The sequence below is a fragment of the Sarcophilus harrisii genome, chromosome 4 (assembly GCF_902635505.1).
Source record: "Sarcophilus harrisii chromosome 4, mSarHar1.11, whole genome shotgun sequence".
Taxonomy (NCBI): domain Eukaryota; kingdom Metazoa; phylum Chordata; class Mammalia; order Dasyuromorphia; family Dasyuridae; genus Sarcophilus; species Sarcophilus harrisii.
In genome coordinates, this window is record NC_045429.1 from 368,334,460 (window position 1) to 368,911,175 (window position 576,716).

The window sequence follows — 576,716 nt, forward strand, 5'->3', positions numbered from 1 at the left end:
CAGAATGCCAGGATACAGAATTACCCTCTGGACCCCTTAAAATTCACAAAGTTCCTTCTCTATTCACCTAAAACAGCAAAGAGCAATGAAGGGGCTATATAGATTTAGGCCCTTTCATGGAGATGTTTTTCTCTCACTAAACATCTTGAGTAGACTCACTGAGAGCCAAGAAAAAATCAACCCGTTTACTAACTGTGAATGTGGACCTCAATTAATTTCTGCCTCAATTTCCTCATCTGTAAGATGGGGCTAATCATAACAGCTACCTTTCAGGATTGTCATGAGGGTCAAATGAGAGAATATTTGCAAATCTTAAAGCATTGTATAAAAATGCTTTAATAAAAATATAATATGAGAATAATAGACCATCATCATATAAATGTAAGATTACTATAGTACAAAGGAATTACAAGAGTTTATGGGATTCAAGTAAAAAAAAAAAACACTGAATTGATATTATGTCACTTTGCAAACACTAGATAGAACTGCTACCAGATGTAAATGGCACAGGGAGGGGTAAATTCTTCCTAACAGTTACAAACTCACAGTTAAAAACCCAGAACCTCCCACCTTCCTTCTCTCTCAGTGAATTTGCTGGCTTCTTACAAAGCTTTTATTGATGGCTTTCTTTTATAGGTCATGGCTCCCTGTGACTGGCTCAGTATGTTTGCCCCTGCAGCCTTGGAAGCTGAAACAACTAAACTTTGGCAGGGTGAGTGGGGATGTGACAAAAGCTTTTTTGCCCTTCTTTCAAACTTTTTTTTGGTGATTATCTCCTTCTTATCCTTCAAAAGCAGCTGGAAAGCTGAGTGTGCTAGTAGAGAAACCTTGAGCCCAAAGCTTGCTCCCCACTCCCACGCCCATCACCCAATGCAGTTCAAGTATGGATGGAATCCTCCCATGTGCTGAATTCTACAGGGGGGAAGTGGGAGCTGTTTCTGCCTACGCTATGTCCCTGACATAAGTCAACTGCCTTCTAGGCTCAGAAAAGGAGGTCTAGCTACCTGCAAAGGTTCTCCATTCCGACCTGAAAAATGCAGAGATTTTTTTTCCCTACAAAGGAGTTTCTGGGTGAGGAAGAATTAAATTCCCCAGTTTTGAGGTTTTTTGAACAACTCAATCCTATGTTGTAAAGGAAATCAAGAGTCAGAAAACCCAAGTTTAAATCTTTCCTCTGATGGCTACTCCCTGTGTAAGTAGGGAGAAATCACCTTATCCCTCAGGTCTTTTATAAATGACATGCTTGGATCAGGTTGTCTCTAAGCCATTGAACTCACTAAGCCTGTCTTGGTCCCTGATTTCCCATTAGTACCTAGCCCCCTGTGTTATTGCAAGCCTCAAATGAGATAAGGCTTGTCAAGTACTTAAACCTGTATAAATACCAGCCAGCCCTGCCCTGATGTGGTGGGAAGGGAAGGAGGATTTATTATTATTGAATTCTTTACCCAGGAAGTTGTTTGGCAGAGCAAACTTGCAAGCTGACCTCATTCCCAAAGGGGGCTGTAGCTAGGTCAGATGGGAACTGGAAGCCAAGACTTTAGTTTCAAAAAATTAATCTGGGAGAAACTGTCAGGCTGCTGTAAAGCTGTCTTTTGGAGCCGACACTAATGTTGCTAAGCAGCTTAGTTCCATCAGGCGTGATGTCCTTCCCCTCCCCTCTCTGAGCTTTCTGGTGGATCCTCGTGATGGACCTTCCTCCAGTACTGATACCTGTGTCAAGGTATTTCTGATCAAACTGCTTCTTCCTGAGCTTTGGAAATGAGGCACGCAGGGAGAATGCTGGTGATGGAGAATTTGTGAAGAGAACATTCCTCCTTCTGAGCCTTGCGCTCAACACAAGGGAGATATTACTTACTCCTTCCCTCTTCCTCCTCTCTGTGACTCCATGACCCTGTGTGGTCCATACTATCCGTGGGATTTTCTTAGAAAAGAATCAAGTATCGTTTCTTTTCCCTATGAAATAAGGCAAACAGAGGATAAATACTCACCCATGAATCAACAGCTGGTGTCTGTAAGATTTGAACTCGAGTATTCTTGACTCCAGATCCACTGCTCTATACACACTGATCTTCCAGATTTCTCTAATTCTCTTTCCTGAAAAGCCAGGGAGAAGTTCTTCTTGTACTTAAATGCTCTGGGTTGTTCTGCTGAGTCATGAAAGTACTGGGAGTACAGATATCAGGGCACTGAGATTGTTTATATATATATATATATATATAACATATTAAAAATCAGTTTGTTTTCATATTTTGAACTTAAACACAAAAAAGAACATTTTAAATTTACATAACAGAACACACACAAAAATAATTCTTTTAAATCTTGCATCTATTTTAAATTAAATTTTATTAATTTATTAAATTAAATTAAATCCATGCTTTCTATTTTTAAAAAAGAATACATTCAGTTATATACATTACTTTGCAAAACTGTCTTGCTTCTTTCTATCTTCAGTGATATATTTTAAAATGTGCCAGTAAAGAAGCTTCCCTGTATGGTTATTCTGCTGACTCACAGTACTGGGAATACAAATATCAGAACACTACGATTATATTTTTTATTTTGACTTAAAAATCAGTTTGTTTTTTCATATTTTGAATTTAAACATCAAAAAAGAGAACATTTAAAATTACATAGCAGAACACTCACAAAAATGATTCTTTATTAAATCCTGAATCTTTTTTTTCATACTGCTTGCTATTTTTTTTTTAAAGAATGCATTCAATTCTACCCATCACTTTTCAAAAATATCCTGTTTGTACTTCTTTCTAAACTTCTTTATGTCCTCATTCGTATAATTTAAAATGATTCTATGGACCTTTTTAAAAAAACAATTAGCATTATATTGTTAACCTCCCAATTTTGTGAAATCACACCTATTTTCCCCAATGTGCAATTAATTGTATGATGAGTTGGTCTGGACTGGATTTGATTAATGAGCCTTTATAAGAGACCAGTTTTTCCTGTGATGCAAAAATATTTTCAGGCAGAATTTTTGGGCTAAAATCAAAACAAAAAATGCAAGCTCTCTACAACTTTTTTTGAGGGGATCTAGAAGAAAATCATACCTTTGATTTCAATAGCATTGGAAATTTATGGTGAGAAAATTATCTCCACTCCTATGTAGATGGGAACTCACATTATTACTTAGTTATAATAAGAAATGTCTGAGGCACTGATAATTAGCTCTCATAGCCAACAACAACTAATTCCTAAGAAAGAGATCATGTCTTGAAGGATAAGAGTTAGCCTTCTTCAGAAAGACCTGGGTTCAAGATCATTTCTGATACAAGCATTTGCAATCCTAAAAAAGTCACATAATCCTTCAGTGCTATAGACAATTCTAATAAACTGTAGAGCAGTTATAAACTGGTCTCTAGGAAATATAGGAGATAGAGAACTGGATCTAAAGTTAGGAAAATCTAAGTTCAAATCCAGCCCCAGCACTTGCTATGTGATCATTAACCTTAGTTTGCCTTGGTTTCCTCAACTGTAAAATTGAGATGCTAATAGCATGAACCAGAGTTGTTGTGCCAGAGCTTCTGAGCTTTGAAAATGTTGGGATCCTATTGCCCCTGACATATTTCCAAGAATGAGTTGAGGAAGCAGAAGGGGAAGGTAAGTGGCTGCCCAGTTCATCTTTCAGAATGGCAATTGGTGCTCTTGAATTGCCAAACTTTAGATAATTTTTCTTCTCATTCTATTCTAAAATTCATCTCTTTGACAATGATTATTTCTGCCTTTCTTTATATTCCCACAGAATTCTTCCACCATAGAAAGGGCTCAATAGTTCTCATCCAGAAATCCACAAATGTGGGAGATCTCTTTCAAAGACTTACCCAACCAAGATGGCTGAGATCTAATCAAGACACTCAAAGAAATTCTAAGTTTAGGCTAATGCATTCCTGCTCATTGTGTTCACTCAGACAAGTGTGGAAAAAAGTATTGATTCTTCCTTTTGTCAAACAAGTTCAATTATAAAAGCTGCAGAAGGAGGCAGTGATTAGGGTTGTAATTAGCAGGGATGATTGTAATTTAAGGTGGTGGAAGGGGTGAGGGAAAGCCTAGCATGGCTCACCCACCCACACAACCAGTGCCCCTGAGGCAGCAGTACAGTAAGTAAAGGAAGGAATTTAGTGAATCTCATGGGAAAATCCTATGAAAGATTATCATAGAGCTATGACTTAATGGATAATGCAATAACTTCCTCTAAATACTCCTGAACAAAGAATGATGGATTATTTCAGTGGAAACTAAAATAACCTAATTTTGTAATTATCTCTGAAACAATTGATTTTTTCTGTTACCCTACAGTTTATCTGGTCAGAGAAAAGCATAGGGTAAGTGTGACCTTAAGCAAATCAAATTTTATGCCTCAGTCTTCTTATCTGTCAAATATATGTGTATACATAGATAATGTATATAAACACACACACATATAAATATATATAATCCCCATTTGTTTAATTTTGTTCTAACCATGAAATTCTTTAGTATATATGTATTGTGTAAATATGTATGTGTGTGTCCTATCTGCATACCTTGCAGGGATATTCCAAAGATCAAATGACATAATAGCTATGAAAGTGTTTGAAAATGAATTAAAAGCCCTATACAACTCTAAGCTATTATTATTATAATTATAGGCATAGCCAGCATTAGGCTATTAACTGAAAGTTTAATGGTTAGAACCCGCCCAGGGACAGAAATAAGATATAACAGACATTTAAAATAGGTGTTTAATAGATATTTGCATAATATAAATTATTTAATTTAACCAAAAAGGAAGCATTGTATTTAATAGAATGTCTGTATGAAATGTAGTAAAACATCTAGAGTATGCAATGAAACTTTAAAGCCTTGTCCATTTACAGTTGAAATTAATAAGGCTGTCCACACTCACTATTATCTGTCATAGAAACACTAGCCTTGACAGCAAGACATTAAAGGAATACACATTGATAAAAAGTTTAAATATTTGCAGAAAATACTACAGAGAAAATCAAAGAGGAGCAACAAAAACATTAATAAAACTAAACATCTGGAGCCTTTTATAGATTCTCAGAGATATATCTAAGTTTGTCTGTTTTTCTCTCACACACATATATGCATATGCATGTAATAAATAGCAGAGCATTTACATCCCCAAAGAAAAAGTTAATCAATCAATCTATAGATATGTATTAATCTTCTACTATGATCCAGGCACTGTGGTAAGCATTTGGGATACAAATACAAAGAATGAAACTGTCTCTATTCACAAGGAACATACAGAAAGAAATAGATGGCAGAATTTTAGTCAAGAATCTCAATATTCCCCTTTTAGGTCTATGTCTAATCTAATAAAAAGGTTAAGAAGAAAAAAAAAGATTAAAAACAAGAACAAAATTTTAGAAAAGTTAGGTATAACAGATTGCTGAATGGAAATATAAAGAAGCATATATAATTCTCAATTGTACAAAGATCCATTACAAAAACTGACAACATACAACATTATAATAATTTCATGAATGCCGTCACAAAATAAGAGATATTGAACATATTATTTCTGGCCACCATGAAATAAAAATTATCAACAATAAAAAGCCTTAAGGAAATAATTTAAAATTATAAACTAAATAATTCTAAAGATTTCACGAACTAAGTGAGTAGCAGGTAGTCCCTGCTAATGGGAAGACTGAGTCTGGTAGATGACTTGGGTATGAGAATTCTGAGCTGCAACAGGGTAAAACAAATTTGCTGTCTGCACTAAGTCCAGAATTATATTATGAGGCCTTAGGAGAAGAAATCCAGTAGGCTGCTTAAGGAAGGATAAGTAAGCCAGGTTAGAAAAATGAGCAAATTAAAGTTTCTATTCTGACCCAATATTGTGACTGGGGCCATGAATGGGCACCTGAATGAGATAGGAAGACTCAGTTTTTTAAAAAGTAATAAGTGAAACAAATCGTAGAAGCAAAAAATAAATTAGTGGTCCCACTATTGCAACTATATCCCAATCTGGAGCTATTATCACCATAGAGACTGTTAAAAGGAATAAAAGCCTATCCTTGCAAAAATATTTGTAGTAGAACTATTAATAAAATAAAACTAGAAACAAATAAGATTTCAATTAAATAAGAAATGACTGAACAAATAATGGTATATAAATGTCTTTAAGAAACAATAAATATAAAGAATTTAAAGAAACATGGGAAGAGGCCTATGATTTGGGGTAGCAATGAAAGAAGAACCAAATGAATAATATATACAGTATGTTGATAAATTAAAGCAAAAAATTCACATTTATGTATAGTACACATGTATATATATATATATATATATACAAACATACAGAGAGAGTATTTAAAAAGTCAAAAAGAACAAGAAAACAAGAAAAGTGTAGATAATATTGTGTTAAAGCCAAAATACAGACATCTTTTGGAAGATATGTAGTATTATCTTGGTTCAGATTATAATTTCAGTGGTATATGGACTTCCAGTGGGGAAATCCCTTTTCCTTTGATATAGATAAATATAGATATAGATAGACATATATATGGAAGTATACACACACACACATATTATATATATATATATACACATATACATTTACACATATGTACAACTCATTTATAACTTATAGTCTTAGAGAATTGCTTGTAGCATTGAGAGAGTAAGTGTCTTGCCCACATTGGAAGCATGTGGAGTTCTTGAATTTAGGCTTTTCCAGCTTACATAAACCAATTTATCCACAATCCCACTGCCTCTCCTAGGAATGGGGGAAATTAGTTATCAGAAAATACAGAAGTCAGACACATTCATAATCACATGATCTTTTATTGTGATTTTTTTTAGCTTACTTGCTTACTTTGATAATTTTCCTTTGTTCTCACTCATATTTAAATACCTATATTTGTTAATGGAAGTTATAATAAAATTTAGATTTAAAAATCTGATGAATAAATGAGAAGTGGGCTAAAAATCATTTAGAATTTCCTATATGCTTATGAAATCCCCCAAACCATAAAGTAAGCTAAATGACACAAATATCCATCAAAGGAGAATCTTTATATTATGGCAGAACTTTTAAAAAGGGATTCTCCTACAAAAACAATGTTTTTGGTGTGATGAAATTTAATTTATTTTTTGAGGTCTCTGTACTAAAACTGTTGATTAATCAACTCCCAGGACTCTGCCATATCAATAGGGATTCTGTGGTGAAGGAGAAGGGGTAGAAAATACCAGCAATCTCCTTGTGTGCCAAGAGGTGAGAGCCAACACAGCTGCAGAGAACCCAGCCAGACTGGGGCTATCAGAGAAAATAAGCCCCCAGTCCCTTTGATAGGACAATTGATGACAATTTTCCATCAATAGACACTCACTTATTTTTTGTACTGGAGCTGTCATGAGAGTGAAAGGGGCCAAGACTACAGTCAGATCCAAAAGCCTTAATTCCCAATACTGACAAGGCTGATGAGTAGTACAGTAGTCTGTTTCCTCCACGAGTTGCCAAAGCAAAGTAATAAGGTTCTGAAGAAAAACAAGCTGATCATCATGACTTTCATAGGAGAATGTGAAAGTATGTTTTATCATTATGGTCTAAAAACCAAGATTATACTTAATTAAATAATCACTGGTAGCTGATGGAGATGACATAAGGAATTGCTAGCATAGAAATTCTTCCCAGTAAGGTTTAATACAGCATCAAAGGACTGAATATACAAACTGAATCACTGAGAATTATTCTACCTAAAGTAGTGTGGAGCCATCAATGTCTTTATAAAATTGTAAAGGTAGAAAGGAATTTAGAGATCATCCACCTGGTTTAAACCTCTCGTTTTGCAAATGAACAAATTAAAGCCCAGAGTGATAAAATGATTTACCCAAGTGTAGAATTACATAAATATTTGTTGAATGAAAGATAATTTTGAGATGATGATCAATCCTTTAGGACTTCAAATGCTCTATTGCCCCCAGTGGAAGAAATGTATGGACACGTTCAGTAATGTGCCTCAACAAATATAGCTTTAAAGTATTCTGGAATAATAGGTGTGTTGAAAAGAGTCACCTGCATCCAGAGAGGGAACTATGGAGACTGAATATGAATCAAAGCATAGTATTTTTACCTTTTTGTTGTTTGTTTACTTCTTTTTTCTTTCTCAATTTTTTTTTTTGATCTGATTTTTTTTTTTTTTTTTGGTGTAGCATGATGAATATGGAAATACATTTAGAAGAATTGCACATATTTAACCTATATCAGATTGTTTGCTATCTTGGGAAGGGGACAGGGAGAGGAAGAGATAGAAAATTTTGGACCACAAGGTTTTACAAAGATGAATATTGAATATCTTTGCATGTATTTGGAAAAATAAAATACAATTAAATAAAATAATAAAATATTGTAGAATATTTTATTCCACGTATAGGTCTAATGCACCGTCTACATGGAGTATAGGTGTAGAAATGTGACAGCTAACTTATTCATTGCTAGAATTTTGTGGGTTCCATATGGAAAAGCCATATAGTTCAAGTCTTCATTCTGTGTCTGCTTTCCTAATATATCAGTCAAAAACCATATGTCAAATATAGAGTATTTAATTAGAATGGAATAGAAAAAGAAATCTCTTGGAAAAAAATCATAAAGTAGCACCATTTTCAGCTCCTATTCACAAATGAATATAATATTCCATTGATATTGCAAAGATTTTTTAAAGTACCTAGAAAATTTATGCTCTGAGCGAAGAAAGGACTTGAATTCTATCCGCCTTGAGCATAGGTAGGAGGAAAAAAAAAAATCCCACTAATTTTTAAAAAGCCCTCTTCTCTCTACTAACTCTGTCTTATGACACCCAGATGTATTTCATTGTTATTGTTGCCTCTACTTACTCTCATGCCTTAGAATGATTATGAAATTCCCTTATCACTACTACTTCAGTAGTTACCATCTACTGAAGCTCTCTGCCTTCTGCTTCATTCTGCTATCAAAGTTACTGTGTATTATTCACCAATGTGTCATTACAACTTTTTCGAGAAGTGTTATTTCTCTTTGGAATGAGATCACGCTGGCCAGCATGTCCCTGGGCTATTCAATTCGTGTTTATTATTGCTCAAACTCAAAGCTCCTTATAGCTAGCACTACTCAAGAAGTTGTAATGATTCTTAGTTAGCCTTCTCAATAAGAAATCCCTGATGTTTTTTTAGCTGAATTAAGAAGTTTCTCCAGTTTAGGAGTTACTCAGTTTTCCCCTGAGGTTGTCAATAGCTCTTGGACCTTACTGAACCCAAAGATAAACACTCATATCCTTTTTTCACTTGTGTTTTAAATTTCTTCTATATCCTCCATTACTAGCATCTAAATATGGAAATTGTGTTAATGATCCTCAAGCAGGAATAAGAAAAAAATTATTTCTTTTAGGAATGAGAAAAATTAAGGGGAAAGAGAATAAACAAGTGGTTTCTATTGTACTCCAGCAATCAATGCAAAGGTGAACTCTCTCTAAGGAAAAGACATTGATATAAGAGGTCTAATGTCATTCCACCATCAAAAAAAGTTAATGTGAATTTAAATCAGTAATCTTGAAGAAAGGGGGCATTTAAGTGGCATGTATTTCTTCCCTCTGAAGACCAGCTTCTCCCAGAGTCTGTTTTCCTGTGTTTTCCTTTGATTAATGTGAGAATTCAAAATGATTCTCAGAATTTTGGGCTTCTTTTACATCCAAAATACACATCTTGTTCTCCTAGTTATCCCTTCTAGTTAAATAAACTTAAGGGCTTTGAGTATGCAATAGAAATGGTGGATACCTAAGGAAAAAAAAGTAATTACATTCAGAGCTTTATCTAGAATTATAGCTCCTAGGGTAAATTCAGGGGAAGAAAGTACCACTAAAGTATTACCTGTATTCTCACACGTACTATTCAAATAGCCTCCAAATTCATGTCCCTGTAACAAACCTCTCCCTCCTCCAATTTATTTTTCACATAGCTGCCAAAATAGTCTTCTTAAAGCACATATCAGATCCCTCCCAGATCATGAAGCGTCACTAATTGCTTATTGTCACTGGGAACAAATAAAAACTTTGTTGTTTGTCATTTGAAGCTTTTTTTCTATCTGGCTCCAATCTTTCTTTCAAGGCTGATTTTACATTACTTCACCACAAGTGTTCTTTATTCAGGCCATACTGCCCTATTTGCTAGTTTTTGCATAACATACTATTACCATGTCATTATTTTTATTTCGTCTGTCATTCTCTCTTTTTTAAAATTTTATTTTATTATACAGCCTGTGTGTCTTAGAAATGCCAGAAATTTAAAAATGCAAATGGTGTCCACTTTAAATCTTGTGGATTTAAATTATTTTTAATAATCCTCATTTATTTCAAATAACACTAATATTAATATTAATCTCACTTCATTAAGGAAGTGCATCAAAATATTTCTTTTTTATCAGCATTATGTATACTGTCTTTGTCAGAATGATTCAGTACCGAAGTTTAATTCACATCAACACCACTGTACCACAGTGTTATATTGAAATAAATGTAGTACAAATATAGTTGTGTGGTTTTTTTCCTTAATTTTTCTCACACTTGACTTCTCCCCTTTGGGCAAATGTCAAAAAAAAAAAAAAAAAAAGAAAAAGAAAAAGAAAAAGAAAAAGAAAAACTTTAGTCTGCTAAAAACAAATTCTCACTCTGGCCAAGTCCAAAATAGTGTGCATGCAATGTTTATCTTAATTCTTTTAGATTTGTAGTTTATCACTCTATTGATTAGAGTTCTAAATTCTTTCAAAATTAATATTTTTAACATTGTTGCATAAATTGTTCTGATTTGGCTCATTTTGCTTCACAGTATTTCATTTTTTTAATTAAAGCGTTTTATTTACAAAACATATACATGGGTAATTTTTCCAACATTGACCCTTGCAAAGCCTTTTGTTCCAAATTTTCCCTTCCTTCCCCCTACCCCCTCCCCTTGCTGGCAGAATTTTAAATATGTTAAAATACATGTTAATCCAATATGTGTATATATATTTATAGTTATCTTGCTGCACAAGAAAAATCAGATCAAGAAGGAAGAAAAAAACTGAGAAAGAAAAGAAAATGCAAGCAAACAACAACAGAGAGAGTGTGCTATGTTGTGGTTCACACTCACTTGCCACGGTCCTCTCTCAGGGTGGAGTTGGCTTTCTTCATCACTGAACAACTGGAACTGCTTTGATGTGGAAGAGAGCCACGTCGGATCAGAATGAACTGTCCTATAGTCTTGTTGTTTACTTGTATACTGATGTCCTGGTGCTGCTCATTTCATTTAGCATCAGTTCATGTAAGTCTCTCCAGGCCTCTCTGGAATCATCCTGCTGGTCGCTAGGTACACAACAATAATATTCTGTAACATTCATATCCCATAATTTATTCATCCATTCTCCAGTTGATGGGCATCCACTCAGTTTCCAGTTTCTGGCCATTACCAGAAGGGCTGCCACAAACATTTTTGCACATATGGGTTCCTTTCCCTCCTGTAAGATCTCTTTGGGATAGAATCCCAGTAGTAGCACTGCTGGATCAAAGGGTGTGCATAGTTGGGATAACTTTTTGAGCATAGTTCCACATGGCTCTCCAAAATGGTTGGATCCATTCACAGTTCCACCAAAAATGCATCAGTGTCCCAGTTTTCCCACATTTCCTCCAACATTCATCATTATCTTTTTCTGTCATCTTAGCCAATCTGAAAGGTGTGTAGTGGTATCTCAGAGTTGTCTTAATTTGCATTTCTCTGAACAATAGTTACTTGGAGCAACTTTTCATTTTATCACAAATAATTTCAATTTCTTCATCAAATAGTTTATATAGTATTGGAGTTAATTGTTCTTTAAATGTTTGGTAGAATTCACACGTAAATCCATCTGGCTCTGGGGATTTTTTCTTAGAGAGTTGATTAATAGCTGGTTCTCTTTCTTTTTCTAAAATGGGACTATTTAAGTAATTTATTTCCTCTTCTGTTAATCTGGGCAATCTATATTTTTGTAGGTATTCCACTATTTCACTTAGGTTGTCAAATTTATTGGCATAAAGTTGGGAAAATTAACTCCTAACAATTGCTCTAATTTCCTCTTCATTGGTGGATAGTTCTCCCTTTTTCATTTTTGAGATTAACAATTTGATTTTCTTCTTTCCTTTTTCTAATCATAATTTCAAGTTTGGTATTTGATTGGGGGGGTTAATTTGTTCTTCTTCTAGCTTTTTTAGTTGTAAGCCCAATTCATTGATCTTCTCTTTCTCTTGTATCTATTTTATGCAAGTAAGCATTTAGAGATATAAAATTTCCTCTTATTACTGCTTTGGCTGCATCCCACAAATTTTGGTATATTATCTCATTATTGTCATTCTCTTGTATGAAATAATTTATTTTGTCTATGATTTGCTGTTTCACCCATTCATTCTTTAGGGTAGGATTATTTAGTTTCCAATTACTTTCTGGAATATTTTCCCCTGGCCTTTTATTGAATGCAATTTTTATTGCATCATGATATGAAAAAAAATGCATTTACTATTTCTCCCTTTCTGCATTTGATTTTGAGGTTTTTATGTCCTAATATATGGTCAATTTTTGTATAGGTTACATGAACTGCTGAGAAGAAAGTGTACTCCTTTCTGTCTCCATTTAGTTTTCTCCAAAGATCTATCATACTTAACTTTTCTAGTATTCTTTTTACTTCTTTAACTTCTTTCTTTTTTATTTTGTGATTTGATTTATCTAATTCTGAGAGTGAAAGGTTGAGATCTCCCACAATTATAGTTTTGCTGTCTATTTCTTCTTGCAACTCTCTTAACTTCTTTAGGAATTTAGATGCCACACTACTTGGTGCATATTTGTTTAATATTGATATTGCTTCATTATCTGTGGTACCCATTAGCAAGATATAGTTTCCTTCCTTATCTCTTTTAATTAGATCAATTTTAGCTTTTGCTTGTTCTGAGATTAGGATGGCTATCCCTTTTTGGTCTTTTGTTTTGTTTTGTTTTTTTTACTTCACCTGAAGCATAATAGATTCTACTCCAGCTTTTTACCTTTAGTCTGTATGTTTTGCTCTGCTTGCAACATGTTTCTTGTAAATAACATATTGTAGGATTCTAGCTTTTAATCCAGTCTGCTATCTGCTTATGTTTTATGGGAGAGTTCACCCCATTCACATTTACAATTAAAACTACTAATTCTGTATTTCCTGCAATCTTATTAACCCCAAATTATACTTTCCTCTTTCCTTTTCCCCTTTCCCTCCTCCCCAATATTTTAACTTATGGGCATTATTTGTCTCCAGCAGTCCTCTCCCTTTAGAGACTCTCTGTCTTTCTTATACCTTTTCCCTACTATTTCTGTTTTCCCTTCTATTTAGCCTATCCCTTCTCTTTTCCTCTTTCCCCTCCCACCTTTCTATAAGATGAGAAAGAAATGTTTCTCGGTAAAACTAAATATATTTAATATTCTTTCTCTGGGTCAAATCTGATGAGAATAATATTCACACAATATTCATCACCCTCTCTTCTTTCCCTTAATTATAATAGGTTTTCTTTGTCTTTTCCTGACATGTAATTTCCCTCATTTTACCTCTACTTTTCTCTTTTTTTCTGTTACAATCCCCTTTCCACCTTTAGTTTCTTTTTTACATTATAACAATAAAATCAGATTATACATGTATAATCTGATTTTATTGTTATAACCCATAACAGAAATAATTCTCAAGATTTTCTTTTTCTTTTTACCTCGTTATGCTTCTCTTGAATTCTATATTTGGAGGTCAAATTTTTTTGTTTGGCTCTAGTCTTTTCATCAAAAATAAATGGAATTCACCAGTTTCATTGAATGTCCATCTTCTTCCCTGAAAGAAAATACGTAGTTTAGCTGGATAGTTTATTCTTGGCTGTATTCCAAGTTCCTTTGCCTTTCAGAATATCAGATTCCATACCCTTTGATCCTTTAAAGTGGAAGCTGCTAGGTCCTGAGTAATCTTATTGTGCCTCCTTGGTATTTGAATTGTTTCTTTCTGGCTGCTTGTAATATTTTTTTCCTTGGTCCAATAATTCTCAAATTTAGCCATGATATTCCTTGGGGTTTTAATTTTGGAGTCTCTTTCAGGAGGTATTTGGTAAATTCTTTCAATGGTCATTTTACCTTCTGTTTCCTTGATATCTGGGAAATTCTCTTTGATGATTTCCTGAAAGATAGTATCTAGGCTGTTTTTATTTTCATCATGGATTTCAGGAAGTCCAATAAGCCTTAGATTGTCTCTCCTAGATCTATTTTCCAGGTTGGTTTTCCCAATTAGGTATTTTTTTCTATTTTTTTTTTGTTTTGCTTGACTGATGCTTGTTGTCTCATTGAATCATTCATTTCCATTTATTCAGTTCTGAATTTTAGTGAATTATTTTCTTCATTTACATTTTTTACTTCTTTTTATATTTGTCTAATTGAATTTTTAAATGACTTGTTTTGTTCTATGGAATTTTTTTTCCACTTCACAAATTCTGTTTAAATTTTAAGGAGTTATTTTCTTTTTCTGTTTCACAAATTCTATTTTTCTGGGAGTTGTTTTCTTTTTCCATTTTATCAAATCTATCTTTTAATGAATTATATGCCTTTTCCAAACCCTCTTGCAAAGCTTTCATTTCCTTTCCTTATTTTTCTTCTAGCTCTCCTTTAAGATTCTTTTAAATTTCTTCTAGGAGAGCCTGGTGTGATGGGGACCAGGGCTGCAGTTGTGCTGGGTTAGTGCTGACTCACTCCCAGTGCTGAGTGGCAAGATCCCATGCGATTTTGGCATTTTGGGGTTCATTATTGATCTTTTGTGTTTGTGTTGGATATTTTATAACTTCTCTGCTGATCTACTGGCTTGAAACCAGGGCAGAGTGGTCCACACTGCTATAGATTCTTTCCTGTAGATTCGTCCCTGTAGATTCTCCACCCTGCAGAGCCTGCACCATCCCAGGACTCTGCGCTGCCTGTGCTGGTGTCTATGCTCAATTGTTTGCACCTGGCTACCTCCCTCCATCTTCTGCTGGTAATTTGTTGTCCTCCCAATATGTGTGGGTTCTGCCGGTCCAGAGCTAATTTAGAGGCTAAATTTTGTAATTAGTGTGAGGGTTGTAGGAGAAAGTCAAAAAGAAATTTGTGTCATCCCCACCATCTTGGTTTTGCCCCTGGAAGTCCAAATTTTCATAGTATTTCATAAAGCTCTATGCAGTTTCCTCTGAAACTACTAATCTCATCATTTTTCACAACACAATATTCCATCACATACACACATTGTAATCTGTTTAGACATTCCTCAACAGACACCCCCTAGTTTCCAATTCCTGATTATCATAAGAAGTGATGCTATAATTATCCCTTCAATATAGGCCCTCCTATTCTCTCCCTGATCCCATTTAGGTACAGACTCAGCAGTGGTACATCTAAGTTAAAGAATATGTAGAAGGAGATCTTAATCTAGATTATGGCATTCATTCTTGGTGTTTTCTAATTTTAATCTTGGAAGCCTAGATGGTCCATTTTGCATGTAAATATTATACAGCTAATAAACATTTTTTCCAACATCAAAAAAAAAAAAGAATATGTAGAAGTCAAGTCAGTAAGCATTAAGTAAGCACCTACTTGTGCCAGGTACTCTGCTAAGCTCAAGTGATACAAGGGTAAAAAAAATTTCTATTCTAAAGGAGCTCAAGAGGGAGAAAATATGCAAATAACTCTGTTACATCCTAAATACAGGAAAAACTGAAAATAATAATGGGGAAAGGCACTAACATTAAAGAGGACCATGCAAAAGGTAGGACTTTAGATGAGACTTGAAGGACACTTGAGGAGCCAGGAAGCAGAGATGAGGGCAGGAAAGGTGAGAACAGTGAGATAGTCAATGGAGAAACATCAAGAAGGGCATCAAGAATCACAGTGTACACTTAATACCGTACACCAAGATAAAGTCAAAATGGGTTCATGACCTAGGCATAAAGAATGAGATTATAAATAAATTAGAACATAGGATAGTTTACCTCTCAGACCTGTGGAAGAGGAAGGAATTTATGACCAAAGAAGAAATAGAGATCATTATTGATCACAAAATTTGATTATATCAAATTGAAAAGTTTTTGTACAAACTAAACTAATGCAGACAAGATTAGAAGGGAAACAATAAACTGGGAAGACATTTTTACAGTCAAAAGTTCTGATAAAAGCCTCATTTCTAAAATATATAGAGAATTGACTCTAATTTATAAGAAATCAAGCCAATCTCCAATTGATAAATGGTCAAAGGATATGAACAGGCAATTCTCAGATGAAGAAATTGAAACTATTTCTAGCCATATGAAAAGATGTTCCAAGTCATTATTAATCAGAGAAATGCAAATTAAGACAACTCTGAGATACCACTACATACCTGTCAGATTGGCTTAATGACAGGGAAAGATAATGCGGAATGTTGGAGGGGATGTGGGATAACTGGGACACTGATACATTATTGGTGGAATTGTGAATACATCCAGCCATTCTGGAGAGCAATTTGGAACTATGCTCAAAAAGTTATTAAACTGTGCATACCTTTTGATCCAGCAGTGTTACTACTGGGCATATGTGCGAGAACGTTTGTGGCAGCCCTCTTTGTAGTGGCCAGAAACTGGAAACTGAGTGGATGCCTATCAATTGGAGAATGGCTGAATGAATATGAATATTATGGAATATTATTGTTCTGTAAGAAATGACCAGCAGGATGATTTCAGAAAGGCCTAGAGAGAGACTTACATGAACTGATGCTGAGTGAAATGAGCAGGATCAGAAGATTATTATATACTTCAACAACAATACTATATGATGATCAATTCTGATGGACGTGGTCCTCTTCAACAATGAGATGAATCAAGTCAGTTCCAATAGAACAGTAGTGAACTGAACCAGCCACACCCAGTGAAAGAATTCTGGGAGATGACTATGAACCATTACATAGAATTCCCAATCCCTCTATTTTTGTTCACCTGCATTTTTGATTTCCTTCACAGGTTAATTGTACACTATTTCAAAGTCTGATTCTTTTTGTATAGCAAAATAACTGTTTGGACATGTATACATATATTGTATTTAACTTATACTTCAACATATTTAATATGTATTGATATTTAACATGTATTGGTCAACCTGCCATCTGGGGGAGATGATGGGGGCAAGGGCGGGGGGAAAGTTGGAACAAAAGGTCTTGCAAATGTCAATGCTGAAAAATTATCCATGCATATATCTTATAAATAAAAAGCTATAATAATAATAATAAAATAATCACAGTGTATGGGGGAAAGAGTAAGATGTATGAAGATTGGAAAAGTATGAAACAATAATGTAGCAATTTGGGGACCTAGTTCCAAATTACTTTCCTAAATGGTTGGACCAATTTACAGCTCCACTGTAATCTTCCATTTTACTGCTCCTCCTCCCAAATTTCCAAATTTATCATTTTCCTTTTTGTCAACCCAGCTAAGCTGCTGGATATGGGGCCAGTGTTGAATTTAAGTCCTTCTGACTCCACAGCCTGTTCCATAATCACCGTGTCACCTAGCTGCCCATTGGGGCAGAATCTTAAATTGCCCCAATTTGCATTTCTCCAGTTACTAGAGATTTAGCATTTCTCCATTTAGCCTAAATCATGGTCTAAATCTCCTTTGCTGAAAACTCACCTCATGCATCGTCTGCCCATCAATTCATTAGGGAATGACTCTCAGAGATTCTCAGTGGAAGGAATCAATTCCCTACAAATCTTGGACACCCATCAAAGACACTTGCTGAAAATATTCCCTTCAAGTTATCTTCCTTTCTAATTTTTACCACATTAGATTTATTTGCAGAAAAACTTTTAAATTTAATATAATCAAAATTCATCTTGTGTGATTCTTTATTGTTCCTTAAGTCATGAATTCTTTCTCCATGGATCCAAAAGGTAATTTCCTCCTTGATTATCTAAATCTGTTTATGATGTGACTTTCTATATCTAGGTCAGGTTTCTATTTAAAGGTTATTTTTGTGTATAAGGTGTTATCTAAACCTAATTATTGCCAGATTGTTTTCCAGTTTACTCAGCAGTTTTTATCAAATAGTATATCTCTATATTTTTGTGTCTAATGTTCCTTATATTTTTACATGCTCTTCTTCCTCGTTTCTACCTCTTAAGATTGCTAAGATCTTGAAGAGACTTCAAGGTCTTCAAGGTCCAGTTCAGGTGCTACTTTCTTCAAGAGACTTTTTCTTATTCCCTTAGTCATTAGTATGTATCACTTTATTTTGTATTTATTTTAGTTTGTCCAATGATTCTTAAATTCTCTATGATTTGTTTTTCAGTTGTTTTTTTATAAGAATTTAATTACATTTTTAAAAAGTCTTTTGACTTTCTTTTAATATTTTATTAGTATTTTCCCTAATTACATTTCAAGACAATTTTTAGCATTTATATGTATAAGATTTTGAGTTCCACATTTTTCTCCTTCTCTCCTCTCCCCTCTTCCAAAATGGTAGGCAATTTGAAAAAGATTACACATGTGCTTATTAGTAACAGTACTGAAAAAAGAAACAGATAAAAAGAAGAAAACACATAAAAAATGAAAAAATTATGCTTTTATCTACATTCAGAGAGCATCAGTTTTTTTGAATGTAAATAACATTTTTCTTTGTGAGTCCTTTGTGTTGTTGAGAAGAACTGAGTCATTCATAGTTAATGATCACACAGAATGTTACTGATACTATGTACAATGATTTGCTATTTTTGTTCATTTCACTCTGCATCAGTTCATATAAGTCATTCCAGGTTTTTCCTGAAATCTGCCTGTTCATCATTTTTTATTGCAAAATATATTCCTTTACATTCATGTATCACAGCTTATTCATCCATCCCCTCAATTTCCAACATTTTGCCATCATGAAAAGGGCTGCTTAACATATTTTTTGCACATAAGTATTTTCCCCTTTTTAAATGATTTCTTAGGGATACAGACCTAGTAGTGGTATTGCTGGATCAAAGGCTATGAATAGTTTAGTTATCCTTTGGATATAGTTCCAAATTGCTCTACAGAGTGGTTGGATCAGTTCACAACTCCAACTATAATGCGTTACTATCCTAATTTTCCTTCATCCTCTCCAATATTTTTCATTTTCCATTTTTGTCCTTTTAGCTAATCTGATTGGTATGAGATAGTACCTCATATTTGTTTTAATTTACATTTCTCTAATTAAAAAGTGATTTAGAGCACTTCCTCATATACTTATATAGTTTTGAGTTATTTATATTATATCCTTTCATATCCCTTGATCGTTTATCAGTTGTGGAATGGCTTGCATTTGTATAAATTTGACTCTGTTTTTTTATATATTTGAGAAATTAGGTCTTTATCAGAGATACTTGTTGTAAAGATTGTTTCTTAGTTTTCTGCTTTACTTCTAATCTTGGTTACAATGCTTTTGTTTGTGCAAAAAATTATTTAATATAGTCAAAATTATCTATTTTACATTCCATCATGCTTTCTATCTCTTGTTTGGTCATAAACCTACAACTCACATAACTTCTTTAAGAATTTGGATGCCTATATGATTTGGTGTATATATATATATATATATATATATATATATATATATATATATTACTTCAATGTCTACTGTACCTTTTAGCAAGAAGTAGTTTCTTTCTTTAACTCTTTTAATTGGTCCTCTTTTTGCTTTAGCTTTTTTTACTTCAGCAGAAGCATAATAGATTATGCTTCAATCCTTAACCTTTACTCCATATGTGTCTCTCTTTGCAAATATGCTTTGTGTGAACAACATATTGTAGGATTTTTGATCCACTCTGCTATCTGCTTCTGTTTTATGGGTGAGTTTATTCCATTCACATTTACAGTTATGATTACTATCTGTGTATTTCTTCTTATGTATGGATGTAAAGAATTCAGTTCCATTGAATCCCTGATGTTATCTTTTCCCTTTTTAGGATATTCTTGGATCTTGATATTGAATATCAAAATTTTTGTCTAACACTAATGCATTGTTGGTGGAGTTATGAAATGATCCAACTGTTCTGGAGAACAATTAGGAACTATGATCAAAGGGCTATAAAAGTGGGCATACCCTTTGTACCAGCAGTGCCATTACTGAGTTTGTATTCCAAGGAAATCATACAGGGGGCAAAAGGACCCATATGTGCAAAAATGTTTGTAGCAGCTCTTTTTGTGATAGCAAAGAATTGGAAAATGAGTAGATGCTCATCAATTCAGGAATGGCTGAACAAGTTGTGGTATAAGAAGATAATGGAATATTGCTCTATAAAAAGATGAACAAGCTGATTTTTGAAAGATCTGAAAAGATTTATATGAACTGATGCTGAGTGAAACAAGCAGAATCAGAAATATATTGTATAAAATAACAGAAAGATTGTACAATGATCAACTATGAAAGAATTGGTTCTTCTCAATGACTCAGTGATCCAAAGCAATCCCAATACATTTTGGGCAGGAAATGTCATCTCCTTGCAGAAAAAAGAACTATGGAGACTCAATCAACACATGCTATGTTCACTTCTTTTTTCTCTTTTTTTTATCTTTCCCATGTTTTTTCCCTTTTGCTCTGAATTTTCTCTCCCAATATGATTCATAAAGCAATGTGTAATAAAAACAGATAAATTTAATAATTAAAAAAATTTGTACAATGTTTATCTTCTTATTAAAGCTTGAAATCCTTCTATTTCATTGAATGAGATTTTTCCCCTGGCTGTATTTTGTTTAATTTCACCTGGTAGATGATTCTTGGTTTTAATCCTATTCTTTTGCTTTCTGGAATATCATGTTTTATGACTTAGGATCCTTTGATATTGTAGCTACTAAATCCTCTGTAATCCTGATTGTGACTCCCTGATATTTGAATTGCTTCTTTCTGGACATTTGCAATATTTTTTTTTTTACTGTAATTTGAGTTCTGTAATGCCTTATAGTTGTTTTTTTTTTTTGGGGGGGGGGGCAAATCTTTTTCCTATGGTGATCATTAGATTCTTTCAAAGCCTATTTTGCAACGTGGTTCCACAATATCAGGACAGTTTTTCTTGATAATTTCTTTAAAAATGCTGTTCAGATCCTCCTTTGGATTATATTATAGTTCTCAGAGCTAGAGTCTGCCTATTCCCTTGGCTAAATTGAGGCATGTGGGGGGTCCGACTGTTGGCTTTTGCTTCCTCCAACACATTGGAGCTCAGGATCTACTCATGGCTTGCTGAAGTGGGTCTTTCTGGGATGCTTCAGGTCCTGAATTGCATTCTCCTTTTACCTGAGTGATAGAGACCTCTCCTGCTGATCTGCTAAATTTCTTGGGCTAAAAGATTGTTTTACTCATTCTTTTTGCTGGTTCTGCTGTTCTAGAATTTGTTTGAGGGAGCTATTTTATAATTATTTGAAGGCAAATGTAAGAGAATTACAGTGATTTATTGTTTCCTCTGCCATCCTGGTTCCCAGAAGTCATCTCTAATTTTTTTTTTGGCCTCATGGAAGTATTCATTTCTATTAGGTCCCTTCTAATTTTCAATGACCCTGTTTGAATAAGACTTTTTATCTCTGATTATTTCTTGTGGTAAGCTATTAATTCTCATTCCAATTTTTCTTCTATAGCTATGGTTTTTCTTTATTTTTAATTAGATGTTTATTATGAAAACTCTCTCCTATCTCATCCAACTCTTATCTCCTATTTCACAAAAAAAGGAAAAAAAAACCTGTTACGAACTTGTTTAATCAAGTAAAACTAATATACCCATTGGTTATATCCAAAAAATTCTTAATCTGCACTCTGAGTCCATTACCTCTCTTTCAGGAAATGGGTAACATGGTTGATCATTGTGTTGATCAAAGTTCTAAAGTCTTTTGAAGTTCTTTACAGTGGATAGAGCACGACCCTTCTTTTCCAATCTTCTTACACATTCCTAACTTACACAACCCTAACTCCCAATGTACTTTGTGATCCTGTGACAGAACCATTTTTCCCCTTGTAAAATGCTCCATTTCTGGACTATGTGCACCTTCAATGGCTGTCCACATACTTGGTAGACTCTCCAATCTTATCTTCATGTCCTTGCCCAGGCTAGAAGTCTTTCCCTATCTCCACTAATTCTAGTGCCTTCCCTCTGTTAAACATTTCCAATTTATTCTGTATGTGTCATGTTAGAACATAATTATTTGTATGTTGTCTCCCCATTAGACTGAGTTCCTTGAATTCAGAGATTATTTTTGCTTTATTTGTTTCCCCGTTGCTTAGCACATAGTAGACGTTTTATGTGTGTTTATTGACTGATTCCCAAATATGTTTTCTAGCCTTAGTTTTTCTCCTGAACCTCATTGTGCATCATCAATTACCTCTAGGTATCTCAAACTCAAACTCGTATAAAACAGAGCTTATTATCTTTCCTCCAAAACTCTTCTCCTTTTTGAACTTCCCTAGTTGAGGGAGCCAACATCCTTTCAGTTATCCAGTTTTCTGATCTTGTTGTCATCTTACCTCCTCTGGGTCTTACTCATTCCATCACTTAACACAGTATCTGGAACACAGTAGATACTTAATTAATATTTATTGATTGATTGATATCTAATCTCTAATTTGGATATTACCAAGTCTTATAATTTCTTTCTCTATGTGGTCTCTCTCATACATTTTTCTGGATGCTGCTCTCATATATGTCCTCATTCCCTCAGGTCTAAACTATTGTATTAACTTCCGAGTGGTATCCCTACTTTGTCTCTCCCCTCTTTATTCATTTTCCACAAAGGGATATTCTGAAAATTGTAGGGATTTCTATATCATGCACCTCTTCCCTTCAATAAACTCCAGTGGCTTCTCATTACCTCCAGGACCAAATATAAAGTCCTTTTTGTCATTGAAAACTCCTTATAATCTGGTCCCATCTTATATTTACAATTTTCTCATAGTCTCCTCTGCACCATGTGGGCTACAATCCAGTCATCCTGACCCACTTTGTGTATGGGCTCTGTCTCCCATCTCCATGCTTTTGCATTAGAATGTGCTACTTCTCAGTCTCCAGTTTTTAGAATCTCTGATTTTCTTTCAAAATCAGCTAAAGTGTCACCTCTAGGAGGCCTTTCTTGGTTCTTCTGGCTACTACTGCTGTCTCCTCCAAAATTACCTACCATTTGTTATGCATTTAACCTGTATATCCTGATTATTTATGTTGTTTCTCCTATTAGAATGTGAGCTCTTTTAGGGAGGGGATGGTGTTTACCTGAACTTAGCACAGCGGCTTATATACATGCCTTTTAATTGTTGATTCCAACACTATTTCAACTAATGTCTAGGACAGTAACTTTTGCTGTTCACTTTAAAAAGAAACTCTAAATTTAGAGACTTTGTAGTTATTGCCATTGGCTCCATCTCTTAGCTGACTGACTCAGAGAGGAAGGAACTGGACTCGTGATCCTGGTACAGGGAATTTTAGGGATGAAGAAAAATCTCTGTATCAACATAAGTGGGCCCATTCTTTGTAACTTAGCGAATCATCTAGTTGATCCCTATAAAGAGTGTTATATCAGTCCTAGAGAACCAAAAAGCTCAGCATCTCACAGCTAGTAGGTGCAAGTCAGGATTTGAACCCAGGTTTTCCAAGGTACATACTAAGCACTTAATAAATGCTCACTGACAGATCTTTGCAGCCATTCCACTTATATTTCCTTATTAGTTATTGCCTAAAGCACAATCAGCTAACAGAGCTGATATTAGTTACAAGGTGAGGGATGTTTCATCACTCAGACTGACCCCAAAGGTGATAAACAGGAATAAAGCACTTTCTTGCATTAACTAAAAGTAGTCTTTAAGAGACAACTGAGTTGTTTTTTTTTTAAGAAGCCATGACTTAATTATATATCCCTGAAGGAACCAGGTACAATAATTATAGTTGCTGGGGTTTTTTTTTTTTAATTCTCTCAGAGAGACAATATGGTATATAAAATAAGTCAGGGAAATCTGTGTTAAAATCTTGTTTCTGATGCAAATTGGGTATGTGGCTATAGGCAAATCCCTTGGTCTCTCAGTGCTTTCAGACACTCTAAATTGTAGGGCAGATGCCAGCCTGAACTGATAAAGAGACATATCTCACCTGGAAGTTCCCTATCCCAATTAAATCATAAGTCCAGTCTGTATCCCTTTAATTTATCCAATTAAAAAAATGAACTTTCTTGACTCACTTCCCAAGTTTTTGAATGATTTGGGGTTTGGCGCACAAGCAGATCTGTCTGTTCTCCACTTCCTTCCCTCTCCTCCCCCACCTCCACCATTGCCTTGTGAGCAGAAACAAAGCCCTTGCTGAGAGAGCACATTAAAAACTCTCCTCTTGATTCTTAGAGCTCTCAAGGGCAGCAGAGGACATTTAACCAATTCCCTAAATAGCTGGTGGGTTTGGGTCTATTTAAGTCCCACAGAGGGGTTATTGAAATACAAAGAGTTCATTCGATTTCCTTTAGAAAACTGCTCGCCATAATGGTTTCACCAAGATCTTTTCAGGTAAGAGGGCACACATGTCAGCCTGGAGTCCCAAGAGATTCAGAATGAAGATGGATGGGTCCGTCCTAATGTCCTCCATCAGTGCAAACTCCCTCCATCACTCCCTCCCCCTTCCCTGAGGGTGGAGAGGGAGCCTTCAGAGCAAACGCCGGGATGGGCCGGGTGGATGCTGGTTCCTTTTCCCGTCTGATTACTGCAGAGACAAGCAGAAAGATGGCACATCTTCACATTGCGGTCCTAGGCAGCCCAGGGTAGCATGGCTCCAGAGACCAAGTGCCCTGCAGCTGACGGGCGCTACACCTGCTCTAGCAATTATACCCAGGTGCTGGATCCTGTTTAATTTACAAGGTAGTAATTACTTTAGGCACAGGGTTGTCTTCAGTCACATGGGGCTGGGAACGTAGCACTGGCTGTATTCAACAATTAAGTTGTCTCAGTGGTTTCTTCTACAAAGAGCTGACCTTGGAAAAGGACTCCTGAGTTGTTATTCCTAAACTGGGAAGGACTACTTCTCAAGTATATGATTTAGGCTTGGTTCTTAACTGTATAGGTTCGTGCCAGAAAGATAAATGTCCTCCCTCACCTTATGAGAGTACTCTGCCTCGAATAAGAGACAATGAACAGAGTGCTTGAAAAGTTTGCAAATCACTTAGGGTTATTAGTCATATATCAAAACTCAGGGATCCAAAGTTCAAACTGCCTGTAAAAGGTATAAAGGATCCTGATTCCCTTTAAAAAAAAAAAAACCCCAAAAAAAAAGGGGGAAGGGGAAGTGGATAGAGCACTAGCCCTGAAGGGAGGAAGGTTCAATTAGCATTACCCTAGTGGGGGACCCTGGGTTTGGGGGGAAAAGAAAAGGAAAAGGGAAAAGGAAAAAAAGGAAGGAAGAAGAAGGAAAAGGAGGAAGGGAGGAGGAGGAAAAGAAAAGAAAAAAGGGGGGGAAAGAAAGGAAATGGAAGGAGGGAAGAAGAAAGGGGGAAGGAAGAAAAAAGGGAAAGGGAGGGAGAAGGAAGGAAGGGAGGGAGGGGGAAGGGAAGGGAAGGGAGGGAGGAGGAAAAGGGGGAGGGAGGGGGAAAGAAAAGAAAAAGGGGGGGAAGAAAAAAGGAAAAAGGAAAAGGAAAAAAAGGGGGAAGAAAAAAGGGGAAAAGAAAGAAAAAGAAAGTTGGAAGGAAGGAGGAAAAGGAATGAAGGAAGGAAGGGAGGAAGAAGGAAAAGGGGGGGGAAAGGAAAGGGGAAAGGGGGAAAAGGGGAAAAAGGAAAGGGAAAAGGAAAGGAAGGAAGGAAGGAAGGAAGGGAAAAAGGAAAAATTTTTTTAATTTTGGGGGAAATTTGGGCCAAATTAGATGAGATCTAATTTAACCCATATAAATAGCAGCCAAGATTTGAACACAGGTCCTTTAATGCCATTGTTCCAGGGATAATTGGCTTGTTCATATAAAAAAAAGAGGATTTTTCCCCTTTTCCCCCTTTTTTGTTCTTCACTGCAGCTTGCACAAAACATCCCTTAACTCTACATTTTCACTGGTTGCCTCCATGCTTGTAATGTTCTCCATCTTCATTTCCACTAACTGACTTCCTTTACATCTTTTTTTTTTTATTATAGTAACTTTTTATTGACAGAATCCATGCCAGGGTAATTTTTTTTTTACATTATCCCTTGCACTCACTTCTGTTCCGATTTTTCCTTCTCACCCTCCCACCCCCCTCTCCTAGATGGCAAGCAGTCCTATATATGTTGAATATGTCCTAGTATATCCTAGATACAATGTTTGTGTGCAGATCCAAACAGTTTTCTTGTTGCACAGGGAGAATTGGATTCAGAAGGTAGAAATAACCGGAAGAAAAAACAAAATGCAAACAGTTTACATTCATTTCCCAGTGTTTTTTTTCTTTGGGTGTAGCTGCTTCTGTCCATCATTGATCAATTGAAACTGAATTAGGTCTCTTTGTCAAAGAAATCCACTTCCATCAGAATACATCTTCATACAATATTGTTGTTGAAGTATATAATGATCTCTTGGTTCTGCTCATTTCACTTAGCATCAGTTCATGTAATTCTCTCCAAGCTTCTCTGTATTCATCTTGCTGGTCATTTCTTACAGAACAATAATATTCCATAACATTCATATACCACAATTTACCCAACCATTCTCCAATTGATGGGCATCCACTCAGTTTCCAGCTTCTAGCCACTACAAACAGGGCTGCCACAAACATTTTGGCACATACTGGTCCCTTTCCCTTCTTTAGTATCTCCTTGGGGAATAAGCCCAGTAGAAACACTGCTGGATCAAAGGGTATGCACAGTTTGATAACTTTTTGGGCCTTCCTTTACATCTTAACTAAAATCTCACCTTCTACCAGAAGCCTTTCCTGATTCCCTTAGTGCTAGAATCCCCTTTGTTGGTATTCTCCCATGTGTCCTGTCTATATCTTGTCTCTATTACACTGAGCTTCTTTGAGAGCTGGAACTGTCTTCTTTCCTTCTTTGTATTCAAAGAACTTACTATAGAGTTCAGAACACAATAATACTAAGTTGTATTAAACATGTGTCTCTGACTTCTTGATTCCAAGACCCCCGGGTCACCCACTGCACCAAGCTGGGTCTCTCAGAGACCTCCCGTTTTCTCCAGGCCCACTGTCTTATCTTGGATCATCAGCTTTATCATTTTGCTACTAATTAGCTATGTGCCTGCCCTTCAGCAAGTGATTTTCTTTTATTTTCCTCTTATTCCTCTGGCTCTTATTTTTACTCTATAAAATGAACAGTTGGATGAGATGCTTTCCAGGGCCCCTTCTGGTTCTATGATCCTATTCTCTTTAGGATTATTCAACTCTATCTCCAAATCAAACATGTTTTTAAATGTTATCTCTTGCTATGTTATCATGTGGTTGTGGCTAAGCAGAGCAAGGATATAGAACATCTACACCCAATTTATTTTTATAAATAATGATTTGCTTGCTATGTAACATTAAAACCAGATACCACTGGAACGTTTAACTTTTTCTTCCCCCATCTTAACAGCCTTCTTTTGTATATCCCAAATTGCTCTTCCTGCAAAACTCTAATACTGATATTCTTCACATTATGTCACTGCAGGGTTCCTCAAACTACAGCCCGTGGGCCAGATGCAGCAGCTGAGGAAGTTTATCCCCCTCACCCAGGGCTATGGAGTTTCTTTATTTAAAAGCCCACAAAACAAAGTTTTTGTTTTTACTGTAGTCCGGTCCTCCAACAGTCTGAGGGACAGTGAACTGGCCCCCTATTTAAAAAGTTTGAGGACCCCTGTCATAGAGCATAATCCCTATCACATAGTAGGAATTGGCTGTGATCTCAAGAGAAACAAAATGTCAGGTGATCCAAAAGGTAATAGATGCGTGGGTAGGGCATAGCCATCATACAGAACGAAGCATCATGGGTGGATTGCATTCTATATGGTTGAAAGAACTTTTCACATATATTTGAAGATTGATGAAATAACTGAAAAATGGGACCAAACATTTAACTGTGCTGTGTGATCATGATGGAGTCTCCTAAGCACTCCCAGGTTCAATCTCATTTGTAAATGGGAATCATCTTTACATTTTTCACAGTATTGTTTTGGGAAACATCCAGGTGATAGAAAATTCTACTTTTTTGTTGGGGGGGATTCATGTTTCAGATAGTTGGGTTATATGACTGACCTCTAGAACCTCTTATAATTTAAGAGATTATATTGTTCTATGAATTCCTTTGAAAACTACCCCCAGCAGGTGAACCTCCCGCCATCAGACCAGGAACGTAATGCCTTTAGAAGCCCCCAGTCCTATTTTACCGGCTCCAAGGACATTTTCTTAAGCCGGGGAACTTGCCTTTTTTGTGGACTGTTTTCCCCTTTGCCATCTGGCAGAGTTCAGCTTAATCTTTCCACAGGCAGTATCGGAGCAGTGCAATGTACTTCCACTTTTATGTCACAGTCCCATTCGGTCTCTATGATACAACATCCCCCAAACCCCCAAATAAAGCACACGCTCCAAAGAGAACTGTTTTCAAAATGAAGTCATCCACATATTAATAGCCTTTGGTCACTTCAGTAGAGCAACAGTGGAAATAGATGCCACAGGATTCGAGGTGAAAATGATGGATTTTTGTCCCTCATTATTCCAAAGTGCCATTCCCTCTCATGGGCAGTGAGCACCTCCTTTAAAGGCAAATAAAATGACTCTTCTACAGGATTTCACCATTCACAAAACCGGGGTGGGGGGCTGGGGTTCAGCCTGCCACCTGGCAAGCCCTCAGCCCAGATGGGGTTCAATAATGATTTCTACAAGGTGTTTAATCAGCTCCTAGTGGAACACATGACTGCCATGTTTAATTATTCCAAATTAATGGAGCATTTAGTTAGACACTGCTTGGTATGCCATGACTGTGGTCATGGCTAAGCAGGGCAAGGATACAGAACATCAACACCCAATTTATTTTCATAAATAACGATAAAAGAAACCTTTTCCAAGGACTTAAATCTCCATCTGTGGATGCTTACTGATACAATTGCTCCTTCAGAGCCAGTGATAATTTGGGATCAGCGGATATTTATGAAGACATTAGGACTGATTTAACCCTTGCTCTTCCATACACCCCTTCCTTCTTCGATGTGATACCCAATCCCAGTGCCAAAAAGCTGGATGGGGATGATGGATGGGTCCATGGCTGTCTAACCTTTGAATCTGTTTCATTAACAGCTCTCACTCTGCCTTGCTGCCACATGGCATTTGCATGCCAAGGGGGCTCATTAGCCCCATTTCCATTTGTTTCATGAAAAATAAAACAAAAGCCCCTCCCTCCCCCAAATGGCTCTTTGCAGATTCCAGGCGGTGAATGAAAACCAGACATCAGCTAGTATTCAGAGAGCACAGATGCTAACAGCTGTATCAATGCTTTGATTGCTCAGATCTCAGAGAGTAGTAAAGTTTCTTTCTTTAAAATAAATTCTGAAAAAAAAGGTGGTAAGGCTCTGAAGCCCTTTTTATAATGACTGGCAGGGGCTGTGCAGGGTTTGGAACCCAAACGCAGGAATGTGACCTTCTGGGGCAGCTGTGCCCAATCAATTTAGAACTCAATAGGACACAATTCTCTTTTGTTTCTCAGGTCCTAGGATAATAGGGCTGGGAGCCTGCGCTGCGGAGTTGCTAGGATGTCAATGGTCAGGAACTAGAGCGGCGTTTAGGCCGTGGAGTTTGGCAAATCCCTTACCATTCCCCTCCCCGAGGACCACAGATGAATGTTTAGCCCTTGCCTTATCTCTACACAGACCTTGAGGAGAGTTGAGAGTCCCACAGCTATCCCTAATTAGGCCAATTAAGTGCTTTTGCTCCCCCACACTATGATTTTCTGTCAGCTCTGACCATACCAGAGATAATAACGAGAGCTAGGATATGGGCAGTTCTTTCATGTTTGCAAAGTGGTTTCAGACCCCTCACAAAATCCCTGGATTTGGTAGGTGATAGCATCGCCCCCATTTTACAAAGGACAAAACCATCATGTGAGTGACTTGCCCAGGATTATACAGCTAGGAAGGATCATCTCAGGTCCTGACTCCGGGGCAAGCATTGTACCACCTTCTCTGTGTTGAAAACTGCCAAGTTGTTTAAACTTCATTTTTTTCATCAGAGAATTCAAGGGGAATGAATAAACATGGACTCCAATTTTCTGTCTTTATTTCAGAGGATCTCAAAAAAAGCAATACTCATTAAGAAAGGGAGAGCAATTAAATGTGAAGTTTTAAACTGTCTAGATTCCTTCAAAGCTTAGCTCTACTCATACCCTTACAGGAAGCCTTTTCTGATTTCCACCAAATGTCTGTCTGCTGAAATTACCTTATATTTGCTTTGTCTATAGGTCAATATTTACCCAAAAACATGCTGTCTTCCCTGTTAGAAACTAAGCTTCTTGAAGACAGGGGCTGTCATCATTTCTGCTTTGATATTCCCACAGAAATGCCTTTTCATTCCTGGGTTCATTTATTCACTCATTCATTCTTTCAAAACCTTTTTATTTTCTCAGGACTGAGGAAACAGAATTAGGCAATAGGGCTCTATATGTCGGCTCAGGACCAACAACATGAGATCTTTCAGCACATGAAGAAACTAGTGATCTTATGAGTCCTGTGATAGATTCCCTTACATCACTTCACTGTGTTGCCTTAATTTTCTCATCTTTAAAATAAGCTGGAGAAGGAAATGCTGAATCACTCCAGTATCTTTGCCAAGAAAACTCTAAATGGGGTCATGACTGAAATGACACAAAATGACATTAGCAGCAAATAAATTCCCTCACAGCCAGATTTCTAAGGAATGGATGATTTTTGGCCCCAAATGAAAAAAAAAATTGAGTCCACACCCACGAGGGTATATTCATTTGTTGATTTTTTAAAACATTTATTAAAAAAGCAAAAGGTATGTTCCTCTCAAATAAAACAATTAAAAATGGTAAAGCAGTAACAAACAAATTGTATACTAGCAGCATCCAATTGTTAGAATTTTCTCTCAACTCCTCAAGTCATCTTAGCAAGTTCAGTGATTTTCGAGCTTGCTGCTAACTGCCCTCATCATCATAGTGCAGATAAAACCAAACTTTATAAAATTAACATTTTAAGGTTAAATAAGCTTAAATAAGGATGTTAAATACAAGACACTTGATCAAAGCTTCTGTACAAAGATAAACAAATTTTGGCATTGGACAAGGGAATCTCATTGGCTCACTCCGTAGGTGAGTTTTTCATAATTAAGTGGTATTGTACTTGTCTTTCCCCCCCAGTGAAGCAACTATACAAAAGTGAGCTAAGAGTTTAAGCAGACTACCCAGTGAGCCATTTACAAGGCATGTGTAGCTTTAAAAAAATCAAAACACTGTTAATATTCAGGCACCATTTGTTCCTGCAAATAAATAAATCTCTAATGTAACTGCATCCAACCTAGTGTTAAACACATCAGTGCTAACTTTTGATTTTCTCAACACAGCTTTTGTGACTATTCACTATACCTCCATTCTTATTGCTATGACAATGTGATTGTGGAAATTGAACTACTGTACAGCCAAAAAAATAGAGCACCTTTTAACTTTAAAGTATATGTCTGGTTATTTGATTTTATCTTTATCTTACAATACTGAAACCCAAGTTACTGTAGATTGCTTTAACTTCTCTACCAGGTCATCTGAAATACTGGAAATCAAACCTACACAGTCTTCCCTCTTGAGGTAAGCCCAAGCACCGTGTTAGTAAATGAGAGGTCTAAACTGACACTGGGAATTACATTCATCTTCAAGCCAGGAATTACATTCATCTCCATACTCGTGTCTGATGCTTTTTGTTGTCCTAAGACAGCTACCATGAACAAGGTCCATCCCTGTCCCCCCCTCCCACCCCTACCCACCCCCCAAACCTTGTCTGGATGAATGGTGTTGGACAGAGCGGAAATAGTGGAAACATCTAAAAACTGATTGTAAGCACAGTTAAAAATTAGGTTTTTGCTACTTCGAATGGATAGGAGCGCCCATAGCGGTTCCTGGCTAGACAGCTGGAAGTTAAGTTTTTTTATCGATGGTATTGAAGAACCATTCTGTGAATTTTCTCAGTTGAGCTGCTGCGGTTTGGGACTCTTCCTGAAGTCTCATGTTGTCCTGTCTTAAGTGCTGAACTTCGGCTTGGAGGACGGCCTTGTCTTGTTTTTCCTGTGGGTGGTAGAAAAGCAATCGAGTCACTGAAGCAGCCAATAAGTGCAGCATCCTACTCTGGAGTTGCATTTGTGATGGATTACGGACTAAGGAGTCATCTTTGAAACTTCTGCCAAGAGGCAGCCCGAGTGTTCCTGAAGGCACAAAGAATCTAGAAGCGCAAAGGGGGGAACCCATTTTATTTCCTATTTTCTCCTATGTCTAAAGGAGGAAGGGCATATGGATATATTTCAATTCCCATTTAAAAAAAAAAATAAAATCGCCTTTGTTAAATACCTCGAGGGATACAATGAGATCATTATAAGATTAAAAGATTTTAAAACTGCACAAGACTTTTTATAGTGGGAACTATCTATTTAAACTTACAAAATCGGTGGCTGTATAGTTAGGAAGACAGAATAAATAGCTGGACTTTTCATTTCCACTTGGTCAATTAGCAATACCTTGTTTTCCTAATGATCTTTACTAAAAGCAGACACACACACACAGCTAAAATATTCAGGACCTCAGAAGCTTCACCTCTAACCCTTTAAAAGTTGTTCTGTCAACTGATACAAAGTGCCAACTGGCAACATTCCATTTTTTTTTTAAAGGAAAAGGATTAAGTCTTGACCTGGGGTGAGAGATCTGTGGAGGGGGTAGGACAGAACGGGGGACACCAGCTGGTCCTAACCATTACCAAAAAAAACGAGCTCTAACTCTAATGTTAACATTTCATTTATTTATATACAGGAGTGACTCTCAAGGTGGAAGTTTTGAGGATCTCAAAAATGCCAGTTGAGCTGAATGATGGAAGCTTAAGTATTCCCAGGCCCCTTGGCAGTCACTAGTCTATCTCCTGCCAGCTGACAAAAATCAATCTAAATAAATACTTGTTGAATGAAAAATGTTGGATGGGTTAAAAAGGTTGGCTCATGGGCTGCTTTATTTATTCTCTTATGGAGGGACCACGGCTTATCCCTATTTGGAGCCAAAGCCTCTGAGATTCAACCTTTATCTCCCCAAAGATAAATACTGGAAGCCTTCTCCTCAACACCCCTATCAATTCACCTACCCTTAAGGGGAGAAAATTTTTAGGACAATTCTAAACTATTAAAGCTTAAAACTGCACTAAGACTTTTGGGACAACTTGTATGCTGATCAATTCTAAGGATGAAAAGGACTGTGGGAAAATCTAAATATTTATCAAATCTATGAAACTTAATTATTGAGTACATGGCATCCACACTATGCTATATCTGTATTATAATCAGCATCATCGGGGATAATAGGTGAGCTGACAAGAGGTTCTTTACCTTCCGGAGGTCAGTCTGAAGTTGTCGAAGAATCAATTCTAGCTGATTTACTTTTCCAGTCAAAGTTGATGGAGAACGCTCCCTATCAAACGATACAATAGAGTAAGGAAGGCTAAAGTCAGATGTTAATATTCAGTCACTATTTTTTTCTTTTCCTTAAAGTTTAATTAAAAATGTTTTATGTGATTATAGCCCAAGTCAGAAAGAAAGGGGAAAAAGTGATTCTGAGCCAATCAGACTGCTAAAGGGGAAACACACTGCTATTTTTTCCTCTAAAACTCTGCCCCAAGTTTCTCTCTACTAAACAGATATTGCTGTCTATTCCAGGTAGCACGTGTGTGGGAAGGAAGCTGAAAGCTGGAGGGATTGTTGCTGAAGCTGCCCTCTCTTTTTACAAAGGGAAAAATGAAGGCCCAGAGAGGTGATGTGACTTGCCCGGTATTACAAAGCCATTAAAAGTCTGAGAGGAGATTTGAACCCGGCCCTTTTGAGTCCGGTTCCCTCTTCATGGATGACTCTTTCTTCCAAAGGATTTTAAGCAACACCCTGTTAGCCAATTGGTAAAGAGGCTGTCCAGGGAACCGGGCAATGGGCTTCTGGCTCGTCTCCTCTTTCACTGGAATATCTGACGACTTGGTGAGTTTAAAAAAAAAAATACTTATTGAACTTGCCAGTGGCTCAAGTTCCCAGGAGACAGTATTAGGAGAGAGTGTGGATAGCTGTCTTCTGGTATTTGAAAGACTGTCAAGTGCAAGAGGAGCTAGGCCGATTCTTTTTGGGCCCCTCAGGGCAGAACCAGTACCCATGGCTAGGAGATGCAAATTAGAACTGTCCGAGAGAAATGGACTTGCTCTCTCTCCCTAGAATGTGTTTGTGTGTTTATTTAACCCAACCAGGGATGGTGTCAAGGATTCCCGGATGGCTGAGGGTCTGAGAAGATGACTTTGCCCTGACTGGGCCATAAGGAAGTCCTGAGAGGCTGGTCCTCCTTCCACATTATGGAGCTACAGGCCAAGGGAATGGGGGGGACGTGAGCGCTGGCTGGGTTCACCGGCTCAGCCGCGGAGGCAGATGGAGAGCTGGCAAGGGAAAGCCTGAGCCCAGCAAGGTGTTTCCGCCCGGCGCTGACAGGGTGACTTAGGCGTCAGACTTTGCCACCGAAGCTCTTCCCTGCAAGGGCAGGACACCAGAGGCAGCTCTTCCAGTTCTCCAAACCAGTTTATGGGTCTCGGCAGGCGGTGGGCCCGACTGCCAAGGAGGGCAGGGAGAGCATCCTTACGGTACCCACTGCGTACCAGAGACTTTTTACAACTGTTATCTCAACACCCCTGTGAGGGAGAGGCTGCTGTTATTATCATTCCCAGTTTAATGGGTGAAACAGAAGAAAACTAGGGTTAAGTGACTTGCGCAGGATCAAATGCAAACTAAAATCACAATGTCTGATTCAGTCTCTTAAAATCAGAGAAATGGCATCTGTGTGAAAATTACCCTTCTGGCTGGATTGAGAAGCTTTATATCTGTCCCAAACACTGGCTCCATCAATAGCTATTTAGTTCACAAGGAAAAATAATGGCTAGATCATGTTCTCTCAGCTGGTTAAACTAGAATCTAGTGGTAGATTCTGAAGTCTTTACAGGATGTTTTTGAGGCTATTGTTGCTGAGATGTTCTGTCCCTGAAGTCTGCCATTAGTTTAAACAGAATGAGAGTATAAATGTGCTCCTAAACATTTAATAAATGGTGGGCAGGGTGACACACTTTTAAGGTTAATCTGCATTATTTATATTTTATCCTTCACTTTCTTAAATTTAGACAACAAATTTTAAAAAATCAAAAAAATAAATCAATATAATAATAATATATATAATATAAATATGTACTTTATATAACAAATAATATAAATATAATAATATACAAACCAAAATAAATATAATAATTAAAAATAATAACATGAAGCTCTGATTTGTAACATTTATTGATTTCTGAGATGTAAGACTCACCAGGAAATTTTTAAAACTAGCTCTCATCAACTGATTCCAGCTAATTCCAGCATATCCCTGGATGGCCAAATATCCAGTATTTGGTATCTATTTCCCTGCTTTACTCAGGGACCCTACTGACAGCTTGGCTTTTTTTTCCTTTCTAAGAATTTTATGGATTATTTTGTAAATGAAAATTAGTTCTTTACAGAAAGACTTGAGGACTCTTAATTTGAATGGAAACCTTCCCTGCTCAAAGAGATTTGTGGAAAAAAAAAAAGAAAATAAATTTACACCTAGTGATCTGTTTAGATTATACTCTGTGAAGAATGTTCAAGATTTTCTTTAAAAATTGGACCAGAAAACCATTTGGGTTTACTTTAATTAAAAAAAAAATCTTTTGTTATCATGACTTCTAAAACAAAGCAAAAAAGGATCAACAACATAATAAAAGGACATGGCTTCGTCTCCCTTTTTTCTCCCTTCTTTCACCCAGTCCCTATTTCCTACAAAAGGTTACTTACCCATCTGTATCCATGAAATCTTTCCCATTGGCTGGGTCGACACATAACGATAACTCTTGGGTTCCCTCCAAGCCCTGCATATGCTGCATATCTGTCAGGGTACAGAAGGATGCTACTCTCTGATCTAAGAAGGAAAGCACAGACAAAAGGCTTTTGATTAGCTACTATTAGCTAAAATTAGATTTTTTTTTTTTACTGAAAATGAATCCATAAACTAATGTTCAAACATTTGGCCTTAAAAAATAAAATAAAGCCCACAAAATAATTCTGGTAAAACTCCATTTTGGTTTTAACTGGGCAAGCCATCACACATCTTGAAGACATTATAGTCGTTGTCCATATCAGAGCTAGGAGGACAGGATTATTGTAGTCAAGAAGCTGCTTTCTTAAATCCCAAGCGCCCAAAGTGTTCAATTTTTCATGGAATCAATTTGTTTGCTAATTTGTTCATGCTAATTTAAAAACGAGAAGATGGGTCTTCCTTTAAAAATCCTGATCTTTTCTATTCCCTCCCCTTCTCTAATTAAAAAAAAAAAAAAAAAACAAAAACTAAACCAACTAGAAAGACTATTTGAGCCACAAAGGACAGGGTCCACCTTCCCTTTTACTTCCCCAACCCTCAGAGCTCGGATAACCATGCAGACGTGCAGACATAAGCAATATAAAGGAAAGTTTACGAAACATCATGAGCCAACGATCAACCCCAAACCATCACCTAGATAGGCCGTGTGGTGACAGACCAGACCAAGCTCTTCATCTGAGTCAAGACCTGTAATAAGATTTAGAATTTTCCTATGAACAAGATCTCTCTAGACTCGAGAATCTCTGGAGCCCACATGAGGCTCAAATAAAATTGTCACATCAAATGCAAATCATGTTCATTTAAAAAAAAAAATTCCAAGAGGCGCTCAGTGCTTGTAAAGCCATATTTTTTTTACATAATAGTGGTTATAATCCCCATTTTATCCCTGGCTGCTCTGCTATAGAGTTCTTGCAAAGATGCATGATCTTTGTATACATATAATAATATATACATAAAATAAAGTATGAACATATATCACACTTTAATGACCCACTTGGACATCTCCCATGGAAATCAGGGTAAACAAGACATAAGCTGTGTGATTCAAAAATTAACATTTTAAAGGAATACCCACGAGAATGGGTTTTCCAATATTTAACTGTAGCTGCTTTTATAATCTAATTTGATGACAAAGTCCATTTAGCCCTGACAAGTGGTAAGACACCAATTCAACATTTAAGAAGCTCAGGTACCCAGAATAAGCATAATAACAGAGACTGGTGCATCTCACCCAGGGAAGACATTCATGGAAGGAGACTAGCTCCGGGATAGTAGGAAGGGACACAGAAAAGGGTTCCCTTAAATGAAGAGATAAGAAAAAAAGAGGCCGAGAGACCAGGAGCTAATTAGCCACTTCCTTTCTCACTGATAATGCTTTTTCTTCAAGTCACCAAACCAAGTGTGCAATTGTGCTGGCTTGTGTGTACACACACACACACACTTTTATCCAGAATTCAGGGAGGAGAAAGCAGGTGTATTTCTGCTGCTGCAAACTTTCTCATGTGATTTGATTAATGGCCAAGAAAAGATATTTGGTTGCACGTCAGTGGTTCTGGGCTCTTAATTTATTCCCAATTCACTTTCCTCCCTGGCTGCAGAATGAGCACTCCTAATGAGACCTCTGACTTGTTGGGTTTATGGAGGGTCACCCACTTTTAGTTAATTAAAATGGATGGCAATGTCAAAGGGTGCTTGTAGTCTGTATGGCCAACCACAGACTCCAAAGCTGCTAACACAGGGCTATGAACACAGCAGGCAGCCGGACATGCTGCTGACCACCAAGAAGTTGTGAAAGGGGGCAGGCAGAAGCATCCATACAACAAGAGATTTTTGAACAATGTGTGATTTTCTCCTTCTTAAAAATGATTTTCTATAATCGGAACCTCATGTCTACCTTGGATATCTATGAGTTTCAATCATTTCAAGTCAATTTCTATATTATGAAAGCTTCAAACTAAGTCTTAATTTAAGCATGGCTATTTTCATACTTCAATTTCTTTGGGAAAAATAAAGATATTCTATGGTTTCTAACTTGATACTGGAAACCATTCGGCTTCTACAGATCAGAGAATGATATTTGTAGGAGAATAATAAATGTACAATGTTTGTAATAACCACAATAAAATCTGATTCTTTTATAATACAATGATAATAAAGGTGAGATTATTCTATCATCACCAAATATATTTTACATTTCAGAATGAATATAAATGAGGAGAAAAGAAAATGGTATCTAGCTGAATATGTGAATAAAGATGATTTTAGACCAAGGTACCTCATTACAATATAAGCAATTTTAAAAAAATTGAGTATTTGACTGAATTACTCATGTTTTCTGCATCTCAAAAATGACAAGAGGCTCTTTTATTTGGGGATGTTTAAGAGATGTCCTAACAGGGAGAGCCTTGTGGTTGAAATGAAGATATACAAAAAACAAACAAACAAAAAACAAACAAGAGACTGTTAACAAGGGAAAAGACCAGCATAATTTAAAATATTACTATATACATTTAAAATACCTATTTAATTTATATTTATTCTCTTTGACAGACTTGTATTTTCATCACATCAATAATTACTTTGCCTATTAGTATGTGTATTTAGTTCTCAAGGGATCACAGTAGAATCCAAGAGTTAAAAGGTAGAGCTTAAAGAGGCCATAAGAGTCATCTAGTGTAACCTCCGCATTGCATAAACGAAGCAGCTACATTTCAGGAGATCAAGTAGCTCTTCCAAGGTCATGCAGGGTGTACTAAGTGCCAGATTTGAATCCCAGATCTTTGCCTCCAATCCTCCAATTTCTCAATATTTATCCTACTGCCTCCCACGAGTCAAAGTATTTAATCAAAAATAAACAAAATAGTTATTATCTCTTTTGCGTTTGTATATTTGCAACTTAGTCAAAAAAGATGTTTCCTGGTGACAAACTAAAATTCAAAGTGATAATTCCTTGAGGAAAAATGGATCCTTGATTACTTTCCATTTGCACTGTGGAGAATCCCCAAATAAGATTTTGGAAGAGAATTTGATTTCAGAAGTGTTAAATTTAGTAAGTTAAAATGGCAAAAAGATATCTTCCTTAAGGGAGGGACAAAGCAAGTTTTTCATTGATAAAGGCAATTCCTGGGTGAAGAAACTCTTTCTACCACCAATGCAAGTTGGTACTTTCTCTGCACTTTAAATATTTAGAAAGCACCCAGTGCACTGAAAGAAATTCAGGTAGGATGGGTCAGAGGGAGAAATCTCACCCCAGTCTGCTCCTGATGAAAGAAATATTGAAACACAGACAATAAGTTCTAAATTACTTTTGAAAAAACTAATGAGCCTACTTTACATGTCAGATCTTAGTGGCTACTGGATACCTCACTGGAATTACCTGTGATGACCACTGTTTATTAGCCTCTGACACTCACTCACCTTCAGGACTGTCTAATGCATGGGATGAGCCTACAGGTGTGAGGTATGATCTCAATCCACAAGGTCGCTGTCATTAGAGATACAGCCACTCATTGAAAGTATACACAATACTCTGGTTTGCAGCCGACTTTACATCTTGCATGCAAAGACTATCAAAAAGCATCCAAGCCAATGATAGATATTAAGTTCAGTGCTGCAACAGATACATTAAAAGCTTTTTTTCCCCCTTCTTGAAAACCTTTTAAGTCATATCATGATAATTCATTTATTACCACAAAGTACTCTGCAGACAGGAAGTACTTTTAATAAATGCTTATTAAACTGAATTAAAAATGAAGGACTTTTTAATACAGAAAGGTAAGATTTATTTTTGTTTTTGTTGTGTTTTGTTTTGTATAGAAAGTAATCTTCTGTCAACCCAGATTAGGTTTGGGTAAAAGTAAAAAACAGACTAGTCCAAAAAAGTACTGAAAAATAGTTTATGTTTTCTTCTATTCCCATAAAAAGATTATTTTTATGGATGTATGTTCTGAGATATACAAATCAAATATAAGGTGAATCTTTCTAGCCATATTTGGGAAATTTAACATATTAGTAATGAGTACAATTCTCTGATTTTAATAAAAAGGCCATAACTGACTTTCACAACTATTAAGGAAATAATAAATTGGAATTTCTGAATCAATAAGTCAATGTTTATCTATCTATCTATCTATCTATCTATCTATCTATCTATCTATCTCTTCCTCCAAGAAGATCTGTTTTTTTTTAGGAACATTTGATTTTTCTTTTAAATAACTATTTTTTAGTATCTTTTATCAGGAGCAACTAGGTGACCCAGTAAATAGAGGTCTAGACTTGGAGTCAGGAAGACTCATCTTCTTGAGTTCAAATCTGGCTCTATACATTATTAGATGTGTGACCCTGGATAGGTCCTTTGTCATAACGTCACAAGTCACCTTGTCTCGTGTTTTTCACTTGTAAAATGAACTGGTAAAGAAAATGGCAAATCACACTCAGCAACCTTGCCAAGAAAACTTCAAATGGGGTAACAAAGAGTTGGACACAACTGAAAGGATTAAACAACAAAAAATATTTTAATCAATTCCCATTAAGATGATCTGGAGCATGAAAAGTGTTGTAGATGGACCAATTCCTTTCCTCATAGCAAAAATAATCACAAACATTCTTCCCATTCAGAAAACACTCTTCCTATGACTTTTAGAAATTTAATAAATACTCTGTTCTTTCATTTAGCCTAAGGTCAACCCACAAACTATACTTTAGCTCTAGCTTGAACTTTGGTGTCCATTTTAATAGTATTTTATTATTCCAAATACATGTGAAGATAGTTTTCAACATCCATTTTTGCATCCTTCCTTCCCTTCCCTCCAGTCTCCCCAAGACAGCAAGTGATATCACAGATGTTAAATGTGTGCAAGACTTTTAAACAAGTTAAATATTTCCATAAAGTCTCCATTTTATGAAGATGGAAGGAATATTGAAGATCTAGTCCAAAGCCTCCATTTTTATAAATGAGTAACTTCAGACCTAGGGAAATTGACTCACGATAAAAATCTCAAAAATAAAAAGTATAATAATATCAATAATGCCGCCATCATCACTACTACTAAAGCACTCGAGCTGCCTCATGTTACCCTTGTTTCTTGGAGGCTATGTCAGAAGAGCTTAAGTTTGGGCAGAATGACTAAAAGAACATGCTTGGTGATGGACGCCATGTCTGTTATTCAATGACCAGTCTGATTAAACTGAGAAAGTCTTCATTAACAGGTGTATCTCACCTTTTCAGCTATGACAGTTCTCAAAAATCATACTACTAAGATTAGAATGTAGCTCATTTTTTTAAAAAAAATATTACTCTATCTAGTTATCAAATCAGTTCCCAAGGTTATCCACATTTAAAAAAAAATTAAATCTCTCAAAAAAAAAAAAAAAGTAATGGTACTGGCCTTCCTATGGTATGCTGGAGGTGGAGGGAACATGAGGAGGGGCCCTCAAAGCACATCCAGTAGGTATGTTTGGTCACAAGATCTTTTTATGGGGGATTGAGGGCCAGGAATTGGGATCTTGGGCTCATAGGCTTAGAGATGAAAGGGAACTCAATACATGAACTAGTCCAACTCCTTCACCTGGTGAATAACAAAAGTGAGACCCAGAGGTGGTTGATTAAGTGAAGCATTCAAGGTCACTCAGGGATAAATGGCTAAGTCAGAATTTGAACCTGGGGCTTCTGACCGGAAAGTCCACTTTACTAGCCTTCCCTATATAGGTGCATCGTCCAAAAAGCATTGAGTAGGATGATAAGATACAAGACCCAAGAGTTTATATCGTACAGAACTCCCCAGCTGTACTGATGACCCATGAGAAAGAACAAGAGCAATCAGCGATACTATTATCAATCAGTCTCTCCTGAAGAGATCACCCCATTTTATTTTCCTGAGCACATGTGCCCACCGTTGTACACTGCACCCCCCCCCCAGCTACAAAGCCTTGCACAGAGCAGACACCTTCAATGAATGAAACTTGTTGAATCTGTTTCCTAGATCCATTTTAAACTGAGGCTAACCAAAAACTTCTGCTTTTTACTCATCTTCGATTTCTAGGATAGAACAAGAGAAAGATTACTGACAAGTCCCAAAGTTTTTATTTGTTTGGCTAAAAAAAATCCCCAATGCCTTGCTTTTGATAATGCCAGAATTAGGCCGCATTACAAGGCAGGGCAAGGACTTTGTAAAGCCATCGAAGCAGGGCAGACTTACTCCTTCTATCGAGGGAGCAGTTACAGCCCACATCCAACTGCCCGCCGTACATCACTCGGCCTTGTCTGTCTTGAGTTAAAAGAGAGCACCTTTCAAATCATCCATAGCAGATGGTGAGGGTCAGAAAGGCTGCGATCCAGAATGCTGTGGAAAGCCTTTGGAGATAAGCCCCTTTGGTCTTCCCCGAGATGGTTTGGAGGTGCATTGTCTGTTCCATACATTCTGCACACTATACCAATATTCCAAATTCACCCTTGGGGCCTGGGAAATAATTTTATACAATTTTAAACTTGGTGGACAAGTTGAACTGCAGTTAAAATAAACATCATTATTTACAATCATAGAATCTGAAGCCTGGAAGATACCTCAGGGATTATCTATCTCATGTAATCCTCTCATTCTACAAATAAGGAAACTGAAGCTCAGAAATGTGAACCGATTTGTCTAGACAGTTCCTGGTAACTGCTAAGATAAGAATTGTTTTTTCCCCTGATTCTAAGGGCACTGTGCTGCTGCTCTGACATACCTTTAACTCCTGGGCCCCTCCTTTAGAGCAGGGGCTCTGTTCTTCTTAGCCTGGAAGCTCTGCTATCCTATTGAGGGGAGCAGAGATAGGAAGAGGAGGAAGGGGCTACATACAAGTGTGAGGAGGAGCTGAGCTCAGTGAGTGGCAGGGGCCCTTGGAGGCTGGCTGGGCTCCCCTTCCCGATGGAGATTCTTAAAAACATGGTCATCTCAACAGACTTAGGAATCTTACCAAGTAAACCCTTCAAGAAAATCTGCCTGGTACCTATTACTTCTTGGTCTGTATCCCAAAGAGAAAATGAAAAGGGAAAGGACCCACATCCACAAAAGTGTTTATAGCAGCTCTTTTTGATTGGGCAAAGAACTGGAAAGTGAGGGGATGCTCATCACCTGGGGAATGGCTGAACAAGTTGTGGTATGTGAATGTGACGGAATACTGGGGTACTATAAGAAATGGTGAGCAGGCGAGTTAGCTGAGTAGAACCAGGAGAACATGGTACATAGTAACTAGGATAGACTCAGTTCTTTTCAGAAATACAGTGATCCAAGACAATTCCAAAAGACGTGATGGAAAATGCCATCCATGTCTAGGGAGAGAACTATAGAGTTTGAACATACTATTTTCACTTAAATTTTTTTTCTTATGTTTTTTCTCTTTTGTTCTGATTCTTTCTTTACAATATAACTAATATGAAAATATGTCTAACACGACTGTAAAAAAAAAACTCCCTGAAGTCAATCAACACTTCTATAAAACTCTGAGGATATGAAAACAAAAATCTCTATCTTCAAGGAGCCTTGGAAAACTTGTTATTTTAAGAGGAAGGAATGCGCACGTCCTCTCCAGTGGTTCTGTTCTTCCTTGCCACTTTTTCCTACAGAAAAAGGCTTTGATAACATTCTTTAAGAGAATCAGCATGGACCTTTCACCAACTGACATGGAATTAGAAGCCAAAAGAAGCATCTTATGGCTCAATCCCATCTTGATGATAAACGATAAATGCCAGAATTTTTCCCTCAATGCTTATCATCCTCCTTGACAAGAAAAGGAGTTCCCTCTGCCTTACACAAACAATAATCACAGGAGGGATTTTACAAGAGAACTTGGGGGAAGTCAGGAACAGAAGAAGATGTGACTTGGTCATTTGGAGCCAAGGCCCAGATGGAGAGTCTCATTCTAATACCCTTTCACTCGATACTGCATATGCTTCCTAAGGAAAGAACACTAAATACAAACTTTCCCCTCAGGGTATTAAAATACCCTAGAGCTCATCTAGATAACACAAGAGCCTGAATCTAGGAAATGTACAGAAACACTCCATGGCTTAAAAAAAATAAATTTAAAAAATATAAAAAGGCAGCGATCTCTGGGCCGGTTTAGTCTTTACCTTCAAATGCCCGTGCAGCATCCACAAGGTTGGACCAATCTAACCCTGTGGCAGTGTCTGGGAGGGGCATCAGACCTGGATCAGTGAATTTGGACTTATCCGATAAGGACCCATCGGAGAGCCAGAACTCATCTAAACAAAAAACAAAACCACAGCGTCAGTGATATCACACAGCACTCTCCACAACTTCATCCCCTTGGAAGATTCATCTACAACATCTTCTTTTCCTTCCCTCTTAAAAGGCATCTCTCCCTGCCTTCATTTAAAAAAGAAAAGTACCAAAATTTAAGCTGCTGATTACCCTGAGACACATACAGCTAAAAATAGACTCAAAAAGGTTGGGAAAAGGCAGAAAATTGAGAGTTAACTAATTCGAGTAAAATCACAGAAGAAATTACAGCAGAAAGGGGGTTAGCATTTAGACTGTGTACAACATCAACACTTAGCAATGATGATTTTCCCTTGGCACTATTTCCTTCTGAATTCAACCCAATCCAACAACGGTCTATAAGATTCTGGTTCCATGTTTTTTTTTTTTTTTTTCTAACTGATGTTTTTAACACATAAAAAGTCTTGAAGGAAACACCTTCCAACACTGATGACTTGAAAAGGCCTTATGAATAGACTCCATTAATGTAAGATGAAGATTTGAATAAAGTTTTTATGAATGGAACTTAATTTCATTTAAAGATATAAATGTTCATTTGTTCATTCATTCGTTCAAATAAGTATAGATGGTAAAGGACAATTTTATTGCTGAATTATATACAAAAGAGAGAGGCAAAGTTATTTACTACATGCAAAACCTGTGGTTTACTATACTCTCCTCCATTTGTCCTAAATCAAGTGCCTTGATAATAACCAGTCACACCAGAAACACCTCCTACAGATGAAACTTAATGATTTATTACTTTTCCTTTGTAGGAGTTGCACTTTCTTTAAAAATGATTCCACTGCTTTGTTTTTTTTTTTTTTAAATCCTGACAATGCTGAGTTCTATTTTTTACAGCATTCTTTGGGTATTTTCCAGCAAATTTTGGAAAGCCTTCAACTGGACCTTCTTTTTTGCTTCATAATTTCCAAGCCCACCCAAAAGGGTTACGTGCAGATACTTGTGAATACATTTGACTAATTAGACCACTCAAAATAATGACCACCTGGCTGACTGAGCTTGCAATTAAGGAAACTCGGGGCATAATTAACAAACTACACCTGTAATTTCTGTACCTACAATTTTTGGGTAGATGAGAAATTCTGGCATCTGAACCTAGCTAGAGCATTTGGAAAATTGCCCTTCTTAGAGCTTTATTAAAAGAGCAGTGAACCTTTGGAAATGAGCTTTGATGTCATTTGTGTAAGGATAGGCTGTTTGGGGCTAAAATTAATTTTTATCCTCATTCAAAAGTCACAGAAGTTAGGCTTTCCTAACCTCTAGCACATTTCTATCTAAAAGAACTGTCAAAGGTAGCTGTTAAACTATTCACATTATGCTACTTTTGCTACTCAGCTTATTAACTTACTTATTTCTCTGCCCTTGCTCCACTGGCCCCCATTTTGACAGGAATAACAAAGATAACATTTTTCTAGTGTGACTCTCCCTCCTCATTTTTTTTCTGCTTTGCTCCAAGCAGAAGCTTCTAAAATGGGATGTTCTTTGTCCTTGGCCCGGGTAAAGAAGAACTCAGTTAAATCAGCAGTTGATTCCTATTTGCTAGGAATTGGGGGAAGGGGAGAAATCAGGGAAAAGGAGAAATATTCACAGAATTTGTTCCTTTGCTCTGACACCAACCTACTTCCCTTAGGGTCCTCAAACTACAGCCCGTGGGCCAGATGCAGCAGCTGAGGACGATTATCCCCCTCACCCAGGGCTATGAAGTTTCTTTATTTAAAGACCCACAAAACACAGTTTTTGTTTTTCCTATAATCCAGCCCTCCAACAGTCTGAGGGACAGTGAACTGGCCCCCTATTTTAAGTTTGAGGACCCCTGACATAGGTATAGGAGTGTTAGATCCCACTCATAAATGCTTAATTCTTGTGAAAGAAGGGATCATTAGATTTGAGGCTTCCTGGTTCTTTCTGTTCTGACCCAAACAAGTGCCTCTCTACTATACATCACAAGTTTACACATTACATCTGCATGAACACAGACACACATACACAACTAATAATAGAGAAAATGATAGAGGAAAAGGAGATTTTAAAATTGTCATTTTTTTCGCCACTCACTGCTGTGTAAATCTGTATCAGTCATTATAATTTTTTAATAGCCTTTTATTTACAGGATATATGCATGGGTAACTTTACAGCATTAACAATTGCCAAACCTCTTGTTCCAATTTTTCACCTCTAACCCCCCCACCCCCTCCCCTAGATGGCAGGATGACCAGTAGATGTTAAATGTATTAAAATATAAATTAGATACACAATAAGTATACATGACCAAAACGTTATTTTGCTGTACAAAAAGAATCAGTCAGTCATTATAATTTACTGACAAGGTACAGTCCAAATGTTCATTAAATTGTCTCTTAGTGAATGTCCCCACAAATAGTTCATTTTATTTTAAAATGTTCACTAAGAAATTACAGGGTTCTCTTAAACTTGATTTTTTTTTTACTAAGTGGAGCTTCTTTAGTCACTCATGATGAAAAGATTTTCATAAAGGACTTAAAACTTGCACCATAATAAGCTAACATTAAGAAATGAAGGGCAATACCTAATGAGGTCATCAGTGTTTTGTCATTAGTTATGTCATCAAAGCTCTACAAAAATGACATTGTTGGCTAGCAATTATATAAGTTGTCTGTAAGACACCAGAGTCCTGCAAGACAAACTCAATTGCACATAGGAGGACAGCCTTTCCTGAATACCTAATTGTAGGCTCTCCTTCAAACTGCTTTCTGTCTCTGAGGGGCCCATATCAAGTTTATGGGGTCCATGATCCTCACTTCATAGATTTGTCTGCTTCCTCCTGGCTGCTGAGGTATTGGTCAATGGGTCAATGCTGCAGGATCTGCCTTTTTCTTCAGCCTCCTTTCTCTGGGTCATTGTTGGAACTATAGCCAAGGATTTCCCAACACTTCTGGCACAGAGTGATCTGCCCAGGATCACACAGCCAGTAGGGATCACAGAGAGGGTTCTAACCCAGGTGTTCCCAGATCTCTTGCCAGCTCTCCACTGCTAGGCAACCTGACACTCTAGTGGTACGGTAGGTAAAAAAAATCCTCACTTAACAGAAGAAAAATGAGATCTAGAGAGGTTAATAAAGTCCTTTTCTTCAAGTTCTAAGACTTGCCATTGAAAAATCCAGGAATAGAATGAATGTAGGTCTCCTGATTCTCAGTCTTATTTCTTCTGCTCAAGGGGAGGGGAAAGAACAAGCATTTATTAAGTGTTTACTATGTTCTGAAACGAAGTATTATATATCATAAAAATATTAACTCATTTGATAATAGTTCAACAAAACTAGCGGTAAATCCCCTTTGCTTATAGACAGATGGCCACTCTTCTGACCATGGCGAATGGGAACTCTGAGTCACCCTTAAAACTTAGTGATGTAAGGTAAACAAAAAACACAGATTTTTCCAGGGCAGTTACGGTTTCAAAAAGTAAAATAAAATATATTTTTTAAATGAATCCTTATAGAAAAGGATTATCCTGTGTTCTGATTTTTGGCTTAGGAAAACTATTGCTTGCTGTGAGATAGGAGATATTTGACAGAACAACCTAGAACAGTATAAGAACTAAGGCTGAGATTTGAAATTTTCACAGAAAATCAACCAAAATATAGTGACTGACCTAAAAGCACTGGCACTTCTGAGACTCGAATGCCAAAGGAGCTCCAGATGTACAGCCAGCCACCTGCCTAGGCCAATCATGACCCGAACCTTAGGGAGTGGAGAAAAATGCTGACTCTAATGATTTACAATTCTGAACTTTCTGGGAGCTCTTGAATCACCGAGTTACCCCTTCAGAAAATGGAATAGTTAACTATTAAACCAACTGGCAGAAGAGAATGTAATTCCCTACTTTGTAAAGGTCATTTCCTCTTCTATCCCTCCCTATTGTTTCTATTCACGTCTGCTGTGGCCCAGCTTGAAGTTCTACTCAACAGTTCACTGAGGTTTTTTTTTTCTTCTTTTTCTAAATTTTTTTTAAAGGAAATGTTAGTGTTTGTACAGGTCTGCAAGATCTCCTCCCCCCTTCTCCTTCCCTGCTTCTTTGAATAATGACATCTTCTGTGGCTTCCTGCCTATTTACAAAAGTCCTTAAACTCATATAATCCATCTTTATTAATTCTGATTTTATTATTACTATTATATTATTCTGATAACAAATACTGAGTGGCTTTCTTGATAGCATTTCCTGTGGTAGTCAGAAGTCTCAAGTTTTCAATCATTGGCCAGAAACCACAAGACACTTATCACAGAGAAAATTAAGAACAGGCAGAGGAGTGTGAGCCACAGAGAAATGATCCATCCAGCTCAGAGCACTCTCTGGCAGAAGCATTCGGGACATTTTTATTTATTTATTTTTATTTTTTGGGGGGGACATTTTTAGAAAAGCATGGTTGGCCCCCTTGATACCAACCTTAAAGGGGGGGAAGGATCTATTCCAAAACAATCCTGTTTTTTTTTAATGGCCAGCATATCTCTCATCAGAGAATTTAACTATAAATTTATCAAATCTATTTATGTTTGTAGCCAATGGCATTTCTCATATGTAACAAATCCCTTTAGGTCTTCAAAGTTCTGAATAAAGTACACTTAAAAAAGAAAAATTTCCTCTTTCAGAGGTGTCCTATGAAGTGGCTAGTACTACAGGATTTTTTGAACAAGTCTATTTATTTATTCCTTTAATCCTGTCTCCTTAATTCTGGTCTTTATAAATTGAAGGAAGAGTAGTCTTACTTTTCATACAAAAAATTATACAAAAGCCCATTCAATTACTTAGGTTTGAGAGTATTGCTGCCATTTTCCTAGTGTTCAGAATTTTATAGAACGATCAGGGGTGACTAGTCTTGCCAAATCTCATTCCCACACATAATGCCTTTTTACAACCTGGACTGACTTAGTTTCTGAAACACGGCAATTGTTAATTTTCATTTTCCTGATTTGTTGGGAGTGTCCCATCATGGAAATACAGATCTTATGAGGAAAAGACAAATACTGACCTAAGTGCCACTGACAAGACCCAGTAACAGAACATTTCTGTGGATGGCTTGTGTCAAGAGTCTTTCCATCTAAAAAAAGTCACTCATAAATGGGCCTGGTACATTTCAGCGACTTCAGAAAAGATGCATGAATTTTAAAAATATGAACTTAAAATGTCTTTAAATATACGATTAATACCCAGGATCCAAGAGATGGGAACAGACCAAAGCAAATTAAAATTTGAGACTTTTTAAAGGTGTTATTATTTCTGTTTGTACGGAAAATGAGTAGAAATGGGTGCAGGACAGTCCTTCCAGTAGTTACTGCTGGATTTTCCCCCAGGTCGGAAAAGCCATATGTAAGTGGCTTGGTTTCTAACAACTGGACTACATGCTTCTAAGGAGGCTTCCGTTGCTTTACTGTAAGGCAGTGGTCCTCAAAGTGTAGTGCAAAGAATTGTTGGGGTCTCTGAAACCCTTTCAGAGGGTCTACAAATTCAAAATTATTTTTTATTTCTAATATAGTAAATAGCTATAAATAGAACCCATGTGAACAAAAACTCTTTGAACAGATCCTCGATAGTTTTTTAACAACATGAAGATACTGAGAACAAAAGTTTGAGAACCATTGCTGTAAGCCATTCCCCTCATATTGTGAAAGTGATTGCTGGGGTTGTTTCAGTTCAGGCACCTTAATATTCTGTGCAGGATCAGAGACTGAAAGCTGGAAAAGACTCTCCTGATCACCTCACCCAGTCCTTCTACCTTACAGACAGGACCTGTGCTGGGTCATGTGGAGAGTGATGGCAAAGCACCCGGGTTCTCTGCCTGCAGGATTTCCTCCGTGCATGTGGTCGTCCTGAGTGGACTGGGAGCTCTAGGAGGGCAGACACTTAGCACGGCCTGGCACGTGCAGGGACTGAATCAGCGCCCGCTGGCTCTACTGCAGATCTTTCCATGGCCTACTCTTCCTTGCAAGCAGAGTCTCTAGGGCGCGGGAGATTGGAATCCCCCAGTCTGTGCCGGGAAGGCTGACGGAACCCACCCTCCGCAGGGCTCTAGCTGCCTGCCCTTTGGGGAAGTGTGACCTAGCTCTGGAACACCGGGCGCCCTTGCAGTCCCTACTGGGAAGGCTTCCTTGCAGACTGCATCTTTGTTCCCAGAGTCCGGACTCTCCACAACCCGAGGCAGGCCCAGGGCCATGAAACTGGCCCCAGTGGGGAGGGACAGACTTTAGGAACCAGGGAGATGGCTGCGGGCATGAGACAAAGCTGTATATCTTTAGCACAACAAGTGAGGAACACACAGGGGCTGAGGGCGTGGAAATTGCCATCTCTCTTAAAACATGTCCTATGTTTTTTTCCAGGATGGATTTTGGCACTCTAGGTCACCAGTTTTTTGGAGGGATGAGGCTGAATAATTTTGCCGCAGGAGGCTGCCCACCAATGACAGGTAGAAAGGCGGAGCTCAGTAAATTTTGGTAAATTCTTTGTTTTTTTTGTTGTTTGCTATGAAAAAGGAATAAAATGGGTACTATGGGACAGTGGCTAAGGACACTAGTATTTTAGTGAAAAACTATTTCTCTGCCTCTCGTTTGAAAACAATAAGGCAGCGTGAGAGGAGAGATGCAAAAACATTTGGATAATGATTTTAACCAACACACACACACACACGTTTAAGATTGGGAAGGAACTTATAAGAAGCCTCTGAAGTAGCCTCTACTCAGGGAGATGAGGATGAGAAATAGAAGGCTTGCCATAACTTTGCCATGCTCAAGACAACAAGAAAATGTCTGAGCCAGGATCTGAACTCAGGTCTTTGTCCTTCTGACCATAATGCCCCTTCCTCCATACCTGTAGCCTACCGGCCGGTATCCTTGCCTCAAGTCTCTCTCCACAACAATCCACACACTACTTAGATGTCACCTTATTGTCCTCTAGTCTGCTCCTGCTGTGGAGTTCACTGAAAGTTACCTCCTCCCGTTGCACTGGGAGCTCCTCGAGGGGGAGGTACCTTGAGGGGGGTAAAAGCCCCATCACTTTTAGCAGAGTGCCCAGCAAATAGGAGGCACTTAATAAATGCTCATCGACTGCCTGACTAGATTGCTTCTCTAGCATGAAACAGTTATTATTAAAAAAAATTTTTTTGAACTATCACCCCAAAGCTTCAGGCAAATTATGAAATAAAAGAAGCAGAAACCGGATCCAAGTATATGTAACATTTTATTCTTTATATTAGAAACTGGTCAACAGGAGATAAATTCCTTTTGGCCATGGTAACTCATAAAATTTGGATATTAAAAAGGCCTACAGGTAATACAGGTGATCATAGAGAGAGAATACCCTCCTGATGAAATAAAAAAAAATCTTTCTGAAATGCTGAAGTACTGAGATGAACTAAATACAAGATGACAGTAACATCCACTTAAAGGCAAACTGCTTTGGAAAATAATAGTATATTTGACCCTCATTATGTAACCTTGCTTTATTGTGTTTAAGTGTTATTTTCATTTACATACATGAATCTTACAATATTTAGAATACTGTCACTAAATATAATAGATTAGGAGAATTCAAAGGGAGATGGGTATTGTTTTCAGTTCAAGCTTGGAATTACAAAAATAACCAGCATTTATCTGGTTGCTTTAAACTTTTGCAAAGTGCTTTAAATTTTATCTCACTGGATCAGTACAACAACCTGGGAAGTAGGTGCTCTGCATTTTACAAAAGCGGGAACTGAGGTAAACAAAGTTCAGGGGGATGACACAGCTAGTAAGTATCTGAGGCTACATCTGAACTTGGCTCGTCGTGATTCCTGCCTCGGTGCTCCATCAGCTATAACACCTCTCTGCCTCACATAGGTCTTTAGACCTCGCTAGACATAGGTTTATAATTTCATTGAGTCTAAGAGTTTTGGATGCTTTGTTAAAACATACTCAGAGCCTGAAGATGAATTCTTTCTTTAAAATTCCCACAACTCTGTAATACAGAAATAGCTTTACTTAGGAAAAAGTTAGTAAAACTGATTAGCCAAGAAAATTATTTTGGGGAAAAAATGAGAAGTTTAATTTTTGACAACTGGTTCAGCTCTTCAGAGCTTTGAGCTCTGAACCTTTGAACCAAAATAACCTTGGAGCAGCACAGAACCTTTGAGATAATTTAGTCCAATTCCATCATTTTGGAAATGAAGAAATGAAAGGCAAGACAGGTGGAAAGTCTAGCTCAGGGTCACAGAGGGTAGACCCAAACTAGGATGCCCATCTTTGTCATGTATTCATTTTCTTGCTACAGTATGTATTTACTTTAGAGAGTAAACAAAGGGATGATTATGAAACCATTTTCCCTCTTTTCCTAAAAAATTTCATAATATAGTTTTAGATTTTTTACAATTATAAAAGTTGAGGTCTGATACAGAAGTACAAAGATTTTATTGGGATGAGCTTGACTTTTATCACTCTTAGTAGTAGGTTTTTTTGGTTAATTCACAGTCAGGAACAGTGTACACATTACCACTTTGTCAAAAATCTCTCTTTTAATCATTTTTTCCTGTTTTCAAATTAAGTCATGATATTAACTCATATTTCCATAGTGTTTTGAGATTGGCAACAATCTTATCTGATAGATGCACAAAATCTATCATTGATGTTTTAGAGATGAAGAAAGAACTGGCTTGGAAAGATGAAAGAGCTTGTTCATGAATCAATAGCTAATAAGTGGGCATTTGGTTCCAGGTCTCTGGACTTCCATCCAGTGCTTTTTTTGCCCCACTATATTGTCTTTCTAGGGGCACCTAACTATGTGATGGTGAAGTGGATAGAGTTCTGGGTCTGGAGTAAGGAAGGTCTGACTTAAAATCTGGCTTCAGATACTTATTAGCTGTGTGACTCTGGCTAAGTCACTTAACTCTGTCTCAGTTTCGCCATTTATAAAATGATTTGGAAAAGAAAGCGGCAAATCACTTTAGTATCTTTGCCAAGAAAACTCCAAATGGGAGCACGATTGAACAACTTCAACAACAAAATTGTCTATTACAAGACCATAGAGGAAGGGAGAGAATTCATAAATGAAAATTTAAAAAAGAAAAAAAAAAGAAATTAAAAAAATTTAAAAACAGACAGGATTTTGAACAAGCAGGCAGGAGAAAACCTGTTAGAAATGAAAAGCATGGAAATCATAGGAGCCTGACGCTACCTGTGTGACCGTGGCCAACGCTTTTACCCTCCTCAGGCCTCAGTTTCCCCACCTGTCAAGTGAAGAGGGGGGTCTAGATTGCTACAAGCTCTAGGTCCACCCCTCTCATGTTACGGATGAGGAATCCATGTTGCAGAGAGGAGGAAAGTGGTTTTTGGAAAGGTCCCTCAGCCGGCAGGCAGCCGAGCAGGCTCAGGAGCCAGGTGGGATTAAGTGAAGGTGATTAGGTGAAGATTAGGCTCCTGGGTGCAGCCCAGAAGCCCTAGCGCCTGGTCACACAGTCACCCCCGGACGCCACTTACTTCTCAGGCTTCCCAGGCCCGGGGCCGGGTTGGTCCGAGGTGGGAGCGTGCTGTGGTAGGGAGGGGTGGTGCTGAACAAGATGTCGTTGGGCAAGGCTTGGTCCAGGATGGAGCTCCGCGAGCTGCCGAAGGACGATCCCCGGCGATTGCTGCAGATGCTCTCGTCCGACAACGTCCGGTACAGGGACCTTCTGGGAGACAGGTTCCCATAGAACGAGAACTAGAGGGCCAGGAGAGAGGGGAAAAGGAAAGGACATTAGTAAACAAGGAAGGTGTGCAGGGAACGCCGTCAGGTGCCACGGGCTGATGCAGCCCCTGAAAACTCGCCAAGAGCTCTGGAAGGCTGCTGGAGGAAACCCTCCGACTCCCCTGGCCAAACTCCCCGGTGTTTCAGAGCCATTATTCCAGCCCAGTGCTTCCATGATTCGCTGCTTTATGGATTCTAAATGCTAAAAGGAACCTCCACAATCTTAGGGCGATGATGGCTTCGGACACAGAGATTACCATTTCAGACAACATTTACCCACGTGCACACATAAAGCTGCCGGATTTTAATCTGAAACAACTAGGTTTTCAATACGCAGTGATTTCGGCACTGATCAATTGCATGTGAGGTTCAATCTAATCCACATGACAAGAAAACCAATTTAAAATATCAGAAACTTGTAGGATGCCCAAATAAATCTAACAAAAACAGAAAAGTCTAGTTGAAAAAAGAATTCCATGAAATTGTTGTAACTGTATTTAGAGATAACTTTGAGAGAAAAAACCCTTACAATAGTGTTTACTAAAATACTCGATTCTGATGACACACACACACATGCACATAATGCACACACACACACACACACACACACACACACACACACACCATCTTAAAACAAAATCAAACAAAACCCCACATTTTCAACATGTTCCGTTACATCCTGAGGCATATCCCGTTGGATAAACAAGTATGATCGGCTGGCTGTCCTTAAACGTTGTTTACATCAAATAAGTACAGAAATGGCCATTTAAGTTGGTGAATGCAGCAGAAGGGCTAAAAATATCCCTATTCTTTGTGTTCCTTCCATTCTGTAGACTCTTCCTAACTGATGAATGCTTACATAAATCATGTACGTGGCCTACAAAGTTAAACATATACTAGGAGAGGAAAATGTGGTTTTAAAGGAGGAATCTCTTGACAAAAAGGATATGCTATCTGAATTTATTTTTGTAACAGCCTGTCTTCATATCTGAACTCATACTGCTATTTTCTGATTTGTAGTATTTGTACAATATACATTATCTATACATATATATGTACACACACGTACATATACATACATTCACAAATAGCGTCCCCAGCTGTCTTTGTGCAGTTTAAACCTTTAATGAGCTTATATTAGCAATACATCAGTTAATACATATATGTTAAGAACAAGAGATTCATTAGGATCAAATTCTTAGGGGATTCCCTTCACACAGACAACTAGTCCATTCTTCAGCACGTTATTATAGGCAGAAGAGAATAAAGGGTTTTTGAGGTAGGATCTAATTTGTGTTATTCCAAGGCTATAATTCAGTTAATTGGATGGAGTACAATTCCATTTTTGAAAGGCCAGAGTTTTTGCCTACTTGTTCTTTTTTTTTCCTGACTCACTGTCAATAATAAAGGGAACTGTATGAATATTTTCTATTTCAGTAAAAGTTATTATGGCCTGAAAGCAATGCTCTGGCCTTGGTTTCCCTATTTAGCTACATATGTTCTGAGAGAAGACATTTAAACTCTGGGTCTCAGCTTCCTCATCTATTAAATTAAGGTTTAAAATAGGATCCCAGATCAAGAATAAGAAGAGACTTCAGGGGCTATCTAAACTCAGATTTACAGATAAGAAAACCAAAGACCAGAAAAGATAAGTAAGTGGCCAGAATTACTCAGACAGTATTACAGGCAGGTACTGAACCCTAGTTTTCTCCCTCCAATGCCACTGAATGTGCTGACTCCCCTGATTTCTAAGGTTCCCCTCTAGCTCTAAGATACTTTCTAATTCAACTGTCATGTAGTTAAAGCTGGGAAGAATTTTAGGTTACTCTTCTGCTCAGCCTTCTGCTTTTGGGAAGGCAAGATTTGATGTTTAACAAAAAGAAAAAGAGAAAGAAAAAAGGAAAAGAAAAAAAAGACAATTGAGGCCAAAAAAGCTCAAGTGATTTGTCCAATCTCCCCCTCAGCTAGAAAGTAACAGACTTCCATTTTCCTCACCTCTTTCAGATTTAATCTAACAGACCTGTCAGGGTAGCAGTCAATCTACTGACATTAGTCTGTTTTTTATAAATATTATATTTACTTGTACCTTTCTTCCCCCACCCTCTCTATACCAATCTCCATTTAGAAACAGATATACTGTTTTTTTTTGTTTTTTTTTTTTAACAGCAAAACCCTCCCCCCTCCTGATCTTTCTGCTTTCATAAAATAATCATTGCTGCCAGCAGAGGCTTCTAAATGGAACATGTTCTCTCTCTGTCAGAGCAAAAAGGAGGGAGAAAGGAAGCTGACCACTTGCTGGGTGGGAGGGGAGAAGGGAAGAAAAACTCATCACCAGCATTTGCTACTTTTCTCTCTTTTCTGCCTCCCTCCTACTTTCTCTAAGCTGAGAGACAGAAGGATGTTAGTTCCCCAGCATGTCCAATTTAGCTGAAAGGAGAGAGGTGAATTGAGGCTACAGCCCCTTCCTACTTCCTTCCAGCTCTGAGACAAAAATTGGCGTAAGCTACACAGCTGAAATATGAAAAGGAAATGCTAAATGTAGACATTGGTGGCCAATTGCTTCAAAATCCTTATCTTTTAAGGTCTTATCACCATGCTGACCATGACCAGTCGCTCCCCCCCCCCCCCCCCATCATCATCATCACTAACATTTATATTGCACCTAAGACATTCTAGGGACTGTGATATAAATGTCTCAAAAGTCTTCACAACAACTCTGGGAGGCAAGTGCTATTATTATGCTCATTTTACAGAGGAGGAAGTTGATTGAGCCTAGGGTGACATAGCTAGCCAGTGCCTGAGGGCCCACTTGAACTCGGATATTCCTGGCTGGGGCCTGACACTTTGGACAGTGAGCCATGTCCCTGACCCATGCTTTCTTACAGATGCAGCTTTGGTTACATAACTATAAGGAACCTCGGCCTTGAACCCAGAGAGATGCTAATAATAAATAATGTAGTGCCTACCTGAATTCCTCAAGCCCATTCCCGATCAGAACAATCACTTTTGCTCATCTTTTATAGGGTCGGTATTTTAAAAACCATAATGGCAACTCACTTTTTTAAAAAGTCTGAACTATAAGACAACTCTAAGATACCACTACACACCTGTCAGATCGGCTAAGATGACAGGAAAAAATAATGATGATTGTTGGAGGGGATGCGGGAAAACTGGGACATTGATGCATTGTTGGTGGAGTTGTGAACGAATCCAACCATTTTGGAGAGTAGTTTGGAACTATGCTCAAAAAGTAATCAAACTGTGCATACCCTTTGATCCAGCAGTGTTACTACTGGGCTTATATCCCAAAGAGATTATAAAGAAGGGAAAGGGACCTGTATGTGCACGAATGTTTGTGGCAGCCCTTTTTGTAGTGGCTAGAAACTGGAAACTGAATGGATGTCCATCAGTTGGAGAATGGCTGAATAAATTGTGGTATATGAAAATTATGGAATATTACTGTTCTGTAAGAAATGACCAACAGGATAATTTCAGAAAGGCCTGGAGAGACTTACACGAACTGATGCTGAGTGAAATGAGCAGGACCAGGAGATCATTATATACTTCAACAACAATACTATATGATGACCAGTTCTGATGGATCAGGCCATCCTCAGCAACGAGATCAACCAAATCATTTCCAATGGAGCAGTAATGAACTGAACTAGCTATGCCCAGAGAAAGAACTCTGGGTGATGACTAAAAACCATTACATTGAATTCCCAATCCCTATATTTATGCACACCTGCATTTCTGATTTCCTTCACAAGCTAATTGTACAATATTTCAGAGTCTGATTCTTTTTCTACAGCAAAATAATGGTTTGGTCATGTATACTTATTGTGTATCTAATTTATATTTTAATATATTTAACATCTACTGGTCATCCTGCCATCTAGGGGAGGGGGTGGGGGGGTAAGAGGTGAAAAATTGGAACAAGAGGTTTGGCAATTGTTAATGCTGTAAAGTTACCCATGTATATATCCTGTAAATAAAAGGCTATTAAATAAAAAAAAAAAGTCTGAACTAACACACAAGCCCATATTCCTCTTCTGCATTACTATCCATTTTTCTTCCAGGATTTCTAAGCACAGGATTCAATAAAATATAGGCAGGCTTTTAGTATGATTTGGACGGGGGAGGTGAAGCCTTCATTATAATTATCACAATTACTGGAGTTCTTCAAACAGGCTTGAGGCCATATTAATTTTATCCTTGTGCCATTCAATTTCCATTTAAAGTTTCTGCTCTCAGCAAAGAGATTAAACCTATAAATGAAAAAATATGTACGAACTGTCTCTGACTCCACTCATGTTTTCCTTCCATGTTTATGCTTCAGTATCCCTGTCTGCCCATCTGTTACCTCCTCCTGTTAAATGTACTTAATTTAGGGGCAGCTAGATGGTACAGTGGATACTGGGCTCTGGAACTGGGAGGACCTGAGTTCAAATCCCACTTAGTAGCTATGCAGCTAAATCTATCACTTTGCAAAACATATAAACAAACAAAATCCCAATATTAAAGAAATGCATTCAATTTGTAAGAAATAATGGGTTCTGTCGGGATCCTTTTTTGGGACGACAGTGAGCTACATCTGAGTAACTGTCCTTTGTAGGGACTGAAAATCCTTTTAAATTGGCTAACCTTTCTTCGGCCCTCCTCCACCAAAGGGCTGCCGGGAAGCATTAACTTCAAAAAGTCTTCTTTGGACAGGACATGTTGCGTTTCAGAAACTGCATCCTCCACCACGGCCTGATGTTGACTAGATGTGGACATGGCTTCCATATCACTATACATTCTGTTTGAACAGATCAAAATAAAAGAGAGAGGATCAGGGAGCCAACCATCAAACTGCCTGTGAAATTATAAATTAAAATGCAATAACTAGTGTTCAAAAACACATACACAAATACACATGTGCATTTCTTTATTATTAAGTCAGTTTGGTTTTGCTCCCCCTTCACTCCAAATCCCCAAGTCATTTTACATTTATGAACTAAGTTCAATTGCCAGATAAGATTTTTGAATAATTCAGAAACAAATCAGATTCCCAGAGCACAATATATGGAAACAAGCTGCCGCTTCCTCCAATGAAGCCTGTTTCCTTTTTTCCTAGTTTGGATTTGGAAACAGAGTTTCAATAATTCATTAGATTGATTTTAAAACGTAGAGATGAGCCAGTGTTTTTAAATCAGTGTGTGTGTTTCTTAAAAACTTGGAGATTAAGGGTAGTCAGACACGTGAACCCCAGGTCCCAATCCTATCGTGTCCAGAGGAGATGCCCGAGGTTCAAGAGTAATCATTCCTGGCATATGCCAAACATGTTTAATTATCAGCAATTTCATAAAGCTGTCTGGATAAATAAAACATCTGTTTCCCTTAATTATCAGTATATAAAAATGTATTTATGGTCAACAAAAGATTGTCAGATTGAATTATTGTTTTTCAGCTCTCTTCTAGAGGGTAGTAAAAGAGTGATCTTTAAAGGGTTTACTCTGAAAACGTACTTTGAACAACTGTGGATCTCCAAAGACAAACAGGAGTCCAATTACTTCCTGCCAAATGCAGAACAATCAGTGACTGGAGTAGCCTCGGCAGAGGCAATGGCCTTCGCTATTGAACTCTAGGAATTAAGATGAACCAAGGCAGCTAAGTCTCCAGCAAATGAGCTGTTTAGGGCTTTCATCACTGGCACTCGAAGGCATTTTGGTTCAGAGAGGACGCTGTTAGCACAAGCTAAGCAAAAACTTCCAGAAAAAAAATGCTTAAATGGGAAACTTTGACTTAAAAACATAAAACTAATAACCATTTCTCTGGGAAAAAAATTCCATCCCTGTTCCTAAAATGGTATACATTTTCATGCACTTTCAAGTATTTCAAGGACTAACACATGAAAAACAGACAGGCGATGAGGGAAGGAGGGAGAGCTTTGAAAATGATGAAAATCAGTGTAGAATCACTTGTTGGTGAGTTTGTAAGCATGTAAAAAGGCCTCCTCAGAAACCTTCTTAAGAAATCCATGAAGGACATTCTAGTCTTTTTACAAGGAAGACTGTTTGGCAAGTCCAGTCTCTGTGATCTGGTCCAGAGCTACAAGCTGGACCTTGCCTCTAGCTTTTTCAAAACAACCTCCATGGGAGGGGGTTGATCTACAAGAGTGAGCCTGATCTCCACTGGCTTGGCAGATAGATAGTTCTATAGTCCCGGAGTCAGGAGGCCCTCAGCTTATGGGCCCTCAGACACAGCTGTGTGATCCTGGGCAATTCATTTAAGCACTACTTGCCTCAGTTTCCTGGCCTGTAAAAATAAGAATAATAATAGCACTTACCTCCCCATTAGTGTGAGAATAACAACAACATTTATATGGCACTACTAGGTGTCAAGCACTGTGTTAAGCTCTTTACAACTTGATCCACACAACAATCCTAGGATTATTATCCTCATTTTAGGTTAAACAAAATAACACCTGTGAAATGCTTTGCAAACCTTAAAGTGCTACATAAATGGTTGATTCCATTATTTCTGTGGTTGTTGTCACTGATATGTGGAAGATGTGCAGTAATTTGAGTCGGTTTGTGGGCCCAACACTTTTTTCAATACATTTGTTGTGCCAGTTTCCCTTTAAAGTGCACACGAGGAATAGCGGTAGCTAAATGATGCTAATGTATCCTTTAGCTTCCCAAGACCTATAATCCTCTCAATCTTAGAGAGTTATCAAGGGCATTAAGAAATTAAATGACTTGTCCAGCTCGTGTCAGAGATGAGACTTTCTTTCTGGCTTCTCTAACCACTATATCACATTGCCTACAATGATATGAAGTTAAAATTATCTTTTAGTCATGCACTTAGGAGATAGTTTTATAAAATGGAAAACTAATTTTAAAAAGATACCTTTTTTTTAAATAAAGATCTAAAAACTCTCCAAGGGCATCCTTAATATTCATCAAAGAACACATATGCACTTGAAAGTATTAGCATTTGATGCCATTATGGTGGGCTAATCCAGTAGAAAATGTTAACCCAGAGATTGAAATGAGTACACAATATCTTTTTTAGGTCTGAATCTTCAAAAACCAATTAAAACGGTTTGGTTAGTCTTCTTCTGCATATGCTGAAATATGCAAGAACCTACCACTTCAGAGGTATAGAAATACAACAATCACAAATATCATGAAAGAGTCAATGAACATTTTTTCTTTTATAAATAATTATAAAACAACCCCATCTTTCAAAGCATAGGAAATAAAAAGGAAACCAAAGTATGTTTAAAAGATTAAATAAATAAAAACACTTTTTTGTTGTTTAAAGATCGCTTAGCTCCACCACAAATTCAATGTGTGCACTCTCTTCCCCTGAATTTGATGATTTCTCAAAGATTTAAACTTACACAGTATTTTGCTGAAAGTATTTCTATTGGAAAAAATTAGTTTTGGTCTTTAAGGAAGAAAAAATTTCTTTCAATTCAATGTTGAAATTGGGAAAAGGACATAAGAGTTTTAAGAAAAATATGTAAGTTAAAAAATTTTTGCAAAAAATTAGTTAACTTTAAAGAAAGACCTACTCCTTTAGAAAAAAAACCCCTAATTTTCCTATTTTCTCTTTCCTCATAATTTTGCCCAGAGAAAAAGAAAAAGAAGTTGCTTTACTTACCCCTGACATTCGTTTACTTCAGACTCTTCGGGCGTGGGGCTGCCTTCTGATTTCTTCCAACCAATTACATATTTGCTGACTGCGCCTTGCCTGTGGTAGGATTTGGACACTGACCCAGTAACCTGTTGGCCACTATTGTGTGATACTATGTAGACTTTGGAGGTGTCCAAAGATCCACTATTTTTAGAACAGTGCGCTGAAGGGCTTCCTGAGTGGTGGGAACCACTGTAAAAGGGGAAAAAAGAAACAAAAGCAGCCTTACAATGCTATCCCTAGAAGCTCTGGGACACTGCCAATCACAGCCACAATTGTTGTGCCTTCCCCTCTCCCAGAGCAAGATGAGGGAAAGGGACAAGAATACGGTGTGATTGCTTACATGGGGAAACTTTTAACGTCCTCACATTTTATACCCAATTCGTGGACACACGTGCAGATCAAAAAGATTTTAAAAAGTGGGCCTTGGGGAAACTTACAAGTCAGAGTGGTCCAACCTGGGATCCCACTGCACTCATCAGTAAGACAATAGGGCCATATCACCTACCAGAAATTCAAGGTTAAGAGCTCCTGACAGTCTGTGTCCTCCACTACCTCAGGAGCCCTCTTATAGAGTGCTCAAATTTACTCTCATTTTTCTCATGTAACCGCTCAAATTACATAGGGATTTAAGATTCTCAAATTCTTTCATGTATAATCTCATTTAATCTACAAAGTGGAAGCCATGACATGGACCTAACCCACAAGAATTACTGCACAGAAATTAATGAATAGAATCCCCCAAACAACTTTATGCCATTTTGCAAACACAAAAACACTGCACGTGCTTAAATATTATAGCTTCCAATACAAGAGGTCCTTCGTTCTGGTGTATTTCACATTTATAAAACATGAACTACGGAAAGCTAAGCTTACGATGCAGATAAATGAGAGAGTGATTATTCACAGTACAGTACTATTGCTTTACAAAAGGATTTATAATGGGGTCCTCCTAAACAGCAAGGTTCCCTCGTGCATTGAAAACATGATTTGGTTTAGGAAATCAGAGCTTTTAAGGATTAGACTTATACTATTAGTAGCCCATATTTAGATGGCATTCTTTGGCTTACTAAATTGATTTGCACACTTTTCAGAAGCGTATCTACTGCACCAAACATTCAGCGAGAAACATGCCATCCTCAGCTGTAGTGAGATGAGGAGAAGGTGCCCAACCTTGCTCTGAGGGGTGTCTGTTAAGGTTGAGCAATTTGGAGAGAAGTGGGGTACAATCTCCTGGCCCGAGGCAGTACACAAGGAATTGCCTCCAGTGGGATGGGAGGCTCTCAAGAACAAGATTCTGGCAATGAAATCCTTAGAATCAACTACGATTAACAGGGGAGGGCATAAAAAGAAAGTAAAGGGGATGAACAGGGAATCAAGATTTGAAAACGGCAGATACTTTCAAATGCAATAAGATCTAGTAACTAAAGACAAACACAAAAAAGAACAAGTTCTATAAGAAAATTATCAGCAAGACAAAAAGTTAGAATAAGCCAAGGTTTGTAATCACAGTTAAATGCCAAAGAAAGACCTTTTCTTGGCTGTTGATGGGGGACAGAGACACAAGAAGGGTGAAAGAAATGCCTGATTCAGAATGATAATATAGTAATAGAAAAAAGTGAAATGATTTAATTTCTATTTTTCCATCTGTTAATGCTGCAGAGGAGAATAATCTTCATACAATAGGAAAGAGAGAATGGAAGCGTTTAACAGTGATAAGAATCACTGTATAAACACCTAGCTGCTTTCAAGAAATCTAGACACCTGGGGCAAAACAAGATATTGAAAAGAAGCTGGAGAGAAAAATATGAAACTTCTCATTTCATTCTCCTTTGCAGGATCAATTTTAGGCCTATGAATGATATTCAGGCTTCCTTTTTGCACCCCTTTCTCCTGGAACACCCCTAAATTTGGAGCACTATCATTTTTGTTCATCAGAATTATTCTCTCTTAGGACGAGATGTTCTGTTGTTTCCAAAACACTCAAGAAAGTTGGGAAGGGGATAGTGTGTATGTAAGGGAGATGCAGGCAGTAGAGAGAAATTGGTTACATAGTAGAAGGGAGGAATGAATTGTTCCACAGTACTAAGATAACTGATATCAGAAGATAAACTTATTTGACCTTAAATTTTCAGTAACATCCATAGGCAGATTCCAGTCTCCGGTCCTTTTGCTTGAAATGAAACAGCCTGTATAAAGAAGTCTCTAGGAAGGGACATAGAATAAGGTCAAATCCCCTTTCCTTCAGCATGCCGTAACTGCCCAGTCTAAGAACTGCTATTTATATATGAAAAATAGGCAGCTTCTTAGATTCTAAAGCTAGTTTGTCTTTTTTTTAAAAAAGAAAGATTTATTACTATCTTAATAATTTGTTTATTTTTTCATTGCACATTTTAGGAGAGCAATTAGTTACTTCCTTTCAGGAAGTAAGAATCCCAATATTAGATATAACCAATTATAATGTTATAAAAATAAAAAAAAACACAAAACAAGAAGTTCTGAGTTTTGTCAATTTTGTTTTCTCCAGGGATTTTTTATTTTTCATTCTATCACAAAAAATTCATTTTCTACTAAATTCCTGTTTCTATGTTCCATGGAAGTGAGCTTGGATTCTCTATTCTATCCACAAACATTTATACAGTTATGTGGTAGACACTGTGGGCTACAAAAATAAAAATTATAGAGTTCTTGCCCTCAGGGAGAATACATTCTATTAAGGAAAACAACTTATAGATATAAGTATATATATAAAATATATTCAATGTAAATACATGGGGATTTGTGGGGAGTTGGGAGTACCGGCAGCTGAAGAGAAAAGGAGATGGAACAAGAGGTGAACTTTGAAAGAAAAAAAAAGGGAAGAGGCTAAACTATGAGCAATCTTGACTTTAAAAGATCATTGGCAGAAGAATGTCTACGAAGTGATGAATTTTAGGGGCCATACCAACTAATGATAACTGAGACTAAGAACAAAGTTGAGGAAGGATTGAAATCTCTGTCAGCAATAGGGAATAAACAAATTGAAAAAAATCAGAGGCACTCAAAGTCACCTTCTCCCCCACCCAGTACATAATATACATGCCTTCTTTATGTTTATATGTCTGTGTGAATTGAATACAAAGCACGAGAACACAAATCTGGCACGCAGAATGCATATCTATTTTCTCCTCATCTGGACTCTACAGAATTTTCTCAAAGTTTACAGAATCAAAATAGCTTAAGATAGATCCCATGTGTTTGAATAATTTAAGCATATTTTTTCCCCTTTTCTACTGGGTTAAATCAAAACAAGCTATCTTATGCTATAGTCTTTTTTCATGTGTCTGTCCAGGAAGGAAGAAAAGGTACAGAAAATTGTATTCTAGAATTTCATGACTGAATCCCATATTAAGATGCAGAGATGTTTCTAGTTCTCATACTAGCTGGAGTGAGCTTCCTTGAAGCTCTGCATCTAGGTGATGGTGAAAGCAAAAGCCTCCAGTATCAAGCTGGAAATGGAGTTCAAAGTCATCATCAACTGTGAATTACGAGTAAAAAGGCAGCCAAATTGCAAAAAGATTCAACTCTTACAACGCAGTTCACTTTCTACAACAGATGTGCACATATGCAATTTTAAAGAGAGGGGAGGAAAACAAAACCAATCAGAAATTCAATCTAGCACATGTATTTGCTTGCCAGCAGTATGACCCATGCTAATTTAAATAAGAGTTAAGGTATGCAAAAATTCTGCTTTACTTGTGCATAAATATCTACAGTCTCTCACTAAAAGATGCCTTTATATAGAAGCATGTGCACCTTGAAAGCAAAGATGACCACCCAAATGATATTTGATGGCGATAAAAAATCCTATTTATCATGCCAACTAGATTAGCCTAATAAGGTATTATAAAAGAAAGTGTTTTCCCTACTGCTGTGCTCTGCATAAAACATTAATATGGGAACAGAATGCCAAGGTACTTTAGGTATTAGGTATTCAAGTGTCCACGAAATCAGGTAGGGAGAATTTAGATAAATGACACCAGGATAACCTTAACATCTCATTTTAACCACTCCTTATTAGCATTCCTCTAAATCAAAAAATGAACAGTAAGTGGGCAAGTCATGTGATTCTATTTGCCTCAGTTTCCTCATCTGTAAAAATGAGCTGAAAAAGGAAAAGACAAACCACTTCTGTACTTTTGACAGAAAAGCCCCAAAAGGGTCATGAAGAGTCGGACACAACCAAGAAATGACTTAACAATAAAAACAACATAAAACATTCTAGTGCTAATAACAAGATGCAGAACTATCTAAACTGAGTGCCTCTACAACTCCCCTAATTCCTCGACTGGAAGAGATAATTAAGAAAATGATTAAATCATATATAGCAGAAATAGGGGAAATTTTGTTTGTTCAAGTAGTAAAAGGAGACTAATAACTTACACATTTTCTTTCCTATCACTCTTCTAAACCCTCTACAGTCTGGCTTATGACCTCATCATTCATCTGAAATCACCTCCAAAATTACCAGTGATGCCTTCTTGCCACATCTATTGGTCTGTTCAATGTGGCTTCTGATGCTGATGGTCACCTTTTCCTGGATATTCTTTTCTCTTTGGATTTTCATGACACTGTTACACTTTCTTACTGTTTTCCTTTGCTGATTCTCCAAATGTCTGTTTTGCTAATCTTTATCTGTGTCTTGTTCACTAAATCTAGGAGTCCTTTGAGGATGTGTCCTGGATCCTCTTCTCTTCTCCCTCTTTCATATTTCACTTGATATTATCATTAGGTCTCACAGATATAATTATAATCTTTGGTGCCTATGATTTGCAAATCTATATAACTATCACCAGTTTCATGGCCTGTGTTACGTATCACCAAGTGTCTCTTGGGTGTCTCAATCCCACAGTTCAATAGGCATCTCAAGAGCAACACTTCCCCAGAAGAATTCAACTTTCTCTCTTAACTCTCCTTAATTCCTATTTTTCCTTTTTTTAGATCAACCAACTGTCCTTAAAATCAGAAAGGTTTGAGGAAAGATACCAGATACACTTTAAATTTGAGTTAAGAAAAGAAAATCAAGGATGCATGGAACTGATAGGGAGAAATATGGGCTACTGACCAGAAGAATGACAAGTAGAGAGAGTTACCAAGGCTAACTTTGTTTACTTCAAGATTTCCCCCCTAGGGCTAGCCTTTCACATGAATTTTCTTGATCTAGTCTTTAAATTAAACTGGGAAAAGGGATTAAAATCCCAATTTTTAAGTTATTATCAAAATTCTCTGATTTTTGTTGTTTGTAACATGCATGAAGTCTGCCTCAAAACCACTAATGATCATATGTTACATATTTCTATTGAGAACACATCTTTTAAATTTAGTTTCAACCTTGACTAACAATGTCAAATAACGAACTATTAATTCAAATCTCCTTTCTATTAAAAAACAAAGAGCCTTAGTCTAACTCTTCCCATTAAATGTGTGTTACAGAATACAATTAGAGAAACACAGCCTCATGTCTTGTGCATATACATCTCTATGCCCCCACTAACTCATTTCTAACATTCCATCTTAACTCCCAATTTAAAGGAGAAGAAAAGGAAGTTCATGAAGGAACATACTTTATCTTAACAACTCCCTTCTTAGCAACTTATGGACACCGAGCTGAAATAAGAGAAGTGTAAATCTATCCCCTCTTCTAAGGAGGCCTTTCTTCACCCTTTTTAATTCTAGTGTTTTCTCTCATTTAGGGCAGAAACTGTCTTTTGTCTCTTTTTATATCCCTAGCATTTAGCACAGTACTTGGCACACAGTTGGCACTTAATAAATGCTTACCAATTGATTTTGCTCTATCAATCAATCAATATATCTAAATATATGTGTGTATGTCTGCATGTACATAAAATGAGCACGTATACATACATGCACACATACATCAGTATTTAAATATACATACCTACAAATACATACATGCATTTATGTCAAGTAAAAGAAAATCACACAGATAACTTAATTTACATAGATTTTTGAATTTAATTTACCTATCAACATTCAAGTGGAAGCAAAATGTATCTCTCTGCAAAAGGGCCAAAACATCCCTATTCACTTTATTTCCACAGTCCCCTTCTCTCATCCAGAGATGAATTCATATGCATTTTATCATATATAATATTTATGTAATAATCTAGATAATATAGTATTTATATAATAGTCTGTCATCAAGTTCGTACTGGCTATCTGCTGTGTGCCAAGTTGTACACTAAGCATAAGGGTTCAAAGCAAGGCAAAATGCATCCTTGCTTTCAAGGTCTAATGGAGGGGCAATGCGCAAACCTCCAAGTACAAAGATTATGTAACAGAATACATGAAGGTAACAGGAAGTTGCTCGGAGAAGCAGGAAAGCCCTTCTGGAGAGGGAGCTCCTCCTGCAGGGTCCTGCGGTGCTGTGTTTGGGGAACTCTATGGAGGCCGCTTGTGAAGCTGTGGGGGAACCCATGGCAGCCCTCACAGAAGGAGTGGTGGCCCTCCACCCTACCAAACTGCTCGCCACAGCCCATAACCGTGAGCTCCACGTCTACTTGTTCCCATAACCGTGAGCTCCACGTCCACGTGTTCCACAAATGAGCCAATGCACAGAATGGAAGCAGAAAGCCCACCCTAATCTCCTACCCGGCGTCCCCCAATTCCACCGGCCTTTCTGCCCAGGCTTCTGGGCGGTCAGCGGGGCCGCGCCTTCCTGAGCTCAGGCCTTGGACACTGGCCGGGCGACCCTGGGCCAGCCACCGAACCCCATCCTCTCAGTTTCCCCATCAGCATAATGCACTGGGGAAGGAAAGGGCGAGATCTCTGCCAAGAAAGGGGGTCCCGACTGCCAGGACTCCCAGAGCCAGCAGCATGTGTCTGCGGTTCCGAGCCCGATCCCGGGCCCATCAGCCCAACTGGGGCGTGGGTCACATGGCGGGTCCCCCCTCCCTCTCCCCTGGTGCCGTGAGCAGCCAGCGCTGTACCTGGAATGGGAGGAGATCTCGCTCAGGTCCCCTAGGCTGCCTTCGGCGGTGTTACTGACAGAGATGGCCGAGGGGTAGCTGTGAACCGCATAGAGCTTGGGCTGCTCCTCCTCTGGGCCGGGCCCCTCCGCCGCATCGGCCCACTGCTCCGCCCGACTGTGCATCATGGACCTGCTGCCCGTCAGGTGCAGGGGGCCCATCATCGAGGTGGACATGCAGGGGGTGGTATCGATGCCACTGTCTGTGGAGGCCCCTTTAATGTAGGTCAGGCCCAGCAATTCAGGGTCCATGAGGTCTCCGGAGCCAAAGTGCTTGTCGTCGCTGTTGCTGGAGGTATTACTGGAGAGGGTGTTACTGCTGGAGTGACTGGAGCAGTTTTTGTCTCCAATCTTGAAGAGGAAAAATAGAGAGTTTTGTTTTGTGTTTTTTAAACAGATTTTTACCTCATTAATCTATAAAGTCTATCAGTCTCACACCTCTCTCTCCTAATAACCAAACCCCACTTATTTCCCCCAACAGGAGAGAGATGCACAATTTAAAAGCACCGATAATAACAGCAACAATCCTGGGCAAAGTGCATCAGGTATCAAGCAGCCAGTCAGCTGAGAAGCATTTTATTAAGCTTCACCAGAATGGAGAAGACTGAATATTCCCACGGCACTATTTGCCACAGTTCCTTGGGAGACAATGTGGTCTCAGAAACTTGGGAAGATCCAGCTTTGAATCTCTCCTCACTCAAGTACTGAGTGACATCAAGTACTGAGTCACTTATTTTCTCTAAACTTGTTTCCCTGTCCATAAAATGAGGCTGTGTCCAGAACGATGCTAAATAAATGCTGAGTGTTATAATACAGGAAACACAGGCAGCGAAAACAGAAAGCAGAAAGCAGTAAAACAAGTTTATTTTAGAGGTTATTTTGGGGGAAGAACAAACCCTTTCAAAACCTGTTCCCCCCTTTTCTTTCCCTTAGTTTGGCTGACTTCTATTGGCAGAACACAATCATCCGAGCATGAAGCAGACATATTACTCTCCAAATAGCCATAAAATCAGCAAAATATAAAAGTTAGGGACAATACACAGGCAAGGGAAGTAGGTAGATGATTTACAGAAGGGACAGGGATGTTTTCATGGGAAAGTACTCCAATGATTTATATGGTGAAGATGGCAGTAGGAGCATTAAGCACTATCGTTTTACCGATGGGGTAAAGGAAAACATTCTGTCATCTCCATTCTGGCAATATTCATACATCTATGGCTTACGTCTCCAAGGCCAAGTTAACATATTAGGATCAGGAGCCAATTAGCAAATGACCACCCAAACTGGACAAAGGCCCTGTCCCTAATCTATTTTAAAGTGGCTTGTTTTTAATTTCTGCTAGATTAAAAAAAAAAAAGTTCCCCCCAATTACATGTAAAAGCAAGTTTTAACATTTGTTTTTAAAAATTTTTTGAAGTTCCAAATTCTCTCCTTCCCTTTCTCCCCTCCCTAGGTTTTCCCCCTGAGGACACAAGCAATTTGTTATAGACTGTACATGTTCCTGTGAGATCCTTAAGTAAGTCTCACTGATCTTTTTAGCAGATGTCTACATATTCCTAGCACTTTCCCAATGCTTAAATTACAGGTAGATTTTATAGATTTAGGGTCTGTAAAAAACTAAACTAAATAGAGTAAGGTTTTCTCTTCCATTCCAATAGTCACGTGAAGACATGTGGAATATGGTTGGCTTGTGAACATCTACATTATTCTTAACCATTATAAAGATGAATCAAGATGGTGAAGAGTAAACTTCCACATTTTTCATTAATGTAATTTCTGGCATAATGAATAGTGTGAGAGACTTAAAAGTTGTGAAGAGCTGGGTTCAAAACCTTCCTGAGATAGGTTAGTATCTGGTAAAGTCACTTAGTGCCATGTGTCTCAGGCAACTCCCTGGCACTTACCTACTAAATTTAAATCTGTCTGTGGAGAATAAGTTTATTAGTCCTGATGTAATCATAAATGTATTGTACAGTCATTCATGCAATATTTTTATTTAAAAATTTGTTTCTGGAAATACATGGTAATAACCAAGAATATAGGGATTCTAATTTATTTTTAATTGGAAGCACAGTTCCAATAAGGTAGAATGCATATGTGTATTTAACCTTCATATCAAAAATGTTCTCGTCATGAACTTATTTTAAATATATTTGATCCCAAGTTGCATTAATGAACTTTCAATTATGTATTTTGGACTTTTATTTTCCTAGTTAAGAAGTGTTTGGATTAAAGGGGGGAAAGGTTGGAAAGAATAATATGATCCAGTAAAAGGAACCAGAAGCCTGGAGTTCTTCTATTTTTAGTTCTGTCCCTGATTTTTTGTGACCTTGGGCATGTCATCTGTAGCTTTTTCCTCTGTAAAACAGAATCAAACAGCCTGTCTCTGGTTTTCCTCATCTCCAAGGCAACCCATGAAGATGAAAAGTGATTCTTAAAGAATGTGGTTTGAAGTCTCTCTGTAAAAAATACATCTTTTTCTCTGACATGGATTAGTAACTAATCTTCAAATAAAAAAAAACTTACATGAGAAAGCTTATTCGGGGAGTCTTTGCAACTTCCTTCTTTCTGCAGGGCTCTCTCTTTATAGGAACTCAAGACTTTGGAAGGTGGTCCGTGCCACTTGGTTTCTGCCACAAATGGAGAAAAGATTTCAGTTCCCAATCTCTAAGGTTAGGAAAATTCTCAAGGGAAAGAAAGATACCTGCAGAACAAATGATCAGGCGGGAATACAGAGGAATGGGGCTCCAGGACTTCCTGGTCTTACCAAAATGCACTCTCAGATAAGATTTATTGTTATTGAAGTCATCCCCCCCTCTCAGCCATTACTACTGCCCTCGCTCCCTGACTTGAGAGAGCTGGAGGGCAGAGTCTCCTTCCGCTCTACACACCTCTGGGTGCCTTCCTCCCTAGGTTGTTGGCAAGGAAAGGCTTGGTATACCTACAGTAAAGAGCTCAGAACCGGGAAGGCTAGTGGCTGTTGGAAAATGCTTGGTTAACATCTATGGGATGAATGGACGAGCAAGCATTGGGAGTCCTTAATGAACCCTGCGGTGTATATAATTACCAGAAAGTCTCGTTCCTTCCATAATTTCTTCTCGCTCCCTGGCTCCTTCACACTCCAGTGGACCGGAACTCTGGTGTTCATGAAGCAGAGGAGACTGGCACCTAAATAGAAATAGGGAAATTAAGGTTCTTGTTTGCAAACCAAACCAACCCATAATCACGATCATTCTTCATGTCTCAAATTTCCAAAACAGAAATAAAAAGGGAACCCTACTTAGAAGCCATTTCCTCATTAAAAAAAAAAAAAAAAAAAGATACCTTTCAACTCAAGTCTAGCACTGAAGCCGAGTGCCTTGAAGTCTGCAGAACTTTAGTGCATGCACCAAATGGTCAGTCAGTAAGACCACATGGAAGTCATAAAAGGTTAAATAACTAGAGTCATAAGAACGGAGCCATCCACTGTGCATTCTCTGTTTGGCTCTTTGTAGCTGCCTTTAAAAATTAAACATTTTCAAAGGCAGGTCTATGTATCTGATTGGTTTTGGGGCAGTAGAGAGGTGGGTCCAACTAAGAAAACCCTATGCCAATTTTTAATTTTTTTTTAAATTCAGAATTGCAAAAGGCTATAAAAAGTTTTTTGTCAAATTTTGTCAAATGAGCTGTTTATAAATTATTACTTTAAAATGTACATCTATTTATACAAATAATTTGAATACCCACACAAAGTAAAATAAACACATCCTTAAAACAATTATACATGCAGAAGAAAGAAGCAAAAGAATGGGTGTAGGTTTTCTTTTGTACATATTAATATAGTAACATAAAATCTTTCCTCTTGTGCTAATATTTGCCTTGGTTATTCTCTAAATCATTCCTTTAAAATGGCATTCTATTGCAAAGCAACAAGCCGCAGTTACTAGAAGCAATTACTACTCTGCAGAAAAATCTGACTAGATGAGCATTTTTTCCATTTTCTTCCTGTGAAATTTATTAATGTTTTCTCTGTTATTAGCATCAATCAATTCAGCTGTCACTATGCTCACAATGAACCATATGACTTTGCTCCAGTCTGCTCCTAGACACAATGCATACACAACCAGGGATATTTTATAGTGAACCGTGTCAAGGCAACAATATTCTGCTGCTTGGATAATATGTCAAATGCTAAGGGGCTATCACAAACCAAGGTTATGAATTAAAAAAATTTTTTTGTTAAATTTTCTCAAATGGCTCTCTGCAAAATATTTTACAATCTTCTAAGAGCTATTTAAATGCTTGCTACTATAATTAATAAAATATTACTTTAAAATGTTCACCTATTTATGCAATTATTATTTGCTATTTATAAGTACTTAAACTTTGGGCAATAACTTAAAGAGGAAAAAAATCTGCTTTAATGAAGGTTGGGTTGTTTAGGCTTCTTCAGTATTTAAAGATACATTTACCAAAAGGTAGTTTCTAGTTTCCCTAAAGGCTTAATTTTCAATTTTATGTTTTCTTTTACTGAAATAAAAAGTTGACAATAACAACAACAACAACAAAAACAAACTAAGAAGACTCTGAATGTACCTACAGCAGTGAAATAATGTGATTTAAAAAAAAAAAGCCTCTATAGAAAATAGAAGACTATAATGCAACAGAAAATCATCAATACCCGTCATATCCCACTTGCTGTCTCCAGTGGCTACTCCCGCTGGGTCCTGGGTCACTGGAAGATGATTGGTTGCTTGGTGAACTTCTGTAATGTTGACTAGAATCATTAAAAGTGCACTGAGGTATTTGTAGAGTTTCAACATCTTGACCTGGCTTATTTTGTTTTACAAATAAATTCTTTTTTTATAATTACAAAGAAAAGAAAGAAACATGTTGAGATTAAAAAAAAACAAAACACTACCCCAAACCATTCAGAACAGGATAATTAAGCCATAAGCAATTAAGAGTTGATTATAATAAGATATGTCAGTTGCTTTATGGTTGGGAATGTTACAGTGAAAAGAAATATGTGTAGAAACAAAACCACACTTAATCACCAACAGAACTCAGTATAAAGATTCATGTAGAAAGTAGAATGTAGGAAAATAAGAACAGAGGAAAAGAAAAGATTGTAGAATTAGAATAAGAACAGTCCCAAGAGGTTTTTCATTACACTTTATGCCATTTTGGTGAGCTCTATTCATTTTCAAATGATCATCACTGTTCATTGTAATCGTGTTTCTTTGAGAGTACAATTTGCCCATGAAATACAGAATTAGTGTTTGGGGGCAAGCACAAAAAATAGCTCTCAAATTCTTTTGCTATGAGATCTAGTTTAGATATTATTTTATTTGATATTTTTATTAGTATACCATCTTAACACAAAAATCTTTGAGGAATTTTTTCTTCATTTAAGCTTCAATAAAGGATTTTACTTTGTATATGTGCATCAATTTGTTATGATGGATCCCTATTATCCTATATTGTCTACTTGTATCTTTACTGGTGTGGAAGTCACTAAATTCAGTGTGTCTTTAATTGAACCAGATTAAATGCTCTTTCTTGGGTAGAGAGTGGAATGTGAGTCTCTTGAAATTTAATGAATAAAGAAAGGAAAAAGAAAAGTAAGAGAACATTTGGCAAATCAAGATGTATAAGGTTCTCTTATCAATTACCACATTTCATATACAGCCTGTCAACATTGTTTGGAGAAACAGTATACTTTAATGAGAAGAGGCACAGGGAAGAAACACTTCCAAGCTTCAAGCATAATAAACATTAAGAAAGAAAAAGAGTCAGAAAGAACTGAGTCTGAAGGCAGATTGAAGCATACTTTTAAACTTTATTTTTCTTGTTTTTTTTTTTTTTTGGGGGGGGGTCCCTGTGTTTTCTTTCACAATATGACTAACATGGAAATGTTTTGCATGATTGCACGTGTGTAACCTATATCAAATTGCTTGCCTTCTCACTGAGGGGGGTGAGAAGGGAGGGAGGAAGAAAAATTTAGAACTCAAAATTTTAATAAGCAAAATGTTAAAAATTTGTTTTTACATTTAATTGGAAAAACTAAATATGTGGAGGGAAAAGGAATGGGTGTTGATCAGCTTCTTTAGAAATAAATTAACTCTTATTTTGCCATCTAGAAGTTCCTGCATATGTTTTTATCCAAATGAATTAACACAGTAGATACATATTTATTTTTCTACCATGGTGTGACACACACACAGAGACATAGAGAAATAAATATATGCATGTTTTATGTGTATCCATGCGCATATGTGTATACATATTTTTATCTACATCTATATAGATAATAAAAATTAAAAAGTTATACAAGTTAAAAATTCTAAGCACTCTAAAAAGCATTTTTTAAAAAGTTACAAGTTTTACATGCTTTCCCCTCTCATTGACAGGAATCCATTTCAAATAAGAATTTTTAAAAAGACTTTACTATGCTTGATCTTTAAGGGAGGAAAGGAAAGGAGAAGGAGAAGGATTCCTAAGGATCACAGAACTTCTTGCAATGGCGCCCTATGTTATGATAATGGCATTTAAGCATGAATTGTGCAGAGGATAGACTTGTCTTATTTACGCTCATGACTTGTGACACCGAGTTTCCAGGGTACCTCACCCAGGACGCTTAGAGCAGAGACTATTTCGCAGCTTCTGTTTCATAATGGGGGAAGGGGAGACGCCGTTGGCTCTGGGGGGGATGGCCTGCTCTGTGGGCAGTGTCCCGGTCTCTCCCACAGAACCACTACAAACAGAGAGGGATGACCCACTCCCTAGTTGGCGGCTCCCGGCCTTCTGCTCAAGCTACCTGCGACCTTAGCCCAACAGGCTGGACAGGGCTGGACAGAGACAAGGAAAGTCCCGTCCTAGGATGGCCAATAATAAAGCCTGTAAGGAGCGTGCACAGGAAAAAGGGAAGGGGAGAAATTTAAGGATGAAGGATTTTACCTTGTGCCATCCGGTAATTTTCGGTCAAAGGACGTGCTTCGGGGAATGGCCGTCTGCGCCTGCTGGAGAAGCTGCTGGCAGGGCAGCCGGTCGGCCGTGCCCAGGATCGGGGAGGCCCTGGACAGAGGCTGCCCAGCAGGAGTAGGGACCCGGTGCCAAGTCGTGTTCCTCCTGAAAGGGGTTTTGTACTCGCAGGGGGTGCCCTCGCTGTCGAGCTTATATTCCACCATCGGGATCCGGCAGAGCTCCGAACAGCCCCTGCAGGACCCAGAAGGGACACTGAGTCACACAGCCTGGCCACAGCCCCCGTCCTGAAACGTGCGCATGCTCTGCCGGAGGGGAAACACCCCATGACGCCACATTGCAGGGGGTCCTCCCAAACCTTGCCCAAGTGCAACAAGGAGCCTCAAATTCCCTAGCTGTGTTCCAGTTTCTATTATCTCTACTTAGGGATGTGGCAAAGATGATTCCTCAACCAAGTAAAAATCATCCAACCATTGATAATACAAAATCATTACCACTTGGTTTAGTGCAGAGAGACATACGCATCCTCACCCCCTGCTCTTTTACTAACCACTTGCTAGAATGATAATAAAAACAACAACAGCAACAATAATAATAAACATTTCTATAGCACCTTCTGTGTGCTGAGTATTTTCTCATTTAATCCCTCACAATAACCCTGGGAAGTAGGGAGTAGTGCCATTTTACAGATGAAGAAACTGAGGCAGCAAGAAGGTAACTTGTCCAGGCCCATCCAGTCATCAGGTGTCCGAGTCTGGATTTGAACTCAGGTGTTCCTGATGGAGATCTTGGTGCTCTACTCACTGTGTTACCCGGTTATCCATTATTGATAATCTAAAGGAAATCACAAGATCCAAGCTCAAGCCCACTTTCTATTGATGAGGTCCTGAATTACTGGAAGCGGTGGGCAAAGGATGAGCGATTGATGGAATTGCTCCCTGAGGCCAGCAGGAAGGGCACCGGGAGAGATCATTCTAACTTCACCACCCCACCTCGCCATGTGCAGCCAAAAAAGCCCAGTTGGACAAGACTCTGTGGAGCTCCGTGAGACTAAGGACTGTGTTATGTAAACTAGTTATCACCACCACACCACCATCCCTTCTCTGTGTATAACAGGCACTTAATTTTTTTAGCTGTTGAAAAATAGGTGACTTAGTCATTCTTTGACTTCACAAAAAATTACATTAAATAAAATGAAGCATCTGCCAACAAAATTTGGAAAACTGAGAAAACAACTGGAGCGATTTCCAAGTTTTTCATCCCTCTCCTTTTTTATTTCTTAGAATACCTCACACTAGCTTCCCTGACTTCTTTTAATTCTCAGCTGAAAAAAAATTCCAGTTCTAAATCTGTGTCTTCCCTGAGATGACCTTCACTTTATTTCATATTTATCTCGTTTTTAGCTTACTAACAGTTTCTGTGTGCTCCTTTTTGTTTTTTTTTTTTTCTGCTTCCCCATCATTTAATGCAGGTCTGACACACAGTAGGTACTTTATGAATGATGCTTGACATTGTACTTAGGATGATGTGTAATAATTTCAGGGGTTTTTTAATCACCTCTCTTTACAAAAAGTTTACACAGAACATTGATCTAATCAAACACTTTTCCCCTTAAAATGCCATCCACTTTTCCCCCCTGCACTTGGAATGTCCTTAGAAAGCTCTGTCAGTGATTAGATGACAAGATAATATACCCAGAGTTTGTTCAAATAGCAGAGGAAAAGAAAATAGAGATGATTTTATCTTCTTTCTTTGTAATTTGTTGTTTCTCCTCCTTTCTTTGGTGGTCTTGGAAACTGCCCTGACCACCAAAGTTTCAGGGGCCACTGCCACCAGAGCCCCCTGGGACTCCTCTCCTCCTTCCTGAACCACTAAAGTCTCCCCATCTACCACTGCCATGACTGCCAGAAGGGCCTCCAAAGCCGCTGGGCTTGGCCCACTCCAGACTTACATATTTCCATCAATCTCCCCTATCTTCCATGGGGAGTTGAAGGTCTTTCACAGCTTTAGCATCTTCTTCTCCACAAACAGTAACCATCCTGACATCAACGTAGCCATGAAATAAATCTTCCAATGTACCTTTTGAAGTACCTTTAACTATGTTTTGTAAGCCTGGCTTTCTGGTGCTGCTCCCAAGACAAAATATCTTTTTTACCTTTATGTTTGAGAGTCCTCCATCATTTGTCTCCAATCTGCTTGTTTCTGGGTTTGTTACATTCTACATCCCTTTAAACATTTTATTATCGAGATAAATGGACCTATTTGCTGTCCTCAATCACAGCATTCCATTCTGTTTCCATGCCTTTGTCCAACCTATTATTGCATCTTACTCTAATAACGTTTCTAACTCCATTTAGAGCTGAGTTCAAGAGCCATCTACTATATAATCCCTTACCCAATGCCTCCAGTAACTAGTGTTTCCCTGAAATGGTTTTGTATGTACCCTGAATGTACTTAGTCTTTGCTAACAAATGATCTGTCATTTCCCCTGTTCAAATGCAAGATCCTTGAAAGCAAGGCATTTACTTACTTTTTATTATTTTAATCCCCAGCATCTAACACTACTGACTTGCCCTAAGCTGAGAATGGTAAGGTTCATTCACTCAAGTGGAAGCTGAAAAAATAAATAAGTCACAATCAATAAAAACTTTAGGGCTAACTCATTTCCAAGTCTCATGCACTTCTAAGCCATCAGAGATGCATTTCTTACCCAGCTTGATGGCTCCCAGAGAAGCAATCTCTCGATGCTCTCTTTCTTATATTCAATAGATCAGTAAGGTACATAAGTTCTTTTAGTCTGGGAAAAATATATTTTATGTCATTTACAGTCACCCTTGGGTCTCCACTAACAAGTTACATACCACAAATAGCACCATTAACAAGTTCAGAATGACCTCACAAATCCAATTATTCGAGTTTTGTCGTTCCAAGATGAAGTCTGGGAAGTTTTGATATTAGAGTATTCAAGGCAAGCCTTTTCAGGTTTAATATGCTTATATATGAAAGAGTCAGCATTAAAAGCCCTGGGACTTTTCTGTACTCATTCGAGAGTTAACAAAAGACTTTCTAAGATGTTCTACCTTTAATGAACTACATGATGCTTTTAAAAAGTTTGAGTATAATACTCCAGAGGAAAGCTGAGACGCTTTTGTTCATACTGATTATGAACCAGCTGCCTCAATAGCCACATAAAACCCCTGCCTTTAAATGCAATATAATGCCATCTCTCTCAGCCTATCTGTTGAATTTTCATTTACAACAAGCACATATATCCACTGTAATGGGAAATGACATTATGGCTTAACCATAGCATGACTGTTTTCTCCTCTGTTCTTAAAAAAACAAACCCTTTTTATAGAAAACTCACAGAATTTGCAAAAGCCTAATTACAGAAACAAGCAACAAGAAATAAAGAGTAAATGATACTCAAGTTTATATGCATATAATGCATATAAATGTAAAGAATCTAATCTTGAAATTAACCCCCTTTCCTTCCCATTAACCTATAAGTCTACATCAGCATCCAAGCATATTTTCTCATAATGGTGTAAAAGTGACCCTTTTTAAAATTTTTTTCTCCTCCTTCCCCCCACCCCTTCCCCCAGATGGCAGGTTGACCAATACATGTTAAATATGTTAAAGTATAAATTAAATAAAATACATGTATACATTCCAAACAGTTATTTTGCTGTACAAAAAGAATTGGACTTTGAAATAGTGTACAATTAGCCTGTGAAGGAAATCAAAAAATGCAGGCAGACAAAAATAGAGGGATTGGGAATTCTATATAATGGTTCATAGTCATCTCCCAGAGTTTTTTCGCTGGGTGTAACTGGTTCAGTTCATTACTGCTCTATTGGAACTGATTTGGTTCATCTCATTGTTGAAGAGGACCCCATCCATCAGAATTGGTCATCCTATAGTATTGTTGTTGAAGTAAATAATGATCTCCTGGTCCTGCTCATTTCACTCAGCATCAGTTCATTTACATCTCTCCAAGCCTCTCTGTATTCATTCTGTTGATCATTTCTTACAGAAAAATAATACTCCATAATATTCATATACCACAATTTATTCAGCCATTCTCCAATTGATGGGCATCCACTCAGTTTCCAGCTTCTAGCCACTACAAAGAGGGCTGCCACAAACATCTGTGCGCATACAGGTCCCTTTCCCTTCTTTAAGATCTTTAAGTAGAAACATTTCTGGGTCAAAGGGTATGCTCAGTTGGGATAACTTTTTGAGCATAGTTCCAGATTGCTCTCCAGAATGGTTGGATGTGTTCACAGTTCCATCAACAATGTATCAGTGTCCCTGTTTTCCCACATCCCCTCCAACATTCTGCATTATCTTTCCCTGTCATTCTAGCCAATCTGAGATGTGTGTAGTGGTATCTCAGAGTTGTCTTAATTTGCATTTCTCTGATTAATAATGACTTGGAGCATCTTTTCATATGACTAGAAATAGTTTCAATTTTTTCATCTGAGAATTGTCTGTTCATATCCTTTGACCACTTATCAATTGGAAAATGGTTTGATTTCTTATAAATTAGAGTCAATTCTCTATATATTTTGGAAATGAGGCCTTTATCAGAACCTTTGACTGTAAAAATGTTTTCCCAATTTATTGCTTCCCTTCTAATCTTGTGACTCTTTATTTTTGAAAGCCACCAGCTGTTTGAGGAAGTTTATCACCAGAAGGTTGGCCATCAGGTGAAGAACTATTTTTTACTATGGTGACTTATGAAGAACCATCTATTAAAGCATGGGGGGAGTAAAATCTAATTGAGTGGAAGGAATGCTAACACCAACTAAGTTACACACCCTTCTGAATTATTGAAATATTTCCTCAAAAGTAATTTCTCAACTATGTGATACAATATAAAAGGATCAATGGCTTGATTTCGCAAATAGCAAATACTTTAAAATAACATCTATTTGGGTTTGGGAGATAAGATGTATTATATGTTTCTTTCATTGTCCTCTCCTTATAATTTTTGCCAACTTATCCATTAATTTTCTTTCTCAACTCTCTTCACTCAGGAGAAAATCAATTCACTCTATACAATTGACTTCCACATGTATATATATGTATTAAATTTAATCCATTCTCTCTGGAACCTTAGCATAAAAATGACTGTGGACAAATCATTAACCTTAGGCCTCAGTTTCCTTGTCTGTAAAATAAGAACTCTGGGGTTAAATTAATTTCTTTATTCATTTACTAGTGTTTTTCAAACTCTAGTCTTGTGATCTGATGGTCTCCAAATGCCTGTAAGACATCTCTACCTAGAAATTCCGGGGGTACTTTATACATCATGTCTCCACTGAAAACTTTCCCATTTCTGTTGAGGATCAATCCCTCCAAAACAAAATAAAACTTCTCAGGCTTAAAAACCTACAGTTATATTTGACTCTTCTCTCTTCCTCACTGCCTCCTCCTCCTCAACCATATATTTAAGTGTGGTCAATTTTAACTCCAAGAAAATCTTTCGCATCTGACTGACCCTTTCTCTCCACTCATAGACGTTAGCTTAACATGGACTACTACAATAATCACTTACCTGATCTCCCTGACTCCACTCTCTCTTTTCTGGAATCTATCCCTTCCATAGTTTCCAAAATTATTTTTAGTGGCCAGTATTCACTAAATCAGGCTAAAAATCAGGATCTCCCTATTGTCCATAGAATACAATATAAATTACTTACTCTGGTGTTAAATCCCTTTACAATTTGGCTTGAACCTTTATATCCCAGTCTTACTTTAAATTACTCTCCATATTCCAGCAAAACTCAATCATTCGATAGTCTATGATCTCCACATAAAACGTGCTTCACCTCTGTATTGGTACAAGTTACCTCCCCACTTTTTTCTTACAATGCATCCTCTATCTTCCCTTGGGTGTCAGAACTCTTAATCTCCTTTTATGGAGACAGGAAATGTGTTGCCTCTCTTTTGCAACTTTTCTTGATCTCCTTAGAAGTTACTATGTTTTCCTCCTCAAATTTTTCTAAAATTCTTAAGTTTGGTTTCTCCCCTGTACCATACTTATGTGTATACTGATAGTCTGTTCCCTTGCTACAGAATTGAATATAAACTCTTTGAGGGTCACAATTATTTCTCTAAAGTTCAGAAAAATGTCTGTACATATCAGGTGGTGAATATAATTAAGTTTGTTTGTCTTAAGAAACAATATAATTATCTTGCATCTTTTCAATACACACTAAGATTAAACCTGTTTGAAACCTGCTGAAACAGGATGTTTAAATTTAGATTTTATTTATTGTTATTAAATAATGTTTATTAAATATATATATAATGTAAATCCTTGAGAATAGTGAATAGATATAATTCAGCATATCTGTATTTGTGTTTTGTTGTTGTCTGCATTATACTAAGTAAAAACATTTAAATTTTATATCAATTCCAGTTTTTTAATTCAAAAGACAGAGCAAGATGAAGCTTCTATTTTCTGCATAAAATGAGAAAGTATGGTATATTCAGTTCCTTTCCAACCCCATAAATGCATACTGAGAGGTTTGTCATCTCATTACACCCTTCCCACTCCCAATACTGACCTAGGTCTGAGATGTATTGTGCTGTTTCTTGTGATTTTTGTTTTTTCTTTTGTTTCGGTTTGGTTTTTTGGTGGAAGAATGTTAGAAAATAAGAATGGGCTGTCTGAGCTTTTGTTGGTAAAACATTTCTCTCAGAGCTATCACAAAGATAGTAGTCTTTAATAAGGCAACGTCCAAGTTTGATATTTAAAAGAAAAATCTTATAAAAATGCAGTCATGACTTGAGCCTTCTGCTGAGACTGAGCACTGTATTATACTGAAAATAGAATTTAGACAGAATCAAGCAATTTCCAACATCTCAGCTATGCCAAACATACACGTAAATTATCTTTTCCATTTCTCTAATTGGTCCCCTGCTGGCCTCCAAAGAACTCATCTCAAAAAAATTTCATTTAAAAAAAAGCTAATCTTATTATACTGTATTCCTGCTCTAAGCATGTATTCTTATGCTCAATTTAATGTGACTTATAGCTAGGATTAGTTAGAATTCTAGAATTAACTCAAATCAGGACGACTCATCTTCTGGAGTTCAAAGCTGGCTGCAGACACTTACTAGCTGTGAGCTTTTTGCCTCAGTTTCTTCATGTGTGAAATGAGCTGGAGAAGGAAGTGGCAAACCACAACATTGTATTTGCCATGGAAACCCCAAATGGGCCTGGACACGAAAGAAAATGACTGAACAAAAATCCTAACAAGTCGTTTTCAACGCTTGACCAGGTTCCCTGACTCTATTTTCCATAAGTACAATCTTCTTCTCAGACTGCACAGACTTAGATTTGCCCATAGCAGGCTCTGCCCCAAGTACCAGAAATTTCAGTGTTCTTCCAAAGGGGCATCCTCTTGGTGAAATGAGGAGAGAGATTTAAAGCAAGCATGAAAGACTCGTCTCTGCGGGAGTACATGTCACTGCATGCTGCTAGCGCTGCTCAGCATCTCATTTTACATATATTCTTATGCTTTCTCCATATGTACTTGTCCTATGTCCTATTCCAGAAACACCATCCAGAGGCAATGTGACTTTATGGAAAGAGCCCTGGATTCAGAGTTAAAGGATATGAGTTCAAACTCGGTCTCTGGCACTGGATACCTGATATCTGTGTGACTCTGGACACGTCATCAAGTGTCTTTTAACTTGCTTTTTCCATCTGTAAAGTGGGGGATAGGAATAAATTTTATACATATAATTAGGAATAAATCATATATATATTCTTAGGAATAAATTATATACATATATTATTTATTATATATATATTATTTATTCTAATCCCCCACTTTATATATAGATACACACACACTCATACATATGTGTGTGTGTATATATATAATTTATATACCCACATGCATATATTTTATATATGTATATAAAGTTGTTGTTATCCTTTGATCCAGCAGTGTTACTACTGGGATTATATCCCAAAGAGATTATAAAGAAGGGAAAGGGACCTGTATGTGCACGAATGTTTGTGGCAGCCCTCTTTGTAGTGGCTAGAAACTGGAAACTGAATGGATGTCCATCAGTTGGAGAATGGCTGAATAAATTGTGGTATATGAATATTATGGAATATTATTGTTCTGTAAGAAATGACCAACAGGATGATCTCAGAAAGGCCTGGAGAGACTTATACGAACTGATGCTGAGTGAAACGAGCAGGACCAGGAGATCATTATATACTTCAACAACAATACTATATGATGACCAGTTCTGATGGACCAGGCCATCCTCAGCAATGAGATCAACCAAATCATTTCCAATGGAGCAGTAATGAACTGAACCAGCTACGCCCAGAAAAAGAACTCTGGGAGATGACTAAAAACCATTACATTGAATTCCCAATCCCTATATTTATGTCCACCTGCATTTTTTATTTCCTTCACAAGCTAATTGTACAATATTTCAGAGTCTGATTCTTTTTGTACAGCAAAATAACGGTTTGGTCATGTATACTTATTGTGTATCTAATTTATATTTTAATGTACTTAACATCTACTGGTCATCCTGCCATCTGGGGGAGGGGGTGGGGGGGTAAGAGGTGAAAAATTGGAACAAGAGGTTTGGCAATTGTTAATGCTGTAAAGTTACCCATGCATATATCCTGTAAATAAAAGGCTATTAAATAAAAAAATAAAATAAAAAATAAAGTTGTTGTTATTCAATCGTTTCCCACTTTTTGTGTCCCCGTTTGGGATTTTCTTGGCAGAGATACCGGAGGGGTTTGCCATTCATTACTTTTTCCATCAGACAGGATGAAGTGATTTGCCCAGGATCACACAGATAGTAAGTATTTAAGGCCAGATTTGAACTTAGCAAGATGAATCTTCTGACTCTATCCACTAATCCTATGGCCTTTGTTGTAAAATATGATGACTATTCAGAGACCCATGGGAAGACATGTTTGAAGTAATACAAGATCAAGGAAGTGGAACAGAAGGAGGATGGACAAGGTGACTACAACATTAACACCACCAACCAGCAGCAAAACAACTCAGGTTAAATAAATCCAAAGAACAAAGCTGGCAACCATCAATGTGAAAGCACCCATATTCCCCTTGTGTTAAATAGCAAACTACAATAAAGAGGAAACAATGTTTTATCTGTTACAATCCCTCTACTTAATTGTTGTCAGTGAATGAATTTAAGATTAGTTTGTGTAGTTGCCAGAACAAAGACACTCTGCCCAATCAAAATGTGTCCAGCAAAAAATTATACCCTCCAAAAGGGAAAAATACCATCTTCTAATTCTATTGCAAGTCTGCTAAGCTGATGCATCACAGTACTTAAGCTGACAAAGAATGGAAGATCCTGTCTCCTGTAAGGATGATAAGAAGTGGGTAAGAGAGAGACAAGCTTTAAAAATTTGTTCCTCCCCATCTCCATTAATAGAAACACAAACTTCATTGATAAATGTCTCTGGCTTCCTCTGAGATACTAGATACAAGTCAAGGGACTTGAGTTGCATTTATAGCATCTGGCACAATTTCTGCAGTTGGCTTGCCAAAAGGAAATACTCAGAAATTTTAGATAAGGCTGCAAGATCAATTACATGCAAGCATTTTGATTTCCTCTTTGCTTAACAATAAATGTACATATCATCTGCTTATACTTGAGTATCTTAATTACCATACTAGAAGGAAAATAACACAAACTGAGACAGATTCAGCTTTAGGGTTAAAAAGAAATCTAATTGCTAAATCTGTAGTTCAGCTCAGAAAACTTTTCCATCTAATCTTTCACTACTACAGCCTGGAAGGCAATGCATTTTGCAAAGACAAGCCTAGGTCATAAAAGTCTATTAGGTAATTATGTCAAAATCCAAAACAAAACTGCTGACAAATAGAAGCATTACCAGGAACTCTTCTATGCTTTGATAATACTATGCTAAATACAACTCTCCTTAGAGTACGGGATCCTTTTAAATATATCCATGGTCTTGTGGGAATGTTTTATTCTTGATTAGAGACAAGGATGAATTTGATTTTATCCTCCATCAACCTTCTAGGTTTTCTGGATCCATAGGTTTTGCTATGGTTTCAAGATAGGCTCCCCTATGAGTTGATCACATTTACACAGTAGATGATAAAATTTTAAATCCAACATAGTCTATTGTGGGAAGCCAGGTAGGCAGCTGATGCCAGAGAATGGAAAAGTCCATTCATTTATTTTTTCATCCTTGAAGACATCTAGGGTCAATCTGTCCTTGAAGAAGATACCCTTCTAAATAGCCTTCACTGAAAATGACTATTCTTTTCTGAGCCAGTGCACTCTACTTTTGGACAGTTCTAATTCTTAAGTTATTATTGTGCTATAAATAATGACAAAAGTTATGAGTCCAGAGAAACATAAAAAAGGTTTTAGGTGAAAATGCAAAGTCAAGGAAGCAGAACCAGGAAAAAAAAACATACACATTGATGACAACAAAGTAAATGTAAAGAACCAGGCCAAAACAATCTAAACCGAATATTGTGAAATTAAAGAACAATCTCCCTTCCATGACAGAAGTTGGGGTCCATGAAGGTAGAAAATGGTGTGTAATAACAGATTTTTAAAAGTATTTTTTAAATGGTCAGTTTTGTTGATTTATTGATTTTTCATTCTTTTTGCTTAAAAAAATATCTTTGCTATACAGGTGTCTTTCCAGGGGAATACAGTGGGAAGGATTCAGGGGAAATCCAGGGAATGTGAAAATAAAAGATATTAAAATTTAATTAAAAAGAAAAAAAAGTTTTTGTTGTACCAAGCTTAAGTCTTCCTCTCCACAACTTCCATCCAATGTTCCTAGCTCTGTTCTGTAGGGACAAGCAGAAAAAAGGAACTTTCTTGGCAATAAATGCCCCTCACTGTTTAGTAACACTCATGTAGTATAATAAAATGGGTAGAACCTGGCCCATAGTAGCAGTTTAATATATTTTAGCTATTTGTGTAGCAAGAGGCCTTGTTTTATAGCTAGCAAAAACAAAGGTGTGGAATACAAACATACAACTTCTACCCACTCACAAGTACTTTATGGAAGATTTAGTGTCTGAGTAATAATCCAAGCTGCCAAGGGTGTGGGTATTGATTCAACTAGATAACTAGAAATCAACCATACAATATTTTCATTTTGTAGAATAGAGGAAACAACAATTCAATCTCTAGATATTAGGAAATACCTACCCCTCTAATTGATTTCTTATTTCACTCGCCACCAAAATTATTCCAAAATGTCCTTCTTCACTTAAACCATCTCTCATTTCCCTCTCTCTGAATATTCTCAGATAAAGACTTCAACTCTTAATTTACTGAAAAAAAAATTGAGGTCATTTAGTGTGAGCTTCCTTTTTTCCATTATGTTCATCTTAAAATCCCTTGACATCAATTCTCACTCTCTCCTCTCCTCCAGTTTCTGATCATTAAAAGCAGCTTTTATTCTTGTCAAGGCTAACACTTCTACTTATATCCTTGACTCTATATCCACCTCTTTTCAAGCATCCATTCCATTGCTCTAATTGTCAATCTTTCCTTCTCTATTGCCTTGAAATATTCTTAAGTCTATCCCATCCTTAAAAATATTCACTATATTCTACCATCTTCTCAAGTTGCTGCTTCTCCTTTTTTTTTTACCCAAATTTTTAGGGGGGAAAATCTACACATGCTGCCTCTGTGTGCTTTCTTTTCTCTCTCTGGCTTCCTCTACTGTCTCCAAAGTAACCAAGGACTTTTCATTTGCCATGCGGGAACTCTGCCAAATGGAGCTGTCTTTTCTCAGCCCTTGGCCTTTCACATCTCTAAGGCATCTGACCCTGGTGACCACACTCCTTCCTCTCTGTATTTCTTGCTACGCTGTTTTCTGGGTTTTCCTCAGACTATTAACTTACACCCTATGCCACAAGTTCCAAATGGAAACGTGACCTAAAGATTAAAAGTAAATAAATAGGTAAGGAAAATGGAAAGAAATGTTTATCACAAATACAGCTAGAGAAAACTGTTGCCCAAACCAAGGAAGAGCACTGTAATTACATAAAAACGTGTATGCTTCTATATGAATAAAATCAATGTCGCTCAAAGAGAAATCATCAAGGAGAGAAAGAGGAATTTGTACCCCTGGTACAGAAGTCTGAGATGCAAGACACACAAAGAGCTGACGCTGACACCCAAAACCAAAAACTACTCCCTAATAACTGGTCGCTGTTGTCCTTCGCTCTCGAGCACCTAAATGTCTTCAGTCTGTTAGAGCCAAGTTACAGCGTGTCCGACTGTGGCTGATCAGACCAGTAGGAGCTCAGAGTGCTCTGCCACAGGTTGGACACCAACCGTCCCTATGAACATCTGGGCTAGCATCTCGCCTTGAGAGCAGACCATGCTGAGTGGTCCTGTGCCACTGTCTCCCACAGCATCCAATCAATTCTAAAGTTCTTAAGAGAGACCTTGACAGTGTCCTTGTATCATTCGGTGAGTGCTTTTGTTAGATGGAAAATATAACAAGACCATAAAGAAATGTAACATCTCAAATGCTTGAAAATTATCACAGATTCTTTGCCAAAATGAAGACTGAAAATTGAAATGTTATTATTTTTTACCCCAAGAAGAAAAGGAGTAAAAATTACCAGTTTATATCTTATATATTCCATCACTGAAGTAACAACTTTTTTTCCTCTATAAATTTTTATCACAGATAGATTTAATTCTTATCCCAGTATTTTAAGAGTCACTAATATATATCACACATAAGATCATAACAATAAAATAACTTTGCTAATAAATAAATGGCTTAACAGTTACTGGAATGACATTTTTTGATTATTAGACAATTTTAGCATCTCGATCCTATAATACTTTATTCTTATAATACAATATCCTATAATACAATCCTTACCATGCTTTACTTTAAAAAGTTTTTTTCACCTTTTCTAATTTTCAAAGTTCTTATACATATCATGAGTATTGGAAGTTGGGGAAAAGGGATTCTTTCCTTGCCTCTCCTCTACCCCCAACTTACTAGGGCATTTCAACTGAAAGACGCCACAAAAATAAAAATTGTTACTCTAGAATTCAGAAATAGTAAATATTTCTGTCTTCTTGTCATAAGCAGGAGATATTTCCTAATCAAGCATAAAAGGTCTGTTTTTCATTTAAGTTAACATTATGCTAAAGGTAATCTACTGCATATTTTAACATGCCAAAAATTACCAGAGCAGAAACCAGTTATTCACAAGCAAGTGTTATTAGATACCCATACTTCATGAACAAAATATAAATCAGTGGCTTGACTAGAAGTTTTCTTTTGCCAAAAGCATGTAGCAGTCTGATATTAAACTGTGTAACATTTATTGAGTAATACCATCTTTCTCAAAGAACAGGCCAAAAAGAATAGTAATTGTGTGATAATTACAAAACCACATCATTCTTGGAAGGCTTGAACTTTGGGAGGAATAAATGAGAAAGGAAGCATAGTTATATAAACAGAAATAAAAAAAAATTGCACCTTCCTCCGGTACTATGTCCTACTCAGAAAAGGATGGCTCTTCTAGACTAGTTTTCTAAAATTTAAAATGCCTCTACACTTCCTTCATGTTTCAGTATGCTTTTGAACTAGAAAGGTTAAAAATTAGTTTTAATGATAAACCAGAGGCAGTTTCTACTTTCTTATGGTCCTTACTCTAAAATCATTTTTTTCTAATTGTTTCTTACAATATTTACTTCTTAGAAGAAAAAAAAAATCTGAGCTCAGCAATCATGCAACTTGTTTTCCAAAATTTGGAACTATTTAATGCAACTCCAATCATTTTACTTTAGTTTCCTAGAGAAAGTCACCTCTGAGTTCCAAGCAATGCTTAAATGTTTCTTCTATGAAAAATAGATAGCAATTTCTTCTATCTCATGTTTATAATAACCTTGTTAAACAAACAAACAAAAAAAAATAAGAATCCCAGTTTTTCAGGAACAGGTCTCATCAGATAAAAGGCTAAGCTATGACAAAAAAAATCTGCTACTAAAAAAAGAAAACTAAAAAGTACTCATTTTTTAAAAAATCATGGTTAGGATTTATATATGTCTTTTAAGGTTTGCAAAGTGCTTTATGTATTTTATCACATTAGTATTTTTATAAAGAAAATTAATTCTTTCTGACCATCGGTTTATTTTTCCTCTCAGCTTTCATATGATACATTTCTTAGTAAAGATATTGTATGTGGTATACTTCATATAATACACACACACATGTATACATACATTAAGAATTAGGTAAGGCACAGAGGATAAAGGAGAGTCAAGGAAATCTGAGTTCAAACCTGGCAACAGATATGTACTATCTGTGTGACTTTGGGCAAGTCATTTACCCTGTGTTTTCATCAATTTTAGTTGTAAAATGGAGATGATAATAGCATCTACCTCACCAGGGGGTTTTGAGGATCAAATGAGAAAATATCTGTAGAGTTTAGCCCAGCAGTGGAGATACAGAAGACACTTACTTAATAAAGATTTGTCCCCTTTCCCATTAAATTATTTAATAGGTTATGTCCTATCCACCACAATTAAATTAAACCTGACTTGCTCTAATGGCCACAATCCAACTAATATTAAAAATGAAAGACTCAACCCAGCCCCTCTTTTAGGCCTTGATCAATATGGTCAAGGGTTGCTCTGTTACAGTTCCATGACAACCGTTACCGCCCAGGGGTGTCAGAGCTGGACCCTTGGTCCCTTACCTTCGGGGGGATCCATCCTCGTGAGGCTGGATGATGACTACCTTGACTGTCACAGAAGTCCGTAACAGGTCAATCATCTGCTCATGAGTCAGGGTGGCTACGGCCACTTTGCAGATCTCGACGAGGCGGCTGCCTTGGCGCAGGCCAGCCTTCCAGGCAAAGCCAAAGGGCTCCACGTCCGCAACGATTCCTTCAAAGTTGACGTGGAAGCCAAGTTGGCCCAGCCCGTTCCTCCGCAATGTCATTTCCACAGTTTCACATCCTCGGGTCACTATCTAAAGGAGTATGAGATAGTTAAAAATAAACCATCAAAAACTACTATCCCCCACCCTCAAAAACTCCCTTGATCATGTGGAGAAACTCATTTTTAGAGCTAGGTTTTTTTTTTTTTATAATTTTGATGGAATATGACACCCATCATCAACTAATATAGGATGATCATTGCTTAGGCATTTGTGGATGACAAAGGTTTTCTTCTGTAAAATTAATATTGTAGGGATTTTTCAGATACATAAAATCTGATGATTCTTCTGCTTTTCCAGGTAGGGATAACCAGCTGTCTACTTTCTATGATATTTAAAGACAGAAACAATTGTATCAATTCCCATAATTAGAGTATCATACACACAAAAAAATGAAGTCAAAGCATATCAATAATTTTCTTCTTTACAAGCAGATAAATATCTCCTCACAGAGAAGTTGTGCTTTCTTATAATTCATTAACCCAGAACTTGAGAATACTTATGATGGGCTAGGAAGACAATTGTCACCTTTCCTTTTTTTAATGTCAGTTTTATAGATATGCAAGTTTTTATAAAAAATATTTTTAAAAAAGGAAATTTAGGTGTGATAAAGGAGGGAAGGAATTTCTTAGCAGAAACTATTCAAAAGTAGGACAAGCTGTCTGGAGAGACAGTAAATCTTCCTTCAACCCCAAGAATGTTTTTAAGCAAAGACTAGAAGATTACTTGCTGAACATGTTGCATATGTGTTTCTTCATTCAGGTAAGGGAAAGAATAGATCACTTTTCTCACTGTTTTCAACTCTAACTTCTTTGTGACTTAACTTTGCTTTCCAAAATAAAAACTAACTAAATGCAACTAAGTTTATTTAAACTTACTAACAAAATGCAAAAATTGAGACTTTTTTTAAAAAAAAATCCAATATAGCATTTTATAATATTATTATAATAATAATATAATTCAGAAAATGTTGACAGAAAACATATAACATTTTCTCATAGCTCTTTACTCATCATTTAGCATAATCAATCTAAAGATAAACTCATACCCATACCAGGTGCTTAGAAATTTTTTTTAAATGTTCATTTCATCTACCTTGTTGTAGATCTAAAATCTACAACTGCTGCCAGACATAGTATAGTTGTCCATCATGATGGTGGTTAGAGTGGAAGAGGCTGGTGAGAATTTTGCAAGTCTGGCAGAATTTATTTTTGAGGGGGAATCTCTTTGGACTATGCCTCCCTCCTAAATTCCAATAAATCACTAACAAGATCCAGAACTAATGAAAAGGAAAGTGGTCTTTGTTCTCTTCCCTTTTCTTTTTTTTTCTAAGTTCAAAAATTCCAAAGTTGTCAATATTACAAAACAGACAGTAAGATCTAAAAGTCCATTGTTGAGTCTCATTAAGAAGGCTAAAAAATTTATGACTCACTCCAATTAGTGTAAATTCTGCCAAATTCTACTCATTTGATTTTCGTCTTGGAAAGACTGCTGTCACTACCCAGTTCCCTTCAGAGCTATACAATGCCTTCTATGACAAGCACATATTGATTTCTTCTATCGTTCATTCACCTTATAAGGGTAGAAGTATTGGGAAAATGTTTCTCATTAAGTAACATTTGATGAGGAGGATGATATTAAGGTATCTGTAAGAAGCTCAAAGCTAGAAAACATCATGCACATATTCCCAGGTCTAAACCACTGAATAAAGTTTCAGTTTAATAAGCAGTGCATCTCCATGAGGCATGCTCTGAATGCCTATAGAGTTATTTTAATAAAAGCTACATCTGTATGAACAGCTGTGGAAAAGGACCGCCATCTATCACCATTGTGTTGGCTGTTTCTATAGTTACTGTTCTATATATTATGAGTCACCTTCTCACACCTACAAGGGATGGTTTGAGCATTAAAGAACTCTGGAGAGAAATGGATACCCCTAGTTAGTGACTGAATTTGAAAAGGCCGAGAATTCCTATCTTTAAACTGAACTAACATAAATGATATCCGTGACATTCTCATGAAAAAAGCCCAGGACAAATTCTGCACTTCAACCACGCACTTTCATTTTATTCCTTCCCTCCCACCACCAATTGCAATTCTAACGGTAACAGACTCCTTTAAGAATATGTAATGATGCCATTTTAAGTTGAAAAGAAATTTTCTCATGGGACCCCTGCAGGAGGCCAATCATAAAGTCTTTTAGAGGACCACAAAATGAAAAATCTGCTTGGAGACCAAGTGCATCTGTGGGAACACACCCAGAATTACAAGTTGCTGAAGCCCTTGTGTGAATGATAAGTTTGAGATTATAGAAGTCCCAAGACTTGACATTATATCTATGTTGAAATTTCTTGACACAAGTGTTATATTAATTAGATTCACAGAGAAAAGTAATGTCTTCATTTTACAGATCAAAATACCGATGCACAGAGGAGAAAAGTTAAATTTAACTGAGTAATTTCTTGATCGGTTAATTTTCCTAAATACCATTCTCATAGTAAAGAAGCTCCTTTTTATTTTTAAATACACTATATTCTTCTAATTTTTTCTAGTCTCTATAAACTCTTTCCTTTGCCTTTAATTCTTGTCGTTAGCAAAAGCTCATCTTAGTCCCTATGCACATCTGCCATTTGTTGTTGAATCTCTTCTTGTTGCTGTTTAGTCATTTTTAGCAGTGTCTTAACTCTTTGGGACTCCACTTGGGGATTTCTTGGCAAAGATTCCGGGATGTTTTGCCATTTACAGAATGAAGAAATTTACAAAAGAGGAAATTAAGGCACAAAATCCCATAACTATTAAGTTCCTGAGGTCAGATTTGAACACAAGAAAATGAGACTTCTTTCTTGATTTCAGGCCCAGGACTCTATCCATTGCATCGCCTAGGTGCCTTTTAGTCCCTCGGGATCTTAACCATTACAGATATATAGATGATGTTCAAAAAAGATCTCATTAGCCCCACTACTTTCTGGTTCTCATATTCCTATCTGCCTTTAGTAATTTTCTACTCAATAGTCTCCAATAAAAAATTAGGGGCTTTGGCTTTCTTGTGCCAATGAAACATCCCTTTTCAATTGTTTAAAGTTTTATCACTCTGACTAGAACTACAAGCTCAAATCTCAGTCCTTCTCTTGACCTCATATTGGTGGTCAAGTTCTGCTATTTTAGTTCTCCACAATGTCTTTTAAGATTAACATCATATTTTCCTTATCCATAGCTGCCATAGATAGTGGTGAGATTGCTTGATTTGGAGTCAAAAGATCTTATTAATTACAAGGCCATGGGCAAGACCTTCTGTTTCTTATCTATAAAGCAGAAATATTACTCTGCATTCCTACTTCATAGGATTGTTAGGAAGATCTTAGTGCAAAATGGAGGGTAAGAAATTACTATATTACCCTCAGTTTTCATTACTTAGACCCATAATAACTTAAATTTCTTCGTTTTAATTTTCAAGTCGTCCCTATGCAACAGATAATTCAAACAAGTAATAACATAAGCTTTGATCTATTTATGCTCCCAGATGGAATGATTTGTATACAAGAAAAGAAGGAAGTCTAGAAAACAATGAAATGGGGTCCAGGGGACATGTTTATACTTCAACTCTCTGATGGCAAGTGTTAGTGAGATGTGTATCATCTGCAAGATAGTGCAGCTTAGGTGTATACATAAAATAGATTGTGTCCAGGACAGCACACATTTCCTTAATATTTTATACTTTTAAACACAAGGATTTCTGTGTAAGGGGGCTGGAATGGATGTTTCAAAAATTTAATTTCAAGAAAATATCAACATTTTCAAGAAAAATAAAAAGAAAAAAAGAGAAAGAGAAAAAAGGGAAAAGAGAAAAGAAAAAATAAGGAAGAAAAGTAGTCACATATACTCCATCTCCCCCATACTGCTTAGATTTTGGTCTAGATAATGAAAACTTATATATCTTTGGGGATAAGAATTAGACATGAGAAATAGTATACTTATACAATTTTTTTTTCTAATTTCTCAAACTGAAAAAGAGGGCAAAGAGTAACAATCACTTTACTCTCTGCTGTCATTAATCTATGTCTACTCAAGACCCAAACCAGAACACTTTAATTAAATAAAAATGGAGTACATCTAGAGAAAATTTTAACACAGGTAGGCAACTTTTTCTTACTACTAATACATGAAATAATGAGTATTTTGGACATCTACTTCAGCTTTTCTAAGACCTTCTTAAGTACTGTCAAATGATTAGTATGACATTAAATTTATTAGATGGGAAAAATAGATCTGCTGGATAAACATACAAAGGTCATTGAATTTGTGAGTAAGTCATACGTATTGATGTAGTCAAAGTAGTCTCTTAGCTTATTAATTACTTTTTGTGGGGAGAGCTCTGGAATTTATTTATACAATATCTAGACAATTCCCTTGTTCTTAAGTTTTCTCAGTGACTGCTTTTCTAATTTGGCTCCACCTAATCTCTGGAATTCACTAAGCAAACAGATTTCCTTGATTATTCTGAAGGTAAAGGCGGATTTATCCATCATTTTAGTCATTTGGGTCAATGTGAACAAATGTCTTATCATCATTAGGAAGGAAGATCACATTAAAAGTATATTGTAGTTTCATATTTCTCTGGCAATGATGTATAATATTTTCAAACTATGGGATTTGCACTGTTAAGAATCTTGTATTTGGGATTCCTTATTTTACTAGGGCGTTTTGGATTGTAGTTTGATCACTCTTAGGTTTATTGTTTATGACTTTATGTCCCTCTTTCAGAAATCATTTCACCTCTCTATGCTTCAGTTTTCTCAACTGCAAAATGACCAGCAAAGACACAATCTGTGAAGTTTTTTCCAAATCTCACTTTTTTCATCAAAAACAAAGCAAAACAAATTTAGGCCTGCTACAATCTAAGGAATCATTTTGTCCAATCCTTTCATTTTTATGAGTGAGGAAGGAGTCTCTAAAATGTTAGATGTTTAGACCCTCAGTAAGTGGCAGAGTTCAAACCAGGATCAAGATTGCTTAATTTCCTATTCAGTATTTATCTAACTGTACATCAAATGGATCTGCATTAAATGAGAATAAAATTCTCTCTTCCTTGCTACTCTGTAGAGACAACTGTAAGAAATAGGTACAATGACTGGGACAAGGAAAGGTCATCTAGGGGAAAAGAACAACTAAGTGAGTGTGATTAAGAAGGAAATCTTAAACTTAAGAACACAAGATGCATCAATTTGAAATCCCTAGAACTATTCATGTGGATGTAGGTTTATATTAGGGTTAGCCTGAAGTCCTACCAGAGATCCATGGAATAAAGAACAAAAGAAGAAGATAGCTCCTTGTAGGCCGCCCAAGGATTCTAATCTTCAAAAAGAGTATTTTAGATCAAAATGCATCTTTGAGGATCTCACTGCTGACAAATGGGTTGCCTGCGGGTTCACAAAAGTTTTTTTTTTTTTTTTAGTAGACTTCAGCTCAGCCCGTAGAGAGTTTCTGTATAGAATATATAGATAAGATGAGCCCCGAAACACCAATCAGCAATTCTCAAAGATGAGATGCTTCAGGGTCATTCATTACAGGAACTAGTCTTTATCCTCTCATAAAATGCCACATTATGCCATTCTCTAGATGCCTAAAAATCTGAAATATTTAAATTAAGTCCTGGTGTCAGAGCACTAGGATACCATGAACTTCCTAGAATATAAATTATGGTTGATATACATAAAGACATGAAGTGAGAATAAATGTGGGGAAAAAAATTGAGCTTTAGGTAAGAAAAGTTGTTCAATTTTGTAAGAAAAGTTGTTCAATAAATATGACTAACTACTATTACAAAGTAAAAATCATATCAATTTCATACCGTGCTTTTCTTCCGAGCACTTTGGCGGAAAAACTTGCTCAACAAACCATCAATTATTACCACTATTTCAAGATAAACACCTTGACTATTTCAAATTATTTTTGTCTCATTTGACTATGGTCCCTTATTCTCATGGGGAATACATCCTGATAATAGTAGTATCTTGAGTATTTTTGGTTTAAGAGTTGCTCTTTGCACTCTGAGATAAGAACAGGGGGAGTATTTCTGGAGACACAAGTGATAAATGGCAAGTTAGGCCCAAAGTTAATCCTGAAAGCATGCAGACAAGATTTTATTAGTCATAAAATACTAGTTTGGGGCAACAGAATAGGAAGTTTTTTTGGTTTATATTTTTTAGGCCTCACTAGAAACAAAATAGGGCTATGAGGAAGCTAGAATTCCAGTCAATTTACTGTGAATGATTGAACAGTGGCTAAACAATATTGATCCCTCAGTGGCTGAAGTAGGAAGACCGATATGAACATTTCTTTCTTTTCCACATTAGTGTGGACCCAGGGACTTTGTAACTTTTTGGGTTCCATAAAAACTGCCAGGGAAGGTGCTAATTGATATGCTAATGTGGATCAGGTTAAGCACAAAATGAGCCGGCACCAATAACTGAATTTCATTTACAGCCCTGGGGCTGACTTAGAGGAGCATGAAGAGGTGACTAATTACTCTGCTATAGTACCCTTCTCCCCTCCTGCAGGTACCCCATGGGATCAAAACTCTTTTACGGTGAGAGCACACACAGCCAGTTCAAAGTTGTTCTGACTCAAGGCTGCCCTGACTGGGGTTTGAGGCTGATAGATTTGAATATGTATATGTGTTGTTTTCAGACACCCTGCCTGACAGACAGAAAAATAACAATTTCCACGAGAAATTACTGAAGGCAACTGATCATGCTGACTCATTTTGAACCAAGAAAACTGTCTTCTCTGATCAGTTTGGAAGTTATAGTCCTCCCTGCCTCCATTTACTCAGCAACTGTTCAAAATGGTACAAAGTCTGACAGCTTTGTTTCTATGAGAAATAGTAACTATTTCTTTCTAAAAATTGTGTTCAAGGGAGAATTCCCTGATTGGTCAAAACTGATTCTGGTATTGGAGGAACAAAGATGAATAAAGCCTTACAGCATGACATGTACTTACTCCTAATCTCTGAACAATTTCCCTTATATCATCAGTGCAATTATCCACTGTAGACAGAAGAATACATTCTCCTCTTTCATAAAACACTTTGATGCTCATTAATCCAGAGGTCCATCCAATAACATCTCTGCAGGAACAGTTAAATACAACGTTCTTAGACTCCTTTTCAATTAACATGATAAATTCATTGGAGATTCCTAGGAGACATTCAATGTCTGCAGACCGGCCAAAGTCTCGTGCTATGACATTCCACATGATAGCCCCAACGCTGTATAAGTGAGCATCCTTCCTTGGTTTTACTTTCTCCTTTTTCTTTGCCCCTAATGTAATGAAACTGAACTTGACGGAGGTATCCACTGTAGCTGTCGTCACAAAGTTTTCTGCTAGATCTTTCAAGTATTCCTGTCTTGTTCGGGTAGCCATTGCTCGAAACTTTTCTGACTTGTGAGCTGAATTTTCAGCATTGATCACTTTGGCTAATAGGAAGTCCCTAAAAACTGCTGATTTTGGAAAAGTCACGCCTTTGGGAATTGGTGGACCAAATGGTGGTACATCTTTTGATCTTGAAACTCCAACACTATAGGGCAGGAAAAAAATAGAAAAGAGAGGAAATTTAGCAACCAAAGATTTCCACAGACTTATTTTCAAGTTAGATTACCTGACTCTCAAGCTACTAATTTTTGGACATACCATAAGTTATTTATCAAAACTCAAGTAAGTTAATAAGGTTACTTAGTTAAGTAAGAAAACAAGGTTACTTATGAATTACTTGTGAATCAAAATAGGAAGTCTATTTTTCTCAGTGTTCACTCCATTCCAACACTTTCATCCATGGCATGAGAGACAAGGAAAAAGGCTATGAGAATTAAAAATTCAAGCATGGATTTTAGGGGACACATCAGTTTTATAACTTGGAGGTGCCCAAGGGGAACATGAAAAAGTATGTTCCATTTCAAGTAGTATGATAATAAGCTGAAACAGATATCCCAAAACCTGAGTTGTGCAAGCATAAATTCTACCATCAAAGATCTATACCATCCATCAAACCTATTCTAAGGAAACATCTCATTTCACAGTAGTAGAGAAGCCAATTAGAAAGACTACTGCCAGCCTCTGTATTTTAAACTTGCTAGGGAAAATATTAACAACAAAACAAGAAACTTCAATAGTAAGCATAGTACTGTCCTCTTCAAATTTGTAAGAAAATTGAAGGAAGTGTTCAGACTGAAATTTTAGTAACACAACTATTAGGTGGTAGGTGGCACTGTGATAACTTAAAAGCTATTGTAATGTTTTACCTATAATACAAAATATCTGTATTTTGCCTATAATATATTTTATTTGTAAAATGCTGTATTATTAAAACCTATCCACATTACCCAATGATGGCTGTCCATACAACAAATGTTTACTGGTACTATAAACTGCATGAGTTACAAAGTTGAGGAAAATGGTCTCCTGTCTCCAAAAAAAAATTAAAATCTAGTAAGGTTGAGGGACAGAAAGTATACATGGAAATAAATAACTACAATATATGGAAGAACTACTGTTTTCTAAGAACAATTCAAATAAGTGTTAAGGTAGAGAGATCAAATCTATTTGAAAGGCATAAGACAGGGTCATAGAAGAGACATTATTTGAATTATGACTTTGAAAAACATGGTGGGATTATAAAGGTTTAAATGCAGAAGAGGGAATGGAGACAAGTAGGAAACCATGGAACATGTGAGGGTAGAGGTTCATATAACGAAATGACATGAGACAAAAAGGATGCTTTATGGCCACACAAGGAAGCCCTTGAAGACCACAGTGAAGCACTTTGCCTTTATTATGTAGCTAGTGAGAAGTTTCTGAAGTTTTGGAATAGCAAAAAATAGCTATTATATTATAATTAAAATTATTTTGTTTAAAATAGTATTTACAAACACTGTATGCTAATAAATTCTAGCCTTTTGGTTGGTCAAATCTCTTCCAACTCAAGTCCTTTCTCCATTCAGTTTTAAAGCTATCTTTCTAAAGTGCAGATCTGACCCTGTCACTCAATTCAATAAGTTTCAGTGTCTATCATTCTCAGGAGCAAATTTAAAATCCTCTAGCGTTCAAAGGTTTTAACCTCCCTGCTACCTTTCCAGTTTTCTTATATTTGAATCTCGCCCAAACACTCTGAGAACCAGTGATGCTGGCTTTCTTGTTCTTCCTCAAAAAAGATTTCTCCATTGTAGGCATTTTTTATAACAGCCATTCCGGTAATTCTCTCCTTCTCTGCTTCATAGCTTTCTTCAGATCCTAGCCAAAATCTCACCCTCAAGAAGACTTTCCAAATCTCTCTTAATGCTAGTCCCTTCTCTCTGTTTATTATCTTCCACTTCTCTATATATCTCGTTTATATATGGATAGCTTCCTATTGTCTCCCCCATTTGAGAGCTGGAACTGTCTTGCCTTCCTGTGTTTCTATAGCACTGACGCAGACCATAGGTGGTATCTAACTAATAAATGCTTGCTGCTGACTGATTCTTTCCATCTTGTCTCTCCCATTTTACTAATTCATTTCTCTGAGAAAAAAACAAACCCCAAATTATTTCTTCCTCCATTTTCATCATGGAAATGCTGAAAGAGGTGTTCAATTTTGATGGAGGGAGATGGGTAACAATGGAATGAAAACATATAAGTTACTTTTAACATGATACATAGGATGATCTTTATGAATGATTTCTTGGTCAAAATTATGCTCTATTCCACTCTCTGCTTCAATAACTTTGAAAATATGGCCTAATAACAAGTTTGGGGAGCGTTACAACTACTGAATTTCAAAGAAAACTATTGATTCTTTGAATAATATGAGTAAAGTTGTTTTTGTTTCATAAGTAATCAACATGTACTACTGGGATTATATCCCAAAGAGATTATAAAGAAGGGAAAGGGACCTGTATGTGCACGAATGTTTGTGGCAGCCCTTTTTGTAGTGGCTAGAAACTGGAAACTGAATGGATGTATCAGTTGGAGAATGGCTGAATAAATTGTGGTATATGAAAATTATGGAATATTACTGTTCTGTAAGAAATGACCAACAGGATGATTTCAGAAAGGCCTGGAGAGACTTACACGAACTGATGCTAAGTGAAATGAGCAGGACCAGGAGATCATTATATACTTCAACAACAATACTAGATGATGACCAGTCCTGATGGATCAGGCCATCCTCAGCAACGAGATCAACCAAATCATTTCTAATGGAGCAGTAATGAACTGAACTAGCTATACCCAGAAAAAGAACTCTGGGAGATGACTAAAAACCACTAGATTGAATTCCCAGTCCCTATATTTATGCACACCTGCATCTTTGATTTCCTTCACAAGCTAATTGTACAATAATTCAGAGTCTGATTCTTTTTGTACAGCAAAATAATGTTGTGGTCATGTATACTTATTGTGTATCTAAGTTTTATTTTAATATATTTAACATCTACTGGTCATCCTGCCATTTAGGGGAGGGGGTGGGGGGGTGAGGTAAGAGGTGAAAAATTGGAACAAGAGGTTTGGCAATTGTTAATGCTGTAAAGTTACCCATGTATATATATCCTGTAAATTAAAGGCTATTAAATAAAAAAAAAATTAAAAAAAAAAAAAAAATAAGTAATCAACATGAATGCTTATTAGGTAGTGTCTGTATTTTTTAACATGTAATTTGGGGATCAGTTCTGGGTATTAGGAGCATAGGTACTTTTTGAGGCTATAAAATGCCTACTCTGGTATTTTATCATTCATTTTTGATGAAAAGATGAGTAAGACTGAATTTTGCTCAGGGCTAAACTAATAAAATCTTGTTTCTGGCTCTGAACAAGCTCCTGGTGTTTCTATTTAATTTGATGACTCTTCCAAGTGAGTTTCAAACTATCATATAGGAGTTTTCAAGAATAGTTGTTGCCCACATCCTCAGACTTATGTCAGAATAATGAATGATTCTTGCAGTACAATTCCGTATTTTAACTAATTGTCCTATTGCATATTTTAAAGGGGCTGAAACTAGGAACAAAAGAAATAGCAAGAGGTACAATTATGAAAGGATAAAATGAAGATGCATGTGTATATCTAAGGAAATTGCTTAATTCAGAGTGCTATGTGTTCCTTCTAAGATATTTTACTTTCTTACATAGCAAAAAAAAAAAAAAAAAAAAAAATACAGAAAGGAATCTACAATTAGGAACCAAGTGGAATTTGGAGGAATAAAGTACAGATGGTGAAAGATGCAATACTGAAACCAAACTAGCCAAATAAATTAGGACATACAGACTCACCTATAACACACATTTTCAGTGCAAGGATTGTGCACCTTGACAATAACAAAGACGTGTTGAAACTGAGATCGGATATTTTTTGGAGTAAAAGGAAGTGCTCCAGGCTCTTGGAAGACAATGGTAACGATGTCATTTCCTATATGCCTTTTCCTTAGGAGCTATACATAAGAAATGGACACACAAAGAAAAGCAAATTATGAATGGAAAAAGTTCTTCATACATTTTTTTTAATTGCACAATTCACTGAAGTTCATTTCAAAAACACTGCTCAAAAAATAGAACTATTCTTTAGAAGCTAATTGCCAGAAACTTAGCATTACAACAGGAAACTGGGTTGAAATCAGAGGATCTATGAAAAGAAGCTACAGAAGTTTTCAACTTTATAGCTCTAACTTTTGTGTTCAGCCTAAGCAATCTATCCTTCAGTTTCTTCTCATGTTTTCTGTCTCTTATATATAACATAAGTTCCTTGAACAAGGGCACAGCTTTTTTGTTTTGCCTTTGTATCTTACACCTTTTGGCGCAGGATTTTGCCCATACAAGTCCATAATAAATGCTTATAGACTTGGATTCAAAAAAATGTTTTTTAACAGAAGTTCTTCCAGTTTTTACTAGAAGCTAAAAAGTGAAGCAAACTTTCAGTTTTACATCTAATATTTACATGCATATCTAATATTTACATTTAATTTACTTTCCCCCTTGCAAATTTCAACTTCCTCTCATCCTCTGTTCCATTATTTAATATAAACTCATTAGAACTAATTGGCAAAGAAACTAGTCTTTCATCCCTATTTGTGTTGAGGGCATCAGTATTCTACTAATCATGTAGAATTTACTCCCTTCTCTTTGCTTTCTCACCTCTCACATCCCATCATCTCACTGAGACTTCAACAAAAAGAAATCAATATTTTTCACATTTGCAGTCTTTCTTCTACTTAACAATCCACTTTCTTAGTTTAGGTTCTTAACGCCTCTCCCCAGGCTACCACAATAGCTTCCTGAATGATTGGTGTCCTTGTTTCCAAGCTTTACCTTCTCCAATCTATTCTCCACACAGCTGTGAAACTGATTTTTTTTTTACAGCATAACCATCATTATTTTGCTCATAAAAACATTAATTGTTGTGAATTTTTTCTAGGATAAACTATGGAAACTCCTTTTTGACATTTAAAGCCCTTCACAGTCTGACTTACTCAAGATCATTGCATTTTATTCTCCTTCATGAAGTGCATTCGTGCCAAAATGGCCCAATTGTCCCTCATACAGAACGCTCGTTCCCATAGCCTCTATACCTTTGCGTGAATTTCCCCCCACACCTAGAAAGTCCTTCTTCCCTACAAACATCTCATAGAATCTTTAGATTTTTTTCAATGTTAGCTCAAGGGCTACTTCACATATGAGGCTAATATTGATCCCCCTAGAAATTCCTTTGTTTATATTTACTTTTATATTGCTGTTTCTCTCTAATAAAATGCATGCTCCTTGAGGACAGGGGCTTTAGTAATTTTGCCTTTTTATTACCAGTATCAAGCAAAGTGTCAACCTAACTCATAGATAAGTATTTGTTGAATGCCTCTCTATTCACCAAATATTTTACAGTGATTAGCTTTAACTGTTTGTTCTTGCAATTTAAAAAATAATGCTATTTTATCATCACAGACTTCTAGGAAGCTCAGTCCAAATATTTATGAAAACAAAATTGCCACAGATTCACCAGGGTTAAGACAATGAACACAGGAAAATGACTTCACTATCTGGGAGCAGAGTTTGAGATTTTTAAAGCACAGGTGATAAATACAGATCCAAACAATAAATAGAACTCATAAGGAACACAGTTCTGAAACTCTACCTAGAAATTTAGCAAAAATATAGTCTTTAAAATTCATATTAAATTTAGTAGTAAATCAGGTCTTGCACCTTATAGGACCAATTAATCTAGAGTACTGTCAGATAATCAACATGAAGAAGAAAAATAATTGTGTCATTAACATACATACATACATACATTTAAATAAACAAAACTATTCTGAGATTCCTGTCCTGCCCTTGCCAAATCAGCCAAATATTCAGATATCTCATTGGTGGACAAGAGAAACTAAGTTCCAGATAATATAAATAAATAGCTTCACAACAACAAAAACCAGACCCTTAAAGGTACTTTTTAAAGCAAAACCAATCCCTTCAGCCATTTGTCTTGTCCTCTACTCAGGAAATTTAACACAAATGAATTATCAACCCAGAGGGGAAAGAATGAGATCCTAACTGTCAAGGCCAAGAAGTAAGTTGTGACGTTCCACTTTGCAGGCTGACAGTTGTGTTGCTGTTCCAATGTGGCAACTCTTTCAATTAAACAAAGATAGTAAGGAAACCAACTCATTAGGCTATGCATTATTGCTATTCCTATCCAATTACTCTTCCTCGTTAAGGTAGCACTTGTGTCCAACTCTGTACTGCTCCACGGGGGTATTTAAATTGCAAGGTAGAAGAAACAGTAAGACTGGTTACCTTGACAACATCCTGAATCCATATTACTCTCTCCAAGTACATTATTTTCCTTTATAAAATGGGACAAAGGAGGTCTTGAAGAGGCTCTACCTTAACGAACTATAGGAACAGAGTACTTCTGAAGGAGAAAGAACTAGTTTATAAAGAAAGGAAAATCTAAAGCTCTCATGGGGAATAGCCAGGAAAACAAAGACTTTATATGTTGCCCACATACCCTACAAAGGGCAACTAGTCCTCCGGAAGGATGATTATATAAAGAATGCAACTTTATGTTTTAAAAACTGTATCAAGCATGAGGACCTGAACTGGTTCTTGGGCTTTTCAAATGCAAGCAAATAGTTCCAACAAGTCTGTTCATGGAAGAATAGTCACAATATTCTGTCCAGTTAAAGAGCAGAGAGAGGGACAGATGTGCTATCTATATGTATATTTGCTCAGGAAAACTGAAGGATTAATCCTTCACAGGCTTTTTGACAGTTATTAAACAACCTTCTGTAGTAAGGTCCTTGAGATAATAGATGAGAAGTATTGCCTTGTTTTCCTTCACGGCCTAGGGATCATCCATAAAACTTCAGCATAATAAGGAGTTTCATTAACTTCCATTCAAACCCAGGCTCACTGAAAGGGCAATCTCAATAAGCCTTATTTGACAGAGAGGAAGCTGAGAGAGTGGAGAACTCCGCTTGGAGTTCAGAGGGGATAGGTTTAGGTGCTGCTACAATGACTTCAGGATCTAGGGCATAGCAGCAATCACTCTGAGACGCAGTTTCCTCAACTCCTTCTAGCTCTAATGTTCTGATTGTACAGAATCAGTCCAGTAACGTTTCAAACTTTGTAAAGTGACGAAGCAAGAACAAGGCCCCGTGATTAGGAGCAAAGTGAAAATTTTGTTCGTTATCCAAATCCACACTGAAAATGTTCAGATACTATAGAGATGGTGACATCCAGACTAATTTTAGGAACTTGGCTCCTAACATAGAAAAGCTTCATGGGAAACTAGAAAACTATGGCCAGTTCAAAAAAATTAGTTTAAAACTAATAAGAACAACAAATTTATGTAATTCTTTTTTTTTTTTTTTGAAAAATCACTTGTGAGGATGTATGTGTGTGTTTTAATATACCTTATTCTAGGATAAGATATAAAGAGTAGAACTGTAATTAGTAATGCGATTATAAGCTGCAAGCCTAAAAAAAAATTGACTTATTTTAAGATTAGGAAGACATTTTAAGAAGGTGAGCAAAATTGATAACTGTTCTTCCAATGAGCAATGATCACCAGGCAGAGAACATCTATCCTGATTTTTGTCTAAATTAAAATTAATTCATGTACTGGATCTACAGGAGGTACTGAGATTTAAAGGAATGTCTTTAGTATTAATCAAAAATACTATATTATTTCCTTCTGGAAGAGAAGATAGAATGGTTCAAGTATAACCAATTTGTGGATTCTGGTTCAATGCTTCCTCAATTATGTTCTGATCTTGTTACTGTCAAAGGAGGCCCAGAATGGTTTCAAGCCAACTCAAATACTGATTTTTCTCCTCCAGATATATACTAGCACTTTATATAATGTAATGCCATCAAACAAACAAACAAACCCAACACTAATAATTAGATGAAAAAATATTCCACAAGGGGTTTGGCCAGTGTTCTCCAGAGAGACTTTTAAACCTCTCTTTCTAGTTGATATTCTTTTATTAATGTAGCACAGTATGTCAGATGTAGAAACAAAACCAAACCAAATCACGTGATTCAATAAAAAAGACATTAAAAGGATGCATTGCCATCTGCTTTGTCAACACATGATAAGTGAGGAATTCTGGATTTTTCCATCTTCCCTGCAGGTATAAATTCCTATATTTGTTGTCTTTCTAGTCGGATATGAGTTCATTGAGAATAGGGCTGGTCTTGCTTTTCTATTTATATCCCCAATACTTAGCACTGTGCTTTAATAAATGCTTTTATTTCATTAACTAACAAATTAATTAATCCTGAACTCAGTTTATTAAAACTCCTAGTCAGAGAATCAATAAGCACTTATTAAGTGCTTACTAGATATGCAGAGTACAATTCTAAGCCCCTGGATACCAAGAAAGTAAAAGAAAAAAAAAAATCAGTTCTAGCCCACCAAGGTTCCCATTCTAATAGCAGGAATAACATGTACACAACTATTGATAGATAGATAGATAGATGCATAGATGCATGCATCGATGTATGGATGAATGGGTGGGTCGATGGATGGATGGATGGATGGATGGATAGATAGATATATATAGATGGATGGATATTTGGATAGATAAATAAATAGTATAAATGATAGTTAATCTTGAAGGAGAGACATTAGAAGTATAAGGGAGAAGAGAGCAGGGTCCTTTTTCATAAAGTGCTATTTCTATCCATACCTATCTAGATATGTATACACACAAACACACATAAATATGTTACACATATTTGTAATTATATTTGTAATTACATATATATACATATATATCCTGATCATTTATGATATAGCCTAACTTAAAATATTAGTTTCATATATATGTATATATATGCAGTTAAGTTTCCAATCTAAGTCTAGTATTTTACATTTATTTCTATAAAATTTGATCTTGTTAAATTTACACCTCGCCCAATATTTTGAGAAGATCATTGTAATGGATTGAATAAGGGGTTAAGGCTTACAGAAAAATGAGAATTAGAGCATTGCTAGAATGTGAAGAAAGAACATGACTCCACCAATACTTACAAGCAGTATTGATAATTTTTGTACCCATCTATAACATTATAATTATCTTTGCTGTTTACTTTTACTTGGATTTCCTACTGTTATTCTCAGTTTTTACTTAGGCTTATCAATTGTACAAGAACAATGAATCATAGTTAAGGCAAAAGAAGATGTGGTCTTGATTCAATCCAGCTTAAACACATTTATTAAGTATCTGCTGTGTAAAAGACATCAGCACATGGGCATACAAGACAAAAACCAAGTAGTTCCTATTCTTAAGGAAGTATACACATGCAAAAATAAAGATGAAATCATTTCAAGAGGTGATAATATACCCACTTAGCACACTCCTGAAACTTGCATTTAGAAATAATACCACCACTGCAAAAAAAAGGGAGGGCATTAAAAGAAAAACAGAATTTGAACAAATTGGAGTAGGAGAAATGTAACAATCAGATGAAAATTGGTGAATAAAGGCTGAAAAAATTCCCTAGGCTTATATGAAGAGAGCTGTTTTAAATATAAAGAGAGTCCCAAACCACCATCAATACAAATGTAAAGCCAACTTATCTTCCTGTTTCTATGACATTAGATAAAATGATATCCAATTTATTTGTATCATAATTAAGAAACTTCAAAGACTGGTGGTACCACATGGACTAAAAGGAGATGATAAATCTAGGATGGATAAAAAAGATGCTCACAAAAGAAATTCTGAAGAAACAAAGAGAAGCTATTTCAAAGGAGCAAAGTGGAATTCATATAAAGAGACTATAGTAGAAACACTGGGAACTCTGATTTGAAAAAGAAAAACAAAGAAGTAGTGTTGTAATGCCAGAGAAACTGAGGCAAGATAGAGATTAGAAAGTATTTAATAATTTATTTAAAAGGGAAAGATTTACTGGGACCAAATGGATCCATGATTTGGTCCTAGGGCTGAATGAGACTATTGTCTCCATGAATCCAGCCAACAATGAGAGTTCTCAATGACATATAAACACATGACTCAGACTCAGGGGGTAGACTGAGGTGGGGCGAAGTCAGGATGTTGAGAGGAGGAACAGGACTCTGATAATCTGGTTCTGACAGGGCATGGGGGATGGGATGACCTAATTGGGGGAGGAACCCGGACATGGAGAGAGTCATCTTGATAAGACAGTATCTGACATTCCAATAGCTTGAGACAGGGAGAAGCATTCTGATATTCTAAAACATAAGATCTTTTATCCTCATTAAATATTGTGATAAAGAGGGAGAGGAGGTTTTGCAGGACTGAGCTTTGAGAAGCAGAGAAACTGAGTCAGGACTGGGTCAGGATAATTAGGGAGACTGAGTCAGGACAATAAAAGAGAACTGTGGCATAACAGTGTTAGGCAACAAGGAGAATGAATAAGCATGTGGTAGGGTCCAAAAGTCCTAGTTTTAAAAAAAACAGCATCAGAAATGTTGAAGGAGCTGAGGCTGATAAAGGAAACTAAGGACAACTAAGAAGAGAAAAAAAGATTAAAGAAAAGATAGAAGTTTTGATTGAGATACCTGAAATAATGATATTCACAATGAAAAAAAAAGAGCATTTTCTCAGTTCTTTCCTTCTTTTTCTTTTTTTTTTGCCAAGAACAAAAAAAAAATTACATCTAGTTTCTATCCAAGATTAGCACCCAGCTGCCTTTAATGAAATCAAGTAACTGGTATGATGAGCACAACAGTCAATAAACATTTATTAAATATCTGCCATGTGTCCAGCACTGAGCTAAATGCTGGGGACATAAAGGTGCAAAAGATAGTCCCTCCAAGAGCTCATAATCTTATGGGAAAGAGAAGCAGCAAATGAACATGTATAAACAAACTATATACAAGATAAAAAGAAAATAATTAATAGAGGGAAGACAACTAGAATTAAGAGAGGTTGGAAAAGGGTTTCTGTAGAAGATGGGATTTCAGTTGGGACTTAAAGGAAGTCAGAAAAACTTAAGTACATATTAGGAAGGAGAGATTTGAAGACAGGGTGGGGGTTGGGGGGGGTGGCGGTTCATTTAAGGTTTTTAATCAATGCACTTTATAGACATCATCTCATTTGCTCCCTATAACTCTGTGACTTAAGCACTCAAATTGTTATTTTTGCCATCTTGCCTATCTAGAAACAGAGACTGAAAAGTTGTGACTTGAATATATGATTTACTTAAATAATATCAATGATTAATGGGAAATTCAAGTTACAAGCAAAGTTATGAACGCTGCCTGAAGTAAAAGGACAATCATCAAGACCTGCTATAAACAGCTCTTTTGTTATATTATAGCTGATTCAAATGTATATCTCTTCGTACACAGGGTCTCAGAATGTGATCAGTTATATGATAAAGGATATGCATTTTATTTGGCCAAAATAATATGTACCATTATAGATAAATCCAAGGGCTATGTATACATAAACTCAAGGATTGTCTTCATAAAGTCATTTAATGATTCTATCCTTACCTTCTCTATTTTAAGATTAATCTCACAGCGGAATTCTTGAATATTCATACATATATATGTGTGTTTATAAATTTTATATTATACATGGAAATACTTTTTCATATAAATGAACAACTAGTTACTATTACTGACTTGCTAATACAAAGCATCACTGCTGTAGGGTTCTCCATTGGAATCATTATTAGTCAAGAGCACAGTTCATTTGATCAGCTCTTGTGGCTTTTTAGATTAGGTCTGCATTCCAGAAAAGTGATGGCTCCTCCTGATACTACTCAAAGAAGGCACTGCATTAAATGAGCTGAACCCTAAAATAATGCAGAGCTTTCAGCAATGAGAAGAAAATAAAACTAATCATGCACATAAGAAAAATGAGATAGAAAAAACAGCATATTGCCTAGATATGCAACATGTAACTATTCAAATCATAAATCAGGTATTTCAGATGGGAGATGAACTGGGCCAAATAGTAGGCAGAAACAGCAGCCCTGGATCGGTTTGGAGAAGCGGACACAGCTTTCAATGATCTCTAAATGCTTGTTGTTACAAAAGCCTGTATCTACTATAATCTCTCAGAAAAATTAGAAATGTAACTCCAAAGAGAATGAACATTTCTATGGTGACCATCAGCGTAACCTGCATCCAAGATATAGGGGAAAATCACTTACTGAAGATATTATGAATTATGGAAAAAAGCACAATGTGGGAAGGCAGATGGACAATCTAAATAAAAATGATGATGATGATGATGATGACAATAATAATAAATTACTTTTCTATGGCATTTCAATATTTTCAAAACATTTCAAAACATGATCTTGCTAAGAAATTTTAAAAAAGAGGAAGATGCTTTCCCCCATCCTGTCCACTAAATAGATCCTTTTTAGGATTTCTGAGAAAACATGTCAATAATAGTAGTGACGAAATCATAGGTGCACAGTACAAGAAGGATGTATCAGAGAAGCATGATACAGTTCACTTAGACTGGGGGTTGGCAAACTAAGACCTCCAGACCAAATGCAGTCCCCTATATAAGGTTTCTCTAAGTAAAACATTCTCAAGCGACAATGCATATGTTATGTAAATAGCAAATGCACAACGATTCATCTCAATATTTGCACCATCTAGGTTGGCTACAAAGGAAAGTATCAGAAAAAGAAAACATACCTGTTGCCTATTATTGGGCATATAGGGTAGCATAGTTGACACATGAAACATGACTTCATAATCTTTATAGGTGGTATAGAGAGAATGGGTTCCTGTGGAATCAGCTGAAAATAAAAGTCAATTACAAAATAAAGTTAGGAAAGTACAAAATCTGTATCATACGTTATTGCAATGTCAAAGATCATCACTGGCTGGCACTCCTCAGTTCTAAAACTTAGAAAAGAGCATAATGCGATTAAGTTGCTGACTATCCATGAACACCCAGTCTCTCTATAGGCTCTTTTTCTCATCCAATCTCTACCTATCTATCTTGTATTTTTCTTCAACTTTTGGCTGAGAATTAGATGGGAATTAGTAGAGGACTTTGATGGTTGTGTAACTATGGGTACTGTTCTTCATATGTGCAAAAACATTAGGGACTAATATATGGCTATCAATCTCTAATTTGCTCAATATCTATGAAGGCTGGCTCTTTGCTACATTAATATATTTGTGATGAATTCATGACTGAAGGGTGGTTTATCCAAAATTCAAGAAGATGAAAGAGGACTCTGAGTTATTCTAAGTTATTTCATTATGTAGTAAATCTTGTCATAGGACTGTTTTACCCTCAGAACAAAACAACTGGAGTAGTAATAATAAATCAGTAAATCGAGATATAGAAAATGAATTCAACATTTTGCACAAGAAACGTGTTTATGTCCCCAGCTCTTCATGATCCCATGGACCTCACTGTTCATGGAGTTTCCTTACAAAGATATTATTAAACTGATTTGCTATTCCCTCTTCCACTGGATTAATTCTAGGATTGAATAAAAGCTGAAAATATGAGGTAGGCTATGACCTAACTAAGATCATTTAAGAGATACATGATTAATTCTAGGATTGAATAAAAACTGAAAATATGAGGTAGGCTATGACCTAACTAGGATCATTTAAGAGATACATGATTAATTCTAGGATTGAATAAAAACTGAAAATATGAGGTAGGCTATGACCTAACTAGGATCATTTAAGAGATACATAAATGAAGGCATAGCCACTTTTTCCAAGACTGTGCAGGGCAGAAAACAAAAACTGAATCTAAGAAATCTTCCTCTCATTCCCATTTTACCCACAACCTCCAGTTTGTTACTTCTTTGACAAGAAAGAAGCTGCTTTAACAATGGTTATTCAGCACCACCTGAAACAAAGACGTTCTTTGTACAGGCACTCAAGACACCAATCATTAGAGCTACAAATTACTTAAACATTCATCTAACCTTAACATTTTTTTCAATTGTGTTCTCTATTATTCTACTGCAAAAAAGCCATTTCTATGTTCAATTGCAAATTTTGTATAGAAAATATATTTTGTATAACCTTTAGAGACTATGAAAGTTATTGAAAGGAAATGATTCATTGGCTAAAGAGAGATATTGATAAATCAACTTCTAGATTGACATACATGCTATTAACCTAATAATCCGTGATATCTAATTTTTTGAAACCAAAGGATTATTTTCATCCTTAACTACTCATTAAATTAGAATAGCATATTTCTTATCTTTCACTGGAGTCCTTAGAAAGTAATATTCCATTTGGATTCCCTTGGCTAAGAGCCTTGAAATTGAACATTGGTTTGGTAGTGAGCAAGCACATTTATGCGGTAAAGATAAAAGCCCCTTCAATGAGGAATTGAATTACTTGGCTCACTTATAAATATGTTGAAGGTCAATGACTAACATGGCCTAGGTATATTCAATTACTCCCACACAACAGCCACTTATCCCAACGGCTAAAATTTAGTAGGAGAAGCACCGACGACTATTTAATGGCAAAAAATAGAGAAATGTCCATTTTTAGAAAATCAATTTTTAGAACGTGGTTCCAACTGGTCTACCTAAAGCATTACTGCAAAAGAATTTCCCAAAGCCAAACATTCATGAGGTTTCTACGGGAGAAAAAAAATCACACTCTGTGATTCAATTTTGACAACTTGCCCTCTTTTGCTGTTTTTAGAAGATAGATAATCTCCTTAATGGTCTGTCTAGTAGACCTTTCCTTAGGTTGCAAAGCACATGTGAATTTTGGCATTATGACTAGAGTGCTAGACTGGGAATGAGGATGAGCTGTGTTAGCACTCCACATCAGACACTGCACAGGGCCTACCACATATTTCCATTACCTTACAGCTTTGTCAAGTCTGTTCTCATTTTACAGAGTAAACTGAGACTCAGACAATTTAAATGCCTAATTTAAGGAAGGATTAGAATCCAAGTCTATTTACTGTCAGGAGTCAGATTTCTGTTAGTCTTTGGACATATATTAGCAGTCATTATTCCTGGAATTATATTGTCACCTTTTTTTCTGCGATATAGTTTCTCAAAGGTAGGATTATGTCTCATACTTTTCTGCATCACTGATAACATCTGGTGTGGTACATATTGGAAGCTCAAAAATGTTTTTGAAATAGCTAATTTAATATTATTATGAAAATGTTAGAATTTCAGATGCATCTATAAGTATCTGAACATTTCTGGACTTCAAAGGCAAAACTTCTTATACTTGATTGCATAAATGAATGTGGGGCTCATGAAATTATGATTTATTATTATTAAATGTTTGATTTGTATATCTCTTTTATATATCTATGTATCTGGGGTCACATAAAATTTCTTGAGTGAAAATGTGTCACAAGTGAAAAAAATTTAATAAGCCCTGCTCTAGGGTAAAAGTGTATTTGGGAAGTATGTTAAATTAACCTCAAAGCCCAGAGTATTAAAATGGTATTTTACTGGTATTAATATTAATTAAAAGTAAATTTAATGGTACATTAATACTCATACTATTAGGTAAAGATGCATGGTAGAGTGAAAAGATACCAACACTATTTGAAAAAAAAATTAAGTACCTAAAATGATTAAAAGGGAGACTCTAATGATAGTCACACATCTTGCTATATTCAGCAATAGAGAGGAGTGTATTTGTTGCTTAATCTAGAGAGAAAACAACAATAATTCTTCATCATTAGCTGAACTTCTAGAATAAATAGCATTTAGATAGGAAAAATAGGGCAGAAGAAAATATAATAACAGTTAATAATTCTATCAAGATTTAAGGTTTGCAGTGTTCAATACATATATAATTATCTCATTTAAGCCTCCCCGAAACCCTGAGAAGCAGGTAACATTATTATCCCCAATTTAAAGATGCGAAAAATAAGGATGAAAGAGACTGACTTGCTCAGGGTCAAAGAAAGTAGGAAATTTCTAACGTGGGATTTGAATCCAGGTTCTCCTGATACCATATTCAGCACTCCATCCACATTGTGTTATGTTGCCCTCAAAAAACCCAGAGCATTAGGAATAAGGTTCAAGCACCTCCTTAGAAGTTACTTTATGTATCCAGGTGTCCATTTCCTATTCTGTAAAGCAGTGGGGTCAAATCCTGCTAGAAAAGGGGCCACTAAAACACAAGTAAGGATTCATATAGGCACCACATTGTCTTCAAAAATCTACATTCCATTGAATTATTTATTTATTTTGTTAAGTATTTCCCAGTTTACATTTTAATCTGGTTCCAGTCCACCTCAAGAGTATCCGAGCCCCAGTGCATGTATTTGACACCTCTGATTTATTAAACCAATAAATTGTTCTCTAAGACATCATCTGGTCCTAAAAACCTAGGACCTGTTTGTACACATCAATGCTTTCATGTCATTTCTCTCATTAAAATATGAGATCCTGGAGAAGAGGGACTTGGATTCTGATTTTCTCTTATTGTTGCTGCTGGACACCACTAGCAAATACTTATTACTTTGACTTTGTCAAACGCTTTAAATCAGAATTCCTATCTGTGGGACATATAAACAACCTAGAATCTTGGAAAGGAAGGAACTCTAGATGTCATCTAGTTTTATCTTTTTACTGGCGAGGTCACAGGGGACCCAGCCAACGAACTTTATAACTAGCATCTCTTTCGTTGTTGGTATGGAAATCCAACTCTCCCTTTGGGTTGTTCATGGTCCGCCATGTCCTGCAGGCTCTGGGTAATTTTACAGACGAGGAACTGGGACAAACCAGGATAAGAAATTTTGTCCAGGGTCACAGAGCTACAAAGTGTCTGAGTCCAGGTTTGAACTCAGGCAGTTGAACTGTCCTGATTCTAAGCCTACTGCACGGCCTACTGCCCATAATGAGCATCTGCACAGCGTTTTAATCTGATTATTCTAAGTGAAATAATTTCTGTCAAAACAGGCAAAAAAATATAAAAACATGAGAGAGTGACTACAGCAAATAATTCTGTCCTAATGATAATATCAAAAGAATCCATGCAAAGATTTGACAATTCCTTTATTTTCAATAGGCTACCTCTTCAACATTTGCTCTAAACAACAAAAAACAAAACAAAACAAACAAAAAACAAACAAACCTACATTACATTACTTCACTCCCTCCCCAGTGTAAGTTCAATTTCATGAAAAGAAAAATTTACATGGTTTATGATCAGGAAATGAATGTTCTACTTTTCCTTGTTATAGACTTAATGTAAGTACAAGAGAAGAGTTTTAGTAACAAAGAAAGAAAATACTAAAACAGTTTTCACTGTGCACTGAGATTTGGTCTGTTTGTGATGATGAAATGAAGCTCAAGCCCCTGAGGAATGGACTTGATTTTTTGCTCATCTAAGGAAATCTATCCTTTTAAGCTTCCTTGTCTGCTTCTGGAGTCAAGAACATGAGGCCGTGTGCTTCTGAGTGATGATTTATAAATGCACCTAGTCCTGGAGACTTAAACTTTCAGACATTCAAAACAACTTACTTTTAGTATCTAGCTGAGCTCGGTATTTGCTAAAGCCTTTCAGCCGTACTCTTTGGCCCAGAAGATCCAGGAATTCTTCAAAAGCAGGTCCTGCTGTCTCATTGTTATACATCTCTTCTTCAGTGCCCTGGCCCGCTTTGCAATAAAGGATACCAATCTTGTGTTGAAAGCTCAGCTGAAATAAAAAGAATTTAAAAAAAAAAAAAGAAGCAATTACTTGGCAAAGAGTATCAGCAGCATCTCAGAGTAAAATTAAAGTCACAGAAGCTTAGAATTACATTTTCAAAAAAGCTAGCCAGAACAATCCTCAAGAGGAAAGATGATAATCGGCTGTTAATGGACATGATGCTTCAGAAAAACACAACAAATCTTTCCAGGACAAGAAAAAAATTCATGAGACAAAGACTGGAGAAATATTTTTTTTAAAAAAAGAGATAAAGAATATAAATGATGGCTACCTGTGAGAATAGAACTGATGGCCGCCTATGATTAGCCATTTTCCCAAAAGGGAGAGGCAGCTCCTTTCAAGGTACCCAACCAACCATTCAGCATTCACAGCCGTAGAAATAGTCATGTCTACTCTGTGCTATAATTAGCACTATCTAATTGTCTCTTCTCTCAGGTCAAAACACAGGCTAGAAAGTATTTTCATGGATTGTTAGTTTTTAAAAGATTCTTGTACCTAGTTCTTAATGCTTTTCTGTGTCAGATATATGTATACATACACACATATAACACAAACACATATATATATATATATATATATATATATATATATATATATATACACACACACACATACAAACACATGGGAGTGTTTGTATTGATATAAATATATATATATATATGTATGTATGTATTATGTATATGTAAATTTAGGCCAGTGTCACAAAATATTAGGCAGAAATAAATTGTACCAAACATAATTTTTAACAATAACTTTTTATTTTCAAAATACACACAAGGATAGTTTTCAACATTTACCCTTACACAACCTTATGTTCCAAATTTTTCTCCTCTTCCCTTCCCTCCCCCCCTTCCTTTCCCTCCCCCCCTTCCTTTCCCTCCCCTAAGAAGCAGGTAATCCAATATAGGTTAAACATGTGCGATTCTTCTAAACCTATTTCTACATTTATCACGCTGCACAAGAAAAATTAGATCAAAAATTTTTAAAAAATGATAAAGGAAAAAAAAAACAAGCATACAATATCCCAAAAAGTGAAAATACTGTATTGTGAGCCACATTCAATCCCGCCAGCCCTCTTTCTAGATGCAGAGGGCTCTCTCCATCACAAGTCTATTGGAATTGGCCGGAATTACCTCATGCAAACATCTAATCTTTAACCTATGAGAAACTACAGAAGGTGGGTGTGAGAATGTCTTTCATCATCAAAGAAAAGGGATAACCAAGTTTGGAACAAGATCTGAGTTCAAATCCTATGTTCTTTTCATTTCACCAGATTTCTACTGGTCTGTGTTTGGGTGTTTCTAAACAAGTATAAGGCTGTAACAGCTTTCATTAGGACACAATACAGATAGGTGTATGTGAGGGAGAGAGGGAGGAATGTGTGGTGTGTGCATCTGTATGTGTATGTGGTACAAAGAGAAGGAATATGAATTTTTTTTTTCTATATAAAAGTACTCTTAGTTACACAAGCCATTCCTTATGTTTTTCAATATCTTGAAAACACCTATTAAAACATACACTATGCCATAAAGAAATTCAACTCTCATGAGTTCTTGTTGTAGATTTTCAGCCAATATTATAGGTAGCAATTATTTTCCTTAAGATAAATAACTAGCTCATATTTCTCTAAGCATTCTCTCTATCTATCTTTTCTTTTCTTTCTATCTTTCCTTCTCTTTCTTTCTGTCTCTCTCTTATTAGTCTTTATAGGAAGAGTCAAACCAAATTACTTCTATCAAGAATTACCACTATTTATTTTGCTACCTGTACATTAAAAAGAGATTATCAGTTATTACCAATTCCCATTAGATATCTATCCACAAAAACTCACATTTATTTTCAGTCTGTACAATATAGCCTGATTTAAAATTCACAGTGAATAATATCAACAAAAACAAAAGCAGTCTGAGAATGTTACTCATAACCTTAGGGCAAAAAGCCTTATTACTTACTACATTACTCAACAGTGGCAATGCATGCAAACAGTAGGTACAGGGCTCTGAATAATTAGGGAAGGTAGCAGAGAAGAACCTTTATCATGTGGGACGCTCCCTTAGGTCTTGTGGGAAGACAGCACGTCTCCCCCTTGGCCACCTCTTCCTCAGGGAGCTTTAAAGAAGCTTCAAAGGAAAGTACAATCAAATTAGATTTAAAGTGATTCTTTAGAAAGCTTAAGAATGATCAGTTTAACATAGTTTAAGTTCCCATTTACTACCACAGTTGAGTGATCACTATTTTGAAGAATTCAAAGTAACCATAAGTAGCATACAGAGCTGAGCTGGGTGGTGCAGCAGGTAGTGTAGGGCTCAGGGGACTCAGGAAAACAAGTTCACATTCAGTCTCAGACACTAACTACACAAAAAGTCAGGCCCAGTTTCCTTTAGTAAAAAATCGAGATAAAAATAGCACATATCTCCCAGGGATTGTTTTGAGGATAAGTGAAATAATATTTGTAAGGTTGCAAACCTCAAAGAGTTTAAGATAAATGCTAGCCATTATTATTGTTATCAAAGTACCTCTTTATTATATTATATACAATACATATTAATTACAAACTTTCACAGAATTAGAATTTGATGACACATACTTGCGAAAAAAATTATAGCACCACAATTTTAGAGGTCATCTCATCTAATCCCCAGCTAGATGGTGAAATGGATTAAGATCTGAGCCTGGAGGCAGAAGATCTGAGTTCAAATGCAGCTTCAGAGACTTCCTAGCTGGGTGACTGGGCAAATCATTTAACCCTTTTTTTTTTTTAACCTCGATTTCCTCATCTGTAAAACAAGCTGGAGAAGGAAATGGCCAACCACTCTAGTACCTTTGTCAAGAAAATCCCAAATGGGATCCTGAGGAGTTGGTCATGACTGAAAAGGACTCAACAATCACAATAAAAACTTAATCCTCTCATGCTATAGAAAGCTAACAGGGCCCTGAAAGGTTGGTCATTTCCCCATGATCATAAAGGTAGTAAATGGTGTCAATGAGATTCAAATAAATATCTGACAATGTCAATATTTAAACTCTCTCTGATGACTTAAAAGACACCACCACAATGGAAGTGACGAATCTGAGGTCCTAGTTCTGAGTTTCAATCAAGTTTCAAGAACTTTTAAGCACCAATTAGTTGCTAGGCCATATTAGACACTGACACAATTACAAAGAATGAAAGAATCCCTACTTGCAATTATGTTCTAATAGGGAAACAACGAGCATATAAGAAAAACATACAATCTAAGTCTACTAAGACTTACTAATAGGCTATTAAGTCTATTAAGTAAATAAATACAAATATATACAAGGTAGTTTAGAAGGGAGGGCCCTAGCATTTGGGAGGATCAGGAAAAGCTTTATGCAGAAAATGGTGCCAGAGTTTCACCTTCTTTTTTAATGTGACCAAAATGTCAGTTCCATCATCTGGGATCCTCTCTATCCCTTGGGTGTCCATGAATTGTTCCACTCTCCAAAGATCTGAAATGTAACTGATTCTTGACTCCTCTGATTTGTTTCCACTACTACCCTTTAGGTTTAAATTGTGTATCCTTTAGAGCTTATCTTAGTATGAGCTATGATTTGTTGGTTTAATCCTAGTTTCTAGCAGACTGAAATGCTTAAGGAAAGAAAGAGGCGATGAGAAAGGATATTCCAGGCATGGGGGATAGTCACTAAGCAGCAGCATGAATATGATCATAGTATTAAAAAAAAAAAGGTGATGGAATTGATGTTTAAGGTGCAGAAGGATATTGTAACATGATGGGTGGAAAATGTATAGAGCTCAATAAATTAAGGCTTAATAGAAAATAAAAAATGAACAATTGAAGCTGGCCACTAGTGGAATAGGCTGCCTTGGGAGAAGCAGTGGATGACCTCACCTTAAGTCTTCAAAGGCTGGATAACCAATTATGGGGCATGTAGTGGAAAGGATTACTAGGCTGGTGTGATCTCTCCCATAACACTGGATGTGTCATTCCCTGCCTTAACTTCAGTTTCTTCCTCTATAAAATAAAGGAGTTGACCTAAATAATTTCTAAGGTCCAGCTCTAATATCCTTAACTTATTTTATGATTTTGCAAATGCCTCAAGAGATGAGATTTAACTAACTAATGTTAATGTAGAATGTATGAAGAGACCCTCTAGAGTAAAAAATTTCCTAATATTCCTGTGTTTTGTTAAGTGTGGGAATCCAGCTTATGGGGAAAAAATACACTACCTGTATACATTGTATAGTTATCAAAATTATGGGGGGGGGATTTATATATACTGATGAATATAATTGGAGATGTCTACCAAGAATTAAATGAGATGTCACAATTTGCATATGTAACATGGAAACTTAAGATAAGAGTTAAAATCACATTTCTTTGGACAGAATTGGGTTTCCCACATCAGTAATGCAAAAGCAATTCATTGCAAATAACATTAGCATCAATTCTGCAAGACATAATGCTAGGCAAAGAGAGAGAAATACAAAGTTAAGACATCACATGTTGGCATTCCATTTGTAGTTATAATTTGACAGACATGGATGCTTAAACTCTTAACTACAAATATGAATCCAGTCAATGAAACGGACTATAGAGGCTCTCCCCCAATGCTTTTCTCAATCTTTTGAAAGTGATCCAATCCAATATAATCAATGACTCAGCTGCCTCTCTGGCACATCAGAGGGCAGTACCCTGCCTTTCCTGTTCCCATTCATGAGTGGAGGCTACCACCCAGAGATTCTGGTTCTACTGGCTATTCATTGAGTAAGAGGCTCAATTTAAGGCCGCGACTTCCGAGGGCTCATAAACCTCAGGCTGAGCCTGAACATCTGAATGTATGGAAGAAAAGCCCGGCTCACCCTTTTGCACTGACCTTTTAACGAGTTTTAAATGAATCATAGTGATTCCCATAGTCCTGGTGTGGGAGTAGCCTAAGGCTTATTGTACTGTTTCATAATGGAGCAGCCCGCTTGTCAAAATGCCAAAATCCTTCAGCATTAAGTATTATATGCACACAATGAGATGGATGGACAGAATGACCATCCCGGTCCCTCTTTGGCTATGAGTTGGGGAGGGGAGGACAGCAGGGGGAACCAAGCTGACATTTTCATTAAACTCTACTCCTAGAAGGAGAAACCGTTTCAACAGGTCATATGAACAAGAAGAGAAGATTAGGAAAGGCTTCATATATAAATATAAAACTGTTTTCAGTCTTATTTCAATCTCCTAAATGTCACAAGGCCTACTATGTACATACTTCACTTTAAATAGATAAAAATAAACAAAACACATAAGGAATTGCTAAACTGTGAGTGATATAAATCCAGAAAGGTCATGGATTGCCATGCTGCCTTAAAAAATATATCTTCAACTGATAAATGGAAAGTGCCCCTATATTTATTTAAATACATTTGAAAAAACTAATTTATAAAAATCAGTATTTTTCAAGTGTTAACTTACAAAGTATGTGTACAGTCTTCCACCTCCCCAAAATCTACTTTTCCTTTCTGAAGTCCCTTTGAAAACTCCACCTCCTGTGGAGTTTCATTCACCAAGGACTGACTAACTCCCTCCCTTTCATGCCTTCCTGAACCTCTAGCTATCATCCCCCTTCTCTATGCTCCACTGCCTGCTCCTTGGGGAGCACAAGGATGCTCCACACCCTTCCTCCATGGTCCCATCACTCTAAAAGTACCCACTCTTTCTAACATGCTCTGTGGGGAACAACCGCCTCCTTTCATCTAGGAATCCTTCTTGGACCATCCCTTCTCTCTGCTGACTTTCTGCAGCACTGATTGTCCAGGCAAGGTGGGGGAGCAGGGAGGTGCCTCCCCCTATCACTGCCGGCCTTTCCATCCATTCTTCATAGCTCCAGCTCCTGGTCAGCATGCTCGCAGCCAGGATGCTGTCCTGCTTCGGTGGACAAGTCCAGGGCCGGCTCAGCCTCTCTTCTCCGAGAGGCAGCCGGGGGCATACAGAACCAAGTCAGGAAGCCTCTTCTGTGACCCCTATTTGTTTCAGGTTCCTCAATATAAAACGGGGCTCCCATGAGTTACTTGTAAAAGCAACAACAAAAAACACTCAGCTCCAGTGCATGAGATATATAAATATGTGAACCAACACAACATTTTCACTTTTTTATTATTTGTTTGCATTTTATTTTCTTTCTCATTTTTTCCCCTTTTTGATCTGGTTTTTCTTGTGCAACATGATAACGGTGGAAATATATATATAGAAAAATTGCACATATTTAATATATATTGGATTACTTGTAGTGTAGGGAAGAGGCAAGGAGGAAAGGAGGGAAAAAATTGGAGCATAAGGTTTTGCAAGGGTGAATGATGACAATTATCTATGCACATGTTTTGAAAATAAAAAGCTTTAATAAAAAGTTAAAAAAAAAATAAACGCATGTCCCTCCTTCACCCTTCACAATTCCTGCCTTTATAGAAGGAAGACTTCAATATACTCCCAGATCCTCAACTTGCTAATTTTACATGAATGCCTCCTCCACCCCTGCTTATTTGACCACCCCCCTTCCCAGTGTCCTTTGCAGGATCTCCATCCAACTGATGCTTCCTAAAACCCCACAGAGATCCATCCTGGGCCTTGTTCTCATTTCTTTCCCCTCTATATTATTTCACTTGATTGCTCTCATTAGTTCCCATGGATTCAATTATCCCTTATTTCTACCACGCAGTTTCCTTTAAGCCTAACTAAAATCCTACCTTCTACTTAATAAAGTCTTTTCCAATCCCCTTTAATAATTTTAGTGCCTTCCCTCTACTGATCATTTCCCATTCACCCTGTACATCTTGTTTGCATATAATTATTTTCATGTCATCTGCTCCATTAGATTGTGAACTCCTTGAGGACAGGATTGCCTTTTATTTTTCCTTTTCCTTATACCCCGAAAGCTTAGCACAGTATCTGGTATACAGAAAGCACTAAATGCTTAATGACTAACTACAAGAACATAATTGGCTCTCTAAACATAAAAAATATTTTAACTACAAGAAATCAAAAAAATTAAATTCATGGAAATATATAGCAAATAATGTTGAGCAGCATGAAAGATAAGTAAGGTAAATGAATACAGGTTTGCAAGTTATCCGTGTATATAGTCAAGTCAGAATAAAAGCTCCTAAAAGACAGACTTCTTCCAATTCTGTGTCTGTTTAATATAGGGTAAACGTGCTAAAAAATATTTAATCACAACCAAACACTTAAAAACTTATAGTTTTTAAAAAAAAAATCAGCTTTTCAGTCTTTTGCAAGGCATACTGACAGTACAATGAATGAAATCAGCAATTAAGGAAAAACCTCACACAAAGTTTCCTGTCCAATGAAATCCAGGGATTCCCAGGAATAGTTTGTCAACCAAGTCCCAGAGGCCTGTCAAGTTCAGTCCAAGGATGGTTTTTGGTTTGTTTGTTTTTTTTAAATATCACATCTAAATTATATATTATAGAAATGTTGAGATGTCAAGAATTTTATACAAGCGATTCACTGATAAGCAAATCTCACTCAAAACAAAGAATCAAATGAGTTTTTCCATCTAGCTTTTGCTAGTGTAAGAGAACAAAAGACAGGAGAAAAAAAATTTTTGTTTTTAAAAGTTGTATCCCAAATAAAGCACTACTCATAAAAAAAATTCCATGGATGCTAATATAATACCGTACCTGTTATTTCTATTGTGTAGAACACACCATCCTTTTCTGCTGATTTATTCTTCTATATTTAATTTATTTATTCTTCTATATTCTTTCATTCTTCTATACTGCTTTAAAGTCCTTGTTGGAAATAATGCTTCAATCTACTTATATTCTCTATCTGTCTTTCCACTGTTCTCAGCGTCAACTACAATTGAAAGCCCAATTCCTTGCTTTTGTATCTGTGTCCAGCTTGCTCTCCATCTGTAGTGCTCATCCAACGCACGTATACTGATGCACTCATTTGATATTTTGTCAGTCTCAATACATGTCATAATCTGAACACAACACATTCTTTATTCTCTTGATTCAGTGTGAATGACTAAAATGAGATTTCTTGATACAGATTGTTTTAAAATACTGAAGATGACTTTTGCTAGTTTAATATACATGTGAGAGACAACTTCTTGAAGGAGAACTTAAAGGCAACATTTTGATGTTAACATCATTAATTTTATTTTTTAAATATAAATATTTTATATTTATATAATTTTATTTTTATTTTAGTAATTATTGCTCTTTTTTTCCTAATTTGCACTTCATGGGCTGGGCCCAACAGCTATATTTTATACAATTTTAACTGTAAATCAAATACAATTATCCATGGGATTCTGAATTCTTACTAATGTGGCTTTCACCTTGTAGGAGCAACAGCAGCTAGCATTATCTAGCACTAAATTTTGCAAATCATTTTTCATATATAATTTCATTTGTTCCTTGCAACTCACTGGGCATAAATGATAGTATTATCCCCACTTTATACATGAGGAAACTGAGGCAAGGAGAGATTAAATGACTTCCTCAAGAATACACAGCTGAGATAATATTAAAACTCAGGTGTTTTTGGCTAAAAATACAGTACACTTTAACCACAAAGCCACCCAATAGACTTCAAATGAGTAAAATATAATATAATCTTCTATTCTCCATATTTTTCACTAAATTATACTATCAGGATATAGTCTACTGAAGAAAATAATTTGGGAAAACCTGATATTGTTTTTCTTCAAGAATTCTCTCAGTGTAGAAGCTGCCATTCTAATAAAGATTTCATGGCATTGAGGGAGTAGGCTTGTAGGTCAGCATGTACCTACAATTCTAAAGATGCCTTCTGGGGTAGGGTAAATCAATATTCATTATTTCTTCGATTATTTTATAATCTTTCCATCTCTTTCATAACTTCAAAAATCTATCCCTGAGTTCTTTTCAAATTGTGTTACCTCTAGCAAGGGCACCTTTTCTCTATGTTTAGTTTTGGAACAATCATTGCCACTTCTTTCAGGGAGATATGGAGATAGTGCAATCCAAAGTAAGTGGCTCTCCTATCACAGAGGAAAATACAAAATCCTCCAAAGCCAGAAGTTTTGTCCCAGTTTATTTATTTTCATCAACAAATGCTCTTAGGATACTCTCAGCTGGATTTCATGTGAGCTCATGAGTTTTTCCTCCTACCATTCCTACTTTCTGTAGTTTTGTAAAATGAAATCGTTGCTCATTTTGTCATACTTTTATATTGTTCTTTTTAAAGAATCTTGTACTGTTAAATGCTATTGGCTTTACCAAGTTGTGTTCTCTTGCCTCTTCACTGTGTGAACTGTTTTGCAGAAATTCTATTTTTACTTCCATCCACTTCCTTTTAAATATTGATGGTCCACTGAAACAGATGAGATCATAGATATTGTAAGGCCTGGCCTTTTAATTTTTTTTTTCCTAATTAAGTCTTCATCCAAATGCTTTGTTCTAACAAGTTTAATTGGTCCCCTACATAGCTGACTAGTTTAGGGCTACTAGTTGTTTCCAGTCAAGTCAGCTTCATATTTTGTGATTATGCTGGGAGATCATATATAATATACATACAGACACACATATACAGGTAGTCCCTTCTGACCATATCCTTGGGAAAAGTAGTACATATCTCTTAGTTTTTGATATTTAAATGTTTTCATTGCTTTTTCTTTTTTTTAGGAAAACATGTGAAACATTTCTAACTAGTTTACAAGTTTTGTTAATTTGATTCCAAACCATATTTTCCACCATCTTTCCCTGGACCCTATATAACTTTCAAGTTCCTATATATCAAGATATATGGTTATGCTGAGGAATCACCCCAAGTTCTCCACATAATTTCTCCTTTACTTTTGTCTTCTACAATACATGCAGATGCATGATCTATAATTAACATTTTAGAAAAATGGTTATTGATGTCTTTGAAAACAACAATGCTGTCATTTCCCTCCTACCATCTCCTCAGGAGACTGTTCTGTATAATTGTACTTATACACACAGCACATGTGCCTAATTTCACACCCAGAAGGGCTACATCTCTACTGAGAAAAGAGAGATATATTATGTTATCAGTCTTCTATCTTCAGGCAGGTTGTTAAAGTGATTTAAATTCTGAAGGCTCTTAGTGTTATTTCCCTTTATATCTTTTGAGTAACTTTGTAAATTGTTTCTCTGTTTCAATCTTACTCTGCTCTAGGCCAATTAATACAAATCTTCCCAAATTCCTCTGATTTCTTCTTATTCACTGTTTCTCTCAATTACAGTAATATTTTATCATATCCACATGCCATAATTTGATAAGTCACCCACACGCATGAATAGAACATATAAACATATATACACATAGGTCCATCTGGGAAGGAAACAAGAGAAAAACGTAGGCCGGTGTCTGCTCTGCAGCATAGTCGAGATGCGTCTGCATCCCTGAGATTTAAATGCTGCTGATTCTCGAGGTGGGAGGCAGGACGTGAATCCTGGTCTTCTTGACCTTTAGTCCATTTTTCTACTTGTTCTGATGATAGTTTGTTCATACAGAGTTGTTTGTGTCGACTCTCCGAGTGGGTCAGGAGTTTGACATTTATATCCTTAGCAGTTAGCAGAGTGCTTGGAAACTAGCTGGTAAAAGCTGAGTGACCAACTGATTGTGTGCTGTCACAAATATTGCACATAGACATATACACACATACATACAAGCACACACATATATAGAATGAAACTAGGATTATAATCCCGAGCAACTGGGAAGATTGGGGTCCAGTTATAATAGCAGGGTATTAACCTGGTTTGTTTCTTGGACTCCTTTAGAAGTTTAGTAAAATCTAATGATCCTCTTCTCAGAATATTTTAAATGCATAAAGTAAAATACACAAGATTACAAAAGAAGTAAATATATATCAAATAAATGTAATTTCCCTCACTCAAATTCAAAAATTTCCTGAAATCACCCAATGCCTTACTGACCAACCAAAGTGAATATCCCCCAGAGAACTAAAACTCACCAAAGGAGAATTCAGTATCTTTCCCCCCTAAAACCTCTCCTTTTCCCAACTTCTTTTTACTGTGAGGGCACCCCAATAGTCCCAGTTGCCCGGGATTATAATCCTAGTTTCATCCTTGACTGCTCACTCAGACCCCATATGCACCCTTACCAGGGTTCCATCATTCTATCTTCACATCTCTTGATTCCACCTCCCTTTTTCCATTCCCATAGCTGCCTCCCTGTCACAGGACCGGTCACCATGTGTCTGAACCTGCTGTTGGTCTCCCTGCCTCAAGTCTTTCTCCCTGCACAACTGACTAAGTGATCTTCCTAAAGTACAATTCCATCCATATCACTCCACTCAATAAACTCCAGTAACTCTGTAGTAGTTTATCTACAGGATTAAAACAAAATTCTCTGTTTGGCTTTTAAAGCCCTTCATAATCTAGCCCTTTTCTACCTTTCCAATTTTGTTATATTTCATTCCCTTAACATACTGTATGGCCTAGTGTGGCAGACATCTTGCTGTTTTTATACACAATACTCTGTCTCTCAACAATGTGCTTTTTCATAGGCTGTCCTCTGTGAAATTCCTGGAATGTTCCCCTGCCTCACACATGGTTGAGTGGAAGGGAAAAAATGGAATCCAAGATTAAATATCTTTTCAGAAGGAAGAGAACAAAAGACTTAAACTGCAGAAATCCTGAAGTACAGGAAGATTTCATGGAAGAAAAGCAAAAGGCAATAATGTTAAAAGAACACAAATTCTGAGTCAAAGCAACTGACCTTGAAGACAAGATGCACAAAGTTAACCTAAGGATCACAGATCTCCTACAAGAACAACAAATTAAAAAAAAAAAACCCTCAATGTCACAATATGTGTAATTTATAAACTGTGAGTAGTAAAGAACTCATCAATTAATGATTAATGTTCTGGTAATAAACATCTCCAAACTTAGACTGATTTTTAGATATAGCATGTGATATGTTCTAAAAACCATGCTTAAAAAGGTTATCCAGCTTGATAGAACCTACCAAGATTGTAAGGACCATCAGTACATCCTTCAAGAAGCCATGGTATCTCTAAGCCATAATAAAACATGAGACCATGACTGTTTTGTCAGTGTCATTGTTCAGTCATTTTAGTTGCGTCTGACTCTTATGACCATATTTGTGGTTTTCTTTACAAAGATATTGGAGGGGTTTGCCATTTCCTTCTCCACATCATTTTACAGCTGAAGAACCTGAGGCAAACAGATTTAAATGGCTTTTCCAGGGTCACCTTGTTAAGTAAGTATCAAGGCCACATTTGACTTAAGGCCGGCCACTATGTCCACTATTCCACGTAGGTGCTTTTTTGATAGAACATTTTTTTTTTAATTAATATATTTATTTTAATTAAAGTTTTGAGTTCCAAATTCTACCACTTCTTCTTTTCCCTTCCTTTTCCCCCCAAAAAGTAAGCAATCAGATATGAATTATATATGTACAATCATGTAAAACATTTTATTTTTTATTATAGCTTTTTATTTACAATATATATGCAGGGGTAATTTTTCAGCATTGATAAAAATTAATTGCAAAACATTTTGTTCCAATTTTTCCTCTCCTTCCCTCCACCCCCTCCCCCAGATGGCAGGTTGACCAATACATGTAAAATATGTTAAAGTATATTTTAAATATAATATACGTATCATGTAAAACATTTTCATATTGATCATTTAAAAATTTTAAATGGAATAAAATTTTTAAAATGAAAGAAAGTAAAAAATAGCATGCATCAGTCTATATTCAATCAATGTCAATAGAGAGTTTGATTCATCATTAGTCCTTTAGGACTGTTTTAGATCATTGTACTGTTGAAATAGCTATGTCATTCACAGTTCTTTACTGAATAGTATTACTCTTACTGTATACAATATTCTTCTGGTTCTATTCACTTTACTATGCATCAGTTCATGTAAATCTTTCCAAGTCTTTCCTGAAATCACCTTGCTTGTCATTTCCTACAGCACAATAATATTCTATTGGCAATCATATATCACAGCTTGTTTTGCCATTCCCCAACTGATGGGAATCCTTTAGATTTCACTTAGCCACCACAAAAAGAGCTGCTGTAAATATTTTTTTATACAAATAGGTCCTTTTCCCTTTTGATTTGGATGTCTTTGGGATTAGTGTTACTGCTAGATTAAAGGGCATGCACAATTTTGCAGCCCTTTGGGCACAGTCCCAAATTGCTCTTCAGAATGATCCAATCAGTTTATAACTCCATCAACAATGCATTAGCATTCTGATAGAACATTTAAATAGTTATCTTTAAAAGTAATTTTTAAAGTAATGTAAAAATAGTTATGAAAATAATTAAGGAACCCATATGTAAATACATTTTATATGTATAGTGAATAATTATATATAAATACACACACATATATATAGACATACACATGTATGTGTATATACATATAAGCAGAATGAGGCAAAGAAAGTAGATGTTTATTCATCTGCAATTTAATGTGGGTTAGGAGGACAGAGCATGCAAACTTCTTTCATAAATAAAACAAAATATGTTACACCAGCAAGAGATATACCAAGTTAAGATTATGTTACCCAAAGAACACAAAAATTAATAAACCTTCAGGAAAACAAAACTTTGCAAACTTCTTTATAAAACAACTAATTATTAATGCTTTTAAGTATCTCATATTTGGATATCTTACAAATATTTCAAAAGGAAAAGCACATTAAACTCATCTAACCCAATCAGTAGTATTTCTCTGCTTCACAAATGAGCTTCATGTTCAACAATAATTCCTTGAATTTAGAGTTACAGTGGAGTAATCCTCAGAAATGCTTTGATGACCAAGTTCAAAGTTTCTACGCTTAACCTAGCACAAAATAGTCGGGCACCTTTATCCTAAGCTGCTATACAAAAGAGCCCACTGCTTTTGATTTCATCCTAAGTTCTTTCCTGCAGTAGCCAGTCCCAAAGCAGCTCATTTCCAAGAAAGAAAATTAACCAGACACTGGCCAAATGTTGTCCTTTTTAATACCTTCAAGGGCAGGCCATGTGCCATCAAGCAGAGTCAGAGGGGGCCCCATGACTCACGGTCGGGAAAAATGGAACTTTCTCGGGGCTCTGCTACTGTAGCCAATAAATACACAAGCACACACTCTGAGGCATAAAAATCAGTGCGGCTTCTGTTCCTTGGTGCTTTAAATGCCTTTAGAAAGCAGAGCATAAATTTGCCAGACAGAAAAATGGGATCCAGAATCTGAAACACAAAGCTTAAGCACTCTACATATTACCTCCTAAGACATCAAATTATATCCAACAATATAGTCCTACAGCTCTAAACTCCTGTCACGGAAGACCACAGGCAAACCTATTTCATCATTCCTACTTTGTTAAATATTTTACTCAGTTGTTTCACAGACGTTTCATAGAGTTTAGATGATTAGCAATAAGACAGAAACAAGAAAAACAAATAACAATAAAGCTCTCTAATAGCAGAATGAACAGATGTTCATTTAAACTAGTCCTTCGGTGTTTGTCTCTGAAAGTTTGACCTTAACAGATCATCGGGTTGCTTCACTCTGAATCTCAAGGTGGCTGCATCTAGTTTTCTCACCGTAACTTGCTAACTTGTTAGTCTAATTAGAATAAGCAGCTTTAGAAATTCAGCCCATTTAAAGCACCAAACATTTTGAGGTCCCAAAATTAGCTCCGCTGCACACACATGAATAAAGGAGTGTCAATTAATGAATACCACTTATTCTAACTGCAAACTGCAAACATGACTTGTTTAACCTCTCATCAAAATGCTGAAAGTACTTATCGCTGTAATCTTTTATGTTGCATAAATTCTACCAAAAGAAGACAGTTACTTAAAACTACATTGAATTTAGGCTAATACTTCAGGTCTGGCCATTAAAACCAGCCACCTCTCCTTTCCCATGATCCTCCCCGTCTTTCCCAGAACTATGACAAACATTCACTAACTGGCCTCTAGTCTCCTCAGTCCTTCTGACTATAACTAAATGATGAATTTTAATCCTACCTTTCCCTCTAGTTTTAGTGTCCCCAACATTCTTGCTAAACTCGGGTATTTGCTTTTAAAAAATCTCTCTATGCTATTCTATGTCCCTAAGTCTGCTAATGCGGCCCCTCAAATCTCTCCCCTTCCTTGCCCCGTCTTTTCCTGGCGATACTTTGCCCAGACCTTGAAGCTTCTCTCCCATATCATTTCTGTGATATTAGTGCTGAGGACTTCTCAAATATGTCCTGGGAGAGAGAGGCTGGAGTCTTGGCTCGCTCTACTTTGGACTAGGTCAATAATGATGTGAATATCAATAATGATGAGAACCTTTATGCAGTGCTTTCCCAGTATCAAATATCTCCTGTGAAACAGCCTTTCCTGACAGACCCCTTTGCCAATAAGGGAAGGGAGAGAGGAATGAGCATTTACATCATCGCATCTACTCTATGCACCCGGCACTGAGTTATTCGGGTGCTTCCTTTGACCCTCCCAACTCCCAAGGAGGAACGTGCTGTGATTTCCCACATTTTTTACAGATTCGGAAGCTGTAGCCGGGGGCGATTCAATGACTTGAACAAGGTCACACAGCTCATGTGTGTCAGGCAGGATTCAAACTTAGGTCTCGGTTCAGGTTCTGTACCCTATACAATGCATAGCCTGACTTCATGGAGGGGGAAAAAAAAACTTCATTTCTGTCTTTATGGTCTTGGCAGCTAGCACGGCACTACTAGTAGCACTGCACACGGCAAACAAGGGTCTATACCTGGTCACCAATTAACGTGTGCACTGGCTTTAACTGTCATATGGGACTATAAGCTTTGGTCATTCTCACTAACTTTCCTAGTCCGATCTGGCACATAATGGGCAGAAGCTGAGATTATAGAGTAAATCTCAGTAAGCTCAATATTTCAAGGTTCCAGCCCCATCCTCATCAGTGGATATACTTGGCTGATCTCCCAATATCTCATATAAAGAGACGTGAGTCCCCATGCAGCAACAGAAGATGTCCTAGACTGAGGCCGGTGTGTTCATGCGTTAATATATTATGACATTTTTATAATTTAATATAACATAATATGATATGATATGATATAATGCAATATAACTTAATATGATATTATATATACATAATATAACAAAATATTCAGAAGGCAGCAGAATGGAGAGAGGGAGAGAAAGGAATCTGGAAAACTAAGAGAAAGGGAGGGAAATCCCTTCGAATGGGAGTGACTTACCCCTTGCTCATCGAGTTTGAGCAGCTGTTCAGAGACTTTGGGCGAGTTCAGAGCCTGCCTTAGGCACTGGATGCTCAGCTCAGGAATGACATACTCCAGAACCTCTTTGAGAGGCAGTCCGCGCGCCGTGCCGTGTCTCGCCGTGGAAGGGATGGCATCTTCTAAAATGGCTCCTCTAAGCGTTGTAAGCTGAGGAGGGACACACGAGAGTATACTGTATATTTGTAGCAGTAACACTTGGCCAGCCATCACTTTTTAAGCATGATTTTAGTCTGACAGACACCCTGGGAATATTGGTGGAGAATGGCTGCTGTTATCTGGAAGGGGCAAGAGTGGGGAAAGCAACTCCCAACCATGTATTTCCAGTGAAACCCATCTTACAAAATCTGATCCCAAACACACAAAAATAGCCTTATTTCAATCTAATCTCTCATCTGAATATATCCTGTTGTTATGAAACAATGTGATGGAAAGAGTACTGGACTGGGAGTCGGGAGAACTTTATTGCAATTTCTGGTCTCTGGCATAAGCTTAGACAAGTTACTTAAACTTTGTCCACTTAAATTTCATTTGTAAAATGAAGATGACTCTTAAAATCCCTAGACAGCTCTGTGAATCTAATAAGGTAGAGGAAAGGGTTCAGTTACAATCTCACTGATACAGGGCAGCCCTCATCTACCAATGTGGATCACCTCTGTCATTGAAGCATCATCTTAGAAAGTTGCCTAGGAAACAGAGACATTAAGGATCTTGTCCAGGATTCAAAAGCCAATAGGAGTCAAAGGCCACATCTTAAACCTTGGTTTCAAGATCAGCTTTTTTTTCTACTATGCTGTCTCTCAATAATATATGTGACTCTTATAAGATGAGACCTTTCCAAAAAAAAGGAAGTCCTATGAACACTTAGAATAATGGGGATTATTTATATATATATATATATTAAATGGCACTATAATAATGCTGCAAAACTATTTCACATTTAGGTTTTGAAATTTAGCTCAGTCTGTTCCAAAATCATACCATTAAAATTAACTTAACTAGATTTCAGATTCTTATAATGAGAACAGGCCCAATGCAAGAACTGGGTCTAATTCTTAACTAATAACAAACAAAATCCACTATAAGACTATTGGTGCTTTTTCTGTAGTAATAATAACCAAAAGTATGAAGCTCATTTGGCTTCATACAATAAAAATATATAGCTAAAATTACTGCTCTGGTAAAAACCCTCTGAGAATATGCTTTTCACTATTGTGAGCTTCTTATTTTCATCTGTTGTGGTTTAAAATCATCTTAATCTGGTTTATGCATATATCCTGTCTCTTCAGCATGTCCCAGATCCTTTCTGTCTTTTGTTCTGTCCAACCACATAAGGCAGCAATCAAAATCATTATTCCTTAAGACCCTTGGAGTTATATACATGTAATAGCTGTTAAAATTATTCCTTTCAACCATTGTGTAAAATAGGTAAGTAGTGTAACAGATATTTATAAGTACAAAATCTTTGAATAATTTAAAAAGAGAGAAGAGACTAAAATTAGAGAATACTTGAAATTCCCTTTGTGATAATGGCCTAATAGGGGTTTTTTTGGTTTTTAATTTTGTTTTAAAAAACAAAACAAATAAAGGATAATAATGGAGAGCAGAAATACCTCACTGGTCCTGAAAGCTACCCGATAGTTGAATTGAGACCCTTCTTTTTCCTTAGTTTCTTCAAGCTTCTCTCTCCGGATGCTTACTGCGACAGGGCCCAAATTTTCATCTATTCCAAAGTAGTTTTGGTGTTCTGTAACAGAAGAAAACAGGTGTTAAAAAGAAAACAAAAAGAATGAAAAGGAAGACCGTTGAGCATCGTTCACCTGATCTCTGCAGCCAGCAGCTTCTTGGTAGCCCTGGGTACACAACAGCAGGCCCATGTGCAGAAGATTAAGTTTCTAGGCTTATAGCAAAGTCAGGCAAACACAAACTACCTGTAACTTTCTTCCTTAACAGGGAATCAGCACGAGTTCCTCAACAAAGCACTTCTTTTTTTTATTGGCTTTTTAAACTGAAACTCAGTACATCTTTCACCACTATCAAGCAAATCATATTTTAAAGTTTCAAGAAAAGAGAAATATAATGAATAAAAAAGTGTCTTCACAAGCTAAAAAATATAGAATGGTGGAATTACCTACAATAGAGCAAAATGAATTAAATGGGTTTCATTATGAAGCAGTCCTCTCTTTGCAGAAATTGCTAAACCATTAAGTCTCTCAGTCACAAAAATCTTATTCTGGAAAGGAACTTTAAGAATCAGCATCTCCAACCTCCCACTGGGATAGGAACCACCTCTATTGCCTTCCTAGCAAATGGTTATCTAATCTCTCTCACTTTGAACATTACCTGGGAAAAGTACCTCCAGGTAGCCTCTTCCATTTCTACAGAGCTTCAATAAATTAGAAAGTTTTCTCCTACACAACAATTCACCCATTTAGTTAAAAAACTCATTTAAGAGCCATTTGGTACAAGGCACCATTATCAGGCATTCAGGATACAAAAAGTAAAATGAATTAATCCTTCACCTAAAGGAGTGTTCAATCTAATGGGATGAGATAGTTGGCCCAAACAATTAAGATACAGGGCAGATGCAGTTAACTATAAAAAGAAGATGTATAAAGGGTTTTAATTAACATGAGGAATGAGAAATCACTTTGGAGTGAATTGGGAAATTCCCTTTGGGGTGAGGGGAATTAGGAAAGGTTATATAAAAAATGTCACATGAGTTGGACCTTAAAAAGAAGGGAAGTCAAAAATGAGAATATGATAGGAAACAGGTAGAGAAGACTGCACTCACCATATTATATAGAGAGAATGCAAGTAAAGGGCAGGTCAGTAGAGAAGAGTGAATAATCTAGTTTTGCTAAAGTGCAGAACAAATAAGAGAAAATCGTTTGGAGAAAAAAAAAACCATGAAAGTAGTGTGGAATCAAATTCTGCAAAAGCACAAATGGCAGAATAAGAAGCTGGTCCTATATATGTTATAAACAGGGAGAGCCACTGAAGATTTTCAGATGGAAGAATTGCCTGATCAGTACAGCAAACATGCAGCATTATAAAGATGGGCTGAGGAAAGAGAGAAAAGCACCAGTTGGTACAATATACCCAGGTAAGTGAGAGACCCTGGAGGCTGCTTTTCTGTTCCTTTAACGCGTTAGTGCTACAGGAAGCCATCCAGGATCATTTCCAGTCAAACTGATCTACATCTGGCCACTGGACCCAGATGGCTCTGAAGGGGCAAGGGAGGCAGGTGACCTCACACAGGTCCACTTCACCTGCACATCATGTTACCACCTCCCTGATGTTATGGTCCTCCTCGAGAACCAAGGACAAATGACAACAATGACAGGAAGCAGCCACATGGTCTTGTCTACCTTCAACACCAGAGCTGCTGAAAAATTCAAAGAGAAGAATCATCTTCTCCCCAAGACATCCTTTGTTTGGTTTTAGTATCCTTAAGTATTTTTCTACTGGTTCTCATTTTCTGTAATTCCCCAAACCTCTCCACCCTGGTCTACTTCCTCTAAATATATTGTAATTTGTTAATATGTGTCCCTCTAAAAATTGTTATGCAAAAATATGGTTTGACTACAGTAAAATTCAATGGGACCATCACCTCCACTCATAATGAATTTAGTCAATTATATGTAAAATGAATTTATAATCAATAAAAAACTTCTGTGTGTGTGCAAACATATGTACACACACACACACACACACACACACACACACACATATATATATATATACATATGAATTCAGATTGTGCCAATATAAAACAAAGATACAATTCTACTCAAATTAATTTACTTATCTAATACCATGCCAAACTACCAAAAATCATTTTATCAAGTTAGAAAAAATAATGACAAAATTCATATGGAAGAAAAAAAGTTCAAAAACAATTAAAAGAACCAGTGGGGAAAAAACGTGAAAGAAGATGGCTTCACAATACTAGATCTCAAACTGGTAATCATCAAAATAATCTAGGGTTTTTTTTTTTTTTAGTATTGTTATAGTTGATTTCAGTCATGTGTGATTGGGAAGGGGATTGTTTGTTTTTTTGCAGAGATGTGGGACTATTTTTTGTTATTTTCTTTTTCAGTTCATTATACAGATGAGGAACTGAGGCCAACAAGATTAAGTGACTTGTCCAGGATCACACAGTTAATAAATGTTTGAGTCCAGATTTGTACTCATAAAGATGAGTCTTCCTGATTCTATGTCCCGTGCTCTATCCACTATATCATTCAGCTGCCCTTCAAAATAAGCTGGTGGCAGATAAGTGGAAAATATTAGGTATGTAATACTTAGTAGAAAAGGAGCAGTCTCTAATGTAATTAGTAATCTAAAATAAGAATGTGGTTTAGACATAAAAGGTGATATAATAAGCAAATTAGAAGCTAAAACAGAAAATTTTGATTTTATTAAATTAAAGAGTTTGCACAAACAAAACTAATGCAGTCAAAATTCTAAGAAAAGTAGGAAACTTGTGCATGGAGGGATTATAGCAAATTTCTCTGATAAAGTCCTCATTTCTCAAATATATAGAGAATTGAGTCAACTGAGTCAAGTCAGTCAGTCCCCAACTGATAAATGGTCAAAATATACGAGCAGGGAGTTTTCAGAAGAAGAAATCAAAGTTATCAATAGTCATATAAAAAAGTGCTCTAAATCACTTTCTATCAGAGAAATGCAAATTAAAACAACCCCTGAGGTACTAGCTCACACTTATCAGATTGGCAAAAAAGGAAAATGATAAACGCTGGAAAGGATGTGGGAAAATTGGAATACTAATGTACTGCTAGTAGAGCTGTGAACTGATCAAACCATTCTGGAGATCAATTTGGAATTGTATCCAGAGGGCAATCAAATTGTGCAAACCTTTTGAACTAACATATGTGTATCCCAAACAGATAATAAAAAATGGGAAAGGGCCTACATGTTCAAATACACACACATACAGATACATACACATGCACACAAATATATTTATATAAATTTATCTATCTCAACTCTTTTTGTGATGACCAAGATGGAAGGGATGCTCATCAATTGGGGAATAGCTTAACAAATTGTGTCATATGACTATGATTGAATACTACTGTACTTTAAGAAATAACATGCAGGATGTTGTCAGAAAACCTGGAAAGACATATATGAACTGATGCGAAGTAAAATAAGCAGAGTCAAGAGAATGGTGTACATAGTAACAATATTGTACAAAGGTTATCTGTCAATGATTTAGTTACTCTAAGCAAGACAATTATCCAAGAAAATTCCAAATGATTTAAGAAGAAAAATGCTATCCAAAGAAAGTAATGATGGGAATCTGAATGTAGATCACAACACTTTTTTCTTTACTATCTTTTTTTTATTCTTTCTAAACTATATTTCTTTGCAATATGCCTAATATAGAAATGTTTTGTGTTACTGCATTTGTATAATTTATACCAAATTGCTTGTTTTCTTAATGAGGGGGTAGGGGATTGTGGAAGGGAAGATAATTTGGAATTCAAAATTTAAAAAAACAAATATTTTTAATATAATTGAAAAAAAATTGTTTTAAAAAATGATTAAGGATTATTCCAGAGTATATGATGAATCATCAAGAGTGTTGATTTGCTTCTTGTAAAACTCAATGCAAATTAACTTTAGAAGTAACAAGGGAAGGAAAAATAGAAGTAGGCCTGGGGTCTAATCATTATCTTTTATCACTAAGATTATTTATATCTTTTAAAGAATTTAGTATCCATATTTTAAAGAATACACTAAGAACAGAGAATTAAATAAACCTAAAAGTCATTTTATGGTTTTTAATGTACATTTAAATAATGTACTAAGTGACCACTTAGTACATGATTACATTTAGTTCTAGTGGGAATACCTTTCTTGAATAAAAATCTTGAACCATATCTTGAGTAAAGTTAACATATATAACATGTCTGAGAGTTTATCACAGTTAGATACATTAATGCAATACAATGGAGAACCAGAAAAAAATAAGCAACAATAGTGGTATGATTATATTGGCCAAGCTTGGTCAAAGAAAGTAACTTTTAAAACATGAGGGAAGTACAACTATACCCAAAAGGTATAGCAATCAGCCTGTGCATACTTTTTGAGCCACTGCTACTAGGTCTATATCCCAAATAGATTATAAAAAAGAAAAAGGGCACATGTTTAAAAAAAAATTACATCAGCTCTTTTTGTGATGGCAAAGATGGAGGGGATGCTCATCAACGGCTGATTAAGTTGTGGCACATGACTGTGATGGAACAGTATTGTGCTTCAAGAAATGACAAGCAGGTAAGGCTGCAAAAGGTTTGGAATATTGCTAATACTGTCAGACAGTTAAGTATCGATTCATTAAGCTGCTTTTCTCCCCTCTTTCTTTAATAAGCTTTGTTAGAAGGTGTGACTTGCTGAATAGAAGGGATATATTAGAATATAAAGGTGATATAAAAACAAGATATCAACAAAAACAAGATTTTTTAAAAATCATATGTAAGAAGAAAATACACTGGAGATTTTTGTCATTAGAATTTGAACTATGAAATTACATTGTAGTCTCGTATAACTCTGGTGCTTTGAACACTTCATTACCTAAATCCATTTGGACCAGGGCCCAAGAAAGTGTTTATTTTACATCAAACTCTTTCTGTATCTAATTGTGTTGTTGTAAGGTTCTAGCATATTTCTCCTAGTAATATTCCCCAGGAAGAATAAAAAAGACCTGTAATAGCTGACATTTATGTGGAGATTTAAAATTTACAAAGCACTTTGTATATATTATCTTAGTTAATCCTTCTGAGAACCCTGTGAGACAAGATAATATTATGGTTATTTTACAGAAGAGAAAATTGGTGCCCTAAGTTTAAGTGACTTGTCCATGGTGACAAAGCTAATCCAAGCCAAGCATTTAAAGCAGATTTTCTTAGATATAAAGTCCAACAGGCAATTGACTTGTTAAAGCAGATCAATGGGTATACTTTAATTTCATGTGTACCTAGAGCTTGATTAAATATTTATTTTTAGGCAGCTGGTGGCTCGGTGGTGAGAACATTGGGCCTAGAAGCAGAAAAGCTGAATTTAAATCCAACCTCAGATACTTGCTAGCTATGGGATCCTGGGCAAGTCATTTAACCCTGCTTGCCTCGGTTCCCTTGAATGTAACATGAGGATAATAATAGTATCTACATCACAAGTGGTTGTGAGGATCAAATAAATGTAAAAGCACTAACCTATTATCAGCACAGTCCTTGGCACACATGCACAATATAAATGGGCATTCCCTTTCTATTCCCATTTTCTATCTGAAGGATCTGAAGCTGAATTAGAATTAGATTGCTTATGGTTTGAATGGGTGAGGTTTAAGAAGTTATCCATAGTTAAAAAAAAGATTCCGAAAGTCAGTTTTGAAGACGTCTATAAGGGCCCCGAATATACAGGTATGCACGAAATTACAGTACAGTAATTTATTATGTAATGGTAACACAAGCTTTTATATACTTTCCTAAAAATTAAGAGGAAGCATCTGCTTCTCATTCCTTATTTCCCAATGCCCCGAAGCAATTTATATTATCACAACTTCTAGACCGCCTTCATTATTAGAAGGTTCCCTTAGCACAGACAGTCTAAGATTGTGGCTCTCCCTATGACTTCGTACTTCCTACACAGGTTTAGCCAATGCCATCACTACCCAAAGGGTGGGATACGGTCCAAAAATGGCTTTAATTTGTCCTTATCAGGAAGAGGCCATAAGGGAATGTAGAAACTGTAGTGAGACTCAGTAGGACTGGCCTCTGTCCTACTCCTGGAGGAAGGGGAAAATTGATCAGGACACCTAGGGGCACCTGTGGGCTGATGGTCCAATTAATAATGCATTTATTTCAAAAACTACTTTACTGAGCAGCATCAACTCTTTAGAAAAGATCTAGGACCCAAATTATGTAAAATAAATGGCACAAAGTTTACACCAGCATTTTAAATCATATGGACGGCTAGCTGGCACAGAATACAGAATCTTAAAAAAAAAAATGAGTTCAAATTCTGTCTCAGATTTAGTTTCTTCATCTTTAAATGGGGATAACAGCATCTATTTCACAAGGCTTCAGTGAGGATCAAATATGAGATATAGTGGGTAAATTACCATAAAGCAAAATAGAAATGTTAACTTATATGCCATTAATAAAATCCAAATGGATAAGGCACCTAAACAAGAAAGATCACATTAAAACAAAATCAGTAGGTCTGAAGGCACTATCTTTCCCAAGTATGGCAAACGGGTGAATTTTTAGATAAGGAACAGAGTCAATCATGCAACAAAACAATTTTAATTACATAGAATTTTAAAAATTTGGATAATCAAAATCAATGAAACTAAAATGAGACAACTATGGAGAGAATGGAGAAATCTTGGTATCCAGTTGCTCTGATGAAAGTCTTATTTATGAAATATCTAGGGAATTAGCACAAATACATAAAACCAAGAGCCATTCACCAATAGATAAAAAAAAATAAGCATACAGTATTGTCTTCATATGAAAAACAAAACAAAACAACATCTAATTATTAATAAAAAGAAATTCAGATGGGGAAAAGCCTGGGGAAAAGAGAAACCATGGAAGATCCTAACAGGGGATAATAAACCTGTCAACACTATCTACTTATTCCACTATTATCCATGCAATATAAAGAATTCCCCTAAAAATGAAAATAAAATAAAATTTAGAAAAATAATTCCAACTATATTGTATAGTCAATAGACATAAGAAGAGGAAATAGATTGTTTATAATCTTTATTATTAAAATGAATAACCAGATGAAACAGATGGATCAAAATACCAATGCTAAAGTTTAGTTGTCTGTAAAATTAATTTCTGTTGAATAGCTCATTCCTAATAATGGATAAATAGAATATCACTGCATTTCTATTTTATTTTCACTCTTGCCCCAACTATCTTCTAAGTGTGAAAATATATAGATACTCTTCTTCTTTGCTATTCTGCACTGCAGTACAATCCCTCTATCACTACATCTCTATAATAGAAGGAAAAAATATACAAAGTTTTATGCTTCCCTAGCTGTTTTCTATGAGACTGTCCCAGTTTTTAATTCTACTAAAGAATACAAGATGTTAACTGAATTTCTTACAAACTCCAATTTTGCAGCTAAATAATGTCATACTTTCTCTAGCATTTACACAGGATCTCTCCATATATTGTTTAAAAAGTGAATATTACCTATACCTTTCTTATCACCTTCCTAAGAAAAGTTAGCCCTTTAGGAACATCTTTCATGTTATTTTATATTATAAAAACCTTTCTCCATATGGAGTTATAGGAAAATATGAGGAAAGCTTCATCAGGTTCTGTGCATTTAGTTAGATTCACTGCCCACCTAAAGTCCTTTATTTCTTTAAACAGATGATTTCCATCAAAGTGCTATGGACAAAAAGGAATCAAGCTTTTAAAGAGAGGACTACAAACTTGCAGAACACAGGACTTCTTACTTTTCCTAACAATAATCTCTTTTCTAAGAGAACCATAGATATCCCCTGAGGTATCCCAGCTAGCAAGAGAATTGGATTTAAGAGGCAGGGCTGAGTCAGTCCCCCATTCTCCTTTGTCTTTATGCTCCCCAGCTAAGCCAACAATTCAAACACTTATCAAATGCTTGGGAGATTCACCATCTCTAACCCCAAGATGTTTGCATTCCACTGGTGAGGGGGGAAAGGAAAGGAGAACAAGACTGGTGCACAAGGAAGTCAGCAGAAAGGGCTTCTAGGGAAAGAGAATGCTAATTAGGGAAAAGATTTCCTAATGTATTAATGGTAGTTGAGTTCAGACCTAAAGGAAGCTAGGAGCTAGGGATTGCAAAAGGTGAAGGTAAGGAAGAAATAGAGGAATTAAGGATGGGGGGAGGGAGATGAAGGTGTTGAGATAGCTCAAGAGAAAAAGCAGAGATCGAAGAGTCAATGTCCAATCTTAAGACCGGCCAATAGACTGGTTTCTCTGGAACGTGGAGTATATGAAAGGGAATTAATCAATCTGGAATCTAAGTCAGATTGTGAAGGGACTTTAGAAAGTCCCTAAAAGAGAGGTGAGGGGAAGGGAGTAAAGGAGAATGTTATATGTATACACAGAGATCCTACAGACAGTGAGAATCCAGGAAAAAAAAACTAGTGCAAAAGTCACATGGGCAGGATTGCTTAGAGCACTATTAATCTGGAAGCTGGAAAGAGAATGGATTACAGGAGGGAGAAGAGGAAGATCAATTAAAAAGTTATTGTAGCAGCGAAAATGAAAGGTGATTAAAAACCTAAACAGGGAAAAAAAAAAATATATATATATATATATATATATATATAATAGATACTATGAAGGTAGAATTTTAAAGTTTTTGTGATATAGGACTAAAGGGAGAGCAAAGAGCCACTAGTTGATTTTTGAAGTTGTACACCTCCTTAACTCTCAGGTTAGCAGTGGTTTAAAAATTAAGGAAACTTGAGGGAAGGCAGAATTTGAGAGAAAAATTAGTTCTGTTTTAGACATGTTGAATTTGAGGTGCTAAAAGAACATATGAGAAATTTCTAAGTTAATGGTATGAGCATGATATTCAGTGGAGATAAGGGCTACTTAGGTAAACTTGGAGTCATCTGTATAACAACAATTAAATTCAAGGGAGAAATGAGATCAAGAAAAGAAAAAAAAATAAAACCTGTCAGAATTCAGAGGCTTCAAAAGCCACCTATATTTAATGGGTGGGAGATGAATCTTGCAAAAGATACTGAGTAATATGCAGATAGATAAAAAAAAAAAAGTCAAAAGGGAGAAGGAACATATCACCAAAAAGAAAGGGGATGGTTAACAGCATCAAAACTTGCCCATAAGCCACAGATAATGAAGACTGAGAAATGTCACTTTTAGCAGTTAGGAAATCACTTTAACCTTGAAGGGACTACTTGTATTATGGCAATAGAGATGAGGAGGGCAACTAGGTGGGATCACAGTGCTTAAAGAGCACCAAGTCTTGAATCAGGAAGATTCATCTTTCCTAAGTTCAAGTCCACTTACTAGCTGCAGGATCATGGGCAAATCACTTAACTCTGTTTGACTCAGTTTCCTCATCTGTAAAATGAGCTCAAAAAGAAAATGGCAGACTATTCCAGTATCTTTGCCAAGAAAAACCCAAAATGGGATCATGAAGACTGAAAAATGAATTAACTTAAAGGAGATGAAGAAATGAAGATTCTACTTTTATCTAAGACCTTCCTAGAATGATGCTTTATACTGATTGAACTGAAATCTCATGAAGATCAAAATTTATTAATATTCACTAAAAACCCAGACAGTTTATCATAAAAATTCAGTTAATGTTATTTTTAAGTTGACAGTGTAATTGATTGCTACAACTTTCATAATATTATATAAAGTCTGTCTCATTATTCATACTTATACCCAGAGCTTAGAACACTCTCTGGCACATAGTAGGTACTTATTTAATATGGGTTGATTGATAGGGTGCTTAATATTCTTGGTTGTGAGAAGTATGAGGTAAAAAATAACAAGCAATTGGAAAACTAAAAAATGACTAAGAATTTATGCAGTGTTTGCCAGTTGCCTCACAACTCATTAAAGTGGGCAAGTATTATTATCCCCATTTTATGTGTGTAATGGTAGGACTCAGATCTGCCCAAGTTAACAGACATACTAAGAAGACAGATGGGATTCTCATGCAAAAGTCCCTCCTGAATAAAAAGTCCAAAATTATGTAAAAATGGATATATTGTATACAAATTGAATATCTGTTTGGGTACTGTTTCAAAAGGAGAGACAAAGGCGTTAAATATTGTCTAAACCCAATGATAAATCCAAGTTTTTCCCTTTAATTAAATGCCCTAGAACCGTATTTCTCAGATACTGATTCAGAGACAGAACATCCCCTTGTGAAGGAATCACAATTAGCAATATTTGCTAAAACTGGTACAGTGCATAGAGGGTGGGATCTGGAATCAAAAATACTGCTTCAGATATTTCCTAGCTTTATGACCTTGAATAAAGCTTTTAGCTCACTGTCTGCCTCAGTTTCCTCATCTGCAAAATGGAGTTAATAATAGTGCATACCTCCCAGGACTGTAAGGATCACTCGAGATAATATTTATAAAGTACTTTTCAAACCTTAAAGTGATGTATAAATATATTTATAATTATTGTCATTATAATGACTACCATTGCCACCACTACTATCATTATTATTAGTATAAAGAGCTAAAAAATAACCTCATCTTTCCATTGAAGACCAAGGTAATCTGCTTTCCTGAGAAGCCTGAGACAAAGGACCAAAATGGTTAAAATATAAAATCATGCCTCAAATGGGAGGCTTCTGATTAAGGTTTTTTATAGGTTCACTTTTTTTCTCATGATCACATGTGAAAAGGCTCCTAAAGCATGCAAACCCACAAGAACAGAGCAATCTATTTCCAGGTTTTTTTCCCCCCCTAGTTTCTGCCACATGGAACTAAAATGATGATGATTCAAATATCTACATTCTCAGGTCCAGCTGGGCACTTCCTCTCTGCTCAGAGTTCCCTGGGAATGCAACAGAGGCTGCGTGCACAAGGTACGTTACTTGGTAAAAAGGACAACAATCAAGTCACTTAGTCTACCTAGGAAGGCGTTTATGTCTTAGAATAGTACTATTGTAAGATGTGCTGTTCACCCATGTGAATTTAATAGAATCCAATTCCATATTAATTTTCTTCAAGCGGTGCATAAAAAACCCCAAAGAAAAGTTACCTATGAAATACCACTGGGCATGAAATTGAAAGCAAATGCAACCAAGCATTCTCCCGCATTAAGGTACATCTGATATGTAAAAATATACTCTAGTCTACAACTGTCACATTATCTAAGCCTAAGTGAATGAGTTTAGAAATTTGTGGCAGACTTTTCTCTAGATAACTCTCCCAAGGGACTTCCTTGACAAATGACATTCTCTGTTGTGCTTCTCCCCATCTTTGATCCATTAAAAACAAGTACTACCCGTTCGGTTCTGGACCACCAGTGTGGACACACATTTTCTTTTAGAAAATCAAGTCTTATTTGGAAACCACTCCTAGCCCTCCACTTACCAAGGGAGCTAACGTGACTTGTCTTTTCCAGAAAATATAATGAAAAGAAGCTGGTAATCATTGCCTGATGATTAAAAATCATCTTGAGACGTGATATGGTCAAAGTAAAATAAAAAAAAAAAAGGTTTTAAATTTCTTTTGGGGGGAAAGGATGGCAGAAGGCAGGAGATAAAATAAGCAATCGTATAAAGTATTCTCCATCCTTGTCTTCAGGGATACTAACCATCCCCTGTTAATAACTATTTATAGTCAAGTTGCCAAGAACTTTTCTCATGAAAAGTTAGTGAGGAAGGCAATACAGAGGAGAAAAACAGCTTCAGAAGCTTAAATGATTTGCCCACAATCTGAGCAATAAATGGTAGAGCTGGGATGGAATGTATTGTAGGGCTTAGAAAAATCAAGGCCAATGGTTAATTAATGACTCCATAATGAAAAATGTTTAGAGCGAATGCAAAGATACTACCCCTATTACACAGGCATTTGATGTTATGCCACATTTGATGCTTTGGGTTTCGTCATTAAGAAGATACAAACAAGTATCCATTAACTATGAATTATTCCATCTGTCATCTGATAAGTTCTCTACTGTTGAATAGGAACCCTGCTACTTAACATCCAAGGCCAGAGGACAAGAAGCCTGCTTCCCTGGAACAACCACACACACACACACACACACACACACACACACAAACAAATTAGGGGAAATGGAAAAAGACTTACTCAAGAGCAAATCATAAGACACTGGAAGGGAAGAGTTAAGTTGTACCACAGAAAACCACAAATAGCTACATGAGCTTAAACTTCATTAGCAGCTAAGAGACAGCCAGTGAAAGTTTAGAACAGGGAAAATACATGAGGAAATTTATATAATAAGAAATGTAAGCAATCTAGATTTTACACTCAGAGGTTTTTGCAATAATCTCCATGAATTATATGCAAGACCATTGAGGGTTCAACAAACTGTGGTACAGGAATGTAATGAGATATCATTATGTTCAAACCAAAAATGAATATTAAGAATTCAGAGGAGCATAGGAAGACTTTATATGAACTGATAGTGAAGTTACCAAGTAAGAAGAACCAGGAAAACAAGATATTCAATAGACTACAACAGTATAAATGAAAAGAACAAATGTAACACAACAAAAGAAAAACTAAAGGCAGTGGAATTGATCATGACAAATCTAGTCTGGCCCCAGAGTAGAGATAAGAAAATAAATCTCTCTCCCTTCCTTATAGATAGCAGATTATTGGTATAGGGAATACTTTAGGGACTACTTGACATGCTTGCTTCTGCTGAACTGCTTTAAAAAAAAAATCTTTGTCACAACAAATCTTGTCTGGAAAGATCCAGAATTTAACCTTTTGTAATAACACAAAATGGGACCTGAACTCAAGATAATGGCACTCTTTAGTGAAGGGTGAAAAGAATTTACTAATAAATGAGACAGTATCTGTCTGAGAAAAAGAGCAGAAAGGAGAAAAAGAAAAAAAGAAACTTCATTTCACAGGTGGGAAACAAACAAACAAAACAACTTGGAATCTCAGAGTCACACGGGTGATTTTGAAGCAGAGATAATTTGACAAATCATTCCTCTTTCATCAGTCCTGGAATAAAATCACTGTAGAATCATTATGAATTTGTCCTAAGATGATATTTCGGCAAAAACAGCCTTCTGATATTTAACTGCCTAACAGATCACATAATTTTTTCTAAGTCTACCAGCTTCATTGTTTTCCAGTGATTAGAAATTCTTTAATTTGCCTGAAAATGAACTCTAAGGCTCCACTAAGTAATCCCTCCTGAGGAGTGCCAGAGAGACGACTTACCTGCCAGCCAGCCAACCAGCAAGTGTTCCTCACCTGGGGGGGGAGGGGCGGTGCAAACACAAAGGTGCCAGTCAGAATGCTCGAGGCTCTGCCAGGCTGGGCCTGGCTGCATATTTTAGCACGTGAGTGCGAGTGCTACAGTCTGTGAACTCTGGTAGCAAAAGGGCAGGTGGGAGAGTCAGAGCATCTCCCGTTTCCTTCCCAACGTGTCCCCATCCGACTACTCACTGCCCATTCAGGAATCTGGGCTGCCCCTCTGCCTTCCCTGCTTCCAAGGAAATCAGTGAGTGTTGTAACTGATGCTACTGGAGCAATCTCATTTTCACTCCCATTGGGCCATCAGGGAAGAGCTATATATAGAAGAAGCAGGGGCAGAGTTCCATCAGCTCCGCTGGAAGAGGAAGTACAGAGGAAGGAGGCGCAGCTTGCAGTCTGCTCTCCCCCACCCCCTTTTCTCCTCCTCTTCCCCCTCTCTTCTGTTCTCCCCCATCCCCTTTTCTCCTCCTGCTCTCCCCCACCCCTTTTCTCCTTCTGATCTTCCCCCTCTCTTCTGTTCTCCCCCACCCCCTTTCTCCTCCTCAGACCAGCTGGTACAGAGTGGTAACCTCTCAGGCCTGGCAGAAAGAATGATCCCAGAGGGGATGCCATAGGATCTCACAACGACTAAGCAGAAAAACCATGAAACAGGTTAGGCTCTCACTGCAAGCTGACAGGAGACTAACATGGAGTGTAGGAAAAGGAAAGAAGGGAGGAGAGGGGAAGAACAGGACAGGGGGTAGGACATAAGAGAAGGAAAAAGAGGAGATGGAAGAGGAAAGGGAGAGGGGGAAGAAGGGGAAGAAAGAAATTAGAGAAGGGGAAATGGAAGAGAAGGGAGACAGAAAAGGGAGAGGGGGAGGAGAAAGAAAAAGAAAGGAAGGAGATAAGAAAAGGAAGAAAGAAGAGAAGAAATGAAAGAGGTAGTAAGACAAGAGGCAGTTGAGAGGTTGCAGAGGACACCACCATGAGTAAAAAAGAAATGTTAGTCCAATAGCAGTCTATTGCCCTAATAATCAAGGGAGAAGTTGTTTGAATCTGATATAACTCTAAGAGGGATGAAATTCCTGATGAGAAATCAATCTCTTCCTTCAAGGGCTCGCGCGAGGGATGCCATACAAATCAATAACTTCACCTAGTTACAAAGGAAGGAGTTAGGAGAGAGGATGGGTCCCCAAAGATAGCCAGGTTATGACCTCATTGGCATTCTTGAGACAACAAGGGAGGTAAGCAGTAAGAATTAGAAACATGGATAATGGAGGTTATGCAAATAGTGAAAATCATAGGCTTGAGAGCTAGAAGAGGCCTTAGAAAACACCTGGCCTGTAGCCTCTGAAAAAAGTGTATGAAACACAAATTTAATCGAGTGACCTGATATGACCCTCCACAACCATGATCACCAGCATACATCACTAATCACTTTATACAGCACTTTTGAAGCTTTTAGGATAGTTTTATATACACTTGATCTTCCCAATAATCCTGTGAAGTAGATGTAATAGATGTTGTTATCTCCCTTTTGATCACAGAGCCAGGAGGTATCACGGCTAAGTTTAAAACCTAAGAACTCTAGGTAAAAATCCTTTATTCTTTCAATGACACCCGGATCTTCTAATAACCTCATTGCCTTGCTTTATCATCATTTATCTGTAACAGATCCGCTTTAAAAAAAAAAAAAAAAAAAAAAAAAAAAAAAAAAAAAAAAAAAAAAAAAAACAGCCCCATATCCAGGGTTTCATGACCTTGTCCCATCAAGCAGTAGAGCAAAGTGGCTTTGATATGGATATGAGCCAGCTAGCCAATCCGATTCCAGTTCAGATGAGAGGACCAATTTTTGATCTACCTAGTCCAAATTAACCAAGAACTTCTCTTTCTAAAGGTAAATCAATTCCCAAACAGGCAAACTTGGTACACTTTAATATATGTGCTACATAGTTAGTTTAAAAAAAAATCAATCCAGTGGGTATCCCCAAATGGGGAGAGCCCAAGTCCCTAAATTCAAGAGCATTGGGAGTATCAATTCTTAGCTACTTGGAAGTACTGGATGTCCTCAGCCACCTTCTTGGGAAGTAATCCCTTTGGAAATGCAGCCCAGCAACTGCTCCTGCAGATGCTACAGTCAAATCAACTGACAATTCATAAAAGAAAGCTCCTGTCTCCAAAGTCTGTGGTACTGTTAAATATTTCAAGGTTAGAAACGAATATAATTTTATCTATGAAAAATGACATTAAAGGGGCAGTAATTAGCATCCACTTTGTAGCTACACTCTAAAGGCCAAGAAATTTTTCAGATGAACCCTCCCATTTTTGCTATTTCCGTCATTAGAATGTGAGCTCCCTAAGACCTTACAAACTCCTGTTTTTCTATCGGTTTGCCAAGTGCTCAGCATAGTGCTTTTCATCTAGTAAAAGTACATAGTGTTTCATTCATTCATTCATCAAAAATAGTCAACTCTTATTTCCTTCCAGCAAGCTGGAAAAAACTGCTTTTTCTGCTTTGGGGTGGAGGGAGGAAAAGAAAAGAGGAAGGGCAGGAAAGAAGGACAGAAAGGAAGGTGAAAAAGGAGGAGGGATTGGGGAGGAAAGGAGGAAGAAAGCATGACATACTAAGGAAGTGATCAGAGTGTAATGGTAATCAAGAAAAATCTTTTAGGGAGAAGTAATTTTGCAATCATATATTAACATCGATGATGGACACGTATTGGCCGAAAGAAGGGCAGTATATGGGACAGAAAGATGCCCTTGGAATCAGGACAATCAAGATTTAAATCCCACAGCTCACAGTTACTAGCAGTATCCACAAATAAATCTGTTAAGCCTCTCTGATTTTCCACTATTTCAGCTGCAAAATAGGGATAATAACATCCACTGAGTCTGACTCACAGTTGTTTTAAGGCCCAATGGAGATACTAATGTAAACTTCTTTATGGATTTTAAAGTACTATGTCAGTTGTTATTGCTAGAAAGGAGAGGGAATTTCCACGTAATCATTTACCGAATGAATAAAAGATGGAGGATTGAATTTACATGTAAGGGATTGGCCCAAAGATGATTTTAGAAAGATTTGGAAGAGCTCTAATTAATGGATAGATTTGAACAATGATCATTCTAGCACCATGATGCTAAACTAGCAAATGTAACAAAAATTAGACACCTAGAGAAAACAAAAGGCAATTTTTATTTTCACCTTAAAGTATGATACTTAATAGAATCATTCAACCACAGGAGAAAAGTCCCATCTTACCTTTCCCAAAGAAAAATTTACGGTAATAGTAGGCTCCCAGGTCAATGTGTTCTATGATGTAACGTTTCACTTTTTCCCTGTGGATTGGCTGGTTTTCTCGTGGCACCTCCAAGACCGAAACACCTGCATTGGTGCAGTGGGAGCTGAGGGAGGACTCGAAGGAACAGCTTTCTCCCGCACTGGAAGAAGTCGAGTTCGCCCTCGAAAGTGCAATCCTTCGGTCTCCCTCCCCGCCTGTCTCATTCCTAAAATAGGGACAGCTCAGCACCAGGTCGTTGCTCTTGCCGTCCCCCTCATCAGCATCGAGGTTCTCCTTGGAGTTGAGATCCTCCTTGCTGCCCAGAGGAGACTCACAGGTTCCCGCCTGGCCCGCTGCCATCTGCGTCTGGGAGGCTGCGGAGGCGCCGGTGGTGATGTTTTTCCTTTTCCCCACATTGGCCCTCGTAGCCATGGCTTCGTTGATATTAAACAAAATGCTCTGGACATCATAATGTGCAAAACACTTCTGGCAATTCCAGGGGCGGATGCTCCTCTCCAGCCGGCTCTCCTCCAGATCGGGCGGGAATTTGAAAGTTTCGTGCTCACTTTTGACCGTCCGCAGCTTCCGGAAGAGGGAGGTTTCCACCGATTCCGACTTTAACCTCCGCTTGAAATTCTTCTCCCTCTCCCTTCCCATCAGCAGGGCATTGTCCATGTACTCCAAGCCTGAGATGCGAACAAATTCTCCTCTGGAAATCTGGGCTGCGGCATGAAGACTGGGAGAGATCGCGGGGTCACAGTGGAAGAACTCGGGAAACCCAAAGGGGGCCAGAGCCTTGTGTTCATAGCTGTCGACTCTGTAGCCTCGGAGCATCGCAAAAAAGTTTTCCCCCGACAGGCCCTGCCTGTCGATGGAAGAAGTGCTTCCGTACTCCCTGTGCAGGGCTGCCCCTGTGTTGGGGTTAACCGCGTTCTGGTCCAAGACATCTTCGGCATCGATGTCGCTGATGGTGACATCGCTGTTGCTTCTCTGCCGGATGGGGTGAAGGCCTGCCCGCTGCGGAGAGTGGATGAAGATGTCCCCGATGGTGTACTTGGCCTCGGCGAACTCCAGATCCAGCTGCTCCTCCGGCGGCCCCTCGCCCTGCTCGTTCTGTCCGTTCTGCAGCACGGCCGCCGCCACTGCCGTCTCGTAACTGGCTTGCGACCGGCTTTCCCACAGTGCTTTGCAGCTCATCTCCTTGGAGCAGTCCTTCTTCGGAGGCCATTCGGACACCCTTGCTCTAACGCCCATCTTGGGCATGGCCGGGGTGCCATTGGCGGGCCCCCCACTTTCAGCGACGTTCGCGACACTCAAAGACGTGGGAGGCCCCATGTTGCCGTTCAAGGCCTTGAATTTCCGAGCGAAATAATCATCCGACTGCATGGTCCGGGGAGAATCCTTAAACTTTGAGGGGGCTCTGGGGAACTGGTGTGTCTCTTCCTGGGACTGCCGTGGATCACTCATGTCCACTCGCAGGAAGCCGGGCCTGCCGTAATTACATGTTTTATTTACAGCATAAATAATCAGGGAGAGGCTGGTACTGCATCACATGCAGGGGAGGACTTCTTCGACAGGTGTGTTGTCAGCCGCTAGTTTTATCATCTATCTAGCTCTGTGTGTATACATACACACATACATATACAGATATATCTTTTAACTAAGAAGAGTCATCAGAATATCAATTCTTCAAAGACAAAAAAAAAGAACCTCATCAACGCCGCTTGTGATGTTTTTAAAAAATTTCCTTCCTGTTCTCCAGTGTTTGGTGCGACATCTGAGCAACAGTACTTCTTACACCTAAAAAAAAAAAGGAGAAAAACTGACATTAGCAATGGCAATGTTTCAGGTTTAGCCATTCTTCTGGTACTGCAAAAATGTTTTTGATAAAATACAGACAAAAATAATATAATGAATGTCATGAATCAAAATGCAGAAGACTAGCCTCGAAAACGTCCCCACACATCCCTGCCATAGACCTTACATGAAACTAGACTCCGATTTTTCTCCTTCCAAAGTGGGCAGTTTCAACAGAATGGCAGAGTTGGAAGACACTCCAGAAGTGACCTAGTACAGTCTCTCTATCCTGACATCTTTCTGTCAGCACAAAATTTTATAAAATGAAATTAGTCACTCTTATATCATGTCATCTCAAGCCTAGTATATAGAAAGAAACTCTGTGTGTGTGTATATGTGTGTGTATATATGTATATACATATATATACACATATAAATACACTTACCTTATATTGTATATATTATATATAACTATATATATAATAAATATATTTTAATTAAAGCTTTTTATTTTTAAAATATATACATGTATAATTTTCAACATTCCCCCTTACAAAATCTTGTGTTCTAAATTTTTCCCTTCCTTCCTCCCATCCCCTCCCCTAGACATAAAGTAATCCAATATATGTTAAACATGTGCAATTCTTCTATATGTATTTCCACAATTATCATGCTGCACAAGAAAAATCAGATCCTAAAAGGAAAAAAATGAGAAAGAAAACAAAATTCAACCAAACAACAACAAAAGGGAGAATCCTATGTTGTGTTCCACACTCAGTTCCCACAGTTCTCTCTCTGGGTGTAGATGACTCTTCATCACAAGGTTGTTGGAACTGGTTTGAGGCATTATTTTAAAGTTATTTTGAGGGAAATTGATAGAATTGATTTCTTGCACCTATTATTCCAACTTAGCTCTGTTCTCTACTGTCATCATATTATTATTTCTCTATAGGTGTCAGAGGCTAGGTCTGAAGATTAGTATTCCTAACTCTAAATTGGGCACCCTATTCACTGTGTCACCTAACTGCCCATTACACCATACAGATTATACTCTCTCCCGCCAAAGAAAAAAAAAGAAAGCTCCAATGAAATCAGCTGATGAAATAATAGTCTGACAAACCAAGAGAAAACACAGATTCATATTTGAAATGAAATTATAGACAGCATAATGTTATGCTCAACTCAAGCCTCGTGTAGAGAGAAGAATTGTACTTACAGTGGAGAATTTGACTTAAATAGCCTTTAAATCTAAAATCCCATGGTTCACATCAGTATTTCAGAGCGATTTGTAATCCAAATCAATTTAAGAAGAATTCCTTTCCATAATAATCAAGTGGGCCTCAAACTTTCCCTTGAAAACCTCAAGTGAGGGGAATTTACTTCTTCCCAAGGCAGCCCATTCTAATTTTGGGGGGGAGATGGTAGCTTTTAACTGTTGCAAGGAAGATTTTTCCTTATAACAAAACTAACCAATCTGAACCTTAGTTTCCTCATCTGTAAAATAGTTGTAACGTCTGCCTGCCTGCCTACCCCACAGAACTATTTTGAGGATCAAATGAGGTAAAGTAATCCTTTGAAATTCAACACTCTATAATTAAAGCAGGTAACTAACCATACATGCAGGTGCATAACATTTGTACACAGCACATTTTTGGTCATTAAACGTAGACAGAAACTTGACATCACAATGTCTCTACTTTCTTCATCCCAAATATATTAGTCTTCTAATTACTCTGCTAATTTTAGTTGAGTTCAAAAAGAAAAGACTAAGCAGAACACAGTTTACCAGTTGGTGACAGTCTGGGTATTTTATATGTTGGCTTGTGAACAAAAAACAAAACAAAACAAAACAAAACTGTAGCTTCTCTGGTGATGGTGACTGTGGCGGTATAACATTTCCCCTCAACTCTCTGTCCCAAGGAAACGAAAACTCACTTGTAAAATTTCATTATCTTAACTGCCTTAAAGTCTAAGAATTTCCTCTAATTACAGGCTTAAGGACAAATGCACAGTGTCCTATCCTGTATGGGGAGCAAGGAGGAAGGCGACATTTTGCTGTAAGAGCTCCTTGCCTTCTCTTTCCTCCCCTATGCATTATGAAAAAAAGAACGTTGAGTCTGGACAAGTTCTACGTGCTGTCGAGTCCCAAGGAAGCTGTTCTTCCTTCGGCAATCAGGGAAACCATAATGATCATTTAGGCTGTGGCAAACAGACGAAGGAATAGTCTGAAGCTGTTAGACAAAATAACATGAAGGCAATCTAGATGAACATCTTATGGTTTGCTGTGGGACGAGGAGGAGCTTGGGAGGAGGATAACTACAGACTCTCCATCTGGCTCAGTCTATTGTAATGAAGCAAATGCTCATAGGTAAAAAAGATCAGGGATGATTTTTGAAATAAAAAAGTACTTTTCTCCCCACCAAAACACCCTCTCATTAAATCACCACAAAAAAATAGAGGAAGCAAAGATTGAACAATATATAGGAAATAATACCTTTCCACTAGCTTTCTGTGGTCAATAAATACTTGTGGATCAATTGTATTAATGGACTACATGATCTATGTGCACCACATCCCGCTTCTACTGCTTATGCAATACTTAACACAACTTTTAAATTATACAATTATGTGTCATCCCTACTAAGAGACAGTAAACACCAATAGCAATATATTCCTTTATAGGTATCTAGTATAATTTGTAGAAAACTCCAGCACATTCAGTTTCACGTGACTAAACTACCAGAAGACCAGAAGAAATAGTTCTCATTTCTAGGGGAAATTTCTAATAATTGGTTACCACTTATATTGAATGAAAGAAATACTTATTAATCCATCAATAAATTTATTAAGCACCCACTATATGTCAAGTATTTATAAAGAACTGTGCTTTGGTGGATACGAAGGAATGAAAAATGAAATCTAAAGAAAATGAAAAACCTATCAATTAACTTCTCTTCCATATGAGTTATGAAAATACAAAACAAATATAATCTAATAGACCTAAGTTTGGCCCCATAGAGCTTACTAAAAGAAAAAGTCAAAGGACAGAAAATTAGAAGCAAAAAAGATATTCCCCACATTATCTCCTCCTAAATCTTACTATAATATTATGTGTACCCATTCATACTTTGAAATCTCTAGCTTCTAGATCATAGTTATATATGACTATAATAGTCCCATAGCTAAGTGTCTTATGACTGAAAAATGTGTGGGAGCCTGTAACTCTTAGGTTTTAGACGAAAAGCATAAATCACGATAAGGTTCTTTCCAAAAACAAAAATCTCTTAACCCTCATTGTGAGTTTGTAGTTAATTTCACTACAAACTTAAAAGACTATAAATTTGTCAGTGGGGTTATTCCCGCCACTGATTCTCAGCCCTCTATAAATTTAGTAACAAAACCCCAAGTAACAACCTTGGGGTTGAAAAATTCATCTCCCTAGAGCCAATCTAATGATGTGCCAATCTGTACTCTACTGTTTTGTTGCCAGACCTGTCCATTAAGCCAAAACTGTTTTCTTTTGTAATGACAAAAATAGAATTTCAATAATGCTTCAAGAGGTCAATTTTATATTTCATAAAAAAAATGTAAAAGTATAAACATATCATGAAATTAAACCAAAAAAACTACTCTAGCTTCTACTCACTAAAGAAATCAAAGACTACATAGATGGAGAACCAACAGTTAGGTACATTGTCAGTTAAGGATGTGTTGGTTTTGTTTAACTGTTTTATCTTTATTTTTTTAAAAAGCAGTATTTGATGTAGAGAAAAGAATATTTGGGGAAGTAATAGATATGAAAATATAGATCATCAATAAAACTTATTTTAAAAATGAGGCAGGGGAAAGAATACAGATACAATATATGAATAAGACACTCAGAAAAGAATCTCAAAGTCCTGGAGTGGAGGCCAAATTAAGGCAGTTGGAGGCATCATTATAAAAAACAGGTAAGAAATCAAACATTCATACCAAAAAAATTGAAGAAAAATTAAGTATTAGAGAAGATAATGATATCAGAACAAAATATTATTTAAACAAACTTTTAATCAAGTTTCAGTGAGTCTATAGGTTAACACGATAAACCTAAAATTGAACCAGTAATCAAGATGAGAGTCAATAGATCTGAGGTAGTATGGTACATAAAGGGTACAAAGAATAAGTGACAGGAAGAGGAGGGGAAGAGAGAGAGAAGAGGAATCAGAATTAAGGAGAGAAGGGGTAGTTAGAAGGCATAATGAATGGAGCACTGGCTTTCAAGTCAGGAGGACTTGAATTCAAACCCAGCCACAGATACTTAATATTTCCTTAATAGTGTCCTAGCAATATTGTGACCCTTAGAAATTCACTTGATCCCAAATGCCTCCAACCAAATTTTTTTTAATTTAAGGAGACCAAAAGATAAGCAGAGGCTGGCAGAGAGGATGATGAATGGGAGGTCATGCATGTATTTGTGTCCTATAATGGGTCCTTTAGAGGAGATGTGGTCTGAAAATTTTGAGTGCAAGTACACTGCTTTACAAGAAATCATATAAGCACCCTTGAAGATTCAGAAGTTAGCTACTTATCATAGAGGTAAAACGGTTGTTTCATATAAAGACATATTGTTTCTCTGACAGTAGGAAATACCTGCATCTATCCCCTTAATTTCCCTTAGGACAAAAAGCATCTACTGGCAAGATGAAGAGTCAGGATAAGAGATTCAGATGATGTTAACAGAATACAGTAAATCCAAAATGACCTACACAAAGATTTGATTTCAGAAAGATGGAGAGTGCTGTTTTAGAAACTAGAGGAGATTCTGAGTTTCAGATGTAGTCCCTGACCTAAAATAATTATAAAACACAAGACGACAATAAATGTATTAGAGTTTCACAATTAAGAGTTTTATAACATCAGAGTAGGGAATAGTTTTCAAAAGAAGAAAATCAAACTATCAACAACCAGATGGAAAAAATGTTCAAAAAGTTAAGAAATGTGCATTTTAAAACATCTTTATAATAGCAAATTCAATGTTAGTTAATTTTTATATTTATTTATTTATATAGCTAATATTTATATAGCATTTTGAAGTCTGCAACATGTTATGCATTCATATATACTGTGCATGCCCTATATTCATAGGATGCATATAACATATACCTGTGGGGGTGCACATAATCTGGTATTATCTTCACAAAAGTCCTGTGAGATAGTTGCTATCATTATATGCATTTTACAAATGAGGAAACTGAGGCTGAATGAGGGTAAATGGCATAATTAACTCAATTATGAGGCAGAATCTGAACTCAAACCTTTCTAATTCCAAATTCAGCCCTTTATCCAACAGGAGCTTCAAGGTATCATTTCAAACATATGAAAATGCCAAAAAGTAGCAGAAGGCGGCAACGTCAGTGTTGGAGATGCTATGAGAACGCAGGTACAATCATTTGTTACTGCTAGTGAAATGATGATTTGGTTTAATTACTATCCCAAACAATTTGGAATTGTCTAGCAAAGTTACTAAATTATCTCATACCTGTTGTGATTCAGTAATCCCACTACTAGTTTTATTTCCCTCAAGGGAGTCAGAGACAGAAAGATTGGTCCCAAGTGTACCAAAAAAATTTATAGTAACACCATTTGTAATAGTAAAAAGATAGAACTAAGTTTTATGTTCAGCATTTGGGTGAACAGCTGAACAAACTGTAGTATGTGAATGTAATGAAATAGTATTGTGTCACAAGGAAAAGAGGTAGTAGCATCTGGCCTTGCAGCTAGGAATATCTCTCTGCTACGTGACTCTAGACAAGTCACATAAGCATCTCAAGGCTTTAGACAGCAGGAAAACTAAAGAGCAGCATCTGCAGAAAAAATGTTTTCACCTGGAAGGTCTCCAGGTGAACCAACAAAATCACACATCCAGTTCTTATACCTATTACGAGGAAAATCAATAAAAAGAATTCAGGGAAACCTAGGAAGACTTTTGAAGTGATAAAGGAAAAAAATTTAAATATTTCATGACTACAATAATGCAAATGAAGACAACAGATCAAAAGTAAACAGCAGTGATGGTGCATGATGTAAAACATGCATCTTTTGTTGAAAAGTATATAGCTATAGCCATGAAGTTAACATATACTACCAGCTGCAAGCACTACAGCACAATTTCCTGGCTATGTGTGTGTATTTGTGTATACCAGTAGATGAGTGTTTTTTTTTTTAATTAAAGCCTTTTAATTTTCAAAATATATGCATGGATAATTTTTCAACATTAATCCTTGCAAAAAAACTTGTGTTCCAATTTCCCTCCCATCCCCACCCCATCCCCTAGATAGCAAGTAATTTAATACATACATGCATATATGTTAAACATGGTAAAAAATATGTAAAATCCAATATAGGCATATATATTTATACAATTATCTTGCTGCACAAGAAAAATCAAATCAAAAAGGTAAAAAATGAGAAAACAAAATGCAATCAAATAATAGCAAAAAGAGTGAAAATGCTATGTTGTGACCCCCACTCAGTCCTCACAGTCCTCTCTCTGGGTGAAGATGGGAATAACCGATTAATGGGAGGGGATTGATAAGCCAAAATAAAAACATGTCCTAGCTCCCATTAAATACTATAGTAGTATGTTCCATCCTCAACTCTTCCTACCAAAGGGCTAAAGGGAATTTAATTGATTAAATGGCGGGGGGGGGGGGGGGGGGGGGGGGGGGGGGGGGGAGGGAATGTAATATATGCATAAAGAATGTCTTCCTGAGCAAAGGAAGAGAGCCATCCAATTCAGGGTATGTTCTCAGGAACAGAGAGCAGTAGGCCAGTTTAGCCAGAATACAGAACCCAATAAGAGGAATAATGTGGGAGAAAGCTAGCAAAGTAGGGTGGCCACAGTATACTGCAGAGAGATTTGGATGCCAGGAGGAAGAGTTTGAATTTTAGTTGTCACTCATCAGAGTTTGTTTTGTTTGTTTATTTTGTTTTGGTTTGGTTTTTGTTTTTAAGTTAACAGGGAAATTCCTGAATGTATACATTAGAAAAATTATTTTGGAAATAGTAGGAAGGAAGGATGGAGTAGAGGGAGGGAGAGTGAAGGGCACTCAGATCTGTTAAGACTATGTAGTAGTGTTGAGGTTAGGAACCAAATGGTGAGGTGTAGACCACATGTTGAGGTCTACATTTGGGGTACCTAAATGAAATTAGGGTTTAGTTAAGGTCTAGTGGCAGGTTTGGGGTACAGGGAGTCAAACAGAGTTCCCCTGCAACCCCCTTAGATTCGGCACAAGGATACGGCGGTATATGAGGTCTAGTAGCGGCGCGGATTCCCAATAAAAGCATTTATTGGCCCAGAGAGCTAGATTAATAAAAGAGGTTTATTATTGAGTTTAGAAGTAGGAGATAGGTGAAGGTAGAGATAAGGAGGGCACTGGACAGAGGGTCCAGTGGACAGAGGGTCCTCACATGGCGACCATGTTTGGGATCTCTGCAAAGAGGGGTTCCCAGTGTGGTCCTTTTAAGTCAGAGACTTAGCTCGAGGGGCTTTGGGGTGTAGCCCCAGAGTTGGCTCAGATCCGGGTGGGGCTGGGACAGGTGCGGACCTTCTATTGGAATTCAAAGGGACCAGGATTTGTGAATCAAAGGGTAATTTACATTAACTAGGGGGGTTGGGAATCAAAGATTGGAATCTTTCCCGCATCGTAGTCTATTATTTAATGTTTCAGTCCTGTCCCATTCTTCATGATCCCATTTCCAGTTTTCTTGGCAGATACTGGAGTGGTTTGCCATTTACTTCTCCAGCTCATTTTACAGATGAGGAAACTGAGACAGACGGGATTCACTGACTTGCCCACACAGCTAAGAAGTGTCTGAGGTCAGATTTGAATTTAGGAAGATAGATCTTTCCTGACTTCAGGCCTAGTGCTCTATTCACAGGATCACCTACTTTGACCCTGTAATAAGTCACAGAAAGACTAGAAATGACTTATATACCAAAGAGCTACAATTAACTAAGTTAGTTCAACCCAAGAAAAACATTGGTTAAAGTTATAAACTTTTTTCCACTCGTAACCCCTTTTCACCAAAGAAATTTTTACTTGACCACAGGCATATGAGTATATAAAATAGGTATAAAAATTAAAAATTCACTGATAACTCCCAGTTTTGCAACCCCCACATCATGAGACATAATGGAGTCATAAAACACAGTTTGAAGCTGGGATATAAATATAACAAAGTCTAAAAGGGAAGATATACAACTATCAAATAATTTTATTTCCAAAAATGAACAAAAGTTCAGCCCTGAAGAAGAGATGAGATGCTTCTTCCTTTCTTTGTAGAGGTGGGGGACTACTGGTTTGGAATGTTGCATATATTGTCATTTTCATCAGATGAGTGGGTTATTTTTATGAAATGATTATTTCTCTCCACAAGATAAGGTTTTTTGGTTATAGGGAGGCAGGATAGGGTATATTCAGAAATTAAGGTGATGAAAACATAAAAGTATCAATAAAAATGTAAAACAATTTTATTTTTACCCTTTCACAATGGGTACAGGATGTGCTTGTCATTCATTCATAGCTCAAACAACATAGGGAAACAGTACCAGTTCAAAGTCAGGTCAACAGATTATATTGGTCTTCCTATTAACCCTGTCTCTTCCCTTCCTTGGTTTTCTGCAATATTATGATTTGCACGTTCCTACACAAAGAAAGCCATCTCTTTAATAATGTAATACCTAGAATACATGTCTCTATATATTCAAACTCTTAGCCAATCTGTTCAAGAATAGAGTGATTTCTTTAGATTTCAAATACAGTAGGGCTGGAAAATGGAAACAGCTACCTTGAAAGTGACCCATCTTCCCACAAGCATGTAACCCCATTTTCTATATATAAATTTAATAAAGGACATTAATATTTATCTTTCAAAACAACAAACAAAACAGGCAGTAGTACATTATAAAATTTTTCAGTAGCAAATTCCATTGGTACACTTAAAATTCAATTAATATAATTCAATTTATCAATTAATCAATTATCAATCAATTAATCAAAATGGATATTCCTTTTTTTAAAAAGTTAGATATATTTGGATTAGTTTTACTGAACATGCAATATGTAAGTAATCATTGTGATAAAAAGATTGTTAACATAATTGCTTCTCTATTAACTATAAAATTTTGAGTTTTTCCACTCCATGAGAGATCCTTTTTTTTTTTTCCACCTCACTCTACCTTCCAAGGGGAAAAAGGAAAAATGGGGAGTGTCGGAAATAGTTTATATTCATTTTCCAGGAGTTAAATTTGGAATGTCACGGTCTTTTATTTAGCTCAGGCTTCTCCCCCTCCCTGCCCTCCTCCCCATTCATTCATTCTCTGTCTCTCTCTTTCCTCCCTCCTTCCCCCATCCCCTTTCCCTTCTCCTCCTCCCCTCTCTTTTCCTCCTCTCTCTCTCTCAGGATATAGACCTGTTCCCAAACATGGTCAAGAAAAAAAGATGGCCTGAATGGCTACCTATCTCCTGCCAATTCTGCCTAATGGGCTTGCTGCGTGTTATGCAAATAACTCTTCAGTTCCTTTCCCTAGCCCTACAAAGGCGTCCTTCTGAGCTGAGCCCGGCAGCTGGTTCATTTGCTAGGGCTTCGTTTCACTTTAAGATGGCACGCTGCCAGGCTCCCCAGGAGGCTGGCTCTCCGCCCATCATGGTTCAGTTCCAAAACAGGATGGCAAATGGAGACTGTACAACTGGGTGACCCCGTAAAAAGAGGCCACTGGACACTCCTCGTTCACCTCAAAACTGGAAGATGTGTTTTAGTAAAGCCAAAAGGGCATTTATACTTTTTGGTTCTTTATACAAGGGAGGAGGGAATTAGAAGTACATCCTTCCTTTCTCCTTTCCCTACCTCCCTTTCTCACCTACCTTATATTTTTTCTTATTTTAACAGAATACATAATTTGCTTATGAAGGCTTTAATCTCTCAATCTGAGAATTCATCAACAATGATAGAGTGTTTTCCTTGTTTGTTTTGTTTTTTAAACAGAGAACTTAACTTTTTTTGCTTTGGCAGTATGGTGAGGTTAATGGACCCTCGTTTTAGAATATTGTCCTTAAACACAAAATAAAATACACAGATTACAAAGAAAATCAATTAGATTGAAATTTAGTTATCTTTTATATTATATAGTTTATATATAAGTAAATCATAAAAATTATATATGTATATTAATTATATATAAAATATATGTTTATATATTATATTAAAATATTATATATTTTAGTTATTTCATTAAGTTCACAGAACCTAGAGAAAAATTTCTGCCTTCTGAAGAAAAATCCAAGAGCCATTTGTCAAAGTGAGAACAGAAATAAGGCAGCTAGGGAATCACAATTGGGTACTGTTTAGTAAGTGACCAATTTCTCCATGTAACTAAAGGCTTGACAAGGTGGCAGCACTTGATTGAAGACAAAAAGCAAATAATTTCCAGTCCCACTGGTACTTAAAACCCTATGTGCTACTCTTTTTTCCCCCTGTCCCCCAGAGAAAGAGACCTCTAACTGCCAAGAAGAGGCTTTAGGAACAACTTAAGTGCACCAGTTCCCAAGGTTACTGGGAGGGATAAGTCCAATTCTGTGCAAAGACAGATGACCTTATCAGGGCTCCAGTACTCTGCCAGCTAATTTCCTGAACAGAGACACTGACCTCCTTTCCAACAAGGTTTTCCCTTGCCCTTCTCCCCCTGTCAAACTATGTCACTTGGAGTGGGAAACTGGAGGTTACTGTAATTTTAGAAGGGTCATTCACCAAAAATTTAAAAATAGGAAGGATCTGTATATATCCTCTGCTAAGTTAAGCTCAACTTTTTTTTTCCTTCTTTACTTTTATTACCATCCACAAGGGTAGAAAAACATGCTATTTGTATTTTCCAGTCTTTTTTGGCTCCTTCTCACAAAATCAAAATGCAGTGTCATGTCAACAAGCATTTATTAAGCACCTACCAAGTGTCAAGCACTATGATAAGCATGGACATCTAGGATCACCAATAACCAGTTAGACATTTTGAGAAAAGCTCCATATGAATTCCTAAGTTTTCACCAACTCTGACCAACGCTGCCCACTTGGGAAGAATTGGAAGATATCAGGCAATGGCAGATAAAATACTTAAGAATCATGAAGAAAATTACCCATGCATATGTTTTGTAAATAAAAAGCTATAATAATAACAAAAAAATGCTATTTCAATATCAAAAAAAAAAAAAAGGAATCGTGAAGGAATCCGAGAATTTTAGAGCAAGAGGGAAACAAGGATTTTGTTCTCATGCAAATGATCTTAGTAATAATTAAAGGAAAAGATGGATGGAAAGAAATGAAGAAAAATGTGCTATTTAACCATAATTATCTTTAAATAAAATGTTTTTTCAAAGTTTTCCATGAAACATCAATGAGTCTTTAAGGCTAATATTGTAGCTGTAATTGAGCCACTTATCAGGATTGCAGCTGTAGCAAATGGATTGAAGACCACACAATTCACAAATTATGAGTCCAATTCAAGAAAAAGTGTTTAAAATTATTATACATCAGATTTAAAATAAAATTGTAACTGGGGTGTAAAGGCTTAATTTTTATACTTATATTTCAGCTTTAACACTAACATATATGCTTGCACAGAAAACAAAGAGAACATGTTCCTATCACCCCAATCCTCATTCAAGTTAGAAAGTCTATGCACAAAAAAAGCTGAGCATTTGGCATTTGTCCAGCTTTATCATGTTGACCTTAATATACCCTGAAAAATTATGACTAGATCACTAATAATAATAATGATAATACAATTATAATTCTAATAATAACTAACTTACATATAACACTTTCAAACTGGCAAAGCACTTTAATAGTTTTCCCATTTGACCCCCATAATTCTGTGAAGTAGGTACTATTATTATCCCCATTTTATATGAGGAAGCTGAGGCTAAGAGAGGTTAATCAGGGTAATGCACTTAGAAAATGTCTGAGGCTGTATCTGAAGGCCAGTTTTCTCTCCTGCACTGTCTCCTGTGCAACCCAGCTATCTCTCAACTTATAGACATGATCCATTATTATGTTAAATATATATAACATAATCCATTATTTCACCTTCCATCGTATTAGACCCTTGTAATTAAAGAGTAGTTATATATTATAAAGAAGCTATAATGAATATACACTGAGCTGGGAAAAGAGATTCCCTCTAGAAACAGACACATTTTTGTCATCTACCTTGGCAGGCAGGTCTTAGTCATTTAGAACTAAAACCTGAAGTGCTGCTAAGAAGTAATTCATTTGGAACATTTGAATAAGTGTATGGAGCAACATTATCTTCTAACATTTGACTGATTTTTAAATAATAATTAGGAGCTTTGATAAATGGGGAAAAACAATGGACCCCATTTTTAAATTTTTGCAGTAGATTCCATATTCACATTAACCCAATTAACACTAGGGCACTAAAATCACTAATATACCAAATGGCGACACAGAAGAGTTGATCCACTTAAAATAGTTAAGCATTTGGCTTTTTTATACTGGTACTTCATCATAAGCCTGACTTCTGGCCCATCCAATGATGACAGGTCTTTTGGTAATTACAACTCTCTAGAAGAGAATTAAATTTGAGTCTACGGAATACTGCTATGCTGGGAAATGATACTGGACCACAAAGATATATTGGAGGTCTGTTCACGTATCCAAGTTATGTTGTGATATTAAGACCATTAAAAAGATATAAAAAGGAGCATGAAACTCAACACTTCTCATTTCTCTAAGTGCCAGAGGGGAGCCTTCAGAAGGCAAGTAAATCACCTGTACTGTTCTTTCTCTCCCAACTGCATCTTCTTTAGATTAATTAACTACAGGTCTGACTTTTTAAATTAAAGAATAGCACTTGTGACTTTGGGTTTATATGCTTCATATTGTAAGATGAGAACTGGATGGATATAATTAACCCCACGTTACAAAATGAGGAAACTGAGACAGAAATGACTTGGCTTAAAAAAAAAAAGTTTCAATGAATGAAGAAGAGAATGAGACAGGGAGAGAGGCGGAGAAGAAGAGAGGATGAAAGGAGGGAAGGGAGAGGGGGAGAGGGGGAGAGGGGGAGAGGGGGGGAGAGAGAGAGAGAGAGAGAGAGAGAGAGAGAGAGAGAGAGAGAGAGAGAGAGAGAGAGAGAGAGAGAGAGAGAGGGCAGGGCAAAAAGGGAGCAAGGAGGAATAAAAAGAAATGGAGGGAAATAGAGAGGAAGCAGAAAGATGTGGCCTAGATGTTACCCATCTCAGTGGTCTACATTCCCTTCTCCAATTAAAACCAGGAAAAGCAGTTATAATAGGGTGGATCCTGTTTTTCTGTGTATTTAATGACTAAGACAACATCACATACACTGCAACAGCTAATTTTTCCCCTCTCCAAAACTGGGAATCATTTAACTTGGTATTAAAACATATTCATACCTTAAATTTTGCTTCAGAAGATGCCAAAACAAAGTCCAGATTTCAATTTTCAATTGAAAAAATTTAAAGCTTCTCAGATTTACTGAACAAGTAAAATCAGAAGCCTGCTTCCTCTAATCCCTACTTCAGAGCCCCATACAGTCAAGGCAATGGCCAGGGGGTGGAAACTTTGACGTGTACTCCATCATCCAGTGGAAAACCAGGTTCTTTTGAAGGCTGGTTACCTAAGACTCACTTGAGAAACAGACACATACACAAGTTTTATGAAATAAACAGTGAGTCATTTTGGTAAATGGCATTTTTTGATCACAGATTTTTTTCCTCCCCTCTGGAAGGTTGGGGAACAGCTGTGGGAATTGAGTATGCCCCCATTTAAAGTTCTTTAAAACAGATTTTTAAAACACCCCTTTTTCTTCTTCCCTCAGGAGGCTATTAGCTAAGCTAGTGGTGGTAGATTTTCACTGCTTTGTAGCCCCTGAATTACAGTCAAAACAGTAGGGGACTCATCCTTTGCCAATTAATAATTTAAGTACAGGCATTCATATCTGAGAGAAATATAACAAAGGCAAAAATGATTCACATCCAGTTTCCACCAGATAGCACTAAGTTAAAAATCAAAGAAAAAAGGCTACTTTTTCACCTTCAAAAATAGACACATTAAATATAAAAAAAAATGTTTTAAAAAACAGAAATGTGAATAGACTTGATTCCTAGGGTCAAGAAAAATCCGTTTTCTCTTTTGTCTGAAAGAAGGCTTTGTCACAGATGACTAGCAAAGAAGTGCCTAAACATTTTATAAGATTCTGGCATGTTTGGTTAAATTCATTTTAAGAAATAACCTTTCATGTTATTTATCCACCCCCAAAAAACAACACATCATTCTCAAGAAAAGTACCTCTATAAATGGTTCCAAGGTTGGAAAATTAACAACCCAAACATAAATGATATGTATGAATGACTCAATTCTAGACCCAGTCCATAATATAGGAAAAAAGCTAAATACAAAAAATGTTCATACTCCAACGATTGGCTAGGCCAACAGGAACCAAATTAACTAAACATCATTCAAATATGAAGATGCTCCTTTTCAATATAGTAAATAAATTTTTTAAAATGCTTGTTCACTCAAATTAGGCATTCAAAAATAACATCAGGTAGGGCAATCAGGAAACAGTTAACACTATGCAATATACTCATCTATTTTTATTTATAATTCTCATACTTTTTCTTATATTTCTTATATGAAGCGAATATTTCTATGAGTTGTCTTATAATGCTTAATGAACACCTGTGATATTTAGCAACTATCATAATATCCTAACTCAAGAATTAAATCGTATGTGATCACGGGCAGTCCAAGCTTAAATAAATACTTTTAGTGTGTATTTTATTATTACATATATTAAGTCTATGTTTACACACAGAAAATATCATTACCCTCATCTCTTGACTAAAAGTAGTGACCTTAGATCAAATTTATTATGCGTATAGGTTCCCTTTCTTTCAACCAGTTTGTCACCAGTCTTATAGTTACTTAAACCCCCACATGCAAAAGGTATCAGCAGTTGGGGATGGGGATGGCTTGAGGGTCACTGGCCAGGACTTCTAAGGGAACTTGAGCAGACATCTGCTCCTCCCCTTGTGACCCTTTACAAATTGCTATTCTCTGATCTCAGGAAACCCAGCTCCTGATCCACATATCCTGCATATTCCAAATCTTCTCTTCTCTTCCCAATCCCCCTTTACTACACCTTCATGGTGCAATGGAACCCACACTTGCCTCCCAAGTTAGAAAGCCTGGTTTTCCACCTATGTCATTCTGGACAAGTCCCTTAGCATGCATGGTTAAGTAGGTTCCAGCCAGCTGCATTTAAAAAAGGGGAAGGGAAATCACAAAATTATAAATTTAGAACTGAAAGACAATAGTCATGGAAGTGGGGAAAAGAAAGGAATGAAGGGTGGATCCAATAGCAAGTTAATTAGAAGTGGGTGTGCTCGCTAAAGCAAGATGAGCAATTTCTACTGTTGAATATCTGGGAAAATCAAATCCCCTTCCCCCTCCCCCGACTACTACCTCAGACATCAATCAACATATTAACAAGTTTCTTCCTTCCTCTCCCCAAACCATGGGAAAACAGCCCAGCTGAAGTAACTAAGCCTTTCTTCTCTATCACCCTTAACAACCTACCTACATTTGTAAAATTGCAATAATCATCACTTGCCTTGTACACTTTAGAATCAAGTGGGGGAAGGCGGGAGAAGGCAGATAAACACAGAGAGAGAGAGACTGAGACACGGAAGAGATCTCACAGATAATCTAGTCCCAATAGGAGGAAACAGAAGTGATATAACTTGCCCTCACTCAGTAAATGACAGAGCTGGAACTGACATATATTAGGCCCCATTGTGAAACGGTTAATCCACCCATCTCTTGAAAAGTATGAAGGACTTCACAAAAGTCTAAGGCAGTGGTCCTCAAAGTGTAGTCCAAAGAATTGTTGGGGTCTCTGAAATCTTTTCAGAGGGTCTACAAATTCACAATTATTTTTTATTTCTAATATTGTAAATAGCTATAAATAGAACCCATGTGAACAAAAACTCTTTGAACAGATCCTCGATAGTTTTTTTTTAACAACATGAAGATACTGAGAACAAAAGTTTGAGAAACACTGGTCTAAGGTATTATTGTCATCCCAGAGAGAAAAATGACTTATCCTAGGTCACCCAACACATTCAGAGTGACCTCTAGTCAATCCATTCACAAGGCTCTATTAAGCACCTATTATGTGCCAACAGGGGCTCTACAAAGAAAGGCCCAAGAAAAATGACTTCTGCTCTCCAGGAGCTCACAGATTAATGGAAACAACACACAAACTACTATGTACAGACAAAGACGTTGGAGATAATCAATAAATTATCATCAGCAAAAAATGGGGAGGGACTGATACTGCATCAAGAAAGGACATGTAGAATAAGTTGCCTCCAATTTACAAACGGGCAAAGACCTAACAGGAAAAATAAGTCATATAGGTAAACTTTGAAAGTTTCTGGCAAAACAAATTGAGAAGTAAGAATTACTAGTCTGGAATTCTATCCAGAATCCCAGTAATCTGCTCTGAACCACTTGGAGATAGAATGTTCAGTTAACTCCAATTGGAGTATTTTTATTTTAAAATCTTTTTAAACACATGTTTTAATCTCCTATAAGAACCACATGGAAGGCAATGTGGCAAAGGGAACAAGTGCGTGACAGAGACAGGGCAAAGAGGCCTTTTCTAGGGTGGTCATAAAAGGCTAGTCTGGCTACAGGATGAGTCTCCTATCGGGGATCACTGTCCAGCAAATACCATTTCTACTCAGGCAGCTGAAGGCACCCCGAGGCCTGAGCTTGGCCCCCTCACAGCTGGATTATAATTGAACTGACTTCTGGACAGAAAGAAAATGGGGCAGAGTAGACAATCATTCATTCTTTTCTTTCAAGTCTCATGTCTCACTGTGTAGCCACCTATAAGGTAAAAGAAATAGCCATAGCTTTAACTTCCTTAACTTAGAAATAATGAACATGTACAAGGCTCCCCTAGAATTCCATTGGAATGTCAACATTTGGAATGAGCCCAAATGGCCTTTGAGTCCAGAAATAAGTGCTTTGCTAACAAAATGACACTTCAGTTTTCTTAGGCACTTGAATCTTTCTGCACTTCAGGGAAAAAGTATAAATAGAGATAAACCTGACCATGTCAAAAAGCATTAATTTCAGAAATTCCATTCCATGGATTCATGGATTAAGGCAAGGATAACCAATACCGTGTTGCCAATATCAAATAGTTTTAAATTCTTTAAGAATGGATCAACAAAGAGAAAGGGACCCACATGTAAAAAAATGTTTGTGGCAGCTCTGTTTGTAGTGGCTAGAAACTGGAAACTGAGTGGATGCCCATCAATTGGAGAATGTCTGAATAAGTTATGGGATATGAATGTTATGGAATATTATTGTTCAGTAAGAAATAATCAACAGGATGATTCAAGAGAGACCTGGAGAGACTTACATGAACTGATGCTAAATGAAATGAGCAGCACCAGGAGATCATTATACACAGCAACAATAAGATTATACAATGATCAACTCTGACAGGCAGTTCAGTGATGAACCAGTTCCAACTGTTCAGTGATGAAGAGAGCCATCTCCACCCCGAGAGAGGACTGGAAATAAATATGAACCCACAACATAGCATTTCCCATCTTTTTCTTCCATTTTTGTTTTCCTCCTCAGGTTTTTTTTTCCTTTCTAGATCTGATTTTTCTTGTGCAGCAAGATAATTGTATAAAAATGTATACATATACTGGATTTAACATATTTAACATGTATGGGACTACCTGCCATCTAGGGGAGGGGGTGGGGAGAAGGAGGGAAAAAGTTGGAACAGAAGGTTTTGCAAGGGTCAGTGTTGAAAAATTATTCATGCATATGTTTTGTAAATAAAAAGCTAGTTAAAAAAAAAAAAAAAGAATGGATCAACAAAAGAGATCAATTCTCTAAGGGAAAGGGTAAAAAAAAAAAAATTTGCAGAGTATTGGACCAAAGCACCACTATTATATCTTGTCAAAACTCTATCCCTTGGTGTAATGAATGATTTTTTAATCATTTTTCCCCCCAAAATTGACACAAAAACAGTGTACTGGAAAAAACAAAAATTTAAGCCAAAGACAGACAAATCTACATTTATGCTTATGCGTATACATGCTCTGTCTCTTTGTCTCTGTCTGTCACACACACACACACACACACACACACACACACACACGCTCCTGTTACTTTAAAGCAATCCACTTTTCTTATCCCCAAGGCTTGTTGGCCAACACTGGGCAAAGGGTACTCAATCTTCAGGAGCAGAGTTTTTCAGAAACTTTCAAGTAAACTGGTAGCATCTTTCAAGGATTTTCTCTCTTTAATCTATTTCACTTTGGTTAATCAGGTATTCATTTCCAAGGGGGTATATTTTCATTCCAGTGCACACAGAGAATGGACTCAAATTCCAGTGCACTGAAGCGAGAGCCATTTCTAAATATACTTCCATTTGAGGTTTCGAAGCATGGAGCTAAGGCCAAATATGAAAAGAAAACTTCCATTTGTTTTAGTTATGCATGCATTCCAAATAATTATGTATAACTACCTATTAAAAATCAGTTAAGTTCACATCATCATACAAATCTCTATTTGAAGAACTAAGAAAAATATCACAAAATATTAAATATGTATATGTTAATTTATTAGTCACCATTTGCAATATTAATACTGTGTTCCATAGCAATGTAATCAATTTTAGACTATAAGCTATCAAAATGAAAGATGTGTATGTAGTACAATGGGAAAACGGTAAATATGGAGGTAGAGGATCTGTATTCAAGTCACCTCAACTCTCTGTGCTTCAATTTCCATATATAAATTGTAGGGTTCATATGCAATATGGGCTCAGTGTTCTCTCAATTATTATTAGTTATAATCTCATGAAATTTCTCCACTAAAGTTTAAGTTTTGACAATCATCATGAAACATTTTCTCTATTTGTTCTCTGAACCAAATAGGTTTTTGTTATCAACCAACTTTTCAGAATCACAGTATAATGACCATCTAACCCAATGGTACCAAAGTTTAAAAGAAATGGATCCCTGCAAGGCTTAGAAAATCATAAACTAATGTTATATTGTATTTTATTGTTTCATTTTGTTAAACATTTACCAATCACATTTTAATGTGTTTTGGGCCATACCCAGAATTTTACAGGCTCCAAGTTTAATAACTCTGATCTTGTCATTCAACTAAGAGACACAATTCCATAACTGGACAAATGTTTAAAGAATGTGAACACAAAGTTTTCAAAGGAAGAAATAAAAGTTTTCAAACATGAAAAAAAGCTCTAAATTACCAATAATTTAAAATAGGACCATTAGAGAATCTTGGAAACTTCACCTCACACTGTTCAAACTGGCAAATTTAAAAAAGAAAACCACAGTTACTGGAGATGTTTCAGGAAACAGGTTCATTGTTGGGATAGCTATGAATTGGCCCATCCTTGGTGACAATCAATTTGGAACTATCCTCAAAAATCCCTAAACTGTTCTTGCCCTTTAACTCACTGGGTTTACATTCAAAAGACATTGAAGAGAAAAAGGATTCATTTGCTCAAAAATATTTATAAAAACTATTTTTGAAATAGTATAGAACTGAAAATTAGAGATATGGTCACCAATTTTGTTATATGAACATAATAGAATGTTACTTTGCCATAAGAAAAGATGAAAGGGATGCTTCATAGAAACCTCAGAAGACTTGTAGGAACTTTTGTATATATCTATATGCACAGTCAACTGAGAATCATTTACATAAAATAAAACAACTTTAAAAGACTTGAAAACCAATCAATGCAAATACCAATCATGACTCCAAAGTACTGAAGATGATGCATTCTAACCCAAAACTTGTTAAACTATTAAGCCCATATGACGGTCACGAAATAATGATTTATTTTCAGTAAATGTTTGATTTGTATATCTATTTTATATACTTATATACCTGGAGTTGGATAAAAATTTCCAGAGCAAAAAGGAAGGGAGGGAAAAAAATTTAAGAAGCCCTGTGCTAACCCTATCTCCTGTCAGAGAGGTAATAGATTCAAGATGCAGAACAAAGCAAACATTTTCAAATATGGCCTTTGTTGGAATCTATATTACTTGATTATGTATGTATGTGTATATATGTTTCAAGGGCTTTGTTTTCCCTTCCCCCAATTAAGGGCACACTAAGGGGCATACATGCATGCATTTGTGTCTGTAGAAAAAAAAGGAAAAAGAGGGAGGCCCTAAGGAATCAGAGAGAAGTTGGGGAGCTTTGAAAGTTACACAGTGAATTACATGGTTAAAAAGAAAAACAACCTCTACATTAAAAAGATCTGCAATTTCAAATACAATCCTCTTTTCCTGATCTACTTTGTACATGGATGTGCCTATTTTATTTGAAGTCTAATATCAGAACTTTAAAAATTAAAAAAAGAAAATTATGAGACAACTTGTCTAAGATTTCACATAGCTAATGGCAAACTCAGCTTCCTACTGAAGCTATTTCATTGTCTTTACTATTAAAGAGAAGTATCTTTCAGCTCTTGGGCTGGTGGGTTTTGTCCATGATAGACTCTATTCTTAAGAACCCATCCCTCTGCTGATTTGTGACTGCTGGCTGTGCGTTTTACAAATCCCCCTTCTCCAGACAGACTTCACCTTGGGCTTGTTTGTAGTTTGTAGTTTGTCTTTCAACCAGTGAATTACACTGATAAGAATAAGCACTATAGGAAAAAGTTATCAATATAAATATAGAACTAGAGAGAAGTGGGATACAGTATTTTAAAATGGGCTTTTCTGGCTACCATTTCACAATGTTGGTTTTTGTGGTTCACTAAAATCCCCATATCTTCACCAAAACAATTCCCTTACCTTGCATGTGTGAATTTCGGCTTTTTGTAGTCAGGTGAAGTCTTTATATTTATCCGAATTGCATCTAATTAGATTCAGTCCAATGTACTGGTCTGTCATGATCCCTTTGGATTCTAAATCATTCAGCATGGTGGCTATTCCCTAAAGCTTTGTGCCATCTACAAATGGGATGGGCATGCCATTTATGCATTTAAACAAAATCATTGATTAAAACAGGAAGCAGCAGCCCAACAGACCCATCCCAGACATCTCCTGCCACATTAACACTGAATTGTGAATCTAGCAATCAAATCATTTCTGAATCCCTTTTATCCCTCCTAAGTCCTTAAGTTATGAAAATGGAATTAACAAAGTCAGATCAGTTTAACATTTCTTATGTTACACCCTCCCTCTACTTGCCCTGGTGACTTAGGCCCCCAGAAGCAGCTGCTTCTAATGCTTAAGATTCTTTGGGTGACCCTAAGGAAATAGGTTTCTACAACTCCACCTCTGTGCTTCCTATCAACAACAGCCAGCTTTTATTAGCTTTTTCTGGCAAAGGTATTTCCTAAGATGGTATAGGGACAAAAATATCCCCACTCTAAAAATTCTGGGGCATGGTTTCACAACTATACGGAATCCAAGGGTAGACACAAATGTAAAGTACAATACTTCTGAGCACATGTGGCAAAGGAAAAACTAACATCTCCTGATTATTTGAAATGTTTTTCTCCAGCTCTGAGCAGTTCCCTTCTGCCTCTCCTGGCTCTTTTTGAGTCCCACCTCAAACTCAATTTCTACAGGAAGCCTTTCCCAGTTCTCTTAATTCTGCTGTCTTCCTTCTGTTGAATATATCTGAATTGTCCTACATGCAGTTTTTTTTTTTTGTGTATACTATAATGTAATTATATAGTATATACTAGTAAATATAATATATATAGTATATACTATTGTATATAGTTATTATTTGCATATTATCTCCCTTTAGATTGTGAACTTTTTGAGAAGAACTGTCTTGCCTTTTTTGGTATCCCCCTCACTTACATACCAAATCACAGGCATTTAATGTTTATTGATCAATTTATAAAGTGCTCATTAAATTTGCATTAGATGCAATTTTCCCATGGGCAAGATTTGATAAATTTTGTGAAGTCTATAATCATAACTTCTTTCCTCTCCTACCAAAGAGCAATTCCTTCCCAGGAACATGGGTGCAACTCTACTAAGAGAGAATTCTCTGAACTAGAATTCTTCTACAACTAAACTTATTATTATTTGACTAGTCTACCTGAAACTGATTTGCTGTTTTTTTAATAGCCTAAGAAGTAGGACTTTGGTCTTCTCAACCAATCACAACATGTTTCCTGTGAAGAAATCATCTGTCTTTCACTCAATACCCCAAATCCTCTGAAACTGATAAAGGATATATTTAAAGATAATTTTCATTTTAATTGATTAGCTCCACTTAAGTATCTAGGCCTCTTAGGGTTACATTAATTGGGTTTTGAGTAGAACTCCATGTTTAGAACTATATGCTATAAAAACACAAAAGACAAGAAAATGAAATTAAAAAATTGAAAGGTTGAGGCAAAATAATTGTATTCAATTTGTCATCAATATTCTTCCCAGCTTCTCTTAAACATTTCTGTAACTCTCAGAGAAAAAGTAAAAATTTTGAAATGCCCTTTTTCTATTCAAACACGCTAATATAATAAGCATTAATTGAGCATCTACGTCCTATGTGCTAGAGACAAAATGAAATGGTCTTAGCTCTCAAGGACCTCACAATCTACTGACAGGAAACAAGAGGTCAGACAAGTATACAGAAAATATATACAAAGTAAAGAGTAAGTGCTAATGAACAATTGGAACAGTGTAATATAATATAAATAAGAGTAACTCCTAAGTACTTTTAGGACATAGAAAATACCAACAATTCTAGAAATCAGGAAAGGCTTCTTAGAAGAGAAGAAATGGGAAGTTAGATTGTGCTTTGAAGGAAATCTGATTCTATTAGTGAGAACATTTAAAGTTATGGGGACAGCCCATAAGATGACATAGAGACAAACAATGGAAAAGAGAAAGGACCCATTAAGAAGCTATTTCAATAGTGCAGGCAAGTGCCTCCATAAGGTAGGCAGTAATGGTAGAGATTAGGGGGCAGAGAAAGAGATGTAGAGGTAGAATTGACAAGATTAAACTAATGATTGCATATAGAAGAGGAATGAGGGTCAAGAATGACTACAGTTACAAACCAGAAGCATAATGATGATCTTGGTAGAAATAAGGAAATTAAGAAGAGTGAGTTTCAGGAGAAGATAATGAGCTCTGTTTTGCACATGTTAGTTCTGTTTCCCCATCGATGGCCAACCAGAGATGTCAGAAAGCAGACATTTGGTAATGTGCTGGGAGAGAGACCAAATGTTGGATGTGATGGTTTGGGAGTCACCTGTATGGACATGAGAATTGACAATCAGAAGAACTGACACTGTGGAGGTTCACTTGCCAATTCATAAATTCATTTTGCTCTCTGCTTAAATGTGTTAATATACTGCTTGATTATGTGCAAATCTTACATCAATCTAAATCATTAAAATATCATGTTACTAAATACTCAAAATCACATTTTTTAATTCTCCTAAAAAGTGTCTAGCAGTAGCTGCTGCTTTGTTACATACTAGCCAGTCAAGTGTTTAATGAATGAGTTAACGATAAAACAATCCAATCAAGCTCAGATACCTGCCTAGACTCTACAAAGAAACTTATAGAAAGTCATTGGATTTTCCCCTCCAATTTCTGACAACGTGTGTAAATCTTACATCAATCTATATCACTACAATATGTTAGATCATAAGCTGACAAAATCACATCTTTTAATTCCCCTTGTGCAGTGTCTAGTAGTAATTCCTGCCTTACATCTTAGTTACTCAAGTTTTTACTAATTAAGTAAATGATAAACAATCCAATCAAGCTCAGACACCTCCCTAGACCCTACAAGAAAGCATATAGAAATTTGTTGGATTTTCCTCTCCAATTTTCGGACAATGTTATTTTGTTGAGGGCATATCCTATACTCTAATCAAGTAAAGAAAAGCAGAAATTTCTAAATTTTCAGATCTTTAAGGAATCTCAGGAATTTCTTAGAAGAGGTAAAAAGGATGTCATAGCCTTCTCTCTATTCCCAGCAACAATCCTGTGTGAGGTATATGGTTTAATTAGCTTCTGCCAACCAAGGTGAGGAAAGGGGAAGGGAGGTTTAAGAAAGAAAAGGAACATTTTTCCCCTTTTAAATCTGATTTTTTCTTGCGCAACATGATAATTGTGGAGATATATATAGAAAAATTGCACATGTTTAACACATATTGGATTACTTGCCATCTAGGGGAGGCGGTAACAGGAAGGGGGGGAAAGGGGAACACAAGGTTTTATAAGGGTCAATGTTGAAAAATTATACATACGTGTTTTGTTTTGTTTTGTTTTTTGGCTGAGGCAACTGGAGTTAAGTGACTTGCCCAGGGTCACACAGCTAGGAAGTGTTAAGTGTCTGAGGCCAGATTTGAACTCAGGTCTTCCTAACTTCAGGGCTAGTGCTCTCGCCACCTAGCTGCCCCAATACATATGTTTTGAAAATAAAGTTTTAATTTAAAAAAAAAAGAGGAGGGAGATAGGGAAAATGTTAAAGCTTGCCTTTTTTCCTTGGGGAAAGGAGGGTATCATATCTTAGATTTTGACAGAAAATGCAACCTATACTCTTGCCCCATATTTGTTTTGCCTATCACAGGTAGGGTGGAGTGCCATGGGAAATATGAAATCACCATTTTGCAACGTTTTAGAGAGAAATGCTCTTCTCAGACATTAATATGACTAGTCATTGATGATTAAGCTAGTGGTTTTTGTCTGACCCATATCCACTGAAGGTAAACTAACCTGTTCTTATAAGTCTTTCTACATGACCATGAGTTTCATTTTGTCAGGTTTAAGGAAATCTCACAGTTGCCTGTCCTCTGTTCAAAGAGCTTCTAATTGAATCACTTTAAGGAAAAGAACAAAATTCTCATGAATCCCACTATTAAAGCTGTCAAACCTGCCAGGGAGGTTTCTTAAAAGCCTCAAACAAACTGCTGAGTAAGAAGGTAAGAATTTCCTTTCCCTGTAGGACAAAAAAGCCAGTTAGTCTCAAGTGATCTAGGTACCTTGAGAGTGGAGACTAATCTAAGTAAAACTCTAAAACCTTATCTCTCTAGCTTATTCTTAATTATTACATCCCTTAAAAAAAATCAGAACAAATGGGCAGATTATAGGGGAGATAAAAAGGGAGGAAAAGAGTACAAATTGCAAGATTGTAAACAAGAGACAGGCTACGTGAGAACAGTAGGACAGAAAAGCTTCTAATCAGTTGAATTTATTTTTAATATAGAAAAGTTTTATAGCATTATTCAGAATTAATTAGATAGCTGTGGGAAGTCTCCATTATAACTAAAATCCTACTCATTGGCACTCACTATAAAACTCAGGTTTCAAATTTTTAGACTCCTAGGCTTTAGAAATTGAAGGGATATCAACAATCACCTCATCTAACCCCCTTCTTTTATAGGGGAGAAAATTGGGGCCCAAAAAGATAAAGTGAGTTTCTACAGAATTATTACACATAGTAAATAATGGAGTTGGAAATAAATATTCCAACTGCAAATCACAGAGGATCATCTCTTTATATAGTGCTGGAGTCTTGAAGTAAACAATAGTATAGATAGAAAACTCTTATATAGCATTTTAAGGTTCACAAAGCACTTTACATATGCTATCTCATCCTCAAAAGAACCTGGGCAGGAGGTGATATTATTAACCATACAGGTGAGGAAACTGAGACAATCAAATACTAAGTAACTTGCCTAGGGTCACACAACTACTAAGTGTCTAAAAGCCTGGTTCTGAAGACTGGCCTTCTTGGCTCAATTCCAGCATTCTATGAATTGCAACCCATAACTCTTACTATTCCATTTCATATTTTACAATTTATTTTGAGCCTACCTAAATACCTAAAAATGGGACTTTAAAAGATTCTGGAGTTCCTTTTTATAATAATATAATAGAAGGATAATGAATATTTAAATTTAAAGATTTAAAAACATTGATGGTTTAGATAAAGTATTGAATTAGCTAAATTTTGGGGGGAAATCTTTTTTTTAAGAAACATCTTTTTAAAAAAGCTATATTCAGTAAAAGATGGCTAATAAAAAAAGGCAATACACAAGCCCTACTCAACTAATTTCCCATCTTTTTTCTACCATAAGTAGAATGGTCTTGAAACTGGAAGGAGTAAGGATGACATTGTTATGAAGCACCTAAAGGTCAAGCTGAGTAAAAAGATAATAAGACTGCACTAAATAGTTTCAGATATCTAGAACCAAACAAATACACATGTACATCCATACATATGTATGAATCCATGTGTTTATGTCATATGTACATATATAAATAGGATATTTGATGAATGTTTTAATATATTTATGCTTTCTAGTCTCCTTAAAATATATTTATAGTATATTCATATATGTATACTCATACACATACATATATAATGTATAAGTACACACATACATACATACATACACACATCTCAGAAGATATTTAAAGAACTTTGAAAAGTCTTGGAGAGTGCCAAAAGATTGGAAACAGGCAAATGATTTTCAAAAAGTTAAAAAAAAAAAAGCAAATTAAAGAAATTATAATTTGATAAATTTGACATAATCTCATAAAAAATTCCAGATAGCATTTTTCAACATCTGGCTTCTGTACACTTAAGAAAAGAAAGTAGAGAACCTGAGAAGCTGGAATGATTTCATAACAATAAGATAAGTCAAACTGACCACATTATCTTTTATTGGCAAGTTTCTAAAACTATAGAACACCAGAATAATACCATAGCTTAATGTCAGCAAGCATTTGACAATCTTTTCTGTTCTAATTTAAAAAAAAAGAAAGAAAAAAGATCAGGTAGTAATAATAGAATTAGGTAGATTTGGAATTGTATAAATGATTTTGTACCCCTCAAAACATTCGCTTACAAGCTTTTTTGTTCCTTAACCAATGCCAGAAATCTTTATTGCAAACAAAACTTAAGTGAAAATACAGTATAACCATTTGAATCTTTTTTTAGGTCACTAAAATACACTAAATAAAAGATAAATTTTAATGTTGTATCTTACAATGATCTTGATGAAAAAGATGTTAGCTACTATCAATTAAATAAACATTCATTAAACACATGTTCTGTGCAAGGCCCAGGACAAGGCACTAGAATAAGTGTCTGTAAAAGAAAATGCCATAAGATAAGACTTCTTGCTTCCTATAAGTAAAAATTTTCACTTTTTATTTTAATTGAATAAGCAAGCATTTTAGGGGATTATCTTTAATTTTCAATTAAAATTTTTAAGGTTTTTATTTTTAAATTTACTCTATGAGTCAAAAGAAGAACAAAAGAAATTTACTACAAAAATACAATCAAAGTTGACCAACAACAAAACTTTGGTCAAATACAAGAATCAATGTTATCACCACAGTGATAACCTTAAAGGACATTATTTTTCCCATTAACAATTGCATGCGCACGTGCACACGTGTGTGTCTGTTCATGTGCATGTATGACAGAAACAGAGACAAAGAGACAGAAGATAAGAGAGAGATACACAAAGGAGGGAGTACTGTACTAAACACTATTATGTCATTTGATTTTCATAACTGATAGATGGACCATATTATCATCTCTTTAATAGATTAGGAAGCTTTGATAGAAAAAAGATAGAGTAACTTGCTTTAGGTCATACAGATAAAAAGGGACTACCATTTTTGCCTAGTCTTTCCCATCAGACCTTTAACTCCTAAAGGGCAAAAATCATGTTTTTGCATATTTCACAGTACCTAGGGCATTGTGTTTAATAAATGTTTATTGATTGAATGATTGGTGATTTTTAATTCAAATAATCAATCAAAACCAATCAAGACCATCTACTGATGTTTACTATTTCAGGAGGAAAATACACAAAGTATGATATATAGTAAGGACCATCCATATAAAGGCAAAAGCAAGGTATCTGCCCTCCAGAAGACCACATTCTAACGGGGAAGACAACCTGCAAATAATCATGTTCACACATATAAGATAGATAAAATGATAAGATGAGAGGAAATCTGAGAAGAAGTGGGTAGGATGAGCAGGATGGAGCTTCCCTGCAGAAGACTGGCTTTGGACAAAACTGAAGGAAGCTTTGGAACTCAGGAGGGCCTGGAGGTAAGAACCACACACATTGCAGGGTGAAGGCACAAAGTCAGAAGAAAAAATGTCATGGAGAAAAAACCAGCAAAAAGGTCAGTGTGGCTAACTTGTAGAGGATATGGAGGGGGAGAAATGTGAGAAAGCTCAAACAGCAGGAAGGGGCCAAGTGTAAAAATCTTAAAATGCTAAATGAGGAGCCCTGGTTTCTAAGTTGGGGGAGGGAATGAAGCAGGAAAAGGCAGCATTAATATCATCAGAACTGCTTTTTTAAGAAAATCACCTTGGTAGCACACAGATAATAAATGAGATATTTTTTGGAGGAATCATTTTAAGTTGTTTGAAGGAAAAACAAAAACAGAACATGAGCTCTGGGAACAGAAGCACCAGCATCCCTCCCCAGACCTGGTCCTGCTTCTAGTCCATCTATGGAGGCAGCTCTTTCATAAAAGGGCCTATTCATCTCCACCAACTGCTACCCAAAAGGAAGGTCATCATTCTAACCAGAGCATCAAGGCAAACTACCGGAGAGGTAAGAGGAAGCACGAACCAGCCAATCAATCAACCAACCAATCAATCAATCAACAAATACTCATTAAGTGCCTACTAGCTGCCAAGAACTGTGCCAGGATTTTAAAAAAGAGGCAATGGAGAGACTTACATGAACTGATGCGAAGTGAAGTGAGTAGAACCAAGAGAAACTTGAACACCACCACCAAGAAAATCATATGATGATCAATTCTGAGGGACTCAATTGATTCAGGTCAATTCTAATAGACTTGTGACAGAGAGAGCCAGAGAAAGGATCCCCATATCCTCAATCAAGTCAAAGATCCACATTCAATCAATTTTGGGATTGAATGTGTATCTCAACATAGCATTTTCACTTTTTCTGTTATTTGCTTGTATTTTTTTTTCTTTCTCATTTGTTTTCCTTTTTGATCTGATTTTTCTTGTGCAGCAAAATGTGGAAATATGTATAGAAAAATTGCTGTCTAGGAGAAGGGGTGGGGAGAAGGGAGGGAGAACCTTGGAACACAAGGTTTTGTAAGGGTGAATATTGAAAGCTATCTTTGCATATATTTTGAAAATAAAAGTCCCTGCCTTCTCTAGTACCTACAACTACACAAGCACTGTTCATCACTTTGAACACCTTTTCTATGCACATCCTAGATACAACATTGAATTCAAAAGTCTTGGGAATAGTAGTGTCCCCAAATCACCAAGCCTGCTTCCAGCACAGCCCTGATAGCCACCAAATAAGGAAAAACTTTTGTGAAAAAGGAGTCTCCATTCCTCAGCCCATCAATTGATTACCAACTGTCACCCATAGGCAGTTAGACACAGGGGTACTGGGAGGGGAGCATCCTCTAGTTCAGGGTTTCTCAGACTTTTTCCACTCAACCCCTTTTTGTCCAAGAAATTTTATGTGACCCCAGGCATACAGGTATTTAAAATGTAAAATATATTACTGACAATAACTCAAAATTCCATGACCTTCACAGTCCATTATGAGTCCTTATAAGGGACCACAACCCACAGTTTAAGAAGCTTTGCTCTAGATTACTCTTCTTGTTTCTGGTTCAGTCTTTGCAGTCCACTTTGGGGAGGTGGCTTTTGGGGAGAAGGAGTCAGACAACCCTACAAACTGTCAACCAATCGCCACTCATAAGGAAGTAAAGGCACGACTAACTGAAGCAGTAAGGCATCTTGGGGATCTGGACCAATATCTCCCATCAGACTGACGGAAAGAGCACAAGACTCAGACCCAAGAGCATGTAGAGTATCGATGCTTCCAGCCTCGGATCTATGGCCATCCTGGAGAGCAACCCCCCCTCTGCATCCCAGTAACCATTTCCACAGCTGCTACGTTCTTATCACCTAAATCTTTGGTTTTATCAAATAAAAGCTGACAAAATTTGATCAGTAGAACCAGTATTAAAGATGCATTTCTGCCTGCTTTGCAGCTGGATTCTAAAATCTAAAATCCACATGACCATTCCATATTTGTAGCTGAAACCTTCAAATACGTTGTTTCCCTCCTTCAGAATGTGAACCCTTAGAAAATAGAGACAATCCTACTTTTTGTGTGTCCTTGATACACAAAGTATTTTTTTAAGTTGTGTAGGAACACAGAGAAATACTGAATCAATGTAAACTTGGTGAAAGGCCTCTGGGAGCAGTGTGGCCCATTGGAAAGAGTACTCAACTCTTCAGTCAGGAGAGACTTGGATTCAAACATGGTTTTCAATATTTAAATAGACCTGTGACCCTTTTACCTAAATTTATTCACCTGAAAAACAGGAATAATACTATTTTCAGGCATGACTTACCTCACAGGACTGTTGTAAACAGCAAAAAAAAAAAAGAGCTAAATAAATTAATTATAATTGATATCACTAAACATATCTTTTACTAAAGTACTACTCTGATATCTCATCATGACATGGAGCATTATTCCAAGTAATAAAGCTGAAAATAGTGCAGACTTGATAAGAGACTACATATTTCTTGCTCAAGTAACTGCTGAAAAGCTCACTATCAATTAGTACACAAGTTGACACTCACCACCCTCATTTTTGGTCATAGCAACTTAGGCATTCAAACCCAAATATCATTACTACTCATGCTTCTTAGAGAAGCATAACAAAAATAGGAGAATTGGACTGGCTTCCCCCAAAGGTTCACTCTAAATAACATGAAGATCCCTAGCTACTAACAATCATAAAATAAAGAAGGATCACAGAGATAACTGATCTCTCCATTTTCACTTTCCTGCCCCCAGCTCCAAACCACATCACCCCAATTCTGAGCAGTCTTCCTCATCTCCATCAGAATTCTGGGCCATGAGGTACCTCTCTTCCCCAGAGCTAAGCTTCTAGGCCATTATTTCCAAACCAAACCCTACTTAAATGACTCTGACTCCCTTTCTCCATTATATGCTCTCTTTCTCCCATTACAACGTAAGCTCCCAGTGGATTAAGATTTTCTTGATTTACTGTGTTTGTGTTCTAATGTCTTGGACATAATAAGCTCAATAAGTAAATACCTGTCATTCATTCATTATGAAGATGAAAGAATGGAAGCCCAGAGGGGTTTTGATTTCTTCAGAGATTATCATTCAGGCTCCTCATGAAGATATTTTATGAGGTCTTCGAGCATAGACTAGCTGAGGCCTTATTAGGAATGTTTTATAACTGATTCCTATTCCATTCCCCATTAGATGCCTCTAAAAAAAATCCTGATTGATATTCTGTAATTCAATGGATTTGGAATTCAAGCCAGACATGAAAAGACCAGCAGAAAATGGCCTACACAATAGGAAGGTGGGAATATCAGATCAGGATCAAGATTCAATGAAATGTTCCACAAAACAGTGAAATTAGGTTTTGCCAGTCAAGTCAAGGGCAGAGATCACCGTATCTTCAGCCAGTTTCATTAGTTCTGATGTAAGCATAAAAGGCTTGGTAGGTTGTGTTCTGCTCCCTAGGGCAGAGGAGAATTTTGCATGAGAGGTGAAAAGAGAGAGGAAAATAATATTTATGAAGGAAGTATAAGCCACTGAGAAGTCCTCAAAATTCAAATATTAGAACTTCTCAGATCAGAAAAAAATCTCCATCACCTTCTCTTATTATAATGTTTCATATTCTGATGTATTTTCTATTAATTTAATTGAAAAAATATATGTTACAGCAAATTGGCTGCACAGAGTATAGGTCAGATTTCAGCACATGTCAATGAATCTATACTAATTGACAGCTTTATACTCACAATCCAGTCTATGGTGGTTTACTCAGAAATAAAAGTAACACGATATGACAGGAAAGAACTGCCTACGCTAAAATCATGAGGTTTTGATCTTGATTTGAGCAATAACCTAGAATAGCATAAGCAAAATAAAAGATTTACCTCTTCCAGATCAAGTATGGGTTTCTGTTCCATCTTTTTAATGTAAAATAAATGAATATTTAACAGCTAAGTATCAAGGAAACTGAGTATCCCAATTAACAGCAGATGCAAAGTATAGAAAATGGACTGTGTGTAACTTGTTTGACATATTTTGCAAAATATTCCTGTACATCTATAGTTCAAACTACAGATAGCATCCACACTTGTGTGTCTGGCATTAACTTAAAGGGCACCAAGCTTTCTATTGTAAATCTCCATTTTCATATTTCCCTGGCTTAATTGTAAAACTTTTCTTTGAGCAAAAATCAGGCACATGTAGGAGCTTGAATTTTTATGCTCTTCTTTGACAAGAAGAAGTTAACTCAAAGTTTCAAATGACCTAACATTTTCGGCAACCCAAATGCCTACATATTAATCTGAATAAAATATAAAGGTCTCAATACTTTCAAAAATGCTAAAAAATTTATATTAGATATATGTGTGCATGCATGTTTATATATGTATACATATGTATATGTGTGTTTATATGTATACATGTGTGAATGTGTGTATATGCACATCTAATAGCAACAGTTCACATTTGCATGGCCCTGTATGGTACATATGCTATCCAATTAAAAGAAATTATGCTTAAATACAAAAGCATTATTATACTTATACACATAAACATATTAGTGGTGTTATATCATGTATCAAATATGAAATAATTCCAATCATCCATAATTTTTAAAATTTACTGGAATTTAAGTATGTATGCATAATATATTTCAGAAAGTTACTTTATGACATACATGCATAATGTTTATAAATAAAGAATAATTAATGAATAAGATGACATGAATGAATTCTTATCAGGGCTACTAATTGGACATATAAAAGCAAGCCCTGCTTCACAATTGTATTTTCCACTCAGTCAAAGCTATGACTTCGGAGCTATGAGTAATGTGTCTGCTTGGAAAAGGGCTCCTGTTAAAGCAAGAGAGAACTTAGATCAGCTCATCTGCAACACAAATTCTGATTGGTGAAAGGAAACAAAGTACATGGTTTCCATCGGACACAGAACTGCTAATTACTTGGCACCAATGATCTTGGTGAAAAGGGCTTTGCTAGTCCTGTCAAAGGAACAGATTAGCTTCATTAGAGACACAAGAAAAACTGAACAAATCTAAAATTTAAGAGAGTGCAGAAACTGGATAAAGTGAAAAAAACAATTCAATTTCATCTTCCAGACTTGACTGGGAGACTAACGAGGCAATAAAACTATGCATCACATTACATTATAACTTTTAAGATGGGCTGCCAAGAGGCTCCATCATACATTCACTGTAACCCTGAAATAAAACGCCTGCTTTCAAAAAAGAACAAAGCATCTTATAGATAAACCAAGAAAAAGGAAATCATCCATCTAGTCACTTTCATGCAGGTGTTGTGTTTGTTTTTTTTCCCCCATAAACAAACCTAGTAATGAATGTAACTAATAGGAGTTTTAAAATGGGTACCAAGGCCCACTAGTAAAATTGGGCTCGAAAATAAATTTGTATCCTTGCACTGATCTCTCTTAAACAGTCAAGAATTTCACTGGTTGACCAATTTGGTCCCATGTTGATTCAAATTATTTGACAGCTATCATGTAAATCAGGGGTCCTCAAACTACGTCCTGCGGCCAAATGCAGCAGCTGAGGATGGTTATCCCCCTCACCCAGGGCTATGAAGTTTCTTTATTTAAAGGCCCACAAAACAAAGTTGTTTTTTTTTTTTTTTTTTACTATAGCCCAGCCCTCCAACAGTCCGAGGGTCAGTGAATTGGCCCCCTATTTTAAAAGTTTGAGGACCCCTGATGTAAATCATAAGGCCAAAGATGCAAGGCCTGAAAGAAATAAAGTTAAATCTGAAAGAAATAAGTCTGTAAAATAAAAAATCTTTTAGGAAAACAGAAAATCACAGGCCTGTTCAAGGCCTTTTCTGATGACTGATGTTCTTTAATACCATTAGGATAGACAATAAAATCCATGGTTCCTTCCTTCTTTCTTCTAAGACTTAATGCTGTTGGTAGGCTTGCATGCATGTATATATGCACAAAATCCTTGAGCTTTAGGTCTTTAACAGCTTAATAGGAAAAAAACAAAGTAATATGGACTGATGGGGGAAATTTTCTCCAGTCCTTAAATGTCTAAAGTCTTGTGACTTCAGATGTTAGTAATGTTTCAGAGTGTTAATTCAATTTGGAATTAGGCCTTTTTTTCCTATATAATATGAAGCATTCTGAGGATGCCAAGTATCCATCCTTTAAATTCATTAAGTCTTGCCTTTTGAAGCCAGCCATATTCTGCCCAGCAGAAACTGGAAGCTAGGAACATAGGAGGTATTTGTCTGCATGTGCATCTGAGCCAGAAACTTTTTTTTTTTAAATTTATATTTAAAGAAAAAAGCAAAAGAAGCAAAAGACTGAAAACCTTTCTAAGGTCCACATGTTGAATAATTTGTGCTAAATGTCTGAATTGAGATTCAAGAGCAGATTAAGCAGACAAATGAATATTTAATGTAAAACAGCAGATTTTAAAAGCCTGCTATGTCTAGTTTAATTTTTTAATATCCCCAAATTTACAATTTTAGGCTGCTATCCATTTTTAGAACTATTTTTTAAAAAATCAACCTGACTATATTAGCATTTTATCTTCATGATCATTTTAATCTTACTCATTGGCCACATTTAGATCTTTGATGGCAGAGAAAAATATGAATTATTATGTTGTATCATATCATATGAATAATTATGGATTACAGACATTTTGAGAATATTCTTAATCCTAAATCCTATCCCATAGAAACCAAGGATAATATTTCTCGTGTTCTTAAACCAAATACCTATTAAAGTATTGGCAAAATTATTGATCAGCCCCAAGAGAAAGCAAAGAATATGGATAACCCCTTAGGGAAAAAGTTAGGCACTAAGAAGATAAAAAGTCCCAGAACTCAACAAAGCATATTTTATGCCAAAATACTATAAACATGAAAGAAAAAGGAATCTCAGAAGCATGACATGCTGAGTATACCACCTTTTGGTGCTAAGAGATTATTCTCTTTTGGAAAAACTTCCAGTAGCCAGAAGGACAGCTGGCTGATTCCAGAGTAAAGTACCACATTATATAGTATCAGGAAACTGAAGATTTCCCTCTAGCTGTGGAAAATAACTAGTTTTTCCCCCTCCAACTTTATTTATTTCTCTATCCCTGTAGAAGTAATTGGTAGAAGACAAGAACAAATATTGGCAGGAACAAAATAAAGAATCTCAATAAAGGAGCATCTGGATGGCACAGTGAACAAGGAGTCCTGTGCAAGGCCTGGAGTTGGAAAGACCAGACTTCAAATTTAGCCTCAGACACTGACTAGTTGTGTAACTGGACAAGTCACTGTTTGCCTCAGTTTCCTCAACTATAAAATAAACCAGAAAACAAAATGGCAAATCACTCTAGTAACTTTGTCAAGAAAAGCCCAAATGGGATCATGAAAAATTGGATACAACTCAACAATATAATTAAGTGGTTCCCATAATGATGCATGATCAAACAAGCTTTATTATTTTTAATTTTGTGTTTCACTTTTTGTTTTTTTAGGCTATACATGTACATTCATTTTCTTTACATATTTTCAATGTTGGGAGAAAAAAAAGTTAGAACAAAAGGGAAAAATCATGAGAAAGAAAAAGAAAATGAAAATAGTGTGCATTGATCCACATTCAATCTCCATAGGTCTCTCTCTGGATGTGGATGGCATTTCCATCCAAAGTTTATTAGGATCACCTTGGATCACTGAATTGCTGACAAGAACCAAGTCTATCACAGTTTATCATCACACAATCTCAAATATGCTTTTTATATTATGAACCTCACTCAGAAGTTTTCCTATTATACATAAAAGAAAGCAAAATAGGAACCCAAATCTTGCATCCTTCATACATAAATGGAAAGATACTTCTGTGCATGGGGAGAGAGTCCTAACTCAAAGAAAGAGGCAAGTTGCTCCTAGAGGAGAAGGTCAAATTCAGAAATAAGATTGTAGCATCTGCAACAGAGGTGCTTTTGGAAAGGAAACAGAGACAGAACCGAATTATTGATCCTAGCCATGGACAAAAAGCACACAGTCACCACTAGCTCCCTTTCTAGGAAGGCTTTTCATTAACCCTTCTATCACCAGCATTGCAAAGAGAATGTCTCACAAAGCTTAAGGAGGTGGGACAATGGGAAGAAATGAAGCATTTGACATCACGGGGTTTGGATTCAAATCCCAGGTTTCCCCCACTCTACAATCAAGTTTAGTTTCTCTGGTACTCATGGTTTTCATCCATAAAATGAAGTATTAGATTAAATCTAAGGCCCCTTCCATCTCTAAATCTATGATCCTTAAACTCATGGCTTGGAGGTGCTCTCAAAAGGCAGTATTGAATTCATTTAGGAAAAAAAGCATACAAAAAGATTACACCTACCCAAGAGCTATCATTTCTTTTGCCTACACCAAATCTTCAAAATGATCTACCTTTGATTTTTTCCAGAGGGAAGATAATTTAATCTAAGTTTCAATAACTCTGTCAGAGTGAGAAGCTACCCCGGCTGTTGCCAAAGTTAATAAGTTCTGGGCCAAAATGTGCCCTGAGTTCCTGGCATGTAACTCTCAGAGATATCAACTCCAGCCAATGGGAGTTGCATAGAAGTAATGATAAGGACACTTTGACCTCAATTTTGCCTGGAAGCAGGATTAATATTGTGTTCGAGGATCCATTTCTAATTTCTAATTTTGGGAGAAGCTGCCAAATATTTAGGCCTCTGCCAATTTTTTATTTTCTTCTCAAAAGTATACATGACATTTTTCTCTTTTATTTTCATTGTCGTGTGGTGCTGTTTTAATTGCTAATAATATTAGTCACAAATAAATATATTTTGCTTACTATATGCCAAAAGGAAAATGTCTATTATTAAGTAACTCTTCTACTACAGATCTTTCTAGATTTCAAGCAAAAGTTATGAGCCAATTAATTGGCATCTCTAGTTCTCAATTACTAAAAATCATCTCCAATGAAACAATGGCGACCAAGTTCTGAGGCTCATCTAGAGCCAGATGAAATTCTTGTTTTTAAGACTGAAGCAATCAAGCCTAAGGTTGCCCTGAGGGAGGAAAAAATACTGCTCCAGATATAACTTAGAGGGATCCTAATTGGTTCTGGGCCATTCTCAGTGATAACATCATAAATTTGGAAATGGAAGCGGCCTCTGATCATCAGCCCAATTCCCTTCCATTAGAGATGAAGAAACAAAGTAAAATAAGTTGTCCCAAATCACAAAGGCAGTGTGGGTAGTAGAGCCAGCATTTTTATCCAATTCCTTGAATCCTGGAAAGTTATGGTAAGTTTCAAGATCCCCCAGCTTTTGTTCTGCAACGATGTCCTGGACCGGCTTTTTGCTACCTGGCTGATTACCTCCAAGTGAAGAGAGATAAATTAGACCCCTATCTTTTCCCATCCGGGATGCAATCCTGTGGCATAAAACTACATGGAGCTATAGCTGCTCTGGGTTTTTCGTTTGTTCATTTTTCTGTTTTGTTCTTTCTTTTCTATTTTAAGTAAAGAATTGGAGAAAATTAAAACCTCATAGTATGGCCTGGAGTCTTCTCAAGTTCATATCTGATCTCAGGCATTTACTATTTGTGTGACCCTGGGCAAGACACTTATACTTGCTGCCTCAGTTTCCCCATCTGTAAAATAAACGAGAATAGGAAATGGCAAACCACTATTTGCCAAGAAAACCCAAAAAGGGTCACAGAGTCAGATATGGCTGAACCACAAAACAAGATACTGTCATCTTTGAGAAAGACTAAAAAACAAGCACCACTTTGTTTCCTAACTTCCCCTAGAACCTGTGGCCTCCTCACCCTGGAACATTGATTTGCCCAGGAAGTCTCCTCTCATTGATGAGCTCCTCCTGGAAAGTCCATTCCAAGGAAGGGACCAGGCCAGCCAGCCATCTTTCTTCTTTAGCTTTATTACCATAGTATTATATTATTATATTATATTACCATATTAATAAACCTAGAAGGTGGATACCCACCTCTTTCTTCTCCAGATCTTTGACTTTCAAGGTTCTTGAGGTCTGGACTTACTTTTTATCTGTAACTTTCCCCTGGAACTTAGCACTTCTGATCTATAATAAGCACTTAATAAGTGCTCTTGACTTGATTTGCTTCTGGGGAATCAGGCTATTCTTTATTTAATTCAAACATTTTGCAGATAGAATGGACTTTTGGAATCAATCACGGTGGATGCCTTTCATTACATAAATGAAAAAATTAGTACGGGAGGAGAGTAGAAGGAAAGACCTGAGTTCACTTCAACAACCACATCCCTTGGACCTACCCAGTGATGGGAGACAGTTACCACCTTTCCTATACAACTTTATGTACACAAGCAGAGTTGAAAATACTAAACCAACAGTGCTCCCAGTATTCATAAAGTCCAGCCTATAGCTGAAATTAACATTTACAGAGCATGACAGTGTCAGTAACTCCATCCCTACAGATCATGATCCATCCAAAGCCAAGGCCCCTCTGGATGCCAGAAAGCTACAACGAGCATTCTTTAGAAGCTGGTCCAGACCAAATCTACCAGAGCAAGGATTTTGCCAGCTTACCTAATAAACAAGGTACCAGCCGTCATAAATCTGTCTGTTAGACCTTCCTCCCAACTTTAATAGTTCTCACTTTACTCTTGCTTGACCAAATAGAACCCAGGTTTAATGCCAAAATAAAGGCTGGGTTTTTCAAGTGTAACTTCTACTAGAAATATTGCAAATTTTCACATAAATCACCAAGCAACTGCTGGATTTGTTTGACCTTGGAGTCATTCCTTCTTTATTATAAAGCAAACCTCCCCTCACCATTCAATACTGACACAGCATGTTAAATATGGCTTATCGAGCCATGTTATTTCTTATCTACTTTTTATCCTTCTGTAAATTAAAGTGTTCAAACAGAAGGCTGTGATTATCAAAGTCAGATAGTCCATAGACTAGCATAGTAATGAAACAGCTCCCTGAAGAGCCAGCAGAAAAGAAAGGCACACTAATATATTTTGGGGGGAACTATGAATTAATCTAATCATTGAGGAAAGCAATTTAGAGTTATGCTAACATAGTAACTAAAACATCTATATCCTTTGACCCAGAGAGATCCTGCTGCTACACAAATACCCTAAGGAGGTCAGTGGTAAAAAGAAAGGTTTAATATACTCCAAAGTTATTCATAATAGTAATTTTTGTAGCAGAAAAGTAGAGGCTCGTTGGTCAAGATAATAGCTAAACAAATTATGGAACGTAATGCAATGGAATATTACTGTGTGGTAAGAAACACTGAATATGAAGAATTCAAAAACGACAAGAAAGACTTAAATGAGCTGATAGAAAGTGAAAGCCATGAAAATAATGTAAAAAGTGACTACAAGGATATAAATAGAAGAATAACAACAAAAATGCCCTCAAGAAGAATTTTCTTCATCAGGGAATTTTTTAATTAGAAAAATCAAAGTTCCAATTTCTATCCCTATAAAAATAAAATATATTAATTAAAAAAATAAGAAACTGTCATCCCAAATTCCAGAATAAATATCACTTTAGCAAGTTGGAATAATCATGCCCCCTTCCTAACAGACATCCCCCTTTTTGTGTTTAATTGCTGACCTCCAAGGATATTGAGGAGTTTGCTTCAATTTTAGAAGTATTTTTATTTTCCTATTGTATGATTTTTTTTTTGGTTTTTAAACAATGGATTAGGGACTTTTTGCTTTAGATATCAGTAACAAGAAAACACAATACCTTTTGGGTACTTCTGACAGCTAAGAAATTAGATGTTAGGTAGAGAAGGTAGGGATTGAATGAAGAAGAGGAAATAATAAAGAAAAATGGGAAGAAGGAAATTAGAAGAAAAAGAGGAGAAATAAAAAAATAGAAAGATAAATGTCACTGGCAAATATACTTTTTAGTTACATTTAGTACCTTATTTTTACTTTGCCAGTCCACTGTCCAGTCTGCACTGAGCTAATTAAACACTGTAATGAAAACCATGGAGATCATTTAGTTCTGAGTGAAGCTATTAAGAACACAGAATGAGTATCAAATTACTTGCATTCCCAATAGTTTGGGGAAAGGCTGGAGTGAGGGAAAGAATTTGGAGGTTGAAACTTAAAAACAAATATTATTTTTTAATTTAAAAAAAATGAAATGAAATACTAATAAATTTCAAATTACCTACTAAACAAAAGTCATACTTATGAAGAAAAACCAGGCAACTCATACTAATATACCACTTCAACTGCCACATATCAGAGCCTCATGAAGATAGCCCAGGACCCTGAAGCCAAGAGTCTTGAGAATATCAGGGAGAATATCTTCCCACCCACCCCCTATCCTGATGAGTCCGAAGCCATCAGTGACCAGGATGCAATTCTTAACACCTTTACTAACTGCTTACCAACAGCCATAGACTGGAAGGTAAAGCTAAGAAACCCAAAAGTAGCAGCTTCTGGTCCAGATCTTTTATCCTGGGAACCAATTTCCCCACAGGAATGTGACCTGGCCACTGATTCTATGGTTATTGTTGACACATATATTAAAGGCCCTAAAAAAAAATTCTTACCATCAAAGACCTTAATATTATAAAATGGTTCAATATCAAAAATTATTATGACATCATCAGTGGATATTATGTTAAAGAAGATGTATTCCCATCTCTTTTTTTAGAACTATGGATCCTTTTCATCCTATTTACAAACCCTGTTTTAAAAAAAAATCCCCCAAACCCATAAATAATCCATAAAAGCATCTCCTACTTCAACTCAACTCACACAAATATTTATCAAATTGTTACTGAAATACTGTACATAATTTTGTAAATGTTAAAATATCACATAAAATCAACTTTATTAACACTAGTGCTATGAAAAGAATAATATTTAGGCACTGAGGGAAACTCAAAGTTTTTTACAAGACAGTACCTTTTTTCCTCAAGGAGATTATCGAATAAAAATATACATAAAAGTACATTCTTTTATCAATTCTCTTAGTGTTACTTGCATGTTCTTTGCATCTTATCTATAATCTATGAAATCTAAATATAGACATTTCCTGTGTTAAGTCACTACTCTGTTTTCTAAAAGCTGAACAATCAATGATAACACTTCATTTCTTATTACTTTTGCTCTAACCATTGGATTTTAGCTGATGCTTGAAATACAAAAGGGACAATGCAGATACAGTCAGGACACAGTCAACAGGAGGCCATCATGTCTAAAAGCCATGTTGCTGTGTAATCTGTAGGGAAAATTTGGCCAATCCTGCTACAGTTTAACAGTTATTATGAACAGAAAAAAGAAAAAATTAAGCTTAATTAGCTTGACTCCATAGGACTGAACCAGCACCGATGTCCAGAAGTTAAAGTGAACTAATGAAATTGTCAGTGGAATGTAAAGTATATCCTAACAATGGAGTTCCAACAATGGATGGGTTGGGAGGCAGGAAGCCCTCTGCCATAAGTAAAAGAAGAGTTGGCAGGATCATTCATCAGAGGTGTTTCAGAGGGAGAGAAATAAACTTTTAAGACTTCTTTCAATTTTTGATATTCTACTGCTCTCCAAAAAAGAGAATTAAATTGCTTATTTCTAGAGGGAAGGCCCATTAATTTTTTAAATCACTAAAGGTATTTCAACTATCTATTAAGACCAGATTAAAGAGAAAGAGGGGAAACTTGTTTGTAGTCACTAGGAAAAATCTCAGGTCATGTTTGAACTCAAGTTTTCCTGATTCCAGGCTCAACAGTTTATTTACTTATACTACCCTAACCACCTCAATATGTAGTATTTGGAGACTATAATCAATGTGATTAGTAAGATACTTTAATTCTGATCAAGACAACGATCCAAGACAATTCTAAGGGATCCATGATGAAAAATGCTATTTACCTCCAGAGAGAGAAAACTACTGAACAATGATACAGATGGAAACACTTTTTTTTTACTTTCTTATTTTTCTTGCCTTTTTAAAAAAAATTTCCTCCCAAATGGCAATTATGGAAATATATTTTGCATGACTTCACATGTATAATTGATATCATATTGCTTGTCTTCTCAATGTGTGAGAAAGGAGTGGAAGGAAGGGAAGCAATTTGGAACTCAAAATATATTTTAATGAATGTTAAAAATCGAAAAGGAAAAACATTTTAAAAATAGCCTTAATAAGCTATAAGTAAGCATTTACAAGTACCTTATCTAGTAGCAACAAATATAACTATATAAAGCATAGTAACTAATGTATCTTAATCAAAAAAAGCTGAATTTCTCAAGTCACTATATTTGAAGAATCTCATGAATTTCATACATAGACTTTGTCTTTAATCTTATTTTATGATGCCAGATCCTGAAGAGAAGTGGGGGAAGGGGAGAGGAAGAAGGGGGAGAGAGGGAGGGGAAAGTAAAGAGAGAGGGAGAAAGGGAAAAAGATGGGGAGTGAGGAAGAGATAGAGAGAGACAGAAACAAAGCAGAGACAGAGACAGAGACAGAGACAGTTTTCCAAATCTTCTCATTCCTTCTAATGGATAAAATCAATGAAACCTAACTTTGTCTACTAAGAATTGTGATACATCCTGCTTCAGTTCTTTGACATTTATCTTGTACCCCTCAATATTGCATCACGTTAGTTAAGTGCTCTGTCTCATGTCCCCTAATAGGTGATTACCCACGAGACCCGGAGGATGCGCCTTGTCCATCCTTGGATCCCCTCACAGGGGCCAATCTCCAAGGAGATACTCAAAAGGTATTTATTTGCCCAACTGCATAGGAAGCATCTCACACTGAGCATTCTGATGGCCATGAATGAGCCCAGAACAACAGGGGAGGAGGTGGGTGGAGCCAGTATATGATGGCTGCGAAACAGCAATCTACAGCGTGTTGCCATGTCATGACGTTTCCCCAACAACTGACAGAGCAGGAGAACACATAAATTCTTCAAGCTCACCCAAAGTGGACAGTGAATCCTGCTGTTCCAAAACTCTCACTTGAAACTGAAGAATGGCAGGTTCTCTGGGCTGTGAGCCAAGACTCCTTCACACCTAAAGCTTTATGTCCAAGAAGGGCCACTTGACAGAAAGCTAAAGGAAAGTATACTTCCCCCTTATTTTCACCAGACTTCCCTGTCCAGCACTAGGTAACACTGTCTCCCATGTTTTTCCTTGCTTATATCTCCCAATTCCAGGCGCTTAAGAAGCCCATTCTGGTTCTCTTTAATTTTAATTTTGTCTTTTCTCTCCAATTTATCCTGCATATAGCTTCTTTGAAGTCCCTTCTTGGACTATAAGCACTTTGAGAACAAGGTCTATCTTGACCTTTCCTTCTATCCCTTGGCACATAACAGGCATTTAATAAATATTATTTACAAGAATTCAACTGATTCTCCTGCTACTTGCAATAATATATGAATGAACTCATTGAGCGTTTCTTCTCCAAAATCTTATAGATTCTCTAGTATACAACCATATGGCCATCTCCATACACTAGCAAGTCCACTGACCTGTATTACTTCAAGCACAGCATTGTGAACAGATTTTACAGAAAGGGCAATGGAGTCACAGAGTTGAAGAAATTTGGATCCACATGCAGAAGGAGCTGGAGAATTAAAAATAAAAAAGGCTTTTGATTCCATTTCCTCTGATGTCCCTATTGGATCAATAGATTACCACTTCACTCTGCCTTGTTCAGGGCCTTAGTCTTGGGTGCAGACACGGGCAGACAATTTTAACATTATGAGCCAGAGCAAACTGCAGCACTGTGTTTATATATACTTTTATTTGAACATGTCAAAAAATCAGACTCTATCACCTATTTATTCCCTGTGCTCCATTTAAAACATCTCTCTTTTCCAAGAATACTCAGGAGGATATTAGCCGGGTTTAATTCATGCTCTCAGTCTTGAAATGTACTTTTCTCTGCTGACAGGGAGAATGATGCTCACTGTCTAGCACAAGCAAGAAAGCATCAGTTTCCTAAGGGAAACAGGATGATTCATACCTCTGCGTCATAGGTAGGAAGAGGCAGAAGCAAAATCACTGTATTCCTAGTGCCTCTTTCACCTGGATCTACGTAATTAATCACAGCAGGTTCTGTCTTATTCAAAAAGAAAATAATGAAGGAAACAAAGTTGTAATGATGCACAGAAAGTGCATTATTATCATTGGAGGGGACAATGGAAGAACCAGTGCTTCCAAATTTCATGATGTTTTATTCAAGCTGTTAAATGAACACTATAGATGAGAGGCCCTTCTTCTAAGGCCCCTTCTAGCCCTAACTCTATTCCCTATAAACTCATTTTGACACCAATGAACAAAATCATAGGTTTGATTCACTTATAAAATAACATGGAAATGGACAGAAGAAAACAAAAGATAACAACAAAAGATAGGAAACTGCAGTTCTTCCCTTCTTTTCATCTGTGTAATTTAATGTAAAAGAAATATACAGCAGGTCCACATTACAAACAATGAAATTATATTCTTACATGAAGATTTAGATTTTCATTAAATTTCCCAGAAATGGAATGTTTCATTCTTTTACTTACTATACTAAAGAAACTCTTCAACCACATCAGCCTTACACTTGCAAAAAGTTGAATATAAAAATTGCTAATATCTTCTAAAATAACAGATTTTAAAAAAGGATTTCCATAAGACTGATGAATTTTGTCATAGGACTTGTTCAACTTACAAGGCATTGTTTATTACGTCTTACACCTGTTTTAAAAGGTAAATTAGATGATTCAATGTAATCGCTTACGTAAGAACTACTGGTTATATCCCTTTGGGAAAGAGAGTTAAAATAATACAACTTTTAAGATTAGATACTGCCTGAGTGAAATATTTTGCTCAATGAAAAGACTTTCAGAAAATCAATTAGAATTATCTTGCTCTATTAAAGCTTGAAGAAATACAATAAAATACCACTATCTCTATTCCAAACACACTTACATTTGTTCTCTCTATATATGTGCCATATTAATGAGCATATCTAAGTTTCAACCTTTTTATAAAACTTATGCATGGCAATGTCTTATAAATTTACATTAAAGCTCTCATGAATTTCCTCTTATTCAAAAATTTAATAGATTCTGTATTATACCTTCTCAACTTTGCTAAATGATAGTTAGCTTGTTACAAGGAGTAAACGTTTTTGCTAAAGAAACTTAAGCCAAAATTCTGGACAGGACTTCAGAAGCCCAATTATTAAAAATCAGTAAGGAGGAATTTTTTCCCCTCCTGGAAAACACATGAAAATAATCAGTAACCACATTCTGAACAAAACTGATAAATGTAGCGGATCTGCTTAGGAATACTCTAATCAACAAAATGAAAAGGCTATCTTTGTCTTCCAGCAGACCTGGCAGCTTGACTAACTCTTGAGGGCTGAAGAAGGCTAGCATGATTGAGATTAATAAATTGTGGCTGGCGGCTCTGAGGACTCCAAAAACTCACTACAGGTTTCCAAGGCTCTGAGCCATTCCAGCCAGCTGGATAAACAAAACAACTTCATTTTTAGGGAGAGATGTCCTTCTCGTCTTAAAAATCTCAACTACAGATAAAAAGCAAAGACCCATCTACTGTCCTAAAGAAAAAAAAGAAAAATTTCCTAAGGGCTACAATTATTTTTTTCTGATTTTTATCTTCACTATCCTATCACTTTTCATTTTCTTCTATATTTGTAATGATCTATAATCTTCAAAAGAGAAGCAATATACTTTACATAGCTCTCCTTCCTTCTAGTAAAATATTTAATAAGAAGCATCTTTTGTCCCAAATCTTAAGAAATTGTCAAATTCTACCAAGTGACCCACTGGATATCTAGCTTTGGTAGAGTTTATAATCTCTCATACACAAGGACCAACACATCATGGCAGAGAATATGGCAAAATCATTTCTCTTGAGCTTGGCGCTCTTTTGGAGAAAAGATAACCAAATAAACTACAGAACCCCAAAAAGATAATATGGAGGCAGAAATAACAGTTATGTTAGAAACCCATCTTTGGGGTCTGGAAGACTGCTGTTTCCAGTCCAGACATTCTGGCTGTATGACTTCTCAGCGCCTTCCAAACAATAGGCAAACAAAATTTTTGTTACAGATTTGTGGAAGGAATTTTTATACCAAGAGTTCTCCACATTGATAAAATCAGAAGTCTAACCTGAAAAAGTAGGGGAGGGAAGGGATGATAGAGGAAGGAGACATAAAATTGAGTTCAAAGTTGTATGCTATAGTATGATTGCAAACATTGTTAATATTTCAAAAGAGAATGAGAGATCGATGGCTACAGTAGTCAGACTGGAGGAAAGGAGGACCATAAAGATAAGTGTATTTAGGTTGGGTAGAGAGATAAATTGCACTATAAACAATTATGGTCTAAATCTTCTTGAGGGTAAAAAATTGAGCAATCAGCTTAATCAGGGAGGATCTGGAGGACAGTTTGGAAAAAAAAAAAAAACATATGACATGGCTTTCTAGTCTCCAGTTCCCTCATCTCTAAAATGAAGGTCCATTACAATGTTAAATCTTAGAATCTGGTGATTTGAGTGGATACTATGAAACACAATGTAAAATAGAATTAAGTCATACTAATGATGTCAAACCATAAATCTCACTGCCCTACATTAGTCAGCAGCACCTTGTCAAAGAACTAACTCAGAAAATTAGTATTGGGCTTAAAGAAAATGTCATACTGAATAGCCTAAACATGCAGGAATACACCCTTGGGGTGCAGTAACACATCAGTGTTTAAAGGACCACAGATTTGAAACTCAGCCTGGATATCCTAGTCCAATCCTCTGATTTTTATAAATGGAGAACTGAAGGAGCAGCACCACTAAGAAATCCATCAAAAGTCATATATCACTAGTAGCAGACTCAGGTCCACTGACTCCAGGTCCAAGATTATTTTCGTTATACCTCATATAGCAGCACATTCTACACTTTTACCATTTATATCATTCTCTTCACTTGTGCTCCTAGACTTTTGCAACATCCTCCTGATTCATCTCCCTATTTCAGATTTCCTGCCTTCAATCCATCTTCCACATTATCTTAGTACAAGACTCAGATCTGACTATCATAGCTTGATCTGCTTCTCCTGCCTGTAGAATAAAATACAAATACCTCTATGGACATTTAAAGCCCTTGGCAATTTGGCTTCAGCCTATATTTCCAAATAGTTTTCATTACTGCCCTACCTTCAGCTAATCTAAGGTTTTGCCAAACTGTAATTTACACTACTATCCACTACATCCTCATCCCCCCAAAAAAGCATCATTCCATCTCCTGCCTCCAAGCTTTTGCCTAAGCTTGTCCCTTTTATTTTGAATGCTTTCCTCTTCATTTCTACCTTTCAATTCTCACCTTCCTTCAAGAATCAGCTTAACTGCCATCTCCCACATAAAGTCCTTCCAGATTCCAATAAATGATATTCTTACAAATTATTACCCATCCTTTGTATACATTTATTCTTGTCTATCTGTTGTTTTCCTCTAGTAGAATGTGTACTATGAGATAATATATTATGAGATCTAAACTTTATATATCTATCTATATAAATTGATAATATATCTAAAGTGTTATTGCAAACTAAAATACTACATAGAAATTAGCTATTATTCTTGTTAAGGTAAGGGATGGGAAGTCCTATATCATTTTTATCTCAGTCTCCCCGGCTTAGCAAAATGCTTTAAACACAAATACTTGCTGAATGAGTATTTCCCCCCTAGAAGTTACTATTGGAAATTTTGACACACATCATTTGTAACCAACTAAAAACATGATGGCAAACATAATAATAAAACTGTCTTTTATTCACACAGAAACCAGCCTAATTGATGCTTGTTCTATATGAAAGGGGTTGTTAATGTATGAAGATACTAAACAATAGGATTGATTAGCCAGGGAAAGCCAATAACTGATAAATTATGTCTACTGAATAAAATCAGCAACAGGATATCTCTGTGTAATTTTTTAAAAGACTGATAGAAAGCATAGGGGGGAAAAATATGGAAAAGGCAACAGTAGCAATCTGTTAACTAGGTTAACTAGAACATTACTGTCTAGCTCTAATGTCATTTGTATGTCATAAAATAATACCAAGAAAACCACCATAAAATGTCTATTCAACCCATACTGAACCAGTTTATAACTTTGATTGAATACATAAAAGAAAAGTTAATTCATCCAAAAGTTTACTTTCCAAAATTTTTACTTTCAGGCTACTCCTGATGTTCTGACCAAAAGAATTAATATCAAGGATGGAATTTTAATGTATACAAGCTGTGACTTGCTGGAAAAGTGACAAAGGTAATATAATTTTGTTTCATTAGTGTGGGGACCAATCTAACTGGTGTGTGGGCTATGCAAATAGGGTTGAAGGGGGACTTAATATAAAAGAATGCCAGGCTTTAGTCTGAAAAACCCCTGGATTTCCCAGAACATTGTATTCTCACTCAATGCACAGTATTACCTTTATCCCTTGGGTAAAAAATCCAATTTCCTAGAGAACTAATTATGTAATCCACTTAATGAACACAAGGTTTTCTGCAGAGTAATTACTCAAGTTAACAGGAAAATAAATAGTTATGAATATTATGCCAATAAACATCATGAATATGCTGAAAGTAGAATCTATAATTCGGAGAGCTCTAATGAATCTTTTCCCAGAATGTTATATAACCAAAAAGGGCAATGAGTATCTAACTATAACCCCAAAACACCTAACTGCTGGGCTCTGTTTCCTTATCCTCTCCTGACTCTAAGAGTGATTGTTTCTAAAAGTTCCATCTTTGGTCCCCCAGACTTTTACTTGTGACAAGGTGGGTGGCCATTAATAATATTGGATGGCTATAACTGATGTAAGACCGTATATCTAAAAAGGGAAAGCAATTAACCTGCCCCAATATATCTCCCCATTCTACATCTTGATTGATACAGAACCTTGAATATATATATCTTGATAAACAGTTCTTTGATTTTATTCTTTCTTTCTTTTCATAGCACAACAACATTCATAAATGAGATCTGGATGAAAATTCATTCCATAGGCCATTCTTTTATTTTTCTCAGCTATTTGACTACCTTTTGTTCAAATCCTCTTCCATTTAATTTCAGGGCTCATATTTTACACTCTGGGAACTGAGGTGAGGTTGCTCTGACCCACCCAACAAATCTGATTGAACATTTAAGTGCCTACGAAGTGCATGGCTCTAGATATTTAAAAGAATATGTTCTTACTTCAAGTCACATTCTTACAAACAAATACAACACATACAAGTACATATTAAGTATATTCAGAGTAATTTTTCAAATGTCAGCATTCAAATGTCAGTGGTTTGATGGGATGGAAATAGTGATTGATGGTTGAGTTTATATCACAAAGAACCAATAGCTACCAGAGAAAAGTTCATCTTCAACCTTCCACTGAAATGGAAGACCAAGTTAGCATACCATAAATGGAAATAACTACCAGTTAACTATGACTCCACATGTGGAGTTGTTCCACAACTCCAATGTGTATAAACTTATATAATATTGTCTTATGCTGGAAAAGTGGCAGAAAAACCAGCATCCAGGACCAGGAGGGGGGAAAACACACTAATCGGGTATCAAGGGAGAGGACTCACGCAGAGCATAAATAACAGTAGGAAAGTCTCCAGAGTTAGTTTGACAATGACTGAATCAAAAATATTCCCTAAACACTCCTGCGATATAAGTGCAAACACAAATTATCTGCCCTCAAGGGGCTCCTTTGGAGTGCTTTGGCTGTCTTCTCATTGAAGTTACAAATAAAAACAGGCAAACCAGATCTTACCCTCAAGAAGTTTATAGTCTATTAGGAAGAGACAACACAAAGAAAAGATTGATAGTGAGGGAAAAATATTTTCTACGGAAAAGTCAGAGGGGATGAGAGTTAGAAAAAAAAATGAACAAGAATCATACAAACTCCATTGCAATCTAGTAAAGCTCAGCAAATATTATGTGTACCATGCTCTTGTAATCTCCAGGAGAGCAAACACAACTTTTGCCTTATCAAGACTTTACATCTTGATTCAGGCCTGTTCCAATGGTCTTGTGATGATGACAGTCATCTGCACACAGACAGATCTGTGGGGACTGAGTGTGGGTCACAACATAGCATTTTCACTCTTTTTGTTATGGCTTGCCTGCATTTTATTTTGATCTGATTTTTCCTGTGCAGGAAGATAATTGCATAAATATGTATGCCTATTAAAAAAAAAAACTTTACATCTTTATCAGAATCCAGCAATGCCCTATGAAATGGAGTCTATTAATTTAAAAGTTGTTCACTCGAAATAAATAATACCCAGTTTTTTTGGAGGGGGGAGGAAGGGTCAGTGTAATAATGTATTTTAACTGAGCTGCCACATGAGATAAGAGGTAGACAGCCAAAGCACTCCAAAGCTACCCATGTTGTATAAAATAACACTGAAGAAGGCTTCTAACTGGTGAGTTTGATGGTCCACATAGGGTTTATATGAGGATATGAAGTCACTAGCCAGAATCAGATATGGATGGTTTCCAATATACAAGACCAGATCAGCCTCTAACCACAGTCCACTTTCTCCATCACCTCCAGAAAGCACCAGTACTTTTCTTACTTTCTCATTACCTCTTCTTCTTCCTTTACATGTTAATTTCCCTCATTAGAATGTCAGCTCCTTGAGGACAGGTACTTTTTGTTTCCACTTATGTTCTCAGCACTTAGCACAATTCTAGTACATCAAAAATGTTGGATAAATCCTGGTTGGCTTGACTTGTTAAAAAGGTATTTACACGGAGGAGAAAGAGATCATTGAAGTGAGTAATTTCCTTCATTCCCTCAGAAAATGTTCTATACCTGACCTACTGAATTAAGAAACAAATGGACTGCTGCAAGTTTACATGTTTCCAATCCCCTGACAACTGTCTGGAAGGTATTCTATGACTATAATCCAAGGGCAACCAGGCAGAAAGTAATACATGAATTGGAAGATTATCACCTTGTAAAGGAATTTTTCTTAGTCCAACTAAATGAGGATTTATGAAGTGTTCCCTATATAGAAGGTACCAGGAATAAAACCATAAAACAAAACTATCCTCTGTACTCAAGAAGTTTGCTCACAAAAAGAAGTCAATAATAAAAAAGGATTACATGAATAAAACCGTAAAACAAAACTATCCTCTGTACTCAAGAAGTTTGCTCACAAAAAGAAGTCAATAATAAAAAAGGATTACATGAACTGATCGCTGAGCAAAACAAGCAGAACCAAGAATACATTGTATACAATAACAGCAAGAAAGTGCAATGATCAGCTATGAAAGGTTTGGTTCTTCTCAGTGGTTCAGTGATTCAAAGTAATCCCAATAGACTTTGGACAGAAAATGGCATCTGTATCCAGAAAAAGAACTAAAAAGACTGAATATATAAATCAACACATGCTGTGTTCACTTCTTTTTTTTCTCTGTTGTTGTTGTTTTTTTTTTTATTTCTCCCATGGTTTTCCCCTTTTGCTCCGATTTTTCTCTTCCAACATGTCATAGAGCAATGTGTATTAAAAATAAATTCACTAGAAAATAATAATAATAAAAGGTGTAGGCTATACTTGGGAAGATATGGTTAAAATGATACAGTAGAAGCAAGGTGACGTGAAATGATTATGACTCTATTTTTAATAATTTTTGCTTATTTATCCTCTATAATTTCTCAAAATCTAGATCTATTAAAAAGACATTTCTACAATACCTAGTTAAAAAAAGAGTTACCATTACTCATTATATAGTTTAGAGTTCTCTTCAACTTATTTCTAATTTAATGAAGACTGCAACAATTACTGATTTTAAGTACCACACTATATTTATACAATACACACATATCTTGACACCACTGCACATGTGCGTATGTTTTCTTTCCCGAAATATGATCTGTATTCTAACAGTGTCTTCTGTTTTCCCCAGTCTTGCAGCTGTTGCATTGGCAAGTTTAATATTGTTCCCATGCATACCATAGAGTTTTTCAGTTTAATTTTATCTCTAACATGCTAAAAAGAGATTTAATTATTTTTATTAAAATGACAATAAGGAAATAATTTCCAACAATAAATGTCTAAGTGAAAGGGTTTGTACATCATACATTTGTGTATGTAATTATCGAAATAAAAATGTCCTGTTTTTCCTCTATTAAAATATTTGGCTTGCCTCCTTGTCACTCTGCCTATAGAACAAAAAAGGAAATAAGTTTAAACAGAAAGACATGTTTACCAACTATAACATAAATTAACACTTGTAACATAAATATGAAAGCAAAACACCAAGGTAAAAGAGAACTCAAAAATCATCTGCACAAACTTTTTACTTTAACATTTTCTGATGCCTACTATATGCAACACAAGACTACAAAGATATAAAACCATTTTAAGTCGAGTAAACTTTAACCACAAGTTCTTTGTACCTTCAGTGTCTTGAAAACATTACCTAATAAAACAAGCAACAACCCATTTGCTGTCGTTAACAAGTGAGATTCGTTTCTGTCATAGAAATGAAACTATTTAATCAAGTATATTCATACCTAGGATAAAAAACTCACCCCACTTTAAACCAGATTAGAACCCATGAATCAATTAAGGTCTTTATCAAATTTTTTTAGTTTAAGTTTGCCTACGATGCCAAACTTTGCCTAGCTTTTTTTTTTTTCCTTTCTTTTTTTTTTTTTTTTTTTTATTTAATAGCCTTTTATTTACAGGATATATACATGGGTAACTTTACAGCATTAACAATTGCCAAACCTCTTGTTCCAATTTTTCACCTCTTACCCCCCCCCACCCCCTCCCCTAAATGGCAGGATGACCAGTAGATGTTAAATATATTAAAATATAACTTAGATACACAATAAGTATACATGACCAAAACATTATTTTGCTGTACAAAAAGAATCAGACTCTGAATTATTGTACAATTAGCTTGTGAAGGAAATCAAAAATGCATGTGTGCATAAATATAGGGATTGGGAATTCAATGTAATGGTTTTTAGTCATCTCCCAGAGTTCTTTTTCTGGGTATAGCTAGTTCAGTTCATTACTGCTCCATTAGAAATGATTTGGTTGATCTCGTTGCTGAGGATGGCCTGATCCATTAGAACTGGTCATCATCTAGTATTGTTGTTGAAGTATATAATGATCTCCTGGTCCTGCTCATTTCACTCAGCATCAGTTCATGTAAGTCTCTCCAGGCCTTTCTGAAATCATCCTGTTGGTCATTTCTTACAGAACAGTAATATTCTATAATTTTCATATACCACAATTTATTCAGCCATTCTCCAACTGATGGACATCCATTCAGTTTCCAGTTTCTAGCCACTACAAAAAGGGCTGCCACAAATATTCGTGCACATACAGGTCCCTTTCCCTTCTTTATAATCTCTTTGGGATATAATCCCAGTAGTAACAAATTCTTTAGAGTAAATATATTTCATGCTTTGAGATCTCTAGTAGATATGTATATTCTCTTTCCTGCGATTCTAACCACTTATACTGAAAATGTCTTAATTGAGCATAAAAATATACAGCTAACATTAGTCAAATATAATAGACTATCTTAGAAATATTCATACTCCCCAAAAGGCAAGTAGACAGGCACCCTATAATCCCATGAACTTTAGGATTGTAGGTTTAGAGCTGGAAAGAACTGTAGAAAGTAATGTAGTCCAACCCCCCTTCATCCTACAAATAAAGAAACGAAGACCTAGATAAGTTAAGTAATGTGTCCAAGAACTTAGATTTGAACTCCAAGGTCCTCTGGTTTCAAATATGAAATGCTTTGCATAGTACCATATTTTCTTTTTTTCTACTCTGACAAAAGTTATCAATAGCCAAATATAACTTATTATTTGCATAAGATAAGGTCTAGACTATAGTATCAATTTATCTTCCTGCCAGACTCAAAAAGGAAAGCCAACCTAACCCTTGGAAATTCTAAGTGAAAGAACTTGAAGAAAACAAATTTTTTAAAAAAATTTTTATTCTCCCCCCACATTACAAAAACAAAGAGAAAGGAAACCACTTAATCATCTTACAGAAAAATGCAGAGGGCAATCTTTATAAACTGTTGTAGATAACCTAGCCTCATAATTTTTTAAAAGAATGTCACTATTACAACTTCAATTATAAAATAATTTCCTTTAAATATACTTCAAAGTCAACCTGGTACAGAGTTGTCCATTCAACAAGAGATAACAGAATTCTTTAACAATGACATAACAGCAAAGAGAATGCTATCCTTACACAGAGTTAAACATATGAGATAAAGCTTCAAGATTCTCTTAAACAGTCAGAGAAATTGTTCAAATCCATTTCACAAGCCATGGGTACAAAATTACTACCCCTATCTAACGTCAAAGTATCCAGAAAGATAGCTATAGTTTCCATCACAGTAAAGTGTCAAACTAAAACAGGACAATTTCTTTTAAGTTTCCCCTATACCTGTTGCTCCATCTGATGGCAGATTATTTTTTCTTCTTTTTTGCTAAATAAATGATAATAATTAAAATCTCATTTACATCTGAAAACAACTGAGCAAGAAAGACACAAACCTAAAGAACTATCTCAGATTTCTGATAAAGGATAGTTAGAGGGCAGTCTGTTCACTAACTTTCTTGTCAAAGCTCTTACAAATGCATACAGATAGTGTCAGAACCCTGGCAACCTAAGAGCTCTCTTTGAGTTTTGTATCAGTTCCATTTGAGGACCCAGGGGGAGAAAAAGGTAAGTTAGAAGTCCGGTGCAAAAACCAACCAGCTCAGACTAAAATAAGACAAAGCCAAAAGAAAACAGTGCTTTCATTCTCAAATGAAAACGTGAAAAATTTCACAACCAGACCTTTCATCCTCCTTTTTTGCAAAGAAAAACTCCTTAGAGGGCACCAGGTTAATGAAATAGAGTCCCTTTGGTTTAAACTATTTATATTTCTAAGATTAGGAATGAATAAGACAACTTACTCAAAAAAAGGCTAAACAAAAACAAAGTGAAGTCATCTTCCTTTCACTTATTTGGAATATTCAAATGGTTAAAACAAACAAAAAGCACTTGGTCATATACAGCAGTAAAAACAAAAAGCCAGATGAATTACTATGCTTATAAAACTTGATATTTATTTTAGCAAAAAAGAGTTTCTGCTTTATAATCATAGTGTTTTAATCCTAATTGTATCCCTAATTTCATATCCTAATTAGTCATAAGACCATAAGTTTAGGGCTCAAAGAGACTCCTAGGGAGCATCTATTTTGCAGGTAAGCAAGATCCAGATTTGAAGAATGACTTCCGCCAAGGTTATAAGCAGTAAGTGACAAAACTGAGAATGGACCTCAGATGTCTAGTTCCAAATTCAGTGTACTAGCCACTACATCACGATGCTTCTCACTCCTTGAAGCACAAACTGAAAGAAATTTTCTTTTGATCTTCACTTAAATTTCCTCAAAAAAATTTGTAAAGCACATGTTGCATTCTAAGGATAGAAGAGAGAATGCTTAGTATAGCAGCTTATGGCCAGTGCCTTCCAAAAAGATGATTGCAGCATACCACAATCATTACAGGGTTTAGATAATTTGGCTTTATTTCCCTTATGTCAAGGCATAAGGCAAAACAATCTATCCCCCTTCATATAGTTATCTACAGCGGGCAAAGTCCATATTATTTTACTAGTTTCCAGCATGGGGCCATATGTACACAGGAATACAGGCCAATCTGATGATCAGCTTCCTCCTTAATAAATCATCTTTGAAGGCAGAAAAGGAATCCTGTTTAATGAGCTTGAAGGTCCATTAAAATTTCAATACCGAATTCATATTCAGTGACAAAGCTGAACAGTTGTCACCATAAACTGTAGGTATACTATTGTTTATTAGCTTTTAAAAAAGAAAGAACGAAAGAGATAACAAAGGAAGAAGTGCCAGAAGCAGAAGGCTCCCAAGTGACCTTCAGCAAAAAAGCAGAATCTCAGAAAAGCTTTGAGTCAAGAATAAAATAAAAAAGAAATTGTGGGCAAGAAAAATCCCACCATTATCACCAAAGTGAGTCTTCAGAGTGAGTCAGAAGACATAAATACTTAATGAGAGTGAATGAAAGAAGAGTAACTATCACTAGAGGTAAGCAGATGATTGAATTGTAAGCTCAGGGGCAGGGGTCTCAGAGCGGAAGCCTTTAATATTACAGTGTAATTAATTGCCAACCCTGATTTTTTTCAGTCTTGGGGAAGGGGAGGAAAAAGGCACCAGATTTTATTACTAGCCTACTATGTGTCAGGCACAACTTTATAACAGTTTTTAATCAAAGATTTTGGCCTAGAAAGATTTAAAAACCAACCCTTTTAATTTTGCAGTTGAGAAAATTGAGATGCTAAGTTAAGAGACTTAAAACAACATCATACAGGGAGCTATCTAGTGGAGAAAAAAAGCATAATAGCAAATAAGAATAACAATGGCAATAATTAACAACTAGCATTAACATAAGACTTTAAGGTTTTCAGAATGCTTTACACATATTAAGTCATTTGATTTAAGGCATTTGATGTCATCAAATCTGCTAATGACAACTTATGTTTAAATAACCGATTTTTATTAAATGGAATTTATTAGAGCTACAGTAGCAAAATGTTGTCAGTTATAGATGTCAGGTAGAATATTTAAAAAAAAAAAATGTTTTATTGAGCTGGGTTTCATTCTGTTAGTTTTTTAAATGGCCCAGGATCTGTGAAAGCTGGTTACTAGGAAGGATAATTTTAAGTGACTTCCATGTCAGTTGCATAGAAGAAGGCAGTTTTCACAAAGCAGATGGACATTTTGCCTCAGCAATTACTATGCATGGTTGTGCTAAAACTAAACTTATACTCCAACAGTAAAAATAACATGAGCTTCTTTCACCTGCAGAAAACTAGATACTGAAACTGTGTTTGCAAAGCTAAGGATAATTCTTGCAAATTTCAATTTACACGAAGGAGCCCAAGGCTAGTTAAGGTACAAACTTCAATTGATGTGTTAATTTCACACTCTTAGGGTACTAATCCCACACGTGGGTGGGTGTGCACTTAATTATGCCAAGTAGAAAAGTCACTGACTTACCAGAGCAGGGCATGACATCAGACATCCAATGCCCAGCATGGAACTGGAGATCAACTTCCTTCTTGACTGCCAGGGGGAAATTGAGCATTATTCTTCAGGTCGCTCAAGGTGAGCAAATGACTTTCCAGGAGTATATCACTCAATCAAGGGGCACTAGTTCTCCATTACGCTCTTAAGATGTTCAAATACTTTCATGACCTCAGGCGACTCAACCAAACTTCTATTTACAACAGCTCATTGTAGAGGGCTCCCTCAGGACAAAAGGCAAGATTGCAGAGAAGCCTCCTGAGCAAACTTCCCCATCTGTAATAGCTGTATTCCTGAACAACTGAATGTAAATGTTTGTTGAATTAGTTTTAGATGCATTGTAAAAGGTAAAGATTAACAGAATCTGAGGGTTGACAGAGACGTTTAAAATCATCTGTACAAGAATCTCTTTGAACCCGTGTTTTCATTCTTTTTCCAAAGTTCTTTTCATTATGAGATTGGATGAAAACATTTGGATAAATTAACCCATATTTTTTCACCACAACCCATATTGGATGGTAGCTTGGAGCCATAAGTTCCTTGGAAGGTAACTAATAGAACTCTCTCATTTTACAGAAGAAGATAAGCCAAGAGAAATCAAGTGGCTTCCCCAGGTTAAATGTTCAAGTAAAGTATGAAATCAGTTCTCTGATTCCAAATTCAAGACTTAGCCCATTTCAAAATTCTGTCCTACTTATCATTTCCCTTTGGAGAAAGAAAAAAAGGGAAAGGGAGAGAGGAAGAGGAGATAAAAGAACAAAGAGAAGAAAAGGAAGAGAAGAGAAGAGAAGAGAAGAGAAGAGAAGAGAAGAGAAGAGAAGAGAAGAGAAGAGAAGAGAAGAGAAGAGAAGAGAAGAGAAGACAAAGACAAAGACAAAGAGAGGAGGGAAAGGAAGGGAAAGGAAGGGGAAAGGAAGGAGAATCCTACTTTGCCTCCATTCTATTTTAGTATTAGTCCATCACTTAACAAGCAGGGGCCCCCTTTGTCCCACTAAGGCTCAAAATCCCCTTTTTAACATTTACTTTAAGATTCAACTCATGCACAGGCTCTAATTTTCCTCAAGCTAGACTCTGGCACTGATTTTTTACTTACCTACCCTCATTTCTCTAAGGCATGGCTCTTGAAAAGCTGAACTCACTGACATACCAACTACACGTCTTGAAGCAAAAAAGATTATATCAGAATTTTGTTCAAGGAAGTCTCCCTTAACTGACCAGGGCTGTTTTGAGAGTGGCAGCCCTTAGAATCTGATCAGCAAAATAGATCCAATTTAACAAAGAAACTATTAGCAAGCATCTGGATAGTTGAAATTCTTGCTATATTCTGCCTCAGCTCCAGAACTGTGATCTGTGTCAGGAACTCCTTGTACACTTCCTCCAGATGGCTTGCAGGATATTCTCATGATACTATCATGCTACTTTGATCCTTACCCAAATGTTTTCCCTTCAAGTTCAAGCATTTCCACAGAGGTGAATCTTCTTTATGCAAAATACTGCATAACTAACTCTGATCTAATCTGTCCATTTTCCATAAGAAATAGCTTTTCATTGCTACAGTCTAGGTATGAGTCAGGCTAATCTGGCTTGCACCACACATAAGGTATGGGAGATACTAAAGGTTCTGATAACAGGAGTCTTGCTGAAACCCCTTAGTCTACCTTCCTAAGCTGAGCAGCCAAGTGGTATAAAGGACAGACTATTGGCCCTGCAGTTAGGAAGATATGAGTTCAAATCTAAACTCAGATGTTCACTATCTGTGTGACCTTGAGCAAGTCACTTCATAGTTGTCTTCTTCTATTTTCTTATTTGTAACATTTTCAGCCTAATTTTCTGCTCTACCCTATAGAGTGTACTCAACATCTCCTAAAGGCACACTTATCTCCAGATTTTTTCCCCTTTGTAATAAAGCCTTAAATCCTTCTCTACAGAAACTATTATTATTATTATTATTATTTTATTTCAATTATTTAAGGGCCAGTCTCCAATATAATAGATAATAAAGTATTTGCTGGTTGTTAGTAGTAGTAGTAGTAGTAATAGTAGTAGTAGTAGTAGTGGTGGTGGTGGTGGTGGTGGCGGTGGCGGCGGCGGCGGCAGCAGCAGCAGCAGCAGCAGCAGCAGCAGCAGCAGTAGTAGTAGTAGTAGTAGTAGTAGTAGTAGTAAGACAGTTGCAATAAAGAGACTTGACCAGGATCACATAAGTATTGTGTCAAGTATCTAAGGTTGAATTTGAACCCAGATTCACTTGACTCCAAGGTCAGTGCTCTATATACCTCCAGCTGCCCCTTACTAAATAATTATTAAAGGAAAGCTATATAATTATTGAACTGTCACTGAACTTTTTACTTTAAATAATAAAGTCCAAATGAGTAATTATTATTAGAAGTCATCATCAATCTTGGAATTGCAAAGTAGAAGCAAAAAGTAGTTAACAATAAATTACTATTGATTGACAGAATATCTCTAACCAAAGGACACACCTCAGCAATTCCTATATCAGTATTAGAAACAAGCTATACTAGAAAACTGAATTTGCAAAAGTAGCTATGAACTTATGAAAGGATCATTTATCACCTAAAATTAAGTAAACATTTCAAATGCCTCAGAATTCTATCAACTGAAAAATACAGATGAACTTTCTTTCTCTTTTCAGAAAAGGGATTACTTTGGAGACATTTAGAAGGCAGCCATTCATTGGGCTATAAAGCATACCTGCTGTATCTTGTAAAGCTGACTAATGAAATCTATCACCACTTAAAGTAATACACACCCATTTTTTTAAAAATACAAGTTCAAACCACTTTTAGATACTGTTTTCTAAAAATGGTGAAGATTTCAATACATGGGGCAAGATGTATTTTTTTAAATCCTCAGATTTATAACCTTTTGGGGAGATAGCTTAATGAGATTACAAAAAAATACTGGATTTGGAGTTAGGAGAGAATTCAAGTACACACAAATCTTCAAGTCACCTTCACCTTCATCTTGAAGCCAGCAAACTAATACTTATTTTATCTTAAAACATGATGATTTCTATGACAGTTTAGCTTTGATGTGTGTATTATGTGCATATGAACAATTTTTAATGAAAAAAGTGGGGAAAAACATGGATTTGGAGATTGGAGACCACTTGGATAAAAAAATAAAAATAAAACCCTCCCTCTTTTTCAGGCCTCTTTTTTCCTCATAAATGACCAATGAGATTCCTTATTGCTTGAGATACCATCTTCAAATGCAAGGAATAATAATATTGATATGTCTTCAAGAAAAACAAAACTAACAAAATAAACACGAAGAATATCAGCTGAAATTCCATCATTAACAATTAAATCTGATGACAACTTGTTCCCTTTCTCCCTCTCCTTTAAATTCACAAGATAAGTAAAGTTAAAAAAAACTTCCAAGATCACATATTAGTAATTCTTGGCTGATGGGATTTTTGACCTGATTTTTTAAAAAATTTAAAGAAAACAAGAAAAAATAATGTTGTAGATAATTTTTTCTTTTTTTTAAACAAAGTTTTTTTTTTTCAAAACATAGGCATAGTTTTCAACATTCACCCTTACAAAACTTTGTGTTCCAAATTTTTTTCTTCTTCCCTTCCCTTCACCCCCTCCCCTAGATGGCAAGTAATTCAATATAAATAAAACATGCAATTCTTCTATACATATTTGTACAACTACTGTGCTGCATAAGAAAAATCAGATCAAAAGGGAAAAAAATGAGAAAGAAAACAAAATGCAAGCAAACCACAAGAGAGAGAGTGAGAATGCCATGTTGTAATCCACACAGTTCCCAGTCTTCTCTCGGGGTGTAGATGGATCTCTTCATCACAAGATCATTGGAACTGGTCTGAATTACCTCATTGTTGGAAAGAACCATGTCCATCAGAATTGATCATTATATAATCTTCTTGTTGCCGTGTACAATGATCTCCTGGTGCTGCTCATTTCACTTAGCATCAGTTCATGTAAGTTTCTCCAGGCTTCTCTGGAATCATCCTGCTGGTTGTTTCTTACAAAACAATAATATTCCATAACATTCATATCCCATAATTTATTCAACCATTCTCCAATTGATGGGCAACCACTCGGTTTCCAGCGTCTTGCCACTACCAGAAGGGCTGCCAGAAACATTTTTGCACATGTGGGTCCCTTTCCCTCCTTTAAGATCTATGTCTTTGGGATATAATCCTAAAAGAAACATTGCTGGGTCAAAGGGTATGCTCACTTGGGATAACTTTTTGAGCATAGTTCCACATGGCTCTCCAGAATGGTTGGATCCGTTCACAGTTCCACCTACAATGGCTCAGGGTCCCAGTTGTACCACCATCCCCTCCCACATTCATCATTATCTTTTCCTGTCACCTTAGCCAATCTCCGAGGTGTGTGGCAGTGCCTAAGAGTTGTCAAAATTTGCGTTTCTCTGATCAATAATGATTTAGAGCATTTTTTTCATATGACTAGAAATGGTTTTAATTTCATCTGGAAATTAAACATTTTATTTATCATTAAACATATTTTACATTGCAACTATTACTACTTAATATTCCTGAAATGGGATAATTAGTATGCTCGTCCCAATGGATGACAGTGTCTTCCCTTTACAATAGAAATAGGACCCAGTTACCACTGGCCCATACAAGCCACCAAAGTATCTGTTAATCCTGTCATGACTGTCTATAATTTCTCAGTTTTCTCTCTATCCAGTAGGTTTTTTCTGGTGGTTCCTCCTATTTGGCTCCTGCTTTTAGCTTCTGGTCTTTCATAATTGATCCCAGCTTTCTCTATTAAACCTCGCATTTCTGCACCCTCTTAAAGAGTTTATGCCTCCATTATGAAATCCTCCACAATTCTGCCTGATTTCCATATCTTATTCTAATTCTCACCCCGTGCAATGCTTTACTACACTAGAACCCCAGTGGCGACTACCCCCTCCCCAAAGAAGATAGGGTACAGCAATTGCTTTCTCTAATGTTACAGAAACAATATATATCTATTTGCTGATGGGGGGTTCCTCCTCCTGTTTTAATTTACCCTCTCCTTAATGTTTGATCTATACCAGAGAAGAGCAGAAAGTAATTATTTCTTAGATGAGGAGAACTGAAACCCCCAAAACTCAGGTAGTCTCATGCAATCATTCCAAATTTCCTTTCATTCAAAGCAGTGAATAGGATAATATTTCCTTTTGCTCCATACTCAGCATCCAGAGCCTCTGAGTGCCTCTGTGAGACTGGGGGCTGGGATACATTTCATGGCTTCAAATTCTGGGTTGTGTTAGCATGAATAAGTGATGAAGGAGTTATTGTAGCTCATATCAGGTTTAAGGGGTTCTCTTCTAGGATGTCTCCATTTACTTTAAAATAACCTGGTTTTAGTTGTTCAAGTCTGGGTGCTGGGGGATGAAAGGTTAGAAGGGGGATGGAAGAAAAGCCTTGCTCTTGGGGCCCCTGACCCATAGCAACCCAAACCTGATAGCCAGGCCAGCTATATCATGTATATGTAGTTATAAGCTGAGACAAACTTCAATATATTTACATATATGTATATGTAAATATACACAATGCCCTCTTCACCAGTTTTTGCATTTGTTGTTTGACCTAGACATGAGGATTCCCTAGATGTGGGAACACACGTTGTTGGAGGACAGAGATCCAAAGGCAAGAAAGAGCTTCGCATAGTCACTTTCTTTTTCTAGCACTACTAACTATGCATATTTTAGCACTTTTTTAAAAAGAAGGAGAAGAAATAAAAATTTGCACCCTAACAAACACCTACAAAGCTGCTTTTGGAGAAATAGAAGCACATCGAGAGAGATATGTTAGACATCTGGCATTATCTGTCAAACTGCCAAACTACTGTATTTTTAAGTTATTTATTCTTAACCTTATTTTAAAAAAGAAAAATCTGACAGTCCTGGACATGCAGCAGGACAGTGTTCTTGCACAGAATTCTTGTCAGATGGGATACAAAATCTGCATATTATCTGTCCCCTTCCTATAAAAGACACAGTTACCCTTTGTAACTTAGTTTGAAAGGCTTATGGTTCATAAAAAGATCACAGTACAAAACAAACCAGTACACAAAACCACCAAAAACAAAAATAAGACATATATCCAGTACTAACTCACTAGGAAAATCACCTAAGGGAACAAGCTTCTAGATGCCTCAGTTTACTGCATCCCCAATTTTAAAAAAGCCTTTCCGACACAACCAGGCCCTTGTGCACACTCTGGTTGTCAAGAACAAGATGGGACCTGCTGGAACCGAAGTTTCATCAGTGGGGAGGAAAAAAGAACTCTAAAGGTAAAATTCCCTTCACCAACAATTCAGCATACACCCGCAATGTAGTCAGAATTGTCTGTAAACATTGAAAGATGAAGGCTCTTGTCAAGGTCATTCAGCCAGAGACAAGACCTGGTCCAGTCTAAACCCAGTATCCTCATCATCCCCCACCACATTGTACCTTGAAGACTTATATGGAGGGTTTATTGAATTAAAGAACTAAAAATATAAGAGTATTGTTTGCTAATTTACTATAGAAGGAATTTCATGATCCAATTAATTTTTCATTAATGTTTAAAAAAAGAAAACTTCAAAATAAGACAACGAAATGGTCAAATTCATTGTATGTAAGGTGACAGGGGAGCATGTAGCCACAAAAAGAAAAATACACATTTTATTGGCTGTTCATGGCAATGATTGCAGTGGAAAAAAATAAAACTTCTAATGTGCTCAAGATAGCAAAATCTTGAGAATTAAGGATGCTTTTATGTTTATAAATCCTGTACATTATTTTAGCCTCCTCTTGCTTCAAGACAGCAATCAATAGTGGTTAGCCTTCAGACAAATCAAGGGAATATAAACATTTGCTATGGAGAGAGAATCTAAAGCAGGTTTGGTAAACCAGGACAATCGTTATTGGCTAAAAAAGGTTAGATTTTTAGTCCTAAATTATTTAGCATTCACTTTTCCGTCATAGCCAATTAATCTATGAAGATGCAAAAATGAAGATAAATATTTCTATAAGAGATAAGGAGGGAAAATACTTTCAATACCAAGAATCTTCAGAATCATCTCATTTTCCCTCTTTTCCCAAATATTTATGAGAAAAAGCAAAGGAAGAAATGGATACATAAAATTAAATTTACTTGAATATATTATATTTACTATAATCATTGAAAATGAACAGATTTCATAATATAGTTCATCAAATTAATTTTAGGGAGTTTTAAAAAATGCAATCTTGTGGCTTTCATGCAATTTTGCCTGAAGTGGGGCTTGGAGAAGACCAACCAAAGATCCAATAGTTTTCTTGTGTTATTCAAAGACAAATATACAGCTATCCTAATCATCTTGAAAGCTGAGCAAGGAACAACAATCTTCATTTTCATCCACATATAAAAGGGGCTATATCCACCCTAGGATGCTCTAAAGTCAACACTAATTACCTAAAGTAAATGCTTTCCCAGTGATGCAGATATTTAACATTTGGCTGAAAAGCAAATGTTAACACTGACTATTGTTACTTAATAAATGTTGCTTCTATGAAACTTTTCATTGATACTTTGCCCCAAAGGGAAGTACTTAATAAAAATAAACAGCTTCCACATTTACCATAGCTAAAGTGGATGAATTGCAATTGTTTTTAAGCTCCTAAAATATGACAACATCTCATTTAAGAGAGATGCATTTGTAAAGAATAGGTGTTCTTAAACTGGGATCAATGAATTTATAAAGCTTTTTTTTTTAATATCGATTAAGCATATTTCAATATTTTCTTTCTAATCTTAGATATTTTATTTTATTCATTTAAAAATAGTATCCTCTGAGGGGTTCATAGACTCCACCATAATGCCAAAGGGGTAAATGAAAACACACAGAAAGGAAAAAACTCTTGATAAAGAAGCTGCTTTGTGTATGACCCCTATTGGGACTTCACAACAAGGAAACACAACACAGGTTCACAAAGAACTGATTCTCCCAGACAATCACAGTAAATTCCTTGCAGTTCCACCAATTTAATAGAAGAAAAACCTGTCTTTGGAATGTTTTTAGATGAAAACTCCTTAATAAAGAATAGAGCTAAGATGGAATATTAGAGGCAAGAAATCAAATTCCCTCAAAATAACTTTAAAATAATGTCTTAAACCAGTTCCAATGATCTGGTGATAAAGAGCCATTTACCCCCACAGAGAGGACTGTGGAAACTGAATGAGGATCACAATATAGCATTTTCACTTGTTTTGTTGTTGTCTCCTTGCATTTTGTTTTTTCTAGCTTTTTTCCTTTTTAATCTGATCTTTCTTGTGCAGCAAGATAATTGTATTAAAAAGTATACATACATTGGAGTTAATATATATTTTAACATGTCTAACATATATTGGATTACTTGCCATCTAGGGAGGGAGGAGGAGGAAGTGAGGAGAATTTGGAACACAAGATTTTGCAAGGGTCAATATTGAAAAATTATCCATGTATATGTTTTTAAAATAAAATAAAATAATGCCTCAAACTGAATTCTGGAGCAGCAAAACCAAGAGCAGATCAGGATGAAACAAGTTTCCAGTCCCAACTAACTTTAAGAAGCTAATAGAAAAAAAATCTGTTGCACCAGGATGACAGTTGGCCTGGAGTGCATATCAAGACATGCTATGGCAACACAGCAGCAGGAGGTCTTGGAAGTGTTCTGTGTCAGGGTCAGAGGAAGCTTCAAGAGCTCTCAGTCCACAGAAGGTAAGGGATCAGAAAACTGGTCAGAAAGAGCTTACAAGCTCTTTGCAGGCATTGGGTGCAAGAACCTAGTGCATTGCCTATACATTGTTCTGGGTTGCAGTTCTGGAAAAAAAAAATCAAGAAAATCAAGGGAATATATATATATATATATATATATATATATATATATATATATATATATATATTATTTTTTTTTTTGAAGAAAGGAGGCTTAGCAGAATCAGATCTCAAATTATATTATACAGTAGTCATTATCAAAACCATCTGGAACCAGCTAAGAAATAGTGGTGAAGCAGTAGAATAGAGGAGGTACACAACAGTAAATGACAATAGTAAATCTAGTGTTTGATAAACCTAAAGATCCAAATTTTTACATCAAGAATTCACTGTGACAAAAATTGTTGGGAAAACTAGAAAGCAGTTTCAATTCTGGCAGTTTTTGGCATATATAGACAAATACATCACACTGGAAACTAAGAGAAGATACACAATTTGGACATAAAGATTGATATGATAAGCAAAAGAAGGGAGCATATAAAGGTATCTCTCTAGGTAAGGGAAGAATTTATGACCTAATAAGAGAGAGAAAACATTACAGAATATAAAATGGATGATTTTGATTATATTAAATTAAAAAGATTTTGCACAAACAAAACTAACAGTTAAACTTAGGAGGAAAGCAGATAGCTGGGGAGAGAAGGGCTTTTACAGCAAGTTTCTCTGATAACGAACTCATTTCTGCAATAAGATTATGATTTTTTACATGAACTGATGCTAAGAGAAATGAGCAGAACCAGGAGATCACTGTAAATGGCAATTTTCAATATTCTTTTCAATACTGAGATAATTCAGGCCAGATCCAATGATCTTGTGATGAAGAGAGCCATCTATGTTCAGACAAAAAATTGTGAGAACTGAGTATAGATCAAACATAGCATTTTCACTCTTTTTTTTGTTGTTTGTTTGCATTTTATTTTCTTTCTCATTTTTTTACTTTTTGATTTGATTTTTCTGGGCAGCATTATTGTATAAATATGTATACATATTGGATTTAACATATATATGTATATTTAACATGTTTAATATATATTTGATTACTTGCCATCAAGGGGAGGGGGTGGGGGTAAAGGGAAGGAAAAATTTAGAGCATAAGGTTTTGCAAGGATCAATGTTGAAAAATTATCCATGCATATATTTTGAAAATAAAAAGCTATAATTTAAAAAGGGAAAAAAAAGAATGAATCATTCCCTAATTGACTATTTGTCAAAAGATTTAAATCAGCAGTTTTCAGAAGAAATCAAAGCTATCTATAGTCATATGAAAACTTCTCTAAATCATTATTAGAGAAATATAAATTCAAACAACTCTAAGGCACTATCTCACATCCTTTGGATTGGTTAATATGACAGAAAAGGAAAATGACAAATGCTGGAGGGAATTCTGAACTATTCAACCATTCAGGAAAACAATTTGGAAGTATACACAAAGGACTGTAAAACTGTGTATATCCTTTGATCTAGCAATACCACTACTAGGTCTATAGCCTATAGACCAAAGAAACAGGGAAAAAACCCTGGATGTACAAAATATTAAAATTAAATATTAATATAAAAAGCAAAAATTCTTTTGTGGTTTCAAAGAATTAGAAATTAAGAGCATGTCCTTTATTTGGGGAGTAATTGAACAAGATATAGTACATGATTGAATATAACAATGCTACAAGAACAGGGGGCTTTCAGAAAAACCTGGGAAGACATATGAACTGGTGCAAAGTGAAGTAAGCAGAACCAGCAGAACATTATATACAGTAACAGCAATATTATATGATGTGGAAGGCATTTCTATGTGACAGGATAGCATATACCCACTCCCACTCCAATGAGATTCTGTCTACAATGGACCTTAAGTTCTTATAGAACTCTAGAAAATGTGAGATATACTCCTAAAAGCACACGTTTAGAAAGACATTTTACATCTGTGAGAAAATAGTAGTTAATCTTCAAACAAAAGGGCCTTAGTCTATATACCAACCTTACTGTTGTCCCATACAAGTACAACTCCCTCATAAATAAATTTCCAATCCTGTTATGGTAGCAACATTATTATTTACCAGCTTTGCCAGTGGAAAAATGGAAGTATCAAATGATTAAGTCATCTGCTCAAGTTTACACCCTGAGTTCAGGGCCAAACCAGAAAGAAAATCCTTAGTCATTATGTTGTTCTCTCAACCATGATGCCAACATAATGGCTGCAGACTTCAAACAATGAACTTTTTAGGGATATGTTTCACAAAGGGCTTTTAAGGGCCCTTCAAAGGAAAGAAAAAATGGTCACACTTATTTTGCTTAAACAGCAAAGATGTTAAGCAAATGAAGAAAAGTAATTTTCCACAATTTACTAAAAGTCAAGGTGAACAAGTACAAATATCATTGTCAAATAAAGGTTCAGAAATTTTACATATATATATATATATATTATATATATGTTACATATATATGTTATATATGTATATATGTATATGTAACATATATATATGTATATATATATGTTATATATATATATATGTATATGTTATATATATATAACATATATTATAATGGTCTTAGGATAGACCAATACCTAGTAGAGACCACATCTGTAAAATCAGAGATCTTTGAAAGGAAATATTTTAAAATGTATTGTTAACTGAAAAATAATTATGCTGCATAAAACTACCACATAAAAACTATAATTTATTTTGGAGAAACCCATTCTTTTTTTCTAAAAGTAAATAAATAAGGTCATACTTGAAAAAAAAATCAGACATTACAATGCAAGTGAAAGGGAGCCAAGGTTAATCTGGGTAAGGTAAATGCAAACAAATACAAACTGTTCACAACTGGTTACACAAATGGCTCATCTTCCCTAGCCCTTTCTTCACTCACAGACCTCCTCCCCATTCCATTTACAAAACAGCTCTTTCCCCAACAGCTAAACTTAATAACTTCTATTACTCCTGGAGTCTTTACAACCCTACCTCCTTCTACCATCTATTTTTTGAGGGTTCAAACACAAAAAAGCTCCACTGATCAAATAGGAAGTCCAGTGAAGATCCACAAATGGAAATTGTATGGGAAATGAAAATTAGAACCTTAAGTGTAATTACAAAAGTGACAAATTTTTGCAGAGATGGAATCTCCTTCCACAATCAATCCCTAGTAGTCTTCTCTAAAGTCTTACTGATACATGGGAGATTAAGAAATGGTGATGGATTTTGCTAATGTCAGCTGTAGTATAGAAAGAACATTACATTTCAAGACCAAATACTTTAATAGTCTGGGAAGGAAACAAACCCTTTTGAGCAGATTTCTCATGAACAAAATGGGGACAACTACATCTATTGTGTAATGCACTGAACTATTGTCAACATCGAATAAAATTTTATATGAAAGAATGCTCAGTAAAACATAAAGCACCATACAAATATAAATTACTCCAACTCATATACTATCTTTTCCAACTGACAAGACCCTTTATGTCAAGCAAAATTATTTTTTAATTTAAAATGTGTTTAAATTTTAAATTTTTATTGAATTTAAATCAAAGTACTTGAATCAAAAATAAAATATTTAAATCAAAGAAACTAAATAGTATGCATATATTTCTAGATAATTAAAAGACCTCACATTTTAAATGCTACCTATTTCCCATCATTTTAGCCTTTACTAAAACTGGCCTTATCCCCTCAGGAAAGTCCTTTCAAAGAAAGGCATTCATGAGCAAAGAAAAAGTTAGGTGTTTCCTCCTAGAAGCATGTATTTACTCATTGTAGAGAAAATGGATGGAGAGATGATTAACAGATGCCTGTTCAGCGAGCATGCAAAACTACTCAGCTTGGTCACCTGATTACTGCTACAAAAACAATTATTCATTACATTGGTTTCAGACCTGGTCAAGGAAGCATTACAAGGGTCATTCTAGTATGGCTGAACACAATAAGAGGTCTATACCAAAGTAAATATTCCTGTCCTGTATCATTTCCTCATGTCACTAGAGAGATTCCATGGTTTACTACCATTCTTATTCTACCAGTTTCTTTCTTTGTCCACAAGTTGTATACCATTTACGCATCCTCAAACTTTTGCTTTCTGCATTTCCTAAGTATTCATATTGCTATTGCTGCTATTGTCATTTTTAGGGCACCTCACCTTTGGTTTTATTGGAATATATTTTACTTTTGACCTCCAAATTCATTCTCATCCAAGAATTGCTGGGAACTCTCATTAAGCAACAATTTTGCAAAAGTAACATGATTAAAAATACTTACTAGTTAGTCAACAGATTGGGTCTAATGTCAACTTTAATATTTATTACCAATGTAGTTTGAACCTCCAATTTTCTCATCTGTAACGTGAGAAAATATTTGGTCTCCTTATCTCACAGAATTGAAACAAGGAATTAGTAAAATACTATATGCAGAAAATCTTTTAGCCATTAACTTATAAGATTCAATCAGTACATGGAGGATGTTTTTTTTTACTCAGGACAGTGAGATTTTACAACCGACTATGTGCCCATCTACAAAAAACCTTGTAAAATGGCAAACTATCATTACACCTGTTATCTTACACAGCATCCATATAGTTGTATCTGTATAATTTCTACACATTCGTCTGTATTTAAGACTTGGTCATTACAAAGTATTATTACATGGTATAAAACAGTACATAATAGTCATACAAATTGCTGGCTGAATATCCAGAAAATAAGTGAAAAATAAGAAAAACATAAGGAAGGATAATGGCACAAGAAGGGAGGAGGAAAGGAGAGAGAAACACAGAGAGGCAGACAAAAAAAAAAGAAAAATCATAAATCAAACACTACAATTTTAAAATATGAAGAATCTTGAAGAATTATTTCAGTAAACAAGTTTTGAAATCCCCAATGAAATCACTTTCAATATCAACAGGAAAGAATTACAAGAGACTCCATCATAGATCTTTTCCTCTTCTAAAGAAATTTAGAGTAAATAAAACAAGAAAATTCCTTCCATTTTCATAAAACATATCACCATGTCACAGATTATTTTTCTAAGAAATTAATTAAACAGATGGGGCAAAGAAAACAATACAGATTATTCAATGTATTTCTTGAAAAGCAAAGTTAGATAATCACAATCATTTCTGAGAATATCCAACACTAGAATTGATATGGGGATTTCCAAAAGGAAGTTCCACATCTTTGACATAAGACATTATAAGAAAATAACTCATTATTACAGTTTTACTGTTTAAGTAAGTCAATTTCTTGGTAATAACAGGAGCCAAGACAGAGCCCAAATTTTTCATAAGACTAGTATTTCTGCCCGTCTCCAGTCTATTTCCTGATACTGTGGGAAATAAAATACAGCTTTGGCAAGCTTCATCTCTTTATAAAGTATCCCCACCCTTCCCTCACCAGGTTACAATGTAGAACAAGTATATCACTATACCCTGGATCATCATTTGTTGTCCAAGATCTGTTTATGTTTCCAAATATATAGATATCAACATTTTTATCTATCATTAAAATTTTTATGATCCCATCACACATTAATATCATCTCCAAATACACTTAATATCATCTAATTTGTAAAACAGCTTCCTGAAAAGCTGTACTTAAATGAAATTTCAATGAATCAACTCCTAATTTTTCTTACCTCCTGAATTCAACCTTTGGGATGAACTTTCTTAAAGTAAAACCCCACCAGAAATGAAATAGTTCACCCACTTTCAAAACCAACTGAAATTGTTGAGGTTTTTTGTTTTTGAGTGGGTAAAATATTCATAAACTTTATATGGACAAAGAGTGTTAAAATGACCCAATGAGGTCAAAGCCAAGAAAGAAAGGTCCCATACATATTGACAATTCACAGCTATACTTTTTATTCTAGCAAAGAACTGGGGGGAAAGAAAATACCCCCCCTCAATTACAGAATGGCTAAGAAAGTTGTCACATATGATTGCTATGCTGTAAGAAGCAGTGAATAGTATTAATGAAGAGCAACATAGGAAAACTTATATGAACTGATGCATAAAAGCCCCAGAAATGTATAAATCAGGACTTCAATAAGGCAAATGATAAGAGTAAAACAAAACTGAACAAAATAATTACAATGGCCCTTCCCTACAGAGATGAGAAGCTAGAGGTGTGAAACACTATATACATGTCAGACTCAGTTTACATGTTGGTTATTTTTGCTGAACTAATTTTCCTCTTTTTTATTCATTGTTTGTTACAAGGATTGGCTCTCTGAGTCCAGAAGAGAAGAAAATTATATTTATAAGTAAAAATAATATAAAAACAAAAGCTCTTATTTTTAAAAAATGTAATGATATAACCAATCTCATTTTTATTTTAAATTTTTAGAAGGAGGAGGCTACTTCCTGACAACTGCCTCCTACCTAAGGCCCTTTTTGATTCCTGAAACAGCAAAGTGACCAAGAGAATAGAGTGTTGGGTCACAATCTCAAAAGACCCAAGTTCAAAAATCTGATTAACTTACTAGCTCTGTGATTCTGAGCAAATCACATAACATTAGTCTACCTCAGTTTCCTCATCTGCAAAATTTAGAGATAATTACAGCATCTCCCTCTCAGAGTTGTTGTGAGGATTAAATGAAATGATAATTATAAGCCATTTAGCACAGTACTTGGCACATAGCAAGTGCTACATATGTGCTAGTTATTATTATTATTATTTATCACCTAAGAGTAAGAGCATATGCAACATTTCACAACTGTTTCACCCCAAGACTGTAAAGAAAGGAGGAAAAAAACATCACCATACTCAAGAATAAGCATGATTAAATACTTCAGGAAATTTGAAAAAGGAAGCAGTAACAACTCAGAAGAGAATAAATGGTCCTCATAAACCCATTTCTCAAGAAGTCAGCTGTTACCCACCCCCTCATTTGCTTAGCCAGAGTAGATCTCTATGAATGAATCACATCCCTGGAGCTTACCTTGTATGGAATGGAAATTAGGTGCCTGCCTTCAGTGCCTGATCATCATTCCAAGGAAAAGAAGAAAGCTGCAAGAACAGAATGGCACAGTTTATAAGTGTCACAGTAACATAATTCCATGTTCATTTTAATACTGAATTCTGCTAAGCTAAAATTGCTTTACTTTATTGGCAAACCACACAAGCGAGACCAACTTGGTACCTATCCTCATTTGACAGAGAGGCAATGGAGTAGGTAGATAATAATTCTTTTAAACATAACGCTACTCTATTTGAACAAAAGCATAAATTTATACATCATAATTTCAGATTTTTAAGAGATCTTAGAGGCATAGAAATCTGGTAAAACATAATGATAATGCTATTAATAATATTCTGGCTGCAACAACCTAACAAATTTGTTAGTTTCCTCCTCAAGTACAACAAATAGCTCAACTTTTCATCTAGCTTCTGGGGAAAAAGAAAATCATGATTCAAAAATCACTATTTTCTAAGGCATTTGGCAATATTGCATTTCTGGAGAGACCTAGATATTATAAAATTATTTAGGTATTCCCCTATATTGAGTTAAAATTGGTATCCTCATAACACAATTCTGAGCTCAATAGAATTAACATTTTTTAAAGTTTCATCACATGTTGAACAGTTATTAAGGCATGGCTTGCCTGATGATAGTCATTCACTTGCCCAAATCTTCAAATTGGACTAATTAACACTGTACGGCCTATACTCTCTGACCACTTTAAATGTCTCTCTTTTCACAACCAGGCCTAATTTTAAGCAAATATAAAATGTTCCCAAGTACTAATACTATACTGTTTTTTGCATCCTTTAGTAAGTGATGATGAGTAAAGAGAATTATTCCTTCCCTGTAAATAATAGCATTTTCTTCAAATAGGACTTGAGTCCTGAGTTCTATAAAAGCTTCTTTCTTTAAATAAAGATAAAAAAACCAGAGACTATGAATGTATAGTATTCTGAATTATTCCCTGAAATTGTCAATCTTTCATTACAGCTAATTGAAGTATCTTCCATTAGCACAGTATTTAGTGTTTAAAAAGAACCATATAAATATTAGGCATCATTAGATCTGTATTTGAGATTGCTAGAATTATTTTACAGGTAAGGTAACTGAATCCTAAAGTAGAAAACCTTAGGAGGAAATAGTGCATAGAATTCAGATCTTCTAAATCCAATAATAACGTCTAGTTTGTCACCTTGGTCAACAATCTAACTGGTTTCATTGTCAGAAAAACTACCATTGCAATCTCACTCTATTTAATTAGACTAGAACCCAAGACTTAAATTAAGCTCACTCAAATTTTCAGATACTTAAAATTCTAAAAAATAACGCTTCATAAACAAAATACACTGATCTAGATCATCTTAGTATTACTAGATTTCATTAGGGTTTTTATTTGGTGGTAAATGGGGGAAGGGTGAGAACAAATGTTCTGCCTTAATTAGATATCAACTTTCTGTTTTTTCATGCTCCTCTCTGCTACACTGATACATTATAAAATTCTAAACTTTAAATTTAGGAAATAAGTCCTTAAAGTTCTGATTAAAACAATGATTGTTAGTGTGTATTTTTATCAGTCAATTTCCCATGTCTAGAAGTTGCACTTAATTAAGCTGTAATATCCCCAACACAATAGATTCAATCCTGTAAAAGTCACTTTTCCTTCCTTTGATACAGCAAACATCCTGTAAATAACTAATTTCCCACTCTTTTTACTGATTGCTTTTTGTTTACCGAGAGACAGGAAAGGAAATAGCAGATTCTCTATGTAGCATTCAGAACTAGAAAGTTTTGTTTAATTTCCGAATGTTCAGGTAGTTTATATAAAGCAAGTAGCTATTGTCTTCTGCTATATTTTTGCCTCCAGAAAAGGGGGAAAAGTTTTCAACTTGGCAAAGCCAATACAAACAATAGCAAAAATTTAAGTGCTGCCATATTGTTATAACAGAAGAAGGGGTCCAGCCATGATATCAGTATGGAGTCCCAAAGCTTCTCCAAAGTCAGTTGAAAGAACTAGATCTTTGTTTCTTGATAAGTCTTTCTTTTGGAGCTCTCCATGTGGTGATTAGACACAGGGTTTAGAGGAGAGAACTCAGGATAATATCCTGAAGATAAATTGAGTTTATGGGTAGTTAAAATTTACACCAATGAATTCAAGAAAATATGTTTGATATGTATAGAAGAATTGCACATGTTTAGCATATATTGGATTACTTTGCCATCTAAGGGAGTGAGTAGAGGAATGGGGGAAAAATTTGGAACATGAGACTTTGCAAAGTTCAATATTTAAATATTATCCATGCATATGTTTTGAAAACAAAAAGCTTATATATATATATATATATATATATATACATATATATATATATGTATATATATGAAACCAAACCACTTAAAAATATCCAAATGCTATGCCCATTTGTCAACCAACCACTGTTTGGTGTTTAGTTAAACACATTAAGAAGAAATGGCAGCTAAAACAAACAAGAGAAAAAAACTGAAAAAAAAAAAGAATCAAAATAAATGTCTCCTTAACTAAATCTGTGGGAATTTGTCAACAGGTTGTTAATTCATTTTTTAAAGCACACACATAGGGGGAGGGAAAGCAGGGAGACACAGGTAACCCTGTGAATGACTTTTTCTCCATTAAAAGGAGACACATTTGATGCATGTATCTAAATCATGAGTAAAATGTCAGCCTGAATTACCAAACATGTATACAAATTTCAAGTAAACCATTATCTAGTTTCAAGAGTCTCCTTCAATGATGAATTATGCTCCACTTTTGTGTAATTCTAATTCTCAACAATAGTTAAGTACTTGGGCTTCAACATACACATTTACTTTGCAATTTCACATGGCTATTTATATCACAAGGAGAACAAGGATGGAATGTAGGCAGAGAGCCATAACAGCAGTCTGATCGCCCCTTCCATATTATTTTTCTGTACAGCTTGGTGGGACTGTTAATGGCAGCATGAGCTAAAGAAGATAACTGAAAATATAGACAGCCTCTCTCCAAAACTTGCTCTTTCTTTTAAAAGCTTTATGATTTTTTTTAAGGTCACTGCCTAAATAAATGCAAAATGATCTATGAGCAAGGGTTTGGACTTTGCAAAATTTCAAAAATGGATTTTGCAAAGACTCACATGTGATCTACTCATGTCTTTTTATCATATTGGCAGGAGATGGTGGATTAAGTTTTTCCCCCATCAGGATATAAAGCTTGATAAAAGCGCCATTGTTCTTCTTAACTCTAACCATTCTCCCAACCAGCATCATCATTCTATAAACTTTCAGATGAACAACAAATAACACTCCCACTTGGGGGCCTGCTTTCAAGATTACTGACTGCTGGATCTGGCCCAGGACTTTAGACAGGCCTCAGGTCACACTTCACTTTAGTTTCCAACTCACTCTTGTAGGGTATCTCAGAATCACATGCAAGCTGTAGTCTAATTATGGAGAAAGAGAATGCTGTGAGACTGGCAAACCAAAGAGGAGCAAAAAAATAAAAATTAAAATCTCGTTTTCACATCAGGCCAGTATATTCATGCAAATCAGAGGTAACACATTTCAAGATCAGAAAATTTAGGAGGGAAAAATTCCCTAAGATAAGCCAACAAATTCCTACTTAAAAAAAAAAAAAAAAAAACATTTTGTTGGCAATTGGCAGTCCACAACTGAGGTGTCAATAGCTTTAGTCCTGGCCCCAAATGTCACCAAATGAGGCACTGGGAAATAATTAACAAAGTAAGTAAAACATCAATAAAACATAATGTATATTTGTGGTTTTCTGAGTCAATAGGCTGCCCATATGTCTTTTTAGTGAGCCCAAACACTTACATTTGGGTAAAACACTAGTGATTTAAAGAATATAAATTGAATTTATGAAGATTAAGAAACAAGAACAAGTGAGGGACTTCATGAACGCTTCTGGTAGAAAATGGTACCTGAACTGAAATCAAGGAAATATGATAAGTCTGAAAGTGAGAGGTAAGAAGGGAGTATATTCTAAGAATACTGGAGAATGGTATGTGTGAAATCACCCAGACAGAAGCTGGAAAGATAAGTTTAGAGAACAGCTGGTAGTCCAATTTGGCTAGAATAGAGTGTATTAAAAGAGGCTAAAAATAAGAAGTCTGGAAAGGTAAGGGCCAAAGTCAGATTGTGGAGAATGTAGTTTTTATTTTATCTAATATAGCAGTGGTTCTCAAACTTTGTGATCTCAGAATCCCTTTATAATTTTAAAGATTATTTATGATTCCTCCCCCAAATCTTCTATTTATATGGATTATATCTATCAACATTACCATTTTCAATATTAAATTACTAATTATTGTTATAAAAATATTTTTAACTTCACAAATACAACCACCCCACTCAATCCCACACTCCTGGTGGGTCTTGGCCCTGATCTAACTTATAGGGAAAATAAAGAGCCATACAAATTTATCAATAAAAGAAAGTAAGGTGGTCAGACCTGTACCTTCTAAATCAGAAGCGAGGAGGCACAGTGAGAATACAGCCTTGGACATGGAGTCAGAAAAAACTTAGTTCAAATCTGTTCTCAGGAACTCACCAGCTATGTGAGCCTGGGAAAAATCACTTAGCTACTGCCGGGCTGTTTTCTGAATCTATAAAATGAGAATAATAATAGCACTGAGCTCACAGGAGTGTTGTAAGGGAAAAATGAGATACTGTAAAAATATACACAGTAACTGGAATATACTAAATGCTTAAAAATGTTTATTTCATTCCCCCCTTTCTTCCTTACTAGGCAGAAATCACTTTAAAAGGCTCAGTCCATGTCTCAGAGTAAAACCAAGAAAACCTTTTCTCTCAAGCAACTTCTCTTAGTCTCAAACTGAATTTATAAAATTAGATGATATCAGTCAATGGCCACGTAGCAAAGACTTAAAAACAACAACTTAGAAGTTTATAACAAAGTAGAAATAAGCTATGATGCAGCTCAAAGTCAAGGTCATCTCTTTTCCCTTTGTCCTATGTCTTCCTCTCAGAAAGCCAGAGGATTGAGGGGAAAAAGTTTAGGATAAGATTAAAAATTCAGGGGAAAATTTGCCCAACATAATGCTCTGGGGAAATGGGAAATACTGAATATCATTCTCACCTCCTGCCACAACTTTGGGATGGCCCCAAAATTTGTAAAGCCTCTAGCTCAGTTCTTGGCACAAAGTAGGCCTTATAACCATGATCACCACCACCACCACGACCACCACCACCACTACTACTACTACTATTACTATTATCACTACTATCATTACTATATACTACCAGAATAATCTCTATTTTTTACTAACATGTACAATATCCACTTGTGTCTCATTTTCTTCTCTCTACGTCCAATATGGCACACCAAAATTTAAGTGGGAGCTCTTGATTTAAAGCTTAGGGAACCCCAAAATAAAAAGAACTAAACTGAATGTCTCAGGATATTGTCTAGCCCAAAGGTCTTCTATCCTCCTGGGAAAATTTGCAAAGTTTCTGTGACTCAGGGTCTCAGCTAACTCAAAACTCTCAATATAGCTCATTGTTCTATGCTGAACCACATTATTTTCTCAGCACTCAGGTAGTTCGTCTTCTTTATTTCTGTGAACACAGCTAAGCAGACAAGGATTAAATGCAAAACATACACCAGCCTCTCCTACCACCTCTTTAGTCACCTACCTCCAACACAGGGAGGTATGACTACTTGAACAGAAGTTCTCTTTTATTTCCATAACAGAATACATTGCCCATTCAGATAAAACTTTTTTTTTAAAGCCACAAGAATTGTATTACTGTGGATAACTACCAATGGAAACAGAAGTAGATGAAAACCTGTCCTCATCTCAGCAGGACAAAGTGAAAACTGATCCAGTTTAAGCAGTTCCAAGTCCATGTTAGGACTATTTTGTGAATTCAGCCATAAGCCAAAAATTAAAGATGGAAAGAAATAGAATAACTATTTCAAAAGGGACCATACAAGCAGCTATATTCTAAATTACTTGGACTTTGAAGGAAAATAGGACAAAGTAACAACTATATACTCAGAGCCTTAGAGTTTTAAAAAAGTGCTAATAAGCATCAATCTTTGATATTCTAAAAGTAGAAAGTTTTTGTTTTAATAAAAAAGTACAAAGTAGAAGACCTCATTAGCAAACATTAAGCATGTCTAAGTGTCTAGACCACAGAAATAACCGAGTAGGGACCATATGGTCACACCCTTGGACACCTGTGTGACTCTAGGCAAGTTTTCTGTAAAGTGGGGATAAAAATAGTCCCTATTGAAAGGGACCCACATGTGCAAAAATGTTTCTGGCAGCCCTTCTTGTAGTGGCAAAAAACTGGAAACCGAGTGGTTGCCCATCAATTGGAGAATGGCCGAATAAATTATGGGACATGAATGTTATGGAATATTATTGTTGTGTACCAAGCGACCAGCAGGATGATTCCAGAGAGGCCTGGCGAGACTTACATGAACCGATGCTAAATGAAATGAGCAGCACCAGGAAATCAGTATACAAGGGAACAACAAGACTATAGGAAGGTTCGTTCTGATGGCTGTGGCTCTCTTCAACAATGAGATGCTTCAGTTCCAATATACTTATAATGGAAAGAGCCAATTGCATCCAGAGGGAGGATTATGATGGACTGACTGTAGATCACCGACATAGCATTTTCACTTTTTGTGTTTGCTCACATTTTATTTTCTTTCTCATTTTTTCCCTTTTTAATCTGATTTTTCCTGTGCAGCATGATAATCGTGGAAATATAGAAAAAGTACACGTTTAATTCTATATTGAATTACTTACTGTCTAAGGGAGAGAATGAGGGGAAGGCAGCAAAAAAAAATCTGGAATACAAAAGTTTTTCAACTGTGAATGTTGAAAACTATCTAATGCATATATTTTGAAAATAAAAAGCTTTAAAAAATAATAACATAAAATAATAGTCCCTACTTCCCAGAATAGTTATGAGGATCAAAAATGAGATAATGTTTATAAACATCAGCTCAGTGCCTGGCAAACACAGGTATTCCCACTGTAGTCAGTGCTCTTGTCAAGGTACCACACTGTCTGCCATGGTTACTATCCTGCAGAAATGTCTTCACTGATGGCTATCCCACTTGGTATTTTCTCTGCAAAGATACTGCAGAGGATTGCCATTTCCTTCTCCAGCTCATTTTGCAAATAAGGAGCCTGGAATAAAGAGGGGTAAGGGGGTTCCCAAGATCACACAGATGCTACTAATGTCTGAGGGAGGCTGAGTTTGAACTCAGGAAGACGAGTTTGTATTGTATTGTATCCACTGTACACTTACCTGTGTCCCCTGTCTCCTCTTACCTAGCTCAACATACAGGTAACCTAAAGAGCATATACTTAAAATTCATTCAGCAAAACAGATTCCATAAGCACCTAAAATCAGTCAGTAAGGGAACATGCAGAAAGAACTCTCAACTGCTTACTAAACTTCATCCAGTTACTTTTTCTATAGACATTTCCCTGACCAGAAGAAGACAAGACCTTAAAACAAACAAACAAACCCCAGTAAAAATTAGAGACATTGTATTGCTATTTTAAAGTCCTATGTTTTCATGGGTAAGCATAAATATTTACTTTGGCAGCAGCACAAAGTTTAGTGAATGAAAGTATTTAAAGACTAACTGCAGTGTTTAAGGGCAGTTAGATTTCAACATTTCACTACCAATTTATACTAGGGAAAACTCTATTAAGTTTAATTCTAACCACTCTTTGATGCAAAAAATATCAACAAACCAATCTGTGCACTTTTGTAATATAAGTGATAGCTATTCATAAAATAATTCCAAATTCTATTTAGGAAAGCACTCTTTCATCTCAGTTTTATGAGAAAGGTTGAGGGTGGAAGCACCAGTAATATACAGAAGGAAAAAAAAGGTTAGAAAAGGAGCTATTGAGAACTGGAGAATGCTAGTAATGAAATACAAATCATTAAAAGCTGTTCAAACATGAAAACATATTTGGGCTTTCCATTTTATTTCATTCAGCCATTAAAAAAGCATATCATGATCTTTTTTGACACAAATAAATGAAAAATCAGTTCAGAGAAACTGAATTTTGATCCTATCAGGAATCCCTTAAATTCTCTATCCAGTAAGGATAGAGCACCAGCCCTGAAGTCAGGATGACCTGAGTTCAAATCTGACTTCAGACACTTAACACTTCCTACCTCTGTGTGATCCTGAGCAAGTCACTTAACCCAATTGCCTCAGCCAAAAATAAAAAATCTTTACCTAAATTATATTACCAAGACACCATGCTTTCTTACAGGTTCACCAAAACCCCACTACATTATCTTCTAGTATCGTTAAAAGAGCAGGATCATATTGTGGGAAGGGCCATTGAAAGGTTAACCCCTTCCTCACCTCTATCTCTTGACTGGTCCCCTAGTTGTCTTCAAAGCTCAGGTTAAACATTGGAATATTCAGCCCCACCCACTCCATCCTCCATTACCTTAGTATTTATTTTCTACATAATTATTTTTGGCCTCTCTACTCCAATAATATCTAAGCTGTTGAGAGCAGGGATCATTTAATTTTTGTCTCCATTAGTGTAGTGGCTCACTTGTTAATTAGCCAACTCCCTTGTTTCTTTGCAATTTTATAGGATAGCCCAAATGGATTCTATTCAGAACTTCTACCCTTTGCAAATTTGTTACAAAAATAAAAAATGAAGTGTGCTGCATATTTATCCACAAGGCAAAGGAGAGATGAATGGTAGCAAGAATTATAGAACAGAAATAGGATATCAGAGAGTTACATAACATTGATTGGGGAGGAATCCTTTTTAATTACTTCTAAAGTTTCTTATAGATCTAAATACTTTGAATACAAAAGATATTGTGCTGAATTGTATACTGGGACCAGTTCAAGTCTCAACTTAAGCTAGAACTTATCAGGAGGGGGCTACAATAAATGATAGGGGTACTCAAAAATTTCAAGAACTCTTTATAAGAATGTAGACCTCCTCCTTCTGTCTATTACTTAATTTTGTTCATTCCTACTGCACTTTGGCCAAAGTTTTACTTGTTCCCTCAAATCCTATCTCATGGATGAATCTTATCTACACAAGTCTAAATAGAGAGAACTGGAATCAGGAAAATCAAATCCAATCTCAGATCTGCATGATTCTGGGAAAGGCACTTAATCCAACTATTTACCTCAGTTTCTTCAACTGCAAAATGCACCTAATAATAGCACTTGAATCACAAGGTTGTTGACCAAATCAAATGATAAATTTTGATTTGTATGGGGCTAACACAGTGTAATGGGTTCAAACTTGCTTTATGACCTTGAACTCCAGAACGACACCCTGTTGACCTGAGACTTGCACATCCAACAAGCCTTCCCAAGCTGTTACAGAAGACCTCAGCCACTGCATCTTTAGTGATGTCCACTGAACACAAAACTGGCCTGTTTTTCATTAGTATCAATGCTCTCCATTCTTATCTTCACTTCACTTTCTGTCCTTATAAGAGTTTCATCAATTGCATTTTAAAACAAATTCAAAATTTGATACGAAAGTAAAAAGTTTACCATATTTGGCAAACTTATTATGAAGATCAATGAAGGAAAATTATTTTTCCTATCTTTCTTAGAACTTAATAGATCTGAAAAGATCATCTAATCCAAACCCCTAATTTTATAGCTGCAGAGAAAAATACCATACAGCTAGAATACAGAATAGCCAGGATGAGGGCCCAAGTGTTTTAATTCCTGATTCAGTGCTCTTTCCACTATATAGTGAAAATTGTCTAATCTAAAAGCTAAATTTAGTTCATGTGAAGGTTCTCTATATAACCCCATCACCAGGAATACTAGATTTTTCCTCCTTTGTTAATTTAATTTCACAAAAATTCCTTTAGAATATCTTTCCACAAACCCATATCAAAAAATTAAAATAAGGGACAACTAAGTGGCACAATGGATAGAGCACTAGCCCTGAAGTCAGGAGGACCTGAGTTCAAATATGGTCTCAGACACTTAACACTTCCTCGTTGTGTAACCCTGGGCAAATCAGTTAACCCCAATTGCCTCAGCAAAATAAATAAGTAAATGAATGGATGGGTGAATGAATGAATAAATAAATAAATATAAAAATAAAAAACCAATGAGCTTCATTGTAAAAGAGTAATATTTCCTCATTAATGGAATGAAGAAATATAGAATGTTTTCAAATAAACACTGAACAATCTTAAGAGTCAATTTGACAAGCTTATAATGTATATAATCCAATTAAATATTAAGAATGAGATATAGGAGGAGAGGTTATAGGAGTTTCCTCATGCTTATATTTTGGGAGCAAAAAAGATATTAAACTGATTTATTGTTAGAAGTTCAGAGTGGCTTGCCATTCTGTACATCTTTGATTATAATTAGTATATTCAACATTCTTACAAATGTGGCACTGTATATTCAATGTATTTGGGTACAGAACTCCAAAAAAAGGAATGGAAGAAAATCAAAATTGTCAAAATCTTTAGAATTGCTTTTAATAATGTTCCCAAACCCTAAATGAAGATATCATTCGCAAATGGTAATTGCTAAAATATAGTCAAATAGAATTGAGTAGGAGGACTTACTAAAACAAAAGGCAAGATTTTATTCTATTGTAAGATAGAAAAATATAATGATAATTCTTAAAGGTCATCTATTACAACCCTCTCATTTTGTGGATGAGGGAACAAGCTAGAAGAAATTAATATTTTTTATACTTGATGCTTTTATCCTCTGCCAATCAGGAAAGACAATAGAATATCCTGAGTACCATTTACCCAAGAAAAGTTCCTGAAATTACTATTTGAGTCAATATAAATATGGACCCAACAATTAAGAGTAATATTAACTCCTGCTTTCCCCTAATTCATACTCATTCTTACTCATTCCCAATCATCTTTGCTGAGTACATGCAATTTCCTAACTTAGATTTCACGGATGTATTAGGATAAAAAAAAAATCCAGGTTCAAAATTGGTGGAGAGAACTGGGTGGGAGATGGCCATGGCCCACTTCAACCACTGAAGGCAATGTATCAGCTGAGCACAAGGGAGTCCTTGCAGCAAGGGCCAATTTAACCAGTTGTCCACACCAGCTGGAAAACATGGTAAAAACCCATCTGGGAAGCACAGGAGCTGAGTCATCCACAGGTGTCTTTTCAGATTCACCGGTATGTCTTTTAATTAGACACCATTTCTTTTCCTATATTTTCTATTCCAATGTTTTCATTTTCTGCAATTCTTTTGTCATATTTTGTTATTTTTTTTAAGTGCTGGCACTAATACAGGGCTCTCTCACTGGTCTCTAGAAAATGAGACTCATTGGAGAAAAAAGAAATACGAGTACCTAGAAGTGATAATGCACTTAAGTGGGGAAAATGTTTTAAAATCCCAATAGGGAAAAAAAAAAAGCTCAGGAAGAAAACAAACTGGGGGGGGGGGGGTCAATTTTAATCCTGTGAGGTTAAAGATAAGTTCCTACTCTATCCCCTTCAGATGTTTTAATTTTAAAATCTGTATTATATGGGATACTCTATGAAAAAAAATACTAGTCCTTCAGAATAAACATTCTGAAGCCACTGGATCATGTTGACATGATAAGAACACTCCCTCCTCCAAGTACCCTGCTCCTATAATAAACTGTTTTTCAGTTTTAACAAACCAAGTGCTTGTTTTCTATTTACAATAAATACTGACAGAGGAAGGAGAAAACAAGCTATGGGGAAGGAAGAAAGAGGAAGAGAGAATATAATTACTTTGTCTCTTTATTTTGGGGCTGCAGCCTACTGATAGGAAGAGGAATATTTAGCACACACACATTTACAGACGCTTACTTCTTGAATTAAAATGGGAAACTGCCTAGAACAAAGTCATGGACATGGAATAATTAGTAGTGGAGACCATCTTACTTTACAACACGCCAGATACAATTACTTTCAGTCCATCTTTAGAGGCAAAAACATTTGAACTGGCAGATTTGATGAGGAACACCTGCTGCTTGTTTAAAAAAAATCTTAATTTTGGGGCATGATCAAAGCAACTAGAAATGTACAAATCCAAAAAAGCAACGCAGAGTTGACTAAAGAAGACCAAGCATGTGACTCTCAAATCAACTGCCTTGAAGAATCTAAAATATGAGATTGGGGAGACTGAGTCCAAGAGAAATTTAAGTAACAGAACCATGATGGATTTGAACCTACATTCCTTTGTGTCTGAACTTGATGAGAACTATAGAAGGTGGAAAAATACACACTGGACTGAAGTGAGCTGTCCAAAAACGAATTATTTAGGAAGTAGATGCAGGAAGACAGAATTCTAGAATTTTAGGTAAATTACCTCCATACTATTCCCACTAGACTTTTCTGCCTCCTTTCCACCAAATTTTAACAAATTAGCCACAAGGCCTTGTCTATCAATCTACATGTAAACTAGGCAAGAAATGGCTCATGGCGCTGATTGTCCCAATGGGAAAAAATATTGATTAGGAAGCAACAAGATCATAAAGATGGAGGCAGAAGAAACTTGGGGATGTCATCCAATCCAAATGTCCCATGTAGCTAGGTGAACAAATAGGTAATGATGGGGATTGGAGTCAGGAAGACTTAAAAGGTGACACTGAACACTTATTAACCTCTGTCTACCTCAGTTTCCTCAGCTGTAAAATGGGGATCATAATAGCATTCACTTCCCAAGGTGATTGTAGTTGATACCAGTTTCAAAATTCTCATCACTGAATTTTCATGTAGTGAACATTATATGTAAGTTGTTAGTTATTATTAAACAGATGAGAAAAAGTGATGATGATGATGTGATGATTACAGATGAGGAAAAATGAAAGGCCTGAACAGTTAAAAGAGAGCTAATAAGTGAACCCAAGCTCTCTGACTCCAAATTCAATTTTCTTTTCCATTGCTTTGTGTTACTTTCTTAGTTTCTATTAAGTTAGTATAGATCAAAATTTTATGAATAGAAGATGAAATGATCATAGAAAATAGAACCTAATTTTTTTTCTAAACAAATTTATTTGAAACACATTCCAAACACTCTTGTATTTCCAGATATAAAAAAGGATTAAGAGGCTTTCTGAAACTTAATGTTAGAATTGTATCCACTTCCACTCTTGCTAACCTTCCTTTCTTCCCACATTGGCTTGAGAGAAATGTATGATGTGAAGATTCTGCCAAAGAATACACAAGTGGGTTCATATTATATCAAGTTAGAGTGGGATCAGAACACTCATTTGGGCATGGGGGTGCATTGGAAGGAATGATAAACTCAGTGTCAAAAAGACAAAGGCTCTTGTCCTAATATCAACACTAACTAACTCTATGTCCTTGGTAAGTCCTTTAGTTTATCAGTTAAATCAAATATAAAAAGGATGAAATCTAATAATAGAAAACCTAGTATGTTTAGTGATGAAAGCATCCCTGAACAAATATGATGCTAGAACATTTCAACCTTTTATTAAGACCTCTGCAAACAATGGGAATCAATAACAATCCTTCAGTCCAGGGTACTTTTCCCCCCTAGCAATTACAGTTCCAATATAGTGTACTATGTTCAAAGCAAAGGACCCGAGTTAAATCATTTCTGTTACTTACCATTTACTTATCACTTAAACCAATTTAGGCCATACTCTCCTCAATTATAAAATTAAGGGGCTGGAAAAGATTACATCTAAAAGTCCCTCTAGCTCTAAATCTAGGTGATGGAGTTCCAGCCCTAGACTAGGAAGGATCTGAGTTCAAATGTAATCTTAGGTGCTTATGTACTGTGTGTCTCTGGGAAAGCCACATAACTCTGTCTGCTTCAGTTTCTTCATCTGTAAAATGAACTGAAGAAAGAAACAGCAAGTTATTTTGGTAGTTTTTGCCAAGAAAAGCCCAAATGGAGTCACAAAGAGTCAGATGCAACTGATCTACAAAACAACTAAAGTTCTACATCTAGAATCCCAAAATATATCCACATACTGCACAAGTAGCCAATGGCTACATTAAAGTGTAAAGAGGCATATTTGCTGAACTTTTATCAATTAGATAAGTTACAAAAGGAGCTTCAATCATTTAAGAAGCTTTTAGGGTCTTCTCACACAGGAAGTGCTAAAAAATGCCCACTAGATATTTGAAGAAAATCCAAAATTCAGAGAATACAGATTCCTTCGGGGAGTCCACAATTAAGTCAATCCCCTTTGAACTAAGTCTGGATTTGAAGTCTGTCCTAATTAAACCCCAAAGTTCCCTAGATACCCATTATAATTCATTAGCACTGTATGGAGTGTCATAAAAATGCAACAAATATTTTCTTTCAAGTGTCCCATATTACTACAAAATTTTGCTTCCCTAGACTTTGAACAAAGGTGATGCTCTCTTATTGACTATCCTTTACAAGCATTATGGGTCACAGGGAACTACTGGAGCACTCCTCAGCATCAGACCTCTCTTGCAGAATGGGGCCCCAAAAAGGAGACAGTTAATGACAAAATCTTATAAATACATTCAATTTTAATCAAGGAAATCAAGTTATTTGTATCAGGCAAGTGGTTTGGATATAAAAGAAATCTTTAGTGATCAAGACAATATTTCATATGTACATCACAAACTGCTAAAAATCCAACAAGAACATTTAAATTATAATATTATCGCATAATAACATGTATCTTAGAGCCAGCATAAAAACAAACACACAATCATAAACTTAAAAAGAAGAGGGAAAAGCTTGAAGGGATTAGGATTAACATTTGGGTTACTAATGATTCATCTCAAAAGGGAAAGTTCTATGGGAGCAGCTGGAGAAAGACGCTAAATCAGCATAATAGAGTCACACAATAAAAATGAAAGTAAGCTCAGTACACAGCAGATTATTTCCAAAATGAGCCAAAGTTAAAGTCTGGCCTAGAACTTTAACTGAGTCTAATTAAACTCTTGCATGGGGAAAGAATGAGATCGTTCTTTTATGCCAACTAAAAATTTCCTATTTACAATGAGCTTAATATAAACTCAACAGTTCCTATTTTTAGCAGTTACCCTACCATTAGAGCTGAGGAAAAACAAAAATAAATAAATGAATGAATAAACATATGTGAAACGCAAAAAGATCAATTTTAAATAAATAAATAAATAAACATGTGTGTGAAGTGCAAAAAGAGCAATTTAATTTTTTGTTGGGGCAAGATTGTGGAGGTATTCTTCTGACTTTCCGAACTTTCACATGAACTGCTAATAAAATGGAGGAAAATGAATATCATAGCTTTGTGTTATAGTCTCAACAACACAATCAAACATTCATCATTTGAAAACCGCAGAAAAGTTAACAAGAATTAAGCGCTCAATATTTTATGCACCAAACTTGATTTTCTGTAAATTTTAAATACCATTTGTACTGGGAATAAGCTAATCAAACACTGACATATAATTAAAACATGAAAATTTACCTTTTAAAGATTCCATTCTAGATTTTCTTATTTGAATACTAATATATTCATTTTAGGTACAAAAATCAATAAGAACCATCAATATATTAGAACTACTATGGGAATTTTCCACATGCTAACCCTGACTCAAGTCTCCTCCCACCCCAATCTACTCTCCACTCAGATTACAAAGTGCTTTATCTAAAGCCAAAGGTTTGACCATGTCACCTTCAATCCCTTCACTCAATAAACTCCAGTGGCTCCCTAATACCTCTAGAATCAAATTATAAAAGCCTCTTTGGCCTTTAAAACTTTTCACAAACCCACCTTTGTATTTCTTCTTTCATTTTATTCCCCATGTCATATACTCTATAATTCAGAAAAATGACCTTACTCGTCCTCACACAGGACAGCCTTTTCCCTTGGCTGCCCCCTATACCTAGAATATTCTCCCTATTTGAAAAGTACTTGGCAAAGAGTTTGGCATACAACCAGTGCTTAATAAATGCATGTTCTCTTCCTTTTCTACCTCCTAGCTTCACTCAAGTCTCATCTCCTGTAGAATGCCCTTTCTGGTCCCCAACCTTTCCCCTGCCCTTCATTTAATCTTAACACTGTATATTTCTTGTTTAAAAATGTTTGCAAGTTGTCCCCAGCATGAGAATCTGAGGTCCTAAGTCTGTGTTTTCGTTTTTCCTTGGATCCCTGGCACATAAGTCAATAAAAAACATATCAACAGAAATTGGTTACATAAAGATATTTTCTGCACATCTTATTAAGCTAGAGTCTCCAACATGGGATACATAAATCATCACTAAACAAAATGCCATCTTTAATCTCTTTCCAACATTCTCATTGGGAAGATATCCCAACCATCCTTGTGTTACCTTTAGATCCCCTTTCCTTTTACATATACTCAAAAACAGGGGATTCAAGATCCTCACCAAAACAATAGAAATCTCTACCAAGAAGGATCCCTCTGTTGTTTAAATTCTAATGAGCCAACAATAATCAGGTCAATGGGGAAAAAAAGAAATTTCTACAAAACCTTTGCCAACAATTATAATGCAGAATCAAGAAGTGGATCTGAATATTCTTATACTTTCAACCAAAAACAATTTGACTCTCTTAGTACACGCAACTCTTTCTTCTTAGAAAGAATAGGAAAAACCTCAGGAAATAACGCTCTCAGAACATAGTTCCTGCTAACTTTGAGCTAACAACTCACTGCTACTTTCAATACAAAAATGAGAAGTCTTAAAGTTTGGGAACTTTTCTTTACAAACTATTTGATTTTATTTATGATAATCTCCTTTCTGTACAATTTTCTATCTGTACAATTCACTTTAAATACAAATGATTATAAGCAACCATTACAATATGACTTTGAAATAAAAATTTCCATCCTACTATATGTAGTATGTAAAAATGCATTCTGTCAATTGATGGGCCATTTGAAAGTATTCCTAAATCCCAACTTTTTTCATCATTGTGTCTGACTTTTCTTGTCCTTATTTGGGATTTTCTTGGCAAACATACTGGGAGTGATTTGCCATCTCCTTCACCAGCTTCCTGATTTCAGGCCGATCTAATCTAATCTAATCCACCTACATATAATGACTTCCAAAAAAATGGGTGTATCAAATATTGACCAAAGCAATGTCAGTTTTAAGATTTGTTTCCCACAGTGACTAGCAACAGGCTTAGGATTCCGCTGTTGATGGAAATAGATGATGTCCCCCACACAATCAGTACCACAGTTCCTACTAACTTTGAGCTGATAGCCACTCTTTTCAACTTTCAACACAAAAAAGAGAAGTCTTAAGATTTGAGAACTTTACAAAACTAATCTAATTTTATCTTACTCAAATCACCTCATGATTTTTTGCAAAGTTCATCTATTATCTCCTGCAAAATGAATGTTTTCAGAAATTAGGCATATATATATATATATATATATACATATACATACATACACACACACACAGACACACACACAATACACACATAATGTATATACTCCATCAGTCACCTTCAAAATTGCCCCAATTTAAATGACTGTAGGCCACTCTAATTCACTACCAATACCTTTTCTTTAAAAGGTACCATTCTAAAGGCATCAGAGAATTTAGGGATTTGGGCTACAGGGAGGGAAGGCAAAATAAAATGGATTTTATTTTTGAGATTTTAACATGTTTATTGATTTTTATTTATTTAATGATTTTAACAGGACATGTTGTTAATTATGGTTCTGCTAATGTTATTCAACTTAGCTTTGAAATACACTCTCTACTGCTCATTTTTTAAATCTATTGTCCTATTCGCCAACAAATACAGGAAATATAATACAAGGAAAGACTTATGGAATCCTTCCAAGTATTCACAAAGTTAGAGAAAAATTGTTAGGGGATTTCATGAACCTAAAACTAATCCTAAAACTTCACGCTTCCCTACTATGTGTCAGTTTTAATAATACCTGAACTAAGCATATTAAATACCTAGCTTTTAGCACTTTAAGATTTGCAAAGAGCTGTTTTTATAAATATTATCTCATTTGATGCTCATAACAACCCTGTGAAGTATGTAATACTGTTATTCCCATTTTATAGATGAGGAAACAGAAGTGGAGAAAGTTCCCAGGGTCGCACGATGAGAAAGTATCTGAGGACAAATTTTAACTTGGGTCTTCCTGATTCAATCCCTGTGCCATCAGATGCCTCTTAAAGAAAATAAAACTGGAAAAGAATTGCTCCCCCAGTAACTTAAAATGAACTTTTTTGTATTATATTTTGTTCACCAAGATTCATATTTAGAGCTGAATATTTTTAAAAAGTTTATTCTACCTTTGTCATTTAATCCAACTGACTTATCTTAGAATAACCATGATTGTGCATATTATAATTTAAATCTAACTGTCTGATGTAACAGTAGAAAGAACGCTGGCATGGATGATAATAATTGTATACCTGTCCCACTGAGCCCCATTTTCTTCAACCGTAAAATGGGGATAATCGTGCTTAGAGCATAAAGCTCAGAATCTGTTGTGAACAAAGCATTTTGCCAACCATAAAGTGCCAGAGCTGCTGGTAGCATCATCACTGTTAATTGCTCCACCAACATTCTATTCTGATGTCTCATCCTGGCATGAGGGTTTCCCTGAGTTACCAAAAGCTATGGCAATAGGGTTCAGACTAACCAAGCTGGAAAGGATTTAAATAGACACACCCAATGGTAATAACAGGTATCCCTTTAGCCCCCAAAATCATCCCAGTTAAATTCAAAGTCTAACCACCAGGTTAAATCCAAGACGACCAATTTTCAATGACATTAAATTAAGGAAAGACCATATTCAAAAACACACAGCAGTCTTCAAAGAAAACTCGAACCTTACTAAATTGTTGGTAAAGTTGTAAAATAGTGCATTCTGGAAAGCAATTTAGAATTTAGCAAAAAAATGTTCATGCCTTTAGACACAGAAATCCAGATGCTAGTTACCCATATATTCTAAAAATTTCAAAGTAAGAGCAGTACTTTTTGTGGTAGTAAATAACTAGAAATATTGATTACGGAATGACTAAACAGATTGTGAATATAATGAACTATCACTACCCTGCAAATAAGCAATAAACACTATTTATGTGAGAAGTATAAAAGATGTATATGAAATGTTGTAGAGTGAAGCAATATGTCAAAGAGATAATAAACCCTGATTAAGATCAAATTTTGCCTCCCCAAATTAAGAAATGTACCACCTTCTACTTGCAAAAATGGAGAGATCTGTACTTGGAATATTGCATATACAATCAGATACAGTTGATGTTTGGGTTGTTTTCTTTACTAAATTGCTTCCCCCCCCCAAAAAAAAAAAAAACTCTTGCTTTTTAAAACTTTTCTACAAGGCATGGCTAAAAGGGCAAAGGACATTTTTAGAAACAGAGGTGGTGTCCAAACAAAAGCTACAGATAAATGAATTTTCACAAAAAGATATCTGAGTGAATTGCAGAACAAAAACCACAGCTTCAATGTTCTCTTTTTCCTCTAAAATCAGTCTCTATCCCATATTATTTGCTATATCTTTTCCACAATCAATAAAATATTAAGAGCGCCAGGAATACTTTCTAAACACCAGGCTGTTCAAAATGCAGAAGGCATAGAAATAAAGTCCTTAAATTCACCATATTCAGATTCTACAGTATTCTAATGCTCATGATCAGCTTGGGTTATAGGGGTTGCAAGTACTTCAAATTATGGACTCTAAAAAAGCCAATTAATTAAATCGGGTTTTACTACAAAGCCTGACACCATGGTTCTGTTAATGGTACTCTCTTGGACTTGAATTACCTCATTTGGCAGCAGGAAGCATAGGTAACAGAATGCTGAAAACTTCTGCAACCAAGTTCTGCCAATAATAATTTTGGCCCCAGAAAGAATTTACTCATTGCAAGGGGTGGTTTCTGCTCTCTCACTGAGAGTTCAAAATGTTCTACCAGTTCCAGAGAACAAATCCACTCAATGTGTTTTCTTGTGTGTGCATCCAGTGAGGAATCATCAGCAAGAAGCAACTGAACATGGGGTCCAAGATTTTAATGAAGCTTGATCCAGGCAGAACTGCTTCCCAGGGCTTGTTCAGCAGAGATCCAGGTCTCCTGTTGTCTTACCAAGCTGGACTTGGGCCAATTCTGCCTTCACAAAGCCCCATCAATACCATTCCTCACACCCTGGGGAAGCTGGGTCCTAGACAAGTTCAGCTTCCTTTATAAAAGTATCTTTAGTTACTCATTTACTTGCAGCACCTCCCACTGCCACAGGCAACTGTCCTCAGTAATCCCAGAACTAAACTTTTAACAAGGTGTTGGTGATTTGAAAGCCCAGCATGTAAATACACAGTTCTACACCAGAGCCAAACCATTTCAAGTAGGTTTACTGCCTTTCCAACTGTATCAACAAAGTTACAACTTTTCTACAGATAAACTAAAATTTTAAGCTTGGACTTTACAAGTGCTATAAACAAAAGACAAGGCTTCTTACTCCATACACAGACAACGTCAGTGTTAAATATGCTATAAACAGACTATAAACTCCCTGAAAGCAAGGTTAATTTTTGTGTCTTCATGGTTTTAAATGCACTAAATAGACTACAGCGAGATTGTAAACTTCTTGGAAGCAGGGATAATTTTTTTAAAATTACCTTCATAATCCCAGATAGAGCACTCTTGCCTGGCACACAGTAGGCGCTTTCATGCATGTTCATTGATTGATTTGCTTAGTAAAAATTTCAAACTTATGGTTTATCTATCACTTTTCTCCATTTTTTCATTGCAAAACTGATTAACATCAAAAGTGTAAGTAACAATGATATTATTGTAATAAAATACTACAACTGGTCTCCAGGCTCACATCTAAAATACATCCTCCACACAGTAACCAAACTAGTCTTTTTAAAATCCAAGTATGACCCTGTCATGCCCATGGATAATGCATAAATTCATGAGTTGGAGTTTAAGGCACCCTAGGATCTGGCCCTAACCTACTTTTCCAGATTTATTTTACATTAACCCCCTCCTCAGGCAATCCATGTTCCAAACTTGACTACTATGCTTGAGCTCAGCATACTTTTTCCAAGCTGTCCCCTATATCATAGATGCTCCTCCCATTTTTACTAAGCTCTTAGAATCTCTGGCTTTTTTCCAGGTGTCACTTTCAGCAACATGACTATCTTGATTCCTGGTTTTTGGTTAAGTGTTCTCACCCTTTTATCTTTTACTGACTTATTCATTTACATGTTGTAAAATGTCCTTTCCATAGATGCATATTTAAAAATTTAATCCCCAAAAGTCTTGTGTCTGTCTGTCTGTCTGTCTCTCTCTCTCTCTCTCTCTCTCTCTCACACACACACACACACACACACACACTCCCTTTCTCTCTTTTTCCCTCCCACTCTCTCTTTCTCCCTTCCCTACCCTTCTCCCCCTCTCTCTCTTTCTCTCTCTCTTTAAACTCTCCTTCTCCCCCTCCCTCTCTCTAAACTCCAATGGCTCCTGGTGCCTTCTGGAACATATACAATATGTTTTGGGATTTTTTTGCATTCAAAGCCCTTTATAACCTACACCCCCTTCTCTCTTTCCAATTTTCTCATACCCTACTCAAAAAGCCACTCTTAGATCCAGTGGCATCAACCTCCATGAAGAAGCCCCTCCTCTCAGCTCCAAACATTTTCTCTGGCTCTCCCCCATCCCTGAAATGCTCTTTCTTCTCCACTCTTAACTACTGACCTCCCTGCTTCCTTGAAGCCCCAATTAAAATCTCACTTTTAACAGGACACCTTCCTTACCTCTCAATTACAAAGCTTTCCCTCTTTTTATTATTTCCTATTTATCATGCATATACCTTGCTTTGCATATATCTCTTGCATGTTTTCTAAGCTATTAGATTGTACGCTCCTTGAGGACAGAAGCTGTCTTTTGCCTCTTTCTGTATCCCTAGCATTTAGCATAGTGCCTGGCCCACAGGTAGGCACTTAATAAATGTTTATTGATTGATTGGGAGTCGTGATGATGAAAAAACGAATTTTTTACTATGTACTAGTGTAACAGAACCAAATTATAACTTTTCAAAACTGATTCCCATCCAGTTTAAGTGTTTTCATGCTTTTTGTGTCATCTTCCCCCATAAAAATGAAAGAACTATCTTTTTTTTTCATGTATTTGCACTCCCAGTGCTTAGCACAGAGCCTTAATAAATGCCTTATCAGCGGCTAGCTGACTTTTAAAAAAGCCAAACAGATAAGAATATGAACTTTTGAGAGAGTACATATTTGCATAGGGGAACTTGATGGCTAGTGATTATCACAGTATTTCATATTTTAATAATATTTCACTTGCAAAAGCAGGGCCAGGCTATGTAATAAAAAAAGAAGTCTTCATATCCCTAACAACTAGACTAATGCTGAAAAAAATATATATCTTTTATAATAGCTGCTGAGACTGGTACATTTTCTGAGGTAGGTAGTTGGTGTATTGCATAGAACACGGGGGCCTAGAGTCAAGGAGACTGGAGTTCAAACTGTTGTGTGACCCTGAGTATATATCACTTAACTGCTTTTTGCCTCAGTTTCCTCAATTATAAAATGAACATAATAGCACCTTCTTCACACGGTTGGTGTAAGGATAAAATGAGATAATAATTATAAAAGTACTTAGCAAAGTGACTATAGGGCAGGGTTTCTTAGTTTTTTTTTCCTACTCATAACGTCTTTTTGCCTGAGAAATTTTTACATGTTCCTAGGTATATAGATCTTTTCACCCAATTTTTTTGTGTGTATAGGTATATATACTTATATATAGGTATATAAAAGAGGCACACAAATCAAACATTTACTGATAAGAAATCATAATTTCAGTTATAAGACCCCCAACAGGGGTCAAGAAACAGTTTAAGAAGTTGAATTATAGGGGATGAGTGTTAATAGTATATATATGTGTATATATGATATATTTAAATAATAAGATATATGTATATATTTAAATAAGATATGTGTATATATAAGAGAGAGACAAAGAGAATGACAGAGAAAAAGAGTAAGCACATGAGCATGAACTCACTAGCTTATTTTCTTTCCCTTCTTCTCTTTTAACCAGGTCTGGAATTTCACTGGTAATGAAAATTCTACCTTCATTAATGCAGATAAGTGACTGCTCTGCAATGTAGAGTTTCCAGACTCTGGATTCACACTCACACCAATTTCTTCTTGACATAAGGCTGCCTCTCTAAAGCATTACTCTGTAAATTAAAGTATTTTAATAAGTCAGCAATCTGGCCTTCTTCTCCATTGCTTCTCAACTTCTCACAAAAGCATTCTTACTGTCCACCCAGACATGGCAATCCTCCTTCCCTGAACCAGAACTCTTCATAGAATCTCCATTATCTAGTTGCTGGGAAAAGTTAATCTCAACTTTGTTAAATTTCGCTCTGGGGCTGAGCTGCCTTGATTGATGACTAAATGCAAATTTACCCAGTCCAACTCTGTCCACAATGTCCATGATTCATATATCATTCAGTCTTCCACTCCTCCCTTTTCTACCTCTAGCTCCTGGCACCGAAATCAAATCAAATAAATATCCACCATCGTTATTCGATAAGATGTGTCCAATGACTGCCATATGGATTAACTCATCATGCCTGAGTCTCTCCAGAGTAAAAAATTTTCCCCATTCTCTGTGGAAACTGTCTTCCCTCTTCATTCTATTATATTAAACACACTCCTTAAAAGTCAGGACTCTCACTTTCTACATCTATATTCCCAGAATTTAGCATAATCCCTAAAACATAACGAGCACTTAATAAATTTTCTCCCCATTCCAAGATCTGGTATCAATGGCAATTGCTAACCAATCCTTAGGGTGAAACATGAGCAAAATGGCTGAGACAGTCAATAAGATAAGAGGAATGATTTTCTAAAGCATCACCTGAAATCACAGAGATTTGACTTATTGGAAACCTTTCCTTTTCCTTTCCAATTACATTTTCAATGCTTATGAGATACCTGGGACCTACATCAAAGAAATGGTTCTAAAGGACTATTTTGTGGGTCATTCTCAAACTTAGCAGGCAATCTGAAGAACATGGGGTCAAAAATTCCCTACTGTTATAAAGTTTTTATTCTAGAAAAAGCAAAAATGTCAGAAAAGGATGGCCTTTATTATTGTCTGCTAAAGAAAAAGATCTCTAACAGAAGGGATAGCCTCTCAAAGTGGAAAGCCTGGTGAGATGCTACTTGACCCCAGCCTTTGGGCCTCAGACCAAGAGATGGACAACGTCTTCACAAGGCACTCACATGCCAGAGGGATGAACCTGGCCCACTAGAAAATGCAGCTCATGATGACTCCTGCACTTTGAAAGAGTGCATGAAGTTTTTATTCCATTCAATCTGCCTCAGACTGTTAAGTCTCCAACTCTTCCCTTTTACCTCCTATTGAATGAATAAGGCTCTTCAAAACAAACTGATCTGATTCCACAAAAGAGATTAAGGCTAAATTCACCACATTTGATGAACTTCCCATATCATGGCTGAAGTATCTTCAAAGAATTCTAGCAGGTTAGTTAAGGGTGAAAGGACCTGCTTTCTTGCTGGGAAATTAGGCCAGCTTTTCTTATATCAATGTTTTATAGCTATAGTCTCACAGTCGCTAAAAGAGTGGTTAATCTCATTTCTCTCCAAACCCTTTATTAATAAAAATACAACAATAAAATTTAAATTTTTATACAAATATTTGTATTTGATAATTTTAAAATAAAATAAAAAGTCAATAAAAAGTATTGATAAATAATGATAAAAATTAAAAATAATAAAGTTAATAAAGTTTACTTCATTAATTTGGATTTCTGAGACTTAAAAAAAATTTGTTTTATTAATTCCAAAATCATTTAGACTTGATAACCTTCCTTGCAACCATTTCATTAACACTTAAACTTCATATACTCTCATTGTTTTGTCTTTGACCATGAGCAAGCCTTAAGTTATATAAATTATTTTAAAAGTTAAAAGTTACCTTAACCCTCTGCTTCCTAAACCTTCTTGCTCTATAAGACATTCTCCTTAAGTAATATAAATTATTTTAAAAGTTAAAAGTTACCTTAATGCTCTGCTTCCTAAACTCTCTTGCACTATAAGACATTCTCCTTTAGAAATCACTTTCCTTGTATCTCTTTAGACAATGGAATGCAATGTTGGATTTGGAATTTAAAAAAAAAACAAAAACCTAAGAATCAAATCCCAGCTCAGTTAGCACCAGTATAACCTTAGACAAGTTGACTTAACCTATCTGGGTTTCACATGTGGTTACTCTATTCTAGAGGACCACTAAAGCTCCTTCTAACTCTCAAATCTCTGATCTTGGAATTTTTCTCCTGTACTTCTACCCTGCCTTCACTTCAATCCAATTCACTTGCAAGTCAAGACATCCTGTTCCTGATGTCATTGGTCTTCTTTGAGAACAAAGGATGAACAGCAATATGAAAATTAAATTAGTATTAATTTTATTTACTTAATTAATAATTAAATTAGGGTTAAAATAATATCTCTAAGCTCAAGGCAAAAAACTTTTTTTTGACCTGGATTCATTTGCAATCTCTGAGACATACTCATGTTCTATGGTAGGAAAGTCTAAACCCTTCTAACAACCTAGGAAACTTTCTGTGATGATATGTAACCCATATAGCCCTATATTTTCTGCAATTAAGGTAATCACAAGTCTAAGCCAAAAGATAAATAAATAAGTCAATATATTAAATGTTCAGTTCCACATGCAATATGTGCCATAATTATTTATTTTTATTAAATAAAACATTTTTTACAATTATTTGTGTTTCTATTTCACATACCAAAGTTGACAAGGGTATCTGCCATCCCACAATCAGAAAATCACATCTTCTAACTTTTCATTTCTATCAGCTAATATTAAAGAGTCTGTGGGCAATCATGCTTCCAATTCATTACAGAAAGTTCAAATTATCCTAAGTATGTAGCACATAAGTATGTTTTTTTTTTAATGCTTTCTGAAATGGCAACAGAAAGAACTGGCTAATCTATTAGGACTCTTCATCTTCAATAATTATGATTTTGATATGTATTATAAAAACTGACTTCTAAGTTGCTACTCAAACATGATATTTGATTTTTAAATTCATCTTTGGTATGTCATGTAGTCTAATTTATGTTAGAGACAATTAGCCTTTGACACTGCATTTAATTAAGTCAGTCATTATGGAATTTTAATAGGAGCATTAATACGGGCATGCAAGAAGAATAAATCATACTCTTTTAGATCTCAACTTACAAATCAGCCAAATTTGATTTTTAATGGAAATACCAGACCAAAATCAAAGCCCAAGAAATGAAAATGCCAAAAGACAGGGTTTATTAGCTTGCCAAGGTACTTGGGCATCTATGATCAAGTGCCAAATTTTATTATTTCTTTGGAATAGTTCAGCTTGATTTTTAGTTTCCTTTCAAAAAAGAGAAATGCTTTATTTTTGTCTGTTGACCTAATAGTGTCCTAAATCTCTAATCCAATGATTTACAAACCCAACTTCATGCCATCCTAGGTTTGTTCTCAAATAGCTCAATTAGTGTCATAGAATGGCCTTCCTCCTATAAGTAAGAACACCAAAATGAATCAAAATTCATCTTAATCGTTAAAATAGGCTTGTGCATTCTTAGATAGGAATAAAACATAAGTGAAAATCCAAAAGATCTGAGAAAGGGCAATTTTCTCTTCCCTAAACTATAAATCTGTTGAGCACAATGTTGAAATCTTCAAGTCATTTTTTAAAATCTCTTGAGTCCTTGGGACCACTTTCATTTATACAGTGAATACATAATAAATGTCTACCTAGAAAATAACCTCCAAAGATCTCTGTCAAGCATATTCCAAATGAGTACTTCTTCAACTGAAGTCCTGCTTTAATGGCTCACAGTGGCCTGGTAGTGAACTGAGTTTTTTAAGGGTTTTAAGCCAAAACCAAATTCTGAGAGCCCTCACACGTAGCTGGAAAGGCTTCTAGTAAATGGCTCCGTAATTGACTCTGGGTCTACCATCCCAGGACCAAGTTGTTTTCTTAATAATTTTAGTAAGTCATAAATTACATATATATATATATGTTAAGAAGAATATAAAGATGTCAGTTAATAAGTCCTAACACAACAGCAGAGAGGGTCTTGGTTGTTGAGATTTATTTTTCTTACAGACCATAGAACACATACCCCTGTAACATCTCATATGACAGGCAGACACACCTGGTGGTGGAGAAAGCATTTTTCATTGCCTAATTTAACAAATCAATATCAGCTTAATCAGGTGTCATGAAGAAAACAAATTAACATATTTTCTTCCTATACTTAATACTTATTCTAAGAAATTGAATGAGACACCAAGTAAACATTCCCAGGTTTTCAAGAAGTACTTGAAAAAGTAGGACTAGTTAAAATAAAATTAGTTTTTATCTCTTTTAATCTTTTGACAGAACTGTGATTTCATCCATGTATTGGGTCAAAAAATAATAAAAAAATATTAAGTAGCTACTACAGACTTATCCTTCCTGAGGTTGCCTGGGACACTGAGATTAGGTGATTTCTCAGGATTATCTCACTAGTAGGGATCAAGGCCTTGAAATGAAGTTTTTTCCTACTTAGTCTTCTCTAACATTGCTCTGATAACCATCACCCATCTCCACCACACTCTCAAAGTAAGTTTTTTCTCCCCTTTTACTAGCTTCCTCCATGTTGTTTATAAGCAATGGATCTTTTTACAAGACAAAAAAAAATCCTAATTTGATTTTCCACCCCCAATGGCTGGCACCCTATCACAATCCTCCTATCTCCTAAATTCCTTAAAAAAGCCATCGATATCCACGTCTTCACTTTTCGTTCTCTTCTAAACCCACTGAAATTCGTCTTCCAGTCTCACTGTCTGACTGAACTCCCTCCAAAACTTGGGCCTTTCCTCAATTATCATCATTTCCAGTCTCTCTGGAGTTATTAAGACAGCTTTTGCCTTCAAAGAGCTTACAGTCTAATGAAGGGAAGTCAACAAAAAAAGCTTAATAAAGGCTTCTTGATTGATTACAAACTTCAAGAAAATTCTGTATCCACTTCTTCATAGCTACCTCTGAAATGAGATTTACTACAGAATAGTAATTTCTCAAAAATATTTTTCACACAAAGGATTATTTAAAATTATTCTCTGTTGTCATTATGTTTTTTTTAACCACTTGGGCTAAATGTCATAATTAAATCTGGGAGCTAAAAATAACCTATAGGTATAAGTGATTAATAGGATCAATGAACACTTGAGCTGAAAGGAGTCTTAGAAATCATTTAGCTCAACCTCCTTATATTCCAGATGAGGATGAGAACTAAAACTTGGAAAGCTTTAGGAACTCATCCCCTGGATACAGAGTTAACAGCTGCCAAATTCAAAGTCAGCATCCTGGTGAGTTACCTCTTAAGATGCAGAGGAAGGTACAAGAATGAATAATTAACAGGAGAGGAGGAAAGAGATCATTTGGAACTCAAAAATTTTCCCCAAAATGTTAAAAATAAATAATAAAATGTTTAAAATAAAACCACACTCAAAAATGAGTAATAAAAATCTCATTTATACTTGCCTTTGGAATATGTAAACAGAAAATATCAAATCCCTTCCACATCTATTTTACTATGTATAACAGGTTAGTAAGGGGGGGGGGGTGTGAGAATTTAATCACAAATTTAATCACAAATACAGATTATTTGACTCAGAAGAGTTGAGCTGGGCACAAAAGAACTTTTCCCTCTTCTTTCCCTAGCTAAATCACAATAAAAGCATTAATGGTTAAATGAATATGCCCTCGTTATATAAAATACACAATTAGGTAAGCAAGTTATGGTATCTAAAAATATCCCACTTTTTGCAAATGAAACAGTGACTCTTTTCTAATGGTGAATTCCATAACATTTATATTAAAAGAAGGGAGCAAGCCTTTCTATAGCACCTACTATGAGCCAGGAACTATACTAAAGTGATTTTAACAGATATTCTCATTTGATCAATATAATATCTGAGAGGAAATATGTCACAGTAACTCAGTCCAAGGCTTTTTCTCTATGAGGTTTTTTCTCATCTCAGAACACTGCAGCATAATCTAAGTGGAAGGAGCAATTTAGTCCAGTCTAGCACAAGGATACCCATAACATGAAACTTAATAACTGGTCATCGAGCTTTCACTTGGAGACAGCTGAGGAGGGAGACAAGACCTCCTCTTAGAATCAGCTCCTTCATCCTACTTTTGGACAGCTCTACTGGTCAGGAAGTTTTTTCTGAAATCAAACCCAAATTTGCTTTTTTTCCCCAAGCTCCACCCATTATTCCTGATTTTTCCTCTGGCAAAGAGAAGTCAAATCATCCCTCCATGTGACATCTCGTTTAAATATTTGAACACAGTGAGCATGTCCTTCCTGAGACTTCCTACATCAAGCTAAACACACCTGATTCCTCCAATTAACCTTCATCTGTCACGAAGTCAAAGCTTTTTGTGTCCTAGATGCCCTCCTCTGGAAAGGCAGGACCCAGATAATCCATTTTCTTCTTGAATCACGATACCACAACTAAACACAATAGTTCAGAGGAGGTCTGAGAAAGACACAATGCATACAATAATCACCTCCCTATTCCTAGAAGTGCTTTTCCCACCTATAAAATCCAGAACTTCATTAAGCTTAGGGTTATTTTAATTTTTTTTTACTATTATATCACAGTGTTCAATCATACTGAGTTTGCAACAACAACAACAACAACAACAACAAAAACAACCAGATCCTTTAAATAGTAATTGATGTCTTCACAGGTTTCCCCATCTTATATTAGTGGATTTGACTGGATTTGACTGCACCAAAGTGCAAGGTTTTACATTTATTTCTATTGAGTTTCATCTTACTACATTAATTTATAACTTGGGTCCACAGACCACAACCTCAACTCCACCCCCAAGAAGTCCATATGTAGGGGACCCTCTGAGTTTGGATGGGAAAAAGTTTAAATCTTTGTTTCAATATATCTATTTCCTCTGTAATTCTATTTCATATATTTAAAAACATTATTCTGATTTCATCAGACTTCCAAAGGGATCCATGACATTCTTTAAAAAGTTAAGAATCCCTCCGACATCCTGTCAAAAACCCCATCCATCAATTGTATTAACTCTCCCTCACAATTTTGTATCAACAGCAGATTTGATGCCTTCATACTTGGTCATTGATAAAAATGTTAAACAGCAAAAACCCAAGTACAAATCCTTTGAGCATTCCAATGGAGACCTCCTGCTAGAATAACACATTGGTCCATTAAAAATTCTGAGTCTGGCCATCCACCCAGTTCTGAATCCTTCTAAATATATGTATCATCAAACCCATATTTTTCTATCTTCTTTCCCTAAAATAATGCTTAATTTTTAAATTGCAAAACTAAATTAACTAAATCCACAGCATTCTCTTTATCTACATTACTAATACTGTTTTTTAAAGAAATTATTTTAGTCTAAAATGACTTGTTTTCTGAATCTTTATAAATCATTATTTCTTTTTCAAAGTCTATGTCAACCAGGTGTTTAACTATCCCTTCTAAAATTTACCCCAGGAAACTGAGTGGATGTCCATCAGTTGGAGAATGGCTGAATAAATTGTGGTATATGAAAATTATGGAATATTACTGTTCTGTAAGAAATGACCAACAGGATGATTTCAGAAAGGCCTGGAGAGACTTACACGAACTGATGCTGAGTGAAATGAGCAGGACCAGGAGATCATTATATACTTCAACAACAATACTATATGATGACCAGTTCTGATGGACCAGGCCATCCTCAGCAACGAGATAACCAAATCATTTCTAATGGACAGTAATGAACTGAACTAGCTATGCCCAGAAAAAGAACTCTGGGAGATGACTAAAAACCATTACATTGAATTCCCAATCCCTATATTTATGCACACCTGCATTTTTGATTTCCTTCACAAGCTAATTGTACAATATTTCAGAGTCTGATTCTTTTTGTACAGCAAAATAACGGTTTGGTCATGTATACTTATTGTGTATCTAATTTATATTTTAATATATTTAATCTACTGGTCATCCTGCCATCTAGGGGGGGGGGGGGGGGGGGGTAAGAGGTGAAAAATTGGAACAAGAGGTTTGGCAATTGTTAATGCTGTAAAGTTACCCATGTATATATCCTGTAAATAAAAGGCTATTAAATAAAAAAAAAATGAGAGATACACAGAATAAAATAGAGAGTTGAACTAGAAAAAAAAATAAAATAAAATTTACCCCAGGAATCAATGTCAAGCTCACTTGCTTATGATTGTCAAACTGTTCTCTTTTCTGAATATTAAGATACTATCCTCCAATCATATGATACTTCTATGTCCCATCACCTTCCACATAGCATGGAAACTTGCTTTGTAATTTAATCTGCCAGTTTGTTTCAGGACCTAAGGATGTGTAGCTCAACTAGGCCAAAAAACTGAATTCATCTAGGGTAATTAAATGATCTCTAAATTATCTTCTTACTTATCTTGGGTACCAATTCCCTGTTAATCATTTTTGCTCTATTACTCCAGTGTAACTATTATGCTCCTTTTCAAAGAAAACAAGTGAATAACACAGATTAAATTTTTTTAATCCTTTTTTTCTTTCAGAGAGCCAGTGGTTGAATAGTTACCTACACATAATTGCTTCCAACTTTCACCTATAATCCCATATACAGAATATTTACTACTTTCTTTAGTGACATACAATTCAAATAATCAATTCTGAAATTCTAAACTGATTTTTGGACTTTTGCAGTAACATACACTTGGACTTTTTGCAATAACATACAATTCAAATAATCAGTTCTAAAATTCTAAAGTGATTTTTGGACTTTTGCAGTAACAAACAATTCAAATAATCATTTCTAAAATTCTAAAGTGATTTTTGGAATTTTGCAGTAACATATAATTCAAATAATCAATCCTAAAATTCTATTATAATAGACCAGATATTTGATGAGAAAGCTCAAAGAGTAAGCTTAGGGCATGATCTAGTACAATTCCCTCATTTTACAGATGTCAAGGTCACAGCAAATAAGAGTTAGAGTTGAGATTTGAACCCAAATTTTCCAGCCACTCTGGATGGTTCCTCAAATATAAAATTAGCATATTGAAAGAGATGAACCACAAGTTCCATCAGAGCAACCTGCTAGGTCAGCAGTAGCTAACACTTTGTGACTCTGGGACAAATCATTTTATCCAAATACTTTTTGGGAGCTACCTACCTGAAAGGCGATAGTAGGGACCAGGAGAAGAGATTACAGGGATGAGAAAGAAACCCTTCTTCACACAGAATCATTTATCATCTAGTAGGAGACAGACACGGAAAACTTTACACTAAAGGTAAATTCGCAGCTGCAGAAGTGTTGCTTTTTTTTCCATCTCTGCATCTCTCCTCTGGCTCTCCCTCACTCCCACTCACGTGGCATGTATTTAAGTATTGATACTAAGACAAATACAAATACATGAGAGGTACAAAGTATTCAGAACCTCAGGGGCAAGTATTGAATTAAATTAACACCATGTAAAATTTGTACAAATACTGCCACATAAAATTAAGTACTTGGGAGGTATTAGGTGTTCTGTACCTCAAAAGTTCAACTCTAAGAACCATTCTATTTATATTTTCTATAATTCTCACACAATAGTGCTTTAAAAATAACTTCTACATTTGTTCAGATGCACAGTGGACAATGTTGGCCATGGAGTCACAAAGACAATAATTTTAAGCTTACGTATTCCCCAGCCGTGTGACTCCAGGAAAGTCTAACCACTTCTTTGGGCCTAAACGGTTCTCCATCTGTAAGAAGATGGGAGGGTTCAATGATCCCTAAGATGCCTCCACCTCTACAATCTATAATCATGCTCATACTATGAGGTGATATTAGATTTCTGTTTTAATGCTAACATTTTGTGGTAAGTAACCCTTTCAAATAAGGACATTTATATCTTTTTCCATTCCTTTGTACATAAATTCTGATAAAAATAAGTAAATTCTTTAACAAAGTACACAATCAAAGTCTCTTTTTTTTCCTATGGAGACAGAATGCATATAAAAGAAAAAACACTTGAATTTGAATAAAGGGTCATGTGAGACTAGGGCTTTTGAATCCTGATTCCTATATTTACTACTACTTCTATTATGACTATAGGGAACAAGCTATTTTATATCTCTGAGTCTCAGTTTCTTCATCTGTAATCAAAGGACATTATTTGCGCTACTTAATATGGTTACTCTCTTATATACATACATATAATAGATATTTCTTTTTTTTTTCAGTTTTAAAAAAGCCAAAGGTACCAACATAGACAATTAATTACTAATACTTCACAGTTTAAAAAAAAAAAGATGTTGAATTATAAGTCATTAGGTTAAAAGAAGAAGATCAGGTCAAATATATTCCCATTAGTAAAAAATAGTCAATATTTATCATTTTGGAAGGCCTATTAATTTGTTTCAGCACATACAGTAAAAGTTTCCTCCTCTTAAGGAAGTTTGATGCATCAAGAAAAGAAATACTACATCTGTAAGTCAGAGCATAAAAATGCATTCCTGAGAATCTAAATACAATTATCTGATTAAGCCCATGCTATTTATTTGTTCTGTACAAAGTTTGAAAATCTTCCAATTTTCTGAAGCAAAAATATGGAAAATATACCACCTGCAGCTGCTGCTTCTGCCCCCAAATCAAATAAAAATCTAAAGAAAATGCTTTCCCTCTCTGGAGAAGTTATCATGAGCAGCTGTGTTCTTATCACTGGGAAAGTTCCCTTGACCTTCTGAATAACTCTAATAGTAGGCATAAAACAAGAAAAATCAGCAGATTCCATCTGTAATATATCCTGGGCAGTTCAGAGCATGGGAACACGAATAACTCAAACCCTGCACTATCAAATGCTTCTGTTGAAAGGAATAGCTTACCTCTTCTAAACCTGATTTTTCCCTCCTAACTTGAAATTTCAATATATATTTGTTAAACAAATTACTTCCTTGAGTATTATGTTCCAAGTAGGCTGGGACCAATGGGTGCTTCCTCTCACCTGTTAAGAGGTTCTGAATTCCCATTACTGTGGTTTCATGAAAAAGGATTATTTGCTTAAAAATCAGCTTCATCCTTCTCCTTAAAAGATCTACAACTCCTTTCCTTCTTTCTCATAATTAAGGCATTATTCTTGGCAATGCCTAAGGAAATAGTATGACAATCATAATTTTCATTTAGTTTTATTTGACCAAAAAGAGAATAAAAGCACTCTGTCACTGGATCCTGACATCATCTAATGATAAAAAAGGGATACTTTTCATCTTTTGCAGTAAAACTCTATCAAAAGTGGTTTGAAGTTTTTAAAAGTCTGGCTTTAATTGTTCACTCAAGTTTCCAAAACCCTGACATTCTATCTTTTTTCAACAGAATGGACAAAAAAGGAATAAATCAGAAGCTTAAGAAAAGCCTCAGGTTAAACAAAACCATCCTCATCCTTCCTCCTTCTGAGGGAAGCGAGTCCCTCTGTTTGCCAAAGCTACCCTGTGCACTGATCGCCAGCCAGCTATGGAAGGTGGCTGCTCCAGAAGGAATGTTTATTTTTGGCAATCTCTGAGTTACTTTGGGAACTATTGTGATAACGACTGTGTGTAAAGTGGGAAAAAATGCACAGTGGAAGTTAGAGATAAAGCAGAATTCCAGTTCAAGTCAAGCTTAAAGTTCCTGATTTTTTTTTAAACATTTCATTCAGCATAAAAGTTCAGAACAAGTAACAGAAAATCCCTCTTCTTAACAGCTTCCATTGACCAGAAATTCCTATGGGGCAATACTAATATTTGTGTACCTTTTGGGGAGGGGGGAATAGTACAATCAGTACAATACTATAAAGTGAGCCATTTTATGCAATTCCATACAGTTTTTAACTATTACAATCTCCCATTATTGACTCCCACTAAATTATTTTTATTTTGTCCTGGCTTCAAAACATATATTTAAATACTATTTTATTTTTCAAAAATATGTTATTTTTTAAAATTTCTGAGCATTTTGTCACCAACATTATAAATTATAATTAAACATATATATGATATATATTATATGTGTTTATATATGTATGTGCAAACATATATGCTTATATATTAACATATATTATGTGTTTATATGTATATGTTTATACATATGTGTAGGTATATATATATATTAATATATATTAAACACACATATATTATTAAACACATATATAAAACAAATATAACCCCACTATTCAAAAGTCACAGAACTGGGCAAGAGAAAAGGAAAACAAGATGACCCTTTTACAAAATTTCCATCCTGGAAAACTTGAAAATATAGATATCCTCATTAACTTTCTCCCACTAATAACCCTCTTCCACCCTTGCCCTCAATGTGATTTCATGAATTATTTTCCAACAAAATCACTTTTATTTTACTGTCACAAGCTAGCACAACAATCCCTCCGTCCCAAGGTAAACCTAAATAGTACATACGCAGTGACACTTACTAGCTGTGTCACAGTCTCTCTGTCCAATGAGAGGGTTGGATTCTATAGCCTCTAGAGTCCCTCTGGCACTGGATCTTTGATTCTAGGAGGATCTCAGGGAGATAATGGAGGCTTTATCATGAACTCCAACCAAGAAATGGCTGTTGAAATGCCAGTAATTTGGAAATCATTAACTCTGGGCAATGTAAACAATTTCCAAAAATGCCACAAGATCTTATCTTCATCCTGGAAAGCCTCCGAAGATGAGATGAATGGGAACTGTAAAAATGTAAAAAATATGTTTATAACTGTATAAAGTAAGCTCCCACCAAAGGAGGGGAGCACTCAAGGAAGTAATAATGTGGGGAACAGGACTTGTCTCTTTTGAAAATATTTTTTAGCCATTTTCTTCTACCAGAGATTTTTTTTTCCAAAGTATTATCAAACAATCTGCTCAAAGTCCCTAAAAACTCAAAGCAGGGTAATGTTTAATGAGTTAGCTCATTAAAAGATAGAGACAAATCTCAGACAACAAGTGCTTCATTAGGAATCACCCCCCATGACCTCAGCCCAGTTCTTCCCAGCCCTGGGAGCTGGCCAGTGAACTCCAATAAGATTTTTTGGTGAATAGTACATACAGGCCTCGGTCTACTGCAATGGCTCCCAAGAAACCCTTTTGCCCTTGACTAAATGATTACTATTATTGCCATTCATCAAGTGTCTCTTAAGCCTTCTATTATGAGCCTGAATTTTAAACAGGAGGCCGGTTCCTTTACAACAGGCTCTAATCCAAGCCTTCACTAGCTTTTCTTTCAAGGACGAAAAACTGTCTGCATTTTCCCATTATTTTAAAACTTCACCAATCTCTCTCTCTCCTCCCCCACCCGATGTACTTCAGGAGGAGAAAGCAGAGGGATCTAGCACAATGCTAAGAATTCTCTCATTTATTCTCCCACTTTAAATGCCTGGAAAATGGCTTTATGGAAAGTCAGTGCTGGAGGAGCTATGGAAAAGCAGGCACAGTTAGCCATTGCCTGCTTTTGGAATTACCTTCTCTGGGGAAAAAAAAAACACAAAAACAAAAATAACTGTGGACTTGAGAGGGAAGTCAGGGATCTCCACTGTGGATTTTCTAGGACCAACGAGAGTAATGAGAGGAAGACTCCCATGAATGCCAAAATATTCCTAGCAGTACATTTTTTTATGGTAGTGAAAAACAAAGTGAGTGTCAATTGAGCAATGGATGAACAAAGTGTGGTCTATGAATGTGATGGAATAATAAAAAATGAGTGAGGAATGCAAGGAAATCAATTACGTGAACTGGTGCAGGGTGAACCAGACATAGGATAACAACAATAATGAAAAGAAAAGAATATTAAATGGAAGACCAGCTGTGAGTAACAAATGAAGTTTTGGTCCTGAAGAACACATCATCAAAGTACCTTCGTCTTTTTTTGGGGGGGGGAATGAGAAGGGGTATATGTATGAAAAGTTACATACATTGCCTGATGGGGTCTCTCTCCCCATGGGTTTTATTTAACAGCTTTTCTTTGTTACCATGGAAAGTTCAATGCTGGTAGGGGGGAAGGAAGAAGAAAAGAGGAAGAATGGCTAGAAAATGATTAATGTCAAAGCAAAAGGCATCCATAACATTTTTAAAAATAACATAAACCCATTACTATTTTAAGTTTTATAAACAGAATTTTTTTAAACCAATCACCAAAGACAGGGTTCCAAATTAGTTCCTGTAAAACAAAGATAAACAATTTATGTCAAGCAATTTATCAAAAAGGGTTTGCTACAACTCCACTTTCCCTAAACATAATAAAAAGAGAAGGAATGATGGCGTGGGATATATAAGCAAAGTTTATAAGGAAAGCTCAGGTAAGAGAATTAATAGTGATGGAAGAGAATTTTCAAGGATTTATTTAAAAATAACTTGACATTGGATTACTGACGTAGAACAGCATGAGATCTGAGTAGTCTTTTAATCCCTTCATTTTACAGATGGAATCACAAAGGTTTTAAATGATATACTCAACACCTCTACCAGGGGAAAAAGTATCAAAGGATGGTCAACTGACGTCCTCAAATTCCAGAGCCAGTTATCTCTGCGCACTGAGATACAGTCAAGAGCTGCTTGGAGTCTGGATTTGAACCCATGTGCCCAAATTCCAGAGCCAGCTGTCTCTGAATAATGAGATAGTCAAGAGCTTCTTGGAATCCATGCAAGGCCGAAGGCAATGTTGGTTTACCTTGTGGGTGGAAGTCTGTACAGAAAAGGCCTGCTTTTAAATCTGTGAATTTATGATCCAATGTAGGCCCCCAAAACCATCTGAACTTTCCTTTTCTTAGACCATAGTTTGACACTGAAAGCAGGGGAGGTTGGATTGCAAAAATAAGCTTTTTTTTATTAATTCACAAATTCTTTTTTTAAATAATAGCTTTTAACTTTTAAAATACATGTAAAGATAGTTTTCAATATTCACCCTTGCAAAACCTGGTGTTCTAAATTTTTCTCCATTCTTTACCCTCACCCCCTCCTTTAGACAGCAAGTAATCCAATGTATGTTAAAGGTGTGTGTAATTCTTCTATACATATTTCCACATTTATCAAGCTGCACAAGGAAAATCAGATCAAAAAGGAAACAAGAGTGGAAAATAAAATGCAAGCAAACTTGGTCCACACTCAGTTCCCACGGTCCTCTCTTGGGATGGAGATGGCTCTCTTCATTACTGAACAGTTGGAACTTCTTTGAATCATCTCATTATTGAAGAGAGCCACATCCGTCAGAGTTGATCATCATATAGTCTTGTTGTTCACTTGTATACTGATCTCCCGGTGCTGCTCATTTCATTTGGCTTCACTTCATGTACGTCTCTCCCTAGGCCTCCCTGGAATCATCCTGCTGGTCGGTGGGTACACAACAAGAAGATTCCGTAACCTTCATATCCCATCATTTATTCAGCCATTCTCCAGTGCATGGGCAACCCCTCGGTTTCCAGCGTCTTGCCACTAGCAGAAGAACTGCCAGAAACATTTTTGCACATGGGGGTCCCTTTCCCTCCCTTCAGATCTATCTCTTTGGGATATAATCCCAGTAGAAACATTGCTGGGTCAAAGGGTATGCTCAGTTGGGATAACTTTTGGAGCATAGTTCCACAGGGCTCTGCAGAATGGTTGGATCCGTTCACAGTTCCACCTCCAATGGCTCAGGGTCCCAGTTGTCCCGCATCCCCTCCCACACTCGTCATTCTCTTTTCCTGTCACCTTAGCCAATCTCCGAGGTGTGCGGTGGCATCTCAGAGTTGTCTTAATCTGCATTTCTCTGATCAAAGTGTCATGCACAGATCTTAAATTTGTCACAAACCACCATATTCCAGCAGATTCCATCACCCGATAGATTCTACAAAGATCAAGAAAAGCAGCAGAGCATCTTCAATTGAAGGGATTTGGGACTGAAGAGCCTGTTCTTAAAGCAGACCCTCAAGTTTGTTCATCTCCATGAATTGTCCTGTACTAAGACTTCCAGCTCTAAAACACGATTCCTGACTTAAGCCCCTCTGACGCTCCTTCCCCACCTGGTGCTTTTTCTTGCTTGAATCCTATTTCCAACTGATACCAGCCTTCTGCTGTGGCCCTCTCCCACTCCTTGGGCAAAGGCCTGAGACTAGAAAGACTTGAGTTCAAATCCACCCTCAGCCACTTACTAGCTGTGTGATCCAGGGCAAGTCACTTAATCGGTCTGCCTCAGTTTCCTCATCTGTAAAATGAAAATATTAATAGCCCTTACCTCCCAGCATTGTTGAAAGCATCATATGAGTTATATTTGTGAGTGCTAACACAATGTTTGACAGGTAATAAGTGCTACATAAATGTTAGCTACTATTATTGCTGACTTCTGGTTACTGATAACTTCTGATTACTGATACGGAATTCCTGACTTGGACCTGTGCTTGGACTTTACTACTTTCCCTCCCACACCCCATCCCAATGGGGAAATGCATGAGGGGATTCATTCAGTGCTATGGACACTATACAGCCACTATGTTCCCCAGATCCGATGGAGTGAATATCATGCAGTCTGAGAGTTTGCCTGAATTTAGCTCCTGTTTCAGTCTCATACCCTTAAAGCTACTATTATTTTAGATAATCCTGAAATAATTAGTTTTATAATGAAATCAAACAGGGCAAGTTTAATGTAACCATATGAAAAACCCTATAATCAATATACATGTATGACCTTGAATCAAATGTGTACCTTAACATATTTCCTTTGATATTTCCTTGAATCTCAAATATGTACCTTAACATATTTCCTTTGAACAAACATCTCAATGTGATTTGGTCTTTTCACATTAAGTATGTCCACTTATTATGGAAGTAATGATAAGAGACTACTGGGCATATTTTCTATTCTCCATAAATATTCTCTTCTAGTTAGAAATATTCAATGTATGAAAGTTATTAGTTTTTTTTTTTCAAACGATCACATCTTTCACTCTTTCTTCCTGTCAGGTAGAATTAACTTCATCTGGGTAGGTTTATGACATAGAAATCTTTGCAAATGACAATAGAGAGGGGGGGAAATCAGTTTTACTGTATACCTTGCAAAAGAGACAAGTTAATCACCACTTAGAGAATGATGTCAATCAATTCTCCTTGAAACTGCTTTGTTAATTCAGAAATCATCTAGAGAGGCACAGAGCCTAAAGCGATTGAAGATGATATATTTCAGTAATTTCTGGTAAGCATCAAAGAAAGCAGAGAATATGGTCTATGTCTGATTTCCTTGATGTAATAATTTTATATAAATCAAAACTTTTATAAAATTTAAATGCAGTCAGGAAGTCTGCTTTTAAAGCAATACTGTCAGTGAATCTTTTCATAAGAATCTATTATAAAATAATCAACTACCTTCCGTTTGTTTTGTAACTTTGAATTTTCCTATCATTTTTTTCCTGAAGAGCAGCAGAGAAATTGAAACACAAACTTACCAGCTTCCCTAACTTACAGTTCAGGACAGGACTTTACTTTTCTTAAACTTTTTTCACTTGCAACCCCCTTTTGCCCAAGAAATTTTTGCATGACCCCAGATACATAAATATATAAAATAGACAAATAAATCAAACATTTACTGATAATGAATTATAAAGAAAGTTATTTTAAAACAATTCTTTGGTATACACATACTTTTATCATTTATTAAAGACTAATGTAAATGTGCATATTAATGAGGTGGATATCTCATTTTTTATAAAGAAGTAAATCTTGTTGGAATAGTTTGTCTTTTACTGTAACCCGCCACCACCACAGTCTAAGTTAACATTCAGTTATTCGACTAACTCACACTTTTAAGAAGTTCTGGTATAAACACGACCAAATAGTATTACTTTGGATTCCATCACTGACAACTTCAATTTCAACAAAGAAACTGAATTGAAACTGTCAAATTCCATGTAATCACTAAGCAATGACTTAGAATATATTTATTGATGGGTACAAAAAAACATTTTTACAGTGTTAAGGAAAAAAATGAACGTTAAGGTGAAAATGGGTTCACATCCCATATAACACAGAAGTAAACTAGGAAGGCAAAAAAGTGACTAAAAATCATATCCAAAGACCTAAGTTAAGTTCTAAATATATCACCTCATTTGTATGACTTCAAACAAATCCCTTGGTCCTCAGCTTCCTCATTTATAAGACTGGAGATTGGACCAGACCTCTCAGGTTCTCTCTAATGCTGAATCTATAATACTATGCCATAAAGGAAGAAATATATGTAAAATCATGTTTTTTTCAGGAGTCAATAAGAGATAAAAATGAGGACACCAGAGTGGGAGTGAAAAGCAGGGAGACGAGACTAACACTTCAAGACCAGAAGGAATGAGGAAAAGCATCCATATGTTAAGATAAAAGGCAGAAGAAAATGAGAAGCTTCCTTCTCAGGTGGTTTTGGTCAGTTGGAATTAATTTGATAGTGTGGTAATCTAGTAGAAACCCAGGAGCAAAAGGCTGCTAATCTATGAGGTATAACTGACTTTCTCTTTCCCTTAGTGTGCTCTCTATCCCTTTTCAGCTTTGTTTTTTGTATATTTTCCCCCCATAAGACTGTAAATTCTCTAGGACTGGAACTTTTCTTTTTTTGTGTTTTTATCCCCACAATGCCTGACACATAGTAGGTTCTTAGTAAATGTTTACTTGCCCTCTGACTGAGATAGAAAAAAATACAAGATTGTAAGAAAGTAGATGGAAAAGCCCTAAGAGTTCTGTGCTGGAGAAATGGGCAAGATCCAGCAGTCTTAGGGCAGATCAAATGCACGTCTGGGAGTCTGAATGGTGTAGCAGCAAGACAGATGGCAAGAGCTAAAAGATTTCAGATAACACGGCAAGACAAATAAAATGATAGTTTTCCATTTTATTAGAAGGCTTCAGCAATCTGGAACTATGCCCAAAGAGTTATCAAAGTGTGCATCCCTTTGACCCAGCAATGTTTCTACTGGGCTTGTATCCCAAAGAAATCTTAAAAGAGGGAAAAGGACCCACGTGCAAAAATATTTGTGAGAGCCCTTTTGTAGTGGCAAGAAACTGGAAATTGAGTGGACGCCCATCAGTTGGAGAATGGCTGAATAAACTATGGTATAAGAAATGTTATAGAATATTATTGTTGTGTAAGAAATGACCAGCAGGACGATTCCAGAGTATCCTGAGAGACTTACATGAACTGATGCTAAATGAAATGAGCAGAACCAGGAGATCATTGTCAGTTCTGATGGACGTGAATCTTTTCAACAATGAGATGATTTAGATCATTTAGATGGAGAGAACCATCTGCATCCAGAGAAACGACTATGGGAACTGAATGTGGATCACAGCATAGTATTTTCACTTTGTCTTTGTTGCTGTTTGCTTGCATGTTTTCTTTCTCATTTTTTTTCTTTTTTTGATCTGATTTTTCTTGTGCAACATGATAATTGTGGAAATATATATAGAAGAATTGCACATGTTTAACATATTTTGGATTATTTGCTGTCTAAGGAAGAAGGTAGAAGGGAAGGGAGGAATAAAAATATTTGGAACAAGGTTTACAAGGGTGAATGTAGAAAATTATTTATGCATAGGTTTTGAAGATAAAATGCTCTAATTTTACTTTTTTTTTTTTTTTTTTTTTTTTTTACTAAATCAATTAGGGTTAAATTATTTGCCCAGGGTCACAAGCCAAGAAGTTTTAAGTGTCTGAGATCACATTTGAACTCAGGTCCTCCTTGACTTCAAGGTCGGTGCTCTATCCACTGAACCATCTAGCTGCCCCAAAAGCCTTAATTTAAAAAATAAAAGGCCTCTATTTGGAGAACTCAAAGAAGTATGAGCAGAAGCCATATTACTTTCCCTATCCCATCAGGTGTATAAGGTAATCTATAAAGGAAAAGCAAGTGAAGAAGGGGGACAATATGAACCAATTACAAAATCTAACTTTTAAAATTAAAAAATTCTTCATGGAGGACAGAAATCACACCTGAGACATCTTTGTAAAGGCCACAAGGTCTAACATGGATTTCTCATTCATTTAACAGATATTTGAGTGCCTGCGGTCCACAAAGCACTAAGTTCTTCATCTTGACTGCCATTTGGGATCTCTTCCCATTTCCTCCCTATTTCATAGAGTACACTGTGCCAACTTTACATTCTTTCAGAAATAAACTCTGCTGTAGGGAGAGAAACACCAAGAATTATCATACTAAACTAAGATGATGTTTTTAGAAAGTTTCCCATAAGCAGATACAAGGAAACAGCAGGAACAGATCACCCAGATTTCATTGTACTAAAATTAGGAGTGAGAGCAAAGAAGTTTAAGTCAGTGATTACGTCAGTTCTCTTTTCAGTTGGCAGAGCGCCAGTAAATCGTCCTGCTTTTCTCTAGCATCGAAACAATATTTTGGAAAAGAGCCAGCTAAGCAGTTCAATGAATGTTCAAATTCTAGCTTCACTATTAATGTTTTATAATTCAATGACAAGGTGAACAAAGTCTATACAGGGCTACATCTGCAAGGGTGTTATTTTCTTTGTTGTAAGTACTTATTCTTTTGGTGAGTAAAGTACTGCGAATGAATTATTTTAAATATTTAAATGCCTGGAATTTATTTAGGGATTCACATCCAACTCACTTAAACAAAGATTATGCAAATAGAGCAAAGCATAAAGTGCAAAACAAAAATTGTTTTCCTCTTACAGTTTTTTTTATTCTTGGCAGCATCTCAAAAGCTAAAAAAGTAGTTCTCTGTTCAAGTACTGGGTAAGAATGTCCTTTACACTTGGTTATCCCAATACATAACCTGATTTAATCAGAAAATTTGCTAACTCATCACAAATTACAAAATTTCAAATAATTCACAAATCCTATGATTTTGTGATAAGATAAAACCTTCCAAAAATCTATGTTTGCCTTGTCTTTGTCCATGCTCTGTGTGCTGAGGTCAGCTTGACTCTCCAGAGCCAATTGTTAAATTTTCAGTGAGAGCATTCACACCTCACAAACTGGCAAGTGGCACAAAATTAGATTTGTTTTGTTAACTTTCTAGATTTAAGAAAGTGATGGAGAAAAAAAATGTAATAATGCTGATTGAACTTAAAAGTATGTTAGGTATGCATCTTTTTCCCCCCAGAAATCCATTTGTTAAATATTTACCACCAGCTCGACCCTGCTGCTGAAAAAGCTACATTTTAGCTTAGGAGTCTGCCATAAAGCTAAAGTCAAAAACAGGTGTCCACCTTAAGTCTAGCAATCAATATGGTGAGGCTCTCAGCAATCAAGAGCCACCAAGTCCTTTGAGGTGATGCTAACTGGTACAAAGTTTATGGTGTACAATGCACTAAGTTCTTCATCTTGACTGCCATGCGGGGTCCCTTCCCTTTTCCTCCTTTATTTCACAGAGTACACGGTGCCAACTTTACATTCTTTCAGAAATAAACTCTGCTGTAGAGAGAGAAACACCAAGAATTATCATATTAACCTAAGATGATGTTTTTTAGAAAGTTTCCCATAAGTTAAAAATAGCTTCCTTGTGGATAAGTACTGGGATAGAACATGTAAGTTGGTCAAGGTACTTACAGCCCAGGTGAGCTAGGGAGATCCAGCTGCAAGTGGAGAGAGGGAAAGGAGAGAGAGAGAGAAAGAGAGAGAGAGAGAGAGACAGAGACACACACACACACGCACAGAGAAAGAGAGAGAGACAGAGACAGAGACACACACAGAGAGAGATAGACAGAGAGACACAGAGAGAGACAGAGAAACAGAGAGAGAGACAGAGACACACACACAAGAGAGATAGAGAGACAGAGACACAGAGAGACAGAGAGAGAGAGAGAAATAAGTGGAGGTATAGAAAAATGTATGTTCTGTATAAATGTTAAAGAGGTTATACACATCTGTTCTATATTATATATGTGTTTTATATCTACAGATAGACGCCAGAAAAATTTAAAATATGGCCATGGATCTAGAACTGGCGCTGATAGGGTATGATGTATGTCACATATATGTGGATTTCAGATAGATGGATGTCTGAAAAGTTTAGATTATAACAGTGGTCTAGGAATATAAAATTGGTACCTATCTGGTATTTTCTACTTAAGGAACTCACTAGGGAAATCAGTGATATAGTCTTTCTATAGTACAAATGCAAACCAACATCGTCTATAAAACAAGATATTCATTTATGAGTCACTGGCAAAAAATGACAATGAAGTTAGTTATATAGAATTGGAACCAATGTGGTAAGTTCTGCTTAAGGAACTCACAAGGGAACTCAGCGCTGTGGTCTTTCTAAACAAGAAACGCAAAGAGACACTGTCTATAAGACAAGATGCTCATTTAGGAGTCATTGGAAAACTGCCGACGAAGTTCAGTTTTTTTAACTAGCCTTGTGACCCTAAGTCAGTCACAACTTCCTTGTGCCTCAGTTTCTAATTCTTCAAACGTGGATAATCATTCCTGCTTGCTTCACAGGGCTCTTGTAAGGAAAACATGAAAAAAAAATTATCATCGAGATGTTTTATCCTGATTTTTAAAAAATTATTATCAGGGAGGCTTTAAAAATGCTGTTTTTATGGGACAGCGCAGTGGATAAAGCACTACTAGCCCGTAAGTCAGAAGGACCTGAGTTCAAATGTGATCTCAGACACTTATCACTTCCAAACTGTGTGACCCTGAGCAAGTCACTTAACCTCAATCGCCTAAAACAAAACCAAACCCTGCCGTCTTTAAAAATAGATACATCATACAATCCAAGTTGCTACTACCATCAACTTGTTAATATCCCACAAGTATCCCTAGGTTTAAAATGAGCATTTCTCTTCCCCACTTCCTGACCATCGCGAGCTTCCCCATCCCTCCAACAAGCGGCCAGCCCACTGTCTCCTAATGAGCCGTGGGGCAGGCAGAGAAGCGTCGGGACGCCCCCTCCTCTCCCTCTCTCAGAGCGCTCTCCTACCTGGCTCGCCACCTGCCCCGAGTTAACCCCTCCCCGGGCTTGCATCTGCACGCACTCCCCCTCTCTCCAGCAGGGACGCAAACATTCTCTAATGAGCTGGAGTGGGAAGAGCCCGCTACGTCTGGAACTCCGTCAAACCCCCATTAAGGGAGTGCGGAGAGGCTCAGAGGCTTCCTCAGCGAGGCGGCCTCGCGGTGGAATCAGTCATCCAGGGCTGTCTGGCGGGCAGGAACTCCTCCCTCCATCCTCCCCGAAGCTGGAGCCGCAGCGCTAACCACGCGCGGGGAGCATCCCCGGCCCGCCCAGGTCAGGGCTCCGAGGGAGCGCACACAGCCGAGAGCTTCGTCCGGCCTGACTCATCCCCTAGCCCTGGGAAGGAGAACGCGCCCCCAAGGCCGGCTCTGTGCTCGGCCCGCGGCAGGCCCCTCATGAATGTCCCATCGGATCCTGGCTTCAGGTCTGGGTTCGAATACTACGGGCTCCCAGTCCTGGAAGAAGGCACTTAAGGAAACGAGAAACGTTAAAGGTTTATCTGTAAGATAAGGAGGATTAGCCTAAATGACCTCTATGGTCCAGCTTTTGACATTTTATGATTTTATGATTCGTTTTCCCCTTCTGGTTGTGGCTACTTACATTAGGAACATCTGTCTTCGTTCCATTTTTGGATCAGATCTGTCATGGAGCTCAACAGTGGCTCAAAAATACAAAAAAGTCCTACTGATAGGGGAAAGTTATCAACTTTTGAGAAAAGTAAATAATGAATAAATTATCATAAAAAAGAAATACTAAGTGTCATCCATTTTGACTTAAAAGTTAAGTCCCCTTTAGAATTAACACATAAATAACAGGCTTTTCCTCAAAAATCTGACAGTACGGATAAATGTTAAACATCATTCCATTTTATTAGTTTTTTATTAATTATTAGTATTGGGACAATTGACAAGCAGCATGGAATAGTGGACAAGGAAATGATTTGAAAGCCAAGAAAATCAGGATTCAAGTTCATTCTCTGACACAGACTGCCCGTATAACCCTGAGCAAATGATTTAATTTTGCAGAATTCTTAAGGAACTTTCTTCGACAGCCTGCCCTGGTGGCTTCAAGCAGGAGTTTGCTGTAGCAATGAAATCACAAGTCTCATCTTTCTCTTCCCCATTTGCTTTTCCAGGGTTTTCACTGCCAAGAAAGTTTTTTCTGCTATACCAATTTAAAGGACAGAAGCCTATCTCTGTACCTAACCAACATACAGCATTATCTCTACTTCAGAGGGCTGCCTTCCAGGAAACTTTTGGAATATAAACTTCAGAAGGTATTTCCTGTAACATCATCATTACTACAACAGGCAGAGCCATCTGTCACCATCTCTCTTCTCCTTGACCAGGTTCTGGAAGAGTCACCAAGATCATCTTGGAAAAACAACAAAATAACAAACAACAAAAATTAGATATATGTGTGTATAGGCATATGTATATGAAACAACAAAAATTAAATGTATGTATATATACACACACATATAATTTGTTTTGTTACATATATATACACACACACAGAGAATTATGACCTACTACATAAATTTAAACATATAGCAAAAACAATTACAAATCCTGAAAGTTAGCATTAGATCTGAGTTCAAATGCAAACTTAAGAAATTTCCTAGCTGTGACCCAAAGCAAGTCACTTAAGCCACTCTGTGATCAGGTATCTTTATCTGTAAAATGGGAGTAATAATAGCATATATCTCCTAGGGTTGTTGTGAGGATAAAATGGAATACTTTATAAAGCTTATTTCCAAAGCTTAAAGTGACACATTACACACACACACATACTAGCTAGTTATTATTTTATTGGTAATACTATTAAGCATCTATTAAGTGCCTGTACTATACAAATAAAAGCAGTCAACAACTTCAGGAAATAATTCCCTTATTATCATATTATAATTATCACCATATGTTTCTATAAATCAAATTTATATCTCTAAATCAAATATAGAAAGTTAGATATAAAAGTTATATTCAATATGCTTTACAATCCTCAGTTAAAAAAGCAATGGAGATAATTTCTGTAAAACATTATCAAGTGTTTTGTTTTTAATGATCTTAGGCTGAACTTAATTGTTCATAGGATCTGGAAACAGACTCAGAAATACTTATTTTATCAGAATAAGGTCAGGACTTGGAAGGGGCTGGCGACTCTTCATTTCTGCCTAGACTGCCTTGAACCAAGCCAAATCCAAAGACTGAGCCAGATCTGAAAGCTGAGACGTCCACACCCTCCTGGAAGATCCCTGGCTCGTCTCTGGGGCTCCCTAGCGCAGCAGGGTCTCCCATTCCTCACGCCCTGCTGACTAGCAGCCTTAGCTCCTCAAGTGCTCTCCAGCTGGCAAGTTCAAGGATATGACTCTTAGAGGATAGTGCTCTATTATAGGATCCTTTCTAATATCACAGGATCCTAAATATAGAGCTGGATGATCTCTCAGTGGTCATCTAGTTCAAGCTCCTTAATTCACCTAACCATGGCCCAGGATGTTAAGTGACTCGCAGGTCCACGAGCTGTCGGTGAATGAGACAATTCTGCTATTGCAAATTACACTCTCCTCAGAACATTTTATCTTGTGAGATTCCTGTTCATTCCTCTTCTAAAATTTGGGGGCTTAGAAGAGAAGCAGAGGGGGAAGGGAAGGGAATGCACCAGTCAATGCAAATCTTATAGCCCCCAGATGTCTTTTATACCATCCATCATCCCTGGTAACATGTTACCATTTACTTCAATCTAATACTTATCTTTCCATGTAACTATAGCACCTAATTATGCAACACTCAGGTTTCTGGTTTAGAGATTGCTTTACCAAGGGCCTCAATACCACTTTAAGATCAGATAACAATGAACCTGGAAAACCTTCTTACAAGTCATTTGCAAGCTCTATACCAAAAGACTAAACAAATTATTTTTTAGATAATGAAGGAAAAACATGAAGTAATCAACAATGGTGGGGAAAGAAAAGTGGTATTAATGGCTGATTCATAAGAAAAAAAAAAGTCAGACAGTAAAAAGAAACTACAGTTATTGCTTTTATGTCATTGAAGTTAGGGGCACAGCAAAATCCATGTAAAATTTTTTGGACCTCCCTTCATACCAGAGAAAAATCTGAATAATTATGGTATTATGGTATGGTATAGTATACTTCTGAGTTTGCCATTTTTCTGTATCACCTCAGGTCTTCACCTGTTTTCTGCAGTTTCCACAAATCTTCCAAACAATCCCCATTTGCCATCCTTCAATATCTCAAAATCTCAATGGGGAAAGAAAATGTGGAAGGGACAATAATATAAAATGGTATATGAGACAGTGAGTCTCAAGCTTCACAAGAAATACCTGTTGTATTTCTATACACAAATATATTGCGGCTGCTCACATCTGGAATGGTTTTTCTAATAACAGTGGTGGGTTTATGACAGCCCCCATCTCACATCTGATCCTCACAGCAGACCAATGGTATATATATTAGTAAGACTGTTCACCTAGGTCAGAGAAGCAAGTGTGATGTGCTACCTAATTAAACCACCTGGCAATGCATTCAGGGGCAGTGGGGCAGCTCCTCCAGAACACCCGCTGATTCACAAGCCTTTCTGGGGAGGAGAGAAGGCAGGTGAAGTGTTTGCTTTTGGAGGAGAACCGGAAAAAGTTACTCTGCTTTAATTAACTATCCAACTACTGCATACTTTTTTGTTGTTGAATTCTTCCTCTTGACTGTAAAAATGCCACAAGTTTCATCTTGATTTAGACTTTACTACTATTTCATTGATGCAATTACTTTGTTAAAAGTAATATGGGCTGCACTGATTTGGGGAGGAAGAAGGTTCCAATCTAAAGGAGAAGGAATTTTCTTCTAGCACCTGGTAATAAAAAGAAAACTTGGGAAGAGGGGAAAAAAGGAAAATAGAAAAAATGAGACTAAGAGCTCTTTGCTGAAAATTTACCCCATGAAGTACAAAGCAACTAAATAAATCGGCCAAAAAACCTACAGGTTTCACCTCCAAGCTATTTTCAAAAAGAGAGCAAATATAAATTATCTCTTCTATTATAGCCCCACAGTCCTACAATATATAATCCCTATTCTCAGTGGCCAAGTGACATGCTGAGAAAAATGAAGGAGTGGATGCCATCCAAGGGGACCTTTTTGAAAATGAAGCAAAGTCTCACTCAAAGATTCTATTAACCAATTAGAATTTGAATTTGAAAAGTTCAGACCTCCTTGAACAACATCACGGTCCAGTGTGGTCAGATACTTTCTTCTTAAAGGTCCTTAAATCCACAGGGGTGGGGGGGGGGTGGTGACTCCTCCATATGGAAGAAATGGAATGAACAGTTTTACCCCTCCATCCTCTTTACTTTAAGTTGCTCCTAATTTTTCAAAGCTATTAAGTCCAACAATATGCGAAACAAATAGCCACACACTAACATAAGAAGAGGAAGAAGAAAGAAACCAGTTATAGATATTGTTTCAAAAATTTCCCTAAAATTACAACCTTTTTTCCTGGAAAAGTTTAAATTTTATGATATAATCACATTATCAAGGTATTAATGATATTTCCTCTTAAAATATTTAACAGTAAACTTTTCTAAGTCCTGATACCCCTGGGTCAACAAGAGATGTGAATAAGGCACTAACATGGCATAAACCTATAGAAATCCAAGGCATTTTAATTAGGTGTGAGAGGAAGCCTGTTTCAATTGGTTAAAGCACTTGGTCACACTCTATTTATAATTGAGAATTTAAGTTCCTAACTAAAGAGAAGAAAAAGTAGGGACTTCAAGAGCTGAGCCAGAAGGAATCAAAGCAATACCAGAAAGGAAAAATAAAATGCAGAACTGACCTGTAACTGAGAAAAAAAAAATCACTGGGCCCCAACAGGAGGTTATTACAATAACCAAAGAGAAGTTGTATGATGCTGACACTCAAGAGTTAGGGGAAAAAAACTGAATCTTAAATCTTTCTTCTTTCAATGCAATTTTAACTTTATAATATAAAGCAAAAGAACAGGCCTGTTTAAGCAATACTGCACTGCATTCTTGCCAGGTATTGTACATATTAATTTCAGGACCCCATTTTAAAATGCCATAAATATTTAAACAAAGCCTATATTCAGCTACATTCAACTGACAACTTCGGTCTGTCTTCTCTTCCACCACTCAGCTTCCATACGGAGGGCAGTCTATGGAAAACATCTAGGGATTTAGTTGAGCTTAATGTGAAATCTCATATTCAGTCGATCCACCACGGAGGAATTCCAGAAGTGGGTCAAATTTGGCTCCTTCAGACTTCAGTCTTTTTTTTTTTTTATGTGTGTGATTGCAAGTCTATAAATCAAGTTAGGAAAGGGATCAGATGAATTTCTCTCTGAACTTCTGACACTTCGTTTATATCACCTTGTTATTCCTCCTTAAAATGGGATCCTCGCCGAATTTTATTTTAACTGAAAACCACAGGGTCTGCGTAAGAAATAGGAGAAGAGGAAAAATACAATGGCTGGAATTATAATGAATTACCAAACCACATTATCAATTTTAGTTGAAGTCTCTAAGCAAAAGGGAAGAATAAGAGCTACCTCACTAGTCAGGTGGAATGGCCTACTCTATCCTATCAAATGCTAAATCAAGTCTGAAAGTCTGGTATTCACACCGCACCTCAGATAATAATAGGTGGATCACACTAGGTAAATCACTTCAATTTTGTGATCCTCAATTTTCTCATCTGTAAAAATGGGAAATTTTTAGCTAACATTTCTGCAACACTTAGGGCTTACAAAGAACTTTATGAATAATATCTCATTTTATCCTCATAACAATCCTAAGTAGATATAATTATCATCTCCATCTCTGAGGCAGAGATTAAATAACTTACCCAGTATCACACAGCTAATTAATAGCTAAGGCCACATTTGAACTCAGATCTTCCTGAATCTAAGCCAGGTATTCTATCCACTATACCAGGGCTTCCTAAACTTTTTCCACTCCTAACTCCTTTTTGCCCAAGAAATTTTTCCTTGACCCAGGCTATATAGGTATATACACTAGATATATAAATCAAAAATTTACTGATTATAGATCATGAAGAAATATATTATGAAACAATTCTTTGGTATACTCATAATGTTACCATTTATTAAGGATGAAAGCAAATCTGCATACTAATGAGATGGCTGTGCTCATTTATTTTTGCATAAAGAATTAGATCTTGGTAGAATATTTGATTGTTTTCTCCTGCCAAATTTTTCATGATCCCCATATTCAGTTACATACCCATAATTTAAGAAGCTTTGTACCCTACCACTTTAGAGCTGCCTCTAAGAAGCAATTGAACATCAGAACCTCCCAGATTTCTTTTGACCATCAAAAAGGATACCCTATGTGAAGTACTATCTAAAAGGTAGCAGTTATTATATATTTTTCTCATGGCTTCAAAACACTGACTTTGCTGTATCCCACAGACTAAAACAAAACTAGAAAAGATACCTTAATGGGAATATGGCTTGACCCTCTCACTGCCCTATTCCCCCCCCCCCTCTCCTGCCATGGAGAGGTTCATCCACCAACCTTGGGCCTCCTCTTTAAAATGATGGGGTTCAAGTAGGGGCGCTTTTCCTGCTCTCTGTGAGCTTATGCATGGTACTGAGGTACTTACTGAGAGGCAATGACCTGCTCAAGAGTTTAAGCTCTCAGACCTACTCCTCTTCCTCACCGCTCAAGGCCTTTCCCCATCCCTCTTAATTCTGGTGACTTCCTTCAGCTAGTCATTTCTTCCTTATCCTGGTCTGTACACAATGGCCTGCTTTCAGTCTCTTCCATCAGACTGTAAACTCCTGGAGGACAGGGACCTTCTTTTGCCTTTCTTGTATCCCCAATGATTAATACAATGCCTGATACACAGTAGGTACTTAATACCATTTATCTGAGGTTTGCAAAGTACTTTACATGTGTTATAACATTATTGAGGCCGTGCATTGTCTTCTCACTCTTCCACACAAGCAAGAATACTGTTATCTCCTATGAGGAGTCAAACTCTTTTTATAAAGTTTCATGGTTTCGATACTGTATTTCAATTTTATCTGGAGTCCTAATAAGTAACTAGACAGCATCATAATAGCATCCTCATTAATACAAATATTCAACAGGAAGAAGAACAAGAAGAAAGGAGGAGGAGAAAGAAAGGGAGGAGGAGGAGGAGGAGGAGGAGGAAGAGAAGAAGAAAAAATGAGGAGGAAAAAAAGAAGAAAAAAGGAGGAGGAAGAGAAGAAAAAGAAGAAGAAAATAAGGAAAAGTAGAAGGAGGAGGAGGAGGAGGAGGAGGAGGAGGAGGAGAAAAAGAAAAAGAAGAAGAAGAATCCAAAGCAATCCAATAAACTTTGGATAGAAAACACCATCTGCATCCAGAAAAAGAACTATGGAGATTGAATGTAAATCAACACATGCTATGTTCACTTTTTTCTATTTTTTCTCTTTTGTTCTGATTTTTCTCTCCCAACATGATCCATAAAGCAATGTGTATTATAAAAATAAAATTAAAAAGAAAAATAATCCAAGTCCAAAGTCCTGAAGTATATCTTTGCCTTCAAGGAAGTAAAGTTCCTGAACACAGTATCAGGCATTCTAGACTCATGAGGGAGTTTGTATACATTCCCACTCACCATGTTTTCCCCAAACAAGTAATAAAGAGAACTTTCTTTAAACCAGTCTTGCTTACCCAACCAACCAGAGGCCTTTGAAGCCAGTTCGGATTACCAAACAGGACCAGTGCCCCTTTGCAGAGTGGCTCGCTAGCATGACACTTTCATGAACAGGCAGATTTCCTAAATGACTCACTGGCTTCACTTCCCTTACCCTGAGGCTCGAGGGAGATGAGCTCAAGGAGGACAGGTGTTGACAAAACTCTGATTCAATAAGCTGCAGCTCTCCCAAACAGCTCCCACTTTCTAGTTTCTTAGAAATTTCCAAGAGAGCCACAATACAGAGGTCTACCTTTGCTGTGGACCCCTGGAAACCTCTCAGCTCTTGTGCTCCCCCAGCATCTCCGTGCCAGGGACACCATCAAGGACAAAGCAATCTCAAGAGCCAGAACTGCAGGCCCTTCTCAGGTCAGGAGGCCCCACGAAGCCTTTTCAGATATGAAAGACAACTAGGTTTCTGAAGACCTCCAGCCCGGCTTTGTGAAGACCCAGTGCACTCTGGGGTCCATTACTCCAGATGCATCCTTTCCTGGGATTCCTTCCTCCTTCCTCCACTCTCCTGCCACTGAGATGGTTTACTTTAGATCCTCCACTTCAAGACCTTGCATGCAGATGCTTACATAAGTGTTTTAAACTAAGCCTCCCAGTGTTAAAATGAAAACTCACTATAACAAGTCCCCTAACTCCTTTGGAGTTCCAGGATAATGATCCTAAGAGCTGGGTCATCATTTGCACTAACCCCCCCACTACCCTCCCCCACTAAAAGCTTACCATCTTCAGAAAACCCTTTCCCAATTACTCTTAATTCTGGTGCCTTCCCTCCGTTGGTTATTTCTTCCTTATTCTGCCCATAGCTTTTCTTTACATAGTGGTCTCTCTGTGGTGTTTCTCTTCAGACTGTAAACTCTTTAAGGGCAGGGAGCCCTCTTACCTTTCTTTGTATCCACAGTAATTAGGATAATGCCTGGCACACAGTAGGCACTTAACAAATACTTACTGACTAACTTTATATCTATGTATAAACTTAAAGTCTATAGTCTATAAACTTAAAGCTGAAAATTGATAATTAGATTTTTTTTTAAAGTTGATAAGGAGCTTAGATATTAAATTCAACCCACTCATTTTGTGGATGAGGAAACAAACCAAAAAAAAAGCATCCTACAGCTAATAGATGACTTTGGTGGGACAGGAATCCAAGTCTTCCTGATTCTTAAATCTTTAAAGGATCCATCCACTATTTTAATTTAAATTTAAATGACCTACCTACAGGACAAAGTCCCATTTTTATACCTTGTAGTCAAAAGTACAGAGGCTTTTTTGCTTAATTCACAGCCCTTGCTTCCAGGCCTGCAGATACAGCATGGTACAGTTAATGAAGTACTAGCTATATGGTCAAGTTGTTGCTCAGTCCTATCTGATTCTTTCTGGCAAAGACACTGGACTGATTTGCTATTTCCTTCTCCAGTTCATTTTACAAATGAGGAAACTGAGGTAAACAGGATGAAGTGACCTGACCAGGGTCACGAAGCCACTAAGTGTCTGAGGCTGGATTTGAACTCAGGAATATGAGTCTTCTATTGTCCAGACCTGAAGTCCTATCTACTGTCACCTATATGGAGTCCTATATTCAAATCTTACCCTGAGGTTTTCATGACCTTGGTCATTCATCTCAGATCTCAGTTTTTTCCTCTGAAAACTAAGAAGACTGGACTGGACAGTCTTTCCAGCTCTAGCTCTCTGATCCTATAACATAAATTTCTAAATTGCTGATTAACTTGTTTAATACTTGCTCTCATTTCTGATCCAGGTTAGGTTCCCTTCATCTATGGGTGGTTTGTGGGAACTGACAAAAATGAAGGCCTGCTTTGCTCCCTACTTCACACAGATGCTACGCAGTTTTGTTTCAGTTACTGAAAGCATCTCTATACACATAACCCCTGACCAAAATCAAAAGGTTATTTGTTAAACAGGCCTTCAGTCAAAAAACAGTCTTTATGTTACATCTATGCCTTCCAGTACCTGCTAAACCTACCTCTTAGGCACAATAAAGCTAAAGAAAATTCAGGAAAATAGCTTGGGTTTTGCTTGGGGCAACTAGTATTTCAAAATAGTAACAGGGACAGCCTATCTCTGCCTAAATGTCCATTTATGATTCACTGTATAATTCAAAAAGGGGAATCAATTTTCAAAATAAAAGTCAAAGTATTACTCTGTGAGACTTAAAGCAAAGATACTTCTGTCCCCAATATGTATCATAGCAAAATCTCTTCCAGATCATAGACTCTCTGAGAACAGTATAAGCTATTTATATGCAAAAACTCAGGGACCACAGTTTCCCATGAACAAACAAAGCTACCCAACAGAGTCCACCTTTCTAATCCTTCTTTTCAATAAGCACATCCAGCAGTCAACTCAAACTGATTTTTCCTTGTCAGAAAAAAAGAAAACTATTTATTACCACTATCTCCCAGATAGAATCTCCCTAAATAGAAACACTAAAAATCCTAAACTATATTAAACATCTTACTAAATATGGTGCCCAAGTTTCTACTTAAGAATAATTTTAAAGGATGGTAGGGATGCCTGAGATCACACTTTAACCTTTCAAAGACATTAGGCTAGACAGTATAAATATGTCACATCAAGCAACAGTCTTCTATTCCTTCCTAAAGAATTAAAGGAATTGTGAAATGAACACTAGGCAGCAGTCACAGACAACTCTGAAACCACCACATTCGGCAAATGACTGATATAAGAAAGCCATCTAGTGTTAATGTTAAGAAATGAAAATTGCAAACAAAAGAGCAAAGAGGCAAAATTCGGACAAATGTTGTCAAACTTTGTAAGCAAACCAGTACCAATGATTAATTTTTATAAATCTTACCCCCCAACAACAGACACTGAATTAAAAGGTAACGTTCAAAGTTCAGTTTCACCAAAATGTGATTTCCCTGCGTAGCATTCACTGGTCCATTTGGCTTTTAAAATAGTCACATTTGGGGTAGTTCTCTTGGATAATATTAACAGAGACAGGTTAATGTTGGCAAATCTCAGCCAAAGAGGGATAATGAAAATAATCTTCACCCAGGAAGCCTCCCCTCAATGATAGTTACAAAGAATCCAAATTGATTCTCTTTGGCTGTTCAAGAATTTTGGAAATGAATGAAATGTACAATGGCAGTATTCCCCAAGATACACGGATTAAGGTCCTACCTACCTTTTAAAATGTAATTAAGACCTGAACAAGATCAAAGGCATCAGGAGGGAGTGGCGGGGCAAGGGAAGGGTGAGAACACGAGAGGAGGGAAGAAAGTGCGCACTGACTAAAATTTAAGATCCTTATATTCCTGTATTCGTGGGGGACTTACTCTGTTCCAAGTAGGGGGAGGGGGCTGGGATCCCTGTTAGATACAAAGTGCATTCCCTCTCTCTCGTCTTTGAAAGGAAATAAACCTTCAGTAAATTAATCCAGTAACCCGCAAGGGACAAGAAGAAAGGTAAAAAAAGAAATCTGCCAATTTCCTTTTTAAAGATGGCAAAAAGATTCCGTGTGGACGCAAATAAATTTACCCAGTAGATGTCACCCACAAAAGGACCACCTTTCTCTCAGTAACTTTAGGGGAAATGAAAACTGCTTCTCTTTTATTAAAGATTGGTAAGAAAGCATCAGGAATACCTAAGGTGCAGCTACTCCTCGTTGAAAGGGGGGCGCCGGGTGCGGGGAGGGGGAGGGAGCGACTGCAAACGCAGCTTGTCTTGCCGCCCGCAGGGGGTCTGCGCGCAGACATCCCTCCGGCAGACACAACACTAACTCAGTAAGCTTTGCTTTGGCACTCTTGGTCCCCCGGCACAGTTGCGCCCTGGCTCCCAGGACTGTCAGGCGCGGGGCTCTGGTCCACCATCAATAGCCCAACCCCCCATTTTAACTCAAAAAGACCCACCCCACCTCTCCTCGTAACCCCCCATTTACCCTTTGCACAATGCAAAGTCCCTTAAGGAAAGGCTACCCCTGGGTCGATCCCCGGGATGCGCTCTCGACCCTTCCCCCAAATCCCACGGACACTTCTACTGGATCACAAGGATTTTCCCCTCTTCTCCCCGGTCTTCAGCACCACTGCATAGAATCGCACCCGAAAACAAGGATGCTCGGCTCCCCCAACGCCAAGAGTAGGGGTTTTCAGACGCGCTCCTTCCGTACCTGCTACAGCCCCGGAGCGAAACAAGGCTTCTGCTGCTCCTGCTGCTCCCGCCGCCTGTCTCCCGGGTTCCCCATCTCCTCCGAGGCTCGGCTCCGACTCCAGCCCCGGCTCCCCGAGCTCACACACTCCCCCTCCCCGCCAGACCCTGCGGCGGGGGGAGGAGGTCCGCGGGACAGGACCCGACGCGGAGCCCCGCTCTCCTTCCGCGCCTCTCAGAGTTGCAGTTGCTCCCTCGCTCTCGCCAGGGCCGGGGGAGCCAGTGCCGCGATCGCAGTCAGCGTCTAGGTTCTCCTCAGCTGTCCGACAAACGGGGAGGGGAAGGAGAGGAGAGGGGAGGGTGCGCGCACAGAACTCCTCCTCCTCCTCCGCCTCTTACAGCTGCCGCTGCTCCTCCTCCTCCACCCCCCGCTCGCAACGCACAGTCTCGGCTCCCTCCCTCAACACCTCCCTCCGCCTCCCGCTGAAAGCCTTCCTCCCAATTCTCTGCTCCCTCTCTTATTGGCCCAGCTTCCTTCCTTCCCCAACCCTCCCCCTTTGGCCCCCAACACCACCCCGCGACTCGGGATTGGGAGGTGTCCCTGTTACGCGCCGCCACGGCTCTCCTCCGGCATCAGACTCTGTTATCCGACCCGCAGTTGTGGGGAGCCTTGGTATGGGGGGAACGTCCCCCGGGGACCGCGACTTGAAACTCCCACATCCCCGGGGGTGAGTGGGGGGGGGGGGGGAGTAGGCTTTAAAAACAAAGCAACCTGGAGACTGAGGTGAGGAGGGCGGTGCTTCAAGAAGGGACTCGGATGATTAAGAGCCAGAAAAAGAGCTGTTGGGTCAAAATGTCCAGGTGTTGGTTACCTACCGCTATCCAACGAGATAACCAGTGTTTAACACATTAGAGACCGAGGTTGCAAATCATCCTCCCGCCTCCCCCACCCCCCGACCGCCGTCTCTCTTCCTATATTAACCCCCATGCCTTGCATTTGGGTCACCAAGCACTAGTTAGAACCCATCAGTGGGTATGTTAACTGGCCTTTGCTAGCTCCTCCGCGGTGCCTTCATCCACGCAGCTTCTGTTCCCAGGTTCTTCCCTGATGCCCCTTGCTTTGACTTTGCAGCCTCTCTGGAACAACCCCCTAAAACTCCCAGCGAAACCTGCTGTGAGTTCTTTGGAACCGTTTGCCCATCTGTCGCTTTGTATGCGAGTCCTTGCGGAAACTGAGTGTTAGCGGCTTTATCCAAAAGCAAAACAAACAAAAAAATAAAACCTCCTGCGCCAGCCAAAGCATCCACAAAGCGCTTGGCCGGGAGTGAAAGAGTCCACAGTGAGTCCAGGAAGAACTTAGAGTCAGCCCAATTCCAGATCAGTTTGGGGGCATGCGAACGTTACATGCAAACAAGGGTTTGCTCTCCAAGGGTTCCTTCACAGCCTCAGAGAATTTGGGCGGTGGGAACATCCTGCAACAATCTATCCTTGCTTGGATTTTAGTAGAGAGAGCTGCTTTCAAATACAAGTCTTCTTCCTTTCTTCCTATCTTTCTCTTAGTATACTGTAACAGAATTATCATTTGATGGAATTTGATCATTATCTCCGAAGAGAAAGGAAGAGGAAATGAGTTTAAATTACACGTAGGAAATTGAGGTTAAGTATAAAAGATTGCTCGACAATATGAAATGGTTAATATTAACATTAGTTACTGAAAAGTTAGGTAAAGGTCTGATCTCAGAAGAATCTTTCGACTACGTCTGAGGTTAGAATCTCATTTCTTGTGCTGCACTGGGCACATCTGAAGTCTGGGAAGCAAGAGAGCTAGTTGGGGATTTGAGGTAAATCATTTAAGCTTTCTGACCCTCTGTTTCCTCATCTGAAAAGGGGGAATTGATTTCTAATGTCCCTTTGAAAACCATATATCACTGTATGATACATAATTTAAGAGTAATTCTTTCTGGAAGCAGTGAGCTGAATGTGATGGACACCACCTGCTTTGTTTGCTAACAAGCATATGATGGTTCCTTCTTGACTTCCATAGCTTTCCACTTATGAACGAAAAGTCTAATTAAATCTTTCATGAAAGGCATCCTGGACTCCTTCTGCCTTCTACACTCTCATCATGGACCCCCATGAGTCCAGCACTGGACAAAGAAAACATATACGATTTCTCCCTGACTTACAGAGTTGTTTTCCCTCTAGTCTTAATTATATACTCTTGCAGTAGATCCATATACTTTAGGTAAACTACAGGCCTTTTATACCTCTCCATTTTTTTCATCTTTAGAATAAGGATTATAAAATTTCTCCTAGGTTCTACCCAATTCACTATGCTTTAAACAAAGAAACAAAAATCAAGATACCCTAAGCATAAAGACCCCATCCTTAAACCTGTCATATTTTTAAATGCTTAAAATAAAAAACTCAAAATAAATCTGTGGATGTTTTTAAAAGTCATAATTCTGAAACTCTTAACCCATAAACCCCAGTCACACTGTGCTACAGTGAAATAGATATGGATCCTGTATTTGAAAACAAAAATTAGGAGTTCTAGTCCCAGTCGCTCATTTACTTGTATAACCTTAGGCAAGTGAATTAAACTGTCTCAATTGTCTCATCTATAAAATGAGGATAATGTAAGCTCCTTGAGGGCAGGAACTGGTTCACTTTTACATTTATATCCCTAGCACAAGATAGCTTTTGATTATGTCAATAAATACTTATTAAATTCCTCACATAGTTGGAAGGACAATATCAAAAAAAAAAAGGGGGGGGAGTAAAAGACAATCCCTGGTCTCTAGGAGATAACAGTTAGTAAATGTTATTATTATTAATATAATAGTTGTCCTACTTGTGGCTTGTTATGGGGTTCCATTGAGATTATGTTAAGTACCTGCATAAGAGTCAGCCATAATTATTATTTATTCCTCCACAAGCCCTATTTGTCCTCCCCTCTTCAAGACCTTGGGAAGATCATGAAGATAACCTTCCTAAAGGACTTTGAACATCCTTTGCCACAAAATAAACCAAAGACAATTATTATTAATTGTCTCCATTTCCTTTGAATTCTTCTTTTCCCACAACCATCTTGTTTCTTGCCATCTAGAGCAGGGTAGGCTACCCACATATGTTAGATGGAAGGGCTGAGACTATAGACCCATGGTCCTCACTGTTCAGGTGTCCTATCAATTCATCATTTTGGCCTTGGGATATCACATTGAAAAACTTTCCTTTTTTAACTATGGCTGTAAATTGTTCTAAGGTTTAAAAGAAGGCAGTCAACTATGAAGTGTAAAATGATATCTACCTAAAAGCTAGAATTACCTCTCATGTCTTTTCTTTGTCCTCTCTCACTGACCTTCCCTCTAGCCCAAAGTCCCTTGATTCTTGCTCTCTGATTCTAACCTCCTGTCTCTTACAGGATCACCCTTATTTCACTTATGAATTACAATCATGATGCTCAGGGACCAAACTCAAAGTATCCACTCCCTTCCCAATGATTTATCTGACTGTGTCAGCTTGATCTACCCAATAAGATAATGTATATAAAGTGCTGTCTAACTACAGAGGGACATAAAAATGTGAGCTATTTTCTTTGGGGACTGAAATATAAATGGAAAACTATAAAAACTATGACTTAGTAGAAGTGAATTCTATATTACATATCTATTTCCTTCCCAAAGACAGAGAGATACAAATAACCAACGCAAACTCGAGCCCAACATTTATCTGGCCATTCACTGTACTTACCTAAGAATTTAGAAATGTTGCTAGCATCTTTCCTTCTACTTTAACGGCTTCTGATCAGATAGACAAAAAACTACATTGGCCTGGAAATCAAGAGACCTGGTTCTCACCTCATCTCTGCCATTGAATTGTTATATGACTCTGAACAAAAAGTCAGTCAATAAGCATTGATTAGATGCCTGATTTGTGCCAGATACCAAGATAAGTGCCAAGGTACCAAAAAAAGGCAAAAGGCAATCCCTGATTTTAAGTGACTCATAGCCCCCATCAGACAACATGCAAACAGTTATGTACAAACAAGATACATCCAGGATAAATTAAAGAAAATCAACAGAGAAGGCACTAGAATTAAGTGCCTTCATCTTTTTAAGCTTTAGTTCCCTCATCTGCCAAATGAGAAGGTTAAATTAAATGACCTTTAAAATCCTTTCCAGTTCAACATCCTATGATCTCTTCCAGCACAAAATTGTGTGGTTGTGTTTTTTCTTATAAGCACATAATAACTATGTACAATAATTGGCACCATATTACTGCCAAAACTAAGTTCAATTTCTTAAAAACTCCATATTTTCCCACAACAGTCACACACCTGACCCTCCCCCCAAAAGGGGAGGAAAGCCCAATTAATTTAAACCAAATAAATATTCACCATCAACAAACATACCTGGACTAGCTCTATGTTCAAAACAATGCAAGAGGAACCAATGACACATAGAAATATAAAACAAGGACCCTACCTGCTTTAGACAGATTGCACTAACTGGGGAATCCGGAGACCAGGGTTCTCCCTCCAACTCATCCATACTCACTTGTGTGACATGGAGAATATTTCTTCACTTCTTACTTTGTCAACAAGGGAGTTGGAGTAGATACCCTTAAGGTATATTCCATTCCTAATGGTCTATAATTCTGGCTTATTAGCATCACTGGCACTTTTCATCCAGGATGAAAAGCCTTAAAAATAATAGCCTATTTTTCTTCACTGTGAACTATTGCTGTACCCATTTTAAAGATGGAGAAACTGAGACAGAGAATCAGTTATTGGATCCAAGGAACATAGTACATTAGTAAATCTGCTGGAACTAAAACTCAGGTTCCCAGCCAAGAAAATATATTAAAGAACAAATGAAAAGAGTATCATAGTTATTAAATAGTGTACTAAAGGCCAACAACTTGCCAGCAGGAACTTAAGAAGAAGCTCATCAAATGAAAACTCAAGTAATAATCAGTCTCAACTCAATTAAATCAGTATTTATTGTCTTAGAGATACTCAGTAATAAAATGTTCACACTGGAAGGGATATGGGAGGTCATTGAAAAAAAGTTTTATTGTAGTCTTTTGTCTTTACACCATAGTTATTTCCCTTTAATCCTCCTACCATTGAAGTCTTCCTTGAAACAAAAACACAAAACAGAAAATATTTAAGAAACCCAACTGACAGAGCCCTTTTATCTGACAACATCTATCACATCTCCATCTGTGGTCCTTTCCTCTGTACTGAGAAAATGAAAGTATGATTCCTAATCATTAATTCTCTAGGACTAAAAATATTCATTACAATTCATCGGAGTTGCACTGCTTTTTGGTGTGATTATTTTGGTTATTGAAGTCATTATGGAAAATATTCTCTTGATTTTGTTTTCATCATTTTGCAGTTTTTTATATAACTCCTCCTAAGTTTTTTTTTTCTGAATTCCACATACTAGTAATGTCTTTCAGCACAATCGTATTCTACTATACTTTCACATACTATAATTTGTTAAACCGTACCCCAAGAAATAGTTACCAGTTCTTTTCTTTTGGTGTTCCACCACAATCAGTGCTGCTATAAATATTTGGTTACATAGTCAACAATTAGTAAGCAAATATTTATTAAGTCCCTACTATGCGCCAAGCATTCTGCTAAGCTCTGGGAATAAAAAAAGACAAAAAACTGTCCCTGCTTCTAAGGAGTTCACAGTTACACAAATACAGGATTTTTCTGTCATTCTCTCTCTAAGGCATAAGACCAGTATTTGGAAAAATGTGTCAAAAGGTCAACAGATGAATGACCTAACAATATAATCCTAAATTATTTTTCTGAATGGTTAAACCAACTCAGTTCCAACAAGAGTATATTAATGTTCCTATCTTCCCACAGTCCCTACAAAAATTAATTTATTCCAATCCTCCCCTTTTTGTTTTAGTTGACAATTAAAATTTTAGTAACAGAACCAATTCTGAAAAACAACTTAGATTTATGTTAAAAATTATTAAAATGTTCATGCCCTTTAAATCTAGTTACCGATTATCAAACACATTATATGATTATAATGAGATTATAATAATCACTTGCCCCTCTCTTCTGGAGTACTTGAGGGTAAAGGCTCATATTTGCTTTCCTAATCATTGGTTCTGCTTGATTTTGAATTCTTTCATGCCTTTCCCCACATGACACCCTCCATGATTCCCCCAATTTTCCAGCTTCCTTATGTTTTGTCTTTCCCCCATTAGATTGTAAGTTCCTTAAATTCAGGAACTATTTTTTGTTTTCTGATTTGTATCCCCAGCACTTAACAGTGGAGAATACCTAGCACATTAATGGGCCCTAAATACTTGTTCATTGACCAATTGATTACTCATTTATAAAGTGTGAAATTCTCTTTGATGGGATTAAAGGACAGTTAGTTTTTGACTAACCAAAGACAAACCAGGCTCTTTATGAAGTGGTTTTATAGGCCACTTTGGAAAGAAGGGAAAAAGAAAGGAAGGAAGGAAGGAAGGAAGGAAGGAAGGAAGGAAGGAAGGAAGGAAGGAAGGAAGGAAGGAAGGAAAGAAGGAAGGAAGGAAAGAAGGAAGGAAGGAAGGAAGGAAGGAAGGAAGGAAGGAAGGAAGGAGGGAGGGAGGGAAGGAGGGAGGAAGGGAAGAAAGGATGGAGGGAGAGATGGAGGAAGGAAGAAAGGAAGGAAGGAAGGAAGAAAGGAAGGAGAAAAGGAAGGAAGGAAGGAAAGAAAGAAGAGAGGAAGGAGGAAGGAAGGAAAGAAGGAAGGAAGGAAGGAAGGAAGGAAGGAAGGAAGGAAGGAAGGAAGGAAGGAAGGAAGGAAGGAAGGAAGTGTCACAAAAAGAGAGTGTGAGCCATTAGTTGTTGAAATTTCTTGAAAGAAGTATAATCTCTGGAAAGAAGAGAACTTAACCTTAAACTCGAGTGAGAACTAAATATTTGTAGCATTCAAGAATCAAACTGTGCAGAATCCTAGACCTCAGTAGTTTTGTTGAGCCATTCTCTCAGCAGAGACCCTGGGCATAGAAGGAAGATGTGTGAGACCACCAAAAGATCAAGGGCATCAGGGGTTTAAATACCAGAGGCATGAGGAACCTTGGCCATATGTTTTCTATGTATTTGCCTTTCTACCAATGTAGCCTAAATTTTTGCCCATTTTTTCCTCTAGCATTGTGTGTTTCTAAAAGAGTATGTTCCAGGTTTATGGGGAAATATTTTTGTAGTTTTTGTTTATACTATGGTATTTGCTTTGAGCAACTATTGCATTTGCTTTGAGCTAATTATGTTTACACAAGTAGACTACAAGTCTACAAGTACTACTCTGTGCCTACTATTCAGGAGGTTAGTCACAGAGAGCACCTAGAACCTGGGAACAATTTCCTCCCTCATGTTCCTACCTGCAAACCTGGAAGTACTATGTTGGGAAGTAGCCAGGGAAAGTGCTAGAGAAGTATTTTTTAATTAATTTATTTTTAATACACGTTGCTTTATGAATTACGTTTGGAGAGAATAAAAACAAAGCAAAAGGGAAAAACAATGGAAGAGGGGGAAAAAACAGCATAAGTTGATTTACATTCAGTCTCCGGCAGTTCTTTCTCTGGATGCAGATGGCATTTTCTGTCCAAAGTCTATTGGGACTGCTTTGGATCAATGAATCACTGAGAAGAACCAAGCCTTTCATAGTTGATACATCACACATTCTTGCTGGTAGACATTATTGCTGTACAATGTCCTCCTGGTGCTGCTTTTTTCACTCAGCATCAGCTCGTGTAAATCTTTCTAGGACTTTCATCATTTTTATAGAATAATAATATTCTATTATCTTCATATAACACAACTTATTCAGCCATTCCCCAACTGATGGGCATCCACTCATTTTCCAATTTTTTTGCTACCTACAAAAAGAGCTTCTACAAACATTATTGCACATGTGGGTCCTTTCCCCTCCTTTAAGATCTCCTTGGGATACAGGCCCAGTAATGGCATTGCTGGGTCAAAGGGTATGGACAGTTTGATAGCCCTTTGGGCATAGTTCCAGATTGCTCTCCAGAATGGTTGGATCAGTTCACAACTCCACCAACAATGTATCAGTGTCCCAGTTTTCCCACATCCCCTCCAACATTCCTCATTACCTTTTCCTGTCATCTTAGCTAATCTGAAAGATATGAGGTGGTAGGTGGTAGCTCAGAGCTGTTTTAATGTGCATTTCTCCAATCAGTAGTAATTCAGAGCATTTTTCCATATTACTTTAATTTCATCATCTGAAAACTGTTCACTTCCTTTGACTATTTATCAATTGGGGAATGGCTATAGAAGTATTTAACATAGTCCCTAGCAGAGACAGCTATCTGGTACAGAGGATGAAGTAGAGAACCTGAAGTCAGGAAAACTGATATTTATGAATTCAGTTCTGGCCCAAGACCCTACTAACTATGTGACTCTGAGCAAGTCATTTAATCCTATATGCCTTGGTTCCTTATCTTTACATGAGCTGGCGAAGGAAATGGCAAACCCCTTCAGTATCTCTATCCAAAAAAAAAAAATCCCAAATGAAGTCAAGAAAAGTTGGACAGGACTGGAGAAAAAAAATCTGACTGCCTACCTTGTTGGAATGCATGCAGAACACGAGACAGGAAAGAGCACCCAATTTTGTGTGAAAAGACTTGGATTCTAGGCTCTTAGGCAAATCACTTCACAACTCAGCCTCAGTTTCCTTATCTACAAAAAGGTAAGTTTCTATACTTCCTAAGATCCCTTCCACAAATTCTATGAAATTGCCCTAGAAAGACAATAGATAAAATGCTGATTTTTTTTCTGTCTATTTAAAAGACTCCAAGTGCTATGAGAAAAGGTCAGGTAGAAGAAAGAGTAATGATAGTGAAATTATTAAAATAATCTGGATATGCAATGATAAGTATTCCTCATTGGAGGTAAAGGAAGAGTATCTCTAAAAATAGTTTATAATGAGCAATAACAAAAGGATAAATCTTCTGAATTGTTTTGGGTTTTTTAACCTTATATTACAAAATAAGAAATCCAATACATCACCCTTTGCTCTAATGTCTTCTCTGTACCTCTGAGTCTCTGCAGTTAAAAGTTTATTATTTCTCTTCTGATGATTCAACCTTCTTGGCTGCAGCTGTTCACATGACTTCTTGCTTATGCTTCCTAATTCTCTCTGTTTCTCTATATAATCTGCAAAAATGCCTTTTGCCCTTATTTATCAGGAGTTGAGATGATTCTGAAGGAACTTCCCTTTTACCCCCTCTGCTCACCAACATTTAGGAAGTCTTTCACACAAGCTGTCTAATTGCAGGCATCCTATCCACCTATTGTGAGTTAGCAATGAGTGACAGCAAACAGTGACATCCTTTCCCACCTCATGCCAGATCCAGGACGTACATTTGGATCACAGATTTCTTTAGAAAATGCGAAAAAATAGGTAACGCAGTCCCCTTCTATTAGAACAAGAGAAAATGCTGCTCTGAGTATTGCAAATGACACAACAAACAGCTCCTGTGTTTTTCCTTTGAAAGAGAACAAACTTCTTCCTTCAAATTGTAGTTGCTACTAAGCACCACGAGGTGTCCTCTATCAGTTACTCAATGATTACCCAAACAAGCTTTGAGTGATCCTAGGTAAAGTAAATTATTGATGGTGTATGGGGAAGGTACACCACTAAATGAATTATATAATTAAACCACTTACATGATTTTTTTCCATATTTCTATCAATAAATATAATTTGGTTGTTTCCTAACCTAAAACTCTTCCATTAAAAAAAAAACAAAAACAAAATCCAAGTATCTTTTAGCAAATAACTTTTAGCAAATAACAGCAAAAATCTGCTGAGCATCTATACTATACAAGATATAAAAATGAACAATTATGATGGTGATATCTAATCCTCAAATTCCTTCTAGGGAAAATGGAAAACTTAGAACCTTTAAGATTAAGTTAGGGCAAATGAAAAGAAACTGAATGAATGAATAAAAAAGCACTTATGAAGTGTTTACTATGCACTACACAATGTCCTAAGAGAAAAAAGAATGAAAGTAAAAGAAAGATAGTGAAACAAAAGGATAATGTAAATCAAGGATGAAATAATAACAATAGTAATAATAATAGCTATTTATAGTGTACAGTCAATTCAATCTAATTATTAAGTGCTGGAGATACAATTAATAAAAAAAAAACCAGTCCTTTCCCTCAAGGACCTTATAATGTAGTAAGGAAAGACAGTAAAAAAAAGAGGCAGGAAAGCAGGGATAGGAGTACATCAAGGGATGTCCAGCGTGGATGAGTCTTATTCCACATTCCATGGAGTTGAAATAAGGAAAAGCAGAAGAAACAGAGTTAAACCAAGTCCAGTTCCTGCTTCTATAATTGAAGGTATTGGGAGAAGTTTAGTAGTCAATTGATAAGCCTTGTAATTTGAAGGGAGAGGAGGTTTCAATCCAGACTTGAGTTAGAAAGGTAATGAGATTAGAATGGTAAATAAACTAGGGGATAATGGAGATAAAAGTGCTAGGTCTCCAATAAGGAAGAGCTGAATTCTAATAACGACTTTACTAGCTCTATGAACCTGAGTGAGTCCCTTAACCCTTAGCTTTCTCATCTTTAAAGACAAGCTGGACGACATGAAAAATTATTTTATTATCTTTGCCAAGAAAACTCCAAAAAGGATCATGAAGAGTCATGATTGAACAATGGTAACAACCACTATTAGAAGTGGTGAGAAGGGAATTTTCAGGAGCTGAGATAGTGTAATAAGTAAATTGACATAATTCTCCCATGTTCACCTCCAAAAAACATAAAATAGCTTCCCAAAACAAACCCTGGAATAGCAGAACCAGCAAAAAGAGAGGATAAAAATAATTTAGCTCAAGGAATTGGAAGACTGGAAGAAAAGGTCTGTCTCATCTGAAAAGGGAAAACAGGACAGGTCAGGAAACATCCCAGCAAGTCAGCAGCAAGCCCCACCTCAGCAAACCAGTGAGAGAGCCTGAGCCTCAGAATGATGGGGCAGGCAAATGCCGACATTAGGACCCTCACTGCCCTAAGATATCAGGACAATGGGCAAAGTTCAGTTCAGAAAGTCACCTGTTAGCCATGGGCAAACAGAGCCCCAGAAAATGAAGAAATAATACCCTTCCCCTCCCCTACCTCCATAAACACCAGAAACCAGCTCTAAGGCTCCCTTGTGAGCCTCAGGGGATCATCAGTCCAGTGCCAGGTAAATAGCTAGTACCTGCAAACTCTGGCACAAGAAGCCTGAAAGAGTGTGCCTTCTACCATGGGAGGAGAGCTCAAATTTAAAAGAAAAGAAAAAAGGTTAAAAGAAGATGAGGGGGGAAAAAAAAGATCTGACCATAGAACCATTATGGTGATGGAGAAGATCTAGACGCAAACTCAGAAGAGAATAACAAAGTCAAAACACCCAAACAAAGAAAAATGGAAAGTGGTTTCAAGCTTAAAAAGAACTCATAGAAAAGCACAAAAAGAAGCTTAAAAATCATGAGAGACAAAGAGAGAGAAACAGAGATAGACTCACAAACAGAGAAAGAGTGAGAGAGAGAGAGAAGAAGAAAAAGAAGAAAAATTGGAAAAGAAATGATAGTGATACAAAAGAACAATGAAAAATGTTATGACATTTGAAAAAAGAAAACAGCTACTTAAAAAGTAGAATTGGATGAGGGCAGGTAGATGGTGCAGTGAATAGAGCACTGCCCTTGAAGTCAAGAGAATTTGAGTTCAAATTTGACTTCAGCTACTTAATATTTCTTAGATGTGTGACCCTGAGCAAATCACTTAACCGTAATTGTCATAGCAACATAAATTTAAAAAAAAAAAAAGGATAATTGGCCAAAAAAGGAAATACAAAACTAATTGAGGAAAACAACTCCTTAAAAGTTAGAATTAGGCAAGTGAAAACTAATGACTTTATGAAACATCAAAAATCAATCAAATTTTAAAAATGGAAAAATAGAAGAACATGTAAAATACCTCACATGAGAAAAACAATTGACCTGGAAAAAAATAGATCCAAAAGAGACAAAGTCAGGATCATTGGACTATCTGCTATCATCAGAAAGTGGACAACTTTGACTAATATGGAAATATATTTGACATGATAGCACATTTATAAACTATATCAAATTGGCTATCATTTTAGGAAGACAGAAGGTGAGAGGAGGGAGAAAAATTTAGAATTGAAAATCTTGTAAAAAAATAAATGCTCACTCTGTTGTTATTTGCTTGCATTTTGTTTTCTTTCTCAGTTTTTCTTTTTCTTCTTGACCTGATTTTTCTTGTGCAGCAAGATAACTTTATAAATATATGTATACATATTGGATTTAATATGTATTTTAACATATTTAACATGCATTAGACTACCTGCCAGCTAGGGGAGGGGGTTAGGGGAAGGAAGGAAAAATTTGGAACAAAAGGTTTTGCAAGGGTTAATGTTGAAAAAATTACCCATGCATGTTTTGCAAATGAAAAGTTTTAATAAAAAAATAAAATAAATGCTAAAAATGTCTTGACTTCTAATTGGAAGAAGGGAAATAAAATACGATTAGAATAATTTTTTTTGAAGAGGAAAAAAAGTGGTAAGGGGTTGAAATTAGGCAAAATGTCAAACACAAAGTAGAGTTTTATAAAGGTTTATGGAATGTTTTTTCAAAAAAAAATCCTTTGAAGTAAATAGTCCAAGTATTATAAAACCTATTTTATAAATGAAGAAACTGAGACTCAAAGCGCATGATCAAGGCACACAGCCAGTAAATTGTTCATCCTTTGTTTTTTGAAGAGGACCTGGTTAGGAAAATGGGCTTTGGAATCAGAGGACTTGAGTTCAAATCTCACCTTGGATGCTTATTACTTGTCTCACCCCTGATCCCTTAAATCTCTCTGAGCTTCATGTATCTCCTTTGTAAAATTAGGGGAATGTATGAATTACTATCTTGGGTCCTTTCCAATTCTAGGCCTATGACCTCAAGTTTATCACTTTTCCCACCATAACATACTCTATAGTTTTATCTTAAGGGAAAAACTATATAAATATTGAGGGAAAATATGCACATAAAACAGAATTCAAAGATTTCTTAGGGAAGTAAATAAAAAAGGTATAAAAGAATATCTAGAATTTGGAGCTGTTAAAAAGAACGGACACAATTTGAAATGTCAAATTTGGTACTGGGAAAAAGTGTTGAACTTAAGAGTCTCATGACCTGAGTTAAATTCTTGGATTTGCCATAGTACTTGTGCAATCTTGGCCAAGTCACTCAATTCCAGACTCAGTTTTCTCTTCTTAAAAATTAAGGTTTTGGACTAAATTACTTTCCATTTGCATATCAATGAACAAGATTAGGACTCTCAAATTCTGAGTTTTGTTTCCCATACTGATTAGCTAGCCCAAATTCCATCAGTCTTTCTTAAATATTCGTTAAATAATTCTTAAATTAAATGGCCCTCAGTTTGTTAGTTAACTCAATCTAAGCAGTCCCTAATGCAGAAAAGAAAATTAGTCTAGCTGAATTCCAGGGTCCCTTCCAATAACAGTAATTCATTTATGTATTTCTTTAAGGTTTTCAAAGTACTTTCCTAATGAAATCTCTTTGCAATAAATAGTGCATTAATACTACTAGTAGTACCACTGCAACTATTACTGTTATCCCATGTTATAAATGAAGAAATGAAGGAATAGAGAAATTAAATGATTTGTCTGTGATTAAAAAGGTTTAAGTGTTTATGGGGCAGAATTAGAACCCAGTTCTATTTGTATGACTTTAGATGTCATTTTTCTTCTCCGGGCCTTCTTCTATAAATGAGAAGATTGGATATACAAGAGTATAAAAGCATTTACATAAATTGATGCTACCCTAACAAAGAGAAGATGCCCATTAATTCAAGTAATATGGCACATTACATTTCATTGGCCCTTGTACTGGCATATTTTAATCCCTCCTCAATTTACAGTGGTTTACCAGCAGGAAACCACTAGAGGGAACATATCCAGACAAGATTAGACAACATACAATTATCATTCTCACTATTCCCACTTGGAAAATTGACTAGTATTCATGTGGAACAATAAAATCAAATTCACTAGCATTCTAGTTTCAATCCATGTGGTATATTTAAAAGAAAGGATTTGGGGGGAAAAGGGAGAGTGCTGAAGGGTAAGACAGAAAAGAGCAAAAATATATTTCTTTTGTAGATAAATTAGGTTTAGTTTAACTCATTAATTCCAACCACAATGTTTTCCCCTTGTTGGTAAATTTTCATGAGGAATAATTGTCTCTTATGTGGTATTCTTTATATAGGAATCTTTCTATGATACTATGCTCAAGAATTAAGCTAAGACCACCTCATAGATGAAACTACTTTATAATGAAGACCTTTTGGTTCCTTATAACAAAACCTATGTTGCATATAGAGACATGACCTTTGGACCTTCATGGATTCAGGAACAAATTGTAGGGGAATTTTAAAAAAAAATTTATATTGATATCTTTTGTTTTCAAATTATACTTTTTCCTGCATCTCTTCATCTCCCTCACCACAATCAAGAACCATCCCTTATAAAAATATTTTTTAAAAAAATAAGAAAACAATGGAAAAGAAGAAAAAGGAAAAAATCAGCAAAACTCATCAACATGTTGAAAAAATGGACCACAAATCTCCCCATCCCCTTCTGTTAATGGAATGAGATGAGATTTTTTTTTTCTCATATCTTTTCTTTGGTAATAAATTTGCTCTGTATAATTTGACAGCATTTATTTTCAACTCTTTTGTGATTGTTGTTTTGTCTATTTATGTTGTAATATTATATATGTTCTGGCAGCTGGTGCCTCAGTGAATGGAGCACTGGACCTGAAACCTGGAAGACTCCTATTCAAATCCAGCTTTAGACACATCCTTACACTGTGCCTGTAGGCAAATCTTTTAACCTGATTGTTAACAAAAAAAATAAACTGACTCTCTGGAAGTAGGAAATTCAAAAGCATTCTACTATCTTTGCCAAGAAAACCCTACGGACAACTATGATCTATGGGGTGACAGAGTCAGACCTGATCAAAGTTGTTTGTGTTGTTTTCCCAGCATTTGCTTATTTCATTTTGCATTAGTTTATCTAAGTCTTTCCATATATCTTGGTATTCATAGTCTTCATTTATTACAGCATAGTAATCTTACATTGCATTTATGCAGTGGAACAATTTGTTTCGTCATTCCTTTTTTGATGAATATCTACTTTGTTTCTAGTTCTTTGGTATCTCCCAAACTGATGCTATAAACATTTTGGTGAATATGAAGCCTTCCTTTTTGTCAGTGATCTCCTTTTAATTTATGCCTTTCAATGGAATCTCTGGGTCAAAGAATATGCATTTTAGCCACTTTGTTTGCATAATTCAAAATTGCTTTCCAGAATGGTTATACTGATTCACAGATCCATCAACAGTACATTAGTGTGTCTAATATTCTACAACCTCACTGAATTGTCTCCATTTTTTATCATCTTTACCAATTTACAAAGTGTGAAATAAAATTTGCTCCTTTGATTTGCATTTCTCTTATTAGTCAACTGGGGAATGCTTTCATCTGGGAGATTCATAGTAATTCTTCATCTGAGAACTGTTTACTCATATCCTTAGACCATTTATTGTACTGAGAAATGGCTTTTAACAGACACATTAACTATCTTCCCTTATTTGCCCCCATTTAGTTAAAAAACTAGGAACTTTTAAATTCAAGCCTAGGTATTCAGTTGCTTACCAAATTAAAAAATGTAAGTAAAGAATACCAATACAATAAAACACTTAATTGATAAAAGAATAAATACTAGAGCAACAAATTTGGTATCAGCATATATTTCAAATGACTACAATTCCATTTCCTTTCGTTTTAGAGTAATTTGGACTCCATAGACTCCTATGGGTCTTCGGGAGGAAAGCACAGACTTTGTCTCTCAGTAGCTGAAATACAGTCTTGGACAGATCCCAAGCTTTGAATACCTCCATGAAGGTCAGTACCTAAAATTGCCTCCTTCTCCTGATCAGCTCCCCTGGGTGCCTAATCTGTAGCCTCTCAGAGTAACATGTTTGGCTTGCTGTAGACACTATGTGCTATCTCATTCATCAGCTTTTCCATTGTCGAGATGTCTCTTATTTCTTTCTGTGATCCACCTTAAAGACTAGTGTTGACTTAGACCAATGGAACTGGGATGGAGAGGAGGAAAAAAAATCTTTCTTTATGGGGAAAGAAGGGAAAACTACACACAGTCCATCCTCACATATCCAAGTTGGATAGGGTCCAAGGCAGACCCACTTTATGGCAAATCTTACTAATATTCCAGTGTTTGTAATATTACAGAGTAATCTGAGGGCTGATTTCCCCAAATGTAACTGAAAAACTTGAAGATAATAGTGCAGATTCCTCTGGATTTAACTATTTCAATCTTTTTTTGGAAAAATCTTTTATTATAGTTATTTCCTTTTAACAGAATATTTACAAAATCTAGATGCCTTATTTTCATCCAAAATGGTGCTTTTGTGCTTCATTGCGCAAGATTTTGTTTCTCATTTTGTTTTTTAATGTATAAACATATTTATACAATTCTCTTGCTTGCACAAGAAAAATCAGATCAAAAAAAGAAAGTAAATGAATAAGATAACAAAATGAAAGCAAACAACAACAACAAAGTGAAAATGCTGTGTTTTGGTCCACACTCAGTTCCCACAGTCCTTTCTCTGGGTATAGATGGCTCTCTTCATCACAAGATCACTGGAACTTAACCAATTCAATCTAATTCTCCAAGCATTTATTGAGCAGAGCAAAAAAACTGCACTGGTCTTTAGGTAAAACCCATTACCTATATGGAAATACCAATGGCTAACCAAGGTGATGTCTAAACACAGCATAACTGCCAGTCTCTGCTGGGCTGGAGTCTTGAAAGTTACTGTTGATGACTGTTCTATGTTGGGTTAGTCATAACATCCAGCCTGGATTCGGATGCCCTAATTGCTTTAACTTCTGCTCCCAACTTAGAAGGGATACTCCATTTCCTACCCCTAGGGAAAAAAAACAAGCAAAATGTACAAAGAGATCTCATTTTTCAGGGACCATGGGATCTGGGGAGAGAGGAAATGCCTATGACCCTTTCTCTTGCAGCATGACTCTCACCAGAAGCAGTGAGAAGATGATGTGAATGCAACAAAAGGATGATGAGAACTGACTGAGGCCCTTTAGATATCGCACTTGTGGCCTTGTAGAAAAAAAATAAAAAAAACTTGTCAAGCCAATCCAAAACAATTTCAGAATATCCATGAGTGCATGTTCTTCATATGACATCACGATTCTCTGGGAAATGGTTCCTAGATTATTCCATTGAGATATTCTCTCTGGTCATGTGACATACTAGTCTTTGTCAGGGAGACTTGGGTTTTAAAAAAATGTTAATAACTGTATTTTTGTTTTCTGTATAATTGGTTTTCCTTATAATTCTATACATTTTATTTATTGTCTTTTTTAAAAAACAAGGTGGAGTTCATAGTCTTTGCCAGATTGCCAAGGAAATCAATGACACAATCTGTTTTAGGGATACGAATATGAAAAAGAACAGTTTTTTTCCCTCAAGTTTCTTACAATCAAGTACACAAATAGCTGCAATACAAATTAGTATATTATTAATTGCATGAGAAAAGTCAGAGTATCTGAGAGATTTGAGAAGAAAAGAAAATCTAATTTGAAGGATCAGAGACATTGTAAAGAAGATGTCATTTAAGTTCAGTCTTGAAGTGAAATAATTTCCACAGGCAGAGATATATAGCTTTATAATTGTTATTCAGTTGTATCCGGCTCTTCATGACCCAACTGGGGGTTTTCTTGGCAAAAAGAGTGGTTTGCCATTTCCTTCTCCAGATCGTTTTACAGATGAAGGAACAAACTGGGTTAAGTGTTTTGTCCAGGGTCACATAGTTAGCAAGTGTTTGAGGAGAGATTTAAACTCAGATCTACTCTAATCCTAGTGTTCTACCCACTATACTATGGAACTTCCCTACCAATAGTTTATATTAGCATTAATAGAGCTGATGTTTCTTTTTCCCTTTAAGATAAATCTAGTATTTCCACTTAAACTCCAACAGGGAGAGTGTAGAGTACCAGGCTACAGTCAGGCATCCTCAGTTAGATATATGACCTTGAGCAAGTAAGTTAAGGTGTCTGGCTCTCAGTTTCTCTATCTGTAAAATTAGAGAATAGAAAAATTATTTTAAAAATCCTACTCATCCTTAAAATTATTCTCATTTTCACCATTTCCCATCTTCTTCCCTTCAGCTGAGTTACCAAAAGATGATTTCTGTTGGCTTAATTTTTCTGTACTTGATCTCAGCTCAGAGGAGAATCATTTTCCTTGTGAACTTGAATCAAATCTGTGGAATCATTTTTCAGCTAAATGAAGGTGGAAAAACACTAACATCACTTCAGCTAAAATCTTACAAAATTAGCTGAGCTTCTAACTGTTAAAATTTGTACATGGCTATATTTTTGCTATAATCTGTTGCTTTGCTAAATTGGACTGTCCCATTCCTTTCATGTATACATTGCAAAGATGAATTTGTGACAGGAAAGTCAAAATTTTTAGAATAATCAAAAAAGTGAGGAATTATTTTTTAAAAAACCGCATAAGGCTTTGGAAGCTGTATTAGTTTATTCAAATCTTGTGTGATTTTCAGATCCTGATGAGAGGCTTAGATATAGCGTTATCCATGGAGTAATTAAACTCTGATGGACAATGCGATTAAAAAAAAAAAAACCTAAGCATTTTACAGCATACTGGTTTTATCATTTCTGTTTTGCATTTCTATGGACATATGTCCTAATTATTAGGTGGTTCTCTTTTGCCTAAAAAAATATAATGCAAAATCTTTAGCATTGACATGTAAGATCCTCAAAATCGGGTTTCAGCTGCCTTTTCAGGCTTCTTTCAAATAGTCCCTTTCAAAGGTTGTTTGTTCCAGCTACCTTGTCTATGGCTTTCTCTTTTTTGCTCATGCTGTCCTCCAACTTGAACTGGACTCTTCAATTCCAAATTTTTAGCTTTTTATAAGGAATACTGCTTTTGGAATTCATTGACCTGGATTTGAAAGTTGACTTTAAAAAAAACAAAAAACAAAAGCAAAAACAAAAACAACTTTCCTATCACAATTGAGGGTCCCAACATTGCCCTAGTCATCAAGATTCACAATCTCCAAGTTGTCTTTGACTCCCTACTCTCATCCTCTCCATATACTCTGTTAACTAGTGACATGGACCTATTTGAGACTCATTGGCTGGACACATGTCTTGAATCCTTTCCCTCTTTATCCCTATCTTTTGCTTTCCTCAGGTTCCTTGAGGTTCCACCTAAAAGCCCACATTATTTCCAGATCCCTTCAATGCTTTTGCTCTGTTGATTACTCCAGTTTATACTGTGTATATTTTTCACACAAGGCAGCTAAGTGGAGCAGTGGCTAGAACACTGGGACTGCACTTAGGAAGACTCATCTTGTTGAGTTCAAATCTGGCCTGGTACCCTTACTAGTTGTGTGTCCCTAGTCAAGTCACCGAATCCTGTTGGCATCCGATTCCTCATCTTATAAAATGACCTGGAGAGAGAAATGACAAAACCTGTTCTAGTATCTTTGCCAAGAAAACCCCAGAAAGGATCATGGAAAGTTGGACACGGCTGAAAAACTCCTGAACCACAAATAAATATATTTGATAATTTTGATAATCAACATTTTTGATATCTGATTTTTTGCATAATTATTTATATATTACCCCCTATTAAATTGTAAGCTCTTTCAGGAGGATTCTTTGTATCCCTAGTATTTAGCATAAAACTTGGCATACAGTTGATGGTTCATAAATGCTTGTTTAGACCTGAATCTGTGATTTGGATCAAATCACAACCCCTCTTGACTTTGTTTTTCCCCCTAAAACAACAAAAATATCACTGGTTGTTAAATCAAAGGACCTAGATTCAACCCCCATCTCATGCTTATTACTTGTGGGAATTCTTGCAAGTCACTGTACCTTATCCAGCCTCAGTTTCCTCAACTGTAAAATGAGGTGTTTAGAACAGGTGGTGTTCACTATCCCTTCTCTTGATCTGGAATCCTGTGATTTTTTAAAAGAATTTTGCATGATGATGTGAAAGGATTTAAATTCTATTCCTTCTGTTGTTTCAAAATTTAAAGATATCAAAGATTGTGTACCTGACTTTGCCCCTTTCCTCAGACCTCTAAATCTGACAATTTTTAGACTTAGCAGCTGTTCTAGGAAACAGAAAACCTTTTACCAATTCTATCCTCCTAGTAACTAAATCCTACTACTAACAGAATAAAATAAAGCACCCCCATTTATATATGTAGGAAAACAAATAAGGTTAATTTAAAAAAGCTTTAAAGAGAACATAAGTTTGGTAAAGTATTTGTCTGGGGATTACTTTGGACACCATAAAGACCATAAGCCATGATTAATTTCTCTTGAAGCCTAGTGATTGAATTGGGATTATTTTGTCATTCCTGTGATTATTTATATATCAGAGACAGAGCTGTGTATTTTATAATATTGATCTTGCAGACAAGACAAATATCACCTCTAAGAACTTATGATTGAGAATTTCTCATTTTGGTTCTTTGATTGCATCCTTTAATGTTCTCCTAATAAATGCAAATAAAAAAGAAAGCAAAAGATGAAGTCATTAAATTGATCTTATAAATAGGCATATTTTCTGTTTGATTTCATCTCCCAGGAATTACTTAATACATTTATAGATGATTCCCAGATCTCTGTCTCCAGTTCCCCTTCCTCTTCCTGTAAGTCAAATGCAAATTTCCACTTGCCTTCTAGACTTTTTCACCTGCATATCCGGCAAGACTTATCCAAAAGTAAATTCATCTTTCCCATAAAACCTGTTTTTTTTCCTGTTTATTTCAAGGATACACTGGTGTTCTTCAGTTGTTAAGGTTTGAAATCTCAAGTCATCTTTGACTCTGCCTTATTAAAATGGGTTTTCTTAGGAGGTGATCTCCAAACTGGATTCCCCCTTACTTGATAAGGTATGGGGATCACTTGTTGAGTTGTTGTATGAGGGATAGTCAGACATGGATTGAAGTAGAGAGCCTCTGAGGCAGCTTCCAACTGTGAGATCCTATGACTCTCCCTTTGATAATGAAAAATCTTACTGTTCTTGGGGAACAGGGGAAAAAAGGCTCTGTAGAGAGTGGGATTGACTAACCAGGACCTTTTGGAGCCGTGAATTATCTCGAGGAATCAATTCAAAATGACTAATATGGAGAAAATAAGTCATGAAAGACCAGTCTAGGGAAGATAGATAGTACAAGGATAAATCAGTATCTCACTAGTCTGAACTCTCCATTTTGTAGTGCTTCTGTTCTGCCTTACTCAGGGACTTTGGGAATACAATTGTGAATAGAGTTTTCTGCTTGCCACCAGAAAATTTGAATTTGGTATTCAAGTGAGTTCTAACTCAAAACATCATAACTTACTTTTTAATGTACTAAAAAAACCGGTAACTTTCTATACTGTAATTTTTATTCTTATCCAATGTTATCAGAACTTTAATCTCTCTGATTATCAATGAAGACCAGGGTTCAAATCCAAGCCCTAACACATACTGCCTACATGACCTTGGGCAACCACCCTGGGTCCATAAGTTTCCTCATCTGTAAAATGAGGAGATGGAAGAGTTGTATTCTAAGCTCCTTTCCAATTTAAATTTTAGCACCTTATCATTTCCCCAGAAATATTCTTTTTTCAGGCCCTCATTCCTTATAAACCACAGAATTCCGCCCTATTAGCCCCAAACCAATGAGTCTCTGTGGAGACCAGCACAGGGCAATGAAAAAAAAAAAGCTTAAGTCCTGAAATTAGAGGATTTAGGTCTGTGTCCTTCAAGTTTCCTTCCCTTCCTTCTTTCCCTTCTTCCTTCCTTCCTTCTTTCCTATCTTTCTCCCTCCTTTCCTCCCTCCCTCCCTCCCTTCCCTTTTTCCTTTTTTTCCTTTCTTCCTTTTTTCCTTCCTTCCTTCTTTTCCTCCCTCCCTTCCTTCTTCTCTTCCTCCCTCTTTCATTTTTTCCATCCTTCCTTTCTTTCTTCTTTCCTTCCCTCCTTTTTTCTCTTTCCTTCCTTCCTTCTTTTCTCCTTCTACTCTTCTTTTTCCTTCCTTTCTTCTTTTCTTCCTTTCAAAATGCCTTAGTAGAATGTAGCATCTCCTAAAAGAAAATATCTTTCTTAAAGACAAGAACTGTTTTAATCTGTGTATTCTCAGTTCCTCTAATAGTACTATTCAAAGAGTAGAGGCTCAAAATGTATGTTGAATAATAAACTTTAAATTGTTACTATTATTATAGGAAACTAAAAGATGGGGCAGCATGGTAATGATATTAAACTCAAATAGAAACCAATTCCTGTTAGCCACATATTGGTTTAAAAAACCACAAATTGATATTATCTCTGTTATATAGTATTTTTATTTATTTGTTAAATACATCCCAATTGAATTTTAATCTGTTTCAGTCCTTTGGGAGTTTTGTAGGCTACATACCATCTAGATGCAAGTTTAATCCAACCTCAAAGCAGAGAAAACCTGGGTTCAAGTCTTGCTTTTACACATACTAGCTCTTCACTTGAGGGTTTTCTATGCTAGTGTAATCATAGGCCCAGTTTCTACTTCTATCCTACTATTATTCTATTTATCATTATTATTTTACATTATGTTATATTATCTATTTATCTATATATAATATAATTATTTTATCTATTATTCTTATATTACTATTTGTTATTGTTATAGTTTAGTCATTTTGGTCATGTTCAACTCATTTTGATCCCATTTGGAATTTCTTGGTAAATACTGGAGTGGTTTGCCATTTCCTTCTCTGACTCATTTTACAGCTGAAGAAACTGAGGCAAACAGGGTAAAATGACTTGCCTAGGGTCACAAAACTAGTGTCTGAGACTAGATTTAAACTCAAGAAAATCAGTCTTTCTGACTCCAGACCCAGCGTTCTATTCACTATGCCCCATATCTAGTCTGTATTAATATATATACTATTGATTATTATATTAACAGCTATTAATATATGATATTATTATTCATCTTCTTATTAGCATTATATCTAAAAACTTCTCAGACTTTGAGGTCTCTTTCTATGACCTTATGATCCAATGATATTATATTTTGTAATGTGACAAACATGGATTCCCTTTCTGCTTTGTCTATCACAAATGAATGACTGTCACAATGAATTTGTTTTTTTTTTTAGTGATGCTCCCTTTTCTCCAGAGGGGATAACTGGCTCTCCTCCATTCTCCTTGGCAGTAACAGACTTCTCCCTACAGGGGAGAGATTATCACTATGAATCAGGTTCTGATCTATGTAAGTCAGGCTGGGATGTATGTCTATTCCTCCGAGCACAGGGTCAGAAATTTGGAATATAGAGCCCAGTTCTCCTTTACAGAAAAGATGAATCATGCAGATTTGTTGTTGTTATTGTTTAAAGGTACACAGAATTGCAGGGGAAGGAAGAGGGATGAAGGTTTTGGCAACACAAGAACTAAAAACCTTTGAGAAACGGCTGCCAACATTTACACTATTCTTTTTTCCCTCCAATTACAGTTATTACAGTTATTTCTTAATTAGATTAAAGGGATCTGTTTCAGGTCTTTCAGTGGTTTTATAATCGATGTTTCTGACCAGAAAGAGAAAGGAGTCCTCCTGGACCTTATTAACAGAAGGTGTTATACCAAATTTATAAGTTGGCATATTTTTAGTACAGTTGTATCATAGATAGAGTGAAATAATCCAATCTAATGGAAATTCTTTACAGGTCATTTTTGTTTGTCCTTTGAAATAGAGGGGAATGAGAAGGGAATATTTGGCTTCAGGTGAGATGGCTACGGGTCACCTTCACTCATATTCCAGTGGATTATTTGATTGGTTGAATGAATTAATCAACATAAATCAATACATTGCCCATGTCTGACAGAAGATTTTGCTCTTCCATTCTGTCACCTTTCTGAGAAAAGAAGAAATGTTTCACCCATCAATCCTCTGAGGTCAAGATAGATCATTTCATTGATGAGAATTCTAATGTCTTTTAAGGTTCTTTCCCTTTATAGCTTGGTGGTTATCCAGGAAATGCAAATTCTCCTTAATCAGATAAACTTTCATCTGGGAATTCAACCAAATGCATACTGTATCTGATAATTGCCCTGAAGAAAGAGTAGGCCATCTGTGAGTGTCTTGTAAATGACCTAATATGATGATTTGGACAATAGTTTAGGCTGGATTTATTTCCCTTTTCTGTGATCCGAGTCAGAGAGCATGTAATCTACCAGATGTGATCTGAAAAGCAACGAAGCATACCTTAATTGGGCAGGTAAAACACAAATTGTGCTCCCTGGACACAGTTAAATGTATTATTTTTGAAAAATCTTATTAATATAAAAAAGTGTTAAAGATGAGACCATAGGATCCTGGACAATTAATAAGTTAAAACTAGAACAGAGGAAAGTTATTCTGAATCCACAAGTACCAAAGGGTTCCATGATACAATAAATGTTAACTCCTGCTCTAGCTTGTGCCTGAAATTTTGTGAGGAGCTGTTGATAGGTATTGTTGCTAGTCATAAGTATCAATGATGCAGAATCAGGAAAAATAAACAATTTAGTATGCTTAGAGCATAGACTTACTGTATACAAAGATTAGTGAGCCCTGAGCAACAATTTAAGTAATCTTATACAGAGTCTAGTGACATAGGCAAAAAGAGTACAAGGAAATTTTACAGAAAGCAGAAGGGAAAGATAATGATTTAGATATCAAAGAATAAATGGGAGTAGGAGAAGATGTGTATCAAGTAAAATGGGATGTTAGTTAGTAAAGTAGGGAGTGGGAATACAGAGAAATTATAAATGGAATTTGCAAAGTAACCATTAATACCAAAGCTATAGTTTGATGTCTAAGCTCTTGGATTGTTGTGAGACCTATTTGTATTAAGTAAATGGAAGAAAATTAAGTCAGAAATTCTCCTGTTACAAGTCTGATTCTTTCATTTTACAGATAAGGAAAATGAGATATAGAGAAACTAAGGAATTTGTTTAAAGTGATGCAGAGAATTAGCGGCTGAATTAGGACTAGAGGTTATCTCTCCTGACTCCCAGTTCCTTTTCTTGTTTGCTGAGTTACATTGCTGTTCAGTTATTTTTCAGTCATGTATGAGTCTTTGTGACCTCATTTAAGATTTTCTTGGCAAAGATTCTACTGGAGCAGTTTTGCATTTCTTTCCCCAGCTCATTTTACAGATGGGGAAACTGAGGTAGGTAGGGTTAAGTGATTTGCCTGAGGACAGGTTTGAAATCACATAGAAGAGTGTTTCTGACTCCAGGCTCAGCACTTTATCCACTTCCTTTGTATATGGATATGTGCATATATATTTAGGTATAACTATACATGTACACATGTATTCATATATGCACATGTAACATATATAAATATAATATTGTTCATATGCATATAATGCATATATATATATAATATATGTGTATAGAGAGAGAGAGGGAGAGAGAGAGAGAAAGAGAGAGAGAGAAGAAGAAGAAGAAGAAGAAGAAGAAGAAGAAGAAGAAGAAGAAAAAGAAGAAGAAAAAGAAGAAAAAAAGAAGAAAAAAAAGAAGAAAAGAAGAAGAAAAGAAGAAGAAGAAGGAGAGAGAGCGCTTTAACTACAATTACACTCTTACTCTTGGTCCCTGAGGAGGTAACTATTGCACCTTCTCTCTAGGGCTAACTCCAAAAAGTTGCAATGATTTTTTAAAGGCATATAAATTTTTCCTAGTATACTTGCACCCATATTGATTCTTTAATATTATTTAGTCAGCAATTCTTTATTAATTTTTAGAGAGGAATATTTACCAACATGGTCTAGTCAAAACTGTTATATAGTACAAATGGTCCAAAATATTACCCCCAAAGTCTATGACATACTCCCTTACCAATCCATACAGAATCCAGGGGAAAGTTGCCTCAAGTCTAGAAAGCATGCTTGGTAAAGGTGGAAATCAAAGCTCCTTCAACTCATTTGCAGAAGTCCCCAAGGTGCTCTCCTTATGAATGGTATAACTTTTCTGATGGCTCCTTGTAGAATGCTGAAACTGTTATCCTCAGTGTGACTTGTTTGCTTGGGGTGCCCAACACAGACACTGCATCGGCTAGCCTGGGACCCTGCAAGGACGAGAACCAGCAGTGAAAAAGAGGTCAAATCTCAAGTCCTCTTACAGGATGGGAGAGGAGAGAGGAGTCTGAGACCATGGTCAAGGGCAAGACTCATTTCCTAATTTCCCTCTCCCCACACTACCACCAAGCAATTCCTTTTCATAGATTTTGTTGAAACTCCTCTTTTCTAGCTTGCTATTTTCTTAATTTTTTTAAAAATTTCCAATTGCTCTCCTTATTTTTATAAGCCTCAGAGGGTATAATCAGGTCCTAGAGTCGACCAATATGAACAGACTTGCTATAACTCCTAGTTAATATTCATATTTGATTGATTCAATGAATATGCATTCTCCCTGAAAAAAAGTATCAAGGCAGAGCATGTTGTCATTTAATTTCAGTGTGGGGATAATTGATTGATTGGTTCAATCAATCCTGATCATTATATTTAGATGCTCTATTTTTAACCAAAGAACTGGAAACGTCAACCAGAGAATGGGTGAGCAAATCATGGCATGTGGATAGAATGGGATATTATAGTGTTTTAAAAACACTCAACCTAAAATATGTAAGTAAATATGCAAAGGCTTATACTAAATGATGTAAAATAAGATTGGTATAGTCAAAACTATACTTATATTGGCTGTAAATATGGAAGAAGAAAGAAAACTAAAAACATTTTTATTTTAGTTACTAATTTTTAAAATACTGAATACTTTATGTGAGAATTTATTCCTTTTTATATTGATTTGATCATACTTGTAAATGATAATTAAATTTGTGATGGGATTTTTAATTATCAATTTTTATTGATACCTTTTGTTTTTATCACATTTATTTTTTTTCCTTCTTTTTCTTTTCTGAGACAATTGGGGTTAAGTGATTTCCCCAAGGTCACACAGTTAGGGAATGTTAAGTATCTGAGGTCAAATCTGAACTCAAGTCCTCCTTACTTCAGGGCTGGTGCCCTATCCACTGCGCCACCTAGCTGCCCCCACATTTATTTTTGAGACCAGTTAGGTGTCATAGTGAATAGAGCTTTGGATACATAATCAGAAAACTCTGAGTTCAAATTTTATTTACTAATAAGTTACACTGGTTTTTCCCCTCTTCTTTTTCTTTTTTATCTTCTTTTTTTGTTTTTAAAATCTTATTTAATATTATATTTTTCTCAATTACATGTGAAAACAATTTAAACATAATTTTTTTTTAAAATTGAGTTTCAAATTCTTTTCCTCATTTCTCTCCCCAGCCCCCATGAAGAAGGCAAGAAATTTGTCATATATTATACAAATATAGTCATTCAAAACACAGACAAAACCCCCCAAGAAAAATAATGTAAAGAAAAAGCATCTTTGATCAGGCTCTACTATTCTTTCTCTGGAGATGAATAGCACCTTTCATTGTAAGTGCTACAGAATTGTCTTAAGTCATTCCATAGCTGAAAATAGCTAAATTATTCATGGTAGATCATCATATAATATTGCTGTTACCATGTACAATGTTCTCCTGGTTCTGTTCATTTCACTTTGCATCACTTCATGTAAATCTTACTATATTTTTTCTGAGAGAATCCCATTCGTTATGTCTTGAAGCACAATAGTATTTCATTACATTCATATACAACAACTTGTTCAGCCATTCCCCAATTGATGGATATCTCCTCAATTTTCAACTTTTTGCCACCACTAAAAGAGCTGCTATAAATATTTTTGTACACATAGGTCCTTTTTCTTTTTTATCTCTTTGGTATGTAAACCTAATAGTGATATTGTTTAGTCAAAGTGTATGCATGGTTTTATAATTCTTTGGGCTTAATTCCAAATTGCTCTCCAGAAAAGACGAATCAATATACAACTTCACCAATAGCATATTATTGTTTTAATTTTCCCACATCCTCTCCAACATTTATCATTTTCTTTTTCTATCATATTAGTCAATCTGATAGGTGTGAAGGAGCAACTCAGAGTTGTTTTAACTTGCTTTTCTCTCATCAATAGTGATTTAGAACATTTTTTCACATGACTATAGATAGCTTTGATTTCTTTGTCTGAAAACTGCCTGTTCATGTCCATTGATCATTTATCAATTGAGGAATGGCTTATTTCTCTACATTTAACTCAGTTTTCTATAAGTTTGAGATATGAAGTCTTTATTAAAGAAACTCATTTAAAAATTTTTTTTCACAGTAATGATGAACTATTGAACTATGTATTATTTCCCTCCAGCCTATTTTTCTATTATTTATCCTACTCTCTCTGTCTCTCTCCCTCCCTTCCCCTCTCTCTCTCTCTTTCTCTCTCTCTCTCTCTCTCTCTCTCTCTCTCTCTCTTTCTCTCTCTCTTTCTTTCTCCTTTTATCCTGCTCATTCTCAAAAGTGCTTTGCTTCTGACTTTTATCTCCTCCAAACCTCTCTCCCTTCTACCATCTCTCCTCACTATTGTCTTCTTTTATCCCCTTCCCTTCCTACCTTCCTACTTTCCTGTATAGTAAGATCAATTTTTATACCAGAACTGACTTTGTATACCCTAAAGGGCTATAAAATTTTGCATAGCTTTTAATCCAGAAATACTACTGCTAATATCTCCATCCCAAAGAGATTGAAACAAGAAGAGGAAAGGACCTATTTGTATGAAAATATTTATAGCATTTTTGCTCTGGCTAAGAATTAGAAATCAAAGGAATGTCAATGAATTAGGGAATGGCTAAAGAAGCTGTGGTATATGATTGCAATAGAATATTATTGTATTATAAGAAATGATAAGGAGGATGATTCAGAAAACCTGGAAAGACTTATGTGAACGAATACATAATGAAGCACACAGAATCAAAAGAATGCTGTACACAGCAGTAGTAATATTGTTCAATGTTAGCTATTTTCAATAATTCAATGATTTAAGATAATCCCAAAGGATTAATGATGAAGCATACTATCTACCTCCAGAGAAGGAATTAATATTATTTGAATAAATAATGCTGTTTTCACGTTCTTTCTTTTTTTCCTTTTATTCAAGTCTTCTTGTACAAAATTATTGACATGGAAATGTTTTACATGAGTGAACATATATAATCTATATCTCTTTGCTTACCATCTCAAAGAGGGGAAAGGAGAAGAAGAAATGGAAGGATCAAATTTCAAACTCAAAACTTTAAATATAATGTTTAAATTTTTAAAAAAATATTGTTTTGTAATCTGAATATTTAAGGACATTTAATTAAAAACAATCGATGAGAAATCTATCTTTCCAGGGATAGAAGTGGTCACAAAATACCAAAATAAATCATTTTGATTGCATGAAATTTAAAAACATTTACAATAATGAAATCAATTAAAATAAGATAAAAAGAAAAGCTGACAGTTAAGAAACAACAACTTTGTATTAAATATTTCTGATAAGGATTTGTTAATGCAGGGATTTGACTGTGATTTCATTATATAAGGAACTCCCTGGTGAGGAAAATCTCTGCTAATGCACATTAGCACTGGTATTACAATTTATTGCTCTAGAAAACAAGAATTAAGAAGATATTCAAAAAAAGGGCCACCAATTCTTCCATCACACTCTCTAATCTTACTGACACTGAGAGATATGGGATGACTTTAGGCTGCCTTCCCATCCATCTCTCAGGGATGGACAGACATTTCATTTTCACCTCTGATCTTTGATGTTGGTATAAGTCACAGGTCTGGATTTCTAAGATAGCCATGCCTTGGCTAGCATTATCTTAATCTTTTCACTGTTATTCTCCTAATGAAAGTCATATTTTCCCTTTTTATTATTATTAAAACTTTTTATTTTCAAAACAAATGCATGGATAATTTTTCAATATTGATCCTTGCAAAATTCTCTGTTCCAAAATTTTCCCCCTTCTTCCTTCTCCCTTCTCCCAAATGGCAAGCAGTCCAATATATGCTAAACATGTAAAGATATATATTATATCCAATATGTGTATAAACATTTATAAAATTATCATGTTGCACAAGAAAAATCAGATCAAAAAGGAAAAAAAATGAGAAAGAAAATAAAATGCAAGAAAACAACTACAAAAGAAGTGAAAATACTATGTTGTGGTCCACATTCAGTTCTCAGGGTTCTCTCTCTGGGTGTAGATGGCTCTCTCCATCACAAGACCATTAGAACTGGCATCAGTCATCTAGCTGTTGGAAAGAGTCACATACATAGAATTGATCATCCTATAATCTTAATGTTGCCATGTACAATGAATTCCTAGTACTGCTCATTTCATTTAGCATCAGTTCGTGCAAGTTTCTCCAGACCTTTCCAAAATCATCTTGCTGATAGGTTCTTACACAACAATAATATTCCATAACATACCATAACATACCATAATTTATTCAGCCATTCTCCAATTAATGGGCATCCACTCAGTTTCCATTTTCTTGCCACTACAAGAAGGGCTGCCACAAACATTTTTGCAAATGTGGGTCCCTTTTCCTCTGTTAAGATCTCTTTGGAATGTTATACACCCAGTAGAAACACTGCTGGATGCAGTTTTATAGCCCTTTGAGCATAGTTCCAAACTGCTCTCCAGAATGGTTGGATCCGTTCACAGTTCCACCAACAATGCATCAGTGTCCCATTTTTCTCACATCCCCTCCAACATTCATTATTATATTTTCCTATCATCTTAACCAATATGAGAGATGTGTAGTGGTATCTCAGAGTTGTCTTAATTTGCATTTCTCTGATCAATAATGATTTGGAGCCCCTTTTCATATGACTAGAAGCGGTTTCAATTTCTTCTGAAAATTCATATCCTTTGATCATTTAACAATTAGAGAATGGCTTGAATCCTTACAAATTTGAGTCAATTCTCTATGTATTTGAGAAATGAGGCCTTTATCAGAACCATTGATTGTAATTTTTTCTTAGTTTATTGCTTCCCTTCTAATTTTATCTGCATTGGTTTTGTTTGTACAAAATCTTTTTAACTTAATATAATCAAAATTATCTATTTTGTGATCAATAATGAACTCCAGTTATTCTTTAGCCATAAATTTCTTCTTCTTCCACAGATCTGTGAGGAAAACTATCCTTTGTTCTTCTAATTTGCTTATAATATCTTTCTTTATGTCTAAATCATGAACCCATTTCAACCTTATCTTACTATGCAGTGTTAGGTGTGCTCAATGCCTAATTTCTGAAATACTAATTTCCAATTTTTCCATCAGTTTTTGTCAAATGGTGAGTTATTATCCCAAAAGTTGGGTCTTTGGGTTTGTCAAACTCTAGATTGCTATAGTTATACCCTATTTTGTCTTGTGATCCTAACTTATTGCACTGATTGACTATTCTATTTCTTAGCTACAACCAAATGGTTTTGATGACTGCTGATTTATAATATAGTTTTAGGTCTGGCATAGATAGAACACCTTCATTTGCATTTTTCAATAATTCTCTTGAAATTCTTGACCTTTTTCTTCCTGATGAACTTTGTTATTATTTTTCTAGATCTGTAAAATAATTTCTTGGGTGTTTGATTGGTATGGCACTGAATAAGTAGATTAATTTAAGTAGTATTGTCATTTTTATTATACTCGTTTGGCCTACCCATGAGCACCTGATGTTTTTTCAATTGATTAGATCTGAATTTATTTGTGTTGTGTTCATATAATTCCTGACTCTGCCTTGGCAGATAGACTCTCAAATATTTTATATCATATACAGTTAATTTTTTATTATAGCTTTTTATTGACAAAACATGCATGGGTAATTTTTCAACATTGATCCTTGCAAAAATTTCTATTCTAACATTTCCCCTCCTTCCATCCACCCCCTTCCCTAGATGGCAGGTAGCCCCATACATGTTAAATATGTTAAAGTATATCTTAAATACAATATATGTATACAAATTTATACAGTTGTCTTGCTACACAGGAAAAATTGGATTTAGAAAGAAGGTAAAAGAAAATGCAAGAAAAACAAAAATGCAAGTAGACAATAAAAGAAAGAGTATAAATGCTATGTTGTGGTCCACACTCATTTCCCAGTGTTCTTTCACTGGGTATAGCTGGTTCTGTTCATTAGTGATTAATTGAACTGATTTGGATCCTCTCATTGTTGAAGATAGACACTTCCATCAGAATTGATCCTCATATAGTATTGTTGTTGAAGTGTATAATGATCTCCTAGTTCTGCTCATTTCACTTAGCATCAGTTCATGTAAGTCTCTCCAAGCCTCTCTGTAGTCATCCTGCTTGTCATTTCTTACAGAGCAATCATATTCCATAACATTCATATGCCATAATTTATTCAGCCATTCTCCAATATATGGGCATCCATTCAATTTCCAGTTTCTAGCCACTATAAAAAGGGCTGCCACACACATTTTTGCACATACGGATCCCTTTCCCTTCTTTAATATCTCTTTGGGATATAAGCCCAGTAGTAACACTGCTGGATCAAAGGGTATGCACAGTTTGACAACTTTTTGAGCATAATTACAAATTGCTCTCCAGAATGGTTGGATCTTTTCACAATTCCACCAATAATGCATCAATCATCTACAATTATTTTAAATGGAATTTCTCTTTGTATCTCTTATTGCTGTACTTTGTTGGTAATATATAAAAATGTTGATGATTTATGTGGATGTATTTCTATTCCGCAACTTTGCTAAAGTTATGAATTGTTTCTAGTAGTTGTTTAGTTGGTTCTCTAGGATTCTCTAAATATACCATCATATCATCTGCAAAGAGTAATAATTTGGCTTCCTCATTACCTACTCTAATTCCTTTAATCTGTTTTTCCTCTCTTATTACTAAAGCTAATATTTCTAATATAATATTGAATAACAATGGTGGTAATGGGCAACCTTGTTTCACCCCTGATTTTATTGGAAATGGTTCTAGTTTGTCCCCATTACATATGATGCTTGCTGATGTTTTGAAATAAATGCTATTAATAATTTTAAGGAAAACTCCATTTATTCCTATACTTTCTAGTGTTTTTTAATATGAATAGGCGTTAGATTTTGTCAAATGCTTTTTCTGCATTTTTTGAGATAATCATATGATTTTTGTGAATTTGGTTATTGATAGAGTCAATTATGATAATAGTTTTCCTAATATTGAACCAGTCCTGAATTCCTGGTATAAATCCTACTCGGTCATGGTATATTATCCTGAGGATGACTTGATATTATCTCTTTGGTAATATTTTATTTAAGATTTTTGCATCAATATTCATTAGGGAAATTAGTCTATAATCTTTCTCTGTTCTCATTCTAGCTGGTTTAGGTATCAGCTTTTTTTTTTTTTTTTTTTTTTTTTAACTTTAGCTGAAGCATAATAGATTCTGCTCCAGTCTTTTATCTTTATTCTGAATGTATCACTCTGCTTTAAATGTGTTTATCAGAAATAACAAATTGTAGGATTCTGACTTTTAATCCAGTCTTCTATCCACTTATGTTTTATGGGAGAGTTCATCCTATTCACATTCACTGTTAAAATTACTAACTCTGAATTTTCTGCCATTTGTTTTCCCCCAGTTATGCTTTTTTCTTCCCTTTCCCCTTTCCCTCCTCCCCAGTATTTTGTCACTGATCACCGCCTCCCTGAAACAGTCCTCTGCTTTTACAATATCTCCCTCTGTCTTATATCTTTTCCCTTCTACTTCTGTTCTCCATGCTATTAGCCTGCCCCCTTCCCTTTCTCTTTTCCCCTCTCACTTCCCTATAGAATGAGACAAGCTTCTCTGTGAAGCTAAAGCTATCTGATATTCTTTCTTTGAGCCAAATATGATGAGAGTAAGATTCACACAATGCTTATCCCTTTCTCTTCTTTCCTTCAATTGTAATAAGTCTTTTTTTGCCACTTCATGAGATATGTGTCAGATCCACCTCAAAAAGCACATACTCTAGTCTCCCACTTCTACCCACTTCCACTGAATTAAGATAGGATCACCTCAAAAGAAACAGACATTTTTCCTCTACCAAATCTTGTCCAAAGCATAAATCTTTCTGAAACAAATATAAGAAAAGGACAGTACCTTACATGTGTCTTCCTTTATTTCTGTAAATAGTATCCTACAATTGTATTTAATTCCTGGTGCCGGACGCCACAGTGTTCTGGCTCTCCATCCTAACTCCCTGGGCTGTGGTCTGGGTTCGACTGCTTCTCCCCCTGCCCGATTGAAATAGAACTTCTCTAAAATTCTTCCAAACTATTCTTTTCTGGAAATTTTTTATATTCCAAATATTTATTAGTTCTGTCACTCCTGAGGGAAGCTTGGAGGAGGTCACATAGAGACATGTCTACTCTCTGCTATCTTGGCTCCACCCCCCAGAGTCATATTTTCTTCAGAAAGTAATTTTAGGGAACAACTCTTCTGGTTATCCAATGCTAGGAACTAGGGGCAACTCAGTTCTCCTAATGAAGTTACTACAAAGGCTAATAACAATCATCTCACAATTACTTAGAAGTTACTTTAAGCTGAAGAAAGAAGTATAAATCAGAAGAATCAGATTAGGTTTTAAAGGCCAGTGTCAGATCCACCTCAAAAAGCACATACTCTAGTCTCCCACTTCTACCCACTTCCATTGAATTAAGATAGGGTCACCTTAAAAGAAACAGACATTTTTCCTCTACTAAATCTTGTCCAAAGCATAAATCTTTCTGAAACAAATATCTACATAAGAAAAGGATAGTACCTTACATGTGTCTTCCTTTATTTCTGTAAATAGTATCCTACAATTGTATTTAATTAAATCCTGAGTGTCTTCATTGAATAACTTCCATATATTTTATAGATTTTTACATTTAAATTGAATAGAATTTCTCTTTCTAATCTCTTCCTGGTTAGCTTGAGTAAAAAACATAAAGACTGATGATTTCTGTGGATTTTTTTCTGCAGCCTTTTACTTCACTAAATTTTTTAACTGTCTAATTGTTACGGTTTTTGTCAACTTTCTAAAGTTCTCTAAGTAAACAATCATATCATCCAAAAATAGAAGGAATTTTGCCTTCCTTTTGCCCATAAATTTTTCTTCAATGTTTCTTCTTGTCTTATTGTTAAAGAACATTTCTACATCTCTTGATATATATATATATATATATATATATATATATATATATATATAACATTTGATTTTATTGTTATTAATGTTATGTCTTATTCTAATTTTTCTAATATTAAACCATTCATGCCATTCTGGTAGAGATTCTTGTTGTTGTTGTTGTTGTTGTGTTTTTCTTTTTTTTTTTCTTTCTTTTCTTTCTTTCTTTCTTTTTTTTTTTTTCCTGAGGCAACTGGGATTAAATGACTTGTCCAGGAGCACATAGTTAAGAAGTATGAAGTGTCTAAGACCAGATTTGAACTCAGATCCTCCTGACTTTAGGGCTGGTGATCTATCCACTGTGCCACTTAGAAATTCAACCTATTCATCCTTAATATTTAAAAATACGTCATTTTGCTGCCATTCCTCCCCTCCCCAATATTTTGTATCTCATTAATGACAGTAGTCTGTTTTCTTTCTGTCTTACTTTCCCCTTATTTGAATCTCAGACTCCTATTTATTTCATAGGAATTTGATTGGGTGCCTTTTTTCTATGTTCATGAACAGTAGATGTAACAAAAGGATAATAGTTCTTGAAGTATTTGATAATATTCACTTGTAAAAATCATTCTCTTTTTCCCTTTGATATTTCTTAGATGGTTTTATTCAATTTAACTTACTTAAATTAAAAAAAATCACTATTATCTGTTTTTTTAATTGGATATTTTGTAAATATTTTATTATTTTCAGATTTGTTGATATGTAACTGGATTTAAAAATTTATGATTATTTCCTTTATTTATTTTCCATTTACTGTGAATCCTCATTTCTTATTTTGAACAGTTACTTTGCATTTCTACTCTATCTTTTTTAAACAAAAAAAATCAAATTAGCTAATGGTATACCTATCTTAATTATTCTTTTTAAGGTAGCTCTTAGTTTTGCCATCTCAATGATGTTTCTGTTTTCAATTCTTATTTTCAGGATTTTTCTTTTTGTGATGTTTGTGGAATTATTAATGTATTTTTTTTAGTCTTTTAGTTCTATGCACAATTCATTGGAGGTTTTTTCTTTCTCTCTCCCATTGATATGTTTGGAGATATAAATATTTTCCCAAAGGACATGTAACTTCTCATTTTTATAGTTTATCATTTCTTTACAGGAGGGGAGGAAATATATTTTAATCTGTCATATGAAACCAAAATTGACCATAGGATTTTTAAAATCTAAATTGTCATCTTTTAGTATTTTCTTCATCTACATTATAGTAGTCATTGCATATATATTGTTCTCTTGGCTGACTTTCCCTCATACTGCATCAATTCATACATTTTTTCTCTGAATTCTTTATATTCATTGTTCCTCATGGAACAATAATATTCTAATAGGCTCATACACCAGATCCTGTTCAGTCATTTTTCAATCATCAGGGATAGAAGGTATTTCTAGACTTTTGCTACTAAAAATAGCAATGTTATTAATATTTCAATACACATGGGACCTTTCATTCTGTCAACAACAGAATATAGTATAAACTTCATAGTGGGATCACTGGAACAAAGGAATGAAAAGTCAGGGACTTTTCTTGCATAATTGCAAATTATTTTCTTGAATTGTTAGATCATTTCATAACAGCCACCAATATGTTAGTTTTCCTGCGTTCCCACAATCCCTTCCAACTTTGACTATTTCTACCTTTTACAATCTTTGTCAAATTTATAAATCAGATATAGTATTTTAAAATAGATTTTCTTAATAATAATGCTAATAATAACATTTATATAGCAATTTAAAGTTTGCAAAGTGCTTTACAATCATCATCTCATTTTATTATCCCAACCTGAAAGGTAGGTGTTATCATTTCAATTTTACCAATGAGGAAACTAAGACAGAGAGAAGTTAAATGACTTTTCCTGAGACACATGTTAAATTTCTGAATCTGGTTCTGAACCTAAGTCTTCCCAAGTAATTTAGTTTCTGGGAGAGAGGAAGAGAGAGAAGAAAAAAGCTCTCTCCTTTTTCCCTGAAGAAGTTTCCTCCAAAGTTAGCTTCCAGATTGTAACTTAAAAATTCTCATTGAAAGCCTCCAGGGTTCTAGATAGTTCATTCTTTCAGTTAATTTCCATGCTGTCTTCTAAATGAGAGAAAAGTATTCATATCTCTTAAATAGAATAAGGCATACATGAATAATTATAATTAATCTAGTGTCTTGTGATTTTTATTCAGGGCTAGGTGCTACAGTGGATAGAATGTTGAATTTGGAGACATAAACGCATGAGTTAACCTCTCTGTGTCTCAGTTTTCACATCTGTAAAATGGGGATAATAAAAGCACCTACCTCCCAAAGTTGTGAGGATCAAATGAGTTAACATAATACTTTGCAAACCTTAAAGCACCTAACATATACATCTAGAGATAGATAGATGCTTACTCTTTAATTCTGGATTTGTTCAAAGATCAACTTCTCTATTTAAGGAAATTTTTCCTTAATAATTATTAGAGTTACTTCAAGTGGCTTATATTGCCTTTGAAGGTAGTAAACTGACTCTCATAGAGGTTTTCAGGCAAATTTTGTAATATCATTTTTGAGGAATCTTATATAGGTTATTTTTATTCATGTATACATAGGAACTATCTTTCTCAGGGGCCACAATTTGCTTAAGGCTAGGGAAGCTTCCCTTTTGGTCTTTCTGCTTTCTTACTGGACTCCTCTCTATTTGCTGCTGTGTTTGAACTATTTCTTTTCTTTGTTGCCAAGGTAGAGATAAGCTTTTTCAGCTAAAAAAAAAAAACCAAACCAAACCAAAACTAATTAAATAAACAAAAAACCCATAAATCTGTAATCTGCAGAGTTTTTCAAGGTCTGCCCCCGTTTTTAGGCTCTGAGGGGTTTTTCCTGCAATAGATGTCACTAGCAGCTCTGAAAGCTGTTCTTCCCCACCCAGAGATCTCTTCTGAGCTTTTGGCTCTTAATTCAGCTCAGCTCACTTCCCAATTCAGCATTTTTCTCACCCTTAAGCTTACTCAGCTCTGAGTGGAAGGAGACAAACTTCTTTCTTCCTCTAGTTTACTCTTTTAAGTATCATGTGCCAGCATTTTCAGATCCAACCCAAAGTCTTTCTTATTTCAAGCTCTTTATGATTCTTCTCAGACTGGTGCCAAAATCTAGTCTCTACCTATCCTGCAACTATAAAATGGTTCTTGTATAGAATGGCTCAAATCTTATTTCATGGTGAGAAACCCAAATCTACATTTCTGCCAACCAAACCACAACTAAGAAATATACATTTATCTTATAATAGTCAACTAATTCTAGGTAAAAGGGTTTCATATGAAAGTCCTCATATAAATTTGTAAAAATTAAATATTGGAAAATAGCATATTTTGGCAGTCTTTAGTCTGAATTAGGGTCTTTTTTCCTGTTGGCTACTTTCTTATTGTTTCCTTTATTACTGACCTTGTTTCTTCCCTAAATCAGAAAAGGGCACCACTTCACAAAACAATGAAAAATCTCTCCATTGATTTTGTTACCCATTTATTTGGAGAATATTTCTGTACTGGGAAACAATGGGAATAGTAATTGACTTTTCTACTATCCTCTTCTTCCATTCAAATAGATATTTGATAATAAACTATTAACTATAATATTAGGCAAGAAAGTGAGAAACATGACATTTTGAAATACTATTACTGAACTAAGCAATTAAACAATTATACTTCTCAAAAATGTAGCCCATGATGGACCAGACAATGGACACAAAGTGAAAATGAAATCTGTGCCATTCTGGACTATGATCAAGACCTTCCACGGTGATAAACCATGGACACAAACATAAACAATGGACACAAAAGGAAAATGAAATCTGTGCCATTCTGGGCTATAGTCAAGACTTTCCATGGTGATAAACCATTATGCTGATAAACCACCCTGTTTGGAGAGTTAGTAGTGGCAACAATGGTATGAATCATACCTCCTTCATCCTTTTGTATTTGCATTTGTGCATCACATTTACCTGTGTAGATAGTGGTTTCCATCTTTACTAGTCTCTATAATTATTTATAGTACTTTCTTTTTTTAGTTTTTTATTTTCAAAATATTTGCATTTCAACATTCACCTCTGTAAAACCTTGTGTTTCAAAATTTTTCCCTTCTTTCCCTTCACCCCTCCCTTAGGCAGCAAATAATCAATATATGTTAAACATGAATAATACTTCTACACATATTTCCACAATCATCATACTGTACAAGTAAAATCATATCATAAAGCAAGCAAACAACAGCAAAAAAAAGTGAAAATCCTATGTTATAATTCAGTCCCTACAGTCCTCTCTATGGCTGTAGATGGCTCTTTCCATCATAGGATCATTGGAATTGGCCTGAATCACGAAGAGCCACGTCTATCAGAATTGATCATCATATAATCTTTTTGTTCCTGTGCACAATGATCTCCTGGTTCTGCTCACTTCCCTTAGTATCAGGATGTAAATCTCTCCAGGCCTTTTATAGTGCCTTCTTGAGCCTTCTCTGAATCTCAGGTTAATTTGCTTGGTCTATCCTAAGTCACCTAAGGAAATGGTAGAAGAGACATGACAGAATAGCAAATGGGGACATAATGCTAAAAAGAGTGGTGAGAAGGACTGCAAGAACTGTTGAGGGATGAGAGAGATAAGAGGATGAGAGACAACAAAGAAAGGAGCACAGCAATTTGGTACTAAGCAGAAATACTGGAATGGTAATGAACCAGATCAGGAGAACTCTGTAGTCAAGGGACCAGCATGAAACAGAGTGAATAAGTAATTAAGGAGATGGGAGATCATCATGGTAGGGAAGAAGGTCCAGAGAAGGAGCTAGCATGGGGCAAAGACTGCTAGATTTAGGATCATGGAAACTGGGAAAAATTCTGGATCTGGCATGTGTGAACTAAAGCATATCATTTTACATCTCGGGATCGCAGTTTCTTTATTTTTAAAACAAGTTTTAAAACAAATAACCTTGGAGGTCTCTGACAGCTTTAAATATTTCCTTCTATAATAATGTTCCACATCAATGGTCTCCTACATCTAGGATGTTCCCATCTGTCACTTAAGTAAGGGCAGATGGATTAGATTAATGAAGTGAGTAAGATAATGACTACTCTTTGGGAGTGATGTGCAGTAAAGTTCCCAGAATTCCCTTGGATAGGATCATATAGTTAAAAGATATTTGATAGAGAGAACCCCAAAGTCACCAAGGACCTTCTGATCCAAGACCAACTCCACTGACATAAGTTACAGGGACATCTCAGTTAGAGAAAGTCTAGAAGCAAGACATTGGTTTGTTTGAGGCAACCTGTTATTAAAGCAATTTAAACAAAGGAAGCTAGTACCAGAGGCAGGGAACGTATCAAAGATTGACAAGCACAAGTCAGCAATGAGGCAACATTAGGATTCAGGAGGCAACATAGGCAAATGTGGTCTCAAATCAGGCAAGACTGGATATATAAAACAGGTGTGAGCTCATAAAAAGAGCGTTGTTTCCAACCTGTCCCATTCAATTCGGTAATCTTGCTGGATCTAGGACTTTTGAGTCCTAGTATTTGTGGGCTAATCCCATCTCATTTGTTCTTTTAAATAAGCTTCATCTGTGGACAGCTCCTTCCTGTCCTTATTATTCCTTAAATGGAAAACAGCTATATTTGCACTACTCAGATATGTTGAACTAAAAGTTGGTTGGGGGAGATACTTGACTTAATTCTATATCTTACTGCCAAACTAATCCTCTGTTACATAGAAGTCACATAAAATACAGAGGAATAGTTTTAACTCCCACATAATTCCATTCGAATTTTAATGTTGGTAATGCAAGAGTTAATAAACACTCAAATACTAAAGTCCACAGAAAGTGGAGACCAAGACCAGCTGCTAAACAGAGCATGAAAACAGAAGAGCAGACCTTGATAATGCAGATTGCAAATTCAAAGACACAGGGGTAGTTCTTTGGGTACTACCTCCAAGAGATTTCCCCTTTCTAGTGCTCTAGAGGTTATTGGGCCCACAAATATGTGAGGGCTACATAACAATTTGTCAAGTATACTGTAGTATGGAAGAGAAACAGTTTGTTATTTCACTGTTAGAGGGAACTCCCAAAGGAAAAAAAAACTTCTTCTCTTCCTCTGCCAATTAAGGTTGATATTTTCTTTGCAATTTAGAATCTTAGAACATTGCTGAGAGCAGTGAAAGGTAGAGTGACTTACCTAAAGTTGCACAACCAGTATATATCAGAGTATAGTGGATAGAAGGTTATGCTTAGAGTCAAGAAGATTCGAGTTCAAATGCTGCTTCAGAATATCTTAGTTATGTGACTCTGGGCAAGACATATTTTCACTATTATATTTCGCTATTATAAAATTTTTATCTATCATAAAATGAGGATAATAATAGAACCTATATCACAGAGTTGTTATGTACATTAAATTATATATATATATATATATATATATATATATATATATGTAAAGAACACTTATCACAGGGTTGTTATGTGCTTTAAATTTGAGAGAGAGAGAGAGAGAGAGAGAAGAAAAGAGAGAGAGAGAAGAGAGAGAAAGGAAAGAGAGAGAGAGAAGAGAGAGAAAGGAAAGAGAAAGAGAGAACTCTTACCATAGTTCCTGGCACATATTAGGTATCTAATAAATGTTTGTTCCTTTCCTTTCCCTTCCCCTGAGGTTGGATATTCTTTGACTCTGGAACCATAGGTCTGGATACCGCACAAGTAGCAAGAGTTAAGCAGAGTTTAATGAGATATAGTCTTAAGATAGGAAGCTGTTTCTAATTTAAAATATACTATGTATTAGGAAGGAAAGCTGTGAATGGAAAACAAACTCCCCAATGTCTTACAGATTTGGAATGGCCATCATACCGTCTCCCCAGGAAATCTGATATGACTGCATTTCAAGATATGTTGATCTCACTGCCAAGAATCCAATCCTTACTTTTACTCAAATTTGGCTCCTTTTATTCTAAAATATATTTCAGACCACTTTGAATTTCACATAAAATAATTATGGAGAAAAATGAAAACTTTGCCAGTGTCCTTGGATCCATTCCAAAGGAACAAATAGAACTGGGTGACATTTGCACAACCACATGACATCCTGGGTAGCTGGTGCCAGACTCAGCATCTAGATGCTATGTGGTAGAAAAAGAGTTGGACTCCCGCATGTTTCAAGAGGAAGAGAAAAACTGAACAACAGCTGCCCAAATTGGGAAGGCAAAAAGGCCCCCAGGAGGGTACAAGAACCATGCCCTGCTGAGCACTGAGAAGAAAATCCTGCCCTTGCTCTCTCAGATTCTGCTCTTAATTGGGTTTAAGACTGATCCAAGAGAAGAATCCTTCCCCTAACACAAAACTTGAGTGAGAATGGGGTGAGTGGGTAAAGAAACAAGAATATCCTCCTATCTCATACCAATTTATCTTTTTTTTTTTCCTTAGCAAGATGAAGAGGCTTATTTAATTTCTTCTCTTGTGTAGGAAGGACTATGAAAGATCATTTTGGTGATCCCTCTTCCTGTAGGATCTGGAGCCATTGCAAAAAGATATGCTGTCTTTTCTTTTTAAAAAATTTTACTCATATTTTTTTTATAACACATTTTCCAACACATCCTTCTTGCCATCTCAGAGAGTCATTCCCTATAACAAAGAAAAGACAGGGGATGGGGAGGGGAACAGTTTTATTGAAATTAACCAACCTATCAAAAAAAGTCTGACACCATATGCTTGTTCCACCCCAATAGTTGCCCATCTCAGCAAAGAAACAGAAGGAGAGAGGTTTGCCTATCATTGCTAAAAGTTTTATGTAAAGGGGCTCTCACAGCTTTCCTTGGTAGCTTCTTCCAATGCTTATATTAACTGAAGAATTTTCCAACAGGAAGAATTTACTCCTAAAGAACTCTGACCATCCTCTTCAACTTCTCATGACTCATATGTTCATTTGACCTCATTTATCTACTGTGATGATTGTTCTTTAGAACTCATCATCACTCCCAAGTATTCCACATCATTGATCTTAACCCAAATTTAGCATTGGGCCTGCACATAGTAGGCCCTGAATTAATTCTTGTTGATTGACTAACTCTGAAATTCTAATCTATGACAATAATCTGTCATTCCTTTATGATCCTTTCTGTTTTGCTCCTCCTAAAACCTTTCTTCATTCTTATTACAACTTCTGGTCCCTTAATCCCTTTACTCTGATCTTCCATCTCTTATAACTTGACCCACTGGTAATCCTTTTCTTCCTATCATCTTCAGTTTTTTTCTATATACCAGCTCCAACCTGTTGGCTAAAAATGTTCTTAGATTTGCATCATTAAAAAACACCTCTGCTTGATCATGCTACCATCATGTATTTCTCATTTTTCACTACCAAATTGTTACAATGAATCATCTATTTTCACTCTTACCACTCACTGATTTCTTAAAAATTGTTTTGCTATCTTTTGTTTTTATATAATCTTCATTTCTAAAAGTAGCCTCTATCTTCCACTTATTTGACCATTATTTGTGGAAAAAAAAGAATTAAAAAGCAAAAAAAGTTCAGCAAATCAATAAAATGCATTGGTAGTTGAGAGTATATGCAATATTCCATACCTATAATCAGAAGAGGATAAGGAGGAGGGGGAAGAAGAGAAGGAGAAGAAACAAATAAACAATTTTTTTGTACCATGATTGGCAATCCATTATAATGCTTTTACTTAGACTTTTTCCTCCTTTCATTCTTTCTATTTTCTCTGTGGTAGTCATATATGTTAAGTAAGCAGGCAATTTGTAATTATATATTTTTTCTTTTTTTAAAGAGTTCCCCAACTCTTTGCAGCCTGACTTCTGACTTGCAGTCACTAACCTGAGACTTCTAAGATGGCTAATGATATCTTACCCACTAACTTTCTTAGTCCTAAACCTCTTTGACCTCTCTGTAGCTCTTGACAGCCATTTCCTTTTCCTGAAGATGCTTTTTCCTTTTGGCTTTCTCCTAGGCCCTTTCCTCTTTTCTTTTCCTTACTGATCTCATATCCTCTTGACTACTTTATGGTGATCTCAAATTTAAACTGCCCCAAAGGGAACGTTTCAACTTCACTTCTAATTACTAAGTTTTCCCCTTCTGAACTCTCTATTTCTGTTTTGAGGGCAACACCATCCTTCCTTTTTCTCAAGATAGCAAATACAATCATCCATTCCTCTTCTTCCTCCTCTCTTTCCCCTTTCACATCCAGTTCAATTGTCAAGTGTTGTCAGAGTCTGCCTTCACAGCATTGTTTGCATCTACCATCTTGGTTACATTCAAACCCTGACAAACTAGTTCATATTCCATTACCTCTTTCCTGGCCTACTTTAATAGTCTCCCAATTAATGATTTTATTTCCAATCTCTCTCTTTTTTCATTCCTCATAAAGCAATCCAAAATCTTTTTATGGCATAGATTTAATCACATTATTTCTCTGGAACAGAAAACTTCAGTAAATTCCCATTGCCTCTAGGAAAAAATACAAAATGTTTAGCTGGCATTTAAGGCTTACAAGCTGAATCCCTTATATCAACACCTACTGTAGACTACTCACTTTCATAAATTCTATATTTCAGATAAAATGAACTACTAGACAACCCATTAATAATTATCATCATAATAATAAGCATAGGGAGAGAAAATATGCACTTATCAAGTGCTTACTATGTGCTGGGCATTGTGCTAAGCATTTTACAAATATTATTTCATTTAGTCCTCATAATAATCCTATTATTATCCCTTTTATAGATGAGAAAATTGAGGCAGAAAGAGATTAAATGATTTGCACAGAGTCATATAGATGGTAAGTGTCTAAGATAGTGAGTGATTTCAGGTCTTCCTGGACCAAAGTCTAGCTCTCTATCCATTTCACCACTAGAATTATCATCATCACCATCACCATCACCACCAATAATAATAATAATAGCTAGCATTTAAATAATACTTTTATTTGCAAAGCACTATACATATACTATCTTATTTAATCCTCACAAAACCCTAGTGAAATAAATGCTATTATTACTCTTATTTTATAGATAGATGATGAAATTGAGATTGAGAAATTAACTGACTTGTTAAGAGTCCCACAGCTAACTAATAAGCATCTTAAGCCATATTGAAATCCAGGTCTTTTTGGCTCCAAGTTGCACATTCTATCCTCTGTATGATCTAGCTGCCTAGATAATTTGAAACCTCATCTGCCACAAGCACAATCGTTTAAATTGCAACCCTTGCCTGAAATACACATCCTCTCCATTTCCACATCTTAGAACCTCTTTCTTTCTTTAAGGAAGCTGGGTACCTCCTCCATGATGTCTTGCATGAAGCCCATTTGTCTGCATTTTCTAATCTCCTCATTTAATCTCCTATTGTGCTTATTTGTGAAGCTATTGAATCTTCCTCCCTTCCTTAGATATCTCTTCCTTGAGAACACTATTCTGTTTACCACACTGTTTGCCACACAGAAAATATGTCAGGTTTGTTGAATTAAAATCCCTCTTATTGAAGCTTATGTTTATTTTCTTGAACCTGGTTCTCAGCAAAGATGGAGAATATTTGTCTGTAGTTCAAGATAATGACCTTTTAATAAAAATATACTGATCATCCTTTTCCTCTTTCCTAATTAAAATAATACTAATTAGTTTAGCCTTTTCTGATAGATTTCACTTCCTAACTTGGTGGATACTAAACCTGAAAATGTCTAATTCTTCCTTCCCTAGGAACCTCATGCTGAAATAGAGAACTTACAGACTGAGTAATGTTCAAAGATATATATAGATACAGAAATATATTACATCCCCATATTATATTATTGCATACAATATATTTATAAAGAAACATCACTATTATACCATATATAATACAAGAGAGTATGTAACATTTATACTATTATATACATAGTAGATAGATGTATATTATATATATGTACTGTTATACTAGATATATATAGTAAAACATTTATATATATGTGTATAAAGAGCTGTATAAATGCAAATATATATGTGTGTGTGTTACATAATATATATTGTACAATACTGATCTAATCAAGCTTATATACATATATATATATACACATACTATATATTCATATATGTAGAGAAAATTATATTAATACAATATTCCCTTACTTTTACATTTCCTTATAATGTTTTCTTTCCATCTTTCTGGAGCAGAGCCAACTTGCTGGTCCTGGTATGTGCTATTCCATTTTCCACTTTTGCTGTGTGCCATTCTGCTGTCCCTTTGCCTGAAATTCAATCCTTCCTCACCTGTGGCTCAGAGGATCCCCAGCTTTCTTCAAAGCTCAGTGAAAGAACTTTACCACCTTTTCTACAAAGCCTGTTCTGATTTCCCCAGGTGCTAGAATCTTCCCTCCCCAGAAAATTACTTTGTATTAATTTGTGCTTACTTTTCTGTATCCTTACCCAGTTCCCTACCACTCAATAGGATGTAAGCTCCCAAAGAACTGTTTCAGTTTTATCTTTGTATGTCTGGAGCATAGCAGAATGAATGCTTGATGAATGAATGGGTAGATTGCAGGTTTCTTATCATTCGGTCATTTTAAAATTAACTTTCTTTGTTTTGTATACTAAAGCTGGAATTTCCTCCCCCCAGTATACCTATCTTGCTTTGCTCTGATCTTTATTTTTGTGTACCAAAATGTCTAAGTAATTTTAAATTTGAATTCTATTTAGCTGAAGTCTATCGCTAGCTTGGTATTAGAGTTAGGGAAAAGTATACACCATGCAGCTATCCAAGGAAGAAATAAAAGTCTTATCATCCAATTCCGAGAACATTACAGTTATAATCTATAATCAGCTTGACACTAACCCAATGATTATTCCTATATGTGAATGAGCTGCCCTCATCCATACCCACATGATAGTTGTATGAAATGGTCTATATGTTCCCCCTTTATTGAGCTGCCTAGGGCAGAATCAAAAGTCAAGCTCTCTGTTGTTTTCCAAATGAAATCAGTCCCTTCATCACAAATCAGACAGATTTGCCATAACTTGTTCTTAATAAAATTGTGACTTTTTTTTTTTTTTTTGCTTAGTGGGCCATACTCTTCAAAGCACTGGCAAAATGATCTTTTCTAGAAAACCACATTGGATATGCAATTAAACCTAATTCATTCAGCTACATACATTGGTTTCAATTGACTCTATCTTTAAGTCCAGGATAAAATAATAGGTAGAATTAGAAAGGAGTTCAGATTTTATACCAGAGATTTAATTAATGTATAGTGACAGTATCATTGCTGTGAGGTGCTAAATTTTGAAAGGGATGAAAATAATAATAATGCTAAGTAGCATTTATATTGCATGAATTATAATAATAATAGTAACATATATGATAATATATAGTTTGGGATTAAATATAAATATTTACAAGGTATATAATAAGTAAGTCATAAAATAGGCACAAAATAATGATATAATGTAATAATATGAATATTAAAATTATGATCTATTGTATTAGAATATATAATTCTATTATTATAACTATTTGTTATATATTACATGTAATTAATTATATATTATATGTAATAGAAATAGCACATTACTATAATCCTAATTAGAATAATAGTTTTATATATATATAATATATAGTTATGTATAATTATGTAACATACAATATTATATAGTTTGTGCTTACATATAAAAATACATATATGTATTATACAAGGAATAAATTATAAAAGTAAGCACAGACTAATTATAGCATAGCTATATAAATAAATACTAATTTAATAATGCATTGATTATTATTGTTACTATCATTTATATAGTGTTTCAAAGTTTTCAAAGAATTTTATTTATATTATCTCATTTGTTTCTCATAATAATCCTACAAACTGTTACTATCACTGTCATTTTACTGAGGTTACTGAGACTGAGGTTGAGAAAGGTTAAGTTATTTGTGAGCAGTCACATAGCTCTTATGTATATAAGACAGGATTGAATTCTGGTCTTCCTGACCCAGGTCAGAAAATGATTATATCCACTGATGTATCTAGCCACCTGCACCAATGTGAATTAGCAAGAATGAGTAAAAATAGGAATTCATCAGTAGTCCTTTTCATCAGTCTTCAAACCAACACTCTATAGCCATATCCAAAATTAAATCTTTCCTAGCATTGCCTTATTGTATTTCTCCCATTTCTCAATATCCTCCAAAACTTCTTTCTCAGAACAAAGAATGACTATCAATATTCTGCCTTTAAAAAGTTGATTTGAGGGCCTGTTTCATATGATTTACTCAATCCATAGCTTGTTCTGGCCCAAGGTCAGAAACCAATTAAAGTTCTTCCTGGTACATTTTTGGGGTAGGCACTAAGCAAAGAACATTTGAAACCAGTTTTGTTTGATAATGACTGCAATTATCTAATGCTTACAAACATGAAAAAAAATACTGTATTCCTTCCCCTAACTCTTGAAGCTCTTTTAATGGATGAAATAAATCTTGACTTATTAATTTAGTCAAAGTATTGTGTTCTATTTTTACAAAAGAAAGAAAATGGTTGCAAACAAAACAAGGGGAACTTTTTGAATCCGTTGTCGCCTTGTTGTTGGCTTTCTGTAAGAGTAGCAGATGCCTTTTGCAGACTTCCAAAGCAACCTGACAATAATAATAGCAGGGGTAGTCATACGTGGTGTTCAGATGGAGCTGTTAAATGACATGAGGTTTCCTACTCAGGTCTAAATTCTTGACCTCCTGCTTTGAGGCACAGAAGGGGAATTTGAGCCTCTGTACCAAAGCTCATGGAAAGCATCCAAGTTAGTCTCAGCCTGAGCTGTGGCTTGGAAAGGGAGAACAAAAGCACTCCCTCAGTGAACCCTGGCAGCTCTTCCCTAATATTCAATGTGTTCTCTCCCTTCAAGCAGTTTCTACATCCCACGCTGAAATCATCAGCATATCAAGACAGATGCTACCAAAATTCATCTCCTTCAAGCTTGTCCTTGTATCTCCTTTTACAAATAACCATAAAAACCAGATTCTCCCCTTGGAAAAGATCCACTTGATTGGCACATCATTGCTATGTCTACTGTAAATACATGGCAGTTCTTGCTCCTAATATTCCAGGAGATTAAAAAACCCAACACACTCTTTATTGATAGCAAAAGTAATTTCTGTTAAAAACCAAAACCAAAAATCAAACACCTAACTTACCTAGCTCATCACTACCTCAATATGACTCTAGCAGATAAGAATCATAGAATTGTACCCTTTTTGTGAATGGATAAGAGAAGCAAATTGACTTACCTCAAAGTCACGGTGTGAACACAGTTAGTTCAAAAAGTACTTATTACATTTCTGTGGTAGGTGCTGTGACAGATCCTACAAGCTCAAGGAATCTAGACTAAAACACAGAGTTAGAACCAACATGGTACAAGTTGGGCTTTACACCATTTAGAGGGGCATAATTTCTTGGGTGAACTCATTCCGAGGTATCAAATATTTAAAAATGGAACACCAAAATAATTGTCTTTTTATTTTCAAAACTACTTGATTAAGGTGAGTGTGGCTTCCTCCTATTTAATTCTCAATTTTCTGTTCTGAATTCTTTCATAGCTCTTTTCTCTTCTATAATCCAGGGGCACTTTCCAAAAAGAAAAAACAATTCTCACAGTTACACAGCAAACCTTTTTGGACATAGAGTCTCAGCAAATTTAAGTGGCAAGAGCAGTTCACATTTATTTTATAAGTAGCATCCCTTAATGATTCTGCTCCAAAATTTATAGTCTCTTTTAACTTAGTGGCTAAGCTAGGACTTTAAAAGTGAATTGACCCTTATGGTAGAGCTGGGTCAAGTATGAAAACCATTATCATTATAAAATACTCATTTCCTTAGCTTCTAGCAATTTCTAAGAAGGATACAGATTTCTGCTTCCATTTGCCAACATATAGAAAAATAGGTTGAAAAATTTTGGGATCTGTGGTCTTCCCAAAAAAGCAGTTGTCTCTAAGCCTTGAAGGGTTCAGAGGGTGGTTTAAGCCAAGCTTTCTAGTCTCTAGCAACATAAAAAGGGCTAGCCCATGAGGGACTCTTCAGACTTGGTTTGCCATGTTCTTTATGGAGAAGGGGGGTGAGATAATGAGCCCATGCTCTATCCTTGAGAAATAACCTTTCTTTGCTATTGCAAGTCTTTATTTTGTGGTATCAGATCATTTACAAGTATCTCATTTCATTACAAATACAAGTCTAAACTGTTGGACTGGACTGAGTTATGGCCATCTTGTACCACCTTAGCAAAAGACACCAGGAATGGGGATAAAAGGAGTTTGGAGTTAAGGAAGAGGGAGAAAAAGGGACTAAAGGCTTGAAGGACAAATTTAGGTAAGGATTTGCTAACACAACTGAAACACTTAGAGGAAAAATGTATTACATTATCATAAAATGCTCAGATGTGAGGTCCTGCCAAGAAATGCTTAAGAAAACAGAGAAGGAAGAGCTTGTTTTCCCCATGGAAATGATGCTAGAGCCTAGAGAGAACCACAGAATCTTAGAGTTGGAAGGGAGTGTAGAAACCATTTCGCTCAATCCTTTTTCCACAAGCTTTAGTCCCAGTTATAAAATCTCTAATGGGTTAATAGAGTTCTGGGTCTACAGTCAAGAAGATTCATCTTTGTGAGTTCAAATCTGCTTTCAGACACTTACTAGCTGAATGACCCTGGGCAAGTTATTTCATCCTGTTTGCCTTATTTTCCTAAAATGAGCTGGAAAAGGAAATGGCAAACCAATCCAGTATCTTTGCCAAGAAAACCCCAAGTAGGGTCACAAAGAATTGGACATAATTGAAAACAATTGAACAACAAAAATAAGTTAACATTTAGCTTTTGCATGAACATCTCAAGTACAAGATGCTTACTACCTTCAAAGATAATCACTCTAGGATGGTAGGATCAAAGGTTTAGAATTGGATAGGATGTCAGAAGTAATTTGGTACACAAAAATTAGCAGCCATGAGCAGGTTGGCAATGAACAAACCTTATTCCTTCAGGTTACTACTCTGGCCCATTTAGCGTGGTATAATAGAAGGAATCTTACAATAAAAGTCAAAGAGCTTGAATTCTTTATTCCCTTTCCACCCCCTGATTATGTAATTAAGTAATCAAGTCACAACTTCTTAGTCTCAGTTTCTCTGTCTATAAATTTTGGAGTTGGATTAGAAAGGTAATTCCCAGACTGGGAGTACAGAAGTCTTAGTAGGGTAGTGGACAAGGAAACAAGTATTTATGAACTACGGGTCAGGCACAGTGCTAAGCCCTTTCAAGTTTGATTCTTAGAATAACCCTATGAGCTTCCTGACTCTAGGCTTCTGATTCTAGTCCCCTAATCACTATACTGTTTAGCTGTTGGAGATGAAGTTAGTGCAAAAGGTCCACAAATCTGTATAGTTTAAATTTCTCCATATAGATTATATTCCTCCATATAGTAAATAAGCAAATATACCTTTTATAGACTGAAAAATATCTCTCAATGTATACGTTAATATTTTCCACATGTGTATACATATTATTGTGATAAATTAAATGTTCACTTTGAAGTATTACTGAATTCATAGTAGTTTTTGTCAACATGAATTTTCTCATTTAACAGATATTTAGAGTATAATTACAATCATGTTGAAGGACCAAGATACTTTCTGATATTAAAAAGAGACTCTCATGTCCAAAAAGGCTGAAAACTCACTGGATTAGATGATCTCAATTCTATGATTTTCTAGGCTTTAAAGTATAACAGGAAAAAGTATGTATATTTATATTTTTTTCACCTGACTCACCCAACATCTGAGTGTTTTGAGGGGACTGTGTGAAAGAGGACCCATTCAATCTTAGACTATACTAAGCACAAGCAATCAGACTCCTACTTGGCCATTAGCCATAACTCATTCTGATGGACAATACCTTTCATTTAGTGAATAACTTCAAGTCAGGATTCCTGCCTTCCCTATGTGGACACATGTCAAGTCACATTACATGACTAACAACAGAGCGTGATTGTTTTTTTCTGGTGTATAGGATGTTCAGGGGAGACCATAGAGCTTTGAGATGTTTTGTGTAGCACTTATCGTACCTCCTGGAAAATGGTTATTGTGAGGACACAATAAGCAGTATAATTGTGTATTATGTTGAATAATAAGAATAATCCTTGCTATTCATATTTCTTGTTATATATATGAGCGTAGCATGGCACCATCATCTTGGCAAAGGACATGGATAAATTTAGGCAAAAATATACATTTCCTTTCCAGTTGGTGGATATATATGCATACACATGTACAGGTATTAAAAGAAAAGAGTTGACTGAAGCTGAAGAAAAGCAGAGTGATATAATTGAATTAAAGGCCAAACAAAGTCCTTAGAAATGGCAGGATGGATGGATAGGAATAAAATATATTGCTCCATGTTCACTGGGTACGCAAAGCTAATCTCTATAATTAATGTGAAATGCCTTTAGTTTTAACTTGTGTTTGGAGCTGAAAGAACAAAAAAGTTCTTTAAAAGAAAGAATAATTGAAACCAAGTTGTATGAGGAAGGCGGGATGTCAAGTTATCTCATTGAAAGGCTCTTTTTAAAAATTTCTTTTTCTGGAAGTGACTATTGCTCCCAAGCAATTTATAGGCCTAGGGAGAACCATAAAGTGCTGGAGAAGAGGAAATAAATGAATCAAAGCTATTAACAAATAAATGGTCAGGCTTGTGTATCTTTAATTTATCCTTTATCCTTGAATGAGCCTAATGATGTACCTAGTTACAGGATAAAAGAGACATCATTTGTTTAAGGACCTACCTTCCTCTTTTATATAAACATTTTATTATCTGGGGATCATGTTTGGGGAAGTGAAAACAGCATCAGGAAAAGCATTACCCAAACTAGCTGCCTGACTTATATCTGAATGAATTCCTACTGTTCAATCTTTGCTGCTGCTGACTTTTCTTTGAGAGATGAATTAAAAACTGTTGTATGTGAGCATTAGTCATTTGGTTCATAGGACCAGGAAAATTGACAGTCATTCCATTTTGACTGAAATGAGGAGAAATTTGTTAAACTATCCACACCCATGTTCAGTGATTTAATATTTTCACAGACCTGATATCCCCATCACTGGATTAGAAAGCTTTTCCCCATGCATCTGTCATTACATATTCCTTCTCTTTTTCAAAAATGGGCTAAAAAGATGAAGGAATAAAGTCAGGGACCCGTCTGAGCTCTTTGGCAAACCCCTCTAAGTACCTTTAAATAATAATGCTAAACAAATTCTAGAGCAGCAGATGTAGTGAAACAATTTTCTAGCCTAGGACAACATAGGATGTTGGCAGGAAAAATCTGTTGTGCCAGGTGAGAGGGAACATGGTCCAGCCCAGGTTTGCCAACCCAGACAGGGCCCCAGCATACCAGGAGCAGGTCTCAGTGGCAGCAGTGGAAGTTTCTAGACCTCTCAGCCACAGATAACAAAGACAACTTGAGAGTTATCTGGAAAGGTCTGTCTGTCTGGGTGCGACAGGAGTATTGTCCAGCATTGTCCACTTGGTTCAAGGAGCTGAAAAACATCCTGACCATAGAAAACTTTAAGGAGCAAGCCTTAAAGGAGACTGACTCACCAGTGGCAGTGACTGCTTTCAGCCAACAGCCAGAAGTGGGGACTAACAACTGGTCATAAGGAGAATACAGGAGTCTCTTTGCTAGCACTGAGGCAGGACTTAAATCCAGGTCTTAGTCCCGGGTGGCAGTCCCACCCACAATAGAGCTTGCAGCCACAGGAGAGTTCCAGGGCAGAAAAAAGGCTCATGGTCACTCACAAACCAAACTATAAATTGGAAGAGTAGTAAAAACACCTCTTAGATCATACCACCTTGGAAGAACTGAAAACTTACAGATTCCTAGGAGTATCTCTGAAAACAGCTGCACAAAATCCTTGAAGCCTGGGATAGTGTGCGCTCCACCCTGGAAGCAGAGCTCTACTTTTGCAATGAGTTAAAAGTAACAGGCTGGTAAATTGAGTGAACAACAGAAAAACATCCTGACCATAGAAAGTTACTACAAGCCAAGGAAGATCAAAACACACACTCAGAAGAAGATAACAGTCAAAGCTCCCACATCCAAAGCCTCCAAGAAAAATATGAATTGGCCATGGAAGAACTCAAAAGAGATTTTGAAAATCAAGTAAGAGAGATAGAGGAAATATTTGGGAGAGAAATGAGGGTGATGTAATAAAATCATGAAAAACAAGCCAACAGCTTAGTAAAGGAAGCACACACACAAATGAAGAAAATAACACCTTAAAAATACACTAGGCTAAATGGTAAAGGAAGTACAAAAAACCTTTTTTGTATATAAGAATGCTTTGTAAAGCAGAATTGGATAAATGGAAAGAGAGGCACTGAAATTGTGGGGGGAAAAGTGGGATGAAATTCATCTCTTCCTTGTAAGCTTTCCCTTTTAAGATCTTCTAGGTCACCCCTTTATTCTATATTTTTTTCAATATATATGCTCATTTCTTACCACATATTTATAGAATGTCGGCATTGGAAGAGATTTCATAGAGGCAATATAGTTCAAACCATACATAATGGAGAACAACCTCTTTATAACATACCTGACAAAGGGAATACAATAGAAATTAGACAAAAGACCTAACTTTTGTTTGTCAGATGACCCCCAAGTATATATGAAAATGTAGTTGTCTTTTATATTATCCAAATATTATCTACACCAAATTGAATGATGGGCTAATGAAGCTAATCCTTTGCTTAACTTTAATGAGAGATATAAGTTGAGATGTCCCCATCATATTATTATTTAAATTCATAATTCCACTGAACATTTATATCATTCCCCAGTATCTCTACTTTGTTATAAGTAATAGATAGGAACTGGACTTATAATTATATTGGAACAAGGAACTCTTAGGTGATAAAATTCCCTTTAACAATACAAATCTATAAGTTACATTCTTATAATTCTTTAGAACACTCAGATGTTAAGAGATTTTCCTAGAGGAATATGTTAGAGTTGGCATTTCAATCCAAATCTTCTTGGTTCCTTAGTAATTTCTCTATTATACTATTCTGCCTCTTATTAAAATATCTGATGTATATGATACATATAAATACTATTTTGGCTAAAATTGCACTGTAATATTTATGTTCTTTTAAAATTTAAATCTAAACACTTAAGCTAATTTGAAAAATATTAGGTCTACAACATTTTCACTAAGTAGTCTCATAATGACCAGTATCATTTGCAAAAATGAACATTGAGTGCCTTAATAAGTGCTCATTCATTCACTATTTTAATCCTTTTTGTGTGCAGCCAGCCCTATGATAGGCCCTGTTGAAGAAATCAAAGATATCATCATCAATGCCTCGCCCCATAGAGATAATATTCTAGAGATAAATTAGTATTTAGTGGACTTTTAATTTTATTTGTACACAGATTAACTTCTTTTGAATCTTAGTCTCAGTGATGATTTTGAATGTCTAATGTCTTTACAGAGGTATTGACTCTTCTTTCTGAACCTATCTCCACCACTAAAATCTCCTTTTGATAATTCGCCACAGTATGGAAGTGAGCCTAGGTTCTTGAAGGCAATTCCAGATGAACATAATATCCTGATAAGTCTTTGTAAAGGTGGAAAGATTTTCTGTGGGTCCACCTAATGGCCTCCAATATTTGTGAAGATCAGACTATCTTAAGTTAGAGAGCCTCTTCAGTTTTTTAGTTTCAGTAACATACAACTAAAAGTGTAGAGGGGTTCTGAAATATAAATCTATATCTCATTCTAGCTTTCAACAAAAATGGAAATTTTCCAGTCAAAAAAAAAGTTATAGAGAAAATATCTCTCAGCCAAAATCATCACTTTGAAGTTTAAATCTATTAGTTCAGAAGATTTATTCTTTAAAAGTTTTATTGATACTCTGCCCTTAGCACAGTCTTTAACACATAGTAAACACAATGAAATGGACTATTCTTTTTTAAATATCATTGTCACTTCCCAATGCCTTCTTCCTTCTTCCAAAAGAACCTTCCTTTGTTATATATAGAAATATAGTTAAGCAAAACAAAGCAAAATTATGGCCACTTCTAATGATGTAGGTTTTTTTCTACCTGTTTAACAACTGACTCTGTGGGAAAAAAATGTACACAAGACAGTTTCAAATTCAGTCTGTATTATCAAGATTTTCTCTATCATATTCTTAAGTCTAAACAATCAACAAAACAATAAACCCATATATATATATATATATATATATATATATATATACACACATATATATGTAATCCTTTTGCAAATTTCTGAGGTATAAATGCTTACATTGAAAATTTAGCAGTCAGTTCTTAGAGGTTGTTTTGAGACTCCTGATTCAGCAACCCTCTGCCCTGAAGTTTTCATGATCATTGTTTAGCTTTTCCCCAAATTATAAGCAGCCACTTTGTTTCCAATTCTTTTGTTTTATAAAAAAATACTGTTGTAAATATTTTCTATCTATTTCCCTCTGATTTTTGGCCTCTTTGGTACATAAGCTCAAGAATGGTATTATTGGGTTAAAAAGTATATACAATTTAGTGACTTTTCTAGAATAATTCCAATTATTTTCCAGAATGGTTTGACCAATTCATAAGTATACCAACAATGTATTAGTATGCTTGTCATTGTGAAGTCTCCCTGACATTTCCTATTTTCATTTTTTAAAAAATTCAATTGGATGAATATGAGGTAAAAAAAAAAAGTTGTTTTTGCTTGCCTTTCTGTTATTATGAGGATTTGAAATATCTTTCTTGTTTGAATAGATTTTACTTTCTTATTTTGAAAATTTCCTCATATCTTTTCAATCTTATCTGTATGAAACTTAGCAAATTATTCAACTTCTCATTATTTCCTCTTCTGTAAAATGGGACAATAATAATACTTATTTCCACACAATTTTTGTGAGAATCAAATGATATAATACATAGTAAGCTTTAAAGATATATGAAACCTTAAGTGCTATAGAAAATTAACTATGAAGACCACCTATTTTAAAATCAGCTGGAGTCAGGAATTCAGGTTAGGGGAAAATTGTCAATCTTTATTTTTAGCAGAGATGAAGAAAGATTGGAGGTAGAAGGGGATCAGAAGTAAAAGGGAACTAAATCAAGAAGCTAGCCAGACAAGAAGCTACAAGACCAGCAGCCACCAGAACCGAACCCAGCTAGCAATCTCTCCCAGCCTTTCTTCCTGCCCCTGTGTCTCCACCCATCAAAATTGTCATTTCCTATACAACACATCAGGACTTGCAGAGAGTGGGCTGGGGCCATTCTTTCTCCAAGCATATATATTATAGTTCAATTACTATTTAGCCTCACGTGCTTGGGACCTCAGTGCATCAACTCAAGCCTCAGTCCATTACAGTTAACTATTATTATTAAAAGAAATCAAGAAAGCATCTAGTCCAATCTCTATTATTTTATTGTGATAGCCCACCCCTGCTGCCACTTTAATGAATTAGACATTTTAGAAGAGAGAGAATTAATCTGAACCTGAAAGGAAAGTAAATTGATATGTGGTTAATATAAAGATATTGCAGACGTACTCACATTCCCAAAATAATTTTCAATTTCTTGTTTTGGGGAGGATGTGATTTATAAGGTTTTTCAGATTTGAGAAAAGATATCAATCTTTAAGAAAACTTAAATATTTTGTCCTATATTTATTATGCATACCATAGTCACTGATAAAAACCACAAAACAGAAACAACACAGAATATTTCCACGACCTTTTCTTTTTAGGTATAAAATGTCTCTCCCTTACTACTTTTCTTTTACTACTTAAAACCACTTCATCAGCATATGCTCTCTCTTTTGATGGTGGGAAGAAATGGGTAAGAATAAGCATCACGAGGCAAAGACCTAGAAAAGAAATTTAGATGCATGTAAAGATGACTGGGATAGAAAGGAACAAGTGAAAATGAGGTTTGAATATTAATGAAACCAAAAATTTCTTGAATGAAGTGGCTGTGTGATTTTAGGGAAGTCACCTAATTTCTGTAGATGGCAATTTTTCACCTGTAAAAAAGGGAAGTTTGGCTAGGTGATTTCTAAGGTCTCTCTACAGTTTTCATTTTCTATTATTCCAAAATTGCACAAATGTATATTTTACTTCTTTACATTCCCCACAGTTTCATGTCTAACACTTTGCATAGAGAAGATGATTAATAAAGGGACAATTGAATGTGTTAAGGGAAAGGTAGATATCAGTCACCAGCCTGGTATGGTAGCCAACAAAGTAGATGTTATTTTTAGTCTTCATTCACCCTAAAATGAAAAGCTAATAATCCCATCCCTGAACTTTGTTTTGGTCAGACCTTACTGAAGGTATCATATTCATTCAATTCTTACCATCACATTTTTATAAAGAACATTAATAAGTAGGAAATTATTCAGAGGAAGTTTACTAGGGATGGTGGAGATTCTCAAGATGTCAAAGGAGGGGCAGTTAAAGCAAGTGAGACTATTTAGCTTGGAGAGACAAGAAATACCAACAGAGCCAGATAGATTCTTAACACAGCGCTTGGAATTTTTGTATGTGCTTAATAAATATTTATTTCTTGCTTACTTTCTTGAGATAGAGAGAGAGAGAGAGAGAGAGAGAGAGAGAGAGAGAGAGAGAGAGAGAGATAATATGAGAGGAGAGAATAATAGGCAAACAGTTATATTTTTGGTCATTTTTAAGGATGGTCCAGAATATACCTACTATATTTCTTTTGAACTTAGAGTGAAAGTAAGCAAGGAGATGAACTTGATTACCTTATGGTTCTGCAATATTGTGTCTAGTTTAACATCAGACGAACCTACCATATTCACACTCATTTTATACTTTTTTTCTTAGGGGAAGAGAGAGTGGAGAAGGCTGGGTCTCTGTTATATCTAATATCTCTTGTGCCTGGAAATTTCCACACCTCTTACTTTTTTACATCATTTCCCTAGTCATTCCCTTCCATCTTCCAATTTGTGACTGAATGATGAGGTCAAAAGCCAGATTGTGAGTGTCTGAGGCAGTCATGTGTGAAAGATCCATGCAGAAACCGAAAAGCCTCAGGTAATTACAAGTTAGAGAGGCTATAAGAGATAGACCATTGGTCATAGTTAGTAAATAAATAGCAGAGTCAGATATCAGCCCAGGTATTTTTGATTCCTACATTTATCACTCTTATCAACAAAGGTTGCATAACATAACTGATAGCATTTCTTTCTTAGAAGCAGACTGGATGATGGAGAATGTGATGGTTTTAACAGCAGCAGCCTCTCTATATTTTGACTTCTATTGCTTATTTTGTTTGATTTGACTCTCAATAATGCTTTGTCACCTCAATTTTGGAATTTTGATTGTACTTTAGGTTAGATTATATCTATTGCTTCTGACCCTGACTCCATCTGATCCCTTCAGGATGGTGACTTCTGCTTTTTTTCATTCCTCACTTCCCCTCTCCCAGAATTGTTTATCTTTAGTTTCTGCTCTTACTTCCTTCACCCCAGACTGATCCTGGACAGTAGCTTTGTCCAAATCCTTTCTTATCAGCAATAGCCTCATCCTGTGGCAATCTCAAAAGTAAAAAAAAAAACAATAAAACTTTCTTTATTCCCTTGGGTGAGAATGTTTGGACTGATATTTAGTGAAATGTGGTGTGAAAATAAGCATTAGAACATAATAAGCCACTTAAACCTGTTTGCCTCAGTTTCCTGATCTATAAAATTAACTGGAGAAGAAAATGGCAAATCGTTCCTGCCAAAAAAAAAACCCAAATTGGGTCATGAAGGATCAGGCATGACTGAAATGATCAAACAACAAACAATGATTATCTATTTAGACTATTTGTTTCCCTTGTATTTGGGCAGATGATCATTGAAAAGAAAAATTGTGTTCTAATGCTTACAGGAAAATATGAATCAGGGAACACTGTCCCCCTTTGTCACAGTTATATGAATTGGACTGTTTCCTTAGTAACCTGGCCATTTGGACCATGTTTTTTATCTTCAACTACTTTGGATTAATGCGAAAGACTCAGGAATGTGGTCAGGTTATGAGGGGTAGCTGTCAGAGAAAAGCCCTGGCTCCAAGACTAATTCCAGGTATCTACTGTCTGAAAGAGGAATTCTAAAGCTCCTTTCCTTTTTTTAAAAACCAGAACACTTGGGGAAGAATTAAAGGGTCCCTATCTTTCTGTGGAGGTCTATTTATTAAAAGGCAATAAATAATCTTTTACAGAATCTATTGCCCTTCTTGAACCTGTCCGACAGGAAACAAAGGAAAAAAGAAATCTTGGAAGACCCATATTAGGCAAATGGCAGCATTCCTTGATCTGGAGCCAGAGGTGCATCAGTACAAGAGACTGAAGGCCAGAGACAAAGGTTAAACACATTATGATAGGAACAGACATCCCTACAGAGGGAAGAGGGAAACTTGCTGCCCATTTGGTAAGTAGCTAGAAATAACAACAAGGAAAGGCTTACTCTAAGTGCTGGATCAACAGTCAAAAACAGGAAAATAAGCTGAACAGCTTCAAGGAACAGGGTTTGGGGAGTTCTGCAGTTCTGACAGCATGCTTTCCTCCAGTTCTTTTGGACCAGCTAGCTCCAAGACAAACAGCTCAAATGAGCACCAGCTGCTAATGCAGGTAAGAGAAGGCAGTCAGCAAGGGACTATCAAACTGTGCATCCTTTGATCCAGCAGTGTCTGTACTGGGCCTGTATCCCAAAGAGATCTTAAAGGAGGGAAAGGGACCCACAAGTGCAAAAATGTTTGTGGCAGACCTTCTTGTAATGGCAAGAAACTGGAAACTGAGTGGATGCTCATCAGCGGGGGAATGACTAAATAAGTTGTGGTATATGATTGCTATAGAATATTATTGTTCTGTAAGAAATGACCAGCAGGATAAATACAGAAAGCCCTGGAGAGACTTACATGAACTGATGCTAAGTGAAATGAGCAGAAGTGGGAGATCATTATACATGACAATAGCAAGATTATATAAAGATCAATTTTGATGGCTGTGGCTCTTTTCAACAATGAGATGATACAGGCCAATTCAAGAAACTTGTGATAAAGAGTGTCATCTACACCTAGAGAGGAAAATCAGGGCTGAATGCAGATCAGAAGTTAGTATTTTCACCGTTTTTGTTGTTTGCTTTTTTTCTTTCTCATTTTTTGCATTTAAAAAAATTAACTTAAAAAATGTTAACACATTGCTTTATAAATGCTGGGAGAAAAAAATCAGAGCAAAAATGGGAGAGATTAAAAAAAACATAAAAAAGAAGTGAACATATCATGTGTTGATTTATATTCAGTACCCTCAGTTCTTTTTCTAGATGCAGATGGCACTTTCTGTCCAAAGTCTATTGGGATTGCCTTGGATCACTCAACCAGTGTGAAGAACCAAATATTTCATAGTTGATCATTGCACATTCTTGTTGTTTTTATGTACAATGTATTCCTGGATCTGCTTGTTTCATTGAAACAAGCAGTTTGTGTAAATATTTCCAGGCCTTTCTAAAATCAGTTTTGTAGAACATCATTTTTGTAGAACAATAATATTCCAATACCTTCATATAACACAACTTATTTAGCCATTCCTCAATTGATGGGCATGTACTCATTTTTCAATGTTTTGTTACTACAAAAAGAGCTGCTACAAACATTTTTGCACATGTGGGTCCTTTTGCCTTCTTTATGATTTCCTTGGGATACAGACCCAGTAATATCACTGCTGGTATACACAGCAGTGTACACAGGTATACACAGTTTTATAGCCCTTTGGCCATAGTTCCAAATTGCTCTCCAGAATAGTTGGATCATTTCACAACTCCACAACTAGTTTTCCCACACCCCCTCCAGCATTTATCATTATCTTTTCCTGTCATCTTAGACAATCTGAGAGGTGTGAGGTGGTACCTGAGAGTTGTTTTAATTTGCATTTCTCTAATCAATAGTGATTTGGAGCATTTTGTCATATGACCATAGAAGGCTTTAATTTTGTCATCTGAAAATTGTCTGTTCAAATCTTTTGACCATTTATCAATTAGAGAGTGGCTTGTATTCTTATAAATTTGACACAATTCTTTATATATTTTAGAAATGAAACCTTTATCAGAAATATTGGCTGTAAAGATTTTTCCTAGCTTTGTACTTACTTTATAATCTTGTTTCTGTTGATTTTGTTTGTGCAAAAATTTTTTAGTTTAATCCAATCAAAGTTGTCCATTTTATCTTTCATAATGTTTTCTAGTTCTTCTTTGGTCATAAATTCCTCCCTTCTCCAAAGATGTGATAGATAAATTATCCCTTGTTCTTCTAATTTGTTTGTGGTATCATCATCCTTTATGCCCAAATTATGTATCCATTTTGACTTATTTGGTATGGAGTGTGAGATGTAGGTCTATGCTGAATTTCTGACATATTATTTTCCAGTTTTCCCAGCGATTTTTGTCAAATACTGAGCCCTTTTCCCCCTTTTTGATCTAATTTTTCTTGTGCAGCATGATAAATGTGGAAATATATTTAGAAAAATTGCACGTTTAACCTATATTGGATTACTTGCTGTCTAGGGAAGAGAAGCGGGAGAAAGAGAGGGAGAAAAATTTGGAACAAAAGGTTTTGCAAGGGTGAATGTTGAAAACTGTCTTTGCATGCATTTTGAAAATAAAAAGCTATTATTAAAAAGAGAGAGACAAAGCTGGCAGATTTGAGCTCAGTTTAAGAACTTTCTAACAATTAGAGCTTTCCCCATATCCAAGGTGGGGAAACTTGGAAGAGAGTAAGTCTCCATCATCAATCATCATGCATGCCGATAGATGATGGTGGCTATATAAAGAATTCTTGCCCTGTGTGGAAGATTGGAGGAGATGATGTTCTAAATGCCCTTAAATTCTAAATCTGGGTGAAAGAAATTTTTAGATGGAAAGAGGTGTGTTTCTTGTTTGGGAGTCAATGGTATAATTGTGACTGCTACATTTAAATGAGAAATAACAACTTCGGGGGCTCATGGGCTACAATGACAATTATCTCTTTCCACAATGAGGAGAGGGCTCATAGCCACTTCTCCCAAGGTAAAACCCTCAGCCCTCCCAGCCTGAATGTAGTTTGGGGGTCAGTGAGATAACTCAGAAAAAGGAGAGATACCAACATACCTGGTAAGAGGTTAAACTGTCAATGTGAGTGATTGCTATTATGCTAGTTTGTGTATGGCATTTGGGGAAAAAGTAAAATTTTTTCTTGCATCTCCTGTCATTAAGTAGCTTATCATCACATATTATTAATTTCTGCTTAATCTACATGAATCAATTTAATTTGAAAAACCTAACTAATATTAGCTGAGTCTAATATCTCCAGATTCTTGCAGCACCAACTTATCAAGTTACATTGGACATTTTTTTTTCTTCAAGTAGCAATCCTCCGGCCCAGACTTATTCCAGTAAAGAGCCTTCTAAAAAAAAATCCACAAGTCAATATTAAAGGCCCTGATCTTTTAATTAGTTGCTTGTCCTTATCAGTGAAGAGGACTTAGTTCCCTTCTTTAGAACATAATGAAAAATCTTAGTCGCATCATCAGTCATAGCAGAATAGCACCTCCATATTTGTCCCCATTATAGTTTTAACAACAATTGTCGTATCAGCAACATTTTGAAGTAGAATATAAGTTTCTGGAGGACAAAGACTGTAGGTTTTTTGAAATTTTTTTGCTTTTTATTTGTATACAATGTCTTACATACAGTAATGTCTTACTGTGTCTGTCTTACTTACTTACTTACACATACTGTGTATGTCTTACATACAGTAGATACAAATAAATGGATAAATGTTTCATCTGAACATAACTGCAGACTTTTAGCAATCATATACATTTTTCCTCTAAATCAATAATCACAAGAAAAATGCAAATTTAAAAAAAGTTTTAACTCATTCCCAGGAAATTGGCAAAGATGACAAAACATGGGAATAGTCAATATTGGAAGTATTGTGGAAAAATACTAAAATAGTGTTGGTTGAACTGTAAGTTGGTTCAGGTAATCTGGAAAACAAGTTGGAATTATGCAAAAAGTTTTAAAAATGTTTATATTCTTTGATCTAGCGATTCCACTGTTAGCTTTATATTTGAAGAAATTCAGTGATTAAAAAGAAAGTTCCCCACATCAAAATTTTTATAGCAGCATGTTTTGTAGTAGAAAAAAATTGAAAACAAAATAGATTCCCATGATAGAATAAGGGTATGACTAAATAAGTTGTGGTATAGGAAGATATTGAAATATTGCTGTGTATTAGAAATGATTAATATGTAAAATATAAAATGTATGTAAAGACTTAGAAGAACTCAAGAAGAATAAAATAAGAAATAGGAAAACACTATACACCATGACTATAACAAAATAAATGGGGGGAAAGCCAAAAAACCTGGAAATAATGAAATTATAATGCTCAAGCTTGGCTGTAATCAACTAATCAATTAACAAGCATTATTTATTAAGTATCTCCTATAAGTCAGGTAATGTTGAGTCCTGGAATATAAATACAAAAAAATGAAACAATTGAAACTTTCATAGGCCTTAAATTCCAATGGAAGCATATAATGTATTTAAGTATATACATCTAACAGTTCCAGTGCACTAAGAGTGACAGCATAGCTTGTAAGCATGATATTTGATATGCTGTTAGCATCCTTCCTTTTTCTGGTGGTCTCACTGATCTCCAACCTGAACTCATGCTGACAGGCCTGGGGGTTTTACATAGAAAGAAATGGTTATGACCATCACACAACAGCAATTATATCTCAAGATTCTACATAACCTTATTGTGGAGGAGAAGTACTTGTCATTGTAAAACACGAGTCCCCATAGATGTGATTTCTTATTTATATGTAGTAGTCACAATCACACCACTGACTTTTAAACATGAAACGTTTACTAAATAAGATGATAAATCCAAAAGGGAATATAACATTTTATTTACTGGAAAGTAAAAGCAAGAATAAGCAAAGCAACCATTTATTTGAGTCATTCTTCTGCCAACTCATGGTGGAATCCACTGGGGGAGAGTGTGAGTGGAAAAGGTACATACTTAGAGAAACTTAACCCTGAAGAAATATCTATATGCTCAGGGAAATTCACATGTCAGGATTGAAGATCTGATATTGGAATGATCTGCACCATATATCACCTGTTTTTCTAAGATTCCCCACTCTCCTGATGGACAAAGCTATTTCTCTGATACTCTGGCACCAAGCAAGGATAAGTAAACTCTTTTAGAACAGCAGTGGGATTATGTTCTTTTATTGAAACAACACCCCAAAGCCTGGGTCTGCAGTTTTCCAGGGTGACTTTTTGGCTGGATTGAAGCGGTGTTAAGGTATTTCAAGAATAGTTCCGTTAAGATAGAGAACTTCAAAAATCCTTCCATCAGCTCTCTGAACTCTCAGTAGTTATTTCCTCTCAAGTCACAAAGGACAGTAGAAGGCAATGAAGTTAAAATCCTTCAGACCTTCCCTCAGGCAGGGTCCAAACGGACAGGATATCTGAATTCTACTTTTCTTCAGGTCATCCATGGAGATTTTCTGTCCTTCATAAACCCTCCAGTTCTTTATGGAATGAAAGAAAAACTAGCCCAGTTTGCTTTTCTTACTTCAGGAAGATTCTGTTTTTTATAAAGTGCTCTCAGATCTACAAGAGTTACCAAAATTCTCTCAATTCTCCCAATTGATTCAGTCTAAAGCAATTGCTGTTCTGATTCTCCTCCAATGTTCTTTCAAGTAGTAACAAAAGACAAACATTAGCTTCTTCCTTTAGGGAGAGTTCCTTTAGGGAACTGCTGTATCTTCTAATTCTTCTTCTGGATTCTCGTCTTCTCAATTTCCACACTTGAATTCATCTATTGCTTCACATTACAGCCTCTTTATGCATAATGATTATCTCTTTTACAAACTCAGGCTTTTATGATAGATGGAAACAGAGGCCACTGAAACATGTTACTGAGGGCTATTTATCAACTTAAAAAAAAACACATTAGACTCATCCATGTTTTATTGTATTTTTGTTTATTTTGTTGAATAATTCCTCATTACATTTTAAGCTGATTTGGGATGCATTCAGGAATGCTCTGGGCCACATGCAGCTCTTGGGCTTCATGTTTGACACCTTTGATACTGAACATACACTATATATATAAACTTCCCATGGTTACCAAGCATTCTGGTGACTTTTTAGTATTTCAGCTATGTTCTTTGAAACACTGAAAACAATCATATATAAATGAGTTTATAGACACCTGCAAAATATCTTCACTTCAGTCAATGGTTTTTGCTGCTTTTGAACAGATATTCTCAGTACATTTAATTGAATGCCCTTTTCAGCAAATAAAACGTCTGTATATGAAAGAGGTAGTAACACAAATGTTGAATAAGTAAAAAGAAAAACAACATACTGTAATGGGCTGAGGTTTGAGCTGATGCACTGAGGTCCCAAGTACATGAGGCTAGATAGTAATTGGGCTATACTCTATTAATATACATGATTGGATAAAGAATGGTCCCTGCCCACTCTCCATGCAAGTCCTGATGTGTTGTATAGGAAATGACGATTTTGGTGGGTGGAGGCAGAGAGAGAGCGAGGAAGACAAGTGGGGAGAGATTGGGCTGGGTTTGAGACTCAGAGCTGCTGGTTGTGTGGCTGCTGGTAGAGCTAGCTTCTTGACTCAGCTGCACACATTGCTATCGCCGATTCTCTTCCACCTCCGATCCTTCTTCACTGAGAATAAAGACTGACGATTTTCCCCTAACCTGAATTCCTGTCTCGGGCTGATCTTAAAATACACGATCTTAACAACATACAAATAAATACAAAGTCTTAGCACATTGTCATAGTGAATAGTATAACGAATCAAAAATCCAACTGACAACTTCTGGATAATTAATCAATTCATTAAATAAGTTAATAGATTGATGGTTATTGATTCCTCTAAGGAATGGACATACTAAATGCCTTAAATATTTTTTGAAAGGGAATGCCTAATAGGAGACATCAAACCTGATTAGTGGATATTTAAAGAAAGAATCTGGCTAAAAGTCTTCATCTCCTGCTGAGAACATGGCTTGATCATCAGACTCAGCAGCTTCTAATGATCCAGATAGAGGAATCTGTCTCCATCCAGATCACTCTGGTTAGTTTTCTTCTTCATGAGCTGGGTCATCCTAAACTCCAACAGAGGGATGCAGTAGCCTAGATTTATTTCCTCAAGTTAAGAATTCCCCCAGATTAGATTCTGTTAGCACTCTAAACAGAAGTAAGGTCTCCTAGTTGGGTAAGGGACAGCCCAAGACTGAGGAGCATGTTGCTCCCATGACCATATTTCTTCCTTATGTATTAGTACTTGGGTAGTGATGACTTTCTTCTTGACCCACACCTGCATTTCCTGAAGATTTTATGATTTGTCTTTCTGATCCCACAAATGATTTCTCAGAATCTTCTAGGTCCTTTCCTCCGATCATATTTTCAGAAAGAGAACCATTTTCAAACAAAATTCCACAATATTTTTCTTCTACCCTGGAAGTTCTTTAGCTTTTTCTGTTTGTCATTCTACTTGGAAATGTAAAACCAGGATGTCATAATTTTAAAAAAATCCATCTTTGCAGGATCCTGCCATAATATTACACAGAGTCAGTTGCAACAGCACCTGAATTCCTTGTAGTTCAATTAAAAAAACAACAAAAACAAACTCAGATCTAAAAATACAAATCACCCACATGCATGCATCGACAAAATTATATGCAAACCATGTCTTGCTATGTTGGCAATTAACTAATTAATTGAGAGCCAGAGTAAACAGATGAGCCGTACAGATAATGCATTAATTACTGTTTATAAAAATCTATGAACACTTACAGTGAAAGGTGTGATGTAAGTAAAGAGAGCATTATTATTATTGCTATTAGTACAAAAGGAAGCTGCATTCCACAGGGAAGTGCTCATTAGGCAGAATTGGGAGACCTGGATTTTTGGTTCTGCTACTCAGTTTATGCTATTTAAATGTGTGTGTGTGTGTGTGTGTGTGTGTGTGTGTGTAATGCGTCTAAACACATATATATGCATGTGGGTGTGTATATGCACACTTTATTGCACTTCATTAATTTTTTTACATTGACTAAATTTTCCCTTTTGTTCTTTCTCCATCTTCCTCCCAAAGTGGCATCCCATATGATAAAGATGTTTTTAAAGAAAAAGATGAAGGGAAAAAAATCAATTAAACTGATCAATATAGTGGGGGAAAATTGATAATACAGAACATAATACTCTGTATTCATTGTATTTGTTGTTTTTCAACATTCCTATAACATAGGAATGAAGCTTATGCTCACGTATCACAATCGGTTTAGCCATTTCTATTTGCTGAACACCTCCTGTTTCCAGTTCTTTACTCATACAAAAAAATGTTGAAGTAAATACTTTGATATATATGTTATATATGGCATATATTAACTGATAGGTTTATCAGTGATCTCCTTGGGACAGATAATTGCCAGAAATTTGGGGGTATAAGGATATGGACACTTTAGCCTCTATAGATAATTCTGAATTACTTTCCAAAATGGTTGTACTGATTCCCAGCTCTACCAAGAATGTAGTTAATCTTTTTACATTCTTTCCAATATTGATGAGTCTCATCTTTTGTCAATTTTGTCTGTGTGTTAATATGAAATTAAATCTCTTTTCTTGTGTTATTTTTATTTTATTCATAACTCTTATAAATAGTGATTTAAAATATTTTTTCACATGGTTTTGACTTTTTGAATAGAAATTTTCAGTCATATATATCTATATTTACATGTCTAAGTATAACAATACATATCTGTTAGTTATCAGAATATTAGATACCAATTCCTTTATCTAAGAAATTTGATGCAAAAATATGTTCCCATCTTATATGCATTTTGTTTGTTTCTTCAAAAGCTTTTTAATTTCATGAGCCAAAATTATTTAATCTTTTACAATTAACTCTATCTTTTTATAGGAATTCATCTCCTATTTATAGCTATGGAAAGTATATGATACACTTTTCTTCTAACATTTTTACATCATGATCTTTATATCTAAGTTATATATCCATTTTAAATTTATTGTAGAAGATGATGTAAGATATTGGCCTAAGAATAATTTCTACCATAATGTTTTAAAATTTTCTCAGAAATTCTTATCAAATATTTAACTCTCTTCTAAGTAATGTCTTAAAGTTCATTGAATGATAAATTGAGTCCTAAGATGTCTTATTCTCCCCTGTCTAGTCTATTCTATTGATGTACTTTTCTATTTTTTAAAACTAATTTCAACTTGAAAATTTGTTGATTTATGACATATTTTAAGATATAAAAATGTTTTCCCTCTTCATTCCTACCATCCCCCCACCCCCTATTTCTTTTTCTATTCTAAATTAGTTCCTTTCAATGAATGTTATTATTTTATCAAGTTTTATAAAGTATTCTTTTGATAATTTGATTGGCAGAATGTTAAAATATAAATTAACTTTTATAGTATCATCACTTTTATGATATTGGCATGGCTCAGGCCTGAGCACTGAACATTCTTCAGTTGTGTAAGTAATTCTTCATTTCTTAAAAGAGCATTTTATAATTGAACCTATATGAATATTGAATGTACTTCAGTAGACTGACTCCCAAATATTGTATGCATTTTCAATTACCTGAAGAGGATTTCTTTATTGTTGTCTTTTGTTATTACATGGAAATCCTACTGATTTTTGTGGGTCTATTTTTTGTAGTCTACAACTTTGCTAAAACTATTAATAGTCTCAGTCAATAGTTTTGCTGATTCCCTAAGATTTTCCAAGTAAGCCAACATGTCACCTGCAAGCAGGGATAATTTTGTCTTCTTTTTGCTTATCTTTATGCCATTAATTTCTTTTTTCCTGTATTGCTGCCCTTTTTGGCATTTCTTAGAATTACATCAAATAATAACATGAATTTACTCCTGTAAATTCTAAGGAAGATTTTAGTATATCCCCATTATATGTAATATTTGCTTCTAATTCTTGTACCGGATGTTCAGAAAGGTCTAGCACCTTCGGTATGAGGGCTTCTGAGCCCTTTTCAGGGCTACTGTCCACTTTTGGTGTCCATTTCTCATCCTGTGGCTCCAATGGCCACAACCAGGCCATTAAGGTGGCTCAAGCAGGCTCTGTGAAGTGCTTGGAACTTGGTCAGCCATCAAGGATGCTGAGGTCATCTTCCCTGAGCTATCGCCAGACTTTTGCTTTACCACTCAACTTTGATGACTCTGGAAGAGAGAATGAGGCTGAAAATTTTGTGCCGTGGTCCAATTCACAACCAGCTTAAGACATCCCTTCATCCTGTCATTGGTCCACTTTGAAATGAAAAACAAACAACAATATGTGCTTTTGGTTTTTCATAGATACTTTTATAATATTAAAAATATTCATCTATGCCTATACTTTGTATAATTTTTAGCATAAACATGTGTACTTTGTAAAAGACTTTTTTGACATCTATTGAGATAATCATGTCATTTTGAACATTTTCATTTTAAAGAATGTTTTATTATTTTTTCAGTTATTTGTAAAAACAATGTTTAACACTTTCTTATGATTTTTGAACTCCAAGTTCCTTCCCTCCATCCCTCTCCTCTTCCTCCTTGAGAAGGCAAGCACTTTGACATAGATTATACATGTGCAGTCAGGCAAAACATATTTCCAAATTAGTCATGTTGCAAAAGAGAACATAACTCTCTTCATCCAAGGAAAATAAAGTTAAAAAAAAGTATCCTTTGATCTTCATTCAGAATCTATCATGGCTTTCTTTGGAGGTCAATAGCATTTTTCTTCATAAATCCTTTGGAAATTTTCTTGGATCATTGTCTTGCTGAAAATATCTAAATTGTTCACCATTGATCATCATATAATATTGTTATTACTCTGTACAATGCTCTCCTGGTTCTGGTCACTTCACTTTGCATAGGTTTATAGGTTCCAAGTTTTTCTGAAAGTTCATCATTTTTTTATAGCACAATAGTATTTCATCCCTATCATATATCACAACTTGTTTAGCCATTAACCAATTTGTGGGCATGCTTTCAATTTCCAATTATTTTTCAGGACAAAAATAGCTGCTATAAATATATTTGTCCACATAGGATTGTTTCCTTTTTCTTTAATCTCTTTGGGCTATAGAACTAGTGGTGGTTTTACTGGGTCAAATGGTTTGCAAAGTTTTATAGCCCTTTGGGCATAATTCCAAATTGCTCTCCAAAATGGTTGGATCAGGAAATCTTCATTTTTAATGTGGCTAATTATGGTGTTTTCCTAATGTTGAACTTTACTTCTTCCTTGGTATAAATCCAACTTGGTAATAATGAATGAATTCTTGAATAAGCTGCTGCAGTTTCCTTGGCAGGATTTTATTTAAGGTTTTTGAATCTATTGATTAGTGATGCTGATCTATAGTTCTGTGATTCATTCTCTTCTGTTTAAAACAGAAGGTATTAAGAATATATTTGTCTCATAAAATGATTATTATAGTATTGTTCTTAATTTTTGAGAATATTTTGTACAGTATTAGTACTGTTTTTTCAATGTTTGGTAAAATTTTCTTGTAAATCCATCAAATCCAAGAGTTTTTGGTTTGTTAAATTTTTTACCATTGCAAATACTCTTTTTTAGTCAGATAAGATTTTTAATTAGTGTTTTGTTAGCCTGAGTATTTTATATATTTTAAAGAATTCCTGCATTTCTTTTATTATCTCAGTCTTGTTGATATCAACTATGCAAAGTGGGTTCTAGTAATTCTTTGTCATGTCTTCCAATTTTGTTGTGATTTCACCTGATAAAAGGAACAGGGCAGAAAATGAAATCAACAAAACAGCAAATGACTAAAGCAACATCTCCCTGATATTTTGTTTAATAAAAGTCTCTGTATTTCACTGTGAACCTAATTGCACACACACAAAAAAATCATTACATTTAGGATCCTTTCAAAAAGACCTAAAATAACCAGAAGACAATAAAGAAATCATCATATCATGTGTGAGTATAAAAAATTGTGACAAATTTTTTACATAAAGTTACAAGTGAGTGTTGGTTGATCTTCAAAACAGTCATTTTGGGAACTTAGACATTGACTCCAATGATTCTGACAATGGCTCAAGAAATTCCAATAACTTTTTTTTTTAAGTAATTTTCAGGACAAGCTCACAAATCATGCAAGAAATTTAGTCATAAAATTACAGATTTAGATCCCATCTAATTTAACCCTCTCATTTTCCAAAAGCCAAATGAGTTTAAATAACTTTGCCATGATCACACTGGTAATTAGATCAGAGCAGAGATTAGAAGCTAGCTACAAAGTCAGTGTTCTTTCAACTGTCTTATTACTCTAAATTAAGATATCACTTAAAAAAAACACACAATCTATCTTCACCTTAGGTTTTTACTAAGCTCGGATCTAAATAACTTTTCTATACTTCCAAAATGGAACCATACAATTACAATAGACTTGATCCAAATCCAGAGAAAGAAGTATGGAGATTAATAAGAATCAAAGCATAATATATTCACCTTTTCTTGTTGTTGTTTGTTTTTTTTTTCTTTTTCTTCTTGATCTGATTTTTCTTGCACAGCATGATGAATTTGGAAATATATTTAGAAGAATTGTATACATTTAACCTATATTACATTGCTTGCTGTCTTGGGAGAGGAAAGGGAGAAAAATTTGGAGTGCAAGGTTTTGCAAAGGTGAATGCTGAAAACTGTTTTTTCATATATTTGGAAAAATGAAAAGCTATTATAATTTTTTAAAATATAGCCATAGAGATCTCAGAAGCGAACATTCTTGTAGGTGTAATAAAAAAGAAGAAAACTACTTGGAAACATGAAGTACTTTATGAGGATGGGGACAGTGTGGAAAGAACAACAAATTGGGATTCAGTAGACCTGAATTCTAGACCTGGTTTCATCACTGACTGGATTTTTAAACTTAGACAAGTTTTTAAACATTCTGAACTTCAGGTTTTTTATCTATAAAATAAAGAGGTTGAACATCATTGACTTCTCCAGTCCCATTCAGCTCTAAATAATTTATTTGTATAGACATATATACAGGTAGATAGATGAATGAGTGAATAGATGGAGAGAGAGAGAGAGAGAGAGAGAGAGAGAGAGAGACAGAGAGAGAGAGAAAAAGAGAGGAGGAGGAGGAGGAGGAGGAGGAGGAGGAGGAGAAAGAGGAGGAGGAGGAGGAGGAGATGAAGAAGAAGAAGAAGAAGAAAAGAGAAGAAGAAGAAAGAAAGAAAGAAAAAAGAGAAGAGAAGAGAAGAGAAGTGAAGAGAAGAGAAGTGAAGAGAGGAGAGGAGACAAGAAGAGAGGAGAGAGATAGAGAGAGAGAAGGAGGAAGGGGGAGAGAAGAGGAGAGGAAAGACAGACACAGGGAGAGAAGAGGGAGGGAGAGAGAAGAGGAGAAGAAAGACAGACAGACAGAGATAGAGAGCTGTACTATGGGCTTCCCACACAGCTGCATGTCATAATCTCAACAATAAGCATCCTTTATTCATTTATTTTTCCTGTATGGAGAGTGGGGCCAAACTCTTTTGAATGATTACGGATCTCATTTAGAAAGCTCTGTGATTTTCTAGGGTTTGGTACAATCAAAGCAATGTCATCTGCAAACAAGAGCATCTGGAGAATCTCACTGCTTCCAAGGAGCCCCTCTATCATTTGAACTCTGTGCTGGAAGTTCTCCAAGATAGTGGCAGACACCTTAGTGAACACAAATCTCTTTGTTTCATCCCTGGCTTGATATTTTTGTAGGCTGGCTTATTGCCAACCAAATATATCAGGAATTCGGGGCAGGTAGGACAAACATAATGACCCTCTAAGCTTAGTTTTCTGCTTGATCAGTTTTATTTGTTCAGAAAATTCAAAATATTTGGAACCACTAAAATGTCTTTAGCCTGGCACATGCACAGCAGAGGGACTTATTTGATAAAGGCAAATAAACACAGGCAGAGTAATATAATTTTAAGAGTGCTGGGCCTGAAGTCTGGAAGGCCTGAGCTTAAATCTGTTCCCAAACAGTAACCGTGTGTCTCTGGGCAAATCATTTGACCTCTGCTTGAGTTTCCTCAACAGTAAAATGGGATAATAGCATATATTTCCCAGAGATGTTGTGAGGATCAAATAAGATAACATTCATAAAATGCTTAGACAGGTACATAGTAGAAACTTAACAATTATTCTATTTCCTCCCCATCCCTACCCCATTCATCCACTTTCTACAGAACCCCACTGAAATGGCACATAAGATTCCCATAAAGAAAGTAAGTAAGAAATTATAAGAACTTTCTGACTCTTAAGTTCATAAAAATGCTTAGCCAGGTACAAAGTAAGAACTTAATAATTATTCCATTTCTTCCCCACCCCCATTTTCTACAGAACCTTAATGAACTGGCACATAAAGTTCCCAAAAGGAAATTAAGTGAGAAGTTGTAAGAACTTTCTGACTCTAAGTCAGAGAGAGACTTAGGAGAGGAACTTTGGTCTTGGTTCATAGGAAGCTGTGGGTAAAAATCCTAATGTCTTTTAGCTAAGGACTGTTTTGTCTTTTAAGAAGAATGGAGGTTCCTTTAAGAGATAAAGTGCCTATGGTAGCCACAATTCTGAAAACTGACAAATCTTATAGTTTTCCCTAGTCTGGTGATGGAAAAAGGCTCTGCTTTTTTAGACAAAGTTTGGGTAACTGAAAGCTTAAAACTAAAGCACGTGCGACAAAATGGCAGATAACGCCATTCTTCTTGTAGACCTTCCCTGTCCTCCACCTGCACCCCAAAAAACTTCTGCAAGCTGAGCTCTGGAACTTTGTTCCCCTTCAGACCCCAGTAGCTATCAGAAGGGACAACATGACTATTGTGGCAATGACTCCATGAGATGATACCCTGCAGGAACTACAGGCCAAGCCCAAACTCCCCAAAACAACTGCCTGATGGAGACTGCCTCCCACTCATGATAAGCAGAGATCTGATCTCGAAGAAGCAGCAGAGTGATATTATCTGAAAGTATTAGTGGTTTAAGTGCCTAAATATACACATACATACACACAAACATATGTTTCTTACAGAATGTGTCCCGGGTTTATGGAATAAATGTTTCATTGCTTACTATGCTGTCTCATGAAATGCTTTTGATTTGAATTAATTGCATTCTCTGGTTGACTAATAAAAATTAAAATATTGTTAGGGGTTTTGAGCAAATACATGAAAACTCATAGTGTGCCTTCAATTTGGTATAACTTGCCTAGGACCCCCAGGAGAGAAAAGGGTTGTCCCCCCCCTTTTGTAACTTGTAATCAGAAGGTCTTTGAATAAAATTTATATTGTTAATCTATCATTGAAATTTATGATTAAAAATTGTTGGTAGTTTTTTTTTATTTCCTTACAAAATAATTATCATATCATTTCCCCTCTCATATTCTTTAACAAAACTACAAATACTTTTTTTTCTTTGGGGTCTTTGTAGAGGGATGCAATCATGGAAGAGTCATGAATAATAATGTTGATAATAAGTAGCAATCACTTTTGGCTTACTGCTGCATGAGACAAAGAGTAAATGACAATACCATGATGATTTTTGTTTATATCAGTGTCATGACATAATGTTGATTAAGTATAATGGTTATCATTAAACTCACAATAGAATGCCCTTAATCTAAAACAGACAAATTAGAACCAACTTAATGCTTTTAAATATCCATACAAATGGCTTCCTTCTTTAAAAATAAGAACAAAACCAAGGAAGGTTTGTTTTTTGGATTTTCTCTATTATAATCTTTGATACTAAAATATTTCACTTTCAGCCACAAAGCACTTTTCTTAGGGAGGCTTCTTAGAGACAGTTTTGTTTTTTCTCTGCATTTTGAGATATAATTATTTTTCTATTATATTAATATACAATTATTAAATTATGATTAAAGCTTTTCCTTTCTATCCTTGTAGAATCAGTCAGTGTCTCTACAGGACATTGCTGATAGATGAGATTGCCCAAATTCTCTGAATACAAGCTCTGTAATCTTGGATAGGACTCCACCCAACCAGAAGACCTGACAAACAGAATCTAATCAAGGCGAATGCTTTCCCTTAGGAAGTAAATTTATGCCCTTGAAGTGCCCCCATTGTGGTCTAGGACAGGGCTTTTTCATTTTTTTTTCCATTTACAACCCCTTTTTGCCAGAGAAATTTTTATGTGACTCCAGATATATAGGCATATAAAATAAGTATGCTAATCAAATATTCTCTGATAACAAATCATAATTTCACAACCACCATATTCAGTTATGAGACCCCATATGTGGTCATAAACCACATTTTAAGAAGCTAGAATCAAAAAAAAAAAAAAAAAAAAAAAAAAAAAAAAAGCTGGAATCTAGGATAATCCAGCTAATGAAAGAAAACAAACCAGAATGTTTTGGGTAGAGATAGATTCCTTTGTCCAGATTGCTGGAGATGGCTGATGATTAAGTCATATTCTCTACAGAAAAAGTTAAAAGACTTTTACTCTATCTCTTCATTAATATATCCATTCCCTCATTAATTGTTCATCATTCAGGACTGATTTTCACCTATCAAGTGCACCTCTTTTTCCAAAGGTATTTAAGCATTCAAGAATCTCAATGGTTTTGTTTTTGGTTACCAGAGATACCACTGACCATCAATTTATTGTCAGCTAGCTTAATTAATAAATTGATTATTAATTACTTAGAAACTCTATCTCTCAGCCTTTTCATTTGTCTCAATCTAAAAGTAGTGCACTGCTCAAGTTCTTCTACTAGACCTTTATTTCTGGTGCACCTGGAAAAGAATGTTATAACTGCCAACCCAAATTCATGATTTAGGTACACTTGAGAGTTGGAATAGTCTTTAAAATTATTATTATTATTTTTAAGTTTTTATTAAATATTTTACTTGTAAATCACATTTATTTCTTAAATATTCTCCTCCCTCTTTCCTGCATAATGAATAGTCCTTAATTAGAAAAATACAATGTTGAACAAAATCAACCAATACTTTGTGACTAATGGCATATGCAACATTTCATACTATAATCCCCACCTCTTCAATAAGAGGAGGGAGGAATATTTTCTTTTTGTTTATTGCCATAGAACCATGCTTAGTCATCACAATTGCACAATGTTTAGCTTCATTTTATTAATTCTTTTTTGTTTACATTTCTGTAATCAAAGGTATGTATTGTTTTCCTGGTTCTATTTATTTTGTTTTGTTTCAGTTATTAGTTTCTCCATTTTAAAATTTTTTTGATATTTATAATTTCTTATTGTACAAAAATATTCTTTTATTTCTGTGCACCATAATTTGTTTAGTTATTTCCCATTTTGGATTTCGTTTCTAGAATTTGCTACTTTTATAGTTAGGAATGTTAAATGTTTATATGTTAGGAATATCATGTGTGTATGGCCTTTTCTGTCACTGTCCTCCATGGGATATATGCTTCACAGAAGGATCTCTGGGTCAAAAGATGTGACAATTTAGTATAATTATTGCAAATTGTTTTCCATAATCATTTGATCAATCTATATCTCTAAGAAAGTATAAAAATAGTTTGTCTTAGTAATCTTAACAGAGCTTTTCTACTTTTTATCTGTTTGTTTTCCTCCTTCCACTTTCATATCGAAATATTCCCTGGATGATCTGGCTGATTGGGTCTTTCACCAAGCTTTCAGTATTTTTTTTTTTTTTTTGCAATCAGTGTTAAGTGACTTGCCCACGATCACACAGCTAGGAAATGTCTGAAGTTGTATTTGAACTAAGATCTTCCTGACTCTAGAGGTGGTACTCTATCCACTGTGCTACCCCAGTAATCTTGTTGTTTTTTTTCCCCTTCATTTCTTTTTGCTGCTTAATGAGACAATACAGTTGATAAGTATTCACCATTCTCCTCTGTAAGACTTTACAACTGAACTTATATCATCAAACAATAATGTCCTTGATTGTCATATCTTTTAGCTTAAATTGGAGAGTAAGAATTCTGGATTGGATCTCCAGCAGCTACTTTCAGGTGGCTCCCATGTATTCCAAAAGAAATGAAGAGGATGTATGATGAAAACATTTTAGTGATTTTTTTTCCAAATGAGAGAATAATAATAATAACTAATATTCATGTAACTGTATGGTTTGCAAAATCATTTATATATTTAGCTTATTTAATCTTCACATCCATTCTTTGAGATAGATACTTTTTTTTACATATGAGAAAATTTAGGCACAAAACAGTTAAGTGAGCTGTCCTTGATCATACATATAGTTAATATATATCACAGAGAGGACTTGAACCTGGATTTTTCTTATATAGTTGTCCCTCCATTCATTGTATTATGTAATCTTTTTCTCTGTCTCTCTGTCTCCTTTTTTTGTCTTTGTCCCTCCCTCTCTTCCTTCCTCCCTCCTTCCCTTCCCTTTTTCCTTCCTCCTTCTTTCCTTCCTTCCCTCCCTTCTTTCCCTCCCTCTTTCTCCCCCTCCCTCCTTCCCTTCCTTTTTTTCCTTCCTTCCTTCCTTCCTTCCTTTTTTTCTTCCATTGCTACCACATTAACCACTGAGTAGGTATGGCCTCAGTCAGCCTGAAACTTGTTAAAGACCTTAGCTTAAAAAGCCCAAGATCTCCTACTGCAATGGGGCCATCTCCAGTTGTTCTGTTCTGTATTTAGCCAAACCCAGATGTCTCTCGAGGAGAGAGTAAGGTAGATGATCTCACTTGAATCCAAGTCACTTGCATATCATGGCATCCCTCCTTGATGTCATTTTTCTCCTCCAGACTGAAGGACAAACCAGCACAACAATCTCTCTCTATTGCTCTTGGTTACTTTTTCTGTCTCTCTCCTCTTTTTTCCAATTACATGTTAATATTCCTCTTTGGTCTGTAGAGACACATGCACTTATTTATCTATCATCTATCTATTCATCTATCCATCCATCCATCTATCCATCCATCCATCCATCCATCTATCCATCTATTTATCCATCCATTCATCCATCTATGTATATATATATATGCATATGTATGTATACATACATATATAATTATATGTTATGAATTTATATTATGACCAATTTGGCTCGGAGGAGTGACATTCTTGGGGGCAGCCTGGATGTGTTATGATTCCGATTAATGCTTGAGTAATACTCATTAAGGAGGACTTCCTAGAGGAGTCTGCTCCTGGCCTACAACTTGACAGATGGGGTAGTTGTGGAGGTCTGACTGTAAAATGGTTTGAGAGGTAGAGCACACATCATGGAAAGGCTGTTAGCTCTGGAGTCAGAGAACCTGTCTTGCCTCTGTCACTTATTAGCTAGGGACAAGTCACTTAAAAAGTTCTCTGAGCCTCAGTTTCCCCTTTTATAAAATGAGGGAAGGGGAATGACTTACAGAGGCTCAAGTGGCCTCTGGCTTTAAATCTCTGAAGCTACCATAACGAATAGCTCCTTGACTGAGCCTCCCTGAATGCCTTCTTTCTGGCTTCCTTTTGTTAGGCTATACATCAGAAATGAAGCCTGTGTACGGCAGAATGAAAAGAAGGTCACTGTGCATTTGAGTTGTAGATGTGGCAGAAAAGTGTTCCTAAAATGGAACTAAGACCTTTTCGAGAGCTCTCTGTTGCTGCTGAGAGATGCTTTTCTAGCTTTGTGGTCCAGGTTTTCAGGTATCTGAGCTGGTGCTCTTTTAATCCTTCCTTCCTAGGAAACTTGATGAAGGAGGCTGATAACCTTTCCTGATGGAGGTGTGTGTAAACAGAGACAGTACAATCTTCTTGCCGATAATGTTCCATTAAGCCCCAAAGAAGGGCAGTAAAAGTCAGCTACAATAATCCCAAACAAAGGGGAGTCTGTGCGGGCTTGACGTCATGAGGTTCCCTGGGGGCTCCTATCCCCGGGCGAGCGCTGATTGAGAGCCCGGCAGTTGCGATCCGCTCCTGCCTGAAGCTACCGTCAGCAGCAATATCACCTGGGTCGGGGTGACTCATTCCCGAGCAGCTGCACAGGGTCACCATGATTTGGTCCTGAGCCCTGATTATGGTCATCTGTAGCTAGGTGCAAGGCAATGCTGAGCCACAGATACCCACAGGATAGAGTTCTAACTCGAGGTGTGGATAGAAGGGAAAAATATCTACAGTCATGAAATTAAACAATGCAAGTAACTAAAAGGACCTTAGGAATTCCCTACTCTATCCTGAAATGATTTGCTCACAATCTCACAGCTAACAAGTGACCCGGGGGAGGAGGGGGGGATTCAAATCCAAGTATCCTGATTTATACACTGTACTTTCCACTACAGGGGATTCTGCTGTCCTCATAGTAAATATGGCTGACCACATCAGAATATGGAGGTTTCATGCTCTTTGATAGTAAAATGGTTTCAGATTCCTAACTCATCTCCCTTCCTGATGTCAAAGGCTTCCCCCTGACATTAACTATATCCATTCTGTGTCTAGATGTTCATATTTTCTCCCCATTAGAATGTAAAATCCTTGAGCATCAGTACAATGCTTTAGCCTTCCTTTCTATTCCCAGGATTTAGTGCAATGTCTTGCATATAGTAGGTACTTAATAAATGCTTGTTGACTGATGGAAATTTCTTCCAGATTGCCTTTATACATAGACCTAATCATATCTGAAAACTCCAATGACTCATTATTTCTTATTGAACTGTGTTTATACTCTTAAGCAATTATTGGAGGACCTCTGTGACGCAGTGCTGACATGTATTTTCAGTTCTATTCCCCCTCTTACAAGCTCTATATTTCAATCAAACAGGACTATTTGTCCTTCATAATATTGGTTGGTTATTGCCCTTTGTGCTTGAAGAGGACCAAAAAGACATTACCATACTGGGGATAAGGTACATACACCCAAATGTGGGGGGTTAGACCAATGTAAGTTTGAAGGGCTCTTTCACAGGTCAGATACAAATAGTCCATTTGAACATTTGGAATGGACATGTCTTTAAATTTACAAATGTCCTTTTTTCTTTTGAGCTGTTGCAATTCTTCTTTGCTCACAGCACCGTCTTTGATGTGGGTGTACCATGCTGGGCTGTCTTGTGTCAGTGTCTCCCATGTCTTAAAATCTATTCCAAAATTCTTCAGAGATCTTGAGAGTATATCTACTCTTCTGACCATGTCAGTGTTTGCCTTGGATATTCTGGCCATAAAATAATCCTTTTAGTAAACATACATTTGGCATTCCAACAATGGCCAGCCCACTGAAGTGGTGTTCTCTGACATAGAATTTGAATTGCTATTCAACTCAAGAAGAGATCTCTGTTTCCAGTATCTTATCCTGCCAGATGAGCTTCAGAATTAATCAATCTGTCAATCAACAATCACGATCACATGAAGATGATCAATTCTTGATCATCTCCATACCGGCCTCCCTTTCACCTTCATAGGGAATTGAAAATCCCATCCTGTGATCATAAAGTGAATTAATGCTCTGACTTGGAAGAATTCATTCACCTTATCCTGTACTCTCAGACCTACCACATATCCTCATCTTCATAAGTCATGAATCTATGCACGCATTCTCTCCTCTACCCTTTTGTTTCTCAACTCTAGTTCTGAGGACAGTAATCATAGGGTATTTGTTAAGTACTTAATTTGTGCTTAATGTCCTAGGAACTAAAAGTGAAAAGAAAAAAAAAGAAAATCTTTTTTCCCTCAAATAATAAGGAACTTATATTTTATCAGAAGAGACAACATGTAGAACACACGTGTGTGTGTGTATATATATAGTTTCCAAGTCTTAATGTAGTGTGTGTATAATTGAATAATAGTGTAAGACTAACTTTGACCAGTGAGTGTGTATGAGATAAACAATAAAAAAGACAGAGAAATGTGAGCAGAAATTTCTTTCTTGTTAGAACCACTTTTACTATTATTATTGAAGGAATATTATAAAGGCAGTTATTTGAATATTATAAAGATAGTCAAATATGCTCATTAGCTCCTTCCAAGTTCTTTTTCTTAAAAGTCTCTATATAGACATTGTGTTGGCTCCAGGATCGAGTCATTCTCATCCAGGTAAAGCAAGGCAGCTGATGGGATGGTAGAACAAAGGGTGAGTCAAATAGGAAGAGATATAATTTGGGGGGATGCTTTTTGCAATGCTTAGGAAAAACATAAGCAAAAAGAAAACTATAAAGATAATTTCAGCTTATTATAACAATATCTACTGAGGATATAGAGCTAGAAATGATATGATGCAATTGACAATATGCAATAAATTTAGTCAGAATATTTTTAGACTCAGTAACTTTGATATGAATGTGAATATGGAAAGATGATAGTCAAAATACATTGACAATATGGTTAAGTTTCAAGAAATGAAAGAAACTAAAGTCTTGTCAGTTACTCAGAATCATGATTAATCATGAATACTTCCTTCCAGATATATGGAATGTCCCAAGTACAGTGATCATTAAATATTATTATACATTCAAAAAGGTGAAATTTACTATAATTTGTGACAAAAAATGACCAGTTAGTCATGAGGCAATTATATTAGAATCACCTGTCTTTGTACAGTTGGAGCATGGACTAATTAGAATCAACTATCACTATCAATCATCATCATCATCATCATCATGTCAAGCTAGAATTAGGAGAGGAATAGTGAATGTGAAGGCATTGTGTATAACAGGAATAACTTTATTCTGCCCTCTCTTTCTTTCCCTCTCATTCCCATCTGCCATCCACTCACCACCCACAAGCAGTGCCAAAAAGCCCATCACCAAGCACCTATCATCACAGAGATTTTGCCAGCTTTGGTACTCACACCACATCAGGATCCTCAGTTGCCTCTACCATTCTATTTGGAGCCAAAAATTCCTTCCCAAATCCATAGTTAACAAGAGTTTAGATATTCATAAAGTCAGCCAATTTTTTATCTCTCCCCTGCTGCACTATTGTTATGTCTTTTACTCCTCTCTCCTTTTCCCCCATTTTTCAAGTTCTTTTTGTATGTCTTCTCCCTGTAGACTATAAGCTCCTTGAGGGTAAGGATTGTCTTTCTTTTCCTCATTTGCATCCCTAGCACTTAGCACAGTGCCTGGAACATAATAAGTACTTGATAAGTGTGTTTTTTTTTATCTTAGTTATCACCATTTTCTGCAAAAACTTAACTGACATAAACTCCAAAAAGTGGAGGTGAAGAAGGAGTGCCATATAGGCAAGAGGCATAATAGTAACCCAGTACCTAATGTAGAATTATGGAGCTGCATAGTCTAAAAGAAAACAAAATAAAACAAAGCACTGTCATGGGAATTATATGATTAGCGTTCTAGTGCCAAGCAGACCACTTATTCTATTATCTTAGTTCAAGTGTCTTAATCTGTGTGATCTCCACCTGCCAAATGAAATAATTACTTTCTTAGAATCAATCAATCAATAAACATTTATTAAGTATCTCTCATTTGTCAGGCACTGTACTAAGCACTACTAATACCAAAAAAGAGGCAAAAGACAATCCTTGCCCTTGAGAAACTTATTGGGGGAGATAAACGTGCAAATCAATATATACAAAGTCTACTATATCCAGGATAAATTGAATATAATTAAAAGAAGGAAGATAATGGAATTAAGAAGGATTGGAAAAGGCTTCTGATAGAAGATGGGATTTTGAGGGGGGGGACTGGAAGGAACCTAAAGAGGTCAGCAATTATACTGGAGGAGGGAGAGCATTCTAGACTTGGGGGGACAGGCAGAGAATGCTCAAAACCAAAAGATGTAATGTGTTGTTCCTGGAATAATCTAGGATTGGATTCCTAGATTGAAGATTGTGTATTATTTTGGGGAGTATGCATTAAAAAAAACTAGGAAAGTAGGGTGGGAGGTAGATCATAAGGTATTTTTTGAATGCTAAACAGAGCATTTTGTATTTGTTCCTGCAGAAAATAAGAAGCTACTGGAGCTTATCAAATGGGTCTGGGAGGAGAAAGAGATATGATCATATCTATGCTATATTAAAATCACTTTAATGGCTGAATGGAGAATAGATTGGAGTGAGAAGAGATTTGAGGCAGTCTAGCCTGGGTGATAGAGTAGGAAGAGCATCATTTATTAGGGAGGCTGAAATCCTAGATGTTAGAACAAGTTCAACTACTAACTAGGCAGTTAACCTTAATCTGGGTATTTTATTATCTTTAGCCAGGTTAGATAAACTCTACATTCCTTGCTTATCAATATTTCTATAATGTATTTTCACCATCAATAATGGTAGAAGAACATTATTTGGACCCAAACATCCTTGATCCAATAGGATAAGTGAAAAAGGAGAAATATCTTTCAGGAAAATGAAATCAGGATAAATGTGAGATTGAAATAAACACAATTTAATCATATCAGAATTGATGTTAATGTCCTTTGGGCTCTTTTAATTCTGATTTCCCACTCTGAGGAGAATGCAATGAGTAAACAGGACAGATCTTCAAGGAATAATGATCAGGTTCATCAATGTTGGAAAGGCTGGGCCAAAGCTGTTAGTGGTGGGACTTAGTACTTGATAGTAAACAAGGCCATAGTCAACCATCAGGTCAGGATCAGATAAAGTAAACAGCAGACCTGGGTTTACTGAGGAAGCTGGGACTAGGTTTTAATACGATAAGAGTGAAAAGACAAGTAGGAAGTGAACAAACTGGCTTAGAAATCAGATAAGTAGGGAAAATGCTAAAGCTAACAGGAAAAAGACCAAGTCCACCATCTGGGTCAGTATCACATAAAGTTTCTAAAGTGCTGAGGCAATACCAAATTAAAGCTGCAGTCAAGCTCAACAGAGCTCTGCAGCAGAATCTCCATAGAAAATTCGGCTATATATTAGGACAGCTGGAAGCAAACCAGCTGACCTCACTATGCCCTGAAGGGACCTTGTTTTTATCATTTTAGGTTCTATTCCTGCATTCTCAGATTTTTATGAGGCACGTAGATAGTCTTTAATTATTTTTGGATGAAAAATTATGAACTTAAACATCAATAAATATGAACATTTCATCTAGAATAGGAAATATTGTGTATAAAACTATGAATTTATGTTTACATACAGTTTTGGTTTTATGTGTAAACTTCACATGATCTTGACAAAATATCCCTGTTTGTCTGGGTCACTTGTGGACTATATCTGCTGTCTTCTCTGTTTATTTGTAAACGTTCCTTCTTTCTTTCCTTCTCTCTTTTCTTCCTTCTTTTTCCCTTTCTTTCTTCCTTCCTTCCCCCTTTCTTTCTTCCTTCCTTCCCTTCTCTCCTCCTTCCCTCCCTCCTTCCCTACCTCCCTTCTTTCCTTCCTTCCTTCTTCCTTCCTTCTTTCTTTCCTTTCTTTCTTCCTTCCTTCCTTTTTTCTTTCCTTTCTTTCTTCCTTCCTTCCTTCCTCATTTGTTTCCTTCCTTCTTTCTTCCTTTCTTTCTTGCTAGTTTCCTTCCCTTTTTCCTCCTCCTCGTCTTCTTTCCCATCACTACTGGCCCCATATCCTTTCCTTTTGCCAACACTTCCTTTCTTAGAAGCCCTCCATTTTTAAGAAACAGACAAAGTCAAATAAAATAAGTCAACATATTATATAGGTTTAAAAATATAAGACCTATTCTGTACTTCCTATTTATCACTTTTCTTCAAGGAATGGGCAGCATGTCTCATCAGTCTGTCTACAGTACTTAAAAAGTCTTCTCAAGTCTTGACTTTTCACAGTTTTGAAGGCTTTCAAAGTTATTTTCCTTTACATTATTATGGTCATTATGTAAATTGTTGTCTTGATTCAATTTACTCCTTTTGCATCATTTATAATAGAAGTCTTCCCTCATTTCTCTGAATCCATACTATTGGTTATTTCTTATAGTTCAATAATATTCCATTACATTTGTGTCATGTAATTTTTTCAGCCCTTCCCCAGCTGATGATCACTTTATTTCCAATTCTTTGCTACAACAAAAAATACTGTTATAAATATTTTTATATAGAGATTGTTTTTCTCTCTTTGATTGCTTGGGAATATACGACTAGTATAATTTTTAAAACCCTCATAGTTATCCTCTTAGTTCAGGACTTCATTGACTTTTGCTTCCTAAATGATTCATGTGCCTCAAGTCTCTCTTTATTCCAATACATCTTCCAAGTAGTTACCAAAGTAATTTCCCATGATATATATACACACACAGATACACACATTTATATATATATATATATATATATATATATATATATATATATATATGTGTGTGTGTGTATAGTATATGTATATATATATATATATAAAATATGTATGTATATAAATACATATGTGTATAGGTAGACAAATTGGAGACTGGAGATAAGCAACAGAGGGAAGGCACTGAAATGAGAGAGATTTCAGAAAAAAACTTCTTGCAGAATTATTTTTTTTAGCTGAGACTTAAAGGGAAGCCAGGAGTCAAGATGAGGAGGAGAATACCAAACATGGTGGACAACCAGTGGAAAATGCGACCTGACTTCAACTCTGGCTTCAGACACTGAATATTTCCTAGCTGTGTGACCCTGGGCAAGTCACTTAACCCCAATTACCTCAGCCAAAAAAAAAAAAAGAAAAAGAAAGAAAGAAAGAAAGAAAAGAAAAGAAAGAAAATGGCAAATGTGTTTAGTGAATACATTTCTGGCTAGCTGTCATTAGGGTAAGAAATTTGGTTTCTGGCACATAGAGGGTTCAATATCATTGAGGTGGGGAAAATAAAACAGTATGCTACTATTGGAGGATGGAGTGTGAAGGTAGAATAATTATTGTGGGTAATGAGTAGATCACTTTCTTTGTGTTGGGAATAGAGTTAAAAATGCTCACAAAATTTTTAAATTAAAAACTTAAGTGCCATTGTGCATTGAAATTTTTAATCAATCGATCACAAACATGTGATAGGCTGTAGAATATCATTTACATAATTTTGGCCTGTGCCTTAGGTGAGAATGCTTTGGAGCCAAAGGATTTGGATTTAAATCCCGTCTAAATTAAAGTTAGTTAGTTAGTTGTAAGTTGGGCAAGCCATTTACTCTATTTAAACCTTAAGTTTTTCATTTGTAAAGAGAAACAGAGGCAGAAATAGAGAAAAAGCACACATACAGAGAAAGACAGAGTGTATTTGCCTTCAGTATTCTGATTCTGTCCCTGATTAACTATGTGACAAAGGATAAAATATCTAATCTCTCTAGATCTTATTTTCTCATCCCTAAAATTAAAAGATTAATCACTCCTCAAGGTGTTTTCTAGCATGAAATCTAGATAGGACAGTCTAGAACCCTGTAAGAGAGAAGGTTCTCACTGAACTATTAGGATATTACCTTACTGGTAACCCCCAAGTTTTCTTTTCTTCTGAGAATAGTTCATATATTTTGTATCATATTTTCTATACCTGTTTTATACAAGTTTATATGCTCCTAAGAGTCTTTTGTACTTTTTGCATTTTTTGTGGTGTGGAATCAAAGTTAATCTCCTAATATATATTCATTATATTAAATGTTTGTATGGAAGCTAGAGATCTTGTTATCTATATTTGTGGAAATCCATACATGAGCCTGTTTAGAGATCTGCCAGGGGAAAACTCTGAGTGGGGAGATATGACATGTTTTAGGAGTAAGTCCCCAATCTCCACCTCCTGCTCCTGGGTTAGAGCCCATCTAAGTCAGCCTACAACTTGGGGGTCTTGGTCCATAGCTGATGTAATATTCCCAAGGAACAGATGAATGACAAAATATTTTTCCCTTATAATTTTTGTCCTATTAATTGGACCAATGACACAAAAATCATTTTTCATGCCATTTTGGCATTAATGGTGCCAATTCTTGATGAAGATATAGTCAATGTCTAGATTCAAGCAGCAGTCGTCAGTAATTTAGTGGTTTTAGTGAACAGATTCATGCAGGCTTAGTAAAGTCTGCTGAACTTTTTTGCAGTGGCTTTTAATCCATTCCTCATTACCATAGAGTGCCATAATGAGTACTGACAGGTTAGCCTCAGCCGGGTAGGCAAATCAAGGGTTCATACTATATTGGGGCTGTTCTTTGTTAAACTTCAAAAGGCACAAGTCATGAGCATCAGCATTTACTCAGTCTGCTTCCAATTTGTTCATTTCAAGCACAATCTGGGCTTCAGGTAAGGGAATGATCAAAAATTTCACAGAAGTCTGCCTTCCGAGAAATTTCCTGGCTCAAGCTAAATCAGAAATACACTGAGAACAACTTTTTTTGTATCTTGAACTTTTCATCAGTATTCACACATAAAGGATGAGAAGTGACTCCTGAATTGACAGGGATTCAAGTTGGGCTGGTTCCATCTTTTCACTATCAGGAATAGTACATTTTTTTTGAATTGAAGAATGTTGTATTGCTAAGAGACTTGAGTTTTTATTCTGACTTTATCTTTGACTAGCTGTTTGATGTAGGAAAAGTTATTTAATCTCACTAGGCCTTTGTTTCCTTATCTCTAAAATGAAAGGATAAAATTCATTAATCCTTAGGTTCCTGTCTAGCTTTAAATTTATGGTACTATGATCCTACTTTATTAGGCAAGCACCCATAATAGTATTTTGCCTAAATTAGGAGCTTAAAGAATGTTTGTTGGATGAATTACCTGTATTTTATTGGATGAGTGATTTATAGCTCTAAAATTCTCAATCACTGAATCTCAGTGATGAACAAGGGACACTTCTCAATGGGAGAAAATAGTCTTTGTCTTAAGAATACCTTTAGAGCTAGAGACATCATAAAAAAGTCAGTGGTATATGACTTATAGGGGATTGAGTAGGAAGAATAGAAGTTACTTTGTTGGGATTAAGATCAATATGGAAAAGTAGCCATAAGTAAAACTGTGAATTAGACAAAGTTTATCTTCAATATATCATTTCCTCTCCCTAGTTTTTTTCTCTCTTTGATGACACCACTCTGGTCAAAACCCTATTAAACAAAATTCTCACATCCCCTTTGCTTCCCCAATAAAAATCTTCAGGCAAGAATGATTTGTAAACTTATTCTTACTAAGAACATTTGTGTAAGCTTAAAGAATTGTCTCTTTCAGGAGACATTTAATAAAAAAAAAACTTTGTAGAAATAGAAGGCTAAATAATAGTATCAAAGAGATGTATGTCTGGAAAATAAGGTGGTTATGTAATTAGAAAAAGGAAAAATCCATTGATACCCATAAAATATCAAGAAATTTAGAATAACTCATTACATTGGTACTGTGGTAGATTTATAGGACTTAAATAAGATTCACATTGGCAAATGAGCTTAGATGAGTTGCTATCTATCTTTTTGGAAGGAGTATCCAGATTGGAGATTATAAATTCATCAAAGTAAAGTCCACATGCTTTTCTAAATACTGTTGAATTTTCAAAAATTGATACTCCCCCCTCTTTTTTTTACATTATTATCATTTCCATTGATTTTCCTGATTCCTTCTATAGAAGCTTTCCTTGCAACATTGGTAAGGTTTAAAAAAACATTTTTCAGGTACCTATATTCAGTCTCATCTCCGTCAAGAAACAGAAGGTAATTCATTACAATTAGTCCTCTGAAGTCATGATTTATCACTGTATTGATCATATCAATTATCTTTCAATGTTTTCCTTTAAATTATTGTGGTCATTGTATGTATATATAAATTGTCTATTGTGTCTATATATGTGTATATATATATATATATATATATATATATATATATATATATACATATTATATATATAGTCTACCCAGTTCTCTATCATTATGTACAAGTCTTCCCCAAGTTCTTATGAATGAATTTCTTGTAGTGTGATTAAGTGAGGTATAAGACTAAATCTGTTATTTAACTGGTATGAGAAGCTTCCTGATGAGGAGACATTCTCTACTAATTCAAGTTGACCCATTCCCGGAAACTTAGAATTTTAAAAAATACTGTAGAGTGATGAGTCTTCTTCAGGGTCCCCCAACCAGTTCTGACAGTGGGACTTCATGGCTTTGAGAGAAGGTCTACATTCATTATGTTACACCTCTCCAATAAATTTAATGACCATGAAGTGGTGGCAGCAGATTATATCTTCATGAAGGAATCCTTCAATGCCCTATTCTTAAATGAATTTGAGCCTTCTTTGTCCTCATGTGGAACTTAATGACTGTATCACTTATCAATATGTCAATATATTATCAGTATACAACAATTAAGTTGTATCATTTTAGAAAGTTCAATGAAAATATAACTATAATTTCATAGCCTGAGGGAAAATTAATACAAAGGAAAATCAATACAAAAATGATATAATATATTCAAGAACAAAATTCTATAGAAATAATAAAATAACTGTAATGAGAAAGAAGAGAGAAGTTTGTCTAAATAGAAGTGTGGGGGTTCCTTGACTAGATTTATCAGTTATCCTACAACATTCAAAGTGATGATACTATGCCCTAATATGTCTGAATCAAATCAATCAAATGCATTTCAATTAGGTGTGAAAAGATCTTGATCAATTTAGATGTCTTTGATGATCCATAAAATTGGCTGAGAGACTTGGTCACAATCTCTGGAGCTTATTTATAACCAGTAAAATTGAAATTGGAGTGGAAAACCATCCCTCAGAAGGAAGTGCTTTGGTGAAAGGGGAAGAGAATCTGAGCTTTGATCTCAGCCTCAACATTCTTCCTTCCTTCCTTGGCTGGAGGAGAAGCTTTGAAGATATTTGTGTTTTTGTACTTCTTATCTTCCCATTACCATCTTAATAGCATCTGTTATAGCAAGAAACAGCAGTTGTTGATGTCTACAATAACAGACTATATATGATGGGGAAAGATTCATGGATCAACAAAGAGACCAATCAAATAGCAATAACATACCTAAGTGACATACCTCACAAAGTGCAGAAAAGAACTTCTAGCTACCAGGATCTGTGTTACCCCTCCTTGCCACCTGTGATCTCTAAGCTTGAGTCCACTTTTCCCTTACCACTGTATATGATGGTCAGAGAATGTGTCACAGACTTTTATGGGGAATGTTTTGTACCAACTGTTGCTGTTTCAACTCCTTAGTAAATACTTTTCTTGCAAAGATGATTCCCTGGATGACTTATGGATATCAATGAACTATCATGGTGGGAAAAACACTAGTGGAGGTATATATATATATATATATATATATATATATATATATATATACACACACATAAACATACATATTTGTGTGTGTTGTGTATTATATAGCATTATAATGATAGTTCCTCAAGATTAATCCTAGGACCCAGATGAGGAGAGCCAACTTGCCAAGTGGGAAATGGAATATTAGCTCCAGTGTCTATAAGTATTATATAAAGAAATTGATGCACTGCACAGGGATTTTTCAAAGGGCTCAGATTTAAAGAAAAAAAGTATGTGTATGTCTGCATATGAATATATGTATATATGGTATATATAAATGCAAATAAATATATAAATATACACGTAATAAAAGCAAGTATTTGGAAAGGAATATGTACAAGATGGTAAGTTACAGAGATAAGATTTGAACTTTGGTCCTCTGACTCCAAAATAAATATTCTTGATTTTTGTCGGTTATTGGTTTTTTTTTTTCAGTTCTTTCCAACACTTCATAACCTCATTTGTGATTTTCTTTTTTTTTTTTAATTTTTTTTTCATTTGTGATTTTCTTGGCAAAGTTATTGGAGTGGTTTGCCATTTCTTTCTCCAGATAATTTTACATATGGGGAAACTGAGGCAAACAGGGTTTTGTTCTTGGAAACACAGTTAAGATTTAAACTCAGGAAGATGTATCTTCCTAACTCCAGGCCTGGTGATCTTAGCTACCCATGCATTCTTAATATTGTACCAAATTGCCTCTCAAGATAGTAAATGTTCACAATTTTTGAAATGGGAAGAAAGTTAAATCCTCAATCTGTGGACCAATGAGATTGATATTAGTTTGTAGCCAAATTAATGAATATGATATGTAAGCAAGGAAGGAAAACAGGCATTTGTTAAAAGTCTACTCTGTTGTGGGCACTGTGCTAAACATTTTATAAATATTTTCTGATTTGATTCTCACAACAACTCTGGAAGTCGGTGCAATTGTTCTCCCCATCTTATAGTACAATTGAAAAAAACTGGGCATGGTAAAGTTTATGTGATTTGCCTAGGGTCATAGAGCTAATAAATATCTGAAGAAAGATTTGAACTAAGATTTTTCTGGTTCTAGATCCAGAACTCTATTCCCTATAGCTAGCCACCCAGCTATATGCACTTACAAAGGGCATTGATAGTGACAATGAACTAGCATGATTTCATTAAATCTATATCATGCCAGATTAATCTCCTATTCTTTTTTGAAAGGGTAAATAAATTGGGTAGGTTTTAGAAAAACTATAGACATAACTTATGTGGATTTCAAAAAAGGCATTTAAATCAAGATCCAAAAATATTTCAAAAGGCTAGAATGGATTGGATACTGTAAGATCAATCAATCAATTAATAAAAATTATTAAACATCTCCTATGGGCCAGTACTGTGCTAAGTACTAGAAAATGAAATTTAATAGGGCAAAATGGGAAGTCATGTATATATTTTAATCACATTATTATAGGATGAGAGAGATAAGGGCTATTCAGAAATTCACATGAAAAAGATCTGGAGTTTTAGTGACTAAGGCTTAAAAATGCCAACAGAATACTATATCTGCCCAAGAAACTGATAATATAATCTTAGGTCTCATTAAAATAGAAGTAAAGATTCACAATAGAAAGGCATAAGAAAATAGATGTTTAAGCCTTTGTTTATAGTTTAAATGTCTGTGGTCTATTGTGCTTAGATATTGATGCTTTTGTTAAGGTTTTTTTTCTGACTAAGATAAATGGAAAAGTCGTCCTCTCTCCTCAGATTGTCTGTTAGGAGCCCATCATGAGGAAGAGGAATCAATAGCATCAGTGTTTTCGTATTGAAAATTGACAAAATGTGTTTTGAACCAGTTCCTTCATGCCCCCCAAAACAAAAAGAAAGTGAAAAAAAAATAAGCACAATATACATTTAAAAAGTGACAACAGAACATTTGTACCTGAATGATATGAAATTATCCTGACCAAGTTTAGCCCAAGAAGAAATATGAAATGATCCCTTCTTTGCTGAGATGGATGATTGCAGGTGTGGACCATTATAGATAACTTCAGACTCTTTCAGTTTACCATCTCACTTGTTGAACTTTTGGGTTCTTTTTGACTCATTGTTATAAAGAATGGCTCTCTTTGAGGGGAAGAGAGATAAATACTTTGGGAAATATAAGAACAAAATATGCCAACAAAATTATTTTTTATTAAATTTTATTTTTATTTTATTAAAAAAGGAGTTTCCTTTCACAAACGACTCTTCCAATCTAATTTTTTTTTTGGGCGGGGGGGGGGGAGTTTCCATAGAAAAGAATGTAAAAATGATTTTGGTTTGGAGATGGCTGTCTTTAAAGATTTCTTCCCTTCAAATCCAGCCTTAGACTGTGTGACTAGGCAAGCCATTTATTTTATAGATGGAGAATAATAATAACATCTACTTCCTAGGTGTTATGTGAGATCAAATGAAATAATTGCAAAGCATTTAGCACAGTAGCCATATGTAGTATATACTATATAAATGTTAGTTAAATAATAATAACAATAACTATTACCATTAGGTCTTATAATAGCTATCATTACCTCAGTAGTCATACTGTCCCAAGGATTGAGGAGAAAAGAGTGGGAAATGTCTGGATCTGTTTTAAAGAGTGAAAGGGTTATTATCATCCTTTCCATTAAATCACTGTTTGTCCCTTAATGGCTTATTCTGCTATAAAACTAACTTCCTGATAGGACTCTTAGCAGGCTAAAAATGCCAGAAGCTTACCTTTCTTTTTTTTTGGCTTTTGAATATTCTCTACTCCGGAGTTATGTTCACAGTCACTTAACTTTTGACTCCTTTATCCAAGTTGATGTTCAACATGCAGGCGGCTCATTTTTGTATTTTGATTGGTTATGGTCAAACTGTGGCAAATCTGGGCCTTCGTATTTCATCTCTAAAGGATCAGAGAAATGTCATTGATGCTTTACAGAACTGGATAAAAAAATTCCAGCTGCTTCCTTCCTGGACGCCCTCTGCCCCATATGCTTTGGGTTCCATCCAACACCACCTAGCTGGATCACAAGCTTCAGTCTTCATCTGCCAAGAACAAGAATGAGATAAGCTGCAGCCTAAATTGGAAACTCAACTTAGGAAGCTCGAGGCTCAATATGAAAGCTCTGAGATTCCTGTACATATGCTAAATTGCTTGCAGTTAGGTCCTGGCTTTCTGAACTGGCACATGAACAGACAGGATCCCACTATCCCTTAGGGCACAAGGGAAAATTTATAGAGTGGAAAACAAAGCACAGAAATTATGAGCCCTCCTGAATCTGACAATTAGAGGGTAGACAATCCATACCAGCCATTCCAATGAGAAAGAAAAGTAGGGAATGATTTCTGCCTTCCTTCATCTTGTGGGCTAGTCACTAAGGAGGGAGATATGCTGGCTGAATTATTCTGTGTGGGTGGGGGGGAGATAGAGACAAAGACAGAGAGATGGAGACAAAGAAACAGGCATAAAGAGATGGAGACAGAAATAGAGAGACATAAAGAAATGGAGACATCAGAAAAACACACAGAGACACAGAGAGATGGAGACAGAGAAACAAAAAGAGAGAAAAAGTGCAAGCATGTATTTGCTTTTCAATACTGTAGGACACATTAGTCCATAGGCTGTTCCCTTGAGGAGGACAGTGGCTGAGACAGTCATAGGATTTAAACCTGAATGCCATTTCTCTCTGGCAGTCTGTATTTTAATCAGAAGAGCTGCAAATACTTCTAGTCAATGTCAGACTTGTCTTTCTCATCCCTTCTCCCTGAGAAGGTGCCAACTGTTGCCCAGTATTCTGGCTAATTAGGAGACTAAAAAAGACGGGAAAAAAACAACCCAAATCAAAAATCATGCTTTTAGCCAAGTGTTTATAGCAGGGTGAGAAGACATTCTCCTCAGAGTCATTTGTTTTTATTTCGGAAGCTTCTGACCTAGAGACATTTCCAAATTGGGAGGAAAAAAATCCCCCAAACAAAAAAAAAGCACAAAATATAGATAATATTTTCAGATCTTTTCAAATGAGTTAGGACTACCTGTATAAGATATATTATTCAGCTATCTTGTTCTCATGAAATCATCTTTGCCTTCTGAATTTGTATAGCTCTCAATTTTAATGTCATTTTTATTTCTTAATAAATCCCTCAGTTTTTCTTAACCAACACTCATCCCTTTAATCAATCTATTAATCCATGAGAATTTATGCAATTTTCACTATGTTCCAGATACTGTACAGTTTCTGTACAGGAATTAGAGAGACAAAAATTTGTATCCCTAAGAGCTTACATCCTATTAGAAAGATAAAGATACAATTATATACAGAAAAATATAAATAACAAATTAATACAATATAGTTCAAGAGAGTGGACAAGTAGTATATTAGAGAGGGGAGAACAAGAATCATATAAAATAAGGGTTCTTAAGCTGGGGTCCATAAACTTGTGTTGTTTTTTTTTAATTCATTATTTCCATTTCATTGGCTTCTTTTTGTTAATTCTGTGCATTTTATTATATTTGTTTAAAGATGTTCTTCTGCGAAGGAGTTCAGGGGCTTTACCAGATTGTCAAAGGGATCCATGACCTCCCCCATTAAGAAGATTGAGTACTACTAATGTAGATGAGCAGTTTTGAGATGAATCTTACAGATAGGAAGGGATGTTGGGAAGTTTTAGGAAGGAGGGAGTACATTCCAGGTATGAGGATAGACAGTGGAAAACTTTAAGAGATATTTTTTCAGTTTTCTTGGACAATGCAAAACTGTTAGAGCTATTTTTAGTTTTCTTTTATAAGAAAAATCTTGATAAATAGGTTTGATAAACCTTTTCAAACTCTCTGGTTACAACTTGGCTACATGCCATATATCATAACAGTGTCCTTTTCAATAAATTGTTGCCAACTTCTGCAGTACAATGTGTTCTTTTGATGTCAATGATAGGTTTCCTGTTAGTGCAGAGGCTATTAAGTAGCACAGTGGATAGAGCACTGGACTTGGAGTCAGAAAACTGTTAATTCTTATCTGTCCTTTAATATTCAGTATATTGTGAACCTGAGTATATCATTTAATCTCTACCTGTCTCAAATTCCTAAACTAGAAATGAAAATAATAATAATACCCACCTTGCAAGCTTATGGTAAGGATCATATAAAGATAATACTTGTAAAGCATTTAATACAGTGCTTGGTACATAGGTGCTTAATAAACGATTCTTTCCTTCCTTCCTAGTACCCACTAATATATTTTATTGTTCTTATCAATCAACATTTATTAAGGATTTCCTATGTGACAGGAACTTTTTGCTAAGTTCTGGAGGATACAAAGAGATAAAAGGGAATCTCTGCTTTCAAGGAACTTACAGTCTAATGGTTAATGGATGTCATTTTAAAAATGTACCCTTAATATTCATTGGATAACTAAAGATTTCATTTTCCTTGTTTTTTAAGGATCATGGTGCACAGGAACATAGATTTAGAGCTAGAAGGGATGTTTTGGCCATGGCTGATTCTCCCTGACCCCATTAGGGGTTTTCTTGGCAGAGATACTGGAGTGGTTTGCCATTTCCTTCTCCAGCTCATCTTACAGATGAGGAAACTGAGGTAAACAGTGTTAAGTGACTTGGGCAAGATCACACAGCTAGTGTCTAAAGACAGATTTAAACTCAAGCATTCTTGATTCCAGCCCTGGCACTCTATTCCCTGTGCCACCTAACTTTCCCAGCAAAGGACCCTGATGGACTTCATCCTCCGCCCTTTATGGACCTTAGAACTGAGACACAGAAAATTTACTTGACATACTCAAGCTCAAACAGATAAGAAATGGTAAAGCTAAGATCTGAACCCTTTTCTTCTGACACTAAAGCCAGCACTCTTTCCACTGTACTTAACTGCTCTTGTGGGACACAATCTTCAATGTATCAGTTCAACCAACTTCTCAGAATTTTAAAAAATTCTTCCTTTGTGAATTATTGCTTCAATTTTTCTTGAACTCGCCCTTCCTTCCAATAAGCCTGAATATAGAGAGGCTATTTCTCAATTAATTTCAACTCCTCAGTCAGGCAAATCTGTTTACATCCAACAAATGATAAATTCTGTAGGGGGCAGTTGTGGTTAAAAATGAAATTTTGATTTAAGACAAACATACAGCCACTCACAATGAAAACAAAAAATATGTAATATGAGCAGTTCACAAGAGATATGCTATGTATAAATTTCTCAGTGGTCTAGGAAAAAACAGTATCCCTTAGTTATTATTTCTGGTAAAAATAACTTCATACAAAATGACCAGAAGACACACTACTCTCTGAATTGTTCCCGCCACATCTATGTAATACTGTAAATAAATGAGTAGGTGTCTATAAAGAGAAATGCACAAATCCCAGAACCCCAGAAATGCAGAATTTGTAAGGACTTCACAGGAAATTTCCATACAATATTTGTTCATTTGGATTCCACTTGAAAACTCCCTTGATAACACACTCTCTAACTCATAATTCAGTTCATTCCATTTTTAGACAGCTCTAATCATTAGGACACTTTTTTTCTTACATTGAGCTAAAATTCCCTGCTTTGCCAGCTTTACCCCTTGTTTCTCATTTGGTTTTCTGGAACCAAACAATAAATCCCCTTTCTCTTTCATATTTCTCTTCCCAAAGTTGAAGAAACTTTTCTTCTCCCCCCTTCCCCTTCTCTTCTTCTCTAATGATAAATATTCCCAGTTCCTTCAATCAAAGTTATATGACATAGTTTCTAGGTTTCTCATCACTCCTTTGTGGATGCTTAATGATTGCTGCCCCCTTACTTTGGACACATTTCAGTTTGCCAAAATTCTTTTAAAATTTGGGACCCAGAACCTGAAAACAATGCTTTGAAGGTGGTTTTGTCAGGGTAGTGTTTAGCAGAATTATCATCCCCCTTCTTTTAGAATTACAGCTCTTTCCTAGGAAATGGCCCACAAACTGACATGGCAAACGACCTGCCTAGGATCAAAGGTCATAATCCTGTTTGCAAGGCTCATGGTAATTTGCTCTGTTTTCTTTAACTCTGGGGACCTCCTAGAAGCAATAGGGTTCCATTTTTGGAATGAACTGAATCAAAAATCAAGAAAGAGAAATCTAAAATCTAATGAAACCAGAAGATCTAAAAATGGAAGTCTAGGCTATAGTCTTTAGTTTTTTATAATAATAGATTCTTATTTTTCAAAATACATGCAAAGATAGCTTTCAACATTCACCCCTAGAAAACCTTCCAAATTTTTCTCCCTCCCACCTCCCCACCCCTGCCATAGACAGCAAGGAATCCAATATAGGTTAAACACATGCAATTCTTTTAAACATATTTCCATATTTATCATGCTGCACAAGAAAATCAGATCAAAGGAAAAAGAAAAATGAGAAAGAAAAAACAAGCAAGTAAACAACAACATCAAAAGGTGAAAATACTATGTTGTGATCCACATTCAGTCCCCACAGGTCTCTCTCTCTGGGTACAGATAGCTCTCTCCAACACAAGTTTATTGAAATTGGTTTTATAACTTCATTGCCCAAAAGAGTCAAGTTATAAGTCTTTTATTCTATAGACAAGCACAAAAAAGTGTGGATTCAGAAAGCAGAGCAGCGTAAGAAAGAAAAATGAAGATGAAGTTTAGGGGGAAAAGGACTGATAAAATAGAAGTAAAATTAAAGATCAATCAGAATTTTAGGGTATTTACACAAGTAGGAGAAAGAAAAACAATCAGTGAGGATGAGGAAATAAGAACAGTTCATAGGGAATGAATGACAGGTACCTTCTTGAGAGAGCCAAGGTTCAGAATCAGGAAATTTGATCTCTTGGGAACTTTGGTATAAGAGTACATCAAATCATTGGAAAACTGGCTATTAGGCAGAAAAGTTGGGGATTAGTGGATAAGAACTGAGTCACTCCCTAGAAAATTGGTCTGTATGGTATTTATACATCTACTAATTAATTCAAAAAGCATTTATCAAATGTCTACAAAAAATAAATAAGATACTGTGCCAGTAGGAATTTCAAACCTGGGTTCTATGGACTTTTAAAAATAATATTTTTTGATAAAATGTGGTTTTAGTGTCTGCCTTTACCCAACTCTCACCCATAACTCTGAGAACTATAGCATGTGTAGTAGTCACACCTTAGTAAAACCAACTTGGCAAACAGGATAAACCAGCTTAAGAGTTATCCAATGGACCTCAAACCTATCAGGGAGTGTGGCATCTACCCCAAGCATATAAAGACAGCCAGCCCTCAACCCTGGAATGGGTCGATGAGAACAATTAGTTCCAACAGTCATGAAGACAATGGAATCAGGTATTGTGGAGGGCTTAGAGTTTGATTAGACATTTAAGAGACCAAAATGCTGCATCCGAGGCCAATGCCAGTTATTCTAACTTTTGTCTTCCTTCTAATTCTGGAAGAGAGAAGCTGACAATTTTGTCTAACTCACTGAAATCCAATTTGTTGCAAGGCAAGACATCCCCTATCACCCACTATTTTACCCCAACATTATATGCTGTTGGTACCCTTCCAAAATAAAGCACGAACAACAACAACAATCCTATATCTTTTATTTTACATTTGTTTCCATTGGCAGGAATTTAGCCACTTAGAGATGCCTCGTGTTCCAGGTAAGGAATTCAGTCATAAAGGAATTCAAATTCAAGGTGAGGAACTTCTTCACTGGATACAAAGACCAGAAATATCTCAACAGCAAAACTAACTTGGCTCTGAGCCATTTAGCAACTCACATAAGATTTCTTATACCACCCTGTTGAAAGCCAAGATTATTCCCAGCATTTAGAATTTTCTGAGGAGTAAATTGCCCTGGTTGCCTGAGCTAGATATATGGGGAGGAAAGGAAATAAGCAGGTTATCATAGGCAGCTAGGTAGCTGTAGAATTTTAAGTTCAGCGTCAGACACTTACTAGCTGTGTGACCCCAGGCAATTCATTTAATATCTCTGTCTCAATTTCCTCATCTGTAAAATAAAGACATAATAGCAGCTACTTCTGGGAGTTTTCTTGAGGAGTAAATGAGATCATATTTGTAGAGTGCTTTGCAAACCATAAAGTGCTATATAAAACCTACTGATCCTTATTATCTTAATTTTTAGTTTTCTTTCCTAGATCTTTTGTACTTGCAATTTTCTCCCAGTACATATTGATCTCTTGGCTTTGACCTGCCAGGTCCATAAGCTTGTTTTATCTGCCATACCTCTATATTAACTTCTTGTCTTGGACTGTTCCAGCCTGCCCAGAATTATTGCCATTTCATCATTTCTGTGACCTGGGGAAACTCCAATATCTAGAAAAATAGTGATGTTAGGAAGTAGTTATCAGTTTAAAGAGGTCCAATGAAACCACAACAAAGCAATGTTTCATGGACTTCTCTCATTTCCTGGGTATGACTTCATAAACTCAGGGGAGGAGGAAAATGATGGGGAAAGAGGAAGGCAGCTCTACTGCAGTCTTGTTTGACTTGGCCAGGATGTTCTACAGTGCCTCATGAGTAAACATTAATGTTGTTGGGTCTAAGCTACCCAAACAGTCAACAGACAGAAGTCCTCATCCATATTTAAGTAATAGTCCCACGCCTGTCAAGTCCTCCAGCCATCCCTAATTCACAAACCCTCTTCCACAAGGATTGTGAAATGTGGCTTATTTTCTGACAGCCCCAAAAGCTGCGAGTGAATCAGATGCTGAGTGACTCAGCAGAGCTTCAAGTGGGAGCCAGCTCATCCTCCCCCTGCCTTCCTGGCCTTCGTGCCCAGCTTTATGGGATGAGAAGATAGCTTCATTTGCAAATCCCTTCCCTTTTAGCCTCTCTTGCCAAGAACAAATGACCTAATACATCTTGGTAGAGCTTTCCACTCTCAAAAAGCCCAAAGTACATTATTATGGAATCAAGCACAAATCACAATGTTTTTATGTGATGTTTTCCCCACTGCAGAGGGAATATTAGGCTCTGATAGGTGAGATTTTACTTTATCTTTACTGGTAACTCATCCAGTAACTGGCCATGTCCAAACTATATTACCTCTACTCTAATTATCCTCCTTATTCACTTCCCAATTGGAGATATAGATAGATAAATAGATATACATACATACACATATATACATCTTTCTATATATACATATATACATCTTTATATATATATATATACATATATATACATCTTTATGTATATACACACACAGACATAGACACACACACACACACACACACACACACACATATATATATATATATATATATATATATATATATATATATAGTGGAAGCTATATTTTCCCCCTGGGACCTTGAGTTCTGAGGGATGGGCTTCTGCCCTTTTTTTTTTTTTTTTTGGCTTGTCTGGGCCATTTTCAAACCAGATCTCCTAACTCAAAATTCTCCCACCACTCACTCCTTTCCAAATCTATGTGTAATTTTTTCACATATATGTAAATATGCACACATAGATTGACATGTAGCTGGCACTTAATAAATACTGACTGCCTGGGTACTTGATGAAAACACTTTACATTGTTGGGAGGAATCCAAGTCTTTTGGGAAGTACCAAATGCTGGAGTACCACCATTCTCTATATTTCCCTGAAGTGAGTTAAGAGATTTACTGAAACATTTGGAACAATATTGCTAGCATTCTCAGTTTCATTTTCCTTTCAGGTGGAATCAGAGCTCTTCAAACAGTTATGCAGAAAAGGACTATTCAAGTTCTGGAGCAAAAAATGGCACTCACCAGAGATGGAAGAGAAATGTAATGATTGTTTGTGGGTTCCTGTGAATTTTAAAAATTGTTTTATATTTCCTATGGAGCAAAATAAATATTGTTTTACCTGGCAAGTATTGTTACCATGCATTCTTGCACAGGAACTAGGGCCATTTTAACTACATCTGTGAAGATCTTATATTTATATATTCTTATATTTTTCTTATATTTCTCTTTTTTTCTTTTCTCTCTCTCTCTTTTTTTTTTTTTTTTTTGTTGTTGTTGAGGCAATCGGAGTTAAATGACTTTCCCAGGGTCATACAGCTAGGAAATGTTAAGTGTCTGAGACCAGATTTGAACTCAGGTTCTCCTAACTTCGGGACTGGTGCTCTATCCACTGTGCCATCTAGCTGCCCCATTTTCTTATATTTCTTATATTTCTAGAAGGAATTTGGAATAGGGGCAAATATACCAAAGAGGTATAATTTAGGGAGAAAATCCCCAAAGTTGGATCCATTTGATATAAATCTACAGCTTGGAATTGCAGGAGATAGGTCACATATTTATTGTCTATACCACTTGTTTAGTATTTAAGCTATACTACCTTGTATTTTATCTAGCTTTTTAACACAATGACACACATTTATATATTCAGTCATATTAGGTTGTATGGCTTCTTAAAGAAAAAGGAATTGTGTATTATACCTCTTTATATTCACAGTATCTTAGTTATAAATAGTAGCCACGCAAAAATGTCAATAGTTGCTGCTATTGCTCTGCTGATAAATGATATAAAAAGTAGTCATTTAATTCAAAATTTTCAGCAAGGCCACATGCTTCTTGAGAGCAGGGCCATGTACTTATAAACCTCCAGAGTACTAGCATGGGGACTATTAAATTGAAATAGGAATAATAGTGAGAATTAAACATTGAAAAGATTTTTATTTCATGCAATTGACCACTTAAAATGTATTCATTGCTGTGTCAGACTGCCATTGAAGAGTTTATAATGTAGTAGAAAGGGAAAACTAACAAAGAAAACAATACAAATCTGCTTATACTTAAATGCTATAGATTAGAATGAATCAATGAATGAAAAAGCACTTTTTAAAGCTTACTATGTGCCAAGAATGGTGTGGCTAAGTAGTGGAAATTCAAATGCAGAAAAGAGAAATGATTCCTGCCCTGAAGGAATTTTATTGTACTGGAGGGAAGATATACATCACAAATAGGAAAGTGATGGCTAGGGAATGAAACTTTGATCTGGGGTATCAGGGGCATCCTGAGTTGAAGTATAGGACAGTTACAAACCATGGTACTTTGGTTCAGTTGCTTTGCTCTAAGTGAGAGATGGTCTGGGATGAGATCATACGCATAAGGCATCAGAAAGATAGCAAGATGGCAGAAGTGGATAGTGATTGTAGGATTTAAGGTAAAGCATAATCCTTGGCCTGGGCCAGATAGATAGAGTGGGCTAAGTGGGTTAGTTTGCAAGTGGTCAGTCACCAATCAAGGTGGCTGGACCCCTGCTTAAGAGGAATTCAGTATGAATGGATTAAATTCCCCATTTTGGAAAATACTAGTCCAAGTAAGAAAAGGGAAAGCCATTATGACAGTTAGAGAGAGAGATTATTATGTGTGAATTGCTGAATGGAATGGAACGGGAGGCAAAATTTATCATAATTTTCTAGAAATTCAAAGGGGAGCAGAATTATTAAAAATTAAGGAACTCTTACATAGGATTTAGAGCTGGAAAGGACTTTAGAGATCTAGGACCCCAACTCCTTTATTTTACAAGCTGGGAAGCTAATACTCAAGATGGTTGAGTGACTGGACAAAGACCACCTAGCATAAATTCAAATTATAGGCCTTCTGACTCCTAGTCTTCACATTGTGTATGCAAGGCCTTATAGAAGTATTTGAGCTGAACTTTGAAAGATGGCCAAGATTTTGATAAGTGCACAAAAGGAGGCATCCTTAATAAGCAAGATGACAGAAGGAAGAATTGCAAAGTATGTTAATGAGATAACAAGGAAACATGGCTGATTAGAATGGCAATGGAGTATTGGGAGAAGTGAGATAATAGGCCATATACTTAGGCTGGCATGAGGTTTTAGAAAATCTCAATAATTCAGACAGAAGAATTTAGATGTTGAGCAGAGTCAAAGTATGTAAGGAAGATTAATTGGGCATTAAGACGCAGGTTGAATTGGGAGGGGTCAGACAGCCTCATCAGGGAAGTCAGCTAGAAGGCTACTGCAATAATTAAGATGTGACATGATGAGTATGAGGATCAGATAAACAAAAAGGTAGTGAGATTAGAAATTCACTAGAAAGTGAGTGTAAGGAAAGACATATGGGATTTAATGAATGAGTAAGAGAAGAACAAATAGAAGATTTTAAGATTCTCATTTGCTTCACATATATACACATACACATATATGTATATATGCATGTATATGTATGACAATTCCCTCATATGTAGCATGACAATAATTACCAATAGTACTTACCTTATAAAGTTGTAATGAAGATTAAATGACCATATTATTTGTTACATAAAAGCCAGTTATTGTTGTTATAAGCTAGATCTCTATTAACTCATTATATATACACATATATATGAATATAGAATAATCAATTGAAGTTATAATATTATTCAAATTCTCAATGCATATTTTCATTGAACTAGAACCAATTACCACATTTTATATAACTATAAGTTGCATAGTTCAAATTCAAATACATGTGATCATTTCAGGTGAATCATTATTTGCACCCATCAGGACCTACCTGTATTTTCAACAATCATTTCCACAGAAATGTACATAACAGTGTATGCTTAATAAAAATAAATAAATAAATAAAAACTATTGGACACCTATGAGAATTTGTTCTCATTTAAATTTTGGTCTTTTGGAAGCATATATTTTTAAGCCTTAGCAATTCATTTTGAGGGGTTTAGGAAAAGTGTGTAGTTCTCTCCAGTGGGATAAAAAGGGATCCAGAAAGTGAGTCATCACTTGACCTCTATGTTCTGCTTTAACTGATTGCTGAAATAAATGTTCCACTGGGGATTTCTTCACTTCCTGGCAGGGTTCATGGTTGGGGAAGTAGGATAGAAATTAGGCACCCCTTCCAAGAACATTAATGAGTAAGGAAGACCAGGTGCATCCCATGAAAAGAACTGCCTTACATAGGACTATGATACTATGCTATGGTTCAGTTCTGTGGGATGGAGAAAAAGGGAGTCAGTGACAAAGGGAGATGGAGTTTAGCCTTCTAAATTGGAAACAGATTGAAAACAGAAAATTGTGAAATCTCAGTTTGTAAGTTATTGATTTACTTTATCATACTCTTGATGGACTTCATCAGTGGTTGTTATATCTTTTGTCAACTTAAAATAAAAATTAAACCCTGCATCTAATGTATGGAACTCCACAGTTCAAGATAAATCTTAATCATCACACTGTACAAATAATTCTTGGATTTATATGACTCTTTTTCTGGAGAAACTCTAGGCATTGGACAGCTGCCCCTTAATCCTCATGGGGTTTTGATGTAGTTATAAAATGATGCTCCAGACCAAATTAAAAGCCATCCTGAAAATGGTTCATTTCAAAGTCGTTCTTAGTACCCCTATAAAATTTGTTTCCTTAAATAACCACACATTCAGTCATGCTTCAAAACTTCACGGAGCATAGAGTTGACTGTAGTTTCACAGAACCAACTCAAGAAATGGCCACCAAACCAGAAAGATTTTGAGTGCAGGCCTGAAGGTAGAATGTATCTGACATCTGGAGAATAACCTGTTTGATATCAGAGAAGCTCATCTTTAGATTGGTTTCAGGGTCACATTTTTTTTTTTTTTTTTGCCATAGGAAAATTGTTTCTAAGGTATAAAAGAGTCATGACCTGTGATAACAAAGGAAGGAGTCCCATAGGCTAAACAATGAATTCCTGAAATTGGAGCACATATAGACTGTAGTTTTTATATACCATAAAAGAAACCAAGCCCAAAACACAAGAAAAATAAATAAATACAAAGAGGGAGTCTGGTTCAGTGTCAAATATACAAGAGATGGAGGATCAAAAACATTGGGTTTTGTGACTTGGGTTCTATGACATTAAACTCTTAGATTTTTCTGAACCTCAATTTACTCAACTGTAAAATGGGAATAATAAGAAATTCCCTGGTTCTCTCATAGGATCATGTTAAGGAAATTATTTTGTAAACTTTAAAGTGCTGCAAAAATATGAGCTACTATTAAATAATTTTAAAATCATTTTATTTACCATTTCTTTCTCCTAACCTTTGCTGAATAATACTCACTTAAACAGTCTATTTCTGATTGCCCTTCTCTCTGTGTAAGGATAAATTTTTTAGTATTTTAAGTTTATGCACTAAAAGAAGTCAACCTTGTAGGAATAGGAAAACTCCATCCTTGAACTTGTGAAGACACAAAAAAAGAAATAATTCTTATGAGGAGGAAAGGAAGATATCTAAAGAGATTGACATGAGCCAGCTCACTTAAATTTTAAAAAGTCAGAAATTCCTGGGTTCAAGTCCTCCACAACTATTATGGTTATATAACTATTGATAAGTCATTTCTCTCTGTCTGTCTCTGTCTATCTCTGTTTCTCTTTCTCTGTATCTGTTTCTCTGTGTCTCTCTGTTACTGTTTCTCTCTGTCTGTCTCTGTATTTGTCTCTGTCTCTTTTTCTTTTTCCTCCTCTCTTTTTTGGTGAAGCATTGAGGTTATTGCTCAAGGTCACATAGCTAGTAAGTGTTAAGTATCTGAGACCAGATTTGAACTGACTCCAGGGCCAATGCTCTATCAACTGTACCATTTTGCTGCCCTACTTAATTTTTTCATGATAAATATCTAAGATTATAAGATGCAGAATTGGAGAAGATCTTTGATTGAATGTTTCCTCACTGAAAGTTCACTGTGATAATAGTACACAATTACAGAACACCAAGTAATGAATAAAAGAGTAGATTAAAAGATCAGATCACTGCTAGGGATAAATAGGGCAATGATTTTTGAAAAAATGGGTAAGAACTTTGCAGCTTGATCCTTATTTTACCTGCCAAGAATGACAATCTTTGAGTTATAAAAGACAAAGGGGAAAAAGACTCTTTACTTTGTGAAATTAATTCCTCCAGCATTCCTTTAAAACTATTTTAGAACAATTAAAATATGAACCAGATATTAATAAAAGTTCATAAGGAAATGTTAAAACTATCCAGCAGCACTTGATGAGTCACTTGCTCCAGATGAAATATACTAAAGTACTGAGAGAAAAGGCAGATGCAAGTTACTGTTAGGAATTTTTTTAAAATAAGTTTTTGTTAATACCTTTTTTGTTTTTATTTTAAAAAGTACTTTTAAAATCACATGTATAGACAATTATTGTTATTTTTAATAATATTTTATTTGTCTAATTATACATAAGAACAAATTCATTTTTAATTGAATTTTGAGTTCCTAATTTTCTCCTTCCCTCCCTCTTCCTAAAATGTGATATTTATATAACTATGCAAAATCTATTTCAACATTAGTCCTATTGTGAAAGTAGAAACAGTTTGTAAAACAATTACAATTTGAAAAAGGAAAAAGTCGTGAAAAAATAAAGTGAAAATAGTATGCTTCAATCTGCATTCAGATTCTATCCATTCTTTCTCTGAATGTGTGTAGTATTTTCCACTATGAATCTTGGATTGACTTGGATCACTGTATTTTTGAGAAAAGTTAAGTCAATCATATTTGATCATTGAACAATGTTGTTGTTACTATGTACAAAATTCTATTCTGCTCATTTCACTTTATGTCAGTTATGTTAATCTTTTCAGGTTTTTCTGAAAACTACTTGATCATTACCTTTTCCCTTTATTTTTGGTTTGTTTTGTTGCAAGGCAATTGGGGTTCAGTGACTTAGTCAATTAGTAAGTATCAAGTATCTGAGGTAGAATTTGAACTCGGGTCCTCCTGACTTCAGGGCCAGTGCTCCACTGTACCACCTAGTACAATAGTATTCCATTACATACATATAACACAACTTCTTCAGTCATTCTCCAGTTGATGGGCATCCCCTCAATCTCTAATTTTTTGCCACCACAAAAAGAGCTGCCATGAATATTTTTGTATATGTATATGTATAGGTTGCTTTGATTTCTTTATATCAGGGGTTTTTGATATATTTTAGAAAATGGAAGAGAAACCACAGTTTTGAGAAGGGAAATTATCAGTCCAATATTCAAAAATATGGAAGAGAAGAAAATATCTAAAGTATAAATCAATAAACTTTTATTTCAATTTTGGAAAAATTCCAGAATTAATATTAAAGGATTTCTGAGTAGAAAATTTTCAGAGGAAGGAATTAAAACCATTTCTAGTCATATTAAAAATTGCTCTGAATAACTATTGATTAGATAAATGCAAAATAAGACAATTCTAAAATATCACTTCATACCTCTCAGATTGGCTAAGATGACAAGAAAAGATAATGATAAATGTTGGAAGGGATGTGGGAAAACTGGGACACTAATACGTTGTTGGTGGAGTTGTGAATTGATACAACTATTATGGAAAGCAATTTGGAGCTATGCCCAAAGGACTATCAAAGTCCTTTGATATCATACTATCAAAAGACATATCCTTTGATTCATCAGTGTCTGTATCCCAAAGAGAGCACAAAAAAGGAAAAAGGACCTAGAGCAAGGAACTGAAAACTGAGTGGATGCCCATTAGTTGGGGAATGGCTGAATAAGATATGGTTTATGAATGTTATGGGATATTATTGTTCTATAATAAACAATCAGCAAGAGGATTTAAGAAGGACCTGGAGAGATTTACATGAACTGATGCTAAGTGAAGTGAGTAGAACCAAGAGAATATTATACACAGCAACCACATAATTATATGATGATCAATTGTGATGGACTTGAGTCTTTTCAACAATGAGATGATTCAGGCCAATCCCAAATAGACTCGAGATAAAGAAAGCCATCTGTATCCAGAGATAGGACTGTGGGGATTGAATGTACACAGTATTTTTCACTTTTTTGTTATTATTTGCTTATTCTTTGTCTCATTTTTTTTTTATCTGACTTTTCTTCTGCAGCATGATAATTGTGGAAGAATTGCACATGCTTAACCTATACTGGATTATTTGTTGCCTAGGGAAGTGGGTGGGAAGGGAGGGAGAAAAAGGTGGAACACAAAGTTTTGCAAGGGGGAATGTTGAAAACTATCTTTGAATGAATTTTGAAAAATAAAAAATTGTCATAAAAAGGACTTGTGAGTACCCAGAAAATGAAGTCCTAAACACAAAAATAGCATAACTTCAGCAAGAACAAGTCATGCCAGACTAAACTCATTTACTTATTTAATAGAGATTCCAGACCTGTAGATTAGGATACATGGATGTAATTTGCCTGTGTTTTAGTATAGATTTTAATAAAGCCTATATAATTATGTGGATTTGTGTAATGTTCTCTTTGGTTTGGTTTTCTTGGGGTCTCTGGGAGCAGCCTTCGTTTCAGTTCAGTAATCACCACACATGTAGCCAGGGGTTAAAGTCCTAATCCTTTATTGTTGCCTTGCCTGGGGCCCAGGCCAGCTTTCTTGAGGTCCTCCTGAATGTGTCTTGGTTTCTGTGGGGGAGGCAGGAGGACCACCACCAAGGTCTCTGTCTTCCCTAGTTCTGATTCTGGCTGAGTTTGTCCAAGTTTATATGCTCTCATCATAGGTGTGAATCTTGTAGAACTATATTAAGTACTAAGTACATGTACTGAACATTGTCTTTATCAATTCCACTGACTTAACAACTTGTTTCAAGTTCAGAGTTCTAGCCCATAACAGATTTGAACTGGGTTGAATGCCCACAATTAAGGAGTAATCATTAATGGTTCTGTGTCAACATGACAATATGTCTTTAATATAGTGCCCTAAGAATCTATGCTTGGTCCTGTATGGGCAATGATTTTTATCAATGGCTTGGATGAAGACACAGATGATATTCTAATCAAATTTGAAAATGACACAAATCTGAGAGGGGATAGTTAGGTAAAATTGAAGCAGGACCAGGCACAATGGTTGCAAGTAACAAAAAGGTAAATTTAGGCTTCATGTCAAGAAATTGGAGCTATTTAAAAGTAGAATGGGCTACCTTAGAAAGTAGCAAGTTCCTCCTACATGGAAGTTTTCAAGCAGAAACTGGTTGACCAATTTGTTTGAAATGCTGTAGAAGGGATTGATTTTATTTCAGGTACAATCTGGGTTAGATGGCCACTAAGGTTCCTTCCAACTCTGATATCCTATAATTATGTGAATTTTCCATAATTTTAATTGTGTCTCAGAAGTTGTAGCACACTAGTACCTACCACTTTCAAATAGTTTCCATTCCTTTCGTAAATTCCATAATTCAATTGACCATTCCTTTTAGAAATTTCCCTAATCTATTTCACATAACTGAAATAATGTCATATAGAAATGTTAGTTATTAATTATTTTTATTATTTAAACTTAATCTAGCATTTCTGTTCTCTTCCTCTAACATTCAAATTAACTTTTATAAATGATTTTTCTTAGGTGTCTGCCAATTAAAGGTTTTTAAATTTTCCAGTGATTCCAAAGTCTAATTTTCAAAATGTCTATAGCAGATATTTTTGCTTCTTGGAAACTATTAGCATTATAGTGGAAAATATCCTGGTATTGGACTCATGAGAAATGATCTAGAGTACTGACTATACTATATACTAGACATGTGAATGTGGGTAACTTTTCTTGACATTTAAAATCCTAATTTTCTCATCATAAAATGGGGATAATAATATCTGCGATGCAACATCATGGGCATGCTGTGAGAAAAATGCTTTGCAACTGTAAAGCATAATATGTGAACAATTATTCCTAAGTAAGACCTCTACTAGTGTTTTTTCATATTTCTGTCTCATTTTTATGATTCTTTCCCTCTTCATTTCTGAAATACTGAGTCTTCATCCATTACAGCTGTTTTTAGAAAACTTAAAGATTTCCATATATAACATCTCCACTAAACTCTCTCATTATTCCCTAGGACTATCATTTCAGTACCCAGAGGCAGCTGGCTCCTTCTCTACTCAGAATCTCTTGAGTCACTGAGATATTTTAGTTGATTTTTTATTATTATTGCTCAGGAGCCCCAACTCTTGTATTCTTCATTGATTATCCTGTTGATGTTGATTACTGAACTGAATTAAGCTTTTAATTAGTAATATTTTCTAAGGTTAGTACAAAATATTTCTTCTTAAAGTTTGTGATACAACCCCCTACCAGTGCATCTGGAGTCCAGAGGAAGGTGGGTTCAAGTTTGGAGAGCACATGTGACAAAATGTTAACTCATAGCTTCTAGTTGGATGGAAGTCTCTTTCTTTCAATCCTCGTCTTCTGAGGTTTGTATAATATTCTGCTAGTCCCCAAAAGTTGAGGTTCCGGTAGAGAATTCCCTGAAGATGCTTTTCCTCAGTCTACCGAGTTTGTTCTCTTTCAGTTTCTGGCTAATTATATTACTTGTTATTGGTCCAGTCTGTCTGACAACATGATCATGGTCAATGAAAGAAAGGAGAGGAAGTGAAACACTTGTAGGTTCTAGCTCTTTGCTACCATCTGATTATAGGTTCTTGTACTTACAGGCAGTTAAAACCCTCCCAAAGGTTAACTCATTTAACACTTGCTGGAATAAACTCACTGTAATCTCCTCATCTGATATACATAATTCCAAAGTTACTTCATTCCTTCAGTTAGTCCTGATATATTTTGATATCTAATATCATTTAGTAGCTCAAAGTACATAACTTTGCACACCTAGTTATGCTATAAAAAAAAGTTTAGAAAATTTTCAAACCTAGTTTATATATCTATGATTGGAGATTGTGTAACTTAATCAAAGATAATTGAGGATAGGCCATGAAACACACAGAGGAAAGAAACCTAATAATAATTAATAAAAAAATTTATATTCCTTTATTTGGTGGGTTTTACCTCACCCAAAAGAAAATATTTAATTTGACACACCCAAGGGTTTTGGAGAAATAAGGAATAAAGGATATCTTAATCTTTCAAAATATTTCATTTTCCCCAATTACATGTGAAAACAATTTTTAACATTTTAAGAAAATGTCAAGCCTCCAAATTCTGTCTGTCCATTCGCTACCTCCTCATTAAGAAGGTAAACAATTTGATATAGATTATACATGTGTAACCAGGCAAAACATATTTAAAGAATATTTTAAAATTATAGTCATCTGGTTATGGAGGATGCCATTGGATCTCTGGAAAGTTGGATACATTATGGAGAATCTAGGTTTTGAGTGTGGGAATGTCAGTCTCATATGAGAGAACTGCTCAGCAAATGCAAGAGAAAGCCAGTTATTTTACTGACAAGGATAAGTGCATCTGTCTTCAGGAATATATAATTTGTTTTCACCTTCTGATGTCCCTGTCAAGTAGGTATCCATAACCTAAGCATCTGTGATTTTCCAAATCTTCTAGCAAGAAAGATTCTAGATATGGGTGCTCCCAGAGAAGAGGAAAGGAGGGGTTACCAGTCCGGATGTGGAGCTTTGCCTAAAGCAAAGACATTCTGCTTCAAGAGTCACTTCATACAAAGATCATTTAGCCACTATTTTAACAGAAGTGACAGTGGGGACTTTTTTCCTCTTGACTTTGCAGAAAGCATCTTCATTCTCTCCTATTCTGTTTTGTTATATAATAACACTGGCTCTGGACTGCTAGATCTTGCCCTATCTTGAACTTTGACAATTCATGTCTGTGGCTTAATCTTGTGGCAGTATTATATAGAGGTCAGCTTCACCTGCTGCAAATACTTACCTATTTGGTATGTAAGTAATTTTACAATTAATCATGTATTATTTTGTATTTGAGTCTAATACCGTTTTCTAACTACACTTAAGTCTTACGCTGATACCTAAACATGTCAGGGAAAGTTAGTCCTGGATTCAAGAAAACCATGCTAGTAAAATAAGGATTTTTACAGATCCTACTAAAATGGAAAGACTTTCAGTATATACTAGGCTTCCCACCCTGGTGCATCTATCTGTCATTTAGTGAAATCTGGAAATGTCTCTCACCAAAGATTTGGCCAGGTAGTGGGGCTGGAGGCACAGCATTTCATGAGGATTATAGGAATAATCACACAGATAAATCAAGGCAAGACAAGTAATCCTAAGGTTGTTTAACTTTATACCAGGAACTGTCTGGAGTTACAATTATAACCAAAAAAAAAAAGAAATGCAGTTCTTTATCCTCAAAGACTTTATAATCAACTGGGGGAAATAATGCACAAAAGGGAGCTCAAAGGTGTGTAGGTAGGAGCAGGAATTAAGCTTAGTCAGCCTGGATCCCTCCTGTAAATGGAGGTTCTGGGAGGAACTCACTGTGGGAAAAGGGGGTTGGTATGATGGAAGGATGGATCAGAGAAACTTCATGGTGGCAAAGACGGTAGGAATAATATCATAGATCTTTGAAATGCTGAAATATAATAAACTGTTATACAACTTTTCATTTATTTATATAAATCTTGTATTTAAACAAATTATCTATGCACATTTCTTTTCTAAGAGAGAGAGAGGACAAACCTTTTAATTCTTTGGTTTGTTGTCTGCTCTCTGTGATAGATTTCAGTATCTGATGTGTATGTCCTCCCACTTCCAAGCCCTGCCCAATAACTTTCCCTAAAGATCATAGAATCATTAAGTTTAAGATATGGACAATTTATTTAGAACTTAAGGGAATCAGTACTCAGATCAGAGTCCATAGAAAATAAGAATGTTCTCCAATAATTTTAATAATTATAGTATTGCCCTTGGAACAAAGAGAAACACAGGGAGAAATGGCTTGTCCATACAATTGTATCTCCTCTGGATGACTAGGAAACATTGCAGTTCATACCAATAACAGTTTCACAAATATCATCTCTTTTGCCACAGTCTAACTGAAGCCCTTGCCTTCTGCTATCATTCTTGGCTCCTAGAAAATGGTGTCTTTCTTTTTCAAAATTGTTTTCTATAATTTTTTCTGGGCCTTTTGTACTATTTTGTACTCGGCACTCTCCTAATATTAGGCTTCATAGATATATGTGAGTAGCTTTCTCCCTGTCTTTTAAACTAAAACTTTAATTCAAATCAAAGGACTGCAGGTAATTTAAAAAAATCAACCCTTGTTATTTACATTCCATAACCTGTCTAGGAGTGCATCATTCATCCTTTTATCTTAGAGTATAATCAAGAAGTTGAAATTCTCAGACATCTTGAAGCCTCTCCCACCTTAGATTCACCCTGAAATTCATCTTTATCTTCTGAAAACTTGAGTTGTAGTAAGATGTAGTGGTGATGAAAAGCTTTATTTATTACTCTATGTGCTTTATTGTTCTTACAGAGGATTTAAAAATTCTCCACACTTCTTCAAATTTCTTCTTGTTACCAAATGAATAAGATTCAGTAGTGGTCATCAAGTCTGACAAATCTCAGAAAATTTTCTATGAGGTGCCAAATATATGTCTAGGAAGACAAGTCTCTTTAGAAGTCCATAGCAGAAAAATTCCAATAACTGTTATTTGCCTCTTTTTCCTCTGATAATTGTGTATATATATATATATATATATATATAACATATATATATATAAAACATATATATACAATAATATATATAATATGTATACAACAAAATATATATCTGAATACAACAATAATATTACATTATTATTATATAATATGTTTCATAATAATTATTGTTATAGTAATTATTAAATTATAATTCATTAGTTTTCTCTGAGGGAACTCTAAATCATCTTTTCTTGGAGTATATGAAATGGTTTCTTTCTGAGAGGGTCTATTTCTCCATTCTGAGGGAAATTAATCCCATTTCTTCATTCCAAATATTCACTGGTCCTTCTCTGTCTCATTCTCATTCAGTCTCCTTGCCCAGAGGAGCATTCTTTCTCTTCACATAACTCTTCTTCTTTATTTCTTCCCTTGAAAAAATTTTTTCATTCACTTAAGAAAAAATTTCACACTGCTTGACAACCTGGATAGTAGAGATATATTCCTGAAGCCTTTTTTACCGTCTTCTCTCTGATAGAGATCAGTTTTCACTTTATATATACATAGATATTAATTTAGTATTGGCAGAAACACAAACATAGCACATTCTCTGCATGTCTTCAAATTTTTTTCTCTGCCTTCTATTTGTACTTGAAACAAGACCCCAATCTTTTTTCTTCTTTTTGGCGGCTCTCTTGGCCAACTTTTGTTAGCTTTATGGAACACTGTACAAGAACTGTCTGTTTCCTGTATTGGGTGCACTGACAACAGTTACTCCTGAGCAAGGTTTATTTTTTTCTTGGTGAATAGTCAAACTTTTCTTGGTGGCTATAACTCAAATGCTAACAAACAAAAACTTCTGCAGAAACATAAATCCAATTATCTAATCAAATCTAGTTACCCACATTATTTTTCCTTGCCTGCTGAGTTAGATAGACACTTACTTGTGGTTTTCTACACATTCCATTCAGTCATTCCTTACATAACATGCTTTAGAAGCCACTCACTATCTTGGGAGTTCTCCAGTGGATATGCCCTAGGTTGTTAATAATTCTTGAAAGTAATATGGCAGATAGGACACATTACTCATGCTGTGATTTAATAGAGAATGCAATATTACCTCCCTTAATCTAGATGTTACATCTTTATTAATGCAATAGCTTTTAAATATCACCGTTGATACAAATAAAAAGAACCTTGAGGTTTCATCTCATGTCCTGCAAGTTGGCAAAGATAGCAAAAAATGGCAATATTTTATGTTGAAAGGGTTGTGGGAAGAAAGGCATATTGGTGCATTGTTGATAGAGCCATGAACTGAATGAAGTATTTTGTAAAGTGATTTGGGGTTATACAAATAAAATGACTAAACTGCTTATACCCTTTGTCCCAGAAATTATATTACTGTGTTTATATCCCCAAAAAAGTCTTTGATAAGAAGAGAGTCCCACATACACAAAAATTTTGATAACAGGACTCTTTGTAATAACAAAAGATTTGGAATACAGTACATAGAGAAAAGCTGAACATGTGTTATATGGATATCATGAAATATTATTGTGATTAATATTTCTGTACTGTAATAAACAATGGATATTATAAATATAGAGAAGCATAATGAATATGCAAATGAATATGAATATTCAAATGAATAAAGCAAAATCAAAATGATACACACAATGACTACAATAATGTATGTAGATGTTTAAAGAACAACAAAATCAAAAATGAATGCAACAAAATAAAAAAGAACAAATATTATTAGAAAGAAGTAATATGAGAAAATGCTCCTAACCCACCTCATTGTAGAGGTCTACAAGACCTCTTCATTCCAAATATTCACTGGTCCTTCTCTGTCTCATATATTATATAATATTATTTTTATTAATTATTATTAATGATTCCTACTTCCTGTTTTATCATAAATTCTTCCCTTTTCCAAAAATGTTTCAGGTAAATTATTTTCTACTTATTTGCTTTATTATTTTTACCTATTAATTCCTTGAGAGCATGCTAATAACAATAATCCTCATGTATATATGACATTTTTGGTTGCCCATGAATATTTTCCAAGTCATTTTGGATAGCCTTTAATTGATCTCTAGCCTAGATGGTCTTTAATGTAGGGACATGAGTCCATGGGGTTAGCTCAATTAAAAAATAAAGATGAAGACTATACTGTATATAAAAAGTTCATATTTTGGATAGATTAAAAATAATTGCTATTACACTATTACTATTATACTATGTTACTACACAGAATTATTGTAATAGCATTATTAGATAGAAAAGTAGCCAAATGAACCATTAACTTTATGGTAGGATGTATATAGTACATGAGACACTGCACAAAGGTCTAGTTCATGCAAGATATCTGTCCATAAATTGACAATGATATGTCATAGAAAAGTGACCTTTAATACCTGAAGAATCATGGATAGCAAAATCTAGAAATTACATACTAGTTGGTCTTCATGATTGAATGGAAGAGAGAAGATGTCTTTCTGGAACTGGTGAGCAATTCTGATAGCAGGGAATGGTCCAATATAGAGTACAGTGTACGTCATGTAAGTGTGGGTAGGTATACAGACAAGGACATGGATAAGTCCATGATGAAGGTCAATGTTGATGTTTTAGAAACTGAGAGGAATCAGCAGAAGTTCTAAGAAAGCTACTGATTTTTCAAACAGTTTTTGACTTTGGAATTTATTCCAAAGAACTACATCTAACAGCCAGTGACATATTGAATTTGTGTTTACTCTTTTCCAGGCATAAGAATTATCACTCACTTGGTAACAATTGAATCTTGACTTGATTCATCTTCCTGAAGAAATCAGTATTTGATTGGTTATTGTATCTTGACTTATGTCTGTATATCTCCCTGGTATTGATAGGCCAGTCAATTCAGGTGAAGATGGGTGACTATTTTGGGGAGCATGATGAAAATATTTATTCATTTTATATATTGTCCTTCCCAGGAAGACTTTTATGACAACTTCTTAATGTTAACTGGTTTTGTTTGTTGATAGTGAGAATGTTAGTAAGCTGTGGTTCACATCCTCAATGACTTGTTGATCCTTAGACAAACTTGGCACATTTATTGAAAATTTTGAAATTAAAGTTTATAGATAGCCTAAAAACTGTGACTCATAGGATATACTTCCCCTTTTTTCTTCCAATCTAATATGGTCATGGAAGAGCACAGTCACAAAAGAACTATACAGTTGTGAGGATTGTTTGGTGTTACTATCTGTTTCATGGGTCAAATTAAGGCAACAAACATTTATTAAGTGCCTTAGGATTTTGTTCTCACACAAATTAATATCTTCCAGGTGTTAAGAGAAGTAAGAAAGACCTTCAGCATAATGGGTGGATCCCTTTTTGAGTGGCAAAATTGTCAACTATTATCATTGTTTTTAAAATTATCAGAATATTAAGCTTTTTTCATCATTAATGGAATATTAGAGTTTTTAAAGCATTGAAATAAATGTTAGTAAGTGGGACAGAAATGCAAGGTGGATGTGAATAGATAACCACATATAACAAATAAATGGAAAAAATTTCTACACAAACACAAGTCAGTGTTATTAAAGAAATGTTTGGTTGAAAATAAAGATGGAGTGATCATGTGATAAAAGCAAGATATAACTGGTAGACAGCCCAAGTATTACAATAAGTGTTAGGAGAACAATCTAAGGTACTGTTCCATGAAGGTTAAAAGGTTTTGAAACTTCCCTCAAGATTTAATTAACTCAGGGGACTAAACCCAGGCTGTTGATATGGCTTGCTAGTCACCTAAGTACAAAAGGTCATGAGGAGCTCTCAGTGGACCATGATGCTTAGTTGGCAACCCAGAGGCAAAGAAGTTGTGCACAACTGAACTAAAATGGTATAATCATTGAATAACCTTGCTGAATATCATTTTTCATGCGTTGTAAACCATTAGGCTATTTCAGCATTTGTATTTTTTTTTCTTGGGAAAAATTTCACCCTCCAAATTCAATATTTCTCAAGTAAGCTGAGTTATAAGGAAATCTCTTATTAGAATTTGGAGGAAGCTTTAATGACCAGGATCAGGACCAAAGCTGGAGGGTCTGAAAATTACTCTTATCCCCCAATTAAAAAATATAAATTCAATTTATAATAATTTATGGCAGTTACTTACAGGGAATAGTTATTAAGGATGGAGTATAGTCACATTGGTTTCATAATTTACTCACTGATCCCCCAGAAGTGATAAGGGAAGCCTTATTAAAAAAAAGGCCAACACAGCCAAAAAGTAGTTCTAGAAGCACAGAGACCACCATGGACTCACCTTTCTATGCATCATTCATATTCCAGTGAAAGAAGGTTATCTCATTTCTTCCTGCACAACTATTGCCAGAAGTTGGAAGAAAGGACTAATTCAGACTTGTTCCCTAGTGATTTATGTTCAAGACTGGAATGAAACGAGATACTTGTGATGCATTAACAGTTAACAAGAGGAGATTTATGTCGCCATAACAGAGGAAAGATATTCAACAAAGATATTCATGAAGATGCCCTCCTCATGTAGCATTGCTCCCCTGAACCTGAGGTCCATGGTGATCAGCCATCAAGCCCAGTTCAAATTCCTCTTGGCTTTTTGTACTCAGGCAACTAGGAAGCCACATCAAAACCTGAGTCTTACTGTTATTAATCGATGCAATTTCAAGGACAATTTCAATACTTTTTAAACATTCAACCTGAAAAGATTTAAGGTCTTGGGATATGACTCCCACACACATTGATGTCCTCCAGATGTCAGGCCAAAGTGAGGATGACCTCCCATAGCATGGGTGGACCCTTTGCTTATGGAGAAAATGGAAAAGAATGGCTTCTGATCTATACGTCATTGAATAAAATATCTATGTAAATAAGGTCATAGAAACATTTGCTTGTCTGAATAAATCTTTTATAGATTTTTTAATCAGATAATTTATTTCTCAAATTTTTTTCTATTCCACTGTTGCATTTGCCTTTATGCCAGTCATTCCTGTTAACTATCACCTCCCAATCTCTCTTTTTATCCTTTCTTATAACAAACAAACACAAAAAAAATTTTATGTAAAGTCAATTGACAGCATTCTAATAGGATAGCATTTATCACATTCCACATCTGGAGTCCCACCTCTCGACTGACAGAAGGCATAGAGAAATATCTCAGGTATTTAGAGAGGTATATTTATAATTTCTCTCCAAAACGGGTATAGGTCAGAAAAATATTATTATAAAGGCCTAAAAGAGTTAACATATGTTCCTCTGGGTGTCCTAAGTATGGAGAAGAAAGTCCAATAATTAACAGACATGAACTCTGTCCTTGGAAGAGTGCAATGAAACAGGCTACTTTCTGCTTATGGGAATAGTAATCTCTATAGCCAACAAATTAAAATCCTAGGATACAAGGGAACATAAGAGAGACACTTAGAGAGTTTTGTAGCGCACAAGTTTCATATTCAGCATTAAGAGAACAATGACAAACAACTCTATTTTGTGTGATGAGGCTTTTTTCTAGGGTAAATTCCAGAGGGCAAGGTTCTGGCTGGGGATGGATAATAATTATCAAAATAAATAATTATAAAACCTTGCATATACATTGCCTCTTTCAACATGAGATTCTGACTGCCTTGACAATAAGAACTGTTTTTCCACAACTTATTTCTCCCCATTTTGTATCAATAAAAATTGTTTACTGATTGATATATTAATAGATTATAAACTCTATGAAATCAAGGATGGCTTAGACAACTAGGAAATCAGGAGTATTTATTAAACACTTCTGTATGCCAGGCCTTGTGCTAAGTGTTGAAGGATATAAAGAAAGATGGGGGAAACAATACTGATCTCAAGGACTTCAGAGTCTAATAAACCTCAGAGTCTATCTATTCAAACAGAATATACACAAAATAAATTGATGGTTGTCTCCAAGATGAAGCACTAAAATTTAAAAGGTTTCCTGGAGAGGATGGGATTTTATCTTTGATTTGAGGGAAAGTAGGAGATAGAAATGAGAGGGAGAGAATTCCAGTAATGGGAGATAGCCAATGATAGTGTCTGGAGTTGGTATATGAAATATCTAATGGGAGAAGAAGCAAAAGACCAATGTCACTGGATTGAAGAGTATATGAAGATGAATTATAAGAAGACTTTTTAAAAAAAGGGCTGGGTTATAAAGAGCTTTAAAAGCCAATCAAAGAATTTTATATCTGATCCTGAAGGAAACAGTCATTGGAGTCTACTGTGGGAAGGGAAAACATGATCAGCCTTAGGAAGATTAATTTGATAGTTGAGTAAAGGTTGAATTTTAGTTGAGAAATAATTGAGGGAGAATGATCAACTAGGAGGCTATTGTAACAGTTCAGATATGAAGTGATGCACAGGGTGGTGGAATGCCAGGATAGGAGTATATAAGAGATGTTATGAAGGTAAGACTTGGCAACTGATTAGATATTGGGAGTGGAGTGAGGGACAGTGAGAAATTGAGAATGACCCCCAGTTTGTAATATTCAGAGAATGGTGGTATCCTTGATAATAAAAGGGAAAGCAGGAATAAGGGAGGGTTTAAGAAAGATAATGAACTGTTTAAGACAGGTTGAGTTTAAGATATCAATGAGACATCTGGTCTGAGATGTACAACTACCTCATTTTATTAGAAAGGTGTTAACTGAGTAATTATTAATTGAATTAATTGAATAAAGTAATCAAATCATCTGGTCCTATTTTCAAGATCCACACTCTAATATTATAACCAGGTAAGAACATTTCTCTATTGAATCAATGAATCAAAAGGTTTTAGACTAAGTACAAAACAATTCTCAGTCAACTGGAATGGTGCTACAAGTATATTCAGATTGCCTAAGGAAACTTGACGCCCTATTGTGAATGTATAAAATAACTAGCCACTTTAGGCCAGAGGAATTTGCCAGCATGGGGAAGGATTTTGTATTTCCCTTCTTATCGTTTATTCTCATAGCATTGACATCCCCAGAAGAGCTGATGTCAGTGTCTGTATTGGAAGCCAAAAACAGACTCGCCGAGATGAAAATAGATTCAAGACTCCACAAAGAGCCCAACAGAAATGCTATAGCATACCTAAAAAGAACATCTTGGGACTCCAGGACTTCTAGGAGCTTTGAGTTATGCCTTTGCCACATATTTAGGCTTGAATTTGCTTTTTCTAGAACTTTGTATGTATAAGTGAGAAATTGTCATAGACGTTTGAGAAGATATTTTGTATAAGGTGTTCTTATTAGCAAATGTTAGTAAAAAATAATAAAAATAAATAAATAGATCCACATTAGGAAATATCCTTCTTACTTTGGGGGATGCTTCTCAAATCTTTGGGTGCTGCATGTATTTGTTATCACCTCCAGCATTTTGCACAATGCTCTGTCTCTTTCTTTATTCTTTCCTCCTTTCCTTCCTCTCTCTGTCTTTTCTTCATTTTTCACTTCCTTTCTCTCTTTTTCCCCTGTGATTTCATCGGTAAACTCTCAGTAAGAAAGATTTATATCTTTTTTGTAGCTTATAGCCTTAGAGAGTTGCCTAGAACAATAAGGGGATAGAGTAATTTGCTAAAAGTCACCCAACCAGTTTGTGTCAGAGATGAAACTCAAAGCCAAATTTTCCTAACTTTGAGGTCAGCTCTCATATTATGCCATTATGACTTAACTCAATTAAGTAGATCCTTAATTTTGTTGTTGTTGCTGAATTGAATACTCCTCTGCAGGGGTGGTGAATGAAGTGGTTGTAGTTGGGAAATGAACTGCCTAGGTATCAGTGGTTTGGGGTCCATGGCCAGGGCCAAGCCTATGACTGAAGATTAGTCTTGTTTCACCTAAGCCAAAGATTCATAAGAACAAAAAGAAAGTTCAAAAAAAAAAAAAAAAAAGGAAAGAGAAGTAGTTGTATAACCAGGAAGATATAAGGGAAGGAGGAATACCAGTAGGAATCTAGAATTCAAGTTCACCTTATTGGTATTTATGCCTTTGAAACATAGATTTAAAAAAAAAAAGGTTAAGAAAAATATGGAAGGGTAAGGAAATACATTCACACTGCTAAATTCTGGGAATACAAAGAAAGATAAAATACAGTCTTTACACTTAAGGAATAAGGGGAACAACTATAGGTAAACAAGATATAAACAGGATAAATAGGGCATAATCGCAGAAAGAAGACAAAGTAATTGAGAGATTGGAAAAAACTTCTGGTAGAAGGCCAGATTTTAACTGGGTCTTAAAGGAAACCACAGAAGCCAGGAAGCAGAGTGAAGATGGAGAGTCTTTCATGCATAAGGGACAGTCAGAGTCAGGAGATAAGAGTATCTTGTACAGGAACAAGGAGACCAGTATCACTGGATTGAAGATTCACAAGTACAAGGGAACCTGTAGGTCATCTGATGGGGAAACTGGGACCTGAGAGTAATATGACCCAGTTTTCTAATGGTAGGCTTGGGATTTGAACCCCAGAATGATAAACCCAAATCTAATCCATTTTCCTCTGTATCACACTGTTTTCCTCAATAGCACCTTTTCTACATCATCTCATATCAAGTCAGGACCTTAAATGTTCCTCTACCAGGTTTTTTCTCAAGGTGACAGGCAAGGCAAACTGCCTGGTGATGAATGTTCACCATGAGCAAACTAAGAGTATGTGAGCTTCAGATGCTGCTTTCCAATCAGAAAAGAGAAATGGATTATTGGGTTGTCCTACTTATAGCCTTAGGAGACATAGCATACAGTCTTGCGGAAGGTTTGATTGACCACACAATAAATCATGGAGGTCTGCTATACCGTTATCATCTGAGGTGTAATCTAAGGTCTCATGGCTCCACATACCATATTCTCTGGAATGTAGAATGAATAGCTTAAAGCTAAAAATATTCAAGGTCTTTGTGGATCCTTTATTTTCCTGTCATTCAGTGAGTTAGTTCTGCATCTTCTGCATACCACACAACTTTGAACACATTTTCCTTCATGTTTATTTAAATAAACTCTTTTTTCATTAATTCCCATCAAAGTGTGAAGTAGTAGACCTCAGGGGAGAGATATGTTCAGGAACTGCACACTGGTCCCAATTGTTGCAGCAATTTCTTATCCCCCTTGTTTCAAGTGCTCTTAAATCAATTATGTGTGGCTTTTCCTCTCAGCACTCTTGAATTCACAATAGTTTAGCTACTAGATTACTAGATTATTACCATGGAACTAAAAGCAGAACAATTTTTACTTAAAGCAATTATTCATAGTGTTTGAGCCAAGGAGGAAACTCAAGTAAAACCATTCCATAAAGCACAGATATGTCTTTGTGACAATTTCATTCTTACACAATGACAAAACTTTGCAGCTTGGGTATTGCCTAGGTTCATTTATATCTGCAGTACAAATAGAGTTGTGGAAGATGAAACTGAATTTGGACTGAATAGGTGTTGACCCCAAATTTCTAAAGATATCATTGGTTTCTGATTTTCTATATTTCTAAAGGTGATAGGAATAAAGTAAATGATAAATGATATTTACTAGTTAACATTTTTCAAAGTTCTTTACCTCTTTTGAGTTTCAAAATAACTTAATGAAGTAGGAAGTATAAATAAGGATATCTTGAAATTTTAAGGTACTTATGCTTAAAACTTGCATATTTTAGATTTTTTTGGATTGTTCAGATGAGGAAACTAAAGAAATTGATTGATTTGCCCATGGTCATGCAGCTAGTAAATATTGGAGAAAGCATTTGAAAACATTATCTTACTGACTCCAAGTCTACCATGATGGCAGAAATTATCCAATACTTGTCTGAGCTCAGTTAAGTTTTCCTTAACTTTACAAAAATACACACACACTGTACACATGTGGACACTCTTTCAGAAGTGACTTATATCCTTGGTAGGAGGGAGAATACAAAAGGAAACCTTGCATGGTGGCCAAGGTATTTCATGTTCCAAGAGCTATATCCCACTGAAACAAGCCTTCTACCTTTGATGCTGCTGTTGCTTCCTTATAGAGCTCCTCATTCTATCCCCTGGTCTCATGCTGTCTTTGGGCTGTGGGCCATTTCTTTGCAGCTTTAAAATTCAGGGTCGTTCTCCTAGTTTACTTTCTCTGCTGTTGTCTCCTGGTGTTTTTTTAAAAATCCTTGATACTGCCCTCTGATGGTATCTGTTGAGTTGCTCTCTGTTGTGTCTCCACTGGGATAATTACAGGTTCCCTGCTGAATTTAGGCTGCTGTGTGGTCTTTTTCACATAGCAGAAAAAAAGTCCTTTGAGGTCATTGCTCCAGTGGTCATCTCAGCCTTTTGAGATTCAGGCCCAAAGCCAGCTAGACAGAGAATTCTGTCAACATTAGTTCTCTCGTTGATTTTTTTTTCTTCCTGTCTCAGCTAGCACTCATTGAAGTCAATTAACTTTTTGAGCTAAGGTGAAAGAAAATCTTTTCAACTCCTGTCATGTCTTTGGTTCATGGAAGTCATCCTGGGAGTTAGAAAAATGAAAAGTGTCTGGGTGGAGCTGATGAACTTTATCCTGCTTTGCTGCTAGAAGTGAAATTGTCTCTCTCCTTACATATTTTTTTAAAATCAATAACTACTCTCAGAAAATACCACTGGGTATTTTAAGCAAATGCCAAGGAAGCAAGTACATTGAAAGATATGGAAGTAATAAAGCATAGTGAAACATTACAACTCCAAAATGCAATGGAAATAGACCGTAAAGACATACACCCTTACACAAATTTAAGCAAATAATGGATCCTCTATAAGCTACTAAGGGGTACTTTGCAACTTTCTGAGTTAACTCATGAGGGATTGGGGTGGGATTTTATATACGTTCAGAAAAAAACATCTATAGTTATGGTTTGTTCTTCCATAAAGGGCAGAATAAGGTAGGAGACTTAAGCAGGTAGACTCTAATTAAGAATTGTAATAGTCCTATAAGTCTTATAAAATACAATACACATATTATTATATATGATTGTCCCAATAATCCTATAAGTTACATATCAGTTTCTAGAAAAATAGGTGATAGATTTTTAGTTCAGACTGAAGCATATTTTGAGGGGAACATGGCTAATGTAGGTATTTGTTTTGTTTGACTATATGTACTTTAATGGTACTGTTGTTCATTTTCCCAGTGGGGAGACAGGAAATTGTGAGGGATAGAATTTGGAATTAAAAAAATGAATTAAAAAACCAATACTATGAGGTAAGTGCAATTAATCCCTTTACAAATGAGGAGACTGAAACCATAAGAGGTTAAGTCACTTGCCCAAGTGTGTCTGAGACATGATTTGAGCTAGTTTTCCTGACTCCAAGTCTGGTGATCTTGTGCCACCTAATTTTAAAAGTACAATAGTATCCTCTAAAAGTCAGTAGTCGTATTTAGTCCATTTCTGGCTGCTCCTGTTTATGACAAACATTTAACTTATTCTACATTCCTTCCAATGCTCAAATTAATCAAAAAGCAAAAATGAGTATAGACCATTAGGAGGAATGCTAAACTTGGACTCATATCATCTGGGCTTTAGTCCAGACTCCATAATTTTATATCTGCATGATTTTAGAGAAATTGTTCCTTATAAAATAAATGTTTATCAGTTGGAGAATGTCTAAATAACTGTTGTATATAAAAATAATACAATACCATTACTCTGTAAGAAATAAGTATGAGGATATCAGTGCAGTGGAGGAAAACAGGTGAACTGTCATTGGATGGAGAAAGTGGAACCACGAAAAGAATAAATACTGAAGCAATCTAAAAGAAAACAATGCTAAAATGCTACTGAAACGAAATTAATTGCAAAGATTAACATTGGCCCCAAGGGAAAAAAGAAGAGAAAGCATGTCTCTTTATCTAAAGGGCAAGACTGAATGAGAGAATATGAGGGCAAAATGGTGAATGACAATCATGGTCACTTAGTTGGGTTTTGTTTACATTTTTCTCTGTTACAAGGAAAGATTAATCAGTGTAGGTGAGGCACATTGGAAAATTCTGGTATAAAAAAAGTATAAATAAAAGTTATTAATTGAAGAAGAAAAATCATCACTTATCTCTGGACCTCAGTTTCCTCATCTGTAAAATGAGGGGAATGCTCAGGATGATCTCAAGGGGGCTTTCCAGATCTAACATCTATGATTCTGTCAAATCCTTGATAGTAACAGAAATCATATTCATGTTTTTGTTAACCCCCTATTAACAACACTACAGATCAACCTATAACTGAGAACTAAGTTTATGAACCTTAGAGATCTAAGTATCAAACAGAAATAGGAAAGTGGAAGACTAATTGGAAACACTTTGAGGTTAGGGATCTTATCTTTGATTCTTTTTTCCTTTATGACTCAGAACTAGTGCTAACATATAGGATGTCTTTAATAAATTTTCATCAAATTGAATGGGAGGTTCTTGGTTTTTCCAACTTTAAGTAATAAAGATGGCACAAGTTCTTTCCTTGCATTTACCTCCATTTGATGTCTGCATTTTACTGGTTTCTTTTCAATTTCATATTTTGTCATTCACAACATTAATGGAAAGGCAAACATAAGTAGTCTTAAAAAGAAAAAAAATATTTTTTTCATAGGAGAGGAATAGGAAGGTGGCTAAAATTAGTGAGGTCACAATAAGATTTAGAAAATTATTGAGGAAAAATACATAGTAATTGCATAATAAATGTTTTAAATTAAACTGAATTGAAATCAGTGACTTCATCTTTCTTTATATTTTTAAAATATTTATTCCTGTAGCTGACTAACTATCTATTAAGTAGAGCTAAAGGAAGGGTAGAAAATCACATAAATGAGGTAGCAAAGGAAAATTCAGAAAAGCATCAGGAAAAAGAAAGCACAGGTAGGAAGTTTGGTAGAAGGAGGATAAACAGAGGACTTCCTAGAAAGGAAATAAGAAAGACAGGCTGTATAATGAATGAAGCAATTAACTAAAAGGCATATATTTAGTACCTACTATGTGTCAGGCACTGGGTATACAAAGGCTTTAACAGTCCTACTTGCAAGAATTCATTCCATATTGTACAAGATTTTTATTTTTTGTTTTCTTTCTTAGAAATAGTTTAAGAAACATCCATCATAAAAGAAACCTGTAATAAAACACCTAGTAAAACCAAAACCAAAACAAAACAAAAAATCCCCATTACAAACCTCTAAAGAGAGGTTGCCAACTGAAATACTTCATGTTAATGAAATATATGTAAATAAAGAGAATCTGTTGACCAAAATCCAGACCATAATGATCTATAGATATAATGGTACTAATATTGCAGTTCTCCATATTCCTCATATATACACACAAAAGGCATTCATGTTGGGAAAGTCACAAATTTCAAGGATTGATTCTCAAAGTATCTGAAAGATCAAAGGTTTGAGAAAAATTTTGAACCTTGTGAATTCAATTTTGGTGGTGGATATATTACTGGATCTGGAGTTAGGAAAACCTAAGCTTGAATTCTACCTTTGACATTTTCAAGCTATATGACCCTGGTCAAGGAACTCAACTTCTTTGTAAAATGAGAGTGTTGGTCTTTTAGTTTCTTTCAAGCTTTAAATCTATGATCTTATGAGAAGTGAGACCAATAAGCATACACAGTAAGATTGAGCATAACAAGAAACTTCCTAACAATTAGAGCAATCAGAGTGTCATAAATTTTATAGAAGATAATGAATACCATTGAAGATATTCAAGGTAGAATTGTCCATGCTTCCAGAAGGGAGCTCACCCCACTAATCTCCTAAACCCTATTCATTTTGGAGATTCCATTAATTCTATTAATATTTGTATATCAATTAGTCAACCAACAAGCACTTATTAATCACCTCTTATGCAACAGGGCCTACATTAAGTGCTGGAGATATAAATAAAGGAATGAGACAATCCTTACTCTCAAGGATCTTATATGGATATCTATGTAAATATCTATCTTTAATGCATACATTTATGTATATAAATACAAAAATTGCACAAAAATGGGCTGAATATCATTCCTTGCTGTCAGAACTATGACTTTTGTGGCAAATGGACATATACTAAACACTTCTTTCCCAAAATCCTGTGGAGGACCAAATACGATGACCTTTGTAAAGCATTTAGCACGGTGTTAAAAATAGAAATTTAATAAATAATTGTTCCCTTTTTCTTCTTTTAAGGTTTAAAAAAGTCAATTAGTCCTGTATGCTCATTTGAAAGAACATCTTTAAAAGTGTCCTGGAGAAAGTACTAAGTACATTGGGAAGCTAAATTCTGAAGTTGGGATCTCACAGATGAAGAAACACTTGAGCTCAGTCCTGAACTGATGCTCTCCCTGGGAGCTCAGAGAGGAAGAAGCAACTTTAGAGCTGATGTCACTGCATCTCTTGTTATGCATCACTAGGGGAAACAGTTCTATCCCACCCTCATCATTTGCAGGTGCAGGTGGTCCCTGGCCAATTTTAAATGACATAGCATCACTGTTGGCAATGGCCTCCAGTTCTCACCTCCTCCTCAAAGTTCTGGAAGCATATATTTCCCAGCAATGCAAAGAGGGACCACGTAGTTCAGGATGCAGGATTTGGCTCATTTTCTCAAGAGAGAGAATTAATAACATGCACATTGTCCCTTCAGAGCAATAAAATGAAGTGATGCTTGGCATCCTTAATGACACAGGAAATCTGTTTCCCCCAGCCCTCGTAGCCCCTGGCAAAGCTTTCTGCTGCTGGTGGTCCCTTTTGTCTTCTATTCTTTCACCCTCCTGACTTCTAAAGCCCATGAATGACATCCTGATCTAGTATTCTTGCAGCCATCCTTCCTGGATCAAGGGAGAAGGCTAAGAATATTTCTAATTCAAAAGTATATATGTATGTGTATACAACCATATATACAAATACATATATTTTGTACAATGTATGTATCCCAAAAGCTTTGGTAGAGAAATAGTCTAGCTCACATGAAAAACTGTACTAAGCAGAAGTTTGCTGTATCATTTTCATTTGCGGAGATCACACTACACTGATCTATAACCATCATTGCTTAGACATCCTAAAAAGGGTGTCTCATATTTCCTGAAGAACTCTTGTGTTTGAGAGTCTATTTCTCTAGACCACAAATAGAACCATAGGCCAGCTCTCACCTTTTGAAATACTGTGAAAATAGATCTTATTCTGTATACTTAAGATTTTTTTTTCTCCTAAGGCAAACTAAAGCACATTCTTTGTGAAACTGGAGAATCTATACTCTCTGTCCTTTACTTACATAGACTTTATAAACTGATTGAAAAACAACAAAAAATATGCCAATGTTCATAAAGAATCCTTTGTGAATCGCTAGAAGATTCATACTTACCATAATTTTTTATCAGACTGTACCGTTTTTAAATTAAATTTTATATATTGTTTTTATATTATCTTGTTTCCCTATGCATACATTCTTCCTCCTCCAAGAAAGCCATCTCAAGTTAAAAAGAACATTTTAAAGGATAGAAAAAAGAGGAAAAAGGGAAATAATCAACAAAAACGATCAATACATTGAAAAAAATTAACAATATGTATTTGACTTTCCACCAAACAAACCTCCTTTTATAATTCTTACTTGGGGCTATTTTCGTTCTTTGCAATTTTGCAATGTTCATTTTTATTGATGGTTGTCCTTTCCATTTACATTATAATTAATGCATAAATTGTTTTCTTGACTGCTTACTTTATTCTACATCCAGTGCATGTAAGTCTTTTTATGATTCTCTATATTTATCATTGTTCTCATTTCTTATAGTAGAGTAATATTTTACTACATTCAAGTGCCACAATTTATTTAGTCATTTTCCCGATTATGGGCATCTACTTTATTCCTAGTTCTTTGTTACTACAAAATGTATTGTTAGAAATATTTTGGTATCTATGGAGACTTTCATATTATAAGCTTCTACCCTGGGATATATACCTAGGGTGGTAATATAAACAGTCATCTTTCTTGGAAAATGTAACTATAGATAGAACAAGCTTTCCTGAATTGTGAGTCTGTATATTGTACATTAATGAATAGATCTGGAAAGCTAACAGGTACTGTATCTGTTACATCCTATAGAGTAGATTCTCAAAATTGTTTTGATTTAGTAACACCAATCAATCACACGTGCAACATTTTTCCCTTAAAGATAAAGTATTATTTTTTAGTGAGTCAAACAGTAAATTTTTGGTTGTTTGGCTAAATACGCTTTAACATTTTAAGGATCTGTGATTTCACTGAACTAGTATCATAGGGAGCTGCAAGGACCTTAAATCTTGCAAATGAAGAAAATGAGGCTCAAAGAAGGAAAGTGATTTGCCTAAGGTCATCCAAGTTAGTGACAGAGGCCAAAACCTTAATCAGTACTAATTCCAAAGTCAGTGCTCCTTCTTTTCCATTGTACCATATTTCCTCTAATATTATGAACAGTGACTTGATGACTTTGCTGTAGACAACAAATTTCTCATCCTGTGTCCAACCTTTTGATGGACTTCTAACTTAACTAGGCTAGTCAATAAAAATAGGCATTCAGGAATTAATTTTAAAGCATCTTAACAAAAAATAATGTCATTCAGTCAGTCACATTTTCAATTTACTTAGTCATTGTTGTCTCACACACCCATGCCTTGTCAAGATCCACCCAAGCATAAGTTTCTAAGCTAACCAATTAAAAAAATAAAAAAGTTGCTTTATACCATAAGTTGGCCTTAGTCAGTGACGCATATGGCCAAAAAATGTGCCCACAAAGTATTATCCTCTGTTTAACTTATAGACAAGAATTATAATCTTAAAATTGTTTTAATTTTTTATTCTTTTAAATAATATTTCATTTTTCCAGACCATACAAAGATAGCTCTTAAGATTCACCTTTGCAAAACCTTTGTTCCAAATTATTGCTTTGATTCTTTAAAAAAGACAAACCGTTTTTATTTTCATTTAATTTTTGTTTTCAAATCAGATTTTAAAATAATCCTGTGTACTCACAAAATATCCAGCATTTATCCAAGTAGCTTTAAAGGTTTTTCAAACATTAGGGCAGTAATCCTAATAATACCACTGGAGTAAGTAGGTGGAAATTATGGTTGTCTTTATATCTCAAAAGGGGAAAACAAAGAAATGAAGGGATTTGTCAGAATTATTTAGCAAACAAATTATGGGGCCTGAGATCAAAGCAAAATCCAATTATATGCAACCTACTTAGCAATATCACCAGTGCCTTAGTCAACAACCTGGAATCATAACTTACTGTAAAGAAAGCACTGATTAGTTACTATTGGGTAATACCAATAATTTAGAAGGTATGATTTTCTCAACACATTGGAAGAAGAAATGCCTTTTTAAACATTCGTAGAAATAGAATGATAAATCTCAAGAGTTAGGAGTTCATCTATCTTATTACCTTATTTGAGGTGGAAATCCCCTCTATAATATTTTGACAAGGGATTGTCTAGCCTTTTCTCCTTATGAAGATCTCCTGTACCTGAGAATTCAATAACCACTGAATATTTGCAGCAAGTTTAGGGCCAGAGAATCAGTCCTGAAGCTTTGTGATAGAGGTGAGCCTAGGGTTTCTACTACATTTCATTTAGAGAACTAGAAAATATCAGCTACTTAAATTAATTTCACACTGTCTCTAGTACTGGAGTAACATGGTTAAAATGATGGAATTTTTGGTACAATCTATGGGACTGAAGAATCAGAATAAGAAACCTGAAGTGGCTCTGTTATCAGTCCACTGGCATTTATGAAGTGTTTTCTCTCACAAAGCAGTTGTGATGGTCTGCATTTTTTTGCTTCCATTTTCATATGATCCCAGCTATTATTCTTTGAGTAGGCAGAGGCTTGAAGGAAATACTTGTTTTTGTTTCCTGGGAAGGTTGATGTATAATCACAAAGTACAAATATAAAGTCTCTGGGAAGGGCAGATTTTTCCTAAGAACCATGCAACCCTGCATCCTAAGAATTATGTATCGACCCTCCACTAGTGGGGAAAAATTGCCCAATAGTGGTCATCATCATGGCATTGAGGTGGCCCATTCATTTTTGAAAGCTCTAATTGTTATCCTTATATTTCTTGCAACATTAGTCTTAATTTTGCACATGGAATCAATCTCTCTTCATTGGATTACAAGCCTTGTACACTCCAGAGAGATGAAATTGAACTCTTCCTCCCAATTGCTTTCACAATAATCATGCCATCTTTACTTTAAAAGTGCTACAATACAGGATTTTTACACCACAAAACAGAATTTTTTAAAATTAGGGTTTGAAGGTATCTTAGAGGTTACCTGGCCCAATTCTCTCTTTTTTTCAGAAGGGGAAATTGAAACACAGAGGGATTATTACTAATCAAAAGTCAAACAAAAGTGAGATCTCAAACTTTTGACTACAAATCCAGCATCTTTTGTATTGTACTTATAGCTCTACCCAAAGGAAATGAAGGCGAAAACCCTTTAATGAGAATTATAAGATCCAAGCTATTTTTTTATGTTGCATGTTATCTTGAGGGTATAGGAGGGAGGAACCTTCCTGATTGAATGAAAAGAGCAATCTTTCTTATGAAAAAGAAAAGGCAACAGGATGATAGACCTTCATTATTAGAAGATGGGTAGAAAAGGCTAATATGGGGTATCCATGGGACACAGTTATTGGGGGAAAGAGTTGGATAATTAATATAACATTCTTATAATAAATGCCAATTTCAGAGGGTAAGACTCAAGCTACACATATGCTTCTCCCCATCAATTTCAGCTAGAAATTGGACCAGTTCAATAAAATCAGGATTTCTTTTATGCTGCTCCTGACTCTGGAAAACCATGACAGAAGTTCCAGTATAAGAATTAAGAGAAGAAGTGGTCAGAAGTAAAATTTGCTTTTGAGAAGGGACAGAATAAAGAGAGAAAGAAGAATAGAAGAAATTAGGATAGAGGGAAATACAGGTGTATAATCACAACAGTGAATGTGAGATGAGCTAGCCTAGAAAACAGAAGCAGATAGCAGAATGGATTTCTAATCCATCTAACAATATATTGCTTATGAGAAAGACACCTGAAACAGAAAGACACACAATGTGTTAAATTTAGAGGTTGAATAGAATCTATTATGCTTTAGCTGAAGTTTTTTTTTTTTTAAAGCAGTAGTACCAATAGACAAAGAAAAATCAAAAATAGACTTAATTAAAAGAGATAATCAGGAAAACTACAATTTGCTAAAAAGTACTATAGCTAATGAAATCAAATCAATACTAAAAATATGTATCAACTAGCAGAGCATACAAATTCTTATAGGAAAACTTAAATGAGTTACAGGAGGAAATAGACAATAAAACTATACTAGTAGGGGACCTGACTTCCCTTTTCAAAACTAGATAAATCTAACCATGAAATGTACATGAAAGAAGTTAAGGAGATGAATAGATTTTTAGAAAAATTAGATATTATAGCCCTCTGGAGAAAAATGAATGAGAACAGAAAGGAGTATACTTTATTTACAGCTTTACATGGCACCTCCACAAAAATCAATGATGCATCAAAGCATAAAAACCTCATTACCAAATGCAGAAAAACAGAAATATGTACACTTTTTAGATCATAATGTTAAAAAGTCACATTCTGTAAAGGGCTGAAACTCTGAATGGGTGCACTGGAATCAGACAACTGAGCACTTAAGGCTAATTACCTATTGGACAATACTCCATTAGCATATGCTTGGAAAATAGCCCTTTTCACTATTCTGTGCTGGTTTCATCTTTTGGTGTATAGAGATAATCGTAGGAGAGATTAGGGGGTGGAATAAGAGTCACTTTGGAGGAGGATGAGGAGAAGGGAGGTGGACAGATAGAGAGCTTGTGGAGTTTCGTCCATCTCCTTTACTTCTCCCCCTAAAGACCAAAGACTTTTGCTGATCTTGACTCTGGCTGATCCTGAGGTCAATAGGGAGCTAACCTGGATTTCACAACATTCAATAAAGAACCTTTGAATCATAGATTAAAAATCAATTGAAAACTAAATAATCCAATCCTAAAAAAAAAGGAGTGGGTCAAAGAACAAATCATAGAAACAATAATTTCATTAAAGAGAATGACAATAATGAAAAAATACACTAAAATTTTTGGAATGCAGCCAAAGCAGTACTTAAGGGAAATGTTATACTCTAAAACTTACATCAATAAAAGATAAACAGCAGATCAATGAGTTGGGCATGCAAAGAAAAAAAACAACATGCCAGAAAAAAAAAAAAACAACTTCCCAATTAAACACCAAATTGTAAATCCTGAAAATCAGAGAACAGATTAATAAAATTAAAAGTTAAACTAATAAATAAAATTAAAAGTTAGTTTGATGAAGAAAAAAAGAAACAAATAAAAAAGATTAGTCATTGGTTAATTGGTTAAAGAAAAGAAGAAAACCAAATTAGCAGTAATAGAAATAAAAAGGTCTTAAAGCACCAACAATGAAGATGAAATTAAAATAATCATTAAGAATTGTTTTACCCACTTATGTGCCAATAAAACTGACAATGGGGGCAACAAGGTAGCAAAGTTGTTGGAGCACTGGGCCTTGAGTCAGGAAAACCTGAGTTCAAATTCAGCACCAGACACTTACTAATTGTGTGACTATGGGTTAGTCACTTAACCAGTTGGCTTCAGTTTACTCATCTGTAAAATGAGTTGGAGAAGAAAATGGCAAACTACTTCAGTATTCTTCCAAGAAAACCCCAAATGAGATCATGAAGAATTAGAAAGATCTGAAATACTTGACAATGAAAACAATAACCAGAACATAAACAAATTGACAATATAGAGAAAATGGAATGAATTCATCCATAAAAAATATGAGATTATGAGGATTAACATAAGAGGAAATAGAATATTTAAATTACCCTATCTTAGAAAAATAAATTTGAACAAGCCATCAATGAGCTCCCTATGAAAATATTCCCAGGACCAGATGGATTTGCAAATGAATTCTACCAGACAGGTAAAGAATAATTAATTCCAATACTATATAAACTATTTTAAAAAATAGATAGAGTCCTACCAAATATTGGTTTTCCAGTGTCTTATTTCTAGAAATCAGAAATGAAATTACATGGGGCAAAAGAGTTAATTGTCCCAGTTTTTTTTTTTAATAATAAGTAAGGGAGGAAAGACAGACTAGAGTCCATAAACCCAAGATATTGTTGTCAAGGTCTTTCAGATGATTAAATTTGCATCCTTTGGGCAAGGTTTCCCATTTAAAGGAGAAGAGCAAGAGGAAGGAAAGAAGGAAGGAAGGAAGGAAGGAAGGAAGGAAGGAAGGAAGGAAGGAAAGAAAGAAGAGAGGGAGGGAAGAAAAGAGAGAGGGAGGGAGGAAAGGAAGAAGGAAGGGAAGAAGGAAGGAAGGAAGGAAGGAAGGAAGGAAGGAAGGAAGGAAGGAAAGAAAGAAAGAAGAGAGGGAAGGAAGAAAGAGAGAGGGAGGGAGGAAAGGAAGAAGGAAGGGAAGAAGGAAAGAAGGAAGGAAGGAAGGAAGGAAGGAAGGAAAGAAAGAAAGAAAGAAGAGAGGGAGGAAGAAAAGAGAGAGGGAGGGAGGAAAGGAAGAAGGAAGGGAAGAAGGAAGGAAGGAAGGAAGGAAGGAAGGAAGGAAGGAAGGAAGGAAGAAGGAAGGAAGGAAAGAAAGAAAGAAAGAAAGAAAGAAAGAAAGAAAGAAAGAAAGAAAGAAAGAAAGAAAGAAGGAAGGAAGGAAGGAGACAGGGAGAGAAGGGAGGGAGGGAGAGAGAAAGGAAGGGAGGGAGGGAGAGAGGGAGGAAATGAGGAAAGGAGGGAGGAAGGAAGGAACAATTACCTCCCTGATATTGGATATTCTAAAACATAAGACCTGTTATCTTTATCAAATATTCTGGTTAATAGGGAGGGTTTTTTTTTTTTTTTTTTTTGTAGGATTGAGCAGAACAATTAGGGAATCCCAGTTGGATCCCCAGAGTACCAATGACATTAAGAAGATGATGTCTTGACTTGCAAGTGAATTGGATTTAAATGGGGCAGGGTTGTGCAAAGTTATTAGCCAGATTCTGTCCTCCTAACCCATCTGAGTCCACTGGCAAGATACAGATCGGGACCATTGGGATGACCTAAGATGCAGATCTTTTTAAACCAAGGTCTTTCCCAAATCTCAATTTGACCGAGGTAATACCCATCCAGTGATTAATGAGAAGTAAGAAATGAAGCAAAAACAATAGTCTCTTTAGCCAACTGAAAAAACCAATCTCAGTCTTGGAGAGGGACATCCTCTGGGTTTCTGATCAGAACATAAATGGTCTTTTATTTATATTCACTCTTATAATGCTGGAGAAACTGAGGCAAGAGATTAGAGAGCATTTAATAATTTATTTAAAAGGGAGAGATTCACTGGGACCAAATGGATCCATAGATGGTCCCAGGGCTGAATGAGACTATCCTCTCCAAGAATTCAGCAAACAATGTGAGTTCTCAATGACATATATACACATGGTTCAGATACAAGGGGTAGAGAGAGGCAGGGACGGAGTCCAGGTGCTAAGAGCAGGAATGGGACTCTGACAGAGTGGGATGAGCCACTGGAGATTTGGGGAGGTATCCCAGACATGGGGAGAGGCAACTTGATAAGACGGTATTTGATATTCTGATAGCTTGGGATGGGAAGAGGCATTCTAATATTCTAAAACATAAGATCTGTTATCTTTATCAAATATTCTGATTAAGAGGGAGGGTTTGCTTTTGTTTTTGTTTTTGTTTTTGTTTTTTTTTTTTGTAGGATTGAGCAGAACAATTTGGGAAACCCAGGCAGGACAATTTAGGGAAATTGAGTCAGGATAATTAGGGAAACTGAGTCAGGACAATAAAAGAGAACTGTGGCATAAGACTCTAAGCCATAACCCCCCCCCAAAAAAATGTCAAAGCGAGGCTGGGATTGGAACCTATTCTTGGCTAATCAACAGGAGTGATTTAAAACTAGGAAGAACAAAAACAGAAAAGAAATATAAACCAACTCCCTTCATTGATATAAAAATTTTAAATAAAACAATAGCAAGAAGATTACAGCAATATGTTATAAAGAGATTATACTATGATCAGATAGGACTTATACCAGGAATATAGGGCTGGTTCAGTATTAAGAAAGATATAATTGATTATACCAATTTTATGATTGATAATATCAGTACCTAAACTAACAAAAATCATATAATTTTTATAACAAATGCAGAAAGGACTTTTGATAAAATATTAACAATTAAAAACATTTTTTACACAAATAAAGACAGATCAAAACAAGTGGATAAATATTAATTAGTTTTGGGAATGCCAAACCAAGGTATAAAAATGGCAATTATACCTGTTAATTTGCTTATTTGTTGTCATGCTAATTAAAGAATTATTTTGTAAATCTAGAAAAAATAACAAAATTCTACTGAAAGAACAAAAGCTTAAGAATATCAAAGGAATTAATGGGGAGGGAAGGGTCAGTGAAGGAAGGAGCCTAGCAGTCCCAGATTTCAAACTACAATACAGAAGTTAATGTAATTACAAACTGCATTACAAAGTTAATGTAATTACAAACTGCATTAAAAAGTTAATGTCTCAATGAGTGGAAGAGGGGACAGAGAAAAAGGAGAGAATTTAGAACTTAAAATTAAAAAAAAATTTTAAACTAAATTTTTAAAAAAGGAAAGTGATTCTTATTATCAATTACGTTCCCAAAATGTGGTTCCTTAACACAATATTTGAATATATTAAAGGTCCCCTGAAAGGGAAAGTCAAACATACAAGGAATAGCAGGATTATCTCCTTCCTTGTCGCAGAAAGCATTCTTCTAAGTATTCAATTCTAATTGATACAACTAAAAATCACATTGGCTTTTTTGGTTGCAGTGTCATATTGTTGATTCATAATGAACTGACAGTTGTTTTTTATATGACCTGACTTTTCAGGTCTACCTTACTTTATATTTGTGCACTTGATTGTTTAAACAAAAGTACATATATTTTTATATATATTATTACAGTTCAACCTTGAGATTTGGACCATCTTTCCCACTTGCTAGCATTTTTCTAGATCCCAATTTGGGCACACGTCCCATCTTTGGGATGACTTTTCTCAAGTGTCAACATTTGAGCTAAGAAAGATACTTTTAATGAAGTTCTCATGAACCCTGGATGTCACTCTGGGACAACAGAGTAGGACTTTTGTGACATATCTCTATCATTATTACTTTTATTAAGGATAGAGACTATGATTTTCTTGGTGCTATGTGGCAAAATAGATACAGTGTGGGACTTAAAAGTCAGGGAAACTTGAATTCAAATTTTATGTCAAACTAGTATGGGGATCCTAGGTAAATCCCTCAAATCTCTATATATCTCAGTTGCCTCCTCTATAAAAATAGGGATATTAATACCCACCTTTTAAATTTGTCAAGGAGACTTATATGAGTTAACATATATAAAGTATTTTCCAAATCTGAAGGTACTATGTAAATACCAGATATCTCTTTTTATTATCATCTTCCCTTCATGTGATCCATGAAAGTCTTCTCTGCCTTGGACAATAAGTTTTCAGAAAGCAAGGACCTTGTCCATAAATTTACATTGTGTCTTAAGAACTATTAAACACAGATCCACATTTCATGCATGTATTAAAGATAGGACTCTGGAAAAAGAGTACCCAGGTAGCTCCACAGTTTGTACAGAATAATGGAAAAGCCTCCAGAGCTGACATTTTGCTGGCAGCAAGGTGTATGCAAAGTGTCACAGCTTCAACATGATGGATTACTATGACTAAAATATTCCAGCAGTCAGTTTTCCAGTTCTGAACTTTCAGAATTTAACTAGGCTACTCCTTGTGAAGGATGTACAGAATGAGAAGCTAGAAGCCTCCTGAAAGACCACTGGGTGTAACCCCTTGTATTTCACAGAGGAGGAAACTGGGGGCCTCAGAGCAAAGTCATTTGTCCAAGGTCACAGTTATTGGGAAATAGAGCCTATATTCTGGGGCAGCTACATGGCCCTGGGCCTGGAGCCAGGAAAACACATCTTCCTGAGTTCAAATCTGGACTCTTACTGGCTGTAGGATCTGGACTAGTCACTTAACTCACGTCTATAAAATGAGCTGGAGAAGAAAATGGCAAATATCTTTGCCAAGAAAACCCCCAAACAGGGTCAAAAAGAGTCCTACATACTGAGATGACTGAACAAAAGTGCCTACACTTTAACCATGCTTTGGGACCTTTTAGCCCATCTAGTTTTGTTTAACTGCAATGATACAAATGTTCGAGAATCTATATACCATGATAGGGTATCAAAATCGTGCATATTTTGATTTCCTATCATTTTTATTCTTATTAGAGATAGAAGAGGTGAAGAAATTCCCTCTACCAACAGAGGCTGACATCTTTTCTGCAGTTTATAATCTTTGAAATTTGCCTAAATCACTGAAAGGTTAAGCAACATGCTCAGAATCACATAGCCAGTATGCATTAGCAATAATAACAACAACAACAATAATAATACTTAGAATTTAGATAGCATTTTAAGGTTTGTGAAGCACTTTACCATATGAACTCACTTGATCCTTGCCAATAACTCTGTGAAGTATTTTATATCTCACTGTTTTATAGATGAGGAAACTAAGGCAAACAAGTGACTTGCTCAGGAGAGCCAACTAATAAGTGTCTGAAACAAAATTTTAATTCAGATTTTCTGATTGAGTCTAGCATTCTAACACCTAGTTTTGTTGTGTCTGAGGTAGGACCCGACTTCATGGCTAGATCCTTATTTTTGTTATTATTCTTATCATCAAAGTCATTAAGCATTTAGTTTAGACAATTTTGCCTAAAGCTAATCAAAGATAGTAATTGGATTAATAATTATATTATTGTATAATATAATTATATTAAATTGTAAAAATATTAAATAATTATATTAAACATAGATTTAGAGTTGGAAAAGAACTTAGAGGTCATTTAGTCCAACTCCTTTATTGTATAGATGGGGAACTGAGTCCAAGAAATGTTAGGTGCCTTGCCTAGGATCACAGGGCTTGTCCATTATCTGAGATGAGATTTGGAGCAAGTCTTCCTGACTCCAAGCTGAAAGTCTCTTCACTATGTCCTGCTGTCAAGGCCTAGGATGTTGAAAAGATTGTAGGATCTCTGAGGATTGGAACTCAATTTCATTATGTCTTTTGGTGCTCCTGCTTTTGAATGGGAACCATTCAACTTTCCAACTTCTCAGCACCATGAAGTACTAAGCATTATCTGTACTGGGAGATGGTAGTAATTTATTGGATGTAGTTTCCTTGGTGTTTTAATAGCATCATTCAATAAAGTTGGTAATAAAATTCTGTATCTAAAGAATGATATGTCATTTGGAAAATTCCAATCACCCTGACAAATGCAGCATGACTCAGTGAGCTAACAAAAGTCCTTGAGATTCTGGGGTTTAGAAGGCTAATTCTGGCACTGCCATTAACCTATTAACAAGTTTTTGTAAGCCACTTAACTTTTTTAGGTGCTTATCATCTACAAAGCTAGTAGGTATGAAAAGCAACACACAAGGAAGCTTTAGGAAATATACCCACTTGGAAAAGATCTACCATAGAAAAAAAATTTTAAATGTGTAAGTATATATATATTATATATATATATATATACACACATACAATATTCATATTATATATATATATATGTATATATATACACAACATAAAATGAATGTAATTTTGGAGGTCAGAGACTGCTCCTATGATAAAACTTCTTAAAGTATGGATTGTGACCCCATGGGGTCATGTAACTGAATGTGAAGGCCACAAAACTATGATTTGTTATGAGTAAATGTTTGCTTTGTATATCTATTTTTACCTATCTAGTTCCCTGGGTCTCATAAAAATTTCTTGGGCAAAAAAGAAAAAAAATGGTTGCAAAGTGGAAAAAGTTTAAGAAGTCTTGTTCTGTAGAAACATTGACATATGCTGATATGGCTGAAAAATCAATGAGTAAGAGTCTCTTCTAATCTTTTTACAAGTACCAAGATTATCCTTTAGGTTGCAGCTGAAGCTCTTTACAACTGAAATCCTGTGTGTTCCTATTTTTTAGCCATATGGTTCAAGGAGACACTCCATTCCTGATTAATTGATGGAGGGCAGGCCTGTATGCTACTCTTATTTGTTGGTAGTTCATAGCTTGGTCCTATTGCTTCTGTTAGAATAACTGCTCTGGAGATATTAGGGGGATACTGGTATGGCAGCCAACACACTCTGTTGGACATAAATAAGAGTCCCTGAAAAAGCAATTAAAATCAGTCAAGGCATATCTGTCAAAATAATATTTAATAATGCTGTCTCTAGGAGAAAATATAGCCCTCATGCCATCTTGGCAATAATAATAACATTTATAAATATATATCATGTATTATATAATATGTGAAAATAATAATAATAAAGAATAAAAATAACAGCTCACATTAATATAGCACTTTAAGATTTGCAAAGTGCTTTATAAATATCCCATTTTATGCTCACAACAACCCTGAATGGTGCATCCTATTATTATCCCCATTTTACTGATGAGGAAAGTGAGACAGAGAATAGCTAAGTTACTTGTGTACACATGCAATTATTCTTCATAGCAGTCCTTTTTCAATCGTGTCTGACTCTTTGTGATACCATTTGGGGTTGTCTTGGCAAAGACACTGGAGTGGTGTGTCATGTCCTTCTCCAGCTCATTTTATAGATGAAGAAACTGAGGCAAGCAGGACTGAGGGACATGTCCAGAGTCACACAGCTAGTACATGTCTGAGGTCAGATTTGAAATAAGAAAGCCAAATTTTCCTGATTCCAGGCCTGGTACTCAATCCACTGCACTATCTAGCTTCTATTAAAAAGCCTTTCTGGACCCCTACTCCACTTATGTTCTCTCTTCTCTCAAATTATGTTGAGCTTATTTATGTTTAAATACGATACTTTCTGAGAAGAATTTTTATTTCTTTTGCAAAATTTTTATTTTTATTTCTCTCCAGTACTTTATATAATACCTTGCACAATGTATTGTTGGTTAAATAAACTGTTGAAATTGAAGTATCACTTTGCTGCAGTGGTCCTTAGATTTTGCCCCATCATTCTTTATATCCTCTTGAGAAAACCTGAAGCAAGGCTGGACCATGCATTCTTCTCTATTTATTGACCCTTCAATTAAAGGGCTCACTGTATCCCAAACACAGCCCTGCAGTTCCACAGACTCTGGATTTGATCTGCTCTCTGGTTATTTTTTCATTATTTGGCCTGCCAAGGACAGGTCCATCACCTGTAATGAGTGAGGCTTCCCAGTGCCTTCTCACATGATTGAAGAAAATCATTTTCTCTAAGAAGAATTTCTTTCAAATGCTTCAGATAACATTACTGTAACTTTCTGTTCACCTGTTTTTGACCAAAGAAATCCTATTGAGTCTTATTTCAGTGCTCATAGACTAGTTATGCTCTGAACCTTTGTTTTTGGTCTCTCTTAGATTATCTAAATTAGATTTAAATTTATATCATCTAAATTAATTAATGCCTAAATATTGAATCCCATCTTAGTTTGTAGATAATAACCAACTTCAGTTTCTACAAGAGAATATCAGTATTGCCTCCCTTAATCTGACACAGACAACATGTTATTTTTTTCCCTTTCATTACCCACATAACTGTGTGTATATAGCAGATGCCCCCTGCCACCCTGTCATGGGGAGCTGCTTTCCCTTGCCTACACCAGGGATTGGGAAGGGTGATTGTCAGTCACTCTGCACTCCATTCTGTCCAAGAAGGAGTATTTATCAATAAGGACTTGCCACTCATCTTCTCAGCTCCCAAGTGCCAGTCACTCTTATTCTTTCCAGATCAGCATATTGTTGAAATCAATCAGCCAGGGATGTGGTTGAATGCAGTTTTAATTAGACTAGCAAAAGCATGATAAAATAAAGAAGGGCTTGCCATCTATAGCAAAAAGTGGAACTGTTCTCATCATTTCCAATTCTACTTCTCTCTTTCAGGATGTCTGAGAAGGCTAACTTTGAGGTTCAGTGTCTCCTAAAACAGACCTCCTGTCTCCCAGCAAAACTGGAAAGGGTTATAGGGAGTTAAATCACTAGGAAAATGGGTATTCTGGGGGCAGCTAGGTAGTGAAGTGGATAGCACCAGCTCTAAAGTCAGAGGACCTGAGTTCAAATTTGGTCTTAGATACTTAACACTGCCTGGCTGAGCAACTCACTTAACTTCAATTGCCTCTGCAAAAATAAATAAATAAAAAGTGAAAAACAAATTGACTTTCAGATACAAGATTCAAAAAAAAAAAAAAAAACACATAAAAAGGTAAAGACGAAAGGGAAACTCTAAATTTAAAAAGCAATTTATAGTCTTTTGGTGGTGGTTATAGTCGTAGGCACATAGGCAAACAGGATACTAGGATCTTCAGTTCTAGGGTCATAGAAACTACTCCACAGTTCCCGAACCCCGATGTAGGCTCCAGCTCCCTAACTTCTCCAAACCTTTATAACCAGAATACTGTAAAAAGATGCGGATCAAATGCCCCAGAGGCATTCCTTATAACAAAATGGGCTTGTAACAAATGTAATCTGATAACTAGGGATCATGTCAACTTCCAAAATGAAGAGCTCGGATCTCCTACCTTTCCAGACTTGTCAGTGTGGGAAACAATGTATCTTGCCTAATCTTATTCCTGAAACGCGGATTCCTGCTGTGCTGTGCGGGATCAACCCCGGGACTTTCCACATTGTTATATCCCAGCCTTTTGGGATTCGTGGGGAGAGTGCCAGGAAGTGAAGCTTGCTATTCACTTGATAAAAGACAGAGCAGATGGCAGCCTTCCCCAGACAAGAGATCCTAACGTACACCTAATTTGCGGCAGAAAATCCTTGAGCAGACTGAGGCATGTGATGAAGTAATAATCATCGGTAATTTTTCCTTTAAAATTCCAAGCGGTGGAAGAGACCCCAGCCTTCCAGCAGCTCTGGGTAAAAGAGATCTCACTTAGCAGACGCCAGTCATTTGATCTCATCGGAATGATAGACAAGTCAACAAAGCAGTGAGGAGCACTTCTGATTTTTGGCAGCCCCTCTCAGACAGTTCCCCCATCTCGGCTCCCTTTGAATCGCTATTGTTTTCAGCTCTAGTGGTTGTCTTTATCCCTTTAAAGTAGGGTCCCTGCCAGGGAAAAGACTGACAGGCCTAGAAATGGAAACCCCTTGTGCAGCCACGGGAAGGCTGCGGCCTGGGGAGCGCTGATATTATCTTCCCTGAGAGCTGCAGAGAATCACTCATTCGTTGGGTCCGCTCCATCCATTTAGCAACCTGCAGACCTTGACCAAGTGCCACTTGGGACGGAGTCCTTCCTACTAGGGATAACTGCTCTGTGCATGGAATCAGGGGTTCGGGGGAGGCCGACATCAGCCGCTGGGAAGGACGTGGTTAATTCCCAGAGGAACATCGCAGGTATACCTTCTGCCTGTCCACTGGGGTGTCCAGCTTGAACTACACTGTACAAATTAAGGTTTGTCATTTCTAGAGAATAAATATAAGCAAAACATGGTCCCAATCCACGTTGGCATGTAAATTAACCATAAGGTTTGTCTATAGGGTTATAATCACCTCCCTTCTTGAACCAAGATTAGGTTTTCTATCAAAGCTCTAAATTGCTAGGTACATTGATTGACATTATCTTAATATTTTTTTTAACAATCTTTATAATTAAGGAGGATCACCCTTTATATATATATAAAACTAAGGTGGACATCCTTTTCTCTCAAGGTAGACAGAGTTTTATTTATTTTTTTCTTTTAGCAGGATAGCAACATTTTTTATTTTTTTCATCATTTCATCACTATCCATTGACATTTTTTTGCATGCCCATTGGATAGTGGTATATTAACATGGAGCCTGATGTAACTAATAATAATGAGTTAGAAATTAATATTTCACAAAAATTGATGGAAAATAATGTCAGAAAATTGGCATAGATCTATTTCTCATACCCTATGCCAAAATAAGGTCAAAATGGATACATGGTTGGGGCCATAAGCAAATTAAGAGAGCAAAGGATATCAGATTTTTGGAGAAGGAAGGATTTTTTTTTTGCTTTTTATTTTCACAATATATGCATAGATGGTTTTCAATATTAATCCTTGCAAAACCTTGCGTTCCAAAATTTTTTCTCCTTTCCTTCCTCCTCACCTCCTCCCTTAGACAGCAAGTAATCCAATATAGATTAAACATGTGCCATTCTTCTAAACATATTTCCACATTTATCATACTGCACAAGAAAAAATCAGATCAAAAAGGAAAAAAGTGATAAAGGAAAGAAAACAAGCAAAAAACAACAAAAAAGGTGAAAATAGTGTATTGTGCTCCATATTCAGTCCCCCTAATCCTCTGGATGCAGAGGGTTTTCTCCATCAGAAGTCTTTTGGAACTGGCTTAAATTGCCTCATTGATGAAAAGAGCCACATTCATTAAAGTTATCATCACATAATCCTGTTATTGCCATTTATAATGATCTCTTGGTTCTGCTTATTTCACTTAGCATCAGTTCATGTAAGTCTCTCCAGGCCTCTCTGGAATCATCCTGCTGGTCGTTTCTTACACAACAATAATATTCTGTAACATTCATATACCATAACTTTTTTCATTCTCCAACTGATGGGCATCCATTTAGTTTCCAGTTTCTTGCCACCATAAGAAGGGCTGCTACAAACATTTTTGCACATGTGGATCCTTTTCCCTCCTTTAGTATCTCTTTGGGATATAAGGCCAGTAGTAACACTGCTGAATCAAAGGGTACACACAGTTTTTGCCATTTGGGCATAGTTTAAAATTGCTCTCCAGAATGGTTGAATCAGTTCACAATTCCACCAACAATGTATGAATGTTTTCCCACATCCTCTCCAACATTCGTCCTTATCTTTTCCTGTCATCTTAGCCAATCTGAAAGGTGTGTAGTGATATCTCAGAATTGTCTTAATTTTGCATTTCTCTTATCAATAATGATTTAGAGCATTTTTTATATGACTAGAAATGGTTTCTGCTTCAAAAGCAGGAATTTATGACCAAAGAAGAACTAAAGAACATTATGAAATGCAAAATAGACAAATTTGATTAATTAAATTTAAAAGTTTTTGCACAAACAAAACCAACACTAATAAGATTACAAGAGAAGTACAAAGTTGGGGGGAAATTTTTTTTTTACCCAGTGTTCTGATAAAAGCTTCATTTTAAAAATATATAAATAACTGTATCAAATTTATAAGAATAGAAGTCACTTTTTCAATTGATAAATGGTCAAAAGATGTGAACAATTTTCAGATGGTGAAATTAAAGCCATCTATAGTTATATAAAAATACTCTAAATCACTATGATTAGAGAAATGCAAATTAAAACAACTCTGCTGTAGCACCTCATACTTCTCAGATTGGCTAAGATGATAGGAAAAAATTGAGAAATGTTAGATGAGATGTGGGGAAACTAGGATATTAATGCATAGTTGGTGGAGTTATGAAATGATCTAACTATTCTGGAGAGCAATCTAGAACTATGCCCAAAGGACTATCAAACTGTGCATACTCTTTGATCCAGCAGTGTTACTACTAGATCTGTATCCCAAGGAAATCATAAAGGACGGAAAAGGATCCACATGTGCAAAAATATTTGCAGCAGCTCTTTTTGTGTTGACAAAGAACTGGAAGATGAATAGATGTCCATCAATTAGGGAATGCCTGAATAAGTTATGGTATATTAAAGTAACAGAATTGAATGGAATTGTTCTATTTAAAAAATGATGAAAAAGCTGATTTTAGAAAGGTCTGGAAAAAATTACATGAAGTATGCTGAGCGAAACAAGCAGAATCAGGAATACATTGTACATAGAAATGGCAAGATTGAGGATGATCAACTATGAAAGACTTAGTTCTTAGCAATTTAGTAATTCAAAGCAATTCCAATAAACTTTGAAGAGAAAATGCCATCTGTATCCAGAAACAGAACTATGGAAATTGGGTGTATTCACTTTTTTTTCCTCTTTTTTTTTTTCCTCATGGTTTTTCCTCTTTTGACCTGATTTTTCTTTCCCAACATGATTCATAAAGAAATGTGTATTAAAGAGTTAATATACATGTGTAACCAGAAAATTAAAACAATTAATTTTAAAAAGAGAAAAAAATAAAAGCATTTAAATAATGTTCTTAACATTTTCAAGATTCTTTATTATATTATCTCATTTAACAGGATAATTTGAAATGTTTATTTTTGCCCTATTTCATGATTATCAATAAGAATATTAAAGTGATATTAGCTTATATTTATAATTCTTGGCTACAAAGTTCTTCATATACACTAAAATCTAAAGAGTCCTTGTTTACACAAAATTTATTACTTACTTGGGGGAGGAGGGTGGAAGAGACTGAAAAGGATTAACATAAATGAAAATGGATATAAATTGTCCCAGGTTTACCTGAGGTATATATGTGTCTGTGTCTTCGTGAAATTTCTAGTCACCATTCCTGTATCTTTCTTCCTATCTTCTCTCCCCTAACCTGGGACTGTGCCCAGTATCCTCATGCTACTTCTTGATTGCCCAAAAATGTCCTACTGTGCTGCTTCATTAGAAGGGGAAAATTATATGGATTTTTTCCTTCACTCTCTGCCTTCCTGTCTTATTTCATATTTCCTCAGAGCCCCACATTCAAATAGTTCAATGAAGATATTAATTTTTGTTATTGTGTAAATAGCTGGAAAATAGTTTCATGCATGACTCCTCCCAGGTGACATATTTATATATTAAAATAGCCTCTCAAAGCTGTAATGAGTTATAGTGAGAATTTCAGACACAGTGACTGGCTAATGTGAGATTATTTGAAACTAAGAATTTTTATGATTTTTATATCACTTCCTTTTTTGACAACTATTTCTTGCTTTTCATTGTCTATTGCTATTCTTTCCTCTTAAAAATTGATAAGAACGTATGAGAAAAAATGATTTCTTCATTCACCTATGTTAAATGGTTATTGTATGTGATACAAAATAAGTATTAAAGATAGTCCCTTTTCCCTCAAAAAGTTTATAATCTCAATAAGGCTTCTGAAGATAGGCAGTATATGTCTGAAACTGTCATGGCCCTCATAGAATTTACATTTGAATAGGAACGACAATATGTACATAGATAGACACATGATATACAACATATAAAATGAATTCATTAGTTTTTGGAGTAGTGTATAATCAACTGGAGGGAGCAAGGAGGGAGATCAGGAAACCACAGATTCCAAAAGAAAGTATTTCATATTTGTGCAAAGATAGAGCCAAGCTCTGGTTTGCAGAGCAGGGAGTTGACCAGTACAGCTAGATTGAAAAGTAGGTGGAGGGAAGAACTTGAAAGAAGACTTAAAGAGATAGAAAAGGATCAGATTGTGAAGAGATTTAAATGGAAAGAAATGGAGTTTATATTTGATCCTAGCAGGGTGTGCTGGAGCCAACTTGAACAATTTGCTCATGAAAGCCAATCGTTAACTTCTTAGTATGTGCATTTACAACTTGGAAAAGGACAAAATTTGCAAATCAAAGCTTAATTGTTTTGCTTGTATAAAGTTAAAAAAGTAATGGAGAAAAGTTTAATAATGCAAGTTAAAATGTGTCATGCATATTCCACTCTAGCCAGGAGTTAAACATTTTAAGAGAACCCTGAGATCCTAGGGATAATAGAGTTACTGGGGTTGATGGAGTGACAGGATGGGGATGGCAGGGTCAGGCCTAGAAACTCATTCTGACTGCTAGTGCATGGGAATGAAATAGAGTGAGAGGAAGCTAGAGGCTAGCTCATTCTTGACCAGAAGGCCTAACCAAGGATCATAGCTATGTAGATGGAAAGGAGACATTTGAGAGATATTGTGGAGGTTGAAGCAATGATCTGGAAACTGATTGGAAAATGGGATAAAGAATTAAGGATGTTTATCATCCTCTTCTATCTCACAGTAGAAATGTCAGGAAGGATGCAAATTAAGAGGAGTCCATGAGATTTGTCAATTAAGAGATCACTGGTATACTCTGAGGTTTCAGCTCACATCCTGAAAGTAGGTAAAAGAACAAAAATAAAAAACCAAGAGTTGTTGGAGGGGGTATGGGAAGATAGTTCCATCAATACATTATTGGTAGAACTGTGATACAATAAAGGAAAAAAAAACGATTTGGAATTAATATAAAGTGACTAAAATAAAATGTCTATATCCTTCTTACCAGAAACTTCATTAATAGGTTTAAAATCCCCATATACTCCAAAATATTTATAGCAGCAATTTTTGTAACAGCTAGTAATTAGAAAAAAAGTAAATGACTATCATCTAGGGAATGGCTAAATAAACTCTGATATATAAATGTAATGGGATATAATTGTGCTATAAGAAATAAGGTATGTAAAAAGTACAGAGAAGCATGGAAAGAGCTATATTAATTCATGCAAAATGAATTCAGAGCATTCTCAATGACTACAAGAATTTTGATCAAAAGAACACACCAAAAAATTTAAAGTAAATGTAATTAAATTATAAAGAACAAGTAGTAATTTAATAAGAAATATGAAAAGATACCATGGCCCTTTGTGGATTAGAAGGTCCATAAGTGTCACACATTGCATACTTTCAGATTTTTTCAATGTTTGGATCAGTTATATTAACTTTTTTTTCCCCCTCTCTAAAATAAAACACTATTTTTATATGAGATAGCCCTCTGGGAGAGGAAGGAGCAGTAAAACACGGCATACTAGAGTGATATAAGAAACAGAAAACAATATTAAAATTTTTATGAAAAAAAATCATGGGTATTTTTGGAGAGAGCAGTTTCACTTAAGTTATTCAAATCTGTGTGAAGCCTCAGAAAGAAATTGTTTATGAATTAAATGATATAGCAAACATTGAAAGTAAGAGTATATTTTATCCTGTATAAGAGAAGGCACTAATACTTAGCAGAGGAATAGAGGAGTCAAGAAGCAATAACATAAAAGGAAGGGAATGAATACAACTGAGAAGGCCATCTGAAAATTGTCTTTAGTCCAATATAGGAAGAAAGAATCCGCAATGATTGTCAAATCATCGAGAATGGTGAGATCTAAAGAGTCCAACGAAAACCTCGTTAAAGTCATATATACTATCCTATTTTCATTTTTACAGGTTTAAAATGTTAGCTAACAAATAGGTAGGGTTGATGGTAATTGATAGGAAATATATGATATGAGCCCTGGGTCTTGAGTAAAATGACATTTTGATAACCTCAAAAAGGTTGGAAATAATTTTCAGGGAAGTATATGAACGCACAAGTTCATGATAATTTATTGTTTAAAAATGAGTAAAAGTCCCTGGAAACTGCCCTTCAGGAAGGAAAAGGAGAAATTTAATGGCACAAATATCATGGATATATCCTCCATAAATTGATTTATTTCATCCTCACTAATTGGGTAATTCAAGATCATTCAGATAGAATTAACTGGTTTAATAAAACTCATATGAAAAGTGTTTGTTAATAAAATATTGTACATAAGATTACAGAGATCTATGGTTGACCTACTTGTAAAATGTGGTAACATATTCAATTAACATGAGAATTTAAGGTCATGCTCATCCATACAATAAAACAAGTACTGGAAAAAAACAAAAAAGATATTGTTCCCAGGACTTGATAGATTGTTATACTTCTCCAGGATTTGATGGACAGGGCTTCTCATTCTGACATCATTCCAAGCATTAGAATAAGTTGGGAAAGCTAAAGACAGACAAGTATTTTTAATGGGAAGGACCAGATGTATATAATTGATTTCCCAAGGCAGATAGGTGTCAATTAGCTAGGAAGCTGGAAGTTTCAAGATTAGAAAATTCCAGGCATAGAGGATTCCAGGTCTGGAGCAATTCTAGAAAAAGGCAGAACAGGAGAGAAAGGGTACTAGGAAGGAGAAAGAGGCATGGCTAAGTAAGAGATAGCTTTTTGGAGATAGTCTAAGTCCAAGAAAATCCAAGATTTCCTCCCCTATTACAACAGGAGCCATTGATGAATATTTTAAGGAGTTTAATATTGAAATGGTGAACAGGATGCTTTAAGAGAGGGAGATGGGAACAGAATGGAGTTCAATTAACAAGCCTTTACTTAGTATCTACTGAGTTGTGATCATAAACTGTCCTTTCTCCTCTATGAATCAATTATCTCATTCTATATGAGAGAACATTATGGATATGTCTATGCAAAATGAAACTATTATCATAAATAAGTCAAGCTTAAGTCCCATCAACATTAGGGAGTCCATAAGAAAGAAAATAACAGTCATTAAGAACAGCTTCAAATCTTTTCCTGCTGACATTATTTATTGTACTAGTTACTCACCAAGTTGCTATAACAAATAACAAATTGTACTAGCTAGCAAGAAGAGGGGAAAAAAAGTTGTTCCTTTTCTTCCATGTTCTACTTCTGAACCTTCTTGGAGGAACCAAATCAATTAAAAATGTGCAGTGCACCTATCAGAAATGACAAATACTGGAGGGGATGAAAGAAAAATAGATATGCAATGAACTGCTGGCAGAGCAGTGAATTGGTCCAATCATTCTTTAGAACAATTTGAAACTATGCAAAGGGTTGTAAAATTGGGCAGATCCTTTTACCCAGCAACATCACTACTGGGTCCGAATCCTAAAGAGTTAAAGAAAAAGCAAAAATATCTGTATATACAAAATATGTTTATAACATACTAATTGAAGTATAATTTCCTCATTTTATTTTTCTTGCTATTTTGAAGTATGGCTAATAAAGAAACATGTTTTGCATGTTTTCATATGTATAATTGATATCATATTGCTCATTTTCTCAGTGGGTGTGGGAGTAAGGGAGAGAATTTGGAACTCAAAACATTTTTTTTAAAAAATGTAAAAAATAAATGATAAATTTTAAAAATATGAAGTGTGAAAATATTTATATTTTTAATATATGGCAAGGCCATATTTTAATGGCAAGGCTACCATATTAGACAATAAAGAAGTGTATGTTCATCTCTACACAATATATTAACAAATTTAGCTTTAGGCACTATAGTAATAGTCCCCAGTGGTTCCATCAGTCTTCTCCCTGTCCCTACTCCCTTCCCAAAAAAATTCCATTCATTTCCATAGATAAGGAGCTGTAAGAGACTGATTGTAGACATAGAGCTGCAAGAGATCTCACAGATCACCTACTCCCAGTTCTTTCCTGAATAAATGAGAAAACTGAGATTTACAAAGAAGTGAATTACCTAGAGCCACACAGGTAGCAAACTCAAGAAGCAGTAGTTGATCATGGGTCACCTGGTTCCAGAGACCATGAAGGTCCTACAATATTCTACACTGTCTTCTTCCCATTCACACACAGAGGAGTCAGGATTTGAATCCCTGTTTTATCATCACAAAATATAACATTGTCTCTCTCCATTGTACTAGATTATGTCCACAAAAAGAATCCTCATATTTGTCCAGCAGGAAGCACTATAATTTTTCCAATGAGAAGGACTGATTTCCTCTCTCTCAAAAAAAGACATTTTCTTTTCAAAATTCTCTATATAGAAAAAAAAAATACAAAAAGAGGAAAGAGGGGCCTTACCCTCAAAGAGCTTACAATCTAATGAGGGAGATAATATGCAAATATATACAAAGCAATCCCCTTACTAGATGAGTAAAAAATAAGTAATGGAAGGAAGGCACTAGAATTAAGAGGAGTTGAGGATTATTGTTTTTTGTCCTTTGCTCTTGAAGAGGATCATGTCTTCAGGGAGATAGGTTATAATTGGGATTTAAAGGAAGCCGGGAGCTCAGTTGTCAGACCAGGTGGAGGACAGTCAGAGAAAATTCCTGGAGCTAAGAGACGGGGTGTCTTAGTGAAGAAACAACCAGAAGGAATTGAACCAGCATCAGTGGATCAACGAGTAATGTCTCAAGGAAGAAGGCCAAAGAAGCCTGGAAAGACAGAAGGGGGTGAGGTTATGAAGGACTTTGAATGCTAAACAGAGCATTACTTTAACATCAAGGAGGAAGGGGTGGTACTTCATGCATGCAATCCCCACTCCAGGCCCGTTTCTTTCACTGAGAAGTCCTGAGCTACACCATTCAGGTGCCCCCACTGAGTTCATTACTGAGTGTATTTCCTATGAGGCGTTAATACGAAGAATAAGGGAAGGGGAATTAGGTTACTTAAGAAGGGACAAACTGATCCAGGTGGAAAACTAGAGCATGTTAAAACTCTTGGGTTAGTCAGTGATAGGATTATGCTACAAATAGCCTCTGTACTTCTAGAACTTTATAAAACAAAAAACAAAACTGGGTCTTCGTAAGAGTTCGACACTAATTCTTTTCTTACCGCTCTAAAATTATGTTATCTATAAACCAGAGGTAGACCTGGACCAATATTTAAACATGAGATTTTCATTGTAAACGTTATAGAAATGTTGTTAATGGCCATAGGTGATTGAGCAATAAGAATAATACTTCCCATTTTTAGAGAATTTTAAGATTTGTAATGCTGTTCATGTGCAGGATCTCATTTTATTCTCATAAAAATATTGTGTGTTTGGTGCTATTATTTACATCATATAGATGGAGGAAACTTGCTCCACACTGGCTAAGCAGCTTGCCTGGGGTCCCCCCAGTTAGTGCAGCTTTATCTAAGTTACAAACTGTGCCTTTCTGACCCTCAATCCAGTCCTCTCTTCATCTTTACTTGCAAGTTAGAACTGCACTTTTAAAAAGTTACTTATTATTTTTTAAAAGGGTGGCTACACATCAAATTGTTTAGGGCAACATTCATTTTTATGCCTTAATTTGGAAATAAAAAAACCTAGGATGAGTCAACTGTTGACATTTCAGATTTAACTCCCCTGCATTTTTTTCCCAAAATAAATTGTTAGGTATCAAATATTGGAAATGGGTTTAATAATCTCCTACTGTAGCATATCTCTGCCTCACCTCTCAACTTAACACAGTCCCCAAACTTGAGCTCACCTTGTGCCCTGTATTTAGTAGGTTCTGTGAGAACTCCCTGTCTGCTCCCCAAAAGAAATTTGAAAAAAGGTACTCACTGTGTACAATTACGATTAAAAACAAATTATCTTTCCCTTGTTGCCAGGCAACAGCAGCTTAGACATAATACCAAGTCCTAATGCAGATGTTACTCCTGCCAAATTGGAGGCCTTTGTGTCCTGATTCTCCAAAACTGTGGTTCTGTCACCTTAATTGTTTTTGTAACATTTTCCCTACAATATAATTCCATAGGCTGTGGTCTTCATGAAATAGGTTAGGCTGATGCTGGAAAGAATGGAGGTGATCTGCATCTAGTGGATAGAAATGAAAGAAATATAGTAAATCTCTGAAAGATTATTATACTCACCTTCAGCAGTTTTACATTTCTTCGTTAGCATATCTAGAAATAAATAGAAGTTCATTCCTACTTCCAGTTATTATCAGTAATCAATAAGATGAAAGAGTTATTAGGTTTTCTCTGCTTTTCTATTTTTTAACCCAGTAAGTTTTTAAATTGCAAAATGAAAACGTTTGCTTCCTTAGTCACTGAGTAAAATATTTTCCAGCTAGAAGAGAACTCAGAAATCATTTTAATCAATTTCCTCATTCTACAGGTGAGGAAATTGAGGTCCAAAGATATTATGTTATTTAGTCAGGCTAAAAAAAATAGTTTCTTTCCCTTTTAGTTGGCTCATATCTTTGTCTAATTTCCTCTCTCCCCACTCAGTGAAAGATTTACCAAATTCATGACAATTTGAAGGAGAGCCTTGATTTTTATTTTTTTTCAATAGTTAGTAACCTTTTGTCCCTTACTACCCAATAGTGTAAAGAACACAGAATCCAGTTTAATTATCTAGCTGTGCGACTTTGACTAAGTTGCTTAATATATCCAGGTCTTCCTTATCTATAAAAAAGGAAGAATATTTGTGCTATCTATACAGGTGGGTAATTATTGAATGAATGCTCTTTTGCAGACTTTAAAGGGCCATATCCATGTGAATAATAATTGCTGTTATATATTCCAAGACTTTTAGAACTCTTAGAAATCACAAGATAAAGCTATGATTGCTGGAACAGCTATCAAAAGAGAATGAAAATACTTAAAACAGAAAGTTTTAATTGGGGCTGCCTTTTCTGGTCAAGGCCTATCTGTTATAGCTGAAGGATTTATCATCTAATTGATTTGACTCTGAAGCACATAAGCAGAGATGGCCCATAGTGTAGATGGGAAGTTCATAGAAATTTAAAGGTGTCAAGAACTGTACAGATCATCTCTTCCAACTCCTTCTCTTTTGTTGGGAGGATTTAGAGCCCTACACTGATGAGATAACTCGTCCCAAAGTCACACTACTAATTAGTGGCAAAGATAACACTGTCACTCAGGCTTCCTGACTCCTGGAGACTCCTTTCCATTCAACCTTGAGGCCTTTAGGGTAGCTGACAGCAAGAATAAGGGAGGAGCCAAAGTAAACTTTAAGAAAAATATATGACTGAAGTTACAAAATCTCTCCTTTTATCCAAATATCTTAATGTATGTGGTCACACCTGAGTTGCTACTTATCTAGCTGGCAATCAATCTTATCTGTTCTTTATAAATAATTTACCTTGCTTCTGCCTAACTTACCTGGTTAAACAAAGATCTAAGTGAGTCGAGTCCATTCTTTCCTACCTCAGCTAATCAAATATTCATGGTTATTCCCACTTTGTTTGTGCTAAACACCAAGGATTCCACCGGCCTTGCCAATTTGCCCAATACCATTCCCCTCTGCTGATCTTGCCATGTCGGCGCACAGCAGGTGAATAGTGTCTTTGTTGAGACTTGGACTACATTAGCCACCTTTGATTTAAAATTTTGAACAAGTCTGAAGATAATTTACAGTTTGGGATGTAAATCAAGCCAAATTTCATGTTTTGAAGGCCCTCGGTTTGCAACTTCATATTTTCCTTTGAAGTATATTTATGTTCTAATTTTCCAAACTCCTGTTATTGGGGTTTTACTCTGAAACTAAATCAGGAAAGGTGTGTCTAATTTTTCCCTTTTCATCACTCTACCAAGCCAAACCCATCGAGTTTCATTTTAGCTAGGTACTTCACATGCAAAGGGAAGCAGGACAGTCTGTAATACTGGACCTGGAGTCAAAACAAAGGTTTAAATCCCACCTCAGGCAATTATTTATCCCAGTTTCTTTGTCTGTAAAATAGAGATGATTATAAGTGTACTTTTTTTCCCCATAGGGTTTTTGTTCATTAAGAAATTTGAAAATTGGGGCAGCTAAGTGGCGTAGTGGATAGAACACCAGCTCTGAAGTCAGGAGGACCTGAGTTCAAATGTGACCTCAGACACTTATAATTCCTGGCTGTGTGACCCTGGGCAAGTCACTTTACTCCAATTGCCTCAGCAAAAAAAAAAAAAAAAAAAAAAAGGAAATAAAAGAAATTTGAAAATCCTAAAATAAGATTTCAGAGTCAGATTTTATTCCTATCTTTTCCTCCACTGTCATAATTGAGATGCTTCTGAAATGTGAAAATATGTTTGTGTCTTTCTTAGGCAAGCGAACCCAACAAGTGCCTGAGGGGGAATTTGAATTTAGATTTCTTGACTTCAGGTCCAGTACTTTTTTAAACCATACATGCCCTGGCCTCTCAGCTATGAAGATAAGGTATTCCAAACTCCACTCTGGGATCCAAGCTCAATATGGTAACTTCTGTCTTTGCTCCCAAGACTTCTCAGGGAGTCCTGTGTCAGCCCTAGGCCCTGGCCTCTTGCTTTCATCTTTGCCCTGAACCTTTTCCAGTTCTGTAAAAACTGTTTCTCAAATTACCCACTCCTGCCTTTTCTGCAGACTCTCGCAGTCTATACTTTTGTCTGTTCCTTCTTGCCATGAATCAGACATCCTAGACCTCAGAGGACACAACATCACCATGTGACATTAGATCAGACTTTGATCAAGGACCCGTACAGGTAATCACTTACCTTATTTTTCTCAATGGACTTCTCTCCAGTCACAGAAAATCTGCCTGGACCCCTCCTCATTGGTTAGCACACTCCTGTAGAATCTATTCATCTCAGTAATTCTGAATCTGTGATGGTCATTGTCCTGTTCCCCCCACTGCTTGTTCCTCCTTCTGTGCTCCAGTTATCTGTTACCTCCAATAAGTCCCAGTAAATTCCTTAATCTCAGGTGGTGTTGGAGCCAGTTTGTATTGGCAAGTGAGCTCTGATTGTTTAATTTTTAAAAAACATGCCGAGTCTTTTTAATTGGAGAGCTGACTATAAAACATTTATCAGCAATTTTTGTTTTTTACTCCTCTCCTTTATTCTTTCCCCTCTCTTAATTTCCATTCTAAATGTATCCATATCTTTTCATATCTTTTTCATAGTTAATAAATTCATTTGTATCTTAAAACATTTCCTTCCCCACTCCCTTTATTTTTTTTTTCTGGCTCTCACCAAAATTTGGTTCCCTCCTGGTGACATAGGATCCCTGACCATCCTTTTCAGTATAAGTTACAGTATAAGTTATTCATTCATTCAAATAATCAATTAACATTTATTAAATGCCTACTATGTATCAATCACTTCACTAAAAAAAAAAGACAAGATATGGTCACTAACCACAAGGAACTCCCAGTTTAATGGGAGAGACAGCAACTATATATATATATATATATATGATTTTTGTCTACATATACATATATATGTATGTATACAAAAAAATCATATATAAGTAGGAACAGTTAATAGAGATAAGAAACTAAAATTAAGATGTGTTGGGAAAAATTTCCTAAAGAACACTGAGACATAAAGGAAGACAAGGAAGATAGGTAAAGATGAGAAAGAAGAGCATTCCAATTATGGGGAATAGCCAGAAAAAATGTCCAGAGTCACAAGATGAAGCGTCTTAGTCATAGAACATTTGAGAGGTGAGGGCTACTTAATCAAAGAGTATACTACATGGTAAGAAGTAAGATGTAAGAAGACAGGAAAGGTAGAAAGGGGCTAGATTATGAAGGATTTTGAATGCCAAGTAAAGGATTTTATATTTGATATTGGAAGTAATATAGAGTCCCTCAAATTTATTCAGTAGAAAGATGACAGTCAGAACTTCGACTTAGGAAAATCACTTTAGTGGCTGAGTGAAAGATATATTGGAGTGAAGAGAGACTGGAGAAAGGCAGATCCACCAACAGCCTTTTGCAATAATACCTTGAGAAAGGTGTCTATAATTTGAGTCTTCATTTGCTTTCCCCTTACTCTGGTCTAAACCTTCTGTATTCTCTCTTGAAGTTTCATCATTCCATTAATCTCTTAATTGCTAAATCTAATAGCTTTCTCTCAATCCTCATCTTCTTATCCTTTCTGAAGCCTTTTTGCCACTGTCAATCTTACCTTCTCTTAGATACTCTCTACTGATTGACTTAGATTGAATATAAATAACTGTGTTATTTATGCATTGGCCAAAAACCCTGAGGGTCTTCCCCTCCCAGATATATTTATTTATTTAGATTTTATTAGCTATGAAACAGATACCTCATAGAACATAGTGGAAAGGGTGGGTACAATTAGAATGGAAACTGAGGGAGGGGAAAGAGTAGGGGAGAGGAGTAAAATAGAGTATGCTGATAAATATTTTATAGTTAGCTTTCTGAATAAAAGGACTGAGAACATTTTTTAAAATTTAACAATCAGATCTCACTTGTCAATATAAACTGGTTCCAACAGCACCTTTGTTTCAGTTGCCTAATTTACTGAATGGGAGTGGATTCAGTCAAACTGAGACCTGCTGAAGACCTTAAGACTCAAGTCTCCCATTGGTTCCAGGGCCATCTCCAGTCATTCTGATCCAAATCTGGCCACTGGACTCAGAAGGCTCTGGAGGGGAAAGTGAGGCAGGTGATCCAGCACAGCCCTCTGTCACTCAGATCCAATTCACTTGCATGTCACCTCCCTGATGTCCTGGTCCTCTTAGAGAAAGAAGGACAAAACAAGTTTCTCCTCTCTGGTGTCTTTCACAATATTGGTCTCTCCTGGTTCTCCCGATATCTGACCACATCTCATCAGCCCCCTTTGTTGGCTCTTCATTCATACTACGTCCACTAAACATGGATGGCTTCCAAAGGTCTCTCTTGGCCTTTGTCTCTTCTTCCTCTATATCACCTCATTTGGTGATTTCATTAGCTTCCATGTATTCAATTATTATTTCCCCGCAGATTTATTTAGCTCTGACTTCTCCTAACCTCCAGTCTCATATAATCAAATTCTTATTGGACCTCTTGAACTATGTATCCTACAGACATTTTAACTGATCATACCTAAAATTGAATTCATTATCTTTCCCTCTAAATCCTCTCTTCTTTGGAACTTTTTACTACTTAGGATAAGATTATCTTCTTAGTTCCTCAGACTCATAATTTTTACCTTCACACTCACACTCATCCCATATATACAATCTCTTGTCAAATCCTATTCCTATCTCCACAACATCTCTTACTGTATGTCCCCTTCTCTCCATTCTCCTCATAATCATCAACCTGTGCAGTTTCTCATCATCTCACTTCTATATTATTTTAATAGTTTTCTGGTGAGTCTCCTGATCTCTTTTCTCCCCATTCCAATCCATCCTGAGTGTAGGATGGATCAAAGTGATCTCCTAAAAGTCCACATTTGCTCATCTTACTCCTGAATCCAATAAACTGCAGTAGCTCCCTATCACCTCAAGGCCCAAATAGAAAATCTTCTGTTTGGCTTTGAAAGCCCTTCATCCCTGGCCTCCTTCCCACCTTTCTAGTATTCTTATACTTTGCTTCTAACCATCCACTCTAAGATAAAGATCAGCTTTCTTGTGCCTTTCAGATGACCCTCTATCTCCCAACTTTGGGCCTTTTCATTCATTGTTCATTATTATTAGAATGATTTTTTTCTCTGCTTCTTCCTCTGGGCTGCTTGGGCTTTCTTCAAGACTTATCTCAAATTCCACCTTCAATAAAATGCAAATCACCTGAATCACAAACCTTTTTTTTAAATGGGGGAATTGTCTCATGTCCACAATGCTGAGGTCTGGCACATAGTAAGCACTTAACTTGATAACTGGACTTTGATATGCAGTCTCTACAGTAAAATTTAAGTTTCTTAAGGACAGGGACTGTTTTGCTTTTATCTTCATGTCCCCAGCACTTCACACATTTCCCAAAACACAGTATAATTTGAATAAATGCTTGCTGGATCTGAATTCTCAGTAACCAATAAGGCAAAAACAGCAAAGCCTTTCCTCTCATTGTATGTGCTCTTCAGTCTCACCCTGTGTGGTGCTTTAATTGAATTACATACTGGGAGCATGTTGCCATTGTTAAGGTTAATGATCTAATAACAACAGAAGGCACATTTACAGACAAATGGATTATAGTAATTGTAGCAAACAATACAAATAACATCTTGCAAATTGGTCTTCAATCTGCTTTAGCATCATCATAGAAATTTCATGCAGGGCTAGGAGCTCACAATCATGTTTCCTTGAGAGAAGTAGTGTCTTGCCTTCAATTAACTTGTGCATTATCATGATTAACTACTGAGCTCCTAGAATATGGGGCTGTACCTTGCCCTGAAGCATGAGTCATAAATACTGAAGCACTGTTGAATCTCAATTTTAGTGTGATTTGTCCAAATCATAAATTATAACCTATGTGTGAATTAGACACTTTTGAAAGTTGCATTCACTCTTTCAGATTAGGGGACCAATAAGTGCCCTGAAGCAGCAATTGACTAAATGATAACCTACTAAATTGTGGAAATCTAGACAACCAATGTGGATAATCTCGGGGAGCAGACTAGAAAAAATGTAAAGAGAAATATAGATTCCCTTTCCCCTTACATAGGGTGTCCCAAAAAACTTAGTGCAGTTTTAAATTAAAGCTTAAAACACATCTATTTTATATTCTATTTCACAGGATATAATTTAATATAATTATATGTAAAATTGTTCCTCCCATTGGTAGGTTCCTTTAGGGCAAATATTGTAAGTTGTTTCATCATTATATCCTTAATGTCTAACATAATACTTTGCACATAGGAGATATTTAATAAATGTTTGCTGAGCTTTACTGAATTAAGCTAACGCCTAAAGCTGAATTAAGGCTTTTGAGACATCTTGTACAGTATTTTATAATTTACAAAACAATTTCACATACATCCATAGTTGATACAAAATCGTTTTGATCTAGGCAAGTTTATTTTTATTTTATTTTATAGATAATTAGGCTTTGAAGAGTTAAGGGGTCACTCAGTAAGGTAGAACTTAAACAAAGATCTTCTTGAGTCTTTTTCAAGCATATTATTAGGGGCAGTTAGATGGGCAATTGGACAGAACACCGGAATTGGAGTCAGGAAGACCTATTTCAAATCTCAGATCCTTTCTATGTGACTTTGGGCAAGTAACTTAATTGCTGTCTCAGTTTCCTCATTTGTAAAATAGCGATTATGTTATTTTGTTGCACTTCAATTTATTGTGCATTGATTCTGCATTTTTACAAACTGAAAGTTTGTGTCAACCGACCATTAAGCAAGTCTGTCAGTGCCATTTTTTCAACAGCATGTGATCAGTGTAACATTTTGGTGATTTTTGCAATATTTCAAATTTTTAAATTATTATTATATCTGTCATGGTAATCTGTAATTGGTGATCTTTGATATAATTATTGTAGTAGTATTGGGTACCAAAAACTATATCCTTATAAGATAGCTAACTTAATCAATAAATAACCACTGACCAATGGTTTATCTCTTTCCCTTTCTTTGGGCCTCCCTGTTCCTTATGACACAATATTCGAATTAGGTCCTCTAATAGTCTCTAAGTGTTAAAGTGAAAAAAGAGTCCTACATCTCTCATTTTAACTGAAAAGCTAGAAATGGTCAAGTTTCTCGAAGGAGGCATATTGAAAACCAAGGTAGGCTGAAAGCTAGACTACCATCCTGATCAATCACCAGCCATCAACATCAAGGCAAGATTCCACCACCAGCAAAATGATTACAACCTGTTTACAGGCTCAGGTGATGGTTAGACTTTTTTTTTTATTTTTAGCAATAAAGTACTTTTAATTAAGGTGTGTATATTGTTTTCAAACACAATGCTATTGCTCACTTAATAGACTCCAATATGGCATAAACATAATTTGTATCTACACTGAAACCAAAAAGAATTGTGCAACTTGCTTTATTTCAATATTCACATTATTGTGGTGGTTGGTCTGGAACCAAACCCACAATATCTCTGAGATAAGCCTGTAGTATCTATGTTGTATGATTGTTGTGAGAATCAAATGAGAAAATATTTGAAAAGCAATTATCAGTTGGCTCTTTTCAACAATAAGGTGATTCAAGGCACTTCCAATAGACTTGTGATGGAAAGAGCCATCTGCATCCAGAGAAAGAACTATGGAGACTAAATGTGGATCAAAGAATAGTATTTTCACCTTTTATTGTTGTTGTTGATTCTTTTTTCCCTTTCTCCTCTATTTTTCCCCCTTTTGATCTGATTTTTCTTGTGCAGTATGATGAATACGGAAATATGTTTACAAGAATTACACATGTTTAACCTATATTAGATTGCTTGCTATTTAGGGAAGGGGTAAGTGGAGTAAAGAGGGAGAAAATAAATTTTGCAGAGGTGAATGTTGAAAACTATCTTTGCATATGTTTGGAAAAATAAAGAGCTATTAAAAAAAAGAAAAGCAATTATCACAATGTCTGGTGCATTGTAGGTTCTTAATAAAAGTTTACTCTCTACTAGATTCTCCTAATTCTGGGGTTATTTGGGTAAGATCAGACTATGTTAGCATGACAAGAGTAAATGCCAATGGACTTTGCCGGAATAGGAATGGTGATCAGTCACTGAACTCTTCTTCCTCTAGCTCACTCTCAACTATTGTTCAGTGATACTGGATAAGACAGACATTCAGCATTGCCAAAAGAATATAGAAACTCCAAATGGAAACGATATCACTTACTCCACAGGCTTGCTATCAAGCCCAAGTGAAATAATAAATGTAAAATGCTCTATAATACTTTACTGCTATATCGACATGAGTTAGTATAGTTATTATGCACTTGCATTTTGGATTGCAGTTATGTATGCATTTGCCTTGCCCCTCTTATTTGTATACTCCTTTAAGACAAAAACTATAAATTGTTTCATTTTTAAAAAATATTCATAGTGCTTGCCAGAATGATATTTACATTTTGTTGTTGGTTTTCAAACATGTCCAACTCTTTGTGACCCTATATGGGATTTTCTTGGCAAAGATATTGGAGTGCTTTCCATTTCCCTCTTCAGCTCATTTTGTAGGTGAGAAAACTGAGGCAAACAAAATTAAGTGATTTGCCCAGAGTGATACAGCTAGTATCTGAGGCTGGATTAGAACTCAGATCTTCCTGATTCTAGGCTTGAGATCACCTAATTTATATGTAATAAAAAATAAATTTGATTGAATCCCACCATGGCAAGTGATAGGAGGGTAGCAGAAAAAAGAAAGGACTCAATTCTTATTTAGTTACTATCTTTTTCATTGGGTATCTCAACAGAAGCCTAAAAGATAGCACATTAAAAATAATAGCATGCTTAATAATAATAATAATACCTCACATTAATACAATATTTATAATTTTAAAAATGCTTTTGGATATATATTGTTGCATTTGATTTTTCTGATGATCCTGTAAAATAGAGTAGACTGAATTTATAGAATTTTAGATATGGAAAGAATATTAGAAATCATATTACTCAACCCCCTCATTTTTCAGATGAGAAAACAGACTTATTGACAATCTTCAAAATAGTGTTTTCTTACCACTTACCCAACAAAACTGAATACAGTCTTTCAAGGAAAAAAAATAGATATTTAATGAAAAATAGATATTTAATATTTAATGAAAGAGGATTTTCAAGTATTCCTGATGAAAAAAAAAATCCAGAGTCTGATAGATTCAAACAGAAAGACTCGAGAAGTAAACAAAAAACGATGCTTTCTCTCTTTTTAATTTCCCTTATTATGAAGTTTTACTACGCTCCCTTGTTCTGTGCATAATTTATTATTCAGAATAGAGGCATCCAATTATTGGCTCAAATATGTACCATAAAAAAGCTAGGTTCCACTCTTTCCAAAAATCTTTAGGCCCATCTGTGCCACAAAACTTTTAAGGATGATGTTACCTTGTCTGTTCATTCACCATATCTGAAAGGAATTTTTTTTTGGAGTGAATTTGTGTTTTCATGTATTTCCACTACAAATACAGAGCAGCATCTTCTCAGCAGTGTATATATGGGAGATCATTATTTCACAAACAAGATACTTTATTCCTTGGATGTAGTCATTGATTCTGACTGAACCTCATCCTGGAATATTCTCCCTTCTCAGCTTGGACTACTGACCTTCCTAATTTTCATTTAGTTCCAATTAAAAACCCACCTTCTATAGGAAGCCTTTCCTAACCTCTCTTAAGTCTAGTGTCTTCCCTCTGTTAATTATTTTCTTTTAATCTTGTACATAGCTTGCTTTCCATATATTGTTTACTCATTGTCTCCTCCATTAAAGTTTGTCCTTTGAGGATGGGGAACTGTCTTTCATATCTTTTTGTATTCCCAGGACTTAACAAAGTGCTTGGGATATAATAGGCACTTATTAAATGTTTATTGATTAATTAACTCCAGGGTTAAATGATTTGTCCAAAAAAAAAGTCAGTATGTGTTAGGGTTGAGACTTAAACCCGGGTCTTCTCAATTGTGAGGCTACTTTGCTAATCTTTAAGTCACATTGCCTCTCATTGTAAGATTGATTTTTACAATATAAGAATAAACTTTTAGACTATTTTTGGGCCTAGGTTGTAGCACTGTTGTACTGTAAAATTATGCATAATTGATTCCTCAATTCCCAATATTAGGATCAGAATGATGCCCCTGTGGTAATGTGAGCTGAAGGTAAAACGTAGGACTTTGTTAGCTAACTTCAGACTTCATGCAGTCTCTAGAGCACCTGACTCTTTGGAAAGACATTACCGTCGAGTGTTTTTGCTTCATGAGGTAAGCATCCACACCTACAAATGCTCCTTTTACGGTCATAACAGATAATTTAGTAACAAAATTTGGGCAGTAAAGTTCAAAGATTGAACAAGGATACTGATAAAGATTAAAGTCTAAATACTAAACTACATTTTTTTCTTAAGGTAATTTCAATATCCTTTCTTTGAGAAGACACAAATTCTATTCCTTGAGGTTAGCTTTGTTGTTGACAAAAAAAAAGATGTTATCTTATCTCTGGAGTGTAGCTTTAATGAATTATATCATACTTAATTTTTTTTCTGGAATTATAATGCCCACATTTGGTGTAACATGAGGAACGTTAAACTTCTTTGGGGGGAAGGTAGTTACAGAGCCAAGACAGCAGAAAAGAAGAGCTTTTATAATAGAAGGGAAATGTAACGTAGGTGGGATTAGTAGGAATTTTTTATCTAAAAGATGTACAAAGAAGAGTTTTTATTGTGGAAGGGAATATGTGTACATGAGGATTAATAATCAAAGCTTGAATCTTGATTTTATGAGAATTGGTTCAAAGAGGGAAGAATAAAAACACACATACACACAGAGAGATACAAAGAGCTGAATATAGAAATCTATTTTACAGCACGTAAGGGATATATAAATGGGAGGAAAAGGGATTTAAAAAAGAGAATGGGGTTAATAAAAGAGAGGACATATTCAGGGAGACAGTAGTCAGTAGCAAAACACATTTTTGAAGAGGGACAAGATAGAGAAAAAGAAGAAAAAAATAAATAAAAGAAAATGGGATGGAGATAAACCCAATTAGCAGTCATAACTGTGAATGTGAATAGGATGAGCTCATGCATAAAATGGAAATGGACAGCAAAATGTATTAGAAACCATAACCCAACAATATATTGCTTATAAGAGATACACCTGAAACAGAAAGACACACAGAGTAAAAGGGGGAGGAGGCTGAAGCAAAATCTATCACTCTTTAGCCGAAGTAAAAAAGGCATAGGAAACAATTATCTCAGACAAAACAAAAGCAAAAATAGACCTAATTAAAACAGATAATCAAGGAAACTGCATTTTGCTGAGAGGCACGATAGACAAAAATGTAATATAAAAGATTTTTATTGCAAACTATTCTGACAAAGTCCTCATTTCTCAACTATATAGGGAATAATCAAATTCAGAAGAAATGAGCAAAACTCTTTGATCTAGCAATATCACTATTAAGTCTGAATCCCAAAAGCATCAAAAAAAAAAAAAAGGAAAAGGACCTATATGTACAAAAAATATATAAATATCAGCTCTTTTTGGTGGCAAAGCTTTAGAAATCAAGGGGATGCTCTTTAATTGGAGAATGGCTGAACAAGTTTTATCACTTGATTAAGATGGAATATGATTCTGTTATAATAAGAAATCATGAGAGAGTACTTTCAGAAAAAAGATGGCAAGACCTATTTAATTGATGCAAAATGCAAAAAAAAATAATTCTTATGTATTGTAACAGCAATGTTGTCATTTGGTTACTCTGATCAGTACAATGACTCAAGACAACTTCAAAGTCCAAAAGACTTGTGATGGAAAAAAAAAAAGCTAGCTACCCCCAAAAAGAAAAGTGACAAATTTGTAGTGCAAGTTGGAGATTAGTTTTCTCACTTTCTTTTTACTTTAAAAAAAAAATATGACTAATATGGAAATTTTTTACATGATGTCACCTGTGTAATTGGTATCATTTTGCTTGCTTTCTCAGTGAAGGGTAGAGATGTTAAAAGGGAGGAAGGGAATTTGGAACTCAATTTTTAAAAAATGTTAAAAATAAGCAATATTTTTTTAAAAACATAAAAATCTAATTGGGAAATATTTAACAAAAACAATAAAAATACAATAAAATATTAAAAAATCACTTCTCTCTCATTCAAAGTTTAAAGAGTCACTCTTCGACTTCCTTTCCAGGGAGTATGAGGTTCCGGATAGATCTGATATCTCTCACATTTAATAAAGGTCACACAACCTGGTTCCCAACCTACCTTTTCAATGTTATTATACATTATTCCTTTTATATGCTCTGTAATTCAGCTAAAGTGGTCTTGCATTTCTCACACATGACATTCCATCTCCTTTCTTTGTACTTTTACAAAGGCATTTGAAAGTGCTACCTGGAAGGTAGTCCTTCTTCTTCCCTCTTAGAATTCCTTATCTTCTTTTAGTTCACCCAAAGTCCCACCTCTTACCTACAGTCTTTTCTGATCAACCTAGCCCTTTCCCCTACATATCTAGGGGGATTAATGGCAAACAAATAGCCATTTATTTTGTTTTTCTGACAGGGGATTGACACACCTGTAGAGTGCATGAATGCTTAACTGATGCAGTCATTTTTCCCCACATGATTCGTGGTTGATACGGAGTTACAGTCTCTTTATACCTTTATGCTTGCTACAATTACCCTTTGGCAATCAAACTTCCAGAGCCAATGGAATTCCATGATTCTTAGCCATACTGAATCACTGAGAAATTGCTTGAATCCTTCAGTAAATCTATAATCTAAAAAATGGAGGTTCTCCTATTAATGTTGCAGATCATGACCCATTTATGCCAGCCTCAGTTGTAGAACTCTAGTCCACACTAGCCTTTAAATATATATGTCACAGGAGATATGCTCAATAAGCTAAGGACCTTCCTCCAGTCCAACAATTGGCAAACTATGGTCCAAAAGCCATATCTAGACCATACAAAAAAAGTTTTGACATAAGTTGGAGTGCATAGACTGTCCATGAGGTATTCTTCACCTCACAGCAGGACCAATCATAAAATTTTTTGGCAATGTTTATTGGGCTACACAATTCTCCATCTGTAATATGTTGCTGCCAAATTATGTCGACCATGTATTCCACCCTTTGGGTGATCCCCAAATTCATGGTATTTCATGACTTAACCGTCATAAGAGGAATGTTAATATTTAAAAGATGGACCTTTGTTTCTGGGAGAAACTTAAAGTAATTCAAAGAACTGTATGATTTCTCCAAGGTGACCTATTTTACTCTTTTCTGTTTAATTCTAAACCCAGCTTTCTATTAGCAGTGCCTGACTAAGATGTTTGTGATAAGCTGCATAGATTTTTCATTCAATTATGTATCATAATCTGGATAATAGACATTCTTATTATTGTGGAGTTTTTTCAGTGTGAAGAGTTAGCACAGCACAAAATTTTCTGAATGTTTACTCAAAAGTAATTTTGAAGAGAATATATCTTTGTTTTATAACTTGTTTGATAGTAATGATCAGGAGGTCACTGAAATCTTATGGAATTTGGACATATAAATGGAAGATATCTCTTTTCAAAGAGGGCCTTTTAGGTGACATTTTAATCTACTAAATATAAATATTTTTCTAAAATCAATAAACAGTAAACATATTGAGATCTAAGGTGTGTTCTGGGTAATATTTAACAATGGCTCTGAAAAAATGTGTGTGAGACACAACTTTTAAGTTTAATCTGCAATATTAACATTTTATACATAAATGTATAAAATCTTTCTTAAATCTAAACAATCAACAAAACAATCAAGACCTGACTTGTAGCCCTGACCAATTTCTGAAATATAAATATTCACACAAAAAACCACTAGTTCTATGAGCAAACTTCTTTCACATGTATTTTTTTCCTCCACTACTTATCTATCTGTAATTTTCATATGGTATCCCTGATACTCTTCTACCAGTTTCCCCTGTAAAGTTTTGCAAATGGTTGCTTCGGGCTGAACTCTTTTTTTCTATATTATAAGCTTTTATTTTGTTTAAAAAACTTTCTTTTAAAAGTGTTATATTTCTTTCAATTTACAAATAATCCAATTCTCCAACACATATTTAACCAAAAAGTGTGAACTGAAAGTCTTGGTTGGTTCCACACAGTTCTTTCTTCAGTTGATGAAAATAAGCTTAAGATTTAGTGATCCAGTTCCCCTGACATGCTGGGGATTTGCTGCACCTAACTACCTCCCAGTAGTTATAATAGGAGTTACCACCCTGAGCACCCCATGCATCAATTGGCAAACAAACCCCTTACAGTTGCTAAGGCACAGTTACCTGCTGTTTCCAATTACTTCTGGCTTGATAAATGCAATGGAAGCAACTTGTTTAGTTCCAATAAACTCCATGAAAGTGCAGGAAGGAGACTTCAGAACTCTTCCCCTACTGTGGAGAGACTCTCAAAGACATCTGTCATGGCTGAAGGGAGAGGGATCTTGGAGAATTTTGGTTGTTAATAAAGACATTGTAAAAAGGGACTTGTATTTTGGAGTCTCAAGGCTCCCTCAGAATGGTTTCTATTTTTACCTCTCACTGTTTTATAAGAACTGTGAACATATATATCATGAGATACCTGACTGGGGATATTCATCTTTCCCAAAGCTTCCATACCCTTCAAGAAAGGTATTTTTTATGGCCTATTAGAACTGTTTGCAGTGTTTTTTCAGCCTCGTGCCTCTTAAATAGCCTAATAAAACATTTGTATTGCCCCATCTCTGAATGGATTGCCAAGTGGATGAAAATAATCAAAAGAAACAGAATTAAATACAAAAAACATATCAGATAATCTCAAGAAATCAATATACTTTTCCAAAAAATATTGTACTATTTCTCTACGATAGCAAAATAATGCAGAAAAGTATAAAAAGAGTGATTCAATCCAAAGCAGAATTTAAATGGAAAATAAGATCTTAGATTTATAAACCTTTCTCTATTAAGAAAGAAGCATGAGTTTGTTCCAAACAAGTTAAAGGATGCAATTATCTTTTCTCTTCTAGCAACAAAATGATCTTATTATGTGAGCTGAATAATTGGGGGGAAAGGATGAAGAGAAGAAACTATTAGCCCAAAATTTAAAAATATATATGTATGTATAGAATGCAGAATTAATAAGATAAATAAGAAAACATTTATTTAGCACGCGCTATGTGCAAAACAATACATTAAGTGCTGGTGAGATAATTATAAAAGCAAGATAGTCTCTGCTCTCAAAGGACTCTAATAGTATGAAATAATACAAATAAGAGGTTTCAGCTATAAGTCATATGGAAAGGCTTTTTGATACAGTAGCGATGCACACTGTAATGCATCTTCTCCAACATCGTTCCCATTAACAAAACCATGTTGTTTCCTATGACAATGCCAGCATTTTTGATGGCAAGAATTTTCTTTTCTGGATCTCCTCCACCCTCCATCTGACTTAGGCTGCTACTTCCTTCAATCCCAGAGTCTAATTAAGTGAGCTTTCTCTTTTTATTGCCCAGAATCAGGATGCTACATCCCTTTGGGGAGATCTCCAAATTATGCAACTCCCAGACCCACATTTCCAACTCTAGTTCCCTAATATGTATTGTCTTCAATTAGAATATAAATTCTCTGAGGGCAGAGGATGTCACTTTTTTTTGGGTGCATCCCTAATATTTCTCATAGTGTTTGTCACCTTGTAAGAGTTTAATAAATACTTTTTTATTCATTCAGTGGCTGTGGACAGGTCATACCACCACAAGGGTGCTCCCCTATACATCATATGTGGTCCAGGTTGGAAGCAAGGTGGTTTAGGGGCAGGTAGTATACTCTTGGGACCCCAAGGCTTACCTGCACACTACTGGCAGTTGATCAGTGGTCCAGGGTAATAATAAGGATGCTTGGCCCCTTCTTCCTTCCATGATCACTGATGATCTGTGGTCCAGGATAATAATAAGGATGCTTGGCCCCTTCTTCCTTCCATGATCACTGATGATCTGTAAATTCTGGGGCTCTTGAACATAGGAATGTCTCCATCAAAGTCTGAGGGGAGGTGGAGTTTGAGGAGCTGTTGTTTTGATTCCCCTGGCACTTGTTGCCTTCTCTATCTTCCTCACATAGACATGTTGCTTCATCAGGCTTTCTTACCTGATCCATTGATGGAATTTGGTCTGATGATTTTTGAAATGTTCAAGTGAACCACTAATTATTAATAGCTGACATTTATGTAACACATTAAGGTATGTGAAGCAAATTTCTCAGTAAAATAGATATCATCATACCTATTTTATAGATTTGGAACCTAACTCTTAGGAAGATTTAAATGACTTGTTCATGATCACATAGCTAATAAATGTCAAAGGCAGAATTTCAATCCAGGGCTTCCTGACTGAAACCCTGTAACCTTCGATTATTTTTGCTCCCTTTCCATTGCTGGTGATCTATTTCAAGGGGCCAACATTCCTTACTGCATGACTACTTTACTTGATAATCACCCAAATAATCTAAGAATTTCTGAAGTCCTTGTTTGTTTTTAGAGAGATGTTGTGAAAGCATGGAGCTAGAGCATCAATCAATAAAACAATTAAAGAAGCATTTATTCAATATTAACAATGTTCAAGGAACTGTACTAAGCCCTGGAGATAGAAAGACAAAAGTTAAATGTTCCCTGCCCTCAAGAACCTTTTATTCTAATAGGGAAGACAACATGTATACATATGAGCATATATAGAATATATATATATATATATATATATATATATATATATGTAAATACAAGATAGATTTGAAAGATTTGAATAGTCATGAGAGGAATCAGCAAAGGTTTTAGCTGAGCCTATGAAAAAACAGAGATTCCAAAAGGCAGAGGTGAGGAGGGAAGTTGTGTCAGGAAGATGTTATAGAAATTTGGCATCTGATTAGATCTGTGGGGCAAGTTTGCCAGAATGGCAAACCTGGATGACTAGAAAGATGGTGGGATGGTGGTAATTTCTACCTGTAAACTAAACACACCATGAGTTTTTAGTCTTGGATATGGCACTGTACTCTAGAACTAAGCTGTAAATCTAACCTTTTCCCAGAGACTGAGGCAATACAAAATGAGAGTGGGATCATGCCTTCCACATGTTGGAGGGTGTTTATTTGTAGTTATATGATTATAAGTTTAGAAATAAATATTATTTTGTAAAAAGTCCCATGTTATACACAATAATATGAAGTATAAAATAGAGGTAGGTTTGGGATGAAAATAAAGAATTCTGCTTTGGAAACAAAGAGTTTGAGATACTCATTCTAAGTCCACTTTGACACGTCTAATAGATATTTTGTGCTGCAGGGATGGATCTCAAAAGAGATATTTGGGCTGGATATGCAGATCTGGGAATCATTTACATAGATATGATAATTGAGCCCATGGGAATTGATGGGGTCAAGGAGAGTAGAAAAAGGAAAGAGAAAAGTTATTTCCTTTACTATAAACCACTTAAGCCTTTCTGAGAATTTGTGGGCTCTCTGGGTAAATAGAAAACAATGATTTCAAAGATTCCTCTTGCCAATAGCACTGCTCTGGAAACCCCCCCCCCACAAAAACAAAAACCTTCTTTTTCTGTACTTCTATTTCTTTAAGAATTAGTAATCATACATCTCAGAGTAGAAGGTGGCCTGAGGAGACCTACACTGCTTTATCATCATGGTAATACGTTTCTTTTGGTCCAGACCTATGATTTCATAGCTATAGGAATCTTTAGCACCAAGAGATAATATATATTTCTCACAGCACATAATATAGATTTTCCTGATATCAAGCCAATCCTTCTACACTATTCTGCCTTTCTCAGAGGATGTAATTATCTTACTTTTTAAAGATTCATCAGTAACAGATATCATTACTCTATTCCACTGAAGAAGAAACTCTAAATAGACTGACCTGATAAAGAATATATCAGAGTTGTTACTAGAACTAGATGTTCTATTTTGCTATACCATAAATGTAAAACAGGCACAGCAATGTTTTATTCAATTAAAACTGAATAAAAATAACCTTTCCCTTTACTACCAGCTAGATTTTAGGGGAAAGAGAATAGAAAAAGGAGATTAACTTGCAGTCAATGGGATGCAAAAGGTTGGATCAGCCAGAGCATACTTCCAAGAGATGTTCATATAGCTCCTCTTTTTTTTTCTTGATTATTTTCTTCACAAGATTAAAATGAGCAATTGAAAATGAAGTTGGAATTAGCATATTGAAGACCATTTATTATTTATGAGATGGAAATGCAGGTTTCTGGATAACCAAACTCATTAAGGCACAGCCAAGGCTATTCCCATCTTATTCCTTTGAAGATGGTGTTCCTGCCATAAGTAATCTATTTAATGATGAATGTTCAGCCTTGTCCCACAGTGTGATGAACTCTGTTATCCAACAATATATTAACCAGAACTCTATTATCTAGCATTTCTAATGGTTGGGTACAACAAAAAAATATGCCAACAATAATAATAACCCCAAGAAAGGCATCAAGATGCAATGCTAGTGGTTGGTCTTGGAGTATGGAAAGCCTAAATTTTAAGTCCTGCCTCATAATCATATAGAATATATGACAAAAGGAAAATCATTTAACTTCTTTTTCTCCCAGGTTTTTCTCTACCACTATAGACTCCAGAAAAATTGCCTCTCTTTGGTTACAATTTCCCTACACCAATCAACAAAACCCCAAAATTTCCAAATTATTTATTTCTGAATAATTAGCAAAGATTTAATTAATTTCAACAGTTAACAGTATACAGCTAATTTTGTAACATGGCTACTTATATAATCAGCTCTTTTTAATCATAGGGGTAATGACCTCTCAAGTCCAACTAGTTCCCCCGACTTTGTTGCTTTAGGGAGTTTATATTAAAAGTCAGGAATGTCATCACAATCACTCTGAGTCCCTAGTTACAAAAAATCCCCAAAGTAGGCAGGTATTTGACTCTTTCTCTTCATTTACATTTCTTTCTTGCTCACGTAAAGGCCCTCACAAAGGCCCTGGGAATTGTATTTCTTCAATATGTGGAAAGAAAGAAAGATAACTCTAGATTAGAGCGGTAGGATGGGATTTCTTCTGGTATAGAAAGAGTTTTGAGTCTCTGAGAAAGAGAAATGAGACAATTAGCCAGATCTTCCAAAAACAGAGAACAGTATAAGCAGGGTGGTCAGTGCCATCAACTTCTGTAGTTTTCTTTCTTCAGACCCAAATTTCAATGGGAGTACATGAGAAGTGACTTAACAGACAAGGAGATATGGAACTTTTTTTTTAAATTGAGAGCACTACCTCTGTGGTACATAGAGTGCTGAGAGAAAAGATCAGGAGAAAATGGCAGTCCTTATAGTCCTTTGCCTTACTTCAACTGGTACCCATTTCTAATAAGGTTTTTTTTTTATTCCAGAAAAGACTGAACTTGATGAACCTAATTTTATTTCTCATAAAGACTTGTTAACTTTGTCCTTATGTTTCTGGGTGTGTCTTTGTTGTAGACGTGACGGCTTAAGGATAGTTCTAGGAACTATTAAAAAAAAAAAGTTTCTAAATACCCAAACCCATTGTTAGAGAATTTTTGCTCTCTAATCGGGGCTCTCTAATCGTTATAAGCCATTTCATAACTAAAATACCAAAAGCAGAATTATTACAATTTCAGCCCAATTTTAAAAAAATGCCTGATGGGCACAAACCTAATAGTGAACAAGTGTAATTTTTGGTCTCTTTGAGGTAAAATTGAGATTTCCAGAAACATTTGGGTAAAAAAAAAAAAAAGCAAAATATGCTATAATGTCTGCTAATAGTCAGGCATCCAGAGAGCAAGTTGGGAAAAGAACAGACCTTTTCTAGGAACTTCCTTTAGTCTTTGAGGTGATAGGTACACAGGTAACATTAGCCTGAGTCTTTAGCTCTGACATGCCCGGAAGTATAATGACCCTCAATAATCTCTCCCTTCTCTACCACAGCCCAGAACTATAATCACTTTTTACTTTCATAGGTTGAACCTGTGGGGCAGTGGCTCAGATCTTGATGTCCCCATTCTTTCTACTCTGTGTCATACTTTAAAATCTTTTTCTGGTTCTGAGATAATTTTATTTTCTCACTATAAATTCTGCAAGGTGTAATTATGTGCCTTACCCACTTGCAATAGCTTTCCTGTGGAATACATCTCATCCAATGGTTCTTAAGGAGTTTTCATACTTAGCCTGAGGTTTATGATTGAGTGATTGATTAATCACCTGATAAATATTTGGATGATGGCTAAATGAGATGGGTTGATTTTGATCTTGTCCTTACATAATTCTTAAAATTGGTGGGTGTATATGTGTGCATGTCCACACCTACACACAAAACAAACACACATACACACACACATTAATTAGAATACATTATATAGTTGGATAACAATATTTTTTCCCAATTTTATATCTAATGCAGCTACAAAAGCTACCTCTATCATCTTTCTCTATGAGGATTCTAAGCACAAATGTATTAATAATATTAGGGGTGTTGGAGTAGGGAAAGAAAATCATATCTCTCACCATCTGCCACATCTGGTATATATATGACTCCAGTGTTTAACCACGAATGAAACTTAGATAATAAAAAGAAGTTTGTCTCTTCTCCAAACTAGCCAAAGGAGTTCCTGATGCCATATCATCAGTGTTACAATGACTTTTACATCAGACTAACCAAACTAGAAAGGGGTCACCTAATTTGTTTCCCTATTTGGATTTCCTCTCATAAGCCTTTACTTTCTACAAACACCCTATTCCTGAAAAATATGTGTAATGTAATGTAAGAAGATGCTATGGACCTGAAATGTTTAAGAAACTAAGTTGTGAGTTTTGATGAGTATTTTTTATAATTAAATAATTACTTATGAATCTTTTCTATATATATTTATCAGGCTTGCTTGAGTAGGTGGGGAGCAAAGAACTCTTAAAGATATAAATGGGCAAAATGATTATCTCCTGGTCCCTAGTTTTATTTATTTTTGTACTGGATTTGTGGTTTCCATAATATAAAAAGACCTCAGAGATAAAATTTCTTTATAATGAAGGTTGGCCCCTTTTTTGCAAATGATAGTCTTAAAAAGAAATGTTTCAGGCATGAAAAGTTATGTGACTTTTCAGGATCATACAGCTAGCATATCAGAGACGGAATTTGAAACTAGTTCTTTCTGACTGTGAGACTAGCTTTAGGCAAAGCTTTTTCTGAGCTGTTAAAAAAGTGGTACGTAGAATTCAAGGGACAATATTGGACCCAAAGGATGACCTCGGAGTTTTCTTCTAACTCAGATGTTTTATTTTCTGTGGGAAAGAGAAATGAGAAACTCCTTTAGGAAGATATTCCCTTAATCCTTCTTGCCAGTGATATTTGATTTTTTTTTGTATCTAAATTAAATCCCTCCCCTTGCAATTTTAAGATATTTCCTTTGGTCTCAGTACAGACATGAGAAGCAATGGTCATTCCTTCTCTTAAAATGACTTTTTCTGCACTTAAAGAGAGTTAGAAGACATCTTTTGATCCTTCCTTTTGACTAAATTATCATATCATACTAACAGTTTCTATTTTTAGTGAAAGTCCCAGGTGTTGTACCCATCATTGTCCTCTACTGCAAAAAATTAAAATTTGAATTATAGGCTTTCAGAGTTGGAAGGTCCTCAGAGGCCATACAATACTAATAATATCTAAACATAAATCTATATAATGTGTCTTTTGATTTGAAGATTGCCACTGAGGGAAATGTGCTACCTATTTCCCCTCACCATATCCTGTCCCCAATAAGGTAACTCATTTCAGAGTGAGATAGGTCCTGTCTCAAGTGTTTTCTTCTTTGATCTAAAAACTCCTAGTCTTTCCAACTTACCTTTGTAGGCCATGATCTCAATCAAAGCTTTTTAATATCCTGGATATTTCACTCTGCACTGTCACCAGATTTTCCCTGTGCTTTCTAAATATGGTACCCAAAATTGAATACAATCCAGACATGCCCTAAAGAGGAAAGAGTATAGCAGGAAAATATTACCCTCCTTCTGCTATCTAGTCAAATTTTTCTAATTTACCTTTTGACATTGATTATTTTAACTAAAGTATAAGATTTTTCATTTATGCTTTTTACATTTTAAAATATATTTTTAAAATATCTACATTTTAAAAAAACAATTAAAAAAAAACAATTTTGACTTCCAAATTCTTTCCTTACCTTTAGCCCTTCCTCCACATTTGGAGAAGGCAAAACAATTTATCAATTACATATTTTTAATCAGACACAACATTTTTCATTATTAGCCATGTTATAAAATATAAAAGCAGTTATAAAATATAAAAAATAAACAAAAAAGTTATACTTCATTTGGCACTAAGAGTTCATAAGTTCTTTCTCTGGATCTGGACAATATTTTTCATCATGAGTTCTTTGGAACTGTCTTGTATCATTGTATTGATAGAGTAACTAGAGTTTTCACAGCTAATATTTGTTACATTATTGTTAAAACTGCATATAATGTTCTCCCAATTCTGTTCACTTCATTCTGTATCAGTTCATATATATTTCCCCAGATTTTTCTGAAACCAACTCCCTTGTCATTTCTTATAGCACAATAGTATTCCATCGCTATCATTTACTGCAACTTGATTACTTATTACCTAATTGATACTCATCCCCTAAATTTCCTATTCTTTGCCACCAAAAATACCCTGTTATAAATGGTTTTCTATATATTGCTTCTTTTTCCTTTTTCTTTCATCACTTGAAGATACAGACCTAGGAGTGGTATTGCTGGCTGAAAATGTATGCATAATTTTATTGTCCTTGGGGCATAGTCCCAAATTGTTCTCTAGAATGGCTGGATAAATTCACAATTCCACTTACAATTCATTAATGTTCCTATTTTTCCATGTCTCCTATAGTATTTGTCATTTTACTTTTCTGTTAGACATTAGCTAATCTGATAGTTTTGATGTAGTACCTCAGAGTTGTTTCAAATTTGCTTTTCTCTAACCAATAATATTTTATAGCATATTTGTATGTGATTGTAGATAACTTTGATTTCTTCTGAAAATGCCTATTGGTATTTTTTGCTATCCATAGGGATATGGCTCTTATTTTTAAAAATTCAAGTTCCAAAGAAATTTACTGTAAATTATTTTACATTACTTCATTGTTAATGGTACCTTTTTAATACAATGTAATTTCCCTGATTATTTTTTTAATTAGGTCTACTTTTGCTTTTGCTTTGCCTAAGATCATGATTGCTACTATCCCTGTCTTTTTTTTACTTTATTATGAAGCATAATAAATTCTGTTCTAACAGAATTTTAACTTTCCATGTGTCTTTCTATTTCAATTGTGTTTCTTGTAAATAACATTGTTGGATTATAGTTTCTAATCCAATCTGCAATCTACTTCCTTTTTATGAGTGCGTTCATCCCATTCACATTCATAGTTATGATTATTAACTGCCCATTTCTCTATATCCTACTTTATTCTCCTTATCCTTCTCTTACCATTTTTATCCTGTCCCTCCTCAAAAATCTGTTTTGTTTCTGATCACTACCTCTGTTAGCACCTCTCCCCCCTCCCCGTATGACTGGCATCTCTATTTATTTCCTTGTTGGATAAAATGTACTTCTATAACCACAGGAGAAAAACATGGTAAATCACTTCATTGCTTTTGCCAAGTATGGTCCATAGGTCATGAATTCAAATCCAGTTTCAAATACTTACTAGTTGTGTAATCTGACTAATTTGTTTTAGTTGCTTCATCTATAAAATGAGGATGATAATAGTATCTTTCTTACAGATTATGATAAGGATCAAATAATGTTTGTAAAGCACTCTGCATAGTCACTGGGCACATAAGGAATGCTATGTAAATGTTAGTAATTACTATTTTATTGTAATTATCTGTTGTTGTTATCATTATATCCCTATAACAATATGAACAATTTCCTTTTGTCTTAGCTTGAATAATTTTCAGGATCCCATGGAATAGTATAAAGAATAGAAGCATTTTTCCATCTATACTGTTTATGTTGCCTAGGGAAGACATCCAAAGGGATTGTGGTTGGGGTAGGCCCCTAGTCATGGTCCTGGAGAAGATAGGGGAGATCCTACCGTAGATCAGTCCCTTATATTTTATGATGTGGCTTGGAAAATAGAGACACCCATTACTCTCAGTTTTGGTCAATGGCTAAAGCTTCTAAAGGAAAAACTGGAAGACAGGAGGACACCCACCATAAGACAGGAACTGGCCCACTGAGAGGTTTCTCAGTGTAAATAAACCCATTTTTGCCAAAAAAAAAAAAAAAAAAACCTTGCTTGATCTCCAAGCAAGGGACTGCGAATTCTTTTGCAAAAAAAAAACTGCAACACTGGCCTGGGGACCCCATTGCTATTAGGGTATCTCTCACCCTTCAACATTTCAGACATTAAGAGGAAGGTGTGGGGAGCCTGGTTCTAGTGTGCTAGGCATTGAGGATGTCTGGGGAATAATGCTGACTCATACTGTGGGGATCAGAGGAATTGGTGACTAGTTATTCAGATTCTCAGGCAGAAAGAAAAGGGTCTTAGGCTTTTGCTATTCCTTTGGTGGGTATCATATGAACCTCTCTGGAAGTGGCTTTTTCATTTAGAGAACATAAAGGCTACTGCAATTCTTACCCCTTTCCACCTTTAATAGTCACAGAAACCAATAAAATGCTACTGAAGAAAGTTCCCATGGGGGTAAAATACAAGTAATCTGAGCGTCTTAAGTATAGCAGCTATTCAAGAGCCACAGAATAGTTTGGGACAGGAATAGATTCCTTTTCTTATTTTAAATTTTAGGAAACAATAGAAGAGACAGCATTTTTTTTAGAAAGCTCAAAGGCATATTTGAGGTCATCTACTCATAAAGTTTCATATATTGCCAATTCTGAAAGGAAGAGCAGAGACTTAAGACCTTCACCTCACAGATAAGAACACTAAGACACAGGAAGGTTAAGTTCACTTAATTCAAGGAAGAATTAGGACTAAAACTAAGTTTCCTGCTTAAGAGTTTTTCCATTATACCCTGCTGCTTCCTGTCAAATATCAGAGTTGGAATGCTGTCAAACCCAAAGAGATAATTTTTTTCATTATTGTGAATTCTGAACCATCACTTGTGAATGGAATAAACTGAGTGAAAATCTCTCATGGAAATGTGGTTTTGATCTATGCCCTAATTGTGACTTGAAACTTTACAATAACAAGTTGAGCTATAGCTAAAAAGCTGCAAGTGTTCAATTGTCTTGAATGAAGTTTTCCCCTCCTTACTACCCCCCCCCACTTCTTAATTAGCATTTAAGTACTCTAGTATTCTTTTATTTGGGGATAGATTTCCATGTTTAGGGTGTAAGCCTGGACTCCCTCAGACAATGGGAGAAAAGATCTGGGGGAGAAGGGGTTTCACTTAGGGTCTATATAATCTTGTGTTTTGCAGTTCTCATTTTGCACTTCTCTACCTTGTCTGTTGCAAGTTGCCCTTTTCTGTGAGATTGTAATAAATCTTTTTTTTTTTTTGCTTTTTACCTTGAGAATCTCTGATTTTAATTTGGGTAAAAGTCACTGTCTCATGCATTGGGGACTTATTCTGGGATATTTCCTGTTTGTGAGGGAAATCTTTGAGCAGACATCCACCAGAGAGTTCTCCAGTGGTCCTTGGACTTCGCTCAGGAACTCCTACTTCCATTGGATAAATTCCCAAAGACAGACACTCTGAGAAATCAAAAAAGAAAGTGGGCTAGCAAAGATAGAAGATTAATCCAGTTTAAGAAATTAGACAGCTGAGAAAAGTTTGATATCAGTCAGGTAAGTGCACAACTCAGGTAAGGTAAGAAACTGGTGACGGGGGATAGACTCTTAAGTGGTTCAAGTCTGTAAAAGATTTTCCCTTTGCCAAGAACTGGTGAGCCATGTAGGTGACTAGGATTAGAATTGGGAGAATTTAAAATCCCATTTCCCTTTGATATATTGGAAAATTCTAAGCAGTTCAAATTCCATCTTTTCCTCCCATTTTCCTTTGGTAAGGTCCAGTGAGTTCTCTATCAAAGAGGATAAGATACTGTAAACCTTAGGATAGGAACAATATAGATGGCTCTTAAAAAATTTACCCTGCTACACTGAGCATTTTCTTTCAGGGAAGAAGATGGACATTCTATGAAACTGGTGAATTCCATTTATTTTTGATGAAAAGACCAGAACTAAACAAAAAATTTGACCTCCAAATATAGAACTCAAGAGACACATAAAAAGGTAAAAAGAAAAAACTCTTGAGAACTGTATTTCTGTTATAGGTATACATAGAGAGTACATGCATAATCTGATTTTACTGTTAAAATATAAAAAAGAAACTAGAGGTGGAAAAGAGATTATACCAGAAAAAAGGAGAAAGTGGAGGTAAAATGAGGGAAATTACATCTCAGGAAGAGGCAAGAAAACCTATTATAATTGAGGGAAAGAAGGGAAGGTGATGAATATTGTGTGAATCTTACTCTCATCAGATTTGGCTCAAAGAAAAAATATTAGATATATTTGTTTTCACTGAGAAACTTCTCTCACCTTATAGAAAAGTGGGAAGAGAAAGGGGGAAAGGGAAGGTGTAGGCTAAATAGAAGGGAAAAGAGAAATAGTAGGGGAAAGGTATAAGTAAGGGGGGAGGGTCTCTAAAAAGGGAGGACTGCTTGAGGTTAAGTAGTACTCATAAGTAAAATACTAAGGAGGGAAAAGGGAAAAGGAAAGTGAAAAGTATAATTTGGGATTAATAAAATGACAGGAAATACAGAATTAGTAGTTCTAACTGTAAATGTGAATATAAATAAAAAGCTATATATATATATATATATATATATATATATATATATATATATATATATAAATCTATCTAGTGTCCTGGGAAGATAAGTCTTTTAGGAAGAACTGGGACAAAGTACCAAAATGCAAAATGTATAGGGATTAAATACTGTTGTTTTGTTTGGCCAGGGGCCCTGCTCCAAAGTGTTGATCCTTGGAGGGCCTAAGTGCAATGGCTTTGGCTCCAGAACTCCCCAGAAATTTGATTGATTTGAAAAATAGTGTTTTTCCCAGTCCTCTGAATTACAAGAGAAAAGATCTGGCTATTTGGGATTTAAATACACTCATTTTGGGGCAGCTAGGTGGTGCTGTGGATAGAGCACAAGCCCTGAAGTCAGGAGGATCTGAGTTTATCTGGACTCAGACACTTAATACTTCCTCGCTGTGTGGATATCTACTTCAGAACTGCTTCTTCCTCTCTCTAGGTAAAAACTTTTTGCATAAGTCCAATAATGTACAAAACAAATTTTTTGTTTGTTTGTTTGTTTGCAGAGATAATTGGGGTTAAGTGACTTGCCCAGGGCCACACAGCTAGGAATGGACTATTAAGAACAATTTATAATCTCTAAAATTGATTTTGCAATTAGGAATATCTGATGGGAGGGAAGATTAATTGTATTTAGAGGAATTTTACCAATATTGGTGTTATACTTGTTATTTGTATTTCTAGAAAACATAGAGACTCCTCGATAGGATGAAATTGAATTAACATTTTTTAGGCTGAAAAATTGTTCATGTTAATTCTGACAGGGTTCTTTAATGTGAAATTAGGACAATATATTCTATATTCTATATAAGCTTTAATTGGTTTGTTGAGTCATTTTAAAGCTTTTCTCACTATTTAAGAAGATTCTGAGAATCTACGTCTTTGTCCCTTTGAACATGGTTAATAATAGACCATGTTTTGATATAGATTGTTTTTGAGCATCTTGAAATAAAATGATTTGCATAATATTGAATTTAAAATCCATCTACTTAGATATAAAGATAAACTGTGAACTTTCTAGGATAAATCTCTTACTGTTATCAAGCTAAGATTATAGTCAATACTTATTTAAGACATATGATCCTTGAGAACTAAATTCACCTCCAGCTTTGATTAATGAGACTTGCTATTTGAGATAAAATCTCTTGGGATTGTAGCTGATAGTATTTAGATTTTTGAATTCAGGTATGATTGTCTGATGGATTTTCTATCATCTGAAAGGAATATGACACAAGATACTCAGAGGAATGTGTCCTGAATTGTTACAGATGGAGGTTAGTACCTGGGCAAGAGTTGGGAGGACAACTTGGCCTCTGCTTAAAGTGGGATCCTTCTGACTCAGTTTCCCAGTGGTGCTCCTTTGAATAAGAACCCATCTGATTATTCCTGAGTCTGGCTAAAAGGTGGAATTGTTATTGCATACAATTAGCTAAGAATGTTTTATCCTGTCATGTATGTGCTTTCAGGCTGAGGCCTGAAGGACCAGTTTTGATGCTATTATAATCATGCCCCTGCTTTTTCCTCTTATAACAAATTTCTATAATCAGGGCAAGTGGTCAGCAGAAGCTATGAGCACAATTCAAGTATGTAAGATCTTGTAGTTTTCTATCTGAAAATATGTGGTCTTAATATTCTAAATAAGTAGGTGAGTATTTAGCCTAGTCATCTATCTGTTGCTAGATGCATATGTCTGTTTCTTTTAGCATTTTTGTTGTTGCTGACTTTCCCTATAGGCATCTTTATTTGTGAAGAGTTACCATGTCCCATTCCAGACTTGGTCCTCACTGATGTGATCTGTGGTGAGGGGTTTGTCACCAAATGGTGGGAGGCACCAAAAATTGGGGCTCTCCCATGTGGAGAGTTCACCATGGACATTCTCTTTGGCAAAAGGTAGATTTATTTGGGGGGATGCATTACAAACAAAATGAAGGGATACAATAGACACTGAAAAGGGTAAATATGAAATAGAGTGGGAGAACATATGAAAGACAAACTCCTCAGTGGAACTCACAATTTCCCAGGAGAAAAGGAGCATCCCATGAGGTTGGGTCATGTCCTTAGCTGGCAGGCTAAATCTTGAAAAGGACTCAGCCCCCTAAAAGAGTTAGTTATAAGGAGGAGAAGTAGGGTTGGAACGTGTGGTATGGGGGTAGGGAAAAGACACAAGGCAGAGTGCTTGGTGGGCTGACCCAAAGGAAGGCAGCAGTCATGGGATGATCCATGAGTAGGTTTTATAGGGAAAATTTTACCTCAGGGACATACATGATTGGGATATCCTTCCCTCCCTCCCTCCCTCCCTTCCTTCCTTCCTTCCTTCCTTCCTTCCTTCCTTCCTTCCTTCCTTCCTTCCTTCCTTCCTTCCTTCCTTCCTTCCTTCCTTTTTCTTGCCCAGGGTCACACAGCTAGGAAGAGTTAAGTGTCTGAGGCCAGATTTGAATCCAGGTCTTCCTAATTTCAGGGCCAGCACTCGATCCATTGCAACACCTAGCTGTCCCCTCACAAGGCTCTTTCTGATTGTCTGAATCCACCTGTGCCTTCCTAGCTCCCCAATTCCTTGTTTGCTCAAGGCTTCTATTGATCACTTAATTGTTCTGTGGAATCATGACCTTCCTCACCTTCTGAAAACCTCTTGGTTCCTGGTACCCACTACCCCACACTACCCCGAAACTTGCCACACTATGGAAAGCCAACTTTTCAGCATTTCTCACATTCACCCTTTGGGATTATTGCTAGGTTTGAGTCATTTCAGCTGCATTCAACTCTTTGTGGCCTTATTTAGGGTTTTCTTGGCAAAGATACTGGAGCTTTCTTCTCCAGCTCATTTTACTGATGAGAGAATTGAGACAAACCCAGGAGTTACATAGCTAAAAGCCTCTGGAGCTAGATTGAGGAAGAGGAGTCTTTCTGACTCCAGGCCCACTCTCCTCTACCACTTAGCCCTTAGTGGATTACACTCCATCTACTCCATATGTATTTTGGATGAAGATATTTATTTGTAGAATGTGAGCTCCTCGAGGACAAGGACTATCTTTACTTTTGTGTGTCTGTTTCCAGTAATTAGCACAATGTGTGATGGCACACAGAAAGTACTTAATAAATGCTTCTTGGCTTACTGATTGTCTGAAAATGATGGCATCTATTTAAATAAATGTAATTTGCTCCATTTTCTTTTGGTTTCCCATTAGTGTATGCAGCTGTTCATGTTGCAGCTAACTTTGTGCTCTCCACACTGGTTCCTGAAACCTATTTAGCTTGATGACCACCTAAAAGTTTAGCACCAAGTTCTGCCATCAGGAGTGAAGAGCAAAGGGAAAGCAGATGGGATTTTACAAGTCCAAGGAGAATTACTGAAATAATACAATATAGCTCTGAAGAATAAACAAATCTGGCAAATGTCCTTTGAACTAATATGTTTGTATGTGGAATTCTATGATTATAAGGCAGTGAAGGAACACAGGGGATGGAGGGCCAGATCTGGAGTTAGAGAGACCTGAGTTCAAGTCTTGTTGGACACTTCAATCCAAATTGGAACTTTGCTATGATCACTGCGTCTCATCGCAGTGTCTGATACCTCACAGTATCCTATTTCTATATTCTGTCTATGCTTCTCATCCCCAGGGGATCTTGGAATCTGGCCCTGGGATCCTGGGATCTTATGGTAAACAGTTTTTCTTTCTTTTTTAAATCCTGCTCAGAACCAGGCCATTGCCATTTCCATACCATGTTGCCATATGTATATCCCTCTATCAATGCAGTTAAAGGATTCCAAAATGTATAAAAACAAACCATGGAGATCAAGGATTCAGTAGAGAGAAAGGAAACTAGCAAGCCAGACTAACTGAGGAAAAAGAAAAACATTCACAATAGGTAGGGTATTCAGAAACCATGAAAACAGGTTTGTTTCGAGCACAGTTTTATAGGCTTCTTATCTGGATCAAGCAGGCCTAGCCGTTAAGATGAAGGAGTGGGGAGCTTGGATTTGGTGTTCAAGTCAGGGTGGGAGGACCCATGCTGATTTATAAGGGAATTGGGGGCTGGTTGAAAGTCAAATCCCTCACCTGAGATAAAAGGGGCTTTTAGTTGTTATCAGAGGCCCTATTTAGGCTGGTGGGTTTAGGGGATTTGAGCTTTCCATTTGCCTACTTCATCCAGCTGAGCAGGGAGGCTCCTGGAGGCCTTACATTTTATCAGCTACCTATCTTCTTCTAAATATCTTTTATGTGTTTTCTTATATTTGAGAAAAAGTGAGTGAGCTCCGGAACAGAACTTTGAATTTAATTATATTTATATATTTAGTAGTACTTTACAATACTATCATTATTTGTACAATGTTCTTCTGAGTTCCTCTCACTATATTTTGCATGAATTCAGGCTTTTCTGAAATCATCCTGCTCATCATTTCCTATGGCACAACAGTATTTTATCCCATACTATAATTTGTTTATCCATTTCTCATTTGATAAGTATTCCATCAGTTTATAATTCTTTGCCATCATAAAAACAGCTGTCATAAATATTTTTATACATATAGGTCCTTTTTATCCTTTTATTAGCTTAGGAGACAGAAGTGGTATTACTGGGTCAAAGGATATGTACAATTTTATAGTCCTTTGGGTATAGTTGCAAATTATTCTCCAGAATGGTTGGACTACTTTACAAGTCTACTGACAATGCATCAGTGTTCCATTTTTCCCCACATCTTCTTTAGCATTTGCTGTTTTCCTTTTTTGTCATGTTTGCTAATCTGTCAGATTGAGGTATTATCTCAGAATTGTTTAATTTGCATTTCTCTAATCAGTAATGATTTAGAGCATTTTTCATGTAAACTATTGATACCTTTAATTTCTTCTTCTATGTCTGTTCATAACCTTTGCCCATTATCAACTGGGTAATGGTTCTTACTTTCATAGTTGGCTCAGTTCCTTATATATTTGAAAAATTAGTTCTTTACCTGAGAAACTTGCTGCAAAATTAATTTCCCAGCTTCTTGTTTTCCTTCTAATTTTGGCTGTTAGTTTTTTTGTGCAAAATATTTTGAATTTCATGTAATCAAAATTATTCATCTTACTACCTGTAACTCCCCTATCTCTTTTTAGCCATAAATTGTTCCCTTAATTATAGATCTGACAGGTGTATTTTTTTCCATGATGCCCTAATTTATTTGTGATATTATCCCTTATATCTAAATCATTTTTCCATTTTACCTTTCTTGGAATTCAGTGTGAGATGCTGGTCTGTGCTTATTTTCTGCCAAATTGCTTTCCAGTTTTTCCAAAATTTTTTGTCACATATTGAGTTTTTACCCTCCAAAAATTGGATCTTTGGGTTTAAACAATACTAAATTACTATGATCATTTACTACTGTGTTATATATATAATCCATCCCACTGATCCACCACTCTATTTGTTATCCAGTACTAGATTGTCAATGCCTTGTATTATACTTTGAAATCTAGAACTCCTTGGTTGCCCTGCTTAATAATTTTTTTATCAATTTTCTTTATATTCTTGATCTTTTGTTCTTCCATATATGTTCTTCCACATGATTTTGTCATTATTTTTCTAGCCCTATAAGGAATTCTTTGGTAGTTTGACTGGTATGGCACGAAATAAGTATATTAATCTAGATAGAAATGTCATTTTTATTATATTGGATGAGCCTACCATTGAAGGAATTGAGCAGTAAATGGTTGTGAGAACTGAATGAACTTTATTGATTATCTTGACTCAAAGTTGGTGCTGTCTCAATTCCATTTATATTCAATAATGGATTATGTCCAATGTCTGTCTTATGAGAAAACTTTATTCAATTGTGAGAATTTGGAGAAAAACCTGATTGCATTGTTTTAACCTGTTTAAAGCCTGGTGTTTAGAGATCCTTAATGAAGGACCTAAATTATGCTCGACAAAACTAACCAACACACTAGTCAAATCTGGCATGAATTAGTGTTCACCACTGCAAAGAAGGGAGGTAGCTGCAATCTCATAAAATTTGAGTTGAGTTTTTTCTCTGTCAGGGTGTCCTAGGACTTTACCTTAGGTCCTGTGCGACTTAATAGTTTTTTCAGTAATATGCAAAGACACCAGTGTCAGTCATGTTTAGAAATTTGCTGATAACAAAGAGTAAAGGAAAATAGATAATATGTGAGATGAAAAAATTAGGATCTAAAGAAAGCTTTTCTGGTCATAATATTTAGTCAAACCCAATAGTGTGAAATTTACTATTAATAAGAGTCTTACATAACTTCAATCAACTTCCCAAATAAAAGTCAGGATAGAACTAGTAAACCAATTACATTAAGAAGATCTGGTGGTTTTATTGAACTGAAAATATGTATGGTTTGTAAATATGACCTGAAATCCAAATAAGCTAAGGTGACCTTTGGCTGCAATTAGAGAGATACAGAATCCAAAGAATCCTGCTAGACTCTGCTCTAGTCAGAGTATTTTGAAAAGTTCTGGGAATCATTTCTTAGGAAGCACATTGATAAACTAGATAGGAGATGGGCTTGGTTAGTAAGGGACAGCTACATAAAGATCTGCTGAAAGAATTGGGAATATTCAATCTGGAGAAGAGAAGACTAAAAGGAAAAGGGCATGTGAAGATTTGATAGCTATTTTCAAGTATTTGAAATTATATGGAAGAGGGATATGGCTTGTGAAAAGATTGCCAATGTTCTTCTCTATTAGGAATTATTATAAGATGGAGTAGTCAATGGCCTTCAGGCAATCGTAACACGTGAAAATAAGAGCAAATAGTAGAAATCACAGAAGGTCAAGTTTGGGCTTGATTTATAGAAAACCTTCCAACAAAACTGGGACATTGATGCATTGTTGGTGGAGTTGTGAATGAATCCAACCATTCTGGAGAGTAGTTTGGAACTATGCTCAAAAAATTATCCCAACTGAGCATACCCTTTGATCCAGCAGTGTTACTACTAGGATTATATCCCAAAGAGATTATAAAGAAGGGAAAGGGACCTGTATGTGCACGAATGTTTGTGGCAGCCCTTTTTGTAGTGGCTAGAAACTGGAAACTGAGTGGATGCCCATCAGTTGGAGAATGGCTGAATAAATTGTGGTATATGAATATTATGGAATATTATTGTTCTGTAAGAAATGACCAACAGGATGATTTCAGAAAGGCCTGGAGAGACTTACACGAACTGATGCTGAGTGAAATGAGCAGGACCAGGAGATCATTACATATTTCAACAACAATACTATATGATGACCAGTTCTGATGGACCTGGCCATCCTCAGCAAGGAGATCAACCAAATCATTTCCAATGGAGCAGTAATGAACTGAACCAGTTACGCTCAGAGAAAGAACTCTGGGAGATGACTAAAAACCATTACATTGAATTCCCAATCCCTATATTTATGCCCATCTGCATTTTGATTTCCTTCACAAGCTAATTGTACAATATTTCAGAGTCTGATTCTTTTTTTACAGCAAAATAACGGTTTGGTCATGTATACTTATTGTGTATCTAATTTATATTTTAATATATTTAACATCTACTGGTCATCCTGCCATCGGGGGAGGGGGTGGGGGGTGGGGGTAAGAGGTGAAAAATTGGAACAAGAGGTTTGGCAATTGTCAGTGCTGTAAAGTTACCCATACATATAACTTGTAAATAAAAGGCTATTAAATAAAAAAATAAGAAAAAAAATAAAAATAAAGTATATTAACACAAAAAAAAAAAGAAAAGAAAACCTTTCAACAATCAGAGCATTTTAAGAGTGCCATGGGCTCCTCAAAAAAACAGTGAATTCTCCGTTATTGGATATTTTCTTTTTCTTTTTCCTTACTGGATATTTTCAAGCAGTAGATGAATGACAACTTGTTAGAGATTATTGTTACTCTCTTCCACTTTTTGGTGAATACCTTGATGCTTCACCCTTAAACTAGTGGATATGCTCTGGAAGACTTAACTATTTCAGTTTTCAAACCTGTTCTCATAGGTTCTAGGTCCTGATTGGTAAGGGTCTCACATGGATCACTATACCTAACTAAGCAGCTCTCCAATGATAGTATTTTTTTTATTTCTTGTCATTTTCTTTCCATATACTACAGAAAAATTAGGATTTCAAAAGGGTCATGAAAAATGGTAGAAAAACTGGTTTTGGTTTTTTTGAGAAAAACTAATATTTCAGAAGAGAAAATTTGTTCTGAGGCTGCACATACATGATGATAACAGAAAAAGTTGGCAAATAAAGCAACCAGGTTTTTTGGTCTACAAAATGCCAAACAATCAAATCTGGATAATTTCCCTCCCACTTAAATAACCTGGTTTTTTGGTGCTTAGCTACCATCAGAGTGTTGTTGGCAGTTAAATGATAATGTGTTTTTACATAATCAGGCAAATAATCCAAGGATTTTATTATCACAAACTATTTTTTAAAAAACAAGAATTAATTTGGCAATGTTCCTTGAAAGATTTTTCAGAATAAGCAATCTTCATTTTTCACTGCAGTCTGTATGAAAGTGGTTCATTATAAGCAGAGTCTATTTTCCCATAGCAATAATTATAATTTTGATTTATATGTCTGATAAACTTGATTTATATGTCTGATATGCTTGATAATAAACCCTAAGAGGAGTTGAAAGTTGAAAGGTTATTTAGAGGTCCAAGCACTGATGCAGGAGTCTACTCTATGTTATTCTTGATACATGATTACCTATCCTTTTCTTTAACATTTCAAGTAATGAGGAATTCACTATTGGTTGTTTAGTGGCCAAAATCATCATCTCCATAACTGATCCTGGTTCTACCTTTTGTCATAATACTGAATTTATTTAATTCTTCCACATAATAGCCTTTCAAGTTTTCTGATTGCTTTCTTGGTCCTCCTAAGCTTTTCTTCTCTAGGTAAAAAATCCAAAATTTCCTTCACCATATATTTTATGAAATGGTTTTGAGATCCCTCTGGCTTCCTTCTCTAATACATTACTGAATTTTCAATATCATCTTTTTAACCAAATATCATATTTCTGCTATGCTTTGACCAGGGCAGAATATACTGAAATATTCTGAATGTTGCACATAACACATTATATGAAGACAGTTGAGGTATGAGTATTAATCAAACACTGGTTTTCAGTGATACAGCTAGATTTAAGAGAACAAGGGAAAGAGATATAAGTAGGGGACATAGAGATATAAATAACATAGATATAGATTTGTTGTACCTAAGCAATCACCACAAACTTGCCCAGGGCACATGACAAAAAAGGCACCCTTGGTTAGAGGTAGGGCGCTGAAGCTACTTCTGGAAAGACAGATAAACAAGGAAAGGGAGCTCATCAAGAGAGGTCAAAGACTTTCTCTTACTCAAGAGCATTTTGGGAATGGAGAGCTGTCAAAAAAAAAAAAAAAAAGTTTTGAGTAGAGTAGAGATAGAAACATTTCCAAAAAGACAGAGCCATTCAGCAAGGGAGTAGTACCTTCCCTTATTTCTACCCATCTAAAACACCACTACTTCCTATTGTCCTTTCCACTAGATGAGGCTTGCAAGGTTGAGGGACTAAGGGCAATACTTTGAACTAAGGAAATATGTCTTCCTCCTTGGGCAGCACAGATGCTGGAGGGGACCAGTTTCAGGAAAGTTTTTTTGAGGGGATATTTTGGGAGAAGAAAATTTCCTCCATAATCTGGAAGGCAGGCATGTTATTTTATCTTTGCCCAGTTTTCTGATTTGTAAAGAGAAATAATGATTGTTATTGTGAAGATCACATGATTGCAAAAGTGGGTAGCATAAAACATGCTATAGGAATGTTAATTGCTTTATTGAATATAATTGCTTTATATTTGATAACTTTATGGGTTTTTTAGATGTGTGAACAACATATAACACCAATATTGAGATAAATTATTTCTATGTGTGTATAAAGTAATTTGGACACTCAGTTCAGCGAAATTTGTTATCTGAGATATTATAGTAAAAGCAATTTTAAAGGAGCTCTAATCAAAGCCCTCTAAAGGAGGGTAAATTGTAATCTATTTGCACCAATAGTGTTAACAGAAGATTTAAGAGTTTGGGAACTGTAGGAAAACAGAAAAGCAGTTTGCTACTACTTTGAAGACTGGCAACAAATAGCTTGTTTTTAAATTGTTTAGAGTTAGACGTCTGAGGGCCCTATCAGTAAAAACTAGCACCTTAACCCTTTTCCTGGCTCACAGAAGAGAAATAGTTTGTGTGAAATGGAAAATAATCAAATAGCAATTCAGTTTGTGAGGAATGTTTAATTAAAGTTAAGTCAATTTTAAAATCTGTTGTATCTCAATTTTAAGAATTGTCTTGTTTTTTCCCTAAAACAAAAGGGAAACTTATTTAAGGGAAGACAATTTGGCCATCAGGAAAATTGTAAAATTGTTAACTAAGTTACTTGGAGTTATTTCATCATGTTAAACCAAAAATTGGTCATTACAATGTGTGGAACAAGAAGGATGAAGTGAAAGCCTCATCAGTTCACCTCCACGTATGAAGTGTGCAACACCTTTTGCCCCTTTAGAGTATGGAGAGCTATCAAACAGCATAGCCCATGAAAACATTAAGAATAGTTGGGGTGGGCAACAGCAAGCTCACCTCCTTCTCTGAGGTCTCTATCAACTCCCCTTAATTTGTAAGCTTTCCAGTTTTCTTGAAACCATCAGGAAAAGCAAGGTCATAAGCCCTGAGAAATGAACCTGTTCAGGATGTATAGTTCCTCAAGTATAGAATGTATAGTATATGTTTACTAAGAATCTATAAGCTTGTTTAATGATTGATCCTTTGCATCAGAATAAATTTAAATATATAAAGCATGTTAAATAAAATCTCCTATGTGTGTAAGCCCTGATAAACTTTTAAAATAATGTATATAGCCCTGCAATTAGTAGGTAGTTGGAAGTTCCTTGCTTGGAATCTGGAGGAAACAAATCTTACAAGGAGGTTAAAAATGCAGGGACCAAATATAAAATCTCTTGGGACTGTAACTGATATTCTTTCTAGTTTTGAATTTGATTGCCTGATCATTAAGTCAGTAACCCACCATTCCAGAAATGGAATACCTTCCTGAACTATTATCAGAGATGGATGTCTTGTCTGGGTAAGAGTTAGGAGGACAACTTTAGCCTCTGCTTAAGGTGGGAGCCTTCTGACTCAGTTTCCCAATCCTGTTTCTTTATTTGCCATCTGATTATTCCTGAGTCTGGCTATGAGGTGGAATTATTACTGCATGACTGGTTGTCAAACAGAGGTAAGGGTTCTTTATCCTGTCATGTATGTGCTCTCAGGCTGAAGCCTGAAGGACCAGTTTTGATTTTTCCTCTTGTTGCAAAAAAATTCTATAATCAGAGCAAATGGTCAGCAGAAGCCACGAACCCAGTACAAGTATCCCAAGGGACACAATGGTTTTCTACTTTAAATCTTAAAGATGCTTTCTTTTGCATAGGATTACATAAAGACTTACAATTTCTTTTTGCCTTTGAAGGGGCAAATCCAGGGGAACATAATCCCCAGTTATCATGGGTAGTCATGTCCATACCATGGAAATGGCTGGGGCTTCCCTGACAGCCCCCACATATATGGACAGGCTCTGGCTATCCAGTATGGAGAAGAGATCTTCATCTGCAGCCCAGCCCTGGAGGCTTTTCTGGAGGCAGCCATACCAACCCCTAACCTTCAGGCCCTCCCAGGACTTTGAAGTTTCCTTGTCTAAAGCCCCATAGGGCCTATCAGTCTGATAAGCATTTGGGCCATGGAGTAACTCCCACCTCCTATTCACTCACAAGAGGAAGCTGACCACCTCACCCCTCCTGAATCTTCCTCCTGCTGCATATTTTCCTGCGCATGACTAAATTTTGTACCTAACTTTGGTTATTGCCAAGCCTCTCTGTGATTCAAGGCCCTAGACCATTCACCTACAATGGGGCCCCTGTCCAAGCCAAGCTTGATCAGAAGCCAAACTGCCCCTGCCTTAGCCCTGCCTGAAGCCTTTTACATTGTATGCTGATGGAAGGCAGGGCCAGAGCCCAGGGGCCTTGCTTTGTCTCTGGGCCCCATCCCAGACCCCTTGCTGACTTCTCAAAGAAATTGGGGGTCTTTGGGGTGACCCTCTGCCCTAGAGCTGGCTGCCACAGCCTTCTAATGGGGGAAGCCTCTATTCAACCCAGGCCAACCATTGGAGGTTCTAACCCCCACAGAGTGTACTTTTGCCCTCACTAGAGCTTTAGAATTGGGGGAAGGGATAAGAGTAAACATCCAAATATGTCTTTCATGTTTTGCATGCTCATGGGGCTACATGAAAAAAGGGACTTTTGATAGCAAATACAAATAAATAAATAAACAGATTCTCTCATTAAGTATGCAGGGGAAATTCTATACTTATTGCAAGCTGTCCAAAGACCTAGAGAGGTTTCAGTTATGTTTTGTAAAGGACACAAAAGGGAAACAGGCCAAACAGATTCAGCTGCCCGTGCTGCTGCCTTTTGCCCCAGCTCTCCAACTCCTACCCTCTTTCATAGTTCCCAGGGACAAGACCTTGTTAAAGAAGGGGGTACACCCTTCCTCCTTCTGGGAGGTTTCAAACACCTTCAGACCAATTTCTAATCCCAGAAGTTAGTCAGTGGAAACTTCTCTATGGCCTACACCAAACTATTCACTTAAAAAAAAATGCTCTCCAATCCCTTGTGAAACCTCTTTTCACTGATCACAAGCTGGGAGAAATAATTAAACAGATCTGTCAGGCCTGCCCAGTTTGTGCCAAGTAAATTCTGAAAGGGCTTTTAAAACCCCCATCCTGCAGCCCATCTGGAGGAAGGGTTACACACTCAGGGAAGGACTGCAAATGGACTTTACACTTATGTCCCCTCTCAGGGGCTTCAAACTGCTTTTGGTTTTTGTTTTTGTTGACACCTTTACTAATTGGGTAAGACTGAAAAGGCTCAAAGGTTTTTGCTAAAGGAGGTCAAACCCATTTAAGATTATTTACTCTACCCAATGCTTAATGCCTTTTAAACATAATGGTATTTGCACTCCAGGTCATCTGAGCATTCCTTTCATTGTGTATATTGCCACTTTTCTATCCATTACTCCTACTCCTTTGAGGAGACAAAAGCAGGGATTTGGGGGAAATGTCCTTTGGTATTTATCCTAGGAAAAGCTGTTTGGATGAGAGACTTTTATGAAAGCCTCATCTACCCCCCCAATCTTTCTCTGGGTGGGGTTCCTAATTACTGTCCCTAGTAACCTCCATACTAACTACACTTCTAGTTATTCTTTTTTTGCTCATATTTGGTCCCTGCATTTTTAACCTCCTTGTAAGATTTGTTTCCTCCAGATTCCAAGCAAGGAACTTCCAACTACTTGTTCACTCTGATTACCATCGGCTAACTGATTCTGACTCCCAACATCCCTCTGAATGTGGGCTGTTGCCATCTTGCCTCCCTTCCTCAGTCTCAACCCCACTGGGCTGGGACAGCTCTAGGCCCCTTATTAGCATGAAGCAGTTCCATAAGATGAGTTCTCCATCCTTTTGTCCCAAATGAATTTGAGGTTCAAACTGCTTGGGAGAGGAAAAATAATATGGTATAGCTTCTAGAGGAAATACAGCAATAATTTTAAGGTCCCCTGACCTTAGAGTGCTTCTGTTTTAACAATCTATCAATGATTCTAAAGTCTTCAGGCCTAGGAATATAATAATATTTCTTCCTTTAGACTTTAGGAAAGATATATTAGTGATCCTAAGACTCTCTAACCTTAGAGTGCTATTGTTCTAACACTCTGTTTGTCAATGATTATAAAAGTCCTCTGGCCTAGGAATATAATAATATTTCTTCCCTTAGACTTTAGGGAAGATATATTAGTGATCCCAAGGTCCCCCAACCTTAGAGTGCTATTGTTCTAACAATCTGTCTGTCAATGATTGTAAAGTCTTCTGGTCTAGGAATATAATATTTCTTCCCTTAGACTTTAGGGAAGATATATTAGTGATCCTGAGACTCTCTGACCTTAGAGTACTATTGTTCTGACAATCCGTCTCTCAAAGATTCTAAAGTCTTCTGGCTTTAGGATAGTCCTAGATCTGCTGGTCAGTGATAACCAAATTCCTGATACCACTCTTCAGTGATACATACCTTTAAGCTATAAAATTATAAAAATTATAAAATTTCCTAGGATAAATATCAAAGGATATTTCCCCCAAATCCCTGCTTTTGATGATGATGATGAAGAACTGGATAAATTTATCTCCTTGCTCTTGGTCCCTTGCTAAATTCTTTTGGAACTTAGCCCCTTCAATTGGCATTACATTTACAATAACTTTTGCCCCTTGAATTGGAGATGGATTCAAACCTGCAAATTCCTTTGAGACACCTTGGGACACTGGTCTGTGACTCTGGCCTTTTGGGGTCCCTTCTGAACCTCCACAACATTGTCCTTTCCATTAGATGAGGCAAAGCTAAGGGACTAAGGGGAGCACCTTGTCCTAAGGAAACCTGTCTTCCTCCTTGGGCAGCCTAGACACTGGAGGGAACCAGAATCATATCCCATTTCAGGAAATTTGGGGGGAGATACTTTGGGAAAAGAAAATTTCCTCCATAATCTGAAAGGCAGAATGTATAGCAAGGAAAAATTAATATTCCCTCAGGGCTGATATGCTTGTCTTCCTTTCCTTGATTTGCCCTCCTCAACTGAAGGGATATGTTTTCTGCTGCTGTTATGGACAGGACAAGGAATGCTACCCAATACAGCTCTGGGGCTGCCCTTTCTTCTCAGGCAGCAAAGCATCCTGCAAGGTGGTCCCTGAGAGACTGAGAGAAAAAGGGCCAGTGCTGAATTTTCTTCCACAACCAAAGGCCTGACCAATATTGACCTTAGTAGAAATATGCTTCTGTTCCAGAATCAGGACAATTATCTTGCTACTTTATTTTCCAGGCCACAGCTTCATGCAGAGTGAGCCCCTATTCACCACCGCAGCCTCTGCCCCCCCATCAGGCTTTTTTTTTTTCCTCAGATGAATGCAATGCTTTGTTAAGGGTCCCAGACAAAGTACCTTCTTTAAGGCCCTAGATGGAAACTACCTGTGCCTAAGTAGAGCTTTGTAAAACTTCAAGGAATCTGACTTCAGCCTAAGTCATCCATGCAAAGAAATAAAATTTTAAAAATCCAAACTTTGAATTCTGAATGAACTAGGTCTGAAAGACCTGAAGAAATATTTATTTGGAACTATGAATGTTAGCATCCACATTGATGTGCATACACACATATATGAATATGGATAGATCTATTTTACATGTAAGTATATATATGCACATATTATATATATATATATATATATATATATATATATATATATAATTTTATCATTGTTTATACCATTTCAAGAGTTAAAACTTTTTTAGGCTACGTTAACTCCTTAGTCTTTACAACATATTTGTGAAGTAAAGTTTTGGTGTACATTATTATCCCCATTTTGTGTCCAAAGGAGCAAAAATCCAAAAAGATTGTTACGGATACATGGCCAAAAAAAAAAAAAAAAAATGGGGGAGGCAGCATTAGGAGAAATGTTCCTGAATTCTAAATCAGGGATTTATCTGCCTGACAATGTTATCACCTTTAGAGTTCATTTTCTTTCCCTAGAGATTTTTTTATCCTAGGGTTTTTGGGGGGCTTTTTTTGGTAAAACATTTACACCTAATTTTACTTTTAAAAAGTGAAAAAAATTCCATCCAGGAAGTAAATTTTTTACAAGTTACTCTATGTTTCCATATGAATAAATGTCTACTAGGAGCCCTCCCAGGAATTAAGCTAAGAAAACCTGCCCTTTGTAGCTCTAGACCTCTGGAATTGGAGGACTTAGGTTCTGCTGTTTAAAAGGCTTCATAATTTATAGCCCTTGAGAATACTCTCCCAGATGAAGATGATAAATATGAATAGGAGCTAGGAACTGAGTAGGGAATGGAATACAGTACTGCAAATCTGCAGACTTTTCTTAGCCGTCAGAGAAAAACTGAAAAAGACTCCAATGGTTTCTTTTAAATTTTGGTCTTCTAAGAACTATTATTATTAATGCTAATGTACATTCTAAGAGATTGGTGCTGACCTCATTCTAAATAAGAGTGTTGTCAAGTTGAATAATTGCACTAACTGGAAATGCTGCCCCTGCTCAGCAGAAGATAATACTGAAAAGACACAGGAGCTTAAAGTAAAGGAGGTGACAAATGAATTTCCAAAACATAAACTTCTTTTTAAGTGCTTACAACTTTCAAGTTTTGCAAACTTGAATTCAGGTACATTATAGAATCTGTCTTTTGAAATGCTGTTTTCTTGTGCTCCTAAAAGTTGTATTCTCTATTACGTTAATTCCCTCCCCGCTTCCCATTCCAAATACACAAATTTTGTACAGTTAAGTTATTGGGAGTGGGGAGGAAGGGAAGATTTTTGATGCAAACAACAAAGGAAACTACATTGGTTTCTTTTCTGTTAAACAATAAGTATACAAATAAAGGAATTTAGAATCTAACTATGCTTCATCTTAACCAAATTCAGCTTTTTTCTTCTTTGATGCAAATATTAAGCTGGTGTTTATTTAGTGGCAGGCTGTAAAATGGCCCTGTGACATAATCAGCTCCTCTTCATATGGCCAAAGTAGTTTTTCTCTTTGTCAGGTCTGACCCTTTGTAACCCAATTTAGGGTTTTCTTGCCAAAAATAGTGGATTGGTTTGCCATTTTCTTCTCTAGCTCATTTTATGCATGAAGAAACTAAGGCAGACAAGGTTAAATGATTTGCTCAGGGTCACACATGTGCTAAGTACCCGCAGCCACATTTGAACTCAGGCCTTCCTTGCTCCAGGACTAGTGCTCTGTCCACTGTGCCATCTCGCTGCTGTACCTCTACTTATCTAAAGAATTTTCTCCTTCCTGATTCAGGTACCACCTCTTCCATTGGGCCTTTCCTGATTCTTCTGCCTCACCAGCTGGAAGTGATCTGTTCCTCTCTCTAATCTGTCATCTTTTCCTATGAGCTGTTCACATTTTAATTTTATTTCATGATTATTTGTATACACACCTAATTTCCCTACCAGACTATGTGCTATTTGAGAACAGGGACTGTTTTTTTTTTTCATTGTTGAATGTTCCAAATCTAAAAGACATCATTTTTAACAGGGGTCCTCAAACTTTTTAAATAGGGGGCCAGTTCACTGTCCCTCAGACTGTTGGAGGGCTGGACTATAGTAAAAACAAAAACTTTGTTTTGTGGGCCTTTAAATAAAGAAACTTCATAGCCCTGGGTGAGGAGGATAATTGTCCTCAGCTGCCGCATCTGGCCCACGGGCTATAGTTTGAGGACCCCTGATAGAACATAGATATAACTCAATAGGAAGTGGAGTAGCCATATAAAAAGAATGAGAAATGACTGATGGGCATTTTGAGTTCTAAATTAGTAGGAGAAAGCAAGAGACTGGAACTATGGTTTTACTGATGTAATTAATTCCCAGATCAGGGAATGTCTTCTGATGAAAGTTGACACTTCCTCTGAAATCTATAGCTTTGTCCAGAGAACTAAGAGTTAAGAGCCTTGACCAGAGTCACACAGGGAGTGTCAGAGTGGGACCTGAATTCCGAGGCTAGCTTACTGATTTAGGCTCCATGAAACATTAAAAGACCTAGATAATAATCAGGAGGATTACTAGCATTTATAGAGTCTACTACGTGCAAAGCACTGGGCTAAATGTTTCACAATTATTCTTTACAGACTTGCCCATTCCAATATTTCCTGTCATCCTCTATCTTACTCTGTTCCAGATGTTCTCCAATCATTGTTTTCAGTACAGTCTACTTGTTCCTCAAACATTCTACTCCACTCCCATCTCTGCATTTTTTGCCTGATTGTCTTCCATGACCGAATATTCTTTCTTTTTACCTAGAACTCTCAGAATATTTGTCTTTTTTCAAGACTCATCTTCTACAAAAGTGACTTTCCCATTCCCTAATCTGTATGTCCCCTCTTTAAGATTATTTTTCATTTACTTTTTATGTATCATTTATGTACATATTATATTCCCCAATAGATTGTAGGCTCTTTGAAGGTATACATTATGTTTGCTTTTTCTTTGCATTTCCCAATGAAATGCCTCATACATTGGAAACAATACTGATTGGTTGATTGATTGCACCAGAGAAAAGAGTTGAGGAAATCCATTAAAATCAATATGCCAAATACTTTTGATCAGAGTATTATACATAGGAGGATATTAATTAGTGTCAAATTCAATTGAGATCACATTTCCCTCAGAAACCCAATGCACACAATTTTGAATCCAGTTTACCAGTACTGGAAAAAAATCTCTTTAAATAAAATCCCCAGCAAGTGGACATCAGCCTCTACATGAAGAAGTTCCATACCAAGTTATCATTACAGCCTGAGGCTTTCCACTTGTCCTCTGGATTGCTTTGATTGTTACCAAGCTTTTCTTTATATCCAGACTAAATTATCTCCAACTTCTGCCCATTTTTTACTTTGTCCTCTGTAGTCAAGGAAAACAAATATAATCCTCTGTTACACAGCAGCCCTTTTGTGGTAAGAACAATTAATTAGATAAGAGCCTAACTAATTTTCCTGAGACCATCACATAAACTAGCCTAGTTTTTTTTTTTCCTTAAAAGGCAGAGAAATAGAACCTGAGATTAGATTGATCCAAGGAGCTAGAGCTCAAACAGTTGATGTAGTTTTCCAGTCACCTAGGGCATAAAGGAGCCAGCTCCCTTCAGAGATGATGGATATTCCACTGCCATGAGAATCAATAACTTTTCTGACCGGATGCATTTCCATATGGAGAAAAGAGAGGAAATAACTAGTATAATGTGGCTATGGCTAACTAAAGCTCATTTGCTTAACTATCAGATGCTCTATGAATGTCTCATTTTTTTGCCCCAATCTTGAAGCTGAAACACAAGACCGCCTAAGTTAGGCTGGACCATAACATCTTTAAATATTTTAAAACAGCTAGTATGATTCTCTGAATCATACTTGTTTTGTTATAGCAAAATATCTCCAGTTCCTTTAGCTTATCCTTCCATATTGCTTAGCAATTTGGGTTTTTTTTTAACCTTCTTCTGGGTACATTCCAACAAATCAATGTTCCTCCTAAAACATGCTTCTTAGAAATAAATACAAAATTCTAGGTGTAGTATGACCAAGGAAGAGTACAGTAGAATTATAATATACTTCATTTTGAGGCTGTATTTATATTAATGGACCTTTGATCATATTAGCTCTTTGGCTGCTGTCTATACTGTCCTCTAAAACCTCCAGATCTTTTTCTTGTGGACTATTTTCTAATCACATCTCATAAGTCTGTTTTCATGTGATTCACTTTTTTGAACCCAGATGTAATCTGTTACAGTCATTCCTATTAAATTTCTTTTTAATTTTTTTTGTTTTTTTCTGATTATACATGTATATTAACTTTTTGATACACATTGCTATGTGAATCATATTGGGAGAGAAAAATCAGAATAAAAAATAAAAACCACAAGAGAGAAAAAAAAACAGAAAAAAAGAAATGAACATACCATGTGTTGGTTTACATTCAATCTCCATAGTTCTTTTTCTGGATACAGATGGCATTTTCTATCCAAAGTTTATTGGGATTGCCTTGGATCACTGAACCACTGAGAAGAATGAAGCCTTTCATAATTGATCATCACACATTCTTAATGTTATTGTGTACAATGTCCTCCTGATTCTGCTTGTTTCACTCAGCATCAGTTACTGATGCTGAGTGAAATGAGCAGGACCAGAAGATCATTATATACTTCAACAACAAGACTATATGATGATCAATTCTGATGGACGTAGCCATCTTCAGTAATGAGATGAACCAAATCAGTTCCAATAGAGCAGTAATGAACTGAACCAGCTACACCCAGCGAAAGAACTCTGGGAGATGACTATGAACCATTTCATAGAATTCCCAATCCCTCTATTTTTGTCCACCTGCATTTTTGATTTCCTTCACAGGCTAATAGTACACTATTTCAAACTCCGATTCTTTTTGTACAGCAAAATAACTGTTAGTTCATATATGCTTTAACATACTTGACATGTATTGGTCAACCTGCCATCGGGGGGAAGGGATGGGTGGAAGGAGGGGAAAAGTTGGAACAAAAGGTTTGGCAATTGTCAATGCTGTAAAATTATCTATGCATATAACTAGGAAATAAAAAGCTATAATAACAAAATTAAAAAAAAACATTAGTTCATGTAAATTTTTCTAGGCCTTTCTAAAATCAATTTGTTCATCATTTTTTATAGAACAATAATATTTCCATTACCTTCATAAACAACAACTTATTTAGCTATTTCCCAATTAATGGGTATCCACTCATTTCCCAACTCTTTGCTATCACAAAAAGAGCTGCTACAAACATTTTTGTACATGCGGGTCCTTTTTACTTTTTTATCATTTCCTTGGGATACAGACCCAGTAGAGACACTGCTAGATCAAAGGGATGCACAGTTTTATAGTCCTTTGGGCATAGTTCCAAATTGTTATCCAGGACAGATGGATCACTTCACAATTCCACAACAATGCATTGGGGTCCATTTTCCCACATTTCCTCCAACATTTATCATTATCTTTTCCTATCATTTTAGCCAATCTGAGAGATGTAATAACGTAGTTCCTCATTTGTTTTAATTTGCATTTCTCTAATCAATAGTGACTTAGAACATTTTGTCAAGTGAGTATAAATGGCTTTAATTTCATCTCTGAAAATTTATACATATCCTTTGACCATTTATCAATTGGGGAATGACTTGTATACTTATAAATTTGACACAGTTCTTTATATGTTTTAGAAATGAGACCTTTTTCAGAAACACTGGTTGTAAAAATTTTCCCCAGCTTTATACTTCCCTTTTAATCTTGTTTGTGCAAAATCTTTTCAATTCAATGTAATCAAAGTTGTCTATTTTGAATTTCATAATGTTCTCTAGTTCTTCTTTGGTTATAAATTCCACTCTTCTCCAAAGATCTGATAAGTAAACTATCTTTTGCTCTCCTAATTTGCTTATGGTATCATCCTTTGCATCCAAATCATGTACTCATTTTGACTTTATTTTGGTGTGGGGTGTGAGATGCAGATCTATCCTGAGTTTCTGACATATTTTCTAATTTTCCCAGAAATTTTTGTCAAATAGTGAATACTTATCTGCATAGGATAAACTGAGTGAAGACTCATGCTCTTGAAAGCATGGGGACATGGCTTTGAACTATGCCCTAATTGTGACTGAGACCTTGCAATAACAAGGTGAGCTATAGCTAAAAATCTGCAGGTGTTCAATTGTCTTGGATGAACATTTCCCCTCCTGTTCCCCCCCCCCCATCTCTTAATTAGCATTTAAGTATTTCTTTTAAAGGTGGTGATGGCTTTGGGAATCAGGTAACAGAATTCTCTCATCCAAGAATATCTGCTTGTATAGCAGTTCTCTAGGGAAATTAAAATTATTACTATTCTTTTGTTTCTGGGATAAACTTACATGTTTAGAGTATAAACCTGGATTCCCCCAGACAATGGGAGAAAAGATTAGGGAGGGGCAGGTGCTTCACTTTTTGCTTTTTTTTTTTTTTTTAACCTCAAGAGTCTCTAATTTTAATTTGGGTAAAGATCCCACATATTATCCCAGAAGCTGGAGTTTAGGGGTTATCAAATACTAGATTACTATAATCATTTATTATTGTGTCATGAGTATCTAACCTATTCTACTGATCAACTATTCTGTTTCTTAGCCAGTACCAAATGGTTTTGATGACTGCTGATTTATAATATAGTTGTAGGTTTAGTACTACTAAGCCACCATCCTCTGTATTTTTTTCATTAATTCCTTTGATATTCTTGATCTTTTGTTCTTCCAGATGAATTTTGTTATTATTTTGTTTTCTAACTCTACAAAATAATTTTTGGCAGTTTGATTGGTATTGATGAGGTGCAAGTGATGAGGTATGAGAATTGGGGTGGGAGATCCCCTCTACTTGGAGGCACAGGTCCCGTGCGAAAGAATTCACAAACCTGAAATCTATGTGGCAAAAAGAGATTTATTGGCATTTAGAAGCCAGCTTGCTAGGAAGACAGCCTTCTCAGCAAGCATAATCCTGTTTAGGACTTCTGCAAAGATGGGTTACATGAGAAGAGAGTATTTTCACCAGTGGGCATAGTCTGTTAGGATGGCTGCAAAGATTTGGGGTTCAGAGTTGTCTTTTATTGTCTGGGGCTTCAATTCAATTCAAAATTGAATGAGATTCGCTCACTGTTGACAATGCCCTGGGCCTACATCTCCAATTGAAAAGAGATTACTTAACTGGGAGTTTGAGCTACTGGGAGTGGTTCTGGACTAATCTTCAACTCAATAGAGGGTGCAACCCAGCCTTGGCCATGATCTCTAACTGAATGAGATCACTTAATTTGGGGAGGGTGTTGTTTGGGAAAGGTGTGCTTTTCCCAGGGGAGAGCTTAAGACCCCGAATCCCCCTTCTTTTACAGATTAAAGGGAACAGCTTCAGGGTCCCCCTTAAAGGTTAAAAGTTAAAGGGGACACAATTTACATCAGTATGACACTGAACAAGTAGACCAATTTAAGTAAAATTGTCATTTTTATTATATTAGCTCAGCCTATCCATGAGCAATCAATATTTTTTCAAATGTTTACATCTATTTGTGTAAGAAATGTCATTCCTATTAAACTTCATCTTGTTAACTTGTTTCATTTTTCTAGTGTTTTTTTACTATACAATTCAGTTATATGGCTAGATAGCTTATCCCTCAATTTACTGTAATTTGCAAATTTGGTGTGTTATCTATACCTTCATTTAAATATATTCTTCATTTCTGAGCATCCCTCTTCTCTCACTCTTTCTTCAAACACTAAGCTCAAGAATCTTGATTTTTTGATATCCTAGCAAAGTTCAGAAGTATGTGTGTGAGGAACAACAAGAAGTACATTTTAGTAGCATGGGAAGAAATGTGTAAAAAGTTAACATGGAAATGTAAATTTTTTATTATAAACTTTTATTGGTAGCTTTTGCATATCACTCTTGTAAACATATTCTTTTCTTTGTCCCTATACAATGAGCAATATTTTGTAACAAAGAAATTAAAGGGGAACCTGTTCAGCAAAACTAACCAGTATAAGAACTGGGTTTGACAGTATGTGCAATGCTGCACACCCATAAATGGCAACTCTGCAAGAAAGGAAGTACATTTTCTCGGTTGTTCTCAGGCAAAAATATAAGGTAGTATAAACACAAAACATTTAGCTTTTGTTGTTACTCCTTCTATATACACTGTTGTGGTATATACTGTTTTCCTAATAGTGTTTATTTCAATCTGCTGTAGTTTGTGTAAGTGTGAAAGGAATTTAAGTTTATATAAGTGTGAAAGGAATTTAAATGTCTGAAGAGTCTGCATTTGATCCTGGGATTAATCGTGAGCCACTGAAATTTATAGAGGAGAGGTAGATCATTGATATTTTCAGATATGTGCATAAGGAGTATCACTCTGGCAGCTGTATATGGGATAAACCCTAGAAAGGAGAGATTGAGGCAGAGAAAATAATTAGGAAGCTCCTGCCAAGTCTGATGAGAGGAGATGAGGGCCTGAACTAGGTTGGTGACTGTGTGAAGGGGACACATGGGAGCAATGTTGTAGAGATAGAAAAGACAGGATTTGGAAAATTATCAGAAATGAGGGATAAAAAATAGTTACAAGTTGAAGATGGCCTCAAGAAGTTGACTGGCAGAAAAGGTAAGCTTTATGTGGGAAACAATGAAAAAAGATGGACAGCATGAGGAGGAACGGGGAAATTGCACTCTTGGGAGGGGATAGGTGATGGGACAGAATCAGTAGAAAGAAATCATAAATGGGTATCCAAGAGAGCCTAAGGTTACTGTCTAGGGAGAGCTCCAAATAATCACCTGTCTATGTGACTCCTGAGCAAAGTTTTTTTGAATGTAATGAAAAATAATCACATTGAAAATATGATTCCTCTGCTTCGTTGGGAAATGGCGGGTAGCATAATCACTGTCACAAGTATTTTCAAGGTCTGCCTCGGTCTAACTCTTCATTTTTCCATTCTATGCTATGTCTAATCATGCTGGCTCTGTAGTTGAGCCTATCCCCTCGGGTCTCCTAGAAACAAAGGAAGAAGATAGACATTGAGAGGAGAAGAGGGAAATTTAAGAAAATCTAAACTAAACGAAATTTCTAACCTGGGTTGAATTACAGTTTAATTCAAAAGTTGTTCTCATTAAGGAACAATAATAAGAGTCACAATGCTTGTTCTCGTGCAGCATTATTTACAGAAACTGTTGCTGTGCCAATAGGGATCCAGTGTCTCCTGCTGTCTGACTAGTATTGAACAGTCTTCAGAGAATGCTCACATCTAATGTCTGAAGAAAAAGAAAACCTGCAGAGAAGCACAGCATATCATAAAACTGGAGGGAGTAGAAAGAAAGGAGATTTATCCTATTTCCTTTAATCTACCTACCCATGGTTCTAGGTTTAGTCAACCATAAACATCAGAATCTAAGGGAAATTGGACTCAGTAGGGCCTCTGTAAAAAGGTCTGCAGCCTATACAAGATTTTCCTAGGTTCTATAAATAATATTAAGCTTTTTTGCTGTTTTTTTAAAAGAAATTTTAGAAATGAATGCCTCTGAGCTTCCTTTTCTTTCTATTCCATTCATAATTTAATGTGCACTAGGCTCTTCAAAGTCTACTCTATACCAAAGGTGTCAAACTCAAATAGAAATGAGGACCCTTAAATGGTACCTAGAGATCCCTCTGGATCACATATTGACTTAGAAAACCACATATACATTATTTTTGTCTTATTGTATTTTTATTTATTCTGTTAAATATTTCCCAATTACATTTTAATCTGGTTTGGATGGCACTTGGGAGTATTGTGGGCCTCAAATATGTTTGACATATTAGATTTATCATTTAGATAGCAAATGATAGTGTATTCAATGATTTTTGCTAAGACATACAAAGCATGGCAATCTAAAGAAACAGTTATTTCTTAGAATTTGAAATCTAAGACAAAATAATCACATGAATGTTTGAAAGCACACATCATCTCTAGTCTTAAAAAAATTTAAGTGTACATACCAATATATAAGAAAGCAGTTAATAACATAAAATTGAATCTATAAGAGAGAAATGATGCTATTCTAAAATTAATCTTAATGGACTATAGAAGAAAAAATAAAAAAATAGGAAAGCTTGCTCTGTGGGTTTCACGGGGGTGTGCGGGAAGTGGGAGGCTTTGCAATGCTACGGCTCTTCTCCACTCTAAGTGCTAAAAAGGGTGAAGCAAGATTATAAGAGTGGCAGAATGAATCTGACCCCTGAAGAACTGGGAAGCAATACTCTTTTTGGAAATAAAAGCAGCAAGCTATTTATAAAGATATTTAAAGTTATATTGACTTTAGTTAAGTATAATTGTCTAGAGGAATGGTAGATTCTGTTCTCTAAATAAGCAGATATTTAATAAATCAAAAACAAAAATTTGTGTTTCACCATCCAGATTTCAAAAGATAATTCCCACACCAATAATGAAAATAACAGCTGGCTATGTCTTGGAACAGGCTAAGCATATTATAAGGATTGCCTATTTAAAATAAGACCCATTTAAAGTCTAATTGCATTAAATGAGGCCTGTTTTAAATTAGTAATTAGAGCTATTCAAATTCTGGCTTACAGGCCTGAAAACTAAAAGATCCAAAAAAGTTTGGTTTCACAAATAAAAATAATTCATAATAAAGACAAATAAAAAAATTGAAAATTGAAGCTACAATTAATTGCTTTGGTAGCATTTAGGTGGCTGGTACTCATTTACATTATTTCTTGTTTATAATGACACATACATTACTAATTTATTATAAAAATAACCATTTAGTTTTTATTTAGAGTCCTAGATGGCCATTAACACTATATTAAGAAGATGGAAAAATACATGGATTCTACCATTTAGAAAGTCGGAAACAGAAGGGAAATTAACAGCTAAATCCATATATTACTAACAAAAGAATCAAGAAAGCTATGTTAACAATGATATATATGTAGTTGGGAATTATATTTCACAGGTTCAAATAAATACACAGGTCAAGGTGACTTCACTGTATTAGAGTTAGTGATATATATGATGCTAATGTTATAAAATGTGAACTGTTCAGTTAAGATAAAAGATTCAAACCAGATTTGGTTAGAAAATAAATCAACTGGAGATACTGGAAATCTGAAGGACAATAACCACCTTAGAATTGCTGATGTCACAGAAAATTCAGAAAAATAAAATAATTTATATATGATATTCTAGGAAATCATTCATGAAAATTCTAAAAAGCAAATCAAAATTTATAAATAGAAAAAATATATAGGACTCCAATAAAGCAAAAACTTAAAATTCAACTCTCCTGGCATATTATTCTAAAATATCAGTAATGTAATAACAAGGAAAAATTATTGTAAGTTACAAGATAGATATGACATATCAAAGGGTCTCAGAAAATATTAATATAGATTTCCTCAAAAAGATGATAAATGACCAGAGAAATTAGAACATGATACTCATATAATTAAGATATATAGATCACAAATCAAGAACTGTCTTTCTAGAAAAGCTAAAAATACTCTTTGGAAGTAAGAGATGGATGAAAAAAAATTCTGAGAGAATTTGAATTTTTCTCTTTAATTTAAAGATAATTTAAAGAAATCAATGAGAGAAAAAACATATTTCAAAGCAGAATTAAAGAGAATAAGATAATTTGATAATTTAATAAGATATTTTGCATTTTATTTTTGCATTTTCTTCTATTTTCTTTTTTCATTTTAAAAAAAATTTTTGACCGATTTTTGATATCTCATTGAGTCATTCACTTCCATTTTTGTCCAATTCAAATTTTTAATGAATTGTTTCTTCTAGTTAGCTCTTTAAAATCTCCTTTTGCATTTGATCAATTGTACTTTTAAAGGAGTTGTTTTTGTAAATTGGGGAATGACTCATTAAAGTGTGGTATGTGTTATAATGGAATATTGTTGTTCTATGGAAATGATAAGCAGGATGCTCTGTTAAAAAAAAAATTGAAAAGGAGTTGTTTTGTTCAGTGGATTTTTTTTTTCCATTTCACTAATTCTATTTTTAAGGAGTTGTTTTCTTTTTCCATTTCACCATTTTTTTAAGAAGTTGTTTTCTTCAGCCAATTTCTGTGCTTACTTTTTCAAGCTATTGGTTTTTCCTCAAAAAACTTTTAAAATTCTCCTGCATAGCTCTCATTTCTTTTCCCAATTTTTCTTGTATCTCTCTTTTAAGATTATTTTTGAATTTTATTCCTCTTTAAGATTTTACCTGTAGGCATTTTGCCATTACATGGTCAGGCTTCTTTTATGCTTTTTTGCTCATTTTTAAAAGTTGAGTTCTGCTCCTAGGGCATAGGGGAGCTTCTTTTGTGCGGAGATGGGGCCTCTCACTGACTGACCAAGTCCTGCCTATTTATGCTGGGGTTAAGGAGGCTCACCATTTGCCTTCTATGGTTTCATTGGTGATCTCACAGCAGGTTTGCTGACCCACTGGCCTTCTGAATCAATACAGCAGCTGCTGACCTTTGGCTAAGAGCCTATTACAAGATCCTCTGTTGGGGGCCACCGGCTGCCACCTGAGCTGAGTGTCCTTGTCCAATTGAGGTAGACTTCTCCTAAAGTCCTTTCAAAAAACCTAAAGCTGGAAAATTATTACATTCTGAATGTTTCTGGGTTCTGTCACTCCAAAATCTGTTCAGAGGCTTGATCTAATGTTGATTCTGAAGGAACCTGGGGGAGAGCTCAGGCAATATCCTGGCTTCTCTCTGCCATCTTTGATTTGCTTCCTCCTTTCCCATCCCCCCCACCTCAGATTTATTTCTTTTTATTATTATTATTATAGCTTCTTATTTACAAAACAGGTGCATGGGTAATTTTTCAACATTGACCCTTGCAAAAACTTCTGTTCCAACTTTTCCTCTCCTCCCCCCCCACCTTCTCCCCTAGATGGCAGCTAGTCCAATACATGTTAAATATGTTAAAGTATATGTTAAATCCAATATATGTATACACATTTATAGTCATCTTGCTGCACAAGAAAAATCAGATCTAGAAAGAAAGAAAAAAACCTGAGAAGGAAAATAAAATGCAAGCAAACAATAACAGAAAGAGTGAGAATGCTATGTTGTGGTCCACACTCAGCTCCCACGGTCCTCTCTTTGGGCATAAATGGCTTTCTTCATCACTTCAGATTTCTTAAGGATCATGCTAAAAACCTAAATCACTCTGCCCCAGTTGCTCATTGTTAGGCCACGATCCACTCAGAACTAATTGCTTGTGTTTCGGGGGAGAAACTGCAAGGGTCTTCCCCCAACTTGATTTTTTTTTTTTTGACTAGGTAAAAAAGGCCATTCTTTGTCTTCATTCTTACCTGGCCTTCCTCTAACAGAAGCCACTTAAAAATCTAAAAGTTGTCAGGCATAGAAAAGGTTGCTCTCAGAGAAAATGTAAGTCACTCTAAAATCCAAAAAAAAATAAACTTTGCTTCTAAGTAAGGCTGAGGCTAAATCTCATTAACTTCATTAGAGAGTTATTATTAATCCAAGTTAGAGATCTTCTCCAGAATTAACCATGATTCAGATGAACACCATAGAATATTTAGGTTATTAGCCTTTTAGAGTGGTGATGGAATCTTACAGAATTGGTTAACATTTGAATTACAAAAGAATATGAGGGTGATATAAGACTTCAGAAACTAATTAAAGAACTATTGAGTATGGTCCCATATGTATCATCTATAGTGATAGTATAGAAGACTGGGAAGAAATAAATCTGTGTAGACCACCAAATTTTGAACAATAGGACTAAAATGAATACATATTCCACTTTAAAAGTTCAAAAAAAGAAAAAAACTTAAAGATCCTCAATTAAACATCAAATTTAAAATATTGTGTATAGAAGAATTACATATGTTTAACATATTGGATTTCTTGATGTCTAGGTGGGGAGTGGGGAGAAGGGAGGGAAAAAATTTGGAATACAAGGTTTTGAAAGGAGAAGTAATGAAAATTATCCATATATATGTTTTGAAAATAAAAACCTTTAATAAAAAATTAGTAATATTAAAAATCAAGGAACAAATTAATAAAATTGAAAGTAAGAATACCACTGAACTAATAAATAAAACTAGAAACTGGTTTTATGGGAAAAAAATACATAACCCACTAATTAATTTGATTTTAAAAAGGAAAGAAGAAAATCAAATTACTAACATAAAAAATGAAAGGGGTGAATTTACCACCAATGAAAATTAAGTCAACTATTAGGAGCTATTTTGCCCAATTATATGTTAATTTGACAATCTAAATGAAATGGATTGAAGTCTACAAAAATATGCATTACCCAAATTAACAAAAGAAAAAAAATGCTTAAATAACCCAATTTTAGAAAAAAAAAATTGAACAAGTCATCAATGAATTTCCTAAGAAAAATGCCCAGGACCAAATGGATTCACAAACAAATCCTTCCAAACATTTAAAGAACAATCAATCCAAAAATATATAGACTATTTGGAAAAATAGGTGAAGAAAGAATTTCTTTTATACACAAATATAGTGGTGATACCTAAACCAGGAAAAAGCAAAACTGAAAAAGAAAATTATAGAGCAATTTCCCTAATAAATATTGATACCAAAATGATAAATAAAACACTAGCAATGAGATTACAGGAATATGTCACAATGATCATACACTATGACCAGGTGGGCTTTATACCAGGAATGCAGTTATAGTTCAATATTATCAGCATAACTGACCATATTAATAACAAAACCAACAGAAACATATAAATAACTTAGGAGATGCAAAAAAAAAGCCTATGGCAACATATAGCATCCATTCCTATTAAAAAAAACAAACAAACTTATAAGGATATAGAAATAAATGGGACTTACCTTAATATGATAAGTAATATTTATCTAAAACCATCAGCATTCATTATCTATAAAACTAAGATGAAAATTCTAAAAATTCCCAAATGAAGAATTTTTCCCCCTGAGGCAAATGAGTTTAAATGACTTGCCCAAGATCACACAGCTAGGAAGTGTTAAGTGTCTGAGATCACATTTGAACTCAAGTGCTCTTGCCTTCAGGGCTGATGCTCTATCCAAAGAAATTTTTTAAAGTAAAAAATCCTTATGCAACTCCTATATCTAATCACTTGGGATAAAGTCTGAAAAAGGTCAGAAATCCTCTAGGGACAAAATAAAAATGATTGGCCAATCAAAATCTGTGAAAACTCAAACAATCACAGTCGCTATCTTCTTCCGAGGGCAGGTCATCCAGCTCTACTGCCAGAACGCAGAGCTGGCAGTCCTTCAAAGTGCCCTCAGGCAAAAGAAGCAACTGCTTGTCCCAAGGCATGGCTTTCTAAAGGAAATAAATCTGGGATATGAGCAATATGCATATGAACTCTGGAAAATTATGAAAATAATAGCTGCATTTATTCCCCCAATTGGCTAACCCCTACTTAAAGAATGATGAAAACAATCAATATCTTTTTTTCATTAGGTTTTGGCTTTCCCATTCTTGATACTGCTTTACTGTATTTCAATAATCAAACAAGCTCAGGCTGATAGCCATGCAGTTACTGTTATTTTTAAAACAACAATTTAAATAGCATATAAGTTAGGAAATATTTTTCCAAATGCCAGCTGTTTTGATTGACAACTGAAAAAATTTCTTTTTTACTGTAGTGATAAGAGAAGTGCAGAATGGTGTTGCAGACTGAATTGATGTCTTCAGGGTCTGCTGCTGACCACTTCAGTTACTTTCAAATAGTGATTATTCTCTATATCAAGGCTTCTTAAACTGTGGGTTGGTGTTACATAACTGAATGTGGGGATTATGAAAAGTTTGGCGACCATAAAAGGTTTCTGAACTCAACAACCAAAAATTAATTCAAAATCAAACGTGTAATAAAATGAGGTGTTCCTTGCAGCATTTGCCCATGCTGAACCCAGTGAGTGCAGCTTTAATTCTGACCACACAACATGGGCAAACTGCATTGTGCATGCACAAAAGCTGCCAGAAATAACTTGACTCAGATTTGAGCTGTGGTCGTGTAAAAATTTCTCCACCAAAAAAGGTCATGAGTGAAAAAAGTCCTCCTCTATATCTTTTTCTGTTTTTTGTTTTGCTGAGGCAATTGGGGTTAAGTGACTTGCCTAGAGTCATACAGCTAGGAAGTGTTAAGTGTCTGAGGCTAAATTTGAACTCATGTCCTCCTGACTTCAGGGCTAGCGCTCTATCCACTAGTCTGGCTCTATATTAGCCCCTTTTAATTCATGTCTGGATATTGCCTTACCCTACTAGACTTGGGAACTTCAGCACCTCAGGGCTAATTTCTTCCTTCTTACCTGTGCATACAACTGATCAAATTCATATGGAACTATTACTCCTTTCTGGAAAGATTTAAAGCAGGAATGCTCTATTCCCTAGCGTTCTTAGTCATCCAGACTCTTAATTTGTCTCAGGATGTTAATGTAGACAAAAGACACATGGAAACACTTACATGAAGTAAAAATCAGCAAAAGAAGAATACACATATTAATTTTTTAAACAGTATGTGTTGTATGTATATTTCATTATATGTAAATTCCATGCCCAACCATAATTCCAGACTATCGAAGATGAAGCATAGTACACACTTCCTGACAGTGAGATAAGAGATGCAGAATGCAGAGTGAAACAATTTTTTTCTACCCTGACAATGTTGGAGTTTATGTTTGAATATATGTATATACACATATATTAGTAAATATACTATTGAATATTGTTATATGTGCACATGCATTTATATATGTGTATATATGTATGCATACATACATATATATACTTACATATCTGTGTGTGTATTTACGTATACATGCCTCCTAACAAGGATTACAAAGGAGTACAAGAAAATAAATAATCATTTTGATTTTTTGTCCATGATTTTGATTTAATCAATGTAAGAAGCTTCAAATGAAAAAAACAAACAAACACATATTAGTGCAGATCAACAATTCTTTTATAATCTGTGACCTTACAGAACTAGTGTGTTAGAAACATAATTTGAGCTTCTACCTGGGTGACTTCAAGGCCAGTCTTCTATCAACCACACTATGATGTCTCTCATGTTTATTTATTTTAAAATTATATATGAAAAATTTTATTTTTGTACTTAAAATATATATTGAATTTTAGGGTTTTATTTGTAGGATTTGCAATATTTATTTATCTCTATTATGAATATTGCTTTATACTTTGTTTTCATGAAGTAGAACAAGGAAACTGATATTGAAGGTCAATAATTTTTGGTAGGCTTGAAAATTTCTTGAGCTTCTGTAAAAAATTAAACCTAGATATTATAAAAAGGAGGTATTAGTATTTTTCAGAGTTGGAATCTTGGAACTCCTTTATGGCATACACATATAAATTTAGAACTCTGGAGAATAATTGAGTATTTGTACATATATTCAATTATTCCCATATATTCATATTCATTTATTCCCCAGAGACCTAGACTACTCTTATTTATTCCTGGCTGTGGGAAATAAGAAAACAGAAAGTTTTAAAACTCAAATAAGAGAAAAGTAAAGGCATATTTCTGCATATTTAATATGCAAAAAGTCCTACTGGAAATTCAAGTGTAATATACAGAACTGAACTTTTCCCCCTAAGACTGATTTTACTATTTCTTTTAGTAGAATCATCATTCACATATCTTTGGGTTATATATCTTACTTTCTTCTTGCTTACTACTTGCCATCAATTACCAATCAAGTCTATTTTTGTAATATATCTATCCCTTCATCCCTATTTCTGTTGCCATTATTCTGGAGACCCATCATTCATTTGAATTATTTCAAGTCTCTTAACAGTTTTTTTTACCTGTTTTTCTTTCTTCTAATCTATTCTTCATAATATTAGATTAATCTTTTTTATGAAGAGATCTGATCACATAACCATATTTTTCAAGAGTTTTCTGCCGCTTACTGAGCAAAGTTCAAGCTTCACTGCCTTCTACATTCCATAATCTTCTACTAGTACAGCCACAAAGTGGAAAGAACATAGGATTTGAACTTAGAATACCTGGGTTTAGGCCATCTGAATTCCAAATCTGAGTGTTCTAACACGTAACAGTCATACTTTTCTGAGACAAAGAAAGATTCTTCATCTGCAGACTGACCTTTCTACTACCCTGCAATATCTTTTATTTTCTTTCTTCTTATCTACTAGCTCTTTCCCTGATGCCTATAAGCATGATTGTTTCCCTCTTTAAAAACAAAACAAGCCACTTTAGTTGATCCAACTCTCCCCGGCCAATATTTCTCCTTTCCTTCTTTATGTAACTCCTTGAAAAAAGCTGTCTGACTCAGTGTTTCCACTACATCTACTCTAATTCTCTTAAATCTTTTGCATTCTGGCTTCCAACCTCATTATTCAATTAAAATTGCTCTCTCTAAACATACCAATTATATCTTAATTGCTAAATTTCATGCCCCTTCCTCAATCCCCATCCTTCTTGACCTCTCTGAAGCATTCAACATCATCAATCACCTTTTCTTTCTGGATTTTCTCTTCTCTCTGGGTTTTCATAATACTGCTTTCTCCTAATTTTCCTTCTATCTGATGATCATTCCTATTTAGCCTCATTTACTGCTTGTTCTTAATTCATGTCATACTCACCAACTCAGATTTGTTCTCTGTCCTTTTCTATTTTTCCCTTTGTTTCACGTAGTAATCTTGTCATTTTAGGGGTTCAACTATCATCTCTAAGCAGATGATTTTTAGATTTCTATATTCAACTCTAATCCTGAGCTCCAGTCCCACATCCCTATTTTGCTAGGAACAAAAGTCAAGATTTCTTGTTACTTTTTTTTTAGACTTTGCTGTTCTCCTTTTAAAAAAAAAAATTGAGAGGCAGCTAGGTAGTGCAGTGGATAGAGCACCGGCCCTTAAATCAGGAGGACCTGAGTTCAAAAATGACCTCAGACACTTAATACTTCCTACTTGTGTGACCTTGGGCAAAGTCACTTAACCCCAATTGCCTCAGGAAAAAAAAAATTAAGAGAGTTGCCTTCACAAATGCTGCTACACTTGTGTAGGCTTTCAAAGACTACTGATGATCATGACTTGAAGTCAGCAAGGGTGAAGAAGTGCTCTTTTATTTCGCTCTTCCTTATCTTGGACAACAACTTTCTATTGTGATTTTTATTCTTTCCTTTATAATCCAAATATGTGTTCCTTTGGTAGAGGAAACAGGAGCAAAATTAATTGATAGCTTTGTTTTCTCTCAGTCATCCAGTTATCATTCCATCCGCTTTTATCCCAAGCAGTAGTCACACCCCTTTCTTTTAGCATCTTTTCCTCAGTATAATTTTAAATAAATAAATTACCCACTTTTGTTGTCTTTGGCTAAGTATGCCAGTAGAAGTTTAAGCCATAGGAAGTTACTTTTCTCTCAACCCTACAAATCTAATTTGTTAGAATGGAGGATGTATATCATACCATTCTCACCTTTTTATCAACATTCAAAAATGAAATAGTCATTTGTCTCCAAATTACCATTATTTCTACTTTGTCCCTTGATGCAAATCAGTTCTATAAAAACAATCGTTACAGGTTGTTTCCTCAACTTTTTGAAAGATAACCTTCAAATATCTACTATGATCCCATCTCATTTATGGCTTTGGTCCAATTTTTCATCTCTAGAACCTACCATAACATTTTGCATGTATCACTGAATATCTCAATACAGCTTTGATTCTCTTGGTATGGCAATACCCACTAGGAATGCAAACTGCAATATATGAAGGCAAGTCTTTGAGTGTTGCTTCAGGTGTAAGAAGTTAAATAGACCCTGTGTCCAAAGTAACAGGTAGTAAGCATGAGGTCCAATTTAACCCTATCTTTCTCACTTTAAGTCCAATACTTTATTCTGAGACAGACCACATGAAAAAAAAAAATCCATTTAAAGTTGTTTCTGTTGTGTTTGAAAGATATCTAGGACCACAGACTTTATGTACTTATTTATATAATGAACTTTATATAAGAATATCAAACTCTACCTCACCCTACCTGCAGACCCTAGACTAGAGGTTAAATGTCTATCTCAATTCACTACTACAAAAGCTTAAGATTTTTTATTTTTACAACAAATAGAGCAATATCTTGTGCTTCACTTCCTATATTAAGTCTAAAACACAGATCCTAAAACCGTATTTATTTTTCTGTGAATGGTGATGGATCTTCTCCATCTGTCTTATTTATTGTCCAAAGACAGCTAGCTAGTGTTAGATATGCATAACACTGATCTATAATAGGTTCATAAATACTCATTACCTGAAAGTGAAAGTAATTGGCCTACCCTTGATTAAATATCTGATACTGAATTTCATTACCCATTGTATTCTAATCAACTGAGCTAAACAGCCTGAAAAACAAACATGTTAATTCATGTGAAAGCACTTTACTACTTTTATTAATAGGAAAATTCCATAATAATCGTGGCAGTGGTATCTTGGTGTAGGCCAAGAAGTATAAAATACATAATACATAAAGCTTTTATATCTTATGAGAAGCACTAAAAAGGAAGCATAGTTTTTGAAACCTTTTTTTTTTTTATTTAATAGCCTTTTATTTGGGTAACTTTACAGCATTAACAATTGCCAAATCTCTTATTCCAATTTTTCACCTCTTACCCCCCACCCCCTCCCCCAGATGGCAGGATAACCAGTAGATGTTAAATATATTAAAATATAAATTAGATACACAATAAGTATACATGACCAAACCGTTATTTTGCTGTACAAAAAGAATCAGACTCTGAAATATTGTACAATTAGCTTGTGAAGGAAAGCAAAAATCCAGGTGGGCAAAAATATAGGGATTGGGAATTCAATGTAATGGTTTTTAGTCATCTCCCAGAGTTCTTTCTCTGGGCGTAGCTGGTTCAGTTCATTACTGCTCCACTGGAAATGATTTGGTTGATCTCATTGCTGAGGATGGCCAGGTCCATCAGAATTGGTTGTTCTGATGTACTGTTGTTCTAACTGTATTGTTGTTGAAGTATATAATGATCTCCTGGTCCTGCTCATTTCACTCAGCATCAGTTCGTGTAAGTCTCTCCAGGCCTTTCTGAAATCATCCTGTTGGTCATTTCTTACAGAACAATAATATTCCATAATATTCATATACCACAATTTATTCAGCCATTCTCCAACTGATGGACATCCATTCAGTTTCCAGTTTCTAGCCACTACAAAGAGATCTGCCACAAACATTCGTGCACATACAGGTCCCTTTCCCTTCTTTATAATCTCTTTGGGATATAAGCCCAGTAGTAACACTGCTGGATCAAAGGGTATGCACAGTTTGATAACTTTTTGAGCATAGTTCCAAACTACTCTCCAGAACGGTTGGATTCGTTCACAGCTCCACCAACAATGTATCAATGTCCCAGTTTTCCTACATCCCCTCCAACAATCATCATTATTTTTTCCTGTCATCTTAGCCAATCTGACAGGTGTGTAGTGGTATCTTAGAGTTGTCTTAATTTGCATTTCTGTGATTAATAATGACTTGGAGCATCTTTTCATATGACTAGAAATAGTTTCAATTTCTTTATCTGAGAATTGTCTGTTCATATCCTTTGACCATTTTTCAATTGGAGAATGGCTTAATTTTTTATAAATTAGAGTTCATTCTCTATATATTTTGGAAATGAGGCCTTTATCAGAACCTTTGACTGTCAAAATATTTTCCCAGTTTATTGCTTCCCTTCTAATCTTGTTTGCATTAGTTTTGTTTGTACAAAAAACTTTTCAGTTTGGTATAGTCAAAATTTTCTATTTTGTGATCAGTAACGATCTCTAGTTCTGCTTTGGTCATAAAGTCCTTCCCCTTCCACAGGTCTGAGAGGTAAACTATCCTGTGTTCCTCTAATTTATTAATAATTTCATTCTTTATGCCTAGGTCATGAACCCATTTTGACCTTATCTTGGTGTACGGTGTTAAGTGGGGATCAATGCCTAGTTTCCGCCATATTAGTTTCCAATTTTCCCAGCAATTTTTGTCAAACAGTAAGTTCTTATCCCAAAAGCTGGGGTCTTTGGGTTTGTCAAAGACTAGGTTGCTATAGCTGTTGACTGTTTTGTCCCTTGAACCTAACCTATTCCACTGATCAACTAATCTATTCCTTAGCCAATACCAAATAGTTTTGGTAACTGCTGCTCTATAATATAATTTTAGATCTGGTACAGCTAAGCCACCATCATTTGATTTTTTTTTTCATTAATTCCCTTGAAATTCTTGACCTTTTGTTTTTTCATATGAATTGTGTTGTTATTTTTTCTAGGTCATTTAAATAGTTTTTTGGGAGTCTGATTGGTATAGCGCTAAATAAATAGATTAGTTTAGGTAATATTGTCATCTTTATTATATGTGCTTACCCTACCCAAGAGCATTTAATATTTTTCCAATTGGTTAGATCAGACTTAATTTGTGTGAAAAGTGGTCTGTAATTTTGCTCATAAAGTTTCTGATTTTCCCTTGGCAGATAGATTCCTAAATATTTTATATTATCAGTAGTTACTCTAAATGGAATTTCTCTTTGTAACTCTGACTGTTGGATTTTGTTAGTGATATATAAGAATGCTGATGACTTATGTGGGTTTATTTTATAACCAGCAACTTTGCTAAAGGTGTGGATTATTTCTCATAACTTTTTAGCAGAATCTCTGGGGTTCTCCAAGTATACCATCATATCCTCGGCAAAGAGTGATAATTTGGTTTCCTCAAGTTTTTGAAACTTTTAAAAAAAATACCTAATGCCTCTCCCAAAATAAACACATTCAACCAAAATAAACTCTATTATGTATTCTGATATATACATATAAACTTGTTAAGCAACTATTAAGATGCTTGGGAGCTTCTATTCTCCTTAAAGGAGGAACTGTTAACATGTATATAAATGCCCGTTACAAAGTAATTTGATTAGAGAAAGAGCACTAAATATCTGGGGGAAGATTCAGAACTTTCCATATTTTGTATCTGCTATGTGCAAGAACGGCATTATGCAGAATTATGGAAGATGTGTTATTTAATCAGAATAAGTGGAGTCTCTCTAATGAAGTGTTCTTGTTTCTCAAGCTCAGAGGAAAGAGCACAGATTTAGAGCTTTTTGTGAGGATCTAAGCCTGCTTACATTTGTAAAAAGAGATATTTAAAACCTCGCGGCATTACAGAAACTTTGTAAATTAACACTTTTCCCAATTGGCTCTCAACAGTAGCTTTTAGAGGATTTGACCTGCTGCACTCAAAATGTCTTTAAAAGTTTGTAATTTTAAAATTGCCTTTCTCGGTCACTTTAACCCCCAAATCCCGCAGTGACTGAAGGGAGCAGGTACTCGGAAATGGGTTCTGGTTCAAGCCTCCACTTTCACTCCCTACAAAGTCGCCAATAAAACCTGATCCCTCCCCGTTCCGCCCCGCCCCCGCCCCGTTCCGCTCCGCCCCCTCCCCGCCCCTTTCCGCCCCGCCCCGGCCCCGCTCCGTAACTTCGCAGACGGAGCAGGACAGACTAGGCCGCGTGTAGGTTTAGAGCAGGAAAGGACCGCAGACCATGGAGCCCGGTTCCCTGATTTTGCAGCTGAGGGAACAGACCCGGGCAGAGTAAGAAAGCTGCCTAAGTCACATAGGCGGTGACAGAGGCGGGGTTTGCACGCACCGGCTCTTCCAAGGCAGGTAGATCCGGGTCACGTTCCGCCAAAACGCTAGAGAAATCACTAAGGCAGGACGCGGCTTTCAAAGGAAAAAGTACGGCCGGGGCCCTTCCCGCCACTCTCGCGAGAAGTTAAGCACCCACGGATGCCCGCCCCGCCCCCGCTTGGGCTCACTCGTCTCCTCTCGGTCTTTCTGTGCATTTCATGCCCAGCGTTGCCTTTCCGAGACTCTCGCGAGATCCTGTAGTTAGCGAGTTCCGCTTCCCCTTCCGCCCGGAGGCGTCGCAATCTCTCGGGGCAACGCGATGGCGACGGTGAGTGAGGCTGCTTTGGAGCGGCTCTTCTCCTTGGAGCTGCTGGTGGATTGGGTGCATCTGGAAGCGCGGCTCCTGCCGCTGCCGCCGCCGCCGGAGGACGAGGAGGAGGAGGCCGGGCCGCCCCCGCCCGGCTCCCTCCGCCTGGCCGTGGCCTTCCGCCTGCTGGACTTCCCCACGTTGCTGGTGTATCCTCCGGGGGGCCCCGCCGCTCCTTCCCGCCAGCGCCGGCCGGGCCTGTTCCCCTTCGGCCGCGGCAAGTCCTGCCTCTTCCGCTTGGGTGCGGCCGTCCTGCAGCGTCTGCTGACCGTCTCCCCGCTCTACGCGCTGCTCCTGACGGTGCCCCCCGGCAGCCCGACGCCGGCCCCGAAGCTCTTGGGCAGCTGTAGCGTTTCCCTGGCTCCCGCCGCGCGCGCGCTCATCCGGGAGGGGAAGCGGCTCACGGGCGCGGGACCCTCGCAGGGCCACCGAGGTCTTTACGTGCTGAGAGATCTGATGGGGGAACGGGTCGGGCAGATGTACCTGGGCTACCGCTTGACCGACTTGGGAAGCACTTTGCTGGGCCATGTCCCCCCAAAGATGCCCGGGGCCCCCCCGGGGGAGGAGATGCCTGCTGGGGCTGGGGGGAGTGAGGCGGAGGCGATAAGGACTAAGGAGAGGAGCCCTCCAGCTCCAGAGGAAAAGCGGCCGATCACTCCACCACTGGAAAGCTTTGCTCAAGTGGATCCAGAGGATTTGGAAGATTTAAAAGAACCAGAGCAGCGGGAAGAAGTGATCGAGTTAGTTACCTACGATAAAACTCGGCCAAAGCAACAGGAATATGTGATTAAGACAGTTAAAGCAAAAGAACCAGAGCAGCAGGAAGAAGTGATGGAGTTAGTTACCTACGATAAAACTCAGCCAAAGCAACAGGAATATGTGATTAAGACAGTTAAAACTCCCAGCAAATACGATAGGAGTGATATAGATACCGAGTTGACAGACTCTTCCCAGTCAGAGGTTAGAGAAAGCGTTAGTACAAAAAATCAGGAAGTCACAGAGTTAGAATTTGAAACAAATATAATTTGTCCACCACCTCTCTATTATTCTCATCTGGAACCAAAAAAGGTGCCACCAGCTAAAGGCAAATTCATAACTGTACCTCAAATTGATGTGCCCAGGGAATCTAATAATGTGGTTCAGGAAGAAAAGGTTCCCTGTCCCTTGGTAAAGAACCATGATGTCCCATCAGATCAGAGTCAGGCTGCCATGACCCAATCTCAGCCTATCCAAAATGGACTTTTTGACCAAGATAAACTTGATGCAATAAGGCATCTACCTCTACTAAATGCTTTATTGGTTGAGTTATCTTTATTATATAACCAGCCACTTGCAGCTGCTGCTAGTGTACATCCTCACTTAGCCTGGTTATACAGGACTGAGGATGGGAAAGCCCCAGAACCTCCTGACAATGCTCCTTGTAGAACTGAGGAAGTGGGAGACAAGTTTTTACCCAAGAAAAAAGAAGAGGGCCTAAGTCCTCCACTATTAAGGAACCAGGTTGGACACAACCTCAGAAAAGATGTATGTTTTGAAAAAAGCAGGAGCAGCCAAAAAAAAATGGTTCCAAGGAGAAAGTTGTTTTATGGCCTTACAAATACACTCAAACTCCGTTTAAAGCAAACAAACCCAAACATGTTAATACTACATGAAAAAAGAGAACAGTATAGAAAAATGCAAACAGAAATGCCAGATACAGAAAAGCTTAATACTTTACCATCTAAAGGAAAAAGCTTTACAGAGAAGCATGGGAAGCCACATACACTGCCCAGCAATCAGTGTTTGGCTTCAGATGTTCTTTTTCCTGAAAACATTAAAACTTTAGAGCAAAATGGGGTGGAATCTGAAGGCCAGAGCCCTGCAAAAGAAACTCACGTTACTAGAACTGAGAAAGAGAGAAATGTTGAAATCAAAGCAAATAAGAACTCTCGTATAAAATTGGCCAAGGTGATAAAGCCCATTTTACCAGAAAATGTCACTCCAACAAATGTTTCAGAAAAAGTTAAGAAAGAATTAAAAGTCAATCTTCTAGATATTGATGCAGAGAATGCCAGAATAGATGATATTGTTACAGATTTTAGTAATGGAGCAAATGAAACTGTGGGTTATAATTTTCATCCACCTAATTCAAATGATAGTAAACCAAGAAAAAATAGTCATTCTGAAAGCATTCCAGAAATGAAGTATTCTGATGACTTTACTAGTCCGTACTATTCTGAAGATTTTTCCAGTACTGATGATACTTTTGGAAATTCTAGACTTCATGATAGTAATCCTGAACTGGAAGCAGATAACCTCAGTTATTCTTTTTTAAATACTAATTGTAAGTCTAGTGAATCTAGAATGTCTAGAAAAAGTCTTAAAAGTGAAATGAATTCTGTTCTTACCCCACCTTTTTCAGTTGGCTCACCAGTACATTCGTATAAAAAATCTCATCTTTCAAAGTCTGAGGGCAAAAGTCTAGTAGATGTAAATAGTAGCTCCAGCAATGACCTTTCCTCATATTGGAGTGAAGGGAAGGAAAAAAAGAATGACCAAAATGACATTCATAATAAAGAAATGAGGAATAATAAAGTCATCCATAATATACTTAACTCAAAAACTGGCCAAAAATCTTTAGAAAAAAGTCAGTCATTAAGGACATCTCAAGTGAGTTCTTATTTGCCATCTAATTTATCTGAACTAGAACTTACTCCTCAGGGTAGCATTGCTTCAGATGAGCTTGAAGAAAATGATGAACTTGGCTCACTAGATATTTGCGAACAATACAAGGACATCTGTGAGTTAGTAATAAATAAGCTTCCTGGGTATACAGTGTAAGATTGGGGTTTTTCATATTTAACTTTTTAGAAATATATATAGTTAAATTTATAAATTATAAATTTTTATAAATTTACATTGCTTATTTTTATACATAAATGATGTGAATGCATTTACTATGGAAATGCAAAATAAAATTTTCCTCATGTGCCATGCTTTTTTTACTGTTCAAAATCAGTATAACTCTAGAAGCATTTTGCAGTAGGTGATGAAACTATTATAAATGCCTTATAGTTTTCTGTTTTGTTCTGATAAAGGTACAAATGCTTTAGAAATTGGTTCTGATAGACAATCAAAGAAATTGGGGGAAAAAAAGCAATGCTTAGGCAGCTAGGGAGTCCTGTGGGGTTTGATTTTAAATTGTTAGAGGAATTTTTTATTATATATTCATTAATGTGTTCAAGTTGCTGTTCACATCACTGTGAATGACACAAAGCCAGATGTCCCTAATTCCAAGCAGCTTGTGTTCCAGTAGATGCCATTACAATTTATATAGAACACAGGTTTTAGGAAAAGGAGTAAAGAGTAAGATGCTCTTGCTCCAAATGAAAGATAAAGCCACTAAGAAACCTGAGAAAAAGCAACAGGTGTTAGTGTTATTAATATAAAAATCCACAAATGATTATAATTTTATATTTTTGTGTCATTGGTGGAGGACAACAAAGCAAGGAACAATTCTGAATGAGGTGCCATTTAAGAGGAGAGAGGATAAAATAAATCATAGCTCTGAAGGTTTTAGAGACAGACTGTTATTAAATCCAGATACATGAATGAGAATGTGGCCATGAATCAGATATAACATAAAAAATTAGAATTTCTTAAGCTATGAAGGAAAAAGATGAATGTTGAAGTTTTAAAAATTACTAAAACAAGATCATGAATTACAATTTTATGACTAAATTTTGCAACATAGTTGTATCATTTTAAGTAGAGAAGAATGAACATTTAGCAGTTTTGATGAACAATTCTAGTACTGATTCTACACAAAGTTGGACTCAGAGGCTCCAAGTGTAAGCCCTATCTCTGGTATTTCTTGCATGACTGGGTAAGTCATAGGTTTGGAGATTTAAAACTAGAAAGGGGACTTTGGGCATCAGTGTAGTCCCATGATTTTATTCATGAGGAAATGGAGACACTGAGAGGTTAAGCAAATTGCCCAATGATAAATATGTACTAGTGATAGAATTGAGATTTGAACTTGGTGCTATTAATTACAAAAGGAATATTAATTATAAAAGTGTTATATGTGTATAAGGGGGAAAGGTTGACTGGACTGATAGCAGGTTGCTCCAATTACTGATAAAATCCAACTAAATCTCAGTAGTGCTGGCTTAAAAATCTTAAGTAACAAATTTCCTAAGTGTCCATGCCTATATAGTTAGTGGAGTGAAATCAAGCATTTATTCTAATTTCCTTTCCTCATAATAAGAAAAGGAAGTGTTCATTTCTCTCAACTTTTAGTCCTGCTCCCAATAATTTCCTTTCTCTTATCTTAATGTTGTTTACAAAAAAATGACTTTGGAATATTTCTATTTGAATCCATACTCTATTATCTAATTATGTGACCTTGGACGGATAAGTCACTTAACCTCTGTGGGTTATATAGTATCATCTGAAAAATGAAGCAGTTGCACTGCATGAGGTCCCATAAAGATACTCTAACTTAATGTTCCCATTTTATATGGAAGGTAAGTATTAAGGGCTGTTGTCTCCAAATAACAATTTAGCAGGGAAAGCCAAACCAAAATAATTAGTGAATAATATAGAATGCAGACTAAGTAATAGTGTGTACAGAACATGTTCTGTAGTAGTTTATCAGAACTGGGAAGTGGGTAAGGAAGATATTTTAGGGAAGAGCATAATGTGAACTTTGTCTTAAAAATGGGTAGGAATTGCCTATCTAGTCATGTGATAGAACTGTAATAGTGAGTTAATGAGAATGTTGATTAGGGTATGCTTGTTATCAATGGGGAGAGGTAGACTTAAAAAAAAAAAAAAAAACAGACCAAATCCAGTAGCTCCAGAGTGTAGGAAGTATTGCTCTCATTGACTGCCTCTCTCCACAGAATACCTTTTAATTCACCTATGGAATTATTTTCCAAGCTTTAATTCAACACAGCAAATTGGTTGGTAGCCCTTGGTGTGATCTTCTTGGCACTTGACACCATTTTCTCCCTACTGTTATATGGAGAGATTTTTTGGATAAACAATAGTTCATACTAGTTGTTCATTATGTTTTGCTTTGCATTTTGTCTTTGATGCTTCTCACTTCTATTACCTTCCTGCTACCAGTTATAAGCACAAGGTTATGTACTTGTGACTTGAGGAAATGGAAAGTTACTAAAAGTTGTTGACTAGAGTAATAGCCAAAAGTGGTAATGAAGAACAATTTGATCATGATAAAATAGTGTTTGAGAAAAAGAAATTTTACTGATAAAATAACCGATTTTAACATATACTTGCTCTTTATTTTCTGGTAAAAATAGTATTATTCTCATAAAATAATAATTATAGAAATACACAAATATAATTCAGTTCAAATTTAAGTTCCTACTATGTTTAATAAGTGACATTAAAATTAGTTCAAGTAGCCTAACATATTTCTCCCTTAAATTTTTTTCAAAAAGGTATTCTGAATTTTACAAAGTACAGAATAGAATGACTTCATGTACAAACTGGCAATAATATATGAAACCATAGAATTGTGCTTTATTTAAAATATATAATAAAGGCAATGTTAATTTCAAAGCTAAAATATTCATGTTTCTGAATTTTGGGGGGGCTCTTATTCAGTTTTAGAAATGCTTCAGTCTTTTTTATTATGGGGTGGGAAAAAGGAAACAATAATCTTACTGGCCCTCTCCCACCTAACTACTATACAAAATAGGACAGGAAAAAACAAAAACAAAACAACCCTCCTAAGTAGAGACAAGCAAAAGAAATCTCAAATATTGGCAGTGTTCAGAAATGTATCTTGTTCTGCACTTTGAAACCATGACCTGTCAGATCATCATTAATTTTTTAGAAATTGGTCATTTCATTGAGCCAAATGTATTTCAGAAATGTTTTTTTTCTTTGCAATTTTTTAAAGTTTCCACTTCACTATATATATGTATTAACAGCATTGTCTGCCAGTATCATTTAGAGAGTACAGGTAACCAATGATCTTTCTGTCTTGTCCTCCTCGATCCCCTTGTTCTTTGGAGATCTAAACAGCAATACTACATTACTATAATGAGCTCATTTTAAAATTGGGCCAATAAAACTTCAGGTCTACCACATTCCCCCCCTTGTTGTTTTAGGGAATTCAATTTAACAGAAAAATTAGGCATACAATTACAGTTACTCAGAACCCTCAATTAGGAAAAAAACCCAAAAAACTAAAGTTTAGTGAGGGTTTTGGTTCTTTAACCCCTGATATCTTTGTAGCTTTGGCAAATTTTATTTTATCAGAAACCAGCAAAAAATGGCTATTAATAGGTATTGGGAGAAGTCAGAAAAAGAATAAATCTTTGCTTGTAACTGTGAAGATGGAGTTAGCACCCTGGATGCCTTAGAATCAGCTAGAGTCAGGATAAGCAAAAGTCCTCGGTCTTTATTCTTGGTCTTTAGGAGTAGAAGTGAATGGGATGGATGCAGGATCTCCATGACCTTCTTTCTCTTCGTCTACCACCAAAGTGACTCTGGCTTCTTACTCTACCCCCTAATCCTTCCCACAATTCTCTGTATACACCAAAAGATCGAACCAGCACAGAATAGTGGGAAGGACCATTTTCCAAGCATATGCTAATAGAGTATTGTCCAATCGGTAATTAGCCTTAAGTGCTCGGTTGTCTGACCTCAGTGCATCAACAAAAAGTTTCAGCCCTTTATATCTCCCGCTTTCTTTTGTTTTAGAACACAGGTGGTCATGCTATCCTTGACTTCTCAGGGAGGTGAGAACCCCAAAGAGGAGGTGATCATGCCCCCCCCCTGGCTTTTCAGGAAGGGAGGTGAAAGCACTAAAAAGAAGATGATCATGCCCTCCCTGACATATCAGGAAGGGAGATGAAAAGCACCAAAAGGAAGTAGGGGTTGCTAGCAGGTTTCTGGGATGAAGGGTCTTATTAGAAAGAGGTATGCACAAACTCATCAGCATGGGAGGAATTACACAAGTACATAGCAATTATGCACAGGCTATTAGTGATGACTCTCCCCACAGCCAGTGCAGGCTCGATGTGGTGTAACAAATATGAATTGTACATGCAAGTAGTGATATAACAATATAAATCAACATGGTGTTGTAAAAGATTTCCAGAAGTCCTAGAAGGAGGATATGTAAACAATAGTTACACATACGCCTTCTTCAGCAGCCAAGAAATAGTCCAAAACCAGTCTATTATTCATTGTTTCATGTGTCAGGGAATCCAATGATCCCTGCAAGTTTTTGAAGTTCTGCAACAGTCTTATAATTTCTCAGAAAATCCAGTGATTCATAAGGGTTTTCAAGTCCTACAACAGTCTTATCATGTCTCAGAGAATCCAATTTTTCCTGAGGGTTTTCAAGTCCAAGAATCTTATGTCTCAGGGATTCTAATGATTTCTGAGGGTTTTGAAGTCCAACAATTTTTGAAGTCCATGAGTCAAATGCCTTAACTGCCATTGCTCTTTCAGTGGTGGGCACAGTCAGTGACGGAATCACCCAATGTTTCTTGGGTCTTCTCCTTCGTTTCAAGGGTCTGCTCTGTCTCCAATGGACAAGACCAATACGGCTCATGGGCACCCATCTGATTCCTTCTCCATCTGTAGAGATACAAGCAAACCCCTCTTCCCCAAGCAGTTAGCCTATCTGGTCCCTAACATTCACCACTTTCTGGGTCTCTCCACATCACCTGGCAATTAGCTAAAGATAGTGGAGCTGCTTGCACTGGACACTGCCCTTCTGGTGGGTTATAAAACCTGTCTGCTGGAGCCAGTGCATCTTTGTCAAAAATCAAGAAGTTAATAGTATAAAGAGCTAGATTTAGAAATTCTCTAGCTTTACCTGTGGCTCCCCCTTTCTTTTGTTTTTGGAGGAGCATCTTAATGTCTGTTTCTCCTCTCTACTATTGATTGCCTGTCCTTGAGGATTAAAGGGTAAACCAGTAGTGTGTAAAATCTTATACTGTGCACAAAAGTGTGCAAAATGTTTAGAAGTATATGCATGTCCATCATCTGTTTTTATTTCTTGTGTCACATCCATAATTGCAAATGCTTGTATAAGGAATTCAGTGAACACTCAGGCTGTCTCTTTTGCTGCTGGCATTGCAAAAGTGAATCCTGAAAAGGTATCTACCACAACATGGATAAAAGACAGACAACCAAAAGATTTATAATGGGTCACATCCATTTGCTAGATTTCATTGGGTCTCAAACCATGAGGGTTCTTCCCTGGAGGCAGTATAGGAGTGTGGAAAGGAAGGCAAGCTGTACAGGCTTTTATTATGTCCTAGTTTCCTCTCTTGTTATTCCAAATTGTAAAGGTAAAGCTTGAGCAGCATGATGATATTTAAAATAAGATTCTTGAGCTTCTTGAAATAAAAGAGTATTGGCCAACATGGTTAGAAGGCTATCTGCCTCTGAATTACCATCAAAAATAGGACCTGGAAGTCCACTATGAGAGTGCACATGCAAGATATAAATCTTACTTGGATGCTTTCTCACTTGCTCTTGAAGTTCCTTAAAGAGCTGATATATATATATTAGAGGCTACAAATTTTATTTGGGCTGTGGCAATTCTTTATACCACACCTACTGAATAGTCTGAATCAGATATTATATTTATATCTCCTGGATAATAAGTAAGAGAATGATTGCATATAATTCATTTTGCTGAGTGGACTGAAAATGAGTTCTGACTACTCTCTTTATAGTTAAGTCACAAGACTATACACTACAAATATTATGTTTTGATGCAGTCCTTCATCAAGGAAATAGTGTGATAAGAGTGGGTGAACCTCCCAGCACAACCAGAACAAAGCCTTATTCCTTACCCAGTGCTTGTGGCTAGAATTTTATTAAAGGCCATTAAGGGAGCAGTGCAATTATCTGGGATAATTATTTGCTGACATCTGGATGGGATTGTAATCTACACTAAATGAAAGAGTCCCACATTGATGGAAGAACAGAATTTAAACCATCTGTATGTATATATATATATATATATATATATATATATATATATATATAATTTGAAATATCAAATAACTTAAATAATTAAAAATAGCTCCTTCATCTTAATGAATCTGTTCTAGGGTTGGAGAGAGAGAGAGAGAGAGAGAGCGCATTTGATCCTCACAACTATCCTGGAAGTAGGTGTTATTACTATCCTCATCTTATAGTTCGAAGCTGAGGCAGACAGATGTTAAATGATTTGCCCAGGCACACAGGTAGTAAATGTCTAAAGCTGGATCTGAACTCAGGTTTTCTGACTCCACACCCAGCACTCTGTCTACTCTGCTCCCTAGCAGCATGAAAATTGTTATGATGATCAAATATATAATGCTGTGATATTATAATAAAATCATGGTATAATATAATGGTATAATATGATTATATTACCTAAATAATTATAAATATAAACATAATATAATAATTATGATGATATGCTATTTTAAAAGTTTTTAGCAAAAGAGCATGTCAGGTTGATGGTATACTGAATAGAGTGCTGAATCTGGAGTTCAGAAGATCTGAATCCAGATTCAACTTCAGACACTAGTTGTATGACTCTGGGCAAGTTGCTTAACCCTATTTTCTTCAGTTTCCTTCTCTGTAAATTGAGGGGAAGAAGGAAATGACAAACCACTCCAGTATCTTTGCCAAGAAAACTCCAAATGAGGTTCCAAAGAGTCAGACATGACCAAGATGACTAAAACAATTAATGCTTGTTCTCTTTCCGCTTTTGTTCTTGAATTTGAGGCCAGTTCTTTAATATGTATATGGAGATGCTGGAGAAGAGCTTTTTACATTAATATATATGTATATGTATAGACATATTTATTTATATTTCACAATACAGGAACTCCTACAATTGAGACTGTACAACCTTCAAGACAGTAGCAAATACTTTTGATGAGTGTGTTATATATTCCCATTTCATTCCTAGTTTGGTAACAAAAGAGTCATTGAACAATAGGTCAACTAGCATCTGTATCATTACATCTTTAATCCTTAATCCATTGTAATTGCATAGACGGCACCTTGTTAGAGAGTTTTCAAGGCAACATTTTGTTTTATTTAATTAAAAAAAAATTATAGTAAGTAAGGAAGCACTCAGAAGATTTTTTCCAATTTAAAATGTGGGGGAAAAAACCTATATCTACCAATTCTTTAAGCAACTGAACTTAAAATAAAAATAGTAGCCATTAGGAATTTTTAAATAATTTAATTAATTTTTAATTAATTTATTTAATTAAAGTCAATTAATAGAGACTTTGAAGAAGTTTATTAGATCTTCTAGCTCAACACAAAATGTGTAATATACGTATATAATATATATGCAGTAGAAATATATTCTTAAAATACAGTTAAATTTATTAAGATCAAGATAATTTATATTACTACTAGTAGTGAAATTGGCTTCCTTATCTCATCCAGCAATGGATGTTGCTTATTTTTTTTTTTTTAATCTAGTGGTGAATGACCATATAAAAATGTATTGACTAAATCAAGTGCTATTTTCATGTGTTAGTCACATTAAATTCAAATAAAAATATTCTGTGGGAAAAGTAGAGAAGAATTTAAATTGTATTATTTTGGCAAGGGAGATTTATGCACCTATCAGCAAAACTGCCCATAACACCATATTTCCTAGCTATTCCAATTTCCATGTGTCAATTTAGTATTGCTAACTTTTGAACAAGAAAAGATAATAAAAACTATCTCCCAAAAAAACTATTAATTTCTTTCTAGTGGTAAAAGTCTATTAGTAGATGCTATATTGTCTGAAACTCATTGCTGGCATTCTTAATTTAAAATTCCAGGAAACTCAGAAATTTCTGGATATAATATTTGAACTTAAAGAAAAATAAATAGTCTTATCTTTGGGAAATCCCAAGAATCACTGCATGATTCTTGTTAACAAAGATATCTATATGCATTATATTATATTTTCTGGAATTACTAATTGGATGAAGAAAAACATCCTTTCCTCAATTCCCTTTAGAGTTATTATATAATAAATATGATATAATGTACAGTCTCCAAGGAATTAATGTTGTACATAACCTAAACAACTAAAGAGCAATGTGGTTGGTGTAAATAGGCTTTAAAATATTTCCAATGGTGATTTGCATGCTAAATACATTTTCCTATTGAGAAAATCAATTTTTATGGGGGCATACACATCTTATCCAGAAAATATTCTCAAACTCTGATATGATATCATATCTGGACAACCTTCACTAATTCTAGGACATGAAAGTGATAAATGTGTTTGATCATTCAATAAATCTTTATTAAATGCTTACGGAGTTCTAGATAATCTGATCTTTAACTTTTACCCCCACAAAGTACTGAGGAAAGAAAGAAAACCCTGAATTTATGAAAGTTGAAAATTTCTTTCACTGGCAATTATATAACCAGTATTGGGAATAGACACGTAATTTAAAGATGTTGGTCTGTGTAGAAAAGATACTAGTGGAACACAAAATGAGGCACAGAAACATGGAAGCACTTAATAAATACCTACTGTTTAACAGTCACTGTGCTAAATACTTTTACAAATATTATCTCTTTTGATCACCTGGGAGGCTATAATTATACCCACTTTATAGTGGAGGAAACTGGGATAAATTTAAACTTGGGTCTTCCTGACTCCAGCCCCAGTGTTCTACTACATCACCTAAGTTCATGAAAATGAGCTGTTGACAGTGGCGTACCAGGCTTATGATTTGAACTAAAGGATGTGCTATAGCTGCATTTGAAGATGCCGTCAGGTCCTAGGTTCTGTGTCCTCGGCCAAAACGGATCCTAGGCTTGCACAGACTTTTCTAGGGCCCTCTGTTAATATATTTGGTTCTTCCAATCCCCTCTGGCTGCCTGTAACAATTCCTGCAAGTTTTGCTTCCTCTATCTACTTACTATTCCTGTACAGGCAACACTACAGTATAGGTTATAAGCAAAAGAAAGACCCTTAAAAGCCACAGACTGAGTGGAAGGTTGTGGTGAATGCCAAGGAGACAATGAAGTTAGGACCACAGAGCTCTGTGATGGGCAGAAGGATTCACTAATGAACTGAGTGGGAAAAGTATGGCAGTGGATTCTAGTGATCAAATGGACCACTGGCTCTATCCAAATACCGTTGACTGATCATGGTTTATATAATATCTTAAAAAATAAAGGCAGTGGTCGGATAAAACACAACCCAAAATGAGGTGATAAAAATAAGATGAAATGATCAAAGTCAATAAAAAGTCAATTGTCAAAAAAGCTAATTTTTAAGTCATTTGAAAGACTCCTCCAAATCAGTGATAACAGAAATGCAATCTACAAAAGACTTGAGAAGTTTCACCGAGTGCATAAGATTGGCAAAAAGGATCCAAAAAAATGGTCATTTTTTATTGTGGCACACAAATGTACTGTTGCTAGAGTTGTAAGTTATGAGTTTGGAAAAAAAAAACTTTTAATAATATTCTTTAAAAATAAATCTAATGGGGGGGGCGGAGCCAAGATGGCGGAGAAGACACACGCGACTTTCTAAGCTCTTCTCTTACCCTCTTTATCAATATTATATCGAGCCTCAAAAATAGTCTTGACTGCTACAATTCATAAAGATAAGAAGTAGAACAACTCACCAGCCGAAGAAAATCTGCAGTCTCGCCAAAAAAGGTTGGTTCCGGGGCCAGGAGGGAGATCGGCGCAGACGGGGAGAGAAATTAGGTTCCGAGGAGAGTCTCAAACCGAGGGTGAAGGCACAGATCTCAGCACAAGCGCACAGCCCCAACCCGCAGTACGGGCTTTTCCTTGGGGCAGTTGTGATCCTGCACGGCAGGAGGACGCAGCCCAGGTTAGCCTCCAATCTGCTCAGTGGGGAGCTCGGCTTGGGGCCATAGAGCTTTTCCAGGGCCGATTTGCATCAGGCTGGGCAGAGTTAGTGGCGGTTCATGGCCCGGGTCGTGGTCGGTCACCAAACCAAGTCCCAAAGAGGCCCGCCGGGGCAGTACACTTTCCCCCTTGTCTCTGCCGAGGGCAATCGCTAACCCCCCACCTACTAACAGTTTTAAGTCCCAGTGCTGAACCACCCTGTTGGGGAAGGGAAAACTCACCAGAGCACCCCAACCGGAGCGGAAACGGTTTAAACTTCCCTGCTCTGGGCTTGAAGCTGGTAACCCCCTTGCCTAGGGACTTACCCGGCTTTTAAAACAGAATAAAAAGTAAAAGAACGACGAAGCCTATGCAGAAAAGAAGGTAAAAACCTGAAGAGACCTAAACAGCAAAAATGCATCAGACTGTCCTCCTTCATAACCCCAAGAAGAGACCATTAAAAGTCCTAAAAGAGAGTTAGAAGATAAATGGGGAAAGAAAAGAACCTACAAGAGAGCAAAACTTCCCGAAATACAATTGAAAAAAAGAATTCACAGAAAGTAGGATTTGAATTGAAAAAAAAGAACAAAGAAAAAGTAGGATCTGTGAATTGAAAGAAAAAATAATTCACTAAAAAAAAAATTAGTGAAAAAAATTCCAAGACCAAAAAATAATCCAAAAACTAATTAATATAACAGAAAGAAGTAAAAAAGCTAATGAAGAAAAATAATTTTTAAAAATTAGAACTGAACAAATTGAAAACAGATTCATTGAGAAGCAATTATCAAATAAAAAACAAAAATGACAAACTGAAAAAAATAATTATCACTTAAAACGAAGACTTAAAAAATAGATCTAGAGAATAACTGAGGACTATTGGACTTTCCAAAACTATGAAAAAAAAAGAGCCAGATAATTTTACAAGAAATCATCAAAAGAGAACTGCCCAGATGTAATAGAACAGAAGGAAAATAGGCATTGAAAGAATTATCAAATTCTGAAAGAAACCCTAAAAATAAAAAACCCAAGGAATATTTTGGGCCAAATTTCAGAACTATCAGATTAAGGAAAAAAATTTACAAGCAGCCAAAAACCATTTAAATATGAGGGCCAAAAATATGATCACCCAAGATTCGTCTACATTGGGAAAGAAGGGCCTGGAAATGATATTCCGAAAGGCACAAGAATTGAGATGGCCAAGAATAAACTACCCAGCTAAGCTGAGATTTTCTTCCAGGGAAGAAGATAATTTAATGAAACAATGAATTCCATTTGTTTTGAAGAAAAAACTAGAATTAAACAAAAATTAAAGAATAGAACCAAGAATGCAGAAAAGGTAAAATAACTCGAGTTGATTTTTGGGATATACAAAAGAATACATGTAAAATTTGATTGATGATATAAATAAAAAAAGGGGAAGAGATAAGGAAAAGGGATGATGGCAGAAAAGGTGGGGAAGGAGGGATAAAGAGGGAAACCAATCCCACAAAGAGGCTAAAAATTATCATATCTGAGGGAATTTAGAGAGGGGGAGGAACATTGTGTGAATCTTAACTTATCAGAGTTGGCTAAAGAAAAAATTTGAATATGTTTTAGGAAAATTCCTCTCGCCTCATTAAAAACGGGGAGAGGAAAAGGGAAAAGAAAAGAGAATAAGGGAAGGAAGGGGAAAGACCAAAGGGGGGAGGGAGGGATTATAAAGAGGATAAGTATCGTGGATACAAGAGGGGAAAAAGTTTAAAAGGGGAAAGAGGGTTGGGGAGGCAAGAATAAGAAAGACAATTGGGTTATTAGGATGGCAGGAAATACAGATTTAGTAATTCTAACTGAAATGAATGGGATGAACTCCATAAAGAGGAGGCAGAAGACTGGATCAAAAGTCAGAACCCTTAAAAGTTGTTTACAAGAAACACATTTAAGAGGGGGATACATATAGAGTAAAGGTAAAAAGGCTGGAGCAAAATCTATTATGCTTCAGGTAAGCCGCAGGGGTAGCATCTTTATCTCAGACCAAAAGTAAAATTGATCTAATTAAAAGAGATAAGGAAGGAAATAATCCTGCTAAAGGGAGATAACAATGAAGAATATCAATATTAAACATATATGCACCCAAGTGGATGGCATGAACCTTCCTAAAGGAGAAGAAGAGAGTTGCAAGAAGAAAAGACAAAAGAAACTGAATAGTAGGAGATCTCAACCCACCTGAATTAGACAAATCAAACCACAAAACAAATAAGAAAGAAATTAAAGAAGTAAATGAATATTGAAAATTAGGTATGTTGGATCTTTTAGAAAATTGAATGGAGATAGAAGGGAATATACTTTCTTCTCAGCAGTTCTTGGAACCATTCAAAATTGACCATATATTAAGACATAAAGACCCTAAATTAAAAATGCAAGAAAGCAGAAATAGTAAATGCTTTCTTTTCAGATCATAATGCAAAAAAACTACATTCAACAAAAAGTTGGGGAAATAGACCAAAAAGTAATTGGAAACTAAAAATCTCATCTTAAAGAATGATTGGGTGAAGCAGCAAATTATAGATACAATTAATAATTTCACTAAGATAATGATAATGAAGACATCATACCAAAATTTGTGGATGCAGCCAAAGCAGTAAAAGGGAATTTTATAATCTTAGAGGCTTACTTGAATAAAACAGAGAAAGAAAAGATTAATGAATGGGCTTGCAACTAAAAAAAACTAAAAAGACCAAATTAAAAACCCCAATCAAATACTAAATTGGAAATTTAAAATTAAAAGGAGAAATTAAAATATTGAAAGTAAAAAAACTATTGCTAATTAATAAAACTAAGAGTTGGTTCAAAAAGCCAAAAAATAGATAAGCCTTTGAAATCAAAAAAAGGAGGGAGGAAATGAAATTAGTATCTTAAAATGAAAAGGAGAACTTTCCACCAATGAAGAGGAAATTAGAGAAATAATAAGGAGTTATTTTGCTCAACTTTATGCCAATAAATTTGATAACCTAAGGAAATGGATGATACCTCCAAAAACAGACTTCCCAGACTAAAGAGGAGGAAGAAATTGTTGAAAGTCCCATTTCAAAAAAGAAATAGAAAGGCAATTAAACAACTCCCTAAGAAAAAAAAACCAATGGATTTAATGTAATTTTACCAAACATTTAAAGAACAATTGGCCCCAATGCTTATTAAAATTATTTGATAAAATAGGAATGGGAGTCCACCAAATTCCTTCTAGACACAGACATGGAATGATACCTAAAACCAGGTAGGCTGAAAACAGAGAAAGAAAAAATTATAGACCAATCTCCCTATGAATATTAGCTAAAATCTTAAATAAGATATTGAAAAGACCAGAAAATCATCTCCGATAATACACTATGATCAAGTAGGATTTATACCAGGAATGGGGTGGTTAAATTAGAAAACTATCAATATAATTGGCCGTTAATAACCAAATTAACAAAAGCCAATTATCATCTCAATAGATGCAGAAAGCATTTGAAAAATCCAACATCCATTCCTACTAAAAAACACTTGAGAGTATAGGAATAAATGGACTTTCCTTAAAATAACAAGTCTATTTAAAACCATCAAAGGATAATGTAATGGAACAAACTGCAACCATTCAATAAGATCTGAGGAAAAAGTTGCCCACTATCATTATATTTAATTTGTATTAGAAACGTAGTATAGAATAAGAGTTAAAAATTAAAAAAAGAAAGGCAATGAGGGCAAATTATCACTTTGCCGATGACATGATGGTATACTTAGAGAACCCCAAGATTCTGTAAAAAGTTATGAGAAAATCCACAACTTTAGCAAAGTTGCTGGTTATAAAATAAACCCACATAAGTCATCAGCATTCTTATATATCACTAACAAAATCCAACAGTCAGAGTTACAAAGAGAAATTCCATTTAAAGTAACTACTGATAATATAAAATATTTAGGAATCTATCTGCCAAGGGAAAATCAGAAACTTTATGAGCAAAATTACAGACCACTTTTCACACAAATTAAGTCTGATCTAACCAATTGGAAAAATATTAAATGCTCTTGGATAGGGCGAGCAAATATAATAAAGATGACAATATTACCTAAACTAATCTATTTATTTAGCGCTATACCAATCAGACTCCCAAAAAACTATTTTAATGACCTAGAAAAAATAACAACAAAGTTCATATGGAAAAACAAAAGGTCAAGAATTTCAAGGGAATTAATGAAAAAAAAATCAAATGATGGTGGCTTAGCTGTACCAGATCTAAAATTATATTATAGAGCAGCAGTTACCAAAACTATTTGGTATTGGCTAAGGAATAGATTAGTTGATCAGTGGAATAGATTAGGTTCAAGGGATAAAACAGTCAAAAATAAGCAACTTAGTCTTTGAAAACCCAAAGATCCCAGCTTTGGGATAAGAACTTTCTGTTTAAAAATTTTGGGGGAAAATTGAAACTAATATGGAGAAACTAGGATTGATCCATACTTAACGCCAAACCAAGATAAGGTCAAAATGGGTACTGACCTAGGCATAAAGAATGAAATTATTAATAAATTAGAGGAACATAGGATAGTTTACCTCTCAGACCTGTGGAAGGGGAAGGTCTTTATGACCAAAGCAGAACTAGAGATCATTACTGATCACAAAATAGAAAATTTCGATTATACCAAACTGAAAAGTTTTTGTACAAACAAAACTAATGCAGACAAGATTAGAAGGGAAGCAATAAACTGGGAAAATATTTTTACAGTCAAAGGTTCTGATAAAGGCCTCATTTCCAAAATATATAGAGAATTAACTCTAATTTATAAAAAATCAAGCCATTCTCCAATTGAAAAATGGTCAAAGGATATGAACAGACAATTCTCAGATGAAGAAATTGAAACTATTTCTAGTCATATGAAAAGATGCTCCAAGTCATTATTAATCAGAGAAATGCAAATTAAGACAACTCTAAGATACCACTACACACCTGTCAGATTGGCTAAGATGACAGGAAAAAATAATGATGATTGTTGGAGGGGATGCGGGAAAACTGGGACATTGATGCATTGTTGGTGGAGTTGTGAACGAATCCAACCATTTTGGAGAGTAGTTTGGAACTATGCTCAAAAAGTTATCAAACTGTGCATACCCTTTGATCCAGCAGTGTTACTACTGGGATTATATCCCAAAGAGATTATAAAGAAGGGAAAGGGACCTGTATGTGCACGAATGTTTGTGGCAGCCCTTTTTGTAGTGGCTAAAAACTGGAAACTGAATGGATGTCCATCAGTTGGAGAATGGCTGAATAAATTGTGGTATATGAAAATTATGGAATATTACTGTTCTGTAAGAAATGACCAACAGGATAATTTCAGAAAGGCCTGGAGAGACTTACACGAACTGATGCTGAGTGAAATGAGCAGGACCAGGAGATCATTATATACTTCAACAACAATACTATATGATGACCAGTTCTGATGGATCAGGCCCTCCTCAGCAACCAGATCAACCAAATCATTTCTAATGGAGCAGTAATGAACTGAACTAGCTATGCCCAGAAAAAGAACTCTGGGAGATGACTAAAAACCATTACATTGAATTCCCAATCCTTATATTTATGCACACCTGCATTTTTGATTTCCTTCACAAGCTAATTGTACAATATTTCAGAGTCTGATTCTTTTTCTACAGCAAAATAACGTTTTGGTCAGGTATACTTATTGTGTATCTAATTTATATTTTAATATATTTAACATCTACTAGTCATCCTGCCATCTAGGGGAGGGGGTGTGGGGGGGTAAGAGGTGAAAAATTGGAACAAGAGGTTTGGCAATTGTTAATGCTGTAAAGTTACCCATGTATATATCCTGTAAATAAAAGGCTATTAAATAAAAAAAAAATAAATCTAATAGGAATTTGTGAACTATAGATGCTGTTGCATTTGGGTATAATTGACATGTTCTTGCAAACAAACTTGCTCCAGACCCCATAAAGAAATCCTAGAATGTATCTTTAACCTAGTTTGAATGTTCTCAGAATAAATCTAAAAGCTTTGTTATTTGGCACCAAATAGAAAATTTTATTAGTAATTCTATTCCAGGCCCTTTGCTCAACAATTTATAAATATTATCTCAGTTGATCTTTATGACAACTCTATGAGGTAGGTGTTAGACAAAGCATTTTTTAAAGTATAAGTAGCTGAATTATGCTGATTTAATCTTAAACTATCTGTCTTGCCCTTTTCAATTCCAAGGGTCAAATCCCAATTGACAGACACACTAGGCATAACATTATCTATCAAAATAGTCTTCCTTTAATATTTGATATAGTTTTAAGTCACTTAATCTGTCCATTTTAGAGATGATCCTTTTTCATGCTGACTCTTCCCAAAGGCTCTGGTTAATTCTGAATAATCCTCATGAATTCCCCAAGGTCAAAGGCATCAGGAGTCTCTTTCTGTGAGATAGCTCAATAGTATTTACCTCTTCTGGCCTGAAATTATTTATCTTTTGTGTATTTCTTAGCTGCCTAGGTAGTTTTTTTGGGCATAAAGCGGACACAGTCTTAATGAACAAAATTTCATCCTAGGTTTCTGGCAATTTTGGAATGAACCGTGTTGACTGGGCAGGCTTTGTTACATCACTTATTGGTTTCCAAGATATATTCTTAACTGATTTTCAATGTTTTTAGATTAGGGGTCTTTTAAATTGTTAGTTAACAGTTGAAGTCCTAATGTTCAGTGTTCAGCAAAAAGAAAATCTAACAAATAAAACAACATTTCCTCACTTAAAAAAACCAAATTTTGAATCATTTTAGAGTCATAAAAGCTCAGTATTCATGATATTTTCTATTTGATTTTGTGAATTCAAGGTTTCTGTGAGACACTTTAGGTTGTTTGGAGAGCTTTTTAAGTTATAGTTTTCTTGTGACTAAAATAACACATCAAGTGTTTTGTTGGGTACATGCATTTTAAAGGTATCATATATTCTATTTCTTGCTACATAAAAATACTTCCGTCTTGGATGATAATGTCAGATTGAAAAAGAGATCAAAATGTTCAATGTCTCTCTCCTTTTGGGTAAGTGGAAATATAGATGATATGATAAATTATTTTTTAAATTATCTTTCTAACAATATGTATAATGGTGAGATTTTATTAATTTAATCAGTCAACAAGTATTTGTGCTTATGTGAGGTAATACAGTATATGTTAAACCAGACTTCAATTTAGGAAGACCTGAGTTCCAATCCAACCTCAGGTACTTACTAGCTATGTGACCCTTAAAACTCAATTAACCTTTGACATCCTTAATTTTTTCAAGGATAAAATAAGGATAATGTGCTCAAACTGTTGTGAGGATTAAATAATAGTTATAAAATACTGTATGTATATATATAAAAAGGACCTGCCTTCAAGATACTTACATTCTATTTGGGGAATAGGACATGTTCCCAGTTAAGCAAATGCAAGATACACAAACCATAAAATATTAATTAGGGGGATGATCACTAATAATTGGAAGGATAAGGAAAGGCCCCTTGATGGAGGCAGAGCTTGACTAGGATCTTGAGAGGACCTAGTGATAGTAAGAACTGGAGATGAGAAGGGAGAGCATTCCAGGCATAGAGAAAAATCTGCGAAAAGGGAGGAATGTGATAGGGAGGGAAGAACAAGTTGGACAGTTTGGTTAGAGCTTAGCATGCAGAAGGAAGAGTGATGCAAATCAGCCTATCCCTTAAACCAGTGAAATGATGAGTCTAGACAAAAGTTGGGGTTAACTCAAATAGACTGGGAGAATCCATAGGTAAATCTTCAGATCAGCAAAGGTTACAAATCAGGGCTTGATTTATTGCTTGCTTTGTTGTCTATTTTTAATAAAGTGATATAGAAAGTGTTGCTAATGTAGATTAATTTTCAGAATGTTTCATGAGTACTTTTTTTTTTCTTCTGGAGAGTTGGCTGATAAATGTTTACCTGTACAGTTTTGATCTGGACTCACACAATAAATACATGCATGATCATCTTTTCTCAGACATTGGTCAGTATTAGATTTTCTTTTCAAAATTAGAGAGGCAACATGATGCAATGAAGAGAGGATCAGACTTGGGCATCAGGATACCTGGATTTTATTTGTTCTAATGTTTATTAGCTACTTGAAACCTCTGGGTTAGTTTATTCAACTGTAAAATGGGAATATTTGAACTGTTTATCTAAAATTTGTCACAAAGAAAATACATTATGAGACTTGCAGTACTTAAACAGGATCTTATTTTTTTTTTAAATTAAGGATCAGAAAAAGTAAATTTAGTCCTAATGAAGGAAAATTTCTAGCAAGCAATGGAGAATAATGCAGCACTTAGGAATTATAATACTCAATATGAAGATGGATTTCAATATATATGTCCAGCAAAACAAAAAAAATGGAAAATTGACAGTAAATCAAATGTGAATCAAATAATTATCTTCATTATAGTCATTGGAAAATTATTTTAAAAATCTTAGGTCTTTGGTTAAAGTTATAGTGATTTGTTTAAAAAAAAAACAAGAATTTAATATGGTCAGACTTTGACAAGAAGATTTTTTAATATTTCAAACCATCCTGCTGTGTTAGAAAGTGATGAAGATTTCTCTTTCACAGCTTTCTAACCCACAATGATCATTTTCCCTTTCTCCTCATTTTGCCAGTAAGCCCCAATTGTCTGAACCCTTCCTTTGGCATTTATCACATACAGTCTTGTGTTGGTATTGTTCTGTAATTCAGTTATGTTCAACTCTTTTGACCTTGCCAACAATAACACACCAATGCTGTTCATGGTTTTTCTTGTCAAAGACACTGGTATGGTTTGCCTTGTGTTATTAGTTGTTTTTTCCTCTGTATCATTTGCCTAACTAGATTAATGTAATATAGGTCAGGAATGAATTTTATACTGCTTTTTTTTTCTTCCAAACACTCCAAAGCTCCATCTGTAGGGTCTACTAATATGAAATGTTCTGATACTTTAAATTCCTTTAATATCAGTGTCTTCAATACCATACTGTAAATTATGAATATGTTTTCTTTGTTAAATTGAGAAATAACATACCAATTACACTATTATTGTATCACAATAATGTCATTATTATTTTTTTTAGTCAATTCTTCTAAAACCTCAATTTCAAAAAAATAGGTACTTAAGATTCTTTGCACCTTTACTCAGAAAAATTTTTTAACTTTATTTTTCTTGAGAGGTTTTTTTTTTTAAATTGGTTCTTTGTTTTTTTTTTTTTTTTTTCACAATATGACTTTTGTGGAATTGTTTTGCAAGCTTTCACATGTGCCTTCTCAGTGGAAGGGGGTTGTGGAAAAAAGAAGTGAGAGAATCTAGAACTAAAAGTTTTAAAAACAAATGTTAAAAATTGTTTCACACGTAACTGGAGAAAAATAAAATACTAAATATGAAACAACAAAAAGGAAAATTTTATCTGAATTCAAAAAATAGTGCTCCATACATTATTTTATTAAATAAGTAAATACATTTTTGGGTTGTACAACCACTATGAAATGGAAATATCTCAAAAAGTATAACAGTGACATGTATAATTTCATTTAGCCCAACCACCATACTGAAAATGGAGCAAGGCAATTTAATTTCCATATTGTAAATTGTCAAGTAAAAGCTCAGCAGCAAGGTAAAACTTTTTTAAACCACTATGTCACAAATAGAACAAGTTCCCTCTCTTTCTCTGTAGCCAACAAATTTATTTTTCACAACATGTTCAGAGAATCTTCCCTAGGAAGTAATAATGTCCTTCATGATAATTTCATTTTGCCTGCCAGTGACTTAAGATCACAAAAGTGTCAGGTAAACCCTTTAATCAGCTATATCCTATTTCTGTGCCTTTGGTTTAAGTTTCAAGTTCATCATAGTGCTGATTTACTAACTCAGTTTTTGCTTAGGTTTACTAAAATCAATCTGATACCTTCGGCTTTCTGTATATTCTTTAAAAGGTAGAATTACTTAGCGATATAACATTTCCCTTTGATCCATCTCACTCATCTTCCTGAAACCCTGATAAGAGTATTTTGTATGAAGTCTCATCCAATATACTGTCATGCCTCTTCTCACAAATTTTCCTTTCTATTTGTCTATAATAAGAACTCTTCTTCATCTAAATGTTTCTAGAAAAGATGGTCACATTTTCTCCATAACATAAAAAATGTCTGAAACAGAAACCCATTCAGTCTGATGCAATAACTATTTACTGAGCGCCTTTTAGGTGCAACACTCTTGGAGTAAAGATAGAGACTGGTCTGGGGATTTCAATGGTGCAAGGAATTCTGAGTTAAGATAAGTGACTACTAATATAAATTAATACCTTCTCTGTTACTCAGAGATCACTGAGAACTTAAATGCCTTATCCAAAGCCACATAACCAGGTCTTCCTGACTCTGAGCTGTCCATCCTGAATTCATACTGTCTCTCATTCCAGTACATCCTAGACAGATCCATGGGGATGCAAATAATCTACACGGGCAACAAAATACATCACATCCTCCTGTATACGTGCAAACATATATACATCTATTGGTCAATGAAGAAAACTGAGGAATTTGGTTGTAATTGATAAAAGTCACATGAAATGAAATGCAAAAACTCTACCACTGAATTAAAACTATCTTAGTAATAACAACCTAAGAAATACATCAAAGTGTGGTGGGAAGGGAATTTGCAGTAAGAAAACTCACATTGAAGTCTTAGCTCTATCATTTACCAGTTATATGACCTTGAACAATCCACTTCTCAGTTTCCTTATCTGTTAATTGAGAATAATGATACTTCTCTACCTACCTCACAGAGTTTCTCTGAAAAAGGTGTTTAATCAGCCACAGCTTGGAGAATAATATAAAATCAGATGAACAAGTCTGTGAAAAGAAATAAAGATTTATATTATGTGGGTGCTAATGAGTGATAAAATCTTTCAAACTGGGAAATTTCCATTTGAGATTATTGACCTAGGGAACAAAAACATAATATAATAAAATGAAAGGACTAGAGTCAGAGTCAGTTTATTAAATTTGTCTCTTAATCTCTTCCATTTCTCAGTCGTGTTGGGCAATCTTGTAGTCTAGCCATGGAATAATTTGATAATACCTGGTCTCTTACTCCCTTAGAATTATTTTAAGATCATATTAAGATGCATGATATAAACCTGGACAGATACTGAGGATAGGTGTTGAGTTGAGCCCAGTACTGAAAAAAAATTGAAATATTGTGTGGTATTTTTTTATGATTCAGCCTTTATTGGGGTAGGGATGAGGGAAGAAGCCTCTTTATACAGCTGAATTACCTTTGTTCACAGGTGAGGAGCAAAGACACAAACAGTGTAATTGACTTGCCCAATATCATACAAGTAATAAGTAGCCAAGAAAAAATTTGATCTGAGGTCATTTTATTTCAAATTCACCATATATTCAGTCTCCAGTGGTCCCCTTCTTCAAATCCACAAATCCAACTTTGGCACTTACTTAATCACTTTCCTCTGAATAATAATAATAATAATAATAATAATAATAATAATGATAATGATAAAGATGTTTCTGAATTTTAACCTCTGAAAAAAATTGAGTAGAAAAATTTTGGGAAAATCAATTTCTGACACTTTATATTGCTGAATTGATAACATAAACAAAACATCTTTTTTTTTTCCTTCTCAATTTCATCTTTTCATTCTTGCCTCAGTAATGCAAAAATCAAGAATCTAGAAATTAAAACAGAGGGAAAATCCCCTATAATTCTATTTGAGTTTGAAGAGATGTACAGGATGAAATTGAAAGTCATCCATTAGATTTCTCTTCGCCACCTCCCTCACACACACATTTTCCCTTTAAAACTATTTCTGAAAATATACAAAGTCAATGGACCCTTGTTGGGTTTCTTTGTTTCAGGTTCACATTATGTTTTCTTTTTTTACAAAAAACTTGAGCAGAGCAAAGTGAATTGTGGAGAATAAAGGGTCAGCATGACCTTCTGTCTTGCTTAATAGTTTTGGAAATTCATTATTAGAAGCCATGAAGCAAAATCTCCAAGAGCTCTTTTAGAATTTCAGCTATGTCTTTATACTCTGGTAAGCCCTTGAATGTCTCTGAATTCTACCTTTCTAAAGCCTAAATAATTTTCTTTAATACAAAAATTGCCTGAGACCTTGTTTATATTATTAAATCTTTCTAAAACTGCTGATCTCTTTCAAAGAACTTTTCACACTGCTGAACTCATAGTTTGGAATCCCACAAAAATCACATCTAAATTTTGAATAAAATTTGAAACAAATAATTTTTATCATTATTTATGAATCTCCATAAACTTTATCCTGTATATTTTTTCTTAAAAAAACATTTGGAACTTAACAATCTCATTTATTAATTCATGTCAGAGACTTAAGATTCATGGACTGCAAAGTCCTGACCTCATCAGTCATGGGTATTTCCTCACTGACATCCTGTCACAAATACAGCCTGTCACCAGATTTGACAGCACCGTGACAGTTTTCACTATCATCAATTATGCCAACTATTTATCCCTGATTTCTTTTTAACCTAGTTAAGAGTTCATTAGTTTTGCTGTATTGGAAATATACCTTTCAGTTAAAATCAGCCATTTGCTTCAGAGTTGTACATCCTAAATCTGTAGTAAATGTTTACCTTAGACTCATTTTCAATTGCCATTGCCCTCTACAGCCCAAGTGAGAATGCACACTGATTTAGGGATGCACTTTCCTTAATTAAGATTTGCTTAGCTGGTCTAAGGACAATCTCTCCTCACAAAATGGTATTCTTTTAAAAAGCTCATATTCCATCTCCCTATTATGAAGCTCATTTTCTATAGACAAACTTAAAAAGCTGTATGCAGAAGCATGATATTTGTGGAAATATGTATAGAAAAATTGCATGTTTATATTGATTCACTCACCATTTAGGAGAGAGAGTGGGAGGAAGGGAGGGAAAAATTAGAACAGAAAGTTTTGTAAGGGTAAATGTTGAAAATTATTTAAGTATATATTTGAAAATAATTTTTTAATTTAATTAATTTAATTTAATTTTTAAAAGTTGTATGCATAGGAAGAACTAGATGGACAGAAGTGAAGCAGAATCAGGGAAGGAGAGGAGAAAACTATGTAATAACTACAGCAATATAAATGGAAATAACAACAAAATAAAGAAAAGGACTGGTGGGAAATTGTAGGAACCAAATTTGTCACCAAAAAAGAAATGGGAGAATGTACCTCTTTCCTTCTTTTTCAAGGTAGGGTGGAAACTATGGATATGATAACTGTATATCTGATTAACTATTGGTGATATATTAGGTTTGTTGCTATTTTTCCTCTTAATTATAAAAATATATGTAATATATATGAATAAGAAGATGTCATTATTTATTTTTTTATTTTTTAAAGCTTTTTATTTTTCAAAACATATACATGGACAATTCTTCATCATTAGTCCTTGCAAAACTTTGTGTTCCAAATTTTCCCTTCTCCCCCCCAGATGACAAGTAATCCAATTCGTGTTAAACATTGTAGAAATGTTATATCCAAAATATGCATACACATTTATACAATTATCTTGCTGCACACATACACACACACACACACACACACACACACACACAAACAGAAAAAAGTGAGAAACAAAATAAAATGCAAGCAAACAACAAAAAAAAAAATGAAAATGCAATCTCCCACAATTCTCTCTCTGGGTATAGATGGCTCTCTTCATCATTAAACCATTGGAACTGGTCTGAATCATCTCATTGTTGAAGAGAGCTTTGTACAAGATGTAATTATTTAAAAAAAAAAGTTATACATACATCTTCCCTATGCATTCCAATTCAACTAAATATATTCAATTCAACAAATTCTTCCAGAAAAAACAATTGTTAAATATTTATCAGAAGACACCCGAATTCAGAACCTATATACTATGATAGCAGCAGTGTCAATAGAGAGGTATAGCATTTGGTCATATAGTGCTTCTTTTTTAACCAACTGATATTCAATTTCCCCCAAATTGGATTTTCATTACATAGTGTCTCCATGCCTTATTAGTAAAGAAGGAAATGGAGGAGAATGAGTCTTGAGTGAGGCTTCTGCTTCCATCCTTTGGCTAGTGAACTCAAATAGGCCCTGACTTACCTGGAACAGATGGTCTCTGGACTAACTAGTTTTCAAAGAAAAAAGCTAGCAAAGTATCATATCGTGGCAGGCCATAGAACATGTACCACATTTGATCTTGGCATTTCATGGGTAATCAATTCATAGAAAATGTAATGCTTATTTGAAATAGAGGATCTGCCTATTGCATTTGGCTGAGGGATACAGGAGCATGTTCAATTATCCAGTTAAGCATTTGATATGAAGTTTAATTCAGTTGGGAATAGAAAAGTCAATAAATACTGATCAGTGATATTCATTTCTCTTTTTCTAAAATTCTGTGTATTTCTTTACTGTGCTGATATTTTTAAAAATTGCTTTTGTAATTACATAGTTTAGTTAATTCTGCCCACTTAGTTTAAGTAATTAAAGCAAGGTTGCAATTGAATTTTTATACAAACTTGGATAGTCATTCTCATGACTGAACACTACAGCTGCTGATATACTGTCTTGCATTGATCATAGCTTCACTAGGTCAAGGCACTGTGACTTCAAAAACGTCATAAAATTTTGGAACTGGAAAAGACCTTGGAGCAATCTATGGATTGTTATAAATTAATCGCTGTGAAGACTGCGGATTTTAAAATCAGCTGGAGTCAGGAATTCAGGTTAGAGGAAAATCGTCAATCTTTATTCTCAGTGAAGAAAGATCGGAGGTGGAAGAGAATGGGCAATAGCAATGTGTGCAGCTGAGTCAAGAAGCTAGCTAGACCAGCAGCCACATGACCAGGAGCTACAAGCATAGAACCCAGGCCAATCTCTCCCAGCCTCTCTTCCTGTCTCTCTGCCTCCACCCACCAAAATCGTTATTTCCTATACAACACATCAAGACTTGCACAGAGAGTGAGCGGGGGCCATTCTTTATCCAAGCCTGTATATTAATATAGTCCAATTACTATTTAGCCTCACGTGCTTGGGACCTCAGTGCATCAACTCAAGCCTCAGCCCATTACATCTCCCACTTTCTTTTGTTTTAGAACACAGGTGGTCATGCCATCCCTGACTCCTCAGGGAGGTCAGAGACCCCAAGGGGAGGTGGGGGAGGTGATCCCTGATTTCTCAGGAAGGAGGTGAAAGCACTGAAAAGGAGGTGATCACGCCCTCCCTGACATCTCAGGAAGGGAGATGAAAAGCACCAAAGGGAAGTGGGGGTTGCTAGCGGGTTTCTGGGCTGAAGGGTCTTATTATGCCCAAACCCATCAGCATGGGAGGTATTACACAAGCACATAGCAATAACGCAGAGGCTATTAGGGATGACCCTCCCCTCAGTCAGGGCAGGCTCGATGTGGTGTAACAAACATGAATTGTACACGCAAGTAGCAGAATAGCAAACAATATAAATCAACATGGTATTGGAAAAGATCACCAGAAGTCCTAGAAGGAGGGTATGTAAACAACAGTCACACATACACCTTCTTCAGCAGCCAAGAGGTAGTCCAAAACCAATCTATTGTCCATTGCTTCACATGTCAGGGAATCCAATGATCCCCCTAAGTTTTTGAAGTCCTGCAAAAGAATGATTCCTGAGGAATCACCTCTACTGGGGATAGAGTAGGGGAGGAAAAAAAAAGATCCAGGTACTGTGCTACAGAGGATGGTCCAATAATTTCACCTTTGAGTCTAAAAAGACAAGTCATTATTACTAATGAATTTATCCAGGAGATGGCTAAATGGAAACCTCCAGAGAAGAAGTGAAAACTGAAAGTTTTCATGAAGTTAAAGCTTCCTAACTCTCAACTTAAGTGCCTGTCCTTGTGAGCACTGTCCCTTTCTTTAAATAATCACACTCAGTCTTAATCTGTTTACATTTTTTTTCTCTCCAGAAGAATGCAATTCCTTGAGGACAAGGAATATTTTGCTTAATTATTTGTTTCTTTTTATTTTGTTTTTGTACTCTAAACTGATAGCATAGTGTCTAGTATATGATGGGTACTTAATAATTCTTATTTGATTGCCAGATATAATGCCAGATAGAAGTAATTAAAATATTGAAAATGTCCACCTTTGAGTGACATCTAGTCAGAAAAAGTCACATTAAAAAGCTGGGCCTTGTGCCATAGCCTGAAGTGCTGAAGCCAATTTCCATGTATAAATTTTGCTTCATTTCATATCTGTTCTTGTAATTTCTCAAATTACTGTCATTGCAGACATATTTTGCATTTATTTTACTTTCTCTTATTCTTTCCTTTTGGGCTTTATTTAGAGTCTCTGTGGATTGTCATTCAGTAATAAAATCAAGGAGAAGCTTGAATGTAATTATTTGTTATTCAAAGATCTGTATATATCATATAAAGACTACCAGGGCATTACCTTGATAACTGTGACTTGTTATTAATCCTTTTCAAAGTACTAGATATTCTAGCATTGCATACCATGCAAGGCTACATTATGGGGGAAAAAATAAAAAAAAGATGGGGAGAGATGTGTGTATATAAATCCCTTTAAATTTCCTAAGAATCTTCGCATGAGAAAGCTTGTAAAAAAAACCCTTACTAGATAGGTTTTGTTAAACCAATTTTATTCTGTTTTTACCATTCCCCCACAAATATGTATTTAAAAACACCTTTAAGCACAAACAAAAAAATCCACTTAAAAAAAAAAAAAAAACTATTGAACTAAGAGGTCTCACAGTGAATTGAATGAATTTCATAAATTTTGCATGCAGAAATGCACCAGTTCATCCTTCAGTGTACTTTTTTTGAACTTGCTGGCCCTTAAAATTAACTTTTAGAATTAAATTTCTTTCGATTCCCAAGTGTCTCTAAATTTATGAGATAATTTACATCCTTTCCAATTGCAAATATGATACCTGTTAAGTAGTCCCCATAAACATAAGACAAAATTCATTCAGTTGAAATTCAATTCAGAATTATTTCTAATTTTTTTGGAGTTGGTAGTAACATTCTTTTCCCAAAACAATGACATAGTGTGTAAATGAATGAAAAAGTTTATATTAAGTTCTTGCTATGTGGCAGAAAGGTACATTGCATAAAGAGATGACTTCAAAACTTTGAAGGCCTGGATATAGATCTCACTTGTGACAAATACTGGTTATGTGTCCCTGGGCAAGGCACTTAAGCCCTCAAGGGACTAGACAACTCACTATCCTGTTTTGTGTATTATGAATTGCAGAGAAGTTGCTGGCATGGATTGCTAGGAGTTTGAGTTTAAATATACTGTACTGATTGAATATCCTCTACTGATTAAATCGTCCTAATCCTTATCCCTTTCTCTTTACAATGTGCTAGGCACTGTACTAAACAATAAGGCTATAAATATTGTGGGGCAGTCTTTATGAATATTACATTCTTGATCCACAGGATTTAAAATTGCACAAAGACTTTGGGGACACATTATATTTACTGGGCAAAGATACACACACACACACACACACACACACACATATATGTAATGTATTTACTTATATTTCATACATTGTTTTTGGAGATAGAATAGAAATTCCTTAAGGGCAGAGATTGTTTTGATTTTTCCTTTGCATTTCTTAACTAAAAATTCCTGATATATGCAAGATCAAATCAATTCTCTGTTGATTGATTAATTTATTCTCCATCATTTTAAATCTAACTTCTTATGCCATCATTGGATTGAGCCTGTTTACAATTTCTATCCTAGTTTAAGCTCTCATTAATTCTCACCTACACTATTGGAAAGGTCTCCTAATTGGTCGGCCTGCATCCAGGCTTTATCCTCTCTGGTTCATCCTTCACACTTCTGGCAAATACAGATCTGACCAACTCATTCCCCACATGAAAAGTCTTCAGTGATTTCCTATAGTTTCCAAGATAGAATCATATATTTAGAGCTAAAAGGGGCCTTCGAGACTACCTAGTCTAATTCCTTTATTTTATAGGTCAGGAAACAGACCTGGAGATGTTAAGTGCAAATAATAATAAGTGAATGAGACAATATTTGAACTCCAGTCCTCTTACTCCAAATTTAGTGCTTTTTCCAGTCTACCTCTGTAAAAGACAAATCCTGTAGTCTTATTTTTTTTATCTTTCATTTTCCACTTTTTGTACCAACCAAATTATTTTAGTTTTGATTTTCTGAAATCAATATTTTATTTCTCTTCCCTATCCATTTTCACAAGCTTTGTCCTATATTTGAAAACGTTTTCTTCTTGTTGTTTCCTTAGGATCTTTCAGGGCCAAACTCAACACAAATGAGGTATTTCCCTGGTCCTCCCGGGCTGTATTGGTGCTTTCTCCTCCAAATCACCATATAATTACTTTGTCTGTATTCTGTATTTACATACCTTTGTACCTGTTATTTCCTTCCAGTAGAATCAAAGCTCAGTAGGGATAAGAATTACTTAATTTTTTTATATTTTTCTTTCATTTTGTATTTTTGTATTTATTTTGTATTTTTACACCTCTAGGATATTTGTACACATAAATCATTTAATAAGTATAAGTTGAATTTTGCTCATATTTTAAAGGGGGAAAACATGAAAAAGGCAACAAGTATTGTCTTAACAAAGGCAAGGTGCATTTAAATGGGACTTTGTTCAGTTATAGAGAGAAAGAATAAGGACAGACCATCAATTCTCAAGTAACTTCCTTGCTAAATCTCAGTAGTCTTTCAGAAAGAGAGCACCAGTCTCCTAGGGAAATGCAGTTGCTTTTTGTTTGTTTATTTGGAGGGGGGATACCCTATTCCAGGAAAGATGTTTGATAGATCAGCTAATAGAATTTAATGATAAGCAGCAAGGCTGATTAAATAATAGTTAAGGACATAATTAAAATACAACTCACATAGCCCAGTTAAATGACAATAAGCTTTTTTTTCCCTCCAAATATTTGAGGTACAATTTAGGATGGTATTGGGGATATACATAGGAGTAATAGGATGAAATTAAGAAAGGAGGATTTAGTCAGAAGATAAGAAAAATCCTCTAGACAGTGGGACCTACTAGACTGTGAAATAGGCTTCTAAGTAAAGTGATGGAAGTGCAATCCCTTGAGACACTTGAAATAAAAGGGACAAAGAACTCAAAAAGCACATTGCAGAAAAAAAAAAAATTCTTCATTAGCAACTGAAGCAAGGAATGAAGGAAACAAGGGGATGGACAATGGCAGGATTGGAGATCAGTAGATATAGGTTCTAGTCTTGCTTCTGTCACTAATAGGCAGCATAACATAACACTGTCTGGGACTTTGTTCCCTCATCTATAAGTTGGGATCCATATAAGATGATCTCTGAATTTCCTTCCAGCATTCACCTTTTTTGATTTTACTGTATTTTTCCATCCCTTATTTTGTAGATGAAATTCTTTTTTAATGAGAGTAAAAAAGACTAATGACCCAGTAGCATCTTCTTTATAGCTTGCAATGGAACAGAGGGTGTTTATAGGGGAAAGAAAGGAGTAGCTAACCTCCAGAGAGAGCATCCCACAGAAAGCAAGAACATGTTCTGTTTAGGCTGTGGCAACCTGCTATCAATACCAGGGTTAAAAATGGATCAGAGTAATCAAAAGCAAGTAGGATATTTAGAATTTTTTTTAAGATGAGGAAGAAAGGGGACATGAATATAGATTAGGATTACCTGTAAATCTGTCTTCTATTTCCAGTGCAGAAAGATCTTAGTCAACAAGTATTTATCAAGTGCTTACTCCCTAATTGGCACTATTATTTTCTCCTTCAGCTAGCTTCAAAACCTTGTATGTCCACACAATCTTTATTTTCTCCCTTTTAAAATCTTCACGTGCAGTTTCATTGCCCCATAACCATCAGTTGAACAAGTGGCCTATTGACTTAGTCTATCAGGTTATTTGTCCTAAAAGTTATCATTCAAGAAATGAATGTGTACAAAAGGAGATGAGATTCTAAGATCTACATAGAAAAGTGAGGGATGAATATGCTTGGTGCTGCCTTGGTTAGCACAGTGTTAAAGGGCCTAGAAGAAGCCTTCAGAATATGGAATGACACTAGGGAGGATTCCTGGAAGAACATGGATAGGAACCATGAAGAATACCACATTGATGAACTCATGGATCCACTAAAATATAAGTGGCACATGTAATGAGTTACTATATTGTTGATTTTTCTCCAAAATATTTTACTCTGTCCTTTCTTTTTATCCCCTGTGCCATCATTCTAGTCCCTTATGTAGTCATAGCTACAAAGTTCATATATTTAATGGTTATTAAACACTTCAGGCTGGACAAATATGTTGGATAGACGATGAGAAGACAATCAATTGATCAAACAATGAGTATTGATTATTATTACTGAGTTCTTATTCTAAGTGCTACATAGAAAAGTAGTTTTTTTTTTTTCTTTTCTGCTCTCAGGGAGATAAGACTAACAAATATTAAATAATTAGGGGAAAATTGTAAGATAATATATAAGTTCTTTAAGATTTGGGACTGTACCAGTGAAACAGAAATTCAGAAATGAAAAACTTGGGATAAAATTAGTCAGAAAAAATTTAATTAAAGAGGATAGAATTAAGAATGGATAGGACATGCATAGATTGAAACAGAAAGTATAATATAGACTAAAGATAAGATTAAGATGATACTGGAGAGAGTAGAAGCTCTTGTTAGAAGTGGGATGGGGAACCTTGGAAAATAAGATTGACCAAATAGGATTATAAAATCTTGAAAAAAAAGAAATGAAATTAGTTTTGTTGTGGTTGGAAATAGGAAGCCATTGTAATTTTTGAGTTCATAAAAACAGTTTTAGAGAGATTGATCTGGTTGAAATATTCAAAATGGATCAAAGGATAAGGGACACCAAAAAGAACATCATGCTGATGTGGACGAAAGAATCAAGCAATTTGCATATAACATACATGCACATTTGTATGTGTGTGTGTGTGTGTGTGTATATATATATATATACACACATACATATGCAATATCTTATTGCATATACATATAATATATAAACAATTTGCATATAACATACATGCATGTGCATATATACATATATATGTAACACTTTATTGCATATACATATAGAACAATATATGTATTGTATATTTACTGAGGGAATAAATACAAATAAACATAAAATCTGCCACAACATATACATATGTCAATATACATGCATACATAAATACACCTACTTGCATACATCCCATATATACACCCACATATACACACATACATGCACATTAATATGTAAACATGCATTGAAAACAATACTAATGTGGCTGACATGATACGGGTTTCTCTCTTGTTTGAATCTTATAAAGTAGTTTTGGTGGGTAAACACTAGCAGTTGATATTTCAAGAAAAGCTTCATATAGAAAATGATGTTTGAACTGTATTTAAAAGTACAAAGGAGATTCTATATAGTGAAGGTGAAAATGTATTTCAGTCATGGAGGATGACTAATGCAAAGGCAATGAAATGGGAATAAAATGAAGTGTCAGGTGTGAGAAAGAGAAAGATCAGTTTAGTTGAATCATTTTTTTAATATTATTTTTGTTACATGCTGATGCTAATTTTACACTGGGTATGAAGATTTGTGAAAGATTTGTATACAATTTTCTGTATTTTTTTACTTTTAAATTAAACTAAATACAAAATAAGGAAAAAACTATAGAAGAAGACATAAAAGGAAAATAAAACAAAACATTGTAATGTGCCTAACAGAACATCAGGGAGGATTCAAAATATATAACAATAAATTTATATTTAAGAAAGCACATGTAATAATAGAAGAGTTTATATTCATGAGAGTGAATCTTTTCTTTGCTCCATCTTTTCTTTTCTTCATTTTAGGTCTCTGTTGGGCACTTTTTAACTTTATTTCCCCTCCTTTCATCTTCCCCACTTCCCCCAAGTAGACTATAGCTAAGCACAGATATATAATATATATATATATGCTCACAACCACACCCATACATATCATATCTATAAACATATATAAATACATCTACATGCATACTTACCCACATACACTCAGACATATGTACATATTTATCTATATGTATGCATACATCTAAAACAATAATAATATAGCTGACATACAATGTAGATTTCTCTCTTGATTGAATCTTTAAGTTTGACTAAGATTAATGATTACTAGCCCTACCTTTTTTTCTAATAAATTCTACCCAGATCCTTGTTGTAGTGTTTGTGTATAACTTATTTTTTACCACTGTTAATTCTCTGCTTCTCAACTTGCCTACTATTAATTAACCTCCTTGTATCTGTGGATCCCTCCCTTATCTTCCCTCTCACTCTTTCTTTCCCCCTTTATCCCATTCCCATTCATCTACACATCCTTCTATCTCACCTTATCCTATTCCCTCCTCCCCCTTATTTCTTTATAGGTTTTGGAGAGAGTTATACCAGAGAGAGAGAGAGAGAGAGAGAGAGAGAGAGAGAGAGAGAGAGAGAGAGAGAGAGAGAGAGAGAGAGAGAGAGAGAGAGAGAGAGAGAGAGAGAGAGAGAGAGAGAGAGAGAGAGAGAGAGAGAGACAGAGAGAGAGAGAGACAGAGAGAGAGAGACAGAATATGATTGAGGTTGCTAGTTACTGAACCAGATGGAAGGGAATATGGGAGGGGTGGGAATCAAGGCTGGGGTGTACTGGTAAATATCTAACAACTGGCTTTCTAGAAAAAATGTATGCACAACACATTTTAAAGATTAATCTACATTATTAACATTTTCTCCAACACTTTCTTAAGTCTAGACAATAAACAAAACAATAAATCAAGGTCTGATTGGTTCCATTTGCCAAATTCTGAGGTGTAAATGCTCATATTGCATTCTAACAACATTAAGGCTCTCTTGGGCTTGTACAAGCTGGTTCCAGTACAAACTTGATCCAGCCCTTTTGGGTCAAGGGTATAGGTAATTTAAGGAGAAGAAGCACTTCTTTGTCAGGGATTGAAGGAAATGAGGAGAGTTTGGGGAAATGATGTCCTGGGGTTTTAATATGAAGAGAAAGAGAGAACTGGGAAATTACATCTATTGACCTCCTTTCTCTTAGGGTAATAGGAGGTTGTGTTTGATGGAGTGTTGAGATTGGGGGAGAAGATTGTGCAATGTGAGAAGGGAAGAAAGGATTGGAATGGCTTCTCTGAAGAAGTAAAGCCGGGGGAAGGAAAGATAAAAGGATTTCCTTGCTGCATAGGTAAAGTTGGATATCATGTATTTATAATAAAGCAAGTCAGCACAGTTGTGAGACTTCAGGATTCAGCAGCATTTGAATAGGAGTAGAGGAGAATAATTTTGAGAGTAAACCCGTCCTGAGATTTGGCAAAATATGAGTATTAATAGCAAAAGGGAAAGAGGTATTTGAGGGAAAAGAACAACATATAGTTGAACTAGGTTAAGATTGGAAATAGAAAAATGAAGTCAGAGCTAGGAAAGTGAGAAAATATTAAGGTAGAGATTGAAATAAGCATGAAATATAAGTGTAGAGGGGGCCAAGTAGAGGGAAAAGTAGAATGATAGGAGGGTCTTTTTTGTTTGTTTTGTTTTAATTTTTTTCCAGACAGAAATATCAGAGTTTTTAATTGAGGAAATGGAATATTCAGGGTATGACCACTTATCTCCTCTATCCTTGTAGATTTGAGGGTAATAAGTTAAGGACACTGTTTAATTGTAAATAATCCATCTGGATATAAGGAAGCACTTATGATATTACCTTTCACACAAATTGTAGCTCTATTTCTGTTCTCTTTTCCCATGCAGAAACAATTGGACCCTCTGAACTGTTCCATTCAGGTAAAGCATCCAGCAGGTTTCTGCCATCATTGTATCTAGATACTGGGATGATTCCATGGAAAAGATTCAAAACTCAACACTCAGTCTCACACTGGTCATGCAGTTTAGGGGTGTTTGCTTTCACTCATGCTCAAATCTCCTCCCCTTCCTAAATCAGTGCTTGTTCTCAAAGTTAGCTCCAGACTTCTGGACATCCCCACCTAAACATACCCACAGATATACACCCAGCTCATTCTGCCTTAGTTTCCACATAATTTCCTCCATTTTTAATCAGTCTTTTATTCTTACTGATAATTCTAATAGCCATGAGCGTTACAACCATCATTCTATTCACACTCCATTCCCTACTCAGTACTCCAGGCCTCAGAGGAACTCCATTCTTCTAGTACACATAATCCACTAATGACAAGTGTCAAAAGAACATCTCTGGACACTCATTTACAGTCTAGAGAAATAATTCATAAGTGTAGGAAAGGGTATGCTGGAAGCAACTCAAACCAGCTTGGGGGAAAGCTGATCATTAAATTTTGTGTGAGCATTTAACTTTGGAAACTGACAAACACTACAAATCAGGCCTTGATCTTGCTTTCTACAGTTGAGAAAGTAATAGAGAAAATATTAATAATGTGGGTTAAATTTAAAAATGTGTTTATGGTATTTTTTGAGAGCTAACTGATAAACATTTACCAGCATAATTGAGTATAGATAGACAGCTGGAAGTCCTCTTCCATCAAGTTACAATGGACTGCTTCCCATGCAAACTCATATCAGTCACTAAATGACATTAGGAGATCATTGATTTATAATCAGAAAGGACCTTAAAAGTCACTGATTCCAATTTTCTCATTTTATAAGAGAATCTGATGATTAGAGAGCTAAAATAATCTGCTCAACATCACACAGATAGTAGATAGCACAGCCACGATTTTAATCCAGATCTTAATTCCTTTCTTTTCACTGTACCAAGAGTAAGTTTTTGAAATCTGGACTTGAAGACGTCTCTCTACCTGGACAGATCTCAGTTACTTCATCTGTAGAATGAAGAGACTGGAGTGGATGACCTCCCTCTGGTTTCCTGATTTAATTTTGGATTCTGTGATGAGATAAGGGACTCAGAATTAATGCTTTAACAAAATACGCAGCTGCTGACTGTTAGAAACCACCAGAAGCCAACTGACCCAAATGACTACACAAAATAAAATGATTTATCTAAAGCAAGAATAGCTAGACCATCTAGAAGGTAAAGATGAGGTATCTCTTTAGAATCTTCAAGCTGGCAACTGAACAAGTCCCTTTCCACCCCTCACCTCCCCAAATCCATCAACATAGCTTAAATCGGGCAGAAGGTAAGGAGTAGAGGTGATTTTACAAACCCAATAGCTCAAATTGATAATGTCATTATCACCTCCTATCTCCCAAGGAAAAGCTTGTTAACAGAAAATGAACCATTAGATCTAATACACTGATAGGAATTCTGGGTTAAATGTAAATCTCCCCAAGTCATCTTGAGTTAGGTATCACCTAGTCTCCTGCCTTAGTAGCATATCACGTTCCTCTTGTCTAATCTCTTTGATTTTTTTTTTGTTGTTCCAGCTTCCTGTGTTTGTTCCAAAGGCAGATTTAGAGGAGGGAAAAAAGCATTTCACTACCTTAGCACTCTAATAGCCGCTATTGATATCATTCTCCCTTCATTTATTAATAGCTTTAGAATGATCCTCCCTGGTATTCTTTTGTCTCTTGACATGTTAGTAAAAAGCCCTCTTATTTCCTTCCATCCCTCTGGCTGACAATAACATATCCTTTTCTTCCCTTGTCCTTAATTGACATTGTTTATACTCATAGGATTCTCTTATCCTTCTTTTTAGTAGCTTTAAAGGAAAAAAAAAAAGTCATCTCATCCATCTCATGGCGCTCCTTTGTGAAGCTTCCTTGGCAGTTTTAGTCCTTTTTTCAGATGTGATGCTCTCCCTCTGGGCCCTAATTATGTGTTTCAGAGGCTACTGCAGCTGTCTCCCAGCCTGTCGGATGGCATTACAGTGCTACCTCCATTATCGCATCCTCTGGGAAAGCGGCTCTTTTGCAACTCAGTACTTTTTAACTGGCTCTCTCAAGCCATATTTATAAAGGTCTTCATAAATCGCATGAACCAGGGTTTACCTGCACCACAGGCTTAAGCTAGACAGATTGTTGTTTGCTCTTATTTTTAAAGAAGCAGCATATAAATATTGGGTAGTTAATAGTAAAGCAATAAGGGGAAAATTAATTTTTATTTCACTTTGAGCTTCTAGGACTAGGGGTACAGAAGAGGAGCCAGGTAGATGAGAAGCGTTTGCTAATCTTCAACCACACAAAATCCATAGCATTTGTTGTCCCGGGTGATCCAGTACTTTCAGTCGTCATCCTTGCCCATGTTAAGTCCAATGAAAGCTATGGTATATCTTTTTTTTTAGATTATTTATCATAGGGTTTAAAATGTTAACTATATGAACTCTTGCACAAATACACACACACATATATATATACATATATATGTAGGTATAATGTTTCTGGCAATAAAGTGCAAAATACAGGAAAACATCTTCAATATTCTGATTCAGATCTATATCACAACTGATAATCAGGAAAGACACCCGTGATCTGGTCAGTCTAGGAAGAACCAACATATCAGAGTAGAGTGGGAGCAAGGAACACATGCCAGTATCATAAAAGCAGAAAGCTTTCAGAAGCAGATTAAGACAAATTGTCATTTCAGCATCCTGATTGGTGCATGTTGCTTTATCCCACAGCAGTTTAGGTTGGAAACCTCTGCTTTAGCTCCCCAAAATTCAAATAAAATTCTCCCCTTTCCATTTATCATGAGGAAAGGCAAGGTAATGCAGTGGACCAAAAAAAAAAAAAAAACAGTCTTAGAAAATCTGGGTTCAGTTCCCGTCTTTGATGTCTATAAGCAGTATAATAATAGCTCAATTCCTTAATTTCTCTGTGCTCTTGATTGCTCTTTAAGATTTGAAGTGACAGACAAGTTGCTGATCCAGTTCTTCAAAGAGAGTTTCCACAGAAGGAATTGCCTCAGTGGATATAATTGTGAGTAGAGGGAAAAGTAAACATTCCCAAAAAAGTGGAGCACTTATGCTCAAAGATACTGTGCTGGTGGTCTGAGATATTTAACTGTATTTTCTTTGCATTTTCAAGATTATTTCCTCATTTAATTAATTATTTAATTAATATTTATTATTATTTAATTATGAATATTTCTTCCTCTGTGATATTTAAAGTTTATAATGATGCATCTAAAATAATATTCAATCTTTAAATGTTTTTTGGATCACCAAAATTAAATCATTAATTTAAATGGTAGGTATTGTTTTATTATATTCTATTTGTTTCAAAATTTAGATTTTAACTGTAAAAGATTACAATAGGCTAAATCAGTGTTATCAAACTCAAATAGAAATGGGGGCCACTAAAACAAAGTAAGGATCCTAGTGGACAGCAGATTGGCTTAGAAAGCCATATATTAATACCATCTATATTTTATTGTATTTTGTTAAATATTTTAAATTACATTTTAATCTGATTAGGGCGCACTTGCCAGTGTTGTGGGTTGCCATATGGCTGTATGGGCTAGAACATTGGGTTAAATCTAATCAAATGAAATTCAGTAGTGATTAATGTAAAGTCTTATATTTGGGTTAAAAATCAACTTCATAGAGGGCATCAGTATGATAAAGGACTTTGGGTACATATCATACAAGGATGGTTGAAATAATTCATAATATTTATCTTAAATTTTATATATATTTATAAAAATTTATATAAATATACATTACTCCAGGCTTTTTCTTCCACCAGTCTTTTCTCCTCCTTCTCCTTCTTCTTCTTTTTCTTTTTCTTCTTCTTTTTCTTTTTTCTTTTTCTTCTTCCTTCTTCCTTCTTTTTCCCTCTTTCTCCTTTCTTCTTCTTTCTTTTCTTCCTCTTCTTCTTTTTCTTCTCCTTCTTTCTTCTTTCTTCTTTTTCCCTCTTTCTCCTTTCTTCTTCTTTCTTTTCTTCTTCCTCTTCTTCTTTTTCTTCTTCTTTCTTCTTTCTCTTCTTCTTTCTTTTCTTCTTCCTCTTCTTCTTTCCTCCTCCTCCTCCACTTCCTCCTCCTCCTCTTTCTTCTTCTTCTTCTTTTCTTCTTTTTTTCTGTTTTTGTTTACTGGTTTACAGTTCTCAAGGGTCTACATTCCTGATTGCACTATCTATTTTATGGAACAGAAATCATAGGCCTAGTCTTATATAATTCAACTGATATTAATTTTACCAATTAATGGCCAAATATTTATTAAGCTACAACTAGCTTGTGTTAGATCACCAATTCAAAGGCAAAAAAAAAAATAATCCTTACCCTCAAGGAAGATTAATGTGATGGTCCTGATGAGAGGTCCAGTAGTCCTGAATAAGGCTACTGACTGTGTGACTGGATGTCTCCAATAACCAGTATAGTTTTTTGTTTACTGAGATTACAAAGATGACTAAGACCTAGTCTCTGCCTTCAAGGAGCTTATAATTTAAATGATTATGTTTTTATGCTGGGTTGTAATCCAAATACTGTTATTTGTAGTCTTCACTATTTTCCACGGGCCCCAACTAATATCCTTGGAATCTCTTTTGAAATTGTGAGGATATCAATGGGGCAAAGATTCTCCATTGTTTATCCCCCACTCTCATCATATGACCAATCCATGTTTTTTTTTTTATTTATACATTTCTTTGATGAAATCCTTTATACTGCTCTCCTTCAAAATTCTTCTGTTGTATTATGTTGTGGCCTACTAATGCCCACCTTTTCCTTGCCTTTGGGATAAGCCCTTATTTGAACTCTGTAGACTGTATATAGAGTTTGATGACTCATAGTCATACACTGCTGGAAGAATATTAGTGTTTTAAATGATGGATCTGTGCTTCAGGGAGAAGCTTGTTTTCATAAAAACAACTCTGAAAATTTCCAAAGATATCTGAAATTTTCCAAAGCTTACTCTCCTCTTCTTGCTCAGCTTTGGCTCAGTTCACTATTCATTTATTCTCTGTCCCAAACATACTGAAGGATGAACTTCGTACTTTGTATATTTACCTAAATATCATGGTCTTTATAATACCTTTCTTTATCTACTTATTATTTTTTTTAATGTATGGATAGTTAGTCCAAACTCTTTAGAATGACTATGGATGTTATTTAGGATGCGCTACAATATTCTATGGTTTACTACAGTTCATTTCCTACCTGTACTTCTCCATCATCCTTCAGAAACCCCTATGACATGAAAGATTACTTCATTCCCGAAACTCATACCCATCAGTGCCCTCTGTCATGGGGATCCCTCCCTCTGACTGGAAAGCAGAGAACTCCTCCTTTTAAGAAGTACATCCAGACCAGCCATCTCTTCATATGCCACCTGAACTCCTCCTGAACTCCTGTGGACTTCTCCATCTTGACCCACCAGTACCTTCTTTGCCTTTCCCCTTTTAATTTCCTTTTGTGTATTGTTTTTTCACACTAGAATGTCTTTATTTATCTCCTCTGTGCTCTAGTCAGTGCCAGGAACATAGTAGGTACTTAAAAAACATTTAAGGACTAACAGTGACTCACAATCCAAAGGCAAAAGAATCCTGAGGCCATTATTATCTACAGGGATGATGTGAGCTCTGTACTAACTTGCCTCCATTACAATAGTAAACATCTTTTGGAAATATGTAGTTCCTTATTTTATTTCCATGGTTGATATTAATGATCACAGTGCCTTCATATGTAATATCTTCCAAGGAACTTATTGGGAAGATACCTTTTTTTTTTTTTTTTTTTTGAAAAGGCAGGTTTTTATTTAATGAAATCCAATTCTTGGGCTTATTTTCTATATAAATAAGCATTATGATTTTCTATATCCTTCAATCACTTGTATATGACAAAATTCAGTTTACTATGTAATGTCTCCTTGAATGTTTTCTTGTTTCCCTTTAATATTCTCATTAAGAATATCCTTTCATAAACTGGAACAAAAGGGTTGGCAATTGTCAATGCTGTAAAAATTACCCAGGCATATGACTTGTAAATAAAAAGCTATAATAAAAAAAAATTAAATGGGAAAAAAGTAATAGACAAGATATCATCAAGTTCATCTGCACCCTATCCCAGTGATTTGATTGCTGTATAATTTTAACTAAAGAAGAGTTTTTTCAGTATTCCTTTGATTTTATGAGATTCAAATTAAGATAAACTTTCTTTTCCTAAAAAAACAAACAAAAAAAAAACAAAAAAAAATATCCTTTAATGCTAATATAGATTAATCTCATAAAATTTTGTATAGGTAGGAAACTAGGCATGTGGATTGGTATTTATTGATGTCCTTGGGTGTTTATTTTGGGTATAATAAAGTCTTAAGATTTTTTTCTTCTTCAAAGAATCTTTCAATGACATCAAAATTGTTCTAACCTTTTAAACTATAGATTTTGCTGGCAGATAGAATAAGTAACCCAGTAATGAAATGATTTCTAGGTCTCTGGAAAAACTTCCTAGCTACTCCAAATCCACCCTTAATCTAATTTTGATGCTTAAAAATTCCACAAATAGAGTCATTTATTTAGCTTGAAGTCTTTGTTCATTGTTGAAATATAAATATTTTAATCTGTTTCTTTCACTTCTCTTTTAGAATATATGACTTTAATCATTTCTCTACAAGAAACATTTACTTAGCTTCTATTATGTGTAGTGTATGATGCTAGGCTAAAATAGGGTTGCTAGTTAGTGCAGTGGATGGAGCACTGGGCCTAGAGTCAGAAAGATCTGAATTTTAATCTTTCCTCAAACACTTAAGTAGCTATGTGATTTGGGGCAAGTCACTTAATCTTGTTTATCTCACTTCCTCATTTTTAAAATGAATATGCAATTCACATGGTTATTGTAGGGCTTGAATGTGGAACTCCTCTATGTCAAGTGCGTTACAAACTTTGAGGGGAATTCTAAATAATTATTATTACATTCTGGTAGAAAAATGAGATACATACATTCATAACTATAATATTCAAAAATCTATTTAAAATATATTAGTATGGAATATTACAAAGAACTAAATAAGTTCATAGGGGAAAGGGTTTTGCCAATAAGCAAAAGGAAGTTTTGGGAGGGTTTTGTTTTGTTTTGAAAATGTGGCATTTTAGTGGGGCCAGGAGATCATTATATACTGCAACAACAATACTATATGATGACCAATTCTGAGACCTGGCCATCCTCAGCAATGAGATGAACCAAACTAGTTCCAATGGAGCAATAATGAACTGAACCAGTTACGCCCAGAAAAAGAACTCTGGGAGATGACTAAGAACCATTACATTGAATTCCCAATCCCCATATTTTTGCCCTCCTGCATTTTTTATTTCCTTCATAGGCTAATTGTACAATATTTCAGAGTCCGATTCTTTTTGTACAGCAAAATAACGGTTCGATCATGTATATTTATTGTGTATCTAATTTATACTTTAATATATTTAACATCTACTGGTCATCTGCCATCTGGGGGAGTGGGTGGGGGGAAGGAGGGGAAAATTGGAACAAAAGGTTTGGCAATTGTCAATGCTGTAAAATTACCTATATATATAACTTGTAAATAAAAGGCTATTAAAAAAAATGTGGCATTTTTTTCCTGAAAACATGGGTCTTAAGTCTGTATAGGAATTCAGTAGTTGAGTTTTGAGGGGGAACAATTTAGAAATATAAGACTGCATGCTTAAAGACAAAGAAGAAAATATGAGGTTATCAGCCATTCAACAAACATACATTTATTATTAAAAGTAAATGTCACAAAATTATTTTTAAAAATATAAATCAAAAGAAGGAACAAGAAATACCTCAGTTTGTAGAAGTGGGAATTCCACAAATGTTGCACACATTTTCAGAGGGAGAGGGAAAGTATATGGATGAAATCAGTGATATAAAAACAAAATATGTTAATAAAAATTTATTTTAAAAACTAAGCATTTATTAAATACTTACTATTTGCCAGATATTATGCTAAGTCCCAAGAATATGAAGGCAAAAACAAGGTTCTTTCCATTAAGAATCATTAATGATTTAGACAATATGCCAAAAACACACATATAAAGTTTATACAATATAAATGAAAAGTTAGCACTACAAGACATTAGTAATGGGTACTGGGAGGAAGCTAAGGAAGGAGACCTGAAAAGAACTCCTACAGATAGAAGGTGGGAGCTAAGTCTTGAAAGAAACCAAAAGGAAAAAGTGATGAAGGAGAACATTCCAGGCTTCAGGGAATAGTCAATGAAAAGACATATTACTGAGAAACTAGAGTGTCTCAATGAGGAATAGGCAAAAGGCCCATGCCAATGGGTTGCAGAATACAATGTAGAGTAAATGGAGAGGAGTAGAGTATAGGACAATGGAGCAGTAAGTTTTGCCTCATCTTGCTTATGTGGCAAAAGGGTTCTCTCCATCTCTCTCTCTTTTTCCTTTTCTCTCTCCTCCTTCTTTCCCTCTCTCCCCACCCCCTCTGCCAGATGGATGGCATGGGATCCATGTGCTAAAGTTTTCCTTGACAAGAAAAGCCAGGAGAAGGAACAGAGAAGTTGGGGTGGGAGGGTTAGAGGAGGGGTTGGAAGATGGCTTAATGATGGGAGAAGAGGATGTTCTCAGCATGTAAACTTAACTCCCCCCCAGCACCAATGAGGAATTAATGGAGGTTCTCAGCTGAGGGAGAGGAGAGGAGGAAGCCATAAGAAGTTTGAGAACTTTTGGAATAGCAGATGTAGTGAGTGGGAAGAAGAATCAATTGGACAAGCATCTAAGAATTGCCTTGACTCAGTGAAGAACCAGTTGAGAATGCATAACAAATAGATTGTAGTAGACCCAGTCAGCATGGTATTGTGCCTTTTCCCAGTTCTCTCCAGAAGCAAGTGAATAAGTATATTGTGGGGTGGGAGGGAATAGGAAGAACATAAAATAAGTCAAAAAAGTTTGAGTAGTATCGGATTTTGAAAAGCCTTATATGACAAATAAAGGAGTTTCAATGTTATTAGTGAAGAAAAAGCCCCTGAAGATTTTTTTAGTGAAGAATGACAAAACTAGAACTGCCAGAATATAAACTTCTTGACAATAGGTCTATGACTTATTTATTTAAACATTATCCTTCAGAAACTAGAAGAGTGCCCTCTATATAATAGGTAAGTAATAAATATTGAATGATTATTACCAGGAAAGGGAAGAGAGAAATGGGACCACAACCACATGAAGTAGATTAGTGAAGAATCTTTTGAAGATTTTTTTTAGGATTAGTGAAGAAGAGATTAAAAAGACTTGGACACATTTTTAGGCAGATGAAAGGGAAAAGCTGGGAATGCATAGGGGAAGCTATCTAGTATTCTAGCAAGTTCTTGGAGGAAACTGGAGGAAGTCAGATCGAGGATAGAGATGGTTGCAGGACGTCAATAGGGATTAGCAGGAGTTTGAAGAAGCTGAACCCTCTCCAGAGGAGGCAAAATAGTGCTATGTAGGAAAAGGGCAAAGGGACAGAAACCAGAACCCTGAAAACCAACTTCAACAGCTTCAGTTTTGCCAGCTCTCATTGCCCACAAACCTTGAGATGTAACTCCATCAGAACACTGGATTGTTTTCAAGCGAGATAGAAATCTCAGCACCTCCAAGCCCTCATTTTCCGAATGCTCCCTGAAACATGACATTCACAGTGACAACGTGGAACTCATCGGATGCCAGTCTTCAGACTCCACTAAATGTTACCCACAATGTAGGAGGATGACTGAGGTTAAAATAATACCGATTCAGCTGGCACAAGGAGAGGTGATGGAATCCATCTCACTGCATGTTGGCAGGGCTTCAGATGTGATTTTATTTTAAAAAGAGCAGTAAACTGGGATTTAGAAGCCAGATAGTGGGACTCTGGGTCATGTTTTGCCTTTTTCTGACTGTGATTTTGGGCAAGTTGTGTTACTTCTTTATGTCTATTTATTTTCCTCAGCAGATAGAGAGCCATCCTCTGAACTAGGAAAATCTGAGTTCAAATTTTGTCCAACATATGTCCCGGACAAGTCATTTAACTTTTAAATAAATAACTATTTAAGACTGTTTGCAGAGAAAGTACTTATTTGCATCAATAGAGAGAGATTCCTTAACTGAGAATTTAAAATAACAATGAGTTAACATTTATAAGTATTTACTAAGTGAGTAACACTGTACTAAGCACTTTATAAATATTTTCTCATTTGATCCCCACAATAACTCTTGAAGGAAGATACTATTATTATTATCCGCATTTTTCAGATGAGGAAGTTAAAGCAGAGAAGTTATATGACTTGCCCAGGTCATGTAGCTAGAAAGTATCTAAATTCCTGATCCTGATCCAGCACTTTATTCATTCCACCACCTAGATACCTCTAAATGAGCAAATCTACTTCCTAAACCCTATTTTTAAGATGGTGGGGGTGGGAGGTAGATATTAAGCTTTTCCCACATTGACAATTCTTCAAAATACCGCACACTCCAATTCTAAGAATTTGAGTCATTAATTGAAATGAAAATATAAAAATGCCCCAGAAAAGATGCACATTTTAGTTTCTTTTGACATGTTTGACTTTATTGGCATATATAATACCTTTTGAAATTAAGTCATCCATAACTTTTAATCTTAGTAGGGTGTGGATAAGAACTGAGAGATATCATGACTTGCCCACGGTCATATATCTAATAAATATCAGAGACAGGGCTTCTTGTCTCAAAAGCTGGACCTCTAGAGACTTCTACTCTGCCATCTGCTTCTCCATCACTTCTTTCAATTGTAGAATAATACAAATCTAAAAGAGCCTGTGACTTCAGAGACCATCTTGTTAAATCCCATTATTTTATAGATGAGCGAGAGACTCTGGCTCTATACCCTGCTGCTTGCACAGCAGTCATGTTTCAGTCTGAAATATTCCCATCTCAGGGTCTTGCTTGCTTCTGATCTATGAGAATGCTCTGTAAATTTACCATGCTATTTGTGGCTGTCTGGGCTGTATTCATGCAGTGCTGATATCCATGAGCTTCCCATCCCCTCATCATTTTATCTTATATCTCTAGTTCTTGGAAAAACAGTTAACACTATAATTCCTGGAAAGGAAATGTTGATCGATTGCACATAGTCTCACTTACCTACTCTATGATTTTTATTTTATTTTTACCAAATCACATCTCTATGACTGCTTACTCCTTCATATGTTGATTTCCCTTAGTAGAATGTAAGTTCCTTGAGGGCAGGAATTGTCCTATATTATTTATATCCTCAACATTTAGCACAATGCTTGGGACATAGCAAGTATTTAATAATATTTTTAGTTCATTCATACATTCATCCAACTTTCATGTATACAACATGTTCCTTCTTACTTCATATGTGTGTATGTCTTCATACCAGCATTTCCCATCAAAAATTGCAGACAGCATAAACTTTTACTCTTTCAGAATTATTAGAATTGTTTTCATCTTTGAAAAATTTCAACTAACAACAATTGAATTTTGAATATGAAAGAAACATTTGAAATAAACCTACCTTTTAAACGAAGAGCATTTGGGTTACAAACTTTGCATGATAGCATCTAATATAAAATATGTGGACATAACAATTATGGACCATCTGTTAAACTGGCAACTTGCTTGTACAGGAATGAAATTTCAATTAAGTTTTATTATCAAGAAGTGTAAATGATGGATCCCATATGAAATTCCATAGCCAGTAAACTGTCTAAATAAAGAGTGGGATGTCATACAGTTAATGAGTTGGATCGCACTCTCTGATTACATACTTTGTAAATAATGTACTCCCTTCATCAGCTCTTGGAAATAAGTGGTGGTTGAAGGGCGTTGGTTGTTTTTAACAAGATGCCCATAGAGAAGGTAAATTGGCATGGGTTGTGCCATTACTATGTGATTCACCACTTCAGCTTGGGAGATTAAAGTTACATCATGCATGAGATACAAGAATAAGTGGAAATGGGGGGGGGGGGAAGGAAACATCTAATCAAAAGTCTCTAGCAATTACAAGGCAATGACTTCTCTGAAGCCTTAAACTCATCCTAAAGGATTCTACAAAAGGAATTTATGCTGTAACTCAGGATGAGATAAATGGGATAGTGGATAAAAATGATGGATTTTTGAGTTAGAAAGTCCTGCATTTGAATCCCAACTCAGTATTTACTGTCTGTGTCACTTTAGCCTCTGTCTGCCTCAGTTTCCAGGATGTGCTGGAGCTAACTTAAAGAGTTGTGTTAGAAATCAGACAAATCAAGACTTGATTTATTATTTTTTATGATTGTCTAGACTTAAGAGAATTGTGAAGAAAATGTTAATGATGCAATTCAGATTAAATCTAAAAAAATATCAGATGTATAGCCAAGATTTGATGGTTAAACATCATATACCTATTCAATTTCTTCATTTGTAAAATGGGTATAACAGTAGCATCTACCTCCCAGGTTTGTGGTAAGGATAAAATGAGATCATAGCATAATATACATATCACATATTACTAACTCAACAGGAGTTCTACTGTTTTCTGAAATAGTCTCAGGACACAGTGAGACTCTTATTATTATCAGCAAATTTCAGAAAAGGGGCCTGGATTATTAATGGGACAGCAAGACAGTTCTTTAGCCTTTCACTTGAACCAGCAGAACAAGCTGCTCATTTCCTAATTTGTCATTGTTATTGATATCTATTATAGCCAGGGATATTGAAGGAAGGAGATACTGCACCTAATCACTCATATGATACTCACTGAAAAGGAATCTAATTCTCATTCCCCTAAAACATCTAAAAATAATCCAAAGCCATTTCTCTAGCACTTGGTATACGCCCTATAATTAATTAGAGCTTGGATTCATCACAGAAGACACTCTCCCACAGCTGCTGACCCATGAAAGTTGTTGCTAGCCTTACAAGGGCTTCATCAAAGTAACCTTTTATTTTGATTTTCAGCAACCAGGATGCTACAGGCTCCAAAAGCTCCAAAGGAGCAGACCAAACTGCCTGCCTCTTCCTTGGGTTGACTGTACTGAGGAAGCATTTATTAAACACCAGTTCTTTATGGATCCAGCAGTGTGCTGGGGATTGGGGACACAAAATAAGTGAATAAAATGATCTATATTCTTTTTTTTTGTTTGTTTGTTTGTTTGTTTTTATTTAATAGCCTTTTATTTACAGGATATATACATGGGTAACTTTACAGCATTAACAATTGCCAAACCTCTTGTTCCAATTTTTCACCTCTTACCCCCCCCCACCCCCTCCCCTAAATGGCAGGATGACCAGTAGATGTTAAAATATATTAAAATATAACTTAGATACACAATAAGTATACATGACCAAAATGTTATTTTGCTGTACAAAAAGAATCAGACTCTGAAATATTGTACAATTAGCTTGTGAAGGAAATCAAAAATGCAGGTGTGCATAAATATAGGGATTGGGAATTCAATGTAATGGTTTTTAGAATGATCTATATTCTTAAGAAGCTAATATATTAACAGAGGATATAGCAAGTACAAATATAAATATATGCTAAATAAATAAATGAATTCTTCCATCTCATCTATTCCTACTTATATAGGAGCTTCATATTTTTGAAAAGTTAATTTTTAATCACATTGTCTGATGTCTAGTTATATAAATTATAGATTTTATGTTTATATCTGCATAGATATAACATATATCTATATAATATACATATTATGTGTATAGGTTATAGATTAAGAACATAGTAGCAATTAAATGTCACTTTGCTGGATTTAGAGTCCTGTATCTGAACCCTGTGCTTAATAATTCTATTAGGCAATTAGTATTGCCTAATACTGTGACCCTACATATAGCTTAACTGCAGTTTTTTTTTCATCTCTAAAATGGAATCAATAATGAAACGTATCTCAGAATCATTAAGAAGATAAAATATGGTATCTAGAAAGTGTTTTACAAATATCAAAGGACTACATAAATGTTAGCTATTATCATTATTTCAGACTTTACTGGAATATTGTTTTTGCCTTAAAAAATAATGATATAGTGGGACAGCGAGGTGGTACAGGGGATGAAGCAACATTTCTGGAGTCAGGAGGACCTGATTTCAAATTGGGCCTCACATACTTATTAGCTATGTGACCCTGACCAGTTCACATAACCCTGATTGCCTAAAATAATAAACAAGCAAATAAATGAATGGATTAATTAATTAATAAGCAAATAAATAAACAAATGAATGAATGAATAAGCAAACAAATAAATGATGGTGTGGAGATGATGATTATGATGATGATGATGATGATGATGATGATGATGATGATGGTGATAACATGGAACCTGTACCAAGATGTGCAAAGCTTTTTTCTCTTTTTTCCCTATGAATTAGGCCATAACAACTGACCACATGGTTTTTAGGATTGCACAGTGTGGCAGAAAGGACAGTAGAGGAAGGATGCTCAAGAGGAAAGAAGTCCTGACATTAAGACCGTTTTTGTTGCTTCTGTGGATGTCATCTACACAAACTATACCAACAAAGATACTTTAAACAAATGGTTAAATCATGTAGTTTACTTAAAACATGGGGAAATAAGGTTAAAATAGCAATATCAGAGGAGGTCACTACCACCAAAGATTATAGAAGGGCCAGCTTTGGGAAGTCCAGACTTCTTGATCACTAATGATTTTGCAAGGAAATGGTAGAAAGTAGGTAACTCATTGCTGCAGATTGCAAAATTTAGCATCTACCAAGACAAATTGGTGGCTTGAATTGTACATCTTTCATAAGTTAGCACATAACAACTCATCATATTAGAAATGCAAATCTCCAAATATCCCTGATAATTGAATAAAGAAACTATATTGAAACAAGAACATTTTCATTTAAAAATTATATTAAATATATATGATATATATTTATAATTATATATGTTATATATAATTATATATATTATATTAAAAATATGACAACAATGTTTTTTAGATATCATCAAATAAGATAGTTGTAAACTCCAAGTTGTAGTGGAAAAAATGTTCAAAATATACAGATATGGGAGAAGAAATCAAAATGGAAGAAATATTTCTCATTGTCTTCATTCTGTCTCCTACTAGAATTGTCTTTGAGATGCTTTCAGTGAGCCTACAGAAAATGATTTTATACCACCAAACTTTGACTAAAAATAGTTATTTATCTAACTGTGTAATAATCTACAGAATATTAAACACAAAAGAATAAAACTAAGATGAAAACTTGTTCCTGGATTATTTCTATGTGGACTCCATAAAAAGATGAAAAATTTCATATAAAAAATGACTAGGAAGTATCTGAGCCAGAAGAAATTCATAGCTGTTGACTCATATTCTAGAAGGTAACATATGAATTATTAAAAAAATCTCTCTACAATTTCCTTTCAAACATAATACTGATAACACCATTTTTTAACAGATGGCATCACAGATCTAGAGGCCAAAATTGAGAATGTCAACAACCCCTCCAAATACAGGCTAATTGTATGTTTATATATTTTAAACAAAGCAGTCACAGCTTATTTCACTTTTTAAGATCTTCAGACACTCACAATAAAATAATATATTGGCTGATAAACAAAAATATGTGCCAAAAATTTATAGGGGCATAAAGGGCAATTTATTATTCATGTGGTAATGATTAAACAAACCACCTCAAAGCACATTTATTCTATCTTTATTGATTATTGTAAAACCTTTTATTTAATTATACTCTTGACAGTTTATGTAATACAAATATTTGAAATAGACCCAAGTTTATTGAAAATATTGGATCACTTGATATCTACCTGAAAAAATGTTGCTTATTTATAACATGACATCTGGCATTTTTCAGTGAAATTACTATTCTGCTTAGTCTTAAATATATTATTATATCTATCTATTCTTTATCTGTGGTTTACATGTTAAAGATGGAATTGAACCAAAGCAACTTATTAGTCATTTGATTGAAGTGAATGGCATTTAAGTATGTGGCTCCCATGAAAAGCACACTAAATATCTCCTTTGTCTAATGGGATATTTTTCTAATGAAATCAAGACGTCTTTTGAATTTGATAAGTGTAAAATTCCTAATGTAGACCAAGACAAATAAGAGAATAAAGGCCTTGAACTTGAATTTGGAAGCCAACAGAACCAGTGGATGAAGGCAATACTTGCAAATACCATTAGGGTCTTTGCTAGCTGACACATACTGAGCACAAAGCTATCAAAAGAAAAAAAAATTAGGTTAAATAGATCGAGACTTATTGGCTTCCTGAAATCAAAGTTGAATGGAAAGAACACATTTAAAGCATTCAGCATCATTTCACTTTTTAAAATCTTCAAACACATACAACAAAATAACATATTGGCTGAGAAACAAAAATATGTCCCCAAAATTCCAATTTAACATACACTTTTAGAATTGTACAATGGAACCATAAACAATTTAGAAAGAATCCTAAGAAAAAAACTTATACAACATTTACAAAATACAAGATCTATTACTCTAAGGTATTTATAGAATAACATTTCCTTGCCCCAAAAGAGGAAAGAATATTGATAGAGAATCTCACTGTGTACAGCAAATGAGTTTTTAAAAATTCTACAAAAATACATTTGGAACAAGAAGATATCAGACATCATTACTCCAAGCAATAGAACAGATGTATATCTATTATCAACATACCATTAGATGGGTTGAATATAACTGAAAGTGGTTAACATCTGGATGGAGTCTACAAAACAGTAATTAAGAAAGGATATCAATCCCTTTGATCCAGCATTGTCTCCCTTTGGTCTATATTGCAAAAAGATCATAATAAAAGGAAAAGGACCCCCATGTACAAAAATGTTTGTGGCAACCCTCTTTGTAGTGGCTGGAAACTGGAAACTTAGTGAATGCCCATCAATTGGAGAATGGCTGAATAAATTGTGGTATAGGAATGTTAGGAATATTACTGTAGTGTAAGAAACGACCAGCAGAATGATTCCAGAGAGACTTGGAGAGACTTATATGAACTGATGCTAAATGAAGTGAACAGAACCAGATCATTGCACACGGCAACAGCAAGATTATACAATGATCAATTCTGATGGACGTGGCTCATTTCATCAGTGAAATGATTCAGACCAATTCCAATGGTCTTGTGTTGGAATAAGCTGTCTGCAGGTAAAGAAAGAATTACAGGAACTTAAGGTGGATCACAACATAGCATTTTCACCTTTATTTATATTATATTATTTATTTATTTAGCCAATAGTATATTAACAAAGAAATTTAGAATAAATGATTAAGCCATGAGGTTTATCTATCTTTATTCCCCTACTGATATGACAGAAGTTATTAAATGAGCCAGAGTTTACTCCATCATATAGATTTTGTAAGGTTGTGGGGAAAACTATGCAACATCATGGCAAAATCATGGCAGGCTGCACAAATTTTACTCACTATTAATCCTAGCAAGACATGATCTGTCAGCTCAAATATATCCAAAGCTTTTTTTCCTTCATAAATTGATGACAAGTTCCCCTACTACTCAAAGTAATCCCAAGAATTCTACTAATAAAGCAGAAGATTCCCACAAACTGAACACATACTCCATACTCCAAGATGTATCCCTAAAAACTTAATAATGAAGTTTTATAGATGTTTTGTAGGTCTCAAAGCCAAATTTTTTAAAAAGCGTAAAAAATACAGAAATACAGAAGAAATAAAATTTACATGGGAACAACATGAGATACATTTCATAATCATTTTATCTGCTCTAAAGTTACACTAACACTACTTTCAATGAATCAAGAGGAGCTTTTTTGAATCCACCAGTTTATACAATATTATATATGTAAACATAATAGCAAGATAACAACTTGACCCAGAAATATGTCTCTTTTCAACTCTTCCAACTCCATTGAACCAGATAAAAACAAGGTAACAATTGTAATGGATTAGCTTTTCTACCTCACAACTGTTAAAATGATCTTTCTAACCTACCACTCTACTCTTTTCCAAAATCTTAGTGGTTTCCTTTTACCTTTGGGATAAAATGCAAACTCCACAATCTGAAATCAACTCACTTTTCCAATCTCATTTCATATTATTTCTCTTCATACAGTCTATAAGTCACTGTAGGCATTTAATAAAAATTTCCTGAAGAAGCTAAATAGTTCCTCTTCCAAATGCAGATCAGAAGTTACCTCCTCCATGATACCTATTCTTATTCTCCCTACTCCTATCCTTCAACTTTCCCCTCCTTGCCAAAAGAATTTATTTTGTGGAACCTCTCTGTGGCACTTCATCATATTCTAATTACAGTGACACAGGAGATAGAGTGCCAAGATGAAGTCAGGGAGACATCTTTCTGAGTTCAAACCCAGCCTCAGACAATTTAGCTGTGTGATCCTGGGCAAGTCACTTTACCTGTTTGCCTCAGTTTCTTCCTCTGTAAAAATGAGTTGGAAGAGGAAATGGCAAACCACAGTGGTATCTTTGACACGAAAACTCCCAATGGGGTTATAAAGAAATAATAGAACCACAAAACTTGCTTTATAAGTATTTTTGTCTATGATTCATCTCTCATTTCTCACTAGATTTTAAACTCCTTAAGGGCAGAAATAGGGGTATCTTTTTATTGTACCCAAAGTCTAACGCAGTGTCTTTCACACATGAGGGCTTCTTAAGAATCTAATAAATCTCATTGATAAGATGACTCTTATCTTTGAGAAGAATTAAAAGGAAAATGCAGCCATTGTAAGACACTGCATAAATTCTTTTTGGCTGGTTGATTGCTTTCTGCAGACATCTACAAATGCTGATGGAAGCCTGTGGTCGACCTCCAAAGTCACTAGTATGAACTAGTAGAAAGGACAAAAGCCCTGACCTGAACCTTAAAAGATGAGTCAGACTACAAGCCATAGAGTTGAAAAACCTAACTCCATAATTCTTCCTTAGGGTTGCTCATAATCATTGAAAAATAAACTAGAGGACCAAGAGACCCCTTAATTGTTCAATTTTCCTTTTCTTTCTCTCACCTCTAATGATTGATGCTCTGAATGATAAATCTGCAAGTTCCCTATTTCTTTTATAATTGATGACAGAAAAAAAGCAAATCCTGGCAACATTAGAGAGTATCATCCTAGTTTATTGTGGGTATCCATCATTGTATAAAGCCAATTTAATAGTGTACTATGGATGCCAAATTGTCTGTTCTCCAGATTTGCTCAGAATTATCCCATCTGCTCACACAATGGTCAGAAGACCTATACAAAATAATGCTTTCAATTGCCTGAAGGATTCAATTCAACCAAGTTGTTATTTTTTTTAATGAGGTTAAGTGTATTTCCTTTTTATGTGATCATGTCATTAATCAAAAAAAATGGACTTGTAGTTCTATTCTCTTGGGTTCATGGTCACTGCTGGAATAAAAGGTATTTTAAGAATAGACCTTGTTATATCAATGAACCCAGCATCATCTTTATGCTGTTTGATGCCATCTCTTCATCTCTCTCACAAATAGCATTTCTTCTCTTCAACCATCTCAACATATTTTGAAGCAGATTGCTGTTGGCTTTCCAAGTATAAACCCTAAGCACTTACTATGTCTTATGATTTTGAACATTGGGTGTTTGCCTTTGAGAAACCACCCTTGCTTCTTGGAGAAAAATTATTGCTTTTATGTTTCAACTACAATTGCACTAAAAAAGGAAACTATCATTGGAAACTTCTCAAATTCTATCTTTTCTTGATTTTTAAATTTGAATTTTATGTGTCTGTTGATACATTCTAAAAGATACCCAATGACAAAACATGGCAATATATACACTTATAAGTAATGTTCTATGTATCTAAAGTCTAATACATGATGTTTAAATATAATGTCATATATGTATATAAATAAAAATAATCTTGGGATATTGGGAAATAAATTGGTGACCTCATCCTCACCTTCTGTCACTGGAGAGACCACCAGTCATGACTTAGTATTGATGAAAACCAGAACATATTGTTTATATTCCCTTTCCTTAGAGAATGAGTATTTTCACTTCCTTGATTCCAGTACTTTAAAAATAGTTTACATATCATAAAAACACATCATTTAACTGTATAAATGTGTGTGCATATATTGTATTTAACATATACTTATAAAACACATCATTTAACTGTATAAATGTGTGTGCATATATTGTATTTAACATATACTTAATATATTTAATGTATAGGACTACCTGCCATCTAGGAGAGGGGATGGAGGGAAGGAGGGGAAAAGTTGAAACAGAAGTTTTTGTAAGGGTCAATGTTGAAAAATTACCCATGCATATGTTTTGTATGTAAAAAACTATAATTTAAAAAATATATATCATTGTTGAGCTGGAAACTGGATCTGGATGTCAGCATAAATTATGGATGCATATCTCACTCACAGGAATTAGTAGAATTCACCAGATAGCTTTATGTCTGTCTACCTCTCAGAGTATGCACAGAGAAAATGCACATATGTGGTTGTTTTGTTTTGCATTGCATTATTTTCCCAATGATGTTCATAGTATACAAGAACGTGGACCCAAGGAAATTAGGAAAATCAGGATGGAAAAGCACATATCATAGTGAAGAAAACATAGTTTAAATATCACAATCATCATCTCTTATGATATTCCCTAAAATGTTTTCCTATTACATGTAATAGACGTGTGTCTAGGGACTTGTAGGCTTTTTTCCCCCTGAGAGATATTGTCAATGGGGAAAGATATTTAATTGCCATTAAAAGATATTTCACAGAAAGGTTATAGAAAAAGCTATTTGGAAAGTATACTAGACTTTCTCACAAATGCTAATGTAATGGGGTAGAAAGACAAGTCAACAAAGTCCTAGTTCTTAGGGAATGTGAATTTTGCTGTGTCTCATAGGCGTGGTGAGTCCCCTTCTGATTATGCACCTTAGAGTGACCCTTCCCCTTACTTTAGTGCAAAAACATGTACTCTTTGAATTTTTTTTGTCAGATTGTTGATAATAATGAAAAGCTTTTTTATTTTTTAATAGTATTTTATTTTTTCAAATGCATGATGATTCACGCCAGTTCCAATGATCTTGTGATGGAGAGAGCCATCTATACCCAGAGAGAGGCCTGTGGGAACTGAATATGGATCACAACATAGCATTTTCACTTTATTTGTTATTTGCTTGTGTTTTGTTTTCTTTTCTCATCTTTTTTCCTTTTTGTGTGCAGCATGATGGTTGTGGAAATATGTATAGAGGAATTTCAGATCTTTAATATATATTGGATCACTTGCTGCCTAAGGAGGGAGTGGGGAGAAAGAGGAAAAAAAATTAGAACACAAGATTTTGCAATTGAAATTGATCAATTTTGCAATCTTTTGCAAATTTTTTTGCAATTTTTTGGAAAAGAAAAATTATGCAAGTTGAAAATTATCCATGTATGTATTTTAAAAATAAAAAGCTTTATATAAAAAATAGCATGTGGAGGGAGGGGGAATGGGAGAGGGAACTCTAAAGCTACAATATATGAGACTACAACACAACATGACAATCCCTCAAAAAACAAAGTCTACCTTGGACTGCACTAACAAAGGCATAACAGTGCCCAGAGCACAGTAGGTGAAGGCATTCCTACCTTCTGCTAGGGTCAGGACACTTGTGGAGCATTGAACTTAAGTTCTGGGATCATCATTTCACGAGAAGTTGGATAATCACCTGTGGAGAATGTTATGGCATGTTCTTGTTTGGGTACAGGATGTGATCACCAAAGTTCTTGCAATTATAAGTTTCTGTGAATCTATGAAATAGAATCAGCAGTATAATAGTATAATCTATTCAAGTTGAGTGTTCTTATATTGACATCATTTCCACTTGGCTTTATTCCTACGTTATATAGTATTCTCTGGATGTTCATCAAAACTTATACTTCATCTTTACCCCCTGGCTCTGGAGCCTCTTTCTCCCCCTAATTGGAGAGGGTAGAAGATGAGTGAGTTCCTCTCAGATCTTCCATTTAATGAGGATGCCCAGGGTTACCACCTAATTATTTTCTACCTTGCTGAGCTCCTCTGGACTTCCTTATGATCTGGCACCCCTCCTACCCTTCCCTTACCCCTTTTCAACTTTTTACATGTTATTTCCTCCCATTAGATTGTGAGTTCCTTTGAAAAGGGACTGTCTTTTGCCTTTCTTGGTATCCTCAGCCCTTTGCATAGTGCCTGATGTATAGTAGGTGCTTGACTGACTGAATCATAGATTTATAGATATATAGAATATTAGAGTTGGACGGAATCATAGATATAATTTAGTTTAACCTAGATAATGTAAAAACCATCTCTAGCATCTACTGGAGTTCTTCTAGCAAATGGGGAGCTCACTAATCTCACAGTGCAACCCATTTCATTTTCTGTTTGTTAGGGAGTTTTTTCTTGGTTTACACTGAAACTGCTGAAGATTCTATCTGTCCATTTCATTTCAATAAATAAGCATTTATTAAGAACTATTATTTGTCAGACCTGTGCTAGATGTTGGGGATACAAAGGCAAAAATAATTCCTGTTCCTCTATGACCAAAGAGCTATCAAACTGAGCATACCCTTTGACCCAGCAATGTTTCTACTGGGCCTATAGTCCAAAGAGATCTTAAAGGTGGGAAAGAGACCCACATGTGCAAAAATGTTTGTGGCAGCCCTTCTGGTAGTGGCAAGTAACTGGAAACTGAAGGGATACCCATCAATTGGAGAATGGCTGAAGAAATTGTGGGATATGAATGTTAGGGAATATTATTGTTCTGTAAGAAATGATCAGCAAGATTTCAGAGAGGCCTGGAGAGACTTATGTGAACTGATGCTAAGTGAAGTGAGTAGAACCAGTAGATCATTATACCTGTCAACAAAAAGATGATCACTTCTAATGGACAGGACTCTTTTCAACAATGAGAGAACAATGATTCAGGCTAGTTCGGCCATCTATCACCCAGGGAGAGGGCCATGGTTAGTGAGTGTGGATCATAATGTGACATTTCCACTCTTTTTGTTGTTATTCGCTTGCATTTTATTTTCTTTCTCATATTTCCTTTTTGATCTGATTTTTCTTGTGCAGCAAGATAATTGTACAAATATATACATATATTGGATTTAACATATATTTTACCATGTTTAACATATATTAGATTACTTGTCATCTGGGGCAGGGGGTGGAAGGAAAGGGGGGGAATTGGAACACAAAGTTTTGCAAGGGTCAGTGTTGAAAAATTGTCCATGCATAGGTTTAGAAAATAAAAAGCTTTAATTAAAAAAAATTCCCCATTCTTTAGAAGCTCACATATGATTGGACAGAAGGAACAGAATCCAATATGGACATGAATAAGTCAAAGAATGCATCTTATGGCAGATGGCCTTGATCTTAGGAGGCTCTACAAATTTGAGGAGGTGTGGTTGAGAAGGAATTTATGCATTCCAGGTATAGAGCAGATGAAATATCATGATGGGAAAAGAACAAGTAGGCTGTTTTGGCTAGAAACAAACATGGGGAAACTGGTAAAAGAGGTCAGTTTTGAAAGGAGGGAAAGAGTTCTGTTTTGAAGATTTGAATTTCATTCGATTATAGATGTAGATTTAAAAGAGATTTCAGAGACTATTTTAACCTATCATTTAAATAATAAAAATAGTAATAACAGTAGTATTTTTAGTGCTTTAAAGTTTGAAAAATGCTAGACAATATATTATTTCATTTAACAAGTGAAGAAACCAAGGGCCAGAGAGAAATGAAAAGAAAAATGAAGAAATAATGTGTTAACAAAATAACACAACAACAAACCTGCAGTTTCATCTGCATTTCCAGAGTTTTTCTTTTTACTTGTATAAAGAAACAATTAGCACCTTGCACTTTCAAGAACTGGGTTATAAGCTTTAATCCTTTTCTTCCTTATCAGTCCTAGATGATGCCTTAGAAGTCAAAGGCTTTAAAAAAAAATAAATGTTGGCTGCAGACTAAGGATACTTACATGGAAGATATTGGGGTGTATTTTTCATTTCTTTTTCTATTGTTCTCAAAGCTGGAACACCTGTCGTCCCATTCCTAGTGTAATCCTCTCTGAATAACATATCCTGGAGTTTATAGTTCAGAGGAGTGGTGAGTTAGAGTTTCAGCAGTAACTCTTCCTTCGCAGAAGAGGAGGAAGATAACTCAAGCTATCTAATCTATACCTGAACAGTACATCATCTTATAGCTAAAGAACTTGCATTTACCTCCTATTTTTGATTGGGTGACCACAAGCAAGTTAACCCTTCAGTACTCCAAGTATTCCAAATTATAAGCAAGTTAAGGGGTTTACATTAGTGGAGGGAATTCCCTACATCAGGAATTCCTTATTTGAATGAAATTTTAAGACCAAGACCAAAAGCAAAACCACCATAACAATAATGAAGACATTTCTCCTACTGCTCATTATTGTCTCCTATTGAATTGAAAATCCACACAAAAAATTCCTAAACTTTTCACAAAATTCTTCTTAACCATGCTTTGGTACTTGTGAAACTGGTATTTGAACCTAAGTGAGGGACTTTTTTTCTCTACAAATCATTTTAATCTCAGGATTCTTAATCTGGGTCTACTGCTATGTCTCTTTCTGCCCCTCCTATTGATAAACTTTATGTACCTCCTTGTATTTCTTTGCCTTTTTGATCCTTCTAAGGGAGTTAGTTTTTCTTTCTCAGCCATAATATTCCACCCCCTGACCTTGGTATTTATGGAGAGCCAGAGGAAGGAAAAATATTGATGGCAAAGCTCATTCTAAGACATTTGCTTATTCATTTATCCCTTCCATAAAATTGTTGGTTGATCCTCTAGTACATTGTGACAGAGAAATATGAACAATCCAGAAGACAACAGAAAAGTCCTACTTGTTACCCTCAAATTAAGTACTGAAAACATAAGAAATGTTCTTTTCTCAGAAGTATTTTTCCCCAGCTCAAAATGACAGATGCCTGGACCATTGTTTACCTTTGTAACTTTGCATTATTTTCTGAGTCTACCAAAATTGCCTTCTTCCTTTTTCTTATCAAAAGATATAAACACTATCCCTTGCAGTCATTCTTTCTCACTCAGGAGAACCATGAAACTATGGTTTCAGGAAACTACCTGAAAAACACTTCCAAATGATCCAAACACTTGTATTCTTTTGAAAATGAGAAGCAGTCCCTCCCCACCAGAGACAGTGGTTAAAGTAGAGGACCATGGAAATTTAGAAGAGGAAAGTAATTTTGAAAGTCCTTGTCTAATTTAATTTTACAGCAAACGATCTGAGACTCAGAGAGATTATGTGATTTAGTGAAGATTGGTTAGTAGAAGAGTTGTGTCTCCTTTCTCTCAATCCAATGCTCTGCAATATATAGATATGAAGATTGTGAGAGCCTTCCTTCATTTCTGAATCATAATCATCAAATGTTCCCTAATCTGTTTCCACTTTCTATGTAAATCATCATAGTTTATATTTCTCAAATATTTTATAAAGCACTCAAATAAAGTTTCAACAGATGAAACTTGTAATAACCCAGTAAAGTAGAAAGCTTGAGAAATATTTTTTCAATACAAACAAAGAAACAGAGGCTTATAGAATGATATAATATAAATTGCCCCTGTCAAGTAGTCAGTAGGAGAACCAGTATATGAATTCCAATTTATCCACAACTCCCAAGTCCAGTTATTTCAATTATCATGGTGCCTCTCCCAAGGTACGTACAGACAGATAAAGGGCTTTGAAGACCTTTAATGAAAATGGTGTGTGAAAATATACTATAAGATAAGTGCTATAGAAGAAGCAATGGTACTCCATTCTCATCTGCTCACCTAAAAAACCTTCCTTCCACACTGGTTTTCTGGGAGGATGATTCTTGCCACTCTATACTGTATTCCCCTAAATTTCCACTCTACCAGACTCCTGCATATTTCCTTTCTTTTTTAATCTGTGCCTCAATATGCTGGGTTTTTTCCTCTTTTTTTTTCCTTAAAAAAAAAAAAAAAACTAAAATTAGCATCTTTTGTTTTTTTAAAAATTACTTTTATTTTTGTATTTATAGTCTATCCTGCCCTGTCTTATCTAGTAGACCCTCCCTTTTAATAAAGGATAAAAAAGAAAGAGGAGAAAAATCTAGATCTAAAAACCCAGCCAACACATCAATTGAGTTTATAAGAAATATTCACTGTTTCCTACCCATAGTCCTCTATCTCTGCAAAGAAAGGAGGTACATTTTCTTATCTCTTTAGAGCCAGTCTTAGTCATAATAATTATATGGTGTTCAGTTTTGTTTTGCTTACTACTATTGTTCCATTTGTAAGGTTGTGGTCATTCTGAATGTCATTTTCCTGGCTCTGTTAATTGACTCTGAAGCAGTTCATATACATGTCCCTTTGCTTCTCCAAATTCTTCAGATTTGTTGTCTCTTATAGTACAGTAACATTCAATCACATTCAAGTGTCACACTTTGTTTAATAATTTCCCGAACAATGGTCATCTGTTTTATTTCTCATTCCCAAAGTGCTATTATAAATATTTTGGTGTATTTGAGACCTTTATTTCTGACTTTAACCTCATTGGAGGTCAATACCTAAGGGGGCAATACCTAAATATTGTTTAACAGTAGGTTTTCTAGGTCAAACAGTATGATTATTTTAGTTTCTTTGTTATCATAATTTCAAATTAGTTTTCATAGAGGTTGAACCAATTTATAGCTCTACCAACAGTATATTATTAGTTCATCTATCTTCCAGCAGCCTCCTATTTGCTATTTTTTCCTAGCCTTCTTATGCATAGGAGAATTTATTCAGCTATTAGAATGCCTTTCCCATCCATCATGTAGTATCCCCGAAAAGCTAAGGACCCTGAGGTTTCCAGACCACTGCCTTTAAATAAAGTTAAAAACCTGAGTCAGTGGAGGAAGGGTGGAGCTAGGGGGAATCCAGTGACCATCTCCATCCACCTGTCCCTAACCTCTGGTATACTCCAGAAAGCCCAGGCTTCTTTCAAGATAAATTAAAACATACATACACACACACACACACACACACACACACACACACACACAAGAATGGCCAAGTTCTTTGTTTACTCTGGTGGTGCTGAAAATAGCAACTACTAACAAATATTTTGCCCCGTAGGCAGCTTCTTACAGAGTTGCAGCTGTTGTCTGATCTAGTGAAAGTGCTGGCCCTAAGGGGAAGCAGACACTTAATTAGGTTAGGGTGTGCTCCCCCAAAAAATGCACACAGGCAAAGGAAGATCCACAATCCTTTCCCTCCGGGTCCTTGCTTGAGTAGGAAGAAGTAATTAGGTCAAACTGGGCTAGGCTGCTGGTGATCTCTTTCTCTTTTTCCTTGCTTCCTTTTTTGCTTAATTCCTCTGTTTTGAGAGCTTGTTTAATCATTCAGGCAAAATAGTCTCGCTCTGACCCTTCCATCAGGCAGCTTCCTCCAGCATTAGAGCCAGGAGGAGGAAGTGCTGTGGGATATACTGGGTTTTTGATACAGGAAGAAGCATGTGCTGAGAGTGAATATCCTTTGGTATCCAAAAGGGGCTATTATGAGAAGAAAAAAATTTATTTTAGGATTGGTGCAGAAGCTAAGGCAAAAGGGTCCAGAGTTTAATTCTGTTGAGGATCTTTTCTCAGACATAATCCCTAGTGTAGTTGTCACTTTCCAAGTGACGCAATTGCTAATCCATCAGCCACCCCTATCCCCAGGTTATTGTGCTGGAATTCAAAATTTCTTTATATAAAATTAGGAGCTGAATTGGGGAATCTGTCCACAGTTTATTGAGTTCCCTAATCACACAGATAAGATTATAGGGTATCCTTTGTTTAGAGAGTTCTGAGAATTATCTCCCCACTTTCCTCAATAAACATACTCTCTGGTGTGTTTCTCAGGAGACAAAAAGATCTGTTGATTAACTAAAATTGAATTAAGGAGGGTAGACTCTTGTCAATGGGACTGACATTGAGAGCTGACACAAACATTTTTCATTTTCTTAATTTTCCACCTGTACCTTTACAAAGTTTCTTCCTCCATTTCCAACTGATAGTGATTAGTGATTATAAAAAATAGTGGAGATGAGCATGTGCTTGTTTGTGACCTGAGATTGTAGTTCAAGAACGGTTCTGACTCCTCACAGTCAGAACTGTGTAGAAAAGGGAGAGGAGATTTTGGTTCACTTAGGCATTGTGATGCAAGGACCTGGCCTTCTAGTCATAGAAGAGAGATTCCCAGGTAGAAACATCTTGGAAGTTTATCTCATGGGTAATCCTCATTTCCTGTGGGCAGCTAGGTGTGCAATGGATAGAGCACTGGTCTTGGAATCAGGAAGCCCTACTAGCGGCTCAAGTTCTTTTCCTTTCTTGCAGAGAAGTGATGGACTATTTGAACACCTCCATTTCTATAACAGTTTATGAATCTTGATGAAGTAAAAGCTGTTCCATACTAATTCAATTTTTTTTTACCTTGTGTGCTTGCATATAAACTAAAGATGTTGTTACTAATGTCATAAGAAATAAGCTATATCACAAATATATTGAGATTATTCTAAAAAGGGATTATGAATTTGTTTTACTATTTTGATAACTATTTTACTATAAGTGCTTTCCTTTGTAATCTCATATGTTTTGTTTTGTGCATTTAAAAAATATTATTCCAAAAAAGAGTCAGTAGGTTTCACTAAACTGCCAAAGGGCCCACAGCCAAATAAGGGTTAAAAATCCCCTCTCCTAGAGTAACACTCTCCCCGTATTGGGGGGATGGATAGATGACCTCAAAGGTCTGTTTCATTTTTAAATCTATGATGCCATCATCTTCCAGTGGAACTAATGATATTTATTATCTGTCATTTAGCACTTAATCATTTCTTGTATTTCTTTGTTAACCTCATAGGTTATGTGCTGCTTCTCGCAAGCTTATAAATATCTTTAAGGTATAGATAACTAAATCTTCAGCATTTCTGTATTTCCCAACAACCTGACACAATATCATGCACATGGTGTATATAGGTAACGGATGAAATAACCCTGTAACTGTCCTGACATTTCTGGAAGAAGTGTGTGGAAGTATGTGGATGAGGGTGATTGCTTCCTGTGTCTATTTTGTGTACTTAATCAAGATTTATTAAAGATCTGTTATATGTAAGTTATCATTCTAGAGCCTATGAGAGAAATAAATAAATGGGTGTAATATCATCTTGAGACCACTGACAAATACTAAGGAAGGAATACTAGATACCAAGGAAGGAATGAGAAGACGTTTTTCTGCACTCTGCTGTGACAAGGAATCATCATTGAATTAAAAGGAATCTTAAAGAACATCCAATGTATCCCATGTCAATATAGAATCAATCCTAGAAGGTCACTGACAAGTGGTCATCCACTTATCTGTTTAAAGACTTTCATTAAGGGCAAACCAAAATGTACTGAGGCGTCTGATTATACTTTCAATCATACAGCATCCTCTACGTCCAAATCACTTGTCCTTTTGTCCTATCACTGCTCATGCTTTACCAAACCCCAACCTTGTATTAACCCCACCATTCACCTTCTCTATCCTTAAATTCTGCAGAACTGGGCTGCAGGAACTCAGACAAACACAATGAAAGAGTCAGTGAGTATTTATTAAGTGCATGCTCTCTGCCACACACAGGTAAGCTCTGGGGCTAGGAAAAAAAAAATACAAAAACAGATCATGCCTTCAAGTAACTCACATTTTAAAAGGAAAGACAAATTTTAAAGCAACTAAGGAAGATTTTAAATATATAAGTGGTTCTATAGTTTTAAATATATTTCCCAACAAACTTTTTACTATATTCCCTGATTATCTTGCCACGGGTTTATCAAAAACTTTTTCTTCTGTCTTAGAATTTTTCTGTACCCCCGTAAAGGACTTTCTTTTATACTTTACTAAGAAAATAAGAATCATTTACCTGAGTTCCCTTTTCTCCACTATTTTACATATCAAAACCCCCTCTTTCCTTTTCTCTACTCTCAAAATAAGAGGTGATTAACTCTTTCCTAGGTACCTTAATCCATTTTCTTTTTGATCACTCCTAGCAGCTGATCCTGACATGCATCCCTCTCTCTCCCTTTCTAAATTCAATCTCTGATATGTACTGTCTTCTTTCTATAGGAAATGTTCTCTGAAAATTTACCCAAGTCTCCTACATCCTTAAACTTTCACTTAAGTCTCCTATCCCATCCATTCCTATTATCCTCTTTCACTTTCTAGGAGAGCCAGCTGTTAAACATTTACAGCATTCCTTTGAATTTATGTTTAGCAATTTATAAAGGCATTTTCCAAATGATGAGTGCTGGTTTTGCGTCTAGCTTTTTTTTTTTTTTTTTAATACGACAACAACAACACCAAAATGCTATAAATTTTCCTTACATGTGAGTCCTTTCCTTCTGTTTTTGGCCTTCTTGAGGTTTATGATCAATAGTAGTGCATGAAATCAAAGGTTATATTCAGTTTAGTCACCTTTTTTGATACTATCATCCTTCTAGTTATGCAGTTTCAGTACTTAGGAGTCATTTTAGAGTCAACTAGATTGATAATATAGTAGGCCTTGAGTCAGAAAAATCTGATTTCAAACTCTGCCTTGCTATGATCCTGGGTAAGTCATTTAACTCTGTCTGTCTCAGTTTCCTTACCTATAAAATGGGAGAAATTATATAGCATTCACCCCCTAAGATTGTTGTGAAAAAAAACTCAATATTGCTAAAATGATCTGCTAACATTAAAATGGTATATAAATGCTATTATTATTGTTTAATTCTTCCCTTTCACTCAGTGCCAATTTGTAATCAGTTGACAAATCTCATTAATTTTACCTGCAAAATATCTCTCAATCCATCCTCTTTCTCTCCATTTACATAACCATCAATTTCATTCAGGTCTTTATTTTTTTCCACCAGACCTACAACAATACTTACAATAGCATGCAAATTACTTGGGACAAGCAGTAATTCTTATATGTTTTCATTTTTGTGACAACAATGGTTATGCACACATGTTTCTACTGATATTAGGCTAATTCAGAACATCTGATCTTGACCAGATAAAAGCAGATTGAGTTGATTTCTTTACCCTTAGTTAATTCTGTCTTTTGAATTCTATATTTCACACCAAAAATATGTTTCATTGCTCTTTTTTGATTTTTTTTATTCTGTGGTTTTTAAATGTGTTTATTACTTTAAAAATGTGTAGAATTTGTAGTTATGAAGAAGCACACTTCAAAAATTGTTAGAGACACTGCGGCAAAAGTTGGTGTGGGGAAAACCAAGCATTTCAAGGATTCTTTAAACCCACAACAAACCAGTATCAATCACACCAAGGCACAAAGAGAAGTATGGTTGAAAATTTATAACAATTCCAAGAACTGACAAAATATTGCTGCAAAACAGGCTAGTTAATCCCCAGAAAACAAGCAAAAGACCTGCAGAGCGATCTGGCAGTTGTAAGGATTGTTATTGATTCCCCTACAATGTGACTTAGGCTTCTGGAAGCTGGAAGAATAGAGAAAAAAGTCAGGAACAAACAGCTGCTATAGTTGCTATGAAGGGAAAAAACACTTGTCATGGGCAAGATATTACAGATGATTATAATGAAAATTGAAAAAGGCATTTTTTAACTGATAAAACTTACTGCTTTGTTCAAATATATATCAAAATCTATTGCAGATGAATTTCAGGTAAGCATGTAAGACCTGGGCATCTGCATCAAACTGTAAAACATTCACCAAAATGATTTGGAATATTTTATTTCATCTTCTTTCCTTTGAGGGAATGATGAATATTTTTTTATCAATGTATTGCTATACTGATAAATACAACTCTTCTGGGATTACAGAAATTCCAAATAGATTACTGCAAAATGGTCTTGGACCAAACTGCACTTCATAACAGGCAAAGAAATATATCCAAAAAAAAAAAAACAAAACATACTTTGATAGCTTAGGAACTCTCTTGACTTAAACCCCACTTATAACCTCTGAGATAAACTTGGAAAAATGAACTGTTCATCAGAGGTCAAGTGTGATAAGTGTGGTTTAATTATAAAGAATTAAAAAAAATGTCAAAATTCTGTGAAATTAATATGAAATATGGGGCAGCTAAGTGGTGCAGTGGATAGAGCACCAGCCTGAGTTCAAATTTGGTCTCAGATACTTAACACTTCCTAGCTGTGTGATCCTGGGCAAGTCACTTAACCCCAATTGCCTCAGGGGGAGCAAAAAAGAAATACAATAGCCAATGACTAGTAATCTAGTGTCTGATAAACCCACAGACTCCAAAACCTAACAACTGTTGAAATGAACATAAATGGATTACATGTACCAATAAAATTAAAGAGTCAGATTGGCTTTAAAAGAAGATTCAATGTGTATGCTACTTAACAGAAATTTACCTTTTCTTTCTTCTTTTTTTCTATTTTTTCTCTTCTTTCTGAACCCTTCTTTCATTCCTCTTTCTTCTTTTCCTTTTTCTCCTCTTCTTCTACCTGTTCTTTCTCCTCCTCTTCTTTCTCTATGACCACTTCTTCTTTTTCCTCCTCCTCTTCTTCCTCTTTCTTTTTCCTCTTCTGTCATTGTTTCTCATTTTTCTCATTTAGATATGGAATTGAATTGGAATTCCTTGTAAAGAAACTATTTGTCTTAAAACTAAGTCTTAGAAGTACCTGAGGTACAGAAATATAAAGTGAATTACCCAAGTTCACACAGCCAATGTTTTGAAGTCAGCTTCTCAATCGTTGCTCCCATGACCAGTTCTCTTTTCATTATATAATTCTGCCTCTTATAAAATTTGACTTGCTACTACCAAACAAAAAAAAAAAAAATTGAGTGAAATTAGTAATTTCAAACAAATTTATGTCAATCAGGGGTTAAATTTAACCCAGCTAGCATTAAAAAAGACTTGAAATAAATAAGGATACTAGATTATACCAAAATATTTTTTGCAAAACATTTTTGATACTTACAGACTGAATTCTATAATAAAATTCATAAAAGAAAACTTAAAAGTCTTATGAGAAGAAATGGACTGAAAAATTTAACCAATAATAGTAAGAGCTTTTTAACACCCTACTATCTGAATATGAAAAATTCAGAAAAAAGAAAGAATTGTAAAGAGCATTAAATAAACTATATTTAATAACTATATATAAGGAATTCATTGAGGAAAGCAAAGGTTATACTTTCTTCCTCCTCCCCCCTGGAATTCTTGACATTTATTTAAAAAATCAATTACATGTTATTTTCTCAAAGAAGACAAAGGAAGAAAAGAAGAGATTCTATATAGTGAATTTATAGACTATAATGAAATGAAATTACCTGTAGTCAGCCTATCAACAAGATTTTATTAAAGGCCAATTATTCAGTAAGCCTCATGCAAAGCACTGGTGATAGAAAGGCAAAAACAGTCCTTACCTACAAGAACCTAGTTGACTACAGTGTAAAGGCAGAGACAAGATACAAGCAATTATAAATAAATCAGATATCTACAAAATTGGAATTAAATAGAAAACCATGAGTATTAAGGGGAACTAGGACAGTCTTCTCACAGCTTCTTTGTTCCCTTCTTACAGCTTTGTAACCTCAACTTCAATAAATTCTCCCACTGACATGTTGCCACTATTTCTTTAAGAAAAAATATAATCTCGAGACTATTATCTCTAGAAAGTTAATTTATGGTAAAAGAGTCTTATGAAACATAAGGAGAAAGAGAGAGAACTTTCTTTTAAAGTTGAGTGAGTTACCTATCAAGAAGAAAGCTTCTGATAAGACATTTTAGAGAAATGAATGACCTCTTATTGTATGAAAATGTCTTCTGGTGTTTGTTGCTTGACTGCCATGTTGAGAAAACTAAACAGTGGAATATTAGTTCCAGTGTCTGGGTTTCTATATTTGTGAAGTCTGCAGCTGCAGTTAATATTTAAACACAACTCTGGCTGTCATCTTTTCCATAAATTGTACTTGTTGAAATTGCTTGATTCAGACACTTTTCAGATGAAGAAATGGAAACAATTTTTAGCCATATTAAAAAATGTTCTAAATCACTATGCAAATTAAGACAACATTGGCTAAAATGACAAGAAATATTGGAGGGGATGTGGGAAAACTGGGACACTAATTCATTGCTGGTGGAGTTGTGAACTGATCCAACCATTCTGGAAAGCAATTTGGAACTAAGCCCAAAGGACCATCAAACTGCATACCCTTTGACCCAGCAGTGCCATTATTGGGTCTATATCCCAAAGAGACCATAAAAAGGAAAAATAATCCACATGCTCAAAAATGTTTGTAGCAGATTTTTTTTTGTGGTAGCAAGAAATTGGAAACTGAGTGGGGGAACATCAGTTGGAGAACAGTTGAATAAGTTATGATATATGAATGTTATGGAATATAATTGTTCTATAAGAAATGATCAGCAGGATGATTTCAGAGAAGTCTGGAGAGACTTACATGAACTGATGCTAAGTGAAATGAGCAGAACCAAGAAAACATCGTATACAATAACAAGATTATGTGATGATCAATTTTGATGAATGTACCCTTTTCAGCAATTAAGTGATTCAGGTCAATTCCAATAGACTTGTGATGGAGAGAGCCATCTGTATCCAAAGAAAGGACCATGGGGACTGAATATGGATCACAACATAGTATATTCTTTTTGTTATTGTTTGCTTCCTTTTTGTTCTCTTTTCCCTTTTTTTCCCTTTTTGATCTGATTTTTCTTTTGCAACATGATAATTGTGGAAATATGTATAAAAGAATTGCATATGTTTAATATATTT

The 576,716-nt window shown here is 35.7% G+C and overlaps 2 protein-coding genes across 6 annotated transcripts; one reads left to right on the forward strand and one right to left on the reverse strand.

Moving 5' to 3' along the window:
• Window positions 1–30,767: 30,767 nt before the first annotated feature.
• On the reverse strand, window positions 30,768–283,701 carry SIPA1L2 (signal induced proliferation associated 1 like 2). 5 transcript variants are annotated; one of them, XM_031966909.1, is made up of 23 exons: window positions 283,345–283,701; window positions 225,361–225,428; window positions 150,479–152,297; window positions 133,850–133,983; window positions 132,198–132,386; window positions 115,775–115,949; window positions 110,973–111,076; window positions 102,104–102,261; window positions 97,809–98,385; window positions 90,568–90,842; window positions 75,785–76,042; window positions 73,506–73,601; window positions 71,913–72,013; window positions 71,372–71,475; window positions 68,808–69,196; window positions 61,786–62,010; window positions 58,780–58,933; window positions 53,889–54,108; window positions 44,244–44,375; window positions 36,767–36,820; window positions 36,052–36,175; window positions 33,550–33,631; window positions 30,768–32,251 (listed from the first exon to the last, which is right to left on the reverse strand). In XM_031966909.1, the coding sequence occupies exons 3-23, from the start codon at window positions 151,962–151,964 to the stop codon at window positions 32,105–32,107; spliced, it is 5,184 nt and encodes a 1,727-aa protein (XP_031822769.1). In that variant the 5' UTR covers window positions 151,965–152,297; window positions 225,361–225,428; window positions 283,345–283,701; the 3' UTR covers window positions 30,768–32,104. The 5 variants fall into 5 exon arrangements, with proteins under 5 accessions (XP_031822769.1, XP_031822770.1, XP_023357833.1 ...); XM_031966910.1 differs by having other exon boundaries at window positions 30,769–32,251; window positions 73,506–73,589; XM_023502065.2 differs by lacking the exon at window positions 36,767–36,820 and having other exon boundaries at window positions 30,769–32,251; window positions 283,345–283,700.
• Window positions 283,702–504,577: 220,876 nt separating this feature from the next.
• On the forward strand, window positions 504,578–509,941 carry MAP10 (microtubule associated protein 10). The gene has a single exon (XM_031966913.1). The coding sequence runs from the start codon at window positions 505,073–505,075 to the stop codon at window positions 507,938–507,940; it is 2,868 nt and encodes a 955-aa protein (XP_031822773.1). The 5' UTR covers window positions 504,578–505,072; the 3' UTR covers window positions 507,941–509,941.
• Window positions 509,942–576,716: the final 66,775 nt, after the last annotated feature.

Coding starts and splice junctions, on each gene's coding strand:
- MAP10 (XM_031966913.1), top strand. CDS start 505,073: ATGGCGACGGTGAGTGAGGCTGCTTTGGAGCGGCTCTTCTCCTTGGAG.
- SIPA1L2 (XM_031966909.1), bottom strand. CDS start 151,964: ATGAGTGATCCACGGCAGTCCCAGGAAGAGACACACCAGTTCCCCAGA. Junction 90,843..97,808: donor AAATTGTTCAGAGATTAGGA/GTAAGTACATGT, acceptor ATACTCCTTTAG/ATAGTGACCCGAGGATGTGA. Junction 73,602..75,784: donor AAATTACCGGATGGCACAAG/GTAAAATCCTTC, acceptor TAATGATTCTAG/TCAACATTACAGAAGTTCAC.